The sequence below is a fragment of the Syngnathus typhle genome, linkage group LG19, assembly GCF_033458585.1.
Source record: "Syngnathus typhle isolate RoL2023-S1 ecotype Sweden linkage group LG19, RoL_Styp_1.0, whole genome shotgun sequence".
NCBI classification, from domain to species: domain Eukaryota; kingdom Metazoa; phylum Chordata; class Actinopteri; order Syngnathiformes; family Syngnathidae; genus Syngnathus; species Syngnathus typhle.
Window position 1 is genome coordinate 3004779 of NC_083756.1, and position 538061 is coordinate 3542839.

A 538061-nucleotide genomic window follows, 5' to 3' on the forward strand; every position below is an offset into this window, starting at 1 on the left:
TTGCTATCTTTTTGACCCGACGCATAGAAGTTGGGAGGATGGCGAGGAGTTTTGTCTCGCCCGGCGAGGCCACCTGCCGAGCATACACTCTGAGCAAGATGCCCGATTCATTACTGGTGAGCACCAAGAAGAACCCCCACAGTCGACATTTGGCTGGAGCTCTTCTTGCCCTGAAGCTGTTGTTCTCCTTCCTTTCATCAAGATCACGCAACTTACATGATTTGGGTGGGAGAAAAGAAGAAGGGCAAGAACTACGAGTGGACTGACGGAACAGCTTCTGTAAGTGGATTGCTGAAGGCCTTTGGAAAAGTCATGTTGCAGGCATCCATCCGTCTTGTCTAGAGGCATGGGGCAGCCGCTTACAAAGTATTGGCGCTCTGATTTTAGAGAGGAGGCGGTTAAGATGATATATCCTGGACGGTGGCTCGGGTTTGTCTTTAGGTCTTCAGGGTTAGTTGCTTTGTGCACCTTTTGGGTTGCCAGGGCGGGCGGGCACAATGTTTTATTGCGATGTTCATACTACTTTGACTGACAGGGTTAGTTGCTTTGTGTCAGGGTGGGCACAATGTTTTATTGCAATGTTCATACTACTATGACTGACAAAGTGAACCCAACAACCAAAGTGAAAGTTTAATGAGAGAAGGTACGAAAACGCTGCAAGTGAGGAAATGCGGCGGGAAGATGACCACATTGAATACAACACGCTAAAGTTCTGTCCAAAATCTCATCCGCAGGACTACAGAAATACTCTCCACTACAGCCATGGTAAGGAATGTTCACGATTGGAGTACGACGGACGCCTGGGCAGAAACCTTCGTTGCCACTATACACGCCCAACGGTCTGCAAAACAGGTGCAAACGTCCCTCCCGAGCGCCCCTTTTGGATGCGTGAAGCATTTGCTCATATTCGCTCCCCTTTTTCTGCAGCCAAGCGCCGAGGGCCTCCACAGCTGCCACCATTAGTCGGCCAGCCGGGTAGGTGTCCCGCACTGCCGCCGTCTTGCGCTGTCTTGCGCTGTCTTACGCCGTCTGGCTCGCAGAATGGACTCAGAAATGCGGCTGGTGGCATAACAACCCAACCAACGACTTCTGCTACCTGATGATCCGCCACCCCACCAAGACCTGGAAGGAGGCGCAAGACGACTGCCAACGCCTCCAAGGGAACCTGCTCAGCATCACCGACGAACATGAGCAGACCTTTGTACATGGTAGGCGGCCATGAATTGAAATATTGGCCATGAACAAGTTGTTGTTGTTGTTATGTTCATTTCGAACCTATTTAAAACATGATTCGAACCTATTTAAAACATGAAAATAGGAAAATAAAACACCACTTTAAAGTGCCATATCTAAGTCACTGAAACAAACAACCCAAAACCCCCAACAACAATGAATGCTCGAGTGTAGTCCGTCTGTGTGTAGTCAGTTTTGTCTTTTTTTCCCCTCATACATGTTAAGAAACCAGTTTTTCGACACTTTTTTGGAACACTTTTATGTTTGCCCTATTTTCATGCTCATTTTCCAGACCATTCCACAATTTCACCCCACAGACGGTTATACCCATACTTTTTATCATTGTTCAGACTTTTCCACTCCTAAAATTCTCTTCCCTTCTCAGATGATAGCCACCGTGCCTGCCTTTCCAGAAACCAATTTATACCTTTATACCTTGCTGTGTACATATAATTTGAGCTGTCTTGTGTTTGATCACATCCCTGAGTGGCAAAAGTTTGTCTGGTATGATAAAAAGTGTGTTTGTATGCTCCTTGTTATTTTTCCTATTGCTTAACTTATTCGGCGTTACCCCGTATTTCCACACAGTCGTTCAGATATGGCAATATGTAGGTATCTGGAGTCCGGACTGCTTCTTGCTTTCCTCAGAATTGCAATAACCTTTGACATTTTTGTTTTCACATGATTAATTCATGTGTGATTTCCAGCAGCTTTTTATTGTCAACAGTCACGCCCAGGAATTTTCTTTCAGAAACTCTTTCTTTCATACCATTGTCAATTTTCACTTTGATTTATACCTGACAAATAATTTTGTTGTTGGCAGTTTGGTTTTACATTAAACCACGTATTCATTTCTGTGGCGATTGTTGGTTTCCATAAGCTGCTGTAAATTGTCCCCAGCGCAATAAATGTTTGTATCATCATCAATTCATGACGTTGGATACACAAGTCGTTGAAGAGGACCAAGGGCAGAGGTTGTTCACCTGTTATGGGATACATGATCTCCAGACTTTTTACAAATCGCTGCCTGTTGCTTAAGTAGCTCCTCAGCCAGTCCAGACCAACTACTCTGATGCCGTGATTTACTGGGTCAAATGCTTTTGGTTGATGAAAATCCCAATAACTTTTTGATAATCTGATGTTCTCTATTAAGGTCCATTAGTGTCCTCCCGGAATCCATATTGACTGTCAGCTAAAAGCTTCTTTTTTTTTTTTTCTTCAATCTCGTTTTGTCGTTTTTCTGTGAACCAGTTTTATCTCTCTCACACACACACACATACAATATCCGCATTTTTTTTGTCAGATGCTGGTTGAGGTCTGATCCGCTCAGCCGTCTACCCTGTTTCAGTAGCTCCAATTTGTGTTTGCAAACCGCACTGTTATTGCTGCTTTGGTTTTAATATTTCTCGATGGTCCCCCTGTCTAACTCGATTCCTTTTGAGCTGAGAAAGTCGATCACCCGCAGCTCAACGGATGAGCTCCTCTTGATGATGTCGTTCATTCTGGTTACAGGTTACTTCACGGGACTGATGAAAGCATCCCCTCTGTGGTTGGGCGCCAATGTCCCCATCAATGACGAAGGCAGCAAGTGGGCTGACGGAGCCTCGGTCACTTACGGCCGCTCGACTTCAGGTCTGCCGGAGACGGTTGTCTGCTGCCATTTGGAGGAACGGAGGAGCACTGAGATCTTCTCTCCCGCCCCCCAGGTACCCCCGATGGAAATTGTCTTTCCTTCCTCACTGGCAACGGCAACTGGCACTACGACTCGTGCAACAAGAAGAGTGGTTACGTCTGCAAGAAAAGAGGAAATGGTAAGTGAGAGGCAGCACCCCACCGACTCATCGCCCCTTGACATCTGTCTGTGCCTTGATGTCTCTCTTCCTTTCCTCTTGCAGTAAACCCTACACCGGCTCCTGACCGTAAGTCACCTTCGACTGCGCCGAAAACCACGACCCTGGAGTTACCGTGCCAACCAACAAATTCTGTGCTTTTTCGTTTTTATGAAGTACTCGGCCACGTGTTGAATGTTTTTTGCATCGTTCTACCAGTCACTTTGGTTGTTTCTCAAGTGCGAAGATGAATGTTCCGGAATCCTTTCAAAATGTAAACGTCTCTGATCCCATTGGGCTAAGCTAACCAAGTCGAGTCCCGGATCTTCCAATTTGCCCGAGAAAATGTAGATTTGGCCAACAGTGACCCGCAAATTGCCCTTTGCTCAAAATGGTGGACTGGAGGGCAAAAACAGGAGTGTGCTCTGATCTGTTCCCCAAATTGTGCCCTCAGCCAGCAAGTGTGCTCCCGGGTGGGTCGACCACGGCACCAACTGCTACAAGAAGGAGGTGGTGACGCCCAACGGTTGGCTGGGGGCCTGGCACCACTGCGTCCGGATGGGCGGCAACCTGCTCTCCATCACCACCTCGGACGAGGAGGAGTTTGTGAAGGTCACCGTGGGCAAGGACACCCCTTTCTGGCTGGGACTCTCCAACCAGGTGAGACGGAAGCGCAAGCGGCCGTCGACTGCTGCGACAAGTGGGACTGTTGTTCTTTTTCCCCCCAGAAATGCGACAAGGTCTGGTGTCGCTTTGAAGGCGGGAGCCAGAAGCTGACCTGGTCCGATAACGAGACAATGACTCACACCAACTGGGCCGCAAATCACCTCGAAAGGTAAGCCGTAACAACTTTGCATGCTGTTGTCAGGCGGAGGAGCCAATTTTGAAAAGGGCCATTTGGGGAATGGGAAAAAAAAAAAAAACACGGGAAAATAATTGCTTGTTTCTTTTCTCCCGACAGCGCCGACGTTGCGTCCTGCGCCTACGTCAACCAAGGGGGAATGGGTGAGCCCGGCAAGTGGCGGTCTGGCTCCTGTCGTTCCTCGTTGGCCTACATGTGCAAACGGCCGCTGAGTAAGCCTGCACGTTTGTAATCAGGTTGACTTTGAAAAGAGAAAAGCTCAAACAGGTCCTTTTTTATGCAGGCTGCCCGAAGTGTTCGCTCAAAAGTGGTCCTGCTGTAGTGACGAGTGAGTTGCAGCACACTTATATGCACTTGAACATCTTGTCATGGTCATGTTTTTCTTTGCGGCCCCAGCCTCCGACTGCCACGACAACACCTTCCGCTATGGCGATTATTGTTATCGTTACGAGAAGACGCTTAAAACCTTTGACGATGCTGAGAAGTTCTGTCTTTCCCGGGGAGGCCACCTGGCTAGCGTCCACTCCAAGAAAGAGGCCCAATTTGTGTATGGTGAGCACCAAGAGCAACCGCCGCAGTCGTCATTTGACTGAAGCTCTTTTTGCCCTGAAGCTCGTGTTCTCCTTCCTTTCCTCCAGATCACTCGCGGACCTCACAATCTCCTTTCGTGGGACTCAAGACGACGGGCGACGACTACAAGTGGAGTGACGCAACAACTTACGTGAGTGAAATGCCTTTTAAAAAGGCTTAGGGTTATTTTTCAAAAGAGGAGTTGGGAAAGTCCAAATTTGAGCAGGGTAAAAAAGAGGGGAGAAATGCCGCTCGAGGCTTCATCGATTGGATTGTTTTGGAGGGAAAATGGGTAAAACTTGAGCGCGAGTGAGCGATTGCCGAGGAAGGGCGTTGGGAAGCCGAGCAGACAGTCCAACACGCTTATGTCGTCCACAGAACTACGACGCTTGGCAGGATGACACCACGGGGGACTGCGCGTCCCCAAATTCTGTTGGGGAGTTGAGTGCCAGCCCCTGCAACACGCAGCGGCCATTTGTCTGCAAAAGAGGTGCAAACGCCCCTCCCGAGCGCTCCTTCTGCACACATCAAGCATTTGCTCATATTTGCAACCCCTCCTTCCCCCGCAGCCAAGCGTGGAGGGCCTCAACAGCTGCCACCATCAATCGGCCAACTACGTAGGTGTCGTTGCGCACTGCAGCCGTCTTACCCCATCGGCACGCCGGCTTATGCTGTCTTATGTCTGGATTGCAGGCTGGACTGAGAAATGCGGCTGGTGGCTGGACGACCCCACCAACGACTTCTGCTACCTGATGATCCGCCAGCCCACCAAGACATGGCAGGAGGCGCAAGCTGACTGCAAAGGCCGCCAAGGGAACCTGCTCAGCATCGCCGACTCGCTCGAGCAGCGCTTCGTACACGGTAGGAGGCCATGAATTAAAATATATTGGCCATAAACAAGTGGATCCATTTTTATTTTCCAACATGAAACAAACAAGAAATAGAAGCTAAAGTAAATTGAAAAAGGCGTCATGTCTTCGTATGCGGTCGTCATATGGCTGGCCATGAAGTTGCTAATTCTTTGAGAAAACCTTTTTTTTTTCGTGCTACGCCTTCCTTTCCAACTCAAAACCTGAGACATGGCCAGCTTTGCTTGGGTGTTTTTTTTTTCATTTCACTCTTTGTTGCGGTATTGTTAGCGCTTTGTCACAGCCGTGCCACATCCATCAAGTTGAAGTGCAGAGTCAAGTGTTGAGTCGTTTTGGAATAATCTTGCATGTTCTCTTTGGGATCCAAAGGTATCGCCAAGGTTCTGATGGGTGATGCCTCCCTGTGGTTGGGCGCCAGCGCCTCCATCGAGCATGACGGCGGCAAGTGGGCTGACGGAGCCCCCTTCTCTTACCTCCACTCAAGTGCAGGTTGGGCAGAGGCGGTTGTCAGCTGCACTTTGGAGGAACGGATGAGCGCTCAGATCTTGTTTGCCTCCCTCCCTCCCTCCAGGTGTCACTCAAGGGGGGAAATGTCTTTTCTTGCTCACTGGCAGCGGCGACTGGAAGCGTGACGAGTGCGACAACAAGAAAGGCTACATCTGCAAGAAAAGAGGAAAAGGTAAGTGAGATGTGATGCCCCGCGGTGGACCGTCATCACGTGTCGACATCCACGTTCTGGTTCCCGCTTCTAGGAAAGACACATCAGCTGCCGCCACACGACGGTAAGTCGCCTTCAACGTCTCGGTAAAAAAAGACACGGAGAGAAGTCGACGGTTGTGCTCTCACAGGCTACAAGGAGGAACTTTTCTGCCTTGACGATTTGAAAGCCCTCGAATGTCCCGATGAAAGAGTCATCCGCATACGGTCGGCTTTCCATGGACGGGAGCGTGGCGACGTCTGTCCGAGTGGCGGCAGCGGATCACGCGGTAAGAATCCTCCAGCGGCATCGTTGTTTTTGGCTCGCTGTCCTGGAGCCGTTTCTGTCACGAAGTTTTCACACGCCGTCAGCGTTGGCGGTAACTCGTTTGTAACATATAACTCAATATCAACATGCATGGGCATGGACGTGTGAGCGATGGCAATAGAAAATGTTTATTTGACCTTTGAATAAAAATGGACAACGATGAAAAAGAGCTAAGCCGGGCGCTTTTTGGATTCCTCTTTTTCTAATAGTCATTAACCATTAAAATTCCCTACGTCCTGTGACAAGTTGGAGTCAGTATGTAAGAGTGCGAATAAAATGCGCGTGAAATGGTGGTGTGTTGTCACTTGCAGATGACTGCAGGGTGGAAGGGGCTCTCCGTCACTTCAGAGGATTGTGTGACAACCATCAGAGTTGCCCCATTTACCCCATTCACCTTACGGATACGGACTCCTGCCCTGGTGTCTCCAAATACCTCCGCGTCGTCTACAGCTGTGAGGAGAAAGGTGGGCTTCACATCCTGACACTTGCCGATGATGTGCAAGGAAAGAATCCAACGGATCCCCAGATAGAGCGTCGGCTAGGAACGGGTGACCAGACATGAGAATGAATGAGCGAGCGTGCCTTCCACATTGTCTTTTTTTTTTGTCTTTCCTCAGTGTGTCTTGATAGTCTGGGCATCGCGGACGGGAGAATCCCAGACGACTCTCTTTCAGCCTCTTCCTCTGCGATCAATGCCGAACCTCACAAAGCCCGTCTGGGGGGCAGCGGTTGCTGGAAGCCGTCCAAAATGCGTACGTAAAAACAAAAGTTGTGGTTTGGTATCCTGAGCAATGGAATGCCTTCCGCCCTCAGTGGGCAGCTGGATCCAGGTGAACCTTGGTCAGAACTTCAAGGTCACGGGCATTGTGACCCAGAAGTGTACATACCAAGGGCAAAGTTCCAGCGTATTTTCCATGCAGTTCAGTATTGACGGAGCGACTTGGTATCACCACCCTAAGCAGGTGAGCGGACTCTCGACTTTGTCGTTCAGGCTGTTGTCATTCATTGCAAACACGCGTGTTTTGTTTCCAGCCTTCTGTGGGGACGTATATTCTAACCAGGCCCATCTTCGCCAAGTACGTCCGCCTCATGCCGATGTTCAAGGGCCTACGCTTTGACGTCTTGGGGTGCACGTCTGACGACACCGCTCTCAGTGAGTACGACGTTTGGAGTGCAGTGAGAAACTAGCAAGAAACGGGCTTTGATTTTCCCTTCCGACCCACAGAGATCTTATGCAGCAGCACAGCCGCCAAACTCGCCCTCGACGGTTCAATGACGTGAGTCGGACTTGATAAGACATTTCTTGCCGAAAAGCCTCCTCCTTACTAAACGAACTACTTCCGCAGGGTCCGGTGCCCACCGGGCTGCGCCAAAGCCGACTACAAGGTCTACGGAACACGGCTCTACGAACCGGTATGTTAATTACCGCACGACCTGCAAGCGGAGTGTTTGTTCTATGTCTGAGACATTCTCTGAGTGCAGGACTCGAACATCTGCGCGGCCGCTATTCACTCGGGAGTCATTGAGAACCAGATCGGAGGAGATGTGACTTTGCTGAAGGAAGAGCCACAGACAGCCTACAACAGCTCCACCTGTAACGGAATCAACTCGAAAGTGTGCGTGCTCCGCTGTCACTGGCGAGTCCAAGATGCCCGGCTCATTCTCACTTTACTGTCTGCAGATATGTTGACGAATTGGCTCCGTCTCCGTCTTACACTTTTGCTGACACGGGTGAGTAGAATGTCCAGAATAGAAAGCATTTCTTCACGTGACGCCATCTTGCACGCAGAGCCGAGATGCTTGGGACCTGACTGGGAGGAGTTTGCGGACTTCTGTTACAAACGTTCTAATGATACAAAGAAGTGGTACGACGCTCGACACTTCTGCAGGAGTCTCGATGCCGAGCTGGTGTCTATCCTCTCCGAGGCTGAGTCGGATTGGCTGCAGGACCTATTGAAGTCTGGTGCGTCGCTCACATTGGCTCGATATCTGCCATATCTGGAAAGCCCTTGAGAACTCTGTTGCTGCTTGTCCTCTGCAGCCCCCGGAGACACGTGGACCGGACTGAAAGACCTGGGCGATCGCGGCAGATTCGTGTGGTCGGACCGTCGGAAGGTGACCTTCACCAACTGGGCTCCGGGAAAACCTACCGCCCTGATGGAGAATTGCGTGGCCACCTTGAGCGAGGTAGGTGCAGAAAAGATTGACCCGCTCGCCGAAGACAAGTTTAGATTTAAAACCAATCATTTTGACTTTCAGTCTGGCAAATGGAAGATGATGTCCTGCATGCAACTCAACGGCTACGTGTGTAAGATGCCCACAGTGCGTTATCCGGTGGATTTGGAAAGTGCCAATGGAAGTTGCGAGTAATCCTATGAATGCAATTGACCTTGCATGAGCATTCTGCTTGGTTTACCATGCATTTTGATTGACTGGTTGATTTACAATGCATTCTTATGATTGATTAACCATGCATTAGTCGTCTTGTTAGTTACCATGTGTTATTATTCTGTTTAAGTTACCATGCATTCTTCTTCTTGACTTAACATGTGATATTGTGATTTACCATGCATCATTATTATTATTTTGTTCAATTTACCATGCATTATTATGATTGATTAACCATGCATCAGTCTTTTTGTTAGATTTACCATGTGGTGTTATTCGGTTTAAGTTACCATGGATTCTTCTTCTTTTTGACTTAACATGTGATATTATGATTTACCATGCATTATTGTTATTTTGTTCACTTTACCATGGATTCTTATAATTGATTAACCATGCATTAGTCGTCTTGTTAGATTTACCACGTGTTATTATTCTGTTTAAGTTACCATGCATCTTCTTCTTGACTTAACATGTGATATTATGATTTACCATGCAATATTATTATTTGGTTGCCTTAATTTAAAAAAATATAATTAATGTAAATTAAGGCTTTTGTCTTAATGATCGGGAACGTTTGTGCGTAAAATGCATCTGTATTTTAATTTGATTTAGCTCTCCCTGGAGGCGGCAAGGGAGTATAACAGGACTTCTTGACCCCTCGCTTCCATGGCGACCAGACAACAAACACCCGGAGCGTCAACACGTCCCCCAGAGTCAATCAGCACGCGCACACACCCATCCCGTAAAAGCTGCCCTGATGTGTGAATAGTTTGTTAAATGGAATGAAAACATACGGAGACAATGTTAGTTATTTTTAGTGCGTGTCAACTCGATAATAAAACAAACCAGGTTGTATTAATAGGAATGAGAGGCACTGCACTGACGTAACAGTCACGCGGTTCGACTTTGCTTCCCCCCAAAAAACTTGTTAGCTTCATTGAAGAGATTCAAGATTCAAGAGTTTTTTATTCGCCATGTTTGAGCGTGCCAAAAGGAATTTGACTTCGGTAAATCACACCCTCTGTTCAACATTTAGGTGACTAACAACACTCAGGACATGTAAAAAATGGCAAATATTCTCAAACATCCCCTGATCTTAAACTCCCAAAAGGGCAAGGAAAAACTCCAGCTAGGGGAAATGAGAAACCTTGAGAAGAGACCACAGATGGGAACGTCCCTCTTCCAGGATGCTAGGCTGCAATGGATGCAGAGAGGACACAGTACAAACAGTGTAGACAAATTCAAAAAAGGTGCGGAGAGCAAAGATGGCAATGAACATGTCTGACGACCAAATGATTTTACATCCTTTTTATCAGGATGTTCTTCCAGCTCCCGGATGACAAACTATTAAAAAAATGGATGACTCCAGTGGGAATAATCGTAGTAGGCTGTGCGAATCATAGTAGCAGAGAGTCAACACTAGGGGGAGACTGTTATACACTTGACACAGCTCCGTGCTGGGAAGTAAATGATGGAGCTTGAAAATGGAGAAGAAACCAAAAGAAAAAAATGGCAAACCTTTTAAACGTAGGTAAGCGGAAATGGCATTCGTTGCTGTAACACGTTCCCCTCCCGAGTCTCTTGAAAATCTCCAACACACGAGCTTCATCGTTTTTAAAAACAGTTGGCAAGTTTTTCCATTACATAGCGTTTACTTGCTTCTACTTCATTTTATGCTGTAGCTAGCTAGTTTATTGCAGTTTTTCCAAGGTTGAGTTTTAATAGTTAATTTACGTTTCTTCCTCGTCCTACACAGTTCATAGTACTTTTTATTCGATATTACTACTTCAAACAGTAACTACTTACACAGCTAGTTCAGATGCCTTCATATTAGCTCATTTATAATTGTCTTCAATTTGGTTCATGTCAATTTATACGCTCTTTTGAGTTTATAGTACTTTGGACACAAACTGTTTTAATGATTAATTTGTCGAGTATCTTTTCAAATTTCAAATTGACAGGGCAGAGAATTCAGAAACATTTCTGAACAAAGGCAAAAATATTGATAATTCTTTCCCATCTCCAATCTCTCAAACGATGCTCAAACTATTTAAAATTTTTGATGTTAGCTCCCAATACGTCATACCTATACAATTCATACAAACGTGCGCATTTAGCGGGGGTCGCTAGTAGGGGAAAGCGAGCCTATATTGTGTGCCGACATTGTGAGTTCGAGTTCTATAATTAACGGTGTGCGTGAGACCCAAAAAAGACAAAACTTGTATACTCAGCTATAGATTGCTACTTTTGACACATTTAACTATCGTTTATACACTGTATACAACTTTACAAACTGTTAGCTAGTTCATTTTACTTTGCCCACACTTATTGAGCTTGCAGAAATTTGGACACAGTTGAAGCTACTTTCTGAGCAGTTTACTGCTTGATTCACAGCGATTTTGCATGAACTGTTGTATGTTGTGACGTCACATTAGGGAATTCGTGCGTGTGCTTAAGCGAGAGCAAGGTGTAACCTCGCGATACTTGCCCCTTTCTCGCCCCCCACTGCCTCTCTCTTTCTTTCTTTCTCTCCCCCTGTGGCGTCCAGGGGCAATCAAGCGTCCTGGGTGGATGTCGGTGCTCATGTTGAGTCGGGCTGGCGGCCCATTGAGAGCACAGCAGACGCGCGGACCTCAAACAAACTTGCAGTCCACTCCTCTTTTCTTTCTCTCTTTCTTTCAGTTCTTCTTTCGTTTTTTGCTCTTGGTTTTTGTTTGGGGGGGCTCGTGCACGAGAGCAACAGCTGGCGCGCGCGTGGGGAGGACTTCTTATAAAAAAAAAAAAATTCTGTAGGCGCTCATCGTCCGTGGACACTTGTCCACCTCCTCTTCAGCCTCCTTTTCATCCTCACCTTTTTCTCCATGGCTGGATGTAAAGACTGAAAGGCGCTCAGACAAGCGCGCGCACGTGCACGCGCGGCGCGATGTGAAGGCGACGTGCACACTTTTGCTTTGGAAACACTTGACACGTGAGTAGCACTTTCTATTTGAGAGGTGAACTTTTGCTGAGTTTGTGCGTGTCGAGCGTTTTCTTAAATTGTTATGATTTTCTCACGTTTGATTGAAAGTCAGCATTTTTTTTTTATCGCTGCCTGCTGGGACACTTTGGCTCCCGGGGGATACGCACGCGTTTCCTGTGTTCCTATGCAACCTGCCTGTACTCTTTCCATTCATTATCATCCTTGCCATGCAAACTAATTATTGTAATAATGATTATTGACGTCGTTTTCCATTCTTTAGGTACTGCACTCTTACTATAATAATTATTCTTTACATAACGTCGCTCTTTCCGTTTGTTAACATCCCTGTTCATGTAATTTGATATTATTATTAATATTAGTAATAATAATAACAAAATCAAACAAAACAAACAAAAATAATGAAGACAATATTAATAATTCTGATGAGCCGGTAAGATCCTCTCCATCCAATCTGAATATTTAAATGTTAATTATGATCATTAATCTTTCCATTTGTTGAAATATCTTCATGCAATCTGTGAGATGCTTACAGTTGTTTTTTTTTATTACGTTATCAACAATGATAATAATGAAATTAATAAACTAATTAATTCTATACATAAACACTACGAAAGGATTGTGTGCGTGTGTGCGTGTGTGTGAGAGAAAGAGAGAGAACATTTGCCCGCTGAACTTTGACCTTCTTTTGCCTGTTTATAAACAAACAAGGACCTTTGACCCTTGGCCTGTGCAGAAAGTGACTGGCAGAGGTCACCTAACCTTGTGAGCGTTTTGTCATTGTCGTTTTTGTGGCTGCGTATGCGGCGGCGTCATGGCGGCGGGCGCAGTAAGGAAGAGGAGCAAACTATGAAAGACGTTCACTGTGGGAAGGAAGGAAGGAAGGATGCAAGGAAAGATGTGAGGAAGGAATGATGTGCCTGATTAGTGCGGCAAATGGCTTTATGAGAGAACTTATTTCAAACAATTTTTTTAATAGCTTTAGCTTTAAAATACTTGTCCCACACCTTTTAAACACATTCGGACACATTAAAAGACACTTTTAAAGTAGTCCCCGACGCCTGTTCTCACTCTCGTGCTGACACAAAAATTGGGTGACAGTCATTTAATATTGCTTTGAGGAAAGAAAAAAATTTTTAAACATAAAATGGAAAAATAAATAATAAAATAATATGTAAACCGAGCTGTAGGCCCACAAGCTTAATGGCGACATATTTTGTGAAATGCCATAGACGATTCCTCAACTAACGGCGACCGTAACACATAAAAGCTGAGTGCATGGAAATGACGATGATGATAAAGGTCAGGTGTCAAGGGGGCGGGGTCAGAGTGTGACCTTGATTGCAAAAGGTCGTTTCCTTGCCCGGTGAAGACGACGTGGACATTGTGCCGCCTGTCAACACGACACAACCACAACAGGTGGCCGTCGCATGCATCGCATTGGTGCGCGTGTGTGCGAGCGAGGCGAGCGCGAGATTGCCGTTTGTTCTGAGCGGCGGCGGCGCTCGGCCTGACCTTTTCCCCAACACGAGTCGTCGTTTGACGGACGAGGGAGCGCCCCCTGCTTATTTTGCACGCGCGTGTTGAAGGTATGGAGCTCGGGAGCAGCTGTTGCCTTTCCGTTTGTCCTCTTTTTCAGTGTCCAATAATCAAAGGCGAGAAGCGCGTAACAAGAAACGTGTTGTTTTGCAGACATCAGGACGGAAACTTCCGGAGCGCACACCGACACACACACCCACGCAAAGTTGCCTCCTGCGCGAAGCCGCGTCAGTTCTCGCCGAATTCTTCTTCTAATCCGACACTTTAATGATGCTGTCGCTCTTCTAAAGACTCTTAAAAGCCAACTCGTCAACTCTGCGCGCAGACGTCGGTGTCAGCAAAGCTGCCCGGCGTGCGTGCGTGCGTGCGTGTGCGGCCAGCAGCAAAAGCACAAGCAAAGCCCGCTTGGAAAGTGTCACCTCGCGTCCCGCTTAACCGGCTCGCCGTCATGCCGCTTTTCACGGCTTCGCCCCAAATGTTTCGTAACAACGTCTATGCAACGGGCTCATGAGCGTAGCCTCGTCATGCTTTCAGCTACAACTAGCTAACGAGCCTAAAAAGCGACATCAAGTCAATAAAAGTCAAAATAAGATTTCAAACCGCTTTACGAATCAACGAATTTGACTTTACGTAACTCTGCCGCGACATGTGACGCCCTCTCTTCATTTGAACGAAGGTCTGACTTCATTTTGACGCGCTCGCTTCAGGTGACACTTTCACATCATGTGATCACAAATATTTAGAATATCTTTATTTGCGCGTGTGTGTGATGTTTTATGGTTGGGGGCTGGGAGTAGTGTTATAAATCACACTCTGTGGAGTCGCCTGCCTCTCAATCATCACACGTCATTGAAATGTGAAACACACGCAGACACACACACACACACACACTGTGCTTCTACCTGTTCATCAGTACGCTGTACTCTGGTCCCTTGAGTATCATCTGTTACTATAGCAACAGTAGAAGCAAAGTGAGCAGTTATATACACACATACACACGAGACCTTTAAATGGTTTGGGGTCAGCATGAGTCGGTTGTGTTTGATTTGATGACTTTTTTCTTTTCCTCATCACTGACATCCGCTCGGCGTGTTTTTCCGAGTCGATCTGATCTGAATATTCCCGTCTGCTGCCATCGTTTGTTGACCCGGTCGTGCTAATATTAGCGACATGCTGAAAGTACGCAGCGAGACCTCACACGTGATGCTAGCAGCTACATGCTAGCGGTGTCGGCCTTATCGAGAATCTTGACCGCGTGAGGTTTGAGTTTAAGGATGGGACTGCCATAAACGCACACACACACGCACACACACACACACACACACACATTGTGTGTGTGCGCGTGTTTTTGAAACTGTGTGTACAGTACAGAATGTGAGCATGAGGGTAAATAAGACGAAAGGTCATCATCAAAAAAGCAAAATCTATTGATTGGTGGTGACATTTTGTTTTGGGTGTCATTGCAATGTTAAATGCGACTGAAATGTCCAGAGGGCCGCACTAAATCAGTGGCGCCGACCGTCCGGCCGACATGTTAAAAGACTTTAGCGTCGCTGATTTATTTTGATGAGGGGCGGCTATGTCAGGCTGTCCGGCCACTTCCTGTCAAGATTGCTCGCCTTTGCCGTCCTTCATCCTCCATCTTCGTGCTGCCGAATGACGCTCGTGTCACCAATGCTTTCAACATCTTTTCAGTACACTTTGTGCTTGAAAAGAAAAAGCGCAGATAATGAGGGCAAGCGAGCAACACGCTTGCCTCACAGCGTCGAGGTTCTCGGTTTAAATCTCCACGCGGGCAGTCTCTGTTATTAGTTTTCTGACAGTGCTCGGGTTTCCTTCTAATTTGACGAACATTTCTTTTAAATACTTCCAAAATATCTTTTGGGGGGGGGTCTCTTTTTTTGCTGGCAAAGCAAGTGACAAAACAAACTTCCAGGAAGCACATGTGAACAGTTTCCATCATCGCAATTTTGTCACAGAAAAACTACAGTGACAGTGGAAGCAATCCAAACATTTCTGTGCGTGTAGTGCGTGTGTGTGTGTGTGTGTATGTGTGTGTATGTGATGGGGGGGGGTCCGTGCTGGCTCCGAGCACTGGCCCACTTTTCTTCTTCTCTGGCGAGCGGTTTGGCGTCCCCCCAGCCGTCATTTAGAGCGCTAACGAGGACTCTCAGGTGATGATGATGACGATCAGCTGATAGCATCGTCCATCCACGTTTCATGCGTGACTTTTCCGATCGTGCGTTATGAGCATGGCACTACTTGTGATGTTGCGAAGATGTGAGCCTCACAGGAAGTCGTCTAGCTTCACGCAGGAAATGATGGAACGCTCCGTGTAGCGAGGGACGCAGATCGATGACAGACAGTCGCGCACGTGGGTGCGTGATGGACAAGGCCGCCACGCGTGCGTGTCGTCCTTGTGCCGCGGCTTCATCAGTTTGCTGGTTCAAGAGCAGCACCAACAGACAGGAAACACTCCGTCACTCTTCACCCATGTTCGTCATCCATCAGATGCGCTATGCACGTGGCTGGGATGGCTAACGAATGGCGAGCTAGCTCGTAGCTGCGGCTCGCGGTACACCTGTTGTGTATTGCTCGGCCCATCTCAACTGTACAACTGATGCATAATACAAAAGGCAACAAACACTCAAGATGTTCCATCAAACCGTATCAAGTCTGCTAGCTTAAGGCTAACAGCCAATAGGAAACGCCACAGACGGGCTAACGGACAATAGCGCAGCTGTCACTGTAGTTCTAAACCTTTAAACAACTGTTATTTTGTGTGGAAACACAAAAATACTCACAGGCCTCCTCTCCTCACAATTGACGAAGCTGCAATTTTGTGGCACGACGGCTCGAAATACGAGTTGTGTGTTTGGCGTGACAACCGCGACTACGTATAAAGCTGCCGTATAGCGCAAAATGCCGTTGCAGAATAACGGTGTGTAAAAAGATGCAATGTTAGAGAGTCTTTACAGCACCAAACAGTGTCACAAACTAGTTAATAGGAAATTATTTAATCAATCACCGGGGAGCAAGAGAACAGCATGACACACTCACACGCGGGGAAAAATAAGGGAATGGGAAAGATGGTAGGCAGAGAGACTTAAATAGGATAAATGCAAGTGGGTCGCTGTGCGCACACACACACGCACACACACACACACACAATAATGTTGTTTCACTGGAGTGGACGGTAATATAGGATATAATAAGAACAATATCAATTAGAAGACAAGATGTATAATAATAATAATAATCAAATAAAATGTAGCGTGCTGTTATACACAGTGATTAGAATTGGAAAAAGGAGGAGGCGTCGTGTGTCGGTTATTATGAGGTGACGATTCATAATAGTAAGAATGAGAAGAGGCGAGGATGTGTTGTACTAAGAAGAAGAATGTTAAGTAGGTGACGTTTCGTCATAATAACAATGTGGAGGGGAAGGACGCGTAACGATAAGAGGTGACGACGTGGAGGAACGCGAGCAGGTGAGCAAATGCAAAGTAGGTGAAGATGAAAGTTGTCAAGGGCGGCGGGTGGCGACAGCTTCAGGGTCGCGACCCTTCACATTCAACAAAATAAAAGATTTTATGTTTTTTTTATCAAGTGACACACTCAGGCGTGACTGACACCTTTCAACCGGAGCGCACGAACGCACACGCGGCGAGCCAGCCCGGCAAAGCTATAAGAGGCTGACGAGCGTCTCGTCTGACCTCCTTTGGTGCTAAATTAAAATGAACCTCAATGTTGATGCCCAATGAAGGTAACCACAAGAGATGACGAGACAGAAAGAAGGCCACAGTGAGACTTTTCCACAATAAGATGCTTACACACGCACACACACACGCCAAAAAAGAGCAGTCAGGATTTGAAATGAACTTCATTTTCTGGTTTAAATTTCTTTTCACACACACTAATTTCGATTTACACAATTTTAAACTTTCACTTTAAAAAAAAGTTTCCACACAGCATTGTGTATTTTATTTAGTGAGATGTTTTTATGCGAAGGATAACTATTGTGAATGCTGTGAGAGTTTTTGGTGCAAGTGAGTTTTCCAGGACATGTAACAATTTTTTGGTGCACTGTTTTTAGTGCTAGTTTGACTTGTGAGAGGTTTTTGTTTTGTGTTTGTTTTTTGTGTTTATAAAAAAAATAATAATAATTGTGCCGTTTTTTTGTGAGAGTTTTTGTTGGGATATGATTTTTATGGTGTGTGAGTTTTCGATCCGCATGAGTTTTTTTTTATGTTTGGAAAGTTTTTGGTGTGGTGTGTGTTTCTGGTGTGCGTGAGAGTTTTTTTTATTGGTGCGTGAGAGGTTTTCAGGTGTGTGTCCACAAACACACACACACACACACATTTTAGACAAAGACACTGCATTCCACCTCCAGTTGTTTACAGCAGTCATTGTAATTGACCAGTTGCCTCGCTTGTGTGTCTCCGCGTGTGTGTGTCTCCGCGTGTGTGTGCGTGTGTGTGTGTGTGTGTGTGTGTGATGAAACAGACAGTAATAAAGAGCAGACGGGAAGTGAACGTCTCCTTCCTGATAAACTCAAAGCGTTACCATGGCAACGACAGGCACGTTGTAGACTTGTGTATGTGTGCTAATGTTTGCGTGCTAGCATAAGAACTAGGAAACAGGACGGCGACCCTGGAGACAGGAAGCGGATGTTTGAATCGCAATCATTCGTCCGTGGGACAAATCCACTTCAAACTCACTCAACACCTGAGTGCTGCCCGACTGTGTGTGAATAATGAATGTGTGTCACTGTGCGTGCATCTGTGGATGTGTGTGTGTACGTGTGTGTGTATGTATGGGTCTGGCCCAGATTGTGCGTTGTGATGTCATCAATGTAACCCCAGCTGAAAGGTGACTCTGTGTGTCACCTCCTCTTCATCACCCGATACCTGACACACACACACGAATGACTCTTCATGTATTTGCAAGAAAAAGTATGGGAACCCCACCAAATTACCTGAAATTCTCCATCAATTGGTCATAAAATGTGATCTGATTGTCATCAATACATACACACACACACACACTTAAGATACACTTGTAAGAGTGATGTCAATGCAAAAGTGCGACACATACTGTCAGTGTAACATTTGTCCACAGGGGAAATATTTAGCGCTCGCTAGCTGTCAAGTCTTTCCGACTTATTTCTCTTTGATTTCTATATTTTAAAAAGCAATTTGTGATTCATCATCACACTCTGATGTAAAAAGTGCTAAATGATGCAGCGACAAAAGTCAAGACGGATAAAATTGCCGTGACTCATGCAAGCGACTGCGCTAAACGCAACAAGCTAGCCTGCTAGCACGCGAGCTAAGAACCCGCGGAACACGGGGCAAACTTGTTAGCTAGCTCAAAATGGATTCATTTCTTTATAAGGTAGCGGTGGAATGAGAATTAAGCACTTGTTTCTTTTAGTGTTTTATTTATTTTTTTACTTTTACATGTCGGCGCAGTGGCGTCGAAGCGGTGTCGTGGTTGCGTAGTGTATTTCACTTTAATTCGCCGTTGAAATGTTGTTTCAAGCTTGATGGCTGCGTTGGAGTCTCCAGGCTTCCGTTACTGTCTGATGGCCGTTTGACGACGTCTATAAAACATTTTATCTCCAATGCAACCTTGACCAACGTGTGAACTCGGCACGCTCCCGACGCCATCGCCGTCGCGCCTGCGTGTGTGTGTTCGTACACGCTGCCACTTCTCGGCGATGGTACACTTAGTGAGACGCTGATAGCTAATATGGAAATGATAAGAGTACATGATGTGCGCGTGTGTGTGTTTGTGAGTTTGCGTCTTCCTCATCACCTTCCTGTCAGCTTCCTCCTCCTCACACATCATCATCATCATCTCCTGGACTCTTATTGAGTCCATTTGTTTATCATTAAGGCCCGAGCACACCAGTACATTACAACAAAATCGAAACCACTTTATATCTATTTTTTACATTTATAAATCACCTTTTGACAGATTTAATTATTTTTATTTTTGTAGAATAATGAGAACACTGCCTCTGCTTGTGAATTAGAATCTTGCTTCGTGGACTCTGCACTCAGCATTGTTGCGTAGTACCAGGTTCTGGGTATGCGCTGTTCGCATTTTTCGGGGTTGGCCAGCTTTTGAACACTGTCATCATGTCATGTCAGTCAGGGTCACCACGCCCCCCCACACCTCCCCACACCCCATAGGCCTGTTCTGTCCCAGGTCCCGCCTCTGCTGTCCCTTAGCCAAACGATCCCGGTTGTCGCCTGCCAGTTCGTTGGCTCGCTGCCCGCCATCTTTGAATGGCGACGACAATGTGTGTTTCCTCCTTTCAAGCTAATTGAATTGAGCTTGTGAGGGACATCTCGGTCCTCCTCTTCATCCTCATCGTCACCGTGCCCACTGACGGCCGCTCGCTGTTAGGGTGGGGCCAAGACGTAAATAGCGTTTAGGTGCATACTGCAAGCACAAGCGATCATTTTGTCTAACTAAAGTCCACAAATTTAGTACTAACATACAAGCCAAAGGAAATTAACGTTGATGTCACGGGAATTTTAACCTTTCGAGCAACTGCTACTTCCAGTCGTCCTCAGTGCTGCCCTGGCATGTTGTGACACAACTTGGTACTACACTGAAGGCACTCGTAATCCAAATTCAGGCTTGCTCCAAAAATATGCTCCAAACTTATTGTTGCTGGCCTAATATGCTAATCGTAGCAGATTAGCTGCATCTGTCGCCTTGACAACGCTCTCTCACATCGTTGACATTTACACACACTGCTGTCTCCCCTCACCTACTTGATTCTTTTTGAGGAGTTAGCTCGCTAACCGTTAGCATGTCATACTTTACAATATTGACGCACAACAAGTGCCTACGTGACCGCCACTCTGTGTGTGTGTGTCCACATCAAAGGAAAATCAAGCTCTGTTTTCCATTCTTATCAAAAGCTGTCATCCACACGTCGGTAGGTCACACAACACAACACAACACACACACACGCATGCACACACACACACTCATCACGTAGACACTTTTCAGAAATCTGATTTGGGAGCTGTGAAGAATAAATGCAGGAAGGCTTGAAAAATGACTCCTGTCCGATCATTCAATTAAGAGCCCATGCAGATGGTCCACACACACGCACTCGTGTGCACACACACACTCCCTTAAACACAATTTTTTGCAAGTATAAAAGATTTTCTTTGTAGTTCCATTTGTCGTGGCAAATAATGACATCATTCCGGTGCCTCCCTTCCACTTAAAAAGACGGCTGACATGCTGTTGTCAGCATGTGTGCACAGAAAGCTCCGCCCACCGAGGTAAGGCTACAAAAGTGTCAAAAAAGGAAAATAGGACTAGGACGATGAGTGTCTTGGTTGAACCTCGGCCAGGCCCGAGGAGGCGGAGCTGATTGCGTCCGGTCGGCTTGATTGCGCGGAGGTTGTAAGGCGACCCAAGCCGCGGCATCATCGCGGGCCGTGTCTTCATCACGCTCAATCACGACGCTCAGAGAATCCTCCAATCAAAGGCTCCTCGTTTCACAACTGCCTCCACTCCAAACACTCCAGAATCCCTCAGAAGGATTAATTGTCTACTGTAAAAAACCATTTAAAAAATATATATATATCACTTAAAAATCATGAAATTGTGGTGCTTTCTCCCAGCTGGTAGCGTGGGCCAGTCAGCAGCAGGATCAGGATGACAAGATGGCCGGCTGTGTGTTTCCAATGGGACCAGAGAGCTTTCAGCGCTTCACGCCGGACTCCCTGGCGGCCATCGAGCAGCGCATCGCCAAGGAGAAGGCCCGACGCAACAAACACTACCAGGAGGTAAACGTGAGTGGTCTCAAACTTTTGGGCTGTGAACAGAGAGGAGCTAATTTACAAATGTGTGTGTGTGTCAGGACCTTGGCGATGTGGAGGTCCCTCGCCCCCGGGCTGACCTGGAGGCGGGAAAACAGCTGCCGCGCATCTACGCTGACATCCCCTCCCACTTGGTGGGAGTGCCCCTGGAGGACATCGACCCGTACTACTTCCAAGACCAGAGGGTATGCAAAATACGCTACCGTGAGATTCCAGTGACACGGCTCGGCCCGGTTTTGCAAGAAACCCGTTTCATGCCACTTCCAGTTGAAGTCAAATAAAGACAATTACGAGTTGTGTATTTAAAAAACAAACAAGCAATGGCCTGCTAGCTTAATGCTAACAAATAGTTGAAAACGCCATTGACATGCTAATGGTCAATGTGTGTGTGTTTATATTTTTGAACTAACACAGATGTGTGGATTGGAGTATGGTTAATTAAATGTTGGTAAGTAGGGGAGGCTATTAAATTGAATTTCCCTTTGGCGTCGGTGTGCCTAACTTGCTCAACTTACCTGAGTGCCGCCGCAGGAGGCAAAAAAGCACAAATGCGGCGGCGCCGCGATGCGAGGCTGGCGAGGGACGGCGACGCATCGCTCGCCAGCCTCAGATCACATCGCTTCCTCTTGAGGGACTTTCCTCTCCGGCCTCCCTTCTCGGCTCTGCGCCGCGTTTGCAGCATCACACGTTTGTGTGTTTGCTGTGCCAGATTAGCTGAGGGAAGCCAGAAAAGAGAAAAACACATCCAGTCTCTCTGCGAGATGCTGGAAAATGATCATTTATCTTCCATACCAGGAGTGCTCTCACTTTATTCCTCTTGAGAGCCATGTATGGAAAAATGGAAGGATGCTGTCTGTAAGCCTCCTCTAGATATTCAAAGTAATTCAAAGACTCATAGCTTCGACATCTGGAACTCTTTGCCTACTAATATTTGTGGACGTTCAAAGAAAAAATGTGTTCACCACAGCTTTCATGAATGCACAAACTCCTTCCTACATGGACTTTAATTAGGTTAGTTATTGTTCAGCACCCTTTTGTCCCTTGAAAGGAGCTATATGAAGTTAAGCTATCGCTATTATTATTCAGTAAATAGTGCCGGCGTATGAATATGCTGTGAATTGATCTTGTTTTTTTGTTGACAGACTTTCATAGTCCTGAACAAAGGCAAAGCCATCTTTCGCTTCAACGCCACATCGGCGCTCTACTTCTTCAGTCCCTTCCATCCCGTGCGGACCGTCGCCATCAGGATTCTGGTGCATTCATATCCTTGTCAAATTGAAACAGGTGGAGTCAAGCCCTCGCTAAATTTCAAGCGACTTGAGTCGAGTCCTAATTGAAGTTTACAGTAAAGACTTGAGACTTAGCCACCTCTGCAGTCAGATGACAGCAAAGATGACAGACATGGCTTGACACCCAAAATCACCCCTCCCGCCCTATTTCCAAATACACCACCTCCAACTGTCCCACTGCCCCCCCTCCCCCCATGTCCTTCACCTCGCACTCTGATATTTTTAGCCAGCGCGGCGGCTGCTGCCGCTGAGAGATGGCAAGTCGGCGGACACGCCACTGTTGTTGGGGATAATCGGGTGAAGAGGTCGGCAGCAGAGGTGCGGCACTGCTGATTTTGCGCTCGGGGTGGTAGGAGGGAGGGAGCGGAGCGAGGGTGGGGGGGCGTCCTGATGAAGTGGACGCTCAGAGTTTTTATGAGTGTTTGAGTGTGAGCAAGAGCCTTCTGGATTTTGGCCCACCGGCGTGGCGCCACCGTGACAGGCTGTGGTGTGACGCGCGCATACACACAGTTATGAAGCGATTGTGTGCTTTGTGTCTCACTCAAGTGTCACTTTTGATCCTGGCGTCCCATGAGGCCTTGCTGGGCATCAGACGACGGGCGCTCAGGTCAGATGCCTGGCAGCATGCGGCACCACCCGGCGCCACAGTGGACGGCACGCAAACACACACAGAAAAAAACTGCTCACCAGTCAACAACAATCAAGAACGACTTTCCAATCGCAGAAGGATTTCCTCCTTCGCAATAAGTCAGAGAAAGAAAGATGGCTCCCGTGGAGGCCGTGGGTGGGGTAATGACATCACAGCTACGGTGGCCCGGGGAGTTCCTTGACGGCGACCTGTCATTATGCCACAATTAGCCGCCCGCATCGTTCATCTGACCGGCCGCTGCTCAAAGTCTCACGCGAGGAGTTTTTCCTCGTGCTAAATGATCGTAATTAAGATTCATTTATAACCTGATTGACAGGCGGGCCCGCCCCCGCCCACTTCCCGCACAACAAGGCAGGTGGAGGTGACATTTCACTGCCAGTTTATGGAAAAGCCAGCCGAGCATTTCTTTCACATCCTTCAGATCCCGCTTAAGGTTCGCGTACTGAAATGAAATGAAATAAGGATGGGACGGCCTTTGTGTTGCTTTCCTTAAGCGCGTCACCTTGTTCAGTTTGTTCATCATGTGCACCATCCTGACCAACTGCTGTTTCATGGCCATGTCCGAGCCCGCCGCCTGGGCCAAATATGTCGAGTGAGTACAAGTGACCCTGAACGAGCAGGCGAGTCTCCTTTCTAAGCGTTCTCTTTGACCTCCAGGTACACCTTCACGGGCATCTACACCTTCGAATCACTCATCAAGATCTTGGCGAGGGGCTTCTGCGTAGGACGCTTCACCTTTCTGCGGGACCCCTGGAACTGGCTTGACTTCAGCGTCATCGTCATGGCGTGAGTGACACACGCAACATCCTCCAGCATGTGCGAGGCTTTTATTGTGAAAGACAAGCAGTGTGAAAGGGAGGGCTGCGCCACTCACTGTGGGTGGGATCACAGCCGACTTCAATTAAAGCAGCCCCTTTCATTCCTTTTGGGATGGCTCAGTGAAAAAATTCTCCAAAACGCGCAGCGAGCTTTGGGCATAATTCCCGATGTGCAACCGACTTGCTTTAGACATCACACCGGAGCGGGTGTGTTTGCCACGTCAGGAAAAAGTCAGCTGTCAGCAGGGAACATTTTTAATGAGGTTGAGTCAGCTGAGGGGTAACATGGCTGCTAGGATAGCAGGCAGCAATGCTGCCTTGGTCGTGGCCGGAGGGGGCCAAAATACCACTAGGTACATGCATTACTGTACTGTTACATGCAAATTGTCACTCACTCAGGTCATGCATGGTAAAAGTTCCTTTAAAAACAAGCAAATTGGGAACAAGCACCTATATATTATGTGATTGGTTTGACCTGAATATAACAACAACAACACAAAATGACACTTCCACTTCAGTACTTAAGTGAGTGTTGGCAAATCTCTCGGTTTGCTAAGCAATCGGGCGCCGATCAATCAAGCCAATGGCGGGCACGCGACCCGTGCGGCTGCCGCTCGCAAGATAAACGATCACAATCGAGTGATCGGATCAATAGTTCACCCCGCTGCGCTCGACCCGGGTTAGCGTGTCTAATGAAGTGCCGCTGACTAAATGGAGGCGTCTTGATGAAAGTGTCTCCGTGGGCCCGCGTCGAGCTACCCCCTGAGACCGCCCATCGCTGTAACCTCGTGGAAAAACAGCCGCTCCGAAAGGACAAACCCGCCATTAAAACGCCACATCTGCCGCCGGTTATGAGACGTGTTACCATTCATCCCGGGAAAGGGATGGAAAAGAAATCAATAAAATCACTAAATCAAGGAAAGTTTGAAGAGACACTACGAAATCGCTTTGATTTGCCTTCAAACCCGAGACAGAAGTTCACAAAACGTGGTGGAATGAAGTGGAATTCTGGGAAATGTCCAAGCTTACTTCCAGCTTTAACGATGCGCCATCGTCCGCTCTTATCACATTATATCGTCATCGCATCAGTAACACACAAGCACACGATGTCAGCGGGTGCACGTCCTTGACCCGCGGGCCTTCCTGCAGTCAGATGGATCTTTAGCGGTACAGGGACACATAAGTCACATATTAGCACACACAGACATGCCCCCCCCCCACACACACACATACATTGCGCCCCTGAAACGCCACCACAAGCTTTATTAAAAACAGAGTGATGGTCAGTAAATAGACACACTCCTCTGGACACGAATGGACACACACACACCTACAAACATCCACGTACACACATACAGACTGACTGATGCTCGGAGCCCCTCCCACCGATCCACAATTGTCATGGAAACAGTGTCCATTAACCCCCTTCTTCCTCCACTCAATGTACGTTGCTCCGCCCCTTCGCTGTCTAATGGCAGGCATACGGCCGTCAGTCTCACGTAACAGCAGTTACATGCCTGGCAAGCGTTGTTACAGTGTCACGTGGCAGCGTCAGATGACAGTAGTCACGAGACAACAGTACCTTGAAGTAGTCAGTGTCACATGTTACATGACAATATGTCATGATAATACGTTATGTCGTTTTCTCATGTACATGGCGGGAAACTGAGCTGAACTGAGCTGGTTTGCTGGCAAAGGAAGAACTCACATTGATGTGGTGATGAAGTGCTCTAAGTAAAAGTCACGTTTGCATAAAACTAAAAAGTGAAGCTTTTACTGCCACAGCACCACCGGCATCTGCGCCGCCCCTAACGAAACCCCCCCACCCCCCACCCCACCCCACCCTAACACACTAATTCAATCAATCTGCCAGTCAAGGAGAAGAAATATGAGCTCTCCTCCAAGGCTGTTAGCACTGTTAGCACTCGCCAGCCCATGAGGCCAAGCAGCCATCAGGGCTCTTTTATAATGAACTTCATGAACAACGTTTTTTGGATTAACTTGAATGTGTTCATTTTAAGATGTCTTCTAAATCGATTTTTGTTGTCAGTCATTTCTATGACTACTGATATTATTGACGGAGTGTGTCAAAAAGAGACGTGTGAGTGTTCTGTTTTGTCTTCTTCTGTTGTCGTCGTTGTCGCTGCTGCACGCGCCACACTGCCCCCCGCAGGCTCTTAACAGAGTTTATCAAAGTAGGAAACCTGCAGGCGCTGAGAACCTTTCGAGTCCTGAGAGCCCTGAAAACCATCTCGGTCATCCCAGGTAAGACCATAGCCGGAGCCCGCCAACACAGGCGGGCGGGCGGGGGGCCGCCCAACCAGGAAACGCTCGCCATCGCAGTGTGGTCGTAAACGTCTTCCCGTGTCCGGCTTCGTGTGTGTGTTCAGTCCCCGTTACCCCTCCGCTTTCCACGGCCGCGGGACGGCCGAAGACGAATCACGGCAGTGAGACGAAAACAGGAAGTCAGCTGGAGGGTGTTAGAAGCCAAGTCTAGTAGTGCACTAAATGCTCGGTTGGGCTTTCTGTGGTGTCGCGGCCCTCCAGGTGGCGTCCGCGTGCGCGTCCGTCTGGTTGGCGGATTGTCCAATGGTGTGCGTGCTTGTTTGTGTGTCTGTGCGTGACGCCTCTTGTGTGTCTTTGTGTTGTCTGGCCTTGTTGCAGATATGTCACTGAGTTTGTTGACCTGGGTAATGTGTCGGCCTTGCGGACGTTCAGGGTGCTGCGAGCGCTCAAAACCATCTCAGTCATCCCAGGTGAGCGCCCCACCCCCCAATCTATATAACCTATAGTCGTTTTTTTGGGGGGAGTGTCCAATCAATTCAAATGGCGTGATAAATGTACCGATTGAGCTAATTCTACATCTCTTCTGAATTCTCCGCTTCGAAAGTAATTCATATAAAAATGATTCTGGCTTTTGTTAAGTTAGGTTCCAAATCTTGACACTCGGTGATAGCCAATAACTGATGATTCAAATTCCGCTATGCTAACTGACCTTGGTATGCCGCCACTTATCATGTTAGGAAAGTAGCTTTAACAACTTCTCCTATACTTGTGGTGAGGCGCCAAATAACAAAAGCAGTGACAACACATGCTCTTTCCAAAGTTACCAATGCTACACCGTTAGCATTTGTTAGCATCAAACCTCATCATTTGATTCAAAATGCCCAGAATAAATGTGCCAGTGATTGACTCCTGTCAGAATTCTTCCTCCATGTTTTCTTCCTTTGTGTTTCTTCTCCTTTTTCATGTTGTGTTGGTCCAAAGTGGTTTTGTTAGCTTATCTGTGTTGATTTTCTGTCATCTAGGTCATGCTAAGGAGAATGGAGGCAACCGTACTCTTGTTGTTAGTTTTTAAAGTTTTGCTTTTAGTCCAAAAGGCTTTTAAATTTCTGGTGTGAAGTCTGCCATTTTCAACAACGAACAAGAATCCAGTTGTCTCGCTTCAACTTTTGGTTTTGTTAGCTTGATAGTCTTGGGTCGTGCGTTGGGCATCTCTCCCATTCTTTACTCACTCACGACTTTCTTTCTTGCACGACTAGAATGTCCACGTCAGTTTCAGTTTTTTTCAATTGTTTTGTTGCTATTAGCCATTAGCTATGGGCAGTATGCTGACGCTGTGCTCCTTCCGCAAGGCCTGAAGACAATTGTAGGCGCTCTGATCCAGTCGGTGAAGAAGCTGGCTGACGTGATGATCTTGACCGTCTTCTGCCTGAGCGTGTTCGCACTCATCGGCCTGCAGCTCTTCATGGGAAACCTTCGCCAGAAGTGTGTCCGCAGCACGGCGCACTGCGTCAACGACAGCCTGCCCGCCAATGTGTCCTTCTTCTGCAACAACAAGACTTGGACGTCTATGAGACACTTCATCAGTGATGAGGGTGAGTATTTTTATCCGCTTGGGGTCACATCCGCTTTTTCTACGCTGTAGTATCTGTGATGTTGTCTGTGTGCGTGCTGTAGCTTTGAAAGTTGAGCCAAAGTTAGGTAATGAGACTGCAGCGTTAGCTGGCTCTTAACCGGCTCAATGTTTTTTCAGTTGGGGCCGTGTGATTACAATTCTATCTAGCAGTGGTAGGCTACGTTAAGTTAGCTAACAACCATTACTTCGCTGTAGACGAGCAGTTGTGTTACTTAAGCAAGTTATACTTTGCAAAAGGCGCATGGCTCTTTAGCTTCTTTCATTTTATTGTGAAACAATCCAAACCCTAGTTGTGTGATATTCCTGCTTCTCGCACCCGCCTTCCCGTATTAGTGAGCACATTGCGCTGGTTGCTAATGCAGCTGGATGCTAATGCTTCTGCTATTTGTGTCTCCACCCGTCACAAACCAACAAAGCAAACAAACCAACAAACGAGCGTCCCTGCAGGCGTCTGTATCGACCCTCTAAAAGCTGCCGTGAAACCCGAGAGTCGAGCCACTGCGCTGATCAATACCCCAGCAACATTTACCTTCCCTGTCCCGCCACAAGAAAAGTTTTCTCATAGCATTAGATATACTTCTTTTCCACACCACACCTGTCCTATCGCAGTAAAAGTTTTTTCCGCCGCAGTAAATGTTGTCTTTTAGCATTGTGTAAAGTTTGTTTCTACATCACATCTGTCCCACCACAATAAAACTCGTCGTTTAGCTTCACGTAAAGTAGTTTGTCCCTCGAAAGAAACAAACTTTATTTTGCAGGAAGTGTATTTTGCTCTCCTGATTACTTTTGTGTGGGATGAAAGTTGTGTGCATGTGTACGTGGTGCGCGTGCATGTGCTGAATAAAAGATGAGCGTGCTCAAAGTTGTTCCCATAAGGCGAGTGGATGAAAATGTCAAGCTAGCTTTTAAGGTCAGAGTTTGGCGTCTTCTTATGCAACCCCGACTCACACGGGAATGACTTTTCACAATAAAGCACCGACTTTCTTCCCGCTATCAGTGGCATCCTCCGTGTCTGAGCCGCCCACTCACGCGAACCGGCCGCCAACTCAAGGGAAGTGACTGGAGACGTTGTTAGGCATCTCCGTGCTTGGCTTTACCGTTGCAGCTTGGTGCAACTTGTTTGTTCTTTTTTTTTTACATTTAAAAAAAGTTCAGTTTTACCCCACCCACTGTCTACCGATACAGCTCAGTGCTGCCAGGCATGTTGTGGCATAATGTGGTACTACACTCAAGATGTAACTCTTAACTGGGACTTGCCTCTCACCCCATAAAAACAATTGCGCAAAAATACATGACGTTGCTGCAATATGACACTAATTAGATTTTTTAAAATTTTGTCTTTCAGACAACTTCTACAAGGTGGAAGGGGCCAAGGATGCGTTGATCTGTGGCAACAGTAGCGATGCAGGGTGAGTCCACCTCGGTGTCGAAAAAAAGAAAGGGTAATTTTGTGCGAGTGTGCTGCGCCGCGGGATCATGTGACATGAGGTTTTAGGACGAACGAGGTTTGGCGCTCACTGTTGACGCTGAGAGCGGTAGGATGACACTCTGAATGACACCACTATCAGAACAGCATCATTCAAGTGTGTGTGTGTGTTTGTATGTGAGTGCATGTGTGTTAGCCTCCAGCTAGCCGGCCAATCGCGCCGCGTGAAACTATCTCAGGATGCTAACACGTAGCTCGCAGGCTAGCACGAGCCTGCCACAAGAGAGTTGGGAAAGGATGGAGGTTCAGGTGAGGTGAGGCGGAAAGGAGGATGGAGGGAGGACAAGATGGAGGGAAAAGAAGGACATGTAGTTGGGAAAAGGAAGGAAGAAAGGAAGGAAGGAGATGATGGAGCAACAGCGAGCCAACGTGGAGGTGAAGAGGAGCAGATGGCAGGAAATGGAGCAAACAGATGGGGCCAAAAAAGAACAAACAAAAAGAAGAATGAATGAATAGAAATGAGCAAAAACGTGCAAAGGCAGTGGCAGGAAAAAGAGAAAGAGGTCTGGGCAATGCGTTAGCCTTAGCATTAGCTTGCCCCAGTTCTAAAATTCCCGGGCCGATTAATGTTTTGTTTTGTAGACTTCCGACTTCCTTCTGCTGCGACCATCATGACTTACATCATCAATGAAGTCTTTAAAGGAAAAAAGAGACAGGCCACATGACAAGATGCAAACCATCCATCCATCCATTTTTTGAAACGCTTAGTCCCCACGGGAGTCGCGGGAGTGCTGGAGCCTATCCCAGCCATCATCGGGCAGTAGGCAGGGGACACCCTGAACCGGTTGCCAGCCAATCGCAGGGCACACACAGACAAACAACCATTTGCACATGCAAGGGGGACAATTTGGAGTCTTCAATCGGCCTATCAAGCATGTTTTTGGAATGTGGGAGGTAACCGGAGTGCCCGGAGAAAACCCACGCGGGGCCGGGGAGAACATGCAAACCCCACACAGGGAGGGCCGGAGGTGGAATCGAACCCGCACCCTCCTAACTGTGAGGCGGACGTGCTACCCAGTGCTCCACCGAGCCGCCTAGATGCAAACCACTCATCAGCAAAACAATCCTCATAGGAGAGGATGATGCATGGTTGCAGTAACCACGGCAATGACAGTCAATGTTGTAGTTGCAGGTGTTGCAAAACAGTGTTGCCTTCACTTGCTGCGTCGCGTGTCACCGCACACAAGCGCCGCTGACAGTGACGCTGATGCCACCACCGCTGCTGGCGACCATGGGCCGCACGCACCAGGCCACTACGGCCGCCCTGGGGCAAAGGTCACTGAGCTAAGCCGCTGCGACATACTTGCTGTGACCGCTCGCTGAGCTCAGCACTAAATCATCATCATCATTATGTAAATGAGCATCCTTTTTCCGTAGCCCTTGTCCTCGTTAGGGTCACGGAGTTAGAGCCAGTTGATCCCAATTGACTATGAGCAAGAGGTGGACGCCCTGGACTGGTCGCCAGCCAATCACAGAACAGACAGAGACAAATAATGGCTGCTGTAGCGACCAGTCTTTCTGGGTTGTGCGGTGCGCTGTCATGCTAGCAGTTAGAAGAGAAATATGGCTGAGGGGGGGGGGCTGACTTTCCTGGAACACGTGGTATGGACCATATTCATCATTCCATTAGCCGCCTTCTCTGCTGGTGGTCGCCACCCTCCTGTGTGTGTGTGTGCGTGTGTGTGAGCGTGTGTGCGTGTGAGTGCGTGTGTGTGCGTGTTTCTAAAGTTCCCGGCTTGCACTTGTACCTTGTAACAGTATGTTAAAAGCTACATAGATCAATAATTCAACTCCAACACCAAAACATTTTTCTAAATGGTTGTTGATTTCTATTGTGTGTGTGCACGTGAGTACGTGTGCGCACGCGTGTACTGGGTGCTCTGTGAGGTCTGTTACGTGTAGAGCCAAAGAGGCTTCCACCAAGCTCTCCAAAGGGCCAGTACCAATGTTGGTACAATGTGTGCAGTGGTTTAAAGTCCCAAGTTAAAGTCCCAATGATCGTCGTCACGCACACATGTGGGTGTGGTGAAATTTGTCCTCTGCATTTAACCCATCCTCGTGTGATTTTGATCCATCCCCTGGGGGAGAGGGGAGCAGTCAGCAGCAGGGGTGCCGCGATCGGGAATCATTTGGTGATCTAACCCCCCAATTCCAACCCTTATTGCTGAGTGCCAAGCAGGGAGGCAATGGGTCCCATTTTTATCATCTTTGGTATGACCCGGCCGGGGTTTGAACCCACAACCTTCCAGTCTCAGGGCGGACACTCTACCACAAGGCCACTGAGTTGGTTAATTAATTAATTAAATAATTAATTAATTAAATAATTAATTAATTGGTTTAGTCCCGCCCGCACAGTTTGATTGTAGCCAATCAACTTTGCGCTGGCAGAAGGATTGCCAACCTGTCGTCCTTATCCTTGGCACTGCCTTGGTGCCAGCCAGGCCGCTCAATCACACAAATAGATAGACAGACAGACAGAGCCTGAGTGGGCCCGTGCGCAACCATGCTAATTGCTAAAGCTAAAGCATCAACGTGATGACAAAGATGTCTGACAGCAAAAACATTTTCGGACCTTTCCTGCCGGCTGACATCTGAGCCCCTCAGACCCTCTTGATAGTGTGTCATTGCCTTATGATCAACTGAAATACACACACACACGCACGCACAGCCCCCTGATGTTCCCGCCACTCCACCAACTAAGCGCTAATTGGTTAGCATGTTGTTTCAGTCCAGCTGTCACATGCTGAACTTTAAATACCCCAAGTGGACAAAAAGTATCAGGACAACGGCAGGTCCTCTGGGAAAACCTTCTGAGATTTTGGGGGTGTTCCTCCACACCAAAGTCATCCACCAATACGTGCCAGACCACATGAACACTTTGGATTCAATCCAAAGATTTGTTGGATTCGTTGGCAAAAGACGGGACGCCACTTCAAGTTTTGAGTTTCATTTAAACGCTTTAAAGCTTCGCCATCAGACGGCAAATTTGATTTTCCTGAGCGAGACGAGCTGAAACCTTATCTTATTTGTCCTTTACTTACCCAGCGTGCTTTGCCCAAGTGTGTGTGTGGTCACGCACGAGTGTGTCTTTGTGTGAGTGTGTGCGTTTGTGCTCAGACATCAAGCTGGTTGTTCCAAAGCTAGCAACTGTAGTGTTTGTCCAAGCGTGTTGCTCACTCATTAGCGTTAGCCATCAAAGCGCCGCAACCGTTGCTAACAAGTGTCTGGCTCCGCCCACATGGCTCCAGAGGCTATTTCAAGAGCCGCTGCTGATGTCACCCGACAGACATTCAACACGAGTGAAACCACTCTGACCTCTACCAAGGCCACTTTTAACCTCCACCCAGGTCAACCGTTGACACCCTGCACCCAGCTCTGATTCCCCTGAGGTATTGGTGACCTCTGACCTCTTGAAAGATGCTGAGCCAGGAGTTAAAAGCTAGACATTTTTAAAAAGTCACCTGACACCAGGGTCACTACATGCTAATGCTAGCATGTCTTTAAATGTCGTCATGTGCCACACCTTATGCACGCAAATCATTTAAGTACACAAATCAAACACACATGAACATTAACATGCAAGCATACACACACACACATATAAGTAAGCACATGTGCACACGCACTACCAGACCTACAACAAATATAAGTGCACACATACACGCATGCATGCACACACACCCACTCACACAATCCCACGCTCACACAAATACTCTGATCCACCCATCTCTCAACAGAGGTGGCACAAAACAATCTCCCTCGGCAACCAGCACAGGGATACGGTTGCCATAGTGATGCTAAGGATTGGCTTTCTACCAGGCCTCAGTTTACCTGAATGTAATAATTAAAAGTGTGTGTGTGTGTGTGTGTGTGCGTTTGTAACGGGAAATCAAATAGAATGCCACAGACGCGCACACGCTCATCATGTTTTGCGTTGTTTGAATCCATCTGTCGTTTCTCTGTTTTTGTCTTACAACAATTTCTCTCTTTATCAACTTTGACCTCACATACTTCTCCTCCTCTTCACACACACTTTTCATTGAAGTCTCTTTTTATTCTGCGCTCACAGGAAAATGTGTGTATGCATGCTTGGGCGTCTGTGTGTGTGAGGGTTGTGTCAATGGGAGCTGAGGTAGAGGGTCTGAAGTGGCATCCTCCCCATGAAAGCAGGCCGAGGTGTGTGTGAGAGATAACTGCGGGCTCTCTCGCTCTCACACCTCTCATGCCAGCTCGCACACGTGGACACGCCCTCCCGTCTGCATTTTCCAGATCTCTCGCGCACTCTGGGTGTCCTCGAGGTCCTTAAGCGCACCGACACACACACGTACTCTGGAGCCATCAGACACACTCACACGCCACTGTGTTGACTCACTTGTATGAGATGGATGCATGGAGGGATGACGTGCACGCGTGTGTGAGACGGCACGGCCTTGCTCGGGGTGGGTGTCAGTCTAAGCGCCATCAAGATGACAGCTGACGACTGATTACTCACATTGTGTGTGTGCGTGCGTGTGTGCGCGCGCGCGCGTGTGTGCGTTTGTGTTTGTACATCCGCGCGTCACCCCACCGCCCCACGTGAGCAAACGCAATGTTTGTAATATCAGCACAATGTCCAGGTTAGCGTATTCTATTAGCATCGACGTTGTGATGTTTGTGTTAGTAGCGCTTTGAAAGTACATTTGCATTGATTGCTGCTCAGCTTTTTATTATCACATTAAGAAGAAGGACTGCTTGTTACCGGCAGGCCTCAGCATTACTCTTGCTTCGCAAAAGTTTCATGCAAGACAAAACAACAATCTGGACTTGTATGGAAAGTCGTTGGAGTGTTTATTCCATGTTCGCCAAAAGTGGAGATGTGAAGTATTGACAGGATTCAGTGGCCACTTGGTTTACTCTCAAAGGTAACATAAAAGAGAATGACACCTAGCTTAGTGTAATTAAAACAATTACATACGATAAATTAGACTTTCAGTTAGCTAGCTTAATATTGATGCTAAAGATCACCAACTAATTTTAGTGCCGTACTGATGAGCTGCCTCAAGATTCCAAGGAGCAGCCCAATGTCCAAACTGTTTACTTCTGTCATTGCTGTATGTTTGTATGAAGTACAATATTTTTTTTCCTCCTGAAAATACACGTTGCAACAATTATAACGCTAAAACCTTGCTTCAATGGTGTCACTGATGTCCTGTCCGCGTGGGCTGCGATGGATGCGATAGGAACCGAATGTGGAATATCCATTTTGCCTGTATGTTCCGTCTCGCAATGACACATGTGGGCGGGTCCCGGTCACACGCCGCTAACTAGCCTAACGAGGATGCGGGGCTGCTGTTTGTGTCAGGAAAAGATGGAGGGAGGGATGCTGTCCAGCCACTTCCAATGTGCGTGCTGCTCTTCTTGGTTCCATAACATCCTCCCGCCCGTCATCACGATCCCCAACTGACAGTGCATCAAATGCTAACGTGCTAGCAGTTGTTCTGCTAACATATTGTAAAAATAGTAACGCCAGTATGGAAATGCTTTTAAATGTTGTCATGCCACAGGAAGTGTCCTGACGGATTCGAGTGCCTGAAGGCAGGACGCAACCCCAACTATGGCTACACCAGTTTCGACACCTTCGGCTGGGCCTTCCTGTCGCTCTTCAGACTCATGACTCAGGACTACTGGGAGAACCTCTACCACCAGGTAGCATTAGCATCCACAGTAGCTACCCGCTCGCCTTCGCCACGCCGCTAACCGCGAACGTCTGCAGACGCTACGCTCGGCCGGTAAGACCTACATGGTGTTCTTTGTGGTGGTCATCTTCCTGGGCTCCTTCTACCTGGTCAACCTCATCCTGGCCGTGGTGGCTATGGCGTATGAGGAGCAGAACCAAGCCACCATCGCCGAAGCCTGTCAGAAGGAGCGTGAATTCCAGCTGGCCGTGGAGCGGTTGAAGAGGGAGCAGCAGGTGGTGCTACATCGTTAGCTTAGTCGCACAGCTCTCATTGTCGTTACTTGAACCTTGACTCGTCCCACCAGGTAGCTGCGCAGAAAGCGACGGACTCTGATTCACTAATGTCGCCGGAAGTGTCTCCCTTTGGACCTACGCTGGACCTGATGGAGGAGCGGCGGCGCAGTCAGGCGCTGGTGGGAGTGGCTGACGTGGAGGCCAACCTATCAGAGGAGAAGCTGCTGCAGGGGGACGGGACGGAAAGCGCCAAGGTGAGGACACCAAGAAGAAGTTTTTGATTGTTATCAACTTACATTTTAAGACATCAGGAAGCAACATCCGTCTACCCACTTCCCTTCCCAGCCCCTCCACCCCTTGCTGGCTCGGTCTTTCTCCGCCAGAACTAGGCGGAGCAGCCAGGTGTCATCCATTTTTAATTTCCGGCTGAGGAGCCGCGGCTCAGAGGCGGAGATGGCCGACGACGAGTACAGCGTGCCGGGCGACGTGGTGGAGAGCGCCGGGGGCCGCACGTACAGCGGCAGCACCTTTGGTGGAATACTGACACAACCATGGCCCAAACGCCGACCCAGCACCTACAGCAACACCAGCAGGAACTCGCAGGTAACAACGAGCAAGAACAAGTGCAAGTTTGAAAACTCCTTTTGGTTTGTTGCTAGCACGGTATTAGTTGTTCCCGCTGAAATGGAGAGTGTGTGTTTGTGTCTTCAGGTATTTTATCCCACTTTGAACATCAACGGAAAGCTCTTTGTTGCCATGGAGCATAACGGAGTGGTCTCGCCACCGCCACCACTGCAGGGGCAGCTGCCCGCCTGCACCATGGAGAAGGTCAAGGAGGAGAGTGTGAGTGTTGTTTATGAGTGTGTGAGTGAGTGTGTTGTCACAGTGGAAACAATGGTGGAGACTGCATCCATCCAACACTCAGACATGTGAATTATGAATCAGCACTTTGCATAGTTGCTCTCTGATATCATGAGCTAAACACATGCGCACACACACACACACACACATTACAACTCAGATAACAGTAAACGCACTGGCATGGTGCTTTTTGGGGTCAAGGGTCATAGAAACTGCTCGTACTTGAAGTTGGGCAAGCTTTCAGTCAAGAAGACCACAGCCACCAGGGGTCAGATTGCATTTCATGTTAACAAATTAATGCCTGATAAATGTTGTACTTTCAGCTTTCATATTCAACTTATTGTTCTTAATCTTGGGGGGGACAACAAATCACTGCGGTTGACCCGTCCTCTGTGTCATTAAGAGTCTGCAAAGTTACGTGTGGGTGCCGAGCTTCCATCCCGCCGCTCGCAGCTGAGGACGGATGGAGCTCGGTTGCCACGGAAATGTTACCATGGTGACCCACAGCCGCTAACCAGAGGCAAACCAGAGCACCACTGGTGGCCAGCGGCGTTTTCTTTTTCTTTTAACCAGCCTCCCCAATGGCGGTCTGGCAGGCAGGCGGGACGGAGGAGGAGGCTGGCGCGGCATTGTGGGAGGTGACCTTTGGTAACTTAAACGATGCTGCGTCATGTCTCATTGGAGGGAAGGAAATGTTACGCAAGCACACCCGAGAACGCTATGCGCTCCAAACTTAGGCAACTTTATCGGAATCAATCAATACGGCACTTGAGACATCAAAAGTCCAGTTAAGTGCATCTTTGAGTCTCATTGGATTGTGTACCTAATGAAGTGGCCACTTGCACACGCGCGCGCACACACACACTCTGATAGCCTCAATCAAAATGCAAGCATTAAGCAGCCCCTGCATTAAATCTCATTAGATTGTGTACCTAATGAAGTGGCCACTTATGTACACACATACACACACCCGCATGCACACAAACAGACACTTTGACAGCGTCAATCAAAAGCGAGCGTTAAGCAGCCTTGCATTAAATCTCATTTGATTGTGCACCTAATGAAGTCCCCAGATGTACACAAAAACGAGTACACACATGGAATGCAGATTTTGCAGAGTCTCTAAACCGGCTCACCAACCCCCCATTTTGAGAAGCACTAGTGTACATCTTGTGCGACAAACGTGTTTTGTGTGTGAACATGTGACCGTGTGGGCGTGATTCTGGCAGGTCCCGACGTCAAGCACCGAGCTCAGCACGGTTCTGCTCCCTCGGTCGGCGTCCACGCTGGGCTCGGAGCGGCGGGACCGGGCGCCCAGCGCCGCCAGCCACCTGACAGACGCCATGGAAGGTGAGCCCGGCCGTTAGCTAACAGTCGTGATTTGGACATGTTTGAATCAGTTCTAAGACTAGTCCTACTTTGAATGACAAGACGGTATGAAGCAAGTTTGTTATTGTTTTGTAACCCAACCGCTCAGAACTGGAGGAGGCCCACAAGAAATGCCACCCGTGTTGGTACGCCTTCGCCCATCGCCACCTGGTGTGGGAGTGCTCCCCATGGTGGCTGAAGGTCAAGCATCTCGTGAAGATCATGGTGATGGACCCCTTCCTGGACTTGGCCATCACCATCTGCATCGTCCTCAACACGCTCTTCATGGCCATGGAGCACTACCCCATGACGGAGGACTTCAACGGCATGCTCAGCATCGGAAACCTGGTAAGGCGCTCGAGGGCCATAACCCTCCCTCCAAAACCTCAACTCATTGGTCTGGAAGTACTGAGTTGGCCATCTGTGGCCCTCGGGCCGTAGCTTGCCACCCACAAGATAATGGAGATCATATGATTAGCGTAATGCTAACCTTTAATGCAAAACGCCATTGATGGCTATCTGAGATTAGCATTGATGGTGGGGTAATTCTAAACCATAACATGAGGACTGCCAACAAGATTGTAGACATCGATTGTCTCTGTGCAGTCCTGACATGATCCTCTTCACGCACACACACACACACACGCACACACACGCACACGCACACACACGCAGACAAGCTGAAAAGGCTAAAAGGCAAGCTAAAGGCAATGCAAACATCTGTGAGGATTACGGGATTTATCCGGTTAACAATTGAGCGGCGCAGCGCTCTGTGGGCCTGACACCATGACTCGGCGTTTTCTCAGACCTCAATGGCTTGAAAGTTTGCAGCGCTCACACAAGAAGTGTGTTGACGCTGCACCGCGCGCAGCATGTCTTATGTCTGCAGATGACAGCGCCGCCCTTTTCGACTTCAGCAAAAGTACTTGAGGACAAATATTGGCAAATAGTCAATGTGGTAGAATGTTACGCAATGCTCTCAGGCTCTCCCTGGCGTCTTGCGCTTGTTGTTGCGTTTCAGGTGTTCTCCGGTATCTTCACCGCCGAGATGGTTTTGAAGATCATCGCCCTGGACCCGTACTACTACTTCCAAACGGGCTGGAACATCTTTGACAGCATCATCGTGTGCCTCAGCTTGATGGAGCTCGGGCTGTCCGAAGTGGAAGGACTCAGCGTGCTGCGATCTTTCCGACTGGTGAGCCACGCCTGCGATGCTCACGCAAACGGCGGAAGAATGAAAGCTCATCCCGTCTCTCCGTCGGCCGTCAGCTGCGAGTGTTCAAGCTGGCTCGCTCGTGGCCGACCCTGAACACGCTCATCAAGATCATCGGCAATTCCATGGGCGCCCTGGGCAACCTGACGCTGGTGCTCGCCATCATTGTCTTCATCTTCGCCGTGGTGGGCATGCAGCTCTTTGGCAAGAACTACCAGGTGACCTCACAACTCCATTAAGTTTTCTAAATTAGGTCTCAACTTTTAGGACAACAGTTGACCCCCCCTCTCCCTCCCCAGGACTGTGTGTGCAAGATCTCCAAAGACTGCTCACTCCCCCGCTGGCACATGAAGGACTTCTTCCACTCCTTCCTCATCGTTTTCCGCGTTCTGTGTGGCGAGTGGATCGAGACCATGTGGGACTGCATGGAGGTTGCCGGACAGCCGCTCTGCATCCTCGTCTTCATGCTCGTCATGGTCATCGGGAATCTGGTGGTGAGTCGACGCCTCCCCCAAGCGAGACCTTTTCAACTGCTTTATCATCACGTTGGGAGACAAGCTTGAACGCTTGCAACCGACATTTATTCAGTCAGGGATTTTTTTGGGGGGGGAAGGGGTTCCATTCACATTCCAAAAGGCAGTTTTTGCTCTTCTTTCCCGAAAATTCTTCAAGTAAATGTAAGCGGATGAATGTAACGTGTCACTTTCCACTTCTGCTTGTACATCAGCAAATTTTTCTTTCTTTTTGTTTACATTGCTGCTTTGAAGTATTTTTTTTTTTTTTTTTAAGTATCCGCAGTTGGAGATATTGCGATTTGAAAACATCTCATTTCCTTTATAGATGTGTGTGTGTGTGTGTGTGTGTGCGTGCACACTCAGCAGCTCATCTTGCTCGACTTGAAGAGCCGAGAGGAGAGATTTCTTTTTCGGTGGATAACGAGCTCGCCTATCATCTTCCACTCGACGGGCGCACGCGCTCACGCACACATGCAGTAGCTCAGCTTTCGATGAAATTTACCCCATGAAGCTGTCACATGTCTGCACTTCCATCATTGTATCAAAGTGTGTGTATGTGCGTGAGAGTGTGTGTGTGTGTGTGTCCATTGTGGTAGCTCAAAGCAGATTGTGGGTGGGGGGGGGTTGCTAATCAAACACACAAACACGCACTTATTCTTCTCCTGTCAGCAAGCGCAACTCTATCTCCTCCTGCAGGGGACGGGCTGACCCCAGCCGATGAATGAATATGTCCGACACAAATGCGTGTGCCCGTGCGAGCGTGCGTGTGTTCAGCTGCGGCAGGTGAGCAGATGTTTGCTTTGCTCTTTCTGCTTATGACAAACGAGCAGGTGAACGCGTTTCCCTGAGCAAGCAATTCACCTGCTGAGCCTCCTGACGCTGGGCGACGACACCCTCCTCCACCTCCCCCCCCCTCCCTCCCTCCCGCCTCATTTTCACGTTTTGACAAGAAAGGAACCCGCTGTGAAGGCAATCACGCCAAACAGACGGATGTTACGCAAAAAGCAGCCGCTTATCCACACAAACGTTTGACCCGAGGTATGTGCGGCCAAGCCACGTGAGGGAGAGACATTTTTTTACGTAAGCCGCAACCAAGAAAATCTTTATTCCTGTTTTTTTTTTTCCTGCAGAGGTTCAGGAAGTTAATGCTGGGAAAAAATAATTGTGAAAGTAGCGCTCTTCCTACAAAGCTCCTCTCGCGCCGTCCCTTAGGCTAGTCCGTCTTCCCAGGGGGTTTTGCTTGCAGCATTTTGTTGTGATGAGGAGGAACGCCAAAAACAGATCCCCTCACTGCTCGTTTATCACCCACACCTGTGTGTGCGTGCGTGTGTGTGTGTTTGTTTGTTTGTGCGTGTGTAAGAAAGACTATTTGAGGTGAACTTTACTGAGTTCACACAGAGAGGTTTGTTTAAATCTCACCGACATAAAAAATACATTTCATCTACCAAAGTCAAAAGATCAGTTTGTGTTCTACACACACACGCACACTCACAGCCATTTTATATTTTGTCTTTCATGTTCACTCATTACCAGCTGAGAAATGATATGTAAACAACTTCTAAATGAGTTTGAAATGTTCTCAAGTTTAATCCCGCAAAGTATTTTCTTCCTTCCTTGGGGAGGTAACACTCTCACAAGCCACGATTGTTTACATGCGTTGGCATGCGTCAGGTCGTAGGTCACTGGTCCAGAAAACTCGCCCGGAAAGCCGTCGGCTGGCCGTGTTGCTGTGTGGGACAATCAATAGTATTGGTCTATCGCTGCCTGTCCCCTAATCACACGCCGGTATTTTTGGCCAGTGAAATCTGTTACATACCCGCACTGATTACACAAACAACACACACACACAATGACACCAGCCGATGGTGTCGATTCACCAAAACACACACAGGGTCAGGTCACAGATATTGACCTGGATCCAATACTTATGTAACAATTGCTAGCAGTCATGTGTGTGCCGTTTGGTATCATTGCTAACATGCTAAGCTATATGCTAAACGTCACAGCAATTGTGTTCAGTTTGTTTGTATTTGTGCGTCCATAGTTGTTGAACCTGTTCCTGGCGCTGCTCCTCAGCAGCTTCAGCTCTGACAATCTGTCGGCGCCCGATGACGACGGCGAGATGAACAACCTCCACATCGCCATCCACAGGATCGGCCGAGGCCTGGCCTGGTGCCGCCGTCAGGTGGGAAGGCGATTTCACGAGCCCTTCTGTCAACATTAGAAATAAATTAATAAGAAATTGACAACAACCCTCTACGCTCGCCTTTCTTTTGTACAGGTGGTGGATTTCTTCAACGGGAACCTGAAGCGTCGACGGCAGAAGCGCAAAGAGGCCAAAACCATGATGAAGCTGAAACGACTGAGCAGCGTCCACGCCGACGCCAATGGCGCCGTCATAGGTGCGGCGCCCGTCTCCGACATGGTTTCCCGCAGCCCCGCCCACGGCCCTGTCCACAGCCTCGCCCACGGCGCCCACCTTAACCAGGTCCACCTTCCAGGACGCCACGTGGAGAAATACGTGGCGCCCGAGGACGACAGTTACATGACCAACCCCAACCTGACCATCAGTGTGCCCATCGCCCCCGGGGAGTCCGACGTGGAATTCCCGGAGGAGGACGACGAGGATGAGGATGAGGAGGTGGACCAGGAAGACCGAAGCGACGACTCACAGGAAGACGACGCAGAGCAGGACGAGGTAATGCGCATACACACACACATTCGGAGACAGACATGGACACAAGCAGGGGGTGTGTGTGGGTGTGTGCGCAATGTCGGCAGCAGGAGGTTCTTCTTTGCATATAACATGGAACGACAGATTTGTGTCATGCTCTGTGCTTGCACGCTGACTCCGTTGATTATGATTTTCATCTTTGATCATCTGGCGCACCTGGTTTGTTGGAAGTTTTGCGGTATTTGGCCCTGTGATGTCACAAAGCCGAGGACCTGTTGCTAATCAACTCACAGGTTAAAGTTCACACCCCTTCAAGCTAGCTTGATTGTTAGAGTGGAGCTGAGCACTAGGTGGCGCTAGTCGGGCGCCATGACGTGGCTGATGCTTGAGCTAAGCTAAGTGAAACAGCAGGTGCCCCTGTTGGCAGAGGGTTACCTTTGACCCCCGTGCAGGTGTCGTCTGCTGGAGCAGCTTTGATTTTTGCATCAAAAATGTTCTCTGATCGTCAAACGACCTTCACACAGCAACTCCACTCTTGCGTTTGTGATATTCGATTCACTCAATTAAAAGGTCCTGTTTTATTAGTTAGCCGACTGAATAATTGGTTAATTAATTTATTGTAAATACGTTATGGAAATATTGATTAACACATGAAAAAATTCAAAATCGAAGTTAAAATAATTAATTCATGAACCATACTTTATTAGACACTATTATACACCCTAGTGACATGCTTACACACCTGCACATTCGTGTGTTGTTGTCATGTCTGGGCATGAAACAATCCACACGCTGTCATCCACAAACATACACAATACATGATGAGGATGATGATGTTGTCATGGTTACGCGGGGTGTCGTGCTCGGCAGAAAGACGACATCAGCCTCTCAGAGGGCAGCACAGTGGACCTGAGGAAGCCCGGAGAGGAGGAGGACGAGTACTCCGAGATGGCCGAAGAGGCCATGGACCCTGAAAACTGTTTCCCTGATGGTAAATGCTGTCTACACACACACACACGCAAAAACACACACATTTGCACTTGTTTACTTCCCACTACCGTTGCTCACGAAATACTGGTGACATCATCGCCGAAGTGACAAAGTGCTCTGGCGGTTAGTTGCGCAGTCAGCGAGTCAGTAACGCGCTCCTGACGCAAACAGCTGATGAGTGTGATGTCACGGGCAGAAGCCCCGCCCCCTCGACCTCATCCCTTCACAGGGAGATTTATAGAGTCGGTTCAGGTGAGCGGAGCACCTGCGTTCCCTCCTGACTCAGCAGCTTCACACCTTTTATTTGCTCACATTACTCCTGTTCTTTTCTTTGCCTGTCGCAAAGAACACACTTTGTATTCTTATCAGTTGAAGTTTAGTTGGTGGGCGAGATGTTTCTTTTTTATTCGCAATAATAATAATGCGCGGTGATGGTGATAAGCAGTATTAATTATGTTTGTGGTCCTAAGTGAATCATAGCAGATGTGCAAGTGTTTCCAGCGGGTTGACAAAATGGCTGCGACACAATCGGGCCACCCAGCGTCTGATGAATTCACATTTTTGGCAGCCGTCGGTGCCACTTCTGGTCTGACGCCACACGAAAGTTGCTCAAGTTTGGCGGATCGGTACCGGCAGCAGCTGACTCAGCACCGGTCCCGCTGCCGAGGGAACCTCTGAGACTGGAGCAGCTGTTCATGTCGCGTGGCCAGGCCCATGCCATGATGGAGGGGAAGGGGGGGCAAGCAAGTAAGACTGTGCAGCCCCCACCTCCCTAGAAAAAAATAGAAAATGCACAAGATAACTTTTAGGAAATATTCAATGTTAACAAGTAACTAAACTGGCAACACCAAGCATTTTTTTTCTTTTTGTTTCTGAATTTGTGTTTTCATGCTTATATGTGTGTGTGCGCGCGCACGTGGCCATCTGGAGCCCGCAAAGCCCTCCACAATTGGCAGGTCGGTCCAGTGGCCGCCGCTGGCGACCCAGCTTGCTTAGTGCAAGTGGACGAGGACGTGCCACGCTTGCCAGTGCCTACAGAAACCTTGTCTTGATGACATAATCAGAGAGGAGACAGATACAAAGATGTCGATGTAGCACCACAATCCAAATCAATAGACAGATGATCACTGTAGTCGTCAACAACAAAGGTTTCGCTTGTGATCCAGCCACCATGTATTCGTTTGTGTGTTTGTGCGTGCGTGTGTGAGAGGTGTGCCGCCGCCGCTAATTATTCACGTCGCAGGCGGAAAGGTCAGCTGAGAGGGAAAATCCCAGCAAGTGTTGAGCAAGCTTGGAGATAAGTGAAGGTCACCATCTTGTTTTTCTACTTGTGATGAAGAGCGCCTCACTCGCTCGCCGCCAGCTCCGCCGCGCACGTACACACGCACACTCGCTCCTGCTGAGCTCGGCTTATTTGTTGCAATTTTGCACATGTTTGCGGACTAGCACTAATACTTGCTTACGCTACTTTTATAGGTATCTTGCTGTCAAGGAACTATGTGGAAGTGGGTTGATGCTTTTCGTTTTGACATAAGTAGTGCTTTGCCACCATCTTGTGGGCCAATCACGCCCCCCGTAGGAAAGGGTGTCGACGCTTGAGCGCACGCCAGCTTACTCGTTGATGACCTGGAAATTGGAGGATAGCCCTCTTGTTAGCATTAGCCGCCAGTGTTAGCCTGACAGAATGATTGACTGTTGTGTGCCTATCATCAAACACACACACATGCAGAAAGCTCACATGGAATTGATCACATGCAAAGAGAAGGACCCGATGAACCTTGGTGACACACCCGCAGATACACACACACCTACACACACCGCGTCGTTAGATTACCTGCCTCATTAGGCCGCTAAATGCCAGCTCTTTGGCTGATGGGATGCCACACATGCCATCGTGTGTTTGTCTGTGTGTGTGTGTGTGTGCGTGTGTGTGCGTGTGTGCGTGCGTGCGTGATGTCATGTCAGGCGGAAGCGTGCCGCAGTGCCCATAAGCAAGACATGTTCACTGACACATGTTCTCCTTCATGTGCATAGAAGCAGAGCTGATCTGAGAACCAGAGCGTGGTTCAAAATAGAAAAGTATCTTTGTTACATTACAGACTCCTTCATTTCGAAATTAACTAAGTTAGATTGGAAGTTAGTTAGAAGTTAGAACATTAACCCGGATGCCAATATCTTTCCAGCCATCACTTAAAGGTAGCCACAAGAACACAGCAACAATCGCAGCCCTCGCTAAGCCAATATAGCATCCGATTTAGCATAGCATGCTAGCTGAAAAAAAGGTCATTTTAGAGAGATGCCAAGGTACACGGACCCTTCAATGGATATCGGAGAAATACTCAGCAGCGCCGTTTATCATCTTCCTGTCACCGGGCACAAGTGCTCTAGCTGATTGAGTGGCGTAGCGTTAAATCACCGTCGGGCCAATTAGTAACCACGGCAACGCAGCTTTAATTACACAGGCAATCAGCTGGGAGGGCCCATGAGAGTCAGTGATGTCATCAGTCACGGGGCCCCAAATGGCTTCTTGGAGCTCGTCTTGTCAGCTCAATGGCTGTCCAATGTGGTAACCGTGGCAACTTGCCAACCATCTTGGAAAATGACTGTTTCTATACAGTGAGCTGGATATTTTGCGCTGCTTTTGGAAAGTTTAGTGAGTATATAAAAAAAAGTAGGCTTTGAGGCTAATATTTCTTTAAAGACTAAAAAAAATGCGCTGAGAAATCGTTGATTTTTCATTAAATAAGGTTGTGTGTGTGTGTGTGTGTTTGCAGTGTGCACGTCAAGGTTCAAGTGCTGCGACGTGGACACAACGTCAGGCTTGGGTCAGGTGTGGTGGCGCATGAGGAAGACGTGTTATCACATCGTAGAGCACAGCTGGTTCGAGTCCTTCATCATCTTCATGATCCTGCTTAGCTCGGGCGCACTGGTAAGAGTTTGCGAATCATGCTCGCTCGCGTGTCGCTCATGCGCGTGACGTCTCGTCGTCCTCGACGTCATCAGGCCTTCGAGGACATCTACATCGAGCAGAGGAAGGTGGTGAAGGTGGTGCTGGAGTACGCCGACAAGATCTTCACGTACATCTTCATCCTGGAGATGATGCTCAAGTGGCTGGCGTATGGCTTCAAGAAATACTTCACCAACTACTGGTGCTGGCTGGACTTCCTCATCGTGGATGTAAGTCGCCTTTTTTTTTTTTTTTATCCACCTTTGGCAGCGGCCATTTTGCCACTTGCTGTCGATTGGTCATTACCTGAGTCCAAATTGAACAGCCACTGAATGCAGTGCCATAAAGCGTCATGCCTATGGCCTTCCATAGGTGTCGCTGGTGAGCCTGGTGGCCAATACTTTGGGTTATTCTGACTTTGCCGCCATCAAATCCCTACGCACGCTACGGGCCCTTCGCCCCCTGCGAGCGCTTTCAAGGTTCGAAGGCATGCGGGTAAGATGAATTGAAGTGGTTGAATTGAGCCCTGAGGGATTCCGCATTGGTTCAGGTCCGAAACATTGTGGCTTTGCTCCTCCAGGTGGTGGTGAACGCGTTGATAGGCGCCATCCCGTCCATCATGAATGTGCTGCTGGTGTGTTTGATCTTCTGGCTCATCTTCAGCATCATGGGCGTCAACCTGTTCGCCGGCAAATATGGTCGCTGCGTGAACCGCACGGGCCACATCTACGACGCCGCCTTCATCAACAACAAGTCTGAGTGCGAAGCCCTCAACAACACGTCGCTCTACTACTGGACCAAGGTCAAGGTCAACTTTGACAACGTGGGAGCCGGATACCTGGCGTTGCTGCAAGTGGTGAGGACCCACGGCAACGCGGCCGTCGGCCTCTCGGGAATGAGTCACGGCCAACGTGCTTCACTCTGATTGGCTGCTCTCTGTTTTGTCCTTCTCCTCTTCATCTGCTTCCTCTGCTCTTATACTGTCTTCATTCTTCTGGGTTTTTTTTATTCTGTCCTCTTGTCACACTTCTATCTTCATTTTGTCCACCTTCTCCTGCCCTTCTTCATCCTAATTACCCCTTCTGTCATTTACCCGAAAAAAAATCCAGTTTTTAGTCTTTTACTCCTCCCTCCATTCTCTCTCCTCATGCTGCACTAAATGAACTCCTAAGACATTTTCCCTCATGGCCGCCGCGTCCTCCTGGTTCTTCGCCGCCGCGGGCGTCCTGCACACCGCTAGTCAATCAGCCCTGAGAGGCTTTTATTTTTAGAGGCACTCAGTAGGCAGGCATGAGAGGGAAAGACAAGGAGGGGGGGACGAAGAGGAAGGGAGGGAGAATTAGAAGACAAACAGGAAGTGGGGAAAAAAAGGAGAATAGATGGAGAAGAGATGGAGAACCCGTTGATTCACGAGCGCGTGGACGTTGAATGAGTGTCGTCGTCTTGACGACGGGCGGCTCAGCATCCCTCCCTGTTTGCCTGGTCGTCGTGGCAACCGACCCTTCCATTACCGGCTCTGCTGTTGAAACTTTGTCAGAGGGAAGGAAGTCCATAAAAGGTTATGTTGACAGCTGTTGCCATGGCGATCAGACAGACGACAAGCTTGGACGTCTCGGCGCTCGTTCATTTTGACTTTCATTCAACAAAATCTCATTTTAAAGATTACCAATATTTGAGACCCTAACTCAAGCTCGAAGGCATAATTCAAATCCCTAACCCTTTTTTAAAACCCTACCCCTCCTAAAACCCTACTTTGAAACCTTAACTCTGCCTCCTCGGCCAGCCCTTTGTTGCGGTGCTTCCTCTGACGTCGTGTTGTTTTGTGTCGAAGGCCACCTTCAAAGGCTGGATGGAGATCATGTACGCCGCTGTGGACTCGCGAGCCGTAAGTCACGCGGCCTTCCGCCGATCTCGTCACTGCGACCAGAAGTGTAAACATGCAGGGCGTGTCGCGCAGGTGGAGGAGCAGCCCATCAAGGAGATCAACCTGTACATGTACCTCTACTTCGTCATCTTCATCATCTTCGGCTCCTTCTTCACCCTCAACCTCTTCATTGGCGTCATCATCGACAACTTCAACCAGCAGAAGAGGAAGATAAGTTGCACTTGAACTTTGCTAAAGACGCAATTGTAGTTGACCTCGTTTGAGATGGACTGGTCGGCCATGTTGTGTGTTTTGTGACTTACCAACATCAGCAGGACCAAAATAACGTTTTGGTGGCGTGTTGCTTGCACTTAGGAGGCCAGGACATCTTCATGACCGAGGAGCAGAAGAAATACTACAACGCCATGAAGAAGTTGGGCTCCAAGAAACCCCAGAAGCCCATCCCCAGACCTCTGGTACCGCCATCACAAATGACACTGAGGAAAAAAACAAAAAATCTGCTGTTCTGATGGTTGAGACATCTCAGCTCGTCAGTGCGGCATTAGTATTAGTTGCTGACGATAAGGAATATACGACCAAGTTGTTCTCTTCCGTCTCTCAGAACGACGTGCAGGGCTTCTTCTTCGACCTGGTGGCCAAGCAAGCGTTCGACATCATCATCATGGTGCTGATCCTGTTCAACATGATCACCATGATGGTGGAGACGGACGAGCAGTCGCCGCAGATGGAGCGCGTCCTCAACAACATCAACGTGGCCTTCATCGTAGTCTTCACCGCCGAGTGTATGGTGAAGATTGTGGCGCTGCGCTGCTACTTCTTCACCGTGGGCTGGAACATCTTCGACTTTGTGGTCGTCATCCTCTCTATCGTCGGTGCGTATCGATATCGTCCTTTCCGAGTGTGGTTGAGTGTTTACATGACGATGTGAGGCCGCGGTTTTGTTTTCAACTTTATTAGAGCTGCTGGTTTGTCACATCAAGCAATTATGCCTGTGTGTGTGTGTGTGTGTGTGTGCGTGTGTGTGCGTGTGTGGCGCGTGTGTGTGCGTGCGTGCGTGTGTGTGAGCAGGAAGCAATGTCATGTCATTGTGACAGTTATCTGTCAACAAAGTGACATTCTGAATGGCCTCGATGGCCCCTCCCTCCACACACACACACACACACACCAAGGTCTTGCTTGGTCATACAAACCCACATAGACACAGGTTCACAAGTTACACACCTGACATACACACAGCCTAAGCAGGTAATTTTCCCGTCACTGTTCATGTTTCATTTCTTCCAGTTAGCTCGCTACAAGTGTGTGATTAAGTGAGCGTGTGTGGTTGTGTGTGTGCGGGCGTGGGGTTGCGCGGATGTGTGTGTATGTGTTCAGACGAGGCCACCTGGGGGAACGGTGAAGGTAACGGCAGCAATCAGCGCTGGCAGGGGGCGGGTCCCTGGAGACAAATCAAACATGATTGACCTGTTACATCAGCTCTGCGTGTGTGTGCGTGCATGTGCGTGTAGGTGTGTGTGTGCGTGTGTGTGGTCAAGTGATGCCGGACTCACCTTGTGCATGAATCCCCCTCCCCACCTGCTCACACACAAACACATACTTGGCCCCACAGTTAATGAGAGACAGCAGCGCGTGTACATGTCCTCACAGCTCCCGCATTCTTTGCAGGCATCGTGCTGGCCGACATCATCGAGAAGTACTTTGTGTCACCAACGCTGTTCCGCGTGATCCGGCTCGCGCGCATCGGGCGCATCCTGCGGCTGATCCGTGGCGCCAAGGGCATCCGCACGCTGCTCTTTGCACTGATGATGTCACTGCCAGCCCTCTTCAACATTGGACTGCTGCTCTTCCTGGTCATGTTCATCTACGCCATCTTCGGCATGGCCAACTTCGCCTATGTCAAGCGGCAGGCGGGCATCGACGACATGTTCAACTTCGAGACCTTCGGCAACAGCATGATCTGCCTGTTCCAGATCACCACGTCGGCGGGCTGGGACGGCCTGCTGAGCCCTATCCTCAACAATTCGCCCGAGGAGTGCAACCCCTACGTGCCGCACACGGGCACCAGCCAGCGCGGCAACTGCGGCAACCCCTCGGTGGGCATCACTTTCTTCGTCACCTACATCATCATCTCCTTCCTTATTGTGGTCAACATGTACATTGCCATCATCCTGGAGAACTTCAGCGTGGCCACTGAGGAGAGCACCGAGCCGCTCAGCGAGGATGACTTTGAGATGTTCTATGAGGTCTGGGAGAAGTTCGACCCGGAGGCCACGCAGTTCATCGAGTACGCCAAGCTGTCCGACTTCGCCGACTCCTTGTCGGAGCCGCTGCGCATCGGCAAGCCCAACAAGATCAAGCTGATCTCCATGGACCTGCCCATGGTCAGCGGTGACAAGATCCACTGCCTGGACATCCTCTTTGCCTTCACCAAGCGTGTTCTGGGTGAGTCGGGTGAGATGGACGCCCTCAAGCAGCAGATGGAGGAGAAGTTCATGATGGCCAACCCGTCCAAGATCTCCTACGAGCCCATCACCACCACGTTGCGGCGGAAGCAGGAGGACGTCTCAGCCGCCGTCATCCAGCGTTGCTACCGGAGACATCTGGTGCGCCGGCAGATGAAGGCCGCCTCCTACCTCTACCGACAGATCACCACGCCGCGACACAAGCCGACCCGGGGTGAGGACGAGGAGGCCGACGGCGAGGACGACGAGGAGGAGGAGGCGCCCGAGAAGGAAGGCCTTATCGCTGCCATGATACGCGAGAACTACGGCTCCGGGCCGGTTGGGATGGAGCGCTCCGAGACTGTGTCCTCCACTTCGTCGCCGCCATCCTACGACAGCGTGACGAGAGCCGCCACCACTTTTCCCCCAAAGTCGGAGACGAGCAACGTCAGTACGGGGCCTTAAGAGCAAGAACACCAAATGGAGAACTACGCGGCTGCTTGGGGCACTGTGGCCACTATGGGGCGCCCAGAAAGTGTGAAGATATAAAAAGGGTGGGGCCCCATAAAAGCTTGGAACAACTTTACTAGCTTTCAAGTTATTTCCTGCCCCCTGCTGGACGCTCCTCAAACTGCAGTAGCGTCGTCTCGGGCCCCCAAAACACTATCACTCCTGTATCTGTCCGTCTCTTATTGACTGGGAGCTGCATTAGCGACATTAGCTGCGCGAGTGTTAGCTTGCGAGTGCAGAAAAGCAAGTTGAGCTTAGCAAAGGTTTTGTTAGTCAAAGTAGAACTTTGTTGACAGTCTTTTCATAGCTGTACGATTATTACGACTATTTTTTTATATTTTTTAGCGTAACCTGACAAGGGAAGGGGAAAAAAAGCTTTGCAGTTTTTCTCCTTGGAACTGTGACACTTTGGTGGAAGAGATGAACAATAATTTTGTTGTTTTCCTTCACTGTCAAACATACTCACAAAAAACACCCAAAAACCTACAGCGTTTTGTGCTACGGATGGCCAGAAGCTAAGCTATCGCTAGCTCAGAAGGAGAGATAATGGTGTTACGGTTTTCCTTGACGCGCGCCATCGTTTACGTTGGACTGCCAGCCAAAGTAGACAGATGAAAAGACTACAATCAGCATAACCTTTCGCTGGCTCGTCACAAACTCAATTATGATTACAACAAGAGCTAGCTCATGTCATTCTTAGCCTCACGTCGTACTGGAAAAGGGAATTCTTGCCTTGAATTGAGATGTCAAAATTGGGTGATGCTAAGTGAAAAGTCAGGAAAAAGTCCTATTTTCCATGTCGTGTTGTTCCCAGATTGAAGTCTCATTCCAAACATACCACAAGAGTGTATTTGCACAGGACACGGGGCAAGATATATACTGTATGTATATATATCTATATACATATATATATATGTACTATAAGTATATTATATGTATATGTATCAGATTCCTCTCATAGAATTGTTCACATCAATGTCATGTTTGTCTACTTCATTATTTATTTATCAATGACTTTGTTCCCTGCTTTTATGTTTGGTTTTCTACGAAGACTCTGACACTTTATTTGCACAGAGAAATATGGGGGAAAAAACAACAACAAAAGTGTGAGGAGCAATAAAAGCTCGGCCAGAGACCTGGAAGCTTTGAGAGCGACACTTTCAGGATCTTCCGGGACCTTCGGATAACGAAACAGGAAATGCACAAACGCGCCGCTGCGGTGGCCGCTAACCGCTCAGCTCTTCTTTGTGTCAAAATGGTGGTTTTGTCCCATCTGAAAGCAGAAGTTAGTCACAAAGTGTCGCTGTGGTGTTCAGCTGCACTGCGCTGAAGGGCTCTTTTCAGTAGCAATAGACCGCGAGTGTGCCTGCCTGCCGCGACCGCACTCAACGACACTCCACGCCATTGTTAGCACTCCCTTCGTCCTCCCTGGAACTCCGCGCCTTTGAGTTGGCTCCTGATTGGCCGATGAGCATCCTGACAAAAACAAAACACATTTTGACAATAATTCTGTTAATGGACGGCCAAACAAACACTTGTCGCTGTGCTGCAACCCCCCCTAGTGGCATGGAGGCATAGATGTTTACGTTGTTAAAATAATAATGCAGCTGTGCCTTGCAATATGAGTATCTTGATTCTAAATGTTAAATATTACGTATTTAAACATTTATCTTATTAATAGGCAACACTTAAGAAAGTTTGCTAAGATTAATGCTAACGACAATGCAAAAGGCCATTGACATGCTAACGATTAACATTGATAGCTGCACTTTTAAAAGCACTGGCTATTCGAACACAAACAGTGGCGCAACACATAGACAATATTATGATACTCACAGGTTAGATTCTTTACATTCTATTTATTTATAAATTGTAATATAGTTGAATTTTCCTTGTTAAAAAAAACAGTTTTGCAGGGGAGGGGAGGCTGCAGAGATAAATGTCATTTCGAGTCCTTTCAGTGCAGAAAGATTATGATTTGCTCACAAAACAAATTAAACTTTGATCTGAAGACATCAAAGGAACACATTTTAATAAACTAATTCCATGGAAAATGTTTATGCTATCTTAGACTAATACACTAAAACTTCATCAATTGAAAGCACACTACTTTTTTAAAAGTGTTTGTTGGGCCCGAGTCCATTTGTATGACATCTTTTGAAACGATGAAGCTTCCGTAATTGACCTGTCTGACTTTCAGAACGCTTCAGGAATATTCCGTCACATGTACCGGCTCGGCTTATTTGGTGCTACCGAGGAGGTGCGGAAGGTTCCAGACCTGAGGGGGTGATAACACCTTCCTGCCTTCCTTTCCTTTTCCAAATGAAAGCTGCTTGGTCATCTTTAAACCCCAACAGAGTGCACAGGAACCTTCCAACATCTGAACAACAAACCTCCCAACCTTCTTCTCGTCTTATGAACAAAAACAACTCTTTCACAACATTTTACACTCACACACCTTCAAACTGAATTCCTACTAGTTCACCACAAGTATCAAACTAGGTCAATGCAAGTGTCACAATGCTTACAACACTGGATTGAACGTCGCTCAAGACCAGTGTCAAACTGGTTCAGAACTGGTGTTAAACTGGTTAAACACCAATGTCACTTTGGTTCAACACTGGTATCTTACTGGTTCAACATAGGTTCAAAACTAAATGTAATATTGGTTTATCTCTGGTCTTATACTGGTACCACACTGGATTCACACTGGTGTCGAACTAGTTCAACATAGGTTTAAATGTTGAACCAGTGTGGGTCAACATGATGTCATACTGGTTCAAAACTGGGGTTGAACTGTTTGTAAACTGTTTTCATATTGGTTCAACACAGAACAAATTTGTCATGCTGGTTTGTTTAACACTGGCCTTACACAGTTGTAGAACTGGTCCCACACCATTGTCAAGTTTGGTAAAATAACAGTGTCGTACTGGTGTCAAAAGTGGATCCACACTGGTTTGTGTGAGTAATGCCCAAAGGTGGTCGGATCCCCATAGGTGGCAGGAAGTGACCTTGTTGGTGGCAGAAGAGGCGGAGTCTTCTGTTCTAATGCCATTTTGTGCTTCAAGTGTTTCTCCAAAGATGGTTTTGGAACGCAAAACAAACAGAACTCAACAAACACAATTTAAGTCATTTGAGGATTTTTTTTTTTGCCAGTAAAACAAAAACTTTGGTGTGAAGAAGGAGAAAGTTGTGCCTCAGTAAACCCTCCCCTCATCCTACCCTGGTGTTTTACAAACTATTCGTTGAATTATTCTGATGATGACTACAATAAATATATCCACTTTTTAGTACTTTGAGTTGTAATACTCTTTAGTATTTTGCAAATAAATGTCTGTATTTAAAACATCCTGCGGTAAATAAACCAGACACAAACCCAACAAACTGGTCTCATTGCTTTCTGTGGACGTTTTTTTTTCTTGTCTAACTGTATATTTGCATTAGGTATTGTGCGTGCTGATCAGTCTTGTAAAGATTTGAAGCGACAATACAGCAGCAAAATCTTTCATTTTCTGAATCATGTGAAATATTTAGAGGTTTTGATTTTCGTGTATTTTTATTAAGATGTACAACACTGGTACTCTTATCACTGATACGGTACTACAGTGCCACCGTGTGGTTCTCTGATGTAGTCGCAAGTCTGTACAAATAAAACATATCTATATAGTTCGCCCAATACACTAGTTTTAAAAGATACACATTCCTTTGATCGGTGAATGTCAAGATTTTAATTTGCAGAAATTACTAAATGTGCGCTTGGATGAAAACTAATACAGAACTAAAGCAGTTTGTAAGCGTGACTTTTGGGTTTAATCCACATTGCGTTCCGCTCCAGATGGTGTCTACCAGAGATGGGACCAAGTCACACATGTGCAAGTCAAGTCTTAACCTTAAAGTCTCAAGTAAGTCCCAAGTCATTTTTTTCTTGGGCAAGTCAAGTCACAGCTTATGTCAAGTCAAGTCCTTAAATAGGTCAAGTCCAAGTCAAGTCACGTTATTATTGCAATTTTACCCGCAGAATCTTAGAAACGTGAAAAGACAAGATATTGTCACGGATCGGATGGAGCAGGGTGACCAAATGCAGCTTGGACCAGGGTTTATTGGAGAAAATAAACGAACAGACTCGGCAAACTGACATGACTTAACAAAACAATAACTTGACTGACCGGGACGTGAGAGAAGAAGGCAGCAGGACATGACAACAACAAGACAGTACGACAACAGACGCGACGACATCAATGATCTGACAGGGAGTGCAGGGCAGACAGGACTTAAATACAGTCATTACATTGATCGTGAGGCTACACAGGAGGGGAGGAGCGACACGAACAGAAACCATGGTAACCTAGACATAATAAAGCACCCGGTGACGAGACGTGACAGATATAAGTAACTTTAAGTAGCCATCATTGTCCAATGTGTCTAACCTGTTTAAAAAATCTGACAATAATTTGGATTTGCACTGTCAATACAAATACACCATGGAATCAAACAAAAAAGAAATTACCTCATACAATGATTTATTGACAGCTCAACCTAAACAAATTAACGTCTGCCGACAGTGTCTGACACATTTGAGTTGCAAATGTGAACTGGGAAATTGCAGGCTGCGCTGCATCAGTGCAGGTGTTTCTCATCTTTTCGTACTCTGCATACCTGTGAAACAAAAGCAAAAATATGAATGGGATGTACTCTATGGTCTGACAGACATCCAACATGCAACATGCAACATAGTATATGGCAAAAAAAATAACTGTAGTTTTTATTTATTAACTTGCTCCATATTAAATCCATCCATCCATCCATTTTCTGTACCGCTTAGTCCCCACTGGGGTCGCGGGCGTGCTGGAGCCTATCCCAGCCGTCATCGGGCAGTAGGCGGGGGACACCCTGAACCGGTTGCCAGCCAATTGCAGGGCACACAGAGACAAACAACCATTTGCACTCGCACTCACACCTAGGGACAATTTGGAGTGTTCAATCGGCCTACCAAGCATGTTTTTGGGATGTGGGAGGAAACCGGAGTGCCCGGAGAAAACCCACGCGGGCCCGGGGAGAACATGCAAACTCCACACAGGGAAGGCCGGAGGTGGAATCGAACCCGCACCCTCCTAACTGTGAGGCGGACGTGCTACCCAAGTGCGCCACCGAGCCGCCCCATATTAATTCATATTTACTTAATTCAGTTTCATCATCATATTCATTGCATTAAAGCTATATATACACACCTATTTAGATAAATGAAAAGCACTTACTGGGCAGAATGGCTTTTCAAATGACGGACAAAGTTGGAAGTTGTCCTCTGGCTGTCTGAAATGTTTCTGTTGCATATCTTACACTGTGCTGTCCGTCTTTTGCCGTTATAAAGGTAATTACGATAGCCGAAGGTACCGCTCCCGCTGACATGTTTGTGCATGTCTCATGACTCATGTGATGGGGCGTGATACTCCAATAAACACGTTATGTACGTAGATCGGGCACGACTGATTGATTGACAGGGTAGTGATCCAATCAAGACAACGCCATTCTCAGCCTGCGCTCCTACCGTGTTATCGATATTATTATTTTAAATGTATTATTAATTTGATATTCAAACTGAAAACATAAACTAAATAAAAACACTGAAGTCATTCAAGTCATCGTGTCTCAAGTCAAGTCCCGAGTCTTTAATTTCCAAATCCAAGTCGAGTCTCAAGTTATTTTATTTTTTGTCAAGTCACAAGTCATTCAAACAGCGACTCGAGTCGACTCGAGTCCAAGTCACAGTGACTCGAGTCCCCATCTCTGCTGTCTACTCCTCTCCTGCCACGTTCTTTTAATAGTCCAAATAATGACAAGGTTTCCATGAACATAATTGGTTCAAATCTTTTCGAGCGTGCCCACCTAGCTGTTCCCCTTTACCGATTGGCTGAGCCCATAGCCAATCATAGTTAGTGTTCTTAGCGGCATCGCTGGTATCCAAGCTAGCAGCAGCTTCATCCATCCTTCTCTGTCGTAACAAAATCCCCCAGTGTCAATCAAATTCGCTGTTAGCTCAGCTTGGAAGGTGTTAGCCAGTCGATATAAATATACCGGTGAATAAACGACGCAATGGCTCCGAAGAAAAATCCCAAAACGCATTCCAAGAAAGGTTGGTTCTTCTGACCTACTAGCGAACGAGTCGTCGCATACTCACTTTGCCATTCTGCTGGTTATGGAGCGTCGTATCTTTTCTGGAAAATGCACGTCAAAAGGGACAATAATATGTTCGTGGCATAAAGCTAGAAGAACCCATCTCTTATTTGTCCAACATGTTTGTGGCACTTAAAACACAGCTCACGCGTTGCCATGTCCTGGCTGTGAAAGCTACAACAAGATTATCTAGTATCGTCCATCTTAAAACTGCATTGAAGTAACACTACTACGTAAATGTACATATGTAAAACATTATTTACAATCTATTCGTAGAATGTCATTAGTTAGCTTTTTGATGCTGTCTAATTTGCATTCGCGTAAGAGAAAGTTCAACGTGATGCTTTTCTGTGTGGATTTGGTTGAGTTGAGGGCATTTTGTCAGCTGCCTAAAGATCCACAGCACGGACCAAATAAATGATCAGCACGTGTCCTATTTTGAAGCTTTTGCAAACTTGCGTGACCGCAACATTCCTGGAAATCAGCCCGTGAATGACGTCAGGATTATGTGCTTATGGTTCTTAGGAACACTCTTAGCTGAGGATAACAAATGAATTAATATACATTTATATGATTAAATCATAAACATCTCTCTCTTCCTTGTCGTGCATTTCCCCAAATCTAGTATTAATTCATGGATAGTTTATTTCACACAAAGTGATTTATGTGCAAGCCGCACCCAGACCAGTAAAAACTGGGTGTCTTTTGACTATGAAGTTTACATAGACTTTAAACTGGGGCCCAGTGTATCCTGCCAAATAATAAACAGGCAAACACTCAAACGACTACAACTTCTATGAATGGTTTAGAGTTCACTTCGGCCTTAAAGGAGGTTTGTGGTCTACTTTATTGTCTTCTATGTATGCGAAAGCAATAAATCTAAACGTGGCCCAAGACTTTTGCATAATATTGTATGTCAAGGTTGCTTGCCTCACTTTGTCCTCTGTGGCATCTTGCACACACAGAAACACAGAGCACTGCGGGGTTTGTCGGCTCTAAGAATAGTGAGGGATCAGGTTCCGGACCTCACAATTGGTCGTGCGAGAACGGTGAGGAGGAGGCACTTGGTTTTGTCCTGATGATTGAGTCGCCGCCATCCTGCTCGTTTGTCACTTCTCGTCTCGTTGTGGTCTCTTTGGAAGTTTCCTTCTCATTGTTTGGATCATACACGTTCAATGTGCTAGCTTGACGGGTCGCTGGGAAGGTTTTGCTCCATGCAGCGCTATCGCCACTATGGCGCGTCCGCCCCCTCCTCAATCCCCTCGGCAGCGCCGGCGGAGGAGGCCCACAGCACCCAGGAGGTGCTGAACACTCAGGAGGACGTGTATGAAGAGCAGGGGGAACCGATGGTAAACGAGGAGGCTTTGGATGGCCTCAAGAAGACAGGTAGGACCGTTGAACTGGATGTTGGTTCCGCTGCGTCTTTTCCGGGTCAATTGATCTGCTTCTGCTAGGAGGAGCCAGTGTGGAGGAGGCCGCGGCCCCACATCAGGCTCCTCCACTCTCCGGTGGGTGGCGACCTTCGGGTTGGACTCACTTTGGTTCAGCACGGGCCCGTTTGCTTTGGGTTGAATTTGACTGGGCTTTGACCTCTAACATTTGAGCTATCTGTGTTTGTGCTTGGAGTTACGCTGACATGATTGTAATGTTTGAAGTTCAGCTGCTACCCGAGGAACAGCTGTTGTCGGACCCGCCCCGTCGGGTTGGTGTTAATGTGGTCCCGGGTCATTTCGACCTCTGCTTTTTGGAAAAAGGTGCCACCCGCGGTTACTAAGAACTGCCAAGTGTGTTAAATAAATGTGTGCTGTGGTATTAACCAGGATGGACTGTGATTACTTACCAGTGCATTTTTCTCCCAAAATAAAAAATAAACTGAATGAATGTCTCAGTGGTTGACATGTTTTGTGTTTGTTGTGCGGCATCCGCAGAGTCAAAGCCGCCGCCAGCCGAAAGCAAGAGCAACAAGAAGGCGGCAGGAGGAGACACGGGGGGCGGAGCCAAGTATTCCGTGTTCACCTGGTTCGCGGTGCTGGCCCTGCTGGGGGTTTGGAGCTCGGTGGCCGTTGTCTACTTTGACATCGTCGACTACGACAGCGTCATCGGTAAGCCGGCCGCACCGAACGTGTCCGAAGTTGTTTTGAGCCCGCAAAGAAGGAGAACAAGACACTCGGCTTTGTTTCCTGTCCTCCTCATCTTGTATTTTGTGTGTGTGTCACCGACACGCAGCGCGAGCTCAGGAGTTCCGTATGAACTTTTCACAAGTTTTACAAGGTACACTTTCAACATTTCAAAGCGTACCATCTTCTTTCTTCTTTTCCTTCTTTTTTTAAATTTTTTTAACTTCATTCAACATCATCGTTCCAGACCCACAAACCCAACCCGTCACGTTCACCGTCGTCTTCTCTCTGTTTGTGCTGCAGGGAAGCTGACGGCCTACGACACGGACGGAGATGGCGACTTCGACGTGGAGGACGCCAAAGTCCTGCTCGGCAAGTCCCCCGATAATCTTTTCCTATTTGCATCCTCCGAGGTGGTTCACAGCTACGTCGTAGCATGATAAAACACCTCCCAGAAGGTTTCAGAGGAACAGGAGACAAAAGTACGGCGTTGCGCCATCATGTTCAATTCCGATATAGCGAACAGGAAGTCAGAGGACTTAGTGATGCGGAAAAAAAAAGGAAGTGGTGCTTGCTGGCTGCGTGAGCGACGACTTTAACTCCCTTTCCTTCTTTCCCCTCCATTCTCATCATCCTCTTTTATTTGATGACATCACTCACTTCTTTTCAAGTTACCTTCCATCCCTCCCTCGCCATCTTCTCCTCTTCTATTATCACTTTCTCTCGTCAGGCCTGACCAAAGGTGGCGACAGTAGGGCGCCAGGCGAGTCTCTTGAGGAGGTTGTTAATATTTTGGCGGAGGAAAGTTCTGATTGGCTGTATGGCTTCTTCACCTTCCTCGGTGACATTGTCAGCTCGCCCGTAGAGCAGGAAGAGGAGGAGGAAGATGAAGAGGAAGAGGCAACAGCGGCGGCCAGGAAGCGCCAGCAGGGCAGTGCTTCTTACCTTGACGACGTGGAAGTCAAAGGGGTCATACTGGACCTTCAGAACCAATAGGAGGACAGCAAGCCAGCCTGAGGACCTCATGGAGGACGTGCTTGGCAAACTGGATGGACAGAAAAACAAATACAGTTTATTTATGGCAAGGGTGGGGGGAATTATTTAAGTTGACCTTGGACACAATTTAACCGAGTATTTAAACAAATTTTCCTTAACACGCAAACATGATCAAAGGTCCATTTGGATCCTTTTATTTTCTCCCGTTCGACAGGCAAATCTCAGGTCCCGTGAGGTGAGAATAAGCCTCACTTTTTTGTTCTTTGCTGTTTGTCGCTTCAGATGACAGGAAGTTAAAAAGCTCTCGCCGGAAGCAGGCGTTGAGGAGAGGTACACGTGTGAGCACCTTGACTTGTCCTGCATGTTGTCTCCGAGCATGTTTCGTGTGCTTTGTGCTGAAAGCCGAGGCGAGCCCTTTTGTTGTGTCATTTTGTGATTTTAGTTGTCACGGTAGCATCACGACCGGAAGGTGCGGGAACTCTATTTGAGTCGAGCTTTTGGCGCCGATTATTGGACTTTGACTCTGGTCTTGTGTGTTTGCATTTGAAAAGCTGCATTTTCAAGTTTGTTTGATAATGTTTGGAAAAATTGCAGACACCTCCTTTATCTAGTTTCTGAAAACTTTGTACTTGTGTATGTGAAGCACTCCAAGAAGTTGACGAGGATCCCGATGAGATGGAAGAGAGCGAAGGTAGCGCTGGGTTGTGCCCCTCACTTGGATGTTAGCATCTTAGCAGCAGCTTTTGTTTTTGTTTCCCGTTTGGCGTCCCAGATGAGATTCCAGAAGAAGCAACTTTGCGGAAGAACGGAACCCGAGGTAGAAAAATTGTACCTGCATCCATGTGTGAACGTTGCTTTCAATGCAGTGAATGCTAAAATGTTTAGCATCAAGTTGCACATCAACTCCCCCCTCACTCACCATAAGCTTGGCTCTGCTAACACTCACCTGTTCGCCAGTCGTACCCTTTACGAGTTCATTCCAACTACAGAACTTCCTATCCGAGACGAAGTGTTGCGCTCCGCCCTCCGAGAAGAACTGAGCACCATCAACGAGAAAACCGAGGCCAAGCGGATCGCCCGTATCGCCCTCGCCGAAATCGAAACCCTCCTGGCCGACCGAGAACAAGGCGAGGAGACGGCCTGGCAACTCAAGATGAAGACGCTGGAGGTCACCCAGGAGCAGCTCAAGCTGGAGAAGGAGAGGATAGGGCTGGAGAAGGAAAGGATGGAGGTGGAGAAAAAGAAGATGGAGGTGGAGAGAGAACGGATGAAGTGGGAGAAGTCTGAGAGGGAAAGGATGGAGCGGGAGGATGTGGAGAAAGAGCGAAGGGAGCAGGAAAGGATGGAGCGGGAGAAGGAAAAGATTGAGTGGGAGAAGGCCAAGAGGGAAAGGACGGAATGGGAAAAGGCTGAGCGGGACAGGATGGAGACGGAGAAGGCGGAGCAAGAGCAACTTGCGTTACAGAAAGCAAAGCAAGAGCGGGAACAGCTCGAAAAGAAGGAGAGGGAGCGCGTGCTTCGGGAACAAGAGGCCGCCAAGGAAAGGGAAGAGCGGGAACGCTTGGCCAGAGAAAAGAGCGACCAGGAAAGGAAGGAAAGGGAGCGACTCCAGAAAGAACAGGTGGCCAAAGAGCAGGAAAGGCAAGAAAAAGAGAGAGCGGAGAAAGACCGCCTTGTTAAAGAGAAAGCTCGACTGGCTCAGGAGAAAGAGAGAGCGGAGAAGGAGAAGGCATCCAGCGAGAAGGAATTGCGGCTTTCCCGTGAGAAGGCCGCTCGGGACAAGATGGAGGCGGAGAGGCTCGACGCCAGGAAAGCAAACAGCAGTCAAACCGGCGAGGAGAAAAGTCAGCGAGCCGGCGTGACGGCGGTCAGGAGGGACAAGGGTGTGGTTGCAGACAAAATGGCTGCCAGCGGCAGGAAGAAGTAAACTCTTCTTGGACTATTTTTGTTTTGTTTTAATTTGGGTTGTTTTTCCAGCTCTGTCGAATAAAAGTAGTGCTTTGCCACCACCTTGTGGGATACATTGGGGCACAATATAAGGAATAAACTTTTCTGGTTATGCAATCAAATGGTACTCCAAAATTGTAAACCCATCGGGAGCGATTCCCAACACAACCAATCAGATGCTTTTGTTGAGGTCATTGATTTTTGTGTTGATGTTGTTCATATGTGCTGTAAACTCCGCCCCCATCTCTATTTCTGGAAAGTATTTTCCTCCAATGTGACAGCAAATGTCAAATAAAACTTAAACTGTTGCCATCTTCTTATTGTCTGGTCTCCTCCCATATTCTAAAAATGAACACTTGTCTGTTTATGTGAATGCTCGTCGGTCTGTTTGGATCTCGCGATTGACTGGCAACCAGTCCAGTCGCACGTTTCGAAAATAAATTCCACACTTACTGTGAACCACCTCAGCTGCGCTTCTTATGTCATGCTCATACATATTCAAATTAGATAACACAAGTCACATGACACGTGAGCAGTTTGCATATCTTTGTCACGTTGTCACATTTCCAAACAGGCCTGAAAGAAACTCCAAGCCAGCGGCAACCATATGAAGAGCAACCAGCGGGTGAATATGTTGCTACCGCTACAAATGAGACCCGTCCAGTATATTTACAAATTAATTCCATCATTTACCTGCCAGAACCCGCTGAAGATCAGGCGAACAACCGGCAAGCCGCAGAGCCGGCTGAAGAGGAGTCAGTGGAGGCGCATACGGAGGAGAGCACAGCTCAGGACTTCAGTGTTGAAGAGCAGTCGACCACGCAACCCGAGGACGAGTCGGTTGAGGAGCACCCCGAGGAGAGCGCGACAGAAGACTCGCCAACAAGTGTGTGATGCAACAATGTGCTTGTCCACTTGTCTCAGTGCGTGTCATGACACACTTCCTGTGCGTTTGTGCATGTGCATGTCAGTCTCTGAAGCTGAAGATGTGGACTCTGAAATCCAAGGTTTGTTCTAGACCCTTTCACCATCTGCTTCATCACTTCTTCAAGCGGAAAACCTCTTAATCACTATTTTTTTCTCCCTCTTCTTGATACGTGCTTGTGTGTGTATATATACACGTATATGTGTGTCCTCCAGCTGCTGTTCCACTGCCTGCCTTTGTAGAAGAAGACTTTGTAGCTGGTGAGTCCATTTTTTTAAACACTGTCGTGAGAAATGAATATTTTAGGATAAAAACAGTTTGTAGTTTTTTTTATGTCAAAAAATAAAAATTAAACAAGTTCAATTCAAAATCATTTCAATGGGGACATGATTTTTCTGCCGCAGATGATCCTCGAGGAGACACTGAGCATCCTCTTGGTGTGTATTTATTTTTGTCTCTTTTGTCTTCCTCCATTGATGTCTTGATTTCTTTCAGAGGAGGACGTGGACGCCATCGACACAAGCGGAGGTGAGTGAGGATCTCAAGCTGGATTTTGAGAGCTGTTGTTTCAAGTGTGTTTTGCTCGCAGTCCTGGTGGAGGAGCCGTCATCTCAGGAGACTGTTGGTAAGACCGCAAATCACCCCAATGCTAGTGAAACAAACCCAAACTGTTTTATGTGCTTGCGCTCAAGTGGAATCTCTAAAAGATTTGACGAGCTCCAAAGTGACTCAAGAAGAAGAAGAAGGAGGTATTTTTTTTTTCATTTTTCTAACTGATCCAGATTTGATGTGTTTGTTTACCCATAAGTATCTTTGTGTTGTGTGTCAGAGCCAGCGGTGGAAACAGAGCAGTTTTTTGAACCTGTAGAAACACAGAGCGAGAACACAGCAGAGAGCAGCACACCAGCCGGTACCACAAAGATGTCTCATAACAACAACTGTCAGTGCAGACGAAGCCGGCCGGTTCACTGTCCTTTTGTTTTGTGCATCAGAGCCGCCGTTGGAGGAGGAGAAGCAGTCTGAGCCGGTTGAAGCACACAGCGAGACTGCTGGAGGGAGCAGCACGCCCGAGGGTAAGCACGCCAACACCATCATGTCCTATGATTTGAGATGAATAAAAGTCGACTAGCAAGTTAGTATCCCTGTGTTGGAAATGTACGACCCGCTGACAGACAGATCCTCTTTGCCACAGAAGCGGCGGACCTCACAACTGCGGAGAAGCCCAAAGAAAAAGGTAAAAAAGCATCGCATATTTTTTTCGAGTTAGTACAAATGTCGCTTTCCCTCCAGCCAAGAAGAAGAAAGCCAAACTGCTCAACAAGTTGGACAAGAGCATTAAAGCAGAACTGGATGCTGCAGAGAAGCTTCGCAAGAAAGTGCGTGACAGGCAGGAAGTGACGGGCGGCGCCTTGGACTGCGCTTGACGTTGCTTTCTTGCGTGTGCGCTTGTTGTGCATTAGGGAAAAGTGGAGGCGGCGCTGCAGGCATTTGAGACTTTGGTGCACCAGCACCCGCAGAGCCCCCGCGCTCACTACGGGAAAGCGCAGGTGCTCATTTCAATGACCACTTGTACTTTTCAAGTTTGTAGTCAGCCTACTCAGGTTTGATTGATGACTTCCACCACGCAGGCGGAGGACGACCTAGCCGAGAAGCAGCGCAGCAACGACATGTTGCAGAAGGCCATCGGCAGCTACGGAGACGCCGCAGATCTTCCGGACGCCACCCCCGACCTGATCCGAGCCGCCCTCAAGAGACGAGCCGAGCGTCAGCAGTTCCTGGGTAAGCCACGCCGTGGATAAAGATTTGAAGACTGCAATCCTTCATGTGAATTAAGTCTTTCTAAATGTCCTCGTGTCAGGCCGCATGCGTGGCGCTGTGGCCACGCTGGAGAAGTTGGTGCAGATCTTCCCAAAAGACATCAGTCTGAAGAACGACCTGGGCGTGGCCTACCTGTTGCTAGGCGACAACAAAGGTGCCAAGGCGATCTACGAGGAGGTGAGTGACGTTGCCTCCTTCTTCTTCTATTCTTCTTCCATAGTCTCACTGGCGCCATCTTCAGGTTCTGGCGGTTGCCCCCAGCGACGGCTTTGCGAAGGTTCACTACGGCTTCATCCTGAAGTCGCAGAACAAGATCGCAGAGAGTATTCCTTACCTGAAGGTATGTGAGAGCGTCAGTCGGGTTTTACCCGTGCCGGCCTCCACCATTTGAATTTGCTTCGGTCCACCAGGAGGGGCTGGAATCAGGAGAGCCCGGCACCGATGACGGACGTTTCTACTTCCACCTAGGAGACGCACTGCAGAGAGTCGGAGACAAGAGCGTGAGTGTTTGTGCATAATGCAAGACATTAAAGGACCAACGATGCCCCCCCCTCGTTTATCTTAGGGTAATGTAATGAAAACATATTATTCTTGTCTTGCTAATGATGTGTGCGTGCGTGTGTGTGTGTGTGTGTCCCAGCAGGCCTACCACTGGTACCAGGTGGGCCACGAGCGAGGTCACTTTGCGTCTGTGTGGCAGAGGTCACTTTACAATGTGGACGGGCTTAAAGCGCAGCCCTGGTGGACCCCAAATGAGACCGGATACACCGATCTGGTGAAGGTAGGACAGCGGGCTGAATTTAAGCAGGTATTCTTCCAGTTCAGGACTCAACTGCACCTTTTGTGTTCAGGCACTGGAGAAGAACTGGAAGATGATTCGGGACGAGGCCATGGCCATGATGGACCAAAACACGGGCCAGTTTGTACCTGAGGAGGAAAACCTGAGGGAGAAAGGAGAGTGGGGCCAGTACACACTCTGGCAGCAAGGTCCATTTCTTGACTTCTTCACCTCTTCACCCACATGCAGCTAACCAACTCATTTTTTTTCAGGGAAGAAGTCTGGGACTTCCTGCCAGGCTGTACCGAAGACCTGCTCGCTACTGGAGAGATTTCCCGAAGCCACCGGCTGCAAGAGAGGACAGGTAGACCCTCTCGAGATTTCAACTTGTCCTCCATTCACTTCAGTGGCTTGTGTATGTGCGTGTGTGTAGATTAAGTTCTCAGTGATGCAGCCGGGCACGCACGTGTGGCCGCACATGGCCCCCACCATCCTCAATTCACCTCAGTGGCTTGTGTATGTGCGTGTGTGTAGATTAAGTTCTCAGTGATGCAGCCGGGCACGCACGTGTGGCCGCACACGGGCCCCACCAACTGTCGACTGAGGATGCACCTCGGCCTCGTCATTCCCAAACAGGGATGCACGATCAGGTGCACGGACCAGACCAGGTAATCGTCACTGAACCACTTCCAGATTTTTTTTTTATTTATTCTCATCACCACTGATTATCTTTCGTAGGGAGTGGGAGGAAGGCAAAGTGCTGATCTTTGACGACTCCTTCGAGCACGAGGTCTGGCAGGACGCGGACACCTTCCGCCTCATCTTCATCGTGGACGTGTGGCATCCGCAGCTGACGGCGTCCCAGCGCCAGACCCTCAGCGCCATCTAGACTGACGCGCTCAGGACACTGAAGGTTCCTCTGGGTGATACTACTGACTTGAGCACACCCACTTTCACACCTCCACACACACACACGCAACAAGCAGGGCTTAATGCTCAATTCGGTTTTTGGGGTGTAGCCGTTCCCGACAGTAATTATGACCACAGTTAACCGGCGTTTGCCCGCACTCAGCAACCTTCGTGTTTGTAGCGTTGATTAGCGAGAGACTCATCGTGTGTTTTCCTGCTAGCCCACTTTTTCCTTTTGTATGATCACTACAACCAGCAGATGTTATCAGAGATTCTATTTTTATTAAAAATGACACCAGAAAATCCCAGTGGTTTTTGTGTTCTTGTTGTTGTTGTTGGTTTTTACAGCCGGTCTAAATGTCTTGCTTTGCGCTTGACTCTTTAGGCTCTCATTGAGCCTCATTGGCTTTCTTGGCCAGAGGTGTGTATTTATATTTATTTATATTATTTTAACTCAAATAAATAGCTACATTTATTTCATTTAATTACAAAGAGCAGTTATTAGCATAATAAATAATTTTACAAACTTAGTTGAGCATTTTTGTGTGTGAACATTTTCTTAAATAGTAAAATGGACTATTTTACATCTATATTTAACATTTTTTATATAGAATAATCATTTTATAGTAAATATGATAGAAAAATAGAATCACGATAGACATTAAAATCACTATTTCTCGTCTGTGCATTTTAAGAGTCAGATGTGCCTGTTTGCCCTGCACTGCTGTCTGAATGTCCACATTCTGCTATGGTATTTTGATTAAAAAAAAAAGAAAGACTTTTTGAAGTTATCAAAAAAAGAAAAGAAAGAAAGCAGCACACGTGGAGGTGTAAATGTTTACTAGTTACATTCTGCAGTAAATACATGAGAAGAAATGAGTGTAGCCCTGATGTCGAGTGGCACTGCAAAAAGCTTTTCATCCGACGAAAAGTCTTTTTTGTAGCGCGGCAATACATGATCGATACAATCTTTAAATACGTTCAAATTCAATAAAAACAATCTTTCTCTTTAGTGACATTTTGGCATTCGGTGTGTGTGTGTTGAGAGCACAATACTTGAAAGCATGAAAGGAGGGAGCACTTTTTCTTTCTAATCGACATGCACGTAGCGCTCGGTTGTTCTACGCGAGCGACATTATCTTGATTGGAAAGCTTAACCCAAAGTGTTTTCATTCATATTTGGCGATAAACGCGAGCAACCATTGCGATAGCGAGTTAGCGCCGAGTTTCCTCAGCGACGACAATCATGACGCTTTAGTTCACACTTGGAGGAGAAGTTCCCTGTTTTTTTACATCAAGTCTTCCGATTGACATGGCTAATCCAAGCAATTGAGCGGGCGGCGCTAACAAGAGTGCTAACGCTCTGATCATCTACAAAGATTTCCAATGTTCATTCCCGACTCCCTAATAACTATATGGGCATTTTTACAAAAAAGACCATGGGACTAAAACGATGAATCGATTACTCGCCGATAACTATGTATGCTTATTTTATTTATTTTTATATTTGCTTTCAAATCCAATCAAATATGTACCTTGGCTCAAAGAAGGTTGGGAACACTGAACTACAATCACCACGATTGATTGAATGAATGAATGAATGTCAGTGCGTCATTGTCACCGATGAACGAGATGATGATGATGAAGATGGCGGTGAGCAAACATTCGCTAAAGTCATGATGACCTTTCCTGCGTTTCCAGCGTGGGGACACACAAACATGGAAGCGTGTGTGCGCGTTAGTGTGTGTATGTGTGTTTGCGTATGTGTGCTGCACAAACACACATTTGGGCTCAGAAACAGGAAGTCAAAGTTCAGCTGGACGGGACAAAACAACACGGCAAAATCCAGCAATTGTGTGTAAGTGCGTGCGTGAGTGTGTGTGAGTGTGCGCACGTGTGTGTGTATGTTCAGTCCAGGGCCAATAGCGGAGTGCTGGTGTCTGTGTCCGTCTGTCGCAGCGTGGCGGGATTGACCACCGACTGAGACCTGTAGCACATAAACGTCACATTGTAGTCAAGTCCATCATCAGATGGCGGTAAAGCACTACTTTGGTCAAAAAAATGCGCCTCACATTAACATAGTTCCTTGACACAAGGAGGTAATAAAAGAGTGAGTTGTTGCATGGAGTGCCCTCACCTCTTCATGAGCTCCTTGTCCGCACCTCCCCCGCAGTTCTCTCGGACGTGCAGGGCGTCGTAGGTGAGTGTGTACTCGGTTTCGTCCATATAGTCAGGACCTAGCAGGGTGCGCGCCCACATACCCATGTCGTACGGCGGAAGCGTACCCCCGAACTCGGACGGCAGACACTCGGGCTGAATGAGCTGATGGAGCGAGTTCAGGTTGTTTCCGTGGAGAAAGATCTGTGCCGTAGAATACCACAAAAGAAGATTACATATATGGACAGCTATCTAGCTAGCTAGCGAGATGAACGGCAAGCAGAGAAGAAAGAGAAAGAGAAGGGGGCGTTTGCATTCACCCGTTTCCTGGTTTTGTCTTTGAGGAAAGGCTTGATGATGGTGAACATGGCGTAAATGTACCACGGCTGGTTGACAAAATGGATCCCTCCGAAACGGGCCGGGAAGCTGTCCTGAAGAAAATGGCACATTTTGTTGGAAATTGTAAAAAAGTCAATCAGGTTTACTTTTGTCTAAACGAAGCGGCACCCGGCGTCTGACCTGCAGGCCTTCGATGGCTAGCTTGAGGATGTTGGGCGTGAGTTTGGAGGCCTGCTTGAAGGAAAAGTTGCTCCAGTCAATGATGAGCACAAAGCCGTTGATTTGCAGCTCGGGCTTCTCAATCAGAACCTCCAGCGAGAGAAGGATGGCCCGCAAGATGTCTGTGAACGAGTTCCTGGACAAATGGAAAGCCCGGACCGCCATTGAGTCCACATCCTTCAAGTCCTGATCAAGAGTGAACTAGGACAATCTTTGTCCTCAACAAAGTTGATGAAATAATTTTTAAATATTACAATGTGGATGTAAATTTAAATAATAAGCTAATGAAAAGTTTGTCTGTTTTTTAAAGTTCAAGAATGTGAATGTCATGTTGCCATGACGATGCGTTGACCTGCTCTGGTCCCAGTTGGAGGCAAAAAGGATGAGGATCTTTCGGCCGTGTTGGTCCGGGTTCTCCAGAACGCCTGGGAAGCCGTCCATCAATGCTCGCTTGATGCCGGGGTCGTCCACCTGACCCACACACAGATTACACTTCCTTTTCATGACCACCTTGTTATTTTGGAGACAAAACAGCATCCCATTTGAAAAAGGTGTGCGCGTGGACCTTGAAGCTCTGGAACATGTCGAGGTTCTGCTGTCGGAACTGAAAGTATTGCGCTAGCAGGCGGAATGTCTCCACCGGGTCAAACTTGCGCGCTCGGAGGAAGCGAAGGATGAAGTCGTCGTCTGTACGCAAGAAGCCGATGTCTGGACGAGTCACGATCATGTCACGCACCTTGCCGTGGTGAAAACACGCAAGGGTCAAATGTCAGAGCACATAGGGACAAATAAGGGAGTGGTCACCACCGGTACCTGTTGTATGTTCTGGTGTAGGGTGTTGGGGTTTTCGTTGAGCTCAAGCCGAGCCTTCTCTGTGACGTCGGCGCTGAGGGTCGCCAGGAGCTGCGACATCCTGTCAGCGTTTTGGTGTTAACGAGTGCTCACTGTCAGCACACACGCCTCATCTGACTGCTCAACCAATCAAATCAGCCGCCACGGGTGATGTCATCCACAATGGTTCCGATGCTGCTTACGGTGCATCCCTCCTGTGGCGTGCTATCATGGCGCCGAACATTTTCACATCATGGGCCACTAGTGATGTCTATTGCAGGTTCAAAGGTCAGTTAAGGCAGCTTGGTCTGCTGGTTCTGACAAACAGACAAACAATATTATATTTTACATTATATATCAATACTACAATACTCGTGCTGTATGCTGGTCATAATTTACAGCTAAGCTCCAACATATGATGCAAGAAACATCTAACATTATGCATATATATATATACGTATATATATATATATTATATATGTGTATATATATACGTATATATATATATATTATATATGTGTATATATATATTATATATATATATATATATATATATATATATATATATATATATATATATATATACACATACATAATGTTTTGTATATATTGTAGTAAGTGTGAATAAATGATATTGATGAATATAAATATAAAATATTACTGATAGAATTAGGTGTGTTGTGTGTCGTTGGTCTGAGCGCCTCCGGCCCTTCTAAGCTGGTCCTGATGCTGAGGACGCTGTCGGCCATCACACAAAACAACAAGAAGAAGGAATAAGCGTGGGGAGAATCCAAGAAGACAAAAACAAAAAAACGAAAAATAAACAAAGATTAAATGTTAATTTCCGACGTTCCCGCTGACATGTGAACGTTCGATGAGGGAGAAAAAATGTGCGGAGAAAACGTCAGGATCAGGATGCTCTAATTTAGTCCTATTCTTTCGCGACATAACACTTCCGGTATACACTTTCACAAGAAAGTCCTCCGTTGATGAAAACTTAAAATTCAATGTCAGCCTGTCTATCTATCAATATATCTATTGACGATCAATCTATCTTTAGTCCAGATGCCTAATTAAAATTTATTTGGAAGGTTTCTGTATCTGCAGTACACTGTACTCTTTTTTTTGCAAAAAATTTCAAGCGGTTTACTGACGTCATCGATTGGAACGTTTATAATGACGGTGACGTATTTCCGGTTGGTCAAAGGTTCTTTTAATTCGCAGCACACTCACTTGGTGGCTAGGTCATTTACCAACCATTTAATCAACTTTTTACAAGTCGTCTTTTTTTTAATCACACACACATTCACACCGTCATACGCGGTAATTAAACTCACAGTGTCGGCACACAAGACAGGCAAGTGAACCCATACGCCAGCAGCGACTCCCGCAAATCGTTTTATAAGGGTCTCACCGTGTTTTCCAAAACTTTCGTTTGCTTGTCACGACCTGCTTTGATTTGATTTGTTTATTTCGGTAAGTACATAAACAACACACTTATTACAGATTGCTTGGTCCTTTTGTTGTGTTAATTTCACTTTTTGTTGGCCCACCTAGCTTCGCAGTTATCCACTTAGCTTCGCAGTTAGCCACCTTCACTCGAACCGCACATCAAATCATGGATCAAAGTGGAGTCACTGCTCACAAACCTAAGGTAAGCCCGTGTTTGGAACTTATAGTTTTAGGCGAGCTGTCGGATAGCCACTTAGCTTTTTAAAAGGAAACTAATATGAACCAACAAATTGTTGTCAGTATGGCCTCCACTGATGACGTCACCCTTATTTCTAACGCTTGGTTACTGTACGACGTCTTTGACACTTTTTTTTGTCCACCTTTGACATTTTGCCGGTGCATCTTGATTTTGCTGGAGCATACGTCAACAGAGGCTAAGGTTGAACTTCTTACTCAGCCTTTTCCCTGACTGACAGCAGGTCGTCTTTCCAACATAAAAGTGCGGATCTGTGTTTCCTTGCAGAGCCCGTGGGGCATGACGGCGACAGTGCCGGCCGTGCCGGGCTCCTCGCTGGCGGATGTGATGAGCGAGCAGCTGGCCAGACAGTTGGAAGAAGAAAATCGCAACTTTGGCCTCACTGAGTGAGTTGGCAAATAGCATACGTTACACACGTCATACGTTTTTGATCAATACTACTGGACATGCTACAATGATTAGCATCTTGATGATAAAGCCAAATAGCGTCTGTGTTTGTGCTATATTAAGAAATAGTTTCAATCCAAACATGGTAGCCATACATAGACAATACGACAGTACCTGGTTAAGAGACTGTCTTTGTCAATCTGTCTTATACTGCCCTCTAGTAGCTAAAAAGGTTAGAGCAGGAGATGCATCACAATGGCGGCGGCTTGCTGTCCAAAATAACATCGTATTTGTTCAGCTCGTCAGGTGTTTGGCTGAGCGACGACTCTGCCGAAACGACCAGTGACCTGATGCTGGCTCAGATGCTTCAGATGCAGTATGACCGAGAGTTTGATGACCAGCTGCGTCGAGAGGAGAGGAAGTTCAACGGAGACAGCAAAGGTAGCGGTGGCCGCTTAGCAGCAAACATTCCAGTTTGGATAAATCCTACTTGATTGGTTCCAGCGCAAGTAATTCATATGAAGCTTGCACAGAAAAAAGTGTTTTAGTTAAACTGAACTAAAATTTAGTTAAACTGGTCAATTGTGTGTGTTTGTGTAGTCTCCATCTCCTTTGAGAATTACCGCAAGGTTCATCCTTATGAGGACAGCGACAGTTCTGAGGACGAGGTGGACTGGCAGGACACCAGGGATGACCCCTACAGGGCAGGTAGCGCCACTGCAATGCTACGGATACCTCTGGAGTGTACATTATGCGCACTATGTTTGGTTTTGTTTTTTGCCAGCCAAGCCTCAGACCGCGCCCAGGAGAGGTTTTGCCGGGAAAGGCAAAAACATCACAACCAAACACGATGCGGTGACATGTGGCAGGAAGAACACGGCACGCATGGACAACGTATGGCACGGTTTGTTAACACAACACACACTAAACAAACAAAACAGATGGATTGTTGTGTGTGTCCAGTTCGCTCCTGGGGTGCAAGTGGGTGACGGTCTGGGCATGGACCTGAAATTATCCAACCAGGTGTTCAACTCCCTGAAGCAGCACTGCGTTAGCGAGCAGCGCCGGAGCGCCAAACTGCACGAAAAGAAAGAACACTCCACGGCCGTGAGTCCCCCGCCACAAACCGACCACCGTTTGTGTTGCGTCTGAACGGCTCCGCTTCACGGTTCAGGAGCAAGCGGTGGATCCCCGCACTCGTCTGCTGATGTACAAGATGGTCAACGCCGGCGTGCTGGAGAGCATCAACGGCTGCATCAGCACCGGGAAGGAGTCAGTGGTCTTCCACGCCAACGGAGGAAGGTCAGACGCCTTTGCGTGCACTCCCTCCTCGTACATGTTGAACATTTGTGCGCGTTTGTGCGTGCGTAGCCTGGAGGAGCAGCCTGTCCCGGACGAGGTGGTCCTGAAGGTGTTCAAGACCACCTTGAACGAGTTCAAGAACCGAGACCGTTACATCAAAGACGACTACCGTTTCATCGACCGCTTCACCAAACTCAACCCTCGCAAGATTATTCGCTTGTGGGCCGAGAAGGAGATGCACAACCTCAGCAGGTCGTTTCCTATTTCTGATATCAAAGTCTTCAGACAATTTGACATAACAAATTTAGCATCTCAAAAAAGTCTTCCTTAATCAGTCTAAAGTCGAGTAGCATTAAACGGCCACCACGGGGCAGCCTTTTTGAATAAGCGTTTTCATGTATCCCGTGTACAGTCGCGCGTGTACAGTCGTGACAAACACTCAAATTGCCAAGTTCCATAACCATGTGAAAACATGTTTTTCTCGTATTCTTGCGTTTTTTGTAAGTATTTAAAATGTTTTTCCCCCCCTCATATTCTTGTGTTTTATGTAAGTACTGATTGATTGATTGATTGATTGATTGATTGATTGATTGATTGATTGATTGATTGATTTTTTAAATGTGAGGAATAATACACAAAACACATGAATTTTGGTTTGCCAGGATGAGGAAGGCGGAGATTCCTTGTCCGGACGTGGTGGTGTTGCGCAAACATATCCTGGTGATGTCATTCATTGGACAAGATCACCTCCCTGCGCCCAAGCTCAAGGATGTGATGTTAAGCTCTGACGACATGAAGAAGGCCTTCCACCAGGTCTTAGAAGTATGTATCGATGCACACACACGAACATACATGTGGACACACACTCTTCTAATGTTGAGGCTTGTGTGTGTAGATGATGCAGAAGCTGTATAAGGAGTGTCATCTGGTCCATGCTGACCTCAGCGAGTACAACATGTTGTGGCATCAAGGAAAGGTAACTTTGGTTTTCTTCCCTTTGTCCTTTTCTTTTCCCCCTTATTTCAATTTTGTCTATTATTTTTTCTTAGTTATCTTGTTAATGTCTTTTATTTTTTTTCCCTTTCTCCCTAAACCTTTGCCATGTTTGTTGCAGGTGTGGTTGATCGACGTCAGTCAGTCGGTGGAGCCCACGCACCCTCACGGCCTGGAGTTCCTCTTCCGAGACTGCAGGAATGTTTCCACGGTAACAATACACATGCACTATTGTTTCTGTGTGATACACACACACGTGACTTTTTTTGTACGCGCGTTTGTGTAGTTCTTCCAGAAGCGAGGAGTGAGTGAGGCGCTCAGCATCTTCGAGCTTTTCAACGCCGTGTCAGGACTCGACATTCCCATTGGTGCGGAGAACGAGGCAGAGTTTGTTGCTGAGGTAACTTGCACCCATTGTCACGCACTCTCGCAATTCTCTGTGAGAAAATGTGAAAAAAAGTATCTAATGTGAGGGTATTTTTAAGATAAGTTATTTTGTTAGTTAAATTACATGTGATGGCACGTGTGGGTAGACTGTACTTAAATATGGCGTGGTCCTGCTTTGCTGTGTTTCAGATCGTAGCATTGGAGAAGAGGAATGAAGACCACGTGCAGCGGCGAGGAAAGAAAACGTTTGCTCTGGCGTCCACAGATGACGAAGAAGAGGAAGAAAAACAAGAGGCCGACCCTCCTTTACGGACGGACGTGGACGACTAGTTCAGTGTTCGTCCGTTAAATGGCCCTTGCGGGCTCTCCCTCGCTTCTTCTCGCCGCCACAATGACGACGACGTGAGAGAAAAATGGCTCCGCCCACAGACAGGCCCCACCGCACCTTTGTCTGGATGCTGCTTATTTTGACACCCTGCGCTGAGGAAGCTCATCATGTCTTCTTCACACTTGGTTGTGTGATGTGCATTTGGGGGCTGCTGTGTGTTTTGTTTGAGGCTGAGGATGAAGACATTGTGTATGGAAGAAATACACACAGTCGTCTGTGCGACGAATGAAATTAGTGCTCGTTTCTTTTGTCACTCCTGTCTTTGGTTATTTGGTTTGGTTACAGGCAGGCATGCCAACTTCTTGCCTTGTCCTCAAAAATGAAAAATTAAAGGATGAACATAAATTAAATCAGAATAGCACCCAGTCTGTGGTATGTGCTCCCCCAAAAACCTAAATATGTGGCCATTTTTTTTTACAGAAAAAGGCCTTACTGTCAGGGTTTTCCAAACTATCTTGATCTATGATTATGTTGGAATGTATGTAACCAGTAATAAATAACCTAGCTTGTTCCATCCTACACAATGTCGTAAAACATCCCCTGCTCTGCTAATCTAGAGGTCAAGGGCTTTTTAACTTGTCTATTCAGTCTACTATCACCCCCACCCTTTTTCTCTTAATAAAGATGCTCTTGTGGGAAGCGAGAGTCAGACTTCATTCGACCATCGCTGTAAACACAGCGACGAGTGAACTCTCCGCCTGCAGGTGCCCAAAACGACTAACTTGTCTCCGTGTGGTTCTTGCAAAATAAGTTAGAGTGAGCACCACTCTAACACTTACTATACCTTTTTCTTACATAAAAAAAGACTATTAATTTTTTTATGAAAAAAGCCGTAATGTAGATGGTCATTTTTTAGAAAAAAAAAAAGCCTAATTAAACAACTATAGGGTTTAAAAGTACAATTTTAATATTGGATTAAGCTTTCTTAGCAGTGTTATGACCTCGGGGTGGGCCTTCAGTGTCAACCTGCAGTGAGCGGCAGCACCAATACCAAGTTGGAACATGCTTACGAAACCTTTGAGTCGTTTATTTCTCACACATTTAGAAAATGAAGCACACTATACAAACGTCCTGCGCGAGAGAAGCTGGAACATGCAGAAACCTTTGGATATGGCTCTCGGATTGGCTGAATGCTTGCCATGAGAACGAGGCATTCTTCCTCTTAAACTCTGGGCCTATTTACAACGTGCGCAGGTGGTGGTGGGGGGGGCTTGGGGGGGTCATGTGTTTAGTTCCTTCATGACAGGCAGGAGAGCCCAGAGTTCAGCCTCCAGTCGGCAGGCAGATGCTCAGCAGCTCTGGTGTGGCACACACACGCACGTACGCACGCGCAACGATCCGCCACACATCATGAGCCACACTTTGTTACTCACAGAAGAAAAACAAGAACACACAAAAAATAAAACCGAGGCAATATGGGGGGGGGGGGGGGCGTGTGTGTGTGTTGGGGGAGTCTCATGCCAAGTAGCTGTATGTGTCTTTTTCGCCGTCCACTCGCTCCAAGTACTCCTTCTCGATCAGGATGTCGATACATTTCTGTCCACAAGGGGGAGACAACTGTCAGCACTTTGCATATTTACGACTGGCAGGAAGCCATGCAGGCATCGGGCACCTTGATGACAGGCACGCGAGGTTTGAAGCGAGATGACAGCTGGTTGAGGACCTCGGCCAGCAGCTGCTGATGCTTCAACACCTTGCGCATCTTCATGATACGCACAATGGCAGCCTAACATGCACAAACACACACAATTTGATTGCAAAAGCTGAAACACACACATACAAACAAGCAAACACACACCAAAATAAAAAAACTTTTTAGGGTTAGTGTGTGAGTGAGTGAATAAGTGAGTGAATGAGTGAGTGAGTGAGTGAGTGAGTGAGTGAATGAGAAAAAGTGAGTGAGAAAAAGTGAGTGAGAAAGAGTGAGTGAGAAAGAGTGAGTGAGAAAGAGTGAGTGAGAAAGAGTGAGTGAGAAAGAGTGAGTGAAAAAGAGTGAGTGAGAAAGCGTGACTGAGAAAGAGTGAGAGAGAAAGAGAGAGCGAGTATGACTGAGCGAGTGAGAGACCTGAATCAGGAGCTTGCGGTCCTCTTCGATGTTCTTGTGCGTGGTCTCCTGCTCTTGCTTCTGCTCCGTCTTCATGGGTACGTTGATGTTGACACGCAACTTTTTGCTAGACACAAACACACACAGACACACAATTACAACCAAGTGTTGGCAGAAAGATGAGCAGGAAGTAGTCTGACTTTTTGTATCCCAGGAAGAGCTTGATGACTGTGTCAGGTTTGAAGTCCACCTCGTCCACATTGGCGTTCTCGTCCTCCAGGACCTGGCGGATGGACAAAGGTGTTGACGGACGCAGGCGAGCGTGTGTGACGAGCGCTCGCGCGTGGGGTGTGGGTATGCTCGACTCGACTCACCAGCAGTTTGGACTTGAGCAATATCTGCAGAACTTGAATGAGGATGTCCTGAAACAGAGGAGGAAGAGCGAGCCTTGAAACGTTTGCAGCGGGCAGATGACATGACAATGGGGGCCACAGAAGACATTTTGCTTTGGCTGAGGCTTGCCCGCACCGTTTTGATCTGTGTGCTGTCAGAGAGCTGCTGCACACTGTAGCTGTCCTCCGTGTTGTACTGCAACAGGATGGCCATCTGGAAGGTGGAGGCCTGCAGCGTGTACCTAGGACACAGCAAGACACAATGACTGGCTTGCCGGGACGAAGGACGTGGGGGCGGGAGTTGTACCTGTTCTTGAAGCAGTTGGCCACCAGCTCGCCTTTGGACAGGTGGTAGAGCCACGTCAACTTCCTGCCGCTGTGTCTGCTGGCGTAGAACGCCGTGAAGCGCTGGTAGCTTCTCTCCAGCTTGAAGGAAGACACGCGTCAGTCAGGTAGTCAGAGGGCCACTCACCTCATGCACGTGTGCTTGCTTGCCACCTCGGAGGGGAGCGCAAAGGTACACGACTGCTGGAAAGGCCACGAGCCAGAACTCAGAACTTGAATACTGAAGTCCACTGAAAACACAACAACACATGAACGTTGTGAGCGCGTTCGTGAGCGTGCGAGCGTGCGTGCCACTGACAATCAAGTGGTTCCGAGTTGGTGAGGTGTTTCTTGAACTGCTCATTGAGGTCCTTGCTGACGCCGATGTCTTGGAACATCCTCTGAAGTTTGGATGTGTACTCGAAACCGCACGCTTGCTGCAAAAGCGCAAAGACCACAATGAGGAGGAGGAGGAGGAAGGAGAAAAGGACGAGGAAGATGACTTGGGCGCCACCTTAAGTTTGGAGATCATGCTGGCCTCGGCGTCATCGCTGGCGCTGTTCTGGTGGACCAAACGCTTGGCCAGCATCTTGGCGTAGAACTTCTGGAAGACATCCTTGTCCTCAATGTACTTGAAGACCACCATCTGGAAGACAGGACGAGACGGACGCGTCTTTGCAAAGGCCGGCAAACGGCACGGCGTCATGGCGGCCTTACCACTTGGTTCAGCGTGTCCTCCAGCTCCGCCTCCTCGGGGTTCTTCGAGCTGAGGAGCGTCAACAGGTTGGAAAGAAAACCATGCAAAGAAAATAATCAATCATGGGAAAATGTGTTTAAAAAAAAAAGAAAAAAAAAAGAAAAAGGTGCCGCGTGCTGACCTCTTCTTGAGCAGCGAGTCACAATATCTCGCGAGCAGCTCGGGCGACTTGCTGGACGACTGCGCCATCCTGGTGACGGCGTTATTGTTGATGAAGCGGCCGCACGCCTGAGAGGAGCAAAAAGCGTCACGAGGCGACCGGTCCATTCAACCATCTACCCGGCGCTGACCTTGTCCAACGCCGCCACGAAGCCGGCGTCGTTGTTGAAGGCCGACATGACCAAGGCGTTGTACTTCTTGTGCACATCCAGCGTGGTCTGCACGTACACTTTGGGGTCCTGAAAAACACACACACTACAAAATGAGGCGAGAATCCGCTTGCTGCGCGGGTGACAGACGTGTGCCCGCTGCCGTACGTTGAGCGCCGCCTCGCCACACTTCTCGATGGCGGCCAGGCCCTGGTTGTGGATGTGAGTTTCCAGAAGCTTCTTCAGCTCTCCCAGGCCGTCCGTGATGCGAGACACCAGGTTGTACATGCGCCCCAGGTCTGAACACACAGGGAGAATAAAAATGAATAAATAAATAAATAAAAATTAAAACTTCAGCTTACCTTCATTCTTGTCAGCATCCAGAAGATTCTGGAACTCCGTGTGAAAGATTTCCAAGTGCTTCTCGATGAGGACCTGCTCGCACTTCCTGGCCAGCTCGTCCTGCGTGGACTCGTGAAGGTAAACCTGCACGCGCCGCTGCTCCTCCAGCAGCCGGGCCTCCGCCTGCCGTCCAACGCGTTGGTGATGTCATTGGCATTGCTGCCGTTGCCGCCGCCAAAAGTGCGTGCGTACCTTCTTCATGTACTCTGTGACAGGGTTCTGCTGGAGGAACTCGGTGCTCTCACGCGTGTAGAAACGTTCCGTGTCCGTCAGGAACTGGCACTCAAAGTATTCCTTATAGACGGACAGCGTAGGGCCTTTGGCGAAGGCGTCCTCCTCGTTCAGGCCCAGCTCAACTGTTTCACATTTCACGTTCATGTCCAAAGCGATGACGGGAACGATACTTTGGTAGAAAGTACTGACTTTTTTTTTTTTTTGTGTGTGGAACGTTATTCAAACTGCTCTTACAAATGTGACCTTTAACTTATGAGGGGAGTTGGCGACAGCACAATGCGACCCACCGTAAGACTGGACGACGCCACTGATGAGGCGAGTGTTGATGGTCTCGCCGTTTCTCTCGCGCTCAATGAGCTTGAGCACGGCGTTTGTGACCTGCCGCACACATTTTGAGTCAGAACACGGCAGAAGTGAGCAAATCTCAAAGCGACAGCGTGCGCACACACCTGTTTATTGAGGGGTCGAAACAAGCACTCCCTCCAGGTGACCAGGGCCAGCTACGAGGAACAAAATCAGTTGACGTGAACGGCGGGCGACAAAGAGGAAGCAGAACACAAAGCCAAGCCAGCCACAAACGGTTGCTCCTTCTGACCGAGTAGATCTCGTAGATGCCCTTGCGTCCCTCGTCGCACTCCCGTCGAACCCAGTGGCGGTTGAGGTAGGCGCAGATCCCGTTGAGGACTTTACTGGAGAAGCGGTAATCCTCCCACTGCTGAGTGTAGAACTTGAGCACGCACTCGTCCATGAGGTCTTCTCCATCCTGCCGCGGCACAAGAAGAGAGGCAAGTTGCTAACGTTGTCCAGGCGGGCGGGCGAGTGCGGCGCCGACTCACCTTGAGCAGGCTGGTCAGGTAGTTCTTTAAGAACTCCTTGAGCCTCTTGTAGAGCTCCAGGCCGACAAACTGAGCTCCGCCCGGTGTGGAGGATTTTTTGGAGGGCTTGCTGGGGGGTGCTGAGCCCCTGCCCTGATTGGACTGGTGCACGCTGGTGCAGTAGTTGTATACGTGCCTGTCGGGAGAGGTTAAGGAAAGGCCAAGAGGAAAAAAAGAGATCTAGAATAAAGGAGAACGAGAGAGAACAAGGAGGCCTGCTGGCTTGTGGATACGTGTACAGTTCCATATATCTGGACTTTGCCATGCTCTGCCTGGTGTAGACCTGCTGGATGCCGGCCCGCAGGTCATCCCAGATCTGGTCCAGGCCAATCTGCTTGAGGCCGTGCGGGTTTTGGGTCCGGTTGGACGACATGGCGGCGGCGACGGCGGCGACTCCTGCCGACGCTTCCCTGGCGCTGCTGCCGCTCTCCTGCGACGATGCGGACGGGGCGACGTGGGGCTCTCAGTGTGCGCACTCCATTGTGGGGGTTGGGGCACTGGTGACGAGATGGGCGAGGCTACGCTCCTGCTGCGCTCCTGCTGCGCACGGGAAAGTGGCGATGCGTGCCCTTCCTTCAGCGCACAGCTTTTGCGCTTGTCACCAGATCACCTGCCAAGAAAAACTGTCAACTGAGGGCACTTTTGGGAGGCCAATGCCCTTTGAATTAAATTTGTGCATTGGTTGCAGACAAACATTTGGGTGTTAAATAGGAAGTCACAGAAGAAATTCCAAGAACAACTTTAAAATACATCGTTGCTGAGTTGTGTGATCGACTACACATGTTCTCGCCACTCAGCTAATATCCAATAAGTCCACAAAACCCCACGTCAACGCCACTTCCTTTTGACGCTACTTGATCCATCCAGCTCGTGTATGTGGACCAGCATCTACTGGGGAGGACAAGCCAGGGAAGCTACAGCCGTTACCACGGCAACAAGGGAAGCTGCCAGACCAGGGAGTGACTCACCAACATTGGAAAATCAATGAAACACTTTGTTTTCAAATTGTTTGACTCTTCGCGCAATATGTTAACTTTTAAGAGCATTTTTAAAAAAAGTATACCTTGGCACCAGTTCTGACTCACTTTCCGTCAAGAAATGGGAGAGTATTAAATAACATCGATTCGCTCACTCACTCGCTCGTTCCTCCCAAAAAGATGCTAAGCGTGCTTGCTTAAATTTGATTAGTTGTCACTCCGTGGTGAAGTTTACTGTGAAAGTGACAGCAAATAAAAGACAATCACACACACAGCCTAAATGTAAACATCAAAATGATTAACCTAAAACATTTTGTCATATCATCAAAAGTATGCTATGATATGGGAGCATGTGGAGATAGTGACGCTTCTTACCATGTGAAATTTGACTAACCAGAATGCTTCAAATCTCTTCTAATGTTTGAGGTGTCGCTGTTGGATCAGATGCAGCCATCAGTCCCACACCAAACCTAGAATATATGAATACATTTTTCAACAACAAACAATATCCATCTCACTGTGTGAAATGCAAAACCCATCCAACACATCCATGATGGTGTCATTTATTTTAAGACACTGAAAGCTATCAAGTTTCACTGATCAATTCTGACATCATGTCAACTGAAAACGATGCAAGTTAGTTGTTTCCCCCAAAGACGCTCCAGTAAAACCCGAAAGTAGATCAAAATTGGAGCAAGTAAGCGAGATAGTTCTTAGGAATCAGATGATTACGATTATCTCCTTGTAGGTGTCCTGTCACGGTCGCGGAGTTTTCACTTCCCGTCAGGAAAGAAGTGGCTTGTTCATCGGTTGACAGGTCAAACATTTTAAACGGCGCAAGCCGAATAAGTAACTGACATGACAAGTGAGCTTTTTCTCCAGTGGGACCCTACTACGCCATCGTGCTAGCCGCTTAGCTCGTCGGCTAGCTCCATTAGCTGCGTTAGCTTTGGACGAGCTCGCTTCGAGGACGTGATTAGAGTAAAAGCGGTATCACAACTCGTGTGGGCGCAGCCCTTCCAATACAATTGGGTCCGCTTATCTGAATGTTGTTGCGCGAAAAAGGATCGTTTGACGCGCTTGTGTTAATCTTTAAAATGGCAGCCAGCCTCCCAATAATGAGTCAGGAAAACACACCACTAGTCGTTAGCATTAGCCGGCTAGCTTACAGCTTGCGGAATTGTCACAAGGAAGGAGAAATGGACAATAAAGACTACAAAATTGGCCTTTACCATATTTCTAGGTCGTGGAACTCAGTGCGTAATCGTGGTTCGTGGCGGTCCCGGCGGCCGTGCCCTGTGCTGCTGCCGCCGCTAATGCTGAGTGCGGCGGCTAACTGCTGCTAAGTGCTAACTCGCTTTGCTTCGCACAAAGATCAACTCACCAAGCGCCGATTCATGCTGCTTTCACGGACGCTCGGAAATATGTCCTACGCAAAAAAAGCAGGCACGCTTTTTCGTTTCAGTATTCGTAAACATTCAGTTGTCAGTCATTATAATTATTCCACCAGTTTTTACCGTTCAGTTCCTTCCACACTTGTTCCTAGATTCAAATCATTCCAAGAGCATTTCGCAAGTTCCCACTTTCCTCATTATCCCACACGTTAAAGTTTTCCACAATAACAAAGTTTGGAGTGAAAAGACATTCAACATAATGAAAGTTCGTCTAAGTGAGTAAGTCAGCTCATTCACAATTTATTCGGAACTATTCTCCGCATAACAATAATGCACAAATTACCCAAACTGCATGACAATTCCCAAACTGAAGAGATATTTGACATATTTACCTACTTCTTCCACATTTGTTGACTTATTCAAACCCATTATTCAAACCATTCCACATTTCAACCATTTATTTATGTATTTAGTTATTTTTTCATACTGCTGACAACTAAATCCCCTCCCCCGATCAATAAAGTATCTCCCGACCTATCATTGACACATTTACCATTCAGCAACGATACGATGTAAAATGTCTTTTAAATACCTGAATGTCCACGTTGGATGGAGAAACCCTTGTTCCTCTGAGTAGCTCATGAACGCAGCATTTACGTCACAGGATGGGGTGCTGATGGGACTACAACAATGGCCGCTCGTGTAGTTTTTAAGAATACGCATCGGACACCCGCACACTCGGATATAAATAACGCCCTGGACATGGGAGTTCTACAGCTGGTCAAATGTTTGAGATGAGAACAGAAAATGTTTGTGGAAATAACTACCACCATCCTAATATCAGAAAATTATGTTTTGTAATACAGTTCAGCTTTCAAAAAACAGAATGACGATGACTGAGTGATGTTTGAAAAAGGAAAAAAAATCACAAAGTAAATGTTATATCTATATCATATCTTATACAGGTTTCTATTATTATTTATTTTTTCATTTCAATGAAGGTCACGTGTTGTCCACAGGAGAAAAGTTGAAATTGTGCAAGAAAACGTCAATGTCCCCTCCGGTGGGAACACGCATGTGTGGACTGTTGTCAGGACGCCTTGGTCACACCACATTGCTTCACTTTCTGCTTCCTCTTGGTCTGCATCATTTTCTGCTGCTGCTTCATTCGCACTTCCTCCAGAGTCAAAGACCCCCCTTTCAATACAAACACACACACATACACAACCCCTTTGTTGAATTTCTTGGTGTAATCTGGGGCCAACACTTTATATTTGCACTTGCGCAAATAGTAAGAAAGGCGAAGGGGCGTGCTTGAGGGCTCACCAACGGTGCTCGGCTGGATGTTGACGTACGCCATGGCTCTGCTCAGCTTCAGCTCCTCCAAAGCCGCCAACTCCGCCTCCGCCTCTGCTCAGCCAATCGCACCACCATGGATACAAACAATTTGATTTCAATTCACCCAGAACACTTGTCAAACGTTACGATCAAGACCATTCAACAGGGGAACAACAAGGAGGAACCTAATTGAAATCTTCGTACGGGGGTCTTTTTTTTTTTTAGGAAATCTTGACTCCTCACATGTCATCATAAATTTGGCATGCCTGAAAACGATAGTGTTTAGTGGACAAGGCTCGAAAAAGTAGACTTACTTTTCTGAATGTCTCTTCTCTTCTTGGGGTTCGGGGGAATGACGGTGAAGGCCTTGTGGGTGAAAGAAACAAAGAGAAAAAAAATGGGAGTAAGACAACTAAACCATGCGGGACACGATCCCCGTCGCTCACGAGGAGCAGTCATGCCAGGATGCCAGGCCATGTGAAGAGGTCAACATCTTCCGACAGGGCGCTTGATCCAGATTATAGTCTGGTCCGGTCCAAGTCAAAGATCACAAAAGCAGCCGTTCGCACACAGCAAAGGTTTACATGTGACCGTCATGCCCACATGAATAGGACAAGGACAATTTTCTAGACTGAACCCATACGCATTTATTTTTTCCTCACCTGTGAATTCCCAGCTTCTGGACACCGACTCGTCCCTGCCGTCCTGCACACTCGCCGTCCTCCGGACACTTTACATCACAGACGGCGTCCTGCTGAGCCCAGTCGAGTCTCACTCGCGGTGGATCTGGATCATCTGGGGCACTCGGTTTGTGAGTGAGCCCCCTTTTGCGTCAGTCGAAGGCAGCTGGCTGCTTGGTTTTGCCGCACTGGGGCCACTTGTGGCTTGGCAGGTTTGAGCTTGACAGGTTTGGTTTTCCCCTTCACCTCTTTGTGCTTGATCATCTTTGTTGAAGGCATCTTCTTTGGCTCCAGTTCACAAATTTCGCTGTGTGTGGGGGAGCTCAGGACCAGGGCTTTCACCCAGAAGGCCTGCAGTTAGGGGTTGGGCGGGGTTTGTCCTGAGTGATGTCATGCTGTCTTTGTTGTATCCTGCCGGAGTTGTTGGCAGACAGTCATAGAATAAAGACGTGTTCCTCACTTCTGTCACAACTTCCCGATGGGGACATCTTCTGCTCCAAAGTGTTTCCTGAGCTCCGTGTTTCTAAAGTGTCCCGGTTGCCATGGAGCTCCGACCCCATAAATACCATCACAAAGTGTGAATGATTGAGCATCGTTTCCAGTTAAAACCTTCAAAATAAAAATATTTTGCTTTAGTGGGACACTGTCGCTGGGGCTCAGTTCATCTAATACGCCGTCAATCACTCTCTATGAAGTTATTGTGTTACCAGAAGAGCAGTATGTATTGAGAATGTGACGTCACAACAGCTTATAGTTCATAGTGGGCTTTATTTTGGAAGGCATATTTCTGCTTCCCAGAACAATGCTGTTTCAGTCGTGAATTGACGAGGCTGGTACACGAAAGTGTGACGTCGAATTTGAGGATTTGTTGACAAGTCCCTCAAGTGTCACCCGTAGTCTCGCCAATCGCCGTGAGTGTAAGACGTCACCACCTGAACTCTACGTGTTTCAGGAAGTCTTCCGCCCTACAGACTTCAACCAGTAATTAGTCTTGTTGTGATCATAAATTGTTATCGTTAAAGTATGTATGTTACTGTCAATAATTAGATAAATAACTGAAAACAAAGAAGACAAAACCAAAATTGTTGGCCATCTGTTGACAATAGGATATTAATAATAGTGTTCTTTTGGGGAGACATCAATGACATTTGTAATCTTTTTTATTTGGGATAATTTATACGATAGACCCATACATTGAATCCGAGTTAGATCACGGCACGATGAAACTCGTAAGCCAATGTAGCACTGGTCTAAATGTTTGTTTTGGAGCTGCGTTGCCACATTCAATATGGCGACGACGTTTCCGTGCGATTCCGGGCCAAGGCGGGGTCAATGTCTATTTGACATCTCGGGTGACGAGGAAGTCGCCACTGACAGCGACTGCGCTCGTTCAGACTCCACTAATAGCCCTCACCAGTGCACTAGTGCACACCGTCCAGTTCAGTGGAGGGCTGAGCCAACCACTATACTAACCAACCACACGCCCATCTCTCCCTTTGGCTGGCTGGCAGGCTTGCTGACACCGCGAGCGCGTCATCGCGTGAGAATGTTCCGTGGAGCGGATGGAGGAGCGGATGGACCGGGCCGCCGCGCTTCGCTGACACCAGGAGGCAAGAACCCGCCGTATCCGCCGAGCCGAGTCGACCCAGCTGACACTTGCCTAGCATCACTCGTGTAGTTAGCCTGACACTTTGCTAGCTGAGGCCTGCCTCCGTGTTTTTTTTTTAAATTTATTCTAACACTTCACAGTGAGTCCACATGACGAGCTGGCGCGGCGCTAATCCTCATCATTTTTATTATACGATATGAATATAATAGTAATAATAATGTGTTAGCATGCAGCTGTCGTGCGTTGCCGTGCACCTGCTTTTGCATGACGAGCTCACCCAATGGGCAGAATAGATTTTTTTTCTCTTTGCAAGCTCGATATTTAGCAAATTTGACGTGCGAAAATTTTCACAGCACAGCACCGAAAAAGTGGCTTTACAGATCATCATGGACACTGCCATCTAGTGGAAAAGCATCTAATTGCTCATCCACTCTCATTACACTGTCAATTTGTTACTTTCAATTTCATGATGTTATTCCGATTTTTTAGTTAAAGTATCGCATTCACATTAGTTTACCACATAAATGTTGGTTCTTTGGTGGCGGGGATGCCCAAAAGAATTAATAGCATTTCCATTCATCTCAGCCTGCGATCCTAATTGCGTGTTTATTTTTAGATCGTTAAAACGTTGCAGGATGGACAAGGAGGCGGGCGGCGCGAGCCAATCAGACCGCGGACCGGCCTCTTCTTCCTCCGCCGATTCGGCCGCCGCCGGCACGCCAACGCCACCCCGCCTCACACCTAACCCCATGCTGCTGCAGGACTTGCCGGCGCCCCCGCAGACGCCCGTCACGTCCTCCCCGCCACCACCGCTCACTCCCGCGCCATCCCTCTCCACACCTAAGATGGCGGCGGCAGCCAGGACTTCCTCCCCTCATGTCCTGGTCCCCGCCCCCCCTAAACTGACCACCACGGCGAGTTCCGCCCTTCGTACGTACGCTCGCCCCATACTGCCCTGCGCTTCCAAGACCACCGCGCACGTCTCGTCTTCTTCTGTAGGGGGCACCACTTCTTCTTCGCTATCTTTGTCAACAACCGCCTCTTCAGCCAAAACATCCATGGTGCTGACCAATGGGAGCGCAAGGAGTGTTCCCGCGCCGACCTCCAACACCATCACGCCCTTCCACACGCCCGCTAGGCCACCTGGAAGACAGGTAGATGTTCCATTTAGACAGTTTTGCTGCCCTCTTGTGGCATCTTGGTGGACAAAGTTGAAGTCGCATTAAGCTCCTTTGACATCCCCAAGACAAACATTTGTGCTAAGCTAACGCAACAACCGCTGTGTACAGGTGCCACAACCTCACCCGGCAGGCTCGCCCGGCCCCGCCAGGCACAGGACTTCCCAACAGGCCTTGCTCCTGGGAAAAGGTCTCAAAGGCTCCGGGCAAGAGCAGGTGCTGCTCAGAACTCAGATGGTAAACACGCCCAAATGCACGGAAACGTCTGTGGGGATGCTGCTGTGTCCATGGTAACAGTGAAGGCAGCATCCCAAAGGTTTTGCGTTACAGTCCCGCTATGCGCTGTTTGTCGGGTACCATAGTGCAATACCGTGACTTGATCGCGCTGAGCAAGCAAACTGAATTGATTCGTTGAGCGAGTTTGCCAGAGAGCAAACTGATTAAATAAACTAAAATGTTTTCATTGAGAAAATAAAAACTAAACGTGCTGGCTCTCGTCCTCCGTCGCAGGTGAGCAACTCGGGCACGCCGAGCGGCGCTGTCGGCCGCCGCTTGACAGTGGCCTCTTCTTGTCTCGTGTCCGTTTGTGGCGCGCAGCTTCAGAGCGTGACGCCGAGGCCGCCCCTGCCCGCCGCCTTGGCTGCGCCCCCCTCCCTGCGCCTGAAGCCCCCCGCCTCGGCCCCGCCTCCACTCTCCCGCCCGCAGACGGCGCTCTTCCCTCCTCTAAGGCCACGTCCTCCAACCGCACCCTGCCGCCACCTGTCGGTACCGCCTCCGAGTAAGGCGCTCTCTTCTGCGGTCGTTTCATTAGGAACGGCTGAAACAATGATGATTTCTTGGAAAGTGGTCATATGCTCACCTGGTGCTTGTCTTTTTCGGTCCAAGCGCTCTACTCGCCGGTGCGAGCCGTCCCTCTGCGCCCCAAACTGCAGTGCGTGCGAACACTGTCGCCGTGGGTTTCCGCCGCTCTACAGACGCAGCCACCGCCGGCTGAGATCGGCGTCCTCCCCGTGACCGTCCCGCCGCTTGCCGCTTCGTCCTCGGAGACGCCGTCATCCGCATCCAGGCGCCTACAAATTATCGCTCTCTCTTCAGCCCGCCCGCCGCAGTCTGTTGCACGGCCGACTTTGAGCAGACGGGAAGCGCTTCCGCTTTCTCAAAGTGTCGCGTCACCTCCCCGCCGGAAGGACAGCGAGGCTCCGCCGGCGGGCCTCCACAATGTCCATGTGACTGAAAAAGACCACAGACGGGAAGATGAGGACGAACCAGTCAAGATGGAGGCAAAGAAGGAAGCTGACCTTCTGGAGAGACAGCAAATGGAGGTGACGGAAGAAGACCACGGGGACCGGGAACAGCCCATGGAGCTGCAAGAGGAAGGCACCGCCGCTGAGGTGCCATCATCACCTGTCGCTCGGCCTCAAGCGGTCAAAGAGCCGCCGACAGAATCAAACATCACAGAGACTGATCTTCCGGAAGCGCTTCCTGTCCGGCCTCCGGAAGCTTGCGTACGTGCCATCGAGGCGCCGGAACTTCCTGCAGACAGGACCGGTCAGGAAGAACTCTGTGAACGCATCACTGACGACAGAGGTGACATCATCAACGAGAGCGTGTCGGCGCACTCCGACAACCACTCAGGTAACACGTCCCGTGTTTTGTGCGGACTGTTTTTGTGTTCATTGTCTGAAGTGTGTCCTTATGCAACTTGTTCCAGCATTGTCCAGCCTGTCATCACAGTCCCCACCCTCGTCTCCGTGGACGGATCCCGCGTCTCACGCCGCTGCCCAGCCGCTCAACCTCAGCCGGTCGCAACAGGCCGTCGAAAACAGACGTGCGAGCGAAACCGCGACAGAAGCGGAGCCGCCACCGGACCCATCGGAAGACGGACCCGAGGACCGAGCAAAGGACAGGCCGTGGCAGACCGGGCCGTGGCCTCAAGGCAGAGACGTCTTGACGCACGTGGTCGAAGGCTTCGTCATACAGGAAGGACTACAACCCTTTCCTGTATGCACGCACACATACACACAAATGCACACAAGTTGCCATGAAGGTGCAACCTCCCGTCTGCTTGTTTCAGGTGAACCGCTCGTCGCTGCTTTTGCTTCCTCAGGCGGCGCCACCACCGCCGGTGCAGGAAGTGAACGGGAGTAAGACGGCCGTGACGGCGACAGAGGAGGCGATGGAACATTCTGAACATTCTACAGACTCGCAAGACGAGGACGGCAAAGACGCGCAACAACATGGGACACGTACGGGACGCTTTGGCTGCATCTTTCGGCTGGTTCGACACGGCCCCATCGGTCATCTTTGCCTTTCAGGAGCTTCCCATTGCGAGCGCGCCGTCCTGCACTGCCAGTTCTGCGGCAAGAGAGGCCACGCACACAACTTCATGCGCTCCAAACGCTTCTGTTCAACTTCCTGCGCTCGCGGGTGAGACTCGGCAGAGCCACAAATCGTTCTTAGGCAAAAGATTAACAACACGACGGTGACACCAAATTTGCCAGCAGGTTCAACGTACGCCTGACCAAGCGGCTGCGGGCGCTGAGCGCCGGTAGCCGCGGTGACAGGCCGCCACGGCCGGTTCTCAACAGGGCGCAATCCGTGCCGGGCAAACCGCTCCTGCTCAGACTGGTAACAAACCCAAAAGCACGCCTTTGTGTCATAGCGACCGTGATGTGAACTTTTTGATGCATCCGCAGCCTCGCGATCTCTGGAGCGCCGGACGTAGAGAGAAGGACGCCAAAGAGGACAAGAAAGTTGTGGTGGCGACGGAGGAGGAGAATCGCCAAGAAGACGAGGAGGAAGAGGAAGAGGAGGACATGGAGGCAGCAGGCGAGGAGGAAGAGCAGGAAGACGAAGGGGAGGAGGAACCAGCAGCTGCCGTGTCAACCAGGATGGAGAGTCCGGCGTCAGAGAGAGTGAGGACGTCGCCGGCGGCGACCCCATCCACGCCCACGAGCACCTTTAAGCCCGAACCCTCGCAGTGGACTGTCGAGGACGTCACAGCCTTCATACACACGCTGCCAGGTAAACGCCCGCGCACACACATTTACATCAGATGCATCCATCCGGTTTGTCTGCGCGTTTTAGGCTGTGGCGAGGTTTCGTCGGCTTTCCGCCTTCAGGAGATAGACGGGCAAGCGTTGCTGCTGCTGACCGAAGAACATCTGATGGGCAGCATGAACATCAAACTGGGACCCGCGCTCAAGATCTGTGCGCACATCAACGCGCTCAAGAACCTGTAAAGCGGGAAAACGAGGAGCCGAGGCGCATAAATTGAAAAAGAACCAAGCGAGTCCTTTTGTCCATAAGCTGCTGAAGATTTTCAACATTTAATATATTCAATTTGTCTATTTAGTTTTTTTTAGAGTCTGATGTTCATGACAAATTGATCCTGTAGCTCACTTAACCGCTGTGTGTGCGAGCGTGCGAGTGTGTGTGTAAAAACGGGCAAATCCAAATAATAATGAAGATAGGTGACCTTTGTACGTGATTGCTGAAAATGTGATGTTTAATTTGTTTGTTTTTTTTATATATTCTCCACCAACTTAAAAAAAAAAAAAAAAAAAGCACTCTGTCACATTTGTATGATATTCTGCTTGGAAATATTCAATAAAGCGATTCATCTTACATTCGCTTTTTTTTGGAATTGACGAGCCATGTGGTGACGTTACGTTGCTCCTCCCCCTCGTCACGTCAAGTGAGGGGACGGTGCCGACGTCACCGGAGCGGAGGCCTGACGTGTGCGCTTTCCATTGAGACGGAATGCGCGCACGCAGCAGGTTGCAGGAAAGCGCCGACCGCTCACAAAATTCCTTTTGTGTCGGAGCGTGCGCCAGCGTCGCCTGCCTATAAATTGCAGCGTCCAACTTTGGCTGGCCTACACGCCTTACGTGGTGCTGCGTGAGGACGACGCAAAATGTCACAGTGTTCGGGCAAGGTGAGTGAGCGGTCGCCGGCGACCCATCACACCTTGACGGTGAACTCACCGGTGCCTCGTCTCCTTGCGTAGATCACCTTCTACGAGGGGAAATGCTTCACCGGCAGGAAGTTGGAGGTCAGAGGTGACTGCGACAACTTCCAGGACCGTGGCTTCATGAACAGGTGAGTGGCAAAAAAAAAAAGTGCTTTTCCCAACAAACTCGAGGTATCAGCTGTGCGTGTCCTTGTCAGGGTGAACTCCATCCGCGTGGAAAGCGGCGCCTGGATCTGCTTCGATCACCCTGACTTCAAGGGCCAGCAGTACATTCTGGAGCACGGCGAATACCCTGAATTCCACAGGTGGAACTCCCACAACGACCACATGGGCTCCTGCAAGCCTGTCCGCATGGTAACACACACACACACAAACAATGAAAGGGAGACTTGTGTGAAAACGTTTTTTGTGCGCTGACAGCACGGAGAACATTACCGCATGGAGCTGTTTGAGGGTCCCAACTTCTCGGGGCAGAGCGTTGAAGTGTGCGACGACTGCCCCTTCCTGCAGAGCCGCGGCCTGGCCAAGAACTGCATCAACTCCGTCAAGGTGTTCGGAGACGGCGCGTGAGTAACCGGCTGCCGCCCGCCCGCTTGTCCGTCCGTCCCTCGGCTCACACGTGTCCTGTGGATAGATGGGTGATGTACGAGGAGCCCAACTTCCGCGGCCGCATGTTCGTGCTGGAGCGCGGCAACTACTGCAGCCCCAACGAGTGGCAGGCGCAGAACCCCAACATCCAGTCCATCCGACGAGTGGTCAACTATTTCTGAAGCAGCCAAGCAAGCAGACGTCATGAAGAGAAAACTTTTTTTTAATGATTCTTTTCCTCATGTCAACTTCCTCCGGACGGCCGAGCCCAGGAAGTCCGCCACCTTTGCCAAAATAAAAGTCTGACATTGTTTCCTGTCCTGCGTGCGCTGCCATCTCATTTCCCGTTACACGCACGGTGAAAACGTCAATCTGTCCATTTGCCGGGGTCCCATTTAAAAAATGAAAGATGTTTGACTCCAATTGTGTCAAGAGGAGGGAGACAGTCCTTTTTAAATGCACATCTAGTAATTCATCTAAAAATAGATTTTCTTTTTAATCAAACATTCTCCTTTCCCCGACTTTTATAATGGAGACTAAGCCTAGTCATGGGATCAATTGGCACCGACCGCGCGGTCAATGCGCCAGGGATCGCGCCAGGTGGGTCTTGATGGTGTTGATGAGCTGCAGCTCCTCCTCCAGTGTCAGGTCCAAGTAGTCGTCCTCGTGACGCGGGATGTCCTCCAGAACCTCGTTCACCAGCTGGCTGTCGTCTGCTGACCCACAATACATTTGCGTCAGCTTTCACATACGATAAATAAAAAAAAATAAAATACAATGTTCCAACGTTTCAAGAGTTGTGACAAGGCCTACCGGCGGAGCTGGACGAGGTGGCGGGCTCCTCCTCCCAGGGGGACGAGGTCGCCGTGAAGACGGCTCCCGGGTTGTCCATCAGCAGCTCGGTGGCCAATTGGACGTCGCCGCCTGCCAACGCCAACGCTGCCTCTGACGACGACCGCTCGAAGCCCAAATACAGCAACTGCACATACACGCAAGCGCAACCTTGATTGATCAATCCGTCCGCTGATTGATTTCTGCGATAAAGAGCGGGCGATCCACCTGCTGCAGATTCTCATCCGCGTTCCAATCGGATGTGGCGAGCGTCTGGCTTGCGTCCAGCAGGATCTGAAAGCGAGCGGCAAGAGAAGGTTAGCGCTCGGCAGTGGCGGCCTGCGGCGCCACACAAGGCCAGCACACTGACTTGGAAGGCTCGGTCCACGTCTCCTTCAGCCCGCCGTAGCGCGGCGGCGGCTTCCCTGGCGCCGTAGCCTGCTTCGGCCAGGACGGCCAAGGCGGCCTTAGTCTGCTGGCGCTTGCGGCGCTCCCGTTGCCTCAGCTCCTCCCTCTCCTAGTCGCCGCAGCGACAGCACATGTAGAGAAATCGCGAGCATGCGTCAGACAAAAGTCTCGAGCGTTAGCTTTGGACCAGTTACCTGTCTCTGGTTGCTGACGAGCATGGCGGCCTCGTGCACGTCGCCGTGACACGCTCGCAGGCCCAGTCGAGCTTCTCGCTCGCTGAAGCCCAGAACCATCAGCTGAGTCATTTTGTCTGCATCGGGACACAAGCGTGTGTACAGCGACTCCACCTGACGCAAACGCAAAAGGGTCGGTGGCTGGCCATCGGCAGTCAAAAGACTGCGGCGATCTTTAGCAGCGGCGCGGTCAGCGAGCGTTTCCTACTTGCTCGAGTTGCTGCTGGGCTTGAAGGTCGTTACCGTCCACGAAAGCCAGCAGGCTTTGCAGGAGGTGCAGGCGCAGGAACAGCGCCTCCTCGCGCCCCGTGTTGCCCTGCACGTACACACACATTTTCAGAAAAAAAAACTCTTTGGTTGTAGTTACTTGTATCAATGAACGTGCCCACGTACCTTGATCATGAGCAGCCTCTGCTGCTGCTCACCGTAACATCTGAGGAAGCAGTCCTCGGCCAGTCGCAGACGTTCCCGCCCGTCGTCCAGACACGACAAGGCCTCCAAGGCTTGGTAGCACCAAACGATGTCCAACTGCAGCACGCCGTGGTTGTCGACTGCGCCCAGAAGCTCGGAGCCGCACTCGCTACACCCACAAGCACGTCGTCATCATCATCATTGTCATCCTCCTCTTCCTCCTCACCTGAAGTGGAGGTCAGCCTGCAGGAGGTGACAGAGTGCGTCGTCGTAGCGTTTCCGCTTCATGAGGGCCCGTCCCTTCTCGTGCAGGCCCATGGCGAGGATCAGCGCCTGCAGTCACATCCATTTTGAACAAATAACAGGCTTGCTCTTGGATCTCGCATTTGACTACTCATCTGTATAAAAAAAAAGATAACCTACCTTCTTCTCTTTGTGGGGGATCTTGAGCGGGTTTCCCTTCTGGTCAGCGACTTCCAAGAATGGCGCGGTCCGAAGGTCGTCGCTGTCGTCTGTCAATCGCAAGCGTTCCTCAATGTTCCTGAAGAGTTAGCGCGCTAACGCGTGAGGGTGTTTACCTCGCTCGGACAGGATCTCAAAGCCTCTGTGTGTGCGCTGAACGCTGTGGTCGTGCGAGGTGGACTGCGAGGCGTCGTTGACGTCCTGACACGTGGACTGGCCAGCAGCGGCCGTGGCAGTGACGGCGCTGACCTTGAGGACCATCATCTTACTGTGGTTGCGAACGCCCTGCTGGTCCAGGCGCAAACCTGAGAAGGGTTCCAAAACCAACCAAGTTGGAAATTGAAGAAAATAAACAAGATGAAGATGATTGTTTGCATGGTGAATGGGACAAAGGTCCAATGTCTTCCACCATCTTCTCAACTCACCGCCATTCAACGTTTTCCCATTCAGGATCACCTTGAAGGATTTGAGGCCGACTTCTTGGGCGATCCTGCCGCACAGGCCACAGTTAGCATCTCTGACATAGTTGCGTTGGTTCCGTATTGGGTATGAATGGTGGCAGCAAATAGTATCGGCTACAGCTTACCTGTCCATCAGATCCTGAGCAGACACATCCAGCCTGGTCTCCATAAACATCTTTGACTTGCTGTCCTGGAAGCAGCACAGACACAACTAGCACATTTGTCGCAGGGGCAACATTCCAGACCGACCGCCAATTGGTAAAAATTCCAAATACAGCTTTAAGCCACCGCCGAAGGGGAAGAATGAGGCTGTACCTTGTGGCAGTCTCGTGGCAGCAGCAACTCTACGGTGGCCATATTGGTTTCCCTGAAGGTCTGGTTCCGCTGACCTCTCCTCAGCGCTTGCACGCGTATGACCTCCAGAGCGCCCGCGACCTCTGACACCTGCATGCGGAGCAGGGCACCGTAGCGCTCCGCCAGCTCCTGGAACACAAAGCGGAAAAGCAAACAAAAACTCAGGATCGACATCAGAACACAACGTACACAATTGTGCATGTGACTGCGTGACAAGCTTCAGCATAATATTTGATGGAACGGCAGCACTGTGGATGAGTGGTTAGCGCATCTGCCTCGTAGCACTCAGGTTCACGGTTGGGATTTGGTCACTAGCCTTACTGTGTGGACTTTGCATGTTGCCCTCACCACTTGTATGATGACTATTGTCTGACCATTGCGCTGATATCATATTATTGTTGTTGGTTACCCTGGTGACATTGGCGCGCCCTCTGTTGGACACACGCCGTCATAATCAAAACCAATAATGGTTGCACAGGTGATTCGTCAAAGTAAAATGGTGACCTGCGTGTGAGTGTGTCCGGGTTGCTGCGCGTCGAGGGTGTAAGGTGCCATCCACAGTTGGATCTTATCTTGCTTCAAGAGATTCTTCAGTTTGGCTTCCACGTTCTGCTCCGCCATCCTCGATGAGAACCTGAGTGACGTCACAGCGCACCCACTTTAAAGTGCAGTCAGTCCGCCGGCTGGCATCGCGTCCGAAAAGTTGCCTTCGTGCTATTGGCTCAGCACGCTAACGTAGCGCGAGAACGTCGCCATTAAAGGGGACGACGTGTACGCTTCAAACGTCTTTTAGTGCAACTTAAGAGTTTCTCACCTTGCTCTTCTTACCTTCCCTGCTTGAGTTTCTGCTTGTTCACGTATAAGACGTGACGCCTCCTGAGATGCACTCAACTACGAAGAGCTCTTACTAGCCGGGCCGTTCACAGCGACACAAAGCTGCTCCGACATTGCTGGAGGAGTGACGCCACTGTTAAAGAGACGATCTTTTCTGCGGCTTTACGGAAACGAAAGTTGGCCTGAAAAGCAAAAGGAAACGTTAGCGAGGGGTTACCACTATTCCATGTCCTTCTCTGATCACTTTCCCACCCCACACACATTTATGTAAGGGAATCGAACCCTCGGTGTCGGCACTTAAGGAAGGCAAGTGTATCCCTACACCATCGGCGACTCCCGATTAACTGGCAGATGTGGCGATCACGTCACGTCCTGTTATTAGCTAACATGTTGGTTGGCCTTTTCGCCGGCAGGTGGCAGCACTAACAGGACAATAAAACAGAACTCCTGACGTGACATTGTGTAATTATTTAAATGTTGACTGGGACTGTACTTACTAGTCTCGAATGATTTGAACCTTTTCTAATTGGTTTAAATGTATAAAATCGATCATAATTTGGAGGTTTCATAGCTTAATTGTGAGAAATAGTTTCCAGATGTCCTGAACGAGCTGAAAATTACATATGCAAGTTGCAGTAGTTTGAATCGGTGGAGAAAAGTGGTAGAGGTAGAATGGGGAAATTTTAGAAAAGCACGAAAATCAGTTTGGGGGAGAAGAATACACGTGTGACTCCTGCTGAAGAGATCCAGATTTGCCTGGTCCATTTCCATTCTCCTTTGTTCATGCTGTGCTTGTTTGTGGTACTTTAGCATGCGTTGCAATGACGTTTCCTCGCTGCGAACGTCGGCGCCTGGTCGAATCCATCGGGACGTTTTGCACGTGTCAAGAAACGTCAAGCTGCCGTGCATCCATCAGCGAGCGCTGAGCTGCGATGTCCGCTCGGGGGATTTGGCCTTGTCCTTCAAATGAAAGGTGAAACGCGCTTTTCTTGCTGGGTGCAAACTTTGCTTCTTGGCCTTCAGTCTCGTCTCGGTGGTCGTCATCATCCACCTCCTCATCATCTTCAGCTCGACTGGCTTGGATGGCAATTTTATTTCCATAACGCTGGCGCTTCCTGCGGGCGGAAAGCTTCCCGACAGCCCATCATCAATCAATCGGGCTGCCCCCGGGCGCCCGTCTACTTGCTCAAACCATCAGTCAGCTTGCTTCTTCGTTTTGTGGGGGGAAGGAGGAGGGTAAGGGGGGCTGTCTTGACTTGCTTCATATGATGAACGGGATAGAAAGATGATGGGATGAATAAATGACGGTAGACTACATGGATGGATGAATAGACAGATTTGAAGAATGGATAAAAAAACGACTGGATGAATGAAAAAATATATATACCGTATTTTCCGCACTATTAGGCGCACTTAAAAACTTACATTTTACTCCAAAAAACACAGTGCGCCTTATAATGCCTTATATATATGTATATATTGATGAATTTGTTGATCCATACTGGTTGTACACAGTGCTCTGCCAAAATGTTTCAGTACGTTTTAGTACGACTAGTAAATTACAAGGTCGCATCGCTTCCCAACATTACGGCAACTGTGGTCAGGGGGCGTCACTGAACAGCTGTTGTACCCGCGAGGCTATTTCATTTCAAAATAGGCTGCTCCGTTAATGTTTCGAGTAAATTTACGGATTGATATGGAAGGAAAACATAGGTAAGCAGTAACAATGTGTTAGATCAAACTTTAGTCAGTTCCGATCATTTTATAGGAGATCGTTTGAGAAACGCGATTGTTTACAGTGTAAACAATCGCGTTTCTCAAACTTTACACTTTGCTGAGGCTCATGGGGGTCTGCGAGCTGAGGCTCATGGGAGTTTGCGGGTGGCTAATGCTATAATAATAGCTGCTATACGCACAAGGCTATTTCATGTCAAAATAGGCTGCTCTGTTAATGTTTTGAGTAAATCTACGGATCGATATGGAAGGGAAACATAGTACTAAGTAGTACCGGTGTTAGATCGAACTTTAGTTAATTCTGATCATTTTATAGGAGATTGTTTGAGAAACGCGATTGTTTACAGAGGGCTCATTGGTTATTGGCTAGTGGATGCATACCGCAACCCTAGTCAACCTCAGTTTGTTGCAGTATAGCTTCTATTTTATGCGCCTTTTAATCCGGTGCGCCCTATATATGAAATAATTTCTAAAATAAAAACTTCAATGAGGGTGCGCCTTTTGGTGCAAAAAATACGGTAATCAATTCACAAATGAACAAATTAATTTAGGAAAACGATTGGATGACTACAGAGATGAACGGGCGAAGGAATGAAATGACTGAAGCTTGATAAATAGACGATGGATGAATGAATAAAAAAATGAAAGGCTGAATAGGTGGACGGATGTGTGCATGGTGGCCTGGTGAGTTTATCGGGTGTTTCCATGGTTACGTGTGGGCGGGGCCATACAAGGCGGCTCAGAGTTCAGGTGAAGTTCATCAGTGAGCGTATGTAGGACACGCACACACACACATACATATTGCGGCGTTCATGCCCCGCCGGGAACAAGCAGCGCCGCTGCTGCCGCCTTGCGAGCGCGTTTGAAGCTGTGTGAAGCGTCAGGCGGCGCGCTAATGATGACGCTAATATTGCTAATGACGCTCCCCGAGCGACCTGCCGCCGACGCCGCAGTGCATCGTTGGACAGGCGGGCCACATGACAGGAAGTCATCCATACACGCTGCCACAGAAGACAGGTCAAAGATCAGAGCAGCAGGCCTCGTGTGTTAATTAAATACACGGCGTACCGTTAAATGCGTGTTGGAATGCAGGAAAATGACGCATCTGAAAGAAATACCTCTAAGATTCACTACCTTTGAAATCTATCGAAACCGCCTTTTGTTTCGCAAGCAAGCGCTTTGGTTGTTTTGAAGAATGCACCCAAAGTGTGATGAAAAAGTTTGGGAGTCAGTGCTTTTAAGGTGAGCGCTGCGGAGCGGCCTGGCTGCCGTTGTCCTGACTCGACTCTCGGCCTTTGATGCCAGCTGCCAGGCGGCCAATCAAATCCATGCTCTGCCTCGCTTTCAAGTGCATTCACCTTAAACAACACATCAATCCATATGAATAATTCATCGGCTGCAGGCAAAGTCCATCACGTATGCGTTCAAGCCACATCCAATCGAAATCCAATCGGCACGTCATTGGCGTTGCTTATTTTCTCCTCGGCACGCTCGACTGACTCGGGCCGCCCGAGACCGATCGCTCGCTCGTCCTCATCGACATTCCCCACACTGCGGAGAAATGCCCGCCCGTGTATGTGTGCGTGTGCTTTACATGTCCTCACATGACTTCACCTCTGCAATGTGAAGAGTGCGCATACGCACACAAGCATGATGTTACCTCTTGACGGTGGACGTTCTGCATTGAGACTTTATGATGACAAATTTATGATGGCGCATGAACTCATTGACTTATTAACAAACATAGACTGACAGTCGTGATGAATATACCCGTCAAGTACCTTTTATTAATGGGCAGGCGTGGAAGGGGGTTCCAGCACTATAATGACTAACACATCCCAGTAGATGGCAGTGTTGCATCCTTTTGTGATCGAACAAGGGAATGTGGGTGAACTCAGTCACTACAACAGGGCAATTTCCAAACCTTGACTAAAAAACGAAAAAAAGAAGCTATCAATCAAATGGCTCACCTTGGCAGAAGAGCAGACGCTCCACTTGGTGTGAGTTTCAGCGTTGAGACAGTGAGACAGACGTTCTGTCTGTAAAAGACAAAGTAGGGGGGGAAAAAAAGTTGTCAACGCGAGTAAGACCACAATGACGTGCACGTGTTTGACTCAGAGAGGAAAAGTGACGGCGCAGACGAGGCCTTTGACTGTCATTGATGATGTCACACGTCAACACTTTGATGTGTCATCGTGTCTGCTAACCTTCCTCCATCATCGTCGGCCTCAGCGTGCGGGCGGGAAACACCCTGGCAAAAGTAAGAAGAGTCTTTTCAAAATAAAAGTCTACAAAAGTCTCAAGGAAAGAAGTGACATCATCTGTACAAAATTACACACAGTCAGCTACAAGCGGTCGCGCACCCACGCGCTCATCTATGCACGGACAAGTCCACACCTACGCAACACACACCAAGTGTGTCATTTAATAATTCCACACTGGCGTAGACGGGAAGAAGACGTCAGAATGTTGAGGAAAGAGACAATGTGAGGAGAATGTTTGTGTTTCAAATAACTTCAGCAAATGCTGTGTCAGCACGTGCGTGCCCACACACACACACACACACACACACACACACACACACACACACAGACACACACACACACACACACACACACACACGGTAGCCGTGTTAGGAGACGTGAACTTGATGGTGTGTCCAAGCTCCTCCTCCCCCTCTGGCTGTCTCCCATCATTTCCTGTTCCTGTTTGGACATCGGACATATGGCGCTCTGGCGAGGGCTCACTGAGATCACGGGCTTTCCCCCAACACACACACACACACACACACACACACGCACGCACGCACGCACGCACGCACGCACGCACGCAGTGTTGTGAATGATTGCGGCCTTCCTCTGTCGCCAGGGCAACCAAGGACGTGCGGTGACATCAAGCGTCACTCGAGGAAGTCGCTCTATTTGCATGTTGGGAATCCCTTACAAGGCCCGATATGGCACCCCCAAAAGTCAATCAACAGTCAAATATAGCCCGAGATGCACTTCATCCACACAGAAACACGATTTTTCATATTGTTTGATTTTGGGCAAATGAAAATCCATCCGATACATTCAACTGTCAACAACAAATTGAAACAAAAAAGTCACGAAAGGTCATTTTGGAGCTTGCGCCCTTTAGTGGAAGGCAACTGAATTGTTCCGCCTGTCACAAGACCTCGCTGTCATGTACAGGTGATGATTATTTGACGTACCAACGAAAAAGTGAAAGACTGAATGGAGTTTTGAAGACGCCAACGTCCGTCACACAATGACTCGATCCGCCAACGGTTGAGGAAAGCGTGCAGACGAGTGACGAGTCACACACTGATGATGTTACCCCGTAAACATGTCAGAACAGATGTGGGAGCCCTTTTCCTCGGAACTTCTCAGCAACGACGCTTCCTACTCATGCACGTACGCACGCACAAACAGGGAGGTGTTTTCCGGACATGCCGAGGACACATCACAAAGCGTCCAAAATAGAAAAGGTGGTCACAAGAACCACATCAAGCTACTCATCTCCATGTGGAGAAGCAGTGGCTCCGCTTGAAGGTCCTCTCAAATGTCTTCAGAACCATCCTTGAACCTCACCTTAGAACCTTCGAAAGGTCATTACAAAAATAGTCTGCAACCTTTGACAGGTCTTAGAACATCTGATGGGTTCTAAGAACCACCCACGTCTTTAGAAACACCTTTGAGAACAACACAGTAAGGCCTGAGAAGCACTGCAGGATTTTGAAAATGGTGTTTGGAGAAGCAGCCAATATTGTTGGAACCACTGCAGAAGCCCTTCAATGTGATGACAAAGTGACAATATTTTGGATGAACATTAGAAGCTGTGATGGAGGTGGCTCCAATGTCCCCGGGAATCCGTGAAAGGTTTTTGGAAGCAGCCTCGGACCTTCAGAGGGAAACCGGAGGCTGTGATGGATTCCAGCTCAGATATGTCCAGGATCGGGACTCTCGGCAATGAAGCTGCATCAGCAGAGGCCCCTAAAAAAAAAAGTTGAGGTTGAGGGTGGGTGGCCATCTGCCCTGACCGCATCATCTGGCACTGACGCAGACGGGAAAGATGACGTCTAAATCAATGCAGACGGACACTCACGGCAAGTCATGGGGAAGTTTAAAGTGGGGACCACCAGGTTGTGGTGGGCGGGGGGGAAGCTGGGAAAGAAGCAGAGAAGGTAAAAGTTGGATGAGCGTGAGTCACAAAGACAACGAGAGTGAGAGCGAGCGGCGGGTGGGTAGAGAGGGAGGGAGGGGGGAGTTTGGGACGAGCGCAGCGCCGTGCAGAAAGAGAGAGCAAGCGAGCGAGTACAGTTCCGCCCACCCAGCTGAAAGCATTCAACTAGTGCGCCAAGGATCATTCAAGGATCACTCAGCCGGGAGCAAGCGGAGAGCCGCCAGAATCGCCGCAAGGATCTCCGCCAGGATTGCAAGCGCCACAGGTTGACTCGCTTTCATCGCTCGTCTGTGCACCATTATTATTACAAACGGGACTAACTTGGAACCAAAAGTCGCCCCCTTCGCCATGTCCACGCTGACAGCGCTGAGCAGCGCCGTCCTGCTCCTGCTGCACGTGTGCCAGTCATCTTCAGAGCCGGCCGAACCCGCTGGGCACTGCCCCTCCTGTGCCCTGGCGGGCGTACATGGGAACCAGGGCGCCCAGGAAGAGGATGCGGCCCAGCAGGAGGTGGTGGAGGCAGTCAAGCGCCACATCCTCAACATGCTGCACCTACACGTCAGGCCCAACATCACCCGGCCCGTGCCCCGCGCCGCGCTCCTCAACGCTTTGCGCAAGCTGCACGTGGGTCGGGTGGCCGACGACGGCAGCGTGCACATTGAGGGGGAATCTGAAGGGAGGGGCCGGGGGGGAGGCGGCGGCGGAGGGAGAGGAGGGGTCGCGACCCCGCCGGCCGCCGTCGGCCGAACCCACGACGACGACGATGAGCAAGACGCCACCGAGATCATCACCTTCGCCGAGCCCGGTGAGTGATGCCGTTGTTGCATGCGGTGATTAGACATCTGTTTGGGTTTCAAGTTCTCTTGATGACAATTTTGAATGTACTCATTCAACTCATTCACTACAAAAGAATCCAAGACTTCCACATCGCAGTGAATGAGTTAAAATGTTTTGTTTTTTTCGGGCAGTATTCACGTTCAAACTGTGCATAATGTTAGGAATGTTACTAATGTTTTCGAACACTTTTTGTTCGTTGCTCCCCATTTTTTTATTTTGTCTCAGTTTTAATAAACACTTAGGCCTATTACACAACTATGCTGGTCATAATGTTGGTTGGTCATAGTTAGAGGAACAAGTATCGATCAATTTATGGACTACGAATGGATACAAATTATTCAAATAAATGAGGTGTGGTGGTCCAGCTAGGTAAGTTTTTATGTCACAGGTGTCAAACTCAAGGCCCGGGGGGCCAGATACGGCCCGCCACATCATTTTATGTGGCCCGCAAAGACAAATTGTGCATCGAATTTGTGTCATTACTCGAATTGCAAATTGTCTTTACTTTTAATAATATCTTTTTTTTTATATTTGACCAGTTTTTACTCGTCTGATTTGAAAACAAGTTATTTGTCAGTTTGTTTTGTAGCTTTTACTGTATATAATATGAGGTGCTCATACATTTATTTGGGTTGACAGTCACAATGGCCCTCCGAAAGAAGCTTTGACTACAATGCGGCCTGCTAAATAAATGGGTTTGACACCCTTGTTTTAGGTGGTGTTAAAAGTTTGAAAAGCCGTCAATTATGTTCGATCATATCGCGTGGCCCAAAACGAGTGCAGATGACATCTGCGCATTGTAAACATGTCGCTTAGCGAGTGCGGCAAAGTAGCGCACGCGCGTGCCTACGCTCTCAAACGTGTGACGGGAAGTCATGTCGCCGTGCCCTCGGCGGCCGGCGGAGGGCGCCGGCCCAAACGCCACGGCAGCAGGCGGGGCCGGCGATCCGAAAATAGCTCCAGATCAAAAGTGTTGTGCGCTCGAAGGCGACACCGTGAGAAGACGCAGCGGTCAGAACACTCGCGCCTTTGTTGCCGACAAGCCATCCGTTCAGCGACTCGCTAATTAATTGGACCGAGTGAGACGCCACCGCAAAGAAGACGTGGCGGAATTCTTGGCGGAGATGCCCGTGTCCTTTAGTAGAGCACACACAAAACCCCGGCGTGAGTGCGTGTGCGCGGGCATTTGGCTAATTGGACTTAATTGAACACATCATTAGCGACATTCCTCAGAGAACTTTCATGTGTCGGCCATGTTGGCAAAGTCTTTGATGCTCCTCAGTCAGGATTCAAACTGCTGGGCGTGAAAGGCTGCGAGTCGCTCGTTCAGATCAAACATCGCTGTTCGTCTCAGCCAATCACACGCCACCTGTGGGAGGTGGGGGGTGTGGCCGCTCAGGGCGTGGGGTCGCAACCACTGACTCCCGAGCAGGCCTGGCACTACCCAGGGGCCAGGAGGGGCTCAAGCCCCCTTACAAAAGGGTGAACCCCTTCCAGCACTTCATTTGAAATTCCAAAAAGTATGTGGAAATTATTTTGGCAGTCGAGTTGTGTCGAGCCCGTGATTGGCCAGTGACCAGTCCGGGATGCAGTGACCAGCGGGATAGATGCCAACTTTGACTCGCACGATGAGGAAAGCCCTCACGTCGGCTCGATAGCGCGCCCGGTGTGGAGTGATGGGACCGAGCGGAGCTGCGATTGGTGTCTGGCCATCTTGTTTTCCTGTCTGGGAATAATCTCGTCTGCGAGCCAGCTTTGATCCGCCCGAATGGAAAAGCTGGGCTGGCGCAAAGAAGCCGCAGAGAGATGGATGTTTTTTTTCCTCCTGTCATTTTTGCCTGCGATGACGGCGAGCGCGTTTGAGTCACTCGGCGTTCGGGACATTCCTCTCGCCAGAAGAACGACGGCTGGCGGCTTTTTATTTACCAGCTGTTTCACGTCCTTTTGCGTTCTTCAAACTGCTACGCGTGCACGCAGACTCACATGTGGTGCCAATAAGGCCGAGAGGGCGTGGACTCGGATGCACATGTTTGCGCGTCCTTTGAGCCTTACGCTCGTCAAGGAGGGAATACGCTTGCTGAGAATCAACAGGATGCTTTTCATGTGGTTGGCCTTCTCAGAGAGGAGGGAGAACAGACAAGTTAACAGCAAGTGGATGGCTGCCACTCCAGAGAGAAAACAAACAAAGAAAAAAGCTCGCTATTCCTCTACTCATGTTGCACATTTGAACTTTTAAGGTGATGAATTTCGCGATGAGAGAGTATGGGTGTTGGGTTTCCATAGTTACCTGCTGCTGACCGTGTGCGTCTTGTGCATTTCAGGTGAGGCCCGGGACACGGTGACCTTTGTCCTGTCCAAAGACGACGGAAGTGGCGAAGTGTCTCTGGTGGAGCAGGCCAATGTGTGGCTTTTCCTACGATTGGCAAAGAACAACCGCAGCCACGCCAAGGTGGCCGTCCGCCTGTTCCAGCGGGGTGCGCCCTCGTCTTCGCCACAGGATGACGTCTTGCTGGCAGAGAAGACGGTGGACACCCGCCGCAGCGGCTGGCACACCTTCCCAGTTTCGGCGGCGGTCCAGGCGCTTCTGGAAGGCGGTGGTGGCGCGGCGCTCCGCGTCAGGGTGTCTTGCCCGCTCTGCGCCGAGGTGGGCGCCACGCCCGTGCTGCTGTCCGGCAGCGGAGGCGGGTCACAGCAGCGCGCCAACCGGAAGGAGCCGTCCCAACGGGAGCAGTCGCACCGGCCTTTCCTAATGGCGGCCGTGAGGCCGGAGGACTCGGGCGACTCTCGGCGCCGGCGCAAGCGAGGCCTGGAGTGTGACGGCAAAGTGCGGGTCTGCTGCAAGCGCCACTTCTATGTCAACTTCAAAGACATCGGCTGGAACGACTGGATCATCGCGCCGGGCGGCTACCATGCCAACTACTGCGAGGGCGAGTGCCCGCTGCACGTGGCCAGCATCACCGGCTCGGCACTCTCCTTCCATTCCAACGTCATCAGCCATTACCGCATGCGGGGCTACAGTCCCTTCCAGAACCTGCGCTCCTGCTGCGTGCCTACGCGGCTGCGGGCCATGTCCATGCTCTACTACAACGAGGAGCACAAGATCATCAAGAAGGACATCCACAACATGATCGTGGACGAGTGCGGATGCTCTTAGACGTTCACCGGGACAGCAGACGCGTCAGGCATCGGGTCGGGTGAAGAGGGGTGGTCACGTCCGTCCTCCGGGCACTTTCAGACAATAAGGAAAAAAAAGAGATGAATATTAATATATTTTTGTTAAGAACGAAGTGGACGTGGCCTATTCGTGTGGCTGAGAACATGATGGTGGCGGCGGGGCTGACATGCCACAAACTATGCAACTTGTTTTCGATACGTTCCACACTCACCTGCCATCGGGCAAAATCTGCCAAGAACAGTAAATAAAAAAAAAAAAAAAAATTGAAATTGACCCCTCCCACATCTCCACATTTAAAATTATATTCACATTTCATAATGCAAAAAAAAAAAAGATGGCGCTCTTGCTTGCAGCAACCGAGAGGCCAAAGGGTGCTTGCTTCAAGGTGTTTCCGTGCCAGTTCCACTAAAGGATAGCGGCAAAAGTGAGTTCCACAATGTATTGTAACACCAAAATGTTCAACCAAACCAGCTAAGAATGAATGTCCGCTTGTGTAATAGCACAACTAAACAACACAAAAGGCTATAGACGGGCTAACTGTAGCTCCAGCGCCGTGCTGGGCACCTTTTGGAAAAATGTGACACTACACTTGGGTTCAGACTCACCCATCCCAAAAAAAGTGCAACCTAGCGGACGCAAACATTGAACGGCGATAATTTGGGGTTTCACTCTGAGCAACTTCCACTTTTTCCTTTTGTTTGCTGAAACGCACCTGGATGAAAGATGGACACTCTCGCGAGTGTGTGTGTGTGTGTGTGCGTGGTGTGTGCGTGCGTGCGTGTGTGTTGAGATTACTTGAATGAAACAAGTTGGCTTGGCTGCTGAAACCAAACCCTTCTATGTTACCATGGTTACCATGTTTGACATTTACTGTCACGGAATATATGAATTATATTATTGTTTATGTTAATAATAATAATAATGATGCGTGGTATTTGCGAAATGTTTTTGCACTATAGCGAGACTCCAGGTCACAGGTTTGATGCCCACCGTCCAACACACAAAACTTCTGCTGACATCACTGGTGACAAGATTAGCGTAGCAACGAGCTAACCACCTGCTAGCTGTGCGTGAAACTATCTGATTTGGTCAAATGTTCACCAGCTTGACTTTCCTTTCACTTTTAGCTCTTTTCAGACACCAAAGAGGCCCGTGTGTGTGTGTGTGCGTGTGTGTGTGCGTGTGTGTGTGCGTGTGCGCGTATATGTGTGTGTGCGAATACGCTGGAACGTTAGCTCAAGTTTTCTAAAATGTACATTTGCGTCCCCAAAAGACTGAGCAGTGTTGAGCAGTTTCTACTCAGAAATTTCCCACAATGCTTTTCTCCTCCAAGTCAACGTGTTTTACAGGGAGGAAGGAAATGTTGCCATTTTCCAGACTTTCACCAAAAACCTCTTTTTGTTCTGCGCTACTCTCGGACGCTTCCCAACGGCCCCAGCCACACGAAAAGAAACCAGAAATAAAAAATTATAATACAGAGGAAAAACTGGTGTTGTTGACACTGAACATGAAAGACGAGGAATAAAAAAAAAAAAGCCTATTTTTTATTCTGTAAATATGGAAATTGTGGCTTTGATGTACAAATGTGCTCGTGACATTTTCTGATCTAATTTATTGGACTTTTCTGCTTCCCATTAAAGTTTCAAACAACAAACGCCTGAGTATGATTATGTCAAATGGAAACTTTTAGAGCAAGAAAGCCAAATGGAAGGTTTGACATGCGCGGAAAAAGAATATCATGCCTTTGATTCACGGCGTTCAAAGGCACCTTATGGAGCTAAAAGTAGTGCTGCAGCGCACCATCATCTCAATCCATGTGTTAATTACAGTTTGATCTATATATCCGATTTGCTTGATTTGCATCCCTTCATTCGGAAACAGAACATGATGTCACAGTGCTAACATGAACCGATTGAGATGAGTTAAAGCTCAAGTGAAGCGAACGATCGGAAACACACCAATGAGGGCGTTGAAAGCGCCGCAAGATGTTCAAAGCAGAGCAGTCGGCGCCTCTTTTAAGCAGCTTGCGGCTCTTCGTAAGCCCAAAGTCAAACAACAAAGGGCAGGCCGCTTGAGTGTCAGTCAGGGTTGTCAGCGGAGACGGACGGACGAGATGTTGCGGACGTGCGTGCGCATGTGTGCGCGCACGACGCCGGCACGTTGAATCTGTGTCGCTTTTTTAATTTCCTGTTCTGCTCATTTTACTCAGCTTGCTCAACATAGGATTAGCGCTTAATGGAGAAGGAAATGACACAAGTGCGTCAACACACACGCACACACACACAGACATGACCTCTCATGGCTTTGTGCGTCCTCATTTGGCTCAAAAAACTTTCTCCTGTTCAACTTCTTGGGCAAAAGTGCCAGCGTCGGTCTGTGTGTGTGCGTGCGGGTCAGATGGTCCGTCTAGACAGGCCTGCGCGATGAGCAGAGCGCACGCTGGCGTCTAGTCAGTCGAGCAAAGCAGACCAGGGCGGCAACCCGTCTCCCGCCGGCGCCCACGTGTCCGGTCGTCACGTGCGCGCGCTGACTCAGGGTGTGAATCACGGTTCGTGCGTGAGGCGCAAGGATGGGCATAACGTCAACAGATTGGACACTTCGTTACATTTGGCTTTGTCCACTTGTCCTCAAGTGGCTTATCTTAGGATGAGCACGTCGAGACGAACAAGGGACTGGTCGCAAGTTGAGCCAAAGAAACGCTGCTTGAACATTCTGCTGTGTTCTTTTTCTCTTGTCTAATGACAGGAAGCGTGAGAAGCATCAGCAAGGCGGAACCCCCCATTCGCCCCGTCCCTCCCCTGCCCAGAGCTCGTTCACAAGTCAACAAGTGTTCAGCGAACAGCAGCCAGGGCGGAGTTCCCTCCCAGGCTCGGCCAAGACCGATCCCCCGATTGCGCCACGAGGTTCCCCCAAAGTCGGCAGGAAGACGAGCCGGAGTTGCCGGCGCTTTTTCCCGCCGGTAGCGCTGAGTCACTCTGGCTGACCCGCCGGTGACTTGCGCGTCTGGGAAAGATATCGGAAACGCAAACAGCAAGTTGACAACAACTTTGGGAAGGTCCTCCTTCACATCCATGCATGTGTCTGTTAGCGTGCACTCAGGGCGGACACCGACGCACTCTAAAGTGGCCACTCCCACCAAAAGATGCATTTCTGCCCAATCTCAGCATGTGCTCTTTGATTAAAAGGACAAACAATGGCCATGCCGCCCCCGACCCACTTGTACATTTTGGGAATTGCCTACTCGATTCCAGAACACGGGAGAGACGAATGGCGTCACGTGTTTTAGAACGTGGACGCACAAAGTAAACCAAGACCATGATTCACTCAGCCACGCTGAGCACGCGCAGCTGTGTTATGACGGCACGCATCATAAACACGCACGTAATGGGGATTTAAATTCTTATTTTTGAAAGGAACTAACTCATATGGGACAGCTACTTTTAAGAGACGGGAAGCGTCCAATTCTTCTTCTTTGTTGTTCATTTTCAAGCGTACTCATCAGAGTTCGGCTTGAGGTCGGGCGGGGCTGCGTTGGGGCGAGGGCAGGGTTGAATTGGCGCGAGAGACAACAAAGACGAGACAACAAATGAAGAGGCCCGGCGCTAAGCTAATTGTAGGGCTAAGCTAGAGACAAGAGGAGGTCACATGACGCAAAGAGCCACAAGAAGGTGGGCAGGCGGGGCGGGGCTGGGCTGCCGTGACTGAACGAAGGGTGCGGTCTTTTCCTAACCGACCTCGTTAGGGCTCCAAAAAAAAGAAAGAGTGACTCACCTTCAAAGTGAAAACACTCTTTCTGTGGAAATCTTTCCTGAAGACACAAAATCAAAATGAATCAATCATTTCGGATTGCAATCAACTCGAGTGGCGACCTGACATGTTTACGGTGGCCGTGTGACTTTTGCAAAGCCAACAACTGAAAACAACTCTGTTGGATGCATCTTGTGATTTCTTGTGAGAAGACCCCGTCGTCATGGCAACCTGGAGTACACATCCTATCTGGACTGTGGTGCGTGTTTTTTGAGGTGTGTTTGAATGTGAAACGCAGCTGCTCCAGCTGCACGCCGCCTCCTTCCCTGCGGCCAACGCCAGGAAGTGTTTTCCAGAGAAACTCCCGCCGGACGTCATATGAGGGAGCCCCGGCCCCGCAGCCAGCGTGCCCGCCTGAGTGCGTGTGAACCCGCCTTTGGCAGCAGCGCCGCGACTTGGCCGGCACCGACTTTGCTTATTGTCTCCTACATGAAAGCTGTCTCGAGGACTCGCAAAGGCCATCCATCAATCTAAGCAGGGCTGTCCAAAGCGCTTTTCTTCCGAGGGCCGCAAACGGAAAAATGGAAATGTTGGTTTGCCACTCAAAATATGTCGTTTCAAGAGCTCTTACTTTTATCACGAGTGAGTTCTGGTACTTAAGTTCAGGGTGTGAGTACTGGACAGTGCAGTGGTGTCAAAAGCTTCAAATCAAGTTTTTTTTTTTTTGGATTTGATTTTTGTGAGTCTCTGAGTGCCTTTGCAGCTGCAGCTGCAAAGCCTTCAAAATAAAAGTATTATTGATGTCAGCGCGTCTGCGATCGGCATCAGGATGCAAAAAAAAAAAACCCGTCTCCGGTTCCTGCACGCGCTCCAGATGTCAGACAGTCGGGGACACTTAAAGAGCTGATGACTTACGTACATCCGAAGGGGTCACGGATCAGCCATCCGGCCGCTCAGGCTTCGCTCCGGCCTCCGCGCCACGCCGCGCCTTCCGGCTCCTTGTCCGCATCCTGGCGCTGTTGTGGTGGCTAGCGGAGTTACGGTTAGCGTTCAGCCTCTGGTCAGCATCATGGCAAATTAGCAACCATCTGGAGCAGATTACGCTCGTGTTTAAAAGAAGCCACTCACTTTTTAACAGCTTTCTCAGCAGCAAGTTGGAGCAGAAGGAAACAACTCTAGAAAGGGGGGGAGGGGTCTGATTTGAGAAAATTAATTAAAGATATCAATCAATCAAGATATGACTTTCAATCTCTCAATTTCTTTTTAATGATGTCATTCACAAGGCTGGGATAAAATAATCTTTCAAGACTCAAAAGTGCAGGTTGCTGTTTTCTAACATCGGCAGCAAAAAGGATCAAATTTGGATTTTTTGCGGTTGATTACTTTCTGCCGCTTAAATGAATCTAGAGTTGTGCAATTTTTTTGGGCCTGCCTAACAAGCCGTCAGCAAACCGAGTTCTGTGCCACGGCTCCCGACGCCAGCAGCTCGCTGATGACGTCATCAGGGTAGGCCAAGGCGTCACGAAGCACCTGCACCGTGTGCTGACCAATCACAGGCGGGGGCATGGGATCGCCATGGGAGAAGCCGCTGTAGCGAACCGCCGGACCTGAGCCGCAACGACACCGCATGACAACTCACGTGACGCGTACATCCGACTCTTCACGCCTGACATCTGAAAGCCATCTTGTTTTTTTCTTTTTTATTATTTGTGGCTTTTCTACAGTACACCGGCTTGCCCGCCTTCTCAGTGGCGCCACCTTGAGACGGCGCCAAGCTCAACTGAAAGCTATGAAAATGCTAGCACCCCTTTAGCTTGTATCACTAGCTCCTCCTAAATCATCATTGACACTGGGAATAAAAGAAATACTCAAGAGAAGCACTAATGAGCTCAAGTCTGTGTGTGTGTGTGTGTGTGTGTGTGTGTGTGTGTGTGTGTGTGCGCGCGCGCGCGCGTACTAACCAGGCACAGTGATGTGTCCTGCAGTGGGATGTTCCATCTCCTGCATGAGCCCGTTGTGTTTCACCTGCACACACAAACATAAGTTAGAGCTGTCAATGATAGAATTTTGACTTCAGGACTGTCGGCGCTGGCCGAGAACCGGTCCCGAGTGGGTTCCGTCGTAAGCCGGGCTGGGGGGCTGTCGTGTAAAAGAAGATGAGTGACAGCTGGCGGGTGTCGAACGGGAGCGAGTCCAGATGTGTTGCAGATGTGCCAGAAGCAGCATTCACGTGCACGCAAGACGACAACAAAGTCCAAATGTTTTGGACACTCACACGAGCGGCTTATATTCCTAAGTGACTCACCAGCAGTGTGTGTGTGTCTGATTACATGCATGTGTGTGTGCCACACTTGCTGCTTGTCATGCAGGGTATCATTACATCCATATGGCCGTCTCACACACACACACACACACACACACACACACACACACGCGCACACACACACGCGCACTTTGTACTTCTTAAAGGCTTTCCAACTCGTTGTGCGAACAAGTCCAAGGTCATTGTGAAGGGGGCGAGATGTGTGTGACGTGCACATGAAGAGTCATCATCTTCTTCCAAAGGCAGAAACCAAGATGATGACGAGAAGGACGAGGCTGACGACTGCACTTTACTTTTCCATCCATGGCTGCGCTCAGGCGTGCGTGGCCGCCATTGTAGCGTGCGTACGTTAGCGACCGAGGCCAACTACGTCAATGACTTCTTCACCTTCGTCTCTTTTCGCGCCTTCTCTTCCGCTTCCCCCCCCCCCCCCCACACAACCCTTTGAAGCCAAGTGTGGCGGTCCATTAAGTCGACTAAGCAGCCCCCCCGGGAGCGTGCGGGCCTGCTGTTACATCACGTCAGCGCAACATCAAGGCGTGGGAGGGGAGGGGCGGGTGGGCGCGAGCGCGCAGCGACGAAGATCTGAGGTTGCCTGAACCTGCTGCTCTGGCTTTGACCTCGCCTATCAAAGCAGCTGCGCGTGTGCATGTGTTGCATAAAGCGCATGAATTATGCTCTTCATCATAGGACGGCTTTGGCGTGCCAAGCGGGACTTCCGGTCCCCCTCACCGCCGCTGCATCTTCACCTCCGAGGTGAACCCTGACCTGCTCATCTGACATCCTCCCACCCGACGTCTTCTGCTTCTCAACTGGTGGTTTCCTATCTGTGAGACCCATTTTTGGAAAAGTTAAGAACAAATACAAGGATTTGTTCAAAAGGAGCCTTTGAAATCTCGCACGTGACCTTCGCCAGCGAGATTGCGGCTTGAAGCAAGAAAGCTTTGCGAGACATTTGGAGAACGATGGAAAAGGACCAAAACCCCGATGGCCAACTAGACCGGTTCAGAATCACGGAAGACCTGGGCCAGCTTCCGGAACCGCTCAGACACTCCGACGGTGGCGCCGAGCCCGCCCGGATGCGGCGTGTCCGCACGGCGGTGTCGGGGGCGTCACGTGACGACGCCACCTTACAGCTTTGTTGCTATCGGGCTTAACGAGCGGCAGATGAGTCAAAAATAGAGACTCGGCTTTGTCTGCCGCTCTTTGTATCTCGGTATTTGAGCTCGTTAGCGGCTCCCGGTTACATAAAAACACCTTTCAAACTTCCAAAAATAATCCAAAGAGCCCGACCGCTTTTGTTTGCCACTCAGCCGTGCCGATGCCCGGCCGTCTGTTTGTGGTGTCACAATTTAATTGGAGCCTCCTCCCTCCTCCGCCATCTCCATGGGAAAGTATGCAGACACATTTTCATTTTATTACGTGCATTCCTGCGCGGCGCTCTCAAACGGAGGTCGAAGGTCCGATTCCCCGGAAACTCGGACGGTTTTACTTGCGGCGGTCGGGGCCTCGTCAGGTCGCCTGAACGCTTTCCCGAGAAATCAAACTAGAATTTGTTTTCCGTTTGTTTTCCCGCTTTAGAGGCCTGGTCAGCGGCTGGCTAGAAAAGCGGGCAGACTCAATTTAACGATGGAGATAAGTAAGCGTGAAGGTCAACATGAACTGACTCTGGAGCTTTTGCTTGGCCTGATCACTGCGCGTCTGCTTGTGTGATCAGGTTTCGCCGACGGATGTTTTCCCCTCGCAGAAAAAATTTCACGTTCAGACATTTTTTGAAGGAAAACAAAAATGATCCTTCCAAATTTGTCACGGTGCTTCTGTGCTCGGCAGGTCAGCGGGAGTCACGGAGACGTTGACTTCTCGTTCCACAGCAGAAGCACAAGAAAGATTCTTCGATTAGCATGTTAGCATCATGCAAATTTAAGGCAAGGAAGGATTTTTAATTGAAGGCATAAGAAGGCAGGTGGCCTTTTGCCTGCAGATGATCCGAGGCAGCTATCGATGCACCGTCAGCTTCTTTCCAACGAGTCATAATCTTCTTAGATCACATCCTCCTCCTCCTCCATCCGCACTGATTGGCAAGCACACTCGCGCATGTCACCTAACTTGCGTGGCCTCACGGTGACCCGTAGCCACTTTGTGGATTCTGGCGGACCGGGATCGCCATGGCAACTGATGGAGCGGGATCAGCCCCGTAAGCCTCTCATGTTTTCACTCGGCTCCAAACATGACGCTCGCCGTCCAGCTGTTGCAACACCTCATATCCGTCTTTGACCGTCAAGTCCGGCGCCCCAAACGCTCGATGGCTCTCCTCAACTTCAAAATTCACAAAAACAATCTAGATTCAGCTTTGCACTTTCCGGAGAATCCCCCCTACATGACCCTTGACCCAAGAAGGCAAGCAAGTGCGGCATGTGGAGAAGAAGAGCAACAGGCGTCTTGGGAAAAGACGCCAAGATCAATCTTCTCCTAAAATAAACCCCGCGTGACGCAAGCGTTCCTGACGGAGCGCACGCTCATGAACACGTCAGTGTCAATGTTCTCCGAGGAGCTAATTGAAGTACGAGTGTCTTTGGAAATAAACACGCTGCTTCCAATTAGCGTGAAACGAGAACAGGTCGTTCAGGCCTCGGCGGAGAGCCAACAAGCCAAAAATGATTTGTTCCTGCAACGCCGATTGCTGACAGGTGAACAAACACACGTTCAGCTGACCATCAGCAGACAAGCAAGAGCTCCAGCGAAGACTTTCTTTTTTTTTTCTTTTCTTATAGCTGACAAAAAATTGTCCTATTGGGGAGATTGGGGAGAAAGGAATAACGAATGATTGGGAACGTCAAGATCGCATAATTCACTCCTCCTGCTGTCAAACGGCCAGCCGAGCAAAAATTGTTCACCTTGGTCTACGAGCTCCATTGGGACCTCCGAACAAGATGTGAGTGGGGGATGACGGTGTGAGGTCCCCGTGACCCTAGAGCTCGCTGTAAGCCACCATAGCAACATTTTACTGCAACTTCGCTTTATTTGACAGTTTCCAAACTGTAATAAAATTTATTTATAGCCGCCGTGTCCAAGTGAAGAGGAGCACACGGCTGTATTTCAAAGAGCAGGCGGAGCTTGTCGCAGGTTGAAGAGCCCAAAAAAAGGCATGAGGAGCACCGGTGGGCCCTTGAGCAAGGCAGTCGGCGGTGCAGGCTGAGCAAAACTGCGTTGGTTGTTTAGCTGCGGCTGATTTATGTTCAACTTCCACTTCTGCGTTGTTTAGCTTTGGCCTCTGGGCGTCAGGATATGAGAGCCATATTTAGCTGCATATTTGAGGTGACAGCTACTGGATGGAGGGCTTGCGCTCGTAAAAGGGAGTCGCCGCCGCTGACCTTCAGGGAGACGAAAAGTGGAGGAGGCCAGCACGGACCCAATGTCGTCAAACTTGCAAGGTGAAGGGGAACGCGAAAGAATGTCTGACGTGACACCACTAGCATCAAGGCGGGGTTCTGATGAATTTGCCATTTGTGGAATATGAATCAAGCAGATTAGGCCATCTCTTTGAAAATTGAAAAAGTGCCCCCAGACTCATACTGCCGGCTGTAAATAAAGTCACCGGGTCCACAATCAGGCCGACTTTGAGCGTCGGCGCTCCAACACGCAAAGCTGAAGAAATGGAAAAAGAAGAGAGGCGGATGAAAGCGAAGAAGAGGAAGCAGTGAGCGAGGAGGACGCGGCCAACAGTGACGCGAGGCCAGGACGCTCGCCAAATGACTTCCAGACTTTTCTTTGGGGCGGCCTCGTCCCCCCCCTCGACTGCCAGAAGCCTCTACGGCGCCGCCAAAACACACCAGACACACACACACACAGGCTGTATTGGGAATCCCCCCTTCCTGTGCATCAAGTGATTTGTCCTTTTTGTAGTAGTGTTTGAATATAAATCAGAAGCAAGCAAATGACAAAAGCGCTACAAAACCAACAAGAAATTCCTGCCTTGCACCACGACGGAAAAATTCTTCCTCGACGTCTTTTTTTTGCACACCTGACCGACGCTTTGGCTGAGACATCCCAAACAAAAGCGATCATGGCTTCGCAGCCTGTGAGACATGAGTCGGGGCACGAATTCTGTCCGAGGTGTGTCTCGATCCGCGAGGAGGGAAAAAAAACAAAAACAACAATGTCGTGATGGCGAAAACAAGTCGGCGCCTCTTGAGGCAGATGAGCTGCCGTGAGACACGGACACGCAGGCCGTCACACGCGCCCGCTGAATCATAGCCTCTATACGAGCGCGCCATGCCAGGTGGCGGCGGGAGCTGTTGTCCGCAAAAACGTTCGAGTCCAACTTGTGGCAAGTCTCACAACATTCCGGAACATTCTGGACACGCTCACATGTTGCTGACTAACATGTTAACATTAGCATGTTGTTTACTTTAACCTCTTCAACATGCCACACGCTCACACACACACGCACGAGACACACACACACACACCAAATGTCCTGTTGTTTTGTTCTGCACATACATGGACGCACGCACACACACACACACACACGGGCATTGAGTTTGTGTCGAGTGTGAAGTGACTCATGTGGATTTGCTCCCATTTGAAGGGAAAGTGGGAACACGCGCACACGCACGCACACACACACATACACACGCACACACACACACACACACACACACACACACACACACACAAACACACCTGCGGGTCAGAGAAGACCTCCCGGATGCTGTTGATTGGTCCAATGGGAACACCCGAGCCTTCGAAGCGTCCCAGCCAATGTGTTGTGGTCTCTTGCAGAAACCTAAAAAAGGGGGCGGGGTCAGACTTGTGCAGCTAGCTTCAAGTTGGGCGCGGAACTTTTCATGTTAAAAAATGGGAACGAGCAAAGATGAGCGACGCGTAGCGCGTACCTCTGCGCCAGCGTGCGCACCAGCGCTTGACGGTTTTGGACTCGTAGCTTGTTGGTGGAGTATCGAGGCTGCTGGCTGAGTTCCGGGAGCCGCAGAACCTGAAGACGCATCCACTGTGGTCACCGTTATGACTACCAACGTCACCAACGACTACCCGAATGTCAACGTACGTGACATAAGTTGACAAACTGCTGGTCGTTTCCCGCCGCTATCACCACGTGACCATCTTTGGTTTTGAAGGCCTAATGCGCACACAGGAAGGCGACAATCTTGAAAAATGGTTCACCAACATTTCGCCATCTCGCCAAAGAAAGACGGCGGAGGGATGTGAGCTCACCTGGTAGGGGACGATGCTTTCGTGGGCCGTACCCCAGCGCCTGGCCTCCTTCTCACCGTTCAAGAAGTTGGCGGCAACATGGCTGAGGCACGACACCTGCCACACACAAGCACAAAAAGGCCTCATCCAAGCCCAACAAATCCCGCCAGAGAGATTCGGGAGCCGGCGAGGCATGATGGAGGGGGGGGGCGGATCCTGTGACTTCATGACGGCACCCGGTGGGAGCCTTTTGAGGATGTTGACATAAACGGTCTGGTTTGCATTTGCGGCCACTCGCGTTTCAAGTCTGCGCTCGCGTGGAAGCAAAAAAGAAGAGGAGAAAGAGAAAGACGAGGCCCACGGCGTGCCAGCTGAGTGGACGCGACGCCACATGTGAGACAAACCGCTGCTTTGAGGCCGACATGAGAGCCGAGCCCGGCGCGGCAGCTTCTTTGCGGCAGCGCCGTCGGGATGACGAGCGTCACGCTGCCGCTTTGACACGGAGGGGGCGGGGTCTATCCCAGCTGACATTGGGCGCGAGCTAGATCAACAATGGTGCCAATCGGCTAAAGCACAATTTCCAAAGTAAAGCTGGACAGCTGAATATTTTGCAATAAATGCGCCTTTCATTTTCAAACTGTGACTATTTTAAATATGACTATTTTTGAAAAAGACAACTTTCTTCTGCTTTTTTTTTTTTTTTCCATCTTAACTATCTGTTATTGTACCGTGATGACTTCATCTTGGGAGGCGACCTTTTCATTCCTGTGGCATTAAAGGCAACACATTGAAATGGTCTTAAATTGGCATTCTCTAGTTGGACATCCCTGATTTTATGCCTCCCCACCGTGCAAGATATTAAAAAAAAAAAAAAAAATCCACAACTCACTTAACCATAGTTCCTTTCAAACCTATTATCATAGTTAATAAAAAATAAACAAAATAACAAAAGCTAACATTGATAACATTTTGGAAATAAAACAATTTTTTTGAATGTCAAGTAACTGAACCTTCAACAAAACCACTATAAAGAGTGAAAATATCCTTCGTTCTAGTCTTTTAGGGCTGCGTATTGATTTGGTTTATTTTTGTTTACAGCTTGGAAATCTAGCACGGTGGGGGGTGCAAAGGTCGAAGGTCAAACCTCAGACCGGACGGCGTGCTGCCGGCGTGCAACATAAAACAGGTTTTTAAACGCAATGCTGTCGCACAAATGGCACGCTTCGACGCCACAAATCAAACGCACCCGGGGAGACGCCGTGGTCTGGGAAAGGAACGATAAGCCCTGATTTGTTTGGATGTGCAGCAAATATTGATCGGTGTGTTTAGACTCTCCCGAGCGCCAGTTTACACACGGAGCACTCTTGGGGAGTCGTCCATCACACACACACACACACACGCACACGAGCTACCTGAGAGGATAGCAGGTCACAGTCAATGTGGGCGCCCCTCCCTGTGCGTTGGCGCTGCAGCAAGGCAGCCAGGACAGCGCCGTGCGCGTACAAACCGGTCGCCAGATCAGTCATGGCTATGCCGGGCCGGACCGGATCGCCCTCCTGTTGCCGCAAAAGCAGCATGGTGGGACGTCTTGATTGCGCACGGGCAAACGCAAGGGTGTCTGACCTCTGACCCTGTGATGTGCATCATCCCGGACAGGGCTGAGGCGATGGAGTCGTAGCCCGGCCTTTGATGGTGAGGACCCGTTTGCCCGTAACCTGCGCATAAGGAAGGTCACGCGGGGCGGCGTCTTCTGACCAATCCGAGTGAGTGTTGACATTTTGGACGTGGCTTTCCCCTCAACGTTTGTGCTAATAAAGACAAAGCTAAAGAAAAGAGGGCCAGTCGCCAACGCCATCTGGTGGCGCTTCTCGGCAGTGGCGCCACATTTGCCTTTTGGTTGTTTCATGCCTTTTTGTCTGTTGTGTATGTGCAACGACATTGACATGCACCTGAAATGGAGCAGTAGATGAGGGCCGGGTTCGGTCCGCTGAGCTGCTCGTATCCCAGACCCAAAGCAGACAGTTTACCCGGCACAAAGTTCTCCATCAGTACGTCACACATGCCTGACAGCTGACAGCAATGCAGGCAAACAAACAAGGTTAGCTAGCGTGTCGTCAACATCCTAGCGTTGTCAACATGTTGGCTTGTTATCAACGCACATCGACCATGTTTGATCAGTCGTGCGGGTTTTACTTAAACCATTTTCGAAAGGAGGTGGCAAAATGAATGCAAAAGCGATGGCTGAACGGACCTGCTGGACGACATGCAATCCTCTGGGATGTTTGAGGTCGACGGCGATGCTCTGCGAGTGAAGAAGAAGAGATGAAGACTGGCAGATGGCCAACCCTGGCAAGCCTGCCTCTTTGGGGTCCTACCTTTTTGTTGCGGTTGACGCTGAGGAAGTAGACACTCTCCGAACCCACAAAGGGAGGACCCCATGCTCGCGTATCGTCACCCGCATCTGGAGAGCGCCACACGCAACACTCTTCAACTTCTTGTGGAACAATTAATTGATTCAGCACATTTGTTTTCATTCGTACTTGACAAATAATGCCCCGAGATGCTGGGCTGTGCGCGTCACCTGGTTTCTCCACTTTGATGACCTCGGCTCCAAGGTCTCCCAGCAGCATGGTGGCGAATGGGCCGGCCAGGACGCTGCAAACACACGACACATCATATCACAGGGGGCGCTTTGTTTATGACATTGCTCATATACAACTTTGAAAATGTGTGGCTGTATTTCATAGAATTTTGATATTTAATTAGAGTCTTTTCAGTCACATGCATGCAGTTGACATTTGATTCTTCATCTTCTTTCATTTTGCTCGTTTAGGCCAGCAGGCTTGAACAACTATTACCGGGTCAGGTCCAACACTCTGACGCCGTCCAGTGGCCGCCGGTGGTCACCACCTGGAGACGAGTTGAGAACTTTATTAGACTTTTAGTTGCCGGACTTTAAACGGAATTCGACATCAAAAGTTCAATATCAGGATATAATGTGACGTTTTACGTTGTAATGTGAAAGAACGTGAATCAATTTGATGACCATAGCTTGCAATGTTGCAGTTTGAGTTTAAAAAGTAAAAGTAACTTTTCATGTTGATGGTAGTAACTTGACAGAACCGGAAAAACTCAGTGCTGCAGTGTTGTTAACTTGACACTCGGACCACGACACCTGCTTTCAATAACTAATATCGATCCGTTTTAATGGGAGAAGTCAACAGTAAAAATTAACTTTTGCGCAGGTCACTGTTGTCTTGTGGAGGGGCTCGTATTTTTGTTTCAACTCCCTCTAACCGAGCCGCGTTGACTGCAGCGTTAGCCACTTAGCTTTAGCGCTACCTGTTGCAGTTTGTGACAACCGCTTCCCGCCGGCCCAACTTATGTCTCTTTTCCTCCCGAGCAGCAGCGACGCCAAAGCTGCTGAACGGACGCCCCGGAGGCCCTTCGACGACCAAACACACAACATCATTGCACCGGCTCGTTCGCCCGCGGCTAATGCTAACGTCAAGTTGACGTCGCCTCGGAATATTCGAGGTACTTCCGGGACATTTTTCCCGCCTTGTCCACTTTTCCATCCATCTCTATGAAACAAATGCCCCCTTATACTGGCTGGCCCGTTGCTGGGATACACCGACAAGCCCAGCATATTGAATGTGTCCAAAGTGCGCTAATTTTCTTCCCTCTCATTGAACGACTTACTCACTTTTTTGTAATAAAAACAAATTGTGAAAAAAAATGAGATTTTGTTTGACAGTAATTATTATTCTTACAACCGGAACACTTCCGGTTGTAAGAACAATTTGAATGACGTTGCCATGACAGTCCGAGGCTCAATTGCGTCGGGTTTAAAAAAGGACTATTCATTGATTGAACATTTTAAGACAACAAATTCACATGTTCTTCTTTCCAAACTTAACAATAATAAATTTACATAAATTAAAACTAAAAAGCTACACACTAAAGCTACATACAAAGAGCAGTGGATGGTCAACATTCAACAAACATGTTCAAACAACATGCGGGTGTGTGTGGCATGCACGATCATCAAGACTTAAATGAGTCTTCATCTTGTTTTTCTCCTTTTGTTCACTTGAGTTCTGGAATGCTCTTCTGAGATTTAAAAATAAAATAAAACTTGCGAGAGCTCATGAGTCAATATTTTGGTGTTCCAGCGCCCCCTAGCAGGTGGACGTCTGCACGGCAGTGGCCAAGCCCAGATACTCATGGTTCTGAGCGGCCGGCACAAACAAAGCGTCGGGCGGTGCCGGCCCTGGCAGGAAGTCGGCCTGGTAGTCGGGGTTGTCCAGGCTGGCGGCACGGGGCAGCGAGTTTTGTGCCGTATTCAAGTATTCAGGTCCGTGTTGGACTTGGGGGCCGGCCTTTGTGTCCTCCTGTGAGAAGGAAGCCCAAGCAGAGCCCCAAAATGCGCTGGCATCTTCATAGTTGGGGTTGTGGAAGTCTGATCTCCTGCCGCCACCACCCTCACCCTGGTTCACGTAGTCTGCGGCAAACATTTTCAGACCATATTCACTTGTCATGCATTTAGTTTAAGTCAAAGTCAAGGTTTTTGCAAGTTTTAGCCAAGTACCGTAATTTTCGGACTATAAGTGGCACCAGCCATAAAATGCCCAAAAAAGTGAAAAAAAAAAACCATATATATGTATATAAGTCGCTCCCGAGTATAAGTCGCCCCCCCACCCAAACTATGAAAAACAACGCGACTTATAGTCCAAAAACTACGGTACATACGCGTGTGTGCGTCTTTACCGTGTCCACCGAGGTGGTCTTTGTCAAGCACATTTCCAGTGGGGTCGCTGATGTAGCGCATGGCGAGACTGTTGGCTCGCGCAGGATGAGCCTGCAGATGCAGAAAATGAGGTGTTAGAGCCGTATCACGGCGCCAAACGACCACCACCATATAGACGACTCTGTACCGCGGCGCCGCAGGGGGTCTCGCTATGGCCACCGGGGCCTTTGAAGGGCAGCAGGTACTCCTCGGCGTCGACCATGTCGTCTGCGTCGTCTGAACTCAGCAGGCGCGAGTAGAACCTGCTGTCGGACGGGCTGGGCGGCTCGCACTGCGGGCGCGCACAAGCGTAGTCAGAACAAATTCAAATTGTATCGCTCTAGGCTAATGCTAATGCTACAGCTAACCTACCTGCAGTACCAGGTACCTGCTGGGATCCCGCGCCATCTTGGAAAACTCCACAATGAGTTCCCGGAAGTTGGGCCGACTGGACGGGTCGATCATCCAACCTGTGATGCACATGCTGTCACGTTCCTGCTCACCAGTGTGTCAAGTAATCGAGTAGAAGTACTTTGTTGTTGGACTTCACTTACACTTGACCATGAGCATGTAGACGTCGATGGTGCAGACGGGCGGCTGTGGCAAGCGCTCACCGCATTCCAGAAGCGACGCCACCTCGCCGGCCGGGATGCCGTCGTATGGCTTGGACCCAAATGTCATCAGCTCCCACACGGTCACGCCTATTAGGGGCGGGGGACTTGGTTGATTGATAGCTGAGGTCATTTAAGAGGGGGAGGGGGGTGATGGAAGGCAACTCACCGTAACTCCAAACGTCACTCTTATGCGTGTACGTCCACTGGAGGATGGACTCCAAGGCCATCCACTTGATGGGGACCTGAAGGAACAGCAAGTACCAAGTACAAAGACCAGCGAGACATCAGAGAAGCTGGTTGACCTGCTCAGGATTATAGCTTAGCATCACGCACCTTTCCTCCATCCGCGTGGTACTCTTTCTCGTCGGCCGTCAGAAGTTTGGCAAGACCGAAGTCTGTGATCTTGACGTGATTGGGCGTTTTCACCAACACGTTCCTGGCCGCCAGATCTCGATGCACCAGGTGGCGCTCTTCCAGGTAGCTCATTCCCTGCCAGAGGAAATTCCTCCGTCACCCGAGGAGAGCGACGGCTGCGAGCGGCGGCTGGCCTACCTTGGCGATCTGGACGCACCAGTTTAGCAGCCACTGTGCGCCCACGTGTTCCTGGTGCTGCCGCACGTAGTCCAGCAAGCAGCCGTACGCCATCAGCTGCGTCACCAGCTGCACAGATGACGTCAGGCAGATTCCCAACAGGCGGCACACATGGGGGTGGTCCACGCTGGCCATCACGTACGCCTCCTGCCGGCCAAACCGCCACGTTAGACACTCACGTTTGCATGCTAGGTGCCTACCGATTTACATCTTTGAACGTGTGGTGTGTCAGTTAACAAAGTAGAAAAGCGAGACGGAACAATGGCAGTCATTTCCATTTTAACAGGTTAAGTTGATTCTTAAGTTGACTGGGTGGAATTCCAGACCCGCTGCTTGGTTACAGTTCATTTGATGCTATCAATGCGCAAGTTATTGATACACACGCGATGAAATAAATGACCAACATACAGTAGTTAATTTCCCCGAGATACCACAAGATGGCGCCAAAGCAATATTTGTATATTACACACGGGAGAGAAAAAAAAGACAAGGATGACAAAGATCCACCTACCCCTGCTGACTGGCTCATGGTATCATAGACTTTATCAAGTACATATGAGGAAGAAGACAAAAAAACAAAGGCTTACATCCAGGATTTCCTTGTTGGCTTTTGGGGATGTAGCCTCTCTGAGAACTTTAATGGCAACTGGGATCTTCACGTCCTCGCCGTCAGGGATCCATAGTCCCTGAAAGACAGCAACGCTCGCTTACGCTCACTGGCAATACGCAAAGTGCTAACCTGCAAAGTGGCCACGTCTTACTTTGAAGACGGTTCCGAAGGCTCCAGAGCCCAGAACCCGGATCTTCTTAAGCTCCGTCTCCTTCAGCATCCTCAGCAGAGCCTGGTTAGGGGCCTGGCCGCTGGGGGTCAGTGGCTCCACTAGCTGCACACACATATTACAGCATTTTAGTGCCATTTGAAATTATGATTTTATTTTTTTTCTTTGGTGCCAACTTGTGGCGTCTTTATGTCGAGTGGAAGAGTTTCATCCGGAGAAAAGTAGCGCTCTGTGACTCTGTCATCATCTTACGGCACTGCCAAAGTACCTCTCTCTCCTGCAGGAGGCGCCGCATGGTCCTCCTTCTCTTTATTTGGCGTCGCCGGAGCAAGACGAAGACGACCAATGATAAGATGACGACGAGCAGGAGCCCACTGACCACGCCCACCGCCAACGTGGAGTGCCTGGCAGCACTGATGGAGGACACAACACGGGAAAACACCTTGAAATTTTTCCACGAGGCACGAATGCCGCAGGCGTGTCGAACATCATGTGGTCACCACGTTACCCGAAGCATCCCGACAATCCTGGCCCCGTGCACCTGCGCACAAACACACAGAGGCCCGCAAACGTCATTTCATTTGTGATTCTGTCCAAGCACTTTTGGAAAATGCTTTCCAAAAAGTTCTCCCTCTGCTTACCCCTCAGAGCAGTTCTGGTGACACGACTGGCAGCGGGCTTGGGCGTCAGCGTATTTCCAGATGGTGATGTCGCCGTCTCCCATCACGCCATGAGGGCAGCGCGGCACGCAGTGGGGGCCATCTTGGACGTGAGCGCACTGGGAACATTGGTCGGGACCCTGCTTACACAACAGATGAAAATATTGCCTCAAAGTTAGCAAAAAAAGAAAGAAAAAAAGCTGAAATTTTATTTAGAACTGACATTATTTGTGAAAAGATATACATTTTTGAAAAAAAAAAATTTTTTTTAATTACCCATTTTTAATTTTAAAAAATATTTTTTTTCTCCAAAGCTTTTCTGGATTTTTGGGGTTATAGTCTCCAAGTAAATAAGAAAAAAGGCAGAAATTCTATTCAGAACTAACACATTATTTTGCAGAATTTTTTTATATATTTCTTTAGAAATACCCCTTTTTAATTCAAAGAAAAAATAATTCTCAAAGCTTTTCTGGATTTAATGGGGGAAAATCTAGCACAAGGTAAAGAGTGTGTGTGTGACCTGTCCGTGGCAGGTGGGCGCCCCCTGGGTGGGGAGACACTCGGGGTGACATTCCACACAGCTTCCGTTCAGCGCCAGCTCCCTGGGCTCCCTGCGGACACACGGTCGCGTAAGCGTTTGTTTGACAGATGGCGGGCGGCAGGGGTGAAGGGGCGTCCTACCCCTGCAGCAGGTTGCATGAGGCCACACAGCGCCCCCTACGCTCAAAATGCCGGCACGACATGCACATGGTGGGGCCGGGCCCCCAGCAGTCTTCTTGGGAGCACTCTGGGTCACATGTGTGGTTCTGTTCTTCTGCATGACAAGACAAGGATGTTCTATTAGTAAAGGCCAGACTCATTCCTTCCTTCCTTCCTTCCTTTGCCGCCGTTTTCACCGGGCCTCGTTGCCCATCGCTGATTTTTAGATAGCGGAGTCGTCAGCGAAATGAGGGGAACATGAACTCACGGCAGAGTTGCGGCGAGGCCACATTCCTCACGGTGACCATTTGGTCTGGAGATCGGAAGAGGCGAGTCCACTGGTCGCTGCGCGTGTAGCAGAGCTGAGGGTTGTCCTTGAGCGTCACCTTTCCGGCGCTGACCTCCTTCAGGGAGCGCAGACCCAGCCAGTGGAGGTTGTGGGCCCTCACCACGGCCAAGCTGTGTTGCCTGAGGACACACACGATGACAAAAACAGGCGTTGGCCGAGTTGCCACTTGCCGTCTCGGCCGCGCTGGCTGCTTACGCTCGTGTGGTTCTGCCGCGGATGATCTCCAGGTTCTCGAAGACGGCGAGAGACGTCAGGTTCTCAGGCCACGCCTGGATCAGCAAAAATCCTGCAAAGGTCCAGCGACCATGCTAACGTGCTTTGGCAAACAAAGCAGCGAGGCGGACCAATCGGGATTTTCAGCTACCTGTGATTTCCTTGACAGTCCGGAAGTATTCCAGCTTGGCCGGGTCCATTGGCGGGATCTTGTAGTGGGCGTCTCTGCGGGGACCAATCAGAAAGCATTACAAAGCATAACAATGGGGGACTGAAACCTAAGCAAAGCTAGCAAATGCTAACAGCTAATGCTAACGGATACGCCACTATGTTGCCGCCAACGGACCCGGTGAAGGAGGTCTCGATGAGGAAGATGTCACCATTGATCTTGGTGCAGTTCTGAAAGAACTCGATGTTGGAGGCGTTGATGGCAATGGTGTTGACCAGAGCGCCCACGCCCACCCCGTCGCAAACTGCACGGCACAAGAGCGCATACACAACGTGTGGCGAGAGGGCCCGCTCATGTTCTTGCACTTTTTTTATGCTTTTCCTACCTTTGGGACAAGCTCCCTCACAGGTGCGGCATCGCTGGATGCCGTCGTCATCCACCTCGAACATGCCGGCGCCACACGTGCGCACGCACGAACCTCCCGTCACCACGTAGTTGCCTGCGCGCGTGCACACACACAGAAACACACATTCGTGTGGCAAAGTATAGGTGTCCACGGGCGTGCCGGCACACAAGTCTTACGTGGACAGGCCTTGACGCAGGTGGCGCCATAGGTGAACTTAGCATTGGGGTTGTTGACGACTTGATGTGTCTTGAGGTCGTAGAGCTTCTCGGGGGGGCAAGCGTCTTTGCAGGTGCCGTCGTCATTAAATAGCCGGCAGGCCTGAAAGCAAAAGCGTCGTCAAGCTAGCATGGCTAGCAGCGGTGGCGCCTCAACACTGACCAGGCAGTCGGTGGCCCGTGGGCCACTGCAGCCCGCCGCGCAGTGTTCGTTGCAGCAGTCGCTGGGTTTGGGCCCGCGGCACCTTCGACTGCACTGCTCGGCGCACGACAACTTGGTGACTGCGGACCGAGATCAACGACAACTTCAATAAGTCCAACTTGGAAAATGCAGGGATGTTCAAAGTGTGTGAATCCCTTTACATATCTGGCAGTGTTCCGGTCCGGCCGCCCAGCATGAGCCGTTGATGCACGAGGGATGGCAAGGCTCACCTGCACAAAAGGCGCAATCAGACACAAAGGCGGAGAGAAAGAAGAGCAGGCGGCGGCGTCACGTGGTCGCATGCGTACATTTGCGCGCAAAGTCGTCCTTCTTGAAAAGCATGCTGGGATTGCTGCTTTTGTCCACCACATCCCACCACTGGATGGAGTCCATGTTGCACAACAAGGGATTATGGCTCACCTTCACTCCTCCTCGAAGGATCTCTGCAGCACAAAAAGCATTCAGAGAAATGCCAGAAGCCTCCAGAATCGGGACCTCACCGGTCAAGTTGCTGAGCTGCAGCTGCGCCAGCCCGCCCGTGAAGTTCAGCGCACCGGCCGAGTGGTTGCGGTTGTAGTTGGACATGACCAACAGGGCGTACTTGCCCTCGTACAAGTTCTGACCTCGGATCAGCTTCAGGTTGGGTAGCGGGACGATGCGGGCCTCGTTCATGGCCACCAGCACGTAGCCGCCCACTTCCTGGATGGACTGAATACAAGCCGCGTGAAGGAAAAGTCTCGGGAGGCAAGTCCGACGGTGCCGCCTACCTGCAGGAAGGAGAGGTTCTGGTGGTCCAGGGTGTACGTCACCTCCAGGTTGTCCAGGACCACCGAGCAGTTGCTGTACATGCGCACCATGTTGTCATAGTGGTTCTCGCGCGTGCCCAGCAACGATAGCTGGTTGCTCATCCCCTGACACACTGACACACACACAAATGAGATAGCAGAAGGTGCAAGAATCAACCACCGGATCTGCTTTGGCTGACATTTTTGTTCCGTGCTGTGCCTCGATATTTTTCTCATAGGAAATAGATATACTGAGGTTGGTCGGCCTAAACTTTCAAGTCATGTGATGTGTAGCCATGAGTGTACGACTACGTGAGAAGACAAGGAAGTTGTTTGGTTGCTGCGTGGCTGGTGAAGCGTAAGGAATGAAATCTTTCTGGATCTTGCTTGCCTCGGATCCTCAAAGAAGACACACCCCCTCGATGACACGTCGCAAAGAAGAAGACACCTCTCAAATATTTATCGAGAAGAAGCGCGCAAAATACACATTGTGGTTCTGTGGAATTGATCGGCTGACATTAGGTCAAGGTTTGACAAACACACGTGTGGAGGTACGCAAACATACACGCACACGCAAAGACATGAACAGAATCACGCACACGCATAGAGGCAAGTGATACACACTCGTAAACGATCACACACACACACACACACACACACACTTGTGCTGGTCTTCTTCAGTCTTCTATTTGCTGTTCAGCTCAACGCTAATGCTAAACGCTAACTCTTTCACAAAACAGACAATGCACACACAGCCCCGAAATTCTGCATGAACGCCGCAGTCATGACAACAAGTCCTTTAGGAATGTGTGTGCGCTCACAATTAGCTGTAACGACGCGCTAGTCACTGCTGTCAACAAACTGTCAGTGTCCACTCATGACTAACATTCAGGCCACCTCGACTTTGCCGGTCATGCCACCTGATGACATCATCAAATCTAATTCTGTGCGTGTGTTGAGGTTGATAGTGTTTTGCATTGTTAGCATTAAGCTAAGCGACCTTTCCTCGTGTTCTAAGTATTCTCAATGCTTACTGTTTAGTTTTCAATAAAACCTTCAGCTGGGAAAGGCAAGCTTGATGAAAGTAACGTTTTTTTCCATGTATAATGCGCCCCCATGTATAATACGCACCCTAAAAATGGCATGTTGATGCTGGAAAAAAGCCTGTACCCATATATAATACGCACCCAAATTTTGACTCCTACTTAAGTCCGTAAACGTAAAATTATTTCAGAAAAAAGATCATCTTTGGGAACGACCGGATGTTATTCTGCCGGTCAGTATCACTGCGCATGCGCTAGCACACTCGGAGTCGATAGCGAACAAATGTTTCGGATTTGTGTAGGGTACATTGTGACAGCAAACGAGCAGATGATCGAGCAAGCGTCTGACACGAGAGCATTGTGTTCGTATGGAGCGTGTTTGAAATGAACAGTAGAGAAGAAAGCGCATCTGTAATGGCGGCCTTCGTATGATATCCGGATAAAAAAATAAAATAAAATTGACCCATGTATAATGCGCACCCTAGAATTTAGGACAATAAATTGGTTAGATTTTGCGCATTATACATGGAAAAAAACGGTAAGTTGAGTTGACTTTGGTGACCTTGCCTGCAGCTAAACCATCAAAGGCCTTCAAATCAAATTCAAGTTCATCGACTGACACTTTTTGACTAAAGCGGTGTCATTGACTTATCGAACACACTTAAAGCGGATCACAGGTCACATGCGCACTTCATGTCACAAAAACAACAACACAACGGCCTTGTGTGTTAATCTCTCACATGCGCGTGCGCGTGCACACACATACACACACACACACACACACATGCGTGTGAGGAATGTGTCAGCCAGCTGAAAACATTCACCAGCTTGATTCCCACCCAAACTCACACGGACACACATACGCACACAGACACACATGCACGCACACACACACACACACACACACACACACACACACACACACACACTTGTGAACACCCAACAAACGTGTTCCTGTAGACGAGTCAACTACTCCCTGTTAGCATGCTAACCATTAAATTGCACATTGAGGATGCTCGCAGGCAAGCTAACATTTAGCACGCATGTGCAAGTAACTCTGATGGAGCGCACACTTTGTTCACTTTCGCAACATCGCACTAGTTCCAACATGTTCCACAAAACACACACAAATGTGCGCACGCGCGCAGAAAGTGTCGGCACTTGTCAGTGAGAGTCTTCCCTCAAGCTCGCTGTCTGTGCTGTGATGTAAGGGTTTTTACCTTAACACACACACACCCACACACACACGCCCACACGAGAAAGAAAGTTTGACACATAAACACAACACACACGCATGATGTTTTTCTGTTTTTTGCATCTTTGCCATTTTGCTGCCTTTTTACTGTGGACACGTCCTACTTCTTGGGTGACTTGTGCTTAAGAGTCGACATTGTGACCTTTGACCTGCGCGCCGACAGGTTGAACATGTTTAATCCCGACAACGTGCACTGACCTCCACATTCCCAGGATTCCAAAACTAACAATCCCGCAGGCTGCGAGCACGGCTGCCAAGTGCTCGCTCACCTGCCGGCGCACGAGTCAACCACACTTAAGTCCGTGTCGCCATGGTTACCCTGTGACTCGGACTATGTCTTTCCATTCTCACTCACAAGTAGACACAATAATTATTTACACACACGGATGGGTACAGACAAAAAACCCACACAAGCGGACCCACACAAACATGCACACACACGCAAACACGCAATTCCACATAAACACACATTGTCTATCGATTTACACACATCCACTCGCACACACACGGAGCCAAGGTCATTCCCACCCAGCGGAAGCTTCTCAAGGCTTCTAAGAAGACGCTTGTGATTTTCATCTCGGTTCATCCAACATGTTAGCTTCCATCATCTACACTGTCAAATGATGAAGCAACTAGTCGCCGGCCAACGTCAAGATGAGGAAAAGACTGGTCGCCATTCCTTTAGTCAGGCATTTTATTTGTTGGTGGTTGTTCTCGTATGTCAAGGCATTTGGGCTTCTTATGTGTGGAATGTTGACTTGTGAATTACACACAACAAAAATTGTTATACTGGAATATATATCTCATTGTTATACTTTTTAGGGGGGTAATGTATTGAAATTACTTGTGGTAGCAGCAATATCGGTATCAGTGACTACTCAAGATTTAAATACTCGTACTGGTGTAGGTCTGGGAAGAAAGTGGTATCGAACGCCCCGATACTTATGCTCGCTCACGCAATCGGCTGAAGTGAGCGTGATGTGATTTTTGACAAAGTTCCAAGAATTCTTCATCATGACCGACAGATGTTTTTCAAATAGGTCACCTCACTCACTGTACTGGATGATGACGTCAATGGTGTCAAAGTAGTCGCTGAACTTGTCAAACCCGTGCATGTAACGCGGGAATTGAGTAACGTAAGGTAACGAGAGGTTAGTTTGCCGGTCGTCGTACCTTTCCTGTCGGTTGGCGTGCAGAGCGCGTCCGGCATCAAAACCACAACAAGAACCAAATGAATAAAAAGACGAAGGCGAGCGAGAAGCAAAAAGTCCGCCGCGCCTCGGCACATCTTCACGTGCACGTGCGCCCCTCCACTTCCGCTAAAAGCCTGGTGAAGACCCGCACCACCATCAACTTGGAACGGTACCTCCACCGTGCACCATAACGAGACGACGACCAGCCAGGAAGAACTTCTTGTCTGACAAAAACCACGTTGTGACAACCTGCGCGCGCGCGCACACACACACCTCTCCCCCGCCCTCTCGCTCATTTTCTCACAGTTCACTCGGCACCGTGATTTGATTGACAGCTGGCATGCTTTCAAAAGTAGAAAGTCATTAAAAGCACTTACTGAAAACGGTTTGTGTTTTCACGGGGTCGCCAAGCTTTACCGGATTTATCATCATAATGTTGACCCATTTCTTTTTCATTGCTTTGACACTTTTTTTTTCTTGTGTGCGAGCAAACTAAAAGTTCCCTGGTTTGTGAAGAAAAAGAGGGAAGGAGAGGAAGATGAAGGCGATGACGATGAGGGAGTAGACTAATGAGCCCTGCCGGCTTTATCATAAGAACGTTTGCATGAAATTTAATAATCTTCCCGTGCACTTTCCTCGGGGCAAATTGTGTGTGCGCGGATCAATGCTGTCAATGGTGGGAAAGCTGAATATCCTGAGGCGTCTTTGACTGTTTGTTGTGTGAAAAGTACTCATTTAAACGCAAACGATCAATATAGTTTGCAAAACACATTTGCGAACCTTTTTCCCAGCTTCTTTGGAGCAACTGATAATTATGTTTTTTTTTAACTAATCATGAAAATAGCCGTCAAATGAGAATCGTGCTGCAAATAATAACGACTATCAGCGTAAATTCGACGCTAGTTATTGAACATTCGGTTTGACAATTGGAGTCAAATGAATGCGTTGCAGGAGCGCTCTCTGCTGGTTAACTGAATAATAACACGCGGAAGTTTTATTATTTTCATTACCAAGCTAGGTGCATTGATTCTTATTAAAAAATCATTTTAGCAATTATGTCATTTTATTTGGGAAATTCTATATATGTAAGCAAAACAAGTTGGCTTGCAACCTTCAACTTGGTTGAATGCCTGGATACGAAAATAATAGCAACTCTGGTGATAGTTTTGTAATGCTATTACGTAGATCTAAATTTATTTATTTTTTAAAAAAAAAAAAGAGCGACGGTATTGTTTGTTGTGCGTCGTCGAGACGTGACGTAGGCACGGGACACCGAGCACGGCAACGTAGTGACGTCACCAAGCGGTCTGTCTCTCGGGGAATAATGGGCGGGGTCTTGCGCTGGTCACGTGACAGAGCCGGCCCTTTGTTGATGAGCTTCGTTCGTGGAAGAAGAACGACGACCACGAGAAGATCTCAAAAGACTAAAACTTGAAACCGCTCGGAAGAGCGCAAGAAGAGCAAGACGGAGAAGCCGCAGAAGCCGAAGCTCGTTTGGATGTTTGGCCTTGTGGGGGATGGAGGCGCAGTACGGGCTGTGAGGGGGTCGCCGTGCGTCTGCGTGGGGGTCGCCGCCGTTCGCCGCGGGCTCCGCTTTGTGCTACCTTCCTCCTCCTGCTCCTCCTCGTCGGCGATATGAGGCGCTGAAGGCCATCTTTGCGCTTCTCGTGCGGCTTTGGAGACAAAAGCGCGTGATTTTCCTGCTCTTCTGACATCAACCCGTGCTCTTCCATCATGGCTCTTGTGGCCTCTACCGCTTCGTTTTCATCTTCATCGTCCTTCCTCCTACTACTCCTTCTGCTGCGCCTTACCTCCGCCACGAGCGCAACTGCTCGAGGAGGAGGAGGAGGAGGAGGAAGCGCCGCGCTCGAATGTGGACCGGGAAAGAACGCCGAGTGTCCAGGTGACACGCGCACGCGAACACACAAACACAGCTTCACTCATGCACGCGCACACATGATTAGGAAACGCCAACTCAGCAGGGGTCATCTATGTTTGCGTCGTCATGACGACCATGAATATTGAAGGTCAGCCGTGTTGTTTTCATCTTGAACTGGGATGCTATTTTCAAGATAATTACAAGCTCCGCATGTAGGGCGGGGCATCGCATGCCTGCGCGTGTGTACGCGAGAGTGTGCGTGTGTGTGCGTGCGTGTGTGTGTGTGTGTGTGTGACATTAGGTCAATTCCTAGGAATGGCTCCAGTTTTTACTTCTCTCCAGGGGTGTTTGACTGATACATGGGGTGCTCAGTGAATATGGGGAAATATGTGAGCGTGCGTGTTACTCACGTGGCTTCATGCAAATGTTGAGGAGACACGCCCGTGGTGGTGGGAATGTCCATCTGAAATTGGGACAAGATGACTTGTTTAACCGTTAGATGACAAGAAAATGAAAACCAAAAGACACTCACTCACTTCCTGTGTGAGCGTGGCCTTCATTTGTAATGAGGTCACGAGTCCACCTGGAAGGAGCGGTTGCCGTTTGACGCCTTTTCTTTCGGCAGACGCGTCAGTGAAGAAGAGCGATCTGCGCGTGTGCGACGCGGGCACGTGTCGTTTTGGCGGGACTTGCCGCGAGAACGGCGCCGACATCAAGTGCGTGTGTCACTTCCACGTATGTGCGACCACCCGCCCGCCACACTTTGCTTATTTGGCCGCGCAAGCGAGCGAGTGCCCGTCTGGTGTCGTCTTTCAGTGCCACAAGAAGTTCGTCCCCGTCTGCGCTTCCAACGGCGACACGTACCAGAACGAGTGCTTCCTGCGACGAGCCGCCTGCAAGAAGCAGCGAGCCATCAGCATTGTGTCCGAGGGAGCCTGTTACCACGGTAACACACACACACAGTCCATGTTAATGCATGTGTTCATGATGATGTCTTACTGTTTGCTTCCGTCCGACTGGCAGATGGCTCTTCGGGATCTGGAGATGGAGGTACACACAAACACACACGTGCACACACACACACACACAAAATTTCCTCATCAGACACGACTACACAATACATCACACTCTTGTTTACACACATTGTGTGTGAGAGTCTTCACATCTCCTCCACACGCTTACAACTAGTGTGTTTGTGGTTGTGTGTGTGTGTGTGTGTGCGTGCGTGTCTGTGTGTGCACACCTGTGTAGATGATGAAGGTTCTGGCGGCAGCCGCGGCAAGAAATCGTCCAAATGTGGAAATTGCAAGTTTGGTGCTGAGTGTGATGAAGACTCTGAGGACACGCTGTGAGTGCACGCGCAGACACACACACACACGCCTTTGAAATGACCGCTTGACGTGTGTGTGTGTACACACAGCTGCATGTGTAACATCGTGTGTAACGGCCACAACGACAACCCGGTTTGCGGCGGCGACAGCGTGACGTACGACACGCCCTGTCACGTACGCGAGGCGTCCTGCCTCAAACAGATGAAGATCGACATCCGCCACGTGGGACGTTGCCAAGGTAACGGCCCACTCAACAGACACTGTGTGTATTGTGTACAGAATCCGTGCAAGTGTCAGTGTGCGTGTGCAAATCAAAGAGGAAGAAAAACTTGAGCTCACCTCCCCACATTGGTGGACAAGATGGTTTGCGTGTCCCGTAAGCTTCATGGCCTCACTTTTCCTATCATGCCTTTCAGACAAAAGTAGGAAGGACGACGGCGTCAAGATGAAACCGGACGTCTTTGGTACACAATCCTACCGCTTTGTTTGCGTTTGTTTTGTCGTCATCGTCGTCAAGTTGCTCTTCTTGTTGCTGCAGGTGTTGCCAAGTCTGGTGAGGGAGAAGGTTTTGCGGAAGGCTCCGCCCCCTGCCCACCAGACCACGCCCTTATCTGCATACACGGCCAATGTGAGATGAGGAGCAACCAGGCAACATGCAGGTAAGGCACGCCGCCACATTTGTAATACACGCTCACGTCTATTCGGCAACACGTCCCACATGTGTGTGACGTGACCTCCACGCAAATGTCTGCCACGAGGCACACTCACATTTCACACGCATTTCAGGTGCTCGGCGTCGTACGGTGGCCCTCATTGCAACCAGCTGGTGGACTTCAACATCCTGTACGTTGTCCCTAGTGGCCAGAAGCTGCATTACGTCCTGATCGCCGGCATCATCGGCGCCGTTCAGATCGCCATAATCGTGGCCCTCGTCATGTGCTTCACCAGGCACGTACTCCGACACTGTCATATTGCGTCTACAAGTTCCGTTCGGGTTCAATCTATTGCTTGAAGGGTTAAAGCACCACAATGTGGATGCTAATTAGCATTAAGCTAAGTGTTGATATGAAGAGAAGGCCCATCTAGCATGTAGCCTTTGGCTTAACATGGGCTTCGCGTGTTTGTCCTGCAGGAGGTGCAACAAGGCCAAGCGAGGGCGGAGGCAGAAGCAACATTTGGCTCACTTCCCATCAGGAACATCGTCCAGAATGATGTAGCCTAGCCTAGCCTAGCGTAGCCTTGCGACCGCTGGTTGGCTGGCTGCTTTTTTCCCACTTGATCCACTTTTTTCACAGACACTTTTGATAAACCCACATGTGGTGCCTCTTTTCGTTCCTCATCAGATACTTTAAACTCCTGAGGGAGTCTTAGTTTGGGGGCAGGGGGAAATTCTCTTTTATTTGTATTATAATTATTTTTTAAATCTTTTTTTAATCTTCTTTCGTTGTTGATTTTGCTTCTGGACGCGTTTTGTGTCCTCCGTTGCTGAATTTTTTCTGAGAGGCAAGCGCAGACGAGCTCAGACTCTGGAATGCGCCAATGAGCTATTTTGTTTTCTGGTTAGCTCGGACGCTAACGCCTCTTAGCTTTTGTTTACATTTTTGAATGAAATGGCACATTTTGGAGAATCTTATTTAAAATGTTTGTAGCTCACATTGTGGACCTTTTTTAAACTTAACGTAACCCTTTTATTCTCCACACATTTGACTTCACAAGTCTGGACGGTTGCCAAAAGGCACCGCGAGGCACTTGAGCGCACGTGATGCTGTTGGCGTCCTCCAGAGGGCGCGCTCATCTCAACTTGTCCTGTCACACTACAAGCAAAATGCTTTGTTTTTTCTACTCTTCAGGTCCAAAGCAACGGTTTTCCGGAAAATCCATTCCAATGTTTGTTTTCTTGACCATTTGTTAAACTGGTCCAAAGATTTTTCATCCACCTTTTTTTTCGTTTTGAAATATCCAATGTCTGTAGCAAGTGTCCATGTTGCTCGTTTTTTATGTGTTAGATGAGACAGCCACCAGTGGTTCCGGTCCCAGTCTCGGTTCCGCTTGCGGCTGCGCCGTAGTTGTTGCATGCTGTTGTCAACTGTCACTGTGCTTGTTGTAGAAGTAAATCACCATGGTAACTGATCAACATGTGCTTTGATTGGTCGCGGAATTGATGGGTGCCTACCCCTCTGGGCGACAGAAAAAAGTGACGGAGCGCTCCTAGCAGGCCAAGGATGGGGGGGGCAAGGGTAATTTTAGGTGTCAGCTGGTGTGGGAAGTCCCCCCCCCTAGCCCCTCCCCTCCGGCTGTCTCCTCATGCTCAACATTCCCTTGGGATTCATCTTGGTATTCTTCATCTTCTTGTGTTTGACAACTTTCCCATCCACTCACCAAGGGGGAGTGTTGGGTGTTAGCAGGGTAAAGGTGGCGCTGATAGACAGATCCAGAAAGGCTTTCCACGAGGGGGGACTGCATATTTTTCCACCTCAATGAGTGGTCATGATGTGCTTTTAAATTTGAAGAGGAAAAAAAAAACAGAAGAAAACATTGGGGAAATTGCCGAGGCCATGTCAAAAAGCAAGTGACATTCAACTCCGGCAATACGCTGAGTCAGTGCCACGTTTGTGATGGATTGCTGCTTTTTGACAAGGTGGTGAAAGCCAGTTTACTGATTAAGAAAAAAACCTTAACCAGAGCAAAAAGGTATCAAGCACGACCTCATCCCTCTTGTTTGAAAGCCGACTTTGTCATTTCCTGTTCTGTTCTTAGATTCGCCCCCCCTCCCACCTACTTAACCCCCTCGGGTGGAGTCTGCCAGCACGCGTCTGTCCCACTGCTCTTCCCCGTCTTCTCCTCTTGCCAGTTTGCGACTGCGAGCGAGCAGAGGCAGGATGGCGGACAGCTCGGTGTGTGGCGGCGGGGAGGACACGGCGGTCGTGACGTCTCTGCTGGAGCGCGTTGCCGGCCTGATGGAGGGCGTGCAGGCGACGCAGCAGCGCATGGAGGAGCGACAGCTGGAGGTGGAGAGCGCCGTCCGTGCCATTCAGGCCAGCGTGGCCAAGTTGGCCGCCGAGCAGTCCGGCGCCGTCGGCGGCCTGGAGAAACTCCTGGAGAAGACCTGTAAGGTCAGCAGGCACATCAAGGACGTGCGCGTGCGCTTGGAGAACCAGAATCTGCGCGTAAAGAAGGTGGAGGCCACGCAGGGGGACCTCCTGGCCAAGAACAAGTTCCGAGTGGTCATCTACCAGGTGAGCGACAAGCGGGCGGCATTGCTCAACATTCGTAAGCGCGTCAAAGTGTCCTTAAGCTTTATCGTGAACTTTGGCCTCAAGCTATCATGACAAACAATGGCACATCGAGGCAAACAAGCCAACGTGCCTAATGAATCGTCTCAACGTGGCGGAAGCGCACAAGTCGAAGAGAAGACCTCGCGGGTCAGAGGTGGTCCAATGGCCTGCTGACCCCTCGCATGAAGCGTCGTCATCCATGCTAAGAAAAAACCTCTTATGCGCTTGGTTCGCTGGCAGCACAGCAGTAACCCGATCGCAGCGTGCGATATGTTTAGCCGCTCGCCGCAGCGCGCTGAGCTCTGCCAACAGCTGCCGCTCGCTATTTAGGGAGGCGGGATCAAGAAGGTGCGCACGTCACCTGACACGCCAGCGTCTCCCATTTAAGCTCAAACTTGTTTTAAAAAGCCCAAAACAAATTTGAATCGCAAACCTCATTGCAATCTCCAAGAGGATTTGCTGAAAGTGTGCAAAATGTTTTTAAAATAAATGACTAGGGAAAGTTATTTTTAAAGTGTTCTCATTGTGACGTCTCAGGGCGAGCAGGAAGTGCGAGCGGCAACGCCGGGCAACGACGCAGGCGATGAGGAGTCAAACAAGTTGGAGCTTCCTCCGGATTCGGACGAGGAGTACATGGTGGTGGAGGAGGCTGACTCGGCGGCGGCACGTCCCAAGAAGAAGACAGGGCTGACTCGCATGGAGAGCTTGAAGGCCACCTTCTCGCGGGACAACATGAGCCGGACGCGAGACAGCCTGGGCAGCAAAGTCAACAAATTAGGCGAGCGCATCGTGACGGCCGAGCGGCGCCAGAAGATCCGCCAGTCGGGCGAGCGCATCAAGGAGACCCTGGCCAAGAACGTCCTGAAGAAAGAGAGGACTGTGGCCGAGGGCCAGGAGGGGGCCGACCCTGCCGCTGATGGGGGCGCCGCCGCCGCACCCGTGCCGCCGCCCAAGGGCCGGCGGGGCGTCCCGGACGAGCCACGCCCGGAAGGCGAGGTGCACGTGTACGACATGAAGCAGCTGTCGTAGCGCCCACCCGCCGGCCGGCCAAGGATGCCTTGGGCAGAAGAGCTCATGCTGGACAGTCTTTATAGCCAATCAGCTTGCGTGTTGACATTGACAAGAACTCTTTTATGTTTTGCATGTAGGGGACCGGGAACAAGATGGCGGCGGCGTTTGCTTGGTGTAGCGACTTGAGTTGAGCGAGAATGTGATATTGGCAAATAAATTGCACCCGCAAGCAACAACGAGCTCAACTTGTTTTGGCTTTTATTGACTTTTCATCACTATGTCTTCTCAGCGTTAGCATGGCGCTAAAGCTAGCCACGGAATCACCAAACAACCCAACTGACAGAGATAGGCAAACAACTTTTTTCATTTAAACCTTTCCACATAAAGACAATTTGGGAAAACCAGCAGCTAATAATGCATTAGTACGGCAAATGGACGGGAAGATACGGCACTTAGTTGGGGGCGGGACTGCGTATGCATCCATCTTGCATAAAAAGCAACTTGGAAGTAGGACAAGCTGCGTTCATGTGGTCCTACCTGCTGAGGACGCTGATGTTGCGACGTACGTTTTGGTGCCCTCAAAGGGTTTCAATTTGTCGAAGTTGTTTTTTCGTCGGCTAGGCCACGCCGGGAATGAAGTACTGCAGAGACACGTCCTGGTGGAGCAGGTAGAGGTGGAGCACCCTCTGGTGGACGATGTCTGCAGGACAGACAACGTGCCCGTTGTGACTGTGCAAGTGCCATCGAGGCAAACTAAATGACAACACTTCCGCTTGGATGATGGCTGCACTTACTGCATATGGCTTTGCTGGGGTTGACCTGCTGACCCATCAGGAACTGCTGCAGCTTCCTGATGTCCACGCGCACCTGTGCCATGGCGTCGACGTCCCAAGACCGCCGCGATGCGTCGTCTTGGGAGGCGCCGTCATGCCGGGCCAAGAAAGGAAAGTCGGGTCAGGTGACCTCAGATGGAGTCCCATTAACAGTTTTACCCCATTGAGGATTTCCCAGGTCTTTGAAGTGAGTGGTGACGGACACAAGGTCCGTCTCGATCTTCAGGGTCATCTCGCCGCTCAGGTTAGCCTCCACCTCCTGACGCGCACAAACAGGCTCAGTAAGAAAGCCATTGGGTGCAGCAGTAGTGCTGATGTTATTCCTTCGCACCAGGAAGTTGGAGAGGTTCTTCATCCTGTCCACCACGTTCTTCAAGGTCTTGAAAGGCGGCAGGAAGATGCTCACCTGACAAACACGTCATGCCACATCAAGCAGGACTCCAACGTCGACAAGCGCGCAAACCAATGGCGGTCTGGCGCACACTTACATCAAAGTTGGGAACATTGGGCTCTTTGAACTCGTGCCACAGGCGTCGAGGGACGACGTTTACGGGGACGTCGTGCGTCACTACGCGGCTGATGCTGGACATGGTTGGCTGCATGGGGGGAAGTCACGGTGTCACTGCGTTATGATATTACTGCTTGTGGCTAATGCGGAGCATCCTCGTAACATTTTGTTGACTGACCAGCTCAGCGAGGATGGTGAGGCAAGGGCAATGCTTGTTGGTCAGCTTGACTTTGACACTTTTGGCACTGTGGACGGTCTTGAGCGCACGGAAGACGTTCTCCGGTGTCAACTCCAGACAAATTTCGTTGTCCTGGGAGGTCAGGCCTTCCATCTGGTACTCATCAAAGATAGTGGCCTGCGGGGAGGGCGACGCACAGGTGAAAAATAAGACGACAGTGGGATGTGGGGCGGGGGGGCGTAGTTACCTGGGCCAGCTCGCACCACATGGCCACGCCTCCGTTTGCTACCGTGCCGCAGAGGATGAAAAAAAGATGATCGGGCGTCAAACGCAGTACACATGTCTTAGTCAGCTTGGAAATGGTGCTCACCACTCCTGCAAAATCAAAACATCATTTCCTATTGCTTAACAGAGTTGTCACTTTTCATCTGAGCTTGCAAACTTCTCATGACCAAACCCAGAAACAGGTTTGCGTTTTCAAAGGTTTTAATTGTACATAAAAATATAAGGTAGACCGTAACACACCTCAGTCGGGGTCAAATGTCAAATACATGCGACTCCGATAAGAATCAAACGAGCATTCGCTCCGAATAGAATGTTTCTTACGAGTGAAATGGTGGAGACAAGCCACGTCGACAATCTTCCCACGAAACTTCATGTCATGTTCACAGTCAACTTCAACCAGCGAAAACGTTAACAAAGTGAAGGGACACGATTTACTCCGTCAAGTTGCTTAAGCTTCCCGCTTCCTCCATTTTTTGGTCCGTCCGCCTCAAAGCTCCGCCGGAAACGGAAACAGTAGCTGAGCGCTTCAACGTCCGACACAATACCAACACGCAAAGTAAAATAATAATATTAATAACAACAATAATAATAATAAAATAATAATAATAATAATAATGTTGTCACGCCGCCAACAACAACAATAATAATAATAATAATAATAATAATAATAATAATAATAATAATAATAATAATAATAATAATAATAATAATAATAATAATAATAATAATAATAATAATAATAATAATAATAATAATAATAATAATAATAATAATGTTGTCACGCCTCCAACAGCGTTATTTTACTTGGTGCTTCACTTATTTTTCCCTTTCATTTCAAGTCCAAGTTTCATGAACAATACGAATCACACGCTGTGTTAAAGTTTTTTTAAGAGTTTGATGCAGTGTGAAACACAATGTGACTCATCGATGCTTATTGTACTCTGCATGCAGTCAAGCAGTTTCCACCAGCAAGTAAAACATCATTCCAGGTGTCAAAAGTTCAAAGTCTTTCTTTAAGAGTTCTCTGGGGTCCTTGCTGCCGTTTTTGTATGTTTTGTATGGTTTTTGCTATCCTCCCGTCATTTGTCAGGCACGCCTCCCTCGTGAAGGAGGCGACTCAGGACATTGAGGAGGCGCCCATGGGCATCCCGCCCTGCTCCTCTCCCTCGTTTGTCCGCGTCACCTGACTCAGAGCATTTTTGCACCGCCCTCTGCAGCTCCACCTGCCCCAAGACGGAAGAAAAACATACTGAGTGAGAAGATAACAAGGAGGAGGAGGAGAAGAAGCACAACTCACCTGTAGGGGGAGCCCCGCTTTGGCGCCGAGCAACGTGGGAGAAAACCACAGCCTGAAGATCTTCTGGCAGATTACCTGATAAACGGCAACAACAAGAGCAATATTACTGATGGATCCGTGCAGCCCTTAACAATGGTTTCCATTCCAATTTCATCAAGATGATGCGACGAGCAATTGATGTCGGATGGGCGATTGGCGACCTGCAGGTTGGTGTTGATGCGCTGTCGGCGGCAGCGTCGCGTACCGAGGTCGCACAACGACATGCAGTCGAAGAAACCGCAGTCATCGTCTGCGCTGCACTTGTGGTCCAGGATCTCCTCCATCTTGGGCTGGAAGAAGGCCATGTCCACATCAATGGCCACTACCTGATCACGACAGAGCAAAGAAAGACGCAGAGCACGTCATTAAAGGTGCAGACTAGCGTGCGCTAATTCTTTTCAGCATTTGCACAAGAAGAAGAAGAAGACGAGGAAGAAGAATGCTGACTGTAAGATCCTTCCTGATGGCAAAGTTCTCGGGCTTGACGTCACACAAATGGACTTTGTGCGTGAAGTCGCGGTCAAAGTGTTGCACCATGTCCAGGAAGCTGAGCGCAATGCGGTGGACCTTGTGGTGAACAGCCCACATCCCCCTCCGGTCCGGGCCGCTGAACCCCGCCGCCAGTTCCTGATCCAGGGAGAAGATGTTCTGGTCCCAGGCGTGGCCGGCTGACAGCGACTCCACGGCGTAGAAGTGCCCACATGAGCCCAACACCTTGGACACATGCGCGCTCAGGTCCTGCAGAACTCTAGGCCGAGAGAGATGAAAAAGTTCAAAAGTTGGGCAGGCGGGCGGCCATGGCTTGCAGCGGCGGAGCACCTAAGGAAGGTGTACTCGTCCTGCTGCAGTAGCGACCACAAGGACGTTAGCTCGCCTCTGGAGTAACTCTTGTCAGCGGAGCGCAGATTGACCAGAGAACTGGCTCCTTCCTCTCCTTTGTTGTCATCGTCCTCCTCCTGCTGCTCGGCCAGACCCAGCCAGCTACGCACCTGAGCGTTTAGTCAACATTCGCAAATTTGCCTTTTTTTTTTTTCTTTTCTTGTTCTAAAGTACTGCTGGTGTGGTCCACGTACCGCCATCGTGGCGGAGAGGAGGACGTCCATAGGAGACGTGTCCTCTGTGGTATCCTGCTGCCAGAAGACAATAAGCGGACACCTTTAGCGTCGTAGACCCCATCCTCGTTTTCTTCTTGTCCTACCCGGTAGCCGAGAACTCCGAGGGGCTGGTAGGAGGACAGGTTCTCCAGCTTGGACTTGAGGATGACGGGCCGTCCCCTCCAGTGGACCTCCATCACCTTCTTGCCGCTGCGGTAGTGGAGGCAACGCTTGTACTCCACTAGACCGCGAACGCATAGGTCGGCGCACAAGTTGCCCGTCGCCGAGCCTGCCGCAAAGTCAGCACACTGGAGAAGAAGGAGAGCAGAGAAGCATGACGATGTTCCAGCCGAAATACGGAACTGTTTTCCGAGCCCTTCCCGGTGGTCCCGACGGGGTCTGCCGCACTCCGTGACTGGGAGGCATAAATATGGAAGCCATTAAGGGCACGCAGAGGACTCCATAAATAGTCTGGAATGTCAAAGACGTGCAGGGACACAGCAGAGGAAGCCGCAACTGCTGCTCGTGCACCCTAATTCATCTTTTCTCGTGAAGGGTGTGCAAGCAAAGGCGTCCGTCGGCAGGACTCACCAGGTGGCGCAGGATCGCCTTACTAGCGGCGTCGGTGCAGCCATCGGACGGGAGGTCGGCGCGGAGCAGTGGCGGGAGGTGGCCAAGCAGCAGCCAGGACGCCGAGCATGCCAGCAGCAGCGCCAAGGTCACGCGCCGGCGACCCACGCCAAACATCACGGATTCCCGATGGCGCTTTTTCCACTCTGCAAGAGGGAGGAGAGCCCCGGTCAGAAAATGGAAAAGGAAAACTTGGCCAGACTCGAGCTCGTGTTCAGGAACCATGCGCAAGGCCTCTGGCTCGACGACTTGAACATCTTTGGCGTCATCGCCTTTGGAGATGATCATCTGGGACAGGGAGGTTCTGCAACTCAGTCGGGATCCCCGGGAAGACAAATGGTGACCAGGAAACGTGTGCTTCCCTTCCAGTGACCCCCGCTGAGGTAATCCGCGACCTGAGGGTTGGTCTTCAACAAAGGTCCCTTTGAGTTTGCTTGTCATCAAGCCAAATGGGGAGCGGAAAAGGTTACCTAGTGCACCAAGTGATGTATTCCGGCTTAAAGAGGAGTTGGGACATTCCACATTTTGCTCTGGTCGGGAAAGTTGCGTCGGCTTGCGATCCTTCCTGCAAAATGAGCAGTGGCCCCTTCCTGTTAAGGCCCAGAACATTTGAGAAAGACCGCCCCGTGGTTCTGCCCCCTCCCCAAATACAACTTGGGGATGACTGAAAATGCGCCCGTAAATCGGCCTCCACTTTTGTCCTGGGTGCAGACTGTTAAGCTGCCTTGGAATGCTGCAGTCCCGCTTTTGTTTTCCATGTGCATGCTCGGGCACGCCTTGTCCTCACAGCTGTCTTCTTTGTGGCTCTGGGATGCCCCCACATGGCAGGTGGAGGGTTGTATGTGTGTCCATGGTGGTGGTCTTGAGAAAGGCCAAGCCCTCATAGTAACACACTAGTGTACCTCCCCCCTCTTGTTACCATGGCAGCCAGCCTTGGCTGAATTAAAGCCTTCCTCCCCACTGACCCTCCCCAAGCGAACTGTCCTATGGAAAGTTGCCAAGAAACACATTGCAAATGCCCAAGGGTGCTAACAGGCTACAAGCTAACTTGCATTAGTTCAACGACTTGTGCCATCATCATCGCATTTAAAAAAAAAAGGGCAACACCAGCCCTCAGGGTCACCTTACTTGACTTTAACTGCTGACCAATCCAATCGTTTGTCTGTCGGCAGTCCTGCCATTGGCCCGTGACCATGGTGTCTACTGCCTCTCGCCCATTTGGACTGCAGCTGACCCGAAAAAGCACTAGAACAAATGGATCAATATGAATGTGAACACGAATAAACGGAGTCCACATGCGGACAGGAAATCATTTGTGACATCATCTCCAGCCCATCCTGCGGTCAACAGCAACAAAGCTTGTCTTGCCTGCTTTCTAGCTTCTTCCTTCGAGCCAGAAAAGACAAGAATGCGTGTTGGCGTGTTTGACTCGTCTGTGGTGGTCTGCACTCAGTACAAGCAATTTGATCTCATCTGCTGTTTGCTGCTAACATCTGCTGCTGGTTTGATGACAAACATGTGGACAGCAGCAAACATAAACATGTGTCCACCAAATTGGAAATAATGTGGAACACTCTTAGAACTAACAATAACTAATAATTACATCATCATCATCAGACGTTGTCACCTGTTAATACTTAAGCGTGACAAGTGACAGCAAAGTTTTCCTTCCTGGTGTCCTGATCTTTTATCTAATTGCACGTGATGTGATTGACCTTCATAATGTTCCTAAGGGTGGAGCAAAAAAAGCAAATAGAAAAAAAATCTTGTGTTTTAGGGGATTTGGGCGTAGGTGACCGTTCACCTCGTCCGCGCGGTGAACGACCAATTAGAGAGCCGATACAGCAGGGGGCGGTGCCCAAAAAACATTGGGCGAAAGTTTAAAGTGTTGTGAAGCGCTGAAATGAAACACAACCTTACCGGATACGTCTTTTTACGATTAAAGCATAAAACGTAACTTCTCGCCATTTAAATTTATTTTGAAAGTACTAAGCGGATAATGAGTGCCATGAGTTGAATTATTGAAAGGCGAGCAGAAAATAGGTGCAACGTGAATGTTGACGTTCGCGAGCAGTTAAACGTTCACAAAGTTAAAGTTTGAGGCGCACCTCCGCCATCAAAGAAGCACAAAGACGCAAGATGACGGCAGAAGACCTCAACTACTTCACGCTTGACGACATCGCCGAGCACAACTCCATCAAGTCTACTTGGATCGTCATACACCATAAGGTCTATGACGTCACCCGGTTTCTGGAGGAGGTGAGCGAGCGTTGACGCAACGCAACACAACTGGTTATATAACTCCAGAAACACATAGCGAGACTAGTGCAACAACACAACTCCAACTTTCAAAACACAATTACAACAGGAAATTCCAGAAAGCCAACAATTACGACACAGTGACACGGTGCAACCGTGACGTCATTTCCGTAGACGGGTAAGTATTCTATCATGTAGTTGTTTGCTCTGTCTTTAGTTAGGATTTTACTCTCCTCATGCATTTAATTATTTGTTAATTATTAATTTTGTTTCACGTACACATGTGAGGGGAATCCATGAACGACAACTCAATATATTAGGTTAATGTGTTACTTGGTAACATGTTACGGCCCTCACTGAACGCAAGTACAACTCCAAGATCACAAGGACACAACTACCAACCCTACAGAGACGCAATAATTACAACAAGATAACGGAGAGAACACAACAATTTCAGCTCCAGTGATACAGCTACAAAAACATGACACAGCTAGAAAAACATGACACAGCTAGAAAAAGACAACAATTACAAGAACACTGAACACAACTAGACTAATACACAACTACAAAAACACAACTGCAGCAAATGGAAGCATTTGCTGAAGGTTGCCATTGGGTGTCTTTCCGGGGTTTTGGAGGTCACGTCAGGCAGCACCACTCATCATTTGCCTGCATGCGTTTCTGTTTGGATAAGCGTTATCAAAGCCAGCGTTTTTACGAGGCGTTCAAGGTCCAGGTGTGTGCGTTGGCAGCACCCGGGCGGCGAGGAGGTCCTGAGGGAGCACGCAGGCGGGGACGCCACCGAGAGCTTCGAGGATGTCGGACACTCCACCGACGCCCACGCCGTCGCCCAGCAGATGCTCGTTGGAGAACTGCACCCGGTATGCCGCCCGCGGATGCCTCCGACTGACCGTACACATGTGTCAAGGACACTCATGTGATTTTGCACTTTGTCTTGTGTGTCTGTGGATGCGTGCGCCTGTTCAGGATGACAGAGAGAAATTGGCTAAGCCTGCGGTAAGCCCTGTGATGACATCATCATGCATGTCATGATGATGATGATGATGAGCTTGCTTTTTTTTCCAGGAAAGTCTGGCGACTACTTTGGAGGAGGAGCCAAGGTACGGACGCACTGACGTACACATGCAGGCACACACACACGCAGGCACACATGCACACACACAAACATACACATATACAAACCTGTTTTGTTGTCAGCAGCTGGTTACCCAACTGGCTGATTCCGCTGGCGGCGGCAGTCATCGTCACCCTGGTGTATCGCATGTACGTGGCCGAAAGCGAGCTGTGATATCACCGTGTGACGTCATGCCGCCGCAGGCTGCTGCCGTGGGACCAAGGGATGGATGCAATTTGCTCTTGATATTGTCTGTGATGTCACACTTGAAATGGTGCAGGAGGCGTGGCCTCTTTCCCACTGGCTCCAACGTGGCCACCGTGACGCTGGAACGAGTCAACGCTGCAATCACAAGAAATGAAATCATTTAGGCACGCACCAAGTTTGCATTTGTAGCTTTTGCACGGACGTGCACTTGACAGCAACCAACATTTGGATTGGCCCTCTTGCTGCGTTGAGTCGAAGGAAAGTTCTTATTGCGCCCTCTTGTGGAAGAGTAAAAATCAATATCGCATTGTTAAAGTTATGATTTTTGTTTTATCCGACTGGACGGGAGTGAATTAAATTTGCCACCAAGTGGCGCCATTTCATTTCAGTACAGTCGCCTTGGCAATCTTTTGTCTCCACGTGGTTGAAAATGAATCAATGTTGGTGTGACGTCAGTGCTGATTTGTAGTGACGCACTAGAAGGGACCGTTACGTAAACGGACGGCTAGATGTTTACCTTCAACTTGATTGACGTTACCTGACATGTTTGCATTTGAGGAAATAAGCTACATATCCATCACATAAATGCGCTCCAAATACAATGTTATGATCTGCCTTTCTAAATAAACTAAATGTTCATTTTTTTCCTCCACTGGTGTGATCTTTTTCACCGTTTTGACACTGTTCATTCAACAATTTTAACGTCTTAAAATGAAATGTCTTCCATCCATAAGTTTGTTTTCCATATCAACTACTAAAAAAATCCACCTAATTGGACAGCAAATAGACGCATGTTGTGGTATGACGTCAATGGTTCCCGAGTGCTTCAGGAAACGATCCAATCTCACTTCAAGGCCAGTCCTTCGGGTCTGAAGAGCTGTGGGCATATCTATACGGAAATCACGCCTGCTCAGCTGTCAAACAGCCCTTCAATGGAAAAAAGCGTCTTTGGGCGGATGTCAACCAAAAAAGGTTGCGTCTGCGTCGCCGTATCGGCGCATCCACGGCTAGTGTGCCCGGCTATGACGGCACGACAGTTTTCTTTTCGCCAGTCCTCGTGAAACGTTACATGCAGTGGGATGCCCTGCAAGACTTTTACTCAAGTCACATTCATCTAGGTGAGTGTAAACTCTCAAGTCCTGCTTTCAGGTGAAGGCGCTCGTGTGTCCATGGTGTGCACGCTTAGTACGTTGCTTGCGTGACAGCAGGTGCGCAGTGGGGGGGCTTTGAGGGGGAGGTCAATGGGGGGCGTCCCCTCCCCTATACAAGCATGCCCTAGCGCGGACTCTGACCGGCAGCCGCTGTAGCAGCGCATTGAGGACTGGCCTGGCAGGCTGAGTAATGTCCTGGTCTGGATCAGCGCCGCCGCTCCAGGCCGGGATGGCCCGCGAGGACGAACGCGACCCGGACTCGGACTCTGACCCCGAGCAGGACGACCAACTGGACGACGAGCAGGACGCGCGGCAACTGGAGCGGCGCATGAACGAGAGGCGGCGGGCCCGCTCACTGCCCGCCTGCCCGACTTCGTTGCTGCTGGCCGCCGTGTCTGGGAGTGAGCGGCGCAAGCGGGTCCAGTTCGCCGACTCGCTTGGTTTGTGTTTGGCCAGCGTCAAACACTTCAGCGCGCTCGACGAGCCCCGAGTGCCCACCAAGGTGTTCTCCAGACACATCGGGCGGCCGGGGGCTGGGGGGCGCTTCCCAGACCCGGACCCAGACGCAGCAGGGGGAGGGCGCCTTGTCCCCTGCTTCTCCGAGCCCGCGGATCAGGACTCTCGGCTTCGGATGCTGCGCGTGTGCCTGGAACGGGTGTCCGTCACGCACTACGACGTGCGCGGCAGCGTGCGTGTGCTGAACGGGAGCGTGCGCGGGGAGGTGGGCGTGCGCTACACATTCAACGAGTGGCTGTCCCACGTGGACGCGCAGGCCCTGCTCTTGGACGCCCAGCTTCCGGGCGGCGGGGGCGCGCGCTACGGCTTCACCGTCTACACGCCCCCTGCGATGGAGGCTGGGGCGGCCGTACACCTGGCCGTGTACTTCCGCTCCGACCAGGGTGAGTTCTGGGACAACAACGACGGCCGAAACTACACGCTCCGCTACCGCACCGGCCGCGAGCGTGCGCCCGCTATGCCGCCGCCGCCCCCCGAACCGCAGGACCGCTGAGCGCGCAACGGGAAGTGACGTAATCGCACCACCCCACACGCTTTGAATACATTTTAACTTCTTCAAAGACCTACACGCTTTGAATACATTTTAACTTCTTCAAAGACCTAACACACCTGCTGTCACGCTCACTGTTTGGTGACTTTCGTACATCATTTAAAGGAAATGAAAAGACTCTCTCCAATTAAGAGACCTAGAATGCACATGCTTCCTGCTGTTGTGGTTTACTGTTAAACTGACCCATAAAACTTAAAGACAATAGAACTTGTCTGCCTCTTCTTATGCGCATTGCGCTGCATGTTTGGCAGGAGAGCTCGGTGCTCCTGCCCATGCTATGGCGCAACCAGGTACTTACTACACTGAAGGTGTCTAATTCCAAAGTCCAATTTGCCGGATAACCCTAAAAACTAGGGGTGTAAATCGCGGGTTTTGTCACGATACGATATCATATCGATACAAAGAACTACGATACGATATTTGCCAATATCTTAAAGCCTGCTGCGATTCATTCACGATATATATCACGATATAGTGCTCTACAATCGATATATATATTTTTTTTTAAATAAAAAATATAGAACAATATCCTGATTTATAACAATTTATACGCAAAATCAACAAGGTACTGCAAACTCTTTATTTAGGGAATTACAAGAGTATTGTAGTATACAAAGTGCTTATTTTAACACTGAACTTTGATGTCGTGTTTTTTCTTTAAATGTGCGGCGAGATTTGTGCTCCCTGAATATTTGATCACCGCATGGCAGGATTTACAAACTGCACGTGTCTTGTCCGTTGAGCCATCTTTTCTTTGGAATCCAAAGTGCTTCCAAACGAATGACTTGAAGCCTAAAGGGGAGCAAATTTCCTCGGCTTTTTGGACACTAGCCATAGCACCAGCCCAGGAGCCGCGTACTAGTTGTCGACTCCCCTTTCACGTGCCTGCTCTGCTCACAACACAACAACGCCGCGCACTGCTCCCGGAAAGAGGAAGCAAGCAACAATGAACTGGATTTCAAAATAAAGTTGCGTCTAATGTCCGAGGTCAAACACGGCGATATAAATCGATGTTTACGTTTAGCATCGATGCCAATAAATCGTAGAGCATTATATCGATTAATCGATGTGTATCGATGAATCGTTACACCCCTACTAAAAACCCGTCAAAACCACTCACTCTAAAGTCTTGAGTCGGACCAGTGACATCACCAATGACTCAGCGTTCACAGCAGGTTGTTAAAAGGACAATTAAGGTTTTGGCCAGCAGGGAGAGTTATGCGCAACCTTTTGGCGAGGCTTCATGTGACATGGTATTGGTGCTTAACACGTTCAAAGGACGACCCCCACAATCAGGTCAGGTGTGTGTGTTTGTGAGGAGACAGATCGTTGTCCCGAGTCCTAAAACAACACAGTGTTCTATTATTAGCCTGTCGGCTAGCTGCACAGTCAGTCACCCGCTTCACCTTCGCCCTGCTAACATCTGACCCTGACCACTTCCACCTGAGCCGTCCACCGATCCCTCCCCACAGCATCTACGTGGGATGCCAATAAAATGAGCAGTGGCTGAAAAAGCTTTCATTCCATTTTTATAACATACCGTTTTTATTTGAGTTTCTTGATGAAACATCCAAAGAGTGCATAACCTCCCATGATGCCCCGCCCACCTCACAAGCTGGAAGCTGATTGGCCGATGTGATGTGACTTCCTCCTCTTGCTACTACTCCAACTCCACCACAGTCTTCTGGGCCTGGAACATAGCGCCCACGGCCACCTGCGCAGACGCACACACACACACATGCGCGCAATAGCGTTACATGCCAATCTCAACGACATCGCTCGAACGATCACGTGACCAGTCTCCTTCATCATGACCATTGCACGCACAGGACAGGCAGTGAATGTTGATTTACTTCAGCCTTACTTGCTTATTATGCAACACTCTCTGTTGGCTGTCACTATTTGTGTGCGCGTTCTTGATTGATGTTTGCGCTTTTGCGCAAACAAGATCGAAGTATTTACTCCCTTCCCCCGACCACCAAAACAAACGGGAACTGAGTGGGGGGGTCGCGACCCTTCACACAGGGTTTCGGCTTCCCAAAAGCTCAAAGTCCATTAGCAAGGGCAGAGTTTGGTTCTGGTTTGTTGATGGCAGACATACGCGCGAGCAAACACGCACACAGCCACCCGCCCAGTGTGTGCATGCGTTACCTGTCTCTGTATCATGGCCAGTGATTGGCGGCCCTCCAGCATCAGCCTCTCCACCAACTTTGGCTCATTCACATTCTTGTTGACCCTGAAAGCGTCGCGTACACGCCGCACTGCGTATTTCCTGGAACAAAAACTCATTATGTGGAGGATTCTATTTGTATTATTATGATTCTTTACATTTGAACTTCCTAAAAACCAATTGTCCTGAGTTGAATTTGCTCTGTGATCACGCTCGTAATGAAGCCACAAGTGAAAGTGCGGCACAGCTGGCAGATGTTCAGTGACCTTGACAAACTCCACTTCTTGTCGCAGGCGCAGCTCATTGAGCATTCGAGAGAGCGCCAGTAAAGCAATGACGGATCCGTTTTACGAGGCGTCGTTAAACACGAGCGCACGCAAGGACATGATAGAGAGATGAGGAGACAACGGCTTTTATTATTAGGACGGGATGGAGGGAGGACGAGAATAAGGAAGGCAATGAAGGGGAGCGGGCAAGGAGGACTAAAGAGACTGTTGCAGATGGCGGAGAAGCTGGAATGAAAGATTGACACAATCCACAACTTATTGATCATTAAATGAACCGAAAACTATTTCGATGAGCCATGAATCATTTAGTGGCCAAAAGTGCCTGACTGCGCTCCACTGGGAGTCGAGCTTGAAGCAGCCTCACAAGTATACTGATGTATTGGCATCAATTAGAAGTCGCTTTCACTTTCTCACTCACTCAATACTGTTTTGACTCTACGTGTATGTGGACTGAGTAAAAAAAAAAAGCATCTTCTCTTGTCTCCGCTGTCTGCCAGCCAATCACAGTGGCGTCTGATGCAAACACCGAAAAGCTACATTAGCACATAGGACGCCGCTGGCTGACAGACAGATCCTTGAAACAAAATGACGCAGCAGAAGCTTCGACGGAGTTGGCAGGACGCACGCGCATGTCTTACCTGTAATTGTACGAAGGGAATTTAAAACTTTCTCTTAAGAGCATCCTGTACAAAGAGATCACCTGCGCTCTTGCGGGCGCCGCCATCACGTTGCTAGGCTTACGGCTACAAGATTTTGCCAACAGGCATTAGGACCCCACTGATAAGTGTGCCCAAAGAGCGCCTGTCTCACTTACACATTCGTGCCGCATTTTTTTTCTTTTTCTTTTTTTTCTGTCCAATTCAATTCATACTAGGCTTTTATTTGGCTTGGTGTTAGACGCTCTATATGCATAAATTCACCAACGTGTACTTTGAATGACTACTTAAATATACGGGCACGCTAGCAGCCACCAAAAGAGCATTCATGCCGTACGACTTTTGAAGGTAAGCTACTGATGCAAACGTTACTGTCTTAGAATAAACGTTTAAAGACAAACTTTGTGTTTAACCAACAAGAAATGACGTGAGAGTAATGCGTGTTATTGCAAGACGCCAAACAGCATATATGTCGATCATCATATCGCTTTATTTCACCCTCGATCGCCCTTTGTTATTGATTCGTTTAAGGGCAACAGAGTTGCAAATCAAGTCATATTAAAAGAGAGGGCATAAAAGTATTGTTCAAATAAAACCTCCAACGCACGCGCAGTCTGCACACATTTGCAAAATGCATTTTTGTAAAACATATTTAAGTTAATAATAAACTACTTAAGATGGCAAGGTGGTACTGGAGGCAAAATGTCCTTCAGGTGCAGATTTTTGCAACAGAGAGCATTTGCGCTTGCTTGTTTGATGTCCCCTTCGATTGGTTGGTCCTTATTTTTCCCGAGGAAACTTTCTGTCCCTCCATGTTGGCCTTTGTCACAGTCATGTTGAGCAAATGACAGTGCCGACCTTTATGTCTCAGCGATTTTCTGAATGTTCTGCTGACTGCGCTTTGCTTCTCTGCACACAGCCTGCGGGGGTCACTGGATAAGAGTGGATGTCCTTCAGCAGCTCCGGGGACTTGGGGTCATGATCCTTCGCCAGCTGCTGCGGCCCCTGCTTCCCCCTCTGGTCGCGTCACGCCGACGCGCCTGCACGGATGGCCCCGCCCTCAAGCCCACCAGGGACCAGGAAAGTCTGGAGGTGTTGGGCCACGCCTACCCGTGTGACGACTTCACTAACGTAACGCAAAAGATTCTGGCCAAAGTTGGTCGCAACCTCCACAACCAACGGCACCATCCGTTGTGGCTCCTTAAGGAAAGGATCAAAGCTCACTTCTACAGGTGCCACCTCCACACTTAAGGCCTGACCAAGTCATTGTTCAGACAACTTTAGCTGCCAATAGTCACACTCCACGATGATGCGTTGTCATCGTTATTGCACAAAGACGATGTTTAATAACGGCAGCTTAGCATGTGGCGACCGTTGGAAAAGTTCAATTCTGCTTCTTGTGTTTTTCTTTTTTTTCCTCGTCAGCGCTTACACGGGTCGCTCAGGCAACCCGCTGTTCTCAGCCCATGACAACCTGAGCCCCGTGGTCACTGTGGAGCAGAACTTTGACAGGTTATTTGATTACCAGCCGCATGCCCAGTCGCTTTCCCACTGACTTGATTAATTGATTGACAGCTTGCTGATCCCGCCCAAACACCCAAGCAGGAAGCGCGGCGACAACTACTACCTGAACAGGTGAGCCACCCTGCCCCGCCCACAATGTAGCCTCGCTGCTTACCTCTTTTTGCAGGAGCATGATGTTGCGCGCACACACCTCAGCCCACCAGAGGGAGCTAGTAAGCAGCGGCCTGGACGCTTTCCTCTTGGCTGGTGACGTGTACAGACGGGACGAGATCGATGCCAGCCACTATCCCGTCTTCCACCAGATGGAAGGCGTGCGTCTCTTCTCCAACCGCCAGGTAAAAATAAACAGGTCAATATAAATAAAGTCTGACCATTTGATTTTCCCAATTGCAAATGGATTGAAGGGATGCTACTTGCTTTAATTGTGCACTTGGAACTTTTGTGCACAGCTCTTCTGCGATGTTGCCGACGGCGACCAGCTGAACATGTTTGAGGCGGCGAGGGGACGCAGGACGCCTCACAAACAAGAAGTCCACAGTCTGGAGGCCGTCAAGCTGCTGGAGTTCAACCTCAAACAAACACTCAGCCGACTCATCAGGGCTCTGTTCGGAGAAGGTTACCTCACCTCGCCGGCCGAGAGCTCCCTCCTCCCTCGACTGACTTCATCTTCCTCAGCAGATTTGGAGGTGCGGTGGGTGGACTGCTACTTCCCCTTCACTCATCCCTCCTTTGAGATGGAGGTGCGTTTCCATGGCGACTGGTTGGAAGTACTGGGCTGCGGAGTCATGGAGCAGCAGCTGCTCAACTCTGGTCAGAACACACACATGCACACACGCAGTGAGGCAATGAACTTTGAACTTGACGAGATGTCCCTGTTAGCACGAAGCTTGATGAGCTTGCGCGTTTGAACATTTAGAGAAGTCCTGAAAGTGCTTTTGTGGAGTTTTTCAATCATTGCTTGGTTCGTCACCTGCCAGCCGGTCATGCCACCCTCAAAAGGTCATCACGATGACCTCATTATTGTTAATTATGAGCTGCTGGCCAAACTTCCTTCCTACACACCAGTCAAGCAAATCCACACACAACCGCCTCACCGCCGCGGCGCTCTGCCTTTGAATTCCGCCGTGACACGTGTTCGCCGGCTGGTAAATTCGTCCGGAGAGGCGAGCGGGCCAAAAATAGTTCAAAGACGCCCGCACGTTTATTGGCGCACGCGCACCGCACGAGACAAGCATGTTAGGAATCGCGCACGCCTCCCTTACATCTCCACTGCGGCAGGGTGACTGGTTGCCGTGGTAACGTACCACATTCAACACCCCCTCCCTTACGCTCTCCATCCAATATTTCTGCAGTGTAGGAGACAATAGCGAGGGGAAAAAAAAGTGAGAGAGCACCCAAGTGACTGCAGTAGAGAGAGAGAGCGAAGGGGGTGGGGCGGGGAGGTTTCAACAGGGGACACCGGTTGGCGTGAGTCTTATTTAATAGTGTGACCGCCATATGTAGCGCCTGAGGCCCAGCGTGTGTAAAAGGGGAGGGAATAAAGGACAAAGGAGAGCAAAGGGGGGGGGGTGAAGAGGAAGTTAGCAAGACGAGGAAGGGGGAGTGATGGATGGCGGAGGAGAAATTAAACATCTTCATTAATTCACTCAGGAGCTGTGAGAAGACAGAGTGCTTTTCCTCCACTTATTTATTCATTACATTCTGTGTGTGTGTGTGTGTCTTTAGTATGCGTGTTTTTGAACATAGAATAAGAATTTGTGTGCAGGAACCACGTGTGTGTGTGTGTGTATTTAGTATTCGTCTTTTTGAACATAGAATATCAATGCGTGTGCAGGAACCTAACACGTGTGTGTGTGTGTGTCCCCTCCCAACAGATGGGACATGCTAATGGCCACGCCTCCTGGCCAAAATCTGATTTACGCCCACTTCCTAGGGGACCCCCATCATGCTGGGGTGCGCATGACGCTGGTCTAATGTGTGCGTGTGCACGCATATATGTGTGTATGTGTGGTCAGTGAAATCTGATTAAAGTGGTGTTGGTAGCAATTAACAGACTCTCCAAGCCGTCGCCGTGGGCCCTCTGGGAATGTGTGTGTGGTTCAGGTGCTGGCTTTGGGTCTTAATCCCCCTCCTGAATAAATCATGTCCCACCAATGTACCCCCCCCACCCATTCCACCCCCGCTCATCCTGCTGTCATTAAGCCTCTGTTCATTTTTCACGCTGAAATTCTTCCTGTGATGAGTCAGCTTGTTTTGTGAGGATGGAGTGGTGGATGGATGGAGGATGGGAGATGAGGAAAAAGGAAGGAGGGATGGGAAGAAAGCAAAATTGTCTGTTGCCCCTCCGCCCCACCCCACGCTTGTAACGAGTCGGCTTCTACTGAACCCTAACCCCGGAGTGATGGACAGCTCTCGTTCATCCCGACATTCCTCCTCCTTCCTCATCCCTCACTCTGTCTGCCTCCCTAACACGCAATGGAGAGAATGACTGGTGGCCAGCTGGTACAAAACACACACATGGCCATTCCCAGAGGGCCTGAGATGACAGCTTGGAGAGCCTGTTAATTGTTCCCAACATGATTTTAATCAGATTTTACCTTCTCGATACACGCATGCAAGGAGCGCATGTGTCAGCATTGTCGGCACCCCAGACATGACTTGGGGAGGGTGGGCGGGCGAGAGTGGGGGGTGGTTATATAGAAAACGTGGCTACAATATCAATGTAATGTGCACAAACTGCGAAAAACGCAGCCGTGAAGCGGTTGCAATGTGCGCTGGAAAATAGAAATTCATCAGAAGACGGTGGCCAGACATACGGGTGAGCAAATGGAACGCACCTGTTGTGGAAGTTGCCAAGTATTGCCTCGTTGATCTTTTGGCCCTTTTCCAGCTGCTCAAGCAAGGAATTGCTGTGGGGGGAGGCCATGAATAACACAGACTCATTACTGTGAAAAAGAAAATAAGCAACATATCAGGTAAAAGAAAAAAAGAATATTGGGAAGAAAAGTAATGAACACTTAGTCCTACTTGGTTACTGTATTTTGAGTGCTGGTCGTTACGGTGTCATGCTGAGAGCCCCAAATTTTGGGAGACGATATCATCTCAGTGTGTGTGCGGATGCACTGCTGGCTCGGTGTGTGCGCGTGTGTGTGTGTGCACGGGTGTGTCCGCACTTGCGTGCATCTAGGGAGTGTCGAAGGGCAGAGCAAACATTTGTTTGTGCAGCCATCCATCTCAGCAGGCTGTTGTGGTCCATAACAAATAGTGAATCTGTGAATTTGTGATTGAGGTAAACTGGCATCCAGGGGGCGCTATTTGTGTTTGGTTGCTTGTCGTGGAAAAATTAGACTTGGAGTGGGTGAGGTAAAGACATCAGCATGTCTTAACGATGAAGACATCGGTGCGCCTTAATGAGCAGCCTGTAGCGTTTGATGTGGCCCAATGGGACGCAGCCGGCGGGCGAGCGGGCGGAACCAGTGAAAACAATGAGATGATAATCAAGAGCCCACAGCTTGATCAAGATGAAGTTAAACTTACGGTGAGAGACCACCAAGAAGAGAAATCGTGATGTCACGATGCCTGGTATGAAGGCCAAACTTTTGCAGCGTAGGCATTAGTAACCTGAACATCTGCTTCGCAGTCCTGAGGTTCCGGGTTCAAATCCAGGCACGAGGATAAGCGGCCCTGCTGTTTGTGCTTGAAGCGTCAGGCAGCCCAGCTCTCGGCGGGTGGCGGCGGTGTTTGCGGCGGACAGATGGCGAGCGCAATCGGAGAGGATTTCCTTCTGCCGCCGCTGCTCTCGCACGTCTTTATCCACTTTGTCGTCCGCGGAGGACGACGTTTAGGCGCCACCTGCGCAGGCGGCAAGCTGGGTTTACAATCACGTCTCGTCCCTTTTTGTTGACAGACGTTGTTGTTTGTTGTCAGCTGGCGCGGCCGACAAGGTGGGTTGGGCCTTTGGACTGGGCCTGGAGCGTCTGGCCATGGTCCTGTACAAGATCCCCGACATCCGAATGTTCTGGAGCCAGGACGAGCGCTTCCTCAAGCAATTCCGCGTGGACGACATCCATCAGGAGGTCCACTTCCAGGTAGCGCGTCTGCTGATTGCAATTCTTCTCTCCAATTGCAGACTTACGGAAGACAAAAGTCAGCCCCACCCACTCTGTAGCTGTTGCTCTTTTGGATTCTTCCAAAATATTTTTTTTCACTGGGGTACCGCTCAAGTTGTGCTTTGGCAGTAATTTGGACCAGCGAAAAGTGTGCTAGAAGTAGTCCCTCTAGTGGTACATGAAAGCATTACTGAATGAAACGAGAATATGGACCATGTCTCGTTCTAGAGCTGCCACAAACGAATCTTTTTGGAATCGATTTACCTATCGATTTTTCCATCAATTAATCGAGTGACTTCATATTAGAGGTGATACTTGGCGTTAAAAATGTATGATGTGTGTGTGTTTTGAGGCGCTGAGCAAGTACCCCCCGTTGCACAATGACATCTCCTTCTGGCTTCCCGCGGCGGGCGAGCCTGCATTCCACGCCAACGACTTCTACGAGTTGGTTCGCACCGTCGCCGGAGACCTTGTGGAGGAGGTGGCGCTGCTCGATGACTTCACGCACCCCAAGTGAGCCCACACACACGCATGCAGTGCAGTGGAAGGAAGGAAGAGGCCATCATGAAAACCAGAGAAATACAGTAGCATAGTAGGCCCACGTGTTCATCCAAAATGCGCGGTTATACACTTTAAAAATATGAAAAGATGTTAAAAATATATTGTATGCAAATTAACGACAATTGAACTGAAAAAAAATCCCCCTTTCCGTCGCAGGAGTTACGGTTGGTTCTCCCATTAAGTGAAATATGTGATATAAAAATATTTATATACTTGCACTGGTTACGAATGCAACAAATGATACACAAGTGATCATGTCAATTGAGGGAGGAAGGAAATGTCAAGTTTCACGCCAACGCACTCCATTGCAAGTGCAGATTAGCACGCGCTAAGTAGCCATTAGCGACACGTGACACCCTAATGCACCCTCTGGCCGCCATCTTGGATGGCAAGTGCGATCGATGGGGTCACGTTTCACCAGACGGATGCCGTCGCGTCGGCTCTTACTGCTCTTACGCACACACACACACACACACATACGGGAAGGATTGACTTCCTGTTGTGACAGGAAGCCATGAAAGTGAGTGCGCTGTCTCCACAGGTGCTTGAAAGGCTTGTTAAAGGTCAAGCAGCGCTTAAAGAGCAATTAGCGCTCAAAGAACGGCAGCTCCATTAGTCGTGATACACGCACGCCAATCACAGCAGAAAAAAATCCTCCCTATTGGTTTTCTTTTGGATACACTGCAAGACACACTTGCACTGGGATATGTGTGTGTGTATTGATCTCTATGGCGGGGGTGCACATGTGGATAATGGAGATGTCAATTATTCAACACACGCAACACATGGACTTCTTCCCTGTACGTGTGTGTGCACATGTTGAATAATTAATTGAGTGGCGCTGGCGGGGCGAGCGACTGCCAGGACGAATGAAGAAAGCGGGCGAGCCGACCATCCTGTGGTGTGTTTCACAGGGATGAAAATTTGCCGCGGATCCGCAGATATCCGTGTTTTTTCCGTCTGAAGCACAGGTGTCAAACTCAAGGCCCGGGGGCCAGATACGGCCCGCCACATCATTTTATGTGGCCCGCAAAGACAAATTGTGCATCAAATTTGTGTGTCATTACTAAAATTGCAAATTGTCTTCACTTTTAATATCTTCTTTTTTTAATATTTGACCAGTTTTTACTCATCTGATTTGAAAACTTATGAGGTGCTCATACATTTATTTGGGTTGACAGTCATAATGGACCTCTGAAAGAAGCTATGACTACAATGCAGCCCGCGAAAAGAAATTGTTTGACACTCCTGGTGTAAAGTATCATTTTCGTGAATCGTGTAAATCCGTTGAGAAATCCTATCTATATATATATATAGAGAGAGAGAGAGAGAGAGAGAGAGAGAGAATATATATAATATACCGTTTTTTTTTCATGTATAATGCGCCCCCATGTATAATACGCACCCTAAAAATGGCATGTTGATGCTGGAAAAAAGCCTGTACCCATGTATAATACGCACCCAAATTTTGACTCCTACTTAAGTCCGTAAACGTAAAATTATTTCAGAAAAAAGATCATCTTTGGGAACAACCGGATGTTATTCTGCCGGTCAGTATCACTGCGCATGCGCTAGCACACTCGGAGTCGATAGCGAACAAATGTTTCGGATTTGTGTAGGGTACATTGTGACAGCAAACGAGCAGATGATCGAGCAAGCGTCTGATACGAGAGCATTGTGTTCGTATGGAGCGTGTTTGAAGTGAACAGCAGAGAAGAAAGCGCATCCGTATGATATCCGAATAAAAAAAAAAATTGGACCCATGTATAATGCGCACCTCAGATTTTAGGACAATAAATTAGTTAAATTTTGCGCAATATACATGGAAGAAAATGGTAATATATATCATCGCCCCCCCAGACCCCTGGCTACTTTTCAGTGTTTTTTCACATTTGCCATTCTCATCCTTGGTTTCAGGAGCGGGAGGCGAAGCTTATGCTTCCGTGTGGTTTACCGCCACATGGAGCGCACCCTAAGCCAACAGGAAGTGAACACGGTTCACCGCCAGATAGAACGCTTGGCCGAGACGCAGCTGGGCGTCGAGGGACGCTACTGAATATGCCCGTGGTAAAACGGACCCACTTTTGCTGATTGTTCTTGACGCAGTCAGGCTTAATATGGACAAATAGTTAACATGAAAATCATGAAAAGAAAAAAAAAAACCAGCACAGTCATCTTGTTCATGGAATGGTGTTTTTAAGGGAAGAGGTGCCATTATATGCTAATTTTAGGCTTAATGTTGACTTTATTCAAATACAAATGAAGTTGGGTGGAAAATGTCAACGACTCCACCACGTGGAGGAAGATACCTGTGTTATGTGGGCAACTGGATGCTAATGCTAATTTGTTTGTTTCCATTTGGAAAGCTGTAAAGAGACATTTGTTGGGAGTTCAAGTGTTCCTAATGAAGGGTCTTTTTGTTCATTGCTGATGGTGTGAAAATTTTCAAATGTTTCCAAATAAAACGTGGTAAAAATTCTTTCTTTTCCTTCAGTCGTATCCATTTCCCATTACCAGGCCAATCCTTGGAGGCCTGAGCTGTTTAGATGCTGTTAGTAGTTACCAGGTATTTGTCGTGCGTGTGTTGCCATGGTAACGTGCCCTCCACATTCCAGGCTGCTGTTGGCACGGCCTGTGAAGATTGTCGCAGAAGGGGGCGGGGCTCGTCGCTGTCGTGACTTCATTTATTCACGTGTGTAGCATGTTTCAAACCAAGAACCTTCCCAAGTGACATCAAGCTGAACTCACTGCGGTCAGTCTGTGCCATGACAGGATGGCGAGGGGCCTTTTGATGGGCCTCCCGAGGTGGGGGTGGCTCATATTTTTAGTAACGACCCACTTTTTCCTCCAGAGCTACCCTGCTGGAAAACGCTTGATGATAAATAAATAAGCAGGAAATATTTCTACATCACCAGCGTGCCTCAAACATCCCAAAACAAAGGCTCTCTTCTTGACTGGTTATTTTAGGGCTGCACCTCAAGAGAATTTCAATGATTGATTAATGTGTCGCTCGTTTTTTGGTAGTACTAGATGAACTGGATTGGGGGAGGGGGGAGTCAAGGCCCTAATTGAAAAAGGCACATTATTTCAAATTGACGGTGCCCAAAAGCCCATTTTATTTTATTAATATATATTTTTATTTTATTACTAGTTTTATTTTATTTTTATCATAGTGAATAATAACAGGTGTTTGAGAAAACTGTTTAACACGATTTCACTGATAAACGCAATTTGTCCTGCCTTCACTCCTATCCAGCGCAACTCGAACCATATTGGTGACGTCATAGTCGTACGTAGAGGTTGAGTACGGAGAGGCCTGCCAAAAAAAAAAACCAAAAAAACGGAGAGGTCTGCCAAAGTTTCCGGTTTCCTGCTCACCGAGAGCGTCCAATTTTGCAGTTTTAGAGTGTAAAATGGGACAAACACTCTTGAGTGTTACTATTAAACAAAACACATTACTAAACCAAATAAACACCATGTTTTTCAGGGACTTTGGTTCCATTAGCCGAGGCTAACAGAACTAAGGCCGTTTTTTAAATGGCGGTCCAACCAACAAGGACAAACACAGATAACGAAACAACACAAACTCGCAAATTTTCTTTTTACTCTGTTCCCCGAAAATCCCTCAAAACATGGCGTTTTTACTTCTTCTGCTCTTTTATTTGTTCAATTTGCGTTATCCGCACACGTGCATCACACTGCCCCTAGGAGGCCAAGGCGCACATAGCAGGACGACGACAGTGCAGCAAGGCGTCTGCTTTAGTGTCTATTATTTTTCCCCTTCTGCTTTCATTTTTTTTTTTCATTGTCGTTTGCTGACTTTTTGTTGTTGTTTTTTAAGAATAAAACATTTTGTACTTGCTTTTCAAATCAATCGATTAATCTCATGCAGTTTCTCTGCACGTTAATTTGTTCATTGTCAAAAAGAAAAGTGTGATTATCCTTGTAGTATGAATGCGATTATGAGTGGAGCAGGCGCCTGCAGGGTGTGGTCGTGAGTGGGTTGAGGCTAGAAGAAATCTCGCGGGATTTCCTTCATGAATATTGAATGAGCGGCTTTCTTCCTGCAGGCCTTAATTGCGTCTTCAATTATTCAGCAGTCTCGCTTCCAGGAATTAGTCGGCGCCCACCGAGACGCTCCCTTGCGGTCCTCAAAGTCATTAAAAAAAAATAAAACCAAACAATTTGTTTGCTTTTTTTGCGTGTGTGTGTGTGTGTGGGGGGGGGGGGGGGGGGTCAAATCTGATTTCGATAGAGCATGATTGCGCATATAGTTACGTGACCACATTAATAAGTAAAACATCTAATGTGTCGCCAATGCAAATGTAACATTTCTTTTATGATGCGTGCGCACACACTATTATTCAGGAACGTGCACAAAAAGTGAGCGTCGTGAAATATTGAAAGTGTTGAAATTAAATTAACCAATGAACACAAAAATGAAAATAAAAAAAATACATATAACAAATATGTAGGCTCTCTAAATCCTGTTGTACAATCGTTCCATTTTCGTTGAGAAAAATCATTTTGTTGGCGTTTCCCTTTTCATTGGAACTATTTTTTGCATGAGGCCATTTCATGAAAGCGGTTGTTAAATAATATTAATAATATAATAGGGCAGCACAGTTGGGGGCAGCACAGGTTTGTCTGGATTTTCAAGCTCCCAGCACGCTCGCGACCCGTCAGACAAATAAGGACTCTTGATGTTCGACCAGCTGAGGCCTCACCTTCATCCTCCTCCTCTTCATCTTCAGCCACACGGAATGAGCATTCGCGTCAGCTCGTTAATAAGAAATGCGCGTCTTACAGCAAAAAAAAGAGTGATGTCACAAACATCCTTTCAAACAGTATTGTTTTATTTTGCACTAAATCCATTTTCTGATATTTCTATGTTCATTAAAAGTGGAATAAAGTTTCTATATGATAAATCTTTTTCTTAGGAATATTTTACATCATAAATTCTTGAAAATTCTTTTGATGATTTTTGGAATGATTTGTAGAAGTTTCGAACAAACAAACAGAAACAAACGGAGACATAAAAATGAAATTATTATTATTCAATCAATTATTACTTGTTATTTATTGGAATACAACAGTCTTGAATTATTAATGAATGGTTATTGATTGGTCGGTAGGAGCTACACTGGCCGTGATGTCGTGGTGGTATTGCTCTTTTGCTTTGTTTTTCTATTTTTTGCCGTAATCACAAACACAACAACGTTAACGCTAAACTTTCTACTCACGTACAAAAAAACAAACAACTTGTGAAACATTTCAGGAAACCAGCACAAAAATCAACTTCAGTTCTCCTTAAGTCTTTGCTAAATGTTAGCTAACCTGAAAGCACGCGCCCCTGGCACTCAACACTGAAACGTTAAAGCGCTAAAATGTGACAATGGAAATCATTGAAACACTTAAATGCTAAAATGTTAGAACCTTAAAAGACTAAAACATTAAAACGCTAAAACATTCAACGTTCAAATGCTAAAATGTTACAACGTAAAATGTTAAGACTAAAATGTTAGATGGCAAAAAGTCAAAACACTAAAATGTCCAAATTAAAATGCAAACAATACAAACTTAAAATGTTAAAATTTCAACCATCAAATAGCTAAACTGTTAAAAACTAAAATGTCAAAAGACTAATACATTAAATCGCACGTAGCTTTTACACTACTATGCCAAATGTTATCAGCTGATGTACAACAAAGGCCGACCAAAAGTCACACGTTTTCACCCTAAGGTCAATACTTAGCTCCATCTTATCATCGTGAGCCGCTCAAATCATCAACAAAGTGTTTAAGCCTAACTTGGCTGCATTTGGAAAACATTTCTCAATCAAGAGTTTCATTGAAGCAACTCAACTCTGGTTAGCATCAGCTCGCGTTAGCGCAAAGCCTTCGATTCACAGCGCTACGCTAGATGGCGTGTAGCGCTAAGCCGACATTTGTGCTCATGTCCTAAAAAGGGGTGCGGAAGTGACATCATGCAAGTCAAAGACACTCACTTCCTGTCTGCGCCTTAAACAAACTTTGGCTGTGGTGGGACGCAACAAATGTCCCCTTTCTCTTTTTGATGACACCATTCGGATCATTTATCATTCCCGACTCCACAGTCGAAAGATGTGCTACTCCCTGAAACCTGAAATGTGCATTTTAACACAATGTGGGCCAGTGTACTATGGAGTCTAGGAAAGGATTCCCAACACAGCCAAAGAGGTTGGGAAAAAAAGCTAGCTCACAAGTTAGCAAGCTAGCCGTTAAGCCTTGCAAGCCATATTGCTGGGGACCAATTTGGTGTGCTGCGCGTGTTCAAGTTGCGTCCGCCCGACGTCCACGCGAGCGCCAAAATTCCTTTAACGTGTCATCCACATATCCTCAAAGGTTTGGTCAGAGTGGCATCAAAGCGTCATGGTGGGCGTGTGACGGGACGAAGTGCCTGGAAGGCAAAATCGAGGGACAACACAAGCCTGTGCGTTCCGGGTGAGTTGTTGCTGTTGTTTTCTTTTGTTTATTGGGGGATGAGGGTGGGTCTTTCTTAAAGGGGCAGCAGCCAGGTGAGCAGGCCGGGCAGTGCCGCCAGGAACGCCCCCCCCAGGCCACTGGCCATGCCCCACCTTGGGGCGGCGCCATTTCCCCCACTGCAAAGTTCAAACAAACTCCCGCGAAAATCCAGACTACGAGATTCCTTCTTGAGTTTCTCCCAAAGGTCGTTAGCGCCTTCCTGGCAGTCGGACAGCGCCGTGCTGGCGCAAGAGTGGAAGTCGTCCCAGTAGCTGACGGGAAACAACAACAACAAACGTTACACATTTCGTTGTGAGATTCAAGTTGGAATCTAACAACAAAAGTCGTATTTCCATAAACGGGGAGAAAAGAAATTAAGAACCCACAAAAATGGAGATTTTCTTCTCTGGCCATTATTTTCTTCTAATGAGGGCTGTACCTCCGCCCACTGGCCACCATGTGATCAATGAGGCGTGCAAGGACACATCCATAATGTGCCTTTTGACCCGTGTTCACGCTACCAATTAGCGTGTGTGTGGCGAGGAGGCGTGTTGACCGGCCCCACCTGCCACGCCCCCTCCCTGCTGTGATAAAGCTGTCGCTCAATGAAATCAGTGCGTGTGTGTGCGTGCACCATCTGGAGTGGGCGTGTTGCCCTCATGAAAGTGTGTTTAAGTGTGGCGGAGGACACAAAACTCCGCCCTCACGCATGTCTTGGACAAACATTTGGTTTTTGAAGCCGCGGGGGGCGGAGTTTATCTCCGAGGCCAATTAGCCACGTTGCTGAACGACGTCAAGCATCCCGTTTACAAAGGTCAAGCAAAACAGTTTTTTTTTTTTCTGACGGATGTCACGGACCGCATTTGAAACGACGGGGTGATTTTCAACCGATTTTGCTATGCATCATTGATTCATGGAACGCTATTGGCCAAATGAAGTGATGACTAAAAGAAGAGGGTGCGTGCGTGCATCATACGTGCAGATCTTGTGTAGGTTCTGCTGGTCATCGAGGTCGGCGGGGTAGTTGGCCATGTTGTCTCCCAGCTGCAGCAAACAGTCCGAAAAGCCTTTGAAGACAGCGTCACAGTGGGCGGAGCTTACCAGCACCGACTGCAGCAGCCACACTGAGCCAAAGCACAAGCAGCGCACCACGGTTAGACCGCGCGGGGCCCACAATCTAATTCATCATCGCAGCAAATTGCGAGGCGACGCATCACATAAATGACACGTCACACGAGCCAAGACGGCGGCGCCTCTCCCAACACCTGGCAGACGCTTCGAAACACTACTCACGCCTCAACTAATGACGTCATCGTCTGGCCATCGCACCGTGCACGACTTCTTTCGGAGTCCTGTTCATCCGAACCTTCACACGCATTTTGCATAGTGTAGATATTTTTTTCCTGCTGTCACTAACGAGACTAACTGCCAAACTCAAAGACATGGATGGTCTATTTATTTTAATGGTCATCTGTAAATCTCTTCGTTGGACTATGGCTGACGTGCAGCATGCGGCGAGGGCAAGCCCTCCCTGGACGAGGTCACCCACGCGTACACACACTTGCCACAGCTCAGCACATTTCACGCAAGTTGAATTTGGCAAACATGATGAGCAAGGATGGCTTGGGAATTGAGACCCTTTTCATTGGCGGCTTTTGATTCTTGTCATTTTAAACCGATTTTATGACGTCATGGTATTTCGATGCTGGCTGACTTCATCCATTCATCTCGACTGAAATATTCGATTGATGAAGACAATGATATGAACTGTTAAGCTGAAGCAACTGGCAAAAATGAAAAGGCTTCTTTATGAGTCACGCAATTGGGAAATTAGCTATTTCGAACGCAAATAGGAAAACATGTTATATAGGTTTTTTTCCCTCTCATTGAATGAATACATGAATGAGAAACAGGTGACGTCACATTACAGTTATCCTTTCTAGATTTAAATACAATCCTTCACATAAACTAATATTTCATGTTCGTGACATTTTTTTTCCATTTAACAAAACAAAAAAAAAATTTCCTTCCATTAACACGACAAACGTCATAAATGCCCACACACGATTTTATCCACTCTGAATGGATCATTGCTTTTCTTTCTCTTTTGCTTATTTTGCGTGCAGGTCTTGCAAGTCTTCATTCGTTCCAAGACCTTTCACGCGCACACGCACGCACGCACACACTCGCACTTTCCTGCAGTGCAGAAAAGCAGCGTGCTGAATGCGTTCGACACACCCACCACACACACACACGCAAACACGCGCCGAAGAAAAAGGACGTGTTTTCCCACTCACAAATGCAGTAATAATAATAATAATAATTTGCTGTCTTTATACAATACAAAAAGAATAATGTTAATAATAATGAGACAAGAATAGACACACACTTCGCACTTATGCAATAATCAAAGCAAGAACATTCGCAAGATGTGGGGGAGAAAATTATAATGAATGCTGCAGTCCAAATATTAGACGGAGCCTGCTCGGCCCGTGCACGCGCGCTCTGCAGGAAGGCGCGTGCACGGCTACAAATGACATCATTATTCTGTCTATTTTTTCATCATTCCTTTTTTTTTTTAGGCAGAACAACAAAACGTGAGCATTTAATTTTTCGCGACTATTCTTCATTTTGGGACAACTGGGCGCGGCCTCGGCGCTGAGCGCAAAATCGTACAAGCACACACACCCGCGTAAAAGGCCACTTTGGTACAAATAAAGGAGGAAGAGGAAGAAAAAGAGGAGGAGGAGAAGGAGGAAGATGGGAAGGGGGTGGGGATCCCCCTTGTCAGCGCGCACACACTCACGTTAACACACATTCACTCACACACTGTAGTGCTCACGTGCCACAAATGAAATCGAATCATGACATAAATTATAATGAAAAAAAAATCTTTCGTCAGGGAAAATCACAATTAAACAGACTCGTGCACTTTCCGCCACAAGTCACGTGTGACTACAAGGTGACCATCTTAAAACTAATCGCAAAGATAACAACCGTCGCTTAATATTAATCATAAAGACGATGAGGCTCACAAAAATGTCGTTTCGCAACTCACCAAAGTGAAGCGCCAGCACGAGCAGCAGGCTTCCCGCCATCCTCGGTGGACGCGCACGCACGCACGCATCCACGAACGAACTGACGCCGCAGAGGAGGCGCGCATTCCCGCAAAGTCACACGCACGCATGCACGCACGCACAAGCTCCTCCTCCTCCGTGGCGGGAAAAGAGAGAGAGAGAAAGGGGGGAACTCCTCCTCATCATCATCATCCTCGTCATTGGAGAGACTCCATTCCATTCACTCTTTTCTTTCTTTGCAACATTTCGTCACGTGGCGCTGAAAAAAGGCCTTCATTTGAACATGACGTGATTGGGGGTGTGCGTCATTTCAATTCGCCGCATTTCCATCATGCGTCATGTCACGATTATTATTCTCTTTATGATGACTATTGTTACACAACAAAAATAATATCAAACAGAATATAAAAAAAATGTATTCGGCGAAATGAACTGGACTTTTTTCAAACAATCTTCTTTCATCGTAGATATTTTGCCTCTTTCCACCCCTTCAAATTGTACTTTTTTTTTTACTATATTTTTCCACTTTTGTGTTAGCTGAAGAATGAAAATTCAATTAAATCCAAATTTTTCAAATGAGGAAGTGTAACGCGTCATTATTATTTTTAGGGTTATGCCACTGACCACATTTTATTGTCTCAGCAGCTAAAATATTTTTAAATTGTACATCGACATATGACATTAAAAATGACTTTCAAACATCCCACACACATATATATCCGATCCATGGCATATGATTATTATAAACATACAACTATGAAGTCTTCCAGGGCCTGTGCCTCTGTTCACCTCAAAGGGGGTGTCTAGCGTCCTCTAGTGGCGCAAAAGTAAGACGCATAAGCAGAAGTGAAGCATCCTGATAAAATCTCATAGTTTGGCTTCTGGCATGTTTTGTTGTTGTTCGTGAGGCCTGTTCGTTTATATCAATAATTTTTTTCACTACAAACTCCCGATGTTCATGTGATTCTGGAAGAATTTTTTGGAAGGATGGTCCATGTTTGTGGTGACCTGCCTGCGGGCCGTCATGGACCTCACTTTGTGACCTCTGCTTGACAGCTTCATCAGGTGTTGTTGTGCTGACTGAGCATCCAAAAGGCTTTTCTGCTTTTTCTTTTGGTCTGTTCGTGGTGACCTTCCACTTCCTTCCTCAACTTTCTTCAGTCAAGATTTTCACTTCTAGTTCAAGGCAAGTTTTTCCTCTATTTGACATCTTCATCAAGGTGAAAAATAATATTTCTTTACAATTACTGCTAATTTCAATAGTCACATCTGAACTTTGTGGCTCTTCTGCAAATGGTTGGGGTACTCACTTGAGCTCAGCCACAACGTATGAGCTCAGTGGCCTTGTGGTATGAGCGTGCGCCCTGAGACTGGGTGGGTCGTGGGTTCAATCCCCGGCCGAGTCATACCAAAAGACTATAAAATGGAACCCGATGCCTCCCTGCTTGACACTCAGCATTAAGGGTTGGATTGGGGATGCTGTGAGGAGCTGCGCCCCACAGTCATTATTAGCAATGTATAGCTTCTACTGTGGAAGCTCGTCTGAGGACGACCTAACTAACAACATGCTACGTTTGCACAGTCCACATTCCGAAGAACCCGGACCGGCAGAACAACGAGGCAGACACGCTACCCACTTGTGCACTATGCCACCCCGGGCCAACGTGCTTCTTGGACCGTCCGACAAAACAGGAAGTTGTTCGCTTGAACATGTCACACTGACCTCCCCGCGGGACGCTCAAGGTCACAGGAAGTGAGAGTATTTGGAAAGAAGGAAGTCACTAGGCTTTTTAAAGGAGCTTCAATATGCTGTTGTCACAACTGGACTTTTGAGCTGGTGTCTGTTTTTGCTCAGCTTGTCTTCCATCCTCTTTGCATCTTCCGCCAGTATGAATATGACGGGGCGCTACGAGGCGGTGAGTATGAGGCCTGTGCTTCAAAAGCAATTCTAATTTAGCACGCAGAAAGAAAAACCAAAATGTCCCCGCAGCCGTCCACCAACAACCTGGATAACGATGGAGATGATTTCCCCGTATTCGAACCTTTTAATGAGGACCAACTGGAATTTGACGACGAGCTGGACCCGCGAGGGCGGGGAGGGCCGCTGAGTGTGGAAGACGTCAACATGTGCAAGGAGATCAACATGCCCAAGCATCGAACCCAAGCTTATGACACCCAGCACCTGGTGATCCGCCGGGGACAGGAGTTCGTCCTGCACGTCACTTTTTCTCGACCGGTCACGCCCAGGGACCAGTTCCAGCTGGAGTTCCTGATAGGTGCGTTTCCATGTCGACCGCTTCAATTTGTTGAAGGTTAAGACGTGAGACCCATCGTGAGTTCCTCTGTCTTCAGGTTCCAAACCCTCCATCCCTCGGCGCACCCTGGAGAGGGTGACGTTCGGCACGCGGCGTCGGGGTCGCTGGCCAGGTCGCATCGTGGACTCCCAGGGCTCGTGGTTGCTGTTGGGAATCACCCCACAAGCCGACACCATCGTGGGGAAGTTCCGAATGTATGTCACCATCGTGTCCAGAAGAGGCTTGCAGCGCACCAAGAGGAACCCGGCCACCGACTGTTACATCCTCTTCAACTGCTGGAATAGCGGTGGGTTAGCTAGTTGCTAGCTGCCTTCCTCCTTGGACGCTTGACCTCGTCTTTGTCCGCCCGCAGAGGATTCCGTGTATTATCCGGACGAGCAAGGACGGCTGGAGTACGTTCTCAATGACACCGGCGCCATCTACATGGGTTCCAAGGACACTTTGCTCAGTCGCGACTGGGTCTATGGACAGGTGCGTTAGTAAATTGGCTAATATGCTCATAAGCTAACTAACAACATTTGGCATGTCTTTGCAGTTTGAACAGGGCATCTTGGATGCATGCATTTACATCCTGGACGCCTGCCGCATGCCCATCCGTAACCGTGGCGACCCCATCAGAATGGTCCGGATGGGTTCTGCTTTGGTGAGCTCCGACATGTCTTGACATGGCTTCTCGCCTTCTGTGGCTTAACCTATTGAGGCGTGTGTTTGACCTTCCCTATGGCAGATTAACTCTCAGGACGAAAACGGCGTTGTGATGGGCAACTGGAGTGAGAACTTTTCTGGAGGCACAGCGCCCACTCTGTGGACGGGCAGCGTGAATATCCTGTTGCAGTACGCCAACACGGGGAGTCCCGTGCGCTACGGCCAGTGTTGGGTTTTTGCCGGAGTCTTCAACACATGTAAGAGCAACTGCCAGAGGGAGACCCTCCTTGATGCTCCCTCCATCTGTCGCCACGGTAACGCCCACTCTGGCAATGACAATAATGGCTCCTTTTGCAGTCCTGCGCTGCCTGGGCATCCCGGCCAGAATCATCTCCAACTTCAACTCGGCTCACGACAACAACGGCAACCTGAAAATCGAGCTGATCTTCAAGGCCGATGGATCGGCGGACGAGCGCAACACGCAGGACTCCATCTGGTACCACGTGGCGACAGCGAGAAGCAACCATTTTACTCCCGAACTATCTGAAAAAACGGGCAATGTCTGTGCAGGAACTACCATTGCTGGAACGAGGTCTACATGAAGCGGCCCGACTTGACCCCCCGACTGAGCGGTTGGCAGGTGGTGGACTCCACCCCCCAAGAGACCAGCGACGGTAGGTTGGCGGAAGTGACGTCATGTGACCCGCTGAATTTTTGCGACAACACGGTACTCGTTTCAAAGTGGAAGCTGAAGACCCGAGTCTCCCTTGTGACATCAGGTCTCTACCGCTGTGGCCCCGCCTCTGTGATCGCCATCAAGGAGGGTAGTGTGGGCCACTCCTACGATGGACCCTTCGTTTTTGCTGAGGTCAGCTGTCAAGTCCGGCCGCAGCGCTTCTGGTGTCTTTGGGTGGTTGACGTCAGCGTGTTAGCCCCCCCCCCCCCCCCCGCAGGTGAACAGCGACGTCGTTTACTTGACCCACGACAAATATGGCAATGTCATTTCCACCTACGTGGACAAGAAGCTGGTGGGAACAGGACTCTTCACCAAGCACATCTTGGTGGACGCCCCCGAGGACGTCACGGACACGTACAAGTACCCCGAAGGTGACAACCCCTGATACCGGCCCAGCCGGCCTCACGGGCTTTGCTCAAACACGTGCATGTGTAGGGAGTCCTGATGAGAAGAAGGCCATGGTAACTGCCCAGGGCTTCGGTTTGCAGCGAGACGACGTTCCACCAGACACCGATTCTCTACTCACATGCACGCTCTCCGTCGAAAAGGTCTTCGTGCCTTGCGCAAATGTGTGTCTTGTGGTGAGCTCCCCTATAACATGTCTTCCTCCTTCAGGCGGAGCTGGGCAAGGACGTGGACCTAGTGGTGGAGATCCAGAACAACACCGACACGGCCCAAATGGCCAAAGCCCTGGTGACGTGCAGCGTGATTTTCTACACGGGCGTGCTGTCCAATCGTTTCAAAGATGAGCTCGTCGAGGTCACCGTGCCACCCAACAAGAGTGAGTCTGACTAACGTGGACTCTGCCTCGTGGATGAAGGCACGTTTTGATACGCTAAAGCTGACTCGCTTCCGTCCAGCCGAGCGCGTGGTGTTGAAGATCAAGGCTGAGGATTACCTGATGAACCTGGGCTTCCAGCGCTTCCTGTCCTTCACACTGGTGGGTCGCGATGACACCATGTACCTGAACGTGTTGAAGGTGGTCTACCTGCAGGGCCCCAAACTCCAGCTGGAGGTAACGCACGACGTCACGGCAAGGTGAGACAGGACTGCCAGTTGATGGCGGTGCGGCGTCGCCCCGCAGGTGAGCGGAGTCCAAGCGGTTGGACAGGACATGTTTGCCACCGTCTCCTTCGTCAACATCTTCAACTTCCCTCTCTACAACGTCACCTTGGCCATGGAGGGCCCCCGAGTCATGGCCAATAGGAAACGTTTCTACAAGTACGCGCATCTGCTCCCGTGCTGCCCGCCTCGCTCTTCATGTATGTCTATGTGTGCGTGTGTTTGTGTGTGTTTCAGCATCATCCAACCACAAGGTTCCTTCACCTGGAAGGAGTCCTTCATCCCGCAAGTAAGCGGAATGCGCACCCTGGTGGCCGTCATGTCCTGCGGCAATCTGTGCGAGGTAAAGAAAAGCACAATGATATTCTTCTTTTAGTTGTTTTAGTTTTTTTTCTTCTACTTGATCCAAAAAAGCTTTGTTGTTTTATAGCCTATTTTCCTTTTTTTTATTTATTGCAGATTTGGGGAAAGATTAATTTCACAGTTGAAGAGAAGCTTGACGATGAACATGCGCCCACCTCACTTTGAGATGGGCACAAACGACAGGTCCTACGCTGGCTTCTCCCGCACGCTTTTTGCAATCGCCAATAATCGGAATGATATTGGAAAAATTGTGACAGTAAATCTGTTCTTTAATCAAAGTCGCAACATAATGACAAAAATTAGTCGGACAAAATTCTGACTGCAGTTGAGTACAAGCGAACATTTTCACTAAGAATTCAAAAGATTATATCCTGAGAAGTAGATTTTTTTTGTGTTGACAAAACTAGCCTATTTTTTTTTTCACTCCTTATCGCCTCGAGAAAACCTGGACGAAAAATGCCTCCACAAACCAAGTGATTGTTTCTCTCTTCAACCAATTTTTGCTCTAATGCATTTCTTGCTCATCTAACAATAAAGCAAAGTCAAAAGCATCATCATGAACTTGTTCTTTAGAGAGTACTGCTTTAGTTCAGTCAAGATTCGCATCTCACTTTTGAACAAAACTCTTTGGATTGCATGGACGTCCATTTGACACTCTTCTTACATAAACCACACAAACACAAAAAGGCAAGCTATGCAGTTCACATAGCGGCTATGTGAACACATACTGCAGGTCCTATTTTTACCACTAGAGGTCACGATAGTCATTTCTTCGCCAATGTTTGCGTGTTTATGGAAGTTTGTGATTTTTTTAATCCAATTAAAGTATTACAGCGTTGACTGACAATTGTTAATGTAAGCTCTATTATTTAGACTAAAGTTACTTATTCTCATTATGGTCATCGTCGAAGAGTAAAAAGTAAAAAGTTTTGGATCGCGACAAAACTGCTGCGATTCATTCACGATATATCACGATATAGTGCTCTACGATCGATATATATATATTTTTTAAAAATAAAAAATATAGAACAATATCCTGATTTATAACAATTCATACGCAAAATCAACAAGGTACTGCAAACTCTTTATTTAGGAAATTACAAGAGTATTGTAGTATACAAAGTGCTTACTTTAACACTGAACTTTGATGTCGTGTTTTTTCTTTAAATGTGCGGCGAGATTTGTGCTCCCTGAATATTTGATCACCGCATGGCAGGATTTACAAACTGCACGTGTCTTGTCCGTTGAGCCATCTTTTCTTTGGAATCCAAAGAATGACTTGAAGCCTAAAGGGGAGCAAATTTCCTCTGCTTTTTGGACACTAGCCATAGAACCAGCCCAGGAGCCGCGTACTAGTTGTCGACTCCCCTTTCACGTGCCTGCTCTGCTCACAACACAACAACGGCGCGCACTGCTCCCGGAATGAGGAAGCAAGCAACAATGAACTGGATTTCAAAATAAAGTCACGTCTAATGTCCGAAGTCAAACACGGCGATATAAATCGATGTTTACGTTTAGCATCGATGCCAATAAATAAATTGTAGAGCATTATATCGATTAATCGATGTGTATCAATGAATCGTTACACCCCTAATAGGTCATCTTTGTCCCGCTCCTGACAAGCGGAACGGAGCAGAGGTTCCAGCTGACGGACAGCTGGGGCAAAAGTGAAGACACACACGCTTGTGCATGGCGAACTGTTGCTTTTAGAACAGTACCAGAGTTGAGGGGCCGGCTGGCAGGCAAACAAGTGTTCATTGCAAATCATCCGTCACCTTTTGGAAACCGGTTTTGCAGGCCCTCCCCGCATCTGCAGCCGGTGGCGCGCGCTCAAGCTCGTCATCCCGACACTGCCAACAGGGGTCGCTGTCATCTGACCTCCCCGCTCCAATGGAAGCCGAGCAATTGGAGCAGGGGAGGGAGGGCCGTGTCTTTCATTTTCACCTCTTTTGCAACCAGGCTACAATAGTTTCAACCCTTGTACTGCACAAACACGCCACATACATGAAAAAAAAATAGGAATACTTGAACTAACATAAGGCATTTTCAAACAAAAAAACTGGCAAACTCGTTTTACAAACAAATAAGATGAATGAAGAAAAGGGTCAAAAAAATATATTTTTTAAATCCTCAACAAAGGGTGCCTAAGTCTGGTCCTCAAGAGCCCCTATCCAGCCTCTTTTAGAGGATTCAAATCAGGATTATTATGAGGCTTTTTGCAAAGCTTGTTGATGAGCGGATCATTTGAATCAGCTTCGTCGTTGGGGAGGGTAGCAAGAGGATGTCAGGAGATCCCTCCTAGAACTACTTGCGCATTTCCAGGCAGCGCTTCAACTGCATCACTTTTATACCCTCAAAAAGACAGAGCCCTCCAACTTCAAGGTGGCCGGGGGAGCCATTTCCAACAGCCCCGAACTCCTCCTGGCTGGGGTGCGAATGGATGAGTCCAGGCCGTTGCGGCCGATGCTTGGCTCCTCGGCAACATCTCCATGGCGACCGGCCAATAAATAACATCACACACTTTGTGGTGCTCGAGACGCACGCCACTCCTTCCCCGGCGCTTCCACGACTTCACCTTGTTGTTCCAGGGGCCTCATGAGGGTGGGAGTGCGGTAGGAGATTGGGGTTCCCCCACTCCACATCATCAAACAATTCTTTTGTGGTCTTATCATTATTTGCTACTTTACAAAAAAAATGTGGGATACACTGAGGTCACTAAAGAGGTGATAACCACTAATCACAGCACTGCAAAATGGCTGACTCACTATATCAGGCAACGATGTGATTTGGAACATAGCCTTAAACAAACTTTGACAAGTTCCACCTACCTCCATCTTTGTCGCCATCGTCAGTAGCAGTCTGGCGGGTCCTGGAGGCCTTGAGGGAAGGCAGGAGAGAGCACATTTAAATTTAGCACACAGATACTTGGATTGCAAAACATGCATACTGCAGTTTATCCCAGAGCGCTGCCCCAGTGGCCAAACTGGGAAGTACACCTTCCATGATTCTACGACCGCTTAATTCTCTTTCAAATTAGGCCACGAACACACGTAAGGATTTTTCCATTCTTCGAAGATTGTTTTTTTTTTGTAATGGAGTCCTGACTTGAAGATTAAAAATGAGATCATATTCATATTCTTAGAAGACATAAGCCATTTGTCGTCCTTGGTCGGAAAGGAAGGGGAACGGCCTGATTGTCTTTTGTGTGTAGATCGGGTCTCAGTCAAGATTAGAACACATTATATGACACAATTGAGTCATTTAAGAAGTGAGAAGAAGTTATGGGACACACCAACATCCATCCATCCATTATTTGCACCCCTTGTCCCTCCCCACAGGAGTGCCCGGAGAAAACCCACGCAGGCCCGTAGAGAACATGCAAACTCCACACAGGGAGGGCCGGAGGTGGAATAGAACCCGGACTCTCCTAACTGTGAGGCGGTCATGCTAACCAGTGCACCACCGAGCCGCCCTGGGACGCACTAACAGTCAAATACATTACATGCTTGTATTAAGAAACACTAGTTCAATGTCTTCTGGTCCAATTTTTTTCTGTTAAAATCGCAACACACAATCTTGTCTTAGTTGACGACTATTTCAAATCAGACTAATCAAGTACAAACAATGAATGTCTAAGTAACAGTGAATCAATTAAATAAAAGCATGATGAAACACACTAATATAATCAAATCAATTTTAGCTAAACATTATTTGTTTGTAAAGAAGAACAAACATCTGCTATCATGGGTTTAATATCAAAAGACTTAACTTGTTTGACTATTTACAATCCCAACACTATCATTGTTTTCTCACCTCCCAGGGCTTAAATTATCAATAATTTCCTACAAAATGTTGATTTTAATTACACAGAGGTTTAAAAGTTGTCAAACACGAGAAGCTCCTTAAGTTTTAAGCTACAAGCTAAGCTAAGTTAGGCCAGAGCGTTAGCATCCTACTCGTCCACATCCTCTCGCAAAAGGTCTCGCGAGACTTTTCGCTCTTCGGATGCTGCGCTCGGTCGTTTGGCCACCGCAGCCGAAGGGGAGGCACGGTGGTGGGGGGGGGAGTAGACGAAAGTCGACTCGTCAAGCGACAGTTTCAAAGTTGGTTGGCTGCGCGTGCGCGCAAAGGAGGAAGAAGCCTCCCGCGAGCGTGCGCGTGCACAGAGATGCTTGATGGCCACGTCCCCTTGGAGACACACACACGCGCGCAACACACACATTCACACACACAAACACGTGATGGGCTTTAGTGCGCGGCTTTAGAAACACACAGAGGAAGAAGAAGAGGAGAGGCCGACGGACTCGAACACACAACAATCTTCATCGAGTTTTTTGACTCGAGTGACTTGCAAGAGAGAGAGAGAGAGAGAGAGAGAGAGAGAGAGAGAGAGAGAGAGAGGAAGAGGAGGGGTGGAAGAGGAGGGGGAGGGAGGAAGAGCACCAGGAGGAGGAGGAGAAGCCGGAGTAAAGTTTGTCCAAGTTTGCACATCCCTTCGGAAACGCCATTTTGATTCGTCTCCTCTTCGGATCAACTTTGCAGCCTCTCTGCCGTCATTGCCTTCATCTTCTTCCTCCTCATCGTCATCCTCCTCATCGTCATCCTCGGCCGCCACGATGTCTCGGCGAAAGCAGCCCAACCCCAACAAAGTCCAACGTAAGTGTTGCTCTTGTTGCTTTTTCAAGGCGCTTGGTGTTCGACGAGTGTGTTATTTGTGACTTGTCGGCTGCTTGTTGTCTTGTTGCCGTGTGCCAAGTCAACTTTAAGATGGCGAGCGAGCATTTCGACTCCCTCCCCGCGTTGCTTCCTAGTTTGATGCGCATCCAAGCGGTGGAATTCAGCGCGGCTGGCTCCCTTCCTCCTTCTTTCGCCTCACTTCGAAGCTCGTTCGAGCCTTTTCGCACTCTCGAGACAAACTTTGGGAAGGGGTTGTGGGTGCAGGGGGTCGTCGTCGAGAGCTTTTAGCCGCGGGGAGGGCGGTACGGGTGGGGTCAAAGTGTGCTGGCTGCCGGAGGCGAGCATCCATATCTCGGGTGCACTTTGATCGGAGCCTCGCTGTTTGCCAGTCACTTAGTTAGTGGCCATGTGTAAAGCTAGCAAACGCCACCGTAAGGCCAGCGGCAAGCAGAGCGCCGGCGTCCTGCAGTCGCTTTCAAAGTAAAGCCACCTGTTGAGTTCGGGCCTGGAGAAACGCTCGAATCGTGGACCGGGCGACTTTCTGAGGGGACCTTGAGGCACATTTAACACTTTTTGCTTTCGCATAGCAAGGATGTCCACTCGTCGTTGTTGCTCGGGTTACGTCGTTTGTCTTCCATGTGTGATCTGACGATGTTCGCGTACTTTAGCCGTTCATCATCCCGTAACAACACTAATATGATAACAGGTGCACGTTAGTTACGAAACTTAAAAACAATGACATTTAATAGCTTTTCTCGTACAACCATGTATACTGAACTCCTCTCTCCTCTTGCACTGCTGTTGTACTTTGGAGGGACACGGGCTCCGCTTCCGCTTACGTCGTGGCTAACAGCTGCTAGCTGTACAGTGGTGCTGTGACCTTGCCCAGACAAATTTATCAAGAAAGTGAGCCTCGTTATCGTGTAAAATTCGCCGAGGCGACGGCCAGCCGTCGAATGTCGCCATTGGGGGCGGAAAGCGTCGCTTTTGTGGTGCTTTGCTCACTTTTTCAACGCCTTTTCGACACTTTTTAGCGTCTCCGTTGACGTGACGCCTGTTGCATCCTCCCCCTCCCCCCGTGTTCGCGCTACCATCTCGCACACGCGCACGCGCACAGCCTCCTCGTTGACTTTGCACGTTGATTCGCGCGTGCTCGTCACTCTTTCAGGCATCTTGACTTCGACTAGCTCGTTGGCCGCTTAGCCTAGCTTAGCTATGCGCGGAGGAGGATGCTGGCCGTATGTGAGGCGTCATGACGTCACCGGCGTGTCTTATCTGAGTGAGTCAATGATTGACAGCTGCAAGAAGTTGAGAAGGACTTTTGCGACCGCCCTTGGTAACTTTGCATTTAACTTGTTAGAACACGACATCAAAATGATGCCTGTGACGTCACGGCAAGGATTTTTTGTGCTTTTTTTAAAGTTATGTATTTAACATGTCTATATGTGCTACAGGAGTGAAGGTTGTTTGGACCTCTGTTAGTGTTAGGATCGTGATGTTAGGTTGTTGCTCTCATGATGAAGTTGATGATGACAACGAAGACGGCGGTTATGTGTCCAGATGGACAGCAAAAGGGATGTAACGCATGACTCAAGAAAATAAGATGAATAATAGTGATCAGTTTAAACAGTTTATACTGTTTAGTCTTCCACAAATTCCTATTATTCCACAAATAGAAGTCTTCCACTTTTTCCAACACACATTCAAACCTCCCAGAAGTCTTGTATTGATGTGAACACACGTGTTTCTAGTCACCCACCGATGTTGAGATGCTTCTGGTATTCTTGCACCGATGCACACATGTTGGCATCCACAAAATCTCCCAGAAGTCTTTTACTGATGCTAACACTCAAATGGTTTAGATGTTTTTTGCTGATGTTAAAACACGCAACTAGACTTCTAGAAGTCACCCTCTGACATGTTGAAACGATTCCACAATTGTTCAACAGAAGCTAGTCTGTTAGCATTCCAGTGACGCTCTGATACTAAAACATTTTAAGCTGTTTCTATGGAATTCCTCCACTGTTGCTAACAAAGTCAGCAGAGTCGCGTTGGGCCGCAGACAGATGATCGTCTCCACCTCTCGCCCTCTAACTTGCCCGTCCACTGGTGCCGCACACTTTGTCTCTTTGCATGCGCACGTGTGGGAGGGAGGAGCGCCAATCAAAACATCAAAGGGCTGGGAATTCCTGGGCGCCGTGGCGACCAGAGGATGCTTCCTTCTGACTGGCCTAGAGGCGGGCCTCGCCGGCATGTTGTCCAACATACGTAAAGCACAAAGAGCGTTTTGTGCGCCGCTGCCGCCTCCTGCATTGTGAGCGCGCGCGAGTCAAATATTCGCTGGGCTCAAGGAGACGCCGTTTGAATCAATATTTGCGCTCGCATTCACACCAAATTGTTTTCAGTCAATGACTTAATTGTTACTGCCCTAATTGGAACCCTTCAACTTTGAGGCGGGGCTACATGCCACAGCCCACTCTTTCAGTGGGGACTTAAAGCGCATCCACTCCATTATACGTCACATTGCTCTATGTGTGTGTGTGCGCGCGTGCTTGTGTTAATAGTTTCAGTGCGGTGTGTATGTCAGTGGGGACTAAAGTCAAGAAGCTAATTAAAAGCTTTCATGGTCCCTCTGAGACACTGACTGTTTACACATTAACCTCATGTTAACACACACGCCGGGAATCACGTGAGCGCCGCTATGAGCTTGATGTCTAACTTTACTGGTCTTTGAAAGCCGCTGACAAACAAACTGCCAAAAGTATAGATGCTAACTGCCGCTGGTGTTTCGTTGTGTGTGTGACACTATTTATAGAGGCGGCTTTTTTTTAGATAAGATTAGGTTTCATCCCAGCCCCCTAGCGGGTGAGGGAAGATGGCGAGGAGGGAGGAGGAGTGCAAGGTGCAGGCTAGGCCAAACTCGAAGAAAGTGCAAATAACTTCCTGCATCCATGCGCTTGTGTTTCATGAGTGTTGCAGGCAACCAAGTGTGGAGGAGGTTGAGTGGGGGTGCAGGGGGGGCTATATAGGTGGGGCCCCCGGGTTGTGACACGTCGGAGCAAATGGCTCGTCAGCGTCTTTTTTTTTCTTTAATGCCTAGAACACATTGCTCCCCCCTTAAGTCTTTTCTTTTTCTGTGATCCGTTGTGTCAGCTAGATGTCGTCACGGCAACAGGTGATGCACTCATCCATTTGGAACCCTCAAAGTCTACCACTGATGCAATCAGGTTTAAAATCTTTCTAGAAGTCAGCTGCCACGTTGCAAACTTTCTAGAGGCCACCAAGCAATTCTAAAATGAATTATTTTAGTGATGCTAACAACACTCAAGCCATCACACAAGTATCAAAGTCAAATCCACACGCAACATCAAGAGGAATGGAAGGAAAAGGGAAATGCAGTCTAAACAGGAAGCGAAGATTTCATCGCGTAGCCTTTCTGCGCCACTATGAAAAGTCGCTAAAGAAGCAACGCATCCCAAGATACATTGCACCCACAATACCACACAGCATCAAAAGCCGCCTTGGTTTTCATTTTCAAAACAACCTCTGTATTCATTTGTTCTTCAGGAGGTGCAGCAGCTTGCAGCTTTTTAAATTGTAACAAAATGTGCAGGAAGCTCCCAGACCAATAGTATGTCTCTGAAAGTTCAAAACAAAACTCATTTTAGGAACTCTCAAGGTACACTCTATAAAGATGTGTTTGTGAAGCCAGTCGCGGGTAAAGTTGACAGTGGTCAATATGGCCGCCGTCGCGCAAGCAAACAGATCAAGTTGAGCTGGCCCCTCCTCCTCCCCCCCTCGTCCACTCTGACATTCTTTCACAGCTCGGACTTTGTCCCGGCGGTAAATACGTCTTGATTTGCAGCAGCGGGAGGTGAGCGCTCCTCGGCGTGTATCAGCGCCGCTTATCGGCACTGCCGTGGAGCCACGCCCCAGCGCGGCGACCGAGCCTGCGGCGCGTCAGGCATCCGGCACAACAGGTCCGACCTCCATGCGACTCGCCCGCTCCGGCCCAGGGAGTCAAACCGCTGGGCTCGGAGGCGCGGCAGAGAGGCGTAGCGCTCGTCAAGTAGCATCCAGCCTCCCTGCTCCTCCCCCCCGCCGGCTGCTGCTGACTCCACACTTTTGGCAGCTGGCTGCTGACGGCACGAGTGAAACATACACTTGATTCTAAATGAAATTGTCCCAACGGCAAGATGGGCACCAGAGTGAGGTTGAAAGGTCATCTGTGCAGAAACTTTTGCGTCGCTATCTGCTAAACTTACGCTGAGCCTTGGCAAGGTTAATGATGCGAGCGAACGCAAGGAAGGGAGGGACCTTCTGGATACTTTTTTGCCATCGATTGATTGGATGTATTGAGCGGGGTTGCCACCGGTGTGTCACCTGTTGATTGTCTTGTACTCAAATAGCCTAATCGGCTTTTTGCTCGCTAATCTCCCACACACGTCTGCTGGCGACATCAGTGATGAACACGCAGGCAGAAAAGAAGAGGAATGCATGCACATGCAGCCCCTCCCTCCACTCAAAAGGTACCATTGTTTGTTCTACAAACACGGGACACACCTTGTTACCATGGCAACCACAGACAGGCCCAGCATGCCCCCCCCCCACACACACACACATACGCCGATGCTTACGTTTTCGATGTAGCCACGACGCTATAAGTTGCGATTGGCACCGATGACAACGTTGTCTATTTGTCATGGGACGACATATTACACTTTTCGTTATCAATATTATAGCAAGCGTGCGTGGGTGAGACGTACTCAAGGCCGTTCTTTGTGATGTACATTTTTTAGTTCGGCAACGAGCCCTACGTATATATGTATGTGAGTGAGACAAAGGGGGTCTTTGTGTGTGTGTGTGTGCGTGTGTGTGTACGCGTGTGAAAGTGGGTGTGGTCTCAGGTGTAGGTGCGGCAAACAAACGCCATTCAACTTTTTGTCCAAATTACAATTGACCTCCCAAGGGGATCTCTCTCCTCTCTCTCTCTTTCTCTCTCTCACACACACACACACAGGCAAAGGAGTGTGTGTTGCCTGGAGGCGCACAGAGCTTTTTTTTTTTTTTAACCTAACTGAATGCTGGTTTGCGACCACGCCCCAGCGCACACGCACGCACACACACACACACATACACATACACACACACACACTGAGGCCAGTTGTAACGAGCTCACTTTAAGACGGTTGCGTCCTCCTTGAGAACTTTTTTTTTTCTCTTTGCAAGCATCTTGATTGAAGCTGGCAGCAGCAGGGGTTTGTGGGTAATGTAGTTGGCATGTTGGGGTGGGGAGGGGGGAAAACAAAGAGTGTCCCCGACACTTCCCGCTTCCTTTACAGACAGGAAGTGAAGGATGCGAGTGTGTTGTTTCAGCAACTCTGCGGCGCTGATAAGCGATGTCGTCACTTCATCTTGGTCTCGGTGTGGGGGCGGGGCTAGATTGATGTGTGTTGTATTGTCACAAAGATTTCAAAACATAATTGACGTATTTTTTTCAGATGACTCACTTGACAGCAATGTGAGGTGATGAACAAGGAGAGAAAAAAATATCCACATTTCGGAAGACATTACGTAAAGGCTTCCGTTCGTTATTACTTCCAAATTGTCAATTTAAAAAATTGCAGGAACAGAACTGAATGTTGATTGGCTTACTGGCTTGGTTGGCAACATCCGTCAGAAAATGTATCAAAATCGACAGCGCCGCCTCGTACTTGAGTCTTGCGTGGCCACTCGCTCAAAGACAAGATGGCGGGCAAACAGGAAGAGGAAGTGAGGATGGACAAGAAGGGAGGGCAATTCAAGTGAATATCGCATCCTCCATCTTGTTGTTAGCGCATCTTTGCGTTTTTCTGTTTTTGGTTTTTGTTTTGGTCACATGCACACCGTCATATGCGGAACTCGAACTCATGGTGCCAGCAATCAGCGACTCCCACTCGCATATTTGTTTGCGTTGAGGGTCCAACAGGAAGTGCCATAACTGCCCGGCCTGTAATGATTGACATACTTAGTAACAGCGCCCCCTGCAGACTCTCATGTCCATGTGGATGACACACATTCGTGCTGATGTCGTGCGCGTGCTCACAGTCATGCGCACACACGCTGATTGTGCTTGCGCATCCGCAGGCTGCGTCTTTGTGGCAGCTGTCGAACATGAATAATGTGTGCCTTGTCGTGCAGCTGTGCGGCGCCCGCATCAAGTTGAATTTTGTGAAGATGCCGTTTTGCTTTTTTGACAAACATGGGAGTGATGGCACAGACACGTTAGCATCTCTTAGCGTGTGATTCCAGTTAAGAACTAGAAAGCTTTTCACAATTGTCTTGCTTTGATGAAAAAGGTCAAGCACTGGAGTAGATTTATGTCGGAGGGGACCTGTTAGCATCCGTCGGCATGCGTCGAGGCTGTCTACGGCACCTGTCGGCGTGCGTGAGAGCCAGACAGCTGCTCAACGTGTAGCCCCGCCACACACACGCAAACGGTCGCGCCATGTGCGTAATGACAGAAGGCCGCACGATGGGTGCCAGCGCACACGTGTTGTCGTCATACAGCAAGCGACACGTCGGCCTCCTCTTGATGATGCTAACGATGACATCAGCGCTGGTCTTTAATGACCAACGTTATCAGGTGCCCTTTATCCATCCATCACTTGATAAATTGACTTTGTGTTTGTGGTGCCGCTGTCAGAGAAGGATGCATTGTGGGTAAGTGTCAAGTGGGGACGCGCTGAACACTCAATGTGGTCGTGTGCAGATCACTACAGAGGTGTTTTTACTAGTTGAATTTTGTTGTAACACATTGTTTTAGTGTGCACAGCGAGTTTGGAATGTGATCATATTTTACTGACACGGTTGAGATCTGATTGGCCCAAAAAAAAAAAGAAACGTCGGCATCCACGTACTGCGAGCCGTGCGAGAAAAAAATAGTTTGGAAGTTTCCCCAGGAGACAATGCTTTGGTGTGCGTGAGCCAATCACAGGGAGACTTGCTGTAGGCGGGGCATCGCATCAGCCAATCGTCCGCAGCGCAACTCCAACGCCGATTGACTGGTCTGACCGGATTCTTCTCGTGAATCGCGCCGCTCCGTTCCTCCCGCTCGCTATTCGGCCCACACTTGCTGCACATGATGATGATGTGGAAATGTCCCTTCTTTCCTGTTTTGGTCATTTTTTTCTTTCTTTTCGTCCTCTTTCATCTTTACCTTCTTATTTGTGCTTCTTTCCTCACATCTTTCCTTCCTTGCTTCAGCTTCCTCTGCATTTTCCTCCCATCTTTCCATCATCCCTTTTTTTCACCTCATCTTGCCTTACTTCCTTCCTCTCTCCTCCTCGCACGTGTGTCTGGCATGTCCGTGCTGGCCTGGTGTATCCCAACAACATTCCTAATCTCCTCCTGGTACTACAACTTTGCACCATCGCGCAACCTGCGGCCATCTGAACACTCAGCAGAGGAGCAGGGAGGGGGGAGGGGCTTTTCTCTTCTCTTGTCATGAGCAGACTTCTCCTTCTCACAACACTTTGCATACACAACATCCTTGCTTTTGGTGTTAGCATCACATGCTGTCCTAAAGACATTCTACCAGTTAGGGAACAAGAGCAATACATTCTTCTTTTGCGCTCGTCGTGCCGCTGCTGAGAATCAAGTCCAAACTTGTCGTCAGCAGCAGCTTCTCTTGCTCGAGGCTAGCCGCTTAGCGTGAGGCTCACTTTCCTCATACTAGCAGCTAGCCTCTAGCCTCAACACAAGTGTCACTATTTTTTCAAGCTAGTGACTAGCCACTTAGGTCAGCGTAAAGATGCCCCTCATGTTTTTTTGTCCATCTTGACGTGCTGTAATTAGCCCGACGCTAAGCTCTTAATCTCGCTCTCCTCCCCAAATCCATCCTCTCCACTTGCCCTCCATCCCTCCATCCAGATTATCGTCTTTGCGTTCTCCGGTTGGTCGTCTAACCCAGCAGCGTTGTTGTCTCGTTCATGGCTTTGTGGTCACGTGTTCAACAAAATCATCAATAAAGGACTTTTTATCTGTTTTGGTTTGCTTTCTGGCCATGCCACGACCCCCGGGTGTGTCTTCACACCTGTATATGTTTGTGTTGTACTGACGCATTTGTCTGTTCTTCCCGCAGTGTGAGCAGCGGTCGCGGAGCCGCATCCCAAAGAAGCAAGTGAGCCTTTCTTTGAAGGTAAATATTTGTTCAAATTATTCCTGCCCTCCATCGCCTTCCGCCACTGCCAGCGTGCTTGTGCCCCACCCTGCCCTTCTTGTCTCTTCTTCTGAGTTAAATGTGAGTGGCTGGCTCCGCCCTCTTCCCCCCTTCACACTGCTTGATTTTCTTCCATTCATCGGCTCACAAGGCACGCACACGCACACACACACACACACACACGTAGGCTGGAGTAGTACATCAAGTCAAGTCAAGTTTATTTGTATAGCCCAACAATGCTTACATTAATCAATTCATTTGGTGAATTAAATGTTGGCTCTAACATCCAACAATGGCTTTTTTGTCGATTCATTTGAGATTGGATAAGTTGTTCATTCATGAACTAATTGATTTCCTTGCATCACCACCACTTTTTGATCCGCTATCACACGTGTGCGTGCGTGTGCAAAGACAGGATGAGTGTGAGCGTTCAGAGTGAAGGAATCTGCGAGCTGATTGGCTGACAGTTGGCAGACATTTTCCACACCGGTTGGTTCATCAAGTGGGCCTTTGCACCCCCCCACGCCCCGCCTCGTGCTGCTTCGCGGAGTTGACACAGGTCTGATGATATCTCAAGACTTTATCACTCCGGCTCCAAACTCCACACGCACAAAGAGACGCGGCAATGTGTAAGCTAGAAAACAATATGGAGGCGGGGGGGGAGGAGGCAGAGAGGGAGATGATTCAACGGGGAGGAGGAAAGGAGGAGTTGAGGAAGTTGCCGGTGAGATGGAGCAGAAAGCCCCAACGTGTGCAGTTTGCATTCTTACAAGTAGAGTGCGAGTGTGGAGGATGGTGGCCGGCAGCTGAGTGTGAGGTGGAAGAAGCAAAACGATCTCCTGTGACTCCTCTTAGTGTCAACTTCCTGTTGCCAGGAGACACTAGCGCTTTCATACACGTCCTCCTCGTCTCGCTACTTCTCCTTTTTTCTCCGAACGTGACCCATCCAGGGCAGACCGCCTCGCCATTTGTGCTGCACTCTCATAGGATAAAGTTTTGCGTTCAAAGTAGCGTATTTAAGGCCCTGTTAGCATCAAATGCTAATGTGGCTAACAAAACAAGGATGGGTCCAAGGTGCTCCGGAAAAGTTAACGTTTGAGCGGAGTGAGGCCCCTGTGGCCGTTTCCAGGGAATGTGGACAGGAATGTGTGTGTGTTGTGTGGGTGCCATGTTGTGTGAGATGGAGAGCGAGAAGAAGGAGGAGGAGGACAGTTAGGCAGTCATAAATAGTCAACATATGGTCACCGGATCCTCCCCTCCCCCACGTCTGATGCTAAACTCAGACTGTTAGCTGACACCCAACATCACGGCAGCCCATCGACTCTGTCCCCACACAGATACTGACTACGTCACGTTACATTAAAAAAAAGTTTCAAACAATCACTTAGTTTAGTCGTAGTTCGCTAGCTTCACGCTACTGCTAAGTGATAATGGCAAAACAGCATACGAATAGCCTGCCGGTATACGTCCCAAGCGGCAAAATGTAGCCGTTTGGATCCATCTCTGGGGGCGGCCATTTTGCCACTTGCTGTCGGCTGTACAGACATCACCTGTTTTTCGGAGTTGGGTCATGTGACGTTCGCAAGCTGAGCCGGGATTGGTCGATACCCGAGCAACTGTGATGTCATGTTCCGCCCCCAGATATGGCTCAAAACGGCTGCATTTTGCTGCTTCGCCCAGAAGTTTTGAACTCGCCCAAATTGCTTTTTTGTCACTTTTCAAGTTCATGCTTTGCCCACATGTCGTAGTGTTGAGCTTAGCTGTCAGCGGTGTTACGTGTTGACGCAGGTGCAGCACGCCAGCACCTGACGGATTGCGGCAGATGCGCAAAACCATCGCGAGAGCCTTCAACAAAACAGCCAGTAGGGCATCCTCTTTCCTCTTAGCGCTTCTTCTTCCGCCTAACAAGCATGTCTGATCTCCTTCATGCTCTCTCCATCTTCCTCTTCATCCCCCGCCTGCTCCTCCTGCAACCATCTGTTGCTGTTCGTTTTCAGCCGGCTGTAAAAACTGCTGCCGGAGCACTTCAGCAGCCAATAGTGACACTTTGGTGTGCGGGTGGGTGTGCGTCTGTCTGAAGACGAATGATGCTAATGTAAAAAACAATTCTGGGACAAGTGCGTGTGCGCATGTGTGTGCGTGTGTGTGTATGTGTGTGCGCACCTGCTACTGCCTTGTCATGACACAAGCAGGTCAGTGGAAATGCAACACGGACACACACACACACACATACACGTTGTGGCAGTTGTCAGCAACAATCGGAATTTCTCTTTAACGCACCTAAAACAAGGAATGAGAACTGGAATTAAAAGGGGAAATAATTGAATGTGTGCATGTGTAAGCCTCTTTAATTGAATAGAAATGTGTAGAAATTAATGTTCTAGTTTTCTGTTTTGTGGAGAGAAAAAAAAAAGTTCAACTTTCCAATATGGAACACACACAGACACACACAAGCATTGCTGGAAGAGGAAGTGGCCAACTCTGGAGAGCGTCTTCCTGTGGGGGAAGCTAAACAGGAAATGGTCATCATTTCTTCTCCTCTGCCTCCTCTTTTGATGCCAAACTTACTGTGTGTGTGCATGTGCATGTTTTGAGTGGACAGGTGTGCTGAGGGTCCGCTTGTAAAATGTCCCCTATGATCGAGTAGGCTCAGGGCCAAGCAAGCTCCTTGCTGATCACTAAAACATGTGACCTCTAACTTATTCCTTATGACCTTTGAATTTTGAAAGTCATGAGCACGTGTGGCTGACCAAAAGCAGGCGCCATCTCGTGGTGCCTTTCCCTGACCTTACTTACATGATGGTCATGTGACAAGTGTATTTACCTTGTGTGTGTGTGTGTGTGTGCACAGACATGGAAAACGCCACAGAGGAACAGGAAAGGGGAGGAGTCAACTCAGTGATGAACGGTGAAGAGGTGGAGCCAATGGAGGAGAGTAACATCAATAACATCAAAGGTGAACGTTGTGTCCAGCGTCAATTTGTTCTTTACTTTGTAATTGACTTCTGGAGTTGAAAGCGTCCCATACATACTTTTGTGAGTGTTTATCTGTCATAATGTTACCCCGCCCACCTTCCCAGATGCACCTGAGGGCGCCAAGGAGGAGGACAAGAGCCCACAGAGCCTCCAGAACGGCGATAGAGGCAGCGGCGGTGGAGGAGACTTGTCCTCCATCAATGCCATGATGTCAGCAGTGATGTCAGCAACAGGCAGCATTAACGGAGGAGGCGACACAGGAAGTGATGTCACTCCCGGACCCTCGCCCAGGTCACTACAAACGCAATCATTTCTTTGAGTGTTTCTTTTGCATCCCACTAGAGGGAGCCAGTGTGTCCCCTTTGAAAATCACAGGAGTCCATCGTTTTGCCAGTTTTGCGCGTGACTTATTTGTTCTTCTTGTAGCCCCTCCCCCAGCAAGGTGCCCACGCCGTTGTTAGCCACGAGGGCGCCGCCGGGCCGCAACATACGACGCAGCCAGGTGAGCCCGGTCGGCGGCGCCGTCCCGCTCCTCAGCCCGCGGTCACCAGTTGAGGTGACGGTTTGTTTCTGTCGTCAGGACGCCAAAGACGATCACGCCACCCACGTGTGCCCGCTTTGCGACAAGAGCTGCCAGTCGCAGCATCAGCTCACCATGCACATCAGACAGGTAGCGCCACACGGTGGCCGACTGCTGCGTACGCCTGCGCGACACTGCGGCAGACGTCGTCCTCACCGGCGCCTATGCGTTTTGGTTTCAGCACAATGCCGACGCGGGCGCAACGGACCACTCGTGCAGCATATGCGGCAAATGTTTGAGCTCAGCGTCGTCGTTGGATCGCCACATGCTGGTGCACAGTGGCGAAAGGCCCTACAAGTGCAGCGTCTGTGCGCAGACCTTCACCACCAACGGCAACATGCACAGGTACGCGCAGGCGCAGGCATCCGTAGCAGGAAGTTGGCCATTAAGCCATTCTACACTTCACTGGTCTGTGTGCATGTTCAGGAAGTTACACTTTAAACCATTTGTCCCCATCTCTCACACACACACACGCGCGCACACACACAGCAACGCCCATCGTTTATCAGCCTTAAACACATCCCCGCAGCACTGTGTGTGTGTTTGTGTGTGTGTGTGCTTGCATGTCTGCGTGAGAGAGATGTGGGGAGGGAGGATGGCAGTTTCTTGAGCAAGGGTTGGACACACCAAGTGTGACAAACTGACAAAATAAATGCAACAAAGATTCAATTTGGAACGAGAGAGCGTGTGTGAAGATGAAGATCTTTGGCGTTGCAGTAGTACACATCTTGTCCATCAGAGGGCACTGAAGACTGTTGATGTGGATTAGGAACTTTCATTCATTTGTTGCTCAACTTCTACTTTTGACTTCCTGTCTCATGTGGACAAAGAATGATGTGTGGGCGTGTTTTACGAGCAGCCGGGCACACGCTGAGTCAGCGCCCTTCCTTTCCTCTGATTGGTGGCTGGAGCGTTGAGCGTTTTGGTCCTCTTCTCCTCCTCTTTCTATCCTCTCACCTGATTGGTGGATCAAGTTCTTTCCCGTCAGCTGCTGTCAAGACCTCGTAACTTGGCGCCCAGCCTGCAGCCCGCCTGGCTCCTCCTATGAATAGCGCTCTCTCCTGTGGATGCTTCCTTTTTCCCCCCCTCCTTCCTTCATCTGAACTTCTTCTTGTCATCATACCCATATTTTTGTTTTGTGGTTCACTTCTTTTTACGTAAATTGAACATGTTTATTGACTTGGGATTTCAAAACCAAGAATGCGGCTCACCACAAAAAAAAATGCAAAGCGGGATCATTTGCTGCAGCACTGGCGATAACCTAGTCAAACAAAATCACGCTCGTGATTTTAACTGGAGCTTGTGTCCCCGTCATGCAGACACATGAAGATCCATGAGAAGGACCCCGCCAGCGGCCTCCTGCCTCTCAGCCCGCCGTCGCCCACCAAGCGCCGCCGTCCGTCTGTCAAGCGCCGCCAAGGCCTGGAAGACGAGGGCGCCGACGAGCCGCCCGCTAAGAAGGTAAGAGTGGCTCGCCCGGCCGTCAGGTGGATCGTCAGGGTGGGGCTGAATGATGATGTCACCCAGGCAACTGAGGACGCGGCCTTGGAGGAGGGGGCGTCACTGCCGCCGCAGATGACACATGGGACGGCGGCGGGCGTGCGGGCCGGCGATGACCGCGGACCACTTCCTTGCCCCATCTGCTTCAAGACCTGCAGCGGGAGACTCGAGCTGGACGCACACATGGACACGCACCCCGACACCACGCTCAGGTAGACACGAATACACAGACAAGTAGGACACAAGTTTGCATACAATTTGCCCGTTTGTTGTGGCTCGCAGGTGCGACTTGTGTTGTCTCTCGTTCCGCACCCACCGCGGCCTGTTGCGTCACAACGCGGGCGTCCACAAGCTCCTTCCCCAAGACCCCAGCGGCCAACCGTTCATCCAGAACAATCCGTCCATCCCGGCCGGCTTCAACGACCTGGCTTTCGTCGACTTCTCCTGCAAGAAGTTTGCCCGGGTGGCGCAGGTCAGCTGGGCCGCCGCCACAGAAAGGGGCAGGGGGGCTTCCCATGCGCGTTCGCTGGCTGAGCCATGTCTCCTGTGGCTGCTTGCGCTTCAGGTGTGGTGCGAGACCAACCTCCGGCGCTGCATCAGCAGCTTTCACCGCTTTGTGTGCGAGACCTGCGACAGGGGCTTCCCGCTGCGCTCAGCCCTGGAGCTCCACAAGAGTGTCGCCCACTCAGATGTCCCGGCCCAGGAAGCAGCTGGAGCCGTGCAAAACGGCCTAGGGGAAGGCGAGGACGACGCCCAGGACGTCCCGCTTTCACCGCAGTCCGACTTCATGGAGGCGCTGGGACTCCAGCACGTTTCCAAGGTAACAGAACGTCATGCATATAAACCCATACAAATTTTGGGATGTTGAAGCCCAATAAGTGAATAATAGTGAATAATAAAATCATAACGTGTCTTCTGAAGATTGGCCGGGAGCTGCCAAGTGTCTCGGAAAGACAACAAAATGACACAACATAGCAATGTTAGCTTAGGTGACCGACCACTTCCTGTGCGTAACATCGGGTGTGGAGGGAGTCGTTGATGGTGTAGGGGTGCACTTGCTTGTCTTGTGTGGCGACACCGTGAGTTCGATTCTCGCATATGACGCTGTGAATGTGTGTGAGTGTGGCAAAAGAAAGTAAGAAAAAAAAAAGGAACAAAACGGGTGTGCCCCCCAGGTGAAGCGCATTCCCACAGAGGACGAGATCCACCAGGCGCACTTGGAAAGCATCAAAGTGATCCATGTGGAGCCCCAGGAGCCCGCCTTTCCGCCGGGAGCTCCGACAGTGAGCTTGGGCGGGCTGACAGCGCTGCGCCTCCCCCTGCTGGAGCAGTCGGGCGGCACCGCTGCCACCGCGTCCACGCTGCAGGGTCTATCGCAGCGGGAAGCACTCAGCCTGCTGTCCCTGCAGCCCTTCCAAGCAGGCTTCCTCCTTCAGCCCGACGGCGCTGCTGCCACCGCTGCCGTCAAACCGGGCGAAGTGGGCGGCGTGGTGGAGCTTGCCGACATCCAGCAGATCCTCAAAGTGGCCGCTGCCGCGCCCAATCAAATGGGGCTGGGCTTCCCCGCGTTGGCCAAAGGGCCGGGCTTCGCTGCGGGCCGAGGTGGGTGCTCGTGCGTTAGAATGATGAATGCCTCAGTCCTGAAAAGGCCCCGGAAGTCAACTTTGCTAATATTTTTGCTTTTGTGACACAGGTCAAGTCCAGACCCAAAAGGCCATGCCACCCCTGAAAGCCAAGCCCCCCGTCACACCGCGCTCCAGTTTGACTGTGAGCACGCCGCCTCCGCTGCAGAGCTCCCAGCGGGCGTCACTGGGCTGCATCAGTCCTGGACTGCCGCCACCCGCGCCAGCTCTCTTCAAGACGACCTCCTCGTCCTCCCCACCGGCCGCCGCCACCGCCGCACACGAAGACGCGGGAGTCGGCGGGAAGAAAGCGGCGGGCAAAGCGGCAGGCGTGGCCAACGCCGAGGCCGGCTCCGCCAAAGGCTCCTTCCCATGCCGCTTCTGCGATCAGGTCTTCTCCTTTTCGGGCGTCCTGCAGGCTCACATGCGCTTCCACCTGGGGATCCTGCCCCACCAGTGCAACATCTGCGACTACGTGGCGCCCGACAAAGCCACGCTCATTCGCCACCTGCGCACCCACAGCGGCGAGCGGCCCTACATCTGCCGTGTCTGTCATTACCCCTTTACCGTCAAGGCCAACTGCGAGCGACACCTTCGCAAGAAACACGGCAAGACGTCCAGGAAGGACATTGAGAAAAACATCAAGTGCGTCTTCTCCGCCGCATCCAACAACCTAAGCGCCGCCGCTGCTGCCGCCGCAGTCTCGGCGCTCCCGCCCTCCGACGTCGAGATGGGACACAGCGCTGCTGACGCCACTTGCCGCTTCTGCGGCGAGGACCTGAAGACGTACCGGGCCCTGCAGATCCACCTGCGAACACACAACGGCTGCCAGAGGAAACCTTTTGAGTGTCGGCGCTGCGGCGCCGCTTTCCTGGCCAAGCGCAACTGCATCCACCATCTTCTCAAGCAGCACCCCGAAGTACAGGAGCGCGAGATTGAAGAGCACATCGCCACCATGCGGCCCGCCGCCGGCGTCATCGCGGTTCTCTCTTCAGACGGGCCTGCTCGGATCCAGCCGGTCAAGACTGAGGACGTAACCGCCTATCATCAAGATCCCGACCAGCCCCTGGATTTCTCGGCCAAAGGGCGCAGCGGCGCTCACACGGCGTCCGTGGGCATCAAAGTGGAGAGTGCGTCCCCCACATTGGAGCGCCCCACCCCAGACATGTCCCTGGACCAGCCCATGGACCTGTCCGTTCCCAGCAAACGACTTCGGCGAGAAGTGGCCGAGCGGCCTCAGATCAAGACGGAGCAAATGGGCTGTGACGCGGCCGACGAAGACAAGACGGTGCCCGCCTCGCCCCTGGGGGTCTACCGTTTCCCCCTTGACTCCACCCCTCCCCCTGCCCCCCGCCCACAACGCCTCAAGCCTCTCCTACCCAAGCCCACCTCCTCCGTCAAGGAGCTCCCCCCTCTGGCGTCCATCGCGCAGATCATCCACTCGGTGTCCGCTGCCCCCGACCTGCTGAAGAGGGAGACGGAGGCCAAATCTCACCCGACGTCCGAATCGCCCTCGGACCCTCCGGGCACCGCCGTCCTCCTGGAGTCGCCGGGTGATGACAGTGCCAGGTCGCCATTTCTTTTCATTCCTTTGAATTTGTATGTTTGGGGACGACAAGCGAGAGCTTAGACAAGGTGCAGGGAATCATGAACCGCCAGAAAGCAAAAGATGTCAGGAAAAGCCTACAAGAACAACTAAACTCAATCTGGTTCATCTGAGGCAGGTGACTTTCATTTAGTTTAAATTTGATTGTGCAGGAAGAGGAACCGCAAAAAGAATGGCAAGGAGGCGAGCGTGCTAGACGTGGACTTGGAGTCCAGCAGTGAGTTGGCCAGCGTGGAGAAGATGCTCGCCAACACCGACGCCAACAAGTTCACCAACTTCCTGCAGACCGGTGCCAACCAACTCGCACCAAAGACTGCCCCCAGAGGTCAGAGTTCACACATGCACACCAGTTGTTGGAGAGTGGCCGATTGTTGCACATGTAGTTGAGACATTGTGACGCGTGCAGACGGCGAGCGAGCTGGAGGAGGCGCCGACAAGGAGGCGGGGCCACAAGAGGAAGCCAAGACGGCGGCGTTGCTTCCTCAGTCCAAAGGCAAGAAGAACGCCTACTCCAACTCGGTGCAAAAGATGACGTGCCCCTTCTGCCCTCGCGTCTTCCCATGGGCCAGCTCGCTGCAGAGGCACATGCTCACGCATACCGGTAGGTCGTCACGCGCCACCGGCCCGTGTCGCCGCCGATCCTAACGGCGGCGCCACCTGCCTGCCTCCCCACCTGTCAGGCCAGAAGCCGTTCCCGTGCCCGCGCTGCGACGCTTTCTTCTCCACCAAGTCCAACTGCGAGCGCCACCTGCTGCGGAAGCACGGGGTCACCAATCGCACGCTACGGCGCAATGGCATCTTTGCCAAGAAAGAAAGTGACGAGGGCTCGCACGAGAGTGCCGGTAAGGCACGCACCTTCTTGGCGGACAACATAAATGAACAAAGATTTTCTTTGCAGTGGCTAAATTGTCCTTTTCAATTGTATCACTTAGCTGTTGCGTGGAGAGCGATTCCCTAAGCAGTGAGATCATTTTGGTCTTGTCACACTTGTGCACGCTTTTTTTTCCCCATTAGAGAGTCAGTCTGACGTCGAGCAGCTGACCAGTGACTCGTCACCACTCGGCCACACACCTCCCGCCGCCCTCAAAGACACGCCCTCTGAGCAGAAGGAGGAAGAGCCCACGCCACTGAGCACCGCCCACAAGGCCAGCCCGGGTGAGTGCCCTGCCCCTGAATGCTCATTAACGATGCCGATGACATCATCATCAATGTGCGTGTGGTGTGCACAGTCGAGTCGAGCCCTGAGCAAGGTCCTGAGCTTGCGCACCAGCAGGGATCAGCAGAGACCTCGACTGATGCATCCAAGCAAGCTTCGCCCAGCACCAAGGTGACCCGGCACATGACTCACCAGTCCCATAGCTGACTTGATGACACGGACGTAGGAGAAGGACAATAGTGGGCTTACCATTTGTCTGTTTCAGTGCGATCACAACGACGACGATGACTGTCACAGCAACAAAAGTTTGGACTTGAACTTTGGCTCCAAGCTGATCGACTTCAAACTGTCAAACTCGGCCCCCGGTCCTGCCCCCACCCCGGGCTCCGCCCCTCAGGAAGAAGCCACCGCCGACCCCCCGGCGGACACAACGGACGCTCCTTCGGCCGCCGCCAAGCCTCAGCCGGAATGGAAGCACATCTGCCGAGTGTGCCGGAAAAGTTTTCGCTATGCCACCACTCTCGCTCGCCACGAGAGGGCGCACCTGAGCCTGGAAGCGCCCCACGAGGAGAATCGAACCGCGGCGACCACGGAGGTCGACGAGGAGAAACGCGAGGAGGAGCCCGAGAGCCAAGAGGACGAGGAGGATGGCAGAGGAGCGGCGAGGGCCGGTGAAAGCGATGCCCCGGAAAGTGATTACGATCTCGACGAGGACGACGGCGAGCGTACGGACGACGAGCGTGATGACGCCAAAAGCCCAGAGGGCGGAGAATCGGCCACTGCAGACGCCGCCACTGGCGTTGTGGACAAACGCAAGAAGAAGACGTGCGATGTGTGCGCCAAACGATTCTGGTCGCTGCAGGACCTCACCAGACACATGCGGTCGCACACCGGTAGGCCTTGCACACACACACACGCACACACACACACACACATGTGCCACAAAAAAGTTCTTGAGCCGGACCCTGTTTCTGAAAGTTTTGCCTTTTTAGCCCCACACACACTGCGTGTGCATATAAAAAGGAGCTCTAAATATACTTTGAACTAGTGAAGCCCTTTCGAAATAATTCCCAAACTGCTTAATTCTTTTGCACACACTTTTTTTCACACAATAAGAAAACATGTCCATGCGATCTTCCCCACACAGGTGAGCGGCCTTACCGCTGCGCCACGTGTGACCGCACGTTCACGCTCAAGCACAGCCTGGTTCGCCACCAGCGCATCCACACCAAGACGCCCAGCGAGGACGGCGACAGAGACGTCCCCACGCCCGCCGAAGCCTGCCCGCCCTCCGAGACTGAGAGCGAGTGCGCCAAAGACTTGGATGAGGCCCGAGCCTCTGATCCAGAGCCCGTCGGAGGTGAGCGCGCCGGAGGAGAGCCCGCCGGAGGCGAGCCCGTTGGAGGCGAGCCCGTCCAGGCCACACCCGAGGAAACACCTGAACTTGGTGCAACCCCTCTGGAAGACACGCCTCCCGGCCAATCGGCCTCCGGCGCGGTGTCGGATTCCAACGTTTCCAAAGAGCTCCCTGGCCAAGCTTTGTTTCAAGGCCTGTTGGAGCTCCGAGCCCCGCCGACTTTGGATCACACGCTGGCCAATGGAGAGCCTCCCCTGGTGGGCGTGGACTGAGCGTGTGCAAGACGCCGTAACATTAACAAGTGCCTTACTACTCATCTTTTTATAGCTTTTTAACTTTGTTTTGTCAGCAAGAAGATCAAGATGGCCGACACGTGTCACGTGACACTTCTTGTAACTGGAAAAGATGACGGACGGACAAACTGCCGCCGCCACATCTCAGCTTGTGTGCGAGGACTTCTCAGTTGACTTTTGTTGTTTGACTTTTTGGTGTTGGGTTTTTTTTTTTAGTCTGGAAGTGAACAAATGAAATTGTAGTTAGTTTGTTTTGTGTGTCTGTGCGCGTGATCGATCGCCCTGTGTCGTTGGCGCTAATCCGGGTCCAAATTACCTCAACACTGTCAATCATGTCTTCCTGTGCGCTAGCGAGTTGGCTGATTGTTAGCCGGCACAACTGAGCGCAGCTAGCGCTTGTGCGTCCGCTCATTCACTTTGGCTACGCTGGTCCGTTTCGTGCAATTGGCCTCAGCGCACAAAAAGTGATTAGCTTTAGCATTTAGCTCGGCCTCGCCTCGGCTTCATGAGGGTTAACACTACTTCTCCGCGGCCTTCTAACGCTGACCAGCGAGCGCTAACACATCAGTAGAACACAACATGTGACAACTGTTAGCTTAGCTCGAACTTGACATTGCTAATTGAGCAAAGCAGGCCAGGTAACAAGCTAAGACGGCAGGCTAAGCGAGTCTGCTATAAGTATTTACGTGTTTGCCACAAAACAGCGCTAACAAGACTTCTCCCCGGTAAAACATTTGAGTCCACATTAATAAGCATGACTTCTTCAATTTCAAACTCTTTGTTTTGTAAGTGGCGTCTGAGACAATCAAATACATGTGGGGAGAAAAAAACTTTCTGGGATGAAAGTTACTAACACTAGCATGTGTCACTGGATTCAACTTGACGTTTTGTTAAGTGGGGGTGGGGCTCTTTAGTACGTTTGGCCTCAAAATGTCATCATGACTTCACTGCTGCAACTGGATGGACACTACTAACTACTACTAGCCTTACTATACTAGTACTACTACAGAGAGTACATGTACTCTAATAGTACTGCTTGCATATTTGGACATGGTCAGCAGTTGTTTTCATTGCCGAGTGTCAGTCCATCCAAAAGGTTTGCCAGTAGCAGCAGGCTAATGCTAATCCCCCCCCTCCAAAAAACACAAATGACTTATGCGTGTGCTCAGCCGTGCGTATCGTTTCTTAAAAGTATTTATTTGGCTCCCGGGTGTGCACGTGTGGATGTTCTGCCGTGAAGCAAAGTCCAGTCGAGTCAGATTAAAAATGCCAAGTTGAGGTTTGAAAGTTTTTTCAAGTCAATCAGATGTGAGGCTGAAGAATGGCAGGCGTACTTTGAAAGTGGTGTCATCAAGTTGCAACGCGCACACGCAGCTGGCCGGGTTGCAGACGAGCAATAGAATAATCCAAGGAAAAAAAAAGCTTTAATCATCAAATTGTTCTGTCAAACTGTGAACATGAACATTTATTATTATTATTTTATGGTTTTTTTCTCTTCTTCCGGGTGACTTTTTAGGATAGATTTTTTTGGGGGGGTTGCATGTTTAATCAAATGTGCTTGATGATTTCTACACACACACATACACGTCATTAATTAAACAAATGATGATGCTCTCAGGGTTCTTCTCAAATCGTTTTTGTTTTGCTTCCTGAGATGCAAACTTTGATTTCGGAGTTCATGTCGACTGTCAATCAATCACGCCAGCACTTGACTGTGAATACACCTATACACGCAACAAGTGGAAGAGGTCATCAATGAAAAGTCAAAATAAAGGTTGAAAACGCCGCCGACGCCTTATCCTGTCTCTTGGCATCTATATTTGCATATCACAAGAAGTAGATTCCACTTTGACAGATGGTTTACATTGATATTTTATTTCATGTGTTAACATTGATAATTTATTTCATGTGACCGATTGCTTACATTGATATTTCATTTCATACGAAGAATTATTAACATTGATGGTAGTCAGGCGGTGGCCGCTTTCATCAACGCCTGGTCCCCAAACACTTGCGTGAAGTGAAGCACGTGCTCCTCGCAATGCTCGCCTGCAGGTACACACACATTGAACACTGGCAGGAAATTATGCAACCTCACTGAAGTGGCCCTTTATAGCAGCAGCGACGACTAGACACAATCGGGCGGCACAATCGTTTCTGCTATCTGGGCTTTGTATGTGCACTGACCGGGGTTGAATGCCGGGTTTCCCCTGAGGCGCTGGTTCCTCTGCTGGAATGACCTGAATACGGTGAAGAACAGCATGTCGTCTCCTGTCTGACGAGCGGCGTCCAGAAACTTTCGGGCGGACATGTTGTCGTGAGCGCCTGCCACATACACAGCAATTAGTCAGCCTTCAAATGACCTCTTGTGATCAACTCCGGGTCATTGAGCAGATATGATTTCAAGGGCAGGAAGCTGTTAACGTACCGACGCTGCGGATGAATCTGAGAGCGCCCAGAACCTGCTGCTTGGACAGCAGAACCTCCACAATCTCATCATTGGCCGTCGACAGACGCTGTACACAAACAAAGCGTGTCATTGGACAGTGAAGATGATGAGGGGGTTGCGGAGGAGTACCTTCAACATGTCGAGGGATAGCTGATGAGCGGGCGGGTAGGTGCTCTCCAAGGACAGAAGCAAACACGCCTGAAAGAAGTCACGTGAAGGTGGACAAGTGACATGCTAACGGCTACGCCAGCTTACAAAACCGGACGGGTGCCCTTCCGTTTCCCTGCGTGACTCACCAGCGGTTTGGAGTCGGTGAGGACGTGATACTGCAGGAACTGATGCAACATATAGAAGAGGTTGTGCTGCACCAGCGTCTTGATGACCAACTCGTACAAGTAATACTGACGTGACGACAAGGTCAGTCAATCCCTGGCTGGAGTCGCGCGCGTGCGCTCACCTGACCATCACCGACCTGCACGGCGATCTGGAAGTGGTTGAGCGAGCGAATGTACTCCATCAACACGGCGATGGTCAACTTGTGGGCGGCGCCCTGCAAGCATACACCAAAACTGGCTCAACCTTGGCACCAAAGATGGCGGAAACGTTTTGCCATCTGTACCTTCCGCTCTGTGAAGGTCGACAGGACGTGCGTGTACATGTCCGATTGGTCGATGACCGCCTGGCTTCTGACTGGTCGCTTGTGAACAATCCCGCCGCGCGTGGGCCCCGCCTCCACGGCCTGCAAAGGCGCACGCGCATCAGTTGACTCCTCCCCTTTTGGTGACACGACACCCATCACTCCCTCACTCACCGCACTGTAGCTTTGCTCCGCCTCCAAGAACTCCTTGTACACTTGATTGAGTTTGTCGAAGACGCTCGCCACCACGGGGAGACTTGCTCGCTGATCGCTATCCACCACTTGTTAGCATGTTAGCATTGGCACATTAGCAGCAAACCGCTACCATTCAGAACGAGCGAGACCGCCAGACGTACGTTGAGAGCAGACGGACAGGATGACCATCTTGCAGTCGCTGCGGCGCAACAGGAAGTCCATCAGCTTACTTTTGTCTTGGAGCATGTTGACTGTCGGACTTAACTTGACGCGGAGATACCACAGGTAACCTGTCAATCAACCGATCCATCCTCAATCAGTGTGTGTGCGTGTGCTCGCACGAGCACGCGTTTAGCAGACCTTCACTGGCGCTGATGATGATATCAGGCTGGAAGACACTCCATGAAGACGAGTCTGTGCGGCGGTCAAGTCTGACAACAAACCGGCACGTGCGCACACGCATAAATCCATCGGAAGGATACACAACTGACACGGAACAGGAAGTTGTGACGGAACCACTGCCGGACCTTCGAACAACACAGGTGAAATATCGTCAATTATGACAATTGTCATGAACGTGGGCGTGTGTGCCTGCGTGTACCTGAAAGCGGGACGCGACAAGGCTGTATGGAACGAGCAGGAAGCACAGGCCGATGCGTGCTGACGGCGCCGTCGGACTCCTTCAACTTGATGTCGAACATCAGTGACGTCTGAAACGCGCGCGCAGGCGATGGCGTTATTTGGGAATTTTGCCCGACGCGCACCCGCGCACCCACCTGAGAGCTCTGATGATGGACCACCACCAGGTTATCCACAATGTTGAGAGCAAATTTTCCGGTTGTGTCCAATTTTAACACGTGTGTCTTCTTGCACACACCCTCCCTGTGCACACATCTTCATATTTAACACTGTCAAGAGATGTGTGTGTGTGTGTGTGTGTGATCACCTTGGTAAGTGGTAGAGCACCACCTCAGCGCTGGGACTGTTGGCGCTCCTGGAGTGATGCTTCAGGTACATCACGTACAACTGACCATAACTACAACCCGCACACACACACAAGATTATTGTGTCTTATTGGCAAACACACACAGAGAAGCCACTTACATGGTCGCCATGGCAACATCCCTCTCAGACAGGCTGAGTTTGGCTGGTTTTGGGACAACAGGCAACTCGATCTCAAATTTGGACATCTTGGACACACTCCCACCCTTATTTACACACACACACAAATAGAGACTTAAATGCAGCGCCAAGGTGTGTGTTCGCAAGCAGGCAGGCGCCGTTTGTTGTCGTGCGTTCTGACCCGAAAGGCGAAGGGCTGCAGGACGTTGGCCTGCACGGTGGTGGACAGCAGCATAACGGCGGTGTCAGGGCAGTACTGGTACCAGTTGACGTTGAGGCTGTGACTCTTGAGCAGTTTGACAGTGCGTTTGTCGGGAAACACCTGAACGTGACACGCCATGTGTGGGCGGGGCCGGACCCTGACAGGTGCGCGGCGACGGCGGCGGAGCTACCTGGTAGAACTCAATGCCCTGGTCGCTGACAAAGACAATCTCGTTCCAGCTGGTCCAGCAGAAGCCCAGAAGGTTTGCGTTCTTCATCTGAAGCCGTACGACACACATGTCAGAGAGGCTGGGCGGGATCAGTCGCTTGGTGTGAGCGGCTCACCTTGCACTCATGCGTGAACTCCGTGTGCGGGTAGTCGGGGATGAAATTGATGAAGTCCTGAAAGACAGGCCATTCATTTCCCCGGAACCGGCGGATTGAGTCAGTGCGTTGTACGCACACACGAGGGAACTGATCCCAAAAACTCACCACGGACTTTGACGTTCTTTGCACAGCCAGGATTTTGTTCCCAATGGAGAATTTGATGCACTTAACTTCACCTTTGTCCTCCATCCTGCACACAACTCAAATGTAAAGGTTGTTCTCCTCGACCTCATCATAACAACGAAAAAAAAATGAATATTTGTCAGTGCACATGACCCACCTGAAGGCAACCGAACTCTTGTCGTCCGGACCTTTGACGACCACACCCGTGGCGCCCCCTGAACGAACCGCGAACACCTGAAGGCAGCACGAGACCTCCATCAGCATACTTTTGGGGGCAACCAACTCAAGCACATCATAGATCCGGAAAACACATTGTTCTTTTGTTTTGTGCTTTTATTTCCGCCAGCCGGCGGTCAGCTGACTCGGCAAGCCGCCACGCTAAACTCAAGTTAATGGAAGCTGACCTGTTTGTTGGCTTCATCGAAGAAAACATTGTTGACGCTCGAAGCGTTTTCAAAGTGGACAAGATTGTCACAAAGTTCCAAGTAGTGCTCGTCGCTCATCCTATCACAACATTGGATCGATCTTTTTTCCCCCTGTTTTTAAAGACACCAAAACAAAACACCAGACCCGGAAGTAAATTATTACCCGGCACTGTTTCGCAATAAAAGCTCCGATTCGTTCTTCAATTCAAAATTGGACAGGAGGAAATCAGTTGGTGTCCAAATGTACGTAGCCTTCAACCAGTCCTCGAATCTGGGCTGGTTTCTATGGAAACTATGAGTTAAGGCTATGAAAATGTCACCTTCGCACCCTTCATTTGTCCTTAAAAAAGTGACGTGACCCGGAAGTAATTGACTTTCTTTTTTTATTGTGTGTCAACCTTGTTTGTCCTGTCGCTCTGCTTCCCTTCGCTTGTACTTGTGCTCTCATCTCGCAGCCTCTAAATGACTTTCGCTGCGCAAATAAGCTTGATATTTACTCGTCGGTGAGTTTTTCTGACACTTTTGTCTTCTGTGGAAAGTTCAGCCGAGAGCGAAGTTAAATGTACGCAAACGTCACTAAAACGCCAACAAAACAAAAGACAAACTGTACGTTTCAAATAAAGAAGAAAAATAATATATTCTAGGAGAGTATTTGGCATGTGTCGAGTTCAGTGTGACTTTTGTACTGTGTGTTACGCAATGTATCCTGGGCTGGACTCAAAATCCGAACTCGTTGTGTTGTTCATATGTTGTGTTTGCTCGCGCTGGTCAGGTTGTGGCGTTTGTCCAGCGTTCCCACCGTAAGCTTCCACTTCACCAAGACGTCCATGATGGGTAAGGTACCGTTTTAAGCTTCAACCAACCAATGTTCTACCTTAGCATGTGCTCGAACTTGTGTGCTCGCCTTCAGGTGTGACCCAGGAAGACTTTGAGAAGGCCAAGAGCAAACTTTCCTCGTTGAAGAAAGATCCTGGAAATGATGTCAAGCTCAAGATCTATGCTCTCTTCAAACAGGTCAGCACAGGCATGTTCTTTTCTGCTTGACATTGAGTATTTATGGTGTGTTTGTGGTTCACATGACAGGCAACACACGGTCCCTGTGACACCCCCAAACCGGGAATGCTGGACTTCATCAACAAGGCCAAGTGGGACTCGTGGAAGTCTTTGGGATCCATCACCCAGGTCCACACGCTCGCTGGCCTTTCACTTATTTAACTTTGTAGCAGACCACTCGTGGTGTGCGGTATGACTTGTCGTGTCATATGATGTCAAATAACAGGAAGCATGACGTTGAACAAAATGGAGAAGTTTTTGTGATTTGTGAAAATGTGATTGACAGGAGTCGGCCCGGCAGGAGTACTGCGACCTGATTGGCTCCCTGGTGGCGGCAGAAGGTGGAAGCGCCGCCCAAGCGCCCGCCCAGTCAGCCACCAATGGACGCACGTACGACTCCCTGTTGGTCAGTACGCAAGATGACATCACCACCATCACGCTCAACCGGCCCGCCAAGAAGAACGCTATCACCACTCAGGTGACCTCAACGCATCCTCACAAACATCCTCGTTTGCGACCTGACTTTGGTTGGCCATTACACATTGGTAGAAAGATTGAACAGTCACACTTAGCATGTTGCTAGTTAGCTGACATGGAGCGTTTGTTACAGATGTATGAGGAGATCATTGAAGCTCTGCAGCAAGCAGCCCAAGACAGCTCGGTGGTCACGGTCTTTACCGGTAACATTCTCTCTCCCACGCACATACACACAAAAGTAGGTTGTCGATGGCAACACACACATTGTCTGACTGGGTGGTGTGTGCATTTGGGTGTGCTTTGCCAGGCGCAGGGGACTTCTACTGCAGTGGCAATGACCTGAGCAACTTCACCAAGATTCCTGAGGGAGGATTGGAGCAGATGGCCAAAGCTGGCGGGGAGCTGCTCAGGTGATCGCTCACGGATCAGTCCGTCCATCCATCCATCGCTCGGTGTGGCCTCGAAGAGTAACATTGTCCGAGTTGACTCGCTCACCTCTGACCCCTGCGGACAGGAAATACGTGAGGGCGTTCATCGACTTCCCCAAGCCGCTGGTAGCGGTGGTGAACGGACCGGCCGTGGGAATCTCTGTCACTGTCATGGGAATGTTTGACCTGGTCTACGCTACGGAGAGCGTACGTGCGCACGCACACAAAAATATGTTGATTCAAAATCACTCATGAAGTTATTTTTAATATTTAGGCCACCTTCCACACGCCTTTCAGCCAACTGGGTCAGAGTCCAGAAGGCTGCTCGTCTTACACCTTTCCTCGCATCATGGGCAACAGCAAGGTCCCTGCACATAGAGCACACGCGCACACATACACACGTGATTGACGGGCATGCACGTGCACAGGCCAACGAGATGCTGCTGTTTAACAAGAAGCTGACGGCGTTCCAAGCGTGCCAACTGGGTCTGGTCACAGAAGTCTTTCCTGACAGCAGCTTCCACACGGAAGTTTGGAGCCGACTGAAGAACTACGCCAAGCTACCTCCAAACGTAAACGCGCACGCGGTGAACTTTTCCCCAGCAGCCCCTTGTCGTAACGTTGGCTTTGTTGATGTGTGTTTCCTGTTAGTCTCTGGCACTTTCCAAGCAGCTGATTCGCTCTATGGAGAAAGAGCGCCTCCACGCCGTCAATGACGCCGAGGTGGAGCGCCTGACAGAGCGATGGACGTCAGACGAGTGCTTCAACGCCGTCATGAGCTTCTTTCAGGCTAAATCTAAGCTCTGAACCACTGCAGCAAGCGTCGCCGTGTCTATGAGCCACCGTAGGAAACTTCACCGTGGCTACTTGCAGCGGACATTCCGTCGAATGTGAAGAATCAAGTGCCTGGCCTTAATTGCACATGTGCTTGTCACTCAACTCTATCATGTGTGTCCAGTTGTTTGTAGTGGGAAAAAAAAAAAAGTTGTTGAAGTGATAAATGTTTATCCTTTCTTTGACGTGTAGAGTCAGCGGGTGTTGTTGGCATTCGCTAATATTATTGGCATCATTATTATTATCGTCATTATTACCATCACTATTTTATTACCATTATTATATTGTCTTATTCGTGAGTTAAGACTACCGTTTTTTCCATGTATAATGCGCAAAATTTAACTAATTTATTGTCCTAAAATCTGGGGTGCGCAGTATACATGGGTACAATTTTTATTTTTTTTTATCCGGATATCATACGGAGACCGCCATTACAGATGCGCGTTCTTCTCTGCTGTTCACTTCAAACACGCTCCATACGAACACAATGCTCTCGTATCAGACGCTTGCACGATCACCTGCTCGTTTGCTGTCGCAATGTACCCTACACAAATCTGAAACATTTCTTCGCTATCGAGTTTGCTAGCGCATGCGCAGTGATACTGACCGGCAGAATAACATCCGGTTGTTCCCAAAGATGATCTTTTTTCTGAAATAATTTTACGTTTACGGACTTAAGTAGGAGTCAAAATTTGGGTGCGTATTATACATGGGTACAGGCTTTTTTCCAGCATCAACATGCCATTTTTAGGGTGCGTATTATACATGGGGGCGCATTATACATGGAAAAAATGGTAAATGTAGTGTTGCTAGGCAACAGCTCGGAGTCACTCTTTAGTAGCTTGAAATATTTCTCAGTCTCAGAAAATCTTGTTGTTAACCAAGCAATATGACCTTCAAAAATGTTAATCCAATTCAGAGTTCCAGAGAAAACCAAGTCTGTCGAAATAACAAATTCAAATGTACAAAAAGTTCAGTAAAAATATAATAGTCTCTTACTTTACACCAGCCCTTTCACCAACAACGTACATCATGGAATGTGTACTTTATATGTTGTGCATCACAGTCTGTCAAAAGAAGTCATCAGTTAAATGGTACGTGGCTAACTTGTTCTATACCTCGTTTAGATATTTTTACATTAACTGGAGGAGGAGGGATTGTGCACAGCAAAAGTGATGGGAAATAACACATTCTTCAATCCATCTACTAATGAAGCTCTCGTAAGTTTCCAACTCAACATTGCATTAAAATAAATGTGACCAAGGAAAGCTTGGCAACTACGTATTACTGATTTAGTAATAACCCTAACCCTAACCCGACAAGAGATGAGCCAACCAGTAATGTTGAGCGTTGTCTAGTTGCTAAGCAACGATTCGTCCAATTACAACGCGCCCCCCCCCCTTGTATTTAAATAATGGCACCGCCTTCTCGGCACGTCAACACAAGATGGCGGCCGTGCAACACACTGAAGCATACCTTGGCTTCGACTTCAGCACTCAGCAGGTAACAAAAAAAACACGTCACTAAACTTCTAACTTTATTAGCCTTTTGAAACGTTTAGGAGATTTTCTTTTTAATTAAAACTTTTATCACACTTGTCATAGTTATTTATTAACGCATATTTGTCCCAAATGACAACTTGTCATCTTGTTTGTGAAGTTGAAGGCTGTCGCCGTCGATCACAAGCTGAATGTCATCCATCAGAACCAAGTGCACTTTGACTCTCAGCTACCCGAATTCAGGTTTTAACTCTACCACTGCATGTAAATACACTCTGCTGTAAATTATGTGGTGCTAGTGGTTCAGTTGTCAATTTGGGCTGTCTTATAATGTAGTAATGTACTACAATGTAGAATGACCTGACCTACTAGTTGTACAAGTTCAGTGGCATTAAGAACTTAGATACAAGTCGATATTTGTTTTAAAGTTAGCTACAAGTTGACATAAGGTTATGTTTTCAGTTCCTTCTATTGGATGAATACGTACTCAAATAACATTGATTTTGGGCTGCAGGACGGAGGGGGGCGTCCATGTGGGTGCAGACGGCCTGACGGTGACATCGCCCGCTCTAATGTGGGTCAAGGTATGAGTGCATCGAGACACCAGTGTGACCCTTCAAGCGTGTGCGCTGAATAATATTCTGGAGTGATCTTCAGGCTCTGGACCTCCTATTGGAGCAGATGAAGGAAGCGGGCTTCGACTTCTCCAGGGTGCGAGCGTTGTCAGGCAGTGGTCAGGTGATCTTTTGACCTTAACTCACGTGGCTGTCAATCAAAATGCATCGTGGTTAGTGATCCGCTCTCATCCTCTCAGCAACACGGGAGCGTGTACTGGAAGAAGGGAGCGGCGACGACCCTCCAGCAGCTCCACCACCAGCGCAGCCTCAGCCATCAGCTCAAAGTACGTATGTCTGTGCCGGTCGATGATGTTTATTTTGAATCAAATTTGCGTACCAATGAGTGGATGGGCATGTTTACGCCCACCTCATGGGCCTTGTTGCGTTTCAGGACTGTTTCTCAGTGCACGACTCCCCCGTGTGGATGGACTCAAGCAGCGGACTGCAGTGTGAGCGCCTGGAGGATGCAGCAGGGGGTGCTGCCAAGCTGGCAGACATCACGGGCTCCAGAGCCTATGAGGTGATCCTCACACTCACACATCTGAGGGCAAATTAAATGCTGACTATTTTTTTTGTGTTTGGGCAGCGTTTCACTGGAAGTCAGATTGCCAAAATGCGCGACGAACGACCGCGAGAGTTCCAAGATACCGAGGTCAGCTGCTGACCTTGCCGCATCCGCCTCAGATGTGGCCTTATTGATGTTGGTGTGACCCCTGTTTCAGAGGATCTCATTGGTCAGCAGCTTTGCGGCGTCGCTCTTCCTCGGCAGGTACGCTGCCATCGACTACAGTGACGGTAGGCCACCAGACAACACTTCACCAATGATATCATTAGCTGGGCAGGGCAATATGGAAATTAAAATCGGTGACTTTTTCTTTCTCAATACAGTAAAACAGATTCGAACCATTTCCCCTCCGCTTCATTTATAGAAAAAACTATTGACAATGAAATGATTCAAAACAGAGCTATGATTGCATTTCTCAGACTTTATAAACTCCAACAAAGTTTGAAACCTTTTCCAAATCAACTGCATTGACTAGCTAAAGTTGATCAATGGCAATGCAAACCTGGAGCTTTGTAATTGTGTCTTCCTTTGCTGACCGAAGCGATGATGTCATCACGTTCATCCTTGAAGGTTCAGGAATGAATCTTCTGGACATCCGTAGCAAAAAGTGGAACGAGGCCTTGCTGGAGGCCGTGTGTCCCGGTCTGGACGTTCTGCTGGGGAAGCCGATGCCCTCTGCGTCCGTGCTAGTGAGACGACGATCTGCGCAGCTAGCCCCGCCCTCCGCCGAGCTGCTTGTGACCTTTAGCCCTGTGTGACCTTCAGGGCACTGTGTCGTCCTACTGGGTGCGCAGGTTTGGCTTCTCGGACACGTGCGCCGTGGTCGCCTTCACTGGTGACAACCCAGGTGACCCTGCCAACGGGGACGTTGGCCCGCCAGTTATGACTGATGCTGACGGTGACAGCTGTTTCTCTTTTTCTCAGCATCTTTGGCGGGGATGAGACTCCAGCAGGGAGACCTGGCTGTAAGTGGTTGCGTCCACGTGTACCTGATCTGGCCCCTTTGCGTTGAGGGGCCAAGTTCTCCACAATATTTTTGCGCCTACTCTTGTAAATCTTATCAGCAATCAGGACTTTGACTTCCTACTATTCCTTTCTTTGTGTGTGCACGCGTTGCAGGTGAGTCTGGGTACCAGCGACACAGTGTTTGTGTGGCTCCAGCACGCCCGTCCCGCTCTCGAAGGTCACGTGTTCATCAATCCTGTCGACTGGCGACATTTCATGGGCTTGCTGTGGTGGGATTTTGTGTCTCTTGCATTTTGGGGTGATGGTGAAATGACCAGCACCAACGCGCGTGTGCACGTTCTTCAGTTTCAAGAACGGATCTTTGACTCGAGAGCGACTGAGGAACCGCTGCGCTGATTCATCATGGGAACGCTTCTCTGCTGCTTTGAGGCAAACGCCTCTTGGAAACAACGGTTACATTGGTATACTTTTACTATTTTTCATTGCCCCCTATCCTTCCTTCTTTTCTTCCTTCTTCTGACATCATGTTTGTAGGCCTTTATTTTGACGTCATGGAGATCACCCCTCGTGCGGTGGGAGTTCATCTCTTTGACGCAGAAGACAACAAGGTGGTCCAAGTATAGTGCGTGTCTGTGTACGTGTGTGACAATACTTGTATTGCCCTGTAGGTGTCATCAGTGAGCGCTGAGGCGGAGGTGCGGGCCCTGGTGGAGGGTCAGTTCCTTTCACGGCGGCTCCACGCTGAGCGTCTGGGTTACTCCATCAGTAAGAACAACATCAAGCAGACGTACGCACACACAAACTCACAGACACTAACCTCGTCTGGTTCAGTTCCAGGAAGTCGAATTTTGGCAACGGGCGGAGCGTCGTGTAACAAAGAGATTCTGCAGGTGAGTCTGAAAGCTGACACGCTAATGTCATGTGAATGCTTTCTTATTATTTGTGTATTGGTTTGTGTGCATCAGGTGTTGTGCGACGTGTTTAACGCTCCAGTTTACACCATGGACGTGTCCAATTCTGCTTGCCTCGGCTCCGCTTACAGGGCTCTGCACGGTATGCTAGTACTAGCTTGCTATGGCTAGCCTTTTATCCACCTTTTGATCCTGACAAAATTGGTAGAACGTCCTCATTCTTCATCTGGAAGCAAGGTACACCTTTTGAAAGGATACTAGATGACCATTTGGGGCAAAAAACTATTATGGAAGTGCTCATGATGATGATGATAGTAGCATTCTTACTAATTGGTCGATGTCGTCCCAGGTGTGCTTGACCAATCAGACGTGTCCTTCTTTGATGTGACGAAAGAAGCTCCTGAAGCACGACTTGCCACCACGCCACAGCTTCATGCACACCAGGTACACACACACACACACACACACACACATACACAAAAGGTGTGATGAGAGAGGTTGTAACGTTTTCCTTCAAGATGGCAGCCATGTGTCACTTTCTGTACGTGTGTCAGGTGTACAACGAGATGCTGCAACGTTATGGCCGCTTGGAGAAGAAAGTCCTGCAGGAGCTCCGCTCCTAAACCGCTCACTCAAATCTGATTGGCCAACGTCAGCCTCAACCCAAGTTGGTTTTCAATGAGGATGCGCACATTGTGACAAATTTGCACAACACATCCCTTCACGATGGGTCATTTGTTGCAAATTAATGAAAACATTCCTGCCATTGACTTCCTGCCAGCCAGTGTGTGTTTGTGTGTTTGTGTGTGCGCGTGTGTGTGTGCGTGCATTATAGCAGCATGTAAAAGCATGGAGGCACACTGCTTTGGACAATGACGTGATCGTTTTATTCAGATTCAGATTTTTTTAGAAGACAAAACCAGTTTTTTTTTTGTATTCTGAATGTTACTTAAGAACTAGGGGTGTAAATCGCGGGTTTTGTCACGATACGATATCATATCGATACAAAGAATGATATTTGCCGATATCTTAAATCCTGCTGTGATTCATTCACGATACATCACGATATAGTGCCCTACGATCGATATAGAACAATATCCTGATTTATAACAATTCATACGCAAAATCAACAACATCTTTTCTTTGGAATCCAAAGTGCTTCCAAACGAATGACTCGAAGCCCAAAGGGGAGCGAATGTCCTCGTCTTCTTGGACACTAGCCATAGCACCAGCCCAGGAGCCACGTAGTTGTCGGCTCCCCTTTCACGTGCCTGCTCTGCTCACAACACAACACGCCGCACACTGCTCCCGGAAAGAGGAAGCAAGCAACAATGAACTGGATTTCAAAATAAAGTCGCGTCTAATGTCGGAGGTCAAAAACGGGCGATATAGTTCGATGTTTACGTTTAGCATCGATGCCAACAAGTCGTAGAGCATTATATCGATGTATCGATGAATCATTACACCCCTATTAAGAACGCTAAATTCTATCACAAATGTAAATTCAGTAACAAAGAACTTTAAATACTATATAATATACTATAATGCGATTGGACGGCGAATGGCTCAGGGTGTACCCCACCTACCGCGTGAGGAAAAAGCGATACGGAAGATGAATGAATAAATAAATAAATAAATGTCTGACATTAAATTGATCTGTAGCTCACTGAACAAAAAGTCTATGAAAACAAGTAACTGATTCAACTTGTGTGCAAATAACAGCACTTTTTTTCCTAATGTGAATGTTTAAGTTCTTGCTGAACGACGCCGTCTGATGACATCATCCAAGAACAGAAAGTGCAAACGAAAGGATTGTCGATGCATTCACGTTAGAAGAAAATGCCAAGACATCACACGAGCGGTTAGCTTGTAGCAAAATCACTTAATATCACGGACACGTTAGCATTAGGAAGCTACCAACATTGTGATTATTGTGTGTGTTTACATCAAGTAACTGTGCTGCTATGCTAGCTGCTAGCCTGTTTCAAATAGCTGCCATGCAAACAACTTGTGTTTGCTTGCATTCTTAATGAGTGTGTCCGTCAGCTGTCAATCCCAGTTTGACCCGCCTTAAGACGTGATGTCACAATTCCTCCTCGGACCGGTCTCATTCTCCCCTTTCTGTCTCCCCACCAGTATCACCTTCAGTCTCCATCTCCTCCTGCTTGGAGTTAGTGCGCTTGTCTCCACAGAGGGTTTGATCATGCTCCTGGTTGTGCTGTCGATTGGGGTCATTGTCAAGTTCCTGGTCCAGGGCATTATCATGGTGGTCATCTTCCTGGTCATTATTATGTTCCTGGTCATAGTCCTGGTTGTGTTCCAGATCCCAGATATCTTCCTTGTCATTGTCACGTTCCTGGTCTTTGATCAGTTCCCGGCTGTTGTCATGGTCCTTGTCATCGTTATGGTCCTGGTTGTTGTCATGATTTGGATCCTGGTCAATGTTCTGCTCCTGACTTTGGTGCTGATCTTGTTCCTGCTCCTTGTCACTGCTGTGGTTGTGCTCATGGTCCTTGTCATTGTTATGGTCCTGGTTGTTGTCATGATTTGGATCCTGATCAATGTTCTGCACCTGACTTTGGTCCTGATCTTGTTCCTGCTCCTTGTCACTGCTGTGGTTGTGCTCATGGTCCTGGTCAATGTTTTGGTCCTGACTGTGGTCCTCGTCCTTCTCCTGGTCCTGCCTGTCGCCCTGCTTGTGGTCAATTCCCAGGTCGCGTTCCTGGTCAGCTATGTGGTCCTGGTCCAATGTAGAGTCCGAAGCAGCGCGAGTGTGGAAAGAGTCGTCGACCCTGAGCACACCTGAAAGCAGCAAACAAAAGTGACCTCCATGACAACCGCAGCTGGACTTGTGCGTGCTTACCGGCAGGAGTCAAAACAAGCGCCTGAAGGATGTCCGACAACGACACGATGCCCACGATGCGAGACTCTTCATCCACCGCCACCAACCTGTGAACCTACACGCACAAGTTTACAAGACTGTCTCGGCTTGCCATCCCGGGGAGCAGCCGTCACCTCAGCCTTGACGATGCGGTCCACGATGGTCTCCAGCGTCTCCATCTTGTTGCACTTCAGGACGCCCTCAAAGTACTGCGAGCGGTGCCGCAGCGCCTGTGTGACCGTCACGCCCAGGTCGTTATACGTCTTCTCCGCCGCCAAGTTCTGAGGGACAGACACCGCGGCTAGGCTAGTACCCGGACTGACGACCGCTCAGTGGCTAGCGTTTGGCAGCTTTACTCACGATCACGTCAAACTTGGAGTAGATGTCCACCACTTGGCCTGAGTACAAACAAACACACAGCTGACATGTATTTGATAGAATACATATAGAAATGAGTGCCAGTCCCAAAATGGTGGCGCTTACCTTGGTGATTGACGACGGGCAAGGCAGAAACACGGCGGTGTGTGAAGACGGACAGGGCGGTGATGAGGGGAGTGTCCGGGTGGATGAAAGCGACGTCAGCGTAAGTGCCCACTCCCACTTCCTCCAGCGTCTTCTTCATGAAGGCAGGCATGGGCATCTCGCACATCTGGCACGCACACACACGTTTTATTAAGAGTGCAGCAGCGTCCCCTGCAGGCGGGCGGGGACACTCACAAAGAGCTGCAGGAACTTGAGGATGCGTTTGTGCGTCAGGATGTAAAGTGCATTGCCGCTCAGCGGGTCGACAACTGGAAGACGATGAATCTTGTTACGGATCAGTGAGTGCACCGCCTCGAAGATGCTGATACCGCAACATGGAAGGCACACGGATCAACTTCCTGTTTTCAATCGGCCCGCTCATGAGACCCCCGCTTGCTAGCATACCTGGCATCTGGCGAGATGTGGACCAGAGGCTTGAAGGTTTCCTGCAGGTAAAGCTCTGTCATCAAACAGAAGAGACCAAGTCACACATGGAGTAATGGTTTACTCGTTTGTTTTTTGTCACGGCTGACTATTGGTAACAATAATGAAAGCAAACCTCTCCATGTCTCTATCTTGTGTTCCTCCAGCTCGTAAATCTGAACCTGGAAAAAAAAATTGACATCATCAAAAACTCATATCACACGCTTTTTCTCGATGTGCACACGTGTGTTACCATGGGTGACTTGTAGTATCTGGTCAAGATGTTGATGAAGTCTGTGATAGTTAACATTCCTGAAACAGACAAGAGGAAGAAGAACCACCTTCGAGGCCTACCAGGTGTGCGTGTGTGTGCGTGCGTGTGTGTACCAACAAAACTTTGTTTCTTGGTTTCCCACAGAGGAGCAGCTCGAACTCCGTTTGCGACAAGAGCAAAGAAGGCTTTCTTCACCTGCAACGCAAAGACGCACGTGTCAGTCAGCTGCCAGTCACGTGGCAGTGGCATGCGAGGCAACCTGCAGCGTGGTGTCAAAGACGACCAGTTTGGAGCTGGTGGGTATGATGTCGTAACACTTGTGAGACTTCATGAAGCGCGTGTAAATGTCCCTCTCGGAGTCCGCACACACTACAAACACACGCGGGTTTTGTTTCCATCAGCGCCATCCAAACAATTCAAGACTTGCGAGAGAAGGCGACGTTTCCTACCGCCCTCGTCCGCGAGGCCTCGCAGCTGCATCTCTCCCGCTACATCCGTTGCCTGTTGAACACAAAATAATGGCGTCAATGGGGCTAGAGTGACTGCTGTCATTTCACTATACTGGGATGATATACTCTGAATGCAAACTGTTAGTTTGTTCTTTGAAAGGCTCTCTTGACCCTAGAGCAAAACATTGTACTTGAAAAATAAAACAAATAAAGATCGTGACCGTGCCAAAGTAAGATGGGTGACCTCTGGCTTTAGCCGCAAGGGGGCTATTGATACTTCATATCCGTGGAATTAATTGAAATAACTGATTAAGAACAATCTAATTTTGGGGTGTTACATGACATCACCAATCAATGAAGGTCGCTCGTCCGGGGGGGGGGGGTGCATTATGACGTCATCCCAAATATATTTACACGTCAGGAATGATGACAACCTTGCTGGCCTAGTCATCATGACGACACCTAAGATGGAGTGTCGTCATCGGGCACCAACCTGGCCGTCGTCGTTCATTCCGCCCGTTTGTCACCGACGTCGAAGCGAAGAAAAACAAGAAGACGACAAAAAGACGAAGAAGACGAACATCAGGTCGTCATCGTCCTGTTTTGCCGTCAAATGTTCGCGTTATGTCGGGAAAAAAATCCAGGCGCGATGTCAAGTGCAGTCAAGCTCATGTACACCACGCACGCAACAAACATCCGGCTGGGATCTTCGCAATAAAAGCACTATTGCCTGCTTCCGCCACGTGGCTTTTCGCTAGGGCGAGACAAATACATCCATCCATCAATTTTCAGCAACGCTTCTCCTGTTAAGGGTTGCGGGGGTGCTGGAGCCTGTCCCAACTGCGATCGGGCGAAAAAAAAAAGACTATATAGTGTTAACCTTTGTCACTTTTATGGCTGATATAATTTTGTTTCATTCTATTTGCATGACTATTAGCACTAGCGTTTTGAGATTTTATCACTTTGAGACTTTTGTGAAACAAAGTACATTATAAATAAAAAAATATGATTTATTATTATTATTATTATTACTATTATTATTATTATTATTATTATTATTATGTTCTCCCCTGCATGGGTTTTCTCCGGGAACCAGTTCAGGGTGTTGCGCGCCTACTGCCCGCGACCCCTATGGGGACAAGCAATACAGAAAATGGATGGATATTATTATTATTATTATTGTTATATTTGCGGTGCAGTAGTATTGTGAGGTTTGATGTTCAAACATGGGCTGGGGATTTCTTGTGTGGAGTTGTTGAGCACGTTGTCTCCGTTATTACGTCATCAAGAGGATTTCCTTCCACATTTCCAAAAAATTTCAGCACGAGAAATTGTTCTCCGTGTGCGCTGCCATTGGCGGGCCACAAGTCTAAGGTGTATGCAAAGTCAGCCACTTGCACAAATGCAACGCTAATGGTGACACATATGTGCTCAGGAAAAACAATCTATATTTTTCTTCTTTTAACTTCTTTCTTTCTAAAAGTAATGTCTTTGTTTCAGCTTTCAGACCTGGTTGCCAACGACAAGGGGCGCGGCCAAAGGTGTTGGGTGACAGCCTGATGCGGATGAAGACGAGGACGAGCGCGGTCCTGTGTCCGGAGGAGACGAGAAGGATCGCAGACGTCTGGGCTCGCTGGCGTATGTCTCCAGGGGGAAGACGCTCACCTGCCCCTGGCCGGGGGGAGTCTGCAGAGCCGGTGGCGGGGGGGCGGTGCACGACAAACTGAAGGCTGGGCGAAATCGCGGCCAGGACGAAGAGTGGGAAAGTGGACGTGGAATGGAACAGATGAAAAAAGCATCAATTGACCAAGTGCGACATACACACACCTCTGGGTTTGCTCCTCTTGTTGCGTGCGAAAAGCTTGCTGGTGATAGGTGAGGATGACATTTGCTGGTTGGATTCCCTCGAGGCCAACCTGAACATCCCACTGAAGCTCAACCTACCACACACAACGCACAGACTCACTCGCAGAACATTCCTGCGACATCACGCGTGTTTACCTTCGTGTAGTGGGAGGGGACTCTGCGATGCTTTTGCCTGGAGGGGGCGCGGCCCTGGAGGCAGAGTCGCTAGCTTGCGGGAAGAAGTTCTTGCCGCCGTTTGTCTCCCCCTGCGGGACGACACGCATACTACAAGGTCACAACGACGTGACTGCTCGCCCGCACGTCGTCCCGCTTTTCACCTTCCTCGCTTTGTCCTTCTCCACTCCAGAAGACATTCCAAACACGTTTACGTCCTGCGGCGGAGTCATCATTGATTATGGTCAACATCCGAAACAGGTTCAAGCAGAAGAAATCCATAGAGACATGAGGACACTGGACTTCAAGTGAGGCCCATAAAATGAGGCCGGTCGCCAGTTTGACAAGCAAATTTCTCAAATTGCTCCACAGGCCTACGAGTTGACCGCGACAACATGACAGCCCAAAGAGTCGAGGAGCGGCCTGGAGAGATCGTCAGTGGCCCAAAGCCGTTAACAAAAGCAACGTTACCTGCTTCTAGATCGGCTGCCCTCCGTTGATTGTCCTCGTCGCACGCCGACTTCCTTCTTTCTTGCTAGTTCTGTCTCGCGATGGCCAATCGGCAGCAAGTACGCCACTACATCTGTGTGTGTGTGTGTGTAGAAACTGCCATCGTCAGCGAGGTCACAGAGGCGCCCGGCATCCCTCAAGGTCGTTGAAGGTCGTGCCCGGAGAATAGACCAAACTGGTTGATAAGACAAACTCTCGCAACAAGATGGCTGACACCCTTGTTGATGCTGGATGGATGGCTCAGGTGTCACTTTTTCTTTTTCTCACACAGTCAGCAAATCTTAAGACATACAATTGAAAAGTTGACATTGTCATACTTTTAGGGAGGCGTTCATTGACATCTTGATCCTGGAATGCTTGCTGTCATTGTCAATCGATTGTCATTTTTCATGTTGTTGTCATGTTATTGTAGTATCATGTCAGGTCATTTGACCCTGTTGCTATGATTACATGTGGTTGCATTGTCATATCACCTCAGCTGTCAATCATTTGTCAGACGATTAAAATTGATGTCAACATTTCGACCTTGTCGATGTGACGTCATAATTCAACAAACATTTATTTCTAGATGGAGACTGTATTTATGTACTAAAAGGCTTGATAGAAGAGCTTCTAATGTGTAATAGTGGTTCCCCTTACAACACGTTTCTCTGAAATTCATCCACCCACCCATTTTTGATCCCACCCGCTAGAGGGCGCCCACAAGCCGTAAGCCTCGAGGAATCCACTTCTGGAAGAAAAAGAAGAAGCCAAAAACCGAGACAAGAAGTGAGCACCGAGGTGTTTGTCTCGCTCTTTCCTTGAACTTATGCAACGATTGTATTTCAATCTTGGGAAAACATCAACAACAAAACTCTTTCTTCGTCCGCCGGCTTGACGCAGGTAAGAACGCACCACTTCCTATTCGGATGGTTTTTATTGTTATTGTTTTGCTTGCGCTGTTAGCATGAAGTGGACTTTCTGTTGAATCGATGACTTTACTGATTTCTTCTTCCGTGTGGCGTGTAACTTTCTTATTCAGCTAACGCACACAACACTTATCAATCAAATAGCAGGACTTCCCACTTTCACGTCGGACTCTCTAATGTATGCTTGATCCCACACGTGCATTCATTCATTCATTCATACATCATTCCTTCCTTCCTTCCTTCCTTCCTTCCTTCCTTGCTTCCTTGCTTCCTTGCTTCCTTCCTTCCTTCCATGTAGTCATACATGACTCAAATTGAATGCTTGTTACATTGGTATAGCACCTTTCGGACTGAAGAAGCTCCTGAAAAGTCCAAATCCATCATGTGTGAAAGTTGGAAAGTTGGTTTTATGGCAGTATTAAGAAGCCGTGGCACACGCCGCTCACTTTGATCAGACTTTCAGCAAGTGAATAACGACACAAAGGCAATATTGTGCCCCCCCCAAAAAGTACAAACACGCCCCCCATGCCTGCTGGGTGAGGCATGGTCTTCATGTCCGCCACAATAATAAAAAGAAAAAAAAAGACGGAGCGATCGTACACACGTACAATCCGTTTAGAGAAAGATTAGAGAAGCTAAAAGATGGGTTTTTTCCCGTATTAATCAGTGCTGTACCGAACTACACCCAATAGTGTTAGAATAATGCAAGAATCCGATGAATTGTGATTAACTCCAGCCCACAATATTTAACACAATATTGTGTGTTATGTTGAAGTGTGTGATGGCAGCTATGGCGGCAGCGCCACCCAGAGGCGGAGAGGACCTGCACGTCCTGGTGAGGAAGTGGCAAGAGGTGGCCTGCCAGTGGGAGGCGCCAGCGGGCAGCACCCTTGAGGTTGGCTGCCAGAGCGATATCGCCCAGAGTCGAGACGTCGGCGTCCAGACGGACCTGTTGACTCGCCGACTGTCCTGGAGACGTGCGGGTGGGCAGGCCATTGGTCACATGACCCTTAAAGGGGAACATAAGGCAAAAACGTATGACCTTGGATGACACAGTCGGCTCAGCCATTTTGCCCTGGAGCGCACCTCTTTTTGCCAAGAAAAACATTTGCCTCATGTTCTTCTTTTACATTTGCAACTCCCTTCTGACTTCCTCCGACCTTCGTCCAATATCGCCTTTGACTTCCTGTTCTGCTTACTCCTTTGGCCCTCGCAGGTTTCTCCGGCATAGCCGTCAGGCGTTTGGCCCTGCGAGCCAATCGTCAAAATGGTGATGGCACACTGCCGCAAAGCAAAAGCAAAGTAATCAGAACCGCCGCCAAAGCTCACGAGGTGTCCCTCGCCGATGTAGCCGGCACCGTCTCCTCCCCCTCGCCGCCGCTGTCTGGTGGGCGGCCGCGGAGAACACGGCGACCTCCACGGTGGCGCGAAGATCTGCAGACCCCGGCGATGCTCGAATTGCGGCAGAAGGTGGCGGACGAGGACGAGGAGGACGAGGCTGTGCAGACGTTGCCCCAGGAGGGTAAGAATGCACTTTTTGTTTCTGTCTTTGAAAGCTTCTGTACGCATTTTCACTGTGTGTGCCCTGTTAGGTGCGGCAGCGGCCGACGCTAAGTTGGAGGGAGAGAACATCATGTGCGATGTGTGCGGGCAGGTTATGAAGAACAAGTCCAGCCTGGCTCGTCACTCCTTCATCCACACGGGCAAGAAACCGTTTGCGTGCCACCTGTGCGACCTTCGCTTCAACCGTCGCGACAACCTCAGCCATCACCTCAGCCGGCTCCACCCGGGGGGCGTGGCCCGGCGCGAGAAGCGGCGCCCCGTCCAGACGTGGCTCTGCGACGTGTGCGGGAAAACCTTCCGCTGCAGGTCGGCTCTCAAGACGCACGAGGTCATCCATCTGGGAGTCAAACCCCACCGCTGCGACCTTTGCCCGAAGGCCTACATGCGCACCAACGACCTCCAGCACCACAAGCTCACCGTGCACCAGGATGGTGAAGGTGACGGCAGCGGGACGCGCCGCCGCTCGGGCTCCTTACTGTGTCACTTCTGCGGGAAAGAGCTCAAGTTTCGATCTCAGTTGGCGGCGCATCTGCAGACGCACACGGAGGAGCGGCCGCACCTCTGTGACGTCTGCGGCCGCAAGTTCTGCCGCCGCTACCAGCTGGAGCGCCACAAGCTCCTCGTCCATGTCGACGGCGGTGCCACAGAGGACGAGGGAGGCTCGCTGCCGTGCGACGTGTGTGGCAAGCGGCTGAAGAGCGAGGCACTCCTCGCCGCCCACTCGCGCATGCACTCGGGTGACAAGCCCTTTCGCTGCACGCTGTGCCTGCGCCGTTTTATGCGCCACGCCTGCCTCAAGCGACACTACGCACGCGCACACATGAAGGAGGGCAGCGGGGTGGCGCGCTCCGCCGGTCTGCGCCAAGACAAGTCCTTCCCCTGCACCACCTGCGGCAAAGTGTTCAAGTTCCGCTCGCTGCTGAGCAACCACGCGGCCGTGCACAGCGACGAGCGGCCGCACGCCTGCGACTTCTGCCCGCGCCGCTTCCGCCGCCTCAGCCACCTGAAGCGGCACCGACGCGTGGTCCACCGTGACGGCGCACGGCTGCCGCAGAACTTTGTGTGCCACATCTGCGGCAAGGACAAGAAGTGCCGCTCGCAGCTGGCGCGCCACGTCATCATCCACACGGGCGAGCGCCCCTTTGATTGCGACATGTGCGCCGCGCGCTTCAATCGTCGAGGCAACCTGCAGCAGCACAGGAAGCGCGTGCACGGCATCCACCCGACGCCGGAAGAGGCCGACCCCCCAGTGCTCTTCCCTGACCTCGACGAGGACTGCGACTATAAACTGGAAGACACTGCGTCCTCGCCCGCTGACTGATGCCGCTCGCCTTCCGTGTTCCACATTGTACCACGTTTCGAGGTGATTTTTTAGTTTATTCAACCTTTTTAAAAAACATTATGGCAATTATGAGTTTCCATTTATTTGTGCATGGTGTGAGCTCAGCCCCGAGCTTCAGCAGATATAAAAGAAAAAAAAAAGTGAACATTTTCTCATGCTCACGACTTGGAACACAGCAAAACAAGCTCAGCATGCGATCCTCTAAGGATGTCAGGTGACACTTTTGGCTCCGCCCACATCACCGGGAGCTGCGCTGTCATGGCTCCATGATGTCACCTTTGGGCGGCTTGGCAATCCAGAGGTTGGCCTGCCTCGCCGGCGAGCTGTTGGTGGAAGGAGCTACGTGGGTTATCTCGGCGCCAACTGCGCAAGAATATTGCCCACCTTGTGCTCAGCAGGCGGCAGCAGCAAGTGGCCGAGGCCGCCAAGATGAGCAGCAGCAGCGGGATGGTTGGAAGGATGACGTACAGCGCCAACGGGCCTGCACGCACACGGGAACAGCATGACGCAAATTTAGAGCGTTTCCTGAAAATGTTACTGGCGGGTGAACAATTAATCCCATTTGTTGCCACTTCAACTGTTACATCGCTTAACGTACAATAACAATGTATCTTAATTCCTATTAAGAGTGTTGCGAGACTGCAAAATTCATTTGTGTCCATTTATATCATTCACTGTTTGAGACAAAATACATGTACAGAATGTGTCTGTGTGTACCTGAAGTTCCTGTCAAGGTGACGTGACCCCTGTCCAGTGTAGTCTCTAAACATACACACAAACACACACAAAATGGCGCTAGGAATAATGGGGTTGTATCAAAACTAGTTTGACCTCACAAGTCAAAGCAAAAGAATGGTGTGTCTTTTTTATGTGTTTTATCTGGCGCTGACCCGTTCCCTGCCCAGCAGTCGCGATGCTGGGGTCCTCCTCCGGGTGGCGTTCTGCCAATGGGATAAAAAAGAAATGAGTCGGAGAGCAGCCAGGATAATGAAGATGACAAGACCAAGGTGGAAGAACCTGGTTGATATTTGCAGATAAAATTATGTTTCATGGAGCACCGGTCGTCATTCCAGTGATAAAGGTAGGCCCCGCCCACTCCCGGATCCGCACGCGGCTGATGATACATCACCACGCAGGACTCGGCGCCGCACGACGGCTCGTCCGAGTACCACTTCCTGAGGACAAGCATCACTTGCTGTTTGCGATAAGCCCCCACCTGGCGCAACCTCACGCGCATCGGCATCACCTGAAGGACGCCGAGCTGCCGTCGGTCCACCTGTAGCGTTGCAGACAGGAAGTGACACCATCGGGAGGGTTGCGCTCGTCGTCTGCGCGGGTCAAACCGATCCAAAAATCGCCATCTGATATGCCCGAGCCCAGACGCAAATCCTGAACAACAACCATCAAGGGGATAATCAACAATGATGATGATCATGGGGATACAATGATGATGATTTCAATTTGATTATAATAATGAAAGTGACAGAGGTGTGTATAAGGATGTTGATTATAAAGAAGGCCACCAAGGCGCCACCTCCAGCAGGCTCTGGATGTGTTTTTGTTCTTGTGGCGTGCGAATGCTAACGAGCTGGCCGCCGTCCATGCGGCACGCGAGCTCCGCCTCCCTGAAGTCCACGCGGCTGGACACGTCGTGGAAGTACGCCATCTTGTAGCACGCTCGCCAGGCCACGCCCAGACACACCCGTTGACCTGTGAGCGCACACAAGCACAGGCGAGGATATTTTGTTTCAATAAAGTTGCTGTAGCGGTGTCATCAACATGATCCGAGTGACATCATCACCGCAAGAAACATTTCCGGCTAATTACAGAAATGACCTCAATGACCTCCAGGTGGATTTTGAGTATGCTGTCACTGCATCAACTGGCTGGAGGTGAGTGTTGGAATAATTGGATAGTGAAGCACTGGTCAGTCTGGCCAAGGGCCTCATAATTTATGAGTTGGACTCCCTTGTCCCAACGAAGTTCTCAGAGAATTCCTTCAACCCCCAATCATACAATTATACTTTTCCTTTCTTGGCCATCCCTGTCAGAGGCCCTCACTAGTTATGAGCAGAACTCCCATGTACCAACAAAAGCTCACTGTTTAGTTCATAAGAACTTCTTTCTCTTTTAGTCAAGTCTGTAGCTTTTGTTCATAGATTGTTCAGGACTGTCACAGTCATGTGTCGATGTGTCCTTGGGCAAGACACTTCACACACCTTGCCTCCAGGTCGCCATTGTAAATGAGAAAATGTTCTCAATTGACTTCCCTGGTAAAACATTTTTTTTAAAAAAGTATTTGCACAAAAGTTATCCAATATTTACTCATTATTGTTGTGTTTGTTTGACAAGAAAATAAACTTGTTGCCTTGTTCCACAGGAAAACGGTTAGTTCTCCTCCCGAGTAAAACGAATACTGGTTATCTTCTCCTTGTTTCAGTATGTGAATTAATGTCTGATGGTACTCAGACCTGGCAACGTGGCAGGTGAATGCTCGCTGGCCTTGACCTGCATGACAAGACATTTTTGGGTGATGCATGTCCATAAACTGATACAGTTGTTTTCTTTTTATCAGTGGAACAAGCGGAATGTCCTTGGCAATCCAAATGTGGAAACATTGTGGCGTCTCGCAAACGTGTCCGCAGGGAATGCAGATGCTCCTCTAAAAGGGCAGGATTTTCTCACTGCGATGTTTGTCCCAGCTAGCGCCCAAAAGTCCAGACTCAGGTGACCCACCTGTTTCACGAGTTTGCTCATGTGACCTGAACCTTTCATATTTACCGTTTTTTTCCATGTATAATGCGCAAAATTTAACTAATTTATTGTCCTAAAATCTGGGGTGCACATTATACATGGGTACAATTTATTATTATTTTTTTTTATCCGGATATCGTACGGAGGCCGCCATTACAGATGCGCTTTCTTCTCTGGTGTTCACTTCAAACACGCTCCATACGAACACAATGCTCTCGTATCAGACGCTTGCTCCATCACCTGCTCGTTTGCTGTCATAATGTACCCTACACAAATCCGAAACATTTCTTTGCTATCGAGTTTGCTAGCGCATGCGCAGTGATACTAACCGGCAGAATAACATCCGGTTGTTCCCAAAGATTATGTTTTTTCTGAAATAATTATACATTTACGGACTTAAGTAGGAGTCAAAATTTGGGTGCGTATTATACATGGGTACAGGCTTTTTTCCAGCATCAACATGCCATTTTTAGGGTGCGTATTATACATGGGGGCGCATTATACATGGAAAAAAACGGTACCTGAAATCCTTACTGTTAGCCATGATCAAATTATAAACATATTTAAGAGTTGACTGTCACATTTCATTTCTAGTTTTTAGATTTGCCACTGCGCTGTAGTGTAAAAACTTTTAGCTGGAAATCTAAAACATGAAATGTCTGCATGTTATGCAATTCAGTTTAAAAAGTAAAGAACAGCAAAGCAAACTTGTCCTAAGCTTTAAAGTCACATTTCTGTAGGGTGGGGGGCGGTCATGTTTTCAGGGGCGGGGACAGCCAGCCGGCTTATAAGTCCAGCGCGACGCCGCAGCAGCATCCGAGACCGAGACGGGGTCAGCAACCATGAAGCTGTCATTCACCGCGAGGCTCTTCATCGCCTTTGGCCTGGTTTGGACCTGTGCGGGTGAGCTTTATTGGACTCAAAATCTTTGTGCACATCGCGCGATACACGTGTCTTTCTTCAGAGAGTTGAAATGCTACATTGAGATTTATAGAGACCAAAATGTTCCCTGTAGTGATTTTTCGTCCCTCGCTTTATGATTACGAAAGTGCAGTTTGAATTTTGCCTTTGATTCCTTTGAGCGCATCATTTTTTTTCACCGCCTGAGAATGTCTCTTCGTTGAAAGGAATCCAAATTGAAAGTCAAGATATTTACTATGTAGCAAGGGGCTCGCTTGCGTGCTTGCATAGTGACGTGGTGCTGTCCTTGTTCTTGTTGCTGCTGCAGGTCTGCCCAGGTGTCCGGCCGGCTGGGAGGAGTACAACGGCCACTGTTACTACTTTTCAAAGGACAAAAAGAATGCGGACGATGCTGAAAACTTTTGTCGCCAAAACGGAGGACACCTGACAAGCGTTCTGGACCAAATGGAGCAGGTGACCCCTCCCCTCTCACTTACGTACTGACTGACTCACGCACAAGCCCCGACACACGCACACACTCCCTTCTCCTCCCTTTCTTGCAGTCCTGGCTGGCGGCTAAAATGAAAAATTGGTGGCTCGGCCTGTGGCGCAAGAGTGTCAGCGACAGGTGGCAGTGGAGAGATGGAAGTCCTTATGTTGCGTCTGAGGCGTAAGTGTCCTGCCTCCAGTAAGAAAGCGCAAGTCAAAGGCAAAAGCGGCCTTTGGGTAGCTCTCCTCTGCCTCGGCTCTTATTGACGCAAGCTCATCTTGTTTCAGATTCTGGGATTCAGATCAGCCAAACAACCCCCCTTACATCAAAAAGCCCGAATTCTGCGTGGTGAAGTGGCACCTCTGGCACGACATGTACTGCTCCTATGTCACTAACTACATCTGCAAGCGCGCCCTCCTGGGTGAGTCCAGCCTGTGTTGCTTTATGGCCGCATTGCCTAATCCACATAGTCAAGTATTAAACAAGTATGAAATATGTTCTGGCCCAGCTGTACGTGACCAACAAAAAGTTTGCATGCCTTGTACATGTGTGCCCTCCTTTCAAATGGTCTTCATGTCTGCAGATAAGCCCTGCCCACCTCCGCCTCCAGCCTGCCCTCCTCCGCCTCCGACCTGCCCACCTCCGACCACGCCTCCTCCGCCTCCAGCCTGCCCTCCTCCGCCTCCGACCTGCCCACCTCCGACCACCCCTCCTCCGCCTCCGACCTGCCCGCCTCTGACCAGCCCGCCTCCGCCTCCGCCTCCGGCCTGCCCGCCTCAAGAAGAGCCCAAGATGTGCATGAGCTCTGCCGATGGGCAGGGATGTTCCTCTCATGACATTGCATGCTCGTGCCTGCTGGCCATGGTTGCCTCCCCGGTGAGTCACGACTTTTTGCCCACAAACGTCGAGTTGTACACTTGTCATCTTGCTCAATTGTGCATGCGTGCAGAAAGGCGGATTCCAAGTTGCAATCAAAGACGGTTTGAGCGTGGGCCGCAGCATCGTCATCAAAGGACAAGCCAAGAGCAATGTCACAAAGTAACAGCCCTCAACACACACACACACGCACGCACACACACACAGAGTTCCCACCGCGATGCATTTGTGCAACAGGCTTGTCGTCAACCTGAACGTGCGCGACGATACCGACGACGACAGCAGCGACGACGACAGCAGCGACGACACCAGCACCAAGGAAGTCACATCAGCGCTCCACTTGAACTTCGACTTTGCGAAGCAAATCGCCTTGCTCAACACCAGACTGGCCGGCAAATGGGGCGACAAGCAGACGAAGAACATGCCCCAACAACTCCCCTTGAGTCTGGCCTTCAAGGTGAGGCCCGCAGCTCCAAACATAAGTGGACATCCGCATTTGTGCTCACTTCAACCAACCGGTCACAACAATCAGCCCAACATTTGGCGTTCCTCAAATCCAAAATGGCATTGACTATTTAATGTGGGCCCAAGAAGCCATTTCTGCATTGTTTTTTGGTCCATAATTGACCATAATTGCTGACCCTGCTCTCTCGTGGCCATCCAGATTGTCATCAAGTGCGAGGTCAACGGCTTCAAGATGACCTTCAATGACGACCACCAGCTGGACCTCAACTATGCTGTGCCTGACCTGCAAAAGATCAACTGGCTGGAGGTGTGGCAGGTGAGGCTGACCAGCATCCAGCTGATGTGACGGCGCCGTCCGACAACTGCTTCCCGTCTGGGCGACGTCACGCAAGCGGCAATGAGCTCTTTCAAACGCATTCTTTTCGCCCACCTTCTGTTGCTGTCCACTTTTAGCCTTGTATTGATCATGAGAATCTCACAGTATGACGTCATCACGGTATGGAGGCTACACGGCCGTGTTTTTGTACTATTGGTTAAAAATGTCCTCGCGTGGAAAAAGAAATAAGTAATGTGAGGTATAAATATTTGTAATGTGATGTATACACACACTATGATTTAATGAGTTCATTTCAATAAAGTTTTGAAGCATAAGAAAAGTTTGGCCGAGAGTTTAAATTTACTCAGGTGGCGCAGAAAAGGCAAGAATAAAAAAAGCTGATGCGGCCACAAGCCCAAGTCATCTCACGTGTTTTACTCTCTCGCGCACACACACTCACGCTCTAGATTAGCTGAAATTGTGCAACATTTGCATTTTCATTGCCAGCACACGCACGAGCAGTTGAAGTGTTGTAGGCATGCCGCATGGAGTGCAAGTTGGCAAAAATGGTTTCACGATCACCCTTTGGCCACAAAACTCACCACTGAGGACTCTTCCACCGCGGATCGCTGTGACCAGCATGATGACAGCCAGTACGGGCAGCCTCGCCAGGTCAAAGGTCATCTTCCTGTCGTTTTATAGAAAAACACTCCTCCAAAAAAGAACTCATCAGGCGTTCATGTCTCCTCCACGGTGTGGGGTTGATGTGCTGCGCAGTCGGGGTCGGCTATGCCCCCCTTTCTCTCTCTCTCTCTCTCTCTCTCTCTCTCTCTCTCTCTCTCTCTCTCTCTCTCTCTCTCTCTCTCTCTCTCTCTCTCTCTCTCTCTCTCTCTCTCTCTCTCTCTCTCTCTCTCTCTCTCTCTCTCTCTCTCTCTCTCTCTCTCTCTCTCTCTCTCTCTCTCTCTCTCTCAATTTCTCACACAGGCACTCAACTTAATTGGTTTAGTGGGACGGCAGAGACGCTAATCAATAACTGCATCGATAGCTTCCCTTTGCAGCATGATGACTTCATCACAATGACGTCATTGCGTTGCCAGGATAATGCAATGGCGACTATTTCGATTTATTTAAAAAAAAAAATCATCTTCATTTTCCACCAATCACATTTGCGCGCGGACACGCGCACAGAAAGTGAAAATGTGCCCACTTCAGCCCACAAGTCGGTTGCCATGGTTATTGCGTGTGCATAGCTTAGTCGTGGTGTCCATTCTCCGGCCACCGCCAAGGCAACCCCCTCCGCCCCCATCCCTCGCCCCCAGCTGCGTTTGCGTATTGTAATTGTTTGCCGCTGTTTCTACACGGACCCGTTTCACTGACGGACAAATACAAGCTACCGCGGGAGGGGCTGACAGGGCAGCAAAGCTGGCAGTGGCAGCTTGCAATTTCTGGTAGGTTTTCCATGATCGATTCCTTGGTCGGTTCCGGTCTCAATGTGTTCTGTTTGACTTGATTGGATTGGACGTCGATTTGCATTTAAAAAGCCAGATGAACTTCATTGATCTGTTTTGGTTGACATGTGCAGGACTGAAGACATCACAACAGATTTGACTCGATCACAGCTAAGGAATAAACTTGAAGATTTATTTACAAGAGCGCTTTCATGCCAAGTCCATAACCGTTTCGGGATTTAAAACCCCAAATCAAATGGAAGAACAATCACGTCATTTTAAAAACTGATTGGATTGTCATTGATTGGATTGTGGTTAGGTCAAGCTCTGCCCTCCTCCAGCTGCCACTGCTGCGGCAGCGAAGCGTCGCATATCGCCATGGCAACGTGACCTTTAATGCCTGATGGCTGGGCGGCGGACAGACACTGACCAACAGACACCTGGTACACACGCGCAGACTTCTGTGGGAACACACACACACATTGCAAGTGTTAGCTTTAGCCGGCGGGAACAAGAAAGTACCACATCCAGAAAAAGGGGGATGTCTCACCCCAAGGCTCCACTGTTGCGACCCTCCTGAGCCGTGACACTTCATAAGTCTGGGCGGGTCAGCAGTTCGAACCTCCGACATGTCCAGGCACAGCAGGCCAGAAAGGATGAGCTGACCTTCGTCGTCGTATGTCCACTCCTTTGTGCACGCACCCACATCAACACGTCCAGCCCCGCCATCATGTAATGTTTCCACGGAGGCGGTGTACAAATTACCTGTTCCGGGTCGCCGGGGTCACAGGGTCTGAGCACCACGGTGTCGCCCTTGTGACTGACTCGTGTCTGCGCGACCAAACAGCGTCCGCTGGCTATGTTGTGCAGCTGAGACGGGAAGCAGCTTTTATTTTGACGCCAGTCAAAAGGAAGGCGGCCGGGCTGGACGACAAATCTTACCCGTCCTCGGCGCAGCACCCGGGGGCGCGCCGCCTTCTTGTTGCTAAGCAACGGTGGGGCCTGCAGCTTGTTGTTGATTTCGGGATAAACGTTGTCCAGGTACCAGCTGAACGAGCGACACTGCAGACGTTTCCTCAGCGCCAAACGCTGGCTAATGTCGCCAAAGTCGCGCTCGCGCAGCTCAGGACGCAGGGACAGGAAATGCTCCTGCAAGGCAAAACCAGCAGCATTCCTTCCTCTTATCTTCTTCCAAGCACTCTCCACCATTCACACTGAAGCTAGGCCGTTGTGCTACTGCTGTTAGCGCCCTACTTCTCCATGCAACATTGTCTGGTTGTTATGGTAACACCTGTAACGCCTGTGTGTGTGTAAGCGTGCGTTTGTGTGTATACCTTGTAGTCATCCATCCAAACGTGAGCAAGGCGTAGGGAATTGTGGGCCATGGTGTCATGACCGCCCGGGGAACTGTAAGGTCGCCTTTTGCGGAAGATGTGACCAACGCGGGAACACGGAATGATCAGCAGCTCTCCGCCACACATCCAAATCTGAAATGAGCAGCAAAGAATCTTTTATGAGGTCCAAAAGTGGCGGTTTAGGTGCCGTGATGGACGTAAGTGGGCCGAGCCTCACCCTAAAAGAGATCTCCAGGTTCTCGCCACCCCATATGTCCATGCCGGCGTCGTACTGGCCCAGCTCGTTGAAGTAGTCCCTGTCCATTGCAAATAGACCACCTGCCATGGTGGGAGACCTGCGGGAGGGGCCGGTAAGACGGGGTCGGGTCGATGGAGCCGGGTTGATGGCCTCCTTACCTGATTGGTGCAATGGCGCCCCGGGGCCCGGCCAGCTGGGCGGCGGGGACGGGGTCCCACTTGAAGTGCAATCCCCAGTTGAATCCGCCGCGGACCACCGGGGATGGCGAGTAGGCCAGCGTGTCGGCAGAAATGATGTCGATGACGGGGCAAACCACCGCGCGGCGCTGCGACCGGATGGCCGCCAACAGGGGCTGCAACCATGCCTGGTTCACCTCACAGTGACTGTCCAGGAACACCAGAACCTCACCTGAAGCACGCACAGGTTGGGTGGTGGGTCAGCTATTTGAAGGTCGCGGAAAGTCACTAGCCTCACCGGTGGCGTGCTTGGCTCCGATCATGCGCCCTCGAATGAGTCCTTCTCTCTTCTGGTTCCGTAGCAGTTTGACATTTCGGGGCAGCTGCTCACGCACATATCGGTCCAGGTCGTCCTTCAGCTCAGCTACAACCACAAACAACAGTAGCCATCACGTACTTAATTTGCCATTTGAGTTTTGCATTCATCATTATTTTCTTCTTTCGGTCACTCATTTGTAACGGACGGCGGTCATCCGGAAACGGCAGACTTCCTCAAACGAGGCAGCGGGCAGCGCTCACCGAGCTCGCTGTGGTCGTCCACCAGGATGATCTCATGGAGGAGGTGAGCTGGCGTCCGGTCCAACACGCTTTGGACCGTCCTGGTGAGAGCGGAGATGGCCTCATTGAAGAAGCAGATGACCACGCTGGCATACGGGAGATTCTGGGGATAGGCTTCGTCAGCGCACCTGTAAACAGCAGCATGTCAATCGGCGGTCCGGCACAACGGACCAGAAAGACGGGCGGGCCACCTGCGGTCCCTGGTGTCGGGCAGCTGGCGGCGAGGACCGATGCGGCGCGAGATCAGTACATTGAAGGCGTGCTGACGGTAGCCGGTGTCCCGCACTTCCTGATCGGCCTGGTTGAAAATCATACCCATTTCTGGCAACAACCCGGCGGCACCCGCATCCTCACCGACTCCCTGGTGGGCTGGCCCCTCAGCGACGGCCCGGCGGCGTGGTCCGATTGGGTTTCTGCCTAGACCCGGCTCGGCCGTCCGCGAGAAGTAAACGAGCAGGAGCAGGGCCCAGGCGGCTGACGTCACCACGCAGCCATAGCAGAAGTAGCGCAGCGGCACCAAAGCCATCGAGGCGCACGCAGCATCGCTTTATTTACATCATACTGCTTCACACACAGACACACACAAACACAAGAATGTGAATTGTCTTCAAATCTGTCTCTTTTTTTTTCGCCGAACTTCAAGTGGCAGTGACAAAAAAATGCGGGAAGCAAGCATGCCAGTTCTTTCATTTGAGAACTGTGCCATCTGTGCAAGGGAGCACTTTCAAAAGTACAGGTAATCTTTGAGTGTGACTAATAATAGTAAGGAAAACTTGAAAGTATGTTTACACGGATGGATGTTTGGTCATGCACAAACAGACTTTAGGGGAAGACAAAAATTGTACGTTTCGCTCTCAAATTGCACCACTTACGCATACGACGCGTCATGCATGCATGGATGGTGTTTGAATGTTGTATTGCTGTTTGTGGAGCAGAAGTCACTTAATTCCACATGAAGTAGATTCATCGTTTGCACACGTTTGCACAAATGATGTTAGGGAACTCGTAAAATAGCTCGTGCGGTAAAACAAGGTGATGAACCAAAGTCCATTCATAAAATGTCCTTACTCGTCCAACAACAACAAAACTCTCAGAAGGATTTGCTTGTATACCAGTATGGTCATTAGAATAGTATCTTTATTTACAAATCATTTCGATTAGTGTGTAAAGAGCAATCGTTATGGTAAACTTATCAGACGCCACATGAAGAAACAAGTTAGAAAAGATGCCTCTTTATCCTTAAATGAGACTGCGTAGAGTCCTCAGATGAAATTATTTTTTAGGACATCAAAATCTCACATTTTGGTTTTAAACGAGTTGCGGCACACCGGCCGAATATGTACTTAATGTGTTGTCTACACATGGACAAGCTAGCAATATTTTTGTCTCATATTAAACATTCAAAGGCCGTCCGATAATGGAACCTAGCTAATGGAGCCAAACCCGATCTTTTCCCCTCGGCTTTAGCAATTTTGTTAGCTCGCATGCCACGGAGGTTGTGGTCACGTGATTCACTCACTGGCGTTCTTCAGCAGCCATCCGTCAAGGTTGTTCCTTTGAGCTATGTCCAAATTCGCAGGCTACGTCCTCCTCCGCCAGGGTCCTTCGCAGCCCTGGAAGCTCCGCCTCCGTGGACTCCATAAACCGTGACGAATTTGGACTCCGTACAAATTAGTAGGTAGCGTCCTTGAACGCACGGAGGGGGTGGAGACGTGGCGTCATTTCCGGCGTGACAAGACCGCACAGCTGTATTTGAGTGCAGTGCTTTATTTCTTCAGTTCTATGTTTGACACCGTCTGGCAGTTGTGTTTGCATGTTTTGAGTTCTATTTAAAACTATAAATATTTAAAAAAGTAAGAATAACGTCGCCATGTAAACAAAGGCCAGTTTCATGACGGCATTCACGTGTCACGTGACGTGCCGTCGGCTGGCTCAGAAAATGACGTCACATCGCCTAAAAACCGATCGAAAGATCGAGCTTTGGAGGACGTAGCCTGTGAATTTGGACAGAGGGGTTTGTCGATCTTCCGTTCATGCGCGCTGAACAGAAGAGCTAACGAGACTGCAAAGTGCGTGGAAAACAGGGAAAGATATTTGTTTCTTTTGGGATCACGCTTTGTAATAAACCAGCAGACGTCTGAGAAAGAAAACAGACAAAGTCTTGGTTTGCTGTTGGACGTTTGTCACTTGCAGTAAACGAACATACAGCATATCAGCAACTTTTGGCTAAAGAGGGCTAATAAACAATTCGCTGAATGGCTGAAGGCTCCTCAGGTAAATTATTTGAATTTACTCTCATTTCTCTAGTTGTTTTTTTGAGAGGATTTTCTGTCAATAATTGAGGAACTGCACGAACTCAAACGCTGCATGTACTTTGGTCGTTACTCTTATTAGCTCGTTGTAGTTTAACTTTTTCACAAGATGATTTGACGTTTTTATTGAACCGACATTTTGAAGTAGTGTCATAATCGTACTCCGACGTGTTGTGTGGGGTTTTACTATAACATGCTATATGCGAAGACTTGCCCACGAACTTAGAAATCCCTCCCACTGTAAGCGATCTGACTTTTAACACAAAATTAATACGTTGGGGAGCTTTTTTCTGGAGTGTTTTTCTCAAGGGTAAATAATCATAGAAATGGACAACTGCATTTGAACTAATTTCAAACAACCACCTACTTTGGAAAAATAAATCTTCGTTTCATAATTTCAGCATTTCGCAAGAACCACCGTGACTACGGCAGTGTAGGGCTAAGCGTTAGTCAAAATGATGCAGAGTTTTTATTTTTAGAAGTGCTATTTAATATCTTTATAATACCCAACTAACTTTATGTATGATCGTGTTTAATGTTTTTTTTTCCCAGTGTGAGCAGTATTTAACACTGTTATCGTTTTACTTGTAGATGCAGCGGACCTCAATCCAGAGGCCTCATCCCATTCTAGAAAGCCAAACGATTACAAGTCCAGACGTGGTCAGTCGAGATTCAGTGGTGAGCGACGCTCAAGCGCTCCCTCTCAGCAGTACGGCCGCCCTCATCGCGACTTCCAAAAGGCGGATGCTCATCGCCAACACGGGGAGGAGGGCGGCAAGAGACGAGGGCGAGGCCGACGGGAAGGAATCGGAGCTGCCAATGAGAATTTTCACACCTCGCGCAGGCAAAGACCTTTCGCTGATGACCAGCTGGACTACGGACCCGATTGGACGAACTGGCGGAGAGACGATGACTGTGGCAGTAGGAATTTGGAACAGAGGAAGTTTAAACATGAGAATCCCTGCCGAGGAGATGACCCTCATTTAAGGGAGAAGAATGGCGGCGTCAGGCGTCGGGCGCCGCATGATGAGACAGCAGAATGGGAAAGGGGCCGGCGCCCCACGGCGGCCGATCCTGACGCCCGTGGAGATCATCCCAAGAAACAGCCTGAACAGAAACGGCAACACGGACCCATCAAACCTCCCAAAGTGGCGGCGCGAGGCGAGAGGGACTCGGATCGGGCGGCCGGTCGACACGATGACCGCAGCAGACGACACCCGAGCGACCGTCGCGAAGGCCAGTGGAGTGCGCGCAACTGCAAAATGCCAGAAAGCAACGAAACCCAAACAGGTCGCCCAAACCCACCAACACGCCTTGATTATTCTTTCATTAAAATAATTCATTTTACATATCACCAAAACTTCTTTTTATAAAGCTGTCGATGAATTGTGATAATGTTAACCATGATTAATGGACTAGCATGAATTATTTGAAACAATTGTAAATCCGTACTTCATTTTTTTTTTTTTTTTGGTGCATCTATTTGATTTGAAAATGTTGGCCTTTAAGCAGCCGTCCGGTCCTTTGTGGCTTTTTCAGGATGTCTGATCGAGCAGCTGTCGTCGGAGAAGTACGAGTGTATGGTGTGCTGCGACGTCGTCCGTCTGATGGCGCCCGTGTGGAGCTGCCACAGCTGCTTCCATGTCTTCCATCTGAATTGCATCAAGAAATGGGCGCGCTCACCCGCCTCCCAGGCAGACGGTGCGGTTTCACGAGCGACTTAACTATCAACCAACTTTAGCTGCCGTCGCAACTGCTAGTTTTTCCAGGTCATCTGGGAGAAAGATGACATTTTGTTATTTAGCTCAAGATGCGAGTCGTGTTTTTCAACTTTTTCTTAAAACAATATTTTCAAAAAAAATTGGAAGATTTTTTCCCACTTATGTTAAGCAAAGAATCGAATGAATGCCCCCTCATTATTTAATCTTAAACTGAATTAGAAGTCTCCTTATGTCTGGATGGCCGGCATTACTGCCATCTGGTGGCCAGGATGGGTACTCCAGAGGGTGTAGCTTGCTGAATTAGAATGGAAGTTTATTCTGTATTGTTTTTCACCATCAACATGCTTTTCCCCCGCTTTATTTTGCCCTCTTTCAGATTGCACTGACGGTTGGCGTTGTCCCGCCTGTCAGAATGTTGCACACAAACACCCGTCCACCTACACTTGTTTCTGCGGTGAGTCTCTGATCATTCAAAGTGTCCATCTCGTGCAAAGTTTGTCTCACACACACACACACACACAGTAAGATGGCGCCGTTTGTGCCGACAGGCAAAGTGACCAATCCTGAGTGGCAGCGCAGCGAGATCCCCCACAGCTGCGGCGACATGTGTGGGAAGAAGAGAAGCGGCGGGGACTGCAATCACCCTTGTAACATGTGAGCCACACAAAACAAACGTGCCCCGTTGTTGTCCCTCTCCCGTGCTACGCCCAAAATAAAAAAAAGTTCTCTTTATTGTTTCCTCCCTCAAGCTTATGTCATCCAGGACCTTGTCCGCAGTGTCCAGCCTTTGTGACCAGATCCTGCATCTGTGGAAAAATGAGGTAGCACACGCAGGCAGCTTGATGTGCTTTGCTACCATTCTTCCCTTGTTCATTGCCGGATTTTGTCGCCCCCCTTTGGCAGTCAGCCCATGCGCTGCAGCCAGCCCTCGCTCCTCCGCTGCGGCGAGGCGTGCGGCGCCATGCTCAACTGCGGCCGACACGCCTGTGCTCAGGTGTGCCATGGAGGATCGTGTCAGCCCTGCCAGCTGCGAGTTCAGCAAGGTGAGGCTTTGAGACCGCCGCGTCTTATAATCCCCAAAATAGGTTGACTTGAGCCCATTTAAAAAAATAACGCAAGGGACCGTTTTGATGATTAAACACCAATGTATCGCTTATATGTCGCTTGTGCGCCCACTCCAGCCTGCTATTGTGGAGTCTCCACTCGTGAGATCCCCTGTGGCACAGATGAAGACGGATTGGACGCTTCGGGAGATTTCTCCTGCCAAAAGACTTGTGGAAAGTAAGTTGGAATCTCTTTTTTTTTTTTTTTTTTTCTTGTTTGCATTCATCCATTAAGACCACCTTGCTTTTGTCTCGCAGCATGTTAAACTGCGAAATTCATCGGTGCCAGCAGCCGTGCCACCCCGGCTCGTGCCCGCCGTGCCCTCGCTCACCCAGCGTCGTCAAGACCTGCCCTTGCGGCCAGACACCTCTGGCTAAACTGCTGGAGCTGGGCTGCTCGGAGCGGAAAAGCTGCTCCGATCCAATCCCCTCCTGCGGGAAGACCTGCACCTTGCCCCTGCCCTGTGGCTCCAATGGTATGACGCAAGCTATTCATTCCTACTATTATGTGGCTGCGCCATTTGGCATGTTCTCCAACGAGGCTCCAGCAAGGCATCCATTATCTTTTTAGGCAGCAGAGGGTGCTGTTACGACTAAGCTATCAGTCAAGTGACTTGTATTTTTTTTGGAGAGGGGGCAGTGATAAGTATTTTAACAATTATTAGCTTTGAATGAAGCAACACAAATAGCAGCGAGAAGTATTAGTTTTTTTTTGTTTTTACGTTGCCTTAATTTTCAAACGGTCCGCACGGATAGCTGAAGCATCTGTCCGTTTGTTTCAGACACCATCCACCAGTGTGACAAGCTGTGCCACGAGGGAGCCTGCGGGCCTTGCTCCCTGACTTCCACCATCAGATGCCGATGTGCTTCCAAGACAAAAGTGACCGAAAACGCACAGCTCCCCTGTCTGGTCTTTTTCTAATTTTGTTTTATTTTGCCAACTGAATCTCTATCCCATTTCAGGAGGTGCCGTGTGCCACGATCAAAAGCGAGGGTAAGCTCAGACTTTGCCCATCAGTCAGCTTCAGTCTGTCCTTATCTCAAGCTCAACCAAAGTCAGTCAGTCTGTCGCTTTTCAGAGGAGCTGGTGTTCACCTGCGAAAAGCGCTGCAGCAAAAAGCGCTCCTGCGGCCGACATAAGTGCGGCGAGCTGTGCTGCGTGGTGAGTTGTCATTGGGGATTGTTTTCGTGACTTTTTTAATGTGAAAAGTTGAAGGTTGAACGCGGAATCAACAGTCAATTCAAAGTCAATATGAAGTGCTGCAACGCTGCCATCTACTGGTGTGTGTGTGTGTGCATCAGTCGAGCGGGAACGTCATCGGCGAGAAATAAAAACATGGAGCCTTTGGGTTAGGTACACACGCTCTCGTTTGCCTTTCACGCAGAGTGTGGAGCACAAGTGCCAGCTCATCTGCGGCTACAAACTCAACTGTGGCCTACACCGCTGCCAGGAGCCTTGTCACCGTGGCAACTGTGAACCCTGCTGGCAGTCCAGTGAGTTTATCATGTTTATCTTTTTTTTTTTTCCTTTTTCACGTTTTGAGAGTCGTTGGCTAGTATTTGCTCTGAATGTAAAGCGCCACAACCTTGGACTTCTTCCTGCTTTTTCTTTTCGGCGTCATCCCAGGTTTTGACGAGCTGACGTGTCACTGCGGGGCCTCCGTGTTGTACCCACCCATCCCGTGTGGCACAAGCCCGCCCGAGTGCAAGAACCTGTGTACCAGGAGACACGAGTGTGACCATCCTGGTAAAGCATGTTACTAAAGACACACGCACACACTTTGTGATCGTTAACATCTTCACCGTTAACTTAAAAACTCAAGATGGAATATTTGAGAGCCATCAATGCGAGGCGGGGAATTAAATGCTCCACTTTGGCCCGATTATCCACGCCAAAAAAACCATCTGACCGGATATTGAGTCACGACTGTGTTGGACTTTCAGTGTTCCACAACTGCCACAACGAGGAGAAGTGTCCCCCTTGCACCTATCTGACCGACAAGTGGTGCATGGGAAAGCACGAGGTGATGCCGCATGATTTGCTTTTCAAGCAAATGTGGTGTATTTACGTGTGTGTGTTTTTTTTTTTTCATTTGAAGCAACGCAGCAACATCCCGTGCCACCTCAGAGACATCTCCTGCGGGCTGACCTGCGGCAAAACGTTGCCATGTCAGATGCACCGCTGCAAGCGAATCTGCCACCGCGACGACTGCTCGGCAGCGGCGGGCGGATGCGGCCAGCCGTGCGCGCTCCCCCGCCCGTATTGCGCTCACGCCTGCGCCGCCCCCTGCCACACGGGCACCCCCTGCCCGCGCACCACCTGCGCCGCTAAGGTACAAAATTCTAAGGAGGAAGCCGGCCGGGGAACTGTTTCATCGTTGCGTCATGCGTCCAGGTGGCGCTGCAGTGCGATTGCGGTCGAAGGAAGGAAATGGTGTCGTGCGCCGAAGCTGCCAGTTCCCATCAGAAGTCAGTTGAATTCAGGAGCTCCGCGCGTCGTCTTCGCCGGATGTTGAAAGCTTTGCGTGTCGCAGGTACGCCGCCATCGCCGTGGCCAGCAAGCTGTCCGACATGCAACCGGGTGACTCCACGGACATGGGCCCGCTGCTAGCCAAGAAGGAGCTCAAAGAGAGCAGGTAGCAAATGACGGCAGGTGGACGGACGGGCGTCTGCCTCACCTGACTGAAACGGCCACCTTTGCTCTTCAGGCTGGAATGCGACGAGGAGTGCGCCACGCTGGAGCGGAACAAGCGCCTGGCCGAAGCCTTGCAGATTGACCCCTCCTCGGACCCCTTCGGTGCGCGCTCCCCCTCTGTGTACAGCGGCAGCCTCAAAGAGGACGCCAGGTGCGTCTCCCGTTTGACCTTTGCATTCCCGGGTCACTGCATACCATTGCTCTCTTTCAGGAAAGACCCGAAGTTTGTCTCGGGCGTCGAAGAGGCCATTAAGAATCTTGTGGAGCTTGTTTCCAAGGTGAGAAGTTCTGAACTTAAGGCACCACTGAATCCAGTTGGGACCGTAAGATGATTTTCAAATGACTTTTTTGTTTGTTGTTGTTTAGGGCAAGCAGCCAAAGAGGAGCCACTGCTTCCAGCCCATGAACAGGGAGCGCCGCCGGATCGTCCACGAGCTGGCCGAGGTCTATGCCGTAGAGAGCATCAGCTACGACAGCGAGCCCAAGCGCAACGTGGTCGTCACCGCGCTCAAGTAAGTATCAATCCCAAAAAAAAGGGGGGGGGGGGGCAATACTAGGGTCACTGTCATTTGCTTTTAGGTAAAAATGCAATTGAAATCAGAAATGCAATGCCCTCTCCCTTATTGTCTCCCACTTGTTGTCAGGGGGAAGTCGCTGTGTCCAAAATGGACGCTGACCTCGTTGATTGAACGTGAGACCAGCGCCAGGGCCCCCGTGCCCATTGCTCACATCAAACAGGCCAGCAGCAGGTGGGTTCTTCTGCAGGCGCCATTTTGTAGCACTCTTGCAACCCCCAAATTGTCCTTGTAGAGTCTCCGGCACCACCACCTGGTCCAAGCTGGTCAAAGAAGAGCCGGTCGTTGATTATTTTGACGTGCAGGACTGAAGAAAGAACGCATGAATGCTGTGGTAAATTTGAGCTTGCATGGATCCTGAATCAGATCTTGAATTTTGACATACAATAGATATATAATTATCACTTTCACCACAGCTGTAACAAAACGCTTTTCCGAACATCTAAAATAACTTCACACCAGAACACATCCCACGAAACATTAGCTATGATACAATCAAAACTGTTCTTGTTTGCAACCACTTTTCACAAAAAGGTGAAATAAAAGTTATTGTCCTCTTTTGAGAGTATTTCTGCTTGTAGACTGCTCATGGTGTTTTGAAGCGGGTGGGTGGATACGAGTGGGCTGTTTGGGACATGAAAGCGGCGGTGACTCACGCACAGCTGCTTATATCATTGTGTCAACTCAACAACTGAAATACTGGAAACGCAAGACCAAAAAAAAAAATTGCATCTTTCGGTTTTCTTTCTGCTTTTTGATATCCAAATGAAGTCAATGGTCCTTTTCAAGAGGCAGGAAGACTCAAACTGGTTTGCAGCGTGGAAGCCGTCAACATTAGCGAACGCCTGATTTCTAACCAGGTGATGCGGTGCTGGGCCTTGACAGCAATTGAAATTAGGAAACGACTTTCCGTTCATTTCAACATGGAAGGAGGTTTGGGGTGTTTTGGGTTACGAGCTTGGTCGTTGAAGAAATCAAACTGGAATCTCAAGGCAACACAGGATTGTAAAATGTTTTGAGAGGCCTTCCAGTGTAATGCTGTGTGCACCTCTACAACTATAAAAAAAATATATGGTGTAGCTATCTGTGCAAAGGTGGAATTTCTAAACACATTTCCACTGGTGTACTTGAGAAGTATGCTGAATTGGATTATTTTTGCTTGCTTTTTTTTTTAACAGTGCCGCTGCCTTCCTGTGCCTCCAATTTTCTGCCCACCCTGCGTTTTTTTTTCTCAATACCCCCCCTCCCCTAAAAAGAAAAAAAAACAGGCAGTCTCTTTGTGTCTGCTATTTGAGAATTTCAACCCCCCCAAAAAACAGTGGAGAGGTGTTGCACTGTAAGCCGACAAAAAAAAAAGGAAACGCGGCGAGCGAGAAAGCTGATCATTTGCCCACACTCCCTGCCTTTGCTCATTTTTCATCCCATCGCGTCGCTCTCCGGCGGCTGGTTGAAGCAAAAAAAAAAAAAAAAGCGACCGCGCCTGCGCTCCTCTTCGCTTCCTTTCGCCGGAGACGCTTCACCAATCCCGGCTTGTGGCGGCTCCATCCCCGGCCAGCAGCAACAGCGGCAGCAGTGGCAACGTCCACTGATAGCCAAGTGACACGATCAAGTCTCATTCACTGGCATTTGCTGGGCTTTTTTTTTTTTTTGCTCTTGCAAAGCCTCGAGGAAGTTGAGGAGGAGACCTGACTGAACCGAACCGGAGCGGACTGGACGACTGCACGCATCCGACACTTGGTGCTGTTGAGTCGGCCCAAAAAGCCCATCCGAGGTAGAGGATGGAGAGAAAGGTACGGAGCTGACGTTCTTGGCTTCTTGACTATTATTAGCTCACTGCGGGAGCTACATCGTGTAACCTGCTCCGTTAGAGCTTTGGGGGAGCTTTTGTTTTGCAGTGAAATGGGGATTTTTGTCAGTGTAAAATGGTGGTGCATAGTGCAGGAGGCAGCAGGGGGGTGTCGGTGGGAGGGGGGGGGGGTACACGAGTTCGTTGTGTCTGCATCATCAAGCGCCTAACTCGCAGCTTCCGAGCCTCACCAGACAGCAGCTTGTTAACCTTGACTGCCGATGAGGAAACGAGACACTTGAGCCTGGTGTGGAAGGAGGAAGGGGCTGCTTGACTTCTGGGCCTGCTGGTTCCGCCTGCTGGGTGCTCACGGTGCTCCATCCTATTTACCCCAACCCACCCATCTTGACAAAAAGTTTCACTCGAGTGAGTTTTTTGAATACTCTCTGGTCACTTTAGTTGGCACTTGCAACACTTTTGCTTATGTTGTTTCAACCGCTTTCATACCTTGAGTGCATTATTCTTTGGGTTCCAAGAGTGATGTTTGGTGAATTTTAATACCTACGTGGATTTCTTTGCTGGACACAAAAATACACTTACCATTCCAAAACGGACTGTTTTTAATTAGGGTTATATTTGTTAAATGTACAGTTGGACTAAATGTCATGTAGAAGTGAAAATGAAACGTTTCCAAACACAATGTCACAATTAGTTTAAATTCAGTTGAATCTGTTTTTGATCAGCAGTGCATGCTGTTTTATTTTGGGATATTGAATAGAAAATACAGAATTCTATTTTCATAATCAGAGCATACAGAAGGCTTGGCTTATAATTCAAATGTTCAATTCTTTCATTTACAAACACGAGACTTTTGCGATTTTAGCTTTTACAAAGTGTTCGCTTTGACACTCCATTACTGCCATTTGATGGGATTTGGAATGTGCTGAGGTTCCCCCCCTTGAGCTCCTGAGTTTGTCCTCCTGGAGCGTTAAAGCGGGCTTTTTTTTGTTTGCCAAGTAGTAGGTTGGTCATCACCCCACTCGTCTCTGTATGTCTTACTTTCAGGCCTAAATGGACAATGGTGGCACTTCCCTCTTAAGCGGTGGAGGAGTGCCAACCTGCTCAATGGCAGTTTGTTGCCATGGAAACAAAACGGCTTCTGGGAAAAAAAACTCTAAACGTGATTGGTTTCCACTGAACAAACTTTAGTGTTGAAAGAAATATTCCATGCTCCACTGGAGGCCACTAAAAAGTTCAAATTAAGCTGCTTGACTGATGAGTTTAAATCCTTTGGAGAGCAAGCTCCTGACTAAACGTACTTGCATCTCCAATTAATGTCATCATTTGAAATGCTGTCAAACCCAAACCTGGCTGTCGTCACATTGACTACTGTAGTTTTAAGCTGTTGCTATGGCGACAGCAAACTTGAAATGCCCTGGAGCAGGCTTTACGTGCTTTGTCTGGCACACAAAAAAATACTTAACATTCCTCTTAATCCAAGTGGTTCACTTTTTGTATTGTGCTCACGATCTTGGCCGTTGTAGGAGCTGCTTTGGGTTTTTTTTTTTTTTTCCTCCCCCGTTTGGTGTTTTCAGCCTTTCGACGGCAGCCCAGGAGTTTCTTTTGTACGTGTGACAAAGACACCTCCAAGTGGGATGCCGGGAAAAATCTCCCTTTTTTTTTTCTTAACCAATCGAAGTGTTTAGAAAAGCTTCCAAGTGGTAACAGGAGAATGTTTGGCAGATGAAGCCAAGGAAAACATTTCTCCTCATCATTCAACTCCCACTACGATGATTTTTAGTTGGGTGTTATGTGCGTTATGCAAAGTGTTCATGCAACCATTGCTTTACTGCTTGCGCCCCCTCTTGGCCATCCAATAACATAGGCCCCGCCCCCTTCTCCACCCCAACCCACCCCCAGTAGCACCCCCTCGTCTTTCCCACACTGGGACATTAGCATTTTTTTCCTCCTGAGGTAGTCAGTGAGGGTCCGGTAAGGGGTGACTCCACGTACGACTGGGGCTTGGGGGGAAGAAGGGGGCGGGGGAGGTCTGTCTTTTGCATGGTCCACTTGACCTAATGATTCGTCAGCGCCGTGTGCCTCTTGCTGGGTGCGTTCACTTATTCAACTTGTGTAAAAAATATTTTCCAATCCACGATTCAAACGTATTTGTCCACGATTCAAACCTTTCCAATGACGAACTATTTCCCACATCCCACAAATTCCACATTTTCTGCCCCACATTTAACATGTCATTTACAGAATTCCTTTTTTGAACACGTCATTCATTCATTCTGCATCATCCCGCATTTCAGAGCAGCGTAGTCGAAGCGGCGTGAATTGTCCGGCCACGTGGGAGACGCAACACGCATGGCGATTTTTTGTTTCAAATCCACCAAACTGCAGTTGCCAATTATGTCCATCAGGGGGCGCACAGAGGCCCGTTTACATGACGTCGTGGAATTGTCTGGTACTCGGGATTTGACACCTGAGTTTAACGCATTTGTGGAGGCTAAAAGGTTTGACCAGCAAAGAAAGGCCACCTCTTTGAAAATGTTGTCGTGCGCCCTAAAAAATTATTAATGCATTAAGATAATCCTTGGGTTCACGTTTCACTTTATTTTCAAAAATAAAAAAGGTTGAGGTTAAGCGAGCAACAAAAGGAGCCCTGCCTCTTTAATTTCAAACACCTCTCTTTTTTTTGTGCGCTGGCGACCTCCGACTCGGTCACCCCATCATTGGAGGACTTCCCAAAGTGTCCCTTATCTCCCCCCCCTCCTCACTCACTTTTTCCTCGCAGTACGCGCGCGCGTTTAAGTGCGCGCGCCGCATGCCTTCTTATCTTACCAGCGGAATGCAACGCAACAGCTGCGCAGGAGGGGCAGGCGGTGGGCTGGCTGAAACCCCCCTGGTTGGCCCCCGCAGCAGCAGCAGCAGCAGCACCAGCAGCAGAACCCTCCCTCCCTCTTCTCTCCTTCTCTCCTTCTCTCCTTCTCTCTCTCTCTCTCTCTCTCTCTCTCTCTCTCTCTCTCTCTCTCTCTCTCTCTCTCTCTCTCTCTCTCTCTCTCTGTTTCTCTGTCTCCCTCCTCGCGTGAGCGACATTCCTAGCTGGTGAAAGGCAAGTTAAAAGTGAAGCGGACACACAAGCGAGGGAAGGAGGGAGGTGGAAGGAGGAGGAGGAGGTGGAGGAGGAGGAGGAGGAGAGCACAAAGAGAAGGAAAGTGGAGCAGGGGAGGGGAACGGGAAGCTGGCTGACGGCGGCGGCGACGGCGGGCAGACAAAAGAAGGAGAAGGCGAAGGAGACGCGGAGGGAGCGCATACGAGGCGGAGGGGGGAGCGCAGCAAATGGCCACGGAGGAGACGGCGGGGGGAGCCAGGAAAGCCACCAAGAGCAAACTGTTTGAGTTCCTGGTCCATGGAGTGGTGAGTCGCGCGCTCGCTCGTCATTGAAAGGGGGAGGGGGGTGGGCCTGAAGGTTATTTCCGGCCCTCCCTCCCGGACAGAACCCGCGTCGCGCTCGCCTCGACCAGGGATGGAGGACGCCGTCATCACCGTGTTTTGGGCGCAAGCACGCTTTGCACACGAGAATGGGGCGGGGTGGGTTGGGGTGGGTTCGGGGGCAGCGGACGTCTGCGGCGTAGAACAATTGCTTCATTCATGTGAGAGATGTCAGGTCGCAAAGACGCTCAGGAGGTTAGCGCGACTGTTTGCGAGCAATAGAGGTTGTTACAGAGGGGGGGGTTGACTTTGGTCTAGGATGCGTGTGCGTGTGTTTGTGCGCGCGCAGGAAAGTTGCACCGTCCTGCCCGCCAATCAGTCATATTGCTCATCCTGCACAGTTTGGCTGTCATCTACTTCCACAGTTTCTCCAGTCAAAGTCGCATTTTTCATTCAATACCCCACCCTAAAATAAACATTTGTGGTGAGTTTTTAATTTAAAAACATTTGCTCATCTAGCTGGATGCTAGAACACAATGCAAAACACCATAGATAGGCTCACCAAAGTAGCTTTGCTGTCATAATCATAAACTTATGTGTGTTTGGACACACAAGCGCGTGATCAGTGCAAAATGCTTACATATCTTCTTTATCCTCTGCAAAGAGCAAGCACTGTTATTGCAGGTGAGTGGGATGTCTTATGACGCAAGTGGAATATAATAAGTGAGAGTGCTGTTTGGCTCATTTGGAAGTACGATTGTTGTCAGAAGTCTTGGACTGGAAAAGTCAGTCAGGACGGACTTTGTCGCAGCTCGCCATGATGGCGTGTGGTGACCGTCCGTCCGTCTGGAGACGGGATGACGCATAGCCTCGTTAGACCCAGGCTGATTGATGAGCGCCACGCGTGCGTCCTCCCTACACGCCAATTAACCTTGATGAGGAGGCCGGAATCACCAAGACCCCCCACCCCCCCTGTTGGCCAGAAAGCTTTTAGGAGGGAAAAAAGTCCTGTGGAAGAGCGTGAGTGTTTATTTTGCCGCTTGTGGCGAGGCATGCTTGTTTCCAGTCTCCTCATGGAAGAAAGCCGCTCTCACATGTATTTTACAGCACTACCTTTGGCAAATGTGAGGACTTTTTTTTTTTCATAATTTTTTTAAATTGCAAACTCTCGCTTTAGCTTATTTTTTGTGAATTTATGGGATTATTTTTTATCAAGGTGCTTTTTTTTTGGCCATACATGAATGTTTCTGTTCTATAGGTTAATGAGGCTTATGTCAAAAGATGGCCTCCTCAAGGCGACCCCCCCCCCCCGACCGACCATATGTTGTTTTATCCTCTTCAGCTTCCTCACTGACCCCCGCACATCCCCCCACCCGCCAAACAAGAGTGACAGCAGCGCCTGTTCATCCTTCTGATCACCGCAGCTTGAGCTTCAAAACACGCTCACGCGTCTTTTGTCTACGCTTTTTAATCTTCATGCCGTTTGACTTGTCGCTGACGCCATTTTTAGTCACGTTTGATTGTATTTTTGGCACTTTCCCTTTTTAGTCGTCTTTGGGGGTTTTTCTCACGTGACTTTGTTCGATCTTCTAAGAAATCACATCACTTTTGAAGTTGATAAACAGGACCAAAAAAAAAAAAACATCCGGGGAGAGATCCAAAATGTCACATCGCATGCTTGAACTACCAACAACTGTCATTTTCTCAACACTGTAGGTCAGCAAAGTGTAGAGTGAGCATGTGAGCTCTCGGTGGCCCCGCCTACTGGCCAGAGGAAGTGGCGGGTGGGGCGGGGCGGTCACCAGGCGGGACGCAGCTGTTGGCGTGCGAGTGACAGGCGCAGGTGAACGTGGGCCATTTGTTCCCGGGCGTCATTAGCCCCTCCCCTTTTTTGGAGGGGGTTAGACGCCCAAAAACAAAATTGTGTGGCCTCCAAATGCAACAAGAAAAGCTACGAGTATTAATTATGCCTTTCGCTCGTCTGTATGAAAGCGTTTCTTAATTATGAACTTTTTAGTGTTCTGCATCTGCCAAAAAAAACCTTTGGCGTGTGTTTGAGAGCCTTTGAGTCGTAAGTCAGAGTCAGAGCAAAGAAGGCTTGGCTTAACGATGTGCGCCATGTGTCGTCCACAGCGTCCCGGCATGCCGTCCGGGGCGAGGATGCCCCACCAGGGAGCGCCGATGGGCCCGCCCGGCCCGCCGTACGGAGGCAACCCGGCGGCGCGTCCTGGGCTGCCCTCGCCGGTGATGGAGGCCGGCCGCAAGAGGCCCGCCCCGTCCCAGCAGGTCCAACAGCAGCAGCAGCAACAACAGCAGCAGGCCGTCCAGAACCGGGCCAGGAAGTGAGTCCAAAACTAAATGAGTCAAATCACAATCCCCAAAAAATGCAAACACGGATGATTTCGATCACTCACTCACCGGATAAAGCTAAATCCAATGATTCATTTGAATGGAAAGACTGGCTGAATCACCACAGACTCGGAAAATCTGGTTCAGTGACCCGACCCGAGTAAGTTGACTTACGGGAAACACGGCAGACTGAAATTTTATGATTCATGACCTCAAGTTCCGAAGGACTCGCCGCACTCTCGTTTTCATTCACTGACAGATTCAGCAGAAACATTGCCGACTCGAATGATTCCTTTGAATCTGACTGAGTCAAATCGGACAACTCACCAGACAAACACACGAGGAACTCCGATGCTTCGGTTCACTGAGTCGAGTCAGCGGACTCGGGCGATTCAGGTGACCCTGTACATTCAAATGCTTTGGTTCACAGACTGCGGACTCATTGGAAACTCACAGGCTGGCTTGGTCATCTTCTTCTTCTTAGATGGATGGATGAGCCGTCCATCCTTCTGTCTTTCTGTCCTTTGCTCCAACCACTTGAGCTGTCGGCCATCTTGAGGCCTCTTGACTCGAGTCATTTAGAGAGTTTCATTTTGATTAAAGTGGTGCTTTGCCGCCAATCCTTTTGCTCCTGGTGACACAAAGCAATGTTCAAGTGAATCAAGGACGTTCATTGCAGCCATCTTGTGGCATCTTGCTGTCAAGGAAGTGTGTTGAAGTGAGTTGAGGACTTTCATTGAGACAGAAATAGAAAACCTTTTATCCTCAAAAGTAGGCAACTTTGAAATTCCTTTTTTGTTGTTGTTCTCGAATTGGTGTCGGAATTACGGAGGGGAGGCGGCCAGGCCCGTTTTTTTTTTTTTTTTTTATCTAACGGCTTGACCGCTCCCCAGGAAGCCGCTGGGATTCCCGGGAGGCGGCGACATGGCGGCCAGGCCCGTGGACATGCGAGAGCCCCAATCTGACCCCACGCTCGGATCCAAGTAGGAGCCTTGAAAGATGCCCTCTTGCCCGCTCGCTGCATGCCCCCTTTTCCTCCTCCCGGGAGCCCTTCTTCCTCAACCCCACGCCCCCAAACGCCAGCACCAGCACTCCCTTCCCCTCCTAAGCCGTGCATGCTTTGGACTTGGAGCATGGCATGGTGGCAAAGGATCTCAAGTCAAAGCCAACTCTGCTCTTTGGAGATGACACTAACCTGACAGTTTGCATGAATTCAACGCCATCATCGGCAATAAAATAAATAAATAAATAACATAATAGATAAATAAATAGTTGCCCCCTAAAATGAGTTCATACTAATATTTTAACTTTTATTCTGAATAATAAATATTGGTATCGTCAACTCTTTGACATTCCTTACGAGCATCGAATCACTTCATGCACTCGAGTAAGCTCAAGCCACATTTGAATTATTTTTGTCATGTTCAAATTAAAATGTGTTTATTTAGTTTTCATTCATTTTACTCAGTGAATAAGATGTTCAAATGATCAATTTATTCTTTTCTGAATGTTGAAATGTTAAGGTTGATTAGTAACAACAAAATGTCTGATTTGGAGCATCCCTATACACGTGTGCCATGTTTTGCAAACGTCGACGTTCGCCCACATGCCGAGGCCGGCCGGGCTCTAGCCAGGTGGAGCGCGCCTGCATCGATTTGGCGCACGCGCAGCTGCGCCGCTGGATGCGGCCCAGCATTTCAGCAGATGGCCTGGCCGCTCGCCTTTCCGTCACCATAGTAACATGCTCCCCTTTTTCCTCCTCTTTCTCTCCCTCTCTCCAGTGCAAAGAGGAGGAAAATGGCAGACAAGATTCTCCCGCAAAGGGTAAGGCTACCTTGTCCTTTTTTGTCCCTTTCTGTTCAGTGTCAGTCACGGAGACGTTTTGGGTGCGAAAGACGCGTCGACCGAGTTTCCTATTGATGCTTTGAAGCCACGGATATCGCCCTGGCAACACGTTTTGAAATAATGGCCGCCGTCGGCTGCTTGCGTGACGACTTTTTCGCGATCCCCCTCTTCAGATCCGTGAGCTGGTCCCCGAGTCCCAGGCCTACATGGACCTACTGGCCTTCGAGCGCAAGCTGGACCAGACCATCATGCGCAAGCGCGTCGACATCCAGGAGGCTCTCAAAAGGCCCATGAAGGTAAGAGCGGCCGGCCCGACTTTGGCTGGCCACGGCGTCGTTAACAGCGCCCGCTGTGTGGTGTTCACGGCTGTCAGCAGCAGAAGCGTAAACTGAGGCTGTACATCTCCAATACCTTCAACCCGGCGCGTCCCGACGCCGACGACTCGGACGGCAGCATCGCGTCGTGGGAGCTGCGGGTGGAGGGGAAGTTGCTGGATGACGTGAGTGAGGCTGCAAAAAGCAAAAACACATCTGCATGCGCTGGTTCCTCCACACCTCTTGTGAAAAAGTCCGAATATTCACGGTTGTGTTTTTGTTGTTTAGCCGGGCAAGCAAAAGAAGAAGTTCTCCTCATTTTTTAAGAGTCTGGTGATCGAACTGGACAAAGACCTCTACGGACCCGACAACCACCTGGTTGAGGTTTGTTAGCAACGCCGACTTAAAAAACGTTCCGTTTGACTTTTCTCTTTTATCGGCTGCTCTTTGTATAAAGTGTGTTTTAAAAATGTGTAAAATTTAGATTAAAAAAAAAAAACGTTCAGAAGACTACCGTAATTTGCGAACTATAAGTCGCGTTTTTTTTTCATAGTTTGGGTGGGGGGGCGACTTATATACATATATATGTTTTTTTTCTCTTTTTTGGGCATTTTATGGCTGGTGCGACTTATACTCCGGTGCGACTTATAGTCCGAAAATTACGGTATTCTTTTCAAGCACTTCCACGCTTTTGTCATTTGCGATGTTTCAATGTACTTGTTGACTTGGCTTGCATGTAATGACCTCAAGTGCCACAAGAGGGAGCTCAGGAAAAGCACACTTCTTTGGTGTTTTTTCAGTGGCACCGCACAGCCACCACGCAGGAGACGGACGGCTTCCAGGTCAAGCGGCCAGGTGACGTCAGCGTTCGCTGCACGCTGCTGCTGATGCTCGACTACCAGGTGAGGAGGAGCTCATGGAAGTTTAAGTTCTGCACACATAGGCAATATTTTGGCCTCTTAGTGTCAAGGAAATGCCCAGAGGAGCTTAATTTAGACCAAAAAAAATGTTGCTCCCATCTTGTGGTGTCTTGCGAGTCATGGTAAAGCTTTTAGTTTATTGAAGTATCGAGTGTGCACGATGAAGCCCTTGCCAGGGTCTCAGGCTTCTCTGTCCGCTCAGCCCCCTCAGTTCAAACTGGACCCCCGTTTAGCGCGCCTGCTGGGCATCCACACGCAGACGCGCTCGTGCATCATCCAGGCGCTGTGGCAGTACGTCAAAACCAACAAGCTGCAGGACTCCCACGACAAGGAGTACATCAACTGCGACAAGTACTTCCAGCAGGTACCTGGCACGCGCCACACCCATCGCAGAATCGGATCCCGGCGTGCTAGCTTTAAGCTAGCCACGTTCTTAAGAATGGTCTTTTCTTGCTATTTGGTTTTGGGATAAACATTCTTTGTGTGACTTTAGATCTTTGACTGCCCACGGCTCAAGTTCTCCGAGATCCCCCAGCGCCTCACCAGCCTCCTGCTACCCCCCGACCCCATCGTCATCAACCACGTCATCAGGTGGGCGCCTGTAGACTGCCGAAGCAGTTTCCCTGCGGAACTCCACACGGTAAAAAAAAAGACAACTCCACGTGTAAGATGACGTGCTTGTGTTTTTCGCAGCGTGGACCCCAACGACCAGAAAAAGACAGCTTGCTACGACATCGACGTGGAGGTGGAGGACCCGCTGAAGAGCCAGATGAGCAGCTTCCTGCTGTCCACCGCCAACCAGCAGGAAATCGCCGCGCTGGACAACAAGGTGAGGGATGGGCGGACGCCGCTGTCAGCGAAGTGACAGCCCTACTAAAATTTGTTTCCCGTTTGAAGATCCACGAGACCATCGAGTCCATCAACCAGCTGAAGATCCAGAGGGACTTCATGCTGAGCTTCTCGCGGGACCCCAAAGGCTACATCCAGGACTGGCTCAAGTCCCAGAGCCGAGACCTCAAGGTTACTCTTTGGACTGTTTCCGCTTGCGTGGTTCTGCTGATGGCGGCACTCATCGGGTGGCTCTTGTCTTGTGTCGCGCGTCAGCTGATGACTGACGTGGTGGGGAACCCCGAGGAAGAGCGTCGCGCGGCCTTCTACCACCAGCCCTGGTCCCAGGAAGCCGTCAGCCGATACTTCTACTGTAAGGTCAGTAAAAGATGTTTCAACTGATTGTATTTTTCTTGTTTCTACGGTGAGCGAAGCTCCTCCTCCAAAGACGACGCTTTGCGCTATTGCTAACTGTGCGTGTTGACTACTGGCAGATCCAGCAGAGGAGGCAGGAGCTGGAGCAGGCCTTGGCGGTCCGTAACACCTAAACAAAATGTTTGCCGGCATTGTTCTCGTCGAGACAAGACGTCCGCCAAGGTCAGAACATTAGGTACACCAGCACTGAATCAAACTGAGTGGCTAATATTTTGTCCCAATGTCATGTAGCTAAATAACCAAAATATTAGGAACCCCTCTCGGGCCTGACGCATCGTCATTGTGTGTTGTGTTTGCAACGGTACCTAATGAAGTGGCCCGTGTGCGTCTTTTGCCACATATGCATTGATTGTTCAAAAACAACGACAAAAAGGTGGAACTCTGTGCAGTCGTTTTCCACGACTGAGAGCAAAGGTAAAAAAAAAAAAAAAAGTAAGGACACAATGAGTTTTTTTTTTTTTTTTTTTTTCAATACTCCAACTCATCACATGAAGAAAAGGGAAAAATGTTAAAATCGGGAGCTTTTGCGCCTGTTCTTGAAATATAAGGGTACAAAGTCGCTAAAAATGAATGAATTCATTCTCACGTTGTCATGTGGGACGTTATCACATTCGAAATGTTACAAAGTTTCACTTCCACATTCAGCAAAACAAAATCAAGCCGCTTCAGGTGACAACTTTCTTTTTTCTTTTTTTTTACACAATAAGATATGGAGGAGGCCTTGTTAACGTAGCTTACGACTTCGATTTGGAAGACACGCACAAAAAAGGGACTGCTTCACAAGCGAGGAATTCATTGCTCGGCTTTGTTTGACTGAACGTGGAAGTCAAAACGCAGCACGTTAAAACATGAAAGTGATGCGGTTATAACGTGATAATTTATCACATCTTGAAGTCAAAGTTAGTGTTTCCTAATGTGAAATGTATTACGTTAAAACGTGAAATTTACCACGAGGTATTGAACTCCCCCCCCCCCACCCCCCCTTAGTGTGGCAGCAACGCTGTGTGAGTGTGTGCATGTGTAAATGTGTGTGGGTGTGTGTTTGTTCTTCATCCCACCAGCAAAGTGACTGGATGCAGCTAGCACTCTCAAACTTGATTGTTTTTTTCTTACTTCCAAAACTAATCAGAAAACTTCCAAAGCGTCACGTTTAAGTGTTTTTGTGGGAGTGGTGAAGTCACACCCACGTCAGTGTTATGCAAATCAGTTGAAGTATTGACCCCCCCCTAACCCGTTACCAAAGTGTCATCTCTCAAGCAGATATTGATGAAATGGGATTTTTGTTTTTTACTATTTCCAATGCGAATAGGTGAAAAGCTAGCCGGTATGCTAACATGTAGCAAAGGTGCGAGGGATGCTCAACAAGGGTTTCAAATCAGCTGAAGTGAGTTTAGGCACGCTTTAGCGCTCCTATCAAGTTTGTGCTTGATGCTTACAAGTCAAAGCAAAAAAAAAAAAGATCACTAATCTCAAACTCACAAGTTGACTCCCTCGTATCTCTAGGCACCGTTGTATTTCCAATGAGATCATGCTAACAGTCAATGTGTAGCAAGATAGAAACCTGAGTTATTTTGATTGTTAGGAGATGCGAATGGAAATATGTTGACTTTGACTCTGAGGATTTTGAAAGATGTCAAATGCGCTGTGTTTTTAAAGAAGGATGACGCTTGTCTCGTGTGATTTTGTTTTTGCGTCTCACGAAGGTTTGGTGTTGGAACAGGGCTGATGTTCTTTTTTTTTTTTTTTTTTTTTTTGCACTGAGCTGTAAATTGTACACCTCCTCTTCCTTCTCAAATTCATTGTAATTCACACTTGCCGGACTCACGTCTTCACCTCGGCCGATGCACGCTTCCGTCCAGAAAAACACAAGCTGTAAATATACATTCATGCATACGGTCTGTTCGGCTGGCATGTAGGTCAGTCAAATTGTGCCAAGGGCCATGTTAAAAAAATAAGGACAATTAGACTGCAAGACTAAAGGCATGTTGTTGTTTTTTGAATGAAGTTGTATTTTTCCAGAAGAAAGATGTAACACTACTAGAAAAAACTGAAAATATTTTTTTTAGTTAATAGTTAATATGTAACACTACTAGAAAAAAATAAGAATAGTTTTTTTAAGTTAATATTACGGGAAAATGGTCTTCAGTAGTAAAAGTCATGTTTTACAACTTGGTTTTCTCAGGAAAAAACATGACTTTTAATTTTAGAAATATTTTACGATTGCAAATTCTTATCCTGGAATGTATACTACTTATGCTAGTCTAAAAAATCTTGAAAATATTTACAATAATAATGCATAATGGACAACATTTTGTCTTAAAAATCTCAAAAGAATCAACTGTTTTAATCTAAAAATACCATCTTTATTCTTGTCAAAATACAACTTTATTCTCCATAGATAAACAAAATCCAGCTTTATTCTGCTGGTGTCATAATTTCAGTGTGGCCCTCACTTTGTAAAAATAAAAGTCTTCTGTAAGTTTTTTTTTGTTGCCAAAAATAATCTAATGAGCTACCAGCAAAACAGTCTAGCTGTGTTTTTCTTACTTAGATCAGAATTATAATAACAAAAACAACACATTACCTTTAGTTGTCTTGTAGGTTTTTTTCCCCTAGTAGTCATACAGCTGATGATTAGCGCCCCCGTGTGGGGAGGAGAAGACTCAGCGGCTCCTGGCAGAAAGTTTTCAAACGTGTCCGCTCGCTCCGTGCATGTTTTTTTTTTTTTCTCAAGCGAGCAAGGCAGCTTATCACTTGTTTTGAACACTTAAAAAAAATGTCCTGACAGAAAAAGGAGCAAAAGGGACAACAACTGTGACCTTGTGTGATGGACTGGATGTAAATAAATAAGCGCTTGCCAAAGTTTGTAAAAACCACAATGCGCCTTCAGTATCCTTTTGTTTGCGTTTGTCTTATTTGAATGGATTCAATAATGATAATTCTATTAATAATAATAATTAATCATTTACAATCTGCCAAAGGACGCACGGGTGACATTTCCTCGAAAGGCAAGCAGGAATCCAGGCAGCGTGTCACCGGCACAAGCTTTGCTTTGTGCTGACGTTGCGGAACCACTTTCTAGGGGCAGCGCAAACCCCCCCCCCCCCAAAAAAACAAGGGCCAACTTTCACACAGCTTGCAGTCAAGTGGGCCTTTCAGCAAGCAAAGAACAAGAACATTTAGTCGAGGAGCACAGGAACACACTTTACTTCAAGCTGCTAACATCATTGGAGTGACATGTTTATGTTCCGAATTTGACATCAAAATCAAATTTGAAAGGAGCCTTCATTTCCAAATGAAGCCACAAATGCAAAACTGTTCAAGTATTTCATTCATTGTCTTTCTACAAAAATGGAACGAGAAACAAAATGCTTTACTTGTCATTTAAATAATACAATCTGGAGTGTGAAATTGGAACTTTTCAAAGAACAAATTTAGTTTCTCTAAACAAACCAGGTAATAACAGCGCAGGTGCTGAATTTCAAAGTATAGATGACAAATTTGATCAAATCTGCCTTCAAAGTTTGAAATGGTTAAAAAAAAAAAAAGTTCTTCAACACTTAAATATAGGGAGTGCCATTGTGGAAACAAGTAAGCACAACAAAGTAGCGCAATCGCACTCTTTCTTTGGGCTTGACAAGATAGGAGGTTCGTCGCCATGGCAATGGAGCGTAAAGGTGACAGTCTAGGTGCTGTTGGCCTGCTCGTGCTGGAAGAGCGCAGCGGCGAGGTGTGAGCGGGAGCCCAGTCCCTCCAGGTTGCTGAGCACGCACCTGTGGTAGATGTCCTCGCTCAAGCGTGGGTTGCACTGGCGCGCCGCGTACTTCTGCACCAGCGCCGGTTCCACGGCCCGGAAGACGTGCAGGCCCGAGTAGCGCACAAAGACGTCGTACACGTCCATGCTCTCCAGCAGCTCCTCGTTGTCCAGCGCCTCGGCCGCCATCTTGGCCCGCGTGCTCATGTAGTCGGAGTTGTAGAAGCAAGCCTCGTCGAAGACGCGTCGGTCGAAGCGGCCATCCCGGAGTGGGTCGGTGGAGGCGACGGAGGGCCGCGGCACCACGGCCGGGCTGAACTCCTGGAAGTGCACGGGGAAGAAGACCTGCCAGCTGCTGATGGCGTTCATGCGGCAGCGGTTGAGGAAGTCGCCGTTGACCTCTGTCCACACGCTGGCCAGGAAGAAGAGCGTGTCCACCGGGTGCTTCTTGGAGATGACGTCCATCAGCTTGACCTGCGACGGCACCTCGGTCTTGACGCTGATCCACGGGATCTTGACGTCGCGGTAGCGCTTCTCGGTCTGGCCCACGGCCGCCTTGGCGCCAGCGAAGACGTCCTCGCGGCTGACGCGCTGCGCCTCGAAGGGGTCGTAGACAAAGAGCACGGTGAGGAGCGCATTGTCACGGGTGTCCAGCGCGTTGGCGGCGTAGGTGTCCAGGAAGGCGGCCACCTGCCGACTCTCCTGCGCCGTGACGGGCAGGATCAGCTGCACCCGCGTGGCCTCTGTCACGTAGGGCATGGGGATGATCTCCACAGCGCTGAGTGGGCGCAGCAGCTGCACCCGCTTGGCAATGACCCGGCTGCGGCCCTTCTGAGTGTACGCCTCCAGCGCCAGGTCCAGCACATACTCCATGCCGCGGGTGGGGTCGAAGCGGCGGTAGCCGTTGAGAAGGCGGCGCTTGAGGAAGCGCAGCCGCGGCTGGTAGCGGGCGTTGAGCTGCTCCAGCGCCGCCTCTAGCACCCCAGCCACGTCGGCGCGGTCGGCGCCACGCAGCTCGCACTTGGGCGCGCCGTCGGCGCAGGCGTGGATGTGCTCCTCACTGAAGTAGTCCCAGTTGAGCACCTCGAAGCGCGTGCGGGGCTTGAATGGCGCGTTGATGCCCACCGGCCAGGTGGTGCCCGCCGCGCCCTCTGGCGTCAACTCGCTCAGGTTGCTGATCTGCGTCTAAGTAGATGGAGAGCGACAAAATCCAAACATCGCCGAGACCTATTTGATAGTTTTGGGAGATGAAATGGGTGTGCTAACCTGCAGCTCCTGGATCTGCGCGTAGGTCCCGTCCAGCTCGATTTGGCTGAAGCGCTTGTGCAGTCGGTACATGAGGTTGGGCTCCGACACGGGATGCACGGTGAAGGCGAGCTTGAACCCAGGGCTGTCCTCGCGCTCCGGGTCTGCGTTCTTGCCCAGCTCGAAGTAGCGGTAGGTCATCTCCTACAGGGACAAGTGAAGAAGTTAGAACCTTCCCGTGACAGGAGTAGCAGCCTTGCCTCGTCCAATGAAGTCTGTTTCTGTTGACAGCGGGAGGTTGGCGAACGATCACCTGGTGGACCTCCGAGCAGCTGAGTCCCAGGTAGTCAATGATGCAGCGGCCCAGCCACTCGTCGGGCCTGACGCTGAGGATATCGTTGCGGCAGGCGTCCAAGTGCGGTTGCAGGCGCGCCAGCAGGCTGCGTGACAGCAGGTAGCCGTAGCCGCCGTGGCAGTAGCGTGCCTTCTCCTCGCCGCCGATGAACTCCTCGGCGCGGCCTATGTACAGGTCCTGGCCGGCGCTCAGGTGGCCCACCAGCCCCATCAGCCGTTCCGCCTGCATGTAGGTGTCGTCCTGGGCCAGCAGGAACCAGTCGTAGTCGGCGCCGTGCTGCCGGTGCAAGTGGCGCACCGTCTCGTACATGAGCCAGACGGGCCGGTCGTCACCGTGCGCCACCACCGCCATGCCGTGCGGCGCCTTGGCGCTGCGCAGGCCCGTGAAGAAGAAGGTGCGCGGAAAGTGGTGCGCCACTGTGCGGTTCACTGCCACTGCCAGCGTGTTGAGGGTGGCGCGTGATGTCAGCACGGCCACCAGGAGGCGCTCGCGGATGCCCAGCTCCGTGTGGATGTAACGAGTTCTGCGAAAGCCAAGCAACAATCGAACTCAAGACTTTTTTTTTCCAACGTTGTTTAGGACGATAACGCTTGGAGACAGCAAGTCATTGTTTAGGTCACTGGTGTCAAACTCAAGGCCCGGGGGCCAGCTACGGCCCACCACATCATTTTATGTGGCCCGCGAAGACAAATTGTGCATCAAATTCGTGTGTCATTACTAGAATTGCAAATTGTCTTCACTTTTAATAATTTCTTTTTTTTTTTTTTAAATATTTGTCCAGTTTTTACTCGTCTGATTTGAAAACGAGTTATTTCACAACTCTGAAAAATTGAGAGGCGGATGTCATAACATGCCAGTGCTCTTAATATGACGTAATCTCACAAGTTTGACGTCATGTGATGCCAGAGCCCAGCTGCTGGTGTCAAAAAGAACATATGCCTACCTCAGGACTTTCTTGTGCTGCTGGTTGGGGTCCTTGTGATAGGGGACAATGCGCGGCTGGAAATCGTCCTCGCCGCCTTCTCCTGCTCTTGCATCGTCCCTTGCATCCCTCTGAGCGTTGCCCCTACCCAGGTAAAGCTTCCCACCGTTGGCCAACTCTTTCCTGCAGCCGTCCTCCGCGTCCCCCTGCGTCCACGACACCATCAGCAGGCTCAGGGTGCACCCCAGAGACACCCCGAGGATCAGGGGTAAAGCGGGCCGGAACACGGCCAAGAAGGACGAAATTCGCATTTTTTTTTCTTCGTCGTTCAGCGGAGAAAAAATCGTAGTCACACCACGTAATCTAAATGACGTGAGATACAATGGAGCCAGTGAGCTCCAACACTCGCTCCATTGGGCCAAGCTTCCACGTATCCTTTGCAACTTAATTTGGCCCAGCAAAAAAAAACCAATTAGGATTTAAGACGATCAACACTGACACCCATCCGTGCCACAGTCGCCGTTTATAACACTCATACAAGCGGTAATAAGCGATAACCTCTACTCATCTTAATTTGTCATCATCTACCGTCGACATATCACACCAAAATAGTTCTACAAATAATATACGCCACATAAGCAACGTTTCGGCCCAAAAAGTCACGGCTAACGGGCTAGCAGCATGGCTAACTGTCCAACCAAAGACTCTCGTTTGTTTCCTTGCTAAATTAATGAATATCCCATCGTAGCGTGGCGGTAAGCGGCGTCAAACCGCATCATCGATGTTTCGTTCGCACTTTTCAGTTCCTGTTTTTTTTTTTTTTTTGCTGCCACGCTCAAGACTTCCAGCCACTTCTTCTGTGCTCCTCTTCATCTCTGACCGTGCATCGTCGCTCACTTGCCGGCTTGGCCAGCCACGGAACGTCGTTGTATAAAAGTATCATCTATGCAAATTCTACAGTATGAATATAATTTATAAATATATATATTGCAGACACAATTAATATTTAACGTTGATTTTTTTTTCTTTCCGGCAGCCCCGCGAGAAAGGGGCGGAAACGTTGAGTGGGCGCCGCCCTTTTGACCGTATTTGGTGTGTCTGGCGGTCCGTGTAGCGGCTTCTTCCAGCCGGCAAAGTGGACACGCGAAGTCGGTGTGCTCAACCCACGAAAACGTAAAGAAAGGTAAGAAAACACACTCGGCATCCGCCACCGGACCGCTGCCGACATTACGAAAAGAAAACTGGCTTCTTAGGCAAACGAGGGGATCGCAAAGGGCTGAATTGGTTCCATTTGGAGCCGGTTCGCTGGGCCTTGCGTCATTATGCTGCTTCAGGCCTTTCTATGGCGGTGAGCCTTAACTTAGATTCGGGGACAACACTAAAAGCGTCAAGAGTTCTTTCCTTATCGGATTTCCAATGTAACAACATCAGCTCTGTTGTCCAAAGTTAACCCCCTTCGAGTAATGTCGCCTCTGTTGTGGCGCCGGTAAGCATAGGCAGCGTGATGCTAAGCTAACCGGCTACACGGGCTAGCATTGGGAGAAGAACAACGTGCCAGCAGGTGGGACATGGACTCGGCGTACTTTTTTTTATTTTGACGGAAGGCTCAGCCCTCTCCTTTCAATCACCAACATAGTGACAGGCTTGCTTTGTTTAGAGGCTTAAATCCTCCTGACGAGGTGGTGACGTTCCCTTGACAACAAAAATTCCAAAGGTGAACTGATTTACACGAGAGCCGCATTATCACGCAAATAATTTCGAGACGTTTCCAATCATTTAAGTATTATTGTACCCCAGAATATTATTTAAAAAGTTATCAACGCAAAGACAATAGTGGTCAAGATAGTTGAGCTGTCTTTGATATCTTGTTTTGCGGCGCAGCAAAATAGCACAGCCATGCCTTCGGATTTAGCCAAAAAGAAGGCGGCAAAGAAGAAGGAGGCCGCCAAGGCTCGGCAGCGCACCAAGAAACCTGATGAGATAAACGACGAAGGCGAGCAAGTGGATGACCAACCCAACGGTGCCGTCGGTAATGGTAAGAAAGTCGTGGGCAGACCGTTGGCAAATAAGTTGAAAGGTGCTGACGGTCATGTGGCACAGGCATGGACGCTTTGACCAAAGAGCTGGACGAGTTTGAGCTGGCCAAGACGGAGGCGCGTGCCGTGACGGGCGTGCTGGCCTCGCACCCAAATAGTACCGACGTGCACATCAGCAGCCTGTCGCTCACCTTCCACGGCCAGGAGCTGCTGGCGGACACCAGCCTGGAGCTCAACTCGGGCCGGCGCTACGGCCTCATCGGTCTCAATGGCACAGGTGAGCAGCGAGGCGGCCGCGCTATCTCACTTGCTGAAGGCTAGCATTAAACCCCGCTTCTTCCGCAATTTGTCTTCTAGGGAAGTCCATGCTGCTGTCTGCCATCGGCCATCGGGAGATCCCCATTCCAGAGCACATCGATATCTACCACTTGACCAGGGAGATGGCTCCCAGCGAGAAGACGGCCCTGCATTGCGTCATGGAAGTGGACGAGCAGAGGATCATGCTGGAGAAGGAGGCAGAGCGGCTGGCGCACCAAGACTGTACGCGGAGGGTGGCAGCTGCCTCACCTCGACTTCCTTTTTACTCGTGTGTCTTCCCTCAGCTGAGTGCGAGAAGTTGATGGAGCTGTACGAGCGTCTGGAGGAGCTGGACGCCGACAAGGCGGAGGTGCGAGCCTCGCGGATTCTCCACGGTTTGGGCTTCAGTGCTGCCATGCAGCAGAAGAAACTGAAGGACTTCAGTGGAGGCTGGAGGATGCGCGTCGCCCTTGCCAGGTCAACAACGCGCAGCACATCCAAAACACTGCTGATCGGAAACCCCGCGAGAATTCATAACTGAAATTGCGATAATTGAAATTCCACCGCACTAAAGCAAGTCTTCCTGCATGTTCTGCCTCCTTACAATGAAGCGCAAGTACTCAAGGCCTGTCTCCGTTTTGTGCATGCCACAGAGCCCTCTTCATCAAACCCTTCATGTTGCTGCTGGACGAGCCCACCAACCACTTGGACCTGGACGCCTGCGTGTGGTTGGAGGAGGAGCTCAAATCGTAAGTTGCGCTTCGTAAGGCGGCACGCAGCCGTCGGCGCCGTCAAACTGACGCCCTGTCCTCCTCCGTCAGCTTCAAACGCATCCTGGTGCTCATCTCGCACTCGCAAGACTTCCTGAATGGCGTGTGCACCAACATCATCCACCTGCATCAGAGGAACCTAAAGTACTACACGGTGAGCCAGCCGCACAGCCTGAGGAAACCTGCATGCATTTTGCATGTCCCCGAAAAGTGGTGTCACGGGCCAACATGAATTGCCGCAGGGTAACTATGACCAGTACGTGAAGACTAGAGAGGAGCTGGAGGAGAACCAGATGAAGCGCTTCAACTGGGAGCAAGACCAGATTACTCACATGAAGGTAAACTGAGCTTGCTGCTCATCAGCTTTTTGTTAGTTTGTTTTTCCCCCCTTGAATGAATCGAGTCCCTCTCCCTCAGAACTACATCGCCCGGTTCGGTCACGGCTCGGCCAAGCTGGCCCGACAGGCGCAGAGCAAAGAGAAGACGCTGCAGAAGATGGTGGCCTCGGGCCTGACTGAAAAAGTTGTCAATGACAAGGTAACACGAGTTGATTGGCGTCTGCTGACTTTGAATTGGACACATCGGAGTCGAATCTTCCACAATGGCAGTTTGGAATAAATGTGCATTCCATTTTCACGTTATTTGCAGACGCTGTCATTTTTTTTTCCTCCCTGTGGGAAGATCCCTCCTCCTGTTATCATGGTTCAGAACGTGAGCTTCAAGTACAGTGACAACACGGTGAGGATGCACTTAGAGCTCGCCACCGCCGCCCTCTTGTACGGCCGCTCTCATACGCTGGTTGTTTTCTGCAGCCGCACATATACAAGAACTTGGAGTTCGGTATCGACTTGGACACCCGCGTGGCGCTGGTGGGGCCCAACGGTGCCGGGAAGTCCACTCTGCTCAAGCTGCTCATGGGAGAGGTCAGCCTCACCCTTCATATATTCGCTTTCCCGACGCCTTTTAAAAATCAATATCAACACAACCAAAACATTTGACTACATTACTTCGTGCTCCTGGAAATGTATTGGTGAATATATCAAATATGAAGTGTCTTTAAATTGATGTTTAAACATAATTGTTGAACACTTGACCAAAAAGAGAAAATTTAGCATCTACAGTATGTCATACTAATAATAAGAATAATGCATTGGGTTCATCCAAATTAATTTCTTTGCAGCTGCTACCCACAGACGGCATGATCCGCAAACATTCTCACGTCAAGATTGGCAGGTATCACCAGGTAGGAAGAAGGTGGCAATGCCTGTTTGTGAGTTGGGGGCAGGGGTGATCTTTAGTGTTTTTGCAATTTCGGTAGCACCTGACTGAGCAACTGGAACTGGACCTGTCGCCCTTGGAGTACATGATGAAGTGTTTCCCCGAGATCAAGGAGAAGGAGGAGATGAGGAAGATCATCGGCCGCTATGGGCTGACGGGGAAGCAGCAGGTGCGACTCTGGCCAGGGGCGACGTTCCGGCCTTGCGGCGCACCGGCTGACCTCAAATCTCCCCTCAGGTGAGCCCCATCCGCAACCTGTCGGACGGGCAGAAGTGCCGCGTGTGCTTCGCCTGGCTGGCCTGGCAGAACCCGCACATGCTCTTCCTGGACGAGCCCACCAACCACCTGGACATCGAGACCATCGACGCGCTGGCTGAGGCCATCAATGACTATGATGGCGGCGTTATGCTCGTCAGCCACGACTTCAGGCTGATCCAGCAGGTGCGTGCTCCGCCGCCAGTCCGTCTTTTAAAAACGTTCTACTTATGCATTATATATTATATTGTTGTTCTTGCTTGTTGCAGGTGGCCCAGGAAATCTGGGTGTGTGAGAAGCAGACCATCACCAAGTGGAAGCGTGACATCCTGGCGTACAAGGAACACTTGAAAACCAAGATCGAAAAGCAGCAAACGCATGACATTTAACGTGAGCCGCTCCTTCTGTCGCCACCTTTGCTCGCCGCCTTTCCGTGCTCTTGACCGCCGCCGCTCCTTCTTCGCAGGCTGCCTCCCGACTGGCTGAGTCACACACAGCGCGTTCCCGTGTGCTGTCGTCTTTGTGACTTTTTAATTTTTTCCCTGCCACCACCGAATGTTCCGTTCAGCAGCTTTTGTCATATTTAAAAGGTGACTTTTTCTTTCATTGTAAAAGCAGACGTTCTATCTTATTTAACAATGTAATGCAATAAAGGTCAATCTGAATAAACACAACGTGGAGAGACTTAGGGGTGTGAGAATGCTTTCTAAGGGGTGTGAGGATACCCTGGGGGAAATTTACAATTTTTCGGGGATATTGGTCAGGTAACCGAAAAAAGTGAAACATCCTGGAAATCAAGAAGTCATTGTGTTAATTGGCATTAGGGATAATGCTAAGTAAGCCTGATAACTGTAAAGTAAACCAATTATCATTATAATAATTATTTAGGGTTATGGGTGCGAGAATTGTTTGGTGAATTAAATGGTGTTAAAAGGTTAAGAACCACTGAACTAAAGGATCAGGATAACTGCCACCAGATCTATCAACCAAATTCATTTTCTTTTGAACCGACAGCTACAATTATGAAATCATTTTTTTGGGTGTTAAACTAAGATTATTGATCAGTTTTAATTGAAAGAGCGATTGACGCAAAGACTAAATATTGTGTTGGGTGCGATTTGAAAACGGGAGCAGTTTGTACATTTCCTGTGCACCTGAACGCAACATTGTAACAGCCAATAAGTGTCATCTGGGGTGGGGTTAGACGAACTTGGCGACCCTCATGTGATCACTAATCAAATCGTTTGACTAGATGCAATCGATGGTAACAACCCAAACAATATTATCAAATGCCAAACAAATGTCCTCTTAATAAAACAATAATTGTCATTTAACAAAGATTACAACTTGAAAAGATTTATCGCTGGAACTTGAGTCCGACAAATGACATGCCACCGACGGCGAATCGTTGTTTTTTAAAGTTTGTCATTGCAACGAGCTTTTGTTCCTTTATATTTTTCGGGTGTTTGGGTTTGTCTTGGAGGGAACAATGGGAAGCCGTTCACATGTTCCCCCGCCGCAGGCCCCCCAGACTGTCGTGAGCTGAGCTCCTATTGGCTCACATCCTGCTAGAAACGTCCTATCGTGTTACGTGATATTCGAATCAGTGAATGTCGACGGCTCCGATTGGCACAAGCGTTTGGCGCCTCTTGAATCTGCCGCTGCTGTTGCGAGAACAGAAAGATGTCAATGGTCCGCGCAGAGGTAACGAACGGCGACGCTTGACAGGCGCATTGGATTGTCGAGTAGAAACTCTAAAGCGCATTGTCAAATCAAATATAGGGCGACAGTCGGCGCACTGTTATGAAAACAGGACAGTAGTCCCGCCGAAGTGAAAGCCGCGTTCTTCTTCCGCCTCTTCCTCAGATAACTTCGCTAGCCGCTGAGCTAGCGCGCTGCTAGCAGCTGCTCGGCACACAAAGAAACCAGAAAGGACGACTTGGTCGCCGATTTACGGCGCGCTCTTGAATGAAGACGGAGCCCAGCTTACAGGCAAGTCCGAGGCTCTCCATTCGGACGCTCGTCTGACCTTTCGACTGGAGCGTTTGTTTTGTTTTGTTTTTATGTCTTGGGGAACTTGACAAGAGCTAGCTAGCCAGCCCAGCCGGGTGTCGTTCCAGCGAAGTGAGCTTTTTCTGCCCTCTCAGGAGTGATTGCCGTTCTTCTCAATTGTCAAAACTTGAGCAACTTCTTTCTTGAGATAGTCGGTCATTATTGTGCATAACATTGCCAACAACCTGTTCGTGTCAGATCAATATATATAGATTAATTTATCATCATCTCGATATGTGCAAATTAAATCGTTTTCATATATTTGTTTGCCATCCTTTTAGTGTAACAGACGTAATGCTGCATAAAGCTTTATGGATATAAAGCTGAATTGCTGCTACCAAACATCTGTTAATTGACTTCCTGATCCTCACATGCACTTCTGAACCTTTGTTCTGTGGAATCCGATTGCGGCCGTCTAGTCATTGCATACCTTTCTTTCACATCAGCTGACAAACAAAAAAGCCTGTTTGTGACTCTCCACCCTGCATCCACCCGCAGCGTGATCATGGTGCTGACTGGCAAGCGTTCTGAGAAAGGACCCGCTCGCTGGAAGAGGAGAGTCAAGTCTGAGTACATGAGGCTGCGCCAGCTCAAGCGCTTCAGGCGGGCTGACGAGGTCAAAGTGCGTGTGCCTCGTTGTCCGCCCCTCAAATCTCATCTGTTCACGCTCACCCATGTTCTGCTCCAATCTTTTTCAGAGCATGTTCAACAGCAACCGCCAGAAGATCCTGGCGCGCACTGACATCTTAAACCAGGAGTGGAAGACCCAATGTATCCAGCCCGTCCACATCATGACGTCTGTCGGCTCGCTCAGAGGCACACGAGAGGTCAGCGGCTCGCCAGAGACCAGTTACAGTACCAATGTTGGAACGAGGTCTCGAACTGACCGTCACCTTTAATCATCCATTCCTTTCTCAGTAGATGATTTCCATGACTATTTCCAAAAACAGGACATAATTTTACGTTGGCAGTGCAGTAAATACACAAACTTGCTCTGGTTCAATTACTGTTTTAGTCCCATGGGAAAGATCATTCAGATGTTTAATAGTGGCGCCTTTCAGAGGACGTTGTGACGTCTAGCTGAGTCTGGTCCTAAAGTGTTGCTTTCTCTTTGCTGGTGTGCAGTGCACAGTGGACAGCAGCTTCTCTGAGTTCCCCCGCCAGGTCATCCCCTTGAAGACCCTCAATGCCGTGGCCTCCATCCCTGTCATGTACTCGTGGTCGCCACTGCAGCAAAACTTCATGGTCAGCAAAATGCATCCTCGTCTCTCTTTGACAGTTCTCTCAAAAATGTTTGGGCTATGCGTAGGGATGTCCTGGTCACATTTTGAAGCCAGTTTTTCAAGCACTCGCTCTTCCAATGGTTTTGAGAAAAAAAAAGTGTCTGTTGGCTGTCAGGTGGAGGATGAAACGGTGCTATATAACATTCCCTACATGGGGGACGAGATACTGGACCAGGACGGCACCTTCATTGAGGAGCTTATCAAGAACTACGACGGAAAAGTCCACGGAGACAGAGGTGGGCACACTGGTGCTCCGTGCGGGAAGTGGAAAGCTTGACAGGTGTTTGTGGGCTTTGCAGAGTGCGGCTTCATCAATGACGAGATCTTTGTTGAGTTGGTCAGCTCATTGTCTCAGTACAGCGACAACGAGGAGGACGAGGAGGAAGAGCACGACTTCAAGATGGAGAAGATGGACGCCACCTGCGAGCACCCGGACCACGCGCACACCAATGAGGGTGAATGGCTCACGCGCAAGGTAGCGCACGAGAAAATCGTCCTAACTGCGCGTGTGCTTCAGGCCGAGCCGACGACATTGGCAGCAAGAAGTTTCCGTCGGACAAGATCTTTGAAGCCATCTCCGCTATGTTCCCTGACAAAGGTTCCACAGAAGAGCTGAAAGAGAAGTATGAACATTGGGAACTGGTGCACAATAATTCATTGTAGACAAGATATTCAGTCTAAGGATGCAAGAGCCCCTCGTAAATTCTTCAGTGTTAATTTACTTGATGCTAAGACCAAGTTCATCAAGCAATTCTGGGAGCAGGGTTTTGAAGGACTCCCATCACGTTGCTATTGCGTGTCAGGTACAAGGAGTTAACGCAGCAGCAGCTTCCCGGCGCGTTGCCTCCCGAATGCACGCCCAACATCGATGGTCCCAACGCTCGCTCGGTGCAGCGCGAGCAGAGCCTGCACTCGTTCCACACGCTCTTCTGCAGACGCTGCTTCAAGTACGACTGCTTCCTTCATCGTGAGTGTCCGTCCGCCCGCCCTAAGTCCTCACCAGAGCTCTTCTCAAGTCTAGTCGAGGCATAAATACTTGAGTCAAGTTGAGAGCAGTGCAAAATGGACTTAAGTGCACTTTGGCCTCCTCCAGCGTTCCACGCCACGCCCAACACGTACAAACGCAAGAATCTGGAGAACCTGGAGGACAACAAGGCTTGCGGCGCGGACTGTTACATGCACCTGCTGCAGGTGAGCGCATCGACCAACAAGGCCCTCGGGCAATTTTTTTAGTTTAGCCCCCCACGCTCACGAGAGGCCGCGTTTCAGGACGACGTGGCAAGCGAGTACGCCAGCGGACTGGCTGCGGCGGAGTGCGCCAAGACGCCTTCCAAGCGCACGACTGGGCGTCGCCGCGGACGTCTGGCCAACAGCCGGCCCGGGACGCCCACCGCCCTGTCCTCGGAGACCAAAGACACGGACAGCGAACGCGAGGGCAGCAAAGACGACGACGACGACAGCGACGACAAGAAGGACGACAACAGCGGCAGCAGCTCGGGTCACATTAAATATCTCACGTAGCGCGTGAAGGAGCCTTTTGCACGATTGGTGCCAGCCTGCTGTGTGCGTTGCAGAGGGCAACTCTCGCTGTCAGACACCCGTCAAGCTCAAGCTCCACCTTCCCACTGAGTCGCTGGAGTGGAGCGGCGCCGACGCATCGCTCTTCCGGGTACTCATCGGCACCTACTACGACAACTACTGCGCCATCGCCAGACTCATCGAAACCAAGACGTGTCGCCAGGTGAGCGCCGCACGCTCGTTGGAAGGGAAGCCCTTCGGGCGGTCGACTCCTGGCGTCCACTTTTGTTGACAGCGGACGTTTTGTCAGGTATACGAGTTCCGGGTGAAAGAGTCGAGCAATATCGCGCGCGCTCCCGCCGAAGATGAGGACACTCCCCCTAGGAAGAAGAAGCGCAAGCATCGACTTTGGGCCACGCACTGTAGGAAAATCCAGCTCAAGAAAGGTCAGCGTTCCGCCCCGTGCCAAAATCGCCGAGTGATGAGCTCATTGTCTGGCCCCGACCCCCGCAGACGGTTCGTCCAATCACGTGTACAACTACCAGCCATGCGACCACCCTAGACAACCCTGCGACTCGTCTTGTCCGTGCGTCACCGCCCAGAACTTTTGTGAGAAGTTCTGCCAGTGCAGCTCAGAGTGTAAGAACAACCAAGTCGCGTGAGCATGACACGTTGGCTGCCTCACTCGGTGACCGTGGCGTTCCCGGATGCCTTTGCAGGCCAGAACCGATTCCCGGGTTGCCGGTGCAAAGCTCAGTGTAACACCAAGCAGTGTCCGTGCTACCTGGCCGTCAGGGAGTGCGATCCCGACCTTTGCCTCACCTGCGGCGCCGCCGAGCACTGGGACAGCAAGAACGTCTCTTGCAAGAACTGCTCCATCCAGAGGGGCGCCAAGAAGGTGAGCCGCACCGGGTTCAAGCTTTTATCCTTCCCGATTGCGTGTTCTTAGCGTGCATGTCCTCCTTCCCGTCCAGCACCTCCTGCTGGCGCCGTCCGACGTGGCGGGTTGGGGCATCTTCATCAAGGAGCCAGTCCAGAAGAACGAGTTCATCTCGGAGTACTGCGGCGAGGTAGGAACGCCCGCCTGAGCGGTTGTGCGAAAATGCTAACATGCTAGCACATGCTTTTCAGATCATCTCCCAGGATGAAGCAGATCGCAGAGGCAAAGTGTATGACAAATACATGTGCAGCTTCCTCTTCAACCTCAACAACGGTAAGAAAGTCACGTGACTCACGGGGATCCGTCCTCGCCTTTGGCTGACGGCGGAAGTCTGTTCTTTTTCCTTCTGCTCCCACATCAGACTTTGTTGTTGACGCCACCCGCAAAGGCAACAAGATTCGATTCGCCAACCACTCCGTCAACCCAAACTGCTACGCCAAAGGTCAGAACGCATCTCACACGCACGCCCATCATGCGGCAACACGCCGAGTCATTACCGGGGATGCCAAATGATGAGAAATGAGTCGTTTCAAATTGATCGATACACTGACATCTTATAGCCGTTCAAACAAATCGACAACTGTTTTGATAATTGATTAATTCTTAAGAGACCTCAAATTGTCCAAATCACCTGATTCAAGCCTCTGAGCTGAGCTTTTAATTCGGATAACAATGGTCCACGTTTTTGTCCGTCGCAATCATCCGAGTAGTCGCCCATCGCAACACGTGGACCCCAAAGCCCCATAACATCAGTCCAAACGGATCAGTTCCAAGTCATCGTAGCTGAGTGTCCGACACGTCATTCACGTGTGTTACCACATTGCTCGTGTCCTCAGTCATGATGGTGAACGGCGACCACAGGATCGGCATCTTCGCCAAGCGCGCCATTCAGACCGGGGAGGAGCTCTTCTTTGACTACAGGTGTGACGACCCAAATGATGCCAATGTGCAATTTGCTAAAACGCAATACTGATTTTATTTGTTTATTTCAGCTAGTGAAGGATTGTTGCATTTGGTCTTTCAGGTACAGCCAAGCGGACGCTCTCAAGTACGTCGGCATTGAGCGCGAGATGGAGATCGCCTGAGACACACACAGACGCGGCAACACGCGCTCGCACACACCAACTATCATCAGGATGACCGTCAGCTTGTCTGAAAACCATTTCAGGAAGATTTGTAGCGCCTTTTTGTTCTGTTAAAGGTGCGGGGGGGGGGGGGGGGGGGCGACATTCGTTTTCTCAAACTTTCAGGGACCAAAGTTGGCACTGGCAGGCTCGAGTTGTTGTGCGAAGGACGTTTAATGGTGTCGTCCAACACCTCAGCAACATTTTACCTTTTTAACATTGTGGCGTCTAGCCAGAAAATACATTTCTTGACAGTGAACTCTTGTGGCGTCGAGTGAGCGCCAAAACTCTGGCAAACTAGAGTTTTTAATTTAAAAATGAAAGTTACGAATTTTTTATCCCAATGAAAACCAAATGAGCTGAATGCTGTTTTCAGCATTTAATCCATATCCTTAATAAGGAGGCTAAATGTATGTCACACATGCCTATTAGTTGAGCCGAGCTGCTAATAGTACAGTGCAGTAGTTTACCCGATGGCGCCATGAGGCCTTTTTTATTTTTTTTTTATTTTTTTTTTATAAAGGTATGGCTAGAAGCTCGTTTAAAAAAAAAAAAAAAGCTAACCTTACTCATCATGTGGTGCATCATTCTCCAATGCCTTTCTGCCGATTGTATGGCGAACGTCCTTATTTATTGGAGATCAGTCCATGACTTGCCAGCAACTTCTGCTTGGACTGCTCCCCAACACTTTTTGTTGCTTTTGTCCCGCAGGTCATAATAATCCATTCGGATTTTGCGCTCAACTTCCGTTTTGTGTCAGCGTTGAAATTACATATGTCCCCAAAGTGACAGTCATCCATCAAAACTACTTTGCAGATTCGCGTAGTCAATGTCCCTCCCAAGCGCATGACGGCCACTCGGACTGCGGTTACACTGCAAAAAAATCCCATGTTGACTTGGAACTTGAACACAGCGTTGTCAGTCCTCATTAGCTGCTTGTCCAATAGTTGACATCCCCCCCAATACTCCAAATTAAGTCACTGCCACTGAATCTGAACCGCGTTTGACACCATTGTTTTTGTTGTGTTTTTGGACACAAGTGTCAAAGTCAAAGTCAAAGTCAAAGTCAGCTTTATTGTCAATCTCTCCACGTCACAACACACAAAGAGACCGAAATTACGTTTTTCTCTATCCCACGGTGACGAGACACATAACACGATAGACATACAAGTACGCGACACAATATAAAAACAAGAAGGCAAAAAATTCAAACAATCAATAGTAAGAGTGATGAATAAATAATAAATAAACAGATAACACAATAAATAAGAGGAGCAAAACGGAGCCAGCAAGCATAGCGCAAAAGTAAAAAACATCATAAACAAAAAGGCACAAACAATAAATAATAAGAGTAATAATAAATAATAAATAAACAGATAACACAACAAATAAGAGCCAGTGTGCATACAGACAGTTCAGACAGTGTGGTGCTAGAACGATGTGACCCCGACCTGCTGCCTGATTTGCTTCCCCCATAATAACGCGACTAAACAGTCCACCTTCAGGGCCACTTGCAACTTTTTCCTGGCATTCTTTTTTAAGATCTAAGTGTTTGTGACATCAATATCCTGTGTTAATGTCACATGTTTACAAATCAAAGCGGGCAACAAGGAGAGCCAATCAACAGCAAGCCCACATGGTTCATATTCCATTCTTTCATTTTCCCACCCAGTGTCGGTAAGATGCTGACTTTGTTTACGTGAATTTTGTTTTTATGTCTGAACAATAAACTTTCCCAAAGTGCTTATTCGCCTTACTGTACATGGTCATTTTTAAAGCCTTACGATACATTGTCATTTTTATTTTTTAAAATTACTATTCAAGGTCTTTTTTTAAAGCCTATACGTGGTCATAAAAAAAAGTGAAAGTGTTTGACGCTGAACTTGAAGTGTTTTGGGTTTCAATTTTATCTTGAAAGCAAAAGACAGAAGTGTGTCTGTCCCACGTTTCGCAGTGCTGTTTCCGATAGTGGACGTCCAACCGCTAACTACGGCAACAGCATTAGGTACAAATACACGAAAGATTTCTGCACAAATGGCGGTGCGCGTACTTACAAAAAACTACATTAGAAGGTGCAAATAGAAACTACGTTATCTTTAACAGGCACGGTTTATTAAAAGAATGCACTAAAGTATTTAAGTTGTCAGGAAGATACCTTATTCTAAGCAACCCATTCTGCTAAAGCTACTATAGCAAAATGACTGTTTTTGTAATGATCATGTAGAAACCTTAGAACACAGGTATCAAATTCCGGTCCTCGAGGGCCAGTTTTAGATGTTTTCCTCCTCCAACACACCTTATTTCAAGTGTTCAGGATCGTTATCAGGCTCCTGCAGAGCTTACTATAAATATTCGTGACTGCGTCACCAGGTTACAAGTTGCTGTAATATAATGACGTCAAAACTATGCTCTGAATCAAATTAAATGAGTGTTAGCGCCGCAAGCTACGAGAAAGCGCTCGGTGGGCTGTTGGTGCTTTTGAAAGTCAAATGAAATAGTGGGAGAAAAGAAGACAAATATGTTGCCACATTTGCAATGCTTACATGCATGACGTGTAATGACAGTTTCAGTGCCTTAAAACATGCTTTTAGATTCTCCTCATTAAGAAGGTAAGATGATGCTATGGATGTTCATTATTAAAGCTTACAGCAATAATTGGAATAAAAAAACGATGTATATTCCTCCACTTGTGTAAAAGTCACCAAGCATGTTTGTGTTGTTTAAACGAAGCCCTGCAAACGTCGAACATCAGCCGCATTCGCTGCTGTCGCATGACGCATGCGCGGTTTCAGCTCGGTCAACTGGTGGAAACAGGGAATGTGCGTCAAGGTACCCTTAATAAGCACACTGTTTTGAACATTTATGGTATGGTGTTCACAAAATAAAAGATCCACAAAAGATAGCAGACGACGGTGCGTGGTTTAGAAAAAGTTGACCTTGAATCATCTTGTGTAATTGTCATTGTGTGTGGCCGAACATGACAGAACGACATTTCCAAACGAGACAAACGACAGCTCCAGTCCGCCTTGTCGTTTGCGTATACGTTTGCTTTGTAACGCGGGTTTTATTTTGAAACCAAGTAACAGGAAGCGGATCTTGGACGTCCGCTAGCTTAGCAGTCGCTCCCGCCTCCTCTTTCGCCTTTTTCACAGCAGCTTGGAGAGCGAGAGTGGCGGAGTCGGATGAATCTACGGCACGAAAACCTTTCTCATACCCTCCAAAAAGCACAAAAACGGCCGAGGAAGGCGTCACCGAAGCCCGCGGCATTTGGGAGATGACATCTGCGCACCATGAACTACGATAGAGAGGCGATTTAGCGCGAACGGAGGGACGGTTGCTGGACAATCGATTTAGTAAACTGGATTCGTTTTGGAACATCTGTAGCGCAAAATGTGGACATCCGCTATCCTTCCTCTGAGGTCGACTTAGACGCGCGATTTAGACGTATGCACGCTTGCAATTCCGTCTCAAAATCCAGCTAATTCCCCCCCGCACCCCCCCTCACCCCCCGGGGAGCAGTGAAGTCATCCGAGAAGGAAAAACGGGCCGTAATCATCTCCGTAGCGACAAGGAAAATCCGCTTTCTCACTCCCTCCCTCACTCGGACTCGCCCTGCCCCCCCTTCCCCCCTCCACAACCCGCCTTTACATGCTGTATTCCCCCTGAAGTACTCTCTCTCCTCGACACCCCCTTGCCCCCTCCCCGACGCCCCCACCTTCGAGCCACCCAGTTGGCCATTATCCGCAGTCGAGGATGCCGGATCAGATCTCAGTATCCGAGTTTCTCTCGGAGACCACCGAGGATTACAATTCGCCTACCACGTCCAGCTTCACCACCCGGTTGCAGAGCTGCAGGAACACAGTCAACGTTCTGGAGGAGGTGAGGAGACCGCCAGTTGCATGATGAACGCAGGGGCGGGGATGGGGGGGGTTAGCTAAGGGCATCTATCTCCGTAGGTTATTTCAATGCATTTTCTTAACCGCGTTGAAGCAGACCTTTTATTTTTATGCTTGATTACATGAATGGCTCAAGCTCGCTGACTGTCTCTGAAGGTGAACTTGCGTGTCCTCTTGCTGCTTTTTGTTGTTGTTGTCACATCAGAGTGAGGAACTCTCAGCGAAGAGAGGGCTTGGGCAACTGGAATGGAGGATGTGCGGCTTACGTAAGCGTGCAGCTTCAGTGCACATGGCTGCCAGCGCTCAGAGTAGTCTGTTCCGGAGTAAAAAACCCCAAAAAAGGTGCTATATAAATTCAGCAAAAAAACAATTGCTGATACAAGCACATGACATATTCTACTACTCATCTCACCAATATTGTTTGATTTGTGCTATGAAGTCGAGTTATCAAGGCAAGCAATGCTGTTTGAAACATCACAGTCATCTTCACAAGTTGACCGATTCATAATTTCAGTCCAGTTTATTAGTGGTTATGGAGGTCTCAAGCGATCGGTCCTTTACATTTGCTAGCAATTAGCTAGCTAGCATCCACATCAGTTTGTTGACGCATCGCCTACGTACCAAAGAAAAAGCAAAATGGGCCACCCGCCTGACCGAAAACAACAACAACTGCAGCAGCAGCACATCTTGTCGATGCGGTGTCATCTTCCAACACTTCCTGACTGTGTAATCAGGTCAGGCAGGCCGGTAACCCCCTCAACACCCTCCTCGTATGTTTGCCACCTCAGGACCCCCGCCGTGGCATCCCGAATAAATGGAGCATCAAACATGAGAATTCCTCTCGCTCTCTCACGCACATGCACCTTGGCTTCGATGCCTAAAGGTGCCCTCATTTCCAAATGCGAAACGCGCAGCGCCTCCAGCCTCCAAGGCGTTTGCCGCAGTCCCCGCATGGAATGTTTTCACCCTTACTCCGAAGAAATAAAAGTTCAACATAGATTTTCCCCGCAGAAGTCAAAGCTAGCGCTACGATCTGTGTTTTAAAGGGCAACTACACCCAAAAATGTTTCCCACTAGAATCCATTGTAGGCGCCAGATGAACTCTGGGTAATATTATTTGAAAAATAAGAACTGAATGGAATAATTTCTTCCATGTAAGGGCGGCGCCATGCTGGGTGAAATTATTTTCAGCTGCTGAATGAACGGCGAGTGCGAGGAGCTTTGTTGGTCCCGCGTGTCAGTCGGCCTATCCGCCGTCTTTTGCAATGAGCCAAAAAGCTGGCGTGGTGAATCCCCTCCCCGGCGCAAACGAAAACCATCTGTAGGCAAGGAGACCTGCGGCCATGTGCTCCAATAGCCAGCCGCCATGCAGTTTTTGTCTTCTTGCTTGTGAGGATCACATGACCCGGAAGACCATTCAAGTGTGCACCATCCATGTTTTTCTTTTTTTCCTTCTTCTCGTTTTGTTGACAAAATAAATGATGCAAAGGTACGGCCTGAATATTTCAGGAACGTAACCCAAGGCGGAAAACTGACCACAGCCTGACTCATCGTTAATTTCATCCCCTTTTATTATTGATTAGTCACTGCAGAGTCACCGCAGCCAGCTGTCGGATCAGGATAGGCCAATGTTATGCTAATGTTAGCTTGTATCTAGCGACTTTATGGAGTGGATATACTTTATGGGACGTCAACCTAACTGAACATTGGGAACTCTTGTTCCAATGTGGATTTGTGGCGTGGGTTTTCAAGATGGTCGACAGCTGTGGACGGGCCTTGACACAGACGAGTACGTTGAAGGACATGACGAGACAAGCGCAAATGCGTTTGTGTTTGCTTTTTTCCAGAGTGCTGCGTCAAAGCGCTCCACAGGCGAGTCTTGACCCACTTTTGCTTTTTATCCCCGCGTACAAAGCAAAGCCTCGCAGCTGATGCCGTGCTGACAGGAAGGGGCCAATGCAAAATGGTGCTGTTCCCCCCCCATGCATTTACATGGATGCGCGTTGATGTAACGGCTCTACTTTTAGTAGCGGGCAACAAGGGAAGCATTTCTGTTGCATTGTTCCGTGGGCCGCATCGGGAATAATGATGACTTTTCACAGTCTTCCCATTTAACCGTGACTGGGCTTGACCCTTTTACGTTTTTTTTTTTTTTTTTTTTTTTTTACATAACAGCCTTTTCAATGGGAGCTGCGACTGAAAAGGATGCAACGCTGAAAGGGGTGTTTTGTTCCGAGCCATCGTGTCTTTAGTGGCCCTGGAAGATGGTTACACAAAACAAAAAACGTTGCGCAAAACATCCTGGTTTGGAAAAGTTTTATCTATTTTTGACCAAGCGAGTCCGTCACGCAAATTTTTTAATTCATTAAGTTTAGTATTAATAGTTTGTCTTCTTTTCAGAAAAGTACAGCATCACTTGTAGGCCTTCAATTATCTAAGTGCGTAAATTGTGTATTGTGGCCACGTGCAAATACGGCCAAAGCGATTTTGGCCCTCGGCACGGTTGTCATGTGTTGTCACGTGTGGCCGTGTCCCATTCATCCCAACAATGCAGGCACAGTTCTCCGCTACACTACCAACTCGTACGAGGCAACCGTGCAGAAGGGATCTCTACAAACATTAAAAAAATAAAATGTATTCATGATACTCAGGCTAACATGTTAGCTTAATTCCCCACTCGATAGATAGCTATGATGCTCATGGCTCAGATTCCCTCAAGCAAACTGCTAATATTAGCTTCTACCTATCTCCCAGCTACCAATGTATCTTTAGCTACAGTAGCTAGCTAGCTAGCTATGATCCTCCTCAAGGCCTTGATCTACTTTTTCCACTTGTTTGCGAATTGCTAATATTAGCTTAGCTTCTATTTATGCAGCTTTACTCATAGATATAAACATAAGTCGATAGGACAAACACCCCTTTTTATCTGTGTACCTGTTGAGATGCTAAGCTAGGTGGGGCAATCTATCGCTGGCTAACAGCCCCCCGGTAACATACGCGGTGAAGCTATGGCGCTGGTAATATTTACTTTATTGAATATAGCTCATTCGTAGAATAAAAAAAAAAGACAATGAATGGAATAGTTTTCCCTTGAGACTGAGTGGAACATTCCCGTTCCTTTTTTATTCTCACATGCAAATATTTTGACTTCACATTTGTTTATCTAACGACTCAAACAAATGACTTGACTGAGCCCGTCTTTTCATTTTGCTCCATCAATTCCCGACTGTTGCTTGCAAATGTAAAGCGGCTGCCATCTTGTCTTCGTCGCCCTCCCTGAGAATATGAGCGGCGCTAATGCTAACGGGGGCCTCAGCCTGCAGGTCCAGCAGAAAGGCGCCGTCCGCTCTGACGGCCGACTGTCCTGTTGCGGCTCGGGGGGTTAAACAAAACTTCCGTTTCTCTTCCCCTACCAGTTGCTGAAGGCGCTTCGCCTCAGCCCACACACTTTTGGGAACTGGAAATGCAGCTTTTTACTTTTTTCTACAGGGAAGGGATTCGGAAAAAATGGACTTAGATGATTCGGGTTGACTGAATAAAACACGTGCTATTTTGAGGTGGGCAGCAGTGAAAGAATGCAAGTGCGAGTTTGGTTTTGTTCCGTCTGCCGTCATTCCTCCCACCGTTTCTCCCGCCGTAACGGAACAATCCAACAGCTGTATTGACATGAATAATGACTTCCCGACGGGTACAAAAAGCAACAAACAAAAAGGCAATTCGGTTTGCTACGCTTCGCCTCGCGTGGGTGTGATGGGGGAAACACAGCTCGGTAAAAAGACGCGCGAGAGGACGCCGCCAGCCGAGCTCCGGCTTTTGGAAGATGGAAGTTTGTCAAAAAAAATGATCAGTTCAAATGCACCAAAGATGTTTTCACCCCTTGTGAGTGTTTGTATCATCTGACCTCAGCAGCTTTTTGGAAGCGCCGCATCCTCTTATTTTCCCCATTCCACACACTCTGTGTCAGAGTGAGAGAAAGGGATGTGCATTTGCTTCCTGCCAATGAAAACGCTTCCCCACCCTTCCTGCTTGAGTCATGCTGCCTTACACACAGACTCCAGCCACTTAACCACCGCTTTGCGGAATCTTTGACTTCACTCTCAATGAATGCGTTGAATTCTGGAAATCAATTTCCAAATGGTTCAAGTTCCCGTGGTTAAAATGTGTTCAGTCCTCAAATCATTTCCTGATTTGTCCCCGAATTGTCACAAATGGCCTCATTTTGTTTTTAGCAGAAGCAGATGTCATTGACCCGCAAAGTATCGGCCAAGCGAGATGTTTTTTTGGTTCTGGCTTTCGGGGGAAGTCCTTTCTTCTCTGTGCCCTTTCCTGTTTTCCCACTACTGTGTGGTTATAATTAGAATATTAGCGCCTCTCTCAGAACTTGCTCAATGACTAAAACAGTCGTGGTCCCGACGACAAAAACCAAAAACAGAGCCTTGTTGGCATCTTTCCGCAAACTCCACGACAAAGAATTTTGAGCCCGAGTGTGAGGTGACCACGTCTCGTCTCCTTGCCAGATGAAGGAATTTTTATAAAAAGCGCTTGATAGACAAGACATGGTGCGGAAGTGCATTGATGTGGGCCATTGAAGGCATTTCAAATATTTGAAGCAGCTCTTGGTGTGTTGCAACATGGCTGCAAGCTACAATCATAAACACGTGGGTCACGTCTTTGAATCGGGGAAGCTCTGCTGCTTCCAGTTTGACGACAAATAATCTCTGTGTGATAATGAAATTGTTGACCGTCCCAGGGGATCAAAAGTGTGCTTGCTGCAGAAGACAAATCTGTCGCAGGTCAAATGATATCTCTTCATTGTGGTGGCCTTAATGTGAATGCCTGGAATGTGGCAATCCTGACAATTATTTGCCGCAAAACTAACAATTTGTCTTCCTTTTCCTCAGGCGCTGGACCAGGACCGAACCTCCCTGCAGAAGGTGAAGAAATCCGTCAAGGCCATCTACAATTCAGGACAAGGTGAGACCAAACTGTCTGTAAATGGTCAGTTTCAGATGTCGTACATTCAGGTCACATCAAGTCGTTTTTTTTTTGCTAACTTCGATTAGGTTAGAACCTATGCTAAGTTAGCATAGCATGCTTGGATAGAGAAGCTAACCAACGCTGTTGCTAGCAGCCATAAAATGTCTCCTTAACTAAGTGGGTGCAAAACAGAAACAGCCACATGTGTTTATCGGTTATCCGGAAAGACCAAAGACAAACACCGACAAAAGCAGACATCTCTGCTAGTCACGCTAATGCTAATCCGCAGATGTCAGGAACAGGAAGGCTGACTGTTGTTTCCCCTCTCTGTTCAACAGATCATGTCCAAAATGAGGAAAACTATGCCCAAGCTCTGGACAAATTCGGCAGCAACTTCATCAGCCGGGACAACCCTGACCTGGGCACAGCCTTCGTCAAGTTCTCCTCGCTCACCAAGGAGCTCTCGGCCCTCCTGAAGAACCTGGTGAGTGCAGAGATGCGTGTTTATTTTTACCCACCACGGTTAAAACGATGGGAGAGATTATTTCGGTAGTCACTTGCGTAATTGGTTTTCCGCGTGTGGATTAGGATTAAGTGAGCTTCTGGTTTTGCTTTGTGGCGGGGAAGGTCAGAACTTGAACAAGGTATTTAAAAAGTGGCACTTTTAGGCATCAAACCCGGAAGCCAAATGACATGTCCTTCCTCCGGGGTGCCGAGGGCCTTTATCTGGGCCGCTGTGGACGTTGCCGTTGAGTAATGCATCCTGTTTAGATCCCCATCGCCCTTCAGTTTCCACCTCTCTGTTTCCTGTCTCGTAAATCCATCCGCGCCAGCACGGCCGGCGCGTCGCCAGGAAGATTGACCTCTTCCGTCCATGTCTTCCTTTTAGTCTTTCCCACATCTGACCTTTTTCTTTCTCTATTCATCGCGTGCACGGTGACAACTCGACAACTGCCCCCCGAAGGCTCCCGGCGGGGACGCGCCAGAGCAGCAAATGATTTATTGACAACTGATGGATGGCCTGGTTGTTGCGCAAGCTTCCACATAAGGAATTTATAGAGCGGCCGTATCTTCGGTGGACATTTTTAGTGTTGATCCCCTTTTGCCGGAAGGCAGACAGTTATAGATTTTTTTTTCGGCTCTTAAGAAGCACATTAGTGGCCATTAAGTGTTGTTTACATCCTTGGTTGCTGCTCGACGTTTGTGCGCGCTGTAAATGACCTCGCCGAGCCTAATGGTTAGAGAGAGACGCCGAGCGGCGCTCGTCTTTTGCCGACTCACCCGCGTCTGATGTCTATTTATCCGTTCAATTGTTTTTCACCCGAAACTCACCGCAGCGGCTTTAGTCGCAATGAATCGCAGTGGCGCGCCCGAGTAAATTGTGCACCCTTTGGATGACACCCAAGAAAATATGGACACAAGTGTTAGGTAGAGTTGCGCAATCTTTATTCATACCTCATACTCGTTTCCATGACGACAACACCCAATTGCACTTTACCAGGCTTTGTGCAGTTTGCCAGACGGTAGGCCCGTTTGGTGCTCCTTCCAATCGTTTTATTGATTCTCCCAGATGAGGTTTCCTGTAAAACCAGCGTTCTGGCAGCTGACATGGCACTTCCTGTTAGCGCTCTTGTTTGAAAGCAATTCGCAGCACCACTTAGCTAACTTAACGATCGCCGCACGCAAAAATACTCCGAACAAAAACAGACCGGCGATTCTACATCAGAGCCAGCGTAACCATTGTGTGTGGGTTTTTTTTTCCTCCTCAGCTCCAGAGCCTGAGTCACAATGTCATCTTCACCCTGGACTCGCTGCTCAAGGGAGACTTGAAGGGCGTCAAAGGGGTAAGGTGTCTCTCACTTTTCTCTCTGGCACGACTAAGCGGGAGCCGGGCGAATGTGAGAGCACGCCGCGTCAGCACATCCCACCATTTGCCCCTCGACTTATGTGCACGTGCACGCTGGGTGGTGGGGGGGCAGTGTGAACAGACCACAGGGGGGGGGAGGAGGGGGTGTCAAAGTCGCCGTTTGAATGACTGCGCTATAAATCTCTGGCTCTAGTAAATATTGCCTCCGTGCTGTGGTGGAGGAACCTGGGTCATGAACTTCATCACTGACGATGATGGTGGCAGCCATGCCGCTGGTGGCAGTCTAAACCAGCTCCCTGTCCTCACCGTGACCCCATGGCAGTGCGCTGACACTCGCTCTGTCCTCTGTTGTGTCTGTGCAGGACATAAAGAAGCCCTTTGACAAGGCCTGGAAGGACTACGAGGCCAAGTTGTGAGTCTGCTGCTTTTGCACACGCCCAGCCGCCTCAGTCCAAGTCAGCCGTGTTTTGTTTTGCGGTGCAGCACCAAAATCGAGAAGGAGAAACGGGAGCACGCCAAGCAGCACGGCATGATCCGCACTGAGATCACCGGGGCCGAAATCGCTGAGGAGATGGAAAAGGAGCGTCGGCTCTTCCAGCTGCAGATGTGCGAGGTTGGTTAGGTGGGGGGAGAAAAGAACCCAAAAAAAGCAGAAGCCTTTTATGACTCCAATGACATCGCTCTGTTTCTTGTCAACTGTGGGAACCCGAAGAAGAAGCAAAAGCTTCTCTGAGTGCTGGGCGGCAACACCCACGCCTGGCTCACTTGAGATTTTCCGACTGCAATTACATAACGCACAAGTAGCTGTTGCGCCGGCGCCACCGTGTGAATTATTCACCGCCGAAAAGAAATGCGCTGCAGTGCCACTTCTCCCGGCCCACATGTTTCTCAACTGTGGACGCTACAAAAGTGCAAGATGATGAAGCAGAAAGGACCACGTGACGTGTTATTGACGACCCATGCCCAACACTCTCAGTCTAGCTACATCCGCATGATACTTGGACGTTTGGAATTTGTTGGATGTGGAGGGAAAATGAGTGTTTGTGCATTTGTGTTGCAGTACCTGATTAAAGTGAACGAGATCAAGACCAAGAAAGGCGTGGACCTCCTCCAAAACCTCATCAAGTATTACCATGCACAGTGCAAGTAAGCAAGCCCCGCCCCCTGGCTTTCATGCCAACGCTGAGCTGGAATCGGATCTGTTGCGACAGCCCGTGATGACAACCCATGCCCCAATTATTTTTTAAATTTTTGCAGTATTATAAATATTTTACATTTAACATGAGGATAAGCGACATTGGCTTTATTTCAAGGTATGGAGCATGGTGAAAGGTGCCGATACCAGCCAGAGATACTTATGGTCCAAAATGCCAAAAATCCCCAATAATGAAACAAAATTATAATCTTTGCTCAAGCCTTTTGATCTTCCACGGGCCAAAACCAAACCTTCGTAGCTTCGTTCTCGCTGACCGCCATCTGTGATGAAAATACAACTCTGCTAATAATCCAGCTGTTCACAAAACCTCAAATGTAAACGCAAGCGGGACGTCTGTCGCAGTTTCTTCCAGGACGGCTTGAAGACGGCTGACAAGCTGAAGCAGTACATCGAGAAGCTGGCGGCCGACCTCTACAACGTAAATCGTCTCGCGTTGCTTTTTCTCGCGCTCGCAAGCTACATGTTCCCGCTTTGTTAAAAGCACGCTTCCAATTCCTGCGCTAGATCAAACAAACCCAGGATGAGGAGAAGAAGCAGCTGACCGCCCTGCGCGATCTCATCAAGTCCTCCCTCCAGCTGGACCAGAAGGAGGTAACACACACACACATTTACAAGCCATTTTCGTAGGCCCGAGACAAAGACCCGATTCATTTAATTGCATTAGCATAGCGCAGCAATTGGCCTAGGTCAAGTCAGTAGCTTATTGTAGCTTTTTTTGACGGCAGCTTTTTTTTATTAAATTTTTTTTTTACCGTGAATTTTGCGTTGCTAGCCTCAACGTAGAAGCAGAAGCAGCGGCGTTGCGCTACTTGGCTGCAGCGTCAGTCGTCCTTCAAATTAGCCTGTCTAAGACTTGTTAGCATAGACTAGCATACTTTTATTAGTCGAAATGGTGACGTTAGCTTGAACATTTTTCTGTTTCAATCTTGTAGTTTTTCCCTTCTTGTGCATGTCACACCACCTACTGGAATCGCCACCACTCACACCGTCACGTCTCTCGGCAATCAGAACCAAACACACACACACACACACTGTGGGCTATTTTTGAGCCCTGTGTGACACAGCACCTGAGCGGGATCTTTCACACCTGTCCTGTCTGCCCCCCCCGTGCCCCCCCCCCCTCACTGCCTTCTTCTGCTTGTCTGGAATCAAGTCTAGAAGAGTAAGTGTTGCTGCTGCCGCTGCTGCATGGAGGGCATGCTGCCATTTTGTCTGTGCCGCCCGATTTTCAGGAGTGCGGCGCACTGCACTCAGCATGCTAACGGGGGCGCGGGAACGCTGAGAGTGACACAAAATAAGGAAAAAAAACTGAATGCCAAGTGTCAATGCCAACGTTCCATGTCATCGTTTCGCATCTTAGTGAGCAAGGGGAGGTTTTGCTGCATGTTTGTGCGTGGCATGACGGCGCCGGGGCGACTTTCATTTTGCCATTTGTGCGTCTTTCAGGACTCGCAGAGTAAACAAGGTGGCTACAGCATGCACCAGCTGCAGGGCAACAAGGAGTTTGGCAGCGAGAAGAAAGGCTACCTGCTCAAGAAGAGCGACGGGTAAGTGCAATCCAAGTCCTGCAAAAAAAAAAAATGCAAATGTTTGTTGCTGTGGGAGTATACTCAAAACTGCCTTTGTTTCTTTTGCGCCCCTCGCAGGCTGAGGAAGGTGTGGCAGCGCAGGCAGTGCTCGGTGAAGGGCGGCATCCTCACCATCTCTCATGCCACAGTGAGTACACACACACACAGACACACACACACAGGATCTCCCCACCCCCCTTCCTCTCCTCACGCGTGAGCGTGCAATCTGCGGAAATTGACATAGAGTGGTCACCATGGCAACTCCATGCCCCCCTCCTCCCTCCGCCTGCTGTTCCAGGGTGACTCATCTGTGGAATTGCGTGCGTGCGCACTGTGGCGGCTGCGGTCCGCGCTTGTGTCGCAGTGGCCGATTTGGGGAAAGGGTGGCTTTTTCTTGACAAAGGAACGTGAAAATCTGCACGACGACCCGGGCGGACTAACCGGCTGAGGTCGCGTTCAAGGCGATGACATCATCGCTGCGTGCTAAAAGTAGCTCGCTACATGAAGTCGGCAGCGATGTGAACTGACATTTTTTCTTCCTCTACATCTCTCGCACGCTCCAGTTCACTTATTCAAGCGTGTCTTTGGGCTGTAATACAAAAGCCACTCACTTCACTTTTCGTGAAAGGAGAACTATGATGCAGTTGTTGCTACATTTCAAAAGAGTTGCCAGGTGTCCCAATAACATGTCCAGATCTCGCTAACGTCAACATTGCAATTATGACAATAGTCAAAAAGAATAAAAATCCCCTTGAATGAATAGTAGCCATTAGCCAAAAAATATTGAGATGTCATTTGAAAATAAAACTGAGAGCTTGCTTCCCTTCGCAGTCCAACAGGCAGCCGGTGAAGCTCAACCTCCTCACCTGCCAGGTCAAACCCAGCGGCGAGGATAGGAAATGTTTTGATCTCATTTCTCGTAAGTGCGCGCCGATGTGCAAGGCGCCGCCACGCCCGCTCCCGCTGACTTTTGACGTGTCCCGCTGCAGATAACCGCACGTATCACTTCCAAGCTGAGGATGAGCAGGAGTTTGTCATGTGAGTATCTCCGCTGACTCGGTGGCGAGAGTTCCCATTCAGCAAAGCGTGTCAAAATCCGATGACGAGGGCTACTTCAACTCGTGACCCTCCATAGTACCCACACCCACCCACCCCCGTCACGCGGTTTATCGTCTGCGAGGTCTTCCGCAGCGCCTTTGATAAAATATTCAGTGTTCCCTCACAGCCGCCAGCCCTCCCCGTCCCGCAATTAGCGGTGCCTTGTTAGGTTTTTTTTTTTTGCATGCAAACACATCTCACGCATGCTTGTGTGTGTGTGTGTTTGCGTGCGAGCAGATTGTGCCGTGTCGGGAACCTCGGGACGCCATGTTTGAAAGGCAGACGCGGTGTTTCCCATCTGTGCTGTAGGAGAGCCCCAGTGTGCCGCTTGTTTGTATGAGTGCAATTATTCAGGCTGCGTGCAGATTTAGCCTTAATGTAGAGACTGGCCACACGATTAGGTACGCCTGCATCAAAAATGTGAAGTGGGCGCTCGAATCGAACCCAGTAATTAAACGAGACGCAAACGGTCGCTCTGACCAATTGCCGGCCTTCTGTTTGGACATGAACCAAAGTCGACGTGGCGTCAATGAGTTGCCGTGTGACTAATCGAGCGCCTTGCGCAGCTGGATCTCGGTGCTGACCAACAGCAAGGAGGAGGCCCTGAACATGGCCTTCCGCGGCGAGCAGAGCAGCGGCGGTGAGGACGGCCTGGAGGACCTCACCAAAGCCATCATTGATGACGTGCTGCGCATGCCGGGCAACGAGCTGTGCTGTGACTGTGGCGCCGCAGGTGCGTCCCAAAAAAACCTGAAAAAAAAGCCCTTAGGCATTTCTAGGCTTTTTTTGACCTCCTCGCGGTTACATCACGCTGTTACGCAAGTCACCCAAGAGAGGCCAAACGCGCATGTGACCTGGCATTGTTTTCATTTTCATGATAATCCCTCGCTGCCGTTAGAACGGGAGGCAGCCAAGTGATCCGACTTTGATCGGCCATGCCGCCGCTCAGCATGCGCAACATGTGACCACACAATAAAATAAAAAAAACAAAAAGGCCGTTTGTGTTGACGCGTGTCTGGCCGGCAGATCCCAAATGGCTGTCCACCAACCTGGGCATCCTGACGTGCATCGAGTGCTCCGGCATCCACCGAGAGATGGGCGTGCACATCTCCCGCATCCAGTCCATGGAGCTTGACAAGCTGGGCACCTCCGAACTCTTGGTAGGCCCCACAAATCCGATGTGGAAGATAGAAAAGAAACAAAGTCCAACTCGATTTATTTGGAAATGTACATTTAAAATTTCCTTCATGTTTTCCTTTTTTCTTTCTTTCAATTGATAAGTGAATAATCCAGTATAAATAAAAATTAATTCTGGCTCCCTGCCAAAATGCAACAGGCTCGCAATAATTTAAAAATGTTGTGGCCTCATAAGTGCCAACAAACACATTTGTGTTTTTGTTCTATAGCAACTGAATGTGAACTCATTTTCCGTTTTTCAGCTGGCCAAGAACGTCGGGAACAGTAGTTTCAACGAGATCATGGAGGGCAACCTGCCGTCCCCTTCGCCCAAGCCTGGCCCCTCCAGCGACATGTGAGTACACACGACGCCTAGAAGACAACGCCGCCGTGCTGGTCCGCTAACCCTCTTGTTGTCTCCGCCAGGACGGTGAGGAAGGAGTTCATCACCGCCAAGTACGTGGACCGCAAGTTTGCCCGCAAGACGTGCTCGTCGGCGGCGGCCAAGATGGTGGAGCTCTACGAGGCAGTGCGCACCCGCGACCTCCTGGCCCTCGTCCAGGTCTACGCCGAGGGCGTGGAGCTCATGGAGCCTCTGCCCGAGGCCGCCCCGGTCAGTTGTCGCCCGAGTCGGATTTCTGAAACGCCATCAAGTCTTTAATCATGTTAAAAGGAGATCCGGAGATTGACTGCTGCTGTGTTTGTCGCCCCCTGCAGGAAGCCGGAGAAACGGCGCTGCACTACTCTGTCCGGACGGCCGATCAGACCTCGCTGCACCTGGTGGACTTCCTGGTGCAGAACAGGTACCTTCATGTGGACACGGCACACAAGAAAGCCATTGGCAAGCTGTGTGGAAGATGCGATTGGGTTTCCTGAAGACTGAGACTTAATAAGTCTAAAAAACTCAAGTGGACTCTCTGAGTATGTTGTTGTGTTGCAGCGGTAATGTGGACAAGCAGACGGAGCGCGGCAACACGGCCCTCCATTACTGCTGCATGTACGAGAAGCCCGAGTGCCTCAAGCTGCTGCTCAGGGGCAAACCGGCCACCGACATCAGTGAGTCTGCACCAACACGGGCGTATCACAACACAAATCCTGGCATAATTAACCGTCTGGACCCCCTCCCACCCCCCAGCCAATCAGAACGGGGAGACGGCACTGGACGTTGCCAGGCGACTGAGGAACACGCCTTGCGAGGAGGCGGTGAGGCTTTGCGCATCATTTCCTTGGCGGAGGTCCGGCCGCCACTGAACGCGGTTGTCCCGTCCGTTTTTGTCAGCTGGTGCAGGCGGCCGAGGGCAAGTTCAACCCTCACATCCACGTGGAGTACGAGTGGAGCCTCCGGCTGGAGGAGATGGACGAGAGCGACGACGACCTGGACGACAAGGTGGGCGCCGGCGCCCCGCCACACGCCCCGCCCCCACCGGGCATCCTTGACGCCGCCTTGCATGTCCTCCCGCAGCCCAGTCCCATTAAGAAGGACCGCTCGCCGCGACCGCAGAGCTTCTGCCACTCGTCCAGCCTGTCGCCGCACGACAAGCTCTCACTGCCGGGCTTCATCAGCCAGCGTGACAAGCAGCAGCGGCTGTCCTACAGCGCTTTCACCAACCAGATGTACAGCGCCTCCACCGACCTCACTTCCTCCCCCGTTGCTGACGGCCCGCCGCTGCCACCCAGGAACCAGGGCAAAGGTTCGCACAGCCGCCGCTGCAGCTCTTGTTCCTTTTCAGTCATTCGTGCCTTTTCTTTTCTTTTTTCTTTTTTTAACTTTCACTTGTTTCTCATCGGACTCAAGTTGGCCGAATGTTGTGGTTATCGCGCTGGACCTTGTCTGCCCGATGGTTTTGTTTTCTTTACAAAGAATGCCGTTCAAAATAAGCCAAAGCAGATGTCACTGCTCAAAGGAATTATTTCGAGGGCATGCTTGGAAGAAATGATGGTCCAAAGCCCTTTAAAGGGCAAAAACTCAGACTTGGAAAAATCACAAAAAAAGACTAAATAGGTTAAAAAATGTTTCAAGAGTAATCTCAGAAAAAACTAAATAATGTCCTCAAGCAAATTTATTTAATGGGGAAATCAGCATTTTTTTAGGTTACTAATATTTTTAAAATTCACAGTGACCGTAATTAATTGTAATAATTAATTTAGAGTTTTTTTAAATTACCTTGGAAAAATTCTGTCGTGCTAAAGTATTTTTTTCAGTTATCTAATTAACAAAAATAATCCATTCCAGGTCACTCATGCTAAAATTCTTGAAAAGCACTCCAATTTTTGTTTTAATAGCGGAGCTTGAATTTGTTATTTTCAAGAATTTCACCGCCTACCAATTCAGCCACCTTCAAGTCAATTGGGCCTGGGTTTTTTTTAGTTTTGTTTTTTAATTTCTTAATTTGTTCCATTCAACTGAAATAGAAACAAGCGTGGCCGTTTGCCGTTTGTTTGGCGTGTCAAATAAGTCTCGGCTTTATTTTATTTTGTGGAGGAGCAGCTCCTTTCTCTGGTTGCTCTCCCACGCGCCTCCTCATCTCGCTCTCTTTTTTCTTTGTCTTCTTTTCCCCCCTCCTTTTTGATTCTTTCAGCTCCACACTTGGCATTCCTTGGCTCTCATTCGCACTACGCCACACTGGCCGGCACTCGACCATACATCCGTGAATATCCTCATTTGACTTTGACCCGCTCGCCTTTCACCCTCACCCCAGCCCGCCGTTTGCGGCTCACGGAACGAACGAGGCGACCCGATCGGCGCGTTCTCCCTGAGCTGTAAACGCCGGGCGCGGTTGGTCGCGTTCGCTGGCTGAGCTATCCGTTAGCCGCTTTCATCCCACTTAAGCACAAAAAAAGGTCCACGTGATTGGACCGCGCAAATCTCTTTCCAGATTTCTCTGCTCCTCCTCTTCCTCACGATCTTCATCTCCTCCTTGAACTTGTCAAGTTTGGGCGGCGCCAGTTGTGCCGGTGCTGACGTGTTGTGTGTATTATCGCTTCTCCAGCTGCCGCCGTTGCCGCCGCCTCGTCTGCGCTGACGGCGGGAGGCAGCGCCACGCTGTCCAAGAAGAGACCGCCGCCCCCGCCGCCCGGCCATAAACGCACGCTGTCCGACCCGCCCGGCCCGCTCTGTCACACCAGAGGGGGTCCGTCCGGGGGGGAGCCGCAAGCCCACGGTATCCAATCGGAGCACACCTTGTTTGACATTGCGCGGGACGGCGTTCCCTCTTGAAATGAACAAAAAAGAACAACGCCATCGTTCCCTCGACGAAGCAAATAATTGGATTTCCAAAGTAAAAAGCAAATGTTTGGAAATGGGGCGCATGGAAAGCTCAGCCAGATGACCCAACCCCAAACCACCCACCCACCCTCACCCCACCATCCGATCTCATGGTTCCGTTTTGTCATCGCGGCATGGCGAGCGCCTCGATGTGTGTTTTGACTTGCGTAACGTGTGTCGTGTGTTTGTGGCCCCGCTTGGCACGGCTGTAGGAAGCGACTCCACGCCACCTCCCGTCAACAAGATGTCGCCAGTCTCCAACAAATTTGAAGGCATCCCTCAGCAGCAGAGGTAAGACCTTGGCACTCCCGACGCAGTCAAGTCAGTGTCGGGCCTTTACGTTTCCAGGTCAAGCTTAAAACTCATTTATGGTTTCAAATTCAGGTTTCCAGTCAGGCCTTCAAGTTGAGTGGTTACGTTTCAAATGACCTAATGAACTGTCCAATTAGGCTTACTGAAACGTTGAGTGTCCTTTTTCCTAACACCTTACAGTACGACTTCAAGCAACACAAAGTCCACACTTGGTCCAAGGGTTCTTCCTAAACTACCTCAGAAAGGTGCGCTTCATTATCATCATGCTCATCATTGTCAGTATCAGCCGAGTGTATTATTGAACATGCATATGTGTGCAGTGGCGTTGCGTAAGATCGACACCATCCACCACCCCTCCGTGGACAAAGCCGGCCTCTCCCCTGAGGTTTTCCAGAAGTCTCCGCCGGGGACGGACGCGCTGCAGAAAGCGCCGGCCCCGGAGCGGCCGCAGCCTGCCGACCCGCCGCCCAAGCCGCAGCCGTCCGAGCTGCCGCCCAAGCCCGGGGAACTCCCGCCCAAGCCGCAGCTCTCCGACCTGCCACCCAAGCCGCAGCTGGGCGACCTGCCGCCCAAACCGCAGCTCAAGGACCTGCCGCCCAAGCCCCACCTGGCCGACGCGCCGCCCAGAGTGGGGGCGTCTGAGGCGGCCCCGCGCCCGCCGGGGGAAGCGCCGGTCAGGCCCCAGACGCAGCCGCCCCCGCCGCCGCAACCCCAGCCGCCGGAGTCACCGTCGCCCGATCGGCCGGCCCCACCCCCGCCGCCGCAGCAGAGCGCCGATGATGCCGACGGAAGCCCACCTGGGAGCGCGGAGACCCCCGTGCCCCTCCCCAGGAAGATCAACACGGTACGCATGACATCATTCACTTTTTCCACATTTGTTTTGGGTCACAGACTCAGTGGAACTTTGTTTACATCATTTATATCAAAAATATAAAATAATTTAATATAATACAAAATTTAATAAAACGCAATGTGTAGAAATGGATCAAGGCTGAAAAACCTCGGCATAAAGTGCGTTTGCGTTCCAGGGGAAAAGCAAGGCGCGACGCGTGAAGACCATCTACGACTGCCAAGCCGACAATGACGACGAGCTGACGTTCGTGGAGGGCGAGATCATAGTGGTGACGGGCGAAGAGGACCAGGAGTGGTGGGTGAGTCCACAGACTGCCGACAAGCGCTCGAGATTTCAACTTTTGCTGTTTTGCCAATGAGGATTCGGGTCTTGTCCGGGCGAGCGGCTAACCCGAGCATTTTGCACTTGCAGATCGGCCACGTCGAGGGCGAGCCGGAGCGCAAGGGCGTCTTCCCCATGTCCTTTGTGCACATCCTCAGCGACTGACCCACGGCAAGACCACCCCACCCAACCAAGCCTTTGCACTACCACAAAAAGAAGCTAAAGTCAAAAAGACGGCAGAGCCTCGTCCATGCTGTACAAAGAATGTGCGTAACCCCCTCAAACCACCCTGCCCGCTACGGTGTTTTCTCCAAAACCACCCCCCCCCCCCCCCCCGCCAATATAATAAAGCAGCTCCCGCCAGCACTTAGCTATCTGTAGACGCTATGTGTATATACGTTTGTAAATAGATCAATCCATGTGTGCGCTGTACATACATGTTTTACTGTACAAACAAAAAACATGCTATGGCACATTTGATCCCAACTGGCCCATGTAGACCCCCCCCCCCCCCAGGCTTGCTTTGTGTGTACCAGTGTTGTTTTGCAGTTGACAAAGCATATTGCTGCCGCAACACCAAAAACAAAAGATCACTATCGCCTAATCATGTTCAGTTTTACAAACTTAGCATGAAATAAGCATCATATGATGAATTTTAAGTTGTAAAGTAATAAGTTGAGTTTCAGGTTCTAAACTGATTCTGTTAGCTTGTTTTTCTGGAATGGCAATGGTAGGCTAGCTGCCACTGCCTGTGTTGGACTCCCTCTGCCTCGTGCTTCACCAGAATGCTCCAAAATCCACTAGACACAAAATACACCCCAGAACCACTTAAGCAGTATTTAATGGGAAAAAAAAATGTCAGCAATCAAGTGTTGAGTCACTCCCCCACCCACCTTAGGTTGTGTTGATGGTGTCGTAAGCGAAAAAAAATTTTGGTTGAGTGCTCATACGTGAAAAAGTCAAGAGTTGAGTGTGATGTCTCCTCCTCGCTCACGTGCACTTTGTCCCATTGTTCAGGGAACAAACAAACAAAAAAATGTCGTATCATTAAAGTGCTGTATTTCAAATGTCCCACTTTGCTCCATTTCTGCACTTGATTTCAGCCGCCCAAATCAAGACAAGTTTTAGCCACTTAATGTTTTTATTTATTTCAAAACAACCAAAATAGCTTCTTTTGCAACAAAGGAGTCAATGTTTTTAAAGTCAACAAATGCATCTTAAAGCTAAACTGAAATTCTTGTCACATTTCAAGCAGGGCCAAATTCATTTGGCCCCTTTGGAGCCTTGTGTCTTCTCCACCGACTTGATGACACCCACAGCCACAGTTTGCTTCAAGTCTCGGGCGGCAAAGCGACCTGCACCAAACTCAAACATCAGAGCAGTCACAGAGTCAAAGATAGTTGCAAACTAGTTGAGGCTAACGTACCAAGCGGCGGGTATGTGAAGAAGCTCTCCACACACATGGGCTTGACAGGCACCAGCCTGACAGTGGCTGCGTCACCAGAGATCAGCACCTGGGGGCGCTCTTCCAGTATGGTGCCCTTACGTCGATCTAGCTTCTCCTTGAGCTCTGTGAAGCGGCAGCTCACGTGCGCTGTGTGGCAGTCCAGCACCGGAGAGTAGCCTGCCATGATTCGGCCCGGGTGGTTCAGGATGATCACCTAAACAGACATTTACCAGTTGGTATAATTTTTAACCCAGCAGCTTTAAGGAATGCAAAATAATTGTGGTGCCAACCTGCGCCTCAAAGCTGCTGACGTCAGAGGGGGGGTCGTGTTGGGCATTGCCAGCGACGTCACCGCGCCGCAGATTTTTGACTGACACATTCTTAATGTTGAAGCCCACGTTGTGGCCCGGCAGCGCTGCATCCAAACCCTGGTGATGCATCTCAATCGACTTGACCTCCGCTGTCACCTTGGCCGGCGAGAAGGTCAACGTCATGCCCGGCTTCAAGATGCCAGTCTCGATCTTTCCCACTGGAACCGTCCCCACACCTGCACACAAATGAGCACCTTGTTGCTTGGGTTTTGGTCAGATTTTTCCTCCGCTCAATCTATTACTATACCTCCTATCTTGTAGACGTCTTGTAGGGGTAATCGCAAAGGTTTATTAAGGGCACGAGTAGGGACTTGAATGGAGTCCAGCACCTCCAGGAGAGTCGTGCCACTTGAGTTGCCTTCTCGGCGACGTGCTTTCCAGCCTTGGAACCAAGCCATCTAGGAATAAACCGAATCAAGTGTTTAAACTGTTGTGCCAAGTTTGCAAACCACTGACTAGAACGTGTTTGTCCCCATGCAAGAGGCTTTTGGTTACCTTGTGCGTGGGTCTGATCATGTTGTCTCCAGTCCAGCCAGAGATGGGCACGAAGGGCACGGTGTTGGGGTCGTAGCCGATCTTCTTGAGGAAACCTGCGACGGCGCGCGCCACCTCCTTAAAGCGCTGTTGGCAGTAAGGCGGATCGGTGGCGTCCATCTTATTAACGCACACTATCATCTGCTTGACGCCCAGCGTGTACGCTAGCAGAGCGTGCTCGCGCGTCTGTCCCCCTCTCGACACGCCCGCTTCAAATTCGCCCTTAGCCGCCGACACCACCAGCAACGCCACGTCCGCCTGCAACGCAAATTTCTCTTGCTTGGTTTTCTCCCAGCAGACATGGCCAAAGGAATGCGCGCGCCCTACCTGCGAGGTGCCCGTAATCATATTCTTGATAAAGTCGCGGTGTCCTGGCGCGTCGATGATGGTCATGCAGTAGTTGCGCGTGTTGAACTTGAGCAGCGAAATGTCGATGGTGAGGCCGCGCTCGCGCTCAGCCTTCAGCTTGTCCAGCACCCACGCGAACTTGAACGAGCTCTTGCCCATCTATCCGAGGAAAAGCACCGTTACTTACGCGATCTATAGGGGAGGCGGGCGGTCCCGGGGGCTACCTGTGCCGCGGCCTTCTCAAACTTTTCCAGCTTCCGTTGGTCCACGCTACCGCATTTGTAGAGCAAGTGGCCGGTGGTGGTGGACTTGCCGCTGTCCACGTGGCCGATGACCACCAAGTTGACGTGAGCCTTCTCCTTGACCATGCTTGCAAACGTCTGTTCTTAAGGTCAGAGTGGATTTTGGACATTTGGGTGCAAGCGCTCTCGAGAGAGGTTTTTATGGGCCGCTCGTTATTGGGCTCAGGTGCGAAGCCCCGTTGCAATCAATTGGCCCTCAGTTCTGCAGAAGCAAAGCAGTTTACGAGCAATTCACGGTTGACAGAAATAGTCGGGAATGCGTATATGAATGATTTCGTATTGATTTGTTACTATTTGTTTTGATTCATTCATTTGCATATTTTGCTTGATTTTCAAACGCACACTCATTGTTGACACATTTCACCATAAACCAACTGGTACTCTCAAGGTCACGACAGCGTCCTCACGGGTTAACTACATTTTAGACTGGTCTCATGCTGAAGGACACTTCGGCGCCTTGAGTGAGGCTTTTTGTTGTGGTTTGAAGAGCAGAGATAAAGATTCGTATGAGGCTAATAAACGGACTTGGGAAGGAGAATTGGCCAGTAGGGGGTGGCGGTGAGGGCACGAAGGAGGCGGGGTTTATGGTGTTGACTCCACGCGCCCACCCCTTCGCGACGCTAACTTGACCAAAACGAGCCCCCCTCCTCCGATGACGTCGAATCACCAACCCGGAAACGGCGAATCGCTTTTCTTCTACCTTGGCGATCGCGTAGAAGCGGACGGGATTTTCTTCTTCTCCGTCTCCTCGTCCCGTTTCGTCCTCTTCTTTTTCCGTCTTCTTCGTGTTCTGGTCTGAAGCGTGCCGTCCAGCCCCCCCCCCCGCCGCCGGCGACAAGGTAAGGCTCGAAAATCCCCGCTTGAGATGTTGTTGGCGTTCCTTGTGGCCTCGCCTGGCCACCAGTTGCCATTCATTGGCTTTTGCGCGATTTGATGGCCGCGGGGGAGAGAAATGATGAATCACGAGCGCTGGGCGACATCCTCCTCCCTGAACGCAGCCAGCAGGAAAACGAGTGCGTTTTCATTCAGCCCCTCTTTGGCCAACTTCTCGTGCTCAGGTTTCAATTCCTCTTCCTTTCTCTTTGGGGGTTATTGCCTCGTCCCCGACAGTGCAACACGTGACAGAGAGCATTGAGCCGGTTTTCTTTTGCAGCCTGCAAAATAACCCCGGTAATCGTTTGGAGATTACACTTGGAAACTCAACCGTATGTTTATGGATTAGCCCCTGCTGTTCCTTTTGCACTTTTCTGCTCATGATCGCTAACACACATCTGACAGTCTAGTTCCGATCATATCACATCTGCTTGGCCTGACCTTTGGCACGTTCTTAGCAAAGGCTGGAAATAATGTTGCTGTGAGTGAGTGAGCGGCTGAGAGATGTGGCTGACAGCTGATGTTGGCAATATTTCCTCTTCAGACGTGGCCTTGGCTGCATAGCTAATCAAGCGTACTCATAATGGAGCTGAAATGGGAAAATCTGCAGGATGTGTGTGGGACGTCTTGTGTGTTATGTGCAAAACAAATCAACCCTGGGCAAAGTGAAAACATTGGTAAACGGCGAGGCTCCGAATGCCTCATTTCCTCGCAAAAGACAAATTTGTGCGTGACCCTGACATATTCATCAGGAAGTTGTGACATGCGATTGCAAGCACCTTGCGAAATGTTCCTCGGCTCGGATCGTGTATGCTCTTATTGTACTAGATATGGTGGAGCCTCCAAAGTGGAATGACCCATCCATTCGTTTGCTAGAGACATTTGATACTCCTCGACCTCCAGCACAGGTATTCAGTCTTGAGCACTCATCGATACCAAGTACTGGTGTCACAAAAATTTGCATTGTGGAAAAAAATGCATTGTACCAAATTGACAATAAAATGTCAGTCTAATTGCATCTTTGGGAGGCAAGTGTCAAAGCTTTGCAAGGGTTGCCTACTCCGATGGCTGCACCAGATGGCGTGATGCCTGTGCGTTGGGTCAGGCGCGACGCTCCGGCGGCCGGGGAACGACTGAACGTGAGAGCACGGAAAACCGATGAATAATTCACATGATTAGCCGCCACGCCACTTGCGAGAAACCACCTGCCCCTCACGCTTTCTCATTGAAAAGGAAACCCTCATCCGCTGAAAAAAAAAATACACAAGTAGAGCAATTAGTTGTTTGCAGCGATGGTGGAGCAACGCGCTGCACTCACCGAAGGTCGCTTGCGTTCCCATTCGATCGCTGCGGAAGAGTGCCCGATCAATCGCGCTCCTCTCTCCATTTCTCGCCATCAAGCTTAAGGCTGTCTGCTCCATTTGAGCATCCGCCAGACGTGTGCGCACGCGCGTGCGTGTCGACTTTTACGGAATGGAATTCTTGCCTCCTGCGTCTCACTCTTTCACTCTGTTGGCATGTCTGCTCTTGTCTGTGAACGAGCATCGCACCGAAGGACCATGACGTGGAGCAGCCTGGCTTGAGTTGAGAAGAAAAAAAGCTTCCCCTGCTTCAAATGGCGAATGAGAGAAACCAGAGTCAAGTCTTTTTTCTCATGTTGATGCTACTTGCAGAGCTTTGTTGTTTGTTTTTTCAAGTGACATTGGTTCTTAAAAATTGGAGAACCACCCCCATGTTGCACTGTAACCCCCCAAAGCACAAATGTTGCCTCTTGTTTGGTTGTTTCGTATCGATCCTTTCAGAAAACAAGGCCCGACGCTGGCCGATGGAGTGTTGTCGAAATGGGAAGTGAATCAGAGGAAGTGTTGCATAACAGGAAGTGTTTTGCGTGCGTGGGCGCCCATTTGCACCCGTGCATGTGGCTAAATAATGCTTGCGAGGCGACATCGTGCGTTGACCTTCTTGCGTCATGTCGTCGCCAGGAGAAGAGCTTGCCGGACCGCCGGGACCGGAGGCCAGCCGCCGGCTGCGACCTTGCCAGCAGGTGCGCCCACAAACTCCAGTTTGGGACAGTGCGCCACAGACTCAGCCCGTCACCACCAGAGGGCGCACTCCTCTCACAGAGTGGTCTGCATGTCAAGGCTAAAAGCAGTCGCGCACTTAAGCTTTTGTCCGGCAGATGGCGCTGCGCTCTCACGAATCGCAACTGCAGTTTTTGGCGCTTCCCATCATCGGTCAGCCAACCGCCTCGTACAAACCCACCGTTGTGCCCCACCCAAAATTCACTCGAAGTGGAAAAACAACACAATTTCAACCAAGCTTTATTTTTTGTAATAAGAGTTGTGTGTATGCAAATGAGCTCCAGTTCAGCTTGTTCTTGAGGCAATCGGTCAAGTAATGATGGACGGTGCGTGCGTAGGGGGGGGGGGGGGGGGGGGATGCTCAGATCATCTCAGCCAGACAGTGAGTCAATATGCCCTCTTGAATGATCCCCCAACATCTTGAAGGAGTTGGAGGACCATCAAGGGCAAGACGCAGTTGCTGGCGCTCCACGTGGGCTGCCTTCCATTTGTGGTCTTTTTTTGTCAGCTCGCTTGTCAAGCACACAGCTTGCACGCTTTTTCTCGCTGCGTGTCCCTGTTGCCATGGTTTCCAACTTTGGGCAGGTGCCGACCCAAAAGCATGCCTGCCCGTGCGGTTGCCATGGCGAGCTCAGCTGCTGATTCCGTCCTCGTCTTCGTCATTCTTGTTTTGTTTTGGTACATTTTGCATAGGCGTGGCCACGAGGTTACTGAGTTCAAAACAAACCCCGCCCCCCTCGCCCCTCCAAGCCATTTTAGTCAGCTGAGCGGGAGTCTGGTGAATGGGGGGCTCACACCAACCCCAACGGGGAAGCACGCCTCCATTTTTTGTGTGCGTGTGTGGACCCAGGCCGCTGTCAACGAGGTCGGGCTCCGGCTGAGCGGGCTAATGCAATGTGGCGTGTCACCCGGAGAATCTGGGTCAAGTTGAAAGCTGCCCATGCTGCAGTGTGACGCGCCGCACCCACAAACGGAGATTTAATTTCCAAACTAACATTAGTAATGCTAACATGCATTTTCTCCATGGGGGCTGCTGCCGGCGCGGGTTCCACTCTTGTTTTTCTAATAGGACCACGTGGATACTCATGCTGCAATTCAGTAGTGGAATGTCAGCACTCTTTGTCCCCCCACCTCCCCCCACCCGCGTCTGCTTTGTCGCAGTGCTCCATTTCAGCGCCGCCCCGCCTCAGGCAACGGCGGCCACGCAAAGTGCAAGGCGATGCCACGCTGAGGTCAAGATGCTGCATTGGGCGTGGCCTTCAAAAGAAATACAAGCCAGCTGCTATTTTCTTGTTATTTTTCGTGCCCATCTCTTGTTGCATCCTCCCCTGTCCTCCACGTGTCTTCATCCAAACTTTAGATATCAGGAAGAATAATAATATCGAATTTGACTTTCTTCTCCTCACTGCGTAAAACATTGAAGCAAAAATACTGCACCTGATTTTTGGCTGCATGAGCTCATGCATGCTCACATATTGACAACGCTTTCAACAAGTCCTTCCCACTACTACGCTAAGCCGCCGCCCTCTCATTGGCTGCCGCAGTGTTCACAGTGGAACCCAACATTTTAGTGCGGCTCCATGGATACAGCGAGCTGTCGGCTAGATCGGCCCCAGCCAATGGGAGAGCTGCGCGGGCTCCCGCTTGTCACATTCTAAACCCCCCACCCCTCCACCCCCGGCTTTGGTGACAGTCACCCCCACCCTTCTCCTCCTCCTCCCTCAGAGCACGCAATTGCTCAGTGGGGGTTCAAAACAACAACACGAAGGTGCCCACTACCCAAGTCAGGCACGCTAACTACGACGGCTACTCAGCCGCTGTGGAATTAATGCTAGACATCATCCACATCCCCCTAAAAATCTCTCGGGGTGGGAGGGTCAAGATTGGACCTGAAAGAGGTCCAAAATCTACAATTGAATACATTTGTCCTTCTTCTGAGATCCTCTAGTGAACTTAAAAAGTGGGCCACGCAAATCCCTGCCTGTCACATGACCTCCTTTCTGGGGGGTGGCGGCGGGCCCACGATAGGTGGTGCTAGAGGACCGTGGACGATCCCCCACCCCACCCAATCCCCTCGACGGTGATTGCCGGTCGATGACCTCGCTCCAGGCTGAGGCTGCGTCAGGTGTGGGGGGGGGGGGGCGGATGGGGGCTCATTCAAGTTGCATTAGTGGCCCAGCTCAGAAGGGGGGGGGAGGCTGGTGGGGGCAGGTGGGGCTTTGCAGGTGGTGGTGGAATTGAGGGGCATCACTTGTTGCCAGGCAGACTTGACCCAGTTTGTCTTGAGCTCGATCACATTCGGTGAGCCAGAGTCCTGCCGACTTTGGGCTGATAGACACGCTTATCTGCATCTCATGCATTTTAACGCTGCCGACTTTGCACTTTGTCGTCTTTCAACTTCACCTGCCGCTGGTCTCTCTGAGGCCAAAATGTCCTCTGAGGTGTCAAACGCGTCTCCGCCGATGATGGAGACGAGCGCAGCTCCTCGCTACAAACGGTCGTCTGCTTTCGAGGAGTCTCGGGCACCTGTCACTTTGCGTTGCGCCGAGCGTCGCTGACGTCTGCGCGTTTGTTTTAGCGCTAAGCTACGCAGCATCCTGCACTCAAATGTCACTTAGGCAGCACTTAGGCAGCTTGTTCAAGTCAGTCTGTTTGTTGGCAAAGGCAAAATGGTATGAGGTTATTTAGATGACAGGAAATTTTTCAACAAAAGCCCTCGGTTGATTGAAGGGAATGTTTTTCTTCTACATTTTAAAATGTCTTAATTTGCTGAGTAGACTATTTTTCTCAAGGCAACCAAAATTAAAATTCAACTCTTTGCCCACCCTAGCTTTTTGTCAGGTTTAATTCGCTGACTGAATAACTGTTAAGAGAAGAGCAACAGCAAACAAACCACAAGTGAGACAGAATATTAAGTCTTTTCTCGCGAGGAGAATTAGGTAGAGTGCCCAGTTCACAGTCCTCCACCAATTCTGACCTGCCCTACCGTCATCTCCTCTTTTTATATTGGGTTGCCCTGGTTACAAGAGGTGTTGCTACACTAAAAGGAGGGGAGAGTGTGACTGTAGCAACGCTGTTCAGCTAGCTAATAATGTTGTGTGGTGCGAGGCCGCATGGCCTTGGCCGATCCGTGACCCCAGGAATGCAGAGTCTGTTCTTAGATGGTTGGCAGCCTTGTTCCCGGCTGCAATCTCTAAACCTGGATGCCGTGTCCCTCTTGTGCATACACTCCAATAAACATTAAGTAGATGTGAGATAACTTGCATGAAGTCTACTTAAACAAACATTGAGTAAATATGGGATAACTAAAAAACTATCTTGGACAAAAACAATCAAAAGAGAAAGGACTTCTCTTTAACTAACAAAGAACAAAGGTGTTCTGTTCATAACTAGTGAGGGCCTCTCACAGATAAGACAAGGAAGGGAGTATAAGGACTCCCCAAGGCTGGCTGGCAGATATGTTGGCTTGAGCGAAGATATGTGACCTCCGGTTTCAGGCCGACCAGCGCTTCAGCAAAACGAACTATTCTAACACTTTTGATGATCACCAAGTTGACGTTTGTCAAAACATACAAGCTTGTTAAATTTAGAAAATGGCCGCCTAGTTTATGATGGAATGCGTTCCCCTCGCTGATCCCAAATCAAACGGTTGCTGGGTAGAAATTGAGCAAAGCGCAAAACCACTCCGACTCGTTTATTTTTGGACTTTTTTTTTGGCTTGACATCTGGTAGACAAAAGAGCATGTGCAGGAAGTGTTTTTTTAAGGGGGGGGGGCACTGAGGAGCATTGGGGTTCCCCAAGCGCACAAGTGTGGGCGGCATTTTGGTGCCCCGCCTCGCCACGCTGCCGCTGTGGAGTCACTTATTGATTTGTCTTCTTCTCCAGCAGGTGCCAAGATGGGGAACCTGCTGAAGGTGCTCACCTGCACCGACCTGGAACAGGAGCCCAATTTCTTTCTGGATTTCGAAAGTGAGTGTCGGCAAGGCCCCGCCCCTCCCCACCTGATATCGATCGCCCGAATACGTTAGCATGGCATTCTCAACTCGGCCAGCTCGTCTCCTCTACCTGGAGGCGCTTTCACCCCACCTGGCACTTTCATGCGCATGTGCGTGCGGAATATCAATGGGCGTCCTCAAATAGATAACTGCAGCTTTGCTTGCCTCGGGCCCCCCAAAATATTCCTGGCACTGTGGAATTTTCACACAGCCGGCAGATTCCATCCCGTTGCCGTCCTACAAATGTAATTTTTGGCTTTGCGTGCAGATGCGATGCCCACGGAGGGCGAACGTCACGTGTGGCAGCAGGTGGACGTGGTACTGAAGGACGCCGAAGCCATCCTGGACGAGCTGCAGGCCTACAACGGTGCCGGCTGCGAGATCAGAGAGGTGCGCCTCAAAGCCACCCTTCCTCCTCAGTCACCAATCCAAAAATTCAAGATGGCCGTCAATCATTCCATTGATGCTTTCTTTTTTTTCCACCCTTTTCCAGGCCATCCAGAACCCCAACGATGAGGCGCTCCAGGAGCAGGCCTGGGCGGCGGTGGTCCCCCTGGTGGGCAGGCTCAAAAAGTTCTACGAGTTCTCCCAGAGATTAGGTGCGGGACCAAATGTTGAAGCTCTGAGAAGCGCCTTAATGTTTTGCATGTATGTAAACATGATGTGGACTTTAATGAGCATAGATTCAAAAGGGGAGGTGGGGTTGGCACGGCGACAGCCCGGCACGCGTTATGTAACTGAGTAGGAGCGCTCCATTTCGCTGCCTTGACCTTTAGGCTTGACCTCGGAAGCACCCCCGGCCCGATGCGGGGGGGGGAGGGGCGGGTCATTACTACAATGAGTGTAATCCCGCTCCTATATTTCCTCTGTCGTCGTGCTCCACCCCTTTCGCTTTGTGTCAGCGAGATAATTAGTGCCATGTCTCATCTGCATCTGAGTGGGGGAACCCCTGCCCCTCCCCCCCTCCCCTACTGTCAGCGGGCCTGAGGCACTTTGGGCCTCACCGCTGCTCTAGTAACGCTGGCCACTTCACTTGCTTTCAAAACAAACCATTCGAGGGCTTCCCAAAACAAACCAGATCATTTTTTTTAGTAGTGGTTGTTTGCTGAGGATGAATGAAAATCCTGCGTGTCAAAACACATTGCACGTCGCAAAATTTGACAATTCAGCCACATCCAACGTGGTTGCTATGGTTACCAGGAGGAGCGCATCAAACTGAAATGACGGACTGTCCATTATTTTTTTTCGACGCAGAGGCGGCGCTGCACAGCTTGCTGCGCGCTCTGACCAACGAGACGTACGACGACCCCACGCAGCACCTGGAGCGGGAGCAGGCGCTCGCCAAGCAGTTTGCCGAGATCCTGCACTTCACGCTGCGCTTTGATGAACTCAAGGTAACAACAAATGTTGTCGGGAGATGTTTGGACAGACACTGCTCGGCCTGCTTGAACAACCAGGGCACTTTTATTGCGACTTCCCAATTAGCCGCCGTGCGTGCTAAGTGGCGCGGCAAGCCCACCCGTCACCGACTTCTGACCCACTTTGAGCGTCCGCTCGGCTCAAGTGGGATTTGCTCATCCGAAGAGTGATTCAGTCCCGTTAAGATTCCAGGAATGATTGTGATTACTGTGTTGTGATCCTTGCAGATGACCACTCCTGCCATTCAGAACGACTTCAGCTATTACAGGCGAACGCTCAGTCGCATGCGCATCAACAACGTCCCCGTAAGCCACACTCGAGCAGCATCAATTTTTAACTTTTCTTTCAACACTTCATAATTGTATTTTTTTTATCTCGCTCGAATGCTGCGGAAGGCCGACAGTGAGAACGAAGTCAACAACGAGCTGGCTAATCGGATCTCGCTCTTCTACGCCGACGCCACGCCCATGCTCAAGACCTTAAGCGACGGCACCACCAGGTTCGTGTCTGAGGTGAGTGGGCGCGAGAGGAAGCCCTCTCCGGACAAGATACTCAGCAGGCATTCATTTCCTGGCTGGCTTTGCGCTCCCGCGTGTAGAACAAGAACCTGCCTATCGAGAACACCACCGACTGCCTGAGCACCATGGCCAGCATCTGCAAAGTCATGCTGGAAACGCCGTGAGTCAAACTACCACAACTCAAGACACATGACCTGAAAGCTGACCCCAGCGTGTTTTGCATGCGTCGGCAGGGAATATCGCAGCCGCTTCGCCAGTGAGGACACGGTGTCCTTCTGCCTGCGGGTGATGGTGGGCGTCATCATCCTGTACGACTACGTCCATCCCGTCGGAGCCTTCGCCAAGTCTTCAAAGATTGACGTGAGTACGCCAGCGCGGCGGGGCGCTAATACTGATGCTAACGCTAGCTGGCCCGCAGATGAAAGGTTGCATCAAAGTGCTGAAGGAGCAACCGCCCAACACCGTGGATGGTCTCCTCAATGCTCTCAGGTAAAATCTCAATTTGACCTGAAGATGCCACGCCCACAAAAGTAGACCAGGACTCACCTTGTGTCATTTTGAATCCTCTCAGGTATACCACCAAGCATCTAAACGACGAGTCTACTAACAAGAGCATCAAGCTGATGCTGCAGTAGCGGTCAGCTGCTCTTTCCGCCGCCGCTCAGCGTTCTGCTTGCTGGAATGTCATTTTGTTCCCCTTCTTTTCCAAAAAGAAGAAGAGCAGCCCAGCCCTCTTTTGCTTATTGCAAATTGCTACTGCTGTCTGCAGCGCCGAACTCCGACGTGAGTGGCAGCTGACGCGAGCGTTGCGGCTCCTGAAAACTTAATTCCCCTCTTTTCGAGGGATGGGGGCTTGGACTTGAGCTTGATTTAAAAGAGAGAGAAATATAGAGAAGTATTTTGCTTTGTTTTGTTATTTAAGACGTCGTTCTCCGCATGATGACCTTGATTCAGGTTGTGTGTCTATTTAATAAGTTGAAGATCTGTTTGGGTTGAGCTTGTCTGCTGTGTCGTGCGTGTGCGAAAAAACAAATCTGCTGTCTCTCGTCCAAATGGTACTTGTGGCAATCACATTGAAGAGTAGAATACTGTTTTGGTTGATATATTTTTATACAGGTATAAAATTGTGCAGAATGTCCTTTATTTTCATGGTTGTTTTATTTTTTAAATTTTTTGCTGACTTTTAAAACTGTGATTTGTGCAAAAAAAAAAAAAAAAACTGCAAGTGAAAAGTGAGATTGTAAATCAATGGAGGAATTAAAAGGTGGAATGCTTGTTTTTCTACAAGAGTCTTGTTTGAGATTTTGTGTTATTGAGTCTCCACAAGGGAAAAAAAATAATGGAATTTAGCATTTGGTAGTTTTTGTGGTTGTTAATTTCAAGTGTCTATTTTTTTTTTTTTTTAAGGCATGTTTGTTCCCTGTTTGTCCTCCTCTGAAGAAAAGTGGATGGGCGTGGCCCACTGCAGCATCCCTCCACTAATGCGTGCACACATACTCACACTTAAAAAAAAAAAAGAAAAATGTCGGTGCTGTCCCGCTCCACATCGACCTTGGCTCATCTGGGTGCTGGTAGGGGGGGTTAGTTGGCTTTTCTCGGAAACACAACTGTCATCACCCACCCCTGCCCCGAAACCACTTTCCCACAGATGTGCCCCCCCCCCATAGCCCCCCCCCCCAATCCAACTTCCCTTTGCACGTTGCTTTAATCGGGGAGTCTTAGTTAATCAGTCATGTCAAAAGAATAACGGCTCTCGTGGAGGGAGGTGGGGGTGTTCAACGGTGGTCCGTCCGTTTGTCTGAGGGCCTCTGCAGGAAGTCCGAGTCAGTGAAAGTGTTGCCACACTTGACTGACACTTCCTCTAAATCCCCCCCCCCCCACAAAAAAAAACCCCACTCAACTCAATGTTCCCTTTGTTTCTGGAGCTTTTTACAGACATTTTGTTTGCTTTTATTCATGATTCATTTAATATGCACTAAATGTATAAAATACATTAAACTATTTAAATAGTCCTTTAAATAAATAAAATCAAAAATAGAATGAAGGTAACTTTAACACAGAATACGTATTAAACATTAATTAGAAAAAATAAAATAAATAATTGAACAAAAAAAATACAATATTAAATGAATCAAAATTAAAATAAAGCCCAAAAATGTATATAGATTTTATGCCTAGTGGTTGTTTTAATTTGCAGCCTTTGAGTCTTTTCCTAACGGCAACATGCTGCCTCCGCCCCTTCCCCCTTTTCCCCATCAGCACCCCCCCCCCCTTCACTAAATAATGCAGTGGGGCTTCTCCGGCACGCTGCCGTATGTTTAATTCACGGCGGCGACTGATGCGCCAGGTGGCCGCCTGCCCGTCGTAGCCGTCCGCCCTCTAATGCATCAAGTGGCCCTACCCTTGACCCCCGAGCAGCTAACATCCGCCGAAGCCGACATTTCGCCGGCACTCCGGCAAATATTTGCATTTAATCCCAGAGGCGCGGTCTCATGGGTGCTGCTCAACATCCTTCATCGGATGCTACGCTTATCTTGCCCTCTTCAAGGTGCCCTTGGTTGCGCGTTGCGAGCCAAGATGCTCCAGGTTGCAGCAACGAGCGATTGGCTGACGAGCGCTCGCCTCAAGCTGCTCGGAAAAAAACACGCTCAAGTCAAGCGGTGGCAGAAAGAGGCCAGGAAAGCTCAAAGAGCAGCCAAAATGGCGAAATCTTGCCGTTTGTTTTTCCCTCAACGGTTGGGTCGCTGGCGGCCTAATCGAAGCAGATAGCGCCTAACGCTCACTTGCGCGGGAGCCGTCGTGCCCACCAAAAGTCGCTGCATGTTGGTGATAATGCGCCTGCGTTTTCTTGTCTCCGCACTTTTCACGCTGATAGCGCTCGTGTTCATTTTGTTGTCTTGATCGTTGCCTCGAAAGCTTCCCCACACTTAATTGTTTAAGTAACCAAAACACGGCTAGCAGCCTCAACCATTAGCGGCGCTAGCGAGGCGTCGTCTCATGTCAAGAAGAGGAAGAGAAACGTTTGAATGTTCATGTTTGTCTTTTCTTCACACTCCGGTGGTGAAAACTTCCTAAGTGGGTGATTTATTGCCAACACGCAAGCCAAAGCTCATGTCAGCTTTTCTTTTTTTGGTCTTCCTCGGAGGCCTCTGAAAGCATTTGTTTGATCTCGCTCTCCTAGCAGAAAGCAGGCCACTGGCTTTTGGCTCCAATAAGGGCGCAAAAGCCCAAAAGCGCCCGATCGCCCTTTGACAGCTCGTCATTTGTGGCAAGCGGGGCACGTGTTTATGTTTAGCTCCACGCAAGCAACTGATGGGCTCCCGTGTGCAGATGAAAGCTATTTATGACTCCCACTATCAGATTTGCCCCACTCGGATTTCACCCCTGAACGGCGCACGGGGGCCGGCCGGCACCGAGCCAGGTAAGTTGGTCACAAAGTCCGATCGTACGAGCTAGCTAGCGTAAACTGAAATGTAGTCACAAGAGTCCTGTTCTTTGATCCCCACCTTCTAACATTGATATTGTGTTTTTCTGGTACATTTGTTATTTACAAGGATACTATTCTTGAAGGCAGAGCTTATTTATTTTAATACATAAACTCTTTCTCCATTTTCTTTTCGAGCTTCTACACTCTGGCCTGCAACATCATCAATCTTTCCACAGACGCCCTCAACAAAAGCTGTTTGGCATCAACATACTTTTACTTTCCACTGCTCCCTACCAAGTACGTCAGGTGAGTACAACAGATTCCATCTCGAGTTGCGCACTACTAGATTAGTCTGACTTCACTGCTGGCCTTTTCCTCACTTTCACTTTCCTTGGCGACGCTCACGGTACATCCTGTCCGCTCGTTTGCTGACACCGAGATGACATCATCGCCGGGGCAACCCCCCCCGAAATGTTGCAGACAAAGGCCCCCGAGCAGCGTCGGCTATCCGCACATCGGCGTGGACGCAGCACTTTTGCAAATCCCTAACCAGATTAGCGCCGCGCCCCAATAGGCTGTCACGCCCGCACATGGCTGGGGAGGCCCGAGGTGAGCTCAACACACGTCAACAATTTTTCATGTAGGCAGACAATGTCAGTCATGTCTTCTTTATCCATTGCGTGGAATGACTAATATTAGTGCCGTACCGACGAGCGTCGTGGACAAGCTCAATGGCCATGTAGTGGAACAATAACTTGGAGAAGTTCAGCGCAACCTAAATCTATTTCAAATGTGTTTACTCACCACTAGAGGGAGCTTACCGAAAGTGTTTTTTGAATCGAGGTGGGTAGCCAGCCGTGATCTTTGCTCTACGGTCACACCCAGACGATCCGCTTATTCTCACCCACCGCAAAGTCCCTCTCTGTGTTTTTATATTTGCGGGGTGGATTTTGCCGTATTTTGTTCTGGAAACTGTCCGTGGATGTGAATGAGTGTTAACAAAAAAATAAACGTGGTGGACGTTAACAGCTCGCACGTGTGTTTGTGTTGGCCGGTAGGACGTGGTGGGGCGGGGCCCCCTGCGACATCTAAATGGGGAGACTTCGTCCTGTTGACTTGTGAAGAAACAGGCCTTTGCTCGCCCTTTATCTCGGTCCACAGAAGAGCGACTGTTGTTGCCGTTGTTGTGGTCCACGTCAACCAACTGTTTTGTTGTTTGCCTCCGTCGTACGGGGCGTTGTCGTAATGCCGAGGCGGACGCCAACAGCTCCAGCCAGGCTTGAAAAGTGTGTGAATAGTGGAAAAAGTTTTCAGTCAAAATGATTCCTTGTAAAGTACTGACAAGGCAGCCATTAGGGGGCGCCACTGAACAAGAACTGCACAAAAGCAGGTTTGAGAAGTCAGAGGAGGCCTGAGGAGTCAAATAAGACCAGCAACAATGATTTTTTTGATCCAATTCATTAATTGATCATTGAATGAATTGAATACGATTAAAATACAACAAATTGGTTGGATTGTTTTTCATCTACTGAAAAGGTGCCGTGTTGTTTGGCTTTTTTCTCTGTCCTTGATGATGTCAGCATCAGTGCCCCCGTCAGTTGGCCTCTCGCCTCTGGCCGCACGTCACGGAACGAAGCGCGTCATCCACCCAGCCGCCACGCACACGCCGCATGTTCTCACCTGGTTTCCACGGCAACCAGACCACATCAGTTTCCGTCTTTGCACAAGAGCTTTGCAGAGAGGCCCCCGTAGAGGGATAAACAGCAATGCTTTTGGGGGTCTTCTCCTGATGGACTCTTTGCTTTCAGAAGAACCACATTCTGCCCGCGAGCCTCCGACACGACAAGAGCTCATGTAGGGGTGTTACGGAAGCATTGCCCCCCCCCCCCCCACACACACACACACACCCTAAGTAGCCCAACGACCTTCTGGGTTTTGACTGGGCTCCAGTCCAAACACGAGCCACTTTGTCCCTGGTGCTCTGCTTTTGGCAGCATGTCTTTGATTTCAGCCTCTTACTCCATTGTGACATTGGCTTACCCCCCCCCCCCAGTCATTTTTTTGACATTTTTGTTTTGCAGTTCTTGCCGGGTGCCCCTTTCTTTTTATCCGCCGAGTGTCGACTGTTAGCATGATGATGATGTATGGCGAGCAGCTGACGTCCAGCTGCTCCCCAACCGTCAGTCTGGAGGGCGTCGCTCAGCTCGGCCGCCCGCTTTACCAGAGCGATCCGGGAACGTGCGTTCCACCTGTCTCGGCTCCGGTCAAACCATTATAGTCAAGACCACTAACGAGGCCTTAATGCGGTAATCGTCTTGCTCGTACAATTTGTGGACCTAACCGGCCAACTAATTAACAAGCAATTGAAGTACGTACACATTTTTAAACATTTCCTGCGGTGTCCCCCAGGGGTCGGTATTGGGACCCAAATTGTTCAATCTTTACCTCAATGTTTCAAACTTATTAAAAATGTTATTTTGGCTGACGATACAAATAGATTGCTCAGGGGGAAATCTAGAAGAATGAATGATGAATATGGAAATGAAAAAAAGTGAAAACATGGTTTGAGTCTAATAAATTTAAGTAAAACCAAACTTTTTAGGTAAATGTAGCAAACTAACTGACGCTCAAATACAAATAGATGGAATCATAATTGAAAGAATCTAAAAAATAGAATTTATTGACGTAATCATAGATGAACATATCAAATGAAAAGATCATATTAAATACTACACGTGAAAGTAAAATCTTTGCTAGAGGGAACTAAAAATGTTCAAATTGGATAGGGGTGGGATTAAATAAATCCTACTTCTTCCCACTCCTTTTCAGACATGTAAACTCTGCTCCTTATGTGCTGTATATTGTATTTTGCCCCTATTGACCCCTCCCCTCCGCTCCGCTCCAGTCCTCCATCCTCAAGAGTCTCCGTCTGCCTGCTGAATGAACCCCGGCCGAGTGTTTGTTTTGTGCCGCCCGCCCGCCCGCCACGTGATTCATCCACGAGATTAGGCCATTAGTTAATCACACTCACATTAAATCCGATGGCAGGCCCGTCCCAATCAATCAGCTCTTTTTTTTTTTTGCTATTCTTCTCAAATTGCCTAGCTCAGCGTCTGGCCGACGTTTCGAGCAAATGAGTAAAGGGGCGCAAGGTTTTCAGCGACGTAGTTAAAAGCTTCAGCGCCTGCCCGGCAGCTCGCCAGTCACTCAGATTCACTTCAAAATGGAAGAAAGGCTGCATGGGCATTCCCAAATTGCACTATGTTTGTTGACCAGCAGGGCGGCCCTAAATACCCAGAAAGGCTTTCTGGCTTTGGCGTCGATGGTTCAAATGGTGCCGTGACGCAGGCGGGTCAGCATGACCAGGCAAAAGAACAAGATCAAAAGTGGAAGCAGGCCACCAGCTAATGATTGACGGTCTTCACACAAAACTGTTACACATTACTCTCCCCAAAATATTTGAGCCCCACTGATCGGGAGTCTACCCAAAAGCCTGACGAGGTATTCGCGGAACGCACGGCTCAAACATTAACGTTGTTGAACTCGGTAGTTGCCGCCGTGACTCTGAATTTGCACGTTCAAGGGTCGCGGAGGGAGAGCCCCCCCCTTCGACCCCTTCCTCCACGGCGTGTCAATAACATGGCCATCACGAGACGCAGACACCTTCATTTGATTGAGAGGGTCAACAGCTGTGGGCCGAGAGAGCGACGGCCTAATTCCTGACTGACTGATTGACAGCCTGACGAATAAAAAGTGAAAGTAGGTTGCCGCGGTTGTGTGGAAAAATAACCCAGACCCCCCCCCCCCCCTCGCCAGTTTGATTTTGATAAAAAAGTAGTGCTTGTGCCGCCTGGGTCTTGGCAGCATGACATCCTTTTTATCCACCTGTTACTTGAGCCATCTTGTACTTTATGAACTCTGCCTCTGCACAAAATCAGCAATGCAAGACAACCGTGGCAGGAAAAAAAGAATAAATTAAATAAATAAATAAAACAAATGTCTGCCTCCACAGATATTTCGCAAGACTTCAAGGATGCTCGAACACTGCCGGCTTGTTAATGTCTAAACTGAATAAACATCTCTCTTAGCCACTGTCTCACTTACAGGATGTTTTTTTTTTCGATGGGGATGACTTTGGAACTAATCGCAAGGTAAGCCGAGAAGAAGCAGCTTTGGAGAGAAAGAAAAATACAAAGACTACAAAAACAAGAAGTCAACATAGAGGGAGACAAAAAAGCAGGACGAAGTTAATGTTGTATTTTTTTTTTAAAATAACTACCTAAAAGTGATTGCGTACAAAAAGCTATCTTGCATCTCCACGTGCGTTCAAAAAGGAAGCCGCTGAATTTTGTCTGAAAGACGTCCTAGGGCAAAAATGCGACAAGCATCATTCTGAGAAGAGCACCTCGAATGTCTGCCACGTTTTCTTTCTTCTCATACAATCACCAACATGCTCATCATGTAGCTTTGCGACTTATTTTCTTTTGCTTATACGTATGTCAAAAATGTCTCATCTTTCCTGTAAGTTCTTCTCACGAAGAACCTTCTTTGTTCAGCACAGAGTGTAACACCTCTGGAGCCAAAGTGAGTCAAAAGGAACCTTGGTTGAGCAGAAGTGAGAAACGGTGAGAAGAAAGCGGGGGTGGGGGGGGGTTTTGAAAAGGCCACCTGAGAAAGATGGGAGCTCATCTGCATCATTTCCTCTCACCGCGAGTCAAAAAACAAAACTTTGAGCATCGCCGCATCTCTCACATCTCTTCCACTACTTTCACCAGCGCGACACCGCTTGACGGCACCGTTCGACTGTCTGCATTTGTCACTTCCACTACCCTCCTGTAGAGGGAGCCGTGAGCCCCGAAAGTTATTTCAACGATGAAGCGGCCGATGCGTTGATCGATTCCTGGAAAGCTCTTTTTCCACGTGTCCCGTGGTGAAGACCCGCCAATCTCTTCGGAAAAAAATAATTAAAAAAAAGCTTGGGAAGACGAGGCCAGCGGCTCACCTGCGCGCTGCAGCAGTTTGAGAAACTTGCGAGCAGCTGTCTCGTGTTGCTCGATAAGAACCACGTGCAGGCCTTCCTGTATGGAAACCAACACCACATACCAGACATGACACGAGCGCAAAGTTTAATCGGAGATGTGCTGATGAGGACGCACTCTCACTTAAAATGGTCGGCTGCTATTTTTACAATCACCCCCCCCCCCCCCAACCACCGAACGCCCCCCCACCCACCGAACGCCCTCAGTGACCTCGCGGGCTAGCTGTTGGTTTGACATTTCAAACGTTTGTGAATGAACGTCTTGACGCTTCCTTTATGCTGAGCGCATTTTCTCTACTACGAAAAGCGTGCAATCAATCTTAGCAGGCAAAAGTGTCGACAGCGTCAAAAACTGCTCAATGTCCCTTTAAGAAGCGTAGCGCGACAGTTGGCTACGACCACACCGCAAACCCGCAGCGGCACGGGGCCAATTCAGGGTGCCGGGGAGTTGTTTCCAAGAAAAGGGGAAGTAGCGACTATTAAAAGAAAGTGAGAAGAAAGAAAAGGAAAAAGGAAAAGAAATCCGCCAAAACGCCCCCAAACGTGAAAACAGCGCGAGTTTCATTTCGTAAAGTTGTGTGACACGGGGACTCTCCCGTGATTATGTCACCGCTCACCTTTTGGCTGACATTTGTCACGTGCACTACTGGCCTATTTTTGCAAATGGCTTCGAATGACGCGTGCACGCACGCAAACATTCACCGAGATGACGACCAGCTTCTTGATGTTTATAAACGGCGACGCTGCACTTATGACATCCTTGGGTTGCTAAAATGAGCTCGCTGGCGCCAGCGTTTAAACGCGCTCAGTTGGCTCAGCTTCATTAGGCACACCAGTGACATCGCCTGCACAAACAAAACTGCGACGAGATTACATATCAAGTCAACCGACTCAAAACGATGACCCGATGACTAAAATTGTCAATTTGTAATCGATTAATCGAAAAATTGTAAAAACTTCCATCAAGAGAGAGCAATGAGTCAACTCGTGCAACTCTGCCTATTTGGATAAAAGTAAAGATATGACGTGCTTAATTGTAAAAGGTCTCAATGAGATGGAAAGTGACAGCTGAGGGCGGCGGCGTGTCGGAGGCGGAGCCCCGTCCTAGCCGGCTTCTTCGCACAAGGAGCCAGTCTAGTAGTCCCAGCTGCCACCAAAGCCCCGCCCTGGCGGGACGGCTGAAAGGTGGCCCCTCCCTCCAGCTGAGGGTCGTAAATCCAAGACGCTAAAGTGCAGCGAAGGCGGCCGCTGCCTCGGACAGGTGCAGAGCCCGAAGGAGCCTTTTCATTGCGACAAAACCAAACAACGGCGCTCCTTCAACAAGAACTTGCTGGGAGTGGATCAAGGCTCAAAATAGTATTGCAGAGCTATTATTTATTGCAGGCCAATCCCGGGGAAGAAATTTTAAAAAGCTCCGGCCCCTGGTCAGCCGATGACATCATCCAGCGGCTCTCCTGATGTTGTTATATAACAAGAGGCATCACTTATCATCGACCCGATGACGCGGTGTCACGTTTCACGATTTGTCAGCGGCGGCACAAACGCGGCCACGGCTCAAGAATAAAGTCAGACGAACGATACCGCACACTAGCCGACGTCGTCCTCTTACAATGAATATAAGAGATGACTCGAGAGGCTGCGTCATCCATTCCGGCCAGGAAAATCACACACAAGCAACATCTGGAAGACACTGAAATATTCCCAGAAAAACACAATGCAGCGCCAAAAAAAGCAGAGGAAATGGGTTTGTTCTGACACTTTTTGGGGCTTAGTCAGCAAATGTCCAGGAAAAAGTTATATCGTTATACTGTCGGAATATACTCCATTGATACGATTTGACATTTTGCCAGGGCTTTTTTGATGACCAAGAGATTTAGTCTGATTGCTACCAAATTTGAGCAATTCATGCTAAACCGACGGTATACCCTATATTGCAAAAAAAAATAAAAATCTTTGACCCAGTTTGTAATTTTGCTGACATTTTAGGACTTTCCACCCCAAATAACTTATTGTGCCCAAAAAGTCAATACACAGTCCAGTACCACCAAACTCCAAGTGCTGGAAACACAACAACATGTAAACAACACAATAAAAGCATAACTTTCCTGCTGGGTTCCATAACAAATAACGCAAGTAGTATAGAAATACATCACCAAAACAGAATTCTCTGAGACGTCATAATGTAAAGTGCACAATTAATGTAAAGCTTTAGCTTTCCGTTCATCGCCTTGTCTCCACAAACACACCAAAACCATGGCAATTAGCATCTTGGCTTAGCATCATAGCTTTTCGGTTAAGTGTACAGAAAACTATCACCTGACTTGCAAAGAAGTGCAGATTTGAAAGGTGCTAGCTATCTCTTTTTACATATTTCCCCCTTTTAATTAATAACATTTCACGCATAGTGGGATAAAACAAAAAGAAATGGAAGATGTGATTTGGTTTTAGGCGACAATGGAGCTCGCGTGAACTCTGCCTAGCAACCAGTGCTGAGCTGGTTTTATGCATCTTTAAGTTTAGCGTTTCACCGTAACAATGCGCTTGACATTATTGTTACACGCCATTTTTTTAATTTTGTGCTTTTTGTGAACTTTTGCTATTGTACTTACGGTGCAGTTCTGCTTATTTTCTGAGCAATTATGTCAAAATCAATAATCAAAAGTATTTTCTTATACTGTAATGTTTTTGTTGTGAACGTTGACACCTGGTAAGAAAAGAGGCTGAAAATGAGAGAACATTCTTTTTATATTTCAAAAAGGAACAGAATGCAAAAAAACAAACACGGGGTCTGAAAATCCAGACAATTGAGATCCAAAAATACATTTTCTTAGGAAATATTAAATATGTACAAAAACATAAAAATTCATCTTTTAATTCGGGCCCCTGCTGTGGAACTGCGGGGCACCATTTTTCCTTCTATTTTCTTAATAAAAATAAACTTTAAATATCTGAACCCAGTCATAACTTGAATTGAGGCAGTATCAACAGATTCCACCCATCTTTTTTTCCCTCGGCAATTGCATGCAAACGACTGCTCAGGACAGTCGGCATCCAAAAACACAAACGGCCGAACGAACAAAGAGGCGGGTGGGCGGGCGCCGACTAAGCGTGCTGGTGGCGCAGAGCGGCGAGTTTGTGTGCGAGGAGCTGCCCCCGGCGCCTCAGCCGCTCCTTGAGCGACAGCAGGCGGCACTCGTCGGCGTGCATGGTGCGCACGCACTCGGTCGCTTTCTTGAGGATCACCACCTTGGACGCCTTGTTGTTTTTGGCCAGGTCGGGGATCTGGTCACGCAGCGCCAGGAAACTCAGCTTGAGCTCGTTGCGGCGGAGGCGCTCCAGCACGTTGTGACTTCGACGCTTGTCCCGGTCCTCTGAGTCGGACGGGCTGCGCCGTTTGCGGTTGGTGCCGATCTGCTTGGGCGTGCCGCTCTGGCTCACACCTCTGCACTCTGGGGGAGGGGGGCAAAGGAAGGGCAAACGTGGGTCGATTTTTGTGGATGCCGGGAAGAAAACAGAGAAAGCGAAACATGAAAAATGGGTACAAAAAGGTATCCAACTGGTCTTACCTCCACCGTTGTCCATCTTGAGCCGCTTGCCCGGGTGCGCGGCGTAGTTGTGCTGCTGGGTGGAGACGTGGCAGCGTTTGAGCACCAGGGGGATGGCGGTGCCGATGCATGACGAATCGCAACGATTCACCGCCTGCCGCTTTTCCACCGTCACCACATCGATCTCCTCCTCATCCTCCGCCTCTTTGCCGCTGTCCACTTCCTCCTCCTCCTCCTCCTCCTCCTCCACCTCCTCCTCATCATCCTCTGCAACATAAACAAAACAAACATTACACATGACACTCAAAGCACTCTTGAGCAACTGCCCTGACAAATTTTAAATGGCTAGATTAGTCGTTAAAAATACTGTACATACAAAAGTTGAATTCAAACATTTTTTAAATCATACAAAATAAAATTTTATATTTAAAGAAAATTGAAAATGATCTCTAGCTCGTTGTGAACGCAGCGAGGGAAATATTCTTTATGCCAATATTGAGAAGAAAGTCGAGCTGGTGTGTCCTCGTGGTACTATAGAGACATCCGGGAATATTCGGGGCGGGGTTGCAGCACTGGACAGATCCAATAACATCACCCTTTTAGTTCCCGGAACAAGTGCATCCCAGGAACGCCCGCAACATGAATAAAAAAAAATATTCTTGGAACTTGGGGTGGGAAAGTGCCCCCCCCCCAACTGGAGACGAACGGTGTTACTAAATCCATGATGCAACTTAGGGAACTGCATCAAGTGAAAAAGAGAATTTAAACAAAACTTAATCAACATTTTCGAAAAGACAAAATTAGGACAGCAACTAAGAACTATACTTTAAAAATTGATTAAAATTATGGGTTCTTTTCTTAATTCAATAACAGGTCTGCTGACTCAGTTTCAGTGACTGGTTTGGTCAGCAACAGCCATCAGATAATCGGCAAAATTATTGACCAGTTTTCCAAAGTAAAAACTAATGCTTGCAATTTGCCTTATTTAAATTCAGTGCAAATCAGTCTGCTTTCATGAAGGAAAATGGATAACAGGTGCACTGCATAGACAATTGATATTATCAAAGTAGATTTCAATCAATGTAATTGATTAACGGATCAACTCCTGCACCTTTACTGAAAACATGTCGGTCAAAAATGAATTTATGGTATAACGGCATCAACGTGATGATCAGTAAGACTAAAATGAGTGACAGCAGAACTGGGCTCACGCCCCTCAGTGAGTAAAAAGGTCACCGTGAGAAGGAAGATGCCAACGATGTCCTACCTGATTCGCTGCTACTGCTGCTGCTGCTGCCACTGTAGGGAGGCGTGTCAAGCCCCAGGTCCTGAGCGGGAGGCTCGCTCTGCTTGGGGGTCTCGGCCACCGGGTAGGGGAAGACCACCGAAGGGTCGATGCACTCTGACGCCGCCGTGTTGAGGTCCTGCAGGTAGCTCCTCCAGGCGGCCACCTCGGCTGACCCCGTTGTGGACGCATCGGCGGCAGGGGCGGAGGTCGCGAGGCTGGGATTGGCCGCGGCAGCGGCTGCTGCTGCCGCTGCGAAGGCGGAGACGTCCATCCGGGCTGCATGGAGCGTGGCAAGCTGCTCGGACACCACCTTCTTGAGTTTGGCCGCGGCCGAGAATCCGCTCCACATGCAGTCCTGGATGATGATTGACTGCAGGAAGGTCTCCGAGTAGTCGGCGGAGTCGCAAATGATGCTCTGGTTGATGGCGTCGTCGCCCAGGAACTCGCTGACCATCTCCAGCTGGTCGGCGTTAGACGGGTAGGTCAAGCCAGAAAGCGAGGGTCGCCGACTGGGCGACAGCGGCGGCGTGGGAAGAAGTTCGAACTTCTTCCAGATGTCCTCGCTGGGCGCCGGGGGCTGCGGCTGTTGCGGGTAGAAGTCCTCCTCCGAGTGGTCATAGTAGAAGTAAGGTTGGAGGGAGTCGTAGTCGTAGTTCCGACTCAGCAGACCAGAACTGAGCGGCATGATGGCGGGGCGCCGAGGGGATGCTGCAAGCTAGGCGGCTGACAACATGCATGGAGCTCAGTTCGAATTGGAAAAAAAAATCAAAACGCGTGCAGCAGGTGTCGACTTCAGGCTTGCAGCCTTACCTCTGTTGCTTTAAACAAGTCGGAAAAACAAAACGGGGTGAAAATTATTCCTCCGGCGTCCTCCGTGGGAATAAAATCTGCGTGGCCGAGTAAAGACGCATGAGCGTCGACGGCGTTGCAGCGAACGAACGAGCCGGTCGAGGCCTCCGAAGCTTCTGAGGGGATTGTGTCACTTCTAGAATCACATCAGAGTCCGCGGCACTTATCTTATATAGGGCCGCGTCACTACCCCAAGCCACCTCCTCCGCCTGCCCCCTTCCACCCCCGCAATAAAAATATACGTCGCTCAAAATCGGTAAATTGATGTTAAACTCACCCATACGCAACGCTCAACCTCAATTTCGACGTGAAAAAATATACTTCATATGAGCTTTTCTGGGTACTATTTTACAGGACTGCGTCAGGTACGAGCAGAAAAGATGGGCGTGGCTATAGTAGAGCGGCGGCCCCATTGACTGGAGACACGCGAGTCATATTGATGTAGTGTGGAAAGTGATATCATTTGATTCATATTACAACCACGCTCGCTAATATTAAACATGTTTTTTTAAATTAATTAATCAATGTTTTTGCACGAAAATAAGACAGTGTGGCTTTTATAGCGAACATTCACCGGCGAACAGTGCACACGCGAAAAATGCAGAAAAGAAAGTTACCTGGGAAAAGACGTCCATGTCGTTCTCGCCTCCACGACAGGCGAATTGTTGCTCATCAACCGCAGGAGGAATTTTTAATTCAGGCAAACCAAGCATGCAAAGTGTCGCAGTTTTGGAAAGCGCGGAGTGGACGCCTCCGATGCATGATGGGAAGGAGATTTCACGGGCTCTGAGCACCCCCTAGTGTCGTTTATCTGATACTACAAGGACCGAATTATTACTGCCCTTCATACCACATTTGAGTTCCTTCTGTCCTTCCATCATGTTTCATTACTTCCCCCATCCTTCTTTTTATGCATCACGTTTAATTCAATACTTACCTTCCTTATTTTCCTCATTTCGTCCTTCCTTGTTTCGACATAATATATATTTAGCAATGTAAGCCTATATTTTCCTCATAATTCCCCGTTTCTATTATCTTAAGGCATGAGAGCATTTTAAAAGTTACTCAAACAACAACCAAAGGAGAAATGGCCGCCATGACTCAGCAGTCAGATCAATAGATGTTCTGCTGAGTTGTTCAGAGCGAGTCGACCAATCATGTTGAGCGAGACAGCTAATTGCCTGATTAAATATTGACGCCAGTCGAGAAGAAACGAGGCGTTTACCTTGAAGAGTTTACACTGAAACAAGTGTACCTCCAGCGGCCGCTAGATGTCACCCTTTTATCACCTTTAACACTAAACGTGACTGAATCGCTTTGCCAGGTATGATTTGATTCTGGCCTGATTTATGACTCATCTTAACTGTAGCAGTTTTTTTTTTTTTTTTTTTTTTTTATCTAAGCATTCAGACATGCAAATGCATTTGACACAGAGTAGCACAACAACAATTAGAAATCCTGACACAACCAAAGGAAATAATTCAGAACTGGAGAAAATTGTTTCCATATTGACTATATTTCAATTGTTATTTTAAAGTTAAAAAGTACAATTATGATACTCAGAAGTGAGCAGTCAGTTCATTTGGTTGTCCAAGTGTACCTAAAATGATGTCCCGTGTGTGTCGAGTGGACGCAAGCTGCTTTGAGGGTGATTTGTAGAGTTCTTGACTGGTCTTAAACGCACAACCGTCCGTGCGTGTTGAATTCCCATCTTTCCATAATGGTGCACAAACATCCGCATTACTTGAAATTTCTAAAGAACTGTGAAGCCAACACTCGTAAATATCAAACAAGGACGGTAGTGCCCGCAGGCTGCGATCATGGGCAAAAACACACTCCCATACCCAATAAAAAAAAGAGGTTGAAGAACTTTTGTAAACACATACCTCACACACGTGCAGCCAAAAAAGCCACGTTGCTGCATGTCATAGGGGAAAAACAAGCCTGTAAATGAGGAAAAGGACGGAAAGCGAACATAATAACTCTTCATATGAGATTTTTTTTGTGAGCTTCAGCATAAAATACGCTCGTTTGGGTGTTTTCACTGGGCAGTGTCCGTCCGCTCGAAGGGCAGCAGTCAAGGATGTCGCCTGTTACACAATGAGGAACACTTGACACACATACGCTCGCTTTTGGGGTTAGTAAGCACTTATTTCGGTCGCATTTGTGTGCACATTGCAATTTTGCGTGCAGACTTGAGCAGCCGGGATTAAAAGATGCATTATTCTCGACGATAACTTGCATCAGGCGTGTCACATGAGGCGCAATCACTTGTAATTGAAAACAGGTAGAATCAGTCTCAACGTTCGGGACATATAAGCACACACGTGGTTTTCCTTCTGTTGAATGAAAATCCCTTGTTAGGAGTTACGTAATATGCACGCTCCAATAGCATCAAGGGGGGGGGGGTCAAGATTCACTGGGGTGGGGGTTGGTGCGAGGCCCCCATCAACAAGTGTCATACAGTAGTGCAAGAGTCGATAAGGCTGGCATGCTGCAACGGCTTTCCGTGAACGTGCGTGTTTGCGCAAGTGGGTTGAAGGTCCTCCTCGCTTGAGCTGGGTACAGTTTGATGTCACCTCCCTCCCCCGCCCACCCTCCCCCGCCCCCCACTTTCTCCTCCTCCTCCTCTCCTCCTCCCTCCCCGCCCGAGTGATGATTCCCGAGGAGGAAGATGCGCGCGCTCACAGCCTTCCGCCGACCTTCGCCTGCTTCTCTCGGCCTCACCGACGCGCTGTTGTGGTGACGCCGCCACCGCCGCAGCCGGAGCGCCTCGTCGGCTGCCCGCCGCGGGACTCCCGGGTGCTTCGCCTGCTTTCCAGCGGCTTCGTTAGCCCCCCACCCCCCCGCCGCTGTCAGCCATAGCCAACGACGCCGCAGCCGCAGCAACAGAAGCAGCCGCAGCAGAACCAGAGCTCCCCCAAGCCCGAGAGCGAGGCAGATGCCCGTCGCACCGCTGTCAGACCGGCTTCTACTATGGTGGAGTTCCCGTCCCTAAGCCCTTACTGGCCGCTTCTTCGCTTCCTGGTGCCTTTAGCGATCACCAATGTTGCCATCGACCTCGGCGAGCAGGTAAGCGCTACCCCCCCCCCCCCCCCCCCCCTCCCGTCAACACCAACACCACAGCGCGCTCTCCCGTCGCACCCCCGCCTTCCTCCGGGAGGAGGAAGCGGCTTGTTAGTATCGGCGGCTAATGCTAACGATGCTCGGCTCGCTTTACGCCGCAAAAACGGCCGGAAAATGGAAGACGACGTTGACAGTGACGCACAGGATGCTAGCCTAGCCGCAAGGGGACGGGGGAGGTGGGGAAGGGGGGTAGATGCATATATGTGCAGTATCGCGTGTTGAGATGCTTCTGTCAAAGGGGGGGTGAGGGTGGAGGGGCATTTTCTCACCTGCCCCTCCTTCCCGAGAAAGACTCAGGGCGTGAGGAAGTGGCGAGATGTAGGTAGGGATTAAGCTTATGTAATGCTCCTGTTTTGCTGGTATAAATAGCACAGCCGGCCGGGGCTTGTGGAAGAAGGGTAAGGGCAGGGGAGGGGAGGAAGTCCTCAGTCCAGGCCACTTCCTTATTAAAGAAGCGAGCTTATCAAACTTTTGGCATCCAGTGGAAACATTTTCTCAAACATACTTTAAATATTACTTCCGCGGGTAAAAATTGTCACTTAATGTTTTTTCTCCTAATCAAAAAATATAACCGTTTTAACAACAAAGGCTCATATTATCAGGATGAAAGTCATAAATCTAATAGAATACATTGTATTTTTCCAAGGTTAAGTTGTAATGTGAAAAAGCACTTTTTGGGGTTTTGATCCCAACGCGATGTGACTGGTGACGTTTGATTGGTGGCGGTGCAGGCGCTCAACAGGGGCATCGCCACAGTCAAGGAGGACGCGGTGGAGATGCTGGCCAGCTACGGGCTGGCCTACTCGCTCATGAAGTTCTTCACGGGCCCCATGAGCGACTTCAAGAACGTGGGCCTGGTCTTCGTCAACAGCAAGCGGGACCGCCGCAAGGCCGTCACGTGCATGGCGGCGGCGGGCGCTATCGCCTTTGTACTGCACATCTTGATAGGTGCCTTGCTCAAAAAAAACCACACGCCCCGGCCCATTTCCTGTCAGTGCCACTGAGGCAACTTTTGTTTTGTTTTTCACGCTGCAGCCTACACGGACCTGGGCTACTACATCATTAACAAGCTCCACCATGTGGACGATTCTGTGGGTCACAAAACCCGCAAAGCCTTCCTCTACTTGGCCGCTTTCCCAATACTGGACGCGATGGTGAGCACCTGCTGGTTCACAAACTTTTATTTCAACTGCTGTCAGCCTCCCCCTCCCAAAAAGTAAAAACTAAATATTCCCCAAAATTTGAAAGCCATAACAGTTTGAACATTACATTCAGTGATACTTTTGTGTACCACTAGAGGGAGCCAGCGTAGCAATGTGTCGTGTCGGGCTTGTTGTAAAATCTGCGTTTCTTTTGCACGCAGGCGTGGATTCACGCCGGGATTCTCCTCAAGCATAAGTACAGCGTCATCGTGGGCTCGGCCTCCATCTCGGACGTGGTGGCGCAGGTACAAAGTCACCCTTGAGACTGCCTCAGTTTAAATCATCAAGCTATAGAGCCGTCTAATAGGAAAAACGCTTTGCTGCCATCTTGTGGCAATTCTCTGCAATGACTTTGGAGATGGCTGCGAAAATTGTGCCGTCGGATGGTGCGCGTGTGTGTTTTACCTGTGTTAAAGCTGCCATGCGTTGCCGTTCAGATCGTGTTCGTGGCCATCTTGCTGCACAGCAATCTGGAGTGCGTGGAGCCCCTCCTCATCCCCATTCTCTCGCTCTACATGGGCGCCCTGGTCCGCTTCAGCATCGTGGGGCTCGGCTACTACTGCAACATCCACGACACCATCCCGGACTCCAGCGGAGCCGACGTCGGGGTAAGTCCCGGTTGGTTCTCGGAGGAGAAGCGCGTCGCCTTTTTGACGTCTTTTTGTGTCCGGCGGCAGGGCGACTCCACCATCAAGAAGATGCTGAGCTTCTGGTGGCCGCTGGCGCTCATCCTGGCCACCCAGCGCATCAGCCGGCCCATCGTCAACCTCTTTGTGTCCAGGGACCTCAAGGGGACCACCGAGGCAACAGAGGTGCGCACTCTTTTCCTTTAACACAACAAATTTTAGGATTTTTAAATTTTTTTTTAAATCAATTCCAAAATCCTAAGATTTGTAATTTTTTTTCAATCACTCGATGTTGACTTTCTTGAGAATTAGCTGTAAAATGTTATGTAGGAGAAGTACTTGTGGTTGGTATTCGTATACCAAATAAATATAATGTAAATTGTCAAAGCAAAAATAATAAAAATAGAATTGTTTGTGTTTCGCTGATGACGTTAACACGGAAACTAAAAAAACAAAATCACGCTGAATCAGACTGTTCTGTAATGGTTTTCTGTTGACAGCGCCTGTGTTATATTTGTCCCTGTCAGAAGTTTAAAAAAATAATCCTCTGTGGCTTTTCCCTGAACTTTTGTCTCAATACATTTGGTGGAAAAGTTCAGGTGTGTATTTTGGGTCTACCAGACTTGGAAGGTCGTGTTCTGTGGGCAGACGGCGGCGATGCTAATTCAAGTGTCCGTGTGCCAACGCCAACTAAGTCCCATTGGAGCTTTCCGGCGTGCGGTTAAGTGGCCCACAAAGCCGTTTTGGCGGAAAGTCCTGGAAAGGAGCGGCTTCGCTCAGCTCCTCTTGCTGCTCGTACGGGTCACAATGACAGCAACAACAACTCGCATGTTGCACGCGGCCGCTGTTCAGCAAGCGTGCTAATGACAATACGGTCAAGCGGCGTTATGCTAACACCTTTCATAGTATATAACAAGCAAAATCTGAACACAAACGGTGGAGCAACACATGTTGACAAAGTTGAGGAAATATTTGCAGGCATATATTCTTTATCCTCTGCTCACCAACAAAGCTGTCTTGTCTCGTCACACCAGGCAGTGGCCGTGCTGACGGCGACGTACCCGGTGGGTCACATGCCCTACGGGTGGCTAACTGAACTGCGAGCCGTGTATCCCGCCTTCGACAAGGTACGCTACACTTCCGCCGTGAGCTCGGGGACCTTTGTGCTAACGCCGACTCGTACCTCTGCCAGAACAACCCCAGCAACAAGCTGAACGCCGGCACACCAGTGACCAAGTCGCATATTAAAAAGTTTACGTTCTGCTGTCTGGCCCTCTCGCTCACGGTAAGATTCATTCAGCCGCCGAATCGTCATGTTTGGATATTGCCTTATTTGGTGCTTTGAAATGGATTCGGAATCCTTATCAGGCTGTTCGTATTGTGCCTCGTGGAACGTGGAACGAAAGAAGAGATGATGAAAAACTCACTCAGATACAATTTTGACGGGAAGTTGCTCGGCTGGTCTGACAACCGAAGCTGAAAATTGCCATCATCGTCAATAGCTCACATACGGCAATTAAGTGTAGACAAGCTGGTGCAAGGCGACTTGACGTCACGGGACAGAAGCGAGGGCCCCTTTCCCATGACGTGATGGGTCACATGATCTTCACGTGAGCCCCCCAAAAGAAACTCTGGATTGACAAGAGCAGACACCAGGCGACAAGGTCAACATTTGCCATGTCAGGCATGTACAGTAAGCGGGCGCCCAAGGGTTCACATGGCCCGCCCGGATGTTTGGCTGGCTCGAGGTGTCGGGTTGCACCCGCTCAGAGAACGAGAGAGAGAAACAAAGCAGGCGCAAAATAGTGGAATTCAGCAAGGAGGTTCTGTTCCAGCGCATAAAAGACATCACTTGACACATTCCAAAATCTGTGTGGTGGAAAACAAGCGCACCCTCGAGCTCCATCAGCGTCTTTTGTTTCAAAAAAGCTAAGTGAGCAAAACAGCATTTTTTTCCCCCCTCTCCTCCCTCCCTTACGAGGTATGAGTGCGTTTCCTCACGCTACGACTTGTTTACCACAAAGTGGAGGCGCCGCCTAGCACCCGCGGGTGCTCAGCCGCCTGCTGGTGCAAATAACGGTCGGCCGTCACACTTTCCTCACAACACTTCTTGCTTTTTTTTTTTTATACTTCCGTATTTCTGTTTTTAAATAAACGGGAACAAACTGTGAGCAAAAGTTTTGGAACATTTGCCATCTACCGGAAAGGAAAAATTAGCCCTAGCTTCCGCTCTATTTTCTTTGGAAAATGGATGGATGGCTTTGTGATTAAAGGTCAAAGGCCAACAGTTGAGAACATCAAGTAAGTGTTTTGTGGTTTGTTTTGCCCATGCGCAGTTGTGCTTCGTGGTCTTCTGGAGCCCGCATGTCTCTGAGAAGATCCTGGTGGATGTCATCGGCGTGGACCACCCCTTCGCTATGCTCTGTGTGGTGCCCCTTCGCATTTTCTCCTTCTTCCCGCTTCCAGGTAAACAAAACATTCAGAGGGGATAGAAAAAGTCTACACACCCCTGTTGCTACCGCAATTGTGTTCAAAATCAAGCGACTTCTTTCAGACTTGGTTTATTTTGAACACAGCCACATCACCCCTCTATTAGAGGGTGTGCATACTTACGCAACCACATCATCGCTCTTTATTTTTGGTCTCATTTTTTTTTCCACGTCACAAAATCCTGCCATTTTAACAGGGTGTATAGACTTTTTCTATATGCTATAGTATGTTGCTAAGGCAGTTGTTGATGCTTGTACTGTGTGCATAGTGACGGTTCGGGCGCACCTGACGGGCTGGCTGATGACACTGAAGAAGACGTTTGTTTTGGCGCCCAGCTCGGTTCTACGCATCATCGTGCTCATCACCAGCTTGGTGGTGCTGCCTTACATGGGGTAGGTACAGCCGCCACCGCCGACACGCTCACTGCAGCCATGTTGGCCGCCGCGCTGACTGCTGGTGTGTCGCAGGGTTCACGGGGCCTCGTTGGGGGTGGGCTCCCTCCTGGCCGGCTTCATCGGCGAGTCCACAATGGTCGCCATAGCAGCCTGCTATGTTTACCGACAACAGGTGAGCGAGCGCTCTCGTGCTTCACTGGCACAAAACACAAATGGCACTATTGTGAGGCTTGTTTTCGCCCGGAATATCCTTTGAAGGGCAGTGAGAAAGTCTACACACCCCTGTTCAAACGGCAGGTAGTTGTCACCAAATAAATTGTGTACGTTACAAGCTCAAGCTTTACGTTTTGTCCAGCGTCACAGCGAGCTGTCCAACGAGCTGGTGGTGGAGGCCGAGGACTCGGCGCCTATGAGCGAGGTGCGCTCGCCGACGGACGCCGTCGAGGAGCTGCGCGAGGACGACGAAGCGCAGGAGTGAGCTGGTGGACTTTTTTTTTTTTTTTGGTTTGTTTTTCTTTTTCTTCCCGTGGGGGAGACGAGAGAAGGACGGCGGAAGTCTCCCCGCGGACGGCGCCCTCCCTACCTGCGTGTCGACGCACACTGTAAACAAAGCCATCCGAGCGTTGATCTAACGAGTGTACATAGCGTCGTGGCTTTCTTGGTTTTTACTCGTCAGCAAACAAAGACGAAAGACTAGGGGACAAAATCCACACGTGGTGGAACTTTGGAACTTTTTGATGGGTTGTGCAATTGTATCAGACATCACACCATCTTTTCTAAAGTGGAGTTTTGACGGCACCGAGGGATCGGGAATCCCTCTTCACCATTCTCTTCCTCCTCATCACATCACGCATTTACTTTGACGGAGTCTCATCTTCATGTGCTGTATATACTGTACAGACATTCTTATTTGGCAAATAAATTGCTTTATTATGAATTGTCTTTCAGTTTCACTTCGGGCTGCTGGGCAACACTTACATTTTTTATTTTCCCCCAATATTTGGCTTATATTTTTGCATTTTTCATGATTTTACTGAATGCATTTTATATTATACTTATTTTAATGTTTCTGTATTTTTTTTCTCATTTTTATTTCCCCTGAAATAATTTTCTTTGACACATTTAGTTTTCTAATAGTGTTTTTGCATTTTTCATTCGAGTATTTTTTCCTCCACTTTTAGATATTCTTTTTGAGTGATATACTTAATGTTTTGCCACTGCCCTGAGCATTTGTGACTTTTTCCTACCTGTTCACTTGAACGGGAAGAGACAGACGAGACCAGAAGCCATCTGATTCTTGTGGTTTATTGATGAGCAAGAGACCACATTCATTCACTCTTGTGCATTTTTGTCGTAAGGCAACGGGGAGGAGAACGCGGGCGCCTACTGCCACAAACTCCTCCTCCTCTCTGGCTTGGCAGAAGGCAAGGCGTTACGTTACACACAATACTCGCGGAAAGAAAAAAAAAAAAAAGACCCCCGCGCTCGTGACGCGAGCACCTGATTTCCTCTTTCAACAGCAGTCTGGATTAAAATAATAAATTAATGAGGTCAACCGAAAAAGGGACGATTCCAGTGTAGGTAAGGGCGGGGGGGGTCTCGGGGTGGAGACAGACCTGAGGTTTTAGGTTTGCATGGGGGGCGAACTCAGCTGGTCGCCGCCGCTCGCTCCTCCTCCGTTTCCTCATTGTCCTCTCGGTCCACACTGGCGACGGGCACGTTGTAGTGGCGATCGTCCTCGGTGACGAGGCTAACGCGGGGCCACTCGTCTTTGTGCTCGTCGGGGTAGTAGGCCACAAATTCCTCCGTGTCAGCCATGTATAGGCGGTACACCTGCAGGGTGCAGCGCAGGGCGTCGCCCAGTAGGCACATCTCCACCTGGAGAATACAAAGACAAATTAAAAAACAAAACGGCAGAACAATTAACAACAATTAAAAGGGTAAAACAGGAAGAACCACTAATACTGGAAGTGTCGCAAGCCGGAGTCTGTAAACTTATTGAACTGGGATGACTCATGGCCCAACTTCACGTTAACTGTATTTTTGCATTGAAAAAATCCCTTGGCTGCCATTTATGCAAGTGCATCAAGAGGTGCCGCTCACCTGCTCCAGCCCGGCGCTGATGCCCACGCGACTCAAGTGGTTGGCGAAGAAGTCACGCGGGCAGCGGGAAGAGTCGCGTGCAAATAGCAGCCAGCAGAAGAGCGGCACGTCGTGGTCGCCGTGCATGCCGGCGTGCAGCTGGCACGCGCGGCGCAGCATCAGCAGCTTGAGCGCCTCCAGCATGGCCGCTTCCTCCTCGCCGCCCCGGAAGGAGTCTTCGCACAATTGGCGGCGCTCCACATCTGACGAGCAGTGCGCCGCCGTGCACCACTGCGGAATGGGTGAAGGTATTTTTGCGTCAACTTCCTCGTTTACAAACAAACGCAGGTGAGAGTGCGAACGGGGTGCTCAGTTTGTGAACCTTGTTCCGGAGGATCTCCAGGTAGCTCTGAAGCCGCTGGGTAACGTCCGGTTGCGCTTCAGCCTCGCCCGGAAATCTCCACTGAGCCGTCAGGTCCTGCGAAAGCTTCGAGAAAACGCAGCTTCTTACTTATTTACCATTTCTTTGGTGATGTAACCAAACAAGTGAGAGTTAATGTGTCAAAGAATGACAAAGGATTAAAAGGATGATGTGTAAATGTTTGACGGCGAACCCAGTCATATTTGGACTTTGAGCGCGAGGGAGGTCAAGGGTTACCGTGGTTACGTCGTCATCCTCGTCATCGTCCTCCTGAAGCCACGCGGGCACCTGAGAAGCCTGAGAGAGCACCTGAAACAAGGTGGCCCGCAGGGCGCAGTAGTTGTCCCCCCGCACTTGTCGAAGGCCGGCAAAGTGCTGCGACAGCTCCGCGTAACCCTGCGGGAGGTAACACGCCAAGTTGTTTTCACTTCAATGGGTCTTCAAAAAAGATCAAGTGCAGTTTGTAGGCACCTTTTTAATGAGAGCACTTTTGGTGGTGTTTCCTCTCCATTCTCGCTCGCCATACGACAAAATATCCACTGCTGGGCCTAAACTGCATCTGGCCTCCACTGTGGGACAAACACGGGTGACAACCCAGCACAATATTACATCATCACGTGTGACTCGCCGACGCCAATTGGCTCAGAGGAAGAATCCGAGTGATTTTGAGCGAGATTCATGGATGAACTCACGTGCGCAGCTCCCGAATGGCGCCGCTTGTGTGTCTTCGGGAGACGGCGGCAGCTCCTCTTCTCCTCTGTACAGATCTTCTTCACTGGGAATGATGCGGGGGGGAAAACAACAACATGACATCGTTGTCGGATTTTAAAAACACGTATGGTGGAGGAAGAGCTTGTGGATAGGCTACTGTTGAGCTGGGTTGTACTGGCCGGAAATCGAGAAGCACACCTGCTCCTCAAGCCGCCTTCGATGGCTGTGGATTCTTGTGCGAGAATTTGAGGAGCTTGCTCCGTCAGCTCGGTAACCTCCACGTCGCCACCCTCAGCGACTGCGGGGTGACCGCCGTCTCGGTCGTCACCAGCAAGCAGGTCCAAGCCGTCCTGCTGGTTTTGCTTGGCTGGCTGTAAGCTGCAGAGAGCAAACATTTTGATTGCTTTGTTGCAGGCTATAATTAAGTGTTCGCAACAAAACCATCATGGACAAAGGTTGCGGTGCGCATCTGCCCCCTTGTGGACATGCAGTGAAATAACATGTCGGTGAGGAATGTTTGTTGTTCTGAAAGACGTTGAACCCTGCTGACCTGTCCGCGTCTTCAGGCATGGCGGTGAGCGTCTCCGCCACATGGTTAAAGTGTGCAGGGCGGACCTCGTCACCGCCCCCTGTCGCTTCTGTGGGCTCCGCGGGAACATCAGGGCTTTCTTCGGCTTGGCCAGACATCAACGCTGAACGGTCGCCATCTTTGGAGTCCTCGGTCACTAAGCTACATGCAGAGAGAAAATAAATTATACTTCCACAGACATATTTTTTTCCAAGCCACTGGATCATAAAGAATTTTCCTTTTGGCCAGTATGATTCTCCAAGAACAAAACAAAGTAAAAGTGAGCTCATGACATTGAAGAAAAATAAACTGGTGATATTCAAAAGCATTTTCTAACATCACATTTTAGGCTTTCGCATCATGTTGCTCTTTTTGTTTATTCTTAATCAATAAACAAATGTTCCCACTTGTTTTTTTTTATCACTATTGTATTTTGATCACAAACGACATGGTCAGAAGAAGACAAGGTGAGTATGTCGTGTTGTGCTGTCATATGACTCACCAGTCGGGCTTGGGAGTGTTCTCGTGACACTCTGCGGCCGCCGATGCCTCCTGAGAGTCGACTGAAGATGGCGGGTCTTCATGCTTCCAACAAAGCTCCGTCGGCAGCGTGCAGCCACTAGCCACTTTGGAACCCACCTCGCCCTCGTCGTCGCGCCGGCAAACGTCTGCGTGCAGTCGTGCTTCTTGTGGGCCATCATCTAGGTTTAGAACCTGCATGGATGAGGCCGGACCCCGGTCGCCATCTTGCCATTGGCGATCCGCTTCTGATCCGAGGTCAGATGTTCCTTTAGCGTCCAGAAGCGTTTCCAGGTTTTCTTCTCCGATGGCGCCTTCATCGAGCCTGGCATTAGCGGCGGTTTTGCTGGACGCGGCTTCCCTCATTAAAGACCCATTTTCCTGCGCAACTATCGGTTCCGACGCCTCAAATTCCGGAAGAGGTTTCACCTGCAAGTTGTCGGTGTCCTCTACCTTTAAGGTCACCGTGTCAGTCATCATCCTAGGTGACACAAAAACACTCAATAAGACAAGATTTGTAGGCAAACAAAATGCAGCAGCTTTCACACACACACCAAACATTTCTTTGCGGGCCTCTAACCTTATGCCCTCATTTCCTTGCGGGCCACACGTGCCATCTGCCATCGCGGCTAAGTGGCCTGCGGGCCCGGCGGCCTTGGCGTCATCCTTCAGCAAACCGCTTCGCTCCTCGAAACTGCCACAGGGACTCTTTGGGCGACAGCAGCAGGAGGCCCCCATTGGAGTGCTCCCCTCAACACATCTGCAGGGGCCCGACAGCGTCCCCTCGGATCCTAAGAAGGCAGCTGGACCTGCACGCTCATGCCTGCAATAACAATGTGAACAGTTATCGCACAGTATTATAGAGGTGCTTTGTTTTACAATTGGTTAGATTCATTCTGTAACCATAGTCTGGATTACTAACACTTTATTTTACCACCATCCAAATTTTCAATGTATGCTTTTCAGCTTCAAAAATAAAAAAAATATAGAAAATCCATCAGCATGTTGTTCCATCGATTGCTTTGGCCTAGCTCCTCATCATGACCCGGAAGTGACGTTTGATGCGGAAATAGCATTTGAATGTTGCTACATTAATGCAAGCTGTAAAGTGTACAGTTTAATACTTTGATTGTATCAAGATTCACTGCTAGTAATTTGAGAATCTGATAGCACGGTGTCCCGAAAGTTTAGGTCAAGTTCGTGTTCGCAGGGCTATGTAGTATTAAAAAAACGCAGACGAATGCTGACTCCCTTTAGCAACACTTACGACACACATTCGACATTTCACATCGCAAATGATAACAAATCTAAGCTTAAAGATGTGCTTGGACACACGAGTGGAAAAACAACGCGTTCAAGTGTCACGTCGCGACGAGACAAAAATATTCATCTGGATTGAAAAAGACGCAGAATACCTGAGAAGAGGGCAGAAGGGGTCCAAAGTCGACAGACAGGTTTGAACAGGAAACAAAACAGCTGCTTCGGCCTTTTCTTGGGCAGAATGACAACAAATCGCCCCGGCCAGCAGCTTGGGAAACTTCGAATAGGCAAACCAAACCAATCGCAATCTGAGACTCCACTCGACGCGGCTACTTAAGAACAACAGCGCCGCGCAAGGGAGGTTTTGGATTCTGCGCTGGTTGGCCGGAACGTTTGCTTGTTTCAATTAAAAAATGATAAATGAAAAGAAATAAAAGGGGGTGATTTGGAGCGGGGTGGCAGGAGACGGACTCTCCTCGTAGCTTGGGGGGCGGGGTCCGCTGAGGGTCACGGCTGCAGGTTGATACGCTGACGTCATCGTGGGACGCGCCGAGCGTTGGTACGTTCACAAACACCTCGGGAATTACAGTGTCCTTTCATTGACGTCCCCAAATTTATATAGAAAATCATTCATTTTATTAAAAACATTTTACTTACATCTAATGACTTAATTGATCCATCACTAAAAAATATTAAATTGCATTCATCCATCCATTCATTTTCTATACCGCTTGTCCCCACGGGGGTCGCGGGCTTGCTGGAGCCTATCCCAGCTGTCATCGGGCAGTAGGCAGGGGACACACTGAACCGGTTGCCAGCCAATACCGAGACAAACAACCATTCGCACCCACACTCACACCTAGGGGCAATTTGGAGTGCTCAATCAGCCTACCAAGCATGTTTTTGGGATGTGGGAGGAAACCAGACTTCCCGGGGAAAACCCACGCAGGTACAGGGAGAACATGCAAACTCCACACAGGGATGGCCGGAGGTGGAAACCAACCCGCACCCTCTGAACTGTGAGGCGGACATTGTCTGAAACATTATTCAAATATATTACATTTGTATAGAGAAATTATTTCAGAGGTACATGGATTCCACATGATTCCAGCCATACACAATATGTTGTCCTTCGTATAGAGCGGCATCCACCTTTTTGGATGTCAATCAGTCCCCCCAATTATCTATACTTCGAACACATTATGTTGGTTGCATTTCAAAGCCATTGTGGGTGCTGCTTAGAGCCCAAAAGGGGACAGTTGTGTCACTGCCCCAAGATTTCTGGGACTGCTTGTATTGTCGGTATATAAAAATGTCAATTAAATATTTTCCAACTCATCGATGTGCTCCAACAGCCCTGGAGGTAGCCCGAGCTCCGCAGCGATGTCCCTGCAGCTCTGCACCAGCTGGCTGAAGTTTGTCGCACGGGCATGGGACGGGGAACAAGTGTTGCTCCCACCGCCCACTTGATGTGTCGTTTGACAACGTGGAGGACAATCCGTGTCCATGCAGCAGTCGCTCTCCTGACAGGCCTTGGGTGATGCCACCCCGAGCTCCTCCAGGCTCTCTGCCACATCGTCAGGACTAGGATGGGGTGGCGTCTCCATGGCTTTCATGATTTCAGACACGATGGAATCCTCGTGCTGCGAAACACGCTGCAGGAGAGCCATCACGGAGGCGGGGAATGGCTGGCCGCGGTGCTCCACCTGGTACCAGCTGCCGATTGCGCTGAAGAGAGCCACAGAAAAAAAAAAAGCATTAGAAAGGAACACACCCAAAAAAAAACAAAAGTGGAAATGGTATTTTAAGGTAGGCTCAATATATATTTCCTCACTGATTTGAAGGGAAATGCTATTGCTGCAGAATATATGCTTGTGAGTATTGCTATATTATCAGTCTGCATGCGTTGTTGGCCATTGTTATCAAATATCAGATAGTCACGTTACCAAACAATCCCTCGAAGTCGTCCAATGGCCCGAGTCTTGGCCGCTCCCTCGCAGAAGCCCTCCTTGAAACCCACCTCCAGCGCTGCATCCTCGCCAGCGTCAGCGCCATCCACGTAACCGTCCTGACCATCAATTAGACATAAAAACAAAACTAAGATTTGGACGCTCCGGTTCGCCACACTTGCATAAGAAAAGCAAAGTGATAAGAAAGACCTCTTACCCTGTTTCTTCTCTTCATATTGAGCGCCCATTCTTTGGCTGAAATGTTAAGTTCGTTCGCGTTCTCCTCAAAAACGTCGTCCGTCCTGTTTGACACCGCTTTCAACCACGACATTGTTGCCAATTCGGCGAGAGAAAGGCAAAAGCGCCGCCGCCGCCGCTGATTTTGCTGTTGTTGTTGTGACGTCACATGGGAAGCTTCTTCTTCGACGAAACAGTGACCAGTTGCTGTTTAGCAACACCGCCACCTGTAGAACAAACCGCGACAACGCAGCATAAAAGCCCTGAATTCTTAAACAGAGAAATCCTACAGGGGACGCCAGAGCATTGTGGTTAACTTAGTCCGTGGCACGTCGTCGGAGTGCAAAAATATACATAGGTACACAAATGCATTCAATATTTTGTACAAATATACTTTTTAATAATAATAAAACAAAGATACACTATATTGCTTCATACTCAGTAAAATACTATATGTATTTATGTAGGCCTATGATTGCATTAGAGCTCGGAAAGATTCAACAAAATCCCCCAAATACTCAAAAGTGAGCATAAATAATAATCTTTAATAAGGCAGAATGTGATGAAAAAACAAGCCGTCGTCTTCTGTTTCAAATCATGTGTTGTTTACTTGTTGATGTCATTACGGTCATCAAACAAGCGCCAATGTTTAATTTATTGCCGTCCGGTCCATCTTTACAGCATCCTGTTTGACTTTTGAACACGTCATGAGTACCAAACGTATTATTGGGAGGCATCAATAATGCATTTCAACCTTGTGTGGAAAAAATCTCAGCGGGATACATTAGAGCAGTGTTTTTTATCTTCTTCCAAGTAGCACCTCAAAAATACTTCAGTCGAAGTATGAGCATAATACAGTGGCGTGGTAGGAAGAGAACAAGATACACGATTTATATATTGATTTATTTCTTAGAATGTACATTTATTCATTTATTTTCGGAACCGCTTTATTAAAAAAAAAATAGACACTGAAACCTGCTGTACAAATTAAACATCGCTAATATAGACCAATAGAAAATTGCACTTCAATAATGATTCAAATCAAACGTACTGCACAATAGTTCTGTTCCTGAAAAGTATATCAGATATTATTGTGTGATGTCATGCACACGTTTTCTTTATGGTCTCCTTCCCAATCGAACTTTATTTCTCCTACTCCTGCATTTCCCTCCAATTTCCGAGCGTGTTCATTTTCGGTGCCTAATGGCGTGTCATTTTGCCCCAGAATTAATCCTGAGAATCAAAACAGATTTTCCAGAGAGCAATCTTCCATCAAGTATTGATTTCCCCCTCCCTTACTCACACTGGCCGAGCCTGTAGTCTCTAATTTAAGATGACAGGCCAGCAGCACAATGGAACCAGCAGAGCACCTTGGGAGCTCTTCCTCCTCTTGACGGATAGATTGGGAGTTTACACCACACTTAGACCACAATGTCCTCTAGCCATTTTCCCCCCCTAATCTTGGGGCCACGTAGGTGCAGCCATCATTAGGGGGCCATCTTTGGGCGATTCACAACTCCCGTTGGTCATTTTCAAGAGGTGTGAATACGTCACAATGCAAAATGACGACGACAAGGACACTCCGCACTCATCACTTTAATGACTAGATTTCACTTTACACAAAGCAACACTGAAAGCAACTCTGAATCTCAATATTTTTGCTCTATTGGTGCCACGACAGAAAAAAAATTACATCGTATTATAAATGCTAGATTTCCCATTTCAACCTAATAATGTTCACGCAACAACATTTTAAGCGATAAACGTTTTAATATGTTTATAATGTGCTAACTTTCACATAACTTCTCCTTAAAGGGACAGTGTGTGGAATGTTTTTGCCATCCAGTGGTGAAAAACATGTCAGTGGATTCTTGAGATTAAATTCATGTTTTATATAAGATAAATAAACTCGCAGGATTTCCAAGGTCAACCCCCCCCCCCCGAAGTTCAAAGTTTGTTGCATTTTGGTGGTACTGTGATGATCTGAAATATTAAGAGGCCTTTTCAAGTGGCATTTTTTCAAGATGAGCTCAAGGACGACTTGTCGCTGTGATTGCTGTCGTGTTTACATTAAATGCAACTTTTCAAGTGTTTCGAGGACACAAACTCGAGCCGCATTCCTCCTTAAACTAGCGGCTCGTGTCAGCCCAATTACCTTCGGCGTTGCGGATGATTCACTCATCCGGTGGCTAATGTTTAACATCACGCAGTGAATGTATATTTGTGGAAGCTTTCTAGTCTTGTCGAAAAGACAAAGCCGACTAGCAAAGCGGCGCCACGTTGTTTTCCTTCTTCAGCAAGTACGCGGACAGGCGTGCCGCCGATCTTCATCGGCCAGCGCAATTAAAAAGGCAAACAAAAGAACATCACAACACGTCTGCCAACAGAGTTGAAATCCTCCTCAAAGACCAAAAAAGCATCCGTCTTCTTATTAATAATGGATCTGCTCTCTATGCTTTTTTTTTTTTTGATATGAGGATGATTTTATTATTTACTAGTTTCCTCCTTTCGTCTTCAAAGACGTCACGGCGGACAGGAGAGCCAATAAGGTGTCAAACTTTGGAGTTTGCTTTCAAAAGGATTCCTTCACTTTTCTTTTCTTGGCTCTTGTGCTTGTTTGCCGGTTGTTGACGAGAGGCCGCGCGTCTGCGCTGACCCCCTCTGTGCAAAAAAATATTTTTTTTTTTTGCATTTGTCAGCACGCAGCCCCTCCGTGGCCTCCTATAGGCTTGCCGGGGGTGATTGAAAGAGGCGGCGAGGTCATTTGAATTCTGCTTTCACTAAACGCTCCATTTGTGCAGCTTATGAAAGACGCAATGTTTTTTTTTTTTTTTTCTTGAAGAATATTTACACTCCAAGGTATTGAAAACACTTTTTCTGTTGACCTGTATAAAGCTGTAGTGGCAAAGAAATGTCTTGACGATTTTGACGTACGTAACTTGATAAATTGGAAAATAAAATATATAAAACAACAATCATCATAAAACTTTGCAAAATTGTGCAATAATTTCATTTTAATGATTCTCAAATAAATAAAAACTATGCACACTGTATATGAAGAAAATTAACAAACAAAAAGACAGGCACCTTAATGTCAAACAATTGTTTTTTCCTCACGTTATGGTGCGAGTCAGAGTAGACAGTCTCGAAGCTTTTCTTTGTTTTTCTTCATTTTTAGAAATAAAACAACCCCCCAAAAAAAGTGCTGTATGGTAAATGACCAAAACAGATATTGCTCCATCATGGATTAAATACACATTGGCGTTATTTAAAAAGGCAAAAACAAAAAATTAACCTCTGCAGAATGTTTGAGCTTTGGTTCTCGAGTTGGTTGAATGAATGAATGAAGGAATGAATGAATAAATGAATGAATGAATAAATAAATAAATAAATAAATAAATAAAATAAATTTAAAAAATGAAGTAACATTTGGCAGATGATAGTTTACAAACGTTGCGTATGAGCGACACCAATAAAGCAAGCACGCAATCAAAGTGAGGTAAAGGTGGCGGGCGCCGTTGTCGTCTGTACACGTCTTCCCTTCTGAAGAGTTTTTTTTTTTTTTTGGGGGGGTGGGCGCCAAGATTGTCAAGGTGGTGAAAACGTTTCTATACAATGTGCATAACAAGTCGACAGCTTTGGTCCGGCCCACTTTGCAAAAAAAGCAAAATAGAACAAAAACACTCAACCCTGCATATATATATATTTTTATATATATATGTAAAGTCAAAGGTCAGTCAGCCTTGTCATCACATTAAAGGGCTTTTCTTGACCAGCTTATTTTGGGGGCTTTCAGGAGGGGGAGGGGGCAAGGCTGCTACCGCATGTAGAGAGAAGCGTGACATGCAAACATTGCCGACATTTACATGGCTTGACGTGACTTTTTTTGTTCTATAGGCTTTATTAGTCATTTTTGGGCTGTTTTTTTTTTTTTTTGGTGTTAAAAGTGAGCCGATCGGGAAAAAGTCCTTGAGCTGGAAAAAGTCCCTCGTGTTCTTTGGCTATCAGGCTTTGGCAACGCACCACCATCATCAACATCACCATGATCATCCTCATCGTGCGCGTGGTTTAGAAACGGCTGTCAAAGTTGTACAAAGTCAAAAAAAAAGAAACATCTTGATGATTAACGTCGCCATCCTGATAGAATTGGCCTGCGATCGCCACGGCATTCGGTATGTACACGGAAAGAAGGGAGAAGGAAAAAAAAAAAAAGTGTCACTTTTGGCTTCCTCGCGTCTGCGGGTACAAATGTAAAAATGCACATTAGAAAAGTATTTCATACTTTGGTAAATAGTGTTTTCATTTGGTATGTTCTCCCCCGGCCTCTCACAATTGGTTTGACCTGTTTTTACAGTGGTACCTTGATTTACGAGCTCCCTAACTCTGACCACAAAAAAAAACAACCCTGGGCTTGGCAGCAAATAGGTGACTCCGCAAAGGGGGTCGGGGGGCTCCACCGTATAGGTCCTAATAGAATTTTGTGGGTCCTCCAAATGCTTGGATGCTGTGTAAAAGGCTGACAGTCATTCAGTCGAATTTTGGCAGGCAAAAAAAGCTGCCAAGCGCCGTGTCGTAAGTCGAGCCACCGTCGAGCATCTCTCCTCACATCTCTCCTCACATCTCATTCACGGCCTTGTTTTTGGTTGAGTGAGAATCACGACGACGACATTGAGTTTTTTGGCTGGGAGCGGGGGATTTTCATTTGGGGATGTCACGGAGCGGGTCGGCGAGGTCCAAGGGGGGCGGCGGCGGCAGTACGGCCCCCCCGCAGCCATTGTTGTCGGGCTGCTTGAGGCGCTTGATGGTGTTCTTGAGCGCCTGGCGCTTGTTGCAGAACCAGACGCGCACCACCTCACGGTCGTAGTTGAGCTTCTCGGCGATCTCTGTCATTTCCTGTCCCGACGGGTGCGTGTTCTTCTCAAAGTGGCTGTTGAGGATCTCCAAAGCCTGCGGCGTGAATGAGGTGCGCCGCTTGCGCTTTTTGGAAGGCTCGCTGCCGATAAAGTCGCTCAGATTCTGCATGCCCGAGCGGTGGCGGGCCTCAGCCTCCGCCATCCAGCGCTCCAGAACCGGCTTAATCTTCTGGGCGCTTTTAGGGGTGATGTCCAACTTCTCAAACCTGGCAGGATATAAAAGGCCAGGGTTCAGTTTGCCTGTCAGACTGCTAGCTATCGTGCTCTCTTGGGCTTCCTGCGGTAGGAAAAAGTGGCTTCTCAGGATGGTGTGTCTGGGGAGAGTCGAGAAAAAAAAAACAAGCTTACTCAAAAGCTGCCCGCCGCCCCACCCAAAAAACAAAACAAAAAAAACCTCCACTGGCCCAGGAAGTGTCACAGCACGTCTATTTCAAACAAAATGTCCCTGAACACCGACCAACTACTTTTGTTCAAAGTGATCAACGGCAGCTTGAAACAATCAGCAGAATGTTCCTTTGGAATCACAACATGAAATTTATTTTATATTTTGAAAGGATATAATGATTTCTTAGTGAGGAGGCGGGCATCGCTCAGCCTGTCCTCCTCCCATGTTAACCAAAAGAGAGTTAACATCCGCTTGACACGCACACACGTGTTTATTTTTCAAGCTAATGGCTTTTAATGTATGTTATAAATATTTCAATTATGCCTGCTTGTTAATAATGCATGCTGGGACTGTTTCACATGAGGAGGAGCAGGAGGAAGCGGGAGCCGCGTGTGTATGTGTGTGTGTGCGTGTGTGGGGCGTTTCACATTTTATCGGCCGTCTGATGTTGACGCGCTGAAATTTTTAAAGGTTGTCCAATGTGGCACGGTGAAAATAAAGAGCAGGTGATGAGTCGTGTAAAACGGATGCTCTCCTGATGACGCCAAGCCAAGGCCAATTGAAGGACGGGCACGGAGGACGATTTGGCGCCGCTCACCTGCAGATGGCGGACTGGCTGTAGGCGGGCCCCTCGGCGGCGCTGAGGGCCTGCCCCACCTGAGTCTGCGTCAGGCCCAGCGACAGTCGGCGGATCTTGAAGGCTTTGGCGAACTCGCGAATCTCCTCCAGGTTGACGCCGTCCACCTCGCTCGGGGCCGTGCCAGGTTCTGACGAGCACAATTTTGTTACCTTCTTAATAAATGACAAAGTGCCGTTTATGAATAACATAAAAGCAGTCACTAAAATAAACCAGTTTCTATCTTTGCATTTAGTTTAAGACAATGGACACTTTATTTCCTTTTATGGCATTTTTACTAAGATTTTATAAATTTCTTGTGAATTTTTTGTGCATGTTTTTACACCAAGATTTTGCATTTTACACAATAACAATTGTGCTAATTTTGGTTTTAGTTTTTTAACAGAGTTGATAGGTCAATAATAATAATGAAGAAATCTTAAATATATTTTGTAATACATAAAAAAATAACTTGAATGTTTAATTAAACTCTTCCGATATAAAAAACAAAAATTGAATAACTCAAGTTAATAATACAATACACATGTTTGAGATCTATGATAATATAAGATAAAATATTCAAATTTAATTTCCACACTGAAAATATAAAGGATTTAGCAAAAAATATTTTTAAATCAACTTTGAAAAGCAGATTTTTAAAAATATTTTATTCTAATTCTATTATTTTCATCAGTAAAAATTGAATAAACAGTTGCCCTCCCAAGATGCGCTCCTACTTAAAAGAACGTCCTCAATTGTAATCTCTTCCAATTGAAGCCCCATAATAAACAAAAGCAACAAAACCCGAGTGATTCCAACGCGAGTTGTCAGAAACGAGCGCCCGAGTGGAACGACTCGCGCGGCTGCCGACAAGAAAGAGACAAAAAGTTGCGGCGCGGCACAGCGCGGCGCTAATGAGACAAATTGACGGCGGACGACAGGCGCGCTCTGGCATCCAGCTTTGCCAAGCAAAGCTGCTGCCGCCTGTCAATTATTCATCGTGGTCATTATCAATAAATTATTAAAGGAATCCTCCAAGCGTGTTTAAGGCAAAAATCCATGGGGCCGCCATCTTGATTCAAATCTTCTGTTTGTTCTTTTTAAATCTAAATCACCATTGACGTGTCGTGGAAAAATAAGCAACAAAAGTCAACAAAACGTTTTTAAAATTTGCATTTTGCACAGTAAATTATTCTTAGGGGTTTTTTTGGTGTTAGGGGGGTTGTTTAGACTTCCTCCATACTTACTGCTGACGAGCTGTCCCACACTGAGCGCCGAGGAAGAGGAAGGGGAAGTGGAGGAGGAAGAGGAGGGTCGGTGAAGCGGGCTGTGTCGGTGGGCCAGGTGGAGCAGGCCGGGCTGCGAGGACGACGATGAGCAGGATGAAGACGACAGGGAGGACGAGGAGGAGGAGCCGGAGGAAGCTGGGCCGCACGCACCCTGCTGAGAAACCAAAAAAAACTTCAGGTGAACTGTTTCAAGCAGTGAGCAAAATCAACAGTGATGAAATTTGCCACTTCGCAGCAAAGCGAGTTTGGTGCTTTTGACGTTTGTAGGAAGGAGCACGTTTGTTGTTGTGGCTGGCTCCTGGAATCAAATGCTAATTCCTGACGGCTACGCCGCGCTGGCACAATAGCGACATGGATGTACTCTTCTGCCGGCTGCGCTTTTACAACATCAAGACGGGCGGGCGCCTTGTCATCTCGCCGCCTATTCATTACTTTCGGGCTGCTACGTGTTTGCTCGCGCTAGTCAACAGCCGAGCCGAGAGAATTATCCAGCTTGAGTGGAAATATGCCCGAGCGCGCGTTCCTGACAGGCGTAAATGATTCGTGCGAGCGAGGCTTTTAAACGCAGAGCCGGGCGCCGCTAAACATTATTTTACAAGCATTCATGGAGAGCGACGGGCAACTTTTCAGGTGGCCCACCTGCTGGCCGGGCTTGATGGGCGACAGCGTGATGCCCTGCGTGTTGATGACGGGCAGGATCTGATTGCCGATCACCGTGGCGATGATCTGCCCTTGCGCGTTGGTCAGCAGCTGCGGCGTGATGGGCGGCACCTGCAGCGTCGCGTTGCCGGTCCCCGATTGGCCGCACGGACCAGCCGAGTTTGCCATCAGAGGGATGGTTCCGATGATCTGAAACGGGGGGAGCAGCTTTGAATGTCTTCAGAATGTTGCTCGTACAGACAAAAGCAAGAGAGGCCAGAGTGGACTGCTGGCAGCAAAGGTCAACACCGAGTACCTGTGTGTGTGTTTGCGTGTGTGTGTGAGCTGGTGCACACCAGTGCCTGCGTTAGACATCATGCAGCGTGAGCGCTTGCATGCGTGACCACAAGTGTCTGAGTGTGTTCAAGTGTCTTTGTGTGTCTCTACTGAGAGCAGATAAAAACAGGGCTCTCGTGGGGGGGCTACTGTCCCCCCCCCTCACACCTTCATCTTGTGTTCTTGTAATCAGGAAGGGCAAACGCAAGTGTTGAGTGTCAATGAAGGTTGTTCAATCTGGGCCCCCCCCCGTTAGGCTCAACTGCCACATGATCCCGGTCCAGGACTCGGCCAAGACCTCAACTCATCAGGAAAACAATTTTCAAAGACGTGACAAGGTTGACAAGGACAACAAGACCTTTTCGTCTTTGTCATATCCCAAGTTTACACAAGTCAAAGCAAAAAAAAAAAAATAGACGAAAACTCCTAAATCAGGTCGCTCTTATCTCAAGGCGCCGCTTGATCAAACATTTGACTTTAGCTCAATTGTTTGCTTTTCAATTCTTGCCCGTGGAGCCTCATTTAACTCATCTAAACTGTTAGCATTGCATGGCTCCTGCGATGCGTGTGGCCCCGCCCCCCACGTCGCCACCCCCCTGGCAACATCGCTTTGACATAATCGGGAGGATCGTCGCAAGCGAGGCGGGCCGGTAATCTGTAATTCATCCCCGCCACGCCTCATTTGGCTGCGTTGCTTCACATTAGGCCGCAGATAATTTCACTCTCCCGGCTCGTGTTCTCGTCCTGCCACTTAGCATATTTTATTACCCCCCCTCCCCTCCTCGACGAGTTCCCCGCTTCGCATGCCGGCGTGGCACGGCGGGGGTAACTTGTTCCGCTCAATTATTCATGGCGGTCGCGGCGCTAAGTGCTTGTTCCGTAAGCATCATAAAAAGGGCGGGCGGGCGACAGCTTGCTTTGGAATCTTCTTCTGATGACATTCCGGGGCCTCGCCGACTCGCGTTCACCAAACGTCACCTAACGCAATGTTGATCTTCCTTTCCATAACCTCTGCTCGTTCATCATGTGCAACCAAAAGGTTGAATTAATTATTCTGAAATATATGAGAAATAAAATACACATAAATAAGATGGGGAGGAAAAATATGCTGACATTTTTTTTTTTTTTTTAAAAACTGGCTTATCCCTCCTCCATATGAGGAGGAGGTTTTGGCTGTTTGTTTTCCGCGTGCTGTAAGCAGCCGTGGTGTGAGTGCCCCCCCCCTCCCCCTCCGTCCCTTTCTGTCTGAATAATGCCGGCGAATAATGAGTTGGTCGGGGAGCAAAGGCTGCAGCCCGAGGCTTTGACCGTCTCGCTGACCTGATTATGTCAGGCACCGTCAGCCCGGCCCAAGACACTAGCAAAGCGCACAGCGCGGCGCAGTGCCACGCGCCGCGTCGACATGGGTCGGCGCCGCCGGCGCCTTTGGAAACCACTTGAGTCCATACTGTCTCATTAGCTGCGTTTAGCATCAAGAGCACGCGTTAGCCCGGGCCCGCGCGGTGGGTTAAACACCGCATCGTTGCTCCCACCAAACATGCTTGGTGGCTTCTTTGGGAGGGAGAAGAAAAAAAAAAGGGCAAAAAAAAAAAGCTTTGCGCTTGACCACAGTGCCATCAAGTCAACATCTGTCCGTCCGTCAGACTCACACATTTGCCTGCAACGAGATGATTCATTTGCCGGGACTTGGCCATGACAAGCGTCATCATTCAAGCGTCTGGCAATTGTGAATACGACCAGCTCAGCGTTTTTTTGTGCGCCTAGCAACCAGAGGAGATTTTGTCGGGGGCTGGAGCTCACCTGTCCTTGCGCGTTGGTCACCAGCTGCCCGCCGCCTCCTTGCAGGTTGGACAGGGCGTTGCCGAACACCTGCGAGCCGGCTGCCATGGCCGCCGCTGCCGCCGCCTGGCTGGCAAGAGGGTTCAGCGGCTGTCGGAAATACAACCACGAGATTAAAAACAGCCACAAGTTTCTAAGTGTAGCGTTTGCGCGCTCAGTGGTGAAGAGGTAAAATTGGGGCAAGAGCGGCTCGCTTATCCTGGCGTGCACGGCGAGCTTCCAATCCGAAGATCATCGTGTTAGCTAAGGCCCAGCGCCGTACATTATTATTACGCTTTCTCAAATCTAATGATAAGGGAGAGGCGGGGGGAGGAAATCAATACTTTTTCATTGACAGTAAAGGTTAAGCACATTAAGAATGACACGGCATTTGTCTTATGAAATCATATTTCATGTCGGCAGCTCCCCTCAAATTGGCCGTGATTGATATTGCCCACAAAGTCTTTTTCTTCCTTTATTGTCTTTTTATGTCGTCTTCCCAGCGGACCGCGTTTTGGCAGAGCTCATCATGCGGACGTCTCAAACACGTGCTTGTATTTCGAGTCACTTGTACGAGTTGAGGTACAAGTTGAATATGCTCAGAAAAAGCCTTCAAAGTTCTGACGGCAAAATGCGTGTTTATTTTTGTGTTAACAGCCAATTACACAGCGAGGCATCTTGATTGGAAACCTCGTCAATAGCACCGCTCCTTCCTGTTGGGTTCAATGGGCCTGAAAAGCCTGCATGAGCGTTTTCAGAGCTAATCAGGCCATTTTTCGCCACGGCGACGGGAGGGAGCAAATGACAGGCCCGGCCGAGCGTTGGCGCTGATTGTTGGAGCAGATCAACAACCGTTGGTTCGCGTCTTTACGCTAGCTCTACGCTTTTGCGGTTTGAGCCAAAGCTTTCATTTTCTTGGCGGCGCAATATGAGAGGCTACGCCAGGGTAAATGCACGTTTGGCTGTAATCGCTGCAAAGTGCAGCGTGCTGAGACTTTTGTTTTAGCCGGAGGGAGGCTCGCCCGGCGCGTGTAATCGCTCAAACGGTGGGAAAAGTCGCCCCGCTGCCAAGCGTAGCCGCGCTAGCAGACCCCCCGCTGGAAATTTTTGAAACAAAGAAAATGCCGTTTATTGTTGTTGTTTTGACTTTTCCTTTTGTTCCCTTTTTTTTCCCAAATTTAGGAAACAAAATGCTACGCTGACTTTTATTAGCAACCGGGATGAAAAAAAAAAGAAAGAAAGCACTTTTGTCCTGTCTTGTTCTTGATTGTGATGTTCTTGTAAGTGTGACGGCGGCTTTTCTTGTGAGTGCAAAGAGCTCGTACGGCGCCGAGCGTCGTTCCCGGCAGGAATAACGGGCGCGTTGTCACAATAGGACAAAGTTGCGGCTCCAACATGCAAGTTCCTCCCCACACGCTTGATGTCATCAAGTGTGACACGAGAGCGCACACACGCCACCGCCAGGCCGACTCTTCCCTCGCGCCCTTCGGTGCTTAAACATCAAAATGCCATTAGGCCCTCGCAAACACCTCCGCGCTGGGCCATCTGTTGCCCACCGCTGGGCTTCTGCTGCACACCTTGCGAAAAATAAAGCCTGCTGGCTGCCAACGTCCCCCCCCCCATGGACGGATGTCCAATCGTGAGGAGCTAAAAAACAAGACATCCAGTAAAATGGCCCTCCCACATTGCAGAAGGACAAACGGCCGGAGGGAGTGATGTCATCGGAGATGTTTGAGTGACAGCGAGTTAAAGCGCCGTCAAATAAAAGGCATTAAGGCGCGGCCAAATGGAGGCGTCTAACGAGGTGTGATGCAAATGAAGGCGGAGCAGAGTCGTGAAATCGTCCAAGGCGACGATAAAGCGCTGATGGAGTGCCGGGCGGCGGCCGTCAATCTCGCCACTCGTTACCGCTCAGCGGAATTAAGCACGCCTTTAATCATGCCATTAAATCCCTCTCGGCACTTTTTCTGATAATTGGGAATCTTTCTGGATGTGTTTTCTCTGCTTTTACACCAGCTTCCGCTCAGATTTTTCCCATGGCCAGCGAATGATGGATGAGATTTAGCCACCTCAAAGAGCTTCAAAGACACATTTAGGGCAATTGACATGCTAATGCTAACACTCCGTACAACTACGGATGGCAAGCGTTAGCACTAGCATGTCGATAGCATTTGTCATGATAGAGTTAAAACGGGAGCTTTTAGAAGGAAAGAATATTTGAACACTAACTGTGGAGCAACTCATGGAGACAAACATGAGTCATAAGACTTCCCAAAGGTCAGCAAATATTTCAGATGTCAAACTTTTCTTTGATTTCATTTGGAGGATTCCTTTTGAAGCGCGCTGAGCGCAAAATGTCGTCTCAGTCTTGTGTGCGCTTTGACATCTCAATATAGCCTTTGAATGACTTTAATATCCCGCTAATCAATGTCCAGTGATCTTTTGATGTTGTCAATTTAATATGGGGAGGGTCAGCCGCGGCGCGTCTCCATAAACACAATAAAGGTAAGTGATGACTCTTGGCTGGCCGGGCGCTCTCCAAAAAAAAATGCGGCTAATGAAGAGAAATGGAGGAGTTGTCATGTGTCAGCGACCGAGCGCCCGCCCCAAAGACGAATGGCGACGACTGCCGGGGGGCTCGCCGCCGCGCCCGGATCGATCATTCGCCCGCCCTCTCGGGCTGGGACAAAAATACGAACGGTGGAGTCGTCCTCGGATGAATTGATGACATTTACATGGGTAGTTGTATCGACCGCTCCGCTTTTGCCGTCTTTTTCCGACGTCGAGAAAACGCCAAAATGGACGCCGCTTGCAATGAAATTTAAGGCAACCCAAATCTGGAGTTCAAAATTCTCCCTGTCCGCTCTCCACGGGGGTTAATTACAACCCGGGGGTCTGTCTACCTCCTACCTTCCTCCTTCACAATTTACCAGACCACCTCTGTCTGCCGGCTGCACCCCAACATCCGAGGGGAGTGGGGGGGGGCAAGTGCTGCAATTACCTCTTTTCTCTTTCTTTTTCAGCGGGCTGACAATCAGCCTTCATTAGAAGCCCCTGGCGAGGAGCGCCATGGCGACCAAGGTCAGCGGCTGCCAAGCGCGGCGGCCTGTCGGAGGCCTCGCTGTCTCACACTGCTCATCTTCCCCCCCTCCATCCTCCCCCTTTGTCTCCGGCCGAGCTCCCTCCACACACTCGCTTTACTGCCATAAAAGCGCTTGAAAGACGCCACCGGCCTATTACGCTAACACATGTATTAATCGAGCCTGACCAATCGATTTTATTGATTTTTTTACAGATCGGCACAACTCAAACTTCAACAGCAAACAAGACTCGAAACGTCGCCCTACCCCCCCCAACTACCTGAAGCCGCTTTTGGGCGGGCCGCTGCGGGTCTTAAGAAGGCAGAAAATTGCCTTACGTAACAAGCGGCCGCGTGCAATTTAGCCTCCCAAATGCGCACTGTTGACTGAAGCAGAAAATAAGACTTCATCTGAAAGACGAGGGGCCGGCCGGGCCCGGCGGCAAGCTGACCGTGACGGCTCCGCTACTTGTATTTACTCGCAATGAGGGATTAGCCAGGCAGGCTGCAATTGACAAACTTCACTTCATCTCATTACCAGATCCAACCCTCATTTGGCTGTGCGCTTAAAGTTGGTTTTATTTATTTTTTTCATCTGGTGCGAACACGCCAAACAGGTTTCGGAAGCTCCTCTTTTTTTGACATTCAGATAAAACATGAGATATCTTTTTGCCGCGTGGATGTTGCAGTCGGGTAGGAGGTTCTTGGCGGTCAGACAGCCGGTGATGAGACGGAGACTTGGCTAACATCGCTTTCTTTAATTATCCGGGCGGGTTACGACATCGAGCCCCCCCCGCAGACGCCGTCTAAGTGCTGGGCTCTGCCGAGGAGGCCGGGGTCCCCCGCGGGGTCCGCTGGTAATTTCTACTGGCCATTAGTGACCGCAGAGCTAGCACCGTCCAGGCAGCAAAAATAAATAAACAAATAAATAAAAAATCCCAAAGAAGCTTTTAATGCAGCCTTATCAGAGCAATGACCTCCTCGCAAACCAAGTCCCTGCAGAGACCAACAAACACGTTTGGTAATATTTGTGGTACCAATTCTCTAATATTTGATATTTATTATGGGAAATGGAAGCCAAGTAAAAACATAAGAATGATCACAACTACAAGCTAAGCTAACAATTGCTATGAAGCCAGATTTGCAGCAGACAACAGGGAAGGAGGACGGGAAGGCGACACGCACGGTCATGGCGGCGCGGGCCGGCCCACCTAAGCTTCCACAGATCAGCATGTCCGCCTGCAGCGGCGCCTCCGCCTTTACCGGCGCCGGCCCGATGTAAGCCAGTGGAGTGGCAAATTACAGCCGACCTTACAGCTGTAGCCCGACATTATGATTAATTTGTTCGGTAATTTCTCCTGTTTTTCATTTTAATCGGCGGGCCCGTTCTGCTGTGGCGGCTCTTTCAGATCTAATTAAGATCAATTCCGCCACGTAGCCGCACTTCTGCCTGCCGCCAATTCCCCGAGCTCGCCGGGCGTGGAGAAAACCCTGCGGCTCCAATCAATCAAGCCGCGGGCTGAAAATCCCGCCGCCGCCACCGCCTCTCACGTTCGGCACATTAACACACTTAGGCACATTTGCTAATCTCACCTCGCGAGTCTATTTGTCACCTCTGCGGCTCTTTCCATCTGCCGCAGAAGCAAATTAGCTGTCGTAGTTTATGAAAGGCGAGAAAGTAGCCAAGACGAATCCGGACCTCAAACTAATTGTGTCGGCCTAAACCAACATTCCTTGACTTTTGATGCGAACGTCAGCAGCTGCCAAAAACCTGCCGAATGTTCAACATCATCATCAGAGCAGCTCAGCACCTTGTCCACCTCAAGTCCAAAGCTGAACCTTTCCGTGAATGAAGCAAGGAGCTTAATGCCATCCAATCAGCTGCCGCGGACCACGTGTCTGCCCGAGCGGGCCTTCAAATCCTATTGAGCGGTTGCCGTAGGCCGCGGCCTGTCCTTGCCGGACCGGCGCTGACCCAGAATCCAAGTAAAGGCTTTACGCTCACGCACGCACACACACACACACACACACACGCTAATCCTATTTGATTGAGGCAATATCTTAATGATAGCTGATGTGGCTTCCTCTCAAGGGAGCTCTGTCCCCGGTCATCAGAATCACGCTCGCCGCTTCCTTTCAAGACATTTTCAATAGAAAGCGGGCGGGGGGGGGTACGCGGGAAGGCTATTCGACTCGAAGCTTCGACTGTCTTGGCTTATATGACCAAAATAGAAGACTTGTTGTCTTGTTTCGGGCATGATTTTTTTGTGGGTCTACTCATGATAAACCAGACCACCAAATATTTGTGGGGTTACTCATGAAGCATATTATTTTTTTGTAGCTGAGTTAGATGGATTTTGGAGCTGAATTTTCTTAGAGGGATCCTTGGAACTTCTCTTGTCTTATTTTGCGGGCGTGCTCATAAAATAACATTGTGACGGTGGATTTTCTTAGAAGAGTGTTGTCTTCAGTTTTTCTCAAGTGATTCTGCACGGAGACCGTACAGCGTGTTTGGTTCCGACATAGCATCGTTGGAGGCCCATTAGCTCCAGACGTGCACCTCGCTGTAAGTCTCAGGCTGCGGCTGTGGTGGCAAAAGGGGTGTCGAAGATGAGGGAACAAATAGCCAGACGCATCTCGGTCCATAAAGAAGCTCACGCCACAAGCCAATAAGGGGCCTGACGCTGATGAATGTGAGCGGGGACGGCCAGGCGACCCCGGCCGGCGCATGCTGGAAATGAAACCGCCGGGATATAAAATAGGCCATTATCATGGCAACGCTGACGGCCAGACAGACGGCCCAGATGGATGGACGGACAAAGATGAAGAGGCTGATAAAACAAGAGAGGAGATGACCTCACAATCCCTCCTGGGCATGCTCAACACGTCAGGCAACATGGAAATTCTTAGGGGTGCCTGTCGAAATGTTTTTAATAATTGTTTTATCCTGAGAAAGACTCACCGGCAAAGAGACGGGCGGGGTGACGGGCGAGGGGAGGCTCCGGGCGGGCGACTGGTTGGGCCGGTGCGACGGCGGCGGCGGTGACGCCGAGGAGCAGGCGGACCCCGGTGACGGCACGGACGACTGCTGATGACCGGGCGGGGTCATGTGATGCTGTTGGGATGACGCTTGGTTCTGGTGCTGTTGCTGCTGCTGCTGGTGCTGCTGGTGGTGGTGGTGCATCTGTTGCAGCTGCTGCAGGTGTTGCAATTGCGAGTTGAGGGTTGAGGTAGCTGTAGAGAAAGTCCAATCAACACATGGCAACGTGAGATGTTTTTATTCACGCAACAAGCCCCACACCTGCGATTGACATGCATGAAGACATGTAAGTGCGCCACTAGAGGCACACGCAAATTGCACGGAGCCACAACAAGGTCCTGAGGGCTTTTCGGTTCCTCAATTTAGTCGAGTTGGAAGGACAAAGACAAAGCAGCTGCTGCCTGCCAAGTCAAACATCTCCATTGTCACGATATTTTCTTTTAATTGCACCGGGAAAAAAAGGGAGCATCAATTTCTCAGAGCAGAACATTAACTTGGATAATGGTACCCTGTTGAAATATTTTTGGAAAATTTCCAGCAGGACGGAGCCACGTGCAAATGAGTGGGAAAGTCTTCAAAGAGGCCAAAAATGATCTGTGACACCCCAGAAAAAAAAGCCCCTCTTCGCCTCCACAGTGACAAAACGCTGCGCTCTAATTCCGAGACAAAACGCAAAAGCAGAAGACAAAAGGCGAGTTTGACGCGGCGTCTGTCAGCAAATTAGCCAAAGCGCGGGAGAGATCAAAGGCGAGCGAAGAATGTCCTCCGGCGTGGCCCATTACGGGCAGAAATGAGAGGCGCAACAAGGCGGGATGAGGCAAAAGCAAACAAATACAGAGGGAATATGGAAGAAGCCCCATGTGGCCTCATTATCAGAGCCGCACCGCAGGTAACGACATTGCTGAAAAGCGCCCGGCCGGCGCTTTACAAACGCTGTCATCTTGTTAAGACTGTCAGGACCACTGACCCGCCGCCGCCGCCGCCCAAGTTCCGCAAAGCGCCTCATCTGGGCTAATTGTTTGCCGCAGTGATGGAGAGTGGACCAGATGCTGGCCAGCTCGTTAAATGGCAAAAGCATTTCATTGGCCGCCGCCGCGTTGATGTTTGCCGACGCGGCCCGGCTAACGTACGGAGTCGTCACGCGCCGCCGCCGACCCGACTGCGGTCGCTCGAGTCTCGCATCGTATCTTCGGACGTGACCGCGCTAAACCTGAAAAGGGAAGCTTCCTTCTTCCTAATTACCTTCAATAACTTGGAAAATAGGAAAGAATTTTCCCCTTCGGGCCTGATTTGAGTCGGACTGTTCTTCTCAAGTGAGTGATTGCCGCTGTTGTTACAAAGGCGGGGAACGGCAGGAAGTTTGGACAAAAAGAGTCAGGGCGCCATTTATTTGCTTGCAGGAGCTGTGACTCTACAGTCTGACCTAATTTCAACAAGTAGGTGTGCCAAGAGTGCCATCGTCTCCCAAAATGCTTATTGTGTAAAACCTGAACTGGGAACAGCTCCAAGGCAGAAGTGAAACGTTTAGAGAGCAAATGTAGTAAATGACGACTTTATTATTGTCGAGGTTATACCAGTCAAAGAATCTCACCTTTTTTTTTTTTTTTTAAATGCAGATGTTGCACAAACAGGAGCGGAGAATGCCTACCACTTTTTTCACCTCCGTGGGTGGCCCTCGCCGGTGGGTGGGCGGCAAAATAAGATCGACTTTCATTCCACTTCTTTGGAGAGAAGATATGAAAGGTGACGGGAGAAGGTTAAAAGCTACAAATCTTATTAACCAGCAATGACATTAAATTCCAGACGAGAGAGAAGCTTTGAGGCCAGGAGTGGAGACGTTCAACAAGTTTTGCTTTTGAATCCGGTGGATGCTTTTGCCGCAAATGCTTTGTTTCCATTATGAGGGTCAGGCGAAGGCACGCGCAGTGCAGTCACAGGCACGCCACGCCTCTTTTCGTGACAAAAAATACATTTGCTCCTCCTCCTCCAGGGTTATTTCAAGGAAGATGTTGACAAAATGTAATACAACGGTGCCCAGTGAGGGGTCCCGGAGTGCCTATCTGGGCCCGGATGGCCCGAGTCGGGCCAGGTTATTAGCGCCTGTTCATGTGTCGTTGGAGCAAAAGCGCGCAGGCCCAGAGTAAAAGCCTCATGCAAAATTTATGTTCATGCGGCTGTTTCAGTGGGAGGAAAAATCAATATTGGGTGAGGGAGGGGGTGGGGGGTTGTGATGCACAGAGATGACTGAGTGCTCTCTGGACTGACAGTAAAAGCCGAGAGAGATTGAGGGGCTGCGTTTAGCGCTCGGCAAAAAGGAGTCGCCGCTTCACCTTAAATTGCAATTCTCTCGGGGATTATTTCAAGCAGGGGATGTCCAAATTTTGCCTGCTGACAACAAGCACGAGCGGCAGCTTCTTCCAGACATGCACAAGCGGACACGTTAGCATTTGGGGAAGAAGCTGGGAAACAAAAAAAAAGACTGAAATGAGGCCAAACAATAGGATTTGCTTTCCATTCTTGTGTCTCCTTAATGATTCCCTTTGCTGGGCGCGTGTTTGCGCTTTGACGCCGGCGGGCGCTTGACTGATGTGGAAGCGGCCTCGTGAGTGACACGCACAAGCAGCCCGCTGTGATTAGAAATGCTCTTTAATACAGCGCCAAGCGGCAAGCCAGGCGACGCCTTTCGAGCCGAGGCCGCCGACCGACGAGCCCCTCGCATCATTTTGCCCGAGCGGTAAATCCTCAAAATGATCTTTTCAGCCAAAGTGCTACATTTCCCGTTGAACTTTGGGCAAGGGTTTTGAGAAATTGTCATGGGTCGACGCCATGGTGGCCAAATGCGCTAGCCGGCACGCAAATGGATTCCCCGCAGATGCCGACGAGGATTCTTTAGCGGCCCGGTTGAGTATGATGAATGAAGCTTCGCGCTACTTATGCGCTAAATGCTGCTCGCTGACTCGCAACAGGTTCAGCAAAGGACAGCGGCGCTGAATGAAATTACGCGCCCGCAACGATGCATCATCCAACAGTCGGGTTACGGGACGTGTGAATTGGATCAATTTTATTTCCGCCGCTTCTAAGCAGCCCAAATCATTCAGCGCAAACTGCAGCTTTTTCCTTCCCCGTCATCAAAGTCAGCGATGGTCCACCATAAGATGAGTCGGGCTTGCAGGCATAGCGACCGCAGGACCCAAGCCCATCTCCCGGGAACTTTTAAGTCGCGCCGATACAGATAAAAGCGCCCCCCTGGTTCCCTCGCCGGGACAGATCGCAGCCCATTAATTAAGCTAACGATGCCCCGATCGGCAATTAGTAACCGCAGACGGCTTTTAGCGAGGGGGGTCGGGTTCCGATGCCATCTGCCGCAGACTCGCGAAAGCGGAGAAGGTGGATGTGAAATGACCTCTGCGTTTTTCAACATCGATAAGAACTTGTGTGGAGAAGGAAGCGCGCCGGCTGCGCGAGCGGCGCAAATATCTTGGGGATGCCTGCTGTTTAGCATAATGCGCTACAATCAAGCGCGCAATTACGCCGCACGTGGAAGACAAATCATTAGCACGCTTGCAACAAGTGAGGCGCTGAGAGCTTCAGTACATTTTGCGTCTCGGGGGGATGCGCTTATCTGTGTGTATGAGCCCCGGTGCAAATGCGCTTGTTTGATTGCGACCCGCTCGCAAGCGCACTTTGATTGGGAGTCGTCACAAAGACAGCTTGTCGTCGAAGGCAAACAATAAGCTAGTGGCGCGAGAAAGCGAGGAAGAGCGAGAGGGAGGGCGTGTGCCGCTTGCTCGCCCGCTCGCTCGCTGGCTGGCAGCACCTCTCACTCTCAATTATTTGGCTGCTGTCACAACAAATCAATCAAATTAGCGCTGGGAGGACTGTGTGCAGCTGCTGCGATCGCGCCGCTAGTCGCATTAGCTTTGAAATGTATGAGCTCTACATTTTATCACCATTATTTATTTAATGCCGAGCGCTCCCTCTGTACCTCCCTCCCGCCCTCTCTCTCTCTCTCGCTCGCTCGCTCAGCTCCGGTGCCGCCGACTTAAATCATTAAAAGGGGCGATGTGCCGGAGAAGGCTGCAAATGAAACAGTCACGTGGGGGAAAGGGACGGGACGGGTCGGGCCTCCATTGTCTTGCCACGTGTGGGAAATATGCTCTGGCTTTCCTGACGCCGATAACAAGGTTAAAAAAAAATGAGTGCGGAAACACTGGGGTTTGTGATTGGAACGATCCCGATCAATACTTTTTTTTTTTTGCCGCTCGTTCAACTTTGAGCTGTTTGTCCACGATGGCGGCGTTCCCCTCGTGTAACTCAAAAACATCCGCCGACTCCGTGGGCCGGGCCTCGGGCGGCGTAATGAGCAGTGCCATTTCCCTAATTTGCAGCGGCAACCTCGGAGCGACACCGCCGAGCGTCGGAATCAAACCGCCAGACGGGGCGGCGGGCCTTTGATTGGCGGCTCTCATTACGGCAGGTGAGTGGGATGCCGACCTTTACAAGCGGCAAGCCCGAGTCGAGACGAACGGCGGCGCTCTCACCTCCGCCGCCGCGAGAACTCCGCCGCCTCTCTGATGTGATTGATGCGCGGCAAATAAAGCGGCATGCGCTTATTAAGAGCTTCCGAGTCAAGCGGCGCCTTCGCATTAGCTGCGAGCGAGCGAGCGAGCGCTGAGGAGACGAGTCGGCGGATGAAGACTTTGTTGCGGCTGGCTTTGATGCCGCTGGTTTTACAAGCGTGTTAATCACCATTTCCTTGTTAGGAAAGTTGACATCATAAAAAAAGGCCTCATTTTTAAAAGTCTGCCACTCATGTATGTTTTAGTGTGCTAATAGTCGTCAATGTTTACAGAGCTCGCTCGGGTGTGACGCAACCTACTTTCCGAGCCTGTGTGAAGTCGCTCGGATTTGCGCGCGCTCTTGTCACAAAGGATAACTTTCTCCCTTGCTTACGTTCACTGGGAGTTTGTATTTTTTCCTGCGCCGGCATGAATCATTTTGACAAACATCCAGTTTCTCCCCAACTTATTACTTGTACGTGCTCAAAAGCAAAACGAGTTCAAGCTGCGAGCGGCGCCCAAGGGGGTAACAACGCCCAACCCGCAAATGATGATGCCAAACTTTTTTTTGTAAATTTCATTTGCCTGGAATGGCCTTGTGGAACCAAAATGGGAAACTCCCTGTTTAATTTCAGATGCTAACTTTAGCCACAAAAAAAGACCAGCAGCGGGCCTCCACGTGGTTATTTGATGATTTGTAGTCCTAATTGCACACGTGTCAGTTATCAGACGCTTGACTACCCATCTGAGCCGAGCAGCCTTATTAGCGGCTCATTAGCCGCCTCATTAGACCTTAATGCTCGGATTGCCTCACCCCTCCCACCGGTTTCCTGATGTGACACTAATTAGGCCGCAGCGTGAGCTCGCCGGCGCCACATGAGCGGCGGTGGCGCGACAGAGGTGCCGCGCCAGCAGGCCTCAGTCAAGGCCGGTCTGCTGCGATGGGCTCGGACAGCGGCGGACGGAGGAGCGCCGCGTGGCCGCAGGGGCCCCGACATAGTCAAGACGTTTAGCTTCACCCATGACTCGTGTCACTTTCTCTCGGCGGAGGTCCCGTCAAGGCGTCGCTTTCAGATGGCAGCGCGTGCCAAGCTGGCGTCCGAAAATTAAACAGCTCGAGGCTTCTACGTTTTTGCTAAGGTGAGTTGATGAGTGTCTGCATGAAAAGATTTGACGCAACCCACGTGAAGGGATTTATTAAAAGCTTTGCCCGCGAGCCGCGCTTGTTGTTATTTATGCATGTTTGTGTCCATTAGGCCGCCGCCCGCCTTTCCACACTCGAGGCACGCGGCCGTCCACTTTCCCCTCCCCTGCACTTTGTGCTGCTCCGGCATTATTGTAATATGCCCTCCCTAAAATAAAAAACACGCACGCACACGCGGCCCGGACGTCTTTTGACATTAGTGCGCCGCACTCATCCAAGATTCATGACAGACGTGCGTTACCCCCCGCACCCCCATCCTACCCATCCCTCAATCTAATGCTATAAAAGAGACACTGTTTTAAACATTAAAATGAAAACCATTTACAAGTATGATCAAAAGGGAACATTTGGACATTAAAGTTTCAAAAGCACACGTAAGTACAGCCGCTGGATGGAAAGATGAGGACAGATAAAAAAAGGAGAACGGCGGTAAAAGAGGCACCGAGTGCTTTGGCGCCGCGCTCGCTGCAAAACGCTGACCTGTAATTAATACGCTTTGTTGCTTAAGGCTGGAGGAGAGGATCGGAAGGAAGGAAGGAAGGAAGGAAGGAAGGAAGCAAGCAAGGAAGCAAGCAAGGAAGGAAGCAAGGAAGGAAGCAAGGAAGGAAGCAAGGAAGGAAGCAAGGAAGGAAGCAAGGAAGGAAGGAAGGAAGGAAGGAAGGAAGGAAGGAAGGAAGGAAGGAAGGAAGGAAGGAAGGAAGGAAGGAAGGAAGGAAGGAAGGAAGGAAGGAAGGAAGGAAGGAAGGAAGGAAGGAAGGAAGGAAGGAGTGTTACCTTGCAGGTTGTGCAGGGGCAGCGTCATGACGCCCCCGGCAGCGGCGGCCGCCACCAGGCTGGGCAGGTTGCTGGCGGGCAGTGACAGGACCAGGCCCTGTTGGCCGCCCAGATGCCCGCCGGCGTTGAAGGGGATGAGGATGGGCTGGTTCATGGCGGCTGCCGCAGCTGCCGCCGCCGCTGCCCCGGACATGGCTCCGCCCACCGCGTTGGCCAGCTGCTGGGCCACCAACAGCGACTGTGGGGAGGCATTTTGTCATCAGCTGGGACAAGTTTATATTTGATCATCTTTAGAAAATTTGGAGCCCAACTACGAGTCGTTTAACATTGATATGATTTATCTATTGTCGTCTGTCCTATGTCGACACTTGCGTAAAGGTTCAGTAAACGCACAGTGAAGCATCTTCATGTATTTATTTTTTTTTTTAGTGTACGTAGTTTGCGGAGAGAAGCTGCAAATGCAATTGGCTCACATGTTTTGCAATAGATTTCCTCAGCCGTGCAGTCGCGCTCGGCAGGCCTTGACAGCTGGGTGATGACAAGTGCTCTCCGAGGGGGGCGCGAGGACACACACAAACGCACAAACACACACGAGGCGGGACGGGGCCCATCAGGGGTTTGAGGAGGCTCCTCCGTGCGCCTGGCAGCTCGACCACTGAGAAATTGCCCATAATGGTCCAGATAGCAGACTTTTGTCACCCTAACTGCGAACGAGCGAGCGGTGGCGGCGCCAAAGTATGGCAAGGTGGATTCACGTTGGGCAAACTAGCGGCCGATAATGGGCCTTCCCACAATATCCGGCTCGGAAACGGGGAATCTATCAAAGGTATTGATCTGGCGAGAGGAGAATTGGGGAGGGCGCGCGGGGGCGCCTTTGTTTCTCCAAAGTGTTAGCTTGACGCAGGCCAGCCCGCCTGACAGCGTTCATCTATTAGACGGCGAGCGGCTGCTGAAAGCCGCTCGCATTTCTCCTCCTCATTTGGACGCGCGACCTCGCGCTTCTTTGTTCCGCCAACACGACAACGGCTGGATTTACACGAGCCCATTTAATGCAAATGATATTTCACAGCACAAGTTAGCTCACCGCCAAAGCTAATGCCCGCAAACATGACTCCATTAATGAGACGGACGTTAATGAACAGTGCGGAGCCGCAAGTCCAATAAATTCAATCGGATGGGACGACGGCTAATTTAGCGTTAAGAGCGCTTAGCGTCGGCCGCGGGCCAACACCTCCGCTTCCTCGCTAGCGTCCCGGACTAACCAATGACAAAAAAAAGCTTCATTGATGCACATTGAGGTCATCAATTATTCAGCGTTAACGGAGGAAGGCAAGTGGAAGTCATTCAGTTCATTAATAAACTACCGGATGGAAACGTCATCCTGCTGAAGATTTCATAGAGAGAATAAGCATTCCGGACACATAAAAACAATAAAATAATAAATCTAAACTTTCTAGGTTCTGAAAAAACAAACAAAAAATAACAATAATAAGTTTGTGGATCAATATAAAAAAAAATTACTAAATATGGGGAGGAAAATATTTATACAAAACGCACATTTACTAATTAATCAGCAAGAGCAAAAGTGTTTTATTTGTAATTTGGATTAAAAAGACAAAGATGAGACATTTTTTCATTTCAATCAACATTTCCTCCAAATCTGGATTTGTTGATAGATTTGATCATGGATGAGCTGTGGCGGAATGAAGCACTCGACTGACCTGCGGTCCCATGGCGGCGTAGCCCGGCGGCGACTGGCCCACTTGACTCTGCTCTAAAGGACTGCCACCCAAGTCCGACCGGACGCAACTGTCGCCGGCGCCTGCCAGGTCCCATGTCACATAAACAAAACAAAACAAAAAAGAGGTCAAAGACATAAGTGAGTGTATTGTGCAGATAGACCGACAGATGGGGGGGTGCTTGGGGAAGGTTGCTGAGCTGTGTTGTAATTTGTATTTAAGCGTTTCATCAATAACTGCTGCGGCGTTGAATAAATTAGCTGATTGACGACGGCGCAGGCCTGCCGGCGGGCCCCCGTTGGCCTGGATGAGCGCTGAGCGTATTATTCAGCCGTTTACATGGAAGGAGGGGGGGAGAGGATCACCCGGGTGATCCTGCGCTCGCTGCACTCGCAGCCCGCGGCCTGTTGCGCGCAATTAGACCTGTTTGCCATCACCGATGCGCAGGCCTCAGCAGGACCCCCCCAAAGTCTTCAGGTAAAACATTGCAAGGTCACGCTACTCCATCTCCAACTTCTCCACATTTGTGTCTCGCTGGCTCGAGTAATCGTCACCGTAGCATCGGCCGACGTTTTTATCCCGTTAATGACGCTAGTCATCAAAGGACGTGAGCAAACTTTCCAAAACAAAGCAAGAAATTCTTTTGGTATATGAAAAAGAAGTTTGAAGCTTTGTCGCCAGAAGAATCAATGCACTATTGCGTGCTGATTGAGTCAGTTCACATGCTTCAAAAAAAAACAAAATGGCCTTGTTTACACCTAAGACGCGCTGTGATGTTTTGCCTAAAAAACGACGAGGGGAGCTTTCAGCGTCCGACGCCAAAGCGGCTGACAAGGACGAGAAGACGCGCCTTCTCATTTCACACGGCAGCTCTTTTTTTTTTTTCTCCCGGGGAATAAAAATGGCTCATGCAGGGGCGGGGGTGGGGGAGTCAAGTCGAGCGTACGCAAATGTGACTGAAAGCCGCACACCCTTGTTAAAGAGCGCCGCAGCGGCAATAAATTTCAACACAAATACAATCACCTTTCAGCAAAACGATTGATTTTCCTAAATGGACTCTCGCCGCTTGTGAAAGGTTTTTTGATTTGCGGACAAACAGGTCTTGGTTGCGATCAAATGTAGCGTTGGCTAACGTCAGCGGCCGGATCCGCTTGCCTGTCAAGTGTGTTTATGCGAGCGAGGCGTTTTCAACTCAACCTACGCCGAGTAAAATCACTTCATCTTGGCCCATAAAATCCAAATAATTGCTGAATGGCGTGACCCAACACGTAAACCTCAAGCGGCTCGCTCGCTCACTCGCTGGTTTTCTACCGCCGGCTCTCGATGGATGTCCGCATCGAGGACGCTTTTTGACATCTCTTTTCGCCAATTATTTCCACCATTACGCCAGCCCCACCCTGCGCACTCGCCATTTTCGTTTAAGAGGGGGAAATATTTGAATCTCTAAGGATGAAAATGTGACTCTTTTTTGTTGTTTTTCTAATTTAACTGGCTAACATCCACCTAGTCACCGCGCTGCTGAAGACATTTCCCGCCAGCATTAAAGTACATCCCACAAAAAGCAATTATCAAAATGAAAACATTCCATTTGTAATAATGAAGGCTTTGGTGGGCCCGTTGACAATGGCGTCGCATTCGATCCAAGGACTCCTCGTTGCCTTTTCACAATTCCACTAAGGCTAGCATGTTTATCACCTGGGAGGGAATCAATAATAAATAAATAGCGCCGCTCCTGAAAGCTTGGGCGTAATTTCTTTAGCAAGCTAGCCGGTTGGTCTGCAAATATCTTTTTTATGATCAAAACCTTGATACATGTTTAACGTCTTTGAAAACAAGATCAAAAAAGAGATTCCAGATGAAGATAAAGACGACTGTAAAATGCAAACTCAAAAGAAAGCCTTCAACTGCGATGATGATGATTGGGGGGGGGGGTTGGAATAACTGGATAGGTTAGCTGAAAAGATAAAAGATTGTATCCGCGTTTGCGCTTTCATGTACATGCGAGCCAAAATCACACTGTCACTCTCGACGCGGCGGCGGATCGTCTTCGGGCCGTGACAGCAACACCGACACACTTTGGGAGGAAATGTATTTAAATGCAACACGATCTCACGGCGCTGACATTTACCGCGCCGGCCGTATAAATTCTCGCTCATTGATCACCAAAGTGGCCACCGGAGAGCTACTTTGGATGCCTGTGCGTTAATGCGTGCGCGTGCGTGTCTTAATGCAGGCTGCCCCAAGGACTCGGGTACAAAACAATTAGGCCGGATTTCATCAAGCAATCAGCACGCCACCTTGTCTAATGCAGCCGCTCGCCGCATCGACGCTCTGAATCAAATGGGCGTTATTGAAAGCTTTGTGTCCAGGTTAGCTTTCGCCTGGCTGCATTTATGAATCAATTTCTACCCATAAAAGAAGCCGTAACACTTAAGCTATTTTAGTGGCAAGGCATTATGTAAGTTGTCAAATGTAGCCGAGCGAGAGAGCGGCGGAGCGAGCGAGGCCCGCTAATGATTGGCGGGCGGTCTGGCGGGCTATTCACGCCGGGCCCCATTTTGATAATGGCCCCTTTCAAAGTGGCCGGCTGAGCGCATGTGTTTGCTATTAGCAACTTGTCAATCATTGTCAGCTTTCGCGAAAACACAAACATATTCACACACGCTCGGGCAACGGCGTGCGAATGTCGACATGAACGCAATTAGGGGGAATCACAAAGCCAACCAAGAGAAGCTAAATGTTTGCGGAGCGTCCGACGCTGATCCAACAATAGTGAATTTGATCAAATGCGTCCTTTACTTTTGATTGCGGCCATTTTGTGTTGCTCTGTTGATGCATAAAGGATAAACATTCCGTCAATAGCGCAGACAAACGGCCCAGATTGTTCAGACATCGATTTTGAAAAGTTGATGCGATAGACCATAACGCAGAGTGGAAACAAGTTGGGAGGGGTGGAGTCGAAACTGGAGTTTGGACTTGGAGGTAAGGTCAGAGGTGATCTGGGTCAAGGTTACGGATTCTGATTAGAGATGAGAAATTTGGGGCTGAAGGTCAGGAGTTGGACTTTTTTGATTCGTGTTCTTCAAGTGCACGGTTACACTTGGTGGACAAGGGTGAGGTTGAGGGCGGGCGGAGGTGAGACTGATTGGACGAGGTAATGGCCGTCTCCTCCAAATGTAAACAGGAGACGATAGCAAGCCGCCCGCTGATGAGCCATCCGCACGTAAACGCCGCTGGCGGTGGCGGGAGAGCCACTTCACACTCCCGCCCGTCGGCCGGCGAGTGCTCTGGCTCGCCGCTCTTACCTGTCCCCCCCCCCCCCCCTCCCCTTGACGCCGGAGTGCAGACGGGAACAAGAGGCGCCCGAGCCCATCGCAAAGGTCAAAAAGGAGAGATGCTGTGATGGCGTGCACAAGGAGGAGGGTGCGGCAGGGTGGCTTCTCTTACTCTGGACACTTTGTGGATGAGCGCATCTGTTACAAAGCGTCCTCCCTCCTCATTCCCCAAGCAAAGTCAAGCTGATTAGCTGAGGTTGAATGAGGGAAATAACAATCCAAATGATGCTTCATCCTTTTAGGGCGAGATGAAGAGCGGCTCTGGAGCGCCGTAAGCCTTTTAGGAGACGCCCGCTCACCGGCGTGCCTCCCCCCCTCCCTCCTTTCCTCCCTCAGCATTACTTAAATGCTATTTGCTGTAAATAGGATTCTGCTGCCCGCAGCCCTGCGCAGCCCTCCAGCAAAAAAAGATGGCAGTGATAGCTCAGGCCCACTACACTTAGTCTGCCTAGAAAAAAAATTAAATAAAAATATGGCCGAACACGTGCAATGAGTACTTTTCTCTGTTTTTAACCATAAAATAAGACCTGGATATTTTGTTGATATTGGAAGATTATTTTCAATATTTGCGTGGGATCCATAAAAGCGACGCCTTAAAAAGGATATTGCTCATTCAATTTCTTCTTTGTTTTAATTCATACAAAATGTATTCCCACACGGCTTGCAAAGTAAATAACATTAATGATTGAAATAATTAAATGTGGCTCTCCTGTGTGAAATATTTTTTGATTTGTGGAATTTTAATTGGAATATCAATTTTAAATGTATGTCATTTTATTACATATTTATTACATGATATATTTCTGCGAATTATTTTGTGGATTTCTTAATTGTAGTTCTAGTCCTTAAAAAATGCTGCACATTTACACATCCACGACAAAAGTCATTTAAAGAGAAAAAATACTCAACTGGCTTTTTTCTAAACACCAATTTTGACGGTAATCTGCAAATTGTTGAACTTTGCGGCCTTGCAACGAGGACGGTAATACACACGACGTGGCTGACATGAGAGGCTCTTCGGCGTGACGAGCTTTTTTTCCCATCAGCCGTGCAATGATGTCATCGTTTACGTCTTCAATTCCGAACGAGAAAAAGAGGCCAAGGAGGACGGCTTGTCCCTAATCAAGCAGCCAGGCGAACGCCTCGGATCGCATCGCCGCGAATGAACTTCATTGTGTCAAACGGCACGTTTCGGAGGCTCCTTTGTGCATCCGGTGGGACATTTTCAAGTCGCCAGCGGGGTGTGAGGGATCGTCCGCCGTCAAGTGGGCGCGTGTGTGCGATGGTGGGCGAGACACCCACATGTCATGGCTGACACATCAGCCTGGGCCCCCTCCAGGCGATGCAGCCCTAATGCTGCCTATGTCCCACTTTCAAGCCCTTGTCCCTCAAAGCCCGCCCTCCTCCCCTTCCTACTCGCCCCCCCCCCCATTCATCCTTCTGTCGCAAGGCCTGTAATGACAATGGATCACTGCGGCGCGGCGCGATACCATCAGCTGATACAAACTGCTCCCATCTGCAACGGTGGAAGCGCCAAAGTCAAAATTTCTTCTACTACACATCAAAACGCGGTTAAGGCGGCGCGTGGCGAGCCTCCCAGTGACGACTTGACAAACTTCACCACGTCACAAAAGACGACACAAAAAAACACAACATGGCACAGTTGTGACGGGAAAAAGGGGCACTTTTTGTTTTTGGCTAACAATTAATCGTAAAATAACAAGCGGCTTCTTTCAATTGTTTTTAATAAACTTAACTCCGATTGCGTGAGCACAGCCGGCCAACTTTTGTTTGACTTTTGAGGCACATTTCCCCAAACTAATGTTTTGGAAATCTCGCCATCAAATTATTCTGCTGGCATAAACTAATGTGTAGGTGTGTATGTGTGTGCGCGAGCGTGTGTGTAAATACTACTGCTTCCAAGCCCATAACTCTATTCTGGAGAAAAGCAGCATCAAGGTGTTATTCCACATCCTGAGATATAAAAGAGGGGAAACATAATAACTTCCCTGGATCTCACACGCACATGCACTCACGCACACACACACACACACCCTCTCAGCGCTATTTGCACCCCGCCCGCCTCATCCACCATCCGCCCACTTCTCCCGCCTCAATCTTTGCTTTCAAAGGAAGCGAATCAGCCGGCGGGACAGAAGGTTACGCATTAGTACTGGTCATTGCTCAAAGAGCCGAGCTTATAAATAATAAAAGGCCGGTGAAGGACACGGGCCGTCGGGATGCGTCTAGGGTTCACGCCACACCAGTCAAATACCAGACGTGTCATTTCTCTACGCACCCCCCTGCCCGCCCCGCCTCTTGTGCGCACACCTGAAAAAAATAAGAAAACACGACTCCCGCCGCTTGGATTGCCACGGCGCCGCTTTGTTAGCGGTACATTAAAGGCTCGCCGGTATTGGATTAGCGAGCGCACGCTACACTGGTGTTCAAAATAAAACAACAAAAAACTGAATTAACATTGAAATTCAATTTACTTGCGACTTTCCTGACAAGGCAAAAGCAAGTTTGTGCGCAAAGTCGACATGAAACGGCGCGACCTTGGCTTAAGAACATTCGCGCTGGTTTTCGCGGCAAGGCGGAAACGTTAGCGAGCGTGTGAAGCTATTAGCAAGCGTGAGACGCATTTGTCAGCATTAGCGAGTGTTTTGCATGCACTGACACTGCCAAACGCTCGTAATGAGGAAAGAAAGACTTGTCGCCGGCCTCCCTCTTCTCACCCGCCTTGATACACTTTCATGAATGCTTTGTGCCACTATGACTTAACGTGATGAGGCCTGCTAAGCTGATTACGCACAGACAATAACAGCTCCTGCCTGCTTGTGCGCATTGGACAAGAAGTCCTAAAAAGCCGCCCGTACCGCTAACGTGCGTTTTGATCCACATGACCTCCCGTGGCCGATCATTGCGATAAAAAGCCGCGGGTGGTCTTTCTGGGCGACCTTGAGCAAAAAGCGGCTCGTCTTTTTTTGCAGGGACTGGCATAAGTGCGGCCCATTTGGTGCCGACAGTAAGTGTGCCAAATGAGCGGTGCTGTCCTTCCCGGCCCGGCCGGCTTTTGACAACGTGATGATCGAAGCGTCACATCCTCGCCAGACTAAATGCAAACTGACAAGAGATGAGCCTGCGCTCGGCCAATACAATGCGGAATTGTGCTCTGAGTGTCTTATTATCTTGTCGGCCGATGTCTGTAGGAGGCAGATTTGACTTGAGGAGTGAAGACAGAAGCTGCAACACACATCACAAAAAAAAAAAAAAAACACACGCACACAACAAATGTCTGGTCTCTGACTAACAACAGCTTTCCACACCTAATGTCCAGCACTTGTGCTCGGGAATAAAATGCAAGGCGGCGGCGGCGTGTTTGCGGTGCTTCATAGCGCCTGTTAGCTGAAGTGGAAGACTATTTGCACAGGCCAGCTTTTAGGAGGAGGCGCTGGAGCGCTCACGCTTTCGGCAGGTTCACAATTTGTTGTCGGACAAACACGGCCTCGACTGTCATCGCTGACGTCCGCTCGCTAGACTGACAACAACTGCAATCAGAAGAATCTAAAACAATTCTTTGGAAACTTTTTACACCAACTAGCACACCTGGAAAAAAAATTGGCTCGCCAAGTACCGTTTAAAATAACCAGCATTAAAATACACGAGGATATTGTTGGCCATCTTTGTGGAATGACAAACTAGTTTCTAGTTAACTATTTTTATGATATATTTAAATGAAGATAAATGGTCGCAACTTGGATTTGTACGGCCTAAATAGTCAAAAATGATCATTTGTGTTTTCGTATTGTTGGATTCGGTCCACAACAGTATCAAAATATGGGCCTTTTCTTGTCAGAGCGCCATGGCGGCCATTTTTTTGGCATGTGAAATAAGTGGCAACCTAGCATCATTGACTTGGTTGAAACATGTCATCCATGTGCCCTGAAGTGGAGCGGATCACCAAATTGAGCGCTTCAGCGGCACGCTATGGTGTTTTTCAACGTAGCATGTCGGCCATCTTTGTGGAGTTTGTTGTTGGTGGCAAAGCAGCAACATAGCGCAGGTTGAAGTTAGCTCAACAACGTAGAAGCTAATATCGTTAGCTAATATCACTTGGTGGAAAATTTGATGGGAATAAATTGTATAGAATTGAAATGAAGGTGAAATGTAGAGGACAAATGGACTTGATGAACCTGAAAAGCTTTGAAATACAACATCGCATAAAGTAATTTTTGTTTGTTTTCGGATGGCATGTCAGCCATGTTTGTTAGTGTGTCACATAATATAATTCTGTCATTTAAATAAAGTTGTATTGTATTGCATTCTATTTGTGGGGGTGGGGTGACTGGGCCTGACCCCAGGGAACGTGTTTTTTTTTTTGCTGTACTAGAATAAAATGTAATTGCATATCCACTACACTAAGTAGCAGTGGCGTAGGTGTAAGGATTTTTTTTTTACACCAATCATGCACACACAGCACAGAGCAGGAGTATCAAGTACAGTCAATAGAGCCTCAAGAGACACGATGGAAAAATATTTAACAATGATGACAGCAAAGGTGCACAGAGACTAAAAAAAAAAATGTTGAGAGAGTGATTATTTGTTGTAAGTTGCTCTATATTTTGCTCATGTTCCCTTTAATGTTAATAAGGAGACAATGTTACGCGGAGGTGTACTTGGAATAATTTTCTAGACAAACGACAGCATTTATAGACGCGGCAGGGAGCCAGTGACAGAAAATAATTGAAAAGCAGTCTTGTAACTGCTGCTGTTGAGTGGTGTGTCAGACTGCCGCTCAGAAAATTGGATCTCATAGCGCTTATTTGTATATTCTATTCATGTCAGTTATGTCAGAATAAGATTATTCTCTAGGATTTTTTTTTTGTCTACAGGAAAATACAAATCTTGTAATAGTGTTCATCCATCTCTGCCTTTCCGGCTCACAGGTCAGGAAAAAAAAAGAAAGACGCGCCACAGCCAAGAGCGCTGCCACTGGGAGAAAAAAAAAAAAAAAAAAAAGGGGAACCACAACCACCGCTGCCGTCACCCACAACCCCCCAAATTCACACTCCAGCGCCTCTAAACAGCAACAACATCATAACCGGGGACCATGAAAAGTGTCGTCATTGGTTGCACATAAGCGGGCAAACAAACACTAAAAGTGGCTCAAGTATCAAGAGACACACAATAAAAAAAGAAGCACAGGAAATAAAGCGTGACTAAGTTTGGAAGCAATATTTTGCTTCAGCTCTTTTGCCAACTCTCGTGTGAGTCGTGTCAAATTGCAAGTTTGGCAAATGATTTGACATGCGGGGGCTTTTGAAAACAAAAGTAAAACGTTGATATATGAAAAAAAGAGTGACGGTTTGAAATAGAACAGCTGAAATAAAAACAAAATATAAGCACACACAAAGAAACCAATTGAAACAATAATACTTTTGTTTGTCAGTTTGGTTAACACGCAAAACAGGCCTTGAAGGAAGGCAGAAAAAAATAGCAGGCACAAGTAACAACAATTTGCATATAATTATGATCAAAATGGCCTCATTACTGTTCACATTGACTTTAAAGGCTTTTCATTTCAATGACTAATTATTTCATTTTGTCAATGAAGAAAAAAAACAAGTTAATATTACAGCAACCACATCAAAGTAGCAAAGCACGACAAGAAAGTTGACTCAAGCACCATCCATCCGTGAAGCGGTACTCACCGTACAGTTTGGCGGGAGCGCCGTCCCGCTCGTGGCCGTCGGCGGGCGGGAGGGCCGTCTCCTCGTCGAGCTCGCTGTCGGGGCTGCCGGCCGCTTGCTCGTCCGGCCGCCCGCCGAGTTCCAAAGCGCTCATGTCGCCGCCGCCGCGCATGAGCGAGAGCAGCGGCTTGCTCAGCTGGCCCGTTAGCATCGGGTCCCCGGGAGGAGCTGGAGGGAGGCCAGGTGGGATGCGGAGGGAGGGGGGATAAAAGAAAAATGCAGCCGTGGTTACAATGTGCTCGGGCGCTCGCCTTGGCTACCTCACACTCGCTCTCTCCCTCTACCAGCATTCTCCCTTTCTATCCCCATAACCCTCTCTCACCGCTCCCCCCCCCTGCTCCCCCCTCCCTCCTTGGTTGCTTTTCATCCCAAAGTGATGCTGCGAAGTAGCGTTAGGACCTGACGCACGCTTCATTTTAGCCAACAAACCTTCAAAACTGCACCTTTGCAGGCACAAGAAGAAAAAAACCCAGTGCAATCCGTCACTTTCAAATTGCAAAACAATTACCCAAAATCCATTAATTGATCAAAAACTATTTCCCTTGTTCAATTCATTGTTTCCAAAGCGGGTTTAACTTCAAGTCTACCAGCTTTAGCTTTTCAGTTTCTAATTAAGGAAATTAGAAACTCTCCAATTTAAGCCACCGCTTTGGATCCAAATGAGACAAATTCACTCTGGAAATTGACCAACATTTCTGAACAAAACACTATTTATGCATATTTTACTTTTTTTCATAAAGGGATAGAAATTAAAAAAAGGAAAATAGCAGAATAATATCTAGCTAAAAAGCCAACATCAACACCATCATGTGCACCCTTACCTCAACAAAGCTCCTCACAAATTGATAATAATTCAGTAAACGAAGCTTCTCGGAGCTCCCCAAAGTTGAAATGGGTCAAACGTGAGGGGGCCGCGTTTGCCCGACGACCCGCTACGACCCGCTCGCCAGTAAGTTGGGAGCACGTGCACGGCCAGCGCAGCTTTCACGCTGAGGTGGCTTTCCAGCGACGAGCGGCGGGGATGTCGCCGCCGCCTCCTCCCTCCCTCCTACCTCCCACCCTCCCTCCTCCCTCTATCTGTCTCTTCTGCCTTGTGTCTGGCCAGCCGAGAGCTCCTCAGACAGCGCTCACCCCACCTCAGGCTCCGAGATGCAGACGAGGAGCAGCGGGGCCGCGCTGGGCTTCCTTATTTCGGAATCAACCTAAATATGTCTGCGCAAAGGGCAGGTGACCAGTGTGCGCACAAAGCAAGCAACAAACAACATTGCATTTCTTTGCCTGCACTCACATCTCTTCGTCAACTTTTTTTTTTTACAAGACCCTAATGATGATCACCACATTCCAAATGGAGCTTTTTTTTTTTTTTTTAACCTTTTCCAAATTTGGTCATGTGTATCTATTGCCACCCCAGTGCCCCCACCCCTCCCTCGTCCCACAAATCTTCCGCCCTTTGGCCAGGAGAGCTTTGTCTTATCCCTGAGCTCCCACGCAGTCATGCAGATCAAAATGAGGCTAATTGCTAAGCTAATATTTAGCATGCTTGACTGACTTTCCTATGGTAATTCCATTAACATCCCTTTTATGAGCGATTTATATTGCGGGATTATCCCATTGTCCTTAACGACATTAGCGGCCCTCCCCGAGTGGCTAAATTAATAAACGCCTCGTTCGTGGATTCAATTAACGCAGCGATGAGATGCCGGGAGACACTTGCGCCCCGGCCCCCCCACCGAATAGGAACACTTCGTTTATTAAAATCCACTCCCATTGAAATCGGCAACCAGAATCGAAAGGAAAATATTGACAATAAATTTCTGCATTCTGGAGGCATCGGATCTGGACTTGGTAAAGGCCAAAAAAAAAAAAAAAAAAAAAATCACTCTGAGTGATCTGTACATCCTAACAGGATTTCTCCAAAATGACTAACCAACATCTGATTCATTCTTTCGATTAACGCAGACGCTGAGAGATGTGTGGCCCTCCACCTTCACCCCTCACCACCACCACCATCTTCATCATCATCATCATCGCGCAACCTTGCAAGCCGGAGGAAGATTAGAGCCCCTGATCTCATTCCCGGCACTTGTTTGGAGTCTGTCAGGAAGAGGAATGCCGGCATTAGGGAAGTAGCGCCACACACTCGTGATATGATGAAATAAGGAGAAAAGGGGAAAGGAAGAAAAAAGAAAAAAAGACAGAGGGATGGACGGAGAGAGCACTGCTCTTCTCCAAAGTGTCACTAGCTTGTTTATTCTATTTTTCATCATAGCTGCCGGGCCAAAGATTCCCATTTTCTTTTATTCTTTTTTTTTTTTTGCCTCCCCCCCCCCTCCGACATACAAACACCTTCCACCAAGAAAAAAAACGCTCTCATTTTCTAGGTGCTGCAAAGTGGCACGGCCCAGTGCAAAAACGACATTGTGAAATTTCAGTGCCGCTGTCCCTCGCAGCCTTCAAGCAGCCAACAGACTGTGAAGAATAAATAATAAAAAGTTATTGATTATTTTGATGACTGCAAGATTCAATTAGGTATTAATTTTGCCCTCCAGTGGACCTATCAAGGCGAGCGGGGGGGGGGGGGGGGTGAATGCAGAAGGGAAAATCTACTTTGATGGCCCACATTTAATCGAAGCGCACTCCGAAAATCAAATGGGACTAGTGACATTGTTACCAGACACGCCAGTATTGAACAGCCGCCACAACGTCAACTCTTTCCATTGATTAACATTTTCATAGATGATCATATGTCACGTCAAAAGGAGGGGGAGGGAGGGGGCGCCCCATCAACACACAAGTGGGAGGGGGCTAATTGGTGGGGTGACAAACTATCAATATGCCGCGTTGATACATCAAATATCAATCGCCATGTTATCTTCAGCCGGAAAGTATGAAAATGGCGAACAAAGATAAAAAGATGATCAAATTTTTAGAACTTGACCTTCATGTTACCTCACATTTTTGAGCAATTAATCATTGCAATTTCTTTCCGTTTCTGCTTGTGCATGACAGTTTTGCAATGACGCTGAGAAAAATAAAGTGCAGGTACACAAATAATATTGAGTTCCATTTGGAAAATGAATGAATCTGTCAAGCGTCGCCTCCAAATGTCCTTTCTTTTGTCTCGTTGCTGTGCTCCGGAATGACAAAAGAATCTAAATTGACCTCAAAGGTCGCCTTTAATTACTTTGGAGGCCTTTTTTTGACAGCAACAACACAAAGTTGGCTGGCCAGGAGGTGAATCGATATCGAATTGGAGGAAGTATTGCGATAAATCGATTCAATATTTTTACCCATCTCGATCAAAAATTCAAGACGGCAACTGAAGCCGCCTCTCCTTTTCTCCACAAGCGCTAGCTGATGTGGTGAAGGACAAAGTTGATATTTTCTCTTCCATCACACTCATTAAAAGGTTCGACAGTTAGCCCCCCCCTCCAGCCCCACTTTTTCTCTCTCCGGCAAAACGCTCCCTGGTGGATGATTGGAGGGCGAGTGCAGGCTGAGTGTTATCAAAGTGCTGTATTAAAAGGAGCTCTTTGACGCTCAATCGGCAGCGGCAGGTCCAGAACAGGGCGCAGCCTCTGATTGGTCAGGTGTAACCTCGTTTTTTTTTTGTTTTTTTTATAAACTTTTTTTTTTTTTGCTCGATCGATGGACTGCACTGACATTCTGGAGGATCAAAGACTTCAGTGCCCTAATCTGACTCCTCCTATGAGGGGGGGGGGGTTGTTTTTCTGCTTTTATTTTACCCTATGAAAAATACCCTATGAAGTAGATCTCGGACACTGCATTTATCAAGCCATAAATAATGCAAACGTCGACAGAGAATGGCGGGCCGCACGGCGGGCACTGCGCCGGAGTGACACTACAGAGGACTCGCTGCCACTCAAAAGCGAGCGGCGCCGTCCTCGGGGACCCCCGCCATGCCGTAGCAAAAGGTGTGAAAATCTGATTTCCCAAAAAGGGATCGGTAATTCTCTCTGAGGGTGGAAGCCTCAATCAATAAATCATTGCTAAGTAGATTGTAAAATCCCCCTTTTGGTATCAGTGCATTAAGATTCTCCCGAGGGTGGACGAAGGGGAGAAAATGGCAGCGTGAGACAATCTCAATAAAGAGAAGGCAAATCGTACTGTTGCAATTCACTCGGAAGTTGGCCGGCAGCCGGCAGTGGCGAGAAGGAGCGACCCGAGAGGTGATGACAAGTTGTGGAATGTATTAGGGCCCCATTCCCAGTTCTGTGGGGTGCACTTCAAGCGGTCATGGGTTATGCTGCAAATACGCAGAAAACATTTCGTCCATTTCAAAGGATTGAATGATTTTATCAATTAAATCAATTGTCCTGGCCGAGCCAAACTCAGGTAGCTACTTTGCAAAGGCAGTCTGAGATTTTGCTCCTCCACAAATCCTTGTGCTCCCTTGCAACGAACGCAAAACATTTTTTTTCTTCAAAATGGCCCCTGATAGGAACCAGTTTCACTTTAGAAAAACAACTAAAACCCTCATAGTACAATAACTTCCACACACAATTTATAATATATATTTTTTAAATTTAAATAATAATACTTACATTTAAATAACACTATTATGCATTTTTTAACAAACTCGGAAGAAAAATATTGTTAACACTTTTTAATTTAAACACCTCCATCGTTGACTAATGCTTGATACCTCATGCAATGACATTGAATTGTGACAATGTCATTAAGGTAAACGAACATGCAGAAACTAATGGCGCAAGTGCGCAAGACGTTACCTGTTGTGACGCAGTTGAAAATTCATCCGCATCTCTTCATCCTTTAAAATTCCCTTTTTAGCTAAACTAATATACTCTTGCAAAAAACTAACCAACCACGTAAAAATCTGACTAAAGTTATCACCAAAACTCATATACGAAGAAATGCAGCTCTCCTAAATTGATTGCTTCTTGCATTAATCAATGCACTCCTATCGGTTGCGTTTTCTAGCAGGAAAACTTCAAGTCCCACAAACCCCCGCGTCGGCGTTGCTGTCATGTGATTCAAGTTAAAGACAGCAAGCGTAGTCTAGCCGACAACAAGCATCACGCGTGTACTGTCGTGATTATTTTTATTGTCATGCCGGGATAATAACCGTGCTGTTGGGGACCTCTAAGTAGGTTTCAACTACAGTCGAAGCGAATTTATTGTCGGATAAGACGATGGCGGGAGTGATGGAAGAGGTAAAACTAGCATGCTAACGTTAGCCGGCTAATGTTGTTGTTACTACTAAACTAACTCGTTGAACCTCAAATGTAGACTTATGTACAGCTAGGCAGCCTCCCTATATTCTGGAAACGTAGGCAAAAATGCACAGTTTATTCAAATGAAATGATTAATCGTCTTAAATAAGGTACTTTGGTGATGCATTGTTTATGAATTAGGCTGATGATATGCAATCCAGATATCAGTGCCTACGTGACCATCGAGTAGAATCTAATCTAATCTAATCTGTGTTTCCTACAACAGAGCAGACAACCAAGTGAGGAATTCACAGATGAATCCGAGGTAAGATCAATAAATACAACCACTGGTCCATCTGTCAACAATGAGTACGAGTTGCTCAATATACTCTTATTTCTGTACTGTCAACATCAATGTCAAGCGTTTGCTTTTCTTCTGCCGGCACCGAGCAACACTTTGGGGCCGGTGCGTCACGGGCTGAATATTACTCCCAAATCGGCTTTATAAGCGATGCTGCACAGTCTGTGGGGTGCATCAACTCCAAGCACTGCGTGTGTGCGCTCTCATGTCCTGCTGAGCTGGAGAGGGGGCTGATGGTGGGACAAGAGCGTGGAAAAAGTGTTATTTTCCAAAACAATCCTTTCCCACTCCACAATGCCATATCTCGGCTATTTCCTGTGTATTACGGTGGTGAGAGCTTCGACGCGAGGGCATTCGTCACGGGCTTGGCCGCCCTATCGAAGGAGAAAAACAAATCGAAAACTTTTGCCATCAAGCGTCGCAGTCGCACAATTGGCCTCGTTTTGATCCGAAGTCACAGTTTTACAGTTCAAACCGAGGATAACGTCCCTTGACCTTCACGTTGTCCTCGGCATTTTAATAGATGGGGTGGGAGGTTCATCCAATGAAAGGCGACATATGTTGCATCCTTGGCTCAATTTGCTTCAGCCCCACGAGCTCCTTGATGGATCGGAAAAAAAATCATCAAATTTATTGATTATTTAAATAATGGTTACTTAAAGCCCTAAATAAGATATGTATAACATCGTCTTGCGCCATCTATTTGTGGCCAAATCACAGATTTCATCATATTGCAGATTATTTGCCACGTTGCAGGATTCTGAGCTCACGTTCGGGACATCGCTTATAATAAAAACTGTTGGAAGGAGTGTCATAGTTGTCATCCAGCGGATCTTCTTTGTCCCCCAGGAGGAGGACAGCGAGGAGGAGCCCAAGCTGAAATATGAACGGCTGTCCAACGGCGTGACGGAAATCCTCCAGAGCGACGCCGCCAGCTGCATGACCGTCCACGACAAGGTAGTGTGGGTGCGCCGTCCCGTCTCGCCACCCCTTTGCCAGTCCGCCTCGTGGGGCCATTTCTTTCTCACCTGCGCGTACGGCCGCTCCTCGCAAGGAGACGTGCCAGACGCTGTTGTCGGCTCCCCTTTTCATTGCTGATCCCGCACACCTGCCGTTGGGGAGTTCTTCTTCAAGCTGACGAATCATCTCGACAGCGGGAACACGGGTCGGAACCTCCTTGCCTCCACCAAAGAACTTCCTGGTTGGATGGTCACTTTGTAAACGATTGAACCTATTTTCTGGAGTGCTCATATTAGAACTATTTTTGTTTTTCCCTCTTTTTTTTTTATAACTATTTTTATTGTTTATTATATATATTTTTTTAATACTATTTCTTTTGTTAGGTTTTAATCATATATTTTAAATGAAATACCCTAATTTGTATTGTATTAGATATTTAGGGCCTTCCAATCTCGAGCAGCCTCCCCCAAGTCAGGCGAGTCCCATTGTGCTTTGGCGAGGACCCCCGCGTGGTCACAGCCGCCCCACCAACAATTTTGGTTTTCCACGGCAAACGCGCACATGCGGCCTCATATCTGAAGCGTCTGAATGGGGATTTCCGTTTGAACAATCCTCCCGTTCCGATAAATCCCTTTTAAAAGTTGCTGCGCCTCACGAGCCTCCAACCCTTTTTTTTTTTTTCTCTTTCTTGCTTTATTTATTTTTATTTGCTGCTTATTTTATTTGGGGAAGATTGCAGTGGGCTCTGTGTGACACGCTCAGCTGTGCCTGTAAATATAAGCATTTCATTATAGGCTGCACTCAAGCATGCTGCTGGGCCACATGCCGCCAGAGAAAGGCGGGGGTGGCGGGGGAGATTAGGCCGGGGCGGCAGGAACACACACTTAAAGTCACACTATCCCCCCCCCCCCCCCCCCTCTTTCTTTTTCCCCAGCGGACACACACCACATGATGCACTGAGGAAAAAAAAAAGCAAGAGACAAATGCTTTTAAATCGTGTGCTTAGCAGCAAGAGGGTGAAGACAAGTCAGACGTACGGTGCATTTATTATGCTGACGCCTTTTAATTTAAGAAGAAGAAATGCCATTTCACACTGCCTGACTTAATAAAGAGCAATGGCAATTTCACACTTTTGCTCACAAGCTCACCCGATCCGCACCCGGACGCCTTTTTTTTATTTATTTTATAATCCCCTTCACCTACACACAAACACGGCTTCATTTTATGATTCAAAAATCTTCAATTTCTCTTGTTGAATTTAAACTTCTTTTTTTATTATTACAGTTTCTTGCTCTGGGGACACATTTTGGGAAGGTTTTCCTTTTGGACATCCAAGGAAATGTCACCCAGAAGTTTGAAATTGTGAGTAACAGCCACAAGATGCTTAGACGATCATAATAATAATGCACATAAATCTTTCTTTCTTTATTTTTTATTAAAAAAAAAAAAAAACACATACATTGTTTGTTTTGGAAGAGGCTTGAACGGATTGAAAACATTTTCATTCATTTCAACGACGAAATATGATTTGAGATGATGCCACATCGCTTCTGTTCCTCTAGAGTTCGGTAAAGATCAACCAGATCAGCCTGGACGAGAGCGGCGAGCACGTGGGCATCTGCTCCGAGGACGGCAAGGTCGGACATCTTCCATCTCACTGACCACACGTGCGTGCGGCACAGCGTCCTTCTCCATCGGCGCCGAGAAACGTGATGCTAACGCTGGCGGACGGAAATATTGAGCAGGTTTTCACAGCGCCACTGTTAACCTGCCATTTAATCTCGGGAAATGATCTTCGACTGATGCTTATCGTAATTAAGAGCCTCCCAGGCGAGATGCGCTCCCACTTGATTTCAGGAGGCCCTTCTAATCCTTACAAATCTAACGTAATCCTTAATTGCCGCTGAGATGCCTTCGGGATCTGGTGTGATACCGGCCCCCCGCCCTCCCGATGGCTGTGATGCACTAATGGCAACTCGGTGGTCCTCTTACAGCACACAAGAGGTGGCGACAGAGTCCAAGATTAGCAAACTTCTAAAGCCCGCAGGGTTGCTGTTTTGTTTTTTTTCCCCCCCGGAATCAAAGTGTGCACTAATTGGCGACCCGGAAGAGCAAATCAAAGTCGAGTTTTCCACAGTTTTTACCCCGAAGGTCCAGGCTAGTTGCAGAGGCGGCAATTAAAGCGGAGGTGATGCGTTATTCACCTTTTGCTATTCCTTTTTTTTTTTTTCCTTTCAGGTGCAAGTGTTTGGCCTCTACACAAGAGAAGGCTTCCACGAGAACTTTGATTGTCCCATCAAAGTAAGAGATGAACATTGAATTGCTATCCCCCCCAAAAATTCACTTTCCTCACCAAAATGCTGTCTGGCCTTTGTTAGGCCGCTCCAGTTGGTAAATTGCGAGGTCCGTTCTTTCTTGCCATCCTTAACTGGAATATTGCAAAGCATCAATCCCGTTTCACTTTGCCAAATGCTAACAGTGTCGTCTGTCTCGCTAGGTGGTGGCGTTACATCCGCAATTCTCCAGATCCAACTACAAGCAGTTTGTCACCGGCGGCAACAAGGTAACTTCCAATAGAATTTTCACCACCTCATTCGCAGTTTCACATTTGGGGACGTTCTATTCTCAAATCCGTTATTGGTGGTACAAGCTCACTACGGCTAGAGGAGACCATCTTTCTTTCTTTTTTTGGTCCGCTGTGGAAAACAACAACAAAAAGTGCCTTTTCTGTCTCTTTGGAGTGCTCTCTGGAGAGCGGCCCATTTTCGCAAAGTGCTTTCCCGCAATCTCGGGGAACGAATGGATCATTATAGTGATGCCACACAGCGCTGCCTTGACTTACGAGTTTTTGCGTTGTGTGACAAATATTTCGTTACGGGCAAGCTTGCCGCCTGAGCCAAGTGAAAAATAAAACACGTGGTACCTAATGTTGTGACCGTAGAGTATACGTAATAATGCCGGGGATTATTTTTAGCTCAAGGGCGCTGACATTTCGACATCAAGCAATGTTTCTTTGGCGTCATTGTTAGCATGCCGCTTTGCCATTTTCTTTGAATCGCCGCCGATTCCTCTCGCTGAAGGCCTCGGCGAGGTGCCTGCCTGGGAAATCGATGCGCCTCGACGGGAAAGGAAAATTCAATGTTTGCCTCCGCCGTTCTTTTGTCGCGCCGTCTCTTGGTGGTGGGCTGAAGCGTTTATTAGGTGCTGATCTTGTGCAGCAGACACATTAGTGCGGGCCTTTCATAGCAATTGGAAACGCTCAGTCGCTAGCACTTGCCATGCTAATCGTATAACAACCTAAAAGCACTGATGTAGATTGAGAAGGATTTTACATATCAATCATGTTCATATCATAATAATAGCGATAATAAGAAAAAAATCTCGTTAAGATTTTTAAGGCGCCTTGCACTTCTGATTCTAAATATGAATGTTTATTGATGACTTTATTATCTTTTATTGTGCGCTTAACAGAAAATGGATGGATGGACGGATGGATGAGTTGGTCATCCACCAAAGGTTGACTCCAGTGTGCCAGTTGTCTACTGTTCATGTACTGCCCTCTATTGGTTGCAAGGCGCCACTGCTCTACGTTCTGCACTGACATTTTTCTCTTTCTTGCGCCCTCCAAGCTTCTTTTGTACGAGCGGAACTGGATGAACCGCTGGAAGATGTCGCTCCTGCACGAAGGTGAGGGCAGCATCACCAACGTGCAGTGGAGAAGCAACCTCATCGCTTGGGCCAACAACGTGGTACGCGGCCTTCCTCCACCCTCGACTTTTGCGAGCACGCGCCGTCGAGACGTGACGCCCTTCATTCGTTCGGCTTAGGGCGTCAAGATCTACGACATCAGCACCAAGCAGCGCATCACCAACGTTCTACGCGACAACGTTAGCCTGAGGCCCGACATGTACCCGTGTAGTCTGTGTTGGAAAGATAACACCACCCTCATCGTGGGCTGGGGAACCTCCATCAAGGTTTGACCTTTTTAGTTGAACCTGACATTTTCAAGCAACTTTTGTGTCATTTCGCATTCCTCCTTTGAAGATTTGTGCCGTAAAGGAGCGACATCCTACAGAAATGAGGGACCTGCCCAGTCGTTACGTGGAAATAGGTATGGAAAGCTTCGGTCATTTTTTTTTCCCGTGACCGGACAGTCAGAGTGAATCCCATTTGTGCTGTTTAAGTTTCCGCCTTTGAGACGGAGTTCTTCATCAGCGGGCTGGCGCCGCTGGCCGATCAGCTGGTCACCTTATTCTTTGTGAAGGAGAACGCCGAGCACGTGGTAAGGAAAACCTAACGGAACCCGTGAGCCCATTTCTGATGTTTGATTCCGGGGGAGGACAGGACGCCGAGTTCCTGGCGCGGCCTCGTCTTGACATCATCCAGCCTCTGCCCGAGTCGTGCGAGGAGATCTCGTCAGACGCCCTGACCGTGCGCAACTATCAGGAGAACGAGTGTCGCGACTACCGTCTTGGTGAGCCTGCCCCAGTGACAAATCCAGCAACTTTTTCATCTTGAAAGTTCTCGAGAGAATTGCGCACAATTGACCAAGACCTCTTATGTTATGGGGTGCAGAGCATTCGGAGGGAGAGTCGCTCTTCTACATCGTCAGCCCCAAAGATGTGGTGGTGGCCAAGGAGCGTGACCAGGACGATCACATCGACTGGCTGTTGGACAAGAAGAAGTATGAGGAGGCGCTGATGGCGGCCGAGATCAGCTTCAAGAACATCAAGAGGCACGACGTGCAGAAGATCGGCATGGCCTACATCAACCACCTGCTAGAGAAGGGGGACTACGACGGCGCCGCAAGGTTTCTCTTCCCAATAATCTGGCTTTTACGTCGCCATGGCAACAATTTACACAGATATTCAGTCAGCCCGGTATTTTCGTGAATAATACTGTACATGGTTTTCTCATGCAGGAAGTGCCAAAAGATTCTGGGGAAAAACATGGAACTGTGGGAAAACGAGGTGTACAGATTCAAGACCATCGGGCAACTGAAGGTGAGTCACGGCGAAGCAAGGTCAAATGTCATCCCTTTCATTTTCATAATCAACATTTTCAATTGTAGGCCATCAGCCAGTATTTACCCAGAGGAGACTTGCGTCTTCGCCCGGCCATCTACGAAATGATTTTGCACGAATTCCTCAAAACAGACTATGAGGTACTTGCCGTTGAAAGTTGACCTTTTAAGCCCGTCATGGCCTCAAAGTGTTTGTTTTTTTCGCCTCCACCTGCCTGCCCACTCAGGGTTTCGCCACGCTAATCCGGGAGTGGCCGGGAGAGCTTTACAACAACATGGCCATTGTGCAAGCCGTCACCGACCACCTGAGCAAGAACCCCATGAACCCCACCCTGCTCACCACACTGGCCGAACTGTGAGTTGGCCTTTTCGGACAAAAGAAAAATACTGAAAATTAGACACACCTACACTGCACTCGTGTCTGATTCAGATTTTTAAAATTATTTTTGGGGGGGGGTTTCAGCTACACATATGACCAGCGCTATGACCGTGCGCTGGAGATCTACCTGCGTCTTCGCCACAAAGACGTTTACCAGCTCATCCACAAGCACAATCTCTTCTCCTCCATCGAGGACAAGATTGTGCTCCTCATGGACTTCGACAAAGAGGTTTGTCTCGCAACCCGTGTCACCACGGCGACAATTGCCTTCGGGATTCTTTTTTATGGGTTTTTTTTTGTGTATATGCACGCAGAAAGCCGTGGACATGCTTCTGGACAATGAAGACAAAATATCAGTGAGTGCGATATGTTCTTAATTTTTAAGGATAATTATGTTGTTCACAAAATCTTTTATTTTCTTTATTTTTAGATCGACAGGGTGGTGGAGGAATTGGCAGACAGGCCTGAGCTTCTTCATGTGGTCAGTAGACACCCCCACCCTCCCTTTTTGTTGTTGCATTTGCGGCCGTAGTACATTAACGCTTCCCCCGATTCCGCCTTTCCCACTCGTCACCGGGCAGTACCTCCACAAACTGTTCAAGCGGGACCACCACAAAGGCCAGAGGTACCACGAGAAGCAGATCGGCCTGTACGCTGAATTCGACCGACCCAATCTGCTGCCCTTCCTGAGGGACAGCACACACTGTCCACTGGAGAAGGTACTCATCCTCTTAATTCAAACGTTGAGGGTGATGCGTCGTTGTTTCTTCTGTAAGCCCACCACTGATGTAGTAGGTTCCTCTTGCAGGCTCTGGAAGTTTGCCAGCAGAGACACTTTGTGGAGGAGACCGTCTTCCTGCTCAGTAAGAACAAATGCTGAAATGTCCTCGACGGCGGAGTCGATTTAACGCGAGCGCTTCCGCAGGCCGGATGGGGAACTGCAGACGGGCACTGCAGATGATCATGAAGGAGCTGGGGGACGTGGACAAGGCCATCGAGTTCGCCAAGGAGCAGGACGACGCTGAGCTGTGGGAGGATCTCATCACCTACTCCATTGACAAGCCGCGTGAGAAGCTTTCAGGAAGTTGGCTTTGTTTTTCGCCCAATGAGTTTCACACCCTTTTCTTTGGTTTTGCCTCTCCAGCGTTCATCACAGGACTGCTGAACAACATCGGCACGCACGTGGACCCCATTCTGCTGATCCATCGCATCAAGGAAGGCATGGAGATCCCCAACCTCAGGGATTCCCTGGTCAAGATTCTCCATGACTACAACTTGCAGGTTGATGCTCAAATTTGCTTGTTTGTGTTTTATTTTTACAATAAAGCTTTCCTGTTTTGATTAGACGACAATTTCTCCTCAACAGATTATGCTTCGCGAAGGATGTAAGAAGATCCTGGTGGCCGACTCTCTGTCACTGCTTCAGAAGATGCATCGCACGCAGAGCAGAGGCATCGCGGTGGACGGTCGGTGCACAAAATATTCTAGAGTGTCATCGTGATATAAGCGTAAAGGAAAATTCTGTGGGTCGGATTTTCACATTGAAACTCATATTCATACTTTTGTGGGCTTTTCTTTGCAGAGGAGAGCATTTGTGAATCGTGCCATGTGACAATTTTACCCTCAGGTATGTCACACTGGAACCTTTATACCTTTATTTCTATCTTAGAATGCAGTGGATGCTTTATACTTCCTATACTCGATGTGTATTTCAGACATGGCCAAAGCTTTTAGCGTGGTGGTGTTCCATTGCAGACACATGTTTCACAAGGAATGTTTACCATCCACGGGAACGGTTAGAAATTTTAAAATCATTATTATCCAGCAGGAACATTACATCTCGCCTAATATTTTCTCTTGTGTTTTTTACAGACTCCCGGAGTGCAGTTTTGCAACATCTGCAGTGCAAAGAGGCGTGGGCCAGGAAGCGGCATCCTGGAAATGAAAAAATAACTTATTTAAAAAGAACACAACCGAAAATGCTATTCAAATCTGTGGACACCTTCTACTTGCTGGTAATGTAATTGGCCGACCAAGAAATAAAATCCTAATCTCAAAACGATTGTGGATTACTGTTTGTTGTTGAAGGTTATGTTTGTTATATTCTCCTTGAATGAGTGGTGGACTAGTTTGTATGTCTGCTTCACAATATTTCGGTTCTGGGTTTGACTGTTTTCCCCGTGCTTGAATGGGTTTTCTCCAGTTATTACGACTTTCTCCCACGTTCTAATTTAAGACTTAATTGTCCATAGTTGTGAATGGTTGTTTGTATGTGTCCACTGTTTTGAATGTCCACTGAATGATGAAACTAGCTGGTGACCAGTCAAGGGTGACTACCTTTTTCTTTCGATCTTTTCACTTAAAATCTTACTATTTATATTTTATTTGTGAATTGTTATGGACATCAACTTGTTTGTTCCTTTTATTATTTCAAAATAGGAAAAAATGGCCGGAAAAAAAAAACCAGACAGCGACGTAACGTCATTTCCGCCGTCATTCTCCGGAAGTACAGTTAATTTTTATTCACGAGAAAAAAACAGCTGGTGTACGAAAAAAAGAAAGCGTCAAAGTGAGTTCCTCCGTCAATTTCGTGTTCTATTGTTGACATTATTCTCCCGTGTGACGCCCAGTTAAACCTCCTGTCGCTGTGCGACGCTGCTGCTTTGTTTATTTGTCAGCGAGCCGCGTTTTGGTGCCGAGTTGCTAGCTTTAGCTTTAGCCACAACTACCATCACCGTTTATGTATACTTGTAGCTAACACGCTAGCCACTATTTGCTAACTAGATGCCCTGTCTAGCATCACAACCACTGCGCAATCGCGGTGTAAAATGTTTTACAAGGACACTGATTTGCGTGCTAACGTCATAACTCGTGCGTGTCGTGTCGCGTTAGTTGTCCGCGGTTTCGCGCATCATTTTGGCAAGTGTTTACTTTCGGCTATACGTCACCTACCAAATATCGTTTGGATATGTTCATTAAACATTTTGGGGTGGTATTTCCACGTCGTCTATAATATTTTCATATGTGAGCGCATCTACAGTTACATGGCTTGAGCAGGATTCACAAATGGGATTGTATAACACCTTAACTAGCATTTAAAATGCGAGCGAAACCCTATATAGCTACATGTGTACAATTTCAGTCATTAATTGGACGGCATTAAGACGACTCGTGCTTAATACACCCCGCACCACAGGATAAATACTCTCCGGAATCGAGACATCCAACACTTTGCTGACATTGATTGCAAGAAGGGAAATCTGGTCCAATGTGGCCCAGTGGTCTGTCATATGTGTGTATCCAATTGTAAATCCTGAGCAGATTTAACATTTACGATAGTCAGCCCTCATTGTTTTCGAAGCAGATCAGGGAGTTAAAAAAAAATCCCTCATCCCACACCACACTACAGGATAATCCCTCTGAAAAATGCTTCATAGTCATTTCATTAACATGTCAAATTGTTTTTGACAGAATGCCAGCCTCAAAGCGAGGAACAGAGGAGCCCCTCGATCCTCAAGCGAAATTGAGGAGGCTGGAAGACATTGGTGAAGCGCTCCAGTCCGAAACCACACCAGCAATCAACAACAGGTCTCATAAAGAAATACATTTGCATGAAATTACAGATGCTGTTGCCCCTCGGACCAAAAGGAAACTTTCAGAAGAAGAAGCTACGGAAGGAAACCCATCCAAGTCATCACGACAGACTTCACCAGTCAGAACTACTCTAGGTCCACCCGTCACAAAACACTCAAGTGCCTTCTGTCGGGAAGCTCCGTCAGATGATTTTAATACAGAGTTCAACGTCGACAATACGCCCAGCGACGGCAGCAAGGACGGACTTTTCACTGAGAGCAATGAGCAGGGTTTGACAAAAAAATACACAAGCCGAATACAAACCAAGCCGGCCTCCGACTCGCTGCAGGTGAGTGAAGAGTTACCGTCCCCTCCAGCAGAATCTGTCCAGAATGAGCACAGTTATGGCAAATCATCAGACTCCAGTCTTGACAGCATTTTGGACACTACAGAAAACACCACAAAGGAAAGTACGGGAGCCAACATAATATTTACGCCTGAAGAAAAGGAGAGAAAAGAAGCGGACGACCAAAGGCTTCCTGCTAACCATCCCCTTGCATCGTCCTTGACGCATTCGGAGGATGCTGCTGCAGGTGGAGCTTCTGCTATCAGAAGCCGGGCAGTGGGAACATTTTGTTCCAGCAACGGAGATGCACATCTTGAAAAGTTAGTCTGTGAACAAAATTGGCCGACTGATTCCATCAGTGAATGTCTAGAAACGGTGACGAGTGTTATAAAGCAGGATTTAATACAAAATACAGACCAGGGAAAGCATGATGTGACGGTCAGTGGTGTCTTAATGAGACTTAATGATGTATCTGGTGAAGATCAGATGCCCCCAAACGCCAATGCTGAAGAAATTGTGTTGGAAAGTTGTAGTCCTGAGACAATCGTTGAAGAAAGTTGTATACCCGAGTCAAATAGATCTCCATATACTCAGGCAACAGAAACTGAATCCGACCAAAACCCGGAGAGTCATTTTAAAGAACTTCTAACTTCAGCATCTGAGAATCAGACGCAAGAAAAAACAAGTTTTACGGACACTGGTAGCAACTGGGATCCTCGGATTGAGAAAGTAACACAGTTTGATAGAATTCCAGCCAGTAAGATTGAAGATGATGTGTGCCAAATTGAATTTGAGTGTCATAAAACTCTGGAAAGTTTGCCTGAGGTGCTTTCAAAGAAGACCCAAGATGTGCCAGAAGCAGTCCTTGCTGTGTGTTCAGTCGAGGAAAGTCTAATGGAAACACCTGAGGTAACCGTAGAAGTAATGGCATCTGATATGAACCCAGCGAGTCATACTGAAACAAATCTAAGTGCAACAGAGTCCGACAGAAAACCAGACACACCGACCGAAATGTTTTCGATTTCAAAGGAAACTGTTCCCACATCGCAAGAGGTCCTCGCTGAAAGTCACAATGCAGAGGATCAGAGAACGGCAAGTGGAACTCCAGAGAATACATCCATTTTCTATACCGCAGCTGATGAAAAAAGGCAGACTGAGGTAACGTTCATAGATTTGCCAGTTGTGAAGAAAAATGTTCCTGCACCACAAGAGGTCCTCGTTGAAAATCTTAATGCACAAGTTGAAGAAACTCAAATAGAGAGCCATGTTCAAGAAATGTTAACAGTGGAGTACTGTCATCAATCAGAAAGTGGAAAATGTGTATCTGAAACTCAATCACTTTTAATGAAACCTACACCACCAGAGGTCATGGTTGACCAGTTAACTGTTGAGCGTCAAGTTGAAGAGTTCCGTGGAACCCCTAATAGTCAGACCGAAGAAATGAATCCAGTTTTAATGGAGTCTGTTCAAAGCCCAGTCTGTCCTGTTGAAGACCATATATTAGCATCGCCTTCACTTTCACAAAAAACTGAAAACACTCCAAAAGAAGCCCTTAGCAACTGTTTTGTTACAGAGAGCCACGTTGAAGAACATCAAATGGTGTCCAATGAAAAAAATCAAACAGAACTGGAGGCTGGTAAAAACATTGAAAGTCATGTTAAAGAGTTGTCTCTTTCACAAAGAAGTGAACCAAAGCCACAGGTGGCCCTCATAGACAGTTTAGAGGAACATCAAGATGTCCTCGGAGATTGTTTTAATGCAGAAAGTCAGATTGAGAAGAAGCATATGGAATCTCATAATAGAATCATCTCAAATCCCTTTGAACAAAAGCAGGAGCAAGTCAACAAAAGCATGGACGCAACTGAGGTGTCGACACCTCACTGTGAGTCGGCCGGCAAGCAAAACAGCACAATGGAGATGCCCCGTCAACATGTCATCATCTCGCAGCTGCAGACAGATGTGGAAATGCCATCGAAGGGAAGATTAACCGCTACGTTGCTTCAGGAGGAAATCAATAATCACTCCAGCCAAAATGACAATGAGGTTGCAAATAAAGACTTGAAGATTTTTAATGCAGAAACGGTGCCAAAGGCAAACGTCCAGGAGAACCCTGAAGTTAGCGATTGCACCACTGCTGTTACACGAAAAGATTTAGCTCCTGCAAATTTCAAGACCAGTGGAACCGAAGAACTCAAAACTGTTACGGAGGAATCAGAAGAAGCACACGAGAGAGTCGAGGTGAACAAAGGTCAAAATTTCAATGTCTGTGACTATGAAAACAAGTTCAATTTGGACTCTGTAGCTACACCTGTGAGTCCAACTGACCTCCAAATTCAAAGCACTGAAGAATCGGAAAATCCAAAAAGTCAAGCAGAACCAGATGGGCACCCAACAGCAGACACAATGTCTTCTGAAGTTCCCGTAGAAAGTCAAGCAGAACCAGATGTGCACCCAACAGCAGACACAATGTCTTCTGAAGTTCCCGTGGAAAGTCAAGCAGAACCAGATGTGCACCCAACAGCAGACACAATGTCTTCTGAAGTTCTCGTAGAAGAAAACCCGGAGGATGCAAAGTTACTTGATGCTCCTGAAAGTCAGGCAGAAGTATCTGAAGATATGGAGTATGAAGATTCTGGTGTTCAAGAGAATCAGACTGCATTATCAACAAAGACTTCTTATGAGACACAAAAATTGGAAAGTGAAATGGTGGAAACCTCAAACTTGGAAATACATCATGAAACGGAGTTGCTACATGAGACTTCTCAAGATGCCACAACAAATCATTCAAGTAGAAATGACATGGTGAAGTTGAATCTTGAGCATGCATCACAAACAGCATCAGCCCCAGTGGATTCTGGCTCAGCAGGAAGCAACGAAAAGCAAGAGGGCGCAGAACATATGCTGATCGTATGTGAAAGTGAAACGGGTCCTGATTTGACTGCAAATGGCAGTCATGGTAACAAGGGTACCACACAGTGTGTCACAGAAGTAGAAATGGTAGCAGAAGAAGATGACACGAATAAGAAGGTCAGCAAATCGACAGTTATCGTCTCAATCTTGGGGAACAATAAGGTCACCGAATTCATCACCAGTGATTCGAATGCTTCCGTAAATCAACCAGAGATGGACATACCAGCAACACCGGATTGTATCTCAATCACAACTTCTACTGAGGAAATACAAGTGCAGAATGAAGACATTGCTGAAGTTCAACTCAAGCATGTGGTACCAGAAATGGCAAACACTTCTAATGCAGTGACAAGTGTCATTCAACGTGAGGAGGCGGCTGAAGTTGGCCTTGATCACATTGTTTTGAATGAACCTGTTCATTCTTTATTAGAAGAGGAGACGGCTTGCCAAGATGATGAAGCTACGGCAAAGACAGACGGCTATCATGACACTGTCGAAGAAACAGCTGGAAATACTGAAGTCCAAGTTTTAGTTTTTGCCCAACCAACTGACACAGCTCCTGTCCCCACTATTTCAGAAGAGCTGAGCGATGCAATAAGTCAATCACAAGTTGAAAACCAGATAGTGTACGAGCCTATTAGTAGTCCAGAGAGTATTGAAGATGCAGATGCTGGTATGGCACCGGAGAAGCAAGTTTTTGTCTCTTTTGCGTCAAGTATTCAAGACACGAAGGACGACTTGCCCAATGAATTCATGGAGGCCAGTCATTTCCAATTGGAAAATGACCATATGGCTAAAGAAGAAGGATCAGTGGGCCAGAAAGCACTTGAAATGGTGATGGTCCCATTGACAACCATTTTTTCTGAGACTCGTGCAGAGGAAGAATCGGCAATGTTACAGGTTGAAGATTTGGTGCCTTCGGAGGATGTGCCAAGTACTCAACAGTCAACAGTCCAACCCAGCGGCGCCTGGAAAGCGGACTTTAAACCGATGATGATGATGGCTCAACACATAATGGAGGAAAGTAAGGCTAGTCCATTGCCAGTGGAAAATGACGAAAAATCGACAGACGACCATGCAGCAATTGAAATGGACGTACAACAGACCATCAAAGTTCCAGGTCCAGACAGTAGTCCAGACAGCGACAAAGATGGAGATGCTGCCGTGGCTTTGGAGAGGCAATATTTGGCATCAGACGAGGAGGTACAAAGTACTCAAGACAAGGCTAGTTATTTGCACCCGGATAATAGCAGTACCACTAAAGAACAACGGACAGACAACCAAACCTCAGTTGAGATGGAGGAAGTACAATTGACCACCACTGTCCCAGAGCATAAAGGAGATGCCACCACTGATTTGGAGAAGCAGGACTTGCTGTCTTTACAGGAAGTACCAAGTATTCAAGACAAAATGGACACACTCATGAATGAAAGCGCGGAAGCTAGTCATTTGCAAGTGGAAAATAATGAAAGTGCTAAAGAACAGACAGATGGCCAAGCAGCAATTGAAATGGAGAAACAACACTCTATCCCAGTTCAGCAGAGTTGTCCAGATAGCAACAAAGATGGCCAAGTTGCCGTGGCTTTGGAGAAGCAAGTCTTAGTGTCTTCGGACGATCTACCATGTAATCAGGTAATAAAGGAGGACTTGTGTCCTAATAAAAGTGAAGAGACTCATCGTTTGCAACTAAAAAATAAGACAACTGCAGACGAATGGACAGTCCAAGCGGTAGTTGAAATGCAGGTCGAAAATACAACTAACATTTCAGAGACTTGTCCACAGAGTAACCGAGCTGCAGATGTTGTTCTGGGTTTAGAGAAGAAAGAATTTGTGTCTTTAGACATGGAGGGCAACTTGCAACTGGTAAATGAGAAACCTGCTGAAGAAGAACAGACAAATTGCCAAGCAGCTTTTGAAATAGGTGTGCAAGAGACCTCCACAGTTCCAGAGACTAATCTAGAGAGAAACAGCAATGGAGATAGTGCTTTGGCTTTGAATAAGCAAGATTTGGTGTCCTCAGAGGATGTAGCAAGTATCCAAGATGTGAAAGATGACTTGCATTTGGAAAACGAGACATCTAATAAAGAACCAACAGATGGTAGTGTGGTTGTCGCAGATGTTTCTCAACACTTGCAGGATGATCTTCCTGCTGTGGACCTGCCACATGATACATCTGACGAATATGTAATTCTCAAGCCAGTCTCAGATAGCAACATACACTTAGATATTGTCTCCCAAGCTGCCGTCGCGTCAGGTCTGTCTGACCCCAGTTTGGTGAACCAGGTGGATCCAAATTCTACCTTTGACGCAATAAATGGACCTCAACAGACCGGCCTTTTGAAGACTGAAGAGCCACCCCCTGATGTCAAAGTTGATTCAGTGATACCTTCAAGTGAAGAGGCAAAAGATTTACCTGCACCACCTTCAGAAGAACCTTTTGAGTCAACTCCAGACAACTTCTCTCAACCACCATCTGTCATGGTTCAAACGACCAACTCTGAACCTCAAGATGAAAATGTTGTGGCGACAGAGGACAGCGGGGAAAACGTTGCCCTCCAGGAATTACAAATTCTGGAGGACATGGAGATCGGACATGAGATCGTTGTGGTTGAGGTTGAGAACGAAGAAGACCCTGACGTTACGATAATAGACAAAGCCGACACTCAAACGCCTTCTCTTCAAAAGGCAGTGGAAAAGACTGAAAATGAAGATGTATTGAAGACCAACAATTCCTTTTTAAAGCCCGACATTGACACCGAAATACTTCTTGAGAAACCCAAGAAGCAAGAAATGAACACCCAGGCCAGAACCAAAGCGCGTCTGGCTGCTCTGGCAGAGCAGAAAGCGGCCGCTATGAAGAGGACGGCCAACCGGCAGCAGCTCAATCTTTTAGCGTTGTGTCAGGAAATTGCTGAGGACATAGCCACAGACAGCACGCTGTTAAAGAGGATTGAAGAGGAAAAACAAGCAGCGGCCAAAAGCGAAGCTGCCAAGAAGGAAAATCCACCTATGAGCACGCAGGAACAGGCCCTTGTTGACGTCAAGCCTCCTGCTGAACCCGAAAGCTCCTCAGCGCAGAGCCCCCCTGCTGAGGAGCCCCCTGCGGCGCAGCCTGCCAGTGCTGAATCCAAGCTGGCAGAGGATCCGCCAAAGAGGCGTTTCTTTGTCTCCCAAGTTTCCGTGCCTCTGAAGGCCCACGAGAAGAAGAAGCTAACACGATATCAAAGATTAAGACAGGTAGAACTGCAAAGGGAGAAGATGTCATGGGCGCGCATGAAAAAAATGAAGTCTGACCAGGCAAATCAACTGTTCTCTGACATGGACTGGCAAGTTTCGATGTTACCACCTGCTCTGTTTTCCATCAATGCCATGACCACTGACCCTGCACCCAAAACCAGTTCGGCCCCCCTTCCAACTCCCACCTTAAGTAGCAAACCGGCATCCCCCAAGCCAGAAGCTCCTGAGTCTCTCAAGAGTGAAACTAAAGCACCTATAGCGGATGCCCCCAAGACTGAACCAGAAATCAAAACAGAACCCCCAAAAACAGAAAGTCCTCCGATTGAACCTCCTAAAGCCGAAATCACGAGAGTAACACGGCAAAGCAGTAAGGCTCAGAACCCTCAGGTCACCCCTCCAAATCCCACCCCAAAAGTCACCAGGTCGTCCACCAGGAGGTCTCTGCCGGCTGTCCCCCCACCCATGCCCAACGGACTTAAGGCGTCAAAACCACAGCCTGTCGAGTACAAGCCATACAAACCGCGTCCCAGGTATTCACCTGATGATTTTGAACTTGATGATGACCCGTTACCGACGCCTCCAAAGAGGGTTATTCCTCTACCTAGGCTTAACCAGTCCCCCAGTCAGTCACATCCACTGGCCCAGTTGAAAGCCACACTTCAGCAATCCAGCCAGGCAAAACTTAAACACTCAACCACCTCTGCTGGATCAATTCCATCACCATGTCAATCAAAGCCCACCATTCCAACCTCAGCTCAGTCCAAACCCACCTGTTCTCCCGGTCCACACCTTCCCGTTGCCTCAAGTGCCCAGTCAAAAACATCTGTCACCTCTGCTCCCGCCAAACCGTCTCCTTCAGATGCGGTTCTGAAATCGAAACCCGCTTTGGCTGTGACTCAGCCTGTGTCGGTTTCACCTCAACTAAAAACAGCTGGCCTTGCCCCAGCTCAGAACAGCCAGTCAGTGGCTTCAAACACATCCCAGATAAAGCCTGGCAGTCCTCCAGCTGATGGCGTTGCAGGTCATGCCAAAACCCTCCAGGCTCTGCCAGCAACAGACAAGGAAAGCAAGGTAACAACTTTTGATCATTTTCATAATCAAAAGTCAAACATTTTTGGTGGTACTTGATTTAACAAAACGTACGTAAATGGCTATTTTTCCAGGCTACTGCTGCTTCAAGTCCACCTAAAAGCCCCCCTCCTCCGAAAGAGAGCTCAAATCCACCTGATGCGCAGCAATGTGAAGGAGAGCCTGCAGGTCTGAATTTTTAAAAATGACTTGTTCCCTACTTCAACAATTTTGGGGCGTACAATAATCACTGTTTTTCCCAAAGTTGCTAATCAGTGCCAAAAGACCGATACCTCCAAGACAGTCCAGGATGGGCATGCATCAGAAACATCCTGTCAAAAGTCAGTCCTGTACTTTTTTCCCCTCATAACAACCGCAAACCGTATTCAATTATTTATTTATTTATTTATTTATTTATTTATTTATTTATTTATTTATTTATTTATTTATTTATTTATTTATTTATTTATTTATTTTTTCTTTCTTTCTTTCAGCGGTGCAGTGAAGCAGAAAGACAAAGCCACTCTGCAAAGAGAAGTGAGGAAACTTAAGGAGGCGGACAAAGATGACAGCCAAACTATTATTGTGAGTAAAGGAGAGAAATAATTTCTCCTCCAGTCAATGCGTAGAGATGTAATCTTGCGTTTATGTCTGTGTACCACAGGATGCAGGACAGAAGCACTTTGGAGCTGTGGCCTGCAGCGTATGCGGGATGCTGTACTCTGCCGCCAACCCCGAGGACGAATCACAGCATTTGCTCTTCCACAACCAATTCATCAGCGCTGTAAAATATGTGGTAAGTGGGTGGAGATTTTTTCCATAATTTAGCTCATCTTGTAATACGCTGAGAGACTTTGTCATGTTTATTGTGATTGCCAGGGCTGGAAAAAGGAGAGGATCCTGGGAGAATTTCCCGACGGCAAAATCATCCTGGTTCTGCCTGATGATCCCAAATATGCTCTCAAGAAGGTTGGAAAAGTTTTCCTTGCCGTCATATCTTGTGCAACGCACTAAACTTTCTGCCATTTGCAGCCCCGCAAGATGAATTTTTGCAGCCCCAAAATGGCAGTTTTATGTTTATGCTGTGCTTAAATTATTACCCTGTGTGTAAAGTCACCAATGACAGTCTGTTGCCGCTCAGGTGGAAGAGATAAGGGAGATGGTGGACAATGATCTCGGCTTCAAGCAGGTGGGTACAAAGTGTCCCTCCCAGACGAAAACCTTCCTCTTCATCACCAACGACAAGAAAGTGGCGGGATGCCTCATATCCGAGCACATCAACGAGGTGAGTCCGCCGCGACGCCGGCAGAATGCTCGCCGCTCTTACGTCACCGCGTGCTTGGGTGCTCTGCGCAGGGCTACAGGGTGATCGAGGAGCCCCAGCCAGATGGCTCGGAGGGGGAGAAGCTGATGTTTGAGCGGCAGAGGGCGTGGTGCTGCTCCACCACGGCCGAGCCGGCGCTGTGCGGGATCAGCCGCATTTGGGTGGTGAGCATGATGAGACGCCAAGCCATCGCCTCGCGTTTGGTCGAGTGCCTCAGGTCGGTACCACCCTTGCTATACTTCAACTCAACTTGTTCCCATTTCTGTCACTGGGTGTCAAGTAAAAACATGGCTTAAAGTGACCCACAACATAACAGCCTGTGAATCCACTTCAAAGCCGCTTCCGTTCTTTCTTTGCACAGGAACAACTTCATCTTCGGTTCGTACCTGAGCAAAGATGAGATCGCCTTCTCGGACCCAACGCCCGACGGCAAGCTCTTCGCCACTCACTATTTTGGCACCTCGCAGTTTTTGGTGTACAACTTTGTCAGCGGCACGCACCCGAACCAGCCCAAAAGTGACTCGGTATGACGGTCGAGCCCGGAGGCGACGCCGGGAGTTGTCACCCCCTCGGCAAAAAACGTCTGATCCACCTCCGTTTTTTCTCCCCACAAAATGGACACGCACGTGCGCCTTGGTTCCAATCTCAGGGTGAACAAATTCACACTTGATGTACAAAAATTTGATTTATTTTCAAGCGACATCTGGTGGAAAATACCAAGGAGTATTGGGGCAACCCTGAAAAGAAAATAATTATCACACTACAAGATTCAAGGCGTAATTCAGGGCGAGAATAAAATTGAATATTTTCAAGCTAAAACTCTACCGTGTATTAAGTTTTATCTTGAAAATAATACAAGGAAAACAGACAAATCTATTCTCAGATTACTTTAATATCAAATATGTACACCTCAAATGTTCTACTTGTTTTCTCAAATTTGACTTTGATATGACTAAACTGAAAAAAAAAACATCTATCTAAAAAATATGCACCTATTTTGTTCAAAAATAACGACTTGAAAATATACAACTTTTTATCTTTAAAATGTACAGCCCAATTTATTTTAGTTTCAATCAGAAAAATGTACAACTTTTTATCTTGAAAAGTAGACTAGCTCGAAAAGGATTTTTTTCTTTTTTTTTTATCTTGAAAATATACAAGTTTATTCTCGTAATACGATTTTGTTCTTGAAAATATTACCGGTGTTTTTCTTTTGAAAATAAATGACTTTAATCTTGTAGATTTTTCCCCCAGTGAAGCCCTAAAACTACTTCAGATAAAATGAATCATGTCCCTTTTATTATGATTACTGTTTTACATTTTTATTCGTGTGCATTAACATGTGCATGGTGTTTTCCCATCAATTGCTGCTCACTTTTTAAACCTTTTTTCCACCTCCATCATAGTTTGTCACAACATTTCACACTAAAAATTTTTACAACCAAATATCTGAAGAAGAATTGTTTCGAAGTGTAGCTGGGGCTATTTTTTCAAATATATTTTTTAGACTACATTACTTGTTATTCCAAACTGAGCCATATACTGTCCGCTGTTAAAGCGACGAGGCATTGTAACCCAAACGTTTTTTTTTTTTACCCCCACTCAACACAACGGTTTGTCAATTACGCTTTGATGTTGTGCCTGAATTTAAGTGGCTTATTTTATTTTTACCTAGTGCTCAGTATCATTATCCTTTTCCTTGATAACTTACACTGTACCATATAAAATGGGTATGTAGATAAACACGCACTATAACATTTGTAATAAACAATGTGGGAAGTCTTCAAGGCTCTTTACCCCCCTTCTGTGTATGAATTTATGCATAGATGAGATATATTAAAAAAAAAAAATTAAACAATGCATTGCAGCCTATGCCTGCTCTCTTTCCAGGAATCGCAGAGAAGACCTACATGATCAGTGACACCTAGTGGCCGGTTGTATAACCCCCCCCCCCCCCCCTCCAAGCATTTAGTGAGCAAGAATAACTTCTGTGTTCTGTTTTTCTTCTTTTAAGGTGCATTCCTCCACGCTCCTGTCACAACACGGACCAACCCAACACTCGCACCAAAAAAAAACTTGGAACAACAAAAACACTTCCTCAAGCGAGGAAAGATGATAGCAATCAGGCCGGGTTGAAAAACAACCAAGGTATCCAAACGGCGCATCTTGATTATTTGTCTGTGGGGAGTGACTTTGGTATTCACACATGGTAAATGATGCAAGGGCATACATGTGGAAATTGTTTTTATTATTATTTCACTGCAAGAGTTTAAAGACACAAAGACACAGCTGCCACGTTTTCAACCAGTAAAACCGTTCTTTTGAGAACACAATTCAGCTATGCACAATGTTAAATAACACCTCAAAGTCAGGGACACACATACAGATAATTGGGCTAAATTTGAGTATTTTTCCTCCTATGAGACAAAAGTCAATAGCCAATCTCCAAGGTGTTTCTTCTACAACTACTACTTTTCCTTCTTTGTGTTCCTCTCGCAGCTTAATTTTGATTCTGCGCTCGGCGAGGTTATGAGCATGGCGTGCTGCCTTAGTCATCTGGAGTACATCACATACACCTAAAACAGTAAGTACATCCTTGGCGAGTTATTTGGGAGGAGTTTGTCACGTTTAAAAACCTAAATGTCCAAAATCAATATATTTGTACCACCGCTTTGCAAACTACGATGTACGAAAAACACACTGTACACTGTGACCCGAACCTTGGGTCAAATAATAGCTGCACCTTTCGTGACACCTGACACATGCTGGGACTTGATCTGTCCTAAGAGCTTTAAAAACAGATTACGCTAATTCTTCCCACAGCTTCTGTCCTGATGACGGAGAAAAACAGTCAACAAAAACAAAACAAAATACACGCTTGTAGTCACACGAGCCGCACTCAGGTTCGATTCACATTTGGTAACGTAAGGGAAGTAAATGTTCATCTCGTGTAAACAGGAAGACATTTAAAATGGAATATAAAAATTCTTCCAAATATGAAATATAGTAATTTAAACAAAGTACGCGAAAATAAAATCACATCAATTGTTCTTTTAAGAAAATAAAAGATGCAGGCAATTACAATGGTTTGAAATTTTCAAATGTATCGTTACACTTATCCCTTGGCTAATATTTTCCATGTGAAATCTCTACATGCCTTTGTATTGATAAAATTACTCATTAAATCACAATACCAATCGTAGAACACCAAAGTGAAATTATTTTTCATGCCAAGGCTATGGCAACATTCAAAAACATAGGCACCAAAGATGAGTCATTCTTTCACAAGATGGGACAGTTTTCGCCGCAGAACCTATATAACACGTCCAACACATCGGGTTCCTGGAGGCTTTGGTTCACCGTGCCGTGTCCTTTCTTGGGCTGCGTCACCACCACCGCCTGGCCGTCCGCCGGAAGCACCGCCAACGGGTGTACCTTGTTGTCCGCCATCCCGACAGCAGAACCGTTTCTCATTTTGGCACCACTCTCCGAATTCGCTTCCAGGACGCTCTGTTCATCTTGACACACCTCTGAGTCGCTGGTATGCGGCAAAGAGAAGTAGGTGCACCTTTTGGACTTTTTATGCTCTTCTGGTTCTGACGTGGTGCTGAAAAGAGAGTAGGGGGTGTCGTCTTGCGTGTCTTCGCAGCCGTCCTCATCTTGGGCGGAGTTGACCAGGTTTGTGTTGATTCCGGTCGGGTCGGAAATGGATTTCCGGATGAGAGCGTTCTCTCTGATCAGCCATCGTCCCTCGTCGATGGGAACGCTGTCACCGGGACCGACTTGTGTGTTGAAAGCGATGCAACGCGTGGCCTCGGTCAAGGTGTCCAACGCGCCGGTGGAGTTAAAGTACGACAACTCAGATGCCGCTTTGCATCTTGCTGTGTGAAAAGGCAAGAAAGTATCGGAGTACTTCTTTTTGGTTCTAGGGGCCGACGGGGGCCTCTCTTGAGCTTTAGTCTTCCCGTAAAGCCTTTCGATGGTTCTCCTCACAAAGCCTTTGCTGATGGATTTCCGCACTGGATCTTCACTGCTTGACTGCTCACTTAATATTTGTGTCTGATAGCCGTCTTTTTCGGACGTCTCAGAAGGCAGCGCTGCGTTCAGGCTCTGCTTTGCATTCATGGCAAAACTCTTTGCCAGGAACATTTCCCGGATGCTCTTGACCCTGTTGCCTTCAGGCTCCACGCTTACCACGCCGCTCGAGTCGTAGCTGAAGGATAGCGACGACTGCGGGGCCGAGCGGCTGCACTGCTGAAATGTTTCAATGGACTCTTCGGACAACAGCGAGAGCTTTTTGCCGTGATCTTTGTTATACTGTTTTTTCTGGGCATCAGCAACCTGCTTCTCCAGAAGACTCACCCGGACCGCTACAGGCTGTGAAGTCTCTTCGTCGAACAGGTCTTTGGTACCCTCCACCGTCTCACATTTTGTGTCCGTCACAGGGGCTTGGTATTTTGCTAAATAGCTTTGTTCCTCCTCTGAGCCTGATACCTTCTCATAGATGCTCAATTCTTCTTCAGCCGAGCTTCGTATTTGGTCATTTCCAAGCGCGGATGACTCCGCATCGTTGTCACGACTCAGGTCATTGCCACTGTCGTCATCGGCCAGATCCCGAGGATGGTCTTTCTTTGGATCCTGCATCTCGATTGTGAGTTCTTCTTTATTCTCTTCGTCCTGTCCAGATATCGTTTCTTGTACGATAATATTCAAGCCCTTTTCTTCATCCAGACTTTGCATTTTGTCTTTGGTCTCTGGTTGTGCTGTTTCTGAACTTGCCCTCCTGCTAGGATTCAATTCCACATAACAGCCATCTTCTTGTGGTTTATTCTCGTGTTCCTCTTCTAAACATTGTTCCACGACTGAATGTGATCTGAGGTCCGGGTTCAATTCCTGCTGCCTTTCATCATCATATGCAAACTCGTCATTGTGTTCCCCCATCCCAGAACTGAAACCCTCAGAATTTGCCTTCAGCTTCTTTTGACCGGTGCTGCTACAACCAACTGATAGAGACACGAGTTCTTCTTTAATTATTCTGGGTACGTCAAGACTTTCAATGAGGTCATCAATGGCGTTTTCCTCTTGATATGCGTCTGCGAGCTCCTGGAAGTCCCTCCAGCTGTCAAGAAGCTGCCTCGAGCACGACTTACATAAAGCCGACAGTCTGTCTTCAAACAGGTGGGAGTTCTCCATGCTAGCGATCTCCTTCAGGGATTCGATCATTCTCAAAGCATCAGCGCAGCTCACGTCATTCGCCTTCACCTGGTCCACATTCAGGTTGGCAATGCTGTCTTTAAGAGCCACGATTGACAAAAATGCCAGGAGGACTTTGGCCGAGGAGCCAAACGTGGAGGCCACATGGGAGGAGAAGTCTGGCACACTGTTGGTCATTTCCAAGCTCGATGGACTTTGAGCGACATACCGGATGGACTTGATGGAGCAGCAAACACTCTCAAGGACAGATTCCATGTTTGGCTGGTCAACGATGTTTGGCAGATTTACTTTTGTGTCAGTTGTGGATTTTTCTTGATCTTGCATTTGAAGCTCATCACTTGGTTTAGCAGTGTCAGCAGTACATACTGATGGTTTTATGGCCTGCAGAGAGTTCATCTGCTTTCTCTGGGGTTGTGTTTTTCTTATACCTGCAGCCTCCGAGTCTGATGACAAATTTCTGGGGACCATCCTTTTGGAGGTTTCTCTGACTGGAGGCAATTCTTGGTCCGTCGATTTGGAATGTGTCATCTGTTTGCTTTGTTTTGATTTGGGCAACGTCTGCCTTTTCTTTGGCAAGGGGCTGACATTCGGTGATGTTTTCTTGACCCCTGGATGGCGTTGTAATGATTGGGACCTTTTGGATTGTGATTTTGGACTGCCCATGATTTGTGATGGGAGATTATTTGGAGATGTTGGAACCTCACTTGATGGCATACTGAACGAGGACAGCCTCTCTTCTGAGGGAAGACTTTTTGGAGACGCAGAAGAGTTGCCGTTTGCATCTGAGAATGATTGCTGTTGCTCTTCATTGTTACATACGGTAAATCTATCCATACAAGATTTTCTCAGGGACATTTTTCTTTCCAGAGACACATTGCTGACCAAAGGTGCCCTTTTGATAGACGAAGATCTTGATAAGGTTTCTTCCTCCTTTGGAACCACAGCTTCCATCATTTGAGTGATTCTCATGACATGCTGGGCTTGCGGTAAAGCCTGGGCAGATGGCGGAGGATTATCTGACGTTTGACTTCTCTCTGATAGTTGCACGCAACTTGGGTTGCAACCCACGTGATATTCGGGGTTGGATTCTTTCTGTATTTCTTCTCCAGGCTGAGGTGGTCGAACAGGAGAAGTTTCTTCGAGTTTTGTGATATTAGTTTCGCTTCCAGGTGGCATCTCATTTATTTTAGCCTGAGCATTTACTCCTTCTCCATTTGTCTGAAGATTTGATGGAGCCATCTTGTTCTCCAAGGATTGGATTCTCTCTCTGACAGAAGTTCCCCGTACATCCTCAGGTTGCATTGTCAATTCTCTGGCATTCTCTCCCGAAGCCTGAATTTCTGTCTGATTGGTTTTCCTTTGGCATTCAGTAGATTGGTTAATATGCAATTTCTTAAGCCAATTTTGGACATATTCGTTAGCAACAGAGCTGGAGGAGTCAAAAGCAGGAAGGGACATTTGTTTGCTGACATCATGATTCGTCTCTTGATGCACTGACGTCTGCTGGGTCAGCATTCCTCGTGTCTTTATGTTTGGTTTCTGGTGTGTTCTATCTGGTGGCTTCGTGCTCTTTGCTCCAGCGTTGCCTTCCCTGCTTTTGGTCGTTCTCCTTTTAAAATTTTTCAGGCTTTTGGCCGGTTTTAATTTATTCCCGTAAATTCTCCGGATGAACCCAGCACTGGAGAATGGTGTTGCTTTCTTGTTTTTCTTCGCATTTCCTGATGAATTTTCTCTCTGCCTTTTACCAGGTGACAGAAGACGTCTCAAGCCTTTCCTTGTTTTTTGGGGAATTCTTTTGGTCTTAGGTCGAGGTTGTTTTTCTTTGCCTTTGGTAGACTTGGCTACTTGTGTCATTTCTTTTATTCTGCCATGCTTAGGAGAAGGCAAATCTGCTGTTACAAGCTCCTTCCTGGCATTGCAGATGCTAACAGACTTTGAGGCTGTCGAGGGTTCCCACGATTCGTGTTCAAAGTCGCCGTTTCTGTGTAGATGTCCGGTTTCTGAAATCGTGGGCCTCGGAAATGAACTTAGGTTGGCATTATAATTATCCTGGCAAGTTTGCTGCTCATAAATATGCAAGACGGTTTCCGTGATCTCCTCCCCGCTGGATTCCACATGCATGATTTCGTCCGATTTATATGATGACATGTTTGTGCTGTTAGCATCAACAGAGCTGAGCCTTCTTGGCTTGGGGATCGGCCTGGTTCTCCTCTGCCTAACCACGCAGTACTGCTCGGTCAGGGCTCCATTTTCTATCTCTTCCTGGTAAGAGTAAGATTCAATGGATCCACTGCTCTCCATTGAAGCTGTCTTCTTTCTGATTTGCGTTTGTCCCGGAGTTGGCGCACTCCTAGGAGATGTTGCCTCCATTTTGACATCTTCTTCACAGCTACTTTGACTTAAAACCCCATTGCCCAATGATGGCGGATTCTCGTCATTGTGGTCATCTTTGGATTCATCCTTGTTGATGGTGTCGTTGGAGGAGATTGGGTCTTGTGAATCCAGTATGGCGGGACAGACGTCCTTCTCCGACTCCAGCTCGGGTAAACTGGTCACATTAAGCTGATTGGCCATGCTGGAGCGGGTCAAGGTGGTCGTCCAGTGCAGCATCTCCTCCTCCTTGACGGTCAAGCGCACCTTCATCTCCACCGAAATGCTACCATCTTGGTTCACTCGAAAGGACTTCTCAATGTCGTCCTCGTCAAGCTGCACGCATTCCAGCGCGTCACCTTCTGTTTCAGCAACGACATGTCCAGACTCATATCCTATGGAGTTGGTGGGATGGCTGGGCAGGTCGCACGAGCTTTCCATGAGGGAATTGTGAATCTTGTTCACGATGTAGCGCTCAGAGGAGGTGGAGAAGTTCCTCGACTTGGATCCGTACGACGGTGATTTCTTTTTGCCTTCTCGGCCAAGAAGTAGCGGTAAAAATGTTAGAAGATTTCATGAGGATGAGGACGATACCCAGGCGGCATGAAAAAAGAAGAGAGAAAACCAATTAGATAGTCTGTCTATGAGTAGTCAGGCTCACAGATGCCGTATGTAGGTCATCTACGGTGTTATGCATAATGACATTGTGTCAGCACTTTCTCCGGCTTTGTCTTGTGGTACGAGGTGGATAACGCGTCACATGACTAAAGGCCCTTCATGATTAAAATGAATTAGACTTACGATTCAGCGCCTTCAGTCTCCTGACGCTCATCCGGTTCCCGGGCAGCCTCATGGACCCCGATGACTTTCGGACATTGTAGTTTGCAGCTTTGAACGGCTCTTTGCCCGCTGCCACCACTACGCCGGAACACAAGATCAAGCTCGGGAGCCCTTCAACCTTCGGCAAATGAAACAAAAGTGTCACTTTCGGGGAGCGTATGATGGCAAGACTGATTTCATTGAAAAAAATTCTTATGGAGTCATAACTGATAACGCCACTGTTGTGGATCTTCTTGGATCTTCTCAGTTGAAATGAGATCCCTGCCTTACATGGCAGTATCCCAGAATGCAATGTGAGAGATTAGGGTGGATGCTAAAGAAGCTTAAGACTTTCCCTTTATGGGACAACCATTTACAGGGCAGTGATAAGTGTCCCAAAGTGGAAACATGGATGCACTTACGCGTCTGCCATCGGCCGTGTGTAGCTTCATTACATGGAACTGCATCATCTCCGAAATATATTCCAGAATCCACTCAAACGTAGTCGTGCTCCTCTTTTGGAGCACCAATGCGTGTTTGACGGAGGGGTCTCCATTCCGAAAGACCACCAGTCTCTTGGGCGTGTGCACGAGCACAGGTTCTTGCCGCCCAGGGAAAGCTCTGGCCCGTTGCAAGTTCCGGCGCCGGGAACTCACCGGCCTGGCGTGGTACCAGGGTGCCAATTTCTTCCTGGCCAGTGCCAAGTTGATGGGCTTTACTTTGCGGTTATCAGAACAGATGTAGGACTTGCCGTCCTCCAGCTCGTCCAGCGTGTTGATGGCGTGCACCCCCCGGGGGGTGGTGATGTTCCTCACCCCAAATGGCAGCGGCACCTTCTTGGACAGGCTGTCCAGGAGGGCATCAAACGTTTTAAAAGTGCGGTTGTTGACAACCATGCGCAGGCCGCCAAACTGAAGATCGCCGCTCTTGTAGAAGCACACACGTTTGGACAAAATGGGGTCGGTGACGCTTGCACGGGGGCTGCCCAAGGTGCGCAGACTCCCCGACGACTGGTCAGGGGGGATCCTGCGAAGGCCCGACTCGTTCATCTCTCTTATTGGCTGTGAGAGAGGAAAAGATGATTGTTCGTTCACTCATCACCACTCGCAGCTTTTCTTGAATTGAGGACTGCAGCTAAAAATACACGCAGAGCTTAACAAACAGATCTTGCACCGCTTCAGTCTTTTCGTTTCACGTTTTCAAAAGGAACGAGGCATTTTGAAACCACAAAAACAACGTCCCTGTCCAGGAATGCATGTAAATCACAATAATAGAAAGTATTTTTGATATTCACTGGTTAAAATATGACTTTTGTTTTCTTGTGAATTTGAAACGTCAGTCATTTCCAAAATAACACCTCTACGTTCTTGTATTAACGGTTACAGAAGCATTCCAAATGATTTTAGTCTTCATTTCTGGCTGGTTAATTCTGGCTTGAACCTTAAATTGACTGCTTGGCTAATACTTTTTCTAGCACCTTGCAAGTTATTCCTATCTTTTTTATCCAAAGTAGTATTTATATTAATTTTTTTTGGAAGGATTCTAGCGAAATTTAATACATTCTTCGAAAGATTTGTGATTTCTATACTTCAAATCATACCACAACATCGATAACAAGAATGCAAAACTCACCTATGCTGTCATTATAAAAACTGCGATTTCCTTCTTTTGGAGTCTCTAAAAACCACAGTGCTCTACATCCCGACTTGTGGTCGACTTGCTACCACGGCAACTGTTTATTTCAGGCCGCACTGTTGCGGCTAATTTGCTTAATCTTTGCTTGGCGCTAATCTCCCCACGCTAGTGTGACACACGCAGGGCCATCATTTCACGTGTTAAGGGTTGCCCTTAAATCTGCGCAGATGGCCAACTTGGACTCACAAGTCCTCTTTGTTGTTTTTTTCTAACAGCGTCTTCAAAATGTTGCCGGCTTTCGGGGACGGATGCTAAAATGAAAAACGGGAGTGCCCGGTCACAATCGTGCGGGGTGGGTCTAATCTCATTGAGAAGCTCTGCCGTAAGAAGGATTAAAGGCTTGCTCACTTGCGAGACCCTCCCTGAAAACATCCACTAAGTGACAACAGCAAAGCCTCGCCATCCGGACCGTGGCAAAATCTGATCTTTATTTCGGACCCTCACCAAAAAGCCTTACATGGTTTCATACTCGCATAGGAAGAAGAACTCAAGCCAACACGCTTGTGAGGCTCGTTTTTGGTTTGTCAATGTGAGGCCCAACTTCAACGTGGCCCTTGAGCACAAAAGGTTTACACACACCCTCGTCAGCGCAGGAAAAGGCGCGTAAAAGATAAGGCGCCCACTCCCACGTGCGAGTGGAAAAGCAGCCAGAAATGCCGAGCTAGTCATCCCCTTCCCAAAACAACAGCGGGCGCTAAATGCCAGAAGTTCCAAGACGGGAAGTCAAAGGCCGCTGTAGGAGGGGGGACAATAGAGGAAGCCACAACGCCCCTCCCCTCCTCAAAGTAAACACTTTGCCTGCATGCTCCCCATTCCTTTAGATAAGACAGCGGGCAACATGTTTATCCCGACGAACAAGCCCACCCATCCATGCACACCCGCTTATGACTGGGTGATGTGACTGTGTTCAGAATGAGCCAATCAAATAATCAATTAAGACCTTGTTGGAATTTCAGCCGCCCTGTAGAAAATATTCTCCGAATACTATCAATGAAAATATCAATTTTGTCACCGTCGTCCACTGATTTTTGAATGTCTCGATCGAAAAGGGCCTCCTAGTTTCCCCGATGGAGATCGGCATGTAGCATGCCAGGAGCAGGACTGTCGTTTTTCCGATTTGTCCCGCTGCCGTCATCGTACGTGAACGGGTCGGTCGCCCGCACGTCAATCCTCAAGGCCGCCTGGCAACTATTTTTAGGGGCGGGGGGCAACTAATTGGCGCCACGCAAGCTTCCAGCCTGGCCTGTTAATGGGAAAAAATGCGTGCGGGGCTAAATCGGTCGCGGCGGTGTGCAGCTGCCGTCGCGTGGCTAAACTCGGCGTCTTGTCGCGCATGGCGACCACTCACGCGGTCGCAAGTTGAACAGGACAGGCCGGCATCTGTCGCATTGCCGCCGCCACAGCAGCCGCAGCGGCAGCCGCTGCCGTCTTCTCCGGGCTCCACATTCCTCCAGTGATTTCCCAAAATTCAATTAGAAGCCTTGCTGCAGCACGGCGACCATTCGCTTTATTAGTATTCTGATTATGAAATATTTGACTCAGTGCCCAAGCTTGTGTTTTTCCAAGCTTTATTTACACAAGCTAAGCTTGCCGTAAATCGCTCAGCACTTCTCCACCGAGCACACCATCATTCAATTAGGCGGCCATTCCCTTCACAAGCTTTACACTTGTCCCCACCTCGGGTTTTATTGAGGGATTTCCACCCTTGTGTCAGATTTATTATGTTTAAAAAAAAGACGGCTGAACAAAGAGCAAGTGACACGTGTGAGGCCTATAAAATGTCAACACACCCCTGTGTAAATGCAAGTTTAAAAAAAAAAAAAATGAAACCAAGCCAACTAGTTTCAAAAAGTGTTACGTGTATAGGTCCCCAGAATCTTTTCAAAAGAAGTAAAAATAAATAACTGAAATAATGTGGTTGCACAAGTGTGCACACCCTCATGAACCAGTAACATAGTGAAGATCCCGCCCTCCCAAAAAAAGTTCGTCTGTATTACCCCGCCACCTTGTGGCCAAAGTGCGCACAGCAGAAGGGCCTGCACAGTGGCTACGGGACGATCATGATGCACAAATTATTTCATTCTTTACAGTTAATCATATTTTAACTATCTCATGCTATAGTTAAAGAAAAAGAGGGGGAAAAATGTTACTTTTTGTTTAAAATACACTGTAAATACACTAAATATATTTCAAGTCAACATAAAATTACTTAACTAGAAACAATTAATGCAACGATAAAGTTGTGGCGCATTGAAAATGGATTTTACATTATTTCCTTTGCAATGAATGCTCTTGTGAGGTCACTACTCTGTAGCTCAGCTGCCCCCTAGTGGTGCTTTTTGCAAGTACAAGCCCGACATTCAACGTCTCTTTTTGTTTTTAGGGGGAAGTGCTACCAACCATCATAAAAAGGTCGGGGGGGTGAATTTCACAGGGCAGCGCTTCCTGTCGGACACGCACGATGACAGGATGTTCCCATACCGTCTTTCATGCATGTCAAGTGGAAGTGGAGACAGGTGCGACACAACACACAGACACACAGACACGCATCCAGCGTAGTACCCATTTGTCTCATTTTCTCATGGGTAGGGTGTTTCCCCTCAAATCCACAAAAGACATTGATTCTTTGTCAAATAAGTTTGTCAAATTCTTATCAATAACACTGACCCGTGATAAAATCCAAATCGATATTATACAAATTGATTACTTACATTATTTAGACCTTGTTGACAAATTCAGTCGATATACTATAAATCCCACATTGTTAATTCCACCTCTATTAAATATTCAATACACATAACTTACTTTAACAATTATACATTACTTACATCTCAAGTGCTTTAATTAAATTGCCATTTTACATGTTAGATGTGAAATATGCATTACCAGTGATCCCTCGCTACTTCGCGTTTTGTTTATCGCGGCTTCACTACATCGCGGATTTTTTTCCAAATTAAAATAAAAGTCAAAATAAAACTTCTAAATTGAGGAAACGTGTCTAACCTATAGGACAATGTAGTATTGCTCATTCCTTTAGAAGTCCGTTTTCGCGTCTTAGCACGATCGCGAATTAGCATCTTTCCGCTAACTCGCGGATTTCACTTATCATAGGTGGTTTTTGGAACCAATTATCCGCGATAAACGAGGGATTACTGTATTCCACTTGAGTGACACTTTTGTTCTATGTTTCAAATGCCTGAATTTTACAGTACATCTTTGCACCACATGAATGAAATGTTATATGATACATATATAATGCCAACTCTTTCTCGCGTCGATGTGCTTGTAGTAGTTAGTTTTATTTTATTTATTTTTTTTATTTGTATGGGTGAGGTGTCCCCCTCTCCATGTCCTTGACTCCTGATTCACTCTTGTGAGTGATGGTCTTCCTTTTCCCGCGGCTGAGTCACGCCCATTGTTTGGTCTCGGCCGGCGTCCGCCTTCAAACGAGAAGGTGGTGCGCTGGCTGGGAGTGCGATCAGCCAGCGAAGCGGGGCGGCGGCGCAGGAAGCTGATGTCATCATCTGACTTGCTCGCTTGTTCGCTTATGGACGCCGGCTAAAAATTGTCCCGAATGCCACGGGGGGATTGAGAAGCGGATCCCTGGCGGCCTGCTGCTGCGCCGGCTCCAGGCCAGCCGCCCTCCAGAAAAATGAAAAATGGTTCTGTCTCTTTGCTGCGGGAGAAAAACAAAACAAAAACCTCAACACATTTTTTGCTACTTTAGCAAAACCATCATATTAGTTTTTTTAAAAAGAAAAAAAAAAGCTCAGGGCTGCAGTCTTATGTTTAAAAGTTCATCTTTGTGCTGAAAAAAAAACATACCATCAAAATGATGGGATGTTTTAGGGAGCGGGCCGTGGAGCGAGGGAGTGCGTCCAACCAGTTACTGATGAATAACAAATGGTGCGTATTAGGAAGCTAGCTTGCTTATGAAAAGCAAATGGAAAGATGTTTGAAAGGTCAGCAAGTGACGGGCTTGGGGGGGTGCGCGGGCGGGTGTTAGCTGATTAAGTCATTGATAGTAGATTGCACAAGCGGCCTTTTGGGACAGCTGCAGTCGAGGGAGGGCCGCGTCCAAAGGGGCTCGCTAATCCGCACGCATGCCGCCCCGACCGTCGCTTTTATGGTGTCGGCCGCGTACCCGCGTACGCTTGTGATGCTCGCTAAATTTAGTCACACGCACACGCTGACTCCATCGTTTATTTTCCTCCCGATTCCATCACACGTGTGCCTGCGTAAAAATATCTTCCAAAATATGCCTGCCATGCTAAATCAAACAGGTAGCATGAGCTAGTTTATTTTTTCTCCCATCTTTCCAGCTACTGAACTTTTAGCGTTCGCCACACACACACATCATATTTTAGGATTCCGTGACACCCCCCCATAGAAAAAAAGAAATCTTGACTTCCTGTATGTCAGTCTTGTTAAACTTTTAAATCTTGGACCTCCCAATTTTTTCTGCAGTACATAAGCTCCGCCCCCATCTTCTGTACACACACCTTACAAAATGTACAAACACGTTCATGCTCGGATTCTGCAGCTCAGAAGAGTTTTGCACCCCACTGCGACACTTCTTCTGCTTATGAGCAATGAGCACTGCAGAGATATAAAAAAAAGACATAGAAGGGGAGGGGCTAAAAGAAGTAAAACACAAATAAAAAGCTGATGTTGCAGCTTTGAACTGCAGAAGGATCAATAAATAAAAGCAACTACCTGAGATCGCAATCGGCCCAGGGCGTCATTTTCAGTCGCTGCCGTTCTGCTCTGGTTGTAGGACGATGCAAAAATAATCCCGTTAAAATCAATTACGTCAATGCTCGCTAATGCAGGTGACCCCCACCCACGTTGCCCTGGCCTGGGGGTGCAGGTGGGGGGGGGTCAGGGCTCTGAGCCTCTTGTTATGCAGCCGATAGCTGCAACAACAGGCAGGATCAAGCCGCAGCCCCAATTGAAACGCATTCATGGCAATTAGAAGGGATTCTCCTCCATGGCCCCGGGGCCAACTAGGAGGCGTGCACATGCACGCAACTCTGCCACATGTTTCCTCCAAAGAGCTAAAAGGGGAGCTGCAGGTCAGGGCGGAGAGCCTCTTCCTTCCAAACCAGGAGGAATAGCTAATTTTAGAATGGGACATTGTCATCTAGAGATACACCAAATCCAATACAAGAGATAACAAGCCGGTTTGAAATGAGCAATAGTAGTTGTATGAGGCCTAGGCCTTGGCGACGAGAAAACAAAAACAAAGGCATCAAAATGAACGTAAGTTGTTCGCCAGTCTCGGTGCTGACCCACAGTGTCAATAACGACATCATGTACAGACAGGATTTCCCCCGCCGTGTAAACTGCCCTCTCGTGCTGCCACAACAAGGCGCCGTGTGTAGCTCACGCTCACGCGCGCACACGGAGGTTAGCCCTGGAAGCTACCGGGCCAGGAAGCCGGCCGGGGTCAGGTCTCCCTCCCTCCCTCCCGCACCGGGCTTCCAGGTGAGAGCGCTGACTGAGCTGGATGAAAAATAAACAAGTGTAAAATGGAGAATGTGGGATAACATCCCAGAAGGAAGTCAAACACATTTTGTCAAAGGACAAGGCGAAAAAAAATATTTTGTAACCCAAGCACAGACTGACAAGTGCCTCCTATCTCAAACGCAATAAAAGCAGACAGGTGTTGATTTGTTTGCAAAAATTTATTACTCAAAAGTGCAAAAGTATTAAAAAAAAAAAAAAGACTGAAATAGTGACTGTACAAAATTACTTGAGATCCCTGCGCGAGCGAGCAATCAAATCAAAAACAGTGTTTGCTAAAAAAAAAAAAAAAATGTCCTTCAGTAGTCTGGCCTCGGAGTTGCGTCGAAATGTCCAACATAGCGCCGAGGTTTTAGGAGTTGTTATAGCTGCAGTAGTAGACGGCGGTACTGGCGTCCGACAGCACGGACGATATGAGGCCCTCGGGTCCCTGTGATCCGGCCTCATGCGGGACCCCGTACGCCGACGAGCCCAGGTACTGCTCAAACTCACTTCGGTCCACCTCGGAGAGCAGCTCGGTGTTGTCGGCCGCGGCATGCGGCTGGCAGTCGGGCGGCGGCGACAGCTGCCCAGCCCCGGGGTGTCGCTTGGCGTGACCGTAGTAGACCGTCAAGGGGTTGGGGCACCCCACATAGGAAGCAGGGTGCTGCTGCTGGTGCTGGAGGAGGGGCTCCTGGTGCTGGTAGTCGCTGCCCTGTGGGTGGTAGGCGTACATCATGTGGCAGTCCTCTTGGGGCGGAAAGAACATGGAGTCGGCGTCCACGGCATCCAGGGGCGAGGTGTCTGGCGTGGGGAGGCTGTAGCTCTCGTAGGAGGGGCCCCCGAGGTGGTCCGAGCGGTAGTGACCCAGGGGCGGCTGATGATGATGCTGCTGAGGGATCGGCGGGAACCCGGCGTGCTCGTGGTAGGCCGGCCCCCCCGCCCCGTCCCCGAGCGCCCGCTGCTCAGAAGCTCCATGCAGCAGGAAGCCCGAGTCCAGCCGCTTAATCCGCTTGACCTGCTTACGCCTGCGGGGCCGGTACTTGTAGTTGGGGTGGTCCTGCATGTGTTGAACTCGCAGACGTTCTGCCTCCTCCACGAACGGCTGCTTGTCCGGCGCCGGTAGTGACTTCCACGATTTGCCTGCACACAAAACAAAAGGCCACAAAGTTGTGAACAAAGCTTCATGCGTGTTCAGCAGGTGTCAGCTTCCTGCTAGCCGTGATCACCGCTTGAGAAAAGCTAGCAGGCGAAACGACCACGTTAATACGTAATTCGAGTTTCGGAAATGTGTTTTAGCCCTTTAAGTTGAGGCTGACGGCAGGTCGGCTGAGAATGTGCTTGTCGTCAGACTTTTTTTTTTTTTTACCAATATTGAAGTCAGACAATGATGTGAAATATGCGATCTGAACACAGTGCTTAAGTCCGCACCATGAGGTTTGACTTAAAGAAATCAGATTTTTTTTAATTGTCTTCTAACCTTATTCATGCCTTTTAATGATATAAATGCAAAAAAAATGACAAGTCTGGACTCTCTGTTAGATGACATGAAAGTGAACGTTTGAGAAGTAGAACATTCGTGTAAAAACATTAATTATATACAATATGTAAAAAAAAAAAAAAAAATCAAATATGTTCTAATGTTGTAATAGCACTCCCTCAAAGATATTCAAGCAAAATAGAAATAACGTTTCCACGCAAACTTCCATGAATAATCCTAATATTACATTTGAAATGTTTAACCATAGAATAAATTAACTAAAATTAACTTAAAAACCGTTTCATATATTTTATGACACGAACTTTTGTACAATAAATGGTACTTCTGTTTCAATAGAACAAATGTAATATTTGCATTCAAACCTAATTTTACAGTAACGCGCATTCTATAAAATCACTTTCTAGTCTTTGACTGGAATAAACCAAAGGCAATGGAAGCAACCGGATAAAATAGCACAAACCCTCCTTTAATGAAGTCAAATAAACGCGCGGAGTGGCTACGACGAGTAAGTGTGACTGACCGAGCATTTTGCTGAGTTCGGCGTTGTGCAGGTCCGGGTTCTGCTGCGCCAGCCGCTTGCGCTCGTCTTTCGCCCACACCATGAAGGCGTTCATGGGGCGCCGGATCCTGGGCTCGCTCTTGCCGCGACTCGGCTGCTGGTTGCCCGCGGCCGCGCCCCCAGCGGCCACCGCCGCCTCGCTCTTAGTTTTGGGCTCCCCGAGGGGGCTGAGGGGCTCGGCGGCCCACTGGCAGTGTCTCATCCCAGGCATCATTACTGACATCGCGCACCTTGCCTGGTTCTGATCGTCGCTGGCGTAGCCCGCATCGGGACTGCTCATCTCTTTTTCTCCACACCTTTTGCACCAAAAGCGTTGAAATCCAAACAAAAGAAAATGCAAAAATATCGCAGCCAATCTTCTTTTGGGGACTTTACAGTTCTTTCGTCTCCTCCATAGGGACGCTGCTGGGAAGCGCACCGACTCCGCGTGCGTGTTGGCCTTATTTAGAAACGCGCTGAGCCAATCAGCACGCGGGAGGGGCGTGGTTTTAACTCGCCAAGGTGTCTCAAAGTTGCCTCCTTTTGACCTTATTTGGAAGGTTACGCTTAAATACCTCGCGTTTATTTGAAAACGTCACACGTTAACTTAAAAGTCATGTAATTCAAGTTTAAATGTGAAATAAGATTGTGAAATAAAGTTTGAGAAAATAGGAAAAGTTGTATTAACAGGAGCCATTCTTAATATTTTTGACCCTCACATAGGATTCCGTGAAATCACCAAAATATTTGCAATTGTTATAAAATGCAATGCTGATGACTCTTCCTGCTGCGTTTTGTTCACTTTCACTTTGCTCTATCAAAAGTATCCATTCGTGTTGGCTTTAAAATAAACCAATTTGGCCCAAAAAAGGCTCGGGTCAATTTGACCTAGCTTTCTGGGACATTGACATCAACAACTAGACTATTGCTCTATTTAAAAAAAAATTCTAGCTGCAAAGCAACTAACTATTGTTGCTGCGATTCAAATCAACATGTGTGTGCGCGTGTGTCTATGCGTGTGTACATAGCATTCTTTAGACTTGAACTCTGGTGTCCTTCCTCTCCAGCGAGGGGTTAAAGTGGCACACCACCGCACACAGCGCCGATCTCTCCGACACTGTTTGTTGGTTCAGCAAAAGCACGTTTGTTGCGTTCTTATCGGCGCCGGCAGCCCCTTTTCTCTCCGCTTTACCCGCATCAAAAAGGGTTGACAGAAATACGAGGGACAGGGCGACCCCGGGCGATGCGAACTAGAGGTTGGCGTGGATCGCCGATGCTGTCATCGTCCATTTTAGCAGCGAGACGCGGCGTGCGGGTGTCTGTGGGAACGTCTGGGCGTGGGACGTGCCTTCATTCGATTGGCGAAGTCATAAAGTCTGGCCACATTTCCTCCGCTAAGGTGAAGCTCGCAGTCAGGCTCGCGGCAGGAGCGCCTCCCATCGCTACGCCCCGTGCCTGGGGAGTCTGCGGCAGGGCGGGGGCCAGGTCCTCTCGACGCCAGCTTCTGGACGGGAGAGCCCTCCGGGGAGAGGTCAAGCGGGCTTGCTTACACAATAGCATTATCTCAGTTCCAGGCCTCGGCCACCGGCGGCGGTGAGCACTTCCTGTCCCCTCGGCGAGCGCTTCCTGTCCTTGGCGCGGCGGCACAAGCTGTCCGCCTCGCACAAAGCGAGGGGGGGGGCGGTATGCGGAGCGCCGGGCGGGCCGCCGGTCTCGCTAATGGCCGCGGGTGGCCTTCTGGGGATCGCACAATGCGCACCAGCGTTAGCATTAGTGTCGCACGGGCGGCTGGCTTATTTATGTTAGGACACCGGCCTTATCCCGCATGTGCTCACAAACAATGCAGCCAATAAAGACTTCATGGCCCTTTTTGTACTTGATACCAACTGGATGAATTCTAGATTATTCCCTTCTATATTATTCATTTTTTAAACTATGACATTCAATGACCTCATCATACATCAACATTGCAGTTTGTGAAAACCACTGTATGCAGACCAAGAGAGACTGGCTGTGCCTTGGCGCAGGTCTGCTCTGTTCCACAGAGTGTCATTTAATTTTTTTGCATGCATTGTTTGCAGCAAGCAGACGTGTGTCACTATCAGGCCCTTAGATAGGAAGTGTTCTGATTGTCTGATTAGACCTCCACGTCCTCCCTCCTCAACACCTGCTCTTGGGAAGAGGGGGGCTTCTAGGTGTATTGGAGGCGGGGAGGTGGTGTATCGGGTGGGGGTTCGGGTTATTCAGCACAGCAGGTGACAAAAAAGAGGAGCGAAAACATTCCCGGAATAGAATTAACACCTTTCATATGAATTGTCAGAAAAGTTTTGTTTCATTTCACTGTCGGCTGCAAATCAATTTTATTTTCCTTGGGAGGGCCTGGGGGGGGCAAGGATATCTCGGGGATCCACAAAACACTTTTTTTTTTTACCCTACCAAAAATTCCGATAAAAGTTCTTTGTGTTTCCTAGACGGGTGGGGAGAAATGTGGAAAATATTTTTTAGCTTTACTTGCTAACTATTAGCATTTTCTAACGTGCTGTCAAGTTAGTTAGCTAAATAGCTTATTAGCTATTTTGAATTTGATTAACATGCAATATATCTGCTAGTGGTTATTTTTTTCTTGCAATTTGTCTTTGAATAAAAAAAATAAAAAAAAATCTGCCTCACCTCATCCCGCTTCTTCTGACACAATTGTCAGCATCATCACATGCTGTTTAGCAATGGCGACAATTAGCACTGCCACTGTGAGGATGTGCCAACTTTTGCTGCTCCCCAATTGGTGTCATGTGATAACAAGGCACATGCTGAAAAGAGAGAAGAAAAAAAAAGATTGTTAATTGTGCATGAAAACACCTAGTTGAGTAATTACCACAATCCAAGTCAGTGGAATTAGCATTTCACCACATCCCTCCACCCACCGGAGACGACTCATTGTGCTGGACAACCAAGCCTAATTGAAGAGCGTGTTTATCATTTTATGACTTTATCCATAAGGACAGAGCTCGCCCGTGCTTCCTGTTCTCGGAGCTCCTTGACAGGTCGCTGGCATTATGAGGCCGGCCGGGCCAACTGCGACTGCCATCGCGCCTCGCCGTGCATTGTTTCAAACTGCGCTGCGACCGGTTACAAACTGATAAGACCTGCCGTCTATTTTAGGACGACCCCTTTTCTTTTCTTGGTAAAAAATAAAATCTGGCCTTGACACTTTCAGTCTCAAACATCTGTGAGCTCTTTGCAAGTACTTTGTTCAATTTATTTTTTCAAAAATCAAACCTTGATGCATATAACTTGAGCAAAAAGAAAATTCTGCCATTTATGAGCAAAATTCATCATAAATTGTCTTTTCCAGCATCAAAGGCAGAATGCAAAGAAAAAAAAAGTCATTTAGCACTAACACAATTGTCGCGTTGGCCTTTGTGCTGACAAAGTCAAGTGAGAATGATGTTGCTAACAAGTGTTGTGATTGTGTTTAATAACAAATAACCTGACCTGCGTCCGACCCCTCAGGTCAAGTCCGCGAGCCGCTTTGACTTTGACACTCGATCAATTAGCCAGCGACCAATCATTGCTAATCAATTGATTTAACCAGGCGAGAAACAGTCCAGCCTTTGTGAGCAGCAATCTGCGTGTCCATTGATTTGTCGCCCTTTCGTGCGCGCCACGCTAAGGTGACCAAACATGGAGATAGCCCACAAACGTGCTAACCATCAATAGCGTGCTAACCATCGATAGCGTGGGTTTGATCTGAAAGAATCCGGATCGATGCTCCATAAGCCTTGAAGGCCATGTCCACACAACGTATTATTTTTTGGAGATATTCTTTTTTTTTTTTTTTTGCAAGCTACTTTGCTAGCATTAGCGGTAGCTTAGATTTGATGTGCTGAAACTTGGGGTATGTCTTTCAAAACAATGTTATTGTAGTATTATATGATTGTTTTCAAATTATTTAGTTCATGAACTAGTTATCTACTGTTTAGTTATCTAATCAGTCAGCCAAATGAAAAATGACACATTTGACATTGCACAACTGTTTTTGTGTACTTTCAATAGTGAATCCCAACGGTTGGTTTAATTAGAATACGCAAGAAATAGGAACTGCAGCCTGTCTGCGCTAGCACACTTGCGAAAGGTGGAGGTGCGAAGCCCATCGCATGCATTTCCACAAGAGCAAGGAACCCCCCCACACCACTCCCGTCTTGTGATCTTTTTCAAAAACATCAGTTTGTTAGCTAGCTTATGAGATTGCTAGCTAGCTAGGAACAAACATACACACACACTTGATGAGGATGATGTAATCACCTTCAAGTGAAGAAAGAATCTTATTTTTCCCACAGCTGTGCTTTTATAGAGGAAATGCACACTGTACGTTTGTGTTCGTGTGTGTGTGTTGTGAATGCTTCCTCCTTGGCGTTGTTCCCCTTACGCGTCGAGATAGGTTGGAAACCCGTTTGATTGTCAACTTCTGCTTTTGTTCTCTTTTAGGCTAATTCAAGATGAACTCTGTCCTCGAGTAGACGGGATGAACCAGGCCCGGCAAGCCGAGGTGTGAGAGCTTCATTTTCACCTTTCTTCACCTTTCTTATTTTTAGGATCGATTTCATACATCCATTCTCTGACAGGTTAAGTTTGAACCTGTTTGGCGTCACCGTCAGCGTCCGAGGTGCCCCGCCGTCTTCGTTTCCACACAATGGCATCAGTAAATAGGCTCTCTGGGTGACCGCTTTGATAAAGGAACCTAAAACAAACAGTGGAAACTCTCAAGTCCAAAGCAGTCGGCTTCCCCGTTGGAACCAAAAAAATTTCAAACGCTTACTTTGAGATTGCGTGATAGTATCAATCCTAAATGTACAGGTGCAAAAAATACACACATGAGAAATGCTGTGAAAACAGAACAAAAATTTAATGAAAGACAAAAGGTTGCCTTTGGAGAAGGTGGATTTAGTTGTGTCATTTTGCGTGTGCGTGCGCAATTTGTGACAGTTCCCCACTCGGACGGCAGCTTCCCTCTGCGCTTCGCAGCAGAGCTCAGGTCCTCCCGCCTGCCCGGAAAGGAAATCACATGGCATCATATTCTGTGAGCCGCTACAAACCGTCGATGTGACGTCACGACGCGAGTTGCACGCGTAGTGTCGCAAAAAAAAAAAACGTCAGACGTAAACGACGTGTGGCGCAAAAGTACGCGCATCTGCACCGACACTTTGACATTGCGTATTCCATCCAAAGAGCGCCAGCGAGCTCCAGGAGCCCAAATCCCTGCAGTCTCAAATCAAAAGGTCGGCCCCTTGGCAGCCTGTGGAAGAACAATAAATCTCAGTGTTTTTTTTTTTTTTGTTTCCTTTTCTTTTCAGTGTGCGGCAGGAAGGCGTGGGCAAACGCAGCGACGTTATCCACTCATTCTCCTGTTGGGGGTTTTCCTCGCAGCGCAGGAAATTGTGTGCTTTGATTTACTTTACAAATCTGGGCCTCGTAGCACACACACACATACACTCACACACACACAATATCATTTTGGTCTTTCCAATACTGTGGACACCTCTCACCATTTTTAATCAATCTACAAAAGGCTTTCTCTATTTTAGACCTTTTAATCCTCCGCTAATCTTTTGCGTTGCGAGTGAAAGCCACTCAAACCTCAGGCCGGCTTTTACAATTACGCCCGCATCATTATGCGTCATAATAGCTGTGGGGAAATTAATTTCTCTCTCTTGTTCATGTAGGTCACACGGAGGAGACGCACAAGAGCGGCAGTGTGAGACACTTTGCGCCAATGTGAGTACAAATTCACCGTGACGTTGGTTAATTTTTGCCTCCCGCTTGGTGAGCGTAGAGAAGAAGACTGCCCCCTGCTGGACCACTCGTGCATTACAAATCAAAACAGACACTAACAAAAATGTTAATGCCCAATCTGGTCCGGCCTGAGAGCTTGGCCTCCGCTTGCCCTCTGTCATCTTTATGAGAGCTCCATTACTGTCAACTCACTATCAGTTATTAGGCGGGGTGGGGGGGGGGAGCAGTGGAGGGGGTGTTCCCCCTGGCCGTCGCTAAGCAGTAAATAAATATGAGCCTATTGTATTCATGTTGGCCCGCCGTCCTTGCGCTCCCGTGCTGAGCAAACGCACACATACAATGGGAGGCCGGACCCCCCGAGTCATTCCCGGTCCACCTCGTCCCCGCGGCTCCTCTGAGCCTGAACCTGGGAAAGTGAAGACCACGCAGGAAGGAGGAAGCAATGAAACACGTATGGAACATCAGGCCACCAATAGGAAACTGAAGTTCAAACCCGCTACACAAACATCATCTGCAACATACTTTTCTGTCTTAATTACTCTTGTAAGTTTTTGTACTAGTGCAAGATGTGCGGTTAGAAAAAGCAACAAGTGAGTGAACGTAACATGAGCGTATGTGCAGCCTGATTGGCAGCTTATTGTTGAGCGCGCGGGGGTGTTGAGGAAGGTCGGCCGCCTTTTAACTTCTTTCTTTATGAGCATTAAGCGCCTTGTGTTTGCAGAAGGCCACATTCTGCTACTTGTGTTATTCTTCCTGTGCTACTCGCAGCTGGAAGGACAGGAAGGCCGATCTGGAAAACTGCTTGTGTGTACGTCGTTGGTGATTACAGGACAGGGGGCAGGGGGGTCGTAGCCATACGCGCCCCTTCCTTACGTTTTCTTATGTCGCATGGGGGAATTGTGTCCACGCCGCAAAAAAAAACCTCAGAGGGAAGTTGAAGCCTGACACCGCCAAAAAGTTGATAAATTACACCGCCGAAAGTCCCGACGATTCAATAGCGACACCCTGAACGTCTAAAAACAACAAAACATGAGTCATTACGCTTTTAGAAAGAAGTCAGGACATTACGAGATTCAAATTGTAAGCTGACACACACACACAGTAGCACTTGTGTGGAAATGAGGTGAGCTGCCACCTTTCATGTTGTCAGGCTTCTGCGAGCCAGGTGGTGCTCAACCTGTGCTCGCTGACATCATGTCACACGACCTTCCAGCCCGTTTCTTTCACTTTAAGTCGGAGAGCTTCCTGTCGCCGCTTCCTCGGGAGAAAAGTGGGATGAGCGTTATCTTCGGGCCGCACCTCCAAGTTGGCCGGTGCAGGAAGTGACCCCGGGACTTGGCGGGCAGCTAATTGTGGCAAAGCTCAAGAATGTGAAATCTATTTTCAACACAAACCGGCCTTTCGCCTCCTGTCGATATTGGACGTGCCTAGGTGGCATTTTTTGCGTCCTAATCTCCAAGCGGGAATGTTTAGCCAAGAATTCCTCTGCCCCGTTCGGTGTCGGCTAGCGCTGAGAGACAGCTAAGTGCCCCGTCACTCGTTTTAAAAAACTTAATTTGTGCTTCATATGGGCGCAGTGCAGATAAATTAAATTATTATTAATAACTGTGGGGCAGGCACCTAAACATTCCCCTAAAACTAAACATGTGTCAGCTTGGATATAGGTTGACTTTTTTGGGGGGGGTGGGTCATATTTTTAGCGCCTTTGTGAAATGAAATGAAACAGGAAGTTGGGATGTTTATGCCCCACAGGCACCCCCCCATTTCCCGCTCAGCAACAAGTTTAAACACAAGTTGTCAGTTGAATTCAATCTTATTTATTGGAACACATGCAAAAAAAGATTTAAAAAAACAAACGAACACACAATGTGGACAGGATTACAAAAAAAGTTTTTTTAAATACCATATTTATTTACTTGAGAATTGTGGCCCTCGCTGGACCCTAACCGTACCCTAACCCATTTCATCAGGGGTGTGTAGACTTTTGATCCACTCTAGCTTCCGTTCACCTCGTCAACAGGGTAATTGACTGCGTTGATTGTATCAACACAAAAGAACACAAGTTAAATATTTCTACTACTATTTTTCTCACAACCTTAAGACGAGGGCTAAAGGTGACCCAACAAGAGTTTTTGTTACGCGAACAGTTTTAACATCTGAATAATTTGGTGACGGGTGGAGCAGCTGCCCTCCCCCTCCCACAAAGGATGTCTGTGCAGACCTGAATGAACGTGCAATATTTTGTGTTGTTCAGGTGAGCGAGCGTTGTCTGCGATAGCAGCCAGGATCCGCCTCAGACCCAAGGGGCCCCGGCGGGCCCAGGTACTGTTCGAACTCGCTGCGGTCCAGATCGTACAGCGTGTCTAGCTGCACCCGCTCCAGGTAGACGTCCAGGGAGGGCCCACCAAAGAACCTAGACTCGGCCTGCTCGGCTCGGCGCTGCCCCCCGAAACGCAGGTGAGGCTCGCTCGGGTAGGGCTCCCGCAAAGCTTCCGGGAAAAAGGGAGCAGTGGCGTAGCCTCGAGCGGGATAAGTGGCCGGGAAGGAGCTGTGGAGTTGGTGCTGCTGGTTGTGGAGCAGGCAGGCCAGGTCGTAGGTCAGGTCCAAGCCGGAGGGGGGACGGTGCGGCGACGCGGGTTCAGCGACGGGCATCTTGAGGCTCTTCTTCACCTGCTTGCGGCGGCGTGGGCGATACTTGTAGTCGGGGTAGTCGATGGTGTGTTGCACGCGCAGACGCTCCGCCTCCTGCATATATGGACGCTTCTCAGAGAGCGGCATCGACTTCCACGTCTTGCCTGTAGACAAAGCCACCGCACAATCACAACCAGTCAAGGCCTCCTTTCTGTAGGCGAACTTAATATACTTTACACACAAAAATAGTGCTTTTACATTTTGTGGATGTAAAATAATGGAATAATAACAAATCAATAAGCAGTTGTCATTGCTAAAACTATATTTAAAAAAGCATTTACAAACTCTGACATAAAAACATTAAAAAACAAATAATAATAATGTATAATAATAATCCTTATAATTAAGTCAGGATGTTTAAATATGGCCTAATGTTAAAAAGATAATGATACTATACCACATCATCATCATCATTCAATTATTGAACTTTGAGAGCCCCCTCCCTGTGTAAAGTGTGTGTGATGGCGCCGGCGTGCGTGTCCGTGCGCGTGCGCGTGTCCCACCGAGAATCTTGCTGAGGTCGGTGTTCTCCAGGTCGGGGTTGAGTTGGGCCAGTCGCCGCCGCTCCTCCTTGGTCCAGATGATGAAGGCGTTCAGCGGTCTCCGAACGCGCTGCAGCCCCGATGGGCCTCCGCACTTGCTGGGCGTCCCGGCGGCCGCCGCAGCAGTGTTCGGGCTGCCAACGTGGCTCGAGTCGGAGTGCAGCGACTCGCGCGGGCTTGCCGGGTCCGCCCAAGCCGATGCGCTGCAGGGCGCTTCGTCGCTGTGGTCCGCGGTCGGGTGCAAGTGGTGCATACTGTACTGGGGCTGGGCTGGGGGGGGCGGGTGCGGGTCGGAGGATGTTTGGTTTCGCGGGGGTGACCGTAACGGGACCCTCGAATTTATTTGGGGTCTCCGCCAATGAGAGGAGGGGATGCAGAAAGGTGTGAAGTCCAGGTGCGTCCGCGACCCCCCCGCCCATGACCAAAGCGCAGACTGCGTGCAGCCTCAAAATGGGCATTATTTAGGATGCGTTTTGGTTTTACACATTTTACATAAACTGCGATTTAAAATGAAACAGAGCACCCCCCCCCAAAAAAAAAAAACATATTTTCCCCACAATTCGTTTTTAATATTTGAAATTAAAACGACAAATATCCAATACCACACTTCTTAACATATATTAAAAATAAATAAAAATTTTTCGGCTTATTTTCCACTTGCATTCTTTTGAAATGCAAATTATTTTTTTTATGATGTAGTACTCATTATTCTCTCCTCGCCTTAATTGTTTTGCATTATGCAATTTAAAAAACCTAAAGCCTAATTTTAAATAATACTATTTATGAAGGCGCCTTCCTTTTGTCTTTGTATTAATCGAATCTTTTGCCGCTGAAGTGCGCTGGAATCCAATCAATGGCCTGACAGTATTGATGGTTGTACATCAAAGTGTGTGGGATGGGGCGAGAGGGGGGGGGCTTGGTTACTAATTACATCGTGCATGACTTTTGAGTACGCCGATGATGAAAGGCGCGAGTTTATTGCGTCTGACAAATATTTGAGCAGATAGACACGCACAAAGGGAACGATGGTGATGGCATGATGATGATGAAGGGCGAGTCATCATCTGCAAGGGGAGACGAGCCGCTAATTTACCAAAAAAAAATTAAAAAAAAAGGTTTTATTGAGCCTTAAAAGTGGCTTGAAAGCACAACAGACTCAGAGAAACCAACATGGCCTCTTTCACCTAGCTCCTCTCCTTTTCATTTTCATTTGTAGCCAGAAAAACAAAGATTTAAAGTGCTCGTTGAGAGCCATTCGAAATGTCTGTATCATTTATTTTCAATACAATTATTTAAAAACGTATAATGTGTAAACTGCATAATCTTCCCTCACCGGTGATATGATTTTATTTCCATTTAGAAAAAAAACTGAAAACATAATAATTGATAATACATTTGAATTCGTTTACTTAAAACATTTTCAACAAACTAAAATTGAATTCTATTTCCATTTGATAAAAACGTGTCATTTCAAAATAATGTTGGACTTTAATGACGACGTGTATATGTTGATGAGCCAAGTTTAATTCTAAACTAAATAAATACGGGGAATGAAAAGCGCGTTGAATACGTGAACACAGCCGACCCTCAATCCATTCCTGTCATTGTCGAATGATGATTGCAGGTGAATTACCCCCACCCCCACCCCCCCCCCACCCCAAAAAAAAGCTTCCATTAGGGGCAAACAAAAGCTTGCCTGCATGACACTTGCGCAAAAAGCTGCCCAACATTTTGCACCTGCGCTTCTTTTGTCCTGCAGACGAGTCGCTTATGAGTTGCGCCTTTGCATTGCAATGATGTCGGTTAAAACTCGCCGCCTGACGTCACGCACGTCAGGGCGAAGGTGTCAATAAACCTGCAAGTTCGATTCCCGCATATTACGGTGTGCCTGCAAGGTGCGTGCCGTCATCAGCTAAACAAAAGCTCGAGTAGCTTGGACTTTGGCAGAGGAGGCTTGATGTGCTCAAGGCTCATCAAGACAAAATGCGCGGCGTGGGGATAAGCGTGGGGGAGGGTGGCGATGAGAATTGGAGGTTGCCAATCCACATCGGCGGTGTTGAAGGCCACGCACGCTCCGATGTGCTGTGAAAGACACAAAAGTGCAACAAAGCTGCTGCTTGTAATGGATTCAATTAGGCACAGCGGGACTACAATAACGTTGGTTTCGGCTCACGACGCCCCCTGCTGACCGACTGACGTCACAAGCGTGTACCTTTTCAGTTGAATGATATTGCTAGTCCAATTGACTCATTGATTATCTGATTGGATTAGAAGGCCAAGTCAAAAGGAGTAGAGCATCTCCACTGAGTTTTGATTGGACATTACAACCGCTTTTTGCCTTAATCTTTTCCAAGGGACTTGCATGGGTCTATTTGAGACTCTGGTCAGTAGCTTGCATGCCAGCACACTGCATCAACTTGTTCCTTTTACTTTTATGGCTTATTTGGAATGTTTGGACACAACCCCCCCCCTTCTTATGACATGAAGGTGTCATAATGAAGCACTGTATTCCTTGCATGGTGTGATAGTGCTTCTTCTGGGCTTTGCATTGTATGGGCACAGCAGGCCCATGATCCATAGAAAGCTCAGACAGCATTCTATGCAGCCAACTATGACACCCCCACACAAGTGTGGGTCTCCCCACCCCACCCCAATGGAGTGTAAACAGCGCCCTGCCCGGCCTTACGTAAGGCCAGCTGAGAGGATTACAAGCCCCCCCCGCCCTTTCATTAGGGCCCCCACAATGATGAAGCGCTGCTAACAATGTAGACTGAGCCAGACTTCAAACACCCAAAAAGTACCCCCCTATTACATGTTACAAGTGGTGTGTGTCAAATATTGAATTCTAACATTTGCAGATTTGGATTTAATTCAATACAATTTAGTACAGATAATTTTGTTTTATATGAAATATTGAAGGATTAATCAGTGAATATTTGGGGATTCAGAAACAAAAGAAATATTTAAATGCAAAAATGCCAGATTAGCTCCTGAAATAAAATACAAATTCGAGGAAAGAATACACGCAAACGAAGGACGTCTGGATTTCTTTTTTCAAGCCGCCATCACGTGCGTGCAGACGCCACCTCGGAGCCGCCATTAAGTGGCCCTCGACAGCCGCCAGACGAATCCTCCCGCTCGTTCGCGTTCGTTAGTGGCAGAAAATGTCTGCCGGCTGCTCTAACGAGATAAGTGTCAAGAGGTTAGACACAGACATTTGATTAATGTGCAGCGAAGAGCCACGTCGTTTTCAGGACGCTGATTGCTGCTGTCGCCGCCCTTCACAAACTATTTACGACACCTCCCAACGCCACTGCCAGAGTCGAGGCGCTGCAAGTCATCAATTCATCCATGATCAGATCAATGGACAATTATTTTTTGGAATTCAGTGATACTTTTGCATACCAGTAGGAAGAGCCACCAATGGTACTGCTAACTAGTTGTGTAACAATTAACAAGCAGAAAACTAATATTAAATTAATTCATAGCGATTTTAGATAGAGGATATAGATAGAAGAGTTTTAGTAAATCTCTGATTTCTGTAATTGTCCATTTAACCAGGCTAGAAAATGCCAACATCTCAACAACATCCGGAGATTCAAAGGTCGCAAAATAAATAACTAAATACAAATAAAGCAAAACGTTCATTTGGAGATTTGAAGCGCAAAGAATCTGCTGCTTTGAAGATAAGCCAGCACGGCCGCCAGTAAACAATGACTCGGCGTTTTCTTTCCTGCCCTCGGATTTATTTGATGTGGTGAGGATGCAGCCTCGATTTGTCCTCAGCCACCAAAGTGTCACATTTAACCACTAGAAGTCACCCCCCCCCTCCTCTCCACCCCTCAAATTTGAGCTTTTCTGTTGAAATTCCCTTCCACTAAATCTCGAATGGACTTGCGCCCGCTTTGGCTTTGTGTGCGAGCACAATGTGAGCACACAAACATATGCTTCCTTTGATAAAGAAGCATCAAATAGGCCATGTATTTATAGCCGGGCTGACAGTTCGACCAAATAAACATTAGGCCCATGTCCCCTTCCCAAATGTACACTGCCAGAAAAAAGTGCTACAATTCTAAGTGTAGAATATTTTATTTCCTTGGTATTATTAATTTCTTGAACATGCATGCTGTGGGCTCTGTCTCCTGATGTGTAATGCAGGATACAGCTGCTGTTGGTCATGTGACTCATTCAAAAAGTTGGAAGCGGCACACGTCACTGCCATCTGCTTCCTGTTTTCATTCTTTCCACTTGTCTTGATTTCCTGCATGCTCACCTGTCGCGCTTGTGACGTTTTCCCTTCAAACTGAGAACGTTCATTTTTTTTTGCATAGGACATTTGCAAACATGAGCTTTTGAGTAGCACGCTTGTTTTATTGGCACCTTATATAAATATCAACTCTTGCAAATGATGACAATTTATTTTGATGACTCGAGCTTGTGAGCGACTGCTAATACATACAAACGTAATACACAAAACGTCCACTAGGAGGCGTAGTATTTCAGTAGCTTCTCATCTGTGGGCTTAAGGATCTTCTTCTCGGCCATGTTGACGATCCAGCCCGGGGCGAGTCCAAAGAAAATCTGCCGCACATCCTTACGCGCAGCGAGCACATCAAACAGTCGGTCTCGGGAAACGTCTGGCAGCGCATAGCCGTACTTGAGGGCCAAGGCGAGACGGGCTCGTTGGACGTCATCGGGGTGCGCCAAGTAGCCACGGTTTTCGGGGTCCGTGTAGTAACACAGCAGTTCCTCGCCGGGCAGCATGCGCTTGGGGATGGGCTGGCTGCGCTGGAAGAAGGGGACGGGTTTGATGAGGATGGCCAGACTGATGGGGTCGTAGAAGGCGCTGGTCACCACGCCGCCGTTCCTCTCCACGGCCGCGATGGCTTTCTCGGACGCACGCTGGACCTCGATGTTCACTTTGGCCGAGAACAACTCGGCACCCTGCAAACACAAAAGCGCATGCGAGACCTTGTGAGGAATCTCATTCAAAAAAGTGAAATGATGGAGGGAGACGACTGGAGCACGTACGTCATCCACCAACTGCACACCAAAGTCCTTCTTGAGCGGCTGCACGGTGACGCCACGCCCGTTGACCAGCTGCGTCAGGTCGATGGGCCGGCCAGGGTCCACTCGGCCCAAGTCAATGAGGTACTGAAGGCGCCTCAGGGACAGCGGCTGGTACTGAGGACGCCGGCTGAAGCGGCACAAAAGCAGACGGGAAGGCAGACGTGAGTTTCCGTGTATTTTTTCAAATACTAGTCAGACTTTTTTAATAGATATTTTGGAAGAACTTTTGAGCAGGCAGAACTGCAGAAAATCTTCCCGAACTCTAATCCTCTGGGATTTATTTTTCCTTTCATTTTAAATACGTCACAAGGGACTGTAAAATAATACCTCCTACCTGTGACCTTCATTGTAGCCGTATTTGGGGATGGCCAGATAGAAAGGGGTCGTTCCGCCTTCGAAACCGAGTCGAGGCCGGGTGCCTCGCTGCCGCTCTCCCTTGTGTCCTCGTCCGCTCCGGTTGCCGCCGTGCTGCCCTCTGCCCCGACGCTTACCCTAAAAAAGGAGTGATGATATTGGTTAGCATTAGCCGCAAGAGCTAACACATGTTGACGGTCAAAGACCATGGTTAACATTAGCCAAGCTAACTAGTTTTATATCCACACACACATGCAAACAGTCATGCGGGTATCGAACTCATGGTGCCTGCACACAAGACAGGCCCTAACATGCTAACTAGTTAGCCGACGTTGAGTGTCATGTTAGCATTAGCTTGTTAGCTTGCATTTACGGTGTGTCAAAATGGAACCTTACGAGCTTCGTGGCGCCGGGCTCGGGCCTCAGGTTGGCCAGCGATAGGCGCGGCAGGTTCCGCAAGGCTTCAAACGCCTTGCTGCCGCTTTTGGTGGGGAAAGACATGATTGTTCTGATCCACGATTTGCTTCACATGTCTCTGCAAAAACTTGACTCGGCCTGTAACCAAGGACAACCCGGATCACGTGATGAGGCTGGGCGAGACATCGGAAGTGATCCTACCCGGAAGAAATCAATGTTGAAAAATAAAATTACCAAAATACTATGCTGGCTTTGAATATTCACTTTCAAACCTGTTATCATAAAAAGACATTTGATCCTTCAAATAGTTATCAAAGCCTGCATTGCCCCGGATTGTTTTTTTTAAATTATTATGAACAGTCGCACAAAACATTTGTGGTCTTGAAAACAATTAATTTCAAATCTCTAATCATACATTTCATTTCGTTTCGTTTGACTCTTAAAATTGCATCAAAGCGTTGCATCATCTGACAAGCCCGTTAGGTAAAAGATTTGCGTTTTAAAGAACCAATCACCGCCTTAATCTTGCGGGTCTTCCTCGGGCAGAGCGAATCATAAAGTGGGGGAGGCGGGACTTCCTTTGCCCACTTTGACGTACAACTAGTGCGAGATTTGACCGATCAGGGTGTGTTTTTTATTTTTTTAGCGAAATTTAGTCAAAAGCAAACTCTCCAGTCCGCTAAACAGCGGCGATCTCATCGTCCTTCAATCATATTTACGGTTTGCCTCGATATTTCGCCTTAAAAGCGGCTTCTTCACGGGTACATCGCGTCGTTGTATGTGCGGTAATAACATGTCGGCGCCCCTACCTGCCATTGTGCCTGCTGCCCGCAAAGCCTCCGCGGCGGTGAGTCGATAATCCCGACTGGTTACTTGCAGGATTATTTGCATGAGAAACAGCTTCAATCTTCACCTAATTGATGTCATTCCAAACCTTTGCAGGTGATCTTCCTGCATGGCCTCGGTGACACGGGGTAGGTCACCGCGTTTGCAGCTGTCATCATTACTACACAACTCTAACCCCACTGCATAAATGGTTATATTTTTACATTTTGAACGATTTACATCCACACAAATTCTAATTTTATAGTTGTATGCCGTGTTTTGTTTTTGCTTGTGTTTTTTTGGACAGTCACGGCTGGGCAGAAGCCTTCAGTGGTATCAGGATTCCACACGTCAAGTACATTTGTCCACATGCGTATGTATTCATTTCAAAATGATCAGTATCTTTTTCCTCACTATTTTTCATGATGGGACTTCATTCATTTTAATATTATTTTTTGTCTGTGTGTTTAATTTGCAGCCCTATCATGCCTGTCACGTTAAATATGCGAATGTCCATGCCTTCCTGGTAGGTGGATGCAGATAAATGTTTTTGAAATGTACATTTGCATGAAAACAGAAACACGTTGTGTTCAGGTTTGACATTTACGGCTTGAGTTCAGAAGCGCAAGAAGATGAGGCCGGCATCAAGAGAGCGTCAGACAACCGTGCGTGTGTCCCTGTCCCTATGTCTGTGTTGCATTCAGGGACTCACGTACTTTTGATTTCTCCTCAGTTAAAGCCATGATCGACCAGGAAGTAAAGAATGGCATTCCATCCCATCGAATCATCCTGGGTGGATTCTCGCAGGTCATTATGGGCAAAAGTGTTTTCCCCGTGTTTTGAAATCCCCTCGGGCTGACGCGTTTGCTATTATCTGTCCTCAGGGTGGCGCTCTGTCGCTCTACACGGCTCTGACCAGCCAACAGAAGCTCGCCGGGGTGGTGGCCCTCAGCTGCTGGCTTCCCCTTCGCAATGCCTTTCCTCAGGTGGGGGTGTCATCTTATTCCGTGTCGCGTCCTTTCGCTAACGGCTCTCTCGCAGGTAGCGGGAGCCGGCGGCTCCAGTAAGGACGTGACCGTGCTGCAGTGCCACGGCGACGCCGACCCGCTGGTGCCGTTCTCTTTCGGCAGTCGCACCGCCGAAAAGCTGAAGAGCCTTCTGGGCCCCGACAATGTCATCTTCAAGACGTACCCTGGCCTGTCGCACAGCGCCTGTCCAGAGGTCTGCACCAAATAACACCCGAGACCAGCCTCCATATATATTTTTTAAAAAGATCACCCTGGTAAGACAGAGCGATGTTGTTTGTGCGCAGGAAATGGTGGACATTAAACGTTTCATCGAGAAGCAGCTGCCCGCCATCAGAGACGAATGAACTCCGGTTGGACACGGCCCGAGGACACTTGACGACAGCAAACACGCCTCCTCCGCTGCGCAAGAGGTGCGCGGGACCGCTTCACGTTGCGCTCCGGACGAGGTTCCTCCACCCCGCCCCGCCCTGGAGTGACATTATGGTAGCGTGACATCACTCGCTTGATTGTGATGCTAAAAGCCATTTCCTGGACCGGGGCTATCTCGAGCTGTACTTTTTACGCACAATAAACGGCCTATTAGTTTTTCGTTTGTTTGGTTGTTTCTAATTTGACTACCGTAATTTTCGGACTATAAGTCGCGTTAGTTTGGGTGGGGGGGCGACTTATACTCAGGAGCGACTTATATACATATATATGTTTTTTTTCACTTTTTGGGGCATTTCATGGCTGGTGTGACTTATACTCCGGCGCGACTTATAGTCCAAAAATTACGGTACTTGCCAAAATAAATTGACTTTTAGCTTGCCATCTGTTAATTAGATTTAATTGCATTACTAACTGTCTCGTTTAGGCTTATTTTAATATGACAGGTTCTCTTGTTTTGATTTTAAAGGATGCAAAACACTGTACACGTTTAACATGCATTTTATGTTTAAAAACAAGTCACTAGCCACAAAATATTGACGAAAAGAAGAGTAGAAGAAGTTAAGGGTTAATGAAATTGTTTAATTTATTTATCCCCCCCCCCCCCCCCCCCAGACACTTGGATAGTCAAACATGCCTTGGGTTAGCTTGACTCTGGGACATGAAAGCTGTTCCTTAGCAACAAACATAACAGGAGAGTTAAATTATACGTTATAGGCCAGGCAATCTTACGAAACAAAAAATTGAATAAAATGACTGTCTTAAAACTCTTCACCGATATGGAATGAAAATATAACCATCAAAACATAATTGTGCTTTTATTTAACTACTTTGACACAAATTTGCCCTGACACACAACTTGAGCGGCGGACATGTTTTCACATCGTCTTTCCTTGTAGAAAATGACGCATATCACAGTATCCAAATATACGGACGGTATATTATCACTATCTGGAGATATAATTATAGTGCTATATCTAGTCGTCTATCGTATATCTATGTGAGAATATACAAATGATCTGTGTCATCATTTCCAGGTACAGTGTATAAGCTGGAGAAGAGCTGAAAAGCACCAAAGTCAAATGTGTAGAAGATCTTATCCCAAAGGCACTCCCTGTCTTCTAAATGGGTGTCAAAATAAAACCTGCCTATATTTTTAAGGCTCGTGATGGACAGCGAAATACGTTCGCCCCTTCCTCCTGGAAACAAGTAGAAAAGTGCAATATCAAGTGCCTGGCACTGTAGAAAAATAGACATTTGAGGGCTTGCCATAGGTGCGGGACACACAATCGAAACTCCATTGGGATGTGTGCAGCCTTTTTTTTTTTTTTTAAATTTTTAAAGCTAACGGCGAATCTTCTATGGCTTTGGAGGCGGCGGTGTTGGCGGAGGATCCTCCAGGCTCGTGAGCAGATCGGTGTAGGCGGCCGAGTTGATGTAGCGTGGGTAGGAGTCTCTCTGCATCAGCGTGTAGATCTGCTGCTGGGCGTCGTCGAAGGTGTGCGAGGTGGGCTCCAGCATGTTGCGATTGATCACGTCACGCACGCGCGAGTCCAGGCTGACCTGCGGGTCAACCCAGAGCCGTCCGTTAACCCACCGTAACGTCTGTCGCTGTGTCGTTCGTGACGGGGAGAGCGCTACTTATTACCTCCTTCAGCGAGAGGATGGAGATGAAGTCCTCGTATATTTGCCGGACTTTCTCCTCCACCACTGTCTTGTTGGTCTCCTTCTTCAGCTCCTCGCAGGCCAGCCAGAACATCATGTTCTCCTCGCTGAACTCAGTGCGCAGGAACTGGCGGAAGCAGGCGCGCCCCGCCGGGCTCTTCATCACCTTCTCGAAGGATGTCGTCCAAGATCGAGCGTCCTCCAGTGTGGGCTTGGGGCTTTCGGATGACGTTCAAGGTCAGATAAACCCGTGTGCTCCGCGTACCTCCCAAGTGCCACTTACCTGTCTTCACAGTGATTTGCAGCATCCGTCCTGCGATCGCAAGCGGACCTCTGGATTGTCTCGTCTTCGCCTCGAACAGTTAAACTGCAAGAAAGCAAACGTTTGACACATGCAGAAGGTCGAGGGTGCACTCCTTCATTATTCCCATTGAGGAATGGACGATGGCGTATTAATAGATGGTGACAGTCGTTGGGCCCGTTCCACTGGGAAGGCCACGTTAATAGTGACAAGACACGTCATTAAAATGTACACAGCACCTGACGCCAGCTCTAATTGGGTCCGCCGTCCCACTTGGGAAGGAACAGCAATTAAGAAGCACGTCGAGGGACCAAAAACAATCACTCAGGCCTCCCTCAAAGGGCGTAAGTACTCCATGATTCCAAAACGCGGTTGTGAAATGATTTGCACACATTAATTTCCGCCGACCGATGCTAACATTGTTAGCACAGTGGCTAGCAACTGCTCAACTATTGCCTCCCATTTTTCAACTGTTACTTTGTTACATCGCAAGTCACCTGACTAATTATAATTGATTTACGACAAATCATTGAAAAATTAACATGGAGATGTGTATTATATATTCTTACAAAAGTTTTGCTGTATTAAAAAGTCCACTATAATTAATTCGATTCCAAAAAATAATATGGTATTAATGAATGACATTTGTTTCCGACGCCTGAATTATTCTTTTATATGGTTGGTTCTAGTATTTTTCACAGAAAGCACCAGCCCCCCCCCCCTTTTTTTTAAATTAATTATTTTTTATTTTATTAGTTTGTTGAGTTACCAGGAGCAACTGCAGCAGCAGCACCAGCAGAAGCAGCAGGCGTTGGAGGCGTTGGCGGGGGCCTCAGCCATCCCGTGGCGGGCGTGCAGGACGCTGGCGGCTGCGACGGCGGCGGCTTCCTGGTGCACCTGCATCTGCTGCTTCTTGCGCATCCCCAGCCGCTCCGAGCCCGTGAACTGCAGTCGAGCAACGCCACACTTGACACACCATCCGCGCAATATTAGTCACATCTGCACCCCCCCCCCCCTCGCTCCCAGCCGCGTCCTTCAGTGAATGAATACAGCCTCCTCTTCGTCACTCAGCCTGGCGACAAGGCGGCATCCATCTGCCTCACTCACATGCACTTTTCCATATAAAAGCAGCAGCATTTGCATTTAAAACGCTCTCGATACGGGCATTCGAAATGCTCGTGCTGCGCATTCAAGTTGCGTGCAAATACAAGCAAATACACAAATCTGGTTTGGGATGCTTCATTCTCACCATTCCAGCCAGAAACAAGCATACAATCATCCTTTAAAAACATCACCCCCGCTCAACCCCCATGCATAAATGAAGAAAATATAGCAAATAAAGCCCCTCTCGTATGTACTCACTGTGTCACCATGAATGCCAGAATGCAGGTGCCGTTTTTTGCAGCGGGGAGGAGGGCAGGATTTAGGCGCGCATGCGCAACCGGGGGGGTGGTACTGTCCCTTTAAAACTCTCCGTTTATTTAAAATATCTACTGTATAAGAATGACCATTTCCTTTTAAAATACAAACAAAAGATGCAACGTGTGGGTGCGCTCCAGATGTGCCGTTAGGGTGCAATATAGCGTGCGGCCACCAGGGAGCAGTAAACCCACGCTCATACTGTACTTGTTGCAGTAACCGAGTCACGACAACCGCAAGTGGGCATTTTCGTTAATGAAACGAGTTCAATAAATCCATTTTATTTCTTGTCGTTTTTAAACCATATGACAATAGATGGCAGCATTGATTAAAGGTAAACTTGCTGTCGCCTTTCCCACTGGACTTTCAACATATTGGCTCAGCTTCGGATGTACAATTGAAACAACGTGACACTAATATGTCAACAAAATTGCATTTAGTTGAACTGTATTCCGGCAGCACGATGGATGATGAGCACATCTGCAGGTCTTGGGAAGTTTGCGTGTTCTGCCCGAGCTTCCTCACACATTCTAAAAACATGCATGTTAGCTTCGTTTCAGACTCTAAATTGCCCCATAGGTCTGAATGTGAGAGTAATGTTCCCAGCAAGTGGATAGCGACCAGTTCAGGGTGAACCCCGTCAGGCCGGCATAGGCTCCAGCCCAAGATTTTTCAGGGGGAACAATCCCTTCTGTGATAAAAGCGTTATCTTTAAAAAAAAAAAAAGACAAAAACCCCACCCCCGAATTTGTCTGTAGCTCCTAAATGAATTAGACTAAGGAGCAGCACATGATTGGTCACCAAATCAGATGCCTCATTATAACGTGACTCAAGTTGAGTTTGCGGCATCAGTACCAAGAGGCCAAGATGTTTCCCCTTTACCTCCATTCAAGGTAAGTTACCTCAAATTTGAGTACAGGGAGCCTGTCTGAATGGCTCTTTCATCATACAGAAAATAGTCATCCGGTTTTCTTTGCTGAGTGAAAGGAAATTACAGTTATTGTTGGTTATATGATATTACTAGAATAAACATATTTTAAGTCTAAAGTTGAACTACTTGATCACAGTTATTAAAAAAAGAGTATAGGTGATTTATTAGGAAATTTAGATAAGAGCACAATAGCATAGTACTAATGGATCACACGTTGTTTATCAAGATGTAGTACAAGGCCAGTGTCCATACAATGATTTGCAAATGATTCCTTCAATACATTTTTATTTATGACCATACAAATTATTTGAAATTGAATCATCATTGATGTTTTAATGCATTGTGTACTTATCATGACACTTTAGCTTAGTAATGTAAAAATGGGTCAATGTTGTTTGGGAGTCACTTCAGTGGTTATGCGTTGATTTTTATTTTTTTTTGGCAGTTTTCGTTGAGTTCGTGTTTGATCAATATTGCCACTAGAGAGCACAATTGTCCTAACTGTCAAGGAAACGCGCAACCAAAGCTTTTCCTGCTCCACAGTCAGTTCCAATCGTATCCCTCAATGAAAAAGAGTGCCGTGAACGGGCTTTACACTGATCTGGAATCAGTTTCTGTCATTCTCCGCGTTCACATAAGCCAATCAGCTGATCGCCGCATGACAGGCAGGCTTGGCGCATGCGCAGTGGCGCATTCTGGCTGGGAGGAATATGGCAGCGTCCTGAGCGCCGTTGGGGGGGGGGGGGGGCAATACGGCGTAAAGCGAGCACCTTTGGCACCCGAGCGGCTACAGCGAGAGGCGGCAGCTGCACACCGAGTAGGGCGGGGGGCCGAGGGACGTCTGTAATTCTCATCCGCTCGTGACTTGACAGGTAAACGCGTCATTTGCGCCTCTCTCTTGAAGCCAGCTCGCCCATGTTAAATATGTAACTAGAGCCTGATGCTAATGTGACTAGCTTAGCTGCCAAGTGATGCGCTAGCTAGCCGCTAGTCGTAGCATAACAAGATGCAGCTCCAAACTCACTTGGTGTTCGTAACATTTCATAAAACCATCCTGGGCTTTGAAGTCGTCTCGTTTGGATGGCATTGCGGAGGCGACGTCTAAGCTCGGATAGTCATTAGTCAAGCTCCTAGGCCGCTTTGCAGTGGAGCAGTCTCGTTAAGTTGTCTACTGATAAGCCAGGTGAGGAAAGGCTTGTCATAAGGGAACAAACAAAATAGCATTCTTTGCCCATGAAGGAAAAGAAGAAGCGAACAAACTGCCCAAGTGTTTGCAAATAAACTGCCGCAGCCTTCCTTGCAGAGCGATTTCTTCGTTAAACTGATAAATGGTAGAGACGCGTTTAGTTTTTAAGCCAGTCACAATGATTACATTTATGTTTAACGGTTTATGAATCAAATAACTACTTGCATTGTGGCACATTTGTCCTGTTCTTCACAAAAACGTGTACATTAAAGTGCTTTTAGTGTGTATTTGGAATTTGTAATGTAATTTGCACTTTTTTTTTTTTACTGTTAGGGTTAGGCTGGAACAGTTTCAATTGCATGATCCAACCAATCTATTCAATGGGGGATATTCAAGTGTTTATATTCATGTGCTCATTGAAGTGTTTTGAGCAAGTAAGTCAAGGCGCCACTGTATACATTGTCAAGATGCACCCCAGGCCAATTGAACGATTAGTTGGGGTCACGAAATGTGTTATCGAGGCTTCCCACGACATTGGCGATTACTAATAACAAATCTCATCGGGAAAGCACTTAAGCAGTTGGGATGGCCTTGGCATGTAAATGTTGTGTTCTTTTCTTTATATGGTTCATTAAGACCTTGTTATTGATCCGCCTTTAGACAGGAAGCGCAGGCTGGCCCTGATGGCTTGTCACATGACTTGATCCCTTTTCAGCAGCCGATGAGCAGACATTCCTTCATTTGGCTCGAGAGTAGAGGAAGGAAAGCTGGAGTCAGAGTTTTCCCGGATCCGGGCAGAATGCTGACACAGGTCCCCACCCCCTCCCGCTCCTGTTTTGTCACTTTCATGCATTTTTAATAACATTTGTGCTCTAGATGAAGACTGTTGGAAGAGAGCATTTGTCGGGGGAAAAGTCTTTTTTACAAACACTTTATTTATGTCAGTATTGATTCAATACAAGATCTGTTTTAGTCCTGGGGGGCACTAAATTTATTTTTCAAGAGTACTCAGCATTTTGTGTTTCAATCCGTGCAAGGGTTGTTAACGCTCTGCCTTCTAAACGTGAGCAACATCCACGTTGGCTTTTCCCTCGTTTTTGTTGACAAGCCATTGCTGTGTTATTGACCCTTGTCCTTGTTATTTTACACTTGTAATCCATTCTGAGTGGCCTGATTGATTTCTACCTCATGGCAAAGGAGAAGCCGGTTGGATATTAGTCCAGCTGCTTTTTTTTTCGTGGTGGTGCAAAATGTCGAAGGGCAGCGCGAAGTGTGCGCGCAAAGCTCGTAACGACAATTTGGAGATGGCGTCGCGGCGTTCCGACTTTCCGACTCGGCTCCGCTGCCAAAAAATGAGCGACTTGTTCTCCGTTCTCAACATTCCGCCGTCTGCTGTGCTCCTTAGGACCTGCGAAAAGATGAATGTCCTGAAAGACAACAAGGACCTGGCCTGCTACTACACCACCAAGCACTCCTGGAGGGGGAAGTACGAGCTTTTCTTTGCTTATGGATTTCGCGCCTCGTCCCTGCCGGTTCACGTTTGCGTCGTGTGACGGCAGCGACTGTTCTCTGGAAAGCCAAAAACCGACTCGAGGCCTCCGTCGTGTCACATCGTTCCCTATCGCGTTTGACCGAAGGAGGAGAAGTCGTTGTGTCCCGTGCGGGAAGTTGCATAACTTGCTACGTTATGAAATGCGACAAGTGGAAGGAAAAGCTTCTCTAATGAGCGACACCCAAAGGAAACGTGAAGCGTGCGCTCTCTACGAGTCAGCATGAATGTCACGGCGGAAGTGCTTCTTCATTTGTCCTTCACGCAGACGCGATTGAAGCCAAACTCCACCTTGCCAGTTGCGGCGACACTTGACGCGTCTCTGCTTGTGCTGATGGCCTCGTGCGAGGCTTGTAAAGATCTGGCCCCGCTTGCTCATTAACCACCTTCTACCAAGTGACACTTTTATATCAGCACTCACATTGAATGATTAGAATTAGAGGTAATTCAAATTAGCATTCAAATGTTATATTAGCATTTTACACATCTAAGTCCGCAGTTCTTTTTTTATTTTCCTTCCAAGCTAGTATGCGCCGCAGAAGCGTTTTATCGGAGGAGCTGATCGTGAAGCTAAGCTGCGTTGAAGTGGCACGACACAAATCGGGAGGCGGGACGGCCCTCGGGCCACCCGGGTTTCTTCTCTGCTGCTATTAAGTTGCCTTCATGGCAGTTCGCCCCCGCCACACCCCCTCGCCAAATGAGGATGTGCGAGCGTGAGAGAGAAGCCCAGTCAGCATGTTGAGCGTGAAGGAACACGCTGTGCACTTTTCAAATTGAGCCCTGCAACGGGCCAGACTGTGACAAATGGACATTAGGCGCTTTTATTGATTGCAGTTATGCCTTACGACACACCTTGATTGGTTCATTTGACGGTAATTTGTCGCGCGCCTCAGACTTATTCGGCTTCCGGCTCACGGCGCGTTTTTGTGTGTTCCAGGTACAAGCGCGTCTTCTCTGTGGGCACGCATGGCATCACCACGTACAACCCCACCACGCTGGAAGTGACAAATCAGGTTAGCGACGGCCGCTCGCCACCCGGGTTCATGTAGGAAAATCTTTTTCCGCGTGGCTTGTTACGCAACTTGTGTTCATCGATTCGCCAGTGGCCTTATGGAGACATTTGTGGAATCGGGCCAGTGGGAAAAGGCCAGGGAACGGAGTTCAGCCTGACCTTCCGAAAAGGCACCGGCAAAAAGTCAGAGACACTCAAGTTCTCCACTGAGCATCGAACGGAGCTGCTCACCGAAGCACTGGTGAAGGCCAAAGCGCCGCATGTTCGACGTCAGCGCCAGCGCCCTATGTACTTACTCACCAGCTTTCCTTCATTCACAGAGATTCCGAACTGAATTTTCAGAAGGGAAAATCACTGGCAGGGTGAGTTACCAAATGTCCATTTAGCAGTCAAAGGTGAAGAGATGGGCTTTCATGTGCTCATGTGTCGTCCGCCAGCGGTACAACTGCTACAAGCACCACTGGAGCGACACGCGCAAGGCCGTCAGCTTAGAGGTGACGCCGGGCGGCATCGACCAGATTGACCCACACACCAACCGGGTGCTGTGCTCCTATGACTACCGCAACGTGGAAGGCTTCGCCGAGACCTCCGACTACCAGGGCGGCTTCTGCATCCTTTACGGCGGCTTCGGCAGGCTGGTGCGTGCCAGGAAATGAGAATTCAAATGTGTCTTCGACCCGCCGATCATCCGGTTCGCCAAAGGAAAGCAGACGTTCAATATCGAGCGTTCTCCCTCAGCATCTGTTTGCCTCGGAGCACCGCGACGACATCATCCGCAGCGCCATCGAGCACGCCGGCAACTTCATTGGCATCGTGCTGCGGCTGCGGAAGGAGACGCTCACCTTTGAGAGTTTTGTGACCGAGCGATTTGGGAAGTACAGCTCAGACGAGAGCATCACCTCGCTGGCCGAGTTTGTGGTGCAAAAGATCACCCCGCGCCACCAGGTCAGTCAAGGCTCCGCCCCCTTCACCGCACGTGCTGCTTTCTTCTCCTTTACTAAAGCCGAGCGTCGTGTGGCTTCCAGGAGCCCGTGAAACGCATCTTAGCGCTGACCGAGACGTGCTTGGTGGAGAGAGATCCGGCTTCCTACAACATCGTCACCATCAAGCCATTCGGAGAGGTGCGGCAGCGGCGCTTCTCTCCGTGCAGGACTTGTTTCTGGACGACACCATCAATCTGCGCGATTCTCTCTTGCAGGTGTTTGCGCTCATCTGCGATGTCGACAACCCTCAAGTGTTTACAGTGGAATTCATCAGAGGCCAAATCAGGAAGTTCTCCTCCACAGAACGGTACGCATGCACGAGTTAGCATATTTGATTCAACCCAATCTTGCTGTCTGCTGCGTCGCATAACACCAGCGTTGTCTTGGCTCCGACCCGTTTAGGGATTCTCTTCTGGCCAGCCTGCTGGACGGCGTGCGCGCTTCGGGCAACAGGGATGTGTGCGTCAAGATGGCGCCCACGCGGCGCGGCCAGCGATGGGGCCTCCTGTGCATGCCCGTGGACGAGGAGGTGGAGAGTCTGCACCTCAAGTTCCTGGCTGCGCCTCCAAGTGAGTTGCCATCGGGTTCCTGGATTATTATTTTTCGACATTTCTAGAGACAGCCAATATTGCAATTGTTTCTTTTTAATTCTCAGATGGCAACTTTGCCGACGCAGTGTTCCGCTTCAACGCCAACATCTCCTACAGCGGCGTGTTGCACGCAGTCACACAAGACGTGAGTATGTTCAAGCCCGCCTGCGCCCGCCTGTTGCTCATCTTCTTTCTTCTCGTCTTTTCCAGGGTCTGTTCTCGGAGAACAAAGAGAAGCTGATCAACAACGCCGTCCTGGCCCTTCTGTCGCAAGAGGCCGAGCTGCCTGCGCTCAACGCCGAGCTGGAGAGCCACTTCCAGGCCATCCGCCGCCTGGTGGCCTCCAAGGCCGGCTTCCAGGCCTTCACTCAGCTACCAAAGTAAGTTTAAGATGCTTTTCACATTGCATCAAAATGAGGAACGTCCCAAAGCGGTTTTCACCAATCCAGCCTTGGTCCCATCTTGATGTTTTCCAGGTTCCGGGAGAAATTAGGAGTAAAGACGGTGAAAGCTTTAAAGAGGAACAACAACGGCGTGACGCACGCTGCTATCGACATGCTTTGCGCCCTGATGTGTGTAAGTAGCGCCTCCTTGTCTTTGATTGCCCCGAGAGCCCATGTGAAGACCTGGCGGCTCCTCCTCCAATCAGCCCATGCACGACGACTACGACCTGAGGCAGGAGCAGCTCAACAAGGCGTCCCTGCTGTCATCCAAGAAGTTCCTGGAAAACCTGCTTGAAAAATTCATCACCAATGTGGTCAGTGCATTGATGGCGATGCTCAACGTTGAGCGTGGGGGTTCCTCCAACTGACTCCTTTTTCCTGCAGGACCAAGGAAGCGGAGCTTTGGTCATCAGTTCACTGCTGGACTTTTTAACCTTCGCCTTGTGCGCCCCCTACAGCGAGACCACCGAGGGCCAGCAGTTTGACATGCTGCTGGAGATGGTGGCCTCCAACGGACGCACGCTCTTCAAACTCTTCCAGGTCGCTCACGCGTCTGTGACCTCTGACAAGCGTTTCAAAATAGACAATCACATTTTTTTTTCCCCTTTTCCTCCTAGCATCCCTCTATGGCCATCGTCAAGGGAGCCGGCTTGGTGATGAAGGCCATCATTGAGGTAACGAGAAGAACGGTGTGTGACTCGCTTCATTCGTGTGGTCACACTCTGACTTTGCCCCATCCAGGAAGGAGACAAAGAAATCGCCACCAAGATGCAGGAGCTGGCTTTGAGCGAGGGCGCCCTTCCTCGCCACCTGCACACCTCCTTGTTCACCATCAGCGCCGACCAAAGGATGCTCACCAACAGGTCATAGCGAGCAAGCTCGCGGCCATTGAAAGGCACCCGAAATTAAACGCGTCTTTTGCCCAACTCAGACAGCTAAGCCGTCACCTGGTGGGACTGTGGACCGCAGAAAACCCCGTCGCCATGAATCTCCTCAAGAGAATACTGGTAACATTTTCTGACTCGTCGCTGCAGCCGAGTTTGATTCAGCGGTTGAACGTCCCGTCCCCCGTGTCGACTTTGCAGCCGACTGGCCTGCTGGCCTACATGGACAGTTCCGATTCGGTGCCGGAGAAAGACGTGGATCGAATGCACGTTCGAGATAACTTGAAAATCGCCACGGTAGGCTGACGAACCCACCACCTGCCCCCTTTTAGGAACTGAAGTTTTTTTCCCCGCCTCCCGGTGCAGGACCTACTCAACCGCAACAAGGTGCCCGAGTGGCAGCGGATAGCCGGGAAAGCAGCCAAAGAGGTGGAGAAGTTCGCCAAGGAGAAGGCCGATCTGGTCCTCATGCACTGGAGGGACAAGATGGGCATCGCTCAGAAGGAGGTAAGAGGGGCTCGTCGTCAGTCGGCTCGCGGCTGAACTCTTGAACGGCAACCCACATGGAGAAACAAAAAAAACAAGTTGATTCATCAAACAATCACTCTTTGTTGTCTCCGCCCCTCCCCTCCCCTCTGCTGTCAAACTATTGTAGCAGGACAGAAATAACTTGGTGAGTGAAAGTTTGCATTTCCTACCTTTGTTTGCATTGGTGGCCTTGTTTTGGGTGCCATCTTGTCTTTTCTTCACCCTGAGACAGCCATCTGAAAATGTCTCTCCAAGTTGTCCATCTTGTCTATCCACTCAATGCTTGTCTTCTACGCCATACGCGGGATTTTTTTAAAAAAAATTTAATACGTAACACTGACGCTATTTGTTGTTATTTATTTTTTTGCATCTGGCTGCAGAATGCCAACCAAAAGCCCGTCATCCTGAGAAAACGACGACAGCGGATCAAGATCGAAGCCAACTGGGAGCTTTTTTACTACAGGTAGGCGGACCCGTCCGTCCCAAGAACTCTAACGTGCGTGTCATGGCAATGATGAGTCATATTGTCCAATCAAGATTCCAGCTGGACCACGCCCGCTCCAACCTCATCTGGAATCTGAAGACCAGGGAGGAACTGCGGGATGCGCTGGAAGGCGAAATGCGTGCCTTCAACGTGGACCGCGAGCTGGGCAACGCCACCGTCATCTCCTGGAACCACCAAGAGTTTGAGGTATGTCACCATCCATTAAATGTGAGCTCAAGTCACAGCGGAAGCCTCTTCAAATTTGTTTGCAGGTGAAGTATGAGTGCCTTTCCGATGAGATCAAAATAGGCGACTATTACTTGCGCCTCCTGCTGGAGGAGGATGAAAATGCCGAATCCAGTGCCATCAAGAGATCGTAAGCCAAGCGACTCTTGTGATATTCCCGGTCTTTACGGCAAAGGTTGAGCGTTTGCGTCTCCATCTTGTAGGTACGAGTTCTTCAACGAGCTCTACCACCGCTTCCTGCTGACGCCCAAAGTCACCATGAAGTGCCTGTGCCTCCAGGCGCTCACCATCGTGTACGGCAAGTGCTTCGAAGAGATCGGCCCCTTCACAGACACCAAATACATCGTGGGCATGCTGGACCGGGTGAGTCGGGTCGCCGAGAGCCCGGAGATGCTCGCTTTTGCCGTGCCCGAGTGACAACTTGTGTGTTTGCAGTGTACGGACAAGCTGGAAAGAGACAGGCTCATCCTCTTCTTGAACAAGCTGATTCTCAACAGGGTGAGCTAGCCAAAGCCGCCATCTCTCGCTCTCTCTCTCTCGCTCTCTCGTGACTAACCAGACTCCCGCAGAAAAACGTGAAAGACGTGATGGACTCTAACGGGGTGCGCATCCTGGTGGACCTGCTCACCTTGGCCCACCTGCATACCAGCAGAGCGACGGTGCCGCTGCAGGTAAGCCCGTTTGTTTTAGCTTTGCAAGTGAGTCCAATGAGCGCGTGTCCTGATGTTTTCTCCCAGAGTAACGTCTTGGAAGCGTCGCCTGACATGAAGCGAGAGAGCGAGAAGGAGTGGTATTTTGGCAACGCAGACAAGGAAAGAAGAGGACCTTTCAGTTTTGAAGAGGTTGGCATTGCTTTTAATAAGTGACAAAAGAGCATAGTTTTTAATAAGATCCATTTTCCGTGTGATCTGATTGCAGATGCAAGAGTCTTGGACGACGGGCGTCCTGACGGCCAAGACCCGATGCTGGGCCCAGGGCATGGACGGCTGGCGCCCCCTGCAGGCTGTGCCGCAGCTCAAGTGGTGCCTGCTGGCAACGGGGCAGGCGGTGATGAACGAGACGGACTTGGCGACGCTCATCCTCAACATGCTCATCACCATGTGCTCCTACTACCCCAGCAGGTCTTTAGAGATTTAGAGCATGATAGAAATTGATAATTAATTTATTGAAAAAAAAATATTCCTTCATTTATTGCAGGGATCAAGATAATGCCATTATTCGCCCATTACCAAAGATCAAGAGGATGATAAGTGACAGCGCTTGCCTGCCTCATATTGTGCAGGTAAAATAGGAATCATCCAGAATAGACACGCTTTAGTCTTTCAAATGTCCTATTTTTTTTGGTTTGTTTGTTTTTTTTAGCTTCTCTTGACGTTTGACCCCATCCTGGTGGAGAAGGTGGCCAACGTGCTGTACCTGGTGATGCAGGACAACCCCAACTTGCAGCGGCTCTACTTGACCGGAGTCTTCTTTTTCATCATGATGTACACGGGCTCCAACGTGCTTCCCGTGGCAAGGTACAAAAACGCGCCTTTCTTGACCTGCTTGGACGTTGCACTGCTCTGTGTCATGATGTCAACATTTTTTGTCCTTTTAGGTTCCTGAAGTACACTCACTTGAAACAAGCCTTTAAATCTGAAGAGGTATAGATGTCTTGTTTTTGAATGTAGTGATCTCTTGCCAAGAATCAAAAGCTGTTGACTCCTTTATGTTTAAGTCTAACCGATGTGTGGGAATGACCCCTGCCCGCTTTTTTAGTCCAAAGGTCAGGACATCGTGCAGCGCAGCGTTCTCGGACCGGCCCTTCCCGAAGCCATGGTGTGCTACCTGGAGAACTACGAGGCCGAGCGCTTCTCTGAGATCTTCCTGGGAGAATTCGACACCCCCGAGGCCATCTGGAGCTGCGAGATGAGGTCAGGAACGAATCTCTTCACTTGACCGAGGCTGCGGGCTGACTTTGATAATCTCTGTGCGTCAGGCGGATGATGATCGAGAAGATAGCCGCGCATATTGCCGACTTCAGCCCGAGGCTGCAGAGCAACACGCGCGCCCTCTACCAGTACTGCCCCATCCCCGTCGTCAGCTTCCCTCAGCTGGACAACGAGCTCTTCTGCAACATCTACTACCTCCGACACCTGTGCGACACCGTCCACTTTCCCGATTGGCCTATTCGAGATGCCGTATGTGCCTTTTCTCGCTTGCCTCTTCTTTTGGAGGAAGAACATTAGTTTCATCACCATTACCCTCCTAGGTGAAGCTGCTGAAAGACACACTTGATGCATGGAAGAGGGAGGTGGAGAAGAAGCCCCCCTCAATGTCAATAGATGACGCTTACGAAGTTCTCAACCTCCCCAAAGGACAAGGAATGTGAGTCAATTTGCTCCACTTTGAAACAAGTGCTAGCCTTGGACTGCCAAGTCATCATAATGCCCTTTTTTTTTTTTTTTCTTTTTGTCAAAAGTCATGAGGAGAGCAAGATCAGAAAGGCCTACTTCAGGCTGGCGCAGAAGTACCATCCAGACAAGAACCCTGATGGCAGGGTGAGTTGTTTTATTTATTGTTCCTTCCGCACTATTCTCACTGCCACGTTTTTACATTCCCCCGTGTTTTATTTCCACTCTCCTCCAGGACATGTTTGAGAAAGTCAACAAGGCCTACGAGTTCCTTTGCACAAAGTCTGCACGGGTCCTCGACGGCCCCGACCCGGAAAACATTATCCTCATCCTCAAGACCCAAAGCATCCTTTTCAACCGGCACAAAGACGGTATAAATGCTGCCCCCCAAAGGTACTTGTCGCGCTCGTCCCCCGTTGTGAACCTGTGGCCCTTTTTCCCCCAAATAGATCTGGAGCCCTACAAGTACGCCGGCTACCCCATGCTCATCAAAACCATCACCATGGAGACCCAAGACGACCAGCTTTTCTCCAAGACCTCGCCGCTCCTGCCAGCCGCCGCCGAACTGGCCTTTCACACCGTCAACTGCTCGGCGCTCAACGCCGAGGAACTGCGGCGCGAGAATGGAATCGAGGTTGCCGTCTTTTCTCATTTGTTTCAAAAACATGCGAGGTGCAGAGCCATGTAGGATTGTGATGGTCCTCAGGTCTTGCTGGAGGCGTTTTCCCGCTGTGTCTCCGTGTTGACTGCATCCAGCAAAGCGGACGACATGGCCGTTCAGGTACGTAGCGCCAGACCCGTCGTGGTTTGCTGTCTATTTACAAAACAAAATATATGTGTCAGGTGTGCGGGCACATCTGCAAGTGCTACAGCGTGGCGGCGCAATTTGAGGAATGCCGAGAAAAGATGATCGAGCTGCCTTACATCATCAGAGACCTCTGTCACATTTTGTACTACGGAAAGGTGAGCAATCAAAATGGCCGCCAGTTAATGGGAAATCTATTGTTTAAGATTATTATATCCCATCGTTGGGACAATAGTTGCTTCAAAAATATTCACGCTATGTGCTTTGGTCGTCCTCCCTCAGGGTCTCCCGAAAACGGCAGCCTTGGCGGTACAGTGCGTCAGCTCCTTTGCGGTGGACTTCTTCCTGCAGACGCAACTGTACCACGCCGGCGTGCTCTGGCACTTGCTGGTGCACCTCTTCAACTACGACTACACACTGGAGGAGAGCGGCGTCCAGACCAGCCAGGACAGCAACCAGCAGGAGGTGGCCAACTACCTGGCCAAGCTCAGCCTGGTGTCCCTCAGCCGCCTGGGGGGCTACCTGCCCTTGCCGCGCGGCCTCGACGGCGGCGACCTCGCGCCGGAGACCAACGGAGTAGAAACCGTCCCCCCGGAGAACCCCACCATCCGCAAAAGCCTGGCCGCTTTGCTGACACCGTACATATCCAGGAAGCTGGGAACGGGATCTTCACCTGAGGTTGGTTGAACTGTCGGAGAGGCGAGGCGGCGCTGCTGTGGGCGAGCCACTCACACTCTGCTTTTTTTGAAGGTCTTGAAACTGCTGAACAGCAATACAGAGAACCCCTACCTCATCTGGAACAACGGCACGCGAGCCGAGCTGCTCGAGTTCCTGGAGGGTCAACAAGAGGACAACATTAAAAGAGTAAGCGTGACGGTGGTGCTTCTTTGTGAGTGAAATAGTGGAGAGCGCATCGGCTTTGAGTTTCAGTTAGGGTTTTCATGTTTATTCCTCACAGATTCCAAAGACGTATTTATTATATGATCCCGGATAGCTTTTTACGTTCCTGTTCTTTATCCTGGCCACGCAGGCGTTTCCTGGTGACAGTGAGGCAGGCGCTAGTCAGTCAAGAGAGGATCACCAGGCCTGGCTCGGCCGGAGTAGAGCAAGACTGCGTCAGGAAAGAAAGGCAAAAGCAATGCAGACAGAAAAAGCAGACACAGAGCAAGGAGATGCAGGAGGCCAATTGGAGGGAGAAGTTGACATTATGTTTGATGGCAAAACAAAACCGGCTCACTCGAAAGTGTCAGTGGGCTTTTGGCATTCGGGACAAGTGAAGGTTTCATCAGTTGTGATCAGTGAGCAGGTTGGTATTTTGAGAACAATTCTTTATTGATTATTCTCCAATGGCTTTTTAGGCTTATCGTGTGGTTTTCAGCTGCAGGTCACCCGCAACTCACGAGGTCTTGAGAAAACGGCCGGATGGATCTCACCTGACTTTGCTCTCTTTGTCTGTGCGCAGGGGGAGAACGACGAGAGCTTCGGTGCGGAATTTACCTTCAGCGAGCACAGCAAAGAGCTCATCGTCGGCGAGATCTTTGTGCGTGTTTACAACGAGCAACCAACGTTCCCACTTGAGGTAAGCACTTATTGCATATATCTTCTAGAAGAAGCCTAATAACACAGGAGCTTACTTTTTTTTTTTTCCCTCCCTTCTTGCATCCAGCATCCCAAAGCGTTTGCCGCGAGCCTGCTGGACTACGTGGGCTCGCAGGCGCAGTACCTGCACACGCTGCTGGCCATGAGCCAAAGCAACAAGGTGGAGTCGCAGCAGCACGCCGAGCGTCTCCGCTTTGCCGAGATGGCTCTGGAGGCTCTCCGCAACGTCATCAAGAACAACCCCGGTGAGACGCCGCTTTGTTTCGTCACTGACTTTGAAGCTGGTTCTAACCCAAGGCTCCCCTCAGGTTCTGAGACTGAGTGCATCGGCCATTTCAAGTTGCTCTTCTCGCTGCTGCGGGTTCACGGCGCCGGCAGGGTGCAGCAGCTTGTGCTGGAGGTACGAAAACGCGACACGAAGAGCGACCCGAGTGTGTTGAACGGCCGCCGCTTCATCTGCTTTTGTGGCAGGTCGTCAATACGGTGACGTCCAATCAAGAATGCGTGAGCAACATTGCTGAGTCGCTGGTGCTGTCCAACCTCCTCTTGCTGCTGCACTCCCTCCCATCGAGTAAGACAATCACCTGTGACAAAATCTGTCCTTTCATTGAATTTCATTGTCTGCCTGTCTTCTTCCAGGCAGGCAAATGGTGTTGGAAACGCTCCATGCTTTGACATCCAACACCAAAATAGTCAAGGAAGCCATGGCCAAAGGTTTGTGTTAACCTTCTCTCTCTTTTTTCTCTTGTCAAGTGCATTTCATTGTTCTGCCCATCACTATTCATTGTTTTTTTTTCTTCTCACAGGTGCGCTCATCTACTTGCTCGATCTCTTCTGTAACTGCACGCACCCTCAGGTTCGCACACAGACGGCTGAGCTTTTCTCCAAGATGACTTCGGACAAGCTGGTCGGGCCCAAGGTGGGTTGTGGTAAAGCCGCTTGCCAAGCAACATCCATGCGTGTGAAATGTTTTATTTCCGTCCCGTTTCCTTCCTCCACCGACCAGGTCCGCCTGACTCTGATCCGTTTCCTCCCGAGCGTGTTCATGGACGCCATGCGGGACAACGCCGAGGCGGCTGTGCACATCTTTGAGGGAACGCACGAGAATCCCGAACTCATCTGGAACGACAGCTCCCGCGAGACCGTGTCCACTACCGTGCGGGAGATGATGCTTGAGTAAGTCCCCACAGTCAAGAGGAGAGCTCTGGAAAGAAAGAGGAGGCCATCCAAAGAGGTAAAATCTGTTTGCGTTTTATTTTTTCAGGCACTTCAAACAGCAGAAGGATAATCCTGACATCAACTGGAAAGTAAGTGTCCACACAGCATTCAGGAAGCTGGCGATGAATAGTTCGAGAAGTTTGTGTGGAATGTTTGTATTACAAACTAGCAATGCGACTACAATTACTACTACGAGTACTATTATTAGCACAACTACTTTAACAACGTCTAATATTACTACTACCGTGAAACCTGGATGACATGCTGCCTCTCTCAGGTTTTTCTTGGTACTACAACAACAAAGCCGACCGGTTAAGGACAGAGCAGGAAGCACACGCCTGCCATTTCTTGACACAAGCGTGAACCCCACATTTTCTCACTGCCTCGTGTGTTTGTGCTTAGCTGCCAGAGGACTTCACTGTGGCCTACGGAGCTGGCCAGGGCGAGCTGGAAGTGGGCGGAGTCTTTTTGCGGATCTTTATCGCGCAGCCCGGCTGGGTGCTGCGCAAGCCTCGCGACTTCCTGGTGTCGCTCTTGGAGACGCTGACAGAGCTGCTGGAGAAGAACAATCCCAACGTGAGCTCGACACAGAATCTTTGTTTCCAAAAAAATAACAACTCTTTTTGCACTGATTCCTAAAATGTGCTCTCAGGGGGAGGCACTGGAGACGGTCACCACGGCAGCCGTGTGTCTGTTCAGCACGCAGGCGCAGCTGGCTGATCAGGTTCCTCCGCTAGGTCACTTGCCTCGCATCTTAGCCGCGCTCAACCACAAGAACAACGCCATCCCCAAGAGCTCCATCCGCCTCATCCACGTGCTTTCGGATAACGAGGTACGGAAGCGGGGAAAGTGCAGCTTAGCCACAGTGTTCACGTGAAGACTGTACGGGCGACCTCATTGTTTGTGTTTTTGTAGCTCTGCGTACGCTCCATGTCCGCCCTGGAGGCCATCGGTCCTCTGATGACCGGAATGAAGGCCCGTGCAGACATGGCCGGGCTGGCCTGCGAGGCGCTGAACCGCATGTTCCAGAAAGAGCAGACGGAACTGGTGGCTCAGGTAACCATGCTCGGCCGCACTGCACCAGGTGTCCCAAATGAGACGTTGACGCCATTCCCACCGCTCAGGCTCTCCGAGTGGACCTGGTTCCGTACCTCCTGAAGCTCCTGGAAGGTATTGGCCTGGAGACCGTGGACAACCCGTCGGCCACCAAGGCCCAAATCGTGAAGGCGCTCAAATCCATGACGCGCAGTTTGCAATACGGAGAACAGGTCTGAGGCTCAGGCGTCACTATTGCTGACACCTACAATGCATTAAGTTGTGGGACATGCTCAAGTGTCTCCTTGCTTCCCAGGTGAATGAGATCTTGGCCAAGTCCTCCGTTTGGAGTGCCTTCAAGGACCAGAAGCACGATCTCTTCATTAATGAGTCTCAGACTGCAGGCTACCTGACAGGTAGAGTATTTTCTAGTCATTCATTCTGCTTGACAACTGGCTCAAAAGGTAGGTGGTGCTTGCTTACTGCTTTCCTGGAAACAAGCGCCTTGCTGTTGAAGCCAAAGCTTCCTTTCTCCAAATCCCTGAATTTCCTGCCTCTGCCTTTTCCCGTTCTCTCTTCTCTGTCCCCCTCCACGTTTCCTCCTCAGGGGTGTCCACTCCCTCTCTCCTGGCGGCGAGCAGCCCACTGCGAGGGGGGCTCTAGCCTGCCCAGCTGGGCCCTCAGAGCCCTCCTCTCTGTTGCACTAATGCAGGTAGACTCGTGGCTCCTCATGGCCTGCCCTTTGACTCTTCACCATTCCATTCCCTTCTTGCCACCTTCTTGCCAAGCCCACTTTAACTCAACAATGAGCTGGTTTTTCCTGATAATGGCGGTTAGATTGATCAGCTTTGACTATTGCAATGGTCGCTAGTCTTAAAAATGGCCACTGTATCATCCCATAACCATGCGGTCCAAAGAGCAAATTTAGATTCGTAGTTGATGATGTGTTATTCCGACTCCCACAGGGCCAGGAGTAGCCGGTTACCTCACGGCAGCAGGCAGCGGCACCACCGTACTGCCCAGCAGCCCGCCCCCGGTAGACAGCGATCAAGGCTGACGGAGGCGGACGCACACTCGCAATAGCCACAGTCAGGCTCAGGCACCTGAGCCGCCCTGTTTGGCTCCCCCCCTCACCCAACACACACGAGGGAAGCGCAGATGGGTAGGAAGATGTCGCTGACTCCTCCCCATATCGCCATCTGCCCTCTCTGACCGTCACCGCGTAAATTGTTTGAAATTGTCTTAACAGGTGGGCCACGTTTTGTTTTCGTTATAACACCTTTCTTCCGATGAAAAGCAGAAGAGTTTACTTTTTGTATGAAGATATTTTTTACAGTAGATTTTCTTCTGGTTTTCCCATGGGAAAAACATTGGAAGACTGTAATTAGTTAATTTTGTCTCTTCTCCTTTCTGTCATTTTGCAATTTCCCAATTGGCTCCACTGGCCCCCCTCCAAATTGTCAGCCTCAATCTCGGAGTTTTATTCTCGGGAATTGCAAATGAGATTTGTCCTCCTTTTTCTGTAGATTCTGCCGTTTTGACCTCTATTCCTACTTCATTCCATGGTTGCCCCCTCAATTTTATAAAATAATTTCCCGTTCCCCAGAATGAGAAACAAGCACTAGAATATTTATAAGTGAATAACAACGTCAACTTGAAATGAGGATCTGATATGTCGATAGGATGAATTATGTTTGAGTCTGTGTGAAAGACTAGTGCGGTTTGTGACAGGTTCAATGTAATATTACGTATATAAACTTTCTATATTGAATGTACATTAAAACAATGAATCAGTCGCACTTGTACATAAAATTTTAAGAATAAAAGGGAACCCACAGTGTCGTTAATTTGTCTTGTTTCAGTATATTCGACAATTGTTTAAAAATGTATTTTATGGAATCACTTTTAATATAGAAGGGGTTTTGTTTGTAGTTATAAGAAGAAAATGTCGGACTTTGCTACAGCGTTGCCGTAAATCCGTGATGAGCTACGTCAATTTAAAGTTTAAATTGATTAGACCAAAATTAAATTTTTGGTCCCACTACTTTCGCAAGTGTTGCGCTTCACTCTGTTTAATTCAATTGCAACTACGCCAAAAAACTAAGCAAGTTAGCCTAAAATAATCTTGATAATTCCTTGAGGGATTTCATGAAATAATAAATTAAAGTGAATTTATTAGTTTTTCCCCAACAAATTAGCCATAATTCGCGATAATTTGTAGAGGCATTTGTTTCCACACGGTTCAATTACCTTGCGACCCCGGGGGAAAGGAAGTGACGCATGGGGCGAATATCAAGATATTGTACATAATGCAGTCAAACTTTTAATTTATGGTCCATTCGAATTAAATAAGCAAGAACAAATAGGATTTAATTTAACATGAATTAACGATAGATATATTGTAACGATGTATAGAAGGCAGCAACGGGGCTCTTCCCGTGTCTTGTGGACACTTTTATGTGTCGGGATTTACGATGTTTTCTCCCCCTGCAGGAGCCCATCCCTCTTGCGTCGCTCACTGGGAGTCTCCCCGAACAGGCGCCTGGCAAGGCCGACACTCTTATATCGGGGTGCAGTGTGGCTGCAGGCTGTGATTGATGACTCTGAGGAGGGCCCTGCAGAAAATGCACAGTCATGCTTTGTTATTATGTGCGGTCATAGCGGCCGGTCAGCAGAGGGCGCTACATCGTCACGCTTGTGTTGATGGTTGGCTTGCTCTTTATTTTTTGGGCACGTGGATTCATTTGATTTCTCGTGATCTCACATTCATTTTCTGTTTTGGTCTTTTGCGTCCGTTCTAGCCTATTGCATTTCTGGCTCTTCTGCAGTCGTCATTAGATTATTTACATGTTAATAGTGGAAAGTAAAGAAATCCTGTGTTGCCGTACTCAAGTGTGTTTTCATGTATAAGTACTTTGATTATATATTTTTCTATTTTTATGCACTTTCTATGCTCGGAGATAATCTTTTCCCATTCAAATCAATGGGAATCTACTTAATGCGTTCATGCGCCCTCACCCCCCGCCCCTCCCCATCGGCCCCCACTTTGCAGGCACTGTTGACTGTTAACTTGGGGGTGCTTGCTGTCGCCCTAAGCGGGTGCCCGGTCCGCTGCTCCCCTGTGACCAGGATCGCGTCGGACGCCGCCACCGCAGCTCAATCGACTGCAGCAGCCCCCCAACATCCTCATTAACATTCCCTCTCTGTCTACACGCCTCTAGGTCCTCCCTCACACTCGGTGGGTGGCACCGGCGTAAGCAAACCCCGACGGACGACCCGGACGGAGGCGGAGAGAGAGCTGCGTCACTGGCGGGGAGCAGAGTTACGCCACCGGGGAAGGAATTGGGTCCAACCAAGGCTTCTCAGTCAGGTGGCACCGCCTTGCGCATCGCAATCCCCGCAGCGGGAGTTTGGACACCGAGCGCAGCTCCTTCTCCTCCCGCGGCCGGCCGGAGCGGGTGCGACACTTCTTTTCCCAGCCGGGCCGGACCATGTGCGCCTCGACGCGCTGAAGTGCGACTCGCCACCCGCTGGTGCGCCTCGCTGTCGAGCTCGGATACGCCGACGCCACCACGCCGTCATAGGTGAGTGGAGCGCTTTTTATTTACTGCCGCGCTTATCGATTCGCATGCATCGATTTGCGAGCTCGATATCACGCGACCGCATCATTAGCCACACTGTGTCCTTCATGCCTATTATGTCGTTCAAGTAAATAAGTTAGCTCAATGCACTTTGAGTATGGACCCGCGCGGGGCGGCCGTTTGCCTGGACCAGACATGCAGACGGTCATAAAGACAGACGGGTAAGGGGGGGGGGGGGTATACATTGCAATAGGAGTGGTAGTAGTGGTGCCAATGTGGGCTATATGCAAGCAAGTCTAGTTGTTCCCAATCAGGGGGGCAGTGTTCCCTACCTTTATTGAGCCAGCACCAAAATTCTAACAAAAAGTGCCTCACAGGCTCAATTTTCTGTTGTGCTTGTCACTACATGTAGCTGGCATAAATAGATGAACCTTGATACATTTTTGGATCATTTTATGACAGCCATGTTGATTATATCGCTGAAATTAATGCACTCTCATCATTCATCCTTCCTTCCATGTTCAATCAAGCTGACACGTGTGTTTTTGGGAGGAAATTCTAGGCAGGAGATTTGAACTTCAAATCCAGAACCTCCAATAAACAAAACGAGAACACTTGTCGAGAGCCGAGCAACTCTCTTGAGGCCAAACGGAAAAGGCCATTGTGGTTGTTTTCAAGTCCCGATTCAACCTGCAGGTTAAACCTCGCCGTTGCGGCCGGAATGTTTGCCCCCACCACCACCCGTGCTCACTCACCTCCAGCCTCTTTTGTTCTGCTGGACAATCCCTGCACCCACACCGCCAGTAGTGCTGTGTGCGCAGGGGTGAGGTGGGAGGGGAGGGGGGTTCAGCGGGGGCAATGACATCTGGAACGGACATCGTCCTCGGGGCAAACTGCCATGCTGGGTCGGGTATTAGGCAGCCTACTCATAGCTTTATTCATGTCTCTTTTCTAATGAAAAGATCCCTAGAAATGAAAAGCATACATCTTGAAGAGTAATATTTATTTTTTATCCTAAGGCTATTACCGTGGAATCATTCTCTCACGTTATTATTGTTATCGGTGAGAAATAATTGTCCGGTCTTTTGCATGCCATCAAATGTTCCAAAGTCTCTCGTCATTGGCCAAGCCGATGTCCATGTTGGGAAGAACTAACGGCATCGTTGGCTTCTTATCACCCGTCCGGAAAAGTCTGAAAAACGCCCGGAAACTATCAGCTGTCCCATGCCGCCTGGACAAACCTATCGCAGGAAACGGCGGGTTGTGGTGGTGGGGGGGGGGCACAGATGGAAAAGTATTTGGGAATGTGCCTGCAAGAGGTTAGATTGGGCAAGTTAGCTAGTAGCGAAGAGGCAAACAGTGAGCTGGAATGCAGCTCCCCCCCAGTGTTTCAATATATTACAAACAAACCGTCCATGTTGCACTTTCTGACTTGAATCTGACTGGGCAGTAAATACATGTGGCGCCAAAGCACTTTAAGTGAGAACAATGGGTATTCTTTCGTTTGTTGACTTAGCCTTATTGTCTCGTTGATACCCGGTGGAAGACTTGAAAATGGAGGCCACGGGAAGAGTCGAGGAAGCGCGTCGGCCGGTAATGAATGACTCGTCATTCTAATGATCACACATGGGAGGGCGCGGGGGCGCATAGGTCCGGGAGATAAGAGCGACGGCGAGCGTCCGAGCATGATGGCGACGTGATTAACTGTGCGGAATTCCTGACATTCCTGAGCTGCAGCCGTGCCACTCCAATGTGCGCCCGCACCTGCTGATATTCACCCCCAGGTGCCACTAGATGGGGAAGGATTTGGTTCAGCTAATCCACTCCAACCGTGTACGTTTTTTTTTATTTTGCATTTTAGTACAATATATTGCTCGGGAGGTGGTAGCACTTTTGAGAGGTCCAGTAAGCAAGCTCGGAGCTGGTGTTGAGCTCCGTGTGGGCTTTCACAGAACACGGTGGCCCGCCTTCTGCTTCTTCTTAAAGCAGCACACATGAGCGCCTCTAATGGGATTAGTAGTGGACCTGCTGGCGAAAGGTGAAGGAGTCCTCCTCGTGTGTGTGTGTGTGTGTGGGGGGGGCATGGGGGGCACGCATGTCACCTCCGACTACGAGATGCTGAGGTGAGAGTGCAGGCGTCTACATAATGACTGTAGCTTCACCTAGCACGAGGATTAACATCAGCGGGTTGGCATCCACCCAAAAAGAAAAGACCCTCTCTTGTTTCCTTGGCAACTTGATCTCGTTGGAGCTTTGATGGATTCCCAACGTGTTGCAATCAAACGCCGTCTTGGTGCCAGCTTGACACTGCAGATGAAAGCGCTGCCGTAGGTTTTTGTGATTGAGGAGCGCTTGCCCGTGTCATCGTTTTTAATTCTATGGATCGACTTCATTCATGGAGAAGATGCCAAACGGTGTCGACACGTGTTCTTGGCAACACGCTTAGCAACTTGGCAACTGTCAAAAATAAATATTATGCCATGTTTTGGGGCAAAAAGACCTTTAAGAGTGCAACGTTGTTGTTGTTTTTTCCTCCTGGCAGCTTTTCGGTGGCCTTACGTTGCATTCAAGACTGCCGCTAATTTGGAATTCTCAATTTGGACTCCCAATTAGAGGCCACTTATGGTTCATTACAGATTCTGGAAGGTGTGAAATAATCTTCATTAATGTCCATTAAGAAGCCGTTCGGGTCCATCCAGCTGGCCGGGAACCGTGTCCGGGTTAATCTCTGTACAGTTGCGGTGCTGATGCTGCGTCGCCATGGCGACAGCGGCGTCATCCGAGGCGCGTGGAGGACAGGGTGGGGGGGATTGCCAAGATGCTGAACATAAAAGACGACAGACGTCTGGCTCTGTGATGGAAAGCAGACGCGGGAGGTTTGCTCTGTTGTGATGTTCTTCTTTATTGTTAGGGTGGAATCAGGCCTCACATTGCATTTTGCAGCTGGACCTAATGAAGTGTCCGGGTGTGTTTGTGCTGATCTTGTCAAACAGTAGCAGAGAAAGAGAAAGGGCATCCGCACTTTATTTTTCACCTCCTCCAGGCCATCGTTAACCAATAATAGATCTTGCCGCTCATCTTTTCCTACTGACATTATAGAGCACAATTCTCGGTTTGTCTGACAGACATCGTTTTGTCAACGAGGGCGGGCCGAGTTTGGAGCGGTCCGATAACATCATCGTGAGTCATCCAGTAAGCCGTTTGGTAATTAGTCTGTTTCGAGGTCGCTCCGATTGCTTGGGAATCAGCCAGGGACGACGTTGACGGTCACGATAATGATGATGATGGGACATTTCCTCAGCAAATATGTTTGCGCTCATCTATTTGCTAATGACGGCAGGAGGAAGACGTGCCGGGAGGGCTTAAGGCCGAGCGATCCGCACTGATCCTCTTGCATCACACTCGCACCACTCAATTAGCCGCCTTTAAGTCGCTGGTGACGCCGAGCCGAGCCACGCGGCTTGGTCTCACTCGGGCCGGCCGAGGGATCAGACCTGCAAAAAACACTCAGTAGCCTGTTTGGTCAACGAAAGAACTTTCCGGGATTGTTGAAATCCCAGTAGCGCGATGTCCACATCCTGTCCTCAAATGTTGTGCTGGAGATGTCTTCCTTTGTCAGGAAACGATAAATTCCACCCGGGCCTGTCGTCACCCCTTTGTACCGCGATTGTTCTCCGACAAGAATTCCTCGGTGCTTCCTGACTGCTTTTCCAACGCGAGATTGTCTTTCTTACTCTTGTATTCAAATCTCTTTTTCGAATGACAACCTTGCCGGTCCAAATGGCATTAGCATAGCTGAGGTTAAGCAAATGGTGGCTTTGTCGCCATGGTAACGCCGCACCTGAGCATGGAAAGCAGTCTTGTCTTGCTGGGATTTTTATTTTATTTTACTTGTAGCCCACACTTTGAAAAAAGTGCTGATTTTGGACTCTCATACTGCTTCGGAACATAGCCGGAAACGGTTGCCGTGGAGACCAGGAATGGTCACAATGGGAAACACGGTGTAGTTTGTACTCGGAGGGACGAGAATAAAGCAATTGGAAGTCAGCCTTCCAAAGTGGAACCAAAACAGGAAGTAGAGCTAACAATGGTACCCAGCTTAGCCCGGAGCATCGTCATCCGCTGTCGGCGTTTCCGTTTTTTTGCAACCCGGCCGCTTTCAAACGCTCGACAGGCAGCGTGGTCCACCCGTCGCCACGGCGCCGACGCCCCTTTGAAAATGATCACGTCGAGTGTCACCCCTGCGTATGTCGACAAGTGCGGCGACGCGCCAAATCATCCCGAGCGAGACGGCCTGACACGGGGACGACGAGCCGAGACGCTGAGAAGGAGGGGGGAAGTTATTTACGATTGCGACGCTAGCGGCTAGTGAGCTGCATCCTGATGTTTGCCCTTTACCGCCCGCCTGCTCCAATGAGGGAGCAGCCGGCAACGTTTCACGCCAAATCTCTCCCGCTAGGGAATTCAAACCGTAACGGTGACACCTTTCAAATGACTGCAGTCACTACGTTTGGTTCCCAACACCTGAAATCCGAATTTAGCAGTGGAGAGGGGGTGGGGGGGCTTTTCTCTATCTCTATCTATATTTTTGACAGTCAAGGCAATCCGATCTGTGTCAATCCCGACCACCGCTGACACAAATTGGATGGGCCGATGCCGGAGTGCCTCATCAAGTGTCCAGTCAGTGCTTATATAAGAGTGGAGGTGTGATGCCGAGCTCTTCTCCTGGGGGGGCCTGGTGTCCTTTTAATGGCCAACACACATGCAGTGACTCAGCAAGTCATATTGTGTCATGTAAATGGTGTTACTGCAGCGGCTTTGAAAGACGCAGTCTGTCAGTGACTGCCTCGTGAGTATGTGTGTGTGTGTGTGTGTGTGGCCTCCCACTCGCACAAAAACACCAAATCTGGTTTCATAACAGGGTCATTCAGTGGTGATGCTTAATCATCTGGTTTTGTAATAATATGCCACTTTGCCGCCGCCAAAGTATTGAACATTCCCACGCAGGCGCACGATCGAAACGAGAGACGATCGAAACGAGAGACGATGTCCGCAAGCGAGCTCTTACGGCGTACCGAAATGACTTGAATTCCGCAAATAGTTACTCACTCGCATGTTCCCTCTTCAAGTGACTTTCAGGAGGCTCGGTTGCCATGGTGACAGCGGACGCCCGGATGCGTGGTTTCTTCTTTTTCAACCTCAGCGATCAGCAAAAAAGATGAAACATTTATCGAGCGCTGTCACTCGTAACTTTGCACTTTCGCTAGCCGACTGCAAAAGAAACACCCACACACACATGCAGTCCTGTTGCTAGGCAAAGTTGTCCTCCTAGTGGGAGGTGTCAATGTGTCTTGCGTCTAAAGACTTACTTCAGCTACAAATGATCACTCCCGCTGTCCACTGCGACAACCAGCTGACAATGAATCAGCCCCGCATTATGAATAATAATAAAAATAATAAATTCTGATTGTTTCCTTCAAATGAAAGCCATCCGTCAGCACGAACCTGAGCGCGCCGGCGGTCGATACGTGAGCTTCATTTGAGCGCCTGTGTCGTCTTTCGTTTTTGGCAGAGAACCATGAGCACTGTGGAGGACGACCCGGATCACATGATACCATGAAGACCAGCCTGCAGGTTCTGCGCTGCCAGCTACTGAGTAAGTGGGGGTGGGAGGGGGGCAGAAATGATTCAAGATTCTAAAATACCCAGATTTCATGTTTGATGTCTCTGTGGTTATGATTTTACATTTTGGGCTTGGCTTTAATGGACCAATTTTAGCATTCTTTCCACAATCCGAAACACTTCCTGTTTAACGTGACTACTTCCTGTTTGATGGCCATCGCTTGGTCAACAACACACTTTATGTACTCTTCAAAGTTGTTGCGCAACAATTAGCGGGGCATTCAAACAGGAAGTGCTTGTCTTTATCTGCACGCTCACATCTGCCGAGCGTTTGCCGCCCAAGCGAGAGCGTCCACAGGATGAAGACTATCTGGACACCAATGGCAACACACGCTATCTCATGTTTGTTGTTTGCGTCACCACTGGAACTTGTTTTCACCAGGTGATATTTAAAAAAAAAAACATTGTGTTGGAGAACCCCCGCGCGCAGTTTTATCAATGTTATTGATTGGAGGACAACGTTTCCTGTCAAGCATGTTGTCCTCGGGATGCTGTAATCTTGCGCTAGGGGTGTAACGATTCATCGATACACATCGATTAATCGATATAATGCTCTACGATTTATTGGCATCGATGCTAAACGTAAACATCGATTTATATCGCCGTGTTTGACTTCGGACATTAGACGCGACTTTATTTTGAAATCCAGTTCATTGTTGCTCGCTTCCTCTTTCCGGGAGCAGTGAGCGGCGTGTTGTGTTGTGAGCAGAGCAGGCACGTGAAAGGGGAGTCGACAACTAGTTCGGGGCTCCTGGGCTGGTGCTATGGCTAGTGTCCAAAAAGCCGAGGAAATTTGCTCCTCTTTAGGCTTCAAGTCATTCGTTTGGAAGCACTTTGGATTCCAAAGAAAAGATGGCTCAACGGACAAGACACGTGCAGTTTGTAAATCCTGCCATGCGGTGATCAAATATTCAGGGAGCACAAATCTCGACGCACATTTAAAGAAAAAACACGACATCAAAGTTCAGTGTTAAAATAAGCACTTTGTATACTGCAATACTCTTGTAATTTCCTAAATAAAGAGTTTGCAGTACCTTGTTGATTTTGCGTATGAATTGTTATAAATCAGGATATTGTTCTATATTTTTTATTTTAGAAAAAAGAAAATCGATCGACGAGCACTATATCGCGATGTATCGTGAATGAATCACAGCAGGCTTTAAGATATCGGCAAATATCGTATCGGGATTCTGTGTATCGATATGATATCGTATCGTGACAAAACCCGCGATTTACACCCCTATCTTGCGCGGCATGAGTGACCTTGGAGGAAGAGCGACAGACCAAAGGAAATCCAATACTTGATCAACGTATGATAATACCGATTTTAAAGTTGTCAGAGGCTCCCACTTTGAGCCAAATGGCTGGAAGAAAAATTTTCAGTGTAAACGACCATCATAATAAGAAGATGTCTCCCCTCAGTTCCACTTGAGTTTGTGCTAACTGCGATCGGGAACGGAATGTACAAATAAAGTGAAAAATTGTGCGTCGTGACGACCTGCTCGGCATTCGGCGGCCGCTGCGCTTAATGAAGCAATCTCGTTAGAGTAGCGGCACAGTGACAAACGCACTCGATTAAAAGCGGAGGCGCGTTATGAATGCCAAACAAGACAATAACGTGGCTGACGATTCCCCAGGAGCAATTCTGCACGTGAAGGGAAGGAAGCGCCTTGAGCTGATGCCGTTCGGTGAAGGTGCTGTTTTTGTTCTTGCAGGTGTTCTCGCTCTCCTCACGCTGCCAGTCGGACCGGCGTCGTCAGCACACGAGCTTCAGTTTGGCGACCCAACGCCCGGACGGGACGCCATGGCAACCGCCGCCATCAGCACTCCTCGCCCGGACTGGCACCAGGAAGGCTCCAGCAGCGGCACCGAATGGTCGGCCAAAGCCGACGTGGTCCTCCACGCCACCCGAGCTTCCAACTTGAGTGGGTCCCTCAGGGAACTCCCGGCCCACCACGCCATCACCTTGAGGGAAGCGCCCGCTGACATGAGCGAGCCCCCCACTGAGCAGCTGGCCCCCGTCACGCTCGCGGAGGCCTCCGTGGAAAACCAAACCTCTGCCGTAGCCGCTTCCCAAGAACCCAGCCTCCGTCCTACAAACGCCGCCGCCAATGACAGCAGCGAGGCCATCACGCCGGCATCCCCTCGCCCCAACACCACAGACAGCGACCCCCTTGCGGCGCCGTCGCCGAGCGCGTCTGCCACCCCGGACCGCCACCCGTCCACTCGCGAGACGGTGTGGACAGAGGGCGGCGGCGGCAGCTTCCTGAACAGGCAGGTGCCAGCCACCACACGGGACCCTTGGGGGATCGACAACAGCTCGGGGCCCGGCCTGGATTCGTCACCATCGTCTCGCGTGGCCATCTGCCTGAGTCGCGTGGACATCGTGTGGATCGTGTTGGCCATCAGCGTGCCCGTGTCTACCTGCTGTAAGTCGCAACACTTGTGATCGAAAAACAGCGCCAACTGATGATAAATTGAGCAGTTGCATTTTGACAAAAGTATTGTTTTACCTCCTTCTTGTTGTGGCCTCTATTGGCAAACGTTTTTCGGAGGTTTCAATTACTCGTGGAATGCCGCGATTTGTGGCAGAGATTGGTTGCAATCCCCCCAAATATTTTTATATTTATAAAAATTTAAGTGCTTGTTGTTGTGATTTGGCAGCCGTGCTGCTGACGGTGTGCTGCATGAGACGCAGGAAGAAGTCGTCCAGTCAAGAGAACAACCTAAGCTACTGGAACAACGCCATCACCATGGACTACTTCAGCCGCCATGCCGTCGAGCTGCCCCGAGAGATTCACACACTGGAGAGCGAGGTAACGAACGCAAACTTTATTTATAATTTGTAATTCTTTGTTATTGTTGAAAATTATTTACAATTATGATATACTGTTGATGTGTTTGAATACTTTTATCAAACGTGCTCAATTACCCCTGATTTGCATTCTAAACGTGGTTTTGCGTACCACATCGCCATCTAGTGGTTATCGATTGTATAGCACGGTCTCCAACCTTTTGCGAGTTGACTGGTCGCTGGCTGGCGTGGAGTATATTCATTTCTAAATTTAAACTTATGACGATTTATTTATTTATTTATTTATTTATAATTTGTTTGTTTATTTTTTGCATAGCCTCATGAATGACGTCACTTGTGTTTGCGGTAGGAGCACGACAGCTGCTTGCCCCCAAACGGCGACTACGGCGTGGGCAGCGTGGTCCTGGTCAACCCCTTCTGCCAGGAGACCCTCTTCATCAACAGAGACAAAGCCTCGGCCATCTAGCGCCCGCCGCCCCACACACGCCCTCGGCTCCGGACTTGTGAGCGGCGACGTGCGGCAGCTCCGAGGGGGAGGAGGGCGTGCACGCCTATTTTTCTGATGTACACTTTTTACACACCCAAATAAAACCTATTAATTGTTGTGATAATTTTTAATGTCTTTCTAAATACACCCGTGCGGTTTGGTTTGATGACTGGATCAAGCGAGGGAAGCAAATGCTTTTGTTTTCAAGAATCAAGATTAAATGACTCATTATAGCCTGTTCAACTTGAATCTCGAGGATGTATGCCACTTATACATTTAGAGAAACATCTCGACCGATAGGATTGTTTTTGTATGTCATCGGATTTCTGGAAATCAAAATGAACACAACTTTTGAAATATTTCACCTTGTGTGTAGCAAATTTATGAATAGGGGAATCCGATTATTCTACAGATTGACTTTTTGGATTGTATACGTCGTTATCATTTGGATCCCCATCTCGAGTGAAAGAATTTAAGTTCATGTCTTCTAATTTATTGAGGTGCACCTGTGCATTTGACATTTTTTTTAGGTTTCAGAAACGCACGTTTCCGAGCAGAATACAACATCTGACTATTTGGACAAGTCAAATGAGGTGTGTGTAAATCATGTTCAATGTCTGACAGATTTTTTCATCAAATGGCCCAACTGTAAAGCAATTCTTTTTCAATCAGTAATTATGAACAAATCATCGTTTTGCACATTTTTGCCCTCGTGCGGGAGTTACAAAAATGAAATAAACAAGCAATGCAGTCATATTCATGATTAAGTATATTTTTAAAATCTGAAAAAAATTCACACACACGGGCTACATAGCAATAGCTAATATATATTCAATATTATTTATACATATGTTAGATGGGTTTATATAATGTCAAATGTTTAACAGTAGTATTTTTTAAAACGTATCTGTGGAAATGACGTCGTGGCGTCATTGCTGTAGAGCTCTGGTTTACGGAGCTGCAGTGAACGCACCGCTCGTAACCAAGGCAATGACGCTCGTTTTGGTTCCCTTGCAAACGCCTAGCTTCACTGCTAGCCTGGCCAATCGGACAGATTATCGTCCAACAACCAGCGTCAAGTAACTCATTTAGGACATCCTGTGTTTGCGTATTTGCTCAAACGACATTACTGTGAGCGTAACCAACGCACGGTATCGCTCGTGCAGGTTTTTTTCTTCTTCTTCCAAATCTGTTTTAAATTAGCAGCACATCATCCGTGCCATTTCAAGCTTCAAGCTAGCCGCATAAGTGACAAGAACGTTAGCTCCACAGCCAACATGGTAAGTCCCTTTTTTGTATCATTTGTAGATTACAGTAACGCTTGTAGCCGTTTCGTAAAAATCGTTTCCTTCTGCGCTTCATGTTGATGTTGTCGACGGCCTGTTCCTGGACGACTGCTTGTCTTCAATTTCATTCTGTTAGCTGTGTTAGCGTTGATTTTCACCTTCTGCGATTTGCTTTAATTCATCAATTATTGATCAACGTCCACAAAAATAATAGAAAATAGAAATCAATATTTTTTCCCTTACAGATACTGTGGGGGGGGAAAACTCGAGTTTGCATCCCACATTCCCAAAAAACAATTGTTAAATTCGTTGCAGATTCTTGCAATGAAACTCGAATGAATTAAAACAAGAATCAACGGGTTGCTCCTCTTTTCCCTCCCTCACATAGACTGAATTTGGGTGTAATGAGTATCATCACAACGAGGCGATCAACTACATGCGATTCGCTCGATCCAAACGCTTGTTAAGTCTCAAGACGGTGGATTCCTGCTTTGAAGAACTCAAAGACAGCAGGTGGGTGCCACTGTTTATTTTTTCACACTTCCTTCCATGGACTAGTTCAGTTCTGAAATATTCCATGCATGTATTGCACAAAAAAAGTTCAATTTAGCTGTCAGTCTTTGACATGCCACTAGAGGGAGCCAGCGGGTCAATAGTGGACCTTGTAACACACTGGGAAGATGTAACATGATGTGTGAATGAGTCTAGCGGCCCTACATGCTATTCTGTCATGTGCCGCATTTGTGTTTGCGTCCAAAGGCTGGTGGAGGAGACGTTCACGGTGGACGAGGTGCGCGACATGCTGGACGGGCTCCATGCGGTGTTGCGCGGCGAGGTCGAGATGGAGCTCATCAACACAGCGCACACCAACGTCCTGCTGCTGCGCCAGTTCTTCTTACAGGCCGAAAAGTACTACCTGCGCCTCCAGCTGGATATCTCCGAGCTGGAGAAGAGGTGAGGAAAACCAAGTCCACTTTGGTGAACTTAATGTAACTTTTCACCTCATGACCTTTGCTCTAAAAGTGTACTGCTGGGTGGTTTTGTTGTTTTTTTTCTCCCAGCCTTTGTGGCTGCAAGTTTCTAAAGCATCATACACGCCCCATCGGGCCGGGCGCAGCCATCTACGTGCACTTTCGCCGCTTTTTCAAACCACATCTGTATCTTTAGCTCAGCTGCGCTGAGAAAAAAAAAAAGCTCATGACCGTGGAACGATCTTCAGCTCCATAATAACAATTGCTTTGTGATCATGTCTCCTCATTGTTTGTTGTTCCCTGCCATGTGTTGTGTTCTATGCCAAAACGTGTGCTGAACTGACTCCAAGCTCTCTTTGTCTAAAGCCGACTAGTCTGTTCGCCTCCTCTTCTCTACCCAAACAGGGATCTGCTCGAGCAAGTAGCTGAATTTGAGAAAACTGATTTTAAAGTCTCCGATAAGGTGAGTGTGAAGAGCGCACGTCTACTCTCGGCTCGGAACGATCGAGCTTGTCTTTGTTTGCTTCATGTCAGGCGAACCAGGACAGCGGCAAACCCAAGCTGGCGCCGCTAAACGAAGGCGGGGTTTCGGAACTTTTCAACAAGGTGGGGAAGCGCAACTACTCGGAGAAGAATCAGATTATAACTCCCCATCATTCATCGCTACTTGCGCATTTCAGGAGATCGCAAAACTCCAGGAAGAGAACGAGACCCTGAAAGGCAAACTGCGCACTTTAGAAACCCAGGTACGAAAGCACATTTTTCAAAGCTTGCCTTCACAGCAAGCCATAAACACCTCATTTCTCCAGGCAATGAATGTGCTGGAGGAGAAGTCAAAGGCCCAGAGAGCCCTTCAAGATCTCCAGAAGGTGCAAAGCAGCCATCAGGTATGGCTCGTTGCTTCTAAAGCAGATTGCTGCCCTCCCCCCCTCACGCTGCCCCCCCCCCCCCCCCCTGCCTGTTAGCTGATGGCTCACTCCGAGGAGATCAGCGGCCTAGTGGAAAGAGTGGCGGCCCTCAACAAGGACTACGAGCGCTCGGTGACCATCAACGCCGCCTCCCAGAAGGATCTGCGGGAGAACCTGGTCTCGGCCAAACACGAACTCCTTCGAGTGCAGGAGCAGCTGGCTTTGGCCGAGAAGGTCCGCCCTCGTCGGCGTGTGTGTGTATCGCAGAATGACGCTTTGAGCTCTTTTCAATGAGTCGTGTTGGTGTCCAGGAGCTGGACAAGAAGTTCCAGCAAACGGCGGCTTATCGGAACATGAAGGAGATCCTAGCAAAGAAGAACGAGCAGATTAAGGACATTAGGAAACGACTGCAGAAGTACGTGAGCAAGAGCGCCTCCTCCAAAATACCGAAGTGGGGCGGTGCCCTCCCGAATCCAGCAGAGGGCAGTGTAGCTAAAGAAGCCTCTTCAATCTTTCTTTCAGATACGAGCCCAACGAATGAGTCTAAGTCCAGCGGGGGAGATGGAAGCATCCATCGTGACGCAAGCAGAATAAAGCAGCACTTTAGTGAGAACTCATTTATTCAGGCTTAATCAGACTTTTTCTTTTTTCCATTCTTGTCGTTGGCTTCTGGTTCTGGACGTGCCCTTCAGAACTTTCTTCAGTTGGATCAAGTACATGTTTCTTACAAGAGGTCTTCAGTGAATTGGACTCTGATTTTAAAAATAAAACAAACAAAAAAAAGCCCCTGAAAGCCACGACATGGTCTTGACCTTCTATCATCTTGTGTGTCGCACAAATGCTTTTCTGTGAAATGAAAACCCAAACGGACGTGTTCTTCAGACAGTAAATACCAACCGTAGTCAACTTCACATCGTGTGTGTACCTTTATGGTCATTTTGGTGAGATATTTATATATTTTTTTGTGTGAAAGCAGCCGTGTGGTGACGAGCACAGTGCAACTGTTTGAAACTGTCGTCCACAAAAGGAAGCGCGTAAAGCCAGACCAGCGCCTCTTGCGAAAGCCACCCGAGCTTGTCGACGGAACGGCGTTTCTCGTGTGGTACTCGCGTGTTCCTTGAGCTTTGCGTGGGTGCGTGTGCGTTGTTCTGCTCTGGTGCTTGGTAATGTGACTCGGGTCAGTTGATGTGTTTCCCTTTCCTGACCAGCCCCACTTTTTTGTTTTGTTTTGGTCATATCACATGAATGATTTTGAGCAACGTCATCCAGGAACACAATTCTGCTTTTCGCAAAAATTGAGTGACCAGGAACAAAGTCCATCTTTGAAGAATTTTTTTTTTTTTCACTTTTCACCTGCCATCTGATAACAAGACGGACGGATTCTTCCCAAAATGCGAGCCGTCCGTTAAAGCCCACGTCAGCCATATGCCATCCATCATCCGAGTGACAGTGAAGGCAAAAAGTGTCAAATGACACCGAAGACGCTCCCCACAGCTGCCGTGTCTTCATCAGCCGCCTTCGCTCTTCACACGCACCTGAAAGTTTTGGGTTTCACGCATCACTCATGCTGAGTGCTCCACCTGTGCACACTCAAAATTTGATCTGAAACTTTATCTGTGACGAGAAATTGTTTTGGTTCCAGTTTAATAGGAATAGATCCAAATTCGTGGGTCTGGTTGAGGGGGGAGGCAGCCCGAAGCGTGAAGGCTCCCCCACCTTGATTGGGACGGACTTGGAACGATCAGCACGTGACCTTGTGATGCTAGAGGAGTCATAAAAGACGACTGAGGATGAGTCGCACTCACACGAAACAAGAAGAGCTCGTGCACTCACGCCCCTCCCAACAAGGTAATACACTTACTGCTTTGTTCATCAGTCCTAAAAATTTGACTGCTTGTTAAAACACGTATGGAGGAGTTCATGTCAACTATTTTTAAATAATTTGCAGATAAGATGGCAGATTTCGTCCCTTCGCCGTATATGACAACACCAACTGATGACTTTGTCACGGTGAGTACAGCTTTTTAAACAAACGTTTAGTTTGACTTCCCTTTCAAGCTTCCTTCTTTTAACTCCTTATGTTGTTGCTTAAATGGACATTTTTGGATTTTTTTTTTAGCTATACTTTTGCTTCAACTGTATTTAAGAAAAATAAATTAATCACGTTTGTAGAAATATAATACAAATGGCTTCAATGTGTATTGGAATGAAAACAAAATGGATTGGTCCTATGTGAGATGATGCTCACAATATTAACTGAATGAGTCACTAATTGAAAAAAGAAAAAAAAAAAAAGATTAAACATCCACACGTGCATTCTTGGAACCCCAATGTCAAAATTTGGGTTAGTTAAGATAACCAACCACCCCTGAATTGACAACACCAAATTGAAATCTGAAATCAAGAATAGCGCAGCAAGTTAGTTTCAAGTTAGGCAAACAGTTGATTGTCACTTCCTACCTTTGTTTTTTTATCTGTGGCCCTCATCTAACCAGACCCCCCCCTGCTGCGCCCCCAAGGATCGTTGAGCGCACTCTTTGGATAGCAGGAAGTGGTGCAGCAATGTGGTTTCTCCAGGCAGCTGCACGAGACGCGCTCGCTCTGCACGAGCGTTTGATGTCACATCTCCGCATGTTTGCCAGGAGCTCAGCACATACATGACAGGAAACGAAAAGACAAAAATCTTTCTTGAGGCCAACTCGGCACCAAACAAGCAGAACTGCCTTGAGACAGGATGGCCTTGACTGCAAAGATGCGAGCTTGTCACTTGACCTGTGCTTCAGATCCCCACCACTAGATGGCAGCATCAGATTCTTTAGGTCTTTTTTTTTCCATCAGGGGTTTATTGTTGCTAATGATTTTGCGTTTGTTTCATCAGGAGTCTTTGGATTACTCGGGCGACTACGACACGGGCCCCACCGAGATGAGCGGCATGTGCGACAGGAGTTGGGTCAGGCAGTTCCGAGGCCGGTATGAGCCGCCCCTCTTCTGGACCATCTTTGCGCTGGGTGCCGTGGGCAACCTGATGGTGGTGTGGATCTACAGCACCGCACGCAAGCGCTTGAAGACCATGACGGACGTGTACTTGCTCAACCTGGCCGTGGCCGACCTCCTCTTCCTGTGCACGCTGCCCTTCTGGGCGGCCGAGGCCGTCAAAGGCTGGCATGTGGGCGGGGTTCTCTGCAAGACGGTGTCGGCCGTCTACAAGATCAACTTCTTCAGCGGCACCTTCCTGCTGACCTGCATCAGCGTGGACCGCTACATCGCCATCGTGCAGGTTACCAAGGCTCAGAACTGGAAGGAGAAGCGGCTCCTGTACAGCAAAGTGGCCTGCGTGGCCGTGTGGCTCGTCTCGGCTCTCTTCGCCTTGCCCGAGTTCCTTTTCGCCCGCGTGAAGACGGATGCGAGCGGCTCGTCCTTCTGCGTGCTGCTCTACTGGAACAACGCTTACAACCGCACCAAGATCCTGGTGCTGGCCCTGCAGATCTGCATGGGCTTTGTCCTGCCGCTCCTGGTCATGGTCTTCTGCTACTCGGTCATCATCCGCACGCTTCTGCGGGCCAGGAACTTCGAGAAGCACAAGGCCCTGCGTGTGGTCTTGGCGGTAGTCTTTGCCTTCCTGGCCTCACAGCTGCCGTACAACGGGCTCCTGATGGTGGAGGCCTCGCAGGCTGCCAACGCCACCATCACCGACTGTGCCGTGGTCAAGCGCTTCGACGTGGCTGGCCAGGTGGCCAAGAGCCTGGCCTTCACGCACGCCTGCCTCAACCCCTTCTTGTACGTTTTTGTCGGCGTGCGCTTCAGGCAAGACCTGCTGAAGCTGCTGCGCTCGTGCATTCCAGGAGCGGCCGGAAACGGGGTCGTCAAATTCCAGGCGGCCCCTAAGCGCCCGTCGCTCGGCACCGACACTGAAACCACGCCGGCGCTCTCCCTATGAACGCCAGGTCTTTGACCTTCTTGTACAAATGTAAATACTGTTCCGTAAATTTGAATTGTCACTTTTTTTCTAATGTATCCATTAAAATATACTCTTTATTTTCTGATACAAATATTAAAAAGCCTGATTGAGTATTTCTGCTGTGAGGGTGACCATAACCGCTGCAGGTGAGCAAATGCTCAAAGGTCTCGGTCGGGTGCTTCGTTCAACTATTGTTTGAAATCTGTGGCTTTGCACTTGGCTGAGATGCCATGGCGCAATTTGCACAAATCACGGTCACATGTGGGAGTTGGCAAGCCGTCTCGTGTCTATGTGGTTGGAGGGAAAAAAAAAACCTGGCATGTTGGGCACATGACCTCCAGAGAACCTCGTGTGTTGCGGTCAGCCAGTCTGCTGCACCTTTTGGCCTTCTGGTGAGACTCTGCTGCTCCTGTCACGATAGGAAGTTGCCAACAATGAAGACAAGGCGAGCTCGCGTCCATCAACTTGTAAGTATATTTCCTTACTTTAATTTCCAAGATGCCAATTTTATTTTTAATCATTCAAGATTCACAAAAAGCCCCCTGAAACAGGAAGAAGCTGTCATATATTAAAAAAAGAAAAAAGGGAAAAAAAAAGGAGAAACTCCATTCCAAAAAGAGATCATATCCTCTTGCACAACACATTTGATATATTTGTTCTCTAAAAACGCTAAAATATATGACCTCACAGTCTCACGTCTTGTTAACCCCTTTGAGCCATTTTGAAAATCTGGAAAAAGAGAAATATTTCCCCATCTCAAGAAGGCTAAATATCAAACAAGTAAGTGTTGGCTGGCTCACGTTCTGCCTCTTGTGTGTCTACCTTTTAGCCACAGGGTGGCGTAGCTTGCACGTAAATATTTTTTTTTTAAAAAGCCCTTCTTGCACTTTATAGTCAGTGACTATAAAGTGCAAGAAGGGGTGTCAAACTCAATTGCACAGGGGGCCAAAATTCAAAACACACTTCCGAACAGAACAAACATTTATTGAACACACTAAAACTAACTTTTAACATAAACGGACAGGAATGTTATCCTGGAATAAATAAACTTAAACTTTAAATAACTTAATATCTTGATCTCCATAAAAATATATCGAGTTAAAATTATACAAGTTAGAAATTGGAACATGCTGCAAAAAAAAAAAAACCTCTGAAAAAATAAATTAAAATGGTGACAGTGCTTGTACTTCAAGTAAACATTAAGATAATAAATCAAAACGCTTGATTTTCTTTGCTTTTATGTCATTTTAAATAAAAAAAACTACATTTTAAATATCCCAAATGATTTTACTCTTCATAAAAATATTTCCTGTCAAAATTATACAAGATAGAAATATGAACATGCTGCAAAACAAAACCTGAAAATATAAAAATAATTTGTGCTTTTCAGCAATAACAACCTGCTTTGGCGATCTCCTCTGCCACGATAAAATTCGCTTTCACAGCAGCTTCACTTTGGGATTTTGCACGGGTGAAAAACGTCTGCTGTAATGTCAGCTTCTTCTTTAACTCTTCTACCTTCTGTATCTTCTGCTCTGCGTTCAGGCCTTTCAGGTTATCCAGATGTTTTGTTTCATAGTGCCGTCTTAGATTAAAATCTTTCAATACAGCCACATTAGCGCCACAAATTTGACAAACGGGTTTACCGGCAATGTCAGTAAACATATACTCAACCTCCCATCGGTTTTTAAAGGCTCTGTTTTCAGAATCAACTTTTCTCTTCGGCATCATGAGCACTTGTCCTGATTGCCGCAGAGAAACGCTCGACAAGGCAGCGAAAGCAATGCTTTATGGGATCAGTAGTTTATTGTGTTATCATCGCTTCATATCGTCGGGCCATTAGTAACAATAATATAAAATGATCTCGCGGGCCGGATATAATTGCATGCCGGGCCGGATGTGGCCCGCGGGCCGTGAGTTTGACATGTTATAGTGGATAGGAGCGCCCCCTATCGACTACCGGTGTAGCCGCACAGTGTGAACCTCCTTGTAACTAGAACGAGAACAATTAGATAAGATGGATTGCGTGCCTTTAAACGAATCCAGTGTGTTGTGATGCACTCTTTGTTTAATCACCACCGGGGAGTGCAGTGAAAAATGTGAAAGGCTCCCGAAGTAGAGCAGCACCTGTAGTGGGGGGGACACGCCATCCATCTTACTGCAATTGTGGAGGGAACCTTGTGTGTGCGCGTGTGTGTGTTCAGGTCTTAAAGTGGTGAGCTAGCATATGTGACCCCTCGGACTTGGAGTGGGTCCACAGTGGAGCAGAGGTAGCAGGTCAAAAGTAGGCCCCGCATGGAATGAAACGGAGCCAAACCAGCCGAAAGCACAATCGGCATTGTAGCGGCCCACAATGTTGCTCATCATTCAGCCGAGAATGAGAGACGCTTCCGTTTGACGTCACTCGTGATAATCGTGATAAGCGCGAGTGTCGTTAGTCACCGTCCGTGTCGCTGTGACGGCAGAGCATCCATAAGCGGCTGACACAATGATTTACACTCACAGGACGGTAGATTAGGTACACCCGCGCCGTGTAAAACCATCACATAGTACTTGGAAAAAGATTATCATTTTCATTTTTTAAAAGTGATACCATCGGAGAGTTGCTAATGTAATTTTGGAACAATGTTTATTATCTGTTTGTTTGTCAACTTGCTGCTGAATCACATTAAGAGCGTACATTATTATTATTATTATTATTGTTATTATTATTATTACATAAATATAAATGCTGTTGCCATAAAAATTAATTACAGTAATTTATAAATACAAATATGTGATAAATACAAATATGTGATATATTCTTGTATGTTGTCGTCAAATTATTAAATTTGTGAGAACAACATCAGGACATGATTGAGTAGAAGTCTTGTTAATGTTGCTAATTTTCTCTTGGCTGGAAGAAGTCACGTGGCCTCCGACATCCTCCGTTTTGCCTCCTGGAGTGACCGAACGAGGTTCTCGAGCAATTTTCAAAATCCAAATTCTTTTCCATCTTGCTGTCTTTGCATCCTTCCCGCATTCGTCACGGCCTAAACGAAGAAGGCGGGCAGCTGATAAAAGAGAAAGATCAATAATTAATGTTGGATAATAAAGCGATCAGTGGGCGTCGTCGGGCGTTCCGCGGCCCGGCGTGCCTCGCCGCCGAGCGTCTCGCGGCCGGCCGCGAGACGAATCCTGCCGAGGAGGCCAAACAAAAGCACTTTGATGTGGACCACAAACACAGCAGCTGGATCAAATATTGATGCCCTTTTTTTTTGTTTTGCTTTTACGGGGTCCCGGGGGAGCTCGCGTGCTCCTGTGATGCGAGCGTGAGCATTTGTGAAAGCGCCAACATGCTAGCTTAATGCTAACACACAATACAAAACACCATAGACAGGTTTGCGAAACTAGCATAAATATTATTGAAGGAGTTTAAACCCAGTGACCCGTCAAATTCTTATTTCTGTTTCTTCCTGTTCTAGGTGGCGGGGTCATTTTTCATGTTTCTTGGTCAGGTTGAAACTGTAAAGTGAATTTTGTTCCAACATTTGTACGTGATCTTGTGTGATTCCACACCTTTCTATTCAAAAACAAACACTAGCATGAAATGTCGAAGGAGCATAGATCAATACTTTATTCTTTATCCTCTGTGGAAATCTAGCAGTCGTTTATGATCATCAATTGAATTTGAAAATTTTGAACATAAACATGCCACAGATCAATTGGGTTCAAAATGACCTGCAGACTTGAAGGAGCAAAATGACAAAGCCAGTCGTGGATGATGTGTCTACAATCTCAGCGGGTCAATTTGACCCGCAGCATCACAGGATGTTGACATTTTGGAGCCCAAACCCCAAATTGCATTTTTGTCCCAGTTTGATGACACGAGGCCTCCTCGCACATGGCCGCCATGTAATACGATTTCGCAAACTTTGAAGGCGCTTTGCATAAATGTGACCCACATTGAGACAAAAAGAAGAAAAAAAAATCTGAATATTGATAAGTGCCTTGAGTGCTTTTTGTCTGTTGAACTTACAAGAGCAAGACGCTCCAATCGGAGGAGCCGAGGGAGGATTTATCGCTCTGCTTTCTGATAGACGGCGGCCGTAATGACTTTGGCGGCAAAGAAGGAGTCGAAGCGAGGAGGACGGCGAGGGGCCGCGGGCAGCAGATAGTCTGGGAAAGGTCTGGCGGAATGGGCGCCGTCGCCGCCACCGCCTCCTGCCACTGGAGCCCATTAGATAATCGTATTCATGCCACACAAGGCTGCAAAGGCGCGGCTTGTTTCACGATTCCCTTTTAATCCTGCCTGATAAGGAAGGAGGCCGCGGCGCCGCAGCGCGGGGGCCTTTTCATGATGCCGCCGTCATTTGGAGCCGGCGTGAAAAGTGCGCCCGCCGGCCGTCGCCGCGCCCGCAATTTGCTTCAATTGCCCAAGTTGAGCACTTGATTATTTCCCAGGGATGCATAAGAAGCCCCCAAATTTCCTTTTGGGGGGGGCGATTGAGTGGCTAATGAGGCCTAGCAAAGTAGAAAAAGAAAAGATGCTAAGCTAAAGGTGCCACATGGACAAAAGTAAAGAGCAAATGTGGAAAGTCCCAACCCAAAATTCCGCTTGGCCGCTCGAAAACGACTTTGAAGTCAACGAGTTCGTACGATGTCCGTCAAGTGTGTCAGATGGTCACGAAACTTGCCGGCAGTTATCGATTGTCATGGCGCTTTTGCACAATAAGCAGAAAATATTGTGTGTGTTTTTTCATTTTTTCAGACAGAAGCTGCAGCGACAGGACGCTGCAGCCTTCCTTCGAAAGATTCTAAATCAAAATAATTTTAACGTTTAACATTTTATTTCTGATACATTGATTGTGATTGCCAAACTTGGGATCCACCTCATACACATTTCTTTTCTTCTCCGTGTGTGCGTGTGTTTGCAGCGACCACTCCTTAATTGGGGTGAGATGGTGAGCTCAAAGGTGGTGGGGGGGGAGGCGTGACGGGACCCCCGAACCTTTTTTCTTTCTTTCTTTCCTTTTCTTTTTTTCCTTCTCTTTTTCCTCGTCAATGGCTTTGGCGAGTGCAGAGGCGCTTTTGATGTGTGCTTTGGCTCGCCGGGTCCGACTTTGGAATGTGAGCAAGAGCGAACGCGGGGTGAGTTGCCTGCGGGCACAATCGCAATCCCCGAGATCCTGGCCCCTCTTTGATGGAATACTTTGGGGAACACCGCTCCTCTTGCCCCAATGCGCGCCCCCCCAACACGCACACGCGAGCTCCTAACAAGGACCTGACGTGATGGGAATGAGGCCCAGATGAGCGGCGGCTAACAGCGCTATTAAGCCACGCCCTTGCCGTCGTCATGATGACTCTTCTGTGGATGTGGGCGGACCGGCGACTTCATCCTTAATGAAGACATTCTGATTAATTCCAAAAAAGTTAAACGGCCTGACTGTAATGAGTTTATCGATGACAGCCGTGTCGTGACACCGGCCGCTGATTGATCGATCGATCGATTGATTGCCAATTAAGGATCTTTCCATATTTTCTCAGCCCTTATATTCTTTTACAATTTTAAAAATAAAGACTTTGCAAAGAAGTAAATACCAAAACAAATGGAGTGGGCTGTGTTCACATCCACAACGACGCAGACCACCCTTTCAGGAAAACATCGTCTTTTGCAAAATGACCAACACTCGGTCTTGCATGCCTTTACGCTGATTTAGGCCACATTTGCGCCAATCATGAAAATAGAGTAAAATAAAGAAAATTGACCATTTAAAAGATGTATTTTTTTAAGGGCTTACTTGATGTCAAAAGTTTAAGAAGTATTGCCTTGGAGCACATGCGTGTGGTGTAATCTCGCAAAACGTCGATTTATAAAAATGTGCACACTTCAGTGTAAAAAAAAAAAGTTGCGCCAAGTAAGTGGATGCAGAAGGCGGTGGGAAGACGGGAAGGGGGTACGAAAAAAAGGGGAGGAGGAGGATGGCTGTGTGGAGTTGAAGGAGGGAGGAGTCAAGGGGGGGAACGAGCAGCTGGAGTTCCACACTTCGTCCTCTCTTCTGGAAAAAAAGGCGCACTCAACGCAACAGCACCAGAGTGACGCGCCGCACACATTGTCCTTTCTCTTTTTTTGGGAGGGGGCGGGGGGGGGGTGTCCGCACACTTTTAGTGGCGGGGTGCACTGGACGCTTGTTTGTCCGACCGCCCTTGAAGGCAGCAAAGACGCCCAAAGAAGAAGAAGCCACGAAAGGAGTAGAAGAAGAAGGAGGAGAAGAAGAAAAAGAATAAGGAGGAGAAGAGGAGGACCAACTCTGGCCGCGCTGTTTGGAAGTTGCAGCGTGGAAAAGGGAGAAGAAAAACAGGGAGGAGGAGGAGGAGAAGAAGAAGAGTTCCTCCAAAGGGGCATCTGCTCCCGACTTGACAGAGAGAAACTTCGCATAAAAGGGCCTGAAAGACACACGCAAGTAAGTCTGGCTGATTCCAAGCGCATTTTACGCACTAAACACACTCACGAAGCTCGCCAAAGTTGCTCTCAAACTTGACTTGCGAGCAAACTTTGTGCGCGCTTTCGGTGCAAACTTTGGCAGCACCACTTTGAATTCATGTTGTGTGTCACAAAAGGCGAGCAAATGCGTTGGAACTGCTACAACTTTTTGGACGCGAAAAACGCGCGCGCTCGTGCCTGCGCGAGTGAGTGAGTGTGTGTGTGTGCGTGTGTGTGTGAAAGAGAGAGAGAGAGAGAGTGTGTGTGTGTGTGTGTTTAGGGGGTATGTGTGATCATATTTCACTGTGCGTGCGTGTGTGTGTGTGTCTGTGACTTGTTGGAACCGTTAACAAGAAAATGCACACACGCGCGCAATGAATTTCATACATTTATAATTAGTATTAGTCGTAGTTGCATTAGTTTATTTTGTGCGTGCGTGTGTCACGCACACGTTTGTTTGTAGTGTGCTGAAGCATTTAAGACTCACATATCAAGATTTATTCCATAACGGTTCTGCTTATAATTCTTAATAATTAATGAGTTGAAGTTTGTTGCATTTTTTTCGTGTTGTGCTTTTGCGCTTCATGTTGAAACGATTAACCAGAACAGACACGCGCGCGCGCACACAATCTATCATACACTTTTCATCGTCATTATGAATTTATTGCTATTATTAGTATTGAGATTATAATTGTCAGTGCAATGTTATATATTTAAAACTTTCTAAACAAGGCCTCTGTGTGTGTGTGTGTCTTGTTTATCCAATTGTATCTCACGTTATTAATAATATTATTGGAAATATTAATATTATTGTTGTTATTAATGGCAGTTAAAACAGTTCACATCTTTGCTCTAATTTTCTGTGTGTGTGAAAACATTAGCCAAAGCTCAAACACACATTCTGCTCATGTCATAGTTTCTTATAGAGGGCACTATTCAGATTACTCTAAAGTGTACTCCAGTGGATTATGACTTTGATACACAGAATAAATATCAAATTGACACTTGCCAATTTGAATATCATGTCTATTACTTTACATATAGTCACCTAAAAAAAGTAACATTGAAAAGAAGAAATTAAAGACTTTTACATTATGTCTTAAGGCCACCTCAGGAAAATCAAATATGTGTTAGTCTGTTTTTTTTTCCTGCATTCTTGTAAAAAGAAAAAAAAAATCAATCTTCCCAGTCCCAAAGTCATAAATGTGAAATCCCCTCATTGCATGACTAACTCATGTGTTTATGCACAAGGGGGCAAGTTTATGTTCATTTTCTTAAGCAGGGGGTGGGGTGGGGGGGGCATGGCCACATGAAAAGCATCCACATGTGGAGCTATTTTGTTTGAAAATCGCAGCCAGCTGCTCCACATTTGATGTGCTCGCTGGCTTATCGGGTTTCTTCGTGCCAGAGTCATCGGCACCACACCGCACTCGTCTTTTTCACACCTGGACCATTGGCAAGAAAAAACAATGTTTTGATACTAAACCTAATTGAATTGTTTCAAGTGTTGGATCTAAAAATCAGGCTGTTAAAATAGAAATCAATCTTGTCAAATTTAGTGTTGAAATGACGAGCTGAGCGTCATTTGGAATTTGATTTTTACATGCAGTTGCAAGTTGTGTTTGTCTTCTTTATCTTTTGGGATGACTTCTGGTTGACTCATTTTAAAGTTTAGGCAATATTTGGAGAGTGGCAACAAATGTTAGAAGACTTTGTGTTACCAATATATAATATTTGCAATAGTTTTTTTTAAATATGTGTTCTTTACTTTATTAATATATACATATATATTTATTATTTTAAAACACGTGGAGCAGTTAACATTTCCTGTGTAAAAAAAAAAAAAAAAAAAAGGCAATCTAAATGCCTAAAAATAATCAGATAAAATTAGTGCCACAGGCCCAAAATAGATAAAAGAAATATTAAAGCAATCTTAATGGCAACGTAAATATGATTGTTCAGTTCTGTATTCGTAAGTGATAAAAACGTAATTCCCAAGAAAATTTTTTGAGCCAGTTTTATTTCAGGGCAGGCAGGAGTCAAGGTGACTGTTGCGGAACAGGCGCACCCTCCCCGAAAATTCATCGTGTCGTTAGGACGCTGATAAATGCGCCGGCGCTCAAGATGCAAAGCTTCTTTTTTTTCTCCCCAACGCCGACATCATACCAATAATGCCGATAGCGTTTATCTCAACTTGAAAAAGTCCAAATTATGCGGAGTTTGTGCTCGCTCCCTCCCAACACTGCCCCCCCTCGTGCCCCGCTGCCCCCGCAGAATGGAGCCTGTCATGTTAATGCGATGAGGTGACATTCTATTAGCTTCTTGAGCTATGGCCTCTCCTCTTGCGCACACACGCACACACACGAGTAGCGCGAGTGCGTATCAGGCGAGAGGCGCTAATGAGCCCTGTTGTGTTGCTAATGCGTGCGTTGTGAGAAGGAAGTTGACTTTCCTTTCCGAGATAATTGTGCGCTTGTCGTGGCTTGTTTGTTGTTTGTCGCAATAACCCACGGCACCTCCAGTTGCTCTTAATCGGCATTTTATGTTTGCAAGCCTGCAGTAGCATCACTTCAACTCACTGTCATGATTTTTTTTTGGTGTGCTTAAACTGCGGGTGGCTCTCCTTGCCCCAGTGTGAGGGCATCCCACCTTCAACTCGCCAAGTTGGTCCACCGCTTGGTCACGCGAGGAGACTTCCTCCTGCTTTGAGGATGTAAAGTTGCAAAAGTGGGCGTTAGCGTACGAGCGAGCGAAGGAAGGGCGGACGCGGGAGGGTTCCTCCTCGTCGGCCCGCTAATCCCCCAGCCGACCGTCCCTTCAGGGCATGCCTCAGATCTAGTACCTCCGTGCGGACCGGCCCAGCTCTGACGGCCCATTTAATATGCTATGTGTCTCCCCCTCTGCAACCTCCAACCATCATTGTCCCAAAGCGAGACCCCGACCCCCCCCCCCCCCCCCCCCCGGCTTCAAGGAGCCGCTAAAGGCACCTTTCAAGCCGAGCGATGTCTTTGGATAAGGTGCGCGCAGGGAGGAGGAGGCCGAGGTTCTGCCGTCATTTCAGATATAGCGGCGAGCAAATTTAGCGGCTCTGTGACCCCTGCGACCTTTTGCTGAAGAAAACGTGCAGTTCCTAAATGGAAAAAAACCCCAGATCAAGTCCTCACAGAGTGCACCATAACGTTCAACACAACTGATTCTTCCTGGGACAAAAACGGCTCAAAAGTGTTTTTATCCGAGGCTCGACTGCTTTGCAGTGTCGTCTTTCATTTTGGAGCCTCACCGCATCTTTAAGTGGACGTGGACGAGGGGCCCATTGTCCAGGATGTCGCGGGGTTAATACCTGAAAGGAGCGCCCCCCCCCCACACACACTGAACTGGGCCCACTTTTTCCTTGCTGTTCATTTCCGGACAGGCTGGAGAGCGTTCTTCTTGCTCTCGTATCTTGTAAAGAATGCTGACGCGGGCGGGCGAGCGGCTTCAATGGCGCCTCATCGTCCTCAACTCAGAGAAACCCAAAAAAAAAAACTCAACTACCGAAGCAAACTTCTGCCCCCGGCTCCCTGTGCACCCCTTTTGACAGCGCTGCATTTGAAGACTAATCGTTTCTTCTCATGCAAAGCATGCTGGTTTAAAGGGGGGGGGGCTTGGGGAAGGGGGTGTGTTTTAACAATACTCCACGGGGTGCGAGGAACACGGTTTTTGGGATGCTGGGGAAGGGGGTGCAAGGGGAGGGTACCTCGCTCCTTTGCTCTGCAGACAAAGCCCGGTTCCTTTCAGGGTTGTGGGGTGGGGGCTTGAGGTGGGCTGGGTATGGGAGGGGGCGGCAAGTTCCTTGAAAGAGAGGGAGACATTTTTAATAACAGTTTGTCATCACGCCGCCTGAACTTTACGGCGCAATTGTGTGGGCGGCCTCGTGCTGACAGGCAAAAATGTACGAAGAAGAGGAAAACATGTGTACGTACGTGGGGGGAGGGGGGCCGGCAAAAACGGCCCCCGCTCGTCCGAGCAGTTTGCTTTTAATACAATCGTATGTCAGGATGCAGCTTTGTGGGAAGTAGATCTTATTCATGAAGAAAGCCAAAGAATTCATTCTATTCCCACTCTCACTTTCTGTTCAAAGCTTCCGTAGCCACCACCCAGGCGTCCATTTGTCAAAGGTGGCTGACCCCGCCCCCCTCCAAGCCCGCAGCCACCTGATTCCTCCTCAACTTTTGCCCCACGTGTGAGCCCAGTCATTGTCTGGACCCGGGCAGGACATTAGTCACCGCGGCCTCTGGGAGTCCAGACTCGGACCCCGAGGAGGCGGGTTGTGGTCCGGGTTGGGAGGGGGTGCGTGGGTGCGCAATCTCGAGTAATGTACGTTGCGGGTCAAACTGACCCATTTTTCCCCCCACAAAGTAAAAAGCAGGAAATATGTGAAGTGAGCGTGTGTGTGTGTGTGAGAATGAGCACGAAGGGAGGTGCGGCGGGAGGCTGAGGGGGGGTAGAGAGTTGAGTGGAGTGGAGTGTGTAGCTGCACCTCGGGGCTCAGCGGTGTGTAAGCCCCTCACTAGCACCCCCCAAAGCTGCTTTCACAAAGAGATTTACATGACAGCTCTCCGCTGTCTTCGGCTGCCCTGCATGATAAGTGCACCGCTCTCCGTGTGTGTGCATGTGTGTGTGTGTGTGTCTTCACAAAAATTGACCTTTCTTGTGTTTTTTTTCTCTTCTGTTGCGTGTGTGTGTGTGTGAAGCCACGGCGCACGTTGACAAGGCATCCCGTTAGCTTTTAGAATTATTTATAAAGCTTTTGTGTGTGTGGCGCCTCTAAGTCTCTGTCTCCTCCCATTACTGAATATGACTCTTACCTGTGCGCCCCCATTTTTTTTTTTTTTGCGCCACCGAATGCACCCCTTGAACCCCAATCTGTATTGTGTCACGGTTATTGAGTCTTGGAAATAAACCTCCAGTTAGGGGTGTGGCAAAATGGTTTGGATGTTGAAGGTTAAAAGTTTGGGAAAGACTGTAAAAACGCTCACGGTCTTATGGCGATTTGACGTAGTTCTTTGCGCCACCTGTTGCTTTGGGGGTGCACATGCCAGCCTCAAAATGACTTTTTAATGCGAAACCAGAAAAAAGGTCTGTGCTGACTCGCCGCATATGGCGTGCGTTACCGGCTAATCTGCCGTCGCTCCCCACACCCGCACGCACCCGGCCAGGTTTGCTGGCTTTATGTTAATGTTGCTTTATTGAAACAAGCTGCCATGTGATTAGAGAACCGCATGCGACGCTGCAACAGCGCTGTCATCCCTCTGGCGGGTGCGGGTGAGGGGCGGGCAATCAATGCAAACCAGCTAACGTGGGCTAATAAGCCATTAGCGCTGCGGCCGCTGCCATTGCCGTGGCCATTTCCATACCAGGACCCGCAGGACTCTCCGCCTCGCGTCCGGGAGCGACGGCTGATTGCGCGGGTGAGCGATGAGGCCGTCGTCTTCGCCGCGCTGTCGAGACGGCCGAGCTTATTGTCCTGCGCTCAACTTCCAGTTAAGGCGCAAAGCCCCCGCACGTCTTCATTAAGACGCTCATCCTTCCCTTGGCTGACGTCAGCCTACGTTTGGCCGACAAGCCGCAGGCAAGACAGAACTGGAAGAAATGCGGGTGTTGCAACACCCGCAGCTCTCCCAGTACTGTTCAGACTTTCTTGTCAGTGTGTATGCGTGTGCGCTTAGGCGAGGTACAGGTAATCCTCTGAGACCCCCAGTGCGTGTGTGTGCGCGTGCGTGTGTGTGTGTGTGTGTGTGTGTGTGTGTGCACCCTATGAAAGTCAGAATGGATCGAAGCGAGGTGCTGGCGCGTAAAGGAAAGGGAACGAGACGTCTCCAAAGTCGGCGGGACTTCATCATGAGATCCGCACTCGGCTTTTGATGTGTGCGTACCTCCACCGCTGCCGCTTCCGAGTCGCACACACACGCACAAACACGAAGACAACTTCCGCCAAGTAAGTCATGTAAGTGAAGGAGTAACTTAAGACATATTGGAGTTGGGGTAACTTAAGGGGTCACTTCAAGAGAAGGCATCACGTGAGCACGTGAGCACGTGAGCAGGCGCCGTGACGTCACGCCAGGAATGTGGCCGCCGTCTCCCGACAGATAAAGTCAACGTGCGGCCGCAGCAAAGTCATCGCTCTCGGCACGCTCGGAATGCGTAACCCGCCTTTTACCCCCTGGAAGGTTTCCCATCCGTGCAGGAAGTACAACATTAAAGACCCCACTCGCACCCTCCCCCGCGCCATCCCCCCCCCCCCCCCCTTTCCCGCCGCATTCCTCCCGTGGCGCATCTCAGGCCGGGCCTCATCGTGCATTCTTTTACATCCCGACGTCTCGCCTTCTCAGCCGTCCGCGTGCGTTTGGGTGGGACTTCATCTCGCCGCGGCCCGACTTGGAGTCGACGACTTCATCGACTCCAATTTGCAAGCCGTTAATGGCCTTGAAATGGCGTCGCCCGGGACTAACGCGGGACTTAATCAGAGCCAATAAAATTGGCCGCTGGGGCATCCGGCCCAGTCTTCAAGTAAACATTATGACTGGGGGGGAGGGGAGGGGGTGAATCGAGGAGGCGCTTGGGAAGAGCTCATTTCTCACTTAGCCTTCCTGATGGGCTCAGCTAATAGGCCCTCGCCTGATTGTCTGCCGCCGTGATTATTGCGCATTATCCCCTCCTCGGCGCTTGTTGTCGGGCCCGCGGCCTCGGAGACCCTCGCACCACGTCGCCATTAATCACGTCGTCGGTAACCAAAAAGATGCAGAAAGAATCATTTGAAGTCATTTGGAGTCACTGAAAGCAACAAAGAAATAGATTTAGGATCAGAAGGTGATTTAAGGAGGCAATTTAAGGGCTCACGCAAGTCAAAGTCGAGCCAAGCAAAAACTTTCCCAAGGACCTTCCTTGTGTCTTAATCTGCATTTTGCGCCACCGCAGCGCTGAATAAGCGTTTCCGCGGCGCGTCAGGAAAGTGTCGCTCGCATCAAAGGCGACCGCTCAAAAATATCGAAATAATACTTTAATACGCTTTGGAGTCGGGGACAACACCAGCGAGGATGCCATTGTGCCACGCTGGCTTTATTCGGGGCCTTATCTGCCGCGTAGCCGGCGCGGCAAACAGGAAAAAAAAAAAAGAGGCGTTGTGTAAGCGTCGCGATTACATCGTGTGGGTTTGTTGGGCAGGAATGTAAGATGCGCTCGGGTCCCCCGGTGGCATTGTGCCGCAAGTGGAGAGGTCGTCGGCTCGCGGGGGTAATCCTATTAGCGCCGCTCAAAGCTACTGTTTGTCCTTGACGCAAAATATAAACAGACGCCGCTCGCAACCGACACGACCGACCGCAAAACTTGCCGCAAACAATCACAAGTCGCTGACCTGAAAGCACGGAAATGGATTTGATTGTGCAACTTAAAGTCCGAAAAGTCTTCTTAGGAAAATGCAAAAGGACTTTTTAGCATTAAATTGCCTTTCATTTCAAAAGTTAACTTTATCTTGGCATTTTTTTCTAGCAAGACTAAAATCCAAATTTATTGTTGATGATATTACAACTTTTGACCTCTAAATTTGTTTGCCTCCACGTGAGGTGAGCTTGGGAGGGGCCCTGCCGGTCAGGTCGGCCCAACACCTTATCCAATGCAAACACGTACACGTCGTTCGCTTTTATTGCAAGATTGGGATAATCTTGCTGCAGGGCTTAGACGCCGCCAGCAGCCCTCCCCCCTCCCTTCCTCACCCCTGTAGCCCAAGCACAATCCCCCTTCCCCCCCATCCCCCCCTTCGCCCCTGGAGTGTTTTTAGTTGTTCCAGCTGTGCAGCAGAACCTTCATGTTGTTGGCATAGCTGTGAAATTTGCAAAAACACACCCAGGAAAACATGCGCAGGCATGCAGGGGCACCTACACACACTCTCACACACATGCACACACTCCTCCCCCTCCCCTCCCCCTTTTCACTGGCAATCTGTCCCAATCGTCTCCATCGCTTCCCTCCCCTCCGACTTGCGGCGTCGGTGCACTCGTGATAAGACGCAGATAGCAGATCTCGGTGGTCGCTGATGTAATGATGATGAATGCTGCGCCGCCCCCAGTTGCCCCCCCTCGCCCCACCCCGCCCTCCAACAGCCCCTCACCCCCCTCTTTCAAGGGGGACGGCGGGACCCTCGACACTGAACAGTCCCCCTAATGAAATGAACACAAATACAGCAGCTCGTATTTGCTGTGAGGGGGAGGGGAGGAGAAAGTGCGCCCAATCCAAGCCAACATCGGAAATTGCACACATTCATTAACCCCCCCCCCCCCCCCATTTTTTGTGTTTTGCGTGTGAGCCGGAAGTTTGTGCTGAAACCCAAAAAGCGAAAGTAGACAAGAGTTTATTTTTTGCTGTTCACTTTGATGTGTTGGATTTGACATTCCGCTCGCCGCCTTTTGTGCGCCGGGCGGGCGTATAATTTATGTTAAATTGATTTGCCTAATGTGCTTAAAAAATAAGGATGTTTTTTGGTGTGAATTGCAGCATTTTAAACCTGTTAGATGGCCTCGCTCTCTGCGTGGAGGGATTACGGCGCAAAATGAAGATTCAAAACAAAACATAAAATAAAAATAACAAAAAAAAGCACGCGCAACTGCGTCTGAAGGGCGTGCCGCGAAGGTCAGCGGGATGAGGGGTGAAAAGTTCTGGCTTTTAATTGCTGCTCGGTAGCTGCCGGCACACAAAAAGCCGCTCCGACACGCTCCACTGGGGTGGACTTGGGAATGTTTGCCGGCGGAATGCCCCTCGCCGCCCCCTACAAAAGGCAAACTTGACCCTGCTATCCGTTTCATCTCCTTGCGGTGGAGCTCACCTGCAGGGTGGGGGGGGGGGCACGTTGCAACAGTCAACACATTTTTTTTTTTTCTTAAAGCGTCACGCTTCTTTCCTTACAAGTGTGAGGAAAATTCAACATGAGGATTAATCATCAGACTGCAGGCGGAGTGGAAAGGCAGCTGGGATCGTGCGGGAATTCTCATGGGACACTTCATTAGGCACACCTGCACAAGCTAGTAAGCTGTCTTTCAAATTTTAAATCTGACCTTTATGGATGGTTTGAAAAAGTTTTCAACATTTTTCTCCCACCAAAAAAAAAGGACAGTCTTGCTATATTATAGATATTAGAAAAAAAAATTTCTAGGAAATAATCTCTTATAAATAAACTCTTGACTTAATCCTATGTAATGTTAAAGCATATTTTTCAGAAAAAAAGTATCTTTTTTTTCTCTTTTTTTTCCCGAGCCCACAATCTAACATTATTCTAAAGAAATGTTATTTTTCAAGCTAAAATAGGCCTTCACACCTCAAACATGATCACAAAGCCAAAACAATTGCCCTCATTACTAAACAGGGCAAAGCCTGTAATGGATGATGACATGACAGGTTCTCTTACCCCCCAAAAAATACAAGAGCAATCGTTTCAAAACATTCACGTGCGGATCAAAAGGGGGCCCGCAGATAAATCCCGACGTGCTTGTTTGCAGAAGGTTGCTGCTTCTGTGCAATTCCAAAGACATGCAACCACTTGTAATCTATTATTGCACAGCACATCTTTTATTTACTTGCTTTTTTTTCCGTAGTTTCCTGGAACAACAAAACAATGCCTTACTCTTTCTTTCTTTTTTCTTTTTTTTTTTAATAACTATAATTTGGTGGTGGGAAACGTGTGGCCCGCGGGTTGTTTGCCGAGTCAAGGCATCCTGGCAAAATGTATTTAGCTGCTTGACGGCGCTGCGTGTCATGTGGGAGCCATTAGACGGCGAGCTTTGTTTAATTCTGTTTTGATTGACCGGGGAGTAATTGTGTGTGTGCGTGTGTGTGTGCGTGCGTGTGTGTATGAGTGTGTGTTTTCGTTTCTTCTTTGTTTTTTCTTTGGCTAGTTGGCAATCGCTTACAGATGCTGCCTGCTGTTACGGGTCAGGATAGATGACATGCATGGAAAAAAAAAAACTGTAAAACAAACAAAGCGCGCAGTGTTTGTCTGAAGTTTAGCCCTCGCTACTTCCTCCCCCCCAAGAAAAAACAAAACACTTCCCACCCCCTAGTCTGCTTGTAATAAAGCAAGCATGTTTACAGAGCGCATGGCAATTATATGTCTCTGTTGGCTAATTAGACAGTCTCGGCTAAATTTTTCCATGCCGTCTAGCATGATAGCTAGCTAGTTTAGACAAAGCTACATATGAGCTAGTTAGCTAGATAGCTTGTTCATGAATTATTGAGTTCTGTGTTGACCTGTCCTGTACTTAGCGACGTGTCAATGAAGGCTTGCGCGCGCCGCTGTCTGGCTAATAATCATAGACCTGCGTGACCTGGATGGTGTTGTGTTTGTAGACGGCCTCTAAGGTGCTGAACTGCCAGACGGCACGCTGCGGCGCTCACTTCTAAACCCACAGACGGCATTAGCTTCAACCACCTTTTATTCTTTGAAAGAAAAATTGCCCGGCACCATCATATTCCCAATGGGGCCTTCAAACAATCCTTGTTTTTCCAGGACTGTTTTTGATTTTTTTCATTTTTTTTTCTACTCCTACTCCGGTATATACCCTTAAGGTTTCTCCTCGCTGCCTAACACGAGCATGACTATCTGCACTCGCTTTTACTTTGTTTGTCAGATCCCAGATCTCGTCTTGTTGTGTTTGCGGCTTGTTTTTTCTTGGCAGGAAGTCGGAAGTTTAAGGTGACATACTTCTAAATAAGTTTAGATTTTTAGATAGCTAGAAAGGAATGAACCTGAGCTGCTCGTTTTCACTATTATGGATCTCGACTCTTGTTCTCTGCACCATTGCGGAAGCTCATACTTGGTGTCGGTACAGTTTGAGTTGGAAACTGTAAAGATTGTATTAAAATCTTCTTGCCTTCGCCTCCCCCTCAGTTGTCCCGTCTCCATGCGGTGCTGAGGAATGAGCATTCGCCATGGAAACCCAGTCCCAGGCCAGTTCCGCAGCTGAGAAGAAGAAGAGGGTGGAGACCATTGTGGCGACCAAGGGCTCGTCGGCGCGCAATGACATCAGCGAGAAGGCGGTGGCCTCCAGCACTACATCCAACGGTACGACACACGTCAACATCGTCTGATGATCCCAAGACTTTTGTCCACATTGCGTAGCCGTTCCCCAGTTCACGCTGATTGTAAAAGCTAGCCTTGTTCTTTAGCCGTTAGCCTTCTTGCTACATTCACTGCATCGTGTTTTACCCAAATGTGTCCTGGTAAGTTACTTAACTAGGCATCATGGGTAGCTAGCTAGAAGTTGAAAATCTAGATTCATGAATCAAATTTAATATACAGTTTTTTTCCATGTATAATGCGCCCCACGTATAATACGCACCCTTAAAATGGCATGTTGATGCTGGAAAAAAGCCTGTACCCATGTATAATATGCAATATTGACTCCTACTCAAGTCCGTAAATGTAAAATTATTTCAGAAAAAAGATCATCTTTGGGAACAACCGGATGTTATTCTGCCGGTCAGTATCACTGAGCATGCGCTAGCAAACTCGATAGCGAAGAAATGTTTTGGATTTGTGTAGGGTACATTGTGACAGCAAACGAGCAGGTGATCGACCAAGCGTCTGATACGAGAGCATTGTGTTCGTATGGAATGTGTTTGAAAGAGAGAAGAAAGCGCATCTGTAATGGCGGCCTCCGTATGATATCCGGATAAAAAAAATAAAAATTGTACCCATGTATAATGCGCACCCCAGATTTTAGGACAATAAATTAGTTAAATTTTGCGCATTATACATGGCAAAAAACGGTAGTCATAAGCGTCTCCCTGACTTTTTCAAATTTTATTCTGGTGTCAAAAAAATAAACGTCCTAGCCACATAAGCTAATCAGTCATCACATTTAAGCGCAGATGTCCGTGACCCGCTGCTTGTTTTTCTAACCGCGATGATATCATTTCTGAGCAACTCCCAAAAGCTGTATTTAAACTCGTGACTGTTTGCTTTACCTCTTTTTTCCCAAGCTTTGCTGTGAGTCACACCGTATATAACACTGTCGCTAGCAATGCCTTCAATTGATGCTCTTCTGAATGCTGTGTGCCTTGTTACGCTCGTCGTTATCCGCTTTGCATTCAGACGAAGTATACATTGAGGCGGGAAAGTCTAAAGATGTAACAAAACCAGAGTTGAGATCACTGCCCTTAAGCTGCAGCTGTGCTCATTAGCAGGAAGAGGATTTTGGACTGGTTTTGGGGCTTCGGAGGTGGATGGCCCCAGCGGCCGCATCTGCCAAACAGGACAATCCCAAGTGCCCAGCGTGCAGGGTAAAAATGTGGCGGCGACTTTCTCCCTCTATGTAGGAGTTATCACAGGAAGTGGCTAAAGTAATACGGAACATCCCTGAGCGTCCTGAGAAAAGTTATTGCCGGATGGCTGACGCAGTTTTATTAATTAAAGGGGCCCGTTCAAGGGTAGGGGAAGTATGCGGAAAGAAACAAGGATATAATTTGGCTTTGTATTTTTTTCTTGATGATGTAATGACTGTTTGGAAAACTGCAGGAGGTAGAGGCAAGGTTCCCGGATCTGGATCCGAAAGACTGGCATTTATTGTGTTTCTGCACCTGTTCTGTATTTAAGACCCCTTTACAGTTCTCGAGGTTTTCATTGTTCTGTGTGAAAGGTACAGTTACTGTAGATTGCTAGAAGGGGGGGGTCCACGACCGATTCCTCAGCTTTGGTTGACGGGTCAGAGACGGAAATGCGTGAAGTAGAATAGCGGAAGGTATTCTCCGAAATTGTGGTGCCGTGTGAAAGCCTACCATGAGAACCCGTGAGAACGACACAGGTCGATGAATGCCGGATCTACTTACATGGCTTCAAAGTCACCGGACCGGAAGTTTAAGACCATCATCGAAGTCATAAGGCAGCCAGCGTTCTTAGGTCGGTTATAATTACGCCACATTCCCCTCCGCCAGAACTCATAACCTCTTATCAGGTGTAACACGACCCCCAACTTTGACCTGCATCCCCCTTCCAAACAAAAAGGTAATTGTGAGCAGCTGCCAAACCACCTCTGAGGCCGGGTTCCCCTCATCGGAAGAAGGCCCAAGTCCGCAGTAACCCTGTGGGCCCGAGATCCGAACGATAACGGAATAGTTTGAAGTCTGCTGATGTTTTATTCCTGCTCCCCCATTGGAAGTTTCATTCAGGCACTGAGTTGTCCTTGTTGGCACAGCCCTCTGATGTGGTTGGCCACTAAAAGGTGGCTTCATCCTGTGTGCCATTCTTCTGCGTGTCCCTCACGCTCCACCTCGGCCTCCCCCCATCCCTAAACCCCCTTTCTCTTTCCTGACAACTCAAAAGAGCCGACTGCGCCGCGACAATGCCGTGATTGGAATGGGCTTCAGCGGAGGTCCCCCCCCCCGTGCCCCAACTCCTTCTCTCCTTATTCAACAGGCAGGTGGGCCACAAAGTCTTCAGATTCTTTTGTTGGGATAAAAAAAATAGGATATGGTCGCAATTGGTGGGGCGGTTTTAAAAAAAAATGGTTGGCTTGGAATGCTTGGGGGGTGGGGAAGGGATCATGAGAGGCTCGTGAAAGATGTTGTAAAAGTTGTGTAATTGACGAGCGGGTTGGTAGCAGTTCAAGTAAGGACAACAAAGGGGTTGGCCAGGAACTCTCTGGAGCAAAAGGAACGCTTTCAAGGAGAAAGGGAAGAAAATCTGACAGGTGAAGAGCGGCAGGAGGGGGGGGGGGGGGGACCGAGGGGTCGACGGCCCGCCGTCTTTTTAGGCGACCATTTAAATGATCAACAGTAAATAGAGGGGGTCGCGGAGGGGTGTCATCTGACAGAAATAAAGTTCCCCTTAACAGCACGGATGGAAAGTAATTTACAGATACGCTGTCCCCGCCATCTTTGTGCCTCCCAGATAAGGTTTCATTTCACAAACGGATAGGAGACATTTTCACTTACGGCCCGCCATTCTGGGACACCTGTGATAACAGCTTGTGGACCCCTAATTGAAAATGGGTTTCAAAATGGATTTCCACTTTTCTTCCTTGCCTCCTTCACCCCCCCATCCCCCCTACCCCGCAGTTCCCTCCATCTCCCCCGTGACTGCCCCCACCGTCCGTCAAAAGCAGGCTTCATTCCGATTTTTAACCTCCCCTTCCCCTCCCTTCCCGCCTGTTTGCTCGTGGCCTGGAGAGGGATATCGAAAGGGCAAGGCGGGGGGAACTGCGAGTCTGGGGGAAATGGATCATCCCTCAGCCCGTGCCAGCGCTATGACAGCCGCGTGATCCGTCTTGTTAATGAAATCATTGATCACTTGATGGGACTCATAATCAACTGTTTCTCCGCTGTGTTCTGCCCCATCTCCGCCTTGTCCACCTCCCTCCTCGCCTTGCCACCAAAGGGATGAAAAATCTCCTCGTTTGTTGCTCAAGAATAAAAAGTCTGAGCAGAGGGGCACGGGCAGCGAGCGATCGGAGCTTCGGAACCACTCCGAGGGGGATTCCTTCCATTTGTATTTGTGCTGTGTGCATTCGAGGAGGAAGCGAGGGCCCCCTTCGAGTTGCTTTGCTCCGGGTTCTGCGTCTGCGGGGCTAATGAGAGAGGACTGATGGAGGGATAAGGGACCTCCAGGGACTACCGCCAGGCCCGGGGGTCAAACAGCACAATGGAGGAGGCGTTTTGGACCTGACACACAAACCTCTCATTGGCTATTTGTGTCCAATCAACCCCCTGCTTGTTGCATAAATAATACATCGAAATGCACGAAAAGCTTTTGGAGTCCGTAAGGATAATTTAGGATTGTACCTGTCGACACGCAAACTGTGGGCGTGTTTTGCTTTCAGCCTTTCACCAGCGAGTCACGCTCATTTCACGGACCTGTGGACTGAAGGCAATTTCCTGCAGCAGCAGGGGGACGGGCTTTGGCAGCGCTGCCTCGCCGGGGCCCGAGGCGCGGGATTAGCTTAGCCTCGCCGCTACACGGGGCGGAGTGGAACATGAGCCTTCCAGCCCGGCCTTGGACTCGTTCGTCTGGCAAACTTCCGTTCGCCGATGATGCACGCTTGCTTCGATGCCCTCGGGAGTCGGGAAGCTGTGGCCAGAAATGTTTTTCACCCTGTCTTACTAACTTTGGACCTCCAGAATTCTAGTTCCAGTTTAGACAATCATCACTGAAGAAAACTGCAACAAGAGATATTATGACTGCAGACAGATCTGCTGGGTCAAACTGGGTCAGTAAAAATAGGTGTTCACCAGGGGTCACAGACGAGTCCCCAGACCAATGAATAACCCCAAATAAAGATAATGAGCCTGTCCCTCGGGATATGATGTCATGGGGTTAAGGTTGGGGTAAACCAAACAACATCCCAAGACCGCTCCACCCATGCCGGATCTCATTCCTCTAAAAGCGGGAGGCGCAGGGGCCCGTAAAGCAGGAAAACAGTAGTTGATTATGCCTGTACTTTTTTCCCCATTTGTTGTCAGGCATCGGTGGCCTCCCCCCTGCCAGTAGGAACAAAAGCAGGAGCGTCCCGAGCCTGCCAGGAGAATTTATTATGGTGCGTCCCTTCCCTCGCTTTCTGTTGTGCTCGCCAAAGTCCTGGTGGCAGTGCGTGGCCCCGGCCCTTCTCTTCAAGCGCTGACCGACGTTTGCGTCTAATGGCTTTTGCACGCCGCATCTGGTGTTGATCAGAAGAAAATGTGCAATGACAAAAACGTTTTCCAGTTTTGGGTTTTAAATGCTTCCTTGACACACATCATCATGTGGTGAGAACATATAATTAGTTAAAGGTTCGAGTCTGGCCGGGAAATTACTTGTGGATTTGAGATGGATGTGTGCACTAAAGGCTAAATAGACACAAGTTGAATGACATTCGGTAGATTGCAGAGCTCAGCCAAGAAAAGATGCCAGATGCGGGTTTTCTAAATGTTAGTTTTCATTTATGCTTGTAATTCCGTGAGATAACTAGTTGGACTGTTCCTTTTAGCATAGAGTCCGATTCTGTACTATATATCAAACATTTACTGAAATACTAGAATGTTTTCATATAGGACAAACCTCCAGGCTCATAGATGGGGTCATTGTGCTTAAACAACCTCATATGGATCTAAAGAAACCTTGCCTGCTTGGCTGAGACCGCGTCATGATTAACTCCACAAACGGCGACCTCGATGCAGTACCGCCGTGGGTATTCTCATGACAGAAACTCGCGCCTCAGCCTCTGACAAACTTGATCAAGTCAAGCTTTCAGGTTTGCCTGAACAAGAGGCTCCCGCATCCTCTTAATCTCCCCCTTCAACTTCCACTCCCCCTGGGCCTCACCCTTCTCCCTCCTCCCCACCAACCAGATCTCTCTCTCTTTCTCCTGAGTTGGGATCAAAGGGCAAAAAGCATGGCAATGATTCCTGGCGATTGATTGGAAGCAGACACGGCGGAGAGGCAGCGGGCGGCGCTCCCTGTTCCTGCTCCCTCCACGCTCTCTCTTCTTCCCACCCTCGTTTCTCCCGTAAATACCTCAGGTCTGGAGTGCGAAAAGAGTTGCCTCTATTGGCGTGGAAGACTGAGAGGAACCGGGGCTGTCAGCTGATAAGAACCATTTGTCGGGTTGGATCCGGGGAGGGACGATGTAATCCCCTTGCCCCGCTCTGAGAGGAATTGATTTTGCGAAGAAGAGGGAATTGAACTCAGATGTGTTGCGCAGACAAAGTTTGCCAGAGAAACAAATGTCTGTAGAGGCAACACCAACTCGAGCGAGCCCTTCAAACTTTTTGGTCTTCGTGCATGTGAAGACTTCAACCAAAGTCAGGATGTTTTCACATTTGGTCCTTTAATCCAGATGATCCCAAAAAGTCAGAGTTCTCTGGAAAGGGTCTCAAGGTTTGATTAGCTTCACAGCTGCAAAGGTCTCCCAAGTTCACAAAATTGTATTGAGATCATATCCAATCAGAACTGAAGAGAAAGAAAGATTTTTTCTGTCGGTTCAATGTCTGGTCCACTTTTGATAGAGATTCCACGATCGTATCTGAATCTGGGAGGCTCCGCCGATCTCCAGGGGTCGACGGCTCCATTACTGCCCGGGCGTGTCTCTTGTCAGACAACCTCCAATCAGGAACGAGACGGGGGGGATGGGCTTCAACTTAGTTGGAGCATAGCCAAAAGTTTAGTTTTCCGTTCTTTAGTATCCACAAAGGACCCGCCGGAGTATCTGATTACGTTTTTAAAAGCCTTTTATCCGTCCACACTTGTTGCACACCGCTGACACTCACACATGCGTGTCGACGCTCATTTTTCTCCGCCGCTAAATGGCGGTATTGATGCCGCTCGTCTTCAGGGCACGATTATTAACTATTGGTTGACCTCATGACTTCATCTTTGAGTGCTGTCAGAGGCGCTCCATATTATGTCTAGGCCTCTCTGTGGGCTCTTTGTTTCTGGTTTTGGCTCTGGGACAGCTCTGCGTGGGTCTGTTGCGAGTCCCCCGTGGAGTTCACTAGGGAGGGGCTTGGAGGTGAAAAGAGGGAGCTTCGTGCAGAGAGAGTTGGGGGGGGATGCAGGATATTGCGGAAACTTTGCGACGAGTGACGAGAGGAGAGATTAAGTGTGGGGGGGGGGGGGACACACCGCGGCACGCTTAAATCCCAAAGTAGCCTTGAGCTTGCGGTGATCACTTTAAACACCACTTTGGAATCATTCCAATAAGGACAGCAGATATGCGGCTCAAGTCAATATTTATGTGGGATTAATGGTGAGGCCCAGATTAGAAAAATGGAGGTGAGAGGCAATGCGAGCGACAGGAGAGGACAGGTCATTAAAGAGGAGGGGGCTGAAGGACGAGGGAGAGATGACACAAATGGAAAAGCCAGACATGAGCTGCTATATTTGGACTCTGAAACCAGTAACAGTTTTTCCACACTGTGGTCTCAAGACGCTTTGTCTCGTGGGCCAATGAAGGTCCAGGGCTTACCTGGATTTTTCAGGTGGGGCTTTTTTATCAAGCTGCCAAGGTCAAGCCTGAGCTAGGCTCAACCTCGATGCGTTTAGCACCGGTGAGTCCAGAACAGTGCCTCCTTGTGGGTGTCAGGTTGGCGTGAATTGAAATTGTCATTCTTGCTAGTCAAATAAAAAAATAGGCAAAGGGCGAGACAGCCTGAGTATTGCCAGCTGCAGCATGAAAGGCCCGACTGTGCCGTTCACTTTGCCCGAATTTGTCACACTGGCGCTTAGCCCCACGTTCGACTTGTAACGGAGCCACTCGGCCTTTCACTGAGACTAATGCGCCATGCAAATGAGCTCCTCGCACCTCTTGTGAGCGATAGCGCCGCTGTTCCCCAGACTGAACACTGTGCAAACTTTCCAGTGTGTGTTTTTGATTTAGACGCCATCTTGCCGAGTCTCTGCCATGGTTTCCTCTGTTGACTTCCAGGTGCTCGCGAGTTTTGTTAGACAGAGTACAGACACTTGGCTACACTTAAAGGAAACATATCATGACTTCTGTTTGGTTCTGTAGTTTTTTTCTTTTTTTTTACTGTTTCTACTGTGAATTTAGTGTAGAGCTCGCCTTTCGAATCACCCAGAATAGCGACTCGACGTTCTTTTTTTACCGTCCCAGAGAATGAGCTTCACGCCGCAGATGCCACTGTGAGCGTTTCCAAACTTCCAAAAATGTGCTTCGACGATGTCCCACTTACTGTGTGGGTCGCAGTTCCGAGAGCACGGCGGACGGCGGGAAGGCGTGCAGTGACCACGGTGGAACAGCGCCAGGCATTGATAAAGTGCTTAGCAGGAGGAAAATTAATGAATCCGGGCTTCGCTCGCAAGAGGGTGTGTGTGTGCGTGTGTGTGTGCGTATGGATGGACGGGAAGCTGGCAACAGCGAGGGGGAGTAATCCTGTTCCAGATAAATGGCTGATCCCCCTCATTCCTTAGCTATCAAATGTCAAAAGTTAAATTAGCCCGCTAGCCTTGGTTAGAAGCTAATGTGCTAGTCAATGGCTAGCGGGCAGGTGCCTCATTAAGCGACCGCCTCCTGCCTCTTTCAGGGTGCACTCAATTAGCTCTGTTTGACATTTTTTGTTTCACTTTTTTCATTTTTTATTTTGAGTTCTTTTTTCCGGTCTCTTATCCCAGAGAGTGAAAGGTTTAAAAAAAACTTTGAAGCAATAAGCCGAAGTGAATGAACCGTTTGCTGCTCTGTCGTGCAGAGTGGCTTTTTAAAATTTCTTTTCCCTCCTCTCGACTGGATCCCAACTGTTGGCTCGCCACTTCTTTGCTTTGGCCACGGTTCCATTTCTCTTGGCGGGTCCGCGCTAATCGGAGTGCCACAGACCGGTCCGGCTCGCTCGGGCTCATGTGTGTCGCAAGTAAGATTCTGCCTTTCGGGCCCACTGCTGGCATTCTGGGAAGCTTTCCCAGATCTACGACGAGCCACCGTCTCAGTCGGTGCTAATTCGGGACCCTCGGGGCCTAAGAATGTGTGCCAAGGTGCCTTTTGGTCAAAGTCTCAGACCTGAATATGGATCCAGTATGTGAGAATAATGTACCGGAGAAGTTACATGGGTGTGCAATCATGTGGCATTGTTACAGAGGACAGTTTGAAGTGCGTAACAGGTTACAGCCCATCACTGGCGACTTGTGACCGTCGGCAGCCGATTGGCCCGGTGCGTTTAATGGAATCTTTGGCTTTGAAGCTGCCATCAAATGCACCTACCTCTTGGTGTTTGATTCGCCCAAGAATGTAGGCCAAGATGTACTTGCAGTGAACAGTCTTAAAAGCTGCGTAACTATCCCCAGTCAAAAGGGTGGGGGGGCAGGCTTTTTAGTTGTAGCGGGCCCCTGCTCATTGCTCCATCACAATGTGGTCCTGATGACATGCTGGTGGGGTTTCCAGCCGCCGCGCCCCTGATGGGCGAACAAGGGGGAGGCCGAGGGGGCCGGCGGAGTCTTGGCATGACACAATCCCGCTGTGAGCCTGATTTGAGGTGAGTGCCGGCAAGACGGAAGGAGCCGGGCAGGCTTTGATTTGCCCCTCCCTGGCCCTGGGGCCCGGTGGCCGCCGCTGCCGGAGGCTGAGCTCCCGGAGGCCGGGGCGGTGGGCATGAGGGGCGTCCCTGCAGACCCCCGGCGGCAGAGAGAGAGCCTGCGCTGGTTGGCGTAGCGGGAAATGGGGGTGGGGCTGAGGGAGAGCCAAATTGAGATGTGGGAGTTGTTGAGTTTGCGTGGATGAATATTGAAGCAGGCATTTGTGGTGTGTGAAATCATTTGCAGACTGCTAACCAGGAGCCGGAGCTGACAGTCGGATCGGGTTCCACCCTGCTCGCCAATGTGAACAGAGGTTTCATTCAGGTGCAAATGCTCACCGAGAGCAAAAAAAGAAGTTTTTGTGACACTGTTTCAACTATCCAAATTTTAAATCTTCTGTGATCGGAGGCAGTGAGCTGGACTCGAACCATCCTGCTAAAAGGCCCTTAGGTATCTCGCAGCACCTGCCTTGTAAGTCACATTTGCACGTCACCCGTCATCTCAATCCCGCTCGCGGCAGTTACATTGGGCTCGCTCAGATTTTTCCAGTCTTCCGGGCAGGCGGCTAATCGCCGGCGAATCCCGCGCGTCGATTGCGTGGAATCAGGCGCGTCAGCCAAAGCGGCTTGGAGAGGTGCTCTTATTAAACTCCAGCCAGCTGCTGGAATGTTCTCCTGCTCATTGTTAATTGGGGAGAGTCTACAGTCTTTCCCGGGAGTTGATTTGCAAGAGAAAGGCGAGGAGGAGGAGGAGGAGGAGGAGGGAAGAAAGGGGAGCAAGAGATTATTGCACAGGAGGAGATGAGCTTTGAAGAGCAAGTGCTGGTGCGATTTTGCTTCATGTCTCCTCTCTGTGCAGCCAAAACCTGTTTGTGCCATTGACAAGCGCGTCTTTGAGGCGCGCAAGGTGGAGCGCCGCTTCTCTCCGGCTTTGGCTCAGAGGTACAACAACACCTCTTCTGATGTTTGGGCTGCACAAAAGACGCTGGCTGGGGGTTGGAGGAGAGTTGGCGGAGGTTTGGGGGAAGGGGGGGGTCTTTTTTTTTTTGGAGTGGGCCTTTGTGCACCCGGTGAAACGTGCACGTCCCGGCCTCGGAGACTGACAAGAGTTGAGGCCGGAGGGCAAATCGGATGCTTGAGAGTGAAAGACGGATTAGCATGTGGAGGAAGGAGCCGTTCTTATTTTTTCACCTCTGCCTTTGACGCGGGGCAAAAAAAAAAACGTTTTTAAGGTTTCTCTGAATGATTGGAGTGCCACTTCATTGGTCCAATCAGTATTCCCTCACTATATCACTGTTCCGCCTTCGCTCCCTTGCTATATCGGGCATTTTCACCTTGCTAACATTTCAGACAGACAAACTTTTTTTTTTTTAAGAGTTGCGTACCTTTGTGTGGCATTGTTTGAAACATTATAATTCCCGCGACATCTCCGCTGATTTTAGTTAGCCCATGGCATTTCACACGATGGATTACAATTCAATAATAACAATGACAAATATATTAAAAATATTTTAAAAATATATAAATATATACAAATATACAACAAATATTTAAAAATATATAAAAAATAATAATAAATTTGATTTTGATTTTTAATTTCCAATGTTTACTTCTCGGTGTTCAACAAAAAACTTCATTTAAAATATTTATAATAATCACCTCCGTTTTTGGCCGTGTCGCTCAATGGCACCAAGGTAAGTCACGGCCACTCGTTTAAAGTCCTGGCATCCACTCCCGAAGGTTTGTGGCCTGTTCTGACAATAGCGGCACAGACAAGAGGGCGACATTTGGGATTTTGACGACTTTAATGAGCGGGTCGCAGGTATTGAGCAGCTCCGCTAAAAAGGGTTCGGGGAAGAATGGCGCAGCAGTGCGCCCGTACCTTTCTACTACTAAAGGCGGGGCGCGCGCTCTGATCAGGACGGCAGCGATCACAATTACCTTCTTTTCAAATCCTTCAGTGACACTGCAGGAGGAAGGAGGACTTTGAACAGTTGAAAGGCGCCAGTGCGCTTTCAAGCTCAAACGCGAGCAGGAAAGGCCTCTGAAATTTGTTCAGCGCTCCCCATCCACCATTAGCTTGTTTCTTCCTCTCGCCTGCAGGCATTTAACCGCTTTTTGAAAAGATGTTAAGAAATTCAAGCACCACAGAGAGAGAGAGAGCGCGGGATAGTTCTGCTATTTCTTATTTTTTGGTCTGCGGAGGCCCTGCCTGCTGCTTTTGCGCTGGTCCGAACAGAACCGACAGACGGTTGGATGCGGCGACCATGGGAAAAAAAACCAGGCAAATAAAACATGAGAAAGGGAAAAGTTATTTTGAAAGCGGAAGACAAAAGCTTCTTCTTCCACTTCTTGTTGTTCTCGTGTCCACGCAGGAGTCAATTGAGCCTCCAAGTGTTTGGTTTGAAGCCCCTTAAGGTGCCGTATGGGACATTGATGAACCCCCCCACCCCGGGTTTGCCATGGCAACGACTGCGGGGGCCACGGCGAGCTCGTGACACCGCTGTGATTGAGCCATTAGTCGCTTGACCTCACCGGGAGGAGGAACTCCAAACGGGCTTTCACATCAGCCAGCTAATCTGGCATTTTTTTCCCCCCATACCATCTTTTTCGTAGTATATTTTTTGGCAGGCCAACTATCTTCCAGGTGGTCAAAAGTTTGTGAACGGCCACCTTGAGCCTCCAAGCAGCCAATTAAGAGCAACGAAGCAGGCCACACGAACGAGCGCTTCCTTAAGAGAGCCCCGTTGAGGAGGCGAGATTTAAGGGGGGGGGGGGGCGGCCGGAAATGCGCCCGCTCTTATTCCGTGACGGCTGCAAATTGCGGGGATCCTTTAACGCGGAACTGACAGGCTGAGAGAGGAGCGAGCCGCCCTCATCCGCAGGAAATGACAGCGTCAGTTATGATCTAAGCATTTAATCCCATACGGCACAGCCCGTGATCTTATTAAGGGAATAATGGCATTTATACGCTCTCGAGCTGGATTAATAGGTCTGGCTCTTGCAAAGCGCAATATTAACATAAAGGGATTTCGGGAATCGGGTTCAGCCGCCGCCGCCGACACGGGCTGGAAAATAGTGGAGGCCGGGAGCGCCCTGCTAAAAAAAAAAAAACGTCTCTGACGTCAACATGTGAGGAGGTGCGAGCTGACTGGAGCACTGCACATATTTATGATCTTATTTTTCTGATGTTTTATAAATGGACTCGTAGCAGTTAAAAGGCTGTCAACTAGCCAATTCTAGAGACACGTCCAAGGGGCTTTTTGCAGACCAAACATTTGAAAAGGGACGTTTGAGTCAAAGTGACCAAACTTTGAAAAGTTTGAGCAGAGATTCTCAAAGTGGCTCCTTCTGCTGCTTCATTTTCGTTGTATTTGTTTTATGACTAAATAACAAGCCTGGATTAGGACTGGCCACAAAACCAACATTCAACCTTCCAATTGCCATTTTTTGTTGCTTTCTCATTCTATTGTATAATTAAGCGGCTCATATTGACATTGTAGCAAAGAAACAAAAACAAGAGGAAGGATAAAACTCCTCTCGGTTGGCTGGCTGACTTTGCGTCCCCCTACCCCCTTGCCAGTTCAAAGGTCAAAGGCCGCGTCTTTCTCGGCTGAGCTCAGCCCTTGAACTCAACTCGACGTTTATCCCCTTCTTTAGCCGACGTGCCAGGAAGCGCCCTCCCCCCCCCCCAGAGATCCCGCGCCTCCCAATTTCTCCGTCAGACAGCGGATGAGAGATTTAGTTTAAGAGCAGTCCAACGGGGGGGATGGCGAGGGAGGGGAGCGCTTGATACAACCCATGACGCTGTTTAATGGGCAGCTTGGAATGCGGTCGAGAAGCCTCTCTTGCTCTCTCCGTGGGATTTATGAAGGAGGGGGAAAAAAAGCTGAATTTAAGAGCAGACTTCTGGGAAATCCTTACGTTTTGAAAAGCTTTTACTCATACGCATGTTTGCACTGGTGATAAAAAGTCTCACTTGCAGGTGAGGAAAATCTGTGTCTTTATTTATTGATTTTTTTTGCAACCAGAAAGACAAATGACAAGACAATTTGCCAACCACATTGCATTTTTGAGGGCTGAATGTTTAGCGCCTCAATCGTGAAAGGCTACGTCGTTCCTAACGAAGTTCTTGTGCTGTTTTTGGCAGAGGACGAGAGCTCGGGCCCGCCGTACCACCGCGAGAGGCGCAACGCCCTCATCACGGAGCGCGGCGCCAGCGAGGAGCCCTCCACGTCCACCGAGGAGCGGCCCTCGCCGCTCAAGAAGGAGCTGCACGGCTCGCTGCCACACCTGGCCGAACACACCCTGCCCTACCGGGGGACTCTCTTCGCCATGGACCCTCGCAACGGCTACCTGGACGCGCACTACCGTAAGAAATTTTCTTTTGAGCGCGGGAACATTCCTGTAGTGTGTGCACCCGGGTTTTTTTTTTCTCTTCACAAGTATGTGAGAATGTTTCATGAGAGCGCTTCGAGTGTGAGAGGCAACGTGGCGGTTGCAGGCGGCGTTGGTATGGCCAGCGCGCCTGCTTAATTCCCTCATTAAGGCGGTCCGCCTAAACGCCGAGCCCGCTCTCATCAACTCGCACTTCAAACGGCCCGATGTCAACTAACACTGCCCCCCCCCCCACACACACACACACCGCAACTGTGAGATCCGCCAAGCAGGCTTAATGTGAGATGGTGGAGATAATCTGAAGCAAAGGTGGACGGCGGCGAGATGATTGGGTTAGCACGAGTCTGATTAGGAGGCTAATTGCCTCTCGACTTTGCCATCAATCGGCTCGGAAAAGCGGTTCCGGCCGATTGCTAATGAAAAGTCCAGCGGAGCCCGACCGCCAAGTGTAACTCTATTTAGTGAAGGTAAAGCGCACTGACGATGGGGGCCGTTCCATCCTGGCCTAAAGTCAGCAACACTGCCACTTCTCGTTTGAGTAGCAGGAATTCCGCAAGTAAAGGGAGGGGAGGGGGCGGGGCCGTAACATGAAGTCTCACCTCCTCTAATTCATTCCAGGTGTGTACAAGTGATGGAGAAGGCCCTACACAATAACACGCAAGCTCATAAATCGGCTTAGCATGGTTTCTGGCCCGTGTCGGCGCCAAAACGCGACGGCACCTGCAGCCTCCGCATGCACCTGGCGGCAAGAATAAGAAGAAAAGAACACGGCCGGCCCGGCAGCTTGTCTTCATTCAGCCAGTCGCGTGATCGTCCTTGGCCTCGGCCCGTGTTTACTTTTGGGCTTTCCACCCACTTGAGCGCAACACAAGAGGAGCCGCGAAGCAAACATGGCCCCTATTGTTAGCGTTAGCTAATCGTGCCGATGCTCGCGTCTTAGCCGCTTTTCTTGAGCAAACGCACCGGATAAGAGTCGGCATCGCTTCTAATGTACCGAGGCTTTTGGCGCCGGGGATAAGGAGGAAGGGATTGCGCCGGGGATTAATGAGAGAGGCGGCTGTTTGTTTTTCAAGACGCTAATTGTCTTTAAGTGTGAATGCGACATCTGTTTACATTCTGCGCCGATTAGCCGGTCAGCCGTCCAGCAACAGTCGTCGTCTTCTTTAAAAGTGGGCCTCTCTTAAACATGGGGGCCCTCTTTTGCCAAGATGGAAGACAAAGCCCATTCTTTCTTTTCAGGCCACGGATTTGTTGCAAATGTTAAAACGGCTGCTGAAAACGCGGCGGTGAAAAAGTTCAAATCTCCCCGCTTAAGAATTCGCTTGGCAAAGTGACTTTTTTTACAGCGTGGTGATGGCCGCCTTTGGGCCCTCGTACAAAAGCCTCGTTGTCCTTGACTGATGGCACAATCTGAGCCCCGGCTAAGCCTGAGGCTGCGCGGCCGTGGTTCTCGCGGCCGCCGGATTCCCATTCGCGAGTATCCTCGCTAATCCTGTCCACTGAGCCCGGACGGAGGTGACTACTACCTGGATCGGCGGGGAAAGGAGGTCACCAGGGTCACAAATCCGCTGAGCTGTAGCGCATATATTTCGATATCAAAATGGAGCTGAACGTCTTTAGAGTTCCATTCTATTATGTTGCAGTTTAGTGTAGTTGAGTGTGGTGTCAGCTGACTAATACCTGGATCACTCAAGGATCCGTAAAAGAGAGGAACAGAGGTCAGGGGAGGTCGATCGGTCGCAAAACTGCTGCGGCGAGCTGATCTCGGGCTTCGCTGAGCCGTAGCACGTCCAGCCGTCCGACGTCCGTCCGGCCCTCCACGCATCCGTCTCAATATCAAAATGCAGCTGACCAGTGAACTGAGCGAGCCGGCTGTCACCGCCGCCGAACGTGATCGGCACGACAACGGGCTCGCCGTGCCGACAAGTAATTACAGTGCTCCGTTTCATGTGGACTGCGCAAGACATTTTCATTTATCTTCAAGTGTGGGTCTATGTTTTTTTCGACGGGAGGGGAGGGAGGTTAGAAAACCAAGGAGTGACCCCTCGGAGAACCTGACAAGCGACCTTCCGTGGTTTCAAAAAAGGGTCTGAAGACATGAAAGGAAGAAATTTGGTGTCCTTCTAGTTCTACCATAGTTCACGTGTCGTTCTAGTTTAGGACGGGGCTTTGAAGCGACCCACTTGGGCCGGCGTGCCTTCAAAGAAAGCCCGAGGTGCCGAGGCACAGGCTAAATGTATGTCTTCACGACGCCTCGAATGTTGCGGCGAGGCGCGTTCCCTCGGTATCATTGAGAAGCGGCGGCAGCCTCGGGCGTGCCGCAGGCGAAGCGAAGGGACGCCTTCCATCCGCGGCTGACGCCTTTCATCAGGACAGAACAACACGGGGGTCCCGGTGGTCCGGCACACCAGGGATCATCACATCACCCCCTTTTTACAGCTTATTAGCCGCATCGCCCAATCTGCCATGCGAGTTCCTCTTTGTATGCACTATTTAAGAGTTCTGAACATCTTCAAGTCACGTGACCCGGTCTGGAGAAATAACGGCGCGTCTCGTTAACAATGACGAGATTAAACGCGAAGAGGCCGAAGGAGAACGAAGCCAAATTTCCAGGGAATTTAGCACGTTCAAAGAAGAGCGTTTGGTATCAGCGCGGCAACATCTGTCGCAGCGCCGCCGTAGCGCTTCTTTCTTTTTTTTCCCCAACTTCCTCGTTTTCTTAATCGCGCACGGACAAAACATTCCGCTGATGTCGCAAAGGCTTAAAAGCAGGATTTGCGGCATCTTGACAACAATAACAATTTGATTATTGGCCGGCTAGCCTCCTTATTAGCGGGATTATGGTGTCTGCGTGTGTTGGTTCATTCAGGCCCATTGCTCATGTTATCGTTTTTTTTTCTCTCTACAGCTACATAAGATAAGCTAACATCAACTCAGCGGGGTACGACTTTCGCTTCTAATGAGATTCAAAAACATGCTGAACTTGCGCAATATGTAAAGCCTTGGACAGAAAGTTGAACTTCCAAAAGTACATTGCAGTTGGCGAACAAATATAATAAGTAAACTTTTAGTTTGGTTTGATTACAATTCTATGATGAAGCAAACTCGCCTGCCATGAGCTACAAAAAATAATGCTCGCTTTCTATAGCGGAGCTGTCAGCTGAACGATAGATTCATGATGCTGCGCTGTTCTGATTTCTATCTTCGGCGCAGGACCATTAAAAGCTCTCCGACGAGAAATCGGCAGCGGAGGTGGCGCGCTCAAGTGTGGGGAGGTGTGAGTAACAAAGGCCAAAATGAAGAGAGACATAAAAGAACGGGGGAGGGAGCGCAAGGAGGTCAGGCCCATCACACGCTGCCGTCTCGCCTTCAAAGATGCCTGAGACAGGTGGCAGCTCCAGACAATCTCTCAGCGCAGAGCAGCATCCTCTCAGGAGGTGATAAGAGATTCTTCCGAGCGGGGCACCTTCCCTTCCGTCCCACCCCCTCAGCCTCTTTGGCTTCTCCCTTTGATGTGGCTCCGCCGCCGGCGGCACAGGGGCCGCCAGGACGGACCTTCGGGAAGCGGCGCCCCGGCCCCGGCAACCGCTCGGCTCTCATTAAAGCTCCGCCGCTTAATCCTCTCCGAGGTTTCTACGGCCGGGCCCGAGGGCGGCGGCGGGGAAGCCCAGAGCGCCACCTGCGTGACAAAGAGGCCAAAAATCACTGTGACGCAAGTTCCCCCTTCACTTCTTCCTCACTTCCCTCCCGGTTCCCTTGATAGCACCTTCCAGTGTTGGCGGATTATTCCGGGATGGACGCGGTTGACGGGTTGTGCTAAATGGATTACAACTTTGGCTTCGTTTTGGAGGACGGTGCGAAAACAAGCGATTAGCTTCCAGACGTGAGAGCAGCTGGAGTTCTACTTTAGTTTTGAGGGAGTCGAGTTTATAGTTCCCGGTCTTTATTTTGAAAGATTCCGGCCCGCGTTTACGGAGCCCGTCGACAAAATAGCGGCCTTGGCTTCTTTGTCGCTCAGCAGTAACGCAGAATGTCGGAAGGGGGCCAAATAAATCCCCGCGAGGGTGGAACTAAGATAGACGTCGCCCGACGCTGGTGAGTTAACTTGAGGTTTAAATCAACTCTCCTTGTGTCGGAGACATATCGGCGTTCTGGTGGGGGGGGATCTCAGGGAGATAAAGACTCTGGTGGGTGGGGGGAGGTGTGCAGGCCTGCACTTTTTTTTTCTAGCTACTAAACTGCTGTGTGAATCTCTCTTAGCTTGAGAGGGGGAGGACGGCAAGGGGGGGTGGTTTGGGTGGAGAGGCCGGCGCATAGCGCTTTGTTCGGCTCCCCCCCAGCTTATCCCAATCTGGAGAAATTCAGCAAATGTGGGAGATAGATTGGCGCTCCCCACAGGCCCGCTGAAATAACCCGCACTCCCTGATCCACTCTGGGATAGACTCGGTGGGGAAGGGAGGGGGGCGGGTTGGTGCTGTCACGCATGTTGAGTTCCTCTCTCTAGCAAGACCGGGCTCCTCTGTTTATTCACTAATTAGGTGCTTGGACCTGAAACAATCCAGGTCATTAGGTAAAATCCAAAAAGTGGGTGGGACGACTTATTGCGCAAACCCGCGCAAAAGAAAAAAGATCCTGAACTACCATCTTGTAGTGAAACATCACAAGCATCTGTACGTGTTGGAAAACAGCGACGGCGTTCCGTATAATTTGAGCGCCGGATGAGTGACAGCTGGGATGAGTCGGTCGAGAAGGCGGCGCACAAACCTGATATTAACTCCAAACGTTTACCTCCAAACTTAATCACAGCTCTGCGTTAAGGCCGTGGATTTGGGGCCCCTTCCACAGGCTTGCTTTTCATCTATTTTGAAACTTTTGGGGGGTGGATTATGGGATATCCTCCTCACAGCGCCATCTCGCTTCAAGTTCAACACCAGTCGAGTTCTCAGTGAGTCCGAGACTTGTTTCTGCGACGCTGCTAGTTAAAATTTTGTCTGTAGTTTGAACGCAGTTGTAGTTTTGTTACACTTTTAGTGGAGTCGCCTTGTGGTTTCAGAGTGGTTGTCGTTTTAAGTCCGAAGTTTAGTTCTCCTACCTCGTGCAGTTCCAGCATAGTAATTTGGTGCGGTGGAAGCGCAGCCGTGGGGCCCGATTCACGGCAGGCGTGCCTCGGCGGTGAGCTCAGGCGTCCCGAGCGAGGTGGCATCATAAAACGTGTCGGCGTCAAGCTTCATATGTTCCACATTAGCTCCCTCCGCCCCGCGCAATCCGTCAGAGGCTCTTTGTGCGCTCGCCGAGAGCGTAAACCCGGCCGCGGGCTGACTTGACGACGACAGACTGCCATTGGAAATTGTTTATGAAAACCTGACTGAGATTTACGAGCGGTTACTCGGTTCACTGAGTCTCCTCTCTGGGGAAAAAAAGGAGATTAACACTGTGCTTACATACAGGAAAGGAAAAATATATGCACTTATTTAAAATGTATTGCGCAATCAAAGGTGTAGCGGAATAAATGTTTGAAAAATAACATTTCAAAATGTATGATAAAGGTTAGAGTTAGGTCATAAATTTTCAACAAAGTTGATAATGCAAACTTTTATTTTGTGATTCTTTTCCATACCACTAGAGGGAGCCGGTGCACGATTTGCGGTAATTTGTCAATCACCGATAGAGACGAAAACTTTTCAGTTTCTTTGCATCAAAGTGATTTATAGACAAGGCATGAACTTTTGGAATGTAAAAGATGTGCTTTGGTGCGATAAAGGTTGGGAAACGTTGAAAAGAAATCGCACGCTAAAAAGAGACTGCAAGGTAACGACGGCAAAGAAAAATAAAAAGTAATGGTTTAGGTTTGATCCTCATATTCTTTTGACAGTATTCAAGTGTCCAATAAAAGACGAGGCAATTAGAAGCCCACTTATATTTCGGTGTGTGGAAATTAATGAGCCTCGACAAAGTTTGCCTTTAATTGCCTTTTCGTTAAAACCCGCTTGTAATCGGGTCTTAATGAGAAAAATGAGAGAAGAACAAAAAAAAAAACAGTGTCGCTGCACAAAGTGACATCAGGGTCATTAGGAGGAAACGTTTGGATGATGATGAAAAATCTGGATCAAAACCATGTTTTCAGCGTTTGGGCTTAAGCTAGCCCCCCCTCCCCCTCCCCTTGGCTGTATCTGTGGCCTCAAATGGCCTTCCTTTAGAATATCCAGAAGAGCAGCAGCAGTTAAGCCCTGAAGTAAACACCGAAGAGTCCCCACAGGAAGCTGTGGAGATGGATGGCAGGATGGATCCAGAAGACCCCACCCCCCCACCAGCACTTTGCCCCCCTCCTGCAGTGTGTACATCCCCCCCGGTGACACATGGCTGTTTGCCTCACTAATGGACGTTTGCGCTGGCGTGAAAGAGGCAGCCGGCCGGCTCTGTTTAGACAGAGCTCGGCTTACGTAAACTCGGGAGCACGACTCAAATAAACCACACGGGCCGCAGGCGCAGCACGCGTGGAGAGAGGAACACAGGATTCTGGGTAATGCGGTCCACTTAAGTTTGGGGCATTTGTTATGCTCTCAAATTGGCATTGCAGGCCAGAGCATCAGGCTTTAAGAATGACTGCCCCAAAACATTTGTCCGAGTGGGCTCTGTTTGCAACAGTGATGTGGTCAACCAACCTGAGCGCCCCCCCACCCTCGTTCTTATAAAGCGCCGCTTGTTGAGCCGTCGGCCATCTGCCATGGCGCCGCCGCACGTACCCCGCCAGATGTTCCCCCCCACCGACAAAATAAAAAACGTACCCACAACTTGTATATATTAAAAAAGCAAACATACGGATGACATCAGAGCCTCGCCGCGTGAAGGTATGCAGATGTTGACACGCGCTTTGCCTCGGGGCGCTGCGGCTTGGCAACGTTCAAGTCACACGTGTCCGCCTGTGAATGAAGTCGCTCGGGTGCGCGAGTGTGTGTTTAATGCCGAGGTGGAATGTCATCGCTTGTTGTTGCTGTTGAACTCCTTCCAAGTTTGACAAGCCGACTCGCCCGGTGATTCGTAGGCTCGTCGCAGCTTGTCCGACAGTTCGCACATGCGTGCCAGCACACGTTTAACACGCTGGTGTGAGTGTAAGTTATGTGTGTGTGTGTGTGTGTGTGTGAACAAATTTGTCTTGTAGGTGACTAAAAAAATGACTTATTAAAAAATGAAATGTATCCACAGTTTGCTTTTTAAATCAGGACTAACGAAGCTTCGTGAAGCATTTTTTGTGCAACTTTGCTAGTTTGGTGTTATAGCGCCACCTGTTGCTGTGGCGTCCATTTAGTTTCTGTGCTTTTGTGTGTGTGTGTGTGTGTGTGAACAAATTTGTCTTGTAGGTGACTAAAAAAATGACTTATTAAAAAATGAAATGTATCCACAGTTTGCTTTTTAAATCAGGACTAACGAAGCTTCGTGAAGCATTTTTTGTGCAACTTTGCTAGTTTGGTGTTATAGCGCCACCTGTTGCTGTGGCGTCCATTTAGTTTCTGTGCTTTTGTTTTTTTTGTCAGCCGCACCTCAGTTCTTCCCGGCCTTCCACCCGCCGGTGCCCATCGACGACAGGCACGCGCAGGGTCGCTACATCTACGAGCCGTCGCCCGTGCCGCCTCTCCACGTGTAAGTAGCGACACGCCACACCACTCAATCACCTCGCCGACATTTTTGAAGGTTTTAAAAATGCCCCCTCGAAGTATTTGAAAAGCTCTGAGAAAGAATTCTGCCTGGTCAGTCTTGAGTATTTAAGCCCCCCCCCCCACCTTACACTCACCTTTAATCACACATTTCCACTCCCCCGCTGCAACAAGGCGTCATTTGTATTCGCCGTGTCGGCTCGCCTCGCCTCGTCGTCCTTGCGGCGTTTGTTGGGACACGGAGGAAGCGATCAGCGCGCGACGAGGACAAATTGGACAGGGCAGCTACTTGGGCCGCATTATGTTTGATATTCCTCATCATTATCAGCCCCCGCCCTTTCCTCGTCCTCCTCCACCTTCTCTTCACGCCGTCATATCTCCCCCTCGCCGCCGTGCCGCTAAGCGTAATGAATTTTTGATGCGCCCTCCTCCGCCAGCCCATCGCACCTCTCGGGGGGAGCTGATTGATGCCCCGTGTCAGCGCAAACAAAATGGCAAATATAATTTAGCATTTAGCTTATGCGGAGATAATGGGGCCAACACGTGGCGGCAAACACGGACGCGCGCCAACAGACAGGCTGGCTGGCTTGTTATCCGTCAGGGGGAGAAGGATGGCGAGCGAGAATCGAATTAAGGAGGGGACAAGTTATCTGCCGCCGCGACCACTCGGCTCGCACAAAGTCTTGGACGCCATAAACTCGTCTAAACTTGGTTTTTGGTCGTCTGTACGGCGCTCCTCTATTCCCAATTAACCCAATCAAATCCCAAATTTCCGCTTGAAGCGCCGATGCATTCTGGGATGCGTCCCGTGGCCCGAGGACAGACTCCCGGAGAAATATGGCATTGTTTGAAACAAGTTCTCCTCGGTGAGAGGAATTCATCGTTATTAGCACCGTGCCAACTGTGGCTAAGTACACGGGCGCTATTATTGCAGTACTTCCCCATGCAGCCTCTCATTATGGGCTGTAATTACACTTGGGTCGGACCCCGCGGCGCTTCCATCAATCCAGCCCGGCGTCCCCCACTTTTTTTTTTTTTTATATGCCAGGCGCGCGAGTCCGCCGCAAACAACCTGCCGCGCTTGTTTCCTCATCCGCCGTCTGAACGCGGCAACGCAATCGCATCCTATTAGTGTGACGGCCTAATTGAAACATGTTTATTTATGGCCGCTGCTTTGGGACGAGGCGCGGCCGTTAGCGGCGCGGGCTAACGGGCTCCGGCGTTATGAGGCGGGCGGAATTGAATTAAAAGCTCATAAAATGAAATATGCTCCGTATTAGCTGTTTGACACTTAATTTGCCTTCAAATGAGCGGAGAAAATCACAAATGAACTGTCCTTTGTTTTTCAGCTCCCTTTCTTACCTCTCTGCCACGATTAGGCGAGGGGGAGCGCAATTACAGACACAGGCTAATCGTTTACTTTATGAATTTCTGAAGGGGGAGGTAACAATATGCCATTGAATATTAAAGCCCACGGCTTGGAAAGGGTGGTGCTGGATGGGGCTCGACTTGAAATCCTCAGTTCATTAATAGACATCTCCAGAGACGTAGATTTGTAAATTTACAAGGGTAAAGTTTAAGAAACTTGCATTTGCAGTAATATAAGTATTTATTTTTATCCAAAGGAATAAAAAGTACTGTATTTGACTGGGAGTATTGGTATATTGTCTGTCGACATGTGTTGCTCCACTGTTTGTATTCATATCGCTGTCGCTTCAAGGCTTATAATGCTGCAAGGTTGAATAGTTAGCTGCTCTATGGAGTTTCGCATTGTTTGCTAGCATAAAGCTAAACAGACTTTCTTAAGAATGTGGTTTTCTTCATTTCATTCTCTTGCCATCATCCGAAAAGTTGAAGTGAGCTGAAGCGTATCACTTTCACGTCAAACTGTTGCTCCAGTCAAGTAGACCGTAACAATTTACCCGCCTTTTCCAACAAGCAGCAGTTTCATTCTAAAATCAACACGTTCACAGCTGAAGAGCACACCCATCGGCGGGGGTCCCGCCGTCGCTTTTGTGCCGGGGGCGAGGGGTTCTCCAGCCCGGGGCGCCGCTTTTATCGCCCAACCTCGGACAACACGGCCAAGCTTTGGCCCCGTTACCTAGCGACCGGTCGCAACAATCGCAAGTATTCGCGCGGAGTCAATGATCGGCATCGGTTCTCAATGGTGGGGAGACCCCGGGCCCCTTGTTGTGAGGACAGCACTAACAAAAGCTTCTTATTGACTGCCTTTTGACTCTGTGTGGATTTAGGAGATGATTACTCCAAATGAGTCAATTAAAGCAGCGACTCTCAAAGTAGGGCTCCTCTGCAAGCCATCAAAACCATCTCGTGATATAACAAATTGGGCCCTGGACCCCAAAAAGTCCAGACTGAAAAGGCCTCGCAAGTCTAGTGCGCCGACAAAGAATTCTAACCACTGGGTGCATTTTGAAGATTTATTTTCTCAAGACAGGTTTTGCACCCGCTGATGTCCGAAAAAGGAAGTTATTTTCTGCATGTCTGGATGGCGAGGGCAGGGCGTGTGCTATGGATTTCTTTCGAGTGTGTGTTTGTTCAGCTGCGTGAGGATTTCATGCACGCAGAGACCATAAAAGACTGGACCCAATTGTGTGCCATCAATATCATTTGCAACGTTATGACAAAGTCAGAAGCGCTAAGTCAAAGCTATGCTAACACACTCGCATAATGTTGCTTTGAGACTGCCTGAGTGACGACACTGTTATCAAGAATCTCGGAATTAGCATCGACTCTACTTTCCACCACAATGCATATTTTGCGCCAAGTTTTATTGCTAACTTTCACACACAATGCCCTCTGTTGTGTGTGTGTTGTGTTTCTCAAGGATGTGGCCCTGTTTTGTTATTTACATAAACTGTTGTCAGAGCGCCCAATCTGCGCATGGAGGAGCAGCGCGGTGCTTAGCATAAAGAGCGCAGCCTTATCGCAAACCAGCTCCCCCTCCCGGCCCCCCATCCAGATGGGATGAAGCTGAGCGTGTGCACACTAATACACACTTGCGCACACACACACATGCATAGTGGAAAACAATAGGAAGACAAAAGGCCCTTGTGTAGTTTTGTCGTAAAAAGAAAATATGCGTGTTTTTCAAATATTTGCTTATGTTTGTCTTCTTCAGCAATTGACTGTCTGCATAAAACTATGCAAAGAAAAAGTTCAAAGTTACGGAGAAAGAAAAAAAAAAGTTGTAAGATTGGAATGTTCTGGGAATAAAATATTACAAGCCAGAGAAGGATTGCGTAATAAATCACAGCCATAATTAAGCACGCGTGTCCAATCATCTCCGGCCACATAGGGGGCGCTGTCACACATGCGTCGTACGCTTCTTCATCTTCCTCTCCGTTTGTCGCGGGTCACCTCTCGTCCGTTGACGCCTCCCTTTCGACTTTCCCACTCCCTGCGTTTGTGGTGATGATTGGGGTGTGTGTGTGTGTGGGGGGGGGGAATAGGCGGTCACGCAGTGGCTCTTCATGATTAATGGTGTTTATTCTTGACAGAAGCCTCCCTTTATTTATCTGCATTGCAGCCCGGCTGATACTATCAGTCACCTGAATGAAAAATATTCAGTCATACCAATTTTGCAGTATAATTGAGTAGAGTCACTTCCTTTCACTGTCCTCCTCCTCCCTCCCCCTCCTCTTCCTCTTCTTCTTCGTCCTCGCCGGCTCTCCGAGCTCTATCTGGCAGCCTTATCGTCGCCGCGGTAATTTTTCGCGCCGCGTTTGTTTGATATGGAGAGGCTGGCTTGAGCCGCATTTGACATAAAGCCTCTTCAATTTTCGAGCGACGGGAAAAAAAAAAATCCCGAAAGTTATGCAGCACTGTGTGAAAATGCAGCAGAGAAAGGAGATAAATAGACGGGGTAGATAGATTCAAGCTGCTTTATTATATCGGCAAGTTTTTTTTTTTTTTTAAGGACCCTAAATGGGCTGCTCCGTGCACTCCGCTGGGATGTTTTTGCAGACGGGAGTGGAGAGCCAAAAGGCCAGAGCAGTGGTTAATACGTCTGCCTTGCAGGTCTGAGATTCTGGGTTTGAGTCTGGGGTGTGTAGGTTTATTTTCTTTCCACATTCCAAAAGCAGCTACGTTCACTTTAATGAAGTCTAAATAAAGCTAATTGACCTAAATTTTAATTTAACTTTAACGAAAGAGCTTGTGCTAACTTTCTAAATGACTCGTGTGATTTATTCTATTCTTAATCTGTGAATGTATCAAGTAACGTGTCATTTCAGTACATTAACAAAAGGCGAGGGGAGAGGGGACTATATTCATCCCTTGTTTGTAGCATGTTAGCGGATTAGCGTTTCTTAGCAGCAGTCATTTGTCCCCAGCCATTCATGTTTGAGGTCTCCATTTGCGGCTCCCCCGTGGAGCACAAAGGAGGTACGCGTCTGAGGGGACCTGATAACAGGCAGGTGTGTGTGTGCATGTGCGTGCGTGTGTCCTCTGTGTGGCCTTTTTTTTTTTTCTTTGTAAACCAATCACATGGCTCTTGCGACGCTTACAAACACAGCATCCAACAATACACACAAGGATCAGTTTTCTCTACTCTGTTTGAACATCTAAAGTTGAGATCCTTCTTTGCCTCTTCTTCTGGCCTCTTAACATGTCTTGCAGTCCAGCTCAGCGCTGCCAGGCATATTGTGGCACAAAGTGGTACTGCGCTCTAAATTCCGACTAGCCTATACGGTTGTGAAATCTATGGGGAAAAAAATGGCGAAACTCTACGAAGCGTTCTTCTCGCCACAACACAAACGTGGACTTTGCATTAGTCTGATCGAGACGTCCAGACCCGACGAGTCCACTCCGGGGGCCACTTAGTGCCAGCGAGCAAGGAGAGCCGGCCAAAGGAAGGCGGGCCGTCGTAAATCCGCTCTCTCAAGCAGCGGCGTTCTTTATCGCCTCCAAATTTCACTCCTTTTACACCAGCCAAAATAACTTTACGGCGTATAAAATTATCCGTCTTATCAGATGTGACGTCCGTTCCTCCTGATAGCTGATCGCTTCATGGCAAAAAGACTCTTGTTTTATAGAGTGAAATAATATAGTGGAGTGCAGCTTAAAAAAAAAGTCCTTTTTTTTTTTTTTTTTTACTTCAATTATTTTTATTTAAAATATTGACATCTAATCCATCATAATTGCTAATAGTGTTTTTTGTGAAATTTCAAGTGAACTGAATAGAACGTAATTATCATTGTAAATAATGATCACACTAATGAAACCAAAACATAATTGCTGCATAACCATAAATTGATTGAGTTTTCCCGCAGCCGTTTAGCGTTTTTCTGCATAACGCCGCCCCGTCGCGTGGGCCTCGGATGCGAGCGCCATGATGAAATATGAAGGGGCGCCGCTTGACGTTTTATTAGTCCAACAAGATGGATGAAATGGCCGCCGCAAAGTAGGCCGGTCGGCCGGCCGCTCGCTGGCTTCTCCACTGGCGCCCGAGCTTGTTGGGCTTCTCCATCCTTCCGCACTAATGCCGCCAAGTGTGTATTAAGAGCCAGTGATGGATTTCATGGCGGAAAAGCCGAGATTCTTTCCGTCTCATACCTGATGCTTCGCCTTTGTTCCCTTGCTGCTTTTGCTATGATTCAGCTCAGATCAATCCGAAGGATTACGCGTCTCCGGCGGCGCGTTTGTGCCGTCTTGTGGCGCGCGCGCTATTGTTTGTGACGACTTCAGGCCCGACCACGCGGCCGCTCTGTGATGCGGCGGATTGAAAGGGAGGGAGGGGGCGCTATCATGCGGGGTTGAGTCACGGAACCACGCCGATTTCGCTCGCCTGACACGCTCGTGTGTGGGGGTCAGGGGTTGGAGTTTGGAGGGGGAGCGGGGTCTTTAGCTGCAGGCGCTGGGTGAGCCCCCTGCGCGCAAAAGAAAAGATGGATGCGCTTCCTTCCTGTTTTTGTTGTGAAGCGGCCCGCTAGCCCGGGGCGAGCCGCAGGAAGTCAAAACACTGACAGCTAATTCCGCTGCCGCTTAGACTCTCACCTTGCCCTCACCTGTAAACACAACAATCCTACCCGCTAGTTTGCGGCCAGAAAAGTCGAGCTCTTCGGTTGAACCCAGGGGGGGCGGACCGTCCTCACATTTCTGCAAGATAGAAAGACCGTGACAAAAAAAGAATTTTACCCCTCATGCATGCTTTAAAGTTTCCCTTAAAATAGTTGAGTGGTGTCAGGAAGGTCACTGGTGTAAAAAGAAATGTGCCAAACAAGTCATGCGAGTGACTCGCCATGGTGCCCCCCTGCAAGGACAACAGTGGAAATTCATCAAAGTGGAACCTTCCAAGCAGTGCTTGTAAAAAGATGTGGATTGTTCCCTGATTCGTTTGATAGTTCCGGGGTGGGTGGGAGGGGGTTGCGGGCATTTTGTGTAATTTCTCTTTCATGTTTCCTCAGTAGACTTGTTTTGTTCTTATCTCGTTGGCTGGAATGAGCTCTGATTGCAGCATGTAAAAAAAAAAAAAACGCCCGGCAATGGGAAGTTCAAAAACTAGAATGGAAATCTGTCAAAAGCCGACGATCCACATTTGGGTCATACGTACGCACCTCCTCTGAAAAAATGTAAAAATAGCAACGATGGCAGTTAAAGTGTCCAATCGGGTTGGTGTTCTGAACTCTACGGGACCTTGAGTAGAAAGCCTGACCCCGCCCCCTTCCAGCTGAGGCCTTTGATGTTCGGCGGAGAGGGCTCCCCACCCATCAGGGTTGCATATTTGGTCCGGGTGCCCAGCAACTCCCAGCATCATCCTGGCCAGGGCCTCGGCACGTTTGGCTGCGGTAGAACGAAGAAAAAAAAAAGTCCAATCAAAGCTGCGCCGCTTGTAAATCAAGACTGTGTTTCTTTGTGGTGCAGAGGTATTCCGACGTGGCGCACTTCCTGTTGTTGCAGACCGCTGTGTCAACACCGGTCCGGCCCGGTCTAGCAGCCGCCACCGCCACAATGATACCTTCAGTGTCCGAATGAAGCCGTCAAGCAAACGACAAAAAAAAAGTGTCTGCGTTGACGCGACCTCGCTTTCCAAGCACAAGACGAGTCTCGCTTGGACACTGTGGAGGAAAAAAAAAAAAAAGCCTCAAACATCTCCCGGCGGCATATTTATACCCTGGCACATCCAGTCGAGCAGGAGCGGGAATAAAACAACATCCTGTGGCCGCCCCGCGTGTTAACATGCCTCGTCGTAAAAAGACGCCGCTTTGAGCCGCGGGGAAGGAAATGGATTCCACATGTGCGTTACTAACCCTTTCCTTGCACGCATCATCGGGGGGACTTTGGGGGAAGGCCGCGTAGATCTTTGTGAAGGTGTGGGAAAAGTGACACGTTGGCTTCATCCACGATACCGGACAGTTCGGTCGGTTCGCTCTTATATTGGACTTTGCAGGTGATGACTCCTCTGAGCTCATCAGTACGGCACTAATATTCGTCCTTCTTTGCAGAGGATCAAGAATTCCCTGTATGACTGTTACATATTGTGTCTGTTTTTTTTAGCGCTGCGATATTGATGCTATCTGATGTTAGCATTAAGCTTTGTGGAATGAAATGATTAAAAAAAAAAAAACGGGATCAAAGTACAACTTTAGTGTTGATGTGTGTGAGACATGTCATCACACACTCAAGCCTTGAACGCACTCCAGCAGACCCTTTGGGCTAATTAAAGAAAGGCGCTGTTAGCAGTGAGCGTGTGTTCAAGTGTGTGTGTGCGCGACCTTTAATAATGTGTGCTGGGCTCATTATTGGCCCCGGGCCTGAGCTCTTTCATTAGCTGTGGAGCGGAGGGCCGACGGGGGGATCAGGGGACGGGGCGGAGGTCGTAATTGGGCCGTTCCGCTCGCCCCCCTTCGAGGCTCAAGGTCACGGCGAGACAAACTCTTCGGCCATGTCTGGCCGCTCGCTCACTCACCCCTCCCTCGCTTCTTCTCGCTTCCTCCTGGGGTCTTTGGTCACAGCGTACGAGGGTCTGCTGGGAGGAGGAAGCGAAGAGGGGGAGATGCGGAGGGGCTAATTCGGTCTAATCTCTCAACCCGTTAATGTGCGAGTGATATGTGGATTTCTCCTCGTCCTCGAGGGGGGGAGGCCTTTGTGATGAAGGCCGTCATTAGGAAGTTTCCTACCCCTCCTAGCCAATTACAAGAATGGAGACGGCAGAAACTTTTTGTCCGCTTTTATTGCACACATCAGAAAAGATGAAGAGAATAAGTTCCGTGGAAGTGCTCATTATTGGACTGATCACATGTTTCAAAGTTGATGACTGATTTTGTTCCCCTCCCCGCAGGCCTCCGGCGCTGGCGGGCAGTCCGGCCTTCTCGGACATCTCCCTCATCCGCATCTCGCCGCAGCGCAACCCTTCGGTGGGGGCCGAGTCTCCCTTCCACTCGTCGCACCCGTACATCAACCCCTACATGGACTACCTGCGTTCCCTGCAGCCCCTGGCCAGCCCGTCCATCTCCGTGCTGTCGGCCACCAGAGGCCTCAGCCCCGCCGATGGTGAGAACTGAAAAAAAAATGTCTGGTAATCGCTGCCATTGATTAGTCAGCTTTGATCAGGACGCACCCGATTGCTGGGATCAGGCTATTTCCTGGCGGGTGAGAGGCAAGCAGATCCGTCTCTATTAAGACCCAGGGGCTCGCTCAGATGCTATCCGGCTGATGAGGGTCATGTGATGGGGGGGTGGTGGGGGGGTGGCTCAGGAGGCTAATCCTTTTGATCTGTGAGTCATGTCCAAGACCAGCAGGGTCACTTACTGTTCCACCACAGCAGGGGAGGGGAAGGCGGGATCTGTAATAAGTCTTTGATGAAAATATGTTTACATTTGATAGACGCCATATTTGAATGTGAAAATTTTGAATTCATTATTTTGATTTGTTTGCATCTGTTTGTGCGTGTGCAAATGACACCACTTCATTAGGTACACCCTCTTTGGGTTTTAGTTCTTGATGAGTCTCACTTTAATTTCCCCCCTCTATGCTCTTGATCTGTACACTAATTAGCTCTTTTAATCAGCGCTCTGGTTAATTAACTCATCCGTGGCAAGTCGCCTTCTTATTGGACACTTAAAAAGGAGCATTTGAGCGCTGATGAATGACTGAACGGCATCTAATGGAGCTTTAAAAGTGGGTGGGATCCTCCGTTCGCTCATTGTGTGTTCCATCAACAGTAAAAGTGCCCAAGAACAAACACACACACACACGCGCAAGATGCCCCCAGGATGGCACTAGGATGCCAGCGTTCCTTCTTTAGAAAGCCAAGCAAAGCTCTCCTTCTTCTCTTTCTCAGTGCAGCACGCACACATGCGTCCTTCTGAATGGGCCACATTACGGCTCAATGCAAATGCAAAGCTCGGGTGGAACCGCTCAGACAATCGACAAACTCCCCACTTCTAACAAGGATATAATACCCAGATCAAATTAATTTAGCTAACCCCCCCCCCCCCCACTTATGCTGCCAATCGCATGCAGGAAATCTCCTCATCGCGTCTTTTCTGGAGAGAGTGTGGGGGGGGGGGGGTCTGTGGTTCTGAACACATTCCATCTTCGCATCCAAACCCGCCGTCTTCTTTCAGGGAATATTTGCATAAGGAAAAGCCACCAGCGCCAGATGTTTATTTTTAGGCAACCGTTGAAGGACTTATGGAACGCCATAATGAGGGGGAAGGACTCGGCGAATGAAGGCGAAGGCGGAATGAAGGCGGGATATCCAGCGCTGCTGCGTGCGGCCAAGGTTTAGGCCTTTTGTTTCGCCGCTTGCCTATCTGCGCGCGGCAGATAGCTAGCTACACGTGCCAACGAAAACACTCGACGTCAAAAAAAAAGATCAACATCTCAAAACCGGGTCAGATGGGTCAGTTGGACCTGCTGCATGACCATATAAGATAAAAAATCAAACGGTGCATTACAAAATTCTTTCCAAGTGTTTTCAATTTCAGTTTGACGCATTTTCAACAGGAACTTGTGTGTGTGCAGCCCCCCATGCTGGCCTGACGCCTTCCGAATACTACCATCAGATGGCGCTGCTGGCGGGCCACCGCAGCCCTTACGCGGCCGACTTGCTCCCATCCGTGACCTCGGCCGGGGCGAGCGCCGCTGGCGCCCTGCACATGGAGTACCTGCAGGCCATGGACAGTAAGTGCAAAACCCAGACACCATCTGAAAATTCTTTTGCACGATGAAATATCACTAAAATTTACAAGATAGTCCCTTTTTAAAAAAAAAAAGCTGACGCTTGATGCTTAGCTAAATAAGAAGCGGGGCGAGGTCGGGGCCGCGCCTCGTCGTCTTGCCGACAAACTAATTAAAAGTCAACAAAGTTTGCGCGGCTATCGGGAAATTAATTGCTGTTAAGCGCCTATTGGAGTGTCCCGCCATTCATCACGGGGGGAAATCCTTTCTTCTTTGTCACGTTTTAAGATTAATGGAGTGAAACAAAACAATTAGGGGCACGTTTTAGCGGCCGTGCGCTGCTCTTTACTTAAAAGCGGCTTGTGATCATCGGCGGCTAAAAATTCATCGGCAGCTAAAATACCAACAGAATGGACTCCATTAGGAGGCTTTCCGTGATAATCTGGACGAAGGTGACTTTTGGAGCGTAATTAGCGACAGTGTGAGCTGTGCTAAAGAAACAATGGGCCTGTTAGCCTCGTAGCGCTTTTCACAGGCTCAGTTCCCACTGCCTAATTAGTGCCAAAATTCTCGGATAATAGCGCGATTGGATTCATTGCCCGATTTGTGGTCGATTAGAACCTACTTTCTCTCATCATCACAAGTAAATGTTTGAATTCAGGTTTGCTAGCCAATTAGTCAGTCGAAAAAATGAACACAAACAAGCATCGTGCTAAAGCTAATTGTATCAAAAGCGCTAAATTACAAAATATCAATAGGATTTAAAGACCCAGTGTGAAGACAGCTCATGCTATTCATTCTGAAGATGTTTCAAGATGGTGAAGGAGACTTTTCCGCATGTTGGGCTAGGCTGGCGCCCGGGATAGAAAGGCCTCTCGGGACTGATGTTTATTAGCGCGCCGCTCAAATGATGAATCGGCCTCACGCCGGGACAGAGAGAGAGGGGCGTCCCGGCCCCCCGAAGCACAACTGTCCCTCTAATTTCCTCTTGATTTATGGACAGCCGGCCCACTTATGCGCCGCCTCATTAATTTCTTTGGCCGCGCAAGGATTCCGATAGCGGACTGACAGAGCCTCCAAAAACTTACCAAACAGGTATGCCGACGTCAACCGTGGTGGGAAGCGGACAAATAAAAATCAAGACATCACTTTCAGGGACCCCGAAGAATCGATGTGCGTGTTCTTGGAAATCTTTTTGGGAACCTCCAAAAATTAGCGCCAGACCCATATGGATTTTTCATGTTAGAAATTGAACAGGAAGTCGGCCATTTTGTTTTGAATCAGTCTTTTGGGGCCATATTTAAAGGTGAGTGTGTTACCAAACTCCGATTAACAAATTTGCCCAAATGAGTCCCTTGATTGATGGACGATGCTCTCAAATGTGGGCGGAGCAAGTTTGATGATCAGTTTGAGGATTTGTTGTGGAAAGGGCTTCGTAATCGTAGACTTGGCAATACTTTCTCTATGTTTGTTTATGTAAAGGTAGTTGTTGCTTTGCTTAAACCCTTATGTACAAACCCGCCACAACAGTTTTGACACACACACGTGCGCACACACACACACACACACGCGCTGATTAACATGTGAATGGAGCGTTCTGTAATCGTTGGATGTGTCAACTGAAGAGACGGAGCATTTACATTTGGGAGATGGATGGATTGTTGTGGGGGACGTAAATACGGGGGTGGCTGTGTGTGCGTGCGAGGGGGGGGGGGGGTGATTTAGACTGCGTAAGCCCTTTTTGTTTGCCTTTTATGAAACAAGCCGAAATGTTTTATTTGCGAGTCTTGAGTCACAAAGTCATTGTGTCACAGTGCCGCATCCCTTCATTGCCCCCCCCCCTTCATTCCCTCCGCCCCCCAACCACTGTTGTTCCCTGTCTTGTTTGTGACATCGCCGTGTGAAAAGACAACAAAAGTCATGTTTTAATCTCCACCCGTGGCTCTTTGTGCGTGTGCGCAGAGAATGGCGGCCGCCTTTTGCCGCCTTTTTTTTTTACCCATTCAAACCATTTTTTTTTTTTTCTTGATTGCATCTGAATGAGGAGTCAAATTGGACCGGGAGACGTATTAGCATACACCGTCGGAGCATTCGGCCCGACATGAAAGGCTTGTTTTCTTCGGCGTGAAATGCAAGCAGTGCATCAAGTGACAGCCGAGCACTCAGTCACGCCATCGCTTTTGTTGCGTGATTGACAAAGATGTCATCTGGAAAACTTTTGTAGTGCTCAAAGTTCTTTTCCGGACTCGCAATGAGCTTTTCGGTCCTTCTCGCAGGTTCTCGCTTCTCGAGCCCCAGGCTGCCGTCGCGGCCCAGCAGGAAGCGACCGCTGCCCATCTCGCCGCTGTCGGAGCACAGCTTCGACCTGCAGACCATGATCCGCAACTCGCCCAACTCGCTGGTCACCATGCTCAACAATTCGCGCTCCAGCTCTTCCACCAGCGGATCCTACGGACACCTGTCGGCCGGAGCCATCAGGTAAACCTGTCACCAATCACTCTACGATGAGTAAACATCAAACGCTTCAATTCAAGTTGATAGCCCAAAATGAATTATGGCTCCGGTATAGACCCCTGTGGGACGCCACACTCAATGTCATGGTCTCACTAGGCGGAGAACCTCGCTGTGTAAACTCGCTCTGTTGTGACATCACAGTGGGGCAGAATTCCGCGAGGGCTCGCTCACAGACACTTTTTCAGAAACGGACGACAAAAGATTTCCTCATGTCGGCGTCGAAGAGTGTCGAATGTTGTGGGTGACCATTCATTGTGACGGCTCGCTCTCTCAGCGGTTCATAAGTCTGCCGATCTTATTACGGGCGTGGAGGAAAATCGATGTGCTGAGACGCATTTGGGGGCCCGCGTGCTTGTCATATCAGTCACGGGCGCGCCGCCTCGGCCTATTTGGGTCCTGTCATCTGGATGGCGGTCCGAGTCGGCGGCGTGATTGATCAGGCTCCCTGCGCGGATCGCTGATCAATGGCCACGGGTGCGGCCATGGATCTTTCCCCCGCTGCTCGCTATCTTCTTTTCCTCGGCCGCCCGTCCGTCCGCTGGGGTGACTGACGCCAGCCGCCAGAGAAATGCTCACCCACACGGAGTCTTGACACCGATACTCTTTGGACATTTTGATTTTGAGTTCAATTCAAAACCTTCATCTGCACCACCAGGTAGAGCGACTAGAACAGAAGTACTGTATAAAAGTCACCTGACTGTTTTTTTCCCCCCAGTGAATTCTAACTTTGCACTTGAAATCAACCTTCCTGTTTTTGCAAGGCTTTGATGAACCAAGCTCAATTTCACACTTTTTATTTATCGTGCAAATCGTCGCCCGCTCCGAGCATGTCGCCGCCGCCACTAAAGCTTCGCCGCCGGGCCAGCTGGTTCCGGCATTAGCGCAACCTCGTCTTCTGTCAGATTGTCCTCGGGGTGCTGGTGGGTGGGGGTGGGGTCGAGCAGCAGAGGCACTCTGCCGAGTGAGCCATCACTGGAATGATGCCACTTTGTTATTTCCGTTTACTTCTCATCTGAACAATTGTGACTTGTTGTTTGTGTGTGTGTCTGCTTGCGGCTAGCCCGGCGTTGAGCTTCGCCTACCCGCCCACGCCGGTGGCCCTACATATGCACCAACAGCTGATGGGCCGCCAGCCAGGTTTGGCGGGTTCCGCCTTCGGCCACAGCCCGCCGCTCATCCACCCGACGCCGGCCTTCGCTACCCAGAGGCCCGTTTCTGGCTTCGCTGCCGCAGCCGCAGCCGCCGCCGGGCTGGCCGCCGCCGAGCGTTCGGCCATCTCGGGCGACTCTTCGCAGGTCAGAGAAAGGGGCAGCTCTGCCAACTTGACAAATGGGAATTGTGTGTTTGTTTTCAAGCACGTTGCAGTCCTTATAAAAGGAAGAATATGACACCTGACCGCCACCATTTCTTGCTGTCATGTTTTCATAAGCAGCAATGTAATGCTAAATAAAAACAGCCGCGGAAGAAATGGAACTTCTGTATCTGTACTTGTATTCAAGTACAGCGTGCGAGTACCACCTCTGGCCATTCATCACATCACGGCAGTAATAGATACCATATCCGCTGCCGCACGCCAGCCACGCCTCGCAAACGCCGGCCGTAGCGTCCGTCCTCCCGGGAGTTACGCCGCCCGACAGCGAGGGGCTTGTTAGCATCGCAGCTCGCCGCTCACTCCATTAATCACAAGAGAAGGAGGGGGCGAATATTGACACGGATGGATGGATCCAAAGGGGTTTTACTTTACTTCACCTGGCGCCGACTGTATGTGCGGGCCCACGCTTGAAGCGCCTATTCCGTCTTGACTCGCCATTGTGTCGAATGTACCAGACAAAACGAGGACATCCCGTTTTACATGTGCAGGCGAAACCCACCAGCGAGTCGGCGGTGAGCAGCACGGGCGACCCCATGCACCACAAGCGCTCCAAGATGAAGCCGGAGGAGGAGATGCCCAGCCCGGGCGTGCTCAGCATGCAGGTACTTAGGGAAAAAGCATGTCGTCCATGTTATTATACAAAAGTAGTTCCCTCACACACACATTCGCTCCCATGCTGGAAAAAAGCCGTAAAAATCGAAGTCTGCCTCTCAAGGCCAAATTCTCTGGGCCAGCGCCCAGTGGTGATTCGCGTCGCCGATGCCAAGGCGGACATGATATGGAGCTTTCGAAATTGAAACTGATCTGTTTCCAGCATCGGAGCAGATTGAAAATATCCCCCCGTTTAACGTCAGGCTGCCATTTTTTCGGCCAGTCAATTTGTCCAGCAGCTTGACTGAAGCGACGCGCTTGTGTGGCAGGATCACCCCGACGGCATGACGCTGGTCAAGGAGGAGGGCGACAAGGACGACGGCAAGCAAGAGCCCGAGGTGGTCTACGAGACCAACTGCCACTGGGAGAACTGCTGCCGTGAATTCGATACCCAGGAGCAGCTCGTGCAGGTAAAAGTCCAAAAAAATAGACACGCGTATCAAAAATAAAAGGTATGATGTGTTTTAATGGAAAATAAAGCATATTAATTGGGAGAGGGGGACCAATCAGTCAGTGATGCTTCTTAGGAGCGATCAAGTGTGTCTGTGAAGCTTCTTTGTGAGGTCATAGTACTCAGCCAACAAAATCATCTCCTGTCAGACACCAAGTTGGAGGAGGGAGTGCGGGAAGAAAACGAGGATAGAAAGATCCGGCGCTCTGCTTGTCTCGTCTGCGTCTTGACACGGCAATCGTGGTGGTAACCTCTATCTATAATTGATATCCTCACCTGCCGGGCGCCCGCCTTTGAAGGGCGAGGCTCAAACGCTTGAGGAGCTTGACAACTTCTTGCGCCGCTCGCAGCCGGCGGGGGGGAGAGGGAGAGGAAAGGAAGGAGATCCCCTCGCAGCAGGTGGCCGCAACGCATGAGCTATTCTCGCTTTCTCATTCTGAACAAAATCCATTTTTCTCTTAATTCCTTTTGCTAGTTGAATTCTACTTTGCCACACAAATGTCATTAAAAGCCAACCCACGACAAGAACGCGCTCTTTTCCGCGTTGTGCCCCCCCCCCTCCTCGGTAATAGGATAAGTACAGTATTTGGACCACAGTGGGTCCCCCTCACAAGGCTGCTGGAGGGTTTGAGTGGGGAGGGGGGGAGTCGGCTTGATGGGGCGGACTGGGGGGGGTCCATATAAGCAAACAATAGAGGCCCCCTTCTCCACCTCCACATTTGTCTTCTGAGATAGCTTTAGGGGGGGGAACTAAGAGAAAAAAAAGATGGCCGGGTGTAGACCTCCATCCAACAATATCCAGTTGGATCGGGACCAAGTTGTTCCTATTTGTTCTGAGGACGGCGTTGAAACGTGGCCGCGCCTTTGCGCTTGGCCTCATTTTGCCAATTAAGCCTTCACACCACCCTCGTCGCGCTCCACCTTGTTCAAAAGCTCTCGGCGCATATTCTGCAAGCCTCAAACATGCCAAACGCAGGCGGCGCCGTGCAGCGCGGCGCTACTTTATCGGCGGTGCCGATAAGATAAACGTGGGATCTGTGCAATTTAGCTCACTTATCGGGCCGCGCCAGTCAGCACAAGCGAGGCGGGTGTCACTTTTACTTTGCGCTCTTTATTTCATTGATTCCATTTGTGGCACTCGCCTGCTCAATTGGACTCCCCTCTTGATTTCAGGGGGTGGGGGGGACCCCCAACATCCCCCCACTCTCATTTTCACTTTCATTTTCCCTCCCTGTCGTTTTTCCCCCCCAGAGGGACGACTTTTTCAAGATAAGGCCTGGTGGCTTCTTTAATGTCGAGCTTGAAGTGCTCCCCCCCTCCTTCCCCGCTCTCGCATAATGCCCTCGTATGGCCTTTCTACGCCATCTTGTATTGTTACTCAGTCCATGACAAGATTTGTGCCGTCAACGATCACGAACGCACTCTTAAGATTGTTGATCGCATGCACTTGGTCCAATTTTGCCTTGGTGTGTCACCTCCATAGGGGGCGCTGGCGAGGGCTTGTTTGCTTCACCAATGTTGAAGGCACATCAACATCAAGTATCCGAGCAAAAATGCCATTACGCCCCCCCCCCCCTCGTCTTCTAACTGCAGGCGCAGGCCTTTAATTGGTAAAATGCAGATTTTTTTTTTCGATGGAGAGAAGGATTAGGCCGCTTATCGGCGTGGAGTATCTTGCCGCGAGATGAAAAGAGTGCGCTGAATTACACATGCCAACTGCGACCCCCCCTTGCAACTGCCCCCCCCCCCCCACGTCCCCACACCCTCTTTCGTCTTTTGCCTCGCCTCCCCGCGCTTTTACAACAAAGCGCTTTGCCGAGTGACATCACAAAAGAGCGTCTGATTTATTAGGCGGCCGTTTGATAAAAGCTAAACGACGTTGCGGGTCCCGAGGCTCGTGGGGGAATTGCCGTGTAAACATTCTCATGCATGAGGGGCTGCGTACCACCGAGACTCGGGTGAGGACGCGAGGCCCGGCTGCAATTTGTACCTAGCACTATTTCTTCCATTAAGCTATTTTATTTCCCTGGCTGGTTTACGGCCAGCCTGTCCCAAGTGGGAGCTGATCACGTCAGTCACGTGACGGACAGGAAACTTGTTTATGTGCACAAATGTGTGTAGAATAAAAGTAGTACTCTGGCACCCTAGTGTCCGAACTATGTTGAAGTAAAAGGAGGAATTTCATGGACACAGGTCATTGTCCTGTCTAATCTCAAAGTATTGCTGAGGTGCCATCGTTAACGCTTACTAACACACAACTCATATTAATCGCGGAGGATAAAGAATATATGCCGGAGAGTTTTGTTATTTTGTGTTGCTGCATTGTTGAGTTCAAATATGAGTTGTATCAGTTAGCGTCAACAATGCTAATTTTGTTTGCTCATTCTGCACTGCCTGTTAGCGTTCGGTTAGCAGTCATTGTGCCATCGTATCGGTAATTGTCCAGAACCTTAAGAGGAGAGTCAATTACTCCTCCCGCTCCCTTTGTGACTGCCGGGAAAGACGAGACTGAGAAAAAAGCGACTGCGTGTGCACGCGCAAGCGCAGCGCCCTCCCCGTCAACCACTACCCCCCCTTAAATCCATCTTGGTGGCGTTTTTACAGTTGTGGTCCGATAAGCTGGCAGCAGGAAGATGAATAAGCGCCGCGCCGCCGCTATCAGCACCTGTTTGTCGATGCTCAGCATGGAGATTATTGATCCAATAAGAATTGCCATTAGCTTTCCCCTCTCGCTGTCAGCCGACCGGCTCATGCATCACATCCGTCAAGCGCCTCCTTCATTTGTACAAACACGGGCGCCGGCGTGGATCCGTCCGCCACGTCGCCGCGCCGTCCGTCCATCGCTCTCGGGAGGATATCGAGCGGCCGCCCGACACAACGATCGCTCGCCGCGGGGATTCCCTCGCAAAGTGGTGGCTCCAGGGCCTCCGACCGAGGAGATCAATCTCAGGAGGCGAGGGTAGGGGAGGGGGGAACTTCACTTACGCTCATCGACCACACAATCATTTTCTTGTTTTGTCACTTTAAAATTAAACAAGTGCCACGTGAGAGTAATGGAGGGCCACTTTCCAATGAGCGCAGTTGTTCGAGCAGACGTTGCCAAAGTCGGATGCTTGCTGGGTCAGATTCAGGCCGAGGGGGCGGGACAAAGATGCCATTGTCACGGAGGGGGTCGAGGCCTGCCCGGTCAGGATGTGACCCTGACAACACCAAGAAAGCACTTGATATATTTTTCTCTTCAGACTTTTAAGAGCTTCCATTGTCCGCAGTCCCTTCAAGACCATTTGGATTATCTGCTGAGGTCAATGCAGGGTGTAAATTGTGTCCAATCAGTGCACATTGCTGACTTCACCCTAAAGGGGCTCACTCATAAAACGCTCTTTCAAAAGCCGATTGACCCTTTAAAAAACCTGAAAACCCCATTCTGCCAGGGTCACTCAAGTCTTGGACTGAAACGTGTCCCCGTGTGTTTGCAGCACATCAACAACGACCACATCCACGGCGAGAAGAAGGAGTTTGTGTGTCGCTGGGAGGACTGCTCCAGGGAGCAGAAGCCCTTCAAGGCCCAGTACATGCTGGTGGTCCACATGCGGCGGCACACCGGCGAGAAGCCTCACAAGTGCACGGTAACGCTCGACCCAGCGTCCGCCCGATTCGATTCCTCGTGATTACATGAAACAAAAAATGTATGACGGCTGCTGTCTGGCTTCTAGTTCGAGGGGTGCGCCAAGGCTTATTCCCGTCTGGAGAATCTCAAGACCCACTTGCGCTCGCACACGGGGGAGAAGCCGTACGTGTGCGAGCACGAAGGCTGCAACAAGGCCTTCTCCAACGCCTCGGACCGAGCCAAGCATCAGAACCGTACGCATTCAAACGAGGTATGCGCTTGTGCGGTCACCTCATGCGACCGGTGCCAACCACGATAAAAGTGTATCTGAATAAGTTGTATTCTGGTTGTTGTCAGAAACCGTACGTGTGTAAGATCCCCGGCTGCACCAAGCGCTACACGGACCCCAGCTCCCTGCGCAAACACGTGAAGACGGTACACGGTCCCGAGGCGCACGTCACCAAGAAGCAGCGCGGGGACTACCCGCGGCCCCCCGCGCAGCCCCGCGAGCCAGGCGCCAACGGCCACGGACAGCTGGGCCTGGGCGGCTACACGGACCAAAGGGAGTTCAGCAACCACGTTACCTCCAAGCAAGACGACTGTCTACAGGTCAAGTCCATCAAGACAGAGAAGCCCATGGTGAGACTCTAGCTCAGAATGGGCTTCGGTTTACACTTGGTTTCCGTGGAACACCCCTTAGTGTCCCCCCCCTTGTGCGGTTGACTTGGACACTTTGTTGTTTGCTAGCTACACTGGACTTACCCGTCGTGCGTAATGTAGCCTCGCAAACCGTCACCGCCTTTACGGGTCGTTCTCCGCAACTGTACCTCGGGGGGACATTGTTTACGAAGCCATCAAAGTGAATGCACTGCAAACTTCTTCTAACAAGTGCATGTTCTCTTCTATCCAATGCTTGGGCATTGCGCTTGTTGTCTTCTAAGGACAGTGGGTAATCAGGTGAGATGGGCGTGAAGCCTGCATTTTCTCCTTATTCCTGCATGTGCTCCAGATTCCACCCGCATGTCCGATTCATTGAAGACACTTCAATTGTTCATTTGTGTGAATATAAGTGTGAATAGTTGTTTGCCTATGCGTGTCTTGCGATTGGCTGGCGACCAGTCCAGGGTGTAACTTACCGATCTTGTAAAATCCGCTTGGCTTAAGTGCACAAAACGTAACATGAAATGTTAAAGGGGCTGTGAAAGAGTCTTTTCAAGTGAAGTAATCCATGTCTTTGGCCATGAAAGCCACGGAACCCCCATTTGGAATGTTGTTGTGCAACTAAGTAAGACTGTGGTGTGTCCTTCTAGACGTCTCAGCCAAGCCCTGGCGGTCAGTCTACATGCAGCAGTGACCAGTCCCCCGTCAGCATCTATTCCAGCGGTGGAGTCCAGCTTACTGTGAGCGCCGGACGCTCGCCAGGGGAAGAGCTGGACGAAGAGGAAGAGGAAGAGGCAGAGGTGGGCCATCGGGGCGGGCCGGCACCCGTCATGGACTCTACCGTCTCTACGGCAACGGTGGCCGCGCTGACCCTGCGGGGGGCGAGGCGCGGTGTAGGACGCCCCCTGCGCTGGATGGAGCACCTGAAGATGGAGAGGCTGAAGCAGGTGAACGGAACAACGCCCGGCCCGGGGCCCCTGGCTCCTACGCCGCCCCCCAAGGGGTCCATGCTTGCGGGCATCCAGGGGAAGGGTGAGTCCTCATAGCTTTTTCTCAAATACTGATGATAAGCACATGTTGACGCTAAAAAAAACAGATTTGAGTTCAGTCCATTGCCGTGTGTGTGCCTCCTCAGGATGCTGTTTGGGCAAGCAGTGGACGTCAGCCGCTCCTCAACCCCCTGCTCTCCCCGAGCTGGGTGGCACGACCGAGCTAACGGTGCTCAGCTTGCTGCGGGACCGGCGCGACAGCAGCGGGAGTGCCGCGAGTTCGGCCTACCTGAGCAGCAGCCGGCGCTCCTCGGGCATCTCGCCGTGCTTCTCCAGCCGCCGCTCCAGCCAGGCGTCCCAAAGCGATGGTACGGCAGCCGCCTCCCGCCACCGCCGCCGCCACAATCTCAGCTCCACCGACTCGTACGACCCCATCTCCACCGACGCCTCCCGCCGTTCCAGCGAGGCTAGCCACTATGGTAGCGGGGCAATGGGAAGCGCCGGCGCACTTTCAGGTGGTCTTTGTGGCGGCGCGGGGGGTAGCGCGGACCTCGGGGGCTTCAGGGGGATGCTCACTTTAACCCCAGCGCAGCACTACCACCTGAAGGCCAAGTACGCTGCCGCAACCGGCGGCCCTCCCCCCACGCCACTACCTAACTTGGAGCGCATGAGCCTTAAAGCCCGCATGGCCATGATGGACGAAGGCGGGGCCAACCAGCCGTTGCCGCCCCTCGTCGGGCCGCACCGCTGCTCCGAGACCACCAACGGTTTGGCTGCGCATTCGGGCTACAGGAGGAGGGTCTTCTACCCCGGTGAGGGACCCGCGGCAGGCAACCGGAGGGCCAGCGACCCGGTGCGGACGCAACCTTCCGACCTTTGCGCTCTCCCTCCCGTGCAGCGCTTCAACAGCCTGAGCAACCTCCACCCTCTTCCACCTCTATCCCACCACCAGCAGCAGCCACATCCCCTCGACATGCGCAACTTGAACCTGCAGAATTACACCCGTTCCGAGGGGAACTTGCAGAGGGGTTCGCAGCACCCAACGTATTCCTCGAGCATCGCCGAGCACGTCGCTTTGGAAGCTCTGGCAATGGAGGACGACGGGGAAGTGTACTCTTTACTCGGAGATGAAGATATACTTCCAGATGACATGGTGCAGTATCTCCGCTCCCAAGTCCAGGCAGACGGTGGACCATACGTGCACATTGAGGACCAAATCGTCTCTGAGAGCTCGCTACACTCCATGGAGGGCACGGAGGTGATGAACTTCCAGGCCAACGATTGCCTCCAGCAGCAGCAGCAGCAGATGGTCCAGAGGAGGAGCCCAAGCTTGCTTCCCGTCCAGTGGAACGAAGTGAGCTCTGGTAGCGCCGAGCGCTCTCCACAGAGGGATCGCCACTGCTCGAGGTGGTCCGGCGGGCAGGCCTCGTCGGAGCCTTTCGGCAGGTTTGGAAACATGGTGGTGCAGCAGAACCCGCCGCCGGCTTTCCAAAACGGTTGCTCCCAGGCGAACCAGACCCAAGGCGCCGCGCTAGTGAAGCTGGAGACATCACCCAACATGTGTATGGAGACCAGAGGAGTCGCACCCAATGGCTTGGCCAGGCCTCACTTCCCCAAGGCCACTGATGAACCTCTAACGCACCAAGCTTCCAGAACGCAGAACCACTTCCAGCAGAACATCAACACCAGGGTCTCTTGCCACCCCTTGACTCGGGCCTCCATAAACAATCTCCAAAGCTTCTCCCACGATAAAGTACATCATCCCAATCAGCAAGGCCCACGCCCGCCTGTCAACACTTACTGGAACTCGATGAGGAACCATCTCAACCCCAGAAGCTGCACTGAAGTCCCGCAACTGCAGAATTGCGGGAATCTCTGTTCCTTGAAACTGGAGGCTCCAGAACATGGATACCTCCAGCAAGGCTTTGGTGATCCCACTTCCTACCAGCAAACTGATCTCAAGTCAGCCCCATTCCCCACCGTGGAAGACCACTACTTGCTGGACTCCAGTCCGGGCGACTCCGTCTCCCTGCTGTCTCCTGCGTCCGACCAAGTGACCAGCACGGTGGAAGGCGGGGCCATCGACGGCGGGACGTTGGCCGGGGGCGCCCTGGACGACGCCGTCGCTCTGGACTTTGGCGTTATGATGGAGGACGCCTTCGACCAAGGCAGCCTGGTGTCGGGCCCGTTGAGCCCCTCTGTTTTGCAAGGTCTGTCCAGGACGTCGTCGCGGCTGACCACCCCTCGGGCGTCGGCCACCTTCCCGGCCGCCGTGGCCCCCGGCGTCAACAACATGGCCATCGGCGACATGAGCTCCCTCCTCAGCAGCCTTGCAGAGGAGAGCAAGTTCCTCGCCATCATGCAGTAGTCCCCACTCTTCTCCTCTTTCTCCTCTCGGGAAAAAAAATGGTGTATGTGAAGGGAAAACATGATGTATAAAATAATAATATTCCTCTTTTCGGGAACGAAGGCTGTTTTTCAAGCCCTTTTTTTTTGACAATGTTCACTTCAAACAGTATTCTTGCGTGTTGTCACTGTTTTTGCTGGACACATTGTTGGGAAGAAAACAACAACAATACAGGAAACTGAATAACAACGTATGTACATACGAACATGTATGTAGTCAAGCAGAGTCACAAATATTTGGTCATTTCACATCACACTTTTGTCAAATTTAGAGAGTTCAAATTTAGTAGTATTCAGATAAAATATCTCAATAAAGTTTGTTTTTAATGATCCCGGGAAACAGCCAAATTGATTCTGAAATGGCCGCTTCCGAGAAAAATGTTCTTTTCAGGCTCAGCTTCTCGAGACATTTTTGGGGCGTCTACTCATGGGTTGTACCAAATTTTAAGATGCTAGGCAAAACTGGCTTTGCAGGATAAAATTATCAAGTGTTTGTTTGCTGGTTGCATCATGTTTTGACAAATTCAGGAAGAGTTCCTGGTGGGGAAAAGGTTTCCCAGACCAGTGTTTCTAGCCAGTGATGTTTTTAAGAGAAAGTACTGTGCCCAAAAAAAAAAGGAAGGAAGGAAAAAGAAAACTCGGCTAAAACAATCAAGTGTTATGGTTGAATTTGTCTGGTGCGGTACACCAGTGTATATAGTCAAACAGTGTTTTTATATTCTCCTTTTTCAGGTGCTTACTCACATATGTACTTTTGTCTTACTGGACGCTGACGCTGGTCCAACAGCACATGACTTTTTTTTTTTTTTTAAATCCTGTACAGTGATGTTTGATTATTTTTTTATGATTTTGTCTTCTCCAAAGCTCTTAAATTCCGAATGTGTACCGCCGTCAAGTATTGCCGAGACGTCGTCGCCAGTGTTAGTCTTATATTGTTGCTTTGCCTTTTTTTTTTTTCATTTTCAATTTGTACGTGTCCGTAATAACAAAAGTAGTTCAGCATAAAAGCATTGAGGTACAATTTTTTTTGTCTGGTACGTTTTTATCGCAGGGCATTGGTTTTTTTTCTTTTGTTTTATTGAATAATGGGGAAAAAAATGAACTATTTCCTTTCAAAGAAGGAAAATTGCATTGAGGTATGTGCCTTATACGTTTCAGTAAAGAGAAGAAACACTGCCAATCTTACATTGTGAATAAGGAAGAACAAAAAAAACTAAACGTGAAAAAAATGAGCATTTATATGGAAAAAAAAGTGGAGTTATGGAAAAAGTCCAGATTTGTCAAATGCATTCTCATTTCATTTTGTTTCCACAATTTACTGTGCTTTTTTTTTTTTTTTTAATCACTATATATGAGCATACATATCTATTAAAAAAATGTGTCCATACGTTACGCTTTGTGTAGGAAAAAAGGAAAAAGGGGAATGAACATCCTGGGGGCCAGCAGGGGCGTCTGGGCCCTGTGCTGGAGGGGGTTGGGCCTCCCTCATCGGCCCAGCTGGCCAGAGGGGCCGCTCGCTCAGTTCTTTTATAACTTGACTCCAAATGTTTGTATGGTTTTAATAAAAATGGAAATTATATTTGACTTGATGTTTTTCTTTCTTTCTAGATATGTAAGCGATCCTCACCCGCTGACCATCTTTATAAGCAGTAAACCTATTGCAGTTAAATTAAATACAAGTAATTATTTTCATTTAATTATAAGTGAATCCTTAACACTAAAATATTGCACTTATTTCATCGATGTATTTATTTATTGTGTGGGTGAATAATTAGAGATTCTACCACACTATTCAATAAATAGTGAATGTCAATATATGAATTTACTGTTATAAGCACATTTTTGAATAATTAAATTATACTGTTCGAATAAAAATACAATCTGGTAATATTGTCAGTCATTTTTTAAATGATGTTAATCCAGGATCTACGGTTTAATGTTGTCATTTTACTCTAATGAATTTAAGATACTATGTAAATATAGTCGTATATTTTTTAATATGTATAATACCGATATATACAATCACCTAACTTAAAAAATAAAAGCATAAAGTCTATTTACGAGAATTCGTTGTCAGGTCAAGGCGTGAAATTGCGCAGCACCGGATTTAATCGTATGAAGTGTCTTTAGCGCATCCTGGTGGAGAAAGCGCGGAACTTTCCGTGTGTGCAGTAGCAGTGCGCCGCCTCTACGCCAGGAGGCGTTTGTCGTCATCTTGCTGTCTAGTGGCGAGGAGGAAGAAGAGGTCCTTCGGTTGAGGAAAATGGCCGACGTCGAGATGGAAATCGCGTCGAGAAGAATGAATAATTTCAACGAGCACGTGTAAGTCTTTTTTTTAGCACTATGCTTTCATATTTAGAACTTTTTATGAGATGGGACTATTTTACTGATTAAAAACGGAGTGATCCGGCCGGTCAAACAACGGAACGCGAGTCGTGTTGTTTGGGGAACACTACTGCCAAGATTTGCTAATATTCTTAGCTTAGCTTGGCTAGCCTGAAGTTTGGCTAGACGTCAAGCAGACGTTTATAGAAATCCCCCCGATTTTGTATTTACACTTCCGCGGCGTTTGTGTGGATTGCGCAACATGAGTTCAAATGTGTTATTTGAATTGTCAAAATGTAATCGTGTCGCTAAAACCCGCGGTGTAACCTAACTTTGCTAAAGTGCCTTAGCATTTCAGAGCTAATGCTGGATTTGAAAACCGGCAAGTTGAGTACGTTCGCAAACAACAGCACCAGAACCTCTAGAACCTTTGCATATATTTTTAATTGCTGCATTAAGTCATTTTCATCATTAGTTTTTCTGCTAAATTAGTCGTCTCGTCGAGATAACCGCTGTTCCCCCTTGAGCTTCACACGGTGTCGGTGTGCAGGGCAGTAACCTTTCTTTTGAGTCAACAAAGGCTGATTTTGTGTGTGTGTTCGTTTTAGTAATGAAACATTATGAAAATAGTGCAGGATCAGTCGGCTGATATTAAAGCAGTATGGAGTATGTTGTGCTGAAGAAAGCGAGCCTTCTTTTGGTTGCCAGTGGTTACGTGTGTTTGTTTGCGTGAAGTATTTTTTTATCACTCATCAGATAATCCTTCTTGATTTAGTATAGATGTTGGTCTACTAGCTGTTTTGAATCAAAAGCCATATCAGGCTGTATTTCGTCAGTAATATTTAAAAAGTTCATTTTAATGAAGAATGTGATGAATTCATGTTGCAACCTTTTTTATTCTCATTTTGATGAACAGGAAACAAGAAATGGAAAGTCACGAGAAAAGTGGCAATGAGGACAGTGGAGACGTTTCAGAGGAAGAGGAGGAAGAAGAGGTAGCTACCCCTGGTGGTGTGACGTCGTGGTTGTCGTCAACGCCTTACAATGCCCCCCCTTTTTTTAAAGGAAGTACGGTGCACCCCGATAAACGGGGCCTATGTTTCAGACCCAGGTGAAAATCTGTCGTGCTGCTTTTTAAGGAGCGGCAGCACATACAAACAGCATCCAACAATACTCACACTTACCTCTGCTCTTAATGACACTACCTGGCATATTATGGCACAATTTGGTAGTTTGCTAAAGGCGCGCAAATCTGAATTCATAACTGCTCTTATACTGTAAAATCCAGTGAAAAACGATCTCATATAAGAGAGAGTGGCCAAGAGATTTTTGTTGTTGTTCTTCTCTCTCCCAGGGGGAGGCCGAGACCAACGGCGAGAAGCCTGAGGAAACCGTCAAGCAGCACGGTAGCGGCGGCGGAAAACACAAGCGAAAAAAACACAAGCATCGTGGAAAACACAAGAAACACAAGCACGCCTCGGAGGAGGACAAAGAGAAGAAGCGCAAGCATCGCCACAAACACAGGAAACACAAGCGCAACAAGGAGGGAGCCTCCCCCACCCCCGCCGCCGTCATTATGGCCTCGTCGGGACACAAGAAAGGTGAAAGCTCCCCCTCGTCGGTCAACCCCGGCCTGGACGACCGGGCGTTGCTGGAAGACCTCGAGAAGCAGAGGGCCATGATCAAAGCTGAGCTGGACAGTCAGCTGATGGAGGGTAAAGTCCAGTCGGGCATGGGCCTCATCCTGCAGGGTTACAACTCGGGCTCGGAAGAGGACGGCGGAGAGGCCCGCGTCCGAAACGGGGAGCAGCGCCAGAGGGCCACCGCCGGGAAAGTCAACTCCCCCCGCGCAGGGGGCGCCGCTAAATCCAGACGGGACTCCACTGATGGCAGCAGGACCACCTCCAAGCGCCACAGCCCCGGCAAGTCGACGGAGCGGCCCGCCAAGGATTCCAGGCAGGACAAGGTGAGCAAAAGCGGCAAGGACGCTAGCCTCAAGGAAAAAGGACGTGCCAGGAGTGCCTCCAAGGAGAGGAAACATTCAGACGCCACCGAGAGGGCCAAGGAGAGGAGCGGGAAGTCCCCCTCGGAGCAGAAAAGCGCCCGCGCCGACAAACAACGCCCTTCACCGCACCGGGATGAGCGGCACGCGCAGGAAAAGGGGCGGCCGCGATCCCGCTCGCCCGGACGCGAGCGGCCCGCTCGCCTCGACGCCGAACGGGACAAGAGACCCACCAAGTCGCCGTCCAAGGACGCGTCGTCCGGCAAGGAGAACCGCTCGCCGCACCGACGGCCGCAGCGCAGCCCTGTCAGGAAGCGCAGCGTCTCGCCTCGCGCCAGAGACGCACGCCATGCCTCGGCCGGCGCAGCTGACCGCACCAGACCCAGGTCGCCGCTACCGCCACCGCCCCCGAGGAGGGGGCGCTCGCCAGACCTCCGCAGGAGAGAAGCAGACAGGCAGGATTCGCCACTCAGGTGCGTGAGCAATTTGCATTCACGTTTGGACTGTCGCCCTTAAGTGTCTGCCTCCGATGATGTACGCAGGAAACGACTTCGAGCTGAACCCGGGTCGGGTCGAGACCGCTCGCGAGACAAGAGTCCCCCGGTGTCCTCGCGCCGCCGTATGAGCCGCTCGCCGCTCCGGCGGCGCTCCCCGTCGCCACGACGACGCTCTCGCTCATCACCTCGCAGACGTAGCCGTTCTCCGCTGGTACATAGGTGAGGTAGATGATGATAGAACAGTCACTGCCTTCAATGAGATGTTGTCTCTTCCTTAAAAAAAATCTGTCTCTGCCCTGATCCCCAGATCCGGTGAACGAGACCGATACGGGAGGCTCCGGCAGTACCGGCGCTCCATGTCGCGCGATCGCGACAGGAGACGACGACGCAGCAGAGACGAGGACAAGTTCAAAGGAAGCCTCTCGGAGGGTCAGAAGGTCGACCAGGAGTCCTCAGAAGAAGACATGTGAGTCTTGGCGGCAGTTGTCACGCACGCATTAAAAAAATCTCACCATGCAAAGCATGTTCTTTTTCCCTCTCAACGTTCCGTTGCTTGAATCTCCATACAAAATTTGCAGGCTGGATGACTTTGACAGCGAGGAGGTGGATGAGGAGGCCTTGATCGAACAGCGCCGGCAGCAGAGGATGGCCATCGTACAGGTCTGCAAAAATTACGTCTCGGTCGGCGCGATTCTAGTCGGCCGCTTTCAAATGTGTCGTCCTCGCCGCGCGTCAGAAATACAAGGCGGCCGGCGATGACTCCAACATGATGTCGGAGCCCAACAGCCCGCAGAGCAGCACACGCAGCCGCTCGCCGTCGCCCGACGACATCCTGGAGCGCGTGGCCGCAGATGTCAAGGAGTACGAGCGTGAGAACCTCAACACCTTCGAGGCTAGCATCAAGGCCAAGCACAACCTCATCGCCCAGGAGAAAGACGGTGAGCCTCCCTCTGCCGATATCTCGGCCGCACGTCCTCGCTCACCTCTCTCCCTCTCGTCTTCTCTCTGGTGGTCTCCAGGGGCCAACCCCAAGAAGCCGTCGGCACCGGATATGTTCACCGAGTCGGACGACATGTTTGCTGCAGACTTTGATGTAAGCCGAGCGCAGGCGTGCTTCCTGCTGCGTTAAGTTCACAAGATTTCCTGACTCGCAAACTTCGAAATGCAAGTCTGAGTAGAAGCGGGAGGCAAATTTCATGCAAACCAGAAAGATCTCCTTGCCATTGCTGTTCTAATAGCTTTCTTCCACACTTGCACTGTGGTCAAGTTGTCAATGTGTGCGTGCGCAGAGTGCCCGGATGAGAGCCTGTGGAGTCGGCAAGGACTTCAAGGAGAACCCCAACCTGAGGGACAACTGGACCGACGCCGAGGGCTACTACAGTAACTGCCTTCAGCGGCCGCCACCTTCCCATCCGCACTGCTCTCACTAACGCTCGGCTTCCCCGTAGGGGTCAACATCGGCGAGACGCTGGACAAGCGCTACGACGTCTACGGCTACACGGGCCAAGGCGTGTTCAGCAATGTGATCCGGGCCAGGGACACAGCCAGGGCCGGTCAGGAGGTGGCCGTCAAGATCATCCGCAACAACGAGCTCATGTATGGCTCGCCAGCGCTTAGCACATTCAAGTCGGCCTACCCGAAGGTCTCGTCGTTCATTTTGGGGTGTTGCCTTTGCTGGCGTCAGGCAGAAGACGGGCTTGAAGGAGCTGGAATTCCTCAAGAAGCTCAACGACGCCGACCCCGACGACAAGTTCCACTGCCTGCGCCTCTTCAGGCACTTCTACCACAAGCAGCATCTGTGTTTGGTCTTTGAGCCGCTCAGGTGAGCAGCCCCCCCGAGCATCTCACACTGTTGCATCTCACACTGTTGTCGTCTGCACTTGCCAGCATGAACCTGCGCGAGGTGCTGAAGAAGTACGGCAAGGACGTGGGGCTGCACATCAAGGCTGTGCGCTCGTACAGTCAGCAGCTCTTCTTGGCCTTGAAGCTGCTCAAGAGATGCAACATCCTGCACGCCGACATCAAGCCTGACAACATCCTGGTAGGCGTCGTAGCTATTTGGCACCAAATTGAGACTTTTTTCCAACATGATGATGATGATGATGCGTTTTGTGTGTGCGTCTTTTGCCCCCAGGTGAACGAGTCCAAGACCATCTTGAAACTCTGTGACTTCGGCTCGGCCTCTCACGTAGCCGACAACGACATCACGCCTTACCTGGTCAGCAGGTTCTACCGAGCGCCGGAGATCAGTGAGTCGCCTTCCGTTTTCCTTCCTTTTCTTTTCAAGAAAAAGCGCAACTAATCAAAGCGGTGGTTCATCTCCTTCAAGTCATCGGCAAGCCATATGACTACGGTATCGACATGTGGTCGGTGGGCTGCACGCTCTACGAGCTCTACACGGGCAAGATCCTCTTCCCGGGCTCCTCCAACAACCACATGATCAAACTGGCCATGGACGTCAAGGGCAAAATGCCCAACAAGGTAGGATGCGCGCACGTAGGCGCCCACCCGCATCACTTTCAGCATCCTCATCATCAACACCGCTCGTCCCTCAGATGATCCGCAAAGGGTTGTTCAAAGATCAGCACTTTGACCAGAACCTCAACTTCCTCTACATCGAAGTGGACAAAGTCACGGAAAGGGTGAGCTCAGTTTTGCCAGCAAGCAAGATCTGGTCCAGCGAAAGGAACACGGAGCTCGCTTGACGTTGCCGTGACGTTTGCGGTTACAGGAGAAGGTGACGGTGATGAGCACCATCAACCCCACCAAAGACCTGCTGGGCGACATGATCGGCGGCCAGCGCCTGCCCGAGGAGCAGCGCAAGAAGGTGATGCAGCTGAAGGACCTACTGGACGCCACTCTCATGCTGGACCCTGCCAAGCGCATCAGCATCAACCAGGCCCTGCAGCACCCTTTCATCCAGGAAAAGATTTGACCAAACATCGGCTGGGCCTCCTTCCTTCCTTCCTTCCATCAAATTTGTGTCGTTTACTGTAAATACCACACGTCACCTTTTTTTCTTTTTTTAACCGGCCCGGTCATTATAAACTTCCACAGTGACGCTTTAAATTAAATGACGTCAAATCAGTGTAAATAGTGGACGTCAATGTGCATGCCCGTGTACAAATGGCAAGTTTGGAAGAATCTGTTTTTGTTGTTGCTCTTTTCTTTCTTTTTTTAAAGCACTGTGGTGTGCTTGAGGCTCCTCAAGTGCCTCCTGCCGTGACAGCCGACCACTTTGCCTCTCCTCGTCCTCGTGTACATAGACATCGTCATCGTCGTTCTTTCCTTCCCCCATTCACAAATTGATGGTTTGGTGACGGTCCAATCTTGTGAGTACAGTGAAGACTTCAGTAGTTGCTGTTCAGAGAGCACCTTCAAGATACTTTTTAGTAATAAAAAATATTTCCTATTATCAAATATTGCTTCTCTTTATTAAGAAACATTGAGTGTTATGACCTGCTGGTAGTCGTCCGAGATTCAAGTGCAGAAAAGGCCAGCTGCTAACCCTGCAGTTAAAAATAAGTCAACTAAAAATGAGTCATTGTGTCTTCCTTGTCATTACAGGCAGAAGGGACAAATCCTGGTCCAAAAAGTGGAAAGCCTGACACCATTTGCAGCAAGCATCAAAGACTTCACATGAGTGAAACAGATTTGCTTATAAAACACAAAAACTTGCATTTCAGTTGGATAATTTATTGGACAAGAAATCATTTGAGCAGTCAATGCTTTTGTTGGACTAATTTAGTTGCAAACAAACACTGACGACAGGGTGTGCAAGCTCAGGTGTGATATTGGGCCCCAGACCACTTCTATCTTGATGAGCAAGCAAAAAAGTACCACTGACAAAAACTTTATTATTTCTTTGCTAGTTATAATGATGCGCCGTCTTATTTTAACACAAATTACCTCAAGTTCCGCCACAACCTGAATATAGCCTGACGAGCAACCAAAACAAAAAGCAGTACCACTGACAAAAACTTTATTTCTTTGCTAGTTATAATTATGCGCCGTCTTATTTTAACACAAATGACCTCAAGTTCCGCCACAGCCTGAATATAGCGCATGGGTGCCCTCTGCGGGTAACATATTGTACTGCACCCAATCCACTTTATGTGGAGGACGTCTTTGAACACAACTTTTGAACCCAATGACTTAAACACTCAGAACCAACGTCCCCATGTTCAGCATGCAACGGGTTTTGCATAAAACATGCATGCAGATTTTGAGTGGTATTTTTCTTTTGATTGAAATGTTCTAAATTGTATTTTTTAAAAAAAACATTTTTGTCAAATATTACCATCAAATAGTTCTACTTTCTAGTTTTTACTTTACTAAATAGTTTAACATCTTTCATCTAAACATGACCAAGAAGACGCAACAATTGGGAGGTTTTTTCTTTTTTCCTCCACTCTACTTTTTTCCAAATGGGCGTTATCTCTGACTTGGAATGACTTCCATAGTCCGACTCTGGTTTCACTCCCTCCTCAATCACGCCACGTTTGACTTGATCCTCTGGGCCGAGCTTCGCCACATCGCCTGTTCCCAACTAAGACCAAAGAAGAAGAAGAAAAAGAAGTCCAGACAAAAAGTTGTCTGTCTTCTCTTCCATCTCCGTGGTGACGTGTCGACGCGTCTCGGCATGCGGGAGTGAGCGGCATGGCTTCGGCCGTGTTCGAGGGCACGTCGCTGGTCAACATGTTCGTTCGCGACTGCTGGGTGAACGGCGTCCGACGGCTGCTCATCAGCCCGCGGGGTGACCAGGAGGACTTCTTTGAGATCCGCACCGAGTGGTCGGACAGGAACGTGCTCTACTTGCACCGCAGCTATTCGGACTTGGGGCGACTCTTTCGGCGCCTCAACGACTCGTTCCCCGAGGACAGCGGAGACCTGTCAGCCTCGCCTCTCACCCAAGGTTGGTCAGGGTCGGGGTCACAGTCATGGGGAGCCTCGTTCGTGCAAACCACCCGAGCACCCAAATTGGATTTAACTTTTAAATAATGCGAATTTTCCATCACTTCATTATAATATAGTATCACGTTCCCATGCATCCCAGTGAAGTTCTCCATTATTCACATTATTTCCTCTTTAGAAGGTCCATTTCCAAAGTGACACTACACAATTGTAATAGATTGCAATAAATCACTATCAGACAATAACAGTAGACAACTAACTAAAAATGTGCTACATGCACATTTTCCATCCCTGCGGTGAGGGCATAATCTTCATTTACCGCATAATGATGCACGTCCATAAAAGGAAACAAGCGTCAGTCAACTCAGTTTTTCAGTCACTTTGACATGTTTGCACGGGTCAATAATGTGCAAAGTCCACTTATAGTTGTCACATCAACAGCCTGAGGCCTGAGAGCAGAGTCTAATTTTTGTAGGACCAGAGAGCAATAAGCTCTCCGTCTTGGACGTTTTATTTATCAGTGGAAAGAGACTCAAGCTGACTTTAGTCGCAGTCAGTATTGACACTTAAGACGGTGGATGAACATGTGATGGAGGTTTTTGGTGTCAAGCATACACAAAGGCTGCTGCTATTTTAGTCTGTTTAATGTCTTGGGTAACATTATATTGGCTCGAGGTCAGAGGTCAGTGTCTATTAATGCACTCGTAGTGTGCGTGATGCTAACTAGTGACAACATTTAATCAGCAGGGCAAAAACAGTCACAGTATCATACCTACAAAATAATACCTGACTTGATTAATTATTGAGATAATCGGCAGGAGACTTAATTCTAAAAATATTGAATGATTGCAGTCTTCGATTCTACAATGTTTGGATAGCTGCAGCCCTTTTTCTCTTAAATACGGCTAAGCGACATCTTGCTGTCTTTGTTTTTGATCTGCTAGATCACAGGTGTCAAACTCAAGGCCCGGGGGCCAGATGTAACCCGCCACATCATTTTATGTGGCCCGCGAAGACAAATTGTGCATCAAATTCGTGTTTCATTACTAGAATTGCAAATTGTCTCCACTTTTAATTTAATTAAATTTTTTAATTTTTTAATATTTGACCCGTTTCTACTCGTCTGATTTGAACACGAGTTATTTGTCAGTTTGTTTTGTAGCTTTTACTGTATATAATATGAGCTGCTCATACATTTATTTGGGTTGATAGTCATAATGGCCCTCCAAAAGAAGCTATGACTACAATGTGGCCTGCGAAAGAAATGAGTTTGACACCCCTGTCTCCGCTTGACTTTCTATTTATGTTGTTTTTCCATCAAGTCATCATTTTTGGGGTTTAAAAAAAGTAACAAGCCTGTTTTAAACACCTGCTTATGTGCAGTAAAGGTATTTGGATAATCCCACCATTGCCCGTTTGACTGCAGTGTTATCTGTGGCGTGGACAGACAAATATTTGTCAAAACATCCCTGCAGCTGCGCCTGGAATGTTTTGACTTCCTGCTGCTGCGCGGAAATAGCGGACAAGTTGTCGACAGGACGGGGAAGAGTATTCTGTTGTCATATCGGGGGTGTCTTTGCTCGGCTTTCCACTTGTCCCAAGGAGAATCCCGGTCTCGGATCTTCTCTGTTTTCCTCTGTCTATTCCGCGTCCAGGCAACAAGGAAGGCGTCGCTCGTCCTGATGTCATGATGAGAGCGAGCCAGACGAACGCGCTTCCTATATTTAGCCCGGCAGCTACATAGCTTCCATGTTTTCACCAGGACAGGAAGCGATTACTCACAGAGTTTGAGTAGAAGGCCGCAGTTTGAGGGTCACGTTCGGGCATGGATCGATACCCCCCCCCCCCCCCCCATGTCGCAGCATATTGACTTAAAGTACATTTCTCATGGCTGAAAAGCAAAGCGTGAAGAGTCTCTGTTGCTTTGTGTCACTATTCAATGGACCAATCCACCCCCCCCCCCCCAGAATGAAAACAAACTTACAGCTTTTAACTTTGGGAACCAGAAACAGATGCTCTCACAAGATAATTCTTGCGATGCAAAATACTAACCACTTCCCTAGATGATTACACAAACTTAATCTCGCTCGTAATCGATTGTTGAAGGGCTACGGTGGCCCGGAAGTCAGCGCAGGAAACCAGAGATCATTTAGCAAAGATAACAGGCCTTTGCTTCTCGCTAAGGCATTCCGTCAGTGTTGATTGAGCAGCCCCAAAAGTTTGGCCGAGTCAAAAATGATGCGGTCTTAGTCAGTCCTTCCGCACAACGGGAATGATGACATCATCCTAAAATGACGGCCACTCATGGGAGCCGCCCGAGCTCGTGTTGCCAAATGGGCTGACATCACGCTCCGCTTCCTCTTCACAAATTGTAAAATGGCCGCACATTTTTGGACAGTTTTAAAGTTAGTTCATCCCAAAGATTTTTGCATGGGCTTCCATCTCCTCCATTTTGTCCTGGCAGGCCTGGTGAAAATCAAAGAAGCAAACGACATTGAGGAGAAGCTCAATGAAGTGGAAAGGCTGCTGAAGAACGCCATCAACATGCCGTGCAAGGTGGGCCAACCGTCGGCGGCTGCGACACTTTTGACGATTTTCTGCTCACTCCATGGCGCTTGCGTAGTATTCCAGATCGGAAGTGATGCTGACTTTCTTTGAGCGCTCGCCGCTGGACCAAGTGCTCCGAAACGATAAAGTGCATAGAATCCAGCCCTGCTTCCAGAGTCCGATCAATATATCGGGTAATCCCCCAACCCCACCTCGAGTGCCGTTCTGCATCTCTGATTGGATATAAACATTATTTTTTGGACTTTTCAGAGATCATGCGCTCAAATGGCTTCTGTCTAGCCAATACGGAAACCATCGTGTTTGATCATAAGCTGCCAGACGACAAGGAGAGGCCGTCTTCCACAGACTCTGCAGAGCACACGTGAGTGAAACAAAATTATTTTAACAGCAGCCATGTCTTGGAATTCAGGGCTGTGCAACACGATTAGCCGGACAAGATAACAATACTCAACGGCATATTAAACAAGACATATATTGGAGACACTTAAGTTTGTATTAATAGCAGTACAGTAATCCCTCATTTATTGCGGATAATTGGTTCCAAAAACCACGCGCAATAAGTGAAATCCGCGAAGTACGTTCACCGACAAGAAGTACTGGCCAGGCTAACGAGTTAGCGGAAAGATGCTAATTCGCGATCGTGCTAACACGCGGAAACTGACTTCTAAAGGAATATAAACAAACATTTGGAGCAATACTACATTGTTCTAAACACATGTTTCCTCAATTTAGAAGTTTTATTTTGACTTATAAATGTTTTTTTCAATTTGGAAAAAAAAATCCACGATGTAATGAAGCCGCGATAACTGAAACGCGAAGTAGCGAGGGATCACTGTAGTCTTGTCTGCTTGTGTCTGCATGACTGTGTACATTTCTATACCGCCGCCCAGTGGCCAAGGCCGGCACATGACGCGCAAACTTTATTTTTTTGGCGTTCTATGGAATTTTCTCGTCACCCTATTACTTTTGAAAAATAAAATACAATAAGATAGAGCGCTATTTTTCCTCTAAAAATGCAAATACTTCTTTAAACTTTTGCTAATGTATAGAAAATATTGACTCTGTTCTTTTTAAGGATAGTCCAACATCTATTGTCAGTATCTATGCATAGAGCTTTCTCTCTTTATGTCTCCATCAATTATTTTTTCACATATCTTTGGCATGCCAATGTAAACATTTCCAAATGAACACTTCTTTCTGAGCAAAAAAATGTTATACCCCCCTCCCCCATATGAAATTTGAGTCATTGCGGCTGCTCCTTGCAATGTAAAGTCAAGGCCCTCCTTCTCCACCATTTCATTGAAACAGGAAGTTTGCCTGTGCACCTTTTCCTTCCCCGGGTTTGCACGGAAAGCAAAGAAAGGAGCACATTCCTTGCTGTGGTTCTCACCAAACGTTCCACATAACTCTTCTTTGCTTCTTGCGCCAGGTATGACGACGGACTCGAGTTCTTGCCCATGCAGGCGGACGCATGCAATGAGGAAACAGAGGCGTACGTCACCAACCTGTCCTACTACCACCTGGTTCCGTTTGAGACTGACATCTTGGAATGAGGAGCTGGCTTCTTTGATGGCCTCTCCCAAGAAACTGCTCAACTATTGAAGGATGGAAAAACCATCAACACCAGAGATGGCACCAGTGGGACTTTTCAAGTCGGCCATCTTGGAGGATAT

At 48.8% G+C, this 538061-nt stretch overlaps 59 protein-coding genes and 6 long non-coding RNA genes across 130 annotated transcripts in view; 36 read left to right on the top strand and 29 right to left on the bottom strand.

The window, feature by feature from the left end:
- Positions 1-2750: 2750 nt before the first annotated feature.
- Positions 2751-9634, top strand: LOC133143982 (macrophage mannose receptor 1-like). Its single transcript, XM_061266315.1, has 28 exons — positions 2751-2865; positions 2940-3044; positions 3129-3152; positions 3517-3722; positions 3791-3897; positions 4024-4136; positions 4208-4252; positions 4321-4476; positions 4563-4645; positions 4873-4984; positions 5064-5111; positions 5188-5355; positions 5733-5852; positions 5935-6042; positions 6116-6145; positions 6212-6349; positions 6699-6851; positions 7005-7139; positions 7201-7349; positions 7420-7540; positions 7613-7664; positions 7734-7800; positions 7870-8003; positions 8069-8118; positions 8177-8350; positions 8429-8574; positions 8647-8709; positions 9388-9634. Exons 1-28 carry the CDS (start codon positions 2763-2765, stop codon positions 9427-9429), a joined length of 2952 nt encoding a protein of 983 aa, XP_061122299.1. The 5' UTR covers positions 2751-2762; the 3' UTR covers positions 9430-9634.
- A 1715-nt stretch (positions 9635-11349) lies between these two features.
- On the top strand, positions 11350-51930 carry scn5lab (sodium channel, voltage gated, type V-like, alpha b). Its single transcript, XM_061265481.1, has 31 exons — positions 11350-11743; positions 20950-21114; positions 21189-21332; positions 22290-22408; positions 23588-23677; positions 23743-23871; positions 26568-26659; positions 27539-27781; positions 29168-29231; positions 34852-34993; positions 35061-35258; positions 35330-35512; positions 35604-35861; positions 35970-36101; positions 37349-37469; positions 37597-37835; positions 38509-38682; positions 38757-38918; positions 39000-39194; positions 41260-41400; positions 41497-41913; positions 42760-42880; positions 45654-45808; positions 45883-46056; positions 46199-46321; positions 46407-46682; positions 47658-47711; positions 47784-47925; positions 48066-48166; positions 48313-48583; positions 49377-51930. The coding sequence occupies exons 2-31, from the start codon at positions 20992-20994 to the stop codon at positions 50615-50617; spliced, it is 6024 nt and encodes a 2007-aa protein (XP_061121465.1). The 5' UTR covers positions 11350-11743; positions 20950-20991; the 3' UTR covers positions 50618-51930.
- A 2811-nt stretch (positions 51931-54741) lies between these two features.
- On the bottom strand, positions 54742-56561 carry LOC133143530 (uncharacterized). The gene is made up of 2 exons (XR_009710439.1): positions 55918-56561; positions 54742-55318 (listed from the first exon to the last, which is right to left on the bottom strand). It is a non-coding gene; the product is annotated as an uncharacterized LOC133143530 (long non-coding RNA).
- A 46-nt stretch (positions 56562-56607) lies between these two features.
- Positions 56608-66628, top strand: unm_hu7910 (un-named hu7910). Of its 8 annotated transcripts, XM_061265484.1 has the most exons (28): positions 56654-56792; positions 57799-58219; positions 58288-58341; positions 58762-58935; positions 59060-59104; positions 59254-59322; positions 62468-62518; positions 62594-62779; positions 62865-62900; positions 63034-63078; positions 63223-63255; positions 63314-63346; positions 63408-63443; positions 63511-63567; positions 63648-63728; positions 63811-63891; positions 64011-64052; positions 64109-64194; positions 64279-64365; positions 64447-64597; positions 64677-64813; positions 64878-64976; positions 65047-65136; positions 65280-65417; positions 65488-65623; positions 65687-65778; positions 65949-66082; positions 66153-66628. In XM_061265484.1, the coding sequence occupies exons 2-28, from the start codon at positions 58048-58050 to the stop codon at positions 66301-66303; spliced, it is 2496 nt and encodes an 831-aa protein (XP_061121468.1). In that variant the 5' UTR covers positions 56654-56792; positions 57799-58047; the 3' UTR covers positions 66304-66628. The 8 variants fall into 8 exon arrangements, 7 of the variants coding, with proteins under 7 accessions (XP_061121472.1, XP_061121468.1, XP_061121466.1 ...); XR_009710438.1 differs by having other exon boundaries at positions 62468-62779; positions 65848-66082; positions 66153-66293; XM_061265482.1 differs by having other exon boundaries at positions 62468-62779.
- A 518-nt stretch (positions 66629-67146) lies between these two features.
- Positions 67147-70792, bottom strand: LOC133143729 (clavesin-1-like). The gene is made up of 8 exons (XM_061265851.1): positions 70531-70792; positions 69852-70186; positions 69604-69774; positions 69391-69509; positions 69000-69174; positions 68801-68911; positions 68461-68684; positions 67147-68310 (listed from the first exon to the last, which is right to left on the bottom strand). Exons 2-8 carry the CDS (start codon positions 69948-69950, stop codon positions 68232-68234), a joined length of 978 nt encoding a protein of 325 aa, XP_061121835.1. The 5' UTR covers positions 69951-70186; positions 70531-70792; the 3' UTR covers positions 67147-68231.
- A 252-nt stretch (positions 70793-71044) lies between these two features.
- riok3 (RIO kinase 3 (yeast)) lies at positions 71045-75751 on the top strand. Its single transcript, XM_061265637.1, has 14 exons — positions 71045-71345; positions 71427-71523; positions 71845-71963; positions 72263-72405; positions 72565-72672; positions 72749-72858; positions 72928-73071; positions 73139-73266; positions 73336-73518; positions 73929-74088; positions 74162-74242; positions 74381-74470; positions 74546-74659; positions 74836-75751. Exons 2-14 carry the CDS (start codon positions 71488-71490, stop codon positions 74974-74976), a joined length of 1557 nt encoding a protein of 518 aa, XP_061121621.1. The 5' UTR covers positions 71045-71345; positions 71427-71487; the 3' UTR covers positions 74977-75751.
- A 289-nt stretch (positions 75752-76040) lies between these two features.
- Positions 76041-82739, bottom strand: LOC133143604 (cullin-1). 3 transcript variants are annotated; one of them, XM_061265634.1, is made up of 24 exons: positions 82580-82739; positions 81723-81817; positions 81507-81581; positions 80604-80980; positions 80332-80506; positions 80091-80258; positions 79945-79995; positions 79783-79873; positions 79454-79617; positions 79222-79384; positions 79028-79158; positions 78842-78949; positions 78673-78779; positions 78512-78560; positions 78309-78440; positions 78114-78231; positions 77969-78045; positions 77778-77896; positions 77607-77712; positions 77453-77500; positions 77279-77361; positions 77100-77205; positions 76647-76760; positions 76041-76570 (listed from the first exon to the last, which is right to left on the bottom strand). In XM_061265634.1, exons 4-24 carry the CDS (start codon positions 80741-80743, stop codon positions 76490-76492), a joined length of 2331 nt encoding a protein of 776 aa, XP_061121618.1. In that variant the 5' UTR covers positions 80744-80980; positions 81507-81581; positions 81723-81817; positions 82580-82739; the 3' UTR covers positions 76041-76489. The 3 variants fall into 3 exon arrangements, with proteins under 3 accessions (XP_061121618.1, XP_061121620.1, XP_061121617.1); XM_061265636.1 differs by lacking the exon at positions 81507-81581 and having other exon boundaries at positions 81742-81817; XM_061265633.1 differs by lacking the exon at positions 81507-81581.
- Positions 82740-83166: 427 nt separating this feature from the next.
- On the bottom strand, positions 83167-85798 carry LOC133143676 (uncharacterized). The gene is made up of 4 exons (XR_009710460.1): positions 84742-85798; positions 84394-84445; positions 84068-84151; positions 83167-83938 (listed from the first exon to the last, which is right to left on the bottom strand). It is a non-coding gene; the product is annotated as an uncharacterized LOC133143676 (long non-coding RNA).
- Positions 85599-91173, top strand: LOC133143662 (polyhomeotic-like protein 3). 6 transcript variants are annotated; one of them, XM_061265737.1, is made up of 12 exons: positions 85599-85740; positions 86271-86369; positions 86985-87522; positions 87658-87783; positions 88057-88324; positions 88432-89181; positions 89258-89547; positions 89621-89792; positions 89862-89973; positions 90048-90174; positions 90243-90570; positions 90634-91173. In XM_061265737.1, exons 3-12 carry the CDS (start codon positions 87004-87006, stop codon positions 90786-90788), a joined length of 2847 nt encoding a protein of 948 aa, XP_061121721.1. In that variant the 5' UTR covers positions 85599-85740; positions 86271-86369; positions 86985-87003; the 3' UTR covers positions 90789-91173. The 6 variants fall into 6 exon arrangements, with proteins under 6 accessions (XP_061121721.1, XP_061121722.1, XP_061121725.1 ...); XM_061265738.1 differs by having other exon boundaries at positions 87003-87522; XM_061265741.1 differs by lacking the exon at positions 85599-85740 and having other exon boundaries at positions 85842-86369; positions 86985-87298; positions 87368-87522.
- Positions 91174-91332: 159 nt separating this feature from the next.
- Positions 91333-92425, top strand: LOC133143672 (gamma-crystallin N-B). Its single transcript, XM_061265760.1, has 5 exons — positions 91333-91483; positions 91556-91647; positions 91717-91873; positions 91940-92085; positions 92154-92425. Exons 1-5 carry the CDS (start codon positions 91463-91465, stop codon positions 92287-92289), a joined length of 552 nt encoding a protein of 183 aa, XP_061121744.1. The 5' UTR covers positions 91333-91462; the 3' UTR covers positions 92290-92425.
- nub1 (negative regulator of ubiquitin-like proteins 1) lies at positions 92313-96504 on the bottom strand. 5 transcript variants are annotated; one of them, XM_061265746.1, is made up of 16 exons: positions 96363-96504; positions 96096-96283; positions 95772-95901; positions 95229-95396; positions 95039-95103; positions 94878-94942; positions 94569-94757; positions 94414-94502; positions 94217-94323; positions 93973-94159; positions 93788-93895; positions 93541-93693; positions 93309-93455; positions 93167-93232; positions 92921-93086; positions 92313-92823 (listed from the first exon to the last, which is right to left on the bottom strand). In XM_061265746.1, exons 3-16 carry the CDS (start codon positions 95886-95888, stop codon positions 92684-92686), a joined length of 1767 nt encoding a protein of 588 aa, XP_061121730.1. In that variant the 5' UTR covers positions 95889-95901; positions 96096-96283; positions 96363-96504; the 3' UTR covers positions 92313-92683. The 5 variants fall into 5 exon arrangements, with proteins under 5 accessions (XP_061121730.1, XP_061121731.1, XP_061121728.1 ...); XM_061265747.1 differs by having other exon boundaries at positions 92313-92820; positions 96082-96283; XM_061265744.1 differs by having other exon boundaries at positions 96082-96283.
- Positions 96505-100853: 4349 nt separating this feature from the next.
- sugct (succinyl-CoA:glutarate-CoA transferase) lies at positions 100854-121098 on the bottom strand. 6 transcript variants are annotated; one of them, XM_061265752.1, is made up of 20 exons: positions 120653-121098; positions 120169-120220; positions 119892-119965; positions 119686-119804; positions 119562-119612; positions 119260-119380; positions 118934-119025; positions 118723-118866; positions 117332-117427; positions 117165-117236; positions 116995-117092; positions 116783-116885; positions 111738-111801; positions 111229-111383; positions 110905-110951; positions 110692-110804; positions 109801-109837; positions 102339-106082; positions 101940-101998; positions 100854-101827 (listed from the first exon to the last, which is right to left on the bottom strand). In XM_061265752.1, exons 1-16 carry the CDS (start codon positions 120957-120959, stop codon positions 110714-110716), a joined length of 1686 nt encoding a protein of 561 aa, XP_061121736.1. In that variant the 5' UTR covers positions 120960-121098; the 3' UTR covers positions 100854-101827; positions 101940-101998; positions 102339-106082; positions 109801-109837; positions 110692-110713. The 6 variants fall into 6 exon arrangements, with proteins under 6 accessions (XP_061121736.1, XP_061121737.1, XP_061121733.1 ...); XM_061265753.1 differs by lacking the exon at positions 101940-101998 and having other exon boundaries at positions 119686-119771; XM_061265749.1 differs by lacking the exon at positions 101940-101998.
- inhbaa (inhibin subunit beta Aa) lies at positions 102366-107683 on the top strand. The gene is made up of 2 exons (XM_061265755.1): positions 102366-102822; positions 105176-107683. The coding sequence occupies exons 1-2, from the start codon at positions 102366-102368 to the stop codon at positions 106006-106008; spliced, it is 1290 nt and encodes a 429-aa protein (XP_061121739.1). The 3' UTR covers positions 106009-107683.
- A 78-nt stretch (positions 121099-121176) lies between the features above and the next one.
- LOC133143661 (melanoma receptor tyrosine-protein kinase-like) lies at positions 121177-131544 on the bottom strand. The gene is made up of 27 exons (XM_061265736.1): positions 131252-131544; positions 127763-127914; positions 127496-127703; positions 127304-127438; positions 127157-127225; positions 126957-127075; positions 126755-126896; positions 126558-126671; positions 126350-126476; positions 126155-126228; positions 125986-126076; positions 125710-125909; positions 125424-125556; positions 125263-125353; positions 124725-124882; positions 124592-124624; positions 124352-124496; positions 124066-124188; positions 123892-123990; positions 123266-123451; positions 123047-123202; positions 122880-122955; positions 122654-122800; positions 122472-122569; positions 122248-122391; positions 122081-122171; positions 121177-121814 (listed from the first exon to the last, which is right to left on the bottom strand). The coding sequence occupies exons 1-27, from the start codon at positions 131364-131366 to the stop codon at positions 121492-121494; spliced, it is 3549 nt and encodes a 1182-aa protein (XP_061121720.1). The 5' UTR covers positions 131367-131544; the 3' UTR covers positions 121177-121491.
- A 771-nt stretch (positions 131545-132315) lies between these two features.
- On the bottom strand, positions 132316-133821 carry LOC133143677 (uncharacterized). The gene is made up of 2 exons (XR_009710461.1): positions 133687-133821; positions 132316-133613 (listed from the first exon to the last, which is right to left on the bottom strand). It is a non-coding gene; the product is annotated as an uncharacterized LOC133143677 (long non-coding RNA).
- tmeff1b (transmembrane protein with EGF-like and two follistatin-like domains 1b) lies at positions 132594-136611 on the top strand. The gene is made up of 10 exons (XM_061265757.1): positions 132594-133174; positions 133776-133885; positions 133967-134096; positions 134174-134200; positions 134402-134498; positions 134571-134719; positions 134898-134945; positions 135020-135140; positions 135268-135429; positions 135614-136611. Exons 1-10 carry the CDS (start codon positions 133006-133008, stop codon positions 135696-135698), a joined length of 1098 nt encoding a protein of 365 aa, XP_061121741.1. The 5' UTR covers positions 132594-133005; the 3' UTR covers positions 135699-136611.
- Positions 136612-137273: 662 nt separating this feature from the next.
- Positions 137274-139006, top strand: cavin4b (caveolae associated protein 4b). Its single transcript, XM_061265758.1, has 2 exons — positions 137274-137717; positions 138294-139006. Exons 1-2 carry the CDS (start codon positions 137361-137363, stop codon positions 138783-138785), a joined length of 849 nt encoding a protein of 282 aa, XP_061121742.1. The 5' UTR covers positions 137274-137360; the 3' UTR covers positions 138786-139006.
- A 2-nt stretch (positions 139007-139008) lies between these two features.
- Positions 139009-141185, bottom strand: hus1 (HUS1 checkpoint clamp component). Its single transcript, XM_061265759.1, has 8 exons — positions 140893-141185; positions 140534-140661; positions 140287-140463; positions 140089-140196; positions 139932-140006; positions 139760-139859; positions 139562-139678; positions 139009-139467 (listed from the first exon to the last, which is right to left on the bottom strand). Exons 1-8 carry the CDS (start codon positions 140942-140944, stop codon positions 139385-139387), a joined length of 840 nt encoding a protein of 279 aa, XP_061121743.1. The 5' UTR covers positions 140945-141185; the 3' UTR covers positions 139009-139384.
- Positions 141186-141441: 256 nt separating this feature from the next.
- dipk1c (divergent protein kinase domain 1C) lies at positions 141442-143748 on the bottom strand. The gene is made up of 8 exons (XM_061265756.1): positions 143593-143748; positions 143106-143309; positions 142981-143037; positions 142727-142896; positions 142355-142655; positions 142069-142233; positions 141869-141943; positions 141442-141794 (listed from the first exon to the last, which is right to left on the bottom strand). The coding sequence occupies exons 1-8, from the start codon at positions 143746-143748 to the stop codon at positions 141651-141653; spliced, it is 1272 nt and encodes a 423-aa protein (XP_061121740.1). The 3' UTR covers positions 141442-141650.
- Positions 143749-145753: 2005 nt separating this feature from the next.
- Positions 145754-147884, top strand: LOC133143674 (cytochrome b5). 2 transcript variants are annotated; one of them, XM_061265761.1, is made up of 5 exons: positions 145754-145890; positions 146643-146771; positions 146878-146907; positions 146977-147011; positions 147109-147884. In XM_061265761.1, exons 1-5 carry the CDS (start codon positions 145771-145773, stop codon positions 147197-147199), a joined length of 405 nt encoding a protein of 134 aa, XP_061121745.1. In that variant the 5' UTR covers positions 145754-145770; the 3' UTR covers positions 147200-147884. The 2 variants fall into 2 exon arrangements, with proteins under 2 accessions (XP_061121745.1, XP_061121746.1); XM_061265762.1 differs by having other exon boundaries at positions 147112-147884.
- Positions 146056-147233, bottom strand: LOC133143675 (uncharacterized). The gene is made up of 2 exons (XR_009710459.1): positions 147094-147233; positions 146056-146869 (listed from the first exon to the last, which is right to left on the bottom strand). It is a non-coding gene; the product is annotated as an uncharacterized LOC133143675 (long non-coding RNA).
- Positions 147885-148074: 190 nt separating the features above from the next.
- ppp1r3g (protein phosphatase 1 regulatory subunit 3G) lies at positions 148075-149645 on the top strand. Its single transcript, XM_061265903.1, has one exon. It carries the CDS (start codon positions 148574-148576, stop codon positions 149390-149392), a length of 819 nt encoding a protein of 272 aa, XP_061121887.1. The 5' UTR covers positions 148075-148573; the 3' UTR covers positions 149393-149645.
- A 1330-nt stretch (positions 149646-150975) lies between these two features.
- LOC133143787 (LYR motif-containing protein 4B) lies at positions 150976-152685 on the bottom strand. The gene is made up of 3 exons (XM_061265945.1): positions 152545-152685; positions 151601-151721; positions 150976-151163 (listed from the first exon to the last, which is right to left on the bottom strand). Exons 1-3 carry the CDS (start codon positions 152628-152630, stop codon positions 151110-151112), a joined length of 261 nt encoding a protein of 86 aa, XP_061121929.1. The 5' UTR covers positions 152631-152685; the 3' UTR covers positions 150976-151109.
- Positions 152678-161235, top strand: fars2 (phenylalanyl-tRNA synthetase 2, mitochondrial). Its single transcript, XM_061265944.1, has 10 exons — positions 152678-152910; positions 153482-153794; positions 153988-154074; positions 154138-154197; positions 154253-154421; positions 154536-154701; positions 154765-154896; positions 158014-158174; positions 158548-158708; positions 160674-161235. The coding sequence occupies exons 2-10, from the start codon at positions 153541-153543 to the stop codon at positions 160810-160812; spliced, it is 1329 nt and encodes a 442-aa protein (XP_061121928.1). The 5' UTR covers positions 152678-152910; positions 153482-153540; the 3' UTR covers positions 160813-161235.
- Positions 161236-163649: 2414 nt separating this feature from the next.
- Positions 163650-168430, bottom strand: nrn1a (neuritin 1a). Its single transcript, XM_061265899.1, has 3 exons — positions 168318-168430; positions 166236-166383; positions 163650-165531 (listed from the first exon to the last, which is right to left on the bottom strand). The coding sequence occupies exons 1-3, from the start codon at positions 168355-168357 to the stop codon at positions 165294-165296; spliced, it is 426 nt and encodes a 141-aa protein (XP_061121883.1). The 5' UTR covers positions 168358-168430; the 3' UTR covers positions 163650-165293.
- Positions 168431-169953: 1523 nt separating this feature from the next.
- On the top strand, positions 169954-174008 carry LOC133143953 (coagulation factor XIII A chain-like). Its single transcript, XM_061266248.1, has 16 exons — positions 169954-170252; positions 170327-170612; positions 170689-170937; positions 171004-171122; positions 171187-171294; positions 171379-171553; positions 171654-171792; positions 171867-171970; positions 172076-172164; positions 172250-172403; positions 172468-172580; positions 172648-172813; positions 172893-173047; positions 173117-173253; positions 173332-173437; positions 173554-174008. The coding sequence occupies exons 1-16, from the start codon at positions 170226-170228 to the stop codon at positions 173620-173622; spliced, it is 2196 nt and encodes a 731-aa protein (XP_061122232.1). The 5' UTR covers positions 169954-170225; the 3' UTR covers positions 173623-174008.
- A 3594-nt stretch (positions 174009-177602) lies between these two features.
- rreb1a (ras responsive element binding protein 1a) lies at positions 177603-199222 on the top strand. 3 transcript variants are annotated; one of them, XM_061265973.1, is made up of 20 exons: positions 177603-178113; positions 186257-186313; positions 189186-189290; positions 189415-189601; positions 189737-189812; positions 189891-189980; positions 190072-190235; positions 191210-191351; positions 191418-191602; positions 191673-191862; positions 191956-192210; positions 192566-192992; positions 193084-194581; positions 194771-194943; positions 195025-195219; positions 195299-195460; positions 195633-195773; positions 195848-195945; positions 196040-196667; positions 196922-199222. In XM_061265973.1, exons 3-20 carry the CDS (start codon positions 189188-189190, stop codon positions 197401-197403), a joined length of 5196 nt encoding a protein of 1731 aa, XP_061121957.1. In that variant the 5' UTR covers positions 177603-178113; positions 186257-186313; positions 189186-189187; the 3' UTR covers positions 197404-199222. The 3 variants fall into 3 exon arrangements, with proteins under 3 accessions (XP_061121957.1, XP_061121958.1, XP_061121959.1); XM_061265974.1 differs by lacking the exon at positions 177603-178113 and adding an exon at positions 182275-182663; XM_061265975.1 differs by lacking the exons at positions 177603-178113; positions 186257-186313; positions 189186-189290; positions 189737-189812 and having other exon boundaries at positions 189461-189601.
- Positions 199223-199278: 56 nt separating this feature from the next.
- On the bottom strand, positions 199279-203313 carry rmc1 (regulator of MON1-CCZ1). The gene is made up of 21 exons (XM_061265982.1): positions 202943-203313; positions 202696-202772; positions 202521-202605; positions 202374-202430; positions 202220-202306; positions 202009-202149; positions 201810-201913; positions 201652-201741; positions 201482-201587; positions 201307-201415; positions 201188-201232; positions 201066-201119; positions 200867-200995; positions 200685-200791; positions 200493-200612; positions 200346-200423; positions 200170-200274; positions 200003-200071; positions 199853-199940; positions 199612-199749; positions 199279-199473 (listed from the first exon to the last, which is right to left on the bottom strand). Exons 1-21 carry the CDS (start codon positions 203039-203041, stop codon positions 199394-199396), a joined length of 1968 nt encoding a protein of 655 aa, XP_061121966.1. The 5' UTR covers positions 203042-203313; the 3' UTR covers positions 199279-199393.
- Positions 203313-205940, top strand: eci2 (enoyl-CoA delta isomerase 2). The gene is made up of 11 exons (XM_061265991.1): positions 203313-203466; positions 203736-203797; positions 203874-203977; positions 204047-204145; positions 204303-204494; positions 204627-204696; positions 204801-204903; positions 205008-205128; positions 205196-205285; positions 205350-205493; positions 205573-205940. Exons 1-11 carry the CDS (start codon positions 203426-203428, stop codon positions 205726-205728), a joined length of 1182 nt encoding a protein of 393 aa, XP_061121975.1. The 5' UTR covers positions 203313-203425; the 3' UTR covers positions 205729-205940.
- Positions 205941-207158: 1218 nt separating this feature from the next.
- xylb (xylulokinase homolog (H. influenzae)) lies at positions 207159-211964 on the top strand. 5 transcript variants are annotated; one of them, XR_009710484.1, is made up of 19 exons: positions 207159-207258; positions 207415-207497; positions 207769-207838; positions 207912-207992; positions 208069-208155; positions 208263-208391; positions 208458-208523; positions 208594-208666; positions 209007-209125; positions 209202-209283; positions 209361-209401; positions 209556-209671; positions 209748-209863; positions 209937-210010; positions 210071-210167; positions 210234-210292; positions 210445-210455; positions 210663-210757; positions 210868-210922. XR_009710484.1 is itself a non-coding variant. In XM_061265987.1 (19 exons), the coding sequence occupies exons 1-19, from the start codon at positions 207202-207204 to the stop codon at positions 210934-210936; spliced, it is 1620 nt and encodes a 539-aa protein (XP_061121971.1). In that variant the 5' UTR covers positions 207159-207201; the 3' UTR covers positions 210937-211964. The 5 variants fall into 5 exon arrangements, 3 of the variants coding, with proteins under 3 accessions (XP_061121971.1, XP_061121972.1, XP_061121973.1); XM_061265987.1 differs by having other exon boundaries at positions 210445-210550; positions 210868-211964; XM_061265988.1 differs by having other exon boundaries at positions 207160-207258; positions 210368-210455; positions 210868-211964.
- Positions 211178-217443, bottom strand: LOC133143805 (5'-AMP-activated protein kinase subunit gamma-2-like). Of its 5 annotated transcripts, XM_061265978.1 has the most exons (17): positions 217353-217443; positions 217046-217099; positions 216864-216973; positions 216690-216802; positions 216372-216592; positions 214863-214914; positions 214673-214782; positions 214527-214608; positions 214393-214451; positions 214276-214321; positions 214122-214176; positions 213912-214038; positions 213678-213843; positions 213555-213592; positions 213329-213475; positions 213177-213270; positions 211178-213115 (listed from the first exon to the last, which is right to left on the bottom strand). In XM_061265978.1, the coding sequence occupies exons 2-17, from the start codon at positions 217079-217081 to the stop codon at positions 212421-212423; spliced, it is 2151 nt and encodes a 716-aa protein (XP_061121962.1). In that variant the 5' UTR covers positions 217082-217099; positions 217353-217443; the 3' UTR covers positions 211178-212420. The 5 variants fall into 5 exon arrangements, with proteins under 5 accessions (XP_061121962.1, XP_061121961.1, XP_061121964.1 ...); XM_061265977.1 differs by having other exon boundaries at positions 214393-214608; XM_061265980.1 differs by lacking the exons at positions 217046-217099; positions 217353-217443 and having other exon boundaries at positions 214393-214608; positions 216372-216451; positions 216528-216802; positions 216864-216900.
- Positions 217444-217452: 9 nt separating this feature from the next.
- On the top strand, positions 217453-221910 carry LOC133143807 (zinc finger protein 517-like). Of its 4 annotated transcripts, none has more exons than XM_061265985.1 (5): positions 217453-217635; positions 218084-218273; positions 219516-219569; positions 219651-219821; positions 219892-221910. In XM_061265985.1, the coding sequence occupies exons 1-5, from the start codon at positions 217597-217599 to the stop codon at positions 221181-221183; spliced, it is 1746 nt and encodes a 581-aa protein (XP_061121969.1). In that variant the 5' UTR covers positions 217453-217596; the 3' UTR covers positions 221184-221910. The 4 variants fall into 4 exon arrangements, with proteins under 4 accessions (XP_061121969.1, XP_061121967.1, XP_061121970.1 ...); XM_061265986.1 differs by lacking the exon at positions 217453-217635 and adding an exon at positions 219075-219282 and having other exon boundaries at positions 218129-218273; XM_061265983.1 differs by having other exon boundaries at positions 219516-219821.
- On the bottom strand, positions 221271-227971 carry chodl (chondrolectin). Its single transcript, XM_061265992.1, has 8 exons — positions 227608-227971; positions 222739-222914; positions 222451-222593; positions 222222-222379; positions 222095-222145; positions 221922-221966; positions 221589-221685; positions 221271-221527 (listed from the first exon to the last, which is right to left on the bottom strand). Exons 1-8 carry the CDS (start codon positions 227687-227689, stop codon positions 221461-221463), a joined length of 819 nt encoding a protein of 272 aa, XP_061121976.1. The 5' UTR covers positions 227690-227971; the 3' UTR covers positions 221271-221460.
- On the top strand, positions 224734-227300 carry LOC133143690 (uncharacterized). Its single transcript, XM_061265781.1, has 8 exons — positions 224734-224861; positions 225187-225332; positions 225422-225528; positions 225636-225769; positions 225932-226224; positions 226298-226386; positions 226462-226681; positions 226889-227300. The coding sequence occupies exons 1-8, from the start codon at positions 224801-224803 to the stop codon at positions 227033-227035; spliced, it is 1197 nt and encodes a 398-aa protein (XP_061121765.1). The 5' UTR covers positions 224734-224800; the 3' UTR covers positions 227036-227300.
- Positions 227972-228625: 654 nt separating the features above from the next.
- Positions 228626-232514, bottom strand: galnt11 (UDP-N-acetyl-alpha-D-galactosamine:polypeptide N-acetylgalactosaminyltransferase 11 (GalNAc-T11)). Of its 2 annotated transcripts, none has more exons than XM_061265379.1 (11): positions 232360-232514; positions 231032-231404; positions 230802-230968; positions 230521-230646; positions 230205-230454; positions 230026-230143; positions 229788-229940; positions 229396-229602; positions 229219-229323; positions 229004-229141; positions 228626-228914 (listed from the first exon to the last, which is right to left on the bottom strand). In XM_061265379.1, exons 2-11 carry the CDS (start codon positions 231364-231366, stop codon positions 228774-228776), a joined length of 1740 nt encoding a protein of 579 aa, XP_061121363.1. In that variant the 5' UTR covers positions 231367-231404; positions 232360-232514; the 3' UTR covers positions 228626-228773. The 2 variants fall into 2 exon arrangements, with proteins under 2 accessions (XP_061121363.1, XP_061121364.1); XM_061265380.1 differs by having other exon boundaries at positions 231032-231401; positions 232360-232512.
- Positions 232515-232806: 292 nt separating this feature from the next.
- On the top strand, positions 232807-239814 carry nfx1 (nuclear transcription factor, X-box binding 1). The gene is made up of 23 exons (XM_061265386.1): positions 232807-233114; positions 233744-234442; positions 234692-234853; positions 235250-235327; positions 235422-235527; positions 235623-235694; positions 235777-235916; positions 236055-236154; positions 236235-236452; positions 236759-236856; positions 236940-236970; positions 237056-237138; positions 237362-237470; positions 237604-237723; positions 237921-238000; positions 238076-238309; positions 238372-238445; positions 238511-238612; positions 238685-238822; positions 238883-238949; positions 239038-239183; positions 239316-239420; positions 239482-239814. The coding sequence occupies exons 1-23, from the start codon at positions 233096-233098 to the stop codon at positions 239555-239557; spliced, it is 3057 nt and encodes a 1018-aa protein (XP_061121370.1). The 5' UTR covers positions 232807-233095; the 3' UTR covers positions 239558-239814.
- A 1195-nt stretch (positions 239815-241009) lies between these two features.
- smarcd3b (SWI/SNF related, matrix associated, actin dependent regulator of chromatin, subfamily d, member 3b) lies at positions 241010-251633 on the top strand. Of its 5 annotated transcripts, none has more exons than XM_061265383.1 (14): positions 241010-241036; positions 246604-246812; positions 247713-247802; positions 248601-248643; positions 248838-248960; positions 249038-249163; positions 249267-249362; positions 249779-249880; positions 250101-250262; positions 250392-250489; positions 250592-250727; positions 250796-250918; positions 251003-251104; positions 251221-251633. In XM_061265383.1, exons 1-14 carry the CDS (start codon positions 241025-241027, stop codon positions 251272-251274), a joined length of 1476 nt encoding a protein of 491 aa, XP_061121367.1. In that variant the 5' UTR covers positions 241010-241024; the 3' UTR covers positions 251275-251633. The 5 variants fall into 5 exon arrangements, with proteins under 5 accessions (XP_061121367.1, XP_061121369.1, XP_061121366.1 ...); XM_061265382.1 differs by lacking the exon at positions 241010-241036 and adding an exon at positions 244214-244455 and having other exon boundaries at positions 249041-249163; XM_061265381.1 differs by lacking the exon at positions 241010-241036 and adding an exon at positions 244215-244455.
- A 3184-nt stretch (positions 251634-254817) lies between these two features.
- chpf2 (chondroitin polymerizing factor 2) lies at positions 254818-258499 on the bottom strand. Its single transcript, XM_061265862.1, has 4 exons — positions 257459-258499; positions 256474-257038; positions 256182-256364; positions 254818-256100 (listed from the first exon to the last, which is right to left on the bottom strand). The coding sequence occupies exons 1-4, from the start codon at positions 257746-257748 to the stop codon at positions 254847-254849; spliced, it is 2292 nt and encodes a 763-aa protein (XP_061121846.1). The 5' UTR covers positions 257749-258499; the 3' UTR covers positions 254818-254846.
- Positions 258474-262761, top strand: LOC133143733 (ATP-binding cassette sub-family F member 2). The gene is made up of 16 exons (XM_061265863.1): positions 258474-258620; positions 259319-259472; positions 259538-259750; positions 259831-260013; positions 260076-260247; positions 260424-260519; positions 260592-260694; positions 260783-260878; positions 260958-261077; positions 261189-261278; positions 261353-261463; positions 261721-261783; positions 261859-261987; positions 262056-262259; positions 262343-262463; positions 262540-262761. Exons 2-15 carry the CDS (start codon positions 259334-259336, stop codon positions 262460-262462), a joined length of 1839 nt encoding a protein of 612 aa, XP_061121847.1. The 5' UTR covers positions 258474-258620; positions 259319-259333; the 3' UTR covers position 262463; positions 262540-262761.
- Positions 262762-263719: 958 nt separating this feature from the next.
- ezh2 (enhancer of zeste 2 polycomb repressive complex 2 subunit) lies at positions 263720-269277 on the top strand. The gene is made up of 19 exons (XM_061266436.1): positions 263720-264065; positions 264624-264747; positions 264824-264952; positions 265251-265370; positions 265524-265644; positions 265708-265863; positions 265926-266031; positions 266212-266375; positions 266502-266599; positions 266678-266906; positions 266983-267149; positions 267237-267372; positions 267440-267565; positions 267646-267824; positions 267901-267996; positions 268058-268139; positions 268228-268308; positions 268703-268787; positions 268891-269277. The coding sequence occupies exons 2-19, from the start codon at positions 264631-264633 to the stop codon at positions 268949-268951; spliced, it is 2253 nt and encodes a 750-aa protein (XP_061122420.1). The 5' UTR covers positions 263720-264065; positions 264624-264630; the 3' UTR covers positions 268952-269277.
- A 2853-nt stretch (positions 269278-272130) lies between these two features.
- Positions 272131-290610, top strand: asap1b (ArfGAP with SH3 domain, ankyrin repeat and PH domain 1b). Of its 3 annotated transcripts, none has more exons than XM_061266434.1 (28): positions 272131-272869; positions 277788-277860; positions 278202-278347; positions 279633-279707; positions 280093-280142; positions 280214-280343; positions 280791-280876; positions 281289-281364; positions 281451-281537; positions 282393-282493; positions 282593-282662; positions 283346-283433; positions 283504-283552; positions 284179-284345; positions 284639-284772; positions 285052-285143; positions 285215-285401; positions 285506-285591; positions 285729-285844; positions 285924-285991; positions 286068-286175; positions 286251-286479; positions 287368-287436; positions 288266-288344; positions 288546-288610; positions 288686-289209; positions 289394-289516; positions 289630-290610. In XM_061266434.1, exons 1-28 carry the CDS (start codon positions 272744-272746, stop codon positions 289702-289704), a joined length of 3279 nt encoding a protein of 1092 aa, XP_061122418.1. In that variant the 5' UTR covers positions 272131-272743; the 3' UTR covers positions 289705-290610. The 3 variants fall into 3 exon arrangements, with proteins under 3 accessions (XP_061122418.1, XP_061122417.1, XP_061122419.1); XM_061266433.1 differs by lacking the exon at positions 287368-287436 and adding an exon at positions 287779-287949; XM_061266435.1 differs by lacking the exon at positions 287368-287436.
- Positions 290611-290661: 51 nt separating this feature from the next.
- Positions 290662-293607, bottom strand: eef1a1l3 (eukaryotic translation elongation factor 1 alpha 1, like 3). Of its 6 annotated transcripts, none has more exons than XM_061266438.1 (8): positions 293242-293607; positions 292464-292624; positions 292219-292398; positions 291853-292149; positions 291605-291755; positions 291277-291533; positions 290966-291200; positions 290662-290894 (listed from the first exon to the last, which is right to left on the bottom strand). In XM_061266438.1, the coding sequence occupies exons 1-8, from the start codon at positions 293450-293452 to the stop codon at positions 290803-290805; spliced, it is 1584 nt and encodes a 527-aa protein (XP_061122422.1). In that variant the 5' UTR covers positions 293453-293607; the 3' UTR covers positions 290662-290802. The 6 variants fall into 6 exon arrangements, with proteins under 6 accessions (XP_061122422.1, XP_061122421.1, XP_061122423.1 ...); XM_061266437.1 differs by having other exon boundaries at positions 292464-292619; positions 293213-293607; XM_061266439.1 differs by having other exon boundaries at positions 292464-292743; positions 293242-293382.
- fam49bb (family with sequence similarity 49 member Bb) lies at positions 293238-302717 on the top strand. 4 transcript variants are annotated; one of them, XM_061266444.1, is made up of 12 exons: positions 293248-293380; positions 295397-295458; positions 299382-299465; positions 299760-299881; positions 299985-300090; positions 300746-300885; positions 301138-301215; positions 301306-301422; positions 301509-301588; positions 301662-301788; positions 301847-301917; positions 302000-302717. In XM_061266444.1, the coding sequence occupies exons 3-12, from the start codon at positions 299393-299395 to the stop codon at positions 302061-302063; spliced, it is 978 nt and encodes a 325-aa protein (XP_061122428.1). In that variant the 5' UTR covers positions 293248-293380; positions 295397-295458; positions 299382-299392; the 3' UTR covers positions 302064-302717. The 4 variants fall into 4 exon arrangements, with proteins under 4 accessions (XP_061122427.1, XP_061122430.1, XP_061122428.1 ...); XM_061266445.1 differs by having other exon boundaries at positions 299385-299465; XM_061266443.1 differs by lacking the exon at positions 295397-295458 and having other exon boundaries at positions 293238-293380.
- Positions 302718-303788: 1071 nt separating this feature from the next.
- LOC133143390 (uncharacterized) lies at positions 303789-308942 on the top strand. 4 transcript variants are annotated; one of them, XR_009710410.1, is made up of 5 exons: positions 303790-304849; positions 305051-305464; positions 308135-308356; positions 308439-308614; positions 308868-308942. It is a non-coding gene; the product is annotated as an uncharacterized LOC133143390 (long non-coding RNA). The 4 variants fall into 4 exon arrangements; XR_009710408.1 differs by having other exon boundaries at positions 303789-304849; positions 308135-308614; XR_009710407.1 differs by lacking the exons at positions 308135-308356; positions 308439-308614; positions 308868-308942 and adding an exon at positions 305914-306364 and having other exon boundaries at positions 304690-304849; positions 305051-305161; positions 305295-305464.
- A 3678-nt stretch (positions 308943-312620) lies between these two features.
- On the bottom strand, positions 312621-316894 carry myca (MYC proto-oncogene, bHLH transcription factor a). Its single transcript, XM_061266200.1, has 4 exons — positions 316193-316894; positions 314706-315711; positions 313460-313705; positions 312621-313342 (listed from the first exon to the last, which is right to left on the bottom strand). Exons 2-4 carry the CDS (start codon positions 315409-315411, stop codon positions 312996-312998), a joined length of 1299 nt encoding a protein of 432 aa, XP_061122184.1. The 5' UTR covers positions 315412-315711; positions 316193-316894; the 3' UTR covers positions 312621-312995.
- Positions 316895-318235: 1341 nt separating this feature from the next.
- On the top strand, positions 318236-324351 carry ankha (ANKH inorganic pyrophosphate transport regulator a). Its single transcript, XM_061265624.1, has 12 exons — positions 318236-318647; positions 319433-319649; positions 319737-319855; positions 320065-320148; positions 320341-320511; positions 320581-320715; positions 321564-321656; positions 321722-321814; positions 322866-322995; positions 323288-323411; positions 323487-323586; positions 323770-324351. Exons 1-12 carry the CDS (start codon positions 318552-318554, stop codon positions 323890-323892), a joined length of 1485 nt encoding a protein of 494 aa, XP_061121608.1. The 5' UTR covers positions 318236-318551; the 3' UTR covers positions 323893-324351.
- A 352-nt stretch (positions 324352-324703) lies between these two features.
- LOC133143595 (uncharacterized) lies at positions 324704-329493 on the bottom strand. Its single transcript, XM_061265623.1, has 11 exons — positions 329131-329493; positions 328296-328538; positions 327699-328196; positions 327179-327358; positions 326827-327006; positions 326610-326692; positions 326389-326486; positions 326155-326313; positions 325879-325983; positions 325518-325787; positions 324704-325292 (listed from the first exon to the last, which is right to left on the bottom strand). Exons 2-11 carry the CDS (start codon positions 328451-328453, stop codon positions 325062-325064), a joined length of 1962 nt encoding a protein of 653 aa, XP_061121607.1. The 5' UTR covers positions 328454-328538; positions 329131-329493; the 3' UTR covers positions 324704-325061.
- Positions 329494-329638: 145 nt separating this feature from the next.
- On the bottom strand, positions 329639-331345 carry otulina (OTU deubiquitinase with linear linkage specificity a). Its single transcript, XM_061265625.1, has 3 exons — positions 331142-331345; positions 330922-331043; positions 329639-330703 (listed from the first exon to the last, which is right to left on the bottom strand). The coding sequence occupies exons 1-3, from the start codon at positions 331253-331255 to the stop codon at positions 330295-330297; spliced, it is 645 nt and encodes a 214-aa protein (XP_061121609.1). The 5' UTR covers positions 331256-331345; the 3' UTR covers positions 329639-330294.
- Positions 331346-335859: 4514 nt separating this feature from the next.
- pou6f2 (POU class 6 homeobox 2) lies at positions 335860-364791 on the bottom strand. Its single transcript, XM_061266331.1, has 9 exons — positions 364602-364791; positions 355535-355635; positions 353814-354051; positions 347199-347470; positions 341140-341268; positions 339004-339213; positions 338323-338515; positions 337058-337226; positions 335860-336388 (listed from the first exon to the last, which is right to left on the bottom strand). The coding sequence occupies exons 1-9, from the start codon at positions 364789-364791 to the stop codon at positions 335860-335862; spliced, it is 2031 nt and encodes a 676-aa protein (XP_061122315.1).
- A 4847-nt stretch (positions 364792-369638) lies between these two features.
- On the top strand, positions 369639-378620 carry vps41 (VPS41 subunit of HOPS complex). Of its 4 annotated transcripts, none has more exons than XM_061266078.1 (27): positions 369639-369835; positions 370122-370160; positions 371046-371153; positions 372441-372518; positions 372719-372793; positions 373395-373457; positions 373654-373719; positions 374786-374905; positions 374984-375130; positions 375201-375267; positions 375341-375438; positions 375501-375630; positions 375732-375966; positions 376078-376159; positions 376228-376320; positions 376407-376534; positions 376643-376787; positions 376873-376914; positions 376989-377039; positions 377140-377277; positions 377367-377421; positions 377484-377624; positions 377703-377839; positions 377925-378024; positions 378141-378185; positions 378274-378353; positions 378431-378620. In XM_061266078.1, exons 1-27 carry the CDS (start codon positions 369815-369817, stop codon positions 378509-378511), a joined length of 2565 nt encoding a protein of 854 aa, XP_061122062.1. In that variant the 5' UTR covers positions 369639-369814; the 3' UTR covers positions 378512-378620. The 4 variants fall into 4 exon arrangements, with proteins under 4 accessions (XP_061122062.1, XP_061122063.1, XP_061122064.1 ...); XM_061266079.1 differs by having other exon boundaries at positions 369643-369835; positions 375341-375435; XM_061266080.1 differs by having other exon boundaries at positions 369646-369768.
- Positions 378621-379011: 391 nt separating this feature from the next.
- On the top strand, positions 379012-390798 carry LOC133143481 (uncharacterized). Its single transcript, XM_061265378.1, has 10 exons — positions 379012-379127; positions 380030-387695; positions 387788-387881; positions 387958-388033; positions 388187-388277; positions 388357-388488; positions 388572-388661; positions 388834-388977; positions 389049-389233; positions 389378-390798. The coding sequence occupies exons 2-10, from the start codon at positions 380031-380033 to the stop codon at positions 389544-389546; spliced, it is 8646 nt and encodes a 2881-aa protein (XP_061121362.1). The 5' UTR covers positions 379012-379127; position 380030; the 3' UTR covers positions 389547-390798.
- A 775-nt stretch (positions 390799-391573) lies between these two features.
- On the bottom strand, positions 391574-398468 carry LOC133143995 (oxygen-regulated protein 1-like). The gene is made up of 4 exons (XM_061266332.1): positions 397842-398468; positions 397402-397558; positions 396637-397133; positions 391574-394467 (listed from the first exon to the last, which is right to left on the bottom strand). Exons 1-4 carry the CDS (start codon positions 398466-398468, stop codon positions 392299-392301), a joined length of 3450 nt encoding a protein of 1149 aa, XP_061122316.1. The 3' UTR covers positions 391574-392298.
- A 3197-nt stretch (positions 398469-401665) lies between these two features.
- On the bottom strand, positions 401666-404070 carry LOC133143482 (uncharacterized). Its single transcript, XR_009710426.1, has 3 exons — positions 403831-404070; positions 403617-403713; positions 401666-402790 (listed from the first exon to the last, which is right to left on the bottom strand). It is a non-coding gene; the product is annotated as an uncharacterized LOC133143482 (long non-coding RNA).
- Positions 404071-404782: 712 nt separating this feature from the next.
- Positions 404783-407216, bottom strand: sox17 (SRY-box transcription factor 17). Its single transcript, XM_061266257.1, has 2 exons — positions 406641-407216; positions 404783-405762 (listed from the first exon to the last, which is right to left on the bottom strand). Exons 1-2 carry the CDS (start codon positions 406957-406959, stop codon positions 404993-404995), a joined length of 1089 nt encoding a protein of 362 aa, XP_061122241.1. The 5' UTR covers positions 406960-407216; the 3' UTR covers positions 404783-404992.
- Positions 407217-414327: 7111 nt separating this feature from the next.
- On the bottom strand, positions 414328-415934 carry LOC133143996 (transcription factor sox-3-like). The gene is made up of 2 exons (XM_061266333.1): positions 415643-415934; positions 414328-415243 (listed from the first exon to the last, which is right to left on the bottom strand). The coding sequence occupies exons 1-2, from the start codon at positions 415932-415934 to the stop codon at positions 414699-414701; spliced, it is 837 nt and encodes a 278-aa protein (XP_061122317.1). The 3' UTR covers positions 414328-414698.
- A 4097-nt stretch (positions 415935-420031) lies between these two features.
- mrpl15 (mitochondrial ribosomal protein L15) lies at positions 420032-421702 on the bottom strand. The gene is made up of 4 exons (XM_061265967.1): positions 421502-421702; positions 421086-421243; positions 420713-420878; positions 420032-420625 (listed from the first exon to the last, which is right to left on the bottom strand). The coding sequence occupies exons 1-4, from the start codon at positions 421604-421606 to the stop codon at positions 420164-420166; spliced, it is 891 nt and encodes a 296-aa protein (XP_061121951.1). The 5' UTR covers positions 421607-421702; the 3' UTR covers positions 420032-420163.
- Positions 420780-423963, top strand: LOC133143799 (acyl-protein thioesterase 1-like). 3 transcript variants are annotated; one of them, XM_061265969.1, is made up of 9 exons: positions 420780-420912; positions 422465-422496; positions 422655-422720; positions 422826-422873; positions 422942-423012; positions 423081-423154; positions 423232-423333; positions 423389-423568; positions 423660-423963. In XM_061265969.1, the coding sequence occupies exons 4-9, from the start codon at positions 422833-422835 to the stop codon at positions 423717-423719; spliced, it is 528 nt and encodes a 175-aa protein (XP_061121953.1). In that variant the 5' UTR covers positions 420780-420912; positions 422465-422496; positions 422655-422720; positions 422826-422832; the 3' UTR covers positions 423720-423963. The 3 variants fall into 3 exon arrangements, with proteins under 3 accessions (XP_061121953.1, XP_061121952.1, XP_061121954.1); XM_061265968.1 differs by lacking the exon at positions 420780-420912 and adding an exon at positions 422076-422369; XM_061265970.1 differs by lacking the exon at positions 420780-420912 and adding an exon at positions 422347-422369 and having other exon boundaries at positions 422465-422558.
- A 437-nt stretch (positions 423964-424400) lies between these two features.
- LOC133143997 (regulator of G-protein signaling 20-like) lies at positions 424401-427386 on the bottom strand. Its single transcript, XM_061266334.1, has 6 exons — positions 427381-427386; positions 427130-427222; positions 426537-426712; positions 425750-425833; positions 425450-425684; positions 424401-425364 (listed from the first exon to the last, which is right to left on the bottom strand). Exons 1-6 carry the CDS (start codon positions 427384-427386, stop codon positions 425161-425163), a joined length of 798 nt encoding a protein of 265 aa, XP_061122318.1. The 3' UTR covers positions 424401-425160.
- Positions 427387-428832: 1446 nt separating this feature from the next.
- LOC133143531 (dnaJ homolog subfamily C member 13-like) lies at positions 428833-444919 on the top strand. Of its 3 annotated transcripts, XM_061265492.1 has the most exons (57): positions 428833-428989; positions 430709-430789; positions 431790-431865; positions 431956-432105; positions 432185-432226; positions 432302-432502; positions 432603-432809; positions 432890-432985; positions 433063-433154; positions 433250-433416; positions 433503-433582; positions 433648-433817; positions 433914-434013; positions 434087-434194; positions 434265-434420; positions 434498-434554; positions 434622-434743; positions 434812-434887; positions 434966-435061; positions 435131-435271; positions 435420-435437; positions 435673-435755; positions 435830-435983; positions 436049-436152; positions 436226-436385; positions 436458-436520; positions 436592-436693; positions 436760-436864; positions 436941-437143; positions 437220-437304; positions 437385-437539; positions 437620-437665; positions 437781-437935; positions 438001-438202; positions 438274-438389; positions 438484-438562; positions 438651-438786; positions 438865-439049; positions 439122-439196; positions 439259-439378; positions 439503-439898; positions 439971-440084; positions 440683-440799; positions 440887-441064; positions 441128-441219; positions 441291-441390; positions 441459-441533; positions 441626-441738; positions 441826-441995; positions 442084-442126; positions 442440-442613; positions 442690-442869; positions 442953-443093; positions 443162-443305; positions 443389-443488; positions 443680-443784; positions 444038-444919. In XM_061265492.1, the coding sequence occupies exons 2-56, from the start codon at positions 430722-430724 to the stop codon at positions 443733-443735; spliced, it is 6744 nt and encodes a 2247-aa protein (XP_061121476.1). In that variant the 5' UTR covers positions 428833-428989; positions 430709-430721; the 3' UTR covers positions 443736-443784; positions 444038-444919. The 3 variants fall into 3 exon arrangements, with proteins under 3 accessions (XP_061121476.1, XP_061121474.1, XP_061121475.1); XM_061265490.1 differs by lacking the exon at positions 443680-443784; XM_061265491.1 differs by lacking the exons at positions 435420-435437; positions 443680-443784.
- Positions 444920-446204: 1285 nt separating this feature from the next.
- tmem108 (transmembrane protein 108) lies at positions 446205-456393 on the top strand. The gene is made up of 5 exons (XM_061265493.1): positions 446205-446656; positions 452226-452309; positions 454051-454764; positions 455000-455151; positions 455500-456393. Exons 2-5 carry the CDS (start codon positions 452270-452272, stop codon positions 455614-455616), a joined length of 1023 nt encoding a protein of 340 aa, XP_061121477.1. The 5' UTR covers positions 446205-446656; positions 452226-452269; the 3' UTR covers positions 455617-456393.
- Positions 456394-456587: 194 nt separating this feature from the next.
- On the top strand, positions 456588-459713 carry lztfl1 (leucine zipper transcription factor-like 1). The gene is made up of 10 exons (XM_061266152.1): positions 456588-456917; positions 457312-457436; positions 457683-457877; positions 458300-458357; positions 458429-458500; positions 458575-458640; positions 458704-458781; positions 458860-459036; positions 459114-459217; positions 459325-459713. Exons 1-10 carry the CDS (start codon positions 456915-456917, stop codon positions 459341-459343), a joined length of 897 nt encoding a protein of 298 aa, XP_061122136.1. The 5' UTR covers positions 456588-456914; the 3' UTR covers positions 459344-459713.
- Positions 459714-460012: 299 nt separating this feature from the next.
- On the top strand, positions 460013-462873 carry ccr9b (chemokine (C-C motif) receptor 9b). Of its 2 annotated transcripts, XM_061266150.1 has the most exons (4): positions 460013-460650; positions 460751-460812; positions 461681-461772; positions 461848-462873. In XM_061266150.1, exons 1-4 carry the CDS (start codon positions 460593-460595, stop codon positions 462737-462739), a joined length of 1104 nt encoding a protein of 367 aa, XP_061122134.1. In that variant the 5' UTR covers positions 460013-460592; the 3' UTR covers positions 462740-462873. The 2 variants fall into 2 exon arrangements, with proteins under 2 accessions (XP_061122134.1, XP_061122133.1); XM_061266149.1 differs by having other exon boundaries at positions 460022-460650; positions 461681-462873.
- Positions 462874-468846: 5973 nt separating this feature from the next.
- gli3 (GLI family zinc finger 3) lies at positions 468847-525666 on the top strand. 2 transcript variants are annotated; one of them, XM_061265839.1, is made up of 15 exons: positions 468847-469203; positions 480139-480312; positions 493390-493611; positions 501170-501275; positions 509589-509800; positions 511259-511435; positions 513709-513910; positions 515007-515241; positions 515807-515920; positions 516239-516379; positions 519897-520046; positions 520134-520298; positions 520385-520666; positions 521338-521719; positions 521823-525666. In XM_061265839.1, exons 2-15 carry the CDS (start codon positions 480180-480182, stop codon positions 524042-524044), a joined length of 4743 nt encoding a protein of 1580 aa, XP_061121823.1. In that variant the 5' UTR covers positions 468847-469203; positions 480139-480179; the 3' UTR covers positions 524045-525666. The 2 variants fall into 2 exon arrangements, with proteins under 2 accessions (XP_061121823.1, XP_061121824.1); XM_061265840.1 differs by having other exon boundaries at positions 468848-469203; positions 511277-511435.
- A 614-nt stretch (positions 525667-526280) lies between these two features.
- On the top strand, positions 526281-532326 carry prpf4bb (pre-mRNA processing factor 4Bb). 2 transcript variants are annotated; one of them, XM_061265639.1, is made up of 17 exons: positions 526387-526404; positions 527324-527402; positions 527473-527518; positions 527762-528882; positions 528952-529125; positions 529214-529372; positions 529485-529566; positions 529643-529844; positions 529926-529999; positions 530196-530286; positions 530355-530502; positions 530591-530728; positions 530794-530947; positions 531041-531155; positions 531236-531387; positions 531462-531548; positions 531638-532326. In XM_061265639.1, the coding sequence occupies exons 3-17, from the start codon at positions 527504-527506 to the stop codon at positions 531839-531841; spliced, it is 2916 nt and encodes a 971-aa protein (XP_061121623.1). In that variant the 5' UTR covers positions 526387-526404; positions 527324-527402; positions 527473-527503; the 3' UTR covers positions 531842-532326. The 2 variants fall into 2 exon arrangements, with proteins under 2 accessions (XP_061121622.1, XP_061121623.1); XM_061265638.1 differs by lacking the exon at positions 527473-527518 and having other exon boundaries at positions 526281-526404.
- Positions 532327-533326: 1000 nt separating this feature from the next.
- Positions 533327-538061, top strand: part of pxdc1b (PX domain containing 1b) — a 6192-nt gene continuing 1457 nt past the window's right edge. Inside the window, exons 1-5 of the mRNA XM_061265640.1 lie at positions 533327-533821; positions 536285-536376; positions 536444-536561; positions 536638-536749; positions 537818-538061. The exon at positions 537818-538061 is cut by the window's right edge and continues 1457 nt beyond it. Of these exons, the coding sequence (XP_061121624.1) occupies positions 533566-533821; positions 536285-536376; positions 536444-536561; positions 536638-536749; positions 537818-537941 (702 nt within the window). The 5' untranslated portion in view covers positions 533327-533565 and the 3' untranslated portion in view covers positions 537942-538061. The remainder of the gene's footprint in view (positions 533822-536284; positions 536377-536443; positions 536562-536637; positions 536750-537817) is intronic.

Coding starts and splice junctions, on each gene's coding strand:
- fam49bb (XM_061266443.1), top strand. CDS start 299,393: ATGGGGAACCTGCTGAAGGTGCTCACCTGCACCGACCTGGAACAGGAG. Junction 299,466..299,759: donor TTTCTTTCTGGATTTCGAAA/GTGAGTGTCGGC, acceptor CTTTGCGTGCAG/ATGCGATGCCCACGGAGGGC. Junction 301,918..301,999: donor GGTCTCCTCAATGCTCTCAG/GTAAAATCTCAA, acceptor GAATCCTCTCAG/GTATACCACCAAGCATCTAA.
- tmem108 (XM_061265493.1), top strand. CDS start 452,270: ATGAAGACCAGCCTGCAGGTTCTGCGCTGCCAGCTACTGA. Junction 452,310..454,050: donor TCTGCGCTGCCAGCTACTGA/GTAAGTGGGGGT, acceptor TTGTTCTTGCAG/GTGTTCTCGCTCTCCTCACG. Junction 454,765..454,999: donor CGTGCCCGTGTCTACCTGCT/GTAAGTCGCAAC, acceptor GTGATTTGGCAG/CCGTGCTGCTGACGGTGTGC.
- LOC133143996 (XM_061266333.1), bottom strand. CDS start 415,934: ATGCACCACTTGCACCCGACCGCGGACCACAGCGACGAAGCGCCCTGC. Junction 415,244..415,642: donor CGACCTCAGCAAGATTCTCG/GTGGGACACGCG, acceptor CTTTGTCTACAG/GCAAGACGTGGAAGTCGATG.
- ankha (XM_061265624.1), top strand. CDS start 318,552: ATGGTGGAGTTCCCGTCCCTAAGCCCTTACTGGCCGCTTCTTCGCTTC. Junction 320,512..320,580: donor CCAGCGGAGCCGACGTCGGG/GTAAGTCCCGGT, acceptor GTCCGGCGGCAG/GGCGACTCCACCATCAAGAA. Junction 321,657..321,721: donor TGTATCCCGCCTTCGACAAG/GTACGCTACACT, acceptor TACCTCTGCCAG/AACAACCCCAGCAACAAGCT.
- asap1b (XM_061266433.1), top strand. CDS start 272,744: ATGCCGGATCAGATCTCAGTATCCGAGTTTCTCTCGGAGACCACCGAG. Junction 272,870..277,787: donor CAGTCAACGTTCTGGAGGAG/GTGAGGAGACCG, acceptor CCTTTTCCTCAG/GCGCTGGACCAGGACCGAAC. Junction 282,494..282,592: donor CTGCTCAAGAAGAGCGACGG/GTAAGTGCAATC, acceptor CGCCCCTCGCAG/GCTGAGGAAGGTGTGGCAGC.
- nub1 (XM_061265746.1), bottom strand. CDS start 95,888: ATGGCGGAGCAGAACGTGGAAGCCAAACTGAAGAATCTCTTGAAGCAA. Junction 94,943..95,038: donor GCTCAGGATCTGATGGACAG/GTAAGCTGTAGC, acceptor CCTGTGCGGCAG/GATCGCCCAAGAAGTCGGCC. Junction 94,160..94,216: donor CAGGCTGACCTCCACTTCAG/GTGAGGAGGAAG, acceptor TTGTGGGTGTAG/CGAGTGCGGCTCCGAGCTTC.
- riok3 (XM_061265637.1), top strand. CDS start 71,488: ATGGATCAAAGTGGAGTCACTGCTCACAAACCTAAG. Junction 71,964..72,262: donor CGCAACTTTGGCCTCACTGA/GTGAGTTGGCAA, acceptor GTATTTGTTCAG/CTCGTCAGGTGTTTGGCTGA. Junction 73,519..73,928: donor GAGATGCACAACCTCAGCAG/GTCGTTTCCTAT, acceptor TTGGTTTGCCAG/GATGAGGAAGGCGGAGATTC.
- ezh2 (XM_061266436.1), top strand. CDS start 264,631: ATGGTGCTGACTGGCAAGCGTTCTGAGAAAGGACCCGCTCGCTGGAAG. Junction 265,645..265,707: donor AAAAGTCCACGGAGACAGAG/GTGGGCACACTG, acceptor TGGGCTTTGCAG/AGTGCGGCTTCATCAATGAC. Junction 267,150..267,236: donor AAACCAAGACGTGTCGCCAG/GTGAGCGCCGCA, acceptor ACGTTTTGTCAG/GTATACGAGTTCCGGGTGAA.
- lztfl1 (XM_061266152.1), top strand. Junction 457,437..457,682: donor GAAGAACTCAAAGACAGCAG/GTGGGTGCCACT, acceptor TTGCGTCCAAAG/GCTGGTGGAGGAGACGTTCA. Junction 457,878..458,299: donor ATCTCCGAGCTGGAGAAGAG/GTGAGGAAAACC, acceptor CTACCCAAACAG/GGATCTGCTCGAGCAAGTAG.
- LOC133143531 (XM_061265490.1), top strand. CDS start 430,722: ATGAATGTCCTGAAAGACAACAAGGACCTGGCCTGCTACTACACCACC. Junction 437,936..438,000: donor ATCTGGAGCTGCGAGATGAG/GTCAGGAACGAA, acceptor TCTGTGCGTCAG/GCGGATGATGATCGAGAAGA. Junction 438,390..438,483: donor CTCCCCAAAGGACAAGGAAT/GTGAGTCAATTT, acceptor TTTTGTCAAAAG/TCATGAGGAGAGCAAGATCA.
- LOC133143661 (XM_061265736.1), bottom strand. CDS start 131,366: ATGTGCCGAGGCGCGGCGGACTTTTTGCTTCTCGCTCGCCTTCGTCTT. Junction 124,497..124,591: donor GGATTGTCGGGATGCTTCGG/GTAACGTGGTGA, acceptor GTCCTCCATCAG/TGCTGCCAGGCACTCCACGT. Junction 122,956..123,046: donor ACCACGCGGATGGAGGAAAG/GTGCGTGATGCT, acceptor CTGTTCCTTCAG/GTCCCCATCAAGTGGATGGC.
- LOC133143690 (XM_061265781.1), top strand. CDS start 224,801: ATGAAGCTGTCATTCACCGCGAGGCTCTTCATCGCCTTTGGCCTGGTT. Junction 225,333..225,421: donor TTCTGGACCAAATGGAGCAG/GTGACCCCTCCC, acceptor CCTTTCTTGCAG/TCCTGGCTGGCGGCTAAAAT. Junction 225,770..225,931: donor CTGCAAGCGCGCCCTCCTGG/GTGAGTCCAGCC, acceptor TCATGTCTGCAG/ATAAGCCCTGCCCACCTCCG.
- LOC133143953 (XM_061266248.1), top strand. CDS start 170,226: ATGAATATGACGGGGCGCTACGAGGCG. Junction 172,404..172,467: donor CACGTACAAGTACCCCGAAG/GTGACAACCCCT, acceptor GTGCATGTGTAG/GGAGTCCTGATGAGAAGAAG. Junction 173,048..173,116: donor GCCCCAAACTCCAGCTGGAG/GTAACGCACGAC, acceptor GTCGCCCCGCAG/GTGAGCGGAGTCCAAGCGGT.
- LOC133143787 (XM_061265945.1), bottom strand. CDS start 152,630: ATGGCGGCGCCCGCAAGAGCGCAGGTGATCTCTTTGTACAGGATGCTC. Junction 151,722..152,544: donor TTCCCTTCGTACAATTACAG/GTAAGACATGCG, acceptor TTTTTGTTCCAG/GAAATACGCAGTGCGGCGTG. Junction 151,164..151,600: donor TGGCCATGATACAGAGACAG/GTAACGCATGCA, acceptor GCGTCTGCGCAG/GTGGCCGTGGGCGCTATGTT.
- tmeff1b (XM_061265757.1), top strand. CDS start 133,006: ATGGCTCTTGTGGCCTCTACCGCTTCGTTTTCATCTTCATCGTCCTTC. Junction 133,886..133,966: donor AGTGCGTGTGTCACTTCCAC/GTATGTGCGACC, acceptor GTCGTCTTTCAG/TGCCACAAGAAGTTCGTCCC. Junction 135,141..135,267: donor AGCAACCAGGCAACATGCAG/GTAAGGCACGCC, acceptor CACGCATTTCAG/GTGCTCGGCGTCGTACGGTG.
- LOC133143595 (XM_061265623.1), bottom strand. CDS start 328,453: ATGGGGGCCTCCTGCTGCTGTCGCCCAAAGAGTCCCTGTGGCAGTTTC. Junction 328,197..328,295: donor CAAGGAAATGAGGGCATAAG/GTTAGAGGCCCG, acceptor TGTGTCACCTAG/GATGATGACTGACACGGTGA. Junction 325,788..325,878: donor TGGAGATCCTCCGGAACAAG/GTTCACAAACTG, acceptor CCCATTCCGCAG/TGGTGCACGGCGGCGCACTG.
- myca (XM_061266200.1), bottom strand. CDS start 315,411: ATGCCGCTCAGTTCTGGTCTGCTGAGTCGGAACTACGACTACGACTCC. Junction 313,706..314,705: donor CAGCAGTAGCAGCGAATCAG/GTAGGACATCGT, acceptor TTTATGTTGCAG/AGGATGATGAGGAGGAGGTG. Junction 313,343..313,459: donor CAAGATGGACAACGGTGGAG/GTAAGACCAGTT, acceptor CCCCTCCCCCAG/AGTGCAGAGGTGTGAGCCAG.
- unm_hu7910 (XM_061265482.1), top strand. CDS start 58,048: ATGCAGCGCTATCGCCACTATGGCGCGTCCGCCCCCTCCTCAATCCCC. Junction 59,105..59,253: donor CTTTTCACAAGTTTTACAAG/GTACACTTTCAA, acceptor TTTGTGCTGCAG/GGAAGCTGACGGCCTACGAC. Junction 63,256..63,313: donor AGACACTGAGCATCCTCTTG/GTGTGTATTTAT, acceptor GATTTCTTTCAG/AGGAGGACGTGGACGCCATC.
- LOC133143799 (XM_061265968.1), top strand. CDS start 422,301: ATGTGCGGTAATAACATGTCGGCGCCCCTACCTGCCATTGTGCCTGCT. Junction 422,497..422,654: donor CATGGCCTCGGTGACACGGG/GTAGGTCACCGC, acceptor TTTTTTGGACAG/TCACGGCTGGGCAGAAGCCT. Junction 423,155..423,231: donor TCCTGGGTGGATTCTCGCAG/GTCATTATGGGC, acceptor ATCTGTCCTCAG/GGTGGCGCTCTGTCGCTCTA.
- cavin4b (XM_061265758.1), top strand. CDS start 137,361: ATGGCGGACAGCTCGGTGTGTGGCGGCGGGGAGGACACGGCGGTCGTG. Junction 137,718..138,293: donor TCCGAGTGGTCATCTACCAG/GTGAGCGACAAG, acceptor GTGACGTCTCAG/GGCGAGCAGGAAGTGCGAGC.
- LOC133143807 (XM_061265983.1), top strand. CDS start 217,597: ATGGCTGACACCCTTGTTGATGCTGGATGGATGGCTCAG. Junction 218,274..219,515: donor CGTCCGCCGGCTTGACGCAG/GTAAGAACGCAC, acceptor TGGCCCTCGCAG/GTTTCTCCGGCATAGCCGTC. Junction 219,822..219,891: donor GCAGACGTTGCCCCAGGAGG/GTAAGAATGCAC, acceptor GTGCCCTGTTAG/GTGCGGCAGCGGCCGACGCT.
- LOC133143995 (XM_061266332.1), bottom strand. CDS start 398,468: ATGAACGAGTCGGGCCTTCGCAGGATCCCCCCTGACCAGTCGTCGGGG. Junction 397,559..397,841: donor ACACGGCCGATGGCAGACGC/GTAAGTGCATCC, acceptor CATTTGCCGAAG/GTTGAAGGGCTCCCGAGCTT. Junction 397,134..397,401: donor GAGACTGAAGGCGCTGAATC/GTAAGTCTAATT, acceptor TTGGCCGAGAAG/GCAAAAAGAAATCACCGTCG.
- chpf2 (XM_061265862.1), bottom strand. CDS start 257,748: ATGCGAATTTCGTCCTTCTTGGCCGTGTTCCGGCCCGCTTTACCCCTG. Junction 257,039..257,458: donor CAGCACAAGAAAGTCCTGAG/GTAGGCATATGT, acceptor TGGCTTTCGCAG/AACTCGTTACATCCACACGG. Junction 256,101..256,181: donor CGCAGATCCAGGAGCTGCAG/GTTAGCACACCC, acceptor CCATCTACTTAG/ACGCAGATCAGCAACCTGAG.
- eef1a1l3 (XM_061266437.1), bottom strand. CDS start 293,452: ATGGCAACTGGTGGCCAGGCGAGGCCACAAGGAACGCCAACAACATCT. Junction 291,534..291,604: donor AGACGTCTACAAGATAGGAG/GTATAGTAATAG, acceptor ATTTGTGTGCAG/GTGTGGGGACGGTTCCAGTG. Junction 291,201..291,276: donor TCAGCAGCTTTGAGGCGCAG/GTTGGCACCACA, acceptor ATGTCTGTTTAG/GTGATCATCCTGAACCACCC.
- LOC133143733 (XM_061265863.1), top strand. CDS start 259,334: ATGCCTTCGGATTTAGCCAAAAAGAAGGCGGCAAAGAAGAAGGAGGCC. Junction 260,520..260,591: donor TTGGAGGAGGAGCTCAAATC/GTAAGTTGCGCT, acceptor CTCCTCCGTCAG/CTTCAAACGCATCCTGGTGC. Junction 261,988..262,055: donor GGCTGACGGGGAAGCAGCAG/GTGCGACTCTGG, acceptor ATCTCCCCTCAG/GTGAGCCCCATCCGCAACCT.
- ppp1r3g (XM_061265903.1), top strand. CDS start 148,574: ATGTCCTGGTCTGGATCAGCGCCGCCGCTCCAGGCCGGGATGGCCCGC.
- LOC133143729 (XM_061265851.1), bottom strand. CDS start 69,950: ATGTCGCAGCTCCTGGCGACCCTCAGCGCCGACGTCACAGAGAAGGCT. Junction 68,912..68,999: donor TAGCCATCGAAGGCCTGCAG/GTCAGACGCCGG, acceptor CATTTTCTTCAG/GACAGCTTCCCGGCCCGTTT. Junction 68,685..68,800: donor AAGACAAAACCAGGAAACGG/GTGAATGCAAAC, acceptor TCTACGGCACAG/ATCTTTCTCCACGGAAACAA.
- ccr9b (XM_061266149.1), top strand. CDS start 460,593: ATGAGTCGCACTCACACGAAACAAGAAGAGCTCGTGCACTCACGCCCC. Junction 460,651..460,750: donor CTCACGCCCCTCCCAACAAG/GTAATACACTTA, acceptor AATAATTTGCAG/ATAAGATGGCAGATTTCGTC. Junction 460,813..461,680: donor CAACTGATGACTTTGTCACG/GTGAGTACAGCT, acceptor TTGTTTCATCAG/GAGTCTTTGGATTACTCGGG.
- LOC133143672 (XM_061265760.1), top strand. CDS start 91,463: ATGTCACAGTGTTCGGGCAAG. Junction 91,874..91,939: donor CCTGCAAGCCTGTCCGCATG/GTAACACACACA, acceptor GTGCGCTGACAG/CACGGAGAACATTACCGCAT. Junction 92,086..92,153: donor AAGGTGTTCGGAGACGGCGC/GTGAGTAACCGG, acceptor TCCTGTGGATAG/ATGGGTGATGTACGAGGAGC.
- LOC133143674 (XM_061265761.1), top strand. CDS start 145,771: ATGACGGCAGAAGACCTCAACTACTTCACGCTTGACGACATCGCCGAG. Junction 145,891..146,642: donor TCACCCGGTTTCTGGAGGAG/GTGAGCGAGCGT, acceptor GTGCGTTGGCAG/CACCCGGGCGGCGAGGAGGT. Junction 146,908..146,976: donor AGAAATTGGCTAAGCCTGCG/GTAAGCCCTGTG, acceptor TTTTTTTTCCAG/GAAAGTCTGGCGACTACTTT.
- inhbaa (XM_061265755.1), top strand. CDS start 102,366: ATGTCCACGCTGACAGCGCTGAGCAGCGCCGTCCTGCTCCTGCTGCAC. Junction 102,823..105,175: donor CATCACCTTCGCCGAGCCCG/GTGAGTGATGCC, acceptor TGTGCATTTCAG/GTGAGGCCCGGGACACGGTG.
- gli3 (XM_061265839.1), top strand. CDS start 480,180: ATGGAAACCCAGTCCCAGGCCAGTTCCGCAGCTGAGAAGAAGAAGAGG. Junction 509,801..511,258: donor AGGCCTCAGCCCCGCCGATG/GTGAGAACTGAA, acceptor CATTTTCAACAG/GAACTTGTGTGTGTGCAGCC. Junction 515,242..515,806: donor TCTCGGGCGACTCTTCGCAG/GTCAGAGAAAGG, acceptor TTACATGTGCAG/GCGAAACCCACCAGCGAGTC.
- hus1 (XM_061265759.1), bottom strand. CDS start 140,944: ATGAAGTTTCGTGGGAAGATTGTCGACGTGGCTTGTCTCCACCATTTC. Junction 140,197..140,286: donor TCACCATCCTCGCTGAGCTG/GTCAGTCAACAA, acceptor CCCCCCATGCAG/CCAACCATGTCCAGCATCAG. Junction 139,860..139,931: donor AGAACCTCTCCAACTTCCTG/GTGCGAAGGAAT, acceptor TGTGCGCGTCAG/GAGGTGGAGGCTAACCTGAG.
- rmc1 (XM_061265982.1), bottom strand. CDS start 203,041: ATGAGCGACGAGCACTACTTGGAACTTTGTGACAATCTTGTCCACTTT. Junction 202,431..202,520: donor AAAGAACGTCAAAGTCCGTG/GTGAGTTTTTGG, acceptor CCTGTCTTTCAG/GACTTCATCAATTTCATCCC. Junction 201,233..201,306: donor TTGTCGCGTCCCGCTTTCAG/GTACACGCAGGC, acceptor TGTTGTTCGAAG/GTCCGGCAGTGGTTCCGTCA.
- LOC133143481 (XM_061265378.1), top strand. CDS start 380,031: ATGCCAGCCTCAAAGCGAGGAACAGAGGAGCCCCTCGATCCTCAAGCG. Junction 388,034..388,186: donor TCAGAAACATCCTGTCAAAA/GTCAGTCCTGTA, acceptor TCTTTCTTTCAG/CGGTGCAGTGAAGCAGAAAG. Junction 388,278..388,356: donor ATGACAGCCAAACTATTATT/GTGAGTAAAGGA, acceptor TGTGTACCACAG/GATGCAGGACAGAAGCACTT.
- sugct (XM_061265751.1), bottom strand. CDS start 120,959: ATGCTGGGCTTGTCGGTGTATCCCAGCAACGGGCCAGCCAGTATAAGG. Junction 120,221..120,652: donor GTTGTCACAAACTGCAACAG/GTAGCGCTAAAG, acceptor ACTCGTCTCCAG/GTGGTGACCACCGGCGGCCA. Junction 117,093..117,164: donor AGTTTGTCAACTTATGTCAC/GTACGTTGACAT, acceptor ATGCGTCTTCAG/GTTCTGCGGCTCCCGGAACT.
- LOC133143805 (XM_061265977.1), bottom strand. CDS start 217,081: ATGTCTTCTGGAGTGGAGAAGGACAAAGCGAGGAAG. Junction 214,915..216,371: donor CCCTTGTCGTTGGCAACCAG/GTCTGAAAGCTG, acceptor TGTGTTCAACAG/GCAACGGATGTAGCGGGAGA. Junction 213,116..213,176: donor GCTTGTTTTGACTCCTGCCG/GTAAGCACGCAC, acceptor TGCTGCTTTCAG/GTGTGCTCAGGGTCGACGAC.
- LOC133143604 (XM_061265636.1), bottom strand. CDS start 80,743: ATGTCGTCCAACCGGACCCAAAACCCGCACGGCCTCAAGCAGATTGGC. Junction 78,046..78,113: donor CAACTCGGAACCACTTGATT/GTCAGTGGCACG, acceptor TTGTGTTTTCAG/TGGACTTCAGTATTCAAGTT. Junction 77,897..77,968: donor CCTTTGCGCTCCCCTCCGAG/GTGGCAAGCAAG, acceptor TCTTCCTTCAAG/CTGGAGAGAAGCTACCAGCG.
- rreb1a (XM_061265973.1), top strand. CDS start 189,188: ATGGAAAACGCCACAGAGGAACAGGAAAGGGGAGGAGTCAACTCAGTG. Junction 191,352..191,417: donor ACGAGCCGCCCGCTAAGAAG/GTAAGAGTGGCT, acceptor GATGTCACCCAG/GCAACTGAGGACGCGGCCTT. Junction 195,946..196,039: donor AAGCTTCGCCCAGCACCAAG/GTGACCCGGCAC, acceptor TGTCTGTTTCAG/TGCGATCACAACGACGACGA.
- prpf4bb (XM_061265638.1), top strand. CDS start 526,346: ATGGCCGACGTCGAGATGGAAATCGCGTCGAGAAGAATGAATAATTTC. Junction 526,405..527,323: donor AATAATTTCAACGAGCACGT/GTAAGTCTTTTT, acceptor TTTGATGAACAG/GAAACAAGAAATGGAAAGTC. Junction 530,503..530,590: donor ATCCGCAACAACGAGCTCAT/GTATGGCTCGCC, acceptor TGCTGGCGTCAG/GCAGAAGACGGGCTTGAAGG.
- galnt11 (XM_061265379.1), bottom strand. CDS start 231,366: ATGGCTTTGGTGCCGCTGCGCTACTTCTGCTATGGCTGCGTGGTGACG. Junction 230,969..231,031: donor CCCGACACCAGGGACCGCAG/GTGGCCCGCCCG, acceptor TGCTGTTTACAG/GTGCGCTGACGAAGCCTATC. Junction 230,144..230,204: donor GGCGCCATTGCACCAATCAG/GTAAGGAGGCCA, acceptor CCCCTCCCGCAG/GTCTCCCACCATGGCAGGTG.
- LOC133143982 (XM_061266315.1), top strand. CDS start 2,763: ATGAAAGCATCCCCTCTGTGGTTGGGCGCCAATGTCCCCATCAATGAC. Junction 7,140..7,200: donor CTGGAAGCCGTCCAAAATGC/GTACGTAAAAAC, acceptor TTCCGCCCTCAG/TGGGCAGCTGGATCCAGGTG. Junction 7,541..7,612: donor GTCTGACGACACCGCTCTCA/GTGAGTACGACG, acceptor TCCGACCCACAG/AGATCTTATGCAGCAGCACA.
- vps41 (XM_061266078.1), top strand. CDS start 369,815: ATGGCGGGAGTGATGGAAGAG. Junction 370,161..371,045: donor AATTCACAGATGAATCCGAG/GTAAGATCAATA, acceptor TTTGTCCCCCAG/GAGGAGGACAGCGAGGAGGA. Junction 376,321..376,406: donor TCCTCAAAACAGACTATGAG/GTACTTGCCGTT, acceptor CTGCCCACTCAG/GGTTTCGCCACGCTAATCCG.
- mrpl15 (XM_061265967.1), bottom strand. CDS start 421,606: ATGTCTTTCCCCACCAAAAGCGGCAGCAAGGCGTTTGAAGCCTTGCGG. Junction 421,244..421,501: donor AGCCCGGCGCCACGAAGCTC/GTAAGGTTCCAT, acceptor CTCCTTTTTTAG/GGTAAGCGTCGGGGCAGAGG. Junction 420,626..420,712: donor GTGTGCAGTTGGTGGATGAC/GTACGTGCTCCA, acceptor TTGTGTTTGCAG/GGTGCCGAGTTGTTCTCGGC.
- eci2 (XM_061265991.1), top strand. CDS start 203,426: ATGACTTTCGCTGCGCAAATAAGCTTGATATTTACTCGTCG. Junction 205,129..205,195: donor TGGTCTACGCTACGGAGAGC/GTACGTGCGCAC, acceptor TTTAATATTTAG/GCCACCTTCCACACGCCTTT. Junction 205,286..205,349: donor GCATCATGGGCAACAGCAAG/GTCCCTGCACAT, acceptor GCACGTGCACAG/GCCAACGAGATGCTGCTGTT.
- chodl (XM_061265992.1), bottom strand. CDS start 227,689: ATGACCTTTGACCTGGCGAGGCTGCCCGTACTGGCTGTCATCATGCTG. Junction 222,915..227,607: donor CGGTGGAAGAGTCCTCAGTG/GTGAGTTTTGTG, acceptor GTGCGCTCACAG/GTCAACGGGTGTGTCTGGGC. Junction 221,967..222,094: donor GACTGCTGGGCAGGGAACGG/GTCAGCGCCAGA, acceptor GTGTATGTTTAG/AGACTACACTGGACAGGGGT.
- xylb (XM_061265987.1), top strand. CDS start 207,202: ATGGCGGCCGTGCAACACACTGAAGCATACCTTGGCTTCGACTTCAGC. Junction 208,156..208,262: donor GCCTCAGCCATCAGCTCAAA/GTACGTATGTCT, acceptor GTTGCGTTTCAG/GACTGTTTCTCAGTGCACGA. Junction 208,667..209,006: donor TGCCATCGACTACAGTGACG/GTAGGCCACCAG, acceptor TCATCCTTGAAG/GTTCAGGAATGAATCTTCTG.
- pou6f2 (XM_061266331.1), bottom strand. CDS start 364,791: ATGCTAACGGGCCAGCTGAGCAAGCCGCTGCTCTCGCTCATGCGCGGC. Junction 355,636..364,601: donor CGCTCCCGCCAAACTGTACG/GTGAGTACCGCT, acceptor GGGACCTGGCAG/GCGCCGGCGACAGTTGCGTC. Junction 338,516..339,003: donor CCATCAAGCCCGGCCAGCAG/GTGGGCCACCTG, acceptor GTTTCTCAGCAG/GGTGCGTGCGGCCCAGCTTC.
- otulina (XM_061265625.1), bottom strand. CDS start 331,255: ATGTCGTGGTTGAAAGCGGTGTCAAACAGGACGGACGACGTTTTTGAG. Junction 331,044..331,141: donor ATATGAAGAGAAGAAACAGG/GTAAGAGGTCTT, acceptor ATTGATGGTCAG/GACGGTTACGTGGATGGCGC. Junction 330,704..330,921: donor CGACTTCGAGGGATTGTTTG/GTAACGTGACTA, acceptor GGCTCTCTTCAG/CGCAATCGGCAGCTGGTACC.
- nfx1 (XM_061265386.1), top strand. Junction 236,453..236,758: donor CCTGCCCTGTGGCTCCAATG/GTATGACGCAAG, acceptor CGTTTGTTTCAG/ACACCATCCACCAGTGTGAC. Junction 238,613..238,684: donor AAGGAGCTCAAAGAGAGCAG/GTAGCAAATGAC, acceptor TTTGCTCTTCAG/GCTGGAATGCGACGAGGAGT.
- LOC133143997 (XM_061266334.1), bottom strand. Junction 425,834..426,536: donor TGCTGCTGCAGTTGCTCCTG/GTAACTCAACAA, acceptor GCTTTCTTGCAG/TTTAACTGTTCGAGGCGAAG. Junction 425,685..425,749: donor GCAAATCACTGTGAAGACAG/GTAAGTGGCACT, acceptor GTCATCCGAAAG/CCCCAAGCCCACACTGGAGG.
- sox17 (XM_061266257.1), bottom strand. CDS start 406,959: ATGAGCAGTCCCGATGCGGGCTACGCCAGCGACGATCAGAACCAGGCA. Junction 405,763..406,640: donor CGAACTCAGCAAAATGCTCG/GTCAGTCACACT, acceptor TTTTGTGTGCAG/GCAAATCGTGGAAGTCACTA.
- dipk1c (XM_061265756.1), bottom strand. CDS start 143,748: ATGTTTGGCGTGGGTCGCCGGCGCGTGACCTTGGCGCTGCTGCTGGCA. Junction 141,944..142,068: donor GCATCAACACCAACCTGCAG/GTCGCCAATCGC, acceptor GCCGTTTATCAG/GTAATCTGCCAGAAGATCTT. Junction 141,795..141,868: donor AAGCGGGGCTCCCCCTACAG/GTGAGTTGTGCT, acceptor GTCTTGGGGCAG/GTGGAGCTGCAGAGGGCGGT.
- LOC133143662 (XM_061265737.1), top strand. CDS start 87,004: ATGGACAAGGAGGCGGGCGGCGCGAGCCAATCAGACCGCGGACCGGCC. Junction 89,182..89,257: donor GCACTCCGACAACCACTCAG/GTAACACGTCCC, acceptor AACTTGTTCCAG/CATTGTCCAGCCTGTCATCA. Junction 89,974..90,047: donor TCAACTTCCTGCGCTCGCGG/GTGAGACTCGGC, acceptor CAAATTTGCCAG/CAGGTTCAACGTACGCCTGA.
- scn5lab (XM_061265481.1), top strand. CDS start 20,992: ATGGCCGGCTGTGTGTTTCCAATGGGACCAGAGAGCTTTCAGCGCTTC. Junction 34,994..35,060: donor GGGAGAACCTCTACCACCAG/GTAGCATTAGCA, acceptor GAACGTCTGCAG/ACGCTACGCTCGGCCGGTAA. Junction 35,862..35,969: donor ACACCAGCAGGAACTCGCAG/GTAACAACGAGC, acceptor TTGTGTCTTCAG/GTATTTTATCCCACTTTGAA.
- smarcd3b (XM_061265381.1), top strand. CDS start 244,378: ATGGCCACGGAGGAGACGGCGGGGGGAGCCAGGAAAGCCACCAAGAGC. Junction 248,644..248,837: donor ACAAGATTCTCCCGCAAAGG/GTAAGGCTACCT, acceptor CCCCCTCTTCAG/ATCCGTGAGCTGGTCCCCGA. Junction 251,105..251,220: donor GCCGATACTTCTACTGTAAG/GTCAGTAAAAGA, acceptor GACTACTGGCAG/ATCCAGCAGAGGAGGCAGGA.
- nrn1a (XM_061265899.1), bottom strand. CDS start 168,357: ATGGCGGGAAGCCTGCTGCTCGTGCTGGCGCTTCACTTTG. Junction 166,384..168,317: donor CGTGCTGGCGCTTCACTTTG/GTGAGTTGCGAA, acceptor GCTTTGGCTCAG/TGTGGCTGCTGCAGTCGGTG. Junction 165,532..166,235: donor AACCTACACAAGATCTGCAC/GTATGATGCACG, acceptor GTTTCCCGTCAG/CTACTGGGACGACTTCCACT.
- fars2 (XM_061265944.1), top strand. CDS start 153,541: ATGATCCTTCGCCAGCTGCTGCGGCCCCTGCTTCCCCCTCTGGTCGCG. Junction 154,198..154,252: donor GACAACTACTACCTGAACAG/GTGAGCCACCCT, acceptor CTCTTTTTGCAG/GAGCATGATGTTGCGCGCAC. Junction 154,422..154,535: donor GTCTCTTCTCCAACCGCCAG/GTAAAAATAAAC, acceptor TTTTGTGCACAG/CTCTTCTGCGATGTTGCCGA.